Below are 576,716 nucleotides of genomic sequence, written 5' to 3'. Positions count from 1 at the left end.
TTTTTTTTTTGCTGCTTCATAATATTCCTTTGCTAGAATATATTTCAATTTATCTGTTTTCCTGTTGAAGGACATTTAGGATGTTCCTAGTTTCTTTTGCCATGATACTATGATATCAGATGAATAGCCTTGCACATTTACAAGATTTTCTTTAGAGCATACAATTAGAAGAGAAATAATAAATCATGTTATGCTGTATAAGATTGTTAAATTTTCAACACACAGCCATATTGTTCTCCAAAGTGGACTGTACCAGTTTACATCCCCACCAACAATATATATTAGAGTTTTTATTAGTCCTCCTCATCAATAACAGTTGAAGTGGTGGTATTGGGTGGATACAAGTGAAGAATTGTTATCAAATCCTACTGATTTAAGCCAATTACAATTTTGTACTCACCCTCACTATGTCAAAGAACTCTTTATTAGAGATGCAATTGTCTGATATTAGCATAGCTATCCTAGTTTTGTTTTCTGTTTTTTTTTTTTTTCCTTTAGGTTAGTATTTTCCTGGTATATCTTTTTCTAACCTTTTATGTTCAAGTTTTGTGACTTTACACCTTTGGATCGTCAAAAAATAACCTATAAATTACTTCTGTTTATTACCTTTCAAGTCCACTTACATTTAATGTGACCACTTGCATATTTGGATTTGTTATATTTGGATATATTTGTTATATTTTACTCTTTTATTTTTATTTATCTTGATTTTTATATACTCGTTTTTCTCCTCTATTTCAATTTTTACTAAATGATTTTAGCTGTCATATACTTTTTCTCTTCTGGTTACCCTGAAAATTATATTATGCTTATTTACCTTTTGAAAAGCTAAAGTTATTCACTATCTTAAGCACTCAAACAATAAATGAACTCTAGCATCTCGCTACCCAAAATGTGGTCCATGGTCAGTACTGACCTTATGTGGGATCTTGTGTACAATGCATCCTCTAAGGCCCCACCCTAGACCAACTATTATAGCCCTCCTGAAGAAACTGGTTGAATTCCCCTACCCAAACTTTGCTGCTGCTGCTGCTGCCTATGCCTCTGTCACCAAAAAGGATCCTAATCCTTTGGGTTATAGGGAAAACACTCATTGCACCCCTGTGGCACAGATAGTGGTTAATTCAGCCACTGCCATGGAAGAAGACCCTAACCCTGATATATACTGATTTGAGTCTCTATGGAAGGAGAAATTATAAATATGAGCAGGGTGAAAAGAACTCCCAATCTCCCAAACTCCATGGATAGGAAGGAAGGAAGGAAGGGAGGAAAGCAAGAAGGAAGGAAGGAAAGGACTGAGGGAAGGAGGGAGGGAGAGAGGGAAAGAGACAGAGAGATAAAGACAAAAAGAGAGTGAGAGAGAGAGAGGAAGAAAGAAAAAAGAGAGAGAGAAATAGGGAAAGAAAAGAAAGGAAGGAGGGAGGGGAGAGAGAGATAGGGAGGAAGAAGGAGAGAGAAAGAAAGGAAGGGGAAAAAAATACAACAAACGTTTATACAAGGGGATGAAAAACTAAAATAGAGGTCCACCATTTGACCTAACTAGAAACCCAAAATTTACTAAAATAATGCATGCAACAAAAAAGATAAAAGGGTACTGATTAGCTTTTGCACCTCTACAACATAGGTTCTGAATTAGCTTTAATATCTGCTGAAATGCCCCAACTGGCAAATCTTCATGACCTTAATCAATACTGGGGTTCAAATGATAGTTGTATCAGCGGATTGGGATCCCACAAAATTTAGACAAGATACACCCTTTAACCTTGGGAGAGTAACTTAACATAAAACAGAGGACAAACAGGTGTCTCACCTCAACCATCAGAACCACTGCCTTGCCTAAATTCCCTATCATCATAACACCCATTGGTGTTAAAATGTCCCTTAGTGAGTATGGATTCTTTAAACCAATGAGTAGCAATAAACAAAAATTAAGTCTTTGGCTCTTACAGATTGGCTTGACAAAACTGGAACCCCATGGACCATGCCTTCCCAGTTAAAATAGTTAATATAGCCCAAGTTAAATTAAAACAGGATCCTCAAGGATTGAAACACATTACATAAGAATATAAGAATTATTTAGATTATCAGCCCTGCTTCTCTATTTAATTGCCTAATCTGGCCTATTCTCAAACTTGTAAGGAAGGAATGGTGCCTCACAGTGGGATTCCATAACTTTAGTATCTTGGTCCCAGCACAAAAGGCCAACTTCAGGCAGTCACCTTAGCACTGAGTATCCTGGCTAACATCCAGCCCCATCTGCACATTTTTACAGACTCACGTCATTGCCAATTGTCTGGTCCAGCTAATGATAGCAACAATACCTTGTATAAGGTTGCAGCCTCTGTAGTAAACAACTCTGGGAATCTCTTGCTTCAGAATCTCAGAATATGAATCAACATCACATGTATTTCTGCACATTCTAAAGCCACAATTCAAGGCCTCAACAAAACACTCCTGATCTTCTTCAGAGTTCCAGACACATCGGTTGTGACCAAGGCACTCATTTCACTTTTAGAATATGCAATGCTGGGCTCTTAAAGAAGACATTCAGTGCAATTTAACACCTATCTTACCAGCCTTAGGCTGCAGGCCTCATTGAGTGTCGTAATGGCATACTCAAACAAGTTCAAATTTAAATAAATGAAAAATGTCACATTTCAGTCATTAGTTAAATACCATGGTTGAATTATAATAGTCTGACTCCATTTTTTTTAAATGTCTGATTACTTACACCTTTCAAGCCTCACTCCTCCCTCTTCCTCTTCTGTCCCACATCCTAACAAGCTGATTAAGAAAATTCAGGTGCTCTTTCCTTTGATGCCCTAACCACCAGAAAAACTCCAAGCTTGTTTCCTTTCCCAGCTCTCTCAAGCCATTCTTGGAATTACTTGCTATCCCCACCAAGCCTTATTATAGAAATACTAAATCTTTTCATATTCTCCCGGTACCAGTGTGGCATCATCAGTCTCAGTATCTGAACCAAATTTTGGGTGAGGGTCCATCCTATTTCTTCAGAGTGGCTACAACACCCACAAAATGAGAATCCACATTTTCAAATGATCTCCAAGTGAATAAAGTGCATTAAGCACTTCTTTAAAAGACTTTAATATTACTCTCTCCTCCCAACTAATATATTGTTTCTCTTTAGTTGTCTCCCTTTCATTGTCTGCATAAAAGACAATATTTTTATCTTTTTTTATTTCACACTATGTTTACCTACATGCATCCCAACTTATTTAGTACCATTCTTCAATCTCCCACCATCTATGCATGGTCATTGCTTTCCTTCTTTCCTTCAGCAGTCCCTTTGTCTTATGGCTTCCATTGCTATCATCTCTTTGTAAATGATCTGCCTTGTTTCTGTGGCTGCTTTTAAAAGGATCTCTTTGGTTTTATGCTGTTTCACCACAACATGTGAAAGGTGTAGATTTTTTTGTAATTTATCCTACTTGGTATTTACTTTGGTTTCCCTATCAGTGGATTCACATCTTTAAGTGAAATATTCTCAGCCATTACTTTGCAGATATCATCTTTCCATTTTGCTCTATTCTCTTTTCCTGGCAGTTCCTTCAACTTATATAAGACCATATTCTAGTCTCCATATTTTAAAAACTATTTTATATTTTCCATCTTTTTGTCTTTTCTTTGTGCTACATTCTAGGTAATTATTTGGCTCTTCCAGTTCACTAAATCTTAGTTCATCTGCATTTAATTTGCTGTTTAACTTACACATTGATTTTTTTTTAAATTAAAACAATTATATTTTTATACCTAAAACTGATTTTTTATTTCCTCCTCATATCTTCCTGGTAATTTTTGAAATCTCTCTCTGAGTGTGCATTTTTGTGATTCCATCTTGTAAACATTTCTGCCATAGCTATATTGTATTCTCTATTTGGTGCTTAAATATCTAAAGTTCTTGGAGGAAATCTCTTTGTTGGTTTTGTTCATAAATTTCAGCCATGAAGGCTTCTTTTCTACTGTTTTTGTTGCTCTCTGATTATGCACTAAATTTGCTTGCACTTGGTCTGTGAAAATCCCGTAAACTAAAGTTGCTGTCTTCCAACAGAATTTGCATTTGCTTTGTATTAGGGTTCTCTAGGGAAACAGAACCAACAAGCGATATATGTAAATGTAAGATTTTATAAAAGTGTTTCATGCAACCGCGGAGCTGCACGATTCCAAATTCTGTAGGACAAGATGTATGAGTCCAAATTCTGTAAGGCAGGCAGCAAACTGGCCACTCCCATGAAGATGTTTGATGAACTCCTCAGAAGACAATGGCTGGCCGAAGTAGTAGTTAAGGTCCTCTCTCTTTCTCCTTAAAAGTCTTCAAATGATTGGATTAAATATAGCTGACTGAATTCTCCCATTGTGGAAGATACACCCTTTGTTGATGTAATCAGTCACAGGTGCAGTCAATTGACTGATGATTTAATAAACCAACCTTCTGGTTTACTAACCAGCCACAAATGTCCTTGCAATAATGGTTAGGCCAGTGCTTGCTTTACCAGACACCTGGACACCATCACCTGGCCACAATGACACATGAACATAACCATCACAGGCTTCTTCTGGGAGCCAGAGTTTGCTGCCAACCTGAGGTCATCTGAGCCCACTTTAAAGATCCTAATGAACTAATATCAGGTTTTCCATCTCATAGCAACCAGATAACTTATTCTGTATTGCTTCATAAACATTAGCATTTCCTTTGAAGTAATCTCATCTTTCCAGTTTGCCCTCCAGCATAAGCTCATAAATTTGTTTGCATGTTTGTTTGTTTGTTTTATGGGTGATTCTTGAAGATTTTCCTTAACTCTCTTGAGTTCAGCAATGCATTAAAAAGAATTTTTTGACCTGATCAACATGGCTGAGTGAGAAGCTTCAGGGATCCATGACCCTACAGAAGCTTTGAACAAACAGTAAGAACTGGCAGAAAAAGTTTTCTCAAATCTCCAAGAAACAATTAAAGGATTGCAGAAACAGGGTGAGTGCCAAATAAAGAAAAAGGCAAGTTAAAAGCAGAAGGTCACTTGGTGTCCTGGCTGACCCCTCCCATATCTCCTCACCAGCTAGGCACAGATCCAGCCCACACTCCCAGTGCAGGACTGTAGTTCTAGTTCCGGAGGGAGAAGAGTAAACTTTGTGCACATTCTGGGAGTATGTATATGTGGTACAATCTGAATGGTGGAAGCATGAGGGATTGAACCAGGATACTCATCACAGGTTCGTGATCCCAGAACTTGCCATACATGTACAAGGCAGTTCACAGAGCTCTCCTAAAGAAGGCTGTGTGAGAGTAGTCAAGTCATGGCTGCCTGGGGCAAGGGATCACTGGCTGTAGGACATAAAGTGCAGTGCTTGGGACTGTCAGGAAACTATTTCCTAGGGAAGAGTGTACATTTTGTGAGAATTAGATTAAGTTTAGCTTTCACACAGGGTGGGGGCAGCTCAGGGGAATGGCAGAGGGTCAAGAAGCCAAGCTATAATCGGTGGCTGGTCCTCCTGTTTATCCGCCCACTGTCTTTGCAAGGTGGAGACTGGGGGAGGGGGTAAATGTTCCTTAAACAGCTTCATAAGTTGTTACCAAACTAGCTCAAACTGGCTCTGTGGTTCAGGAACAAAGGAAAGAGGGGTAGAGACTTGTTTTAAATGTTCCAAGTTTGCACAGGAGATTCTTTTTTTCGAATGTTTCCAATTTGGGTGGGCTGCATGTTTCAAATTTGCATGGGCTAGTTAGGCTTGTCAAATAGAATGTAACCTCTGAAGTATCCAGCCAATGGAGAAACAGGGGAGGGACTTGCAGTTAGGTGTAGGGAATAAATACTGCTAGGTCTATTGTTCTGCGTGCCAACCCCCACACATTTTGGTTGGGCGCCCGTTCCTTCAAGATCGTGAATAAATTCTTTTCTTCTCCACAATCGGGTGAGCATTTATTCCTTTTAGGAATAGTGCTTGTTTCTCACAATTTGCATCTGAGATGGGCATCCCCAAGAAAAGACACATCTACAGAAAGGATAAAGGAAGACCCTATGCTTTGGCCTGCAGTGATTCTCTAAACTCATTGTATGGATAAGCCCTGAAGGAGAGCACTCACAGAGGTTATGCTGCAAAGACTTTTTGTTGTTGTTGTTAGCTGCTGACATTCAAGGAAAGCTCTGTCATAACACTAGCTGGATACAGACTTAAGGAACAGATGACTCAAAGTCAAATTCCAGCAATAACACATTAAAATATCAAAATGCCCAGGTTACAACAAGAGATTACAAAATATAGAGAGAAACAGGGAGTGATGGCCCAGGTAAAGAAGAAGAGTAAAGCATAAGAAACCATCAGTGAGGAGAACCAGACCTGAGACAAACCAGACAAAGACTTAAAAAAAAAATGGTTCTAAATATACTCAAAGAACTAATGGAAAACTTGGACAAAAGATTAAAGGAAATCAGGAAAATGATACATGAGACAGAGACTATCAATATACAGATGGAAATTATGAAAAGGAACCAAAGCTGAAGACCACAGAAACAGAAATTTAAAAATTCTTAGAGGGATTCAATGGCAGAATGGAGCTGGAAGAAGAAACAATCAGTGAACTTGAAGGTAAGAACATTGAAATCATCCAGTATGAGGAGCAGAGAGAAGATAGAATGAAGAAAAATGAACAGAGCCTGAGAAACCTGTGGGATATGATTAAGCATACAAATACACATCATGGGGGCCGAAAGGGAGAAGAAGAGAGAAAGGAGCAGAGAAAATATTCAAAGAAATAATGACTGAAAATTTCCCAAGTGTAATGAAAGTATGAACAAATATATCCAAGATGCTCAATGAGCTCCAAACAAGATAAACCCAAACAGCCCCCACTGAGCCATGTTATAATCAAACTGTCAAATGCCAAAGATAAAGAGACAATTCTGAAGCCACAAGAGAGAAGCAATGTGTTGAATACAAGGGAGCCATGATAAATATTAAGTGCCAATTTCTGACTGGAAACCATGGAAGCTAGAAGGCAGTGGGATGACATATTTAAGTGCTGAAAGAAAAAATCTGAATTCTATATCCAGCAAAACTGTCTTTCAAAAATGAAGGAGTGATCAAGAGATCCCCAGATAAACAAAAGTTGAGGGAATTCATCAACACCAGACTGGCCCTCCAAGAGATGCTAAAGGGAGCTTTGCAATTTGCAAAGCAAGGACAATAGAGGATAGATTTAGCCAAATGAAGAAATAAAGATCTCTGGTAAGAGTAATAGTATGGGTGTACTATTGTGTTTTGGGTTTGTAATTCCACTTTTTCTTTCCACAGGGTCTAAAAAAGCAAATGCATAAAATGTAATGATAAATCAGCTGTTTTGGACTCATAATGTATAAACATGTAAAATGTGGCAAAAACTATATCAAGGTAGGGGACAGAGAGGTTTAGGAAAGTAGTTCATGTGTACTATGGAAGTTAAGTCAAAGCAATCAGATTATTAAAGATTTAGGATGTTAAACATAAAGCCCATGGTAACTACAAAGGAAATATTGGAGAATATGCAAGCTCATAGAGACAGAAATTAGAGGACAGGTTGCCTGCGGCAGGGGCAGGGAGGATGGGGAGTTAACACAAAATGGATGTAGGTTTTGTTTGGAAAGATGGAGAAAGTTTTACTAATAGAAGGTGGTGAGGATACCAGAATACTTTGGATGTGATTAATCCCAGTGATTAATCCCAGTGATAGGTATGCTAGGAGGTGGTTAAGATAGGTAGCTGTTATGTACTTGGTCCCACAATTAAGAGAAGGAAAAGCAACCAAAACGATATTGACAGTTCAATGCAATAAATGATCCTGGACAGGATCTGACAAGGGAAGAGAAAAGACTCAAAAGGACATTTTTGGGACATATGATAAAAATGGATTATAGACTGCAATCTTTTTTTCACTGTCAAATTTCCTGAGTTGAATAACTGTACTTAAGGTGGTTACGCAAGTGAATATCCTTGTTCTTAGGAAATGTACATGGCGGTATTAAGTGTTCAAGGAGAATGATGTACACAATCTATACTCAATATTCAGAAAATGGATTGACAGAGAGATGGGTAGATGGATGGATGGACAGATGATAGACAGACAGATGGATATAGATATAAAGAATGATATGGCAAATGTGTCAAAATATTAAAATTGGTGGATCTGGGTTTCCGGGGTGGGTAGGTGTATGTTGGAGTTCTCTGTATGGAAACTGTATTGCTTTGTAAGTGTCCTATAAGTTTGAATGTATTTTTTTTTAAGTAAAAAAAAAAAAGCATGTTTTTTAATTTAGGATCTAGCTGAATTGTAGCAGAAGGGCCTTCAAATTCACCTTCTTCCTAGAAGCAGAAGTTTAAAGGTTAGAATTTCAGCCCCTTGTCCTAGAGAGATATTCAGGATCTGCGGTAGGTTGGCCTTCTTTAACTCACACCCCAGGAGTGATTACTTCTTTCCCTTATACATGATGGGGGCAGTCCTCTTTAGATGTAAGCAAAATAGGAAACTCATCATTATGCAACTTTTCCAAATCGCATTCTTTGTGTTGGTTAACAGAAAACATTCTTTCTTATTTTTCATGTGATTGAAATTATGTTTTGCCTTTTTGTTTTTATTTTGTTTTGCTTTTGTTTCATTTTTAGGGCATTTAGCACTACTTTTCAATATGCCTAGGTATGCTGGTAATAATTACTAAAGAAACACCTTCCCATGTAAGGATAGACCAAAAAACATTTTAAACTCTGACTGGTTTTGTCAATCTGGAGACTTGATTTATATCTTGAAGAATAAGGATAGCTTTGACTCAGCTTTTAGTAAGTTCTAAAGTTTCATTTAACAGTGCTTCTTTCCTAAGCTACAATTTCCAACTGGTATAATTATTGTACAGGATTTAAAGTAGCTGTATGCCACCTTGGTTGTTTATGATATAACTAATAAGTTACAATTATAGCAGCAAAACAGTTTTGAAAAGCAAAATTAGTTTAGTGGCAATTAAATTCAAAGCCATCCCAAAGAAAGCTAAGAAATCACTTTAATTGAGTTGTATATAAAATGGAAAAGCTTCCAAACATAATGTCTCTAAACATCTTGTAGAAAAGAGACATTGTACCTATGATTTTCTTGTTTCATCACTCTTTAGCTACAGAGATCAAAAACTAAATATTAAAATTTTACATGAAAAGATTGTAAAATGTTAAACAGAGCATGAAAATACCATGGTGATCTCCATATCTTCATAAACCTCTCAAAATACATTTTGTCATATCTCTTAAACATAAAAAATAAACTTCTACATTTTATTTATTGCTACATTTTAGGGGTAAAAATAAGATGAAAAATTTGTTGTGTGATTAAAATGATAAAGAACTCTTTCTTGCAATCTCCTGTAATAATTAAAAAGATTTCACAGTGTAATCATTTTCCTGTTCAACAGTGGATTTCCACCTTTGAATTTTAGGTTTATTAAATACATGAACGTCAAGTGGAGCTGTCTGCTAAAAGCTCTACTTCCGGTCATGATGGAGTAATGTAGAGTCAACCTGCCTTCTCACCATAAACAACAAAAAAATTGCAGGGTTCTGATTTGTGATAAAAGGAGGCACATTTTTGCCCCAGTATTGTGCCTCAGAGCACATTCGGATTGTGGCACTAGGAAGTCAAAGCCAAGCAGAGCAGAGAGGTCTCTGTGAGCTGAGGAGTCAGATAATGGATTTCTGAGTAACTGAAGCACCTGAATTTATCACTATGCTCACCATTCTGCAAGTTGGACAGGACTTGGTGGGGGTAGAGCTAATTTCTGCTCCACTCCGTCATCTGGGGGAGCTTAAAGGCTGGAACCTGGAACCACGTGAAGTTTTATGTTCATTCACGTGTCTGCTGTTTATACTGGGAAGACTCAAACTGTTGGAGATTGGGACAGCTGGAGCTCCTTGGATAACTCTACATCCCTATGCAGCCTCTCTACTTAGTCTTTCTAGTATCAGGCTTTAGGGTAGCCAGACTCCTTACAGGTCAGCTCGGGGCTCCCAAGATGAGTGTCTGAAGAGAAAGAAACAGGTAGAAGCTGAATTATCTTTTCTAACCTAGCCTCAGAAGTTATACTGCATCTCTTCTACCACATTAGAAGTGAGTCACTAAGGCTTGCCCAAATTCAAGGGGTTGGGGGGGGGGGCAGGAAGAATATGACCCTGACTTCTGGGGAAGGAGTGTCAAAAATTTTCAGACACATCTTAAAACCAGAAGTACATGTAGATTAGCTTCAGATGGAGAAAGAATTCAAGTTGCATACAGAGGACAAAAACTGATAGGGGCGGGAAAAGGCAGCAAGAAAACATGGTGATTTTTAAAACAGAAACATATAATTGCTGGATTATAAAAAGTATACACAATACAAAATGTAGACCAAATTTCAAACTGTCAGTTTTGAAGAGGGCAGATTTAACCAAAACATCTTTAAAAACATGGGCTTTGGGCTGTGCCTTAAACAGCAGGGATGCGAGCATTTGAAGGAATATGAGTAAGAACATCAAATTGGGCTTAGTTGAACTGTAACACAGGTAAAAAACTAGGATGATGTGAGAAATTAAAACTAAGAGGCAAATGATAGAAAGAGACACACAAATTTTCAAAATGGAAACATCTGGCACTGTCTGAATTCAACCTAGAAAGACAGATTGAACAATAGCAGAAATTTGTATGTCTATATATTTTTTAATTTCAAGGAAAATAACTCACCAAAGGGAGGAAGTAGAAAATATCTTATAAAAGGTCTGTCTTTGAATAAAAAGACAAAAAACAAGACAGAAAATTAAGCATGGAAGCATACAAGAAAGAATACAATAGAAGCTCATGACAAAGAAGGGGAAAGAAAAGCAATTTCAAAAAAAGTATGATCATCACCAAAACAAAACAAAACAAAACAAAAATAGCAAGCTCTCAAGGGAAAGGAGGGAGAAATTTTATTAGCAAGACATTTCATCCAAAGAAGTATAAAATAAATTAATTAGCAATTATAAAGAGGCACATAAAAAAATCAGCAAGGTTTTAAAAGTATCAAAATCAAATTGATCAGTCCAGTCAACCAAGATGATGATGTAAGATACTCCAAGGTACAATTCCACCACAGAATGTTTGAACAAGTAGCAAAAACTGGCAGAGCCATCTCCCTCAAAACTCTGAACACAGTCAAAGGGTAGCAGATATAGAGAGACTGATGCAACAAGAAAACACTGTTTTAATAATGGCAGAAAAAGCTCATGGCACCCTTCATGGCCCCTCCCCAATCTCCTCCGTGGTGCAGTGTGGAGCCAGCCTGTGCTCCCATTCTTGGTCCCTGGACCTGTTCCTGAGGGAGGAGAGTAATCCCTACATAAATATTGGGGTGCCAGTATGTTCATGCCAACTATCGGGTAGCAAACTGAAAGAGGGAACCAGGACACTCTTCTGTGGTCTGACCTGCTAGAACATACACTGTAGGCAGAAGCACCATATGCACAGTTAAAGCAGTGGAAGAAATAAATGAGCCAAAGCAACATGGTGCAAAAGATTACCACCTTTAAGACATACATGGAGCTACCCAGGGTGTGGGGAGGCTATTTCTTAGGGAATAAAGAACATATTCCAGTTTTTGTGAATAACAGAATTCATAATGGCACGATGGCATGAGTGAGCACAAGCACAGAACAAGACTCAGACTCAGAAAATAAGTAAAGGACCCTGAACTTCACTTTTACCTCAGGCTGATCTTCTTGACAGGAGGGCCAAAATCTTAAGGAGAGCAACAGTGGTAAGGCCTACAGTATAGCCTCACTGTTCTGCTGCAAGGGTATTTAAACTCCTCCACTACCTGCCACCAACAAGTGGGACAGGGTTTGAGTAAGCTACCCCTGCCCAAAGGACTCCAGGTGTTCCATTATATTGATGACATCATGTTGGTGGGTCAGAGTGAGGAGCAAACCACCCAGGGATTACACAAATTGCTAATTGGGCTTTGACAGTTGGGCTGGACCAAAACTCCTGACCAGATATAAGGCCCAGTCTAGCAAGTCACCTCCTTAGGCAGCATATGGGCAGGAGCCCTAAAGTAACCCATCTCCAAAATGGGGGCCCAGCATTTGATTGGGCCATTTGCATATTGGTACCAGCATAATCCTCATCTCAGTATCCTCCTGGCATCCCCATATCAGGTGTCACAAAAAGCAGGAACTTTCCACTAGGGAATGGAGCAGAGACAGACCCTGCAAGAGGTAAAAATGGCAGCCTCATCTGCCCTCCTTTAGAGCCTGGATCTCTGTTTGAGCTACAGGTTTCTGCCACCCAGACCCACGCCAACTGGTCTCTTCGGCAGAAGGAGGGAGCAAGAGGAATTCACAGACCCCTGGGTTTTTGGACCAGGAAGTTTCTAGATACAGCCAAGCGCTACTGCCCCTTTAAGAGCAATTTCCAGAATGTTATTAGGCCCAAGTGGAAACAGAAAAGATTATAAGAGCTCCAGGTCCTCCCAAGGCATAAATTCCCATTATTTCCTGGATCCTGAGTAATCAGAACTCTTCACCCAGGCAGTGCCCGACAACAGAGTATCATCAAATGGAAGTGGTAAACTCAGGATTGCACTAACCTATGCGTGCAGAGCAGGTGGCAGAGGCCCTCGCAACAGTGATCCTGTTGCAACACCACTTGAGGGCCCTCCCGTAGGAGGTGGATGCACGACTACCCTGTCAGGATTAGTTATTGGTCTCCCCTCCTGTTTTCCACAGTTTTGACCCAATGGAAACCTGGATATAAAACATTTTCTTCCAGGTAACTAGCCTGCCATGGTACCAGGAAACTTGATAGACTGCTGGACCTGCCATCAAACCCCTCACCTCACTTCCATCTCATTGGACCCTCTCACCCTGCCCGTGAATGACTCAAAATCACATTGCCTTAGACTTCCTCCTAGCTAACTGTACAAGTTTGGATATATCATGTCCCCCAGAAAAGCCATGTTCTTTAATACAGTCTTGTGGGGGCAGACTGATTAGTCTGTTGATTAGGGTGGAACCTCTGATTGAATTATTTCCATGTTGGTATGGACCCCGCCCATTCAGGGTGGGTCTTGATTAGTTCACTGGAGTATTTAAAAGAGAAGCCAAGAGCCAACATAGACCCAGATGCTTGCTGATGCTTAGAGATGCTTGGAGATGCAGACAGAAGAACGTTTGGAGATGCTAATTAAGAGATGAAGCCCAGAGTCTGCCCCAGAGAAGCTAAGAGAGGACCCCCAGATGCTTAGAAAGAAACGACCTGGGAGAAAGAAGCAAGGACGCAGAGGAGCTTAGAAAGAGGAGCTAAGACAAAAGCCCAGAGACATTTTGGAGAAAGCCATTTTGAAACACAACCTGGGATCAAAGGACAAGTAGACACCAGTCATGTGATGGTGTTCCAGACACCATCAGCCATTCTTCAGTGAAGGTATCCTTTTGTTGATGCCTTAATATGAACACTTTTATGGACTTAGAACTGTAAATTTGTAACCTGATAAATCCCCTTTATGAAAAGCTAATCCATGTCTGCTATTTTATATAATGGCAGCTCTAGTGAACTGGAACACCAACCAAGGAGGAACATGGATATTGCTAACATCTTCTGCCTAGGTTGATACCTTAGGGGAGGCAGAAAAGGAGGTGACTAAATTCCAAAAGCAAGTCCACTGGCTGCAAAGTATACAAACAGATTCTATGTGGGCCCTCTTCAGCTGTCTTCCAGGGGTAGGAGGATATAGATTCAATCACTACTTTAGACAGGCCTGGTCACTCTGCTTGGAGTAATTGTATGCATAGGTAAAGTGCTCCTAATGTGCTGCTGCAGCTAGTGAGCCCATATCTTTACTTTCAATACTGTTGAGAGCCACAGACCAATAAGTCCAACCTACCTTCATGCCCGAGGTGGGAGGTGGGCTTATTCCGTGTTAGCTAATGTGGAGAAGAAGGTAGGCCTGGTAGAGAGGCCAAAAGGTGGACTGCCAGGGAAGTAACAGACATGCCTAGTGGCCATCTCCTTGCCCTAGCCTATGCTCCCCTCCTTTTCTATTGTGTACAGATGTTTTAATGTTCCCATTTTGCAGACCAAGAGAGATATTAGGTCTAATGGAATGGCCTGACCATACCGTAAACCTGAAACTGGGAACAGCAGCCCCAGTTGCTTATCAAGGTAGAAACTCTCAGTGGCAGCGCCCCCTCCCCATGGGGTATATAAATACCACATCCTTGGGTAGCACAGATTTGTCTCTCCTCTCCGACGCAAAGTGGGGTATATGGAGCTGCAATCACCAAGCTTGACCCAAGCAGTTGGACTCCCCAGGAGACTGACCATGATGGGATCTCTTCCTCTGAGCTTTAAGACCTTTGTACTGTGTAAAAAATGAAGTAGTCATTTACAGAAAGTTTCTGTAGTGCCTGAGCCTGTGTTCCCATGATACAGCAACTCACTCCAAAATCTGCCCTATAAACAACACTAAAGTGAATTCTTCAGACTGAAAGGAAAGGACTTTTGACAGAGAATCAAAGGGGCATTGTTCTAGTTTGCCAATACTGCTGGAATGCAAAACACCAGAGAAGGATCGGCTTTTATAAAAGGGGGTTTATTTGGTTACACAGTTACAGTCTTAAGGCCATAAAGTGTCCAAGGTAACACATCAACAATCGGGTACCTTCATTTGGAGGATGGCCTTGGGTATCTGGAAAACCTCTGTTAGTTGGGAAGGCACGTGGCTGGTGTCTGCTCCAAAGTTCTGGTTTCAAAATGGCTTTCTCCCAGGACATTCCTCTCTAGGCTTCAGTTCCTCAAAAATGTCACTCTCAGTTGCTCTTGGGGCATTTGTCCTCTCTTAGCTTCTCTGGAGCAAAATCTGCTTTCAACAGTCATCTTCAAACTGTCTCTCATCTGCAGCTCATCTCTCAGCTCCTCGGCGCTCTTCAAAGCGTCTCTCTTGGCTGTAGCTCCTCTTCAAAATGTCACTCTCAGTTGCTCTTCAAAATGTCACTCACAGCTGCACTGAGTTCCCTCTGTTAGCTCATTTATATGGCTCCAGTGATTTAATTTAGACCCACCATGAATGGGCAGGGCCACACCTCCATGGAAATTATCCAATCAGAGTCATCACTCACAGTTGGGTGGGGCACATTCCATGGAAACACTCAAAGAATTACAATCTAATTAACACTGATAGGTCTGCCCACACAAGATTACATCAAAGATAATGGCATTTTGGGGGACATAATACATTCAAACCAGCACAGGCATAAAGAAAAAAAGACATCTGATAAAGGTAACTGTATGGGTAATTATAACTGCCAGTACTATTGCACTGTAAATTTTGATATGTAACTCTTTTTACCTGTTACAAGTTCTAAAATGCAAACACACAAAAAATAATAATAAGTAGGTGGTTTGGGACATACAATGTATAAAGATAAAATTCGTAACAAGTACAAGCAAAAGGTGGGGGAACAGAGGAATACAAGTACAGTGCTTTTGTATGCTATAGAAGTTAAGTTGGTACCTATAACATGATTGTTACAGATTTAGGATGTTAAATTTAAGCCCCATGATAAATAGCCACAAAGAAATATCAGAAAAAGACACAGAGAAGGAACTGAGACTCAAAACAATATAATAAAAAATCAAATAAATATAAAAATAGGTATTAACAGAAGAAATGAGGGATAAAAAGGGTATAAGACTTACAAAGACCTAATAGCAAAATGACTGAAGAAAGTCCTGCTTTATCAGTAGTTACTTTATATGTAAACGAATTAAACACTCCAGTCAAACACAGATAGTGAAAAAAGCATGTCCCAACTATAGGTTGTTTGCAAGACACTCACCTTAAATTTAAAGACACAAATAGGTTGAAATTCAAAGGATGGAAAAATATACCATTTTGGTGGAAATTTAAAGTGGTGCAGCTGCTGCAGAAAACTGTTTGGTGGTTTCTCAGAAAGTTAAATATAGAATACCAAAAGTTCCAGCAATCCTACTTCTAGGTATATACCCAAAGGAATTGAAAGCAGGGACTCAAACATATATTTTCATATTGATTTTCATAGCAATACTATTCACAATTGCCAAAAGATGGAAGCAGCCCAAGTGTTCAAGAACAGATGAATGGGTAAACAAAGTATGGTATATACATACAATGGAGTATTATTCAGTCATAAAAAGGAATAAGTTTGATGCAGGTCACAACATGGATGAACCATGAAGACATCATGTTGAGATAAGTTAGACACAAAAGGACAAATACTGTATGATCTGACTGTTATGAAATAATTAGAATAAGCAAACACATAGAGTCAGAAACCAGAATATAGGTTACCAGGTGCCAGGTATGGGTAGGGAATGGAGAGTTAATGCTTAAATTGCAGAGTTTCTATTTGGGGTGACAGTTTTGGTAAAGGATGGTGTTGATGGTAGCACAATACTGTTTATGTAATTAACATGATTAAGTTATATATTTGAATGTGGTTAAAAGGGGAAATTTTAGGTTGTATATTACTAGATTAAAAACAAGAAAAAAAAAAAGTACTGGACACCACAAGCAGAGAAACCTAATGCAAACAATGGACAAAGTTACTAGTATAATTATAGTAATATTGTTTTATCAATTTTAACAAAGATACCACACTAAAGCAAAGTGTTAATAACAGGGAAAACTGTGTGTGTGAGGGGAGATATATGAGACCTCTGTACTTTCTGTATGATTTTCCTATAAACCTACAACTTTTCTAATAAAAAATTGATTTTTAAAATGAGATTTATATAAATTTTAAAAATAAAGTTGATTAAATATATACAAACTGCAGATTTTCTCAGGGAATAATTACTTATTGGGAGTACAAGGCCTTTTACTAGTATACAACAACAATATTGCAACACATGATAATATGCTAGGATTTCAGCATAGCTATTGGCTAATAAAACTTGCTCAACCTCTTTTTATAAATTATACTATAATTGTATAAGCAACGGATTGTAAATTAAGTACAAGATCATAAATAGAAATACAAGAGATAATGAATTAAGAATATTTTGGAAAGCAGATTTAAAGTAAGCTTTAAATTTTTTTATTTCATGTTTATATTATAGCTAGTAATTTCAAAAGAATTGATTAATGAATTCACTGCAAACACCTGCTTTGTTGTTTGTAGAAAAGTTTTTTTCAGTTACTTGTTAGGACTTTATATGAATTTACAAGAACATTCAGGCACTACTCAAGGCAATTTAAATATGCTATTTCTAGTCCATGCAAAAACCTTGCAAATAGATATTACCGTCATTCCTACTATCTTGAGGAGATACAATGAGGCTTGTGGAGATTAACTGCCTTCCAAGACTGCACAGTTTTTAAGGGTCAGGGCCAGGATTTGAACCCAGGTTTGGCTCTCAAGATGCACTTCATCATACTAACGGAAGGATCCAAGCAAAATAAGAAGTTGAGGATAAATTTAAAACTGTATCTAAGTACCTGCTCTAAACACACATACAGACACACACACACACACAATAAGCACCCTGGCACCTAAGTGGGTCAATAATGGGTCAGAAAGACCCATTGGGGATGATAAATTTACAGTGATAGCGTACACATAGTACTTTCATGAATGCAAAGCTGATTTTTTATTTGTTTGTATGTTTTTTATTGTTCATCCTCTAAAATTCTTCCAATATTCTACTACATAGTACCAAGGAATATAAAACCTACATTTACAATCTGGACTGTTTTAATATATTTATATTTCTCTTTCAGAAAGCTATATATATGTATATGTATACATATATAGAATATATATGTAACATATACTTCTATAACACATATAAATGTACACATGCATATGTGTATATATACATATACATATATACAAACATATCACTGTCTATATATACAAAAACATATACAGACACATCCAGCTTTATCTCTCTATATACATACACACACACACACACATATGTATATATCATTAGGTAAGAGATAATATTCAGCTTGATTCTACCTTGACAGACATGGTTTTAAAATATTTGTTCCATAATGGCCACATATTATTTCAAAATTGTTATGCTGATTGAAGGAAATTGGCAATGATAACTATGATCCTATATAATGTATGTCTTAGGTTTACATTAAGCTAAATAATTGGAATTAATTTAATTTTACACTTTACAATACATTTCAAATGAGCTAATAAATGCACAACTGATATCTGAGCTCATGGTGAAATGCAATTTTGACAAGCAGTTAGTTACATTTCACACCAGGAGAGGTACTGTCTCTGAGTGTCCTAAGAACACATGTAGTTCAGGAACCCAGAAGATGTTACGGATTGTGAATATGTATGCTGGGTGGCCCATGATCAGGGAGAGATGAGACTCATTTATTTTTTTTTAGGACTGTTGTTGTTTCTAATGCTTCTTCTTCCAGCCCTTGCCATCATGATACAGCTGAGAGAAAAGCAAAGCCTTAGTCTTCCCATTCACTGACCTCCTATTCTTTCAATGGAGAGAAAACGGCAGGAAAAATTCTAAGGTGATTTTCACATTCAGGAAGATTTAGCAGTGCTCACTGCATGTGTCTTACCCTAAAGATTAAGGAAATCATATTTTCTAGTTTTTAAGGTGACAATGGTGTTCTGGAGATAAGAAAGCTGCCTTGAAAACAGTCTGTTTTGGCTTATAAGACATATGAATTTCCTATAATTATAAAATCAAATTAATAATGCTTCCCTCTGATGCAACAAATAGAGTATAGAAATCAAAATGAGGTTTGGAGTCTGAATTGGGAAATTTATCACTAAAAGTGGCAGCATTATTTTGTTATGGTTACCTATGGTGCTACTAAACTACAACCAAAGCTCAAGTCAAGAATTTTTCTTGACTCTTCATTCAGTGCATGTAACAGTGTTACATCAATCCATGTTATGGTGCCATGCCACAAAAAGACTGTAAAGTTCTTTGAATTTGTAATTATTAATTCTTCTATGTACCATAAAATTATATATGTTGCACTTAAGCAGAATTAAAATTCTATAATGCCAAAAAATTTGAAAAAGAAAATAAATTGAACTCATTACTCTCATATTCATAAAAGAGACAATGGGATGGAATAGAAAGAAAATGGCCTTTGTAGTAAAAAAGAAGACTTCAAACCCCACCTTTATCCCTTGGTAATTGTGGGACTTTGTTAATGTGTCTGAGCCTCTCATCCGTAAAATGGAATAACACAACTTTAGAAGATTGTTGGAGGGATCAGAAATGACAGATGAAATTTCTAAAATGGGTGTGCTAGAGAAGTGTAGCTATTTAAATAAGATGAAACAGAGTTTTTAGTTGAATTCAACAATTTTAAGCAGAATTTAATCAAAATATGCACTGCCTTTGTGCATATATGTCCAAATAATTTCAAAATCTTTGGATTTCATGTGATCTAGATGTCAATCAGTTCAACTCTCTACTTAATGCAAAATCTGATATACTGGCTTTCCAGAAATGAACTCATTCAGCTTTGCTTGAACCTTTTCAATACTAAACCTCAAAACCCTGCATTTTTTTTCAAGGCAGGGATAGTCACCAGTTAAGCTCATCTGCTTCCTGAAGGTTTTTAGATTGGCTCCATCATTTTTCTTCTTCCTCAGCTGATACCTGAGATCATTTTTGGGTGGGGGGGGGTGTTTGCCTTCCAATAGAGCTGTTCAAACTCATCAGTTCCACTCTAAAACCTACTCCCAGGACTAAACATAATAGAGCTGTGGGTCTCATCACATCGTAGTTCATGAAAATAATTAGTTCACTCTTTTTAAAAAAAAAACTATCTTTTTTTTTATGAAAACAAAGAAACAGTAGTACTTTGAGAAATGCTTTCATGCTGCTGGTTCATGCTGAGTTCTATTACTGACAATTCTTAGTTTTTACTTCATGGGGTCTTTACTTGAATATCTGATCATTGCTAGGTAGCAGAGAAGTGAGTCATAAACAGTAATTTGGGATTCTTCAACCTCATAATGCTTGGTATTCCTGATGCAATTCCTATTAATTCTACCGCCTTGAAAACAAAACTATAAAACTCTCCAGGCACAATTTGTAACTTCAACAGAATGTAGTTAAAACTGCACCATAAATTTACCCTTTATGTTGGTGTAATTTACTCACATTGTCTTCAACCTTAAGGACATTAAAATCTAAAAGATGACTCAAACACTTGTTTTTGGCATAAATCATTATTCATTTATGTTTTTAAATATGAGGATAGTTATGTTATCTTTAAATGATATAGCACATTCAATAAGGAATACAATATTGAATATCTAAGGTTTTGCCATTATGACAAGGTTAAATGTGGTAATTTTCACTCTATTGATTCACATTCATGACCCAAATGAGGTTACTGCTTATGCACAGGGTACAACTACATCAAGGTTAGACAAGAAGACTTGCCTAGTACAAGAGAGATTGCCAAGAAATTACAAAGTACTATTAAAATTTGCATTAATGCCATTCTTAATGACCTATTATCTAGTTTTCCTAATATGACTATAGTTAAAGCCAGTTTGTTTGGTCTTTGCCACTATTACTGAATCTGACTTTTTAAACTATACATATTGATAATGTAATAATCTTTCAGTAATAGCTGTGCCTATGTAATGACTCACTAAATTTTTTTCATCTCTAGTACCTTTAAATCAATTATGGAAAAAATTCCAAATTTTCTTCTTAAAAGTCAAGTCATAATTCTGTTTTTTAAGAATATACTCTCACACTAAAGGTCTCACATTTTAAATTATTTAAATAAGCACAAAGTGGGAAATTTACTTTTCAAAAAAAATGAAACTAATGAGTAATCATAGTTTTGAAAAAATAAATATCTTATTTATATTGTTTTAATAAAGTACAAAATATATCAAACAGGATAATTTGGAAATTGTGTCATAGCAAATCAAGAGGTTTATGTTATCTGGCATGTGTATGTACATCAAGAAATAATTTTGTCTACTGTTTCCCCATTATTCTGAGGTATACTGGAAAAGTTACAAAATTGGACTTCATGTTTAATAAATAAGACAAGCTGATCTTCCTGAATCTATATTTTGTGTTAAAGTCAGATAAGTATATTGAAGTGAGTTAATCTAATTACACTTGCACTGACCTCATTTGTAAAATTCAGCCATGGAAGCATATGACACACACTGAACAATTTAATTATTCTATCCAAATCCTGGTTTTTCTGGACAGATATGTGTCAGTGGAACTGCTATGATGCATGGTGCATAAAATGCTTATCTTAGTGTCAGCTTTCACATGAAAAACTATTACATAAATTCCATCATTATCAGAATGACTCTGTGCACCAATTCAAACACCAGCTGAATAATTTTGCTACAGATTTTGCAATGGTAACGAGCAATTCCCTTCCAGACATGACCTCTTTAAACTTTCTATACCCTCAGAAAATCCACCTCCATACAAATGATTGACTATTCACATGGCCACCTTTAATCTCTCCCTTGAGCCCCACATCTGTTGCCTGGCTATTTATACTTTGATGTTCATTGCCACAACAAATTCAATTTATCAGAAAAAAAAAAATAGTACATTTATGAGATGTTTGGATTTCTTCAATTCCCTGTTTTTTACAGAGCAAATGTCATTCTCCTAATCCTCCAAGTTAGTAAGTAATCATTGCTTTCCAGTATTTTCTAAAATCTGCTCAGTTGACAAGTCTAGTCACAGTTTCCTCTCATATAGCCTTATTTTCCATTTTCACTGCCATTTCCCTAGTCAATGCCTTCAGTAACTCATCTATAGAAATAAAAGCTAAGTTCCATGGGGAAATTCCCCAAATCTTGTTTTTTAGAAATTATACCTATTCTTATTCAAGTTCCTATTCACAGTCTAAAAATCTTAATACCAAACTTTAAAACTAAATTATATGATAAACAGTTCTTCAAAATCACAATTAGCCCAAATAAAAGGATATAAAGAAAGCATTCAAGGAAATGAATGCAAAAAAAAATTTCCAAATATAACATTAGTTTAACTTTCCAACTAGGTTTAGTTGTGTTAAAATGCTATATATGCAGAACAACTGGAAAGAAAAAGAGTAACCAGGAAGTTAGGTGACAAGATATAAAAGATTTTCAGTACTTTAGGAAAAAGATATAGTGAAAATGAAAGAAGGGAGAGGGGAAGTAACAGAGCAACTGATTTTTAAAAGCATTTATATACATTATATATAGTATTTTAAAATACTGCAATAGCCTTATAGTTGGCTTTTCTACCTGCTGACAACCCTCCCAATCTATTTTTCACATGTTTGTATGATGAATCTTCCAAAACAATGACAAGCATATAATATTCTTCTACTTAAAGCCCAAACTAGTTCCTCACTGCCTTCAAAATAAAATACACAGAGCTTGATTTGGAATTTAAAGTACTCAAAAAACTACTCTCAAGCTACCTTGCCCACTTTATTTAAGCCTCATGCCAGAGACCTGTGGCTCAAAACAGCAAACTCTGTTTTAAAAAATTACAATTCTTTTGGCCCTGTCACTCATGCTGAAGCCCAGGGAATCCAAACTACAAAACAACTCGAGTAAAAATGCAAAAGGCACAAAAAGATATACAACAGTTAAACATAACCCATACACCTTGTTCCCCTAGTCACTTGGATCTCTTTAGGCAACTAGGAAAGCATGCCAGCATTTTCATGCATTCTTCCAGATATACATTTTGTGAAAATAATAAACACATACATAATAACCCTTTTGCTTCTCTTTTGTTACCCAAATGGTAACGTACCATATACTCCTTGCTTTTTCCCTTGAGGATTATTTCATATTGATAATTACACCACTTCCTCTTTCTCTATCTTCCTTTCCTTTCCCTTTTCCTTCCTCCCTCCCCTCCCCTCTTCTCCCTTCCCCTCTCCTCCCCCCTTCCTTCTCTTTCTCTCTTGATCCTTCCTTCCTTCCTTCCTCCCTGCCTCCCTCCCTCCCTTCCTTCCTTCCTAAGAGCATTCCATTGTATCATGGCTTGTTTCTCTAATTCCAAATCTGCAATGATGCCATTTAGAACATTTACAATATTTTACTATTACAAAGAATGCTGCAGAATACAATTACCCTTCATATGTCATTTTGCACATGTAGGATAAATGCCCAGAAGTTAAATTGCTGGGTTAAAGGATGTGGTGCATTTGTAATTTTAAAATATATTGACTTCCACCAATAACGTATAAAAGTGTCTGTTTTCCTATATCGTTACCAATATAGCATGTGTGGCAGACTGAATTACGTACCCCGATTTAGACGTGCTCTTAATCTTAATCTGCATTCCTGTGGGTGTGAACCCACTGGAAACAGGACCTCTTAATGATGAGATTTTGGTCAAGGTGTGGCCCTACTCTATAAGGGTGGGCCTTAGTCCAGATTACCAGTTTACAAGCAGAAGAAATTCAGACAGAGAGAGAAAGCTACAAGAAGAAGGCAGAAGCCCTAGATCAACAGAACCTGAAAGAGGAAGGGATATGAGGCAGGGAAAGGAGCCAAGGAACCTCAAGGAGTGCCAGCAGCCAGCACCAGAATGTTACAGACTTTGGGGAGAAAGCATCACCTTGCTGACAGCTCAAGTTTGGACTTTTCCTAGCCTCAAAACCGTGAGCCAAAAAATTCTCCTTGTATAAACCAAACCATCATGTAGTATTTGTCATAGTGGCCTGGAAAACTAAGATATCATATTATCAAATATTTTATCAATGTTGAGCTAAGAAGTAATAGTCTAAATTACGGTTTTACTTCAGGTTTCTCTCATGAGTAAGGCTGAATGTCTTCCTTATGTTTAAAAGTAATATCTGTCATATGTTTAAAAGCCATTTGTATTTCCTTTCCTCTGGCATGCACAAATGTCCTTTGGCAGTTTTTCTATTGATCTATTGGTCTTTTACTAATTGGATTATGACAACTCAGTATTTTAGGAAAATTATTTCTTTGTTTATGAGAACTGCCAATATTTGCCAAGTTTATCTTTTGACTTTTGCTTATGTTTTTTTTTTCCTATTTTGAAACTGTTTTAAATTTAGCTTAATTTGAAAATCTTTTTTTTAAATTTTATTTTAAATTTTTGTCACACTAAAAAGAGGACTTCTTTACTCACATGATTTAAAAAAAATTTTTTCCTAGTCTTTCACAGTTTAATTTTAATATCAATCTCCCAAAACTGGAGGTACCACTTTTAAAGTTTTTAAATCCTAATTGCTGGGGCCAGAGTTTCAGGCTCACTTCCACAAATCATAGCATTATATTTGGAACCTGGAAACAAAGTAGTTCTATATAATCTATTCAACACTCCCTTTAACAAGTTCACACATACTGTGGGTCCCTCCAGAGTACTTCCTGACCTCTAGGCTCTTTAGTACTGGAGTAGACAATCCCTTAGTATCCTCTCCAATTATTATCTCACATTCTTATCTCTTTCAGCACAGCTCTATCCTTCCTCTGATCTAAATTCCCTCATTGGCTCTTTGGTTAGCCTAATCATTATGGCATCGAAAACAAACTTTTTTTTTTTTATCATCTCTACCTCTTACCTTTACTGAATCATTTGTTTTCCTTGAAAACCTCACTTCCTTCTCAACCCAGTGAAGTCAGGCCATTCATTATCAAAGCCTGGGGGGTGGGGTGGGGTGTAGAAGAGTAGGATCTGCACGTCCTTCCTTCTTTGCGGTCCACTCCCTCCTTTCACAAGACTCTCTCCCATGTACCATGCCCAGGTACCATCAGTACCGTCTACTGATATCTCTAGCTGATTCTCACATTTTTCTCAAGGACTTTAGCAACTAATTCAAATTTAATTCCAATAACCTCCATCAAAATCCAGTTTTTAGAGCTGGGCTGTGAGGATTAAATTATGGTTTTTCCTTTTTTTGTCACATTCTTGGGTAACTAACCCAACCTCTTTGTCTTTTAATGATCTCATTATAAAATGAGAGTAGAGCCAGTACCTTCCTCCTAAATTTGTTAAAGTGGTTAGAAATGTTAAATGAGATGGAACATATAATGTTCTTAAAATACCAGCTTCCATGTAGTAGGTACTCAATAGATGTTAATTACTATTAGCGCAGCTTTCTCGAAAGTCCTCAAAGACATCTTAATTTCCAGATTCACCATACTTATTTTCCTTGTGGCATTTGATAGAATTAAACACTTCTCAGTTCCACACATTCCAAACCTTTCTAATAGCGACTCTTGGTTTCAGTAAAATGGCATTCTTTAAGTTCTCTCCTCTTTGGCCTTTCCTTTTCGTCTCCATCACTGTGCTCTCTCTCTCTCTCTCCTTTGTTCCTGAATATAGGCATTCTGTTTCTGCCTTCCATTGTCTTCTTTCTTTATACTCCCTCCTTTTTCAAGCTTACTGAAGTTTCAAGTATGCAACTAACCTAAGCCCATCCCATCCAAACTCCAGAATTCCAGAGTCACATTTTTAACTCCTTGCTGAACACTCTCTATCAGTCCCACTAGCTTTTTAAATGGTCCCCAACTAAATTCATCTTGTTCCTCTAACCCTTCTCACCATTTCATTTTTCCAGTCACAAGGCTTAACACTTCTGTGTTATCTGACTCTTTCATCTCCATTGGTTACATATTCAGTCAACATACCAATTGAATCTATTTCCTTTACCCTATTTACATGGAAACAACATGCATTACTCCATATGCTAACTAGCCTCTCTCTGACTGCTGTCTCTTTCTTGCTTTTCCTTTTCTTCTACTCTGTGACAAGATTGATTTTCGACCCTCTCCTGAGCCTGTAAACATCTTTCTCGTTTATTCTCCAGTTATCTACCTTAAGCTCTTGGACTTCATGTTAGTTTAACCTCTCAGAACTAGGTCTCTCTTAACTTTGTATATTTATCCTAGCTGCCTTGGCTGTTCTTTTTAAATTTAATTTCTTCTTTTTGTAAACTCATGTTACCAGCTTGCTTCCCCTTAGCTTTGAAAACCTTACTGGACAGCACAATTGGCTCACTTACGGTTCACAAGGGATACCTTACTAGAACTACTCTCTTGGTTCTACTTCTTCCAGCCTTCCTTGTGTTATTCCTTCTAAAGCCCTAGCATAAACATATGAAGCAGATCCATGCTCTAAGAGAGATTCAAAGCATCTATAAACATGATAGTGTTAATGTCAATGAGAGGCGTATAGTAAACAAAACATAATAATTACCAGACTTATTGGACCAGCTAAACCTCAGCTAAATCCACTACAAATATCATAAGCCCTATTTGAACAAACTAAATGTTTAAATCTCCTTCAAACTCATCCAGTCTTCCTTTTATCTTAATGTAAGTATGTTGAATCTTTCCCAGGTCAAGTGGCTTCTACCTCCTCCTAACTAATTATGAACGAATGAGAAAAATAACACTTCAAAGGATTCCGAATTCAAAGAAAATATAGAGACAGTCTCACTAGCTTACATATAAGGGCCTATGGTTGCTTTCAACATGTAAAACGGGTGACTTGGACATCAAAATCTTGGCACTCCATTGCATATAGCCCCATAAACATACACCCTAAAAGGGATGAAGTAATGGTGGTGGTAGTGGTAGTGGTGGTGATGGTAGAATATTCATTTTCCTGCCATTAGAGTTTTCTCTCATCCTCCAACCCATAATTCTATTACTCTCCAACCATTGTTTAAATATTAATTATTAATATTATTAAGTACTATCATTATTAATAATATTATTAATTTAGTATTAAAATAGTTTTTACTATTATTTTAATACCATGTAATTCTAGATGTAATTGAATTCCTAATGCCTTTCTTTTTCTTGGTTAAGGTAATAGCCAGTAATCTTGGTAACCATAGTTACACACCTCACTCTGGACTTGCTCTGGACCTCTTTTCTTTCTCTGACATTCAGTAAAAAATTACTATTTCTCTTCACCTATGTTTACCTTCTAGTGCCCATCTACCTGAGAACATGTATAGGTTCTATTTCACCTTTTCCCATATCTTTAACATCTCACTCTTGCTGGTTTCTCCCTAATAAATATATAACACCTATGCTTTTTATTTGTTACATAATGATATAACTAGATAAATTTAATTACTCCATGAATAAAATGCATGCAAAGTATTATAAAATTTAGCATATTTCCCAGATGAATACATTAAAAGCATAAAAATATTTAAATAAAAGTGTAATCACAAGTATTGAATAGGAATTGAAATACTGAAAGACTTTAAAATTCTTTTTTGGATGTTGCAAATACAGAATTGAAACAGTAAAAGCACATAGCTCATTTCAGATATTATATAAAATATTTCCAGAAGGGCAGCAAATACCATGCTTGGATATGCCCTTGGTATTCATAAATTAGGTAGGAAGTATAAAATCTATATTGAATGATTTTAGCCACACAGGAGAGCTTTCAACTATATGTGTACTGCTTGAGAGGATGACATTTAAGGTTATTCAAGTACTCCATGATAAATCGAAACCAGCAATTTTCAGGGCTAGGTTTTGCAGTTCATTCTACCTCAAAGAACCTTTCAGCATTGAAACAACATTATCTTGAACACTGTATCCAGCAGAGCTTCTAAGATGGTAGGAGAGGTTGTTAAGGATGTGTTAAGCTGTATTATTGCTTTAAGGGCATAGTAAACATCAATCTCATCTAAAGAAGAACTCCTGGGATGATATTGACATAAATTTAAAACGGCTTTGAGATTTTTCTTAGCCTGACTTCATGCTTAAAGGCAAAACTGTCCATTAATCATTCTTACAATAACTCCTAAATAAACTGATCTTTTGTGATTCATCTGTATGACAGTATTACTGACAAAGAGCTAAAAGTAACAGTTATTCTCACCATATGCATCATGGAGGTGAAATGTTATTAATTCTTCATTGAATTAGCAGAATATTCATGTAGATAAGAGGTTAAAGATACATCTCTGGAATTTTTGGTTTTGTCTCTTGTGGTCTTAGGCTTTAAAGAGTAACTGAGTCATAAATGTGTCTGTATTCCATGAGGTCAAGGTGTGTGCCACATTTGCTCTCCTCTATACCTTTAGTGTACAGAGCAGTATTTGGCACATAGAAGGCACTCAATGAGTTAACTGTCAGATGAATGAATGAGTGAATGATCACACTGCCAGCCATGAAATCTAACTGAAAGAGATTTCATGAAGCATCTGGCTTGTGCTTCAGGTGATATATTTAGAAAGTATGAAAAATGATAACTAAGAATTGAAAAAGGGACAGAAAGAGGCTGTGACTTTGCCTTCTTCCAGCTAACTCCTAGTAATCTTTCAACACCTGTTCAATTTGTCTTCCTCTTCAGCAATCCTTCTATGACCTCTTCTCCAGGCTGGGCTAAGAACTCATCTGCTATATAAATATACTCATGATGTATATTGAGAAACAAAATCAGTTTGGTATTATTTAAAAAGAAGATTGAGAGAGTGACGAGATGATCCTGGAGAGGCAGGACAAGGCCAGCCCACAGAGGGCCTTGTCTGCATGTGAAGGATCTTCCTATGGGTGATATAATGCCACTGAAGGGAGTTAGCAAGTAGTGGTACTGTCATATATTAATTCAAAATAAATCATTTGGATATAGTAAACAGTGGGGGGAACAAGTTTGGAAACAGATTATTTTAATAGTCTAGATATGAGATGAAGTCTTGAACATAATAGGACTAAGAAGAGAGAACATATTAAATAACTATTTAGGGGGTAAAGTCAGGAAGATTTGATGATAATTTAGATGTAGGGAAGAGAGAAGGTTCATTTTCATTTATTATTCAAGAATTTATTGAGTACCTCCTCTGTTTTGGGGACTGTGTTAGGTGCCAGTTATAGGATGGGATCAAGCACCCTCCTTGTTTTCAAGGGGTCACAGTTTAGTGGAAGAGATTATAGATTATAATGTTGAGTAGAGCAAGGAGGTGGTATCTGGATGATTTCTAGGTTCCTGCCTTGAACTACTGGATGGACAATAGTGCTATTAACTGAGAAAAAGAATACAAAAGGAGAAAGTAGGAAAATAAGATATGAAACATTAAGAAATCAATTATATATAAGGCAATATATAAATTGTACGTAATATAAGTATATAGCAACATAATACAAACTACAATGATATAAAATTCATTTCTTTGAAGTTTTTCTTTAAGACTAAGTGATTTCTTCACTGCCCTCCCCCCTACGTGGGATCAGACACCCAGGGGAGTGAATCTCCCTGGCAATGTGGAATATGACTCTCAGGGAGGAATCTAGACCTGGCATCGTGGGATGGAGAACATCTTCTTGACCAAAAGGGGGATGTGAAAGGAAATGAAATAAGTTTCAGTGGCAGAGAGATTCCAAAAGGAACCGAGGGGTCACTCTGGTGGGCACTCTTATGTACAATATAGACAACCCTTTTTAGGTTCTAATGAATTGGAATAGCTAGCAGTAAATACCTGAAACTATCAAACTACAACCCAGAACCCATGAATCTTGAACACGAGTGTATAAAAATGTAGCTTATGAGGGGTGACAGTGTGATTGGGAAAGCTATATGGACTGCATTCCCCTTTGTCCAGTGTATGGATGAATGAGTAGAAAAATGGGGGCAAAAAAAAAAAAAAGGCACCCAGTGTTCTTTTTTACTTTAATTATTCTTTTTCACTTTAATTTTTATTCTTATTATTTTTGTGTGTATGGTAATGAAATTGTTCAAAAATTAACTTTGGTGATGAACGCACAACTGTATAATGGTACTATGAACAAATGAATGTATGCTTTTTATGACTGCATGGTATGTGAATATATCTCAATAAAAATGAATTAAAAAAAAGTCTAAGTGACTTCTAAGAACCAACCACCTATGATCCTATGATCTTTATTTTAGGAAAACACAAAAAACAAAGCTTCAAATTTACAGAAAAAAATAACACTAGATAATTTTTCACTTTTTAAAAGGACTTTGAATTTCTTACACAGAATAATTTCTAGGATGTTATTTTAAATAACAAATAACAGAATAATTTCTAGGATGTTATTTTAAATAACTCCCTCTAGTGAATTCAAAATGGGATTTGTCTTGCAAATTCTGGACTTCTGCCCACGTCTTCAGAAATTCAGCTCTCCCTTAGCTACTGGTAAGTACAACTGTTGAGGGAACACAGAGCAAGGAAGTGATTAAAATGGAATTCATTGAACATGACTGAGGATCTAGAAAGTGGGAATATATTCAGAAATATAAGTAAAAAATGGACTGTCCAGGAACCAACAGTTCATGTTGGGCAATAAAAAGGGATGAAGTGGGATAGTCTTGAGGCAATCTATTGATAGAGGGACTATGTAGAGCAGAGATCGGGATATTCCAACTTGATTTAACACGAAAGAAGGTATTTCTATAGACAGTTAAGAGTATGACCTAAATACGATCTTTGAAAAAAGCATCATGCAGCTGTACAGTGGATGGAGTAGAATTAGGAAGGCTGGAGGCGGGGATACCAATGCCGTGAGATAGGCAATAAGGTAAAAGGATTGAGAAGAGACTGGAGAAGCAGAGACAGGTGCAGTGACTCATCCAACCAGGAAATGTCATCTAGAAAAATGGGTAAAAAGGGAGTAACTTGTTCCAGAAGTGTGCTTACATTTTATGGGGCCCCAGTAAGTTTATTTGGAATATGTCACATTTGAGACATGCTCCACCACAAAGAAGGCATAACAAAGTCCTGAGCTGTTGACATTATCATGAGCTGCTTCAGAGTGCAGCCTTAAGAGGCCACATACTTGAAATAGAAGAAAGAACTACTGATAAATCTTCTATCTGAAAGTACTTCGAGAGCATGAAATATTCAGATCATCTGGAAAGATATCACATTAGCTACAAAAGTGTTGGGGAATCATTGGAAAACTATGACTACATTATTTGTGTCTATCTTTTAATGCATCAAGAAATACCAGTTTGTTTTTTTTTGTTTTTTTTTTTTTTCAGATTTCTAGCAGAGGAAATGGGAACAGAAACATAAAATAAGCCCTATAAATGATAATATACTTCCATGCCAAAATGTCAAGACACTGAATTTTATGAGGTTAAGTCAAGCCAAGTTCCTCATTTAATTCAACCGTGCTTGTTGAAAAAGAAATGGGCATCTGGCACATAGCATTTTGGAAATATGTATGATATCAAATTAAATATGATTTTGCTGCTTTATGTTAGAATTACTGTAGTCTGAAAAACACCTTCCTTTCAAAAGTATTGTAACTTTCTTAATGGCATAAAAGAAAATGTAGATGACTTACAAAGAATCTACATGGATTCTGGTCAGCTTTTCCAGAGCAAGAACAAATAAAGCCATGTTGACATTAGCTGTGTTGTTAATACACAAACAAGGCAGAAGTGAAACAGTTTTCTTGGCCTTAGCCCAGAGAGTATTTGTGTGGGGCAAATTTATATATTGCATAACAGACGGCAAGATAAAAAATTTTTTTGTGTTTTCTAAAATAGTAGTACGATTACATAAAAATATATGCTGTACCAACAAGCTGAAAAAATATCTACTTTATTAATGTGTTTACGTAGATTACATTTAGTACCCAGAGTAGTATATGCAGCACTCTTAAAATGAAAAGACTTCAAGTAACTTAAAAAATTCAAGATATGAGATGTAGAAAAACACTTTCCAGTGACTATGGACAAACATGTAATATTCACCTTGCTTGGAGTTCTGTAACACAATTAAGATACAGACGATTATCTCAAAAGTCTTGAAAATGAATGCAGATATAAAATAAATACAACATAAAATATAATAACTAGAAGCACACATTGGTAGAAGGGTTGTATCAGACTGCGATGGTGGGCTAAAGCAGGGGTTCCTAAATGTCAGGCTGGTTTAGCTGCAGAGTCATGCAGGAAGCATTTTAAAAGTCCAGATACCTTGGCCCTTTCCCAGATTCAGTAGGTCTGGTGTGGAGCCTGGAAATCTGTATTATTTTTAAATCTCCAGTTCATGTTTACATTCAGACATGTCTAGGAATCACAGAAATAGAGAACAGACTGGGTAAATCAATGAAAGCTTATTAGAAGAAGCAGGCTTTGAGAAGTGGTTCATTCACAAAATAATCTATTAAACTATTTATTGAATAGCAACTATGTGCCAGGTACTAGGAGCATAGAACTAAAATAAACAACTATTAGGGCAGTGTGATAATTCAAGGTATGCACAAGATGCCCAGCTCATAAGAGGAACATTTTTATCAAGTAGAATGTTCGGAATCTTTTTCTGGAGGAAGTGAGATGGCAGCATAGCTTTAAAAAGAGAGAATACATAGAACAAGTGTGAAGAGAGCAATGGTGAAAAGAACGCTCAGACAAGTTTGTAGATATTCAAAACTTTAAATGTAAAAATGATTCAACGATTATTTGGTACATTTCCCAAACGAAAGCACATCTGTTTTCATAATGGAGTAGGCTGTATAATATTTTAATGCTAATTCTGTCTTTCTTATTTTTTAGAAAATGTGGAGTGAAAGAAACAGTGTCAAGATCTGGATCCAAGCTTTACCATTTACTAACTATATGTCCTTGAGTAAAACATTAAGCCACTCGAGAACTCAATTTCTGCTTGTATAAAATGGGGATATTACCTCATAAGGTTTTTTAAAATTAGGATTTAAGTGTACACTGCATTCATTATTTTCCTCCTCACCACCTACTCTGTTCCCAGCCCCAAAAATGGCACTACCAATAATCCAACTGTCTAAACCAGAAATCTTGGTATCATGATTGACCATTTCCCAGAGCCAACAATTGCATTTTTGTGTGATTTAGAAAAGATGCTCTTTCTTCCTGGCAATCATCATCAGCTGAGCCGGGCACACAGATTTCAGTACTCACTCATCTCCCAGGCAGTCACCCCCATGCAAGGTAACATCTGCAGAACTGAATGCAGCATTTCTGTTCTTCCTTTGATTCAGTGCCCATATCCTAGCACTCCCCTAGAACTATTATTGTTTTTTAAACATGCTTTCAGCCTGTATACTTCTTGCTATTCCCAAAGCTCCTCTACTCCAAACTACTAACCCCTAAATGCATGGTTGATTTTAATAGCCTTCTGACTGCTCTCATTGCGTCAGTTCTTGCTTCCCTCTAAAATTTACAATGCAGCTAGAGAGAAACTTTTCAAAAGCAAATACAAACAGTCATCTATCTCCCTATGAAAAACCTTTCAATGGCTTTCCATGGCTCTACGAAAAAGAATAAACTCTTTCAAAAGGTATACAAGGTCCTTTGTGATTGGTTGGTCCTCTGCTTACTTCTCCAGACTCCTTTATCACCACTCTCCACTTAATAAACGTTTTCCAGCTTGATGAAAATTGTTCTGGTTGCTCTGCTTCTTTGTGCATGCTTGTTCCTTCTGCATACGCTTCAATCTCTTAACTCAGCCAACTCCAACTTATATTTCAGGTCTCAGCTATCACTTTTTCTTATAAACCTTCTGGGCCTCCCTTCTATGTCTTATGTCCTTTTTTTCCAACATTACCCTATGCTTTCCATATTGAAGCATTTATTCTATATTGTAATTCCAGATTTAACTGTCTTTGTTCCCAACTAAACAATAAGCTTCATAAGAGCAGGGACTGTGCCTGACTCATTGACCACTGTGCTGCTGCTCACTATTTGTCTGGAACACAGAAGCTGTTCAATAGATATTCATTAAAATGGATTAAACTGAACATTAGTAAGGCAAGAAATATGGTGTCTACCCATAGTAAGTGCTTAATAAATGACCGCTACCATATAATTATTTTTTCATTGTTGCATTGTTTATATTCCCAAACGAAATCAACTAAATACCCATCAATAGGGGGATGAGTAAATAAAGTGTACCATATAATTATTATTATTTAAAAGACTTCTTAGTTCTTTCACTCCTCAATTATATCATTAGGAATTATCAGGAGATAAGAAAATATAAAATAGATACCTACAAATTTCTAAGGTGCAAGGATTTGTCTTGCACATCTTTATAGTCCTCATTCCTAGCATGGGACTAGGAACATAATGGGTATTCAATCTATTAGCAGAACTGGTGGAATAAAGCTATTCTTCTTAAGGATTAAAAATACCCTAATACAGTATTATTGTTAAACATTTTAATTGTTTGCAGCACTGGGATTTTAGAACTGAAAACACTTTCTTTTTATCATAGAACCTCTGTCAAATAATGACAGTCTGAATGAAGCCATATTAAACATCTATACTGCTGCACTTATGCTTATATCCCATTCATTTGCCAGGGCTCAATGCGCGAAAGAAATCAGTTATTCCGCATATCTGTCACCATGAGGAACACAAGGGCCGAGTCAAAGAAGGCAGGCAAAATATTCCTAAGGGCAAAGAATCACCTCTAGCTTTTACAACAGACAAAAAGATTCAAATGTAGGAAATAATCAACATGTCATTTATATAAACACTGATCTTTAAAATTTTAAGGACTAATAATTTTTTGTCTCACCTCTATTTTCTTACTTTAACCTTAAAATAATCTGATTGTCAATTAATAATAATTGGTAGCACTTACTGTTTACTAGTACTATCCAAAGATAAATTCTTACAATGACTGTATAAGAAAGGTTTATCACTAACAGATAAGGAAATTGAGATAGAGCAAGGTTAATTAACTTTCTCAAGTTCCCTAAATTAATTAGGTTGGGTTCACCAGGAAGTCATCTCTGGGATGGAGTTGTGTGCGGAATGTTTCTTAGGGAGTACCTTGGAGATCAAGACCTGTGGAAGGTAAGGAAAAGGAAGGAGGCAGGATTAGGCAGTGGAAGTCGAGCTTTGATGCTGTGCTGATGACAGCTTAATGCATTCCGTGGGGGAGTTCTAGAGCTAAAATAGCCATTCAGATTTGTCCCCCATTGGGTCAAAATGGTCAGGGATTTATACCCCGGCTTCAATCAGTGAGCAGCTCTCCAAAGGATGGGAGCATAGGCAAGAAAGCTCATTCAACCTAAAGCAAATCCTTGAGGGGCTGAGCACTGAAGACTGTCAACAGCATTCACAGACAGTGGGCAACAAGTCCTTCCTTAAAGAGAGATCTGAGAAGGACATTACAGTGTCCACCCTAGACTGCTCCTTGTGCTGCTTATAGGGAGAATATCTCTAGAATCCAGAAGCCTATTTTCCTGGGGGAAATTTGGGAGATTAGGGTTGGTCTACAACTGGTCTTTGGATGGCAACTAATACTCATAGTCTCCCTCTGGAATTATCTATTTCAGATTCACCTCACCCTCATCCCTGAAGGGTGTGAACTCCTGAACACTTTAGCCATCTCAGGATGAGCTTGTTGTATTGCCCATTTACTGTCACAAGTGATCAAGAGAGTACCAAGAAGCACTCAAATGCATTGCTTGGGTATCAAACACAACCCATCCTTTCCCCATTTTGTAACTGCAGTTCTACAGTCTCTTGATAATCACAATCAATTACTCCTGCCAAGATGGTGACTCCACTTCCTGCCTGCTCATCTCTGTAAACAATGAGCCTGAATTACGAAGGCATTAGCAACAGTTCATGGTTCAATAGGACTCTCGATGTGTGTCTTGGTAAAAGTGTACCTGCTTTGGGGAACAGGAACTCTAAGCATGCAGATCACAGAGTAAGAGGGACAAGAAGCATATTGGGACCACTCTTCCTTCAACCCCTTAGTTCCTCCTTCAAACCCTATCTCCTGGACCCATGTATTATTCCTACTGGGGACACAGCAACATATAAAGAATACTGGATCTTAGAGTATAGCACTCCATCCTCATAAAATATCACTTCCAAACTGATACTTCACGTGTGCCTTCAACAATCTGTCTGACATTCAACAGGTCAACTTCTTGATGCATACTGGATGTATATCACATACTACATGATGCAGTATGTATGATATGTGAATCTCATGGTCATGGTCTCATTCCATATCTCCTTTGCTGTAAAGTAGGTCCCCTTGTCTGACATGATATTATAGATCAAACACTGTGTAATCCTTTGATGATACTGCCTGAGGTCCTGTGATAGGAATGGCAAACTCATATCCAGAATATGTACCTATTCCTGTAAGAATAAACCATGGCAGGTTGGTCTCCAAAAGGTTTGGGATTAAACTGGGGACCCATCTTTGCTCTCTGCTGCTGGCAGATTGGTCATTTAGTGTCAGCTGCAGTTAGATTAGCCTTAATAAGTAGAAACATAGGCTAATGGGTCCATGCATAGCCTCCATCACTGCCACCAATCCCCATTTTTTTCATGTTTCCATTTTGTCATCACTGGAGTGACCAATGACAGATGCTAGTTGTTGTCAACTCACCAAGTTATTTTGTTTACTTGGTGTTTAGTGCCTCTTAATGGTAAATGCTCTCTCATAGGCATCTTCACACTCATTGCCCACTCCCACATATGCATTTACATTGCTCTACCCTAGAATCCTTTGCCTTGTCTTCCAATCTCCATCCTCCAGGCCCTTGAAGAGTTGAGCAGGCAATTCAACTCACCAGGCATCTGCAGATATTCTAAATTTGGGATGCTTCTCAGTCCACTCAAAATGTATAACTAGGTACATGTCCAGAAGCTAAGCACAATGGAAGAATTTTTCTCTTGCCAGTATCAAGGAAATCTCAACTGAGACTGTAGAACAGACAGCATCCACTTCTGGCTTGTACCCACATACCAAGCTGACTCCTCTGCAAACAAGCTCAGGCATTTTCCTCTTCCATTGGATCACTGGTCCTAGTTCTAAAGAAGAAGAGTAACCCTAATGCACATGAGGACACATGCATATTTGGCGAATCTATCTGGAGGTGGCTTGAGGGACTTGTCACAGAATTTGCACTGTGTGTACAAAGCAGTTCACAGAGTTCTCCTACAGAACACTGTGGAGAAGAGTCAAACTGTGCTACCTGGGGCAAGACATTGCTGATTTCAGGACATATAGTGCAGCTCCCAGAAGTCTGAGGAAACTGTTTCCTAGGGAAGAGGGGATATTCCCATTAGTGTAAAGAGGGATAGAAAAGGTACATTTCTAGAAAGCATCAGGGCAGCCCCCAAGCATTGGCCTGGAGCTGTTCTCCAAATTCATTGTATGGATAAACCCTGAAGGAGAGCACTTGCAGACTTCATTATGTAAAGACTGGGAAAGGTAATTTCATTTTTTAACTCCTTTCTTATTCTTAGCTTCTGGTAGTCAAAGAAAACTCTGTCATAACACTAGCTGGATAAAAGCTTAAGGAGCAGATGCCTCAGAATCTAAATCTCAGTGATAACACATTAAACTATCAAAATGTCAAGGTTTCAACAAAAGGTTAGAAAACATACAAAGAAACAGGAAGTGATGGTTCAGTCAAAGAATATTAAAGTATTAGAAATCATCTACAAGGAGTACCAGACCTGGGACCTACCAGACAAAGATTTTTTATAAAGAGTTCTAAATATGCTTAAAGAGCTAAAGGAAAATATGAAAAAAGGATTAAAGGAAATCAGAAAAATGATACATATACATGAACACAAAGAGAGTATCAATAGAGAGATGGAAATCATGAAAAGGAAACAAATAGAACTGAAAACCAAAGTAACAAAAATTAAAAATTTCCTACAGGTGTTCAACAGCAGAATGGAGCCAGAAGAATAATCAGTGAACTTGAAGATAAGACCATGAAATTATCCAGTCTGAAAATGAAGAAAGAATGAAAAAAAGTGAACAGAGCCTGAGGAACCCGTGGGACATTATCAAGAATACAAATAATACATATTATGGGAGCTCCAGGAGAAGAAAGAAAAAAAGGGGCAGAGAAAATATTCAAAGAAAAAAATGGCTGAAAACATCCTAAATTTAACCAAAGACATGAATATATATATCTAAAGGTGCTTAACAAACTCGAAACAGGATAAACCCAAATAGACTCACACCACATCATGTTATAATCAAACTGAAGAATGGTAAAGATAAAGAGACAATTCTGAAAGCTGCAAGAGAGAAGCAACATGTCACCTACAAGAGAGGCTCAGTAAGATTAAGTGCCAATTGCTCACTGGAAACCCTGGAAGCAAGAAGACAGTAGAATGACATATTTAAAGTGCTGAAAGCAAAAACTTGCCAACCAGGAATGCTGTATCTGGCAAAACTGTTTTTCAAAAATGAGAGAAAGATTAAGACATTCCCAGATAAACAAAGCTAGGGAGTTCATCACCACTAGATTGGTACTACCAGAAATATTAAAGAAAATTCTGCAGGTTGAAAGGAAAGGACAACAGACAATAAATTGAAGCTACATTAAGAAATTAAGATCTCCAGTGAGGGTAACAGCATGGATAAATATAAATGCCAGTACAACTATATTTTTGGTTTGTAATTCCACTTTTTATTTTCTATAGGCTCTAAAAGGCAAATGCATGGGAGACAGGCAAGATGGCAGCATAGGGAGGTGTGGAATTTAGCTAGTCCCCTAGAGCAACTAGTAAATAGCCAGGAATAACTAGAAAATAGTTTGGAACAACTGTGGGGAGATATCTGTGACCAGACACACATCGTACATCAGTCAGGAATGGGTGAAATGACTGAGATTGCAGAATTGAACTGGAAACCTGATACCGATTACACCCTCCTCCTGGGACCTGGGCCCAGCCAGTCTGGGAATATCTGACTGTGGTAATCAAGGAAACCAGATGCCTAGACAATAAAAAATTATGATTCACACAGGGAAAAATGAAGATATGGCTCAAAGGAACAAACATACACTTCAATGAGATATAGGAGTTGAACAACTAATTAAAGATGTTCAAACAAATCTTTTTTTTTTAATTTTTAATCTTCATTTTATTGAGATATATTCACATACCACGCAGTCATACAAAACAAATCACACATTCAATTGTTCACAGTACCATTACATAGTTGTACATTTATCACCTAAATCAATCCCTGACACCGTCATTACCACACACACAAAAATAACAAGAATAACAATCAAAGTGAAAAAGAGCAATTGAAGTAAAAAAGAACACTGGGTACTTTTTCAAACAAATCTTATAAATCAACATGTTGAAGGAAAATGTGGCAAAAGAGATGAAGGATATAAAGAAGACACTGGATGACCATAAAGAAGAATTCACAACTTGAAAAAACAAATGGCAGAACTTACAGGAATGCAAGGCAAAACAGAAGAGATGAAAAACACAATGGAGACAAAGAACACCAGATTTGAAGATGCAGAAGAAAGGATTCATGAACTAGAGAAAAGGACATTGGAAATCCTACACAAAAATAATAGATAGAGAAAAGAATGGAAAAATATGAGCAGGGGCTCAGAGAATTGAAGGTAAACATAAAATGCACAAATATACATGTCATGGGTGTCCCAGAAGGAGAACAGAAGGAAAAGAGGACAGAAAGAATACTGGAGAAAATAATCACTAAAAATTTCCCACCTCTTATGAAAGATATAAAATTACAGATCCAAGAATCACAGCATACCCCAAACAGAATAGATTCAAATAGACCTACTACAAGACACTTAATAATCAGATTATCAAATGTCAAAGACAAAGAGAGAAAAGCATTTCATCACATACAAAGGGAGCTCAATAAGACTATATGCAGATTTCTCAGTAGAAACCATGGAGGCAAGAAGGCAATGGTATGATATATTTAAGATATTGCAGAGAAAACTACCAACCAAGAATTTTATATCTAGCAAAACTATTCTTCAAAAATGACGGAGAGTTTAAAATATATTCAGACAGACACTGGGAGACTTTGTGAACAAGATACCTAGTCTACAAGAAACATTAAAGGGAACACTACAAGCAGATGGGAAAAAAAAGGAGAGAGAGGTTTGGAGAGGAGTGTAGAAATGAAGACTATCAGTAAGGGTAAAAAGAGAGAGAGAGGAAAAGAAAAATAAAATAAAATATGACATATAAAATCCAAAAAATGAAAGAGTAGACAGTAAACATTACATTGAATGAAATTAGCCAGAAACAAAAGGACAAATACTGTATGGTCTCACTAATATGAATTAACATTGATGAGCGAGCAACGAGAATTAAAGTTGAGACCACAGGTCGTGAGGACATAGAAAGAGGTTAGAGATCAGGCATTTGATACTGAAGGAGAGTACAGAAGGTTCAACAGGATTGATTGTATAGATCCAGAAATGGATAGCACATCACTATGTGATGGTAGCATAATACTGTAAGTAGTCTGAACAAAGATGAGTGTGAGCATGGTTGAAAGAGGAAGTCTAGGGGCATCTATGACACCAGAAGGAAAGAGAGATGATAAACACTATGATTATATAACTTAGTGAAACCTAGAGTGGTCAATGATGTTGATTAAATGTACAAAAATAAGAATGTTTTTACATGAGAGAAATCAAATGAATGTCAACATTGCAAAGTGTTGAAAATTAGATGGAATAAGGGAAAAAATACAGTCAATGCAAACTAGAGTCTATAGTTAATAGTAACATTGTAAGATGCTTCCATTAATTGTAATGAAGGCAATATACCAAAGCTAAATGTCTATAAAAGGGGAATATAAGGGAATGGTATGGGATTCTTGGTGTTGTCTGCCCTTCCATTGTATTTTATTTTATTTTATTTTCCTTCTATCTTTTTTTTCTTCCTTTTTTTTTTTCTCCTCCTCATCTTTCTCTGTGGAAGAAATGGAAATATCCTCATATAGACTGTGGTGTTGAATGCATAACTATATGATTATATTGAGAATCATTGATTGTTTACTTAGGATGAATTGGATGGTGTGTGAATAAAACTGTTTAAAAAATAAACAGAGGGATGTAAGTGCTGAAGAAAATGTGGAGAGACAGATGTACCTATTCCCTGGTGGTAGGGAAGTAGAATCGGGCAGCCCATCCGGAAGGCAGTCTGATCGTTCCACAGGAAGCTAAGAATGGGGTTGCCATATGGTCCTGCAACCCTGTTATGGGGTATGTACTTGGAAGAACTAGAGAAGGGACATGAATGGACATTCAAATACTGGTGTTTATGGCGGCAGTATTCACGACTTTCAATGGATGGAGGTGGCCTAAGGGTACATTGACTACTGAATGGAATGGTGAACTGTAGTGTATACATACAATGGAATATTTGAGCAGCAGCAAGTAAGAATGAAGTTGTAAGGCATGCAACTAGGTGAACAGACCTACAGTACAGTATGATGAGTGAAATAAGACAGAATCGAAAAGACAAACATTATAATGCCTCACTACTATGGACTAACTATAATGTGCAAACTCTGAGAAGTGAGTCTGAGAGCATAAACTATCAGGAGAGGGCTTATGGTAAAGGTTCCTAGATTGTAAACTCTTAGAGCAATCACATCCATTCATGAGTTTTAACTGTTATTTCTAAATTCGCAGATGTTGAGCTGTTTGTGTACAACCTAGTCCGTCCCTGTATCCAGATATCAGTGTGACACACATGACACTCAGAGCCAGAGTTCACCAGCTATGAATGTCAGCATTACCCCATACAGCAATTGATTAAAAAGCTGAAAAAGAGATCAGACTTCAATTACAGATATGAGCAAAATGGATTTGGTTGGGAATACAGTAAATCAGACTAAAGGGTAAAGGATGATTTTGACTGTGTTTTAAAACTTCAGCTTTTATGTGAGACCAAAGGAAGAGATGTTTATTTGGTGAAAAATCTATATTTTCTGTAGCACAGTATATAATTTTTAAAAAAAGGCACATGCATAAAATGTAATGAGAAATCAGTGGTTTTGGACTCATAATTTATATCCTTGTAATATGTGACAAGAACCACATAAAGGTCAGGGGACAAAAGTGTACAGGGAGATATTTGTACATACTATTGATGTTAAGTTGGTATCAAAGGAAAAGATATTGTTATTCGTTGAGGATGTTAAATTTAAGCCCTATAGTAACTAAAAAGAAAATAATAGAGAATATGTAAGCTCATAAAGGACAGAAATTAGAGTACAGATTGTCAGGGGTAGAGGGAAGAGGGAATGGGAAGTTAATGAATAATGGGTTAGGGTATCTGTTTGGGGGAATGAGAAAGTTTTAGTAATGGAAGGGGGTAAGGGTACTGTAATACTGTATGATTAAGCCCATTGAATATGCTTGGGAATGGTTGAGATGTACAAGTTTATGTGGAATAAAATTAAATTATTTTTTTAATTAAAAGAAAAAAGAAAGAGCAACTAAAGAGACAATGGCAATTAAATGCAATACATGATCCTGGAATGGACCTAGCAAGGGAGGAGAAAAGGCTCAAAGGGACATTAGTAAGATACACGAAAAACTGGAATACAGACTGTAAGTTTTATATCAGTGATATTCTATACTCCTATCTTGGCCTAGCTATGCCAACATCAAATGGGTAAACCATCTCTTCAACCACATTACTGTCATCTAATCACCTTCAAAGTTAAATACCATCTCTTTTGCCAGTCTATACTACTTATTCTGCTAATCCCCAAATGTAGATGATTTTACGTTCTCTGATATTATCCTCAGCATGGCTGAGAAAAACACCTCTAAAATGTCTGACTTTGAAGCTCAACTGCCCCTCAAGCTTGTTTGGAATTCCTTTTACTTATGTATCCCTAATACAGGAAGTAGAAAGCTTTCATTACACTTTTGAAGACAGATTTTCCTTTTGCTTATAATTTGCCTCCATCTCCAAATACTCTTGCATAATAATTGAAAAAAAAAAAACAAGTCATTAGATATGACCTATTACTTCCTTTATATTTGCCTAAAATCACATCCATTATATTCTCCTTTCTTACCATCACAGTGTAAGATATGCCTTTCTCCTTTCCAAAGCTAACTCCATTTACACTTCTTCCAGAATTTTTGCTTTGCTTCGCTAAATCATTTCATGAATACTTATTTATGTGCTTATTATGTGCTTATTTATGTGAACACTTATTTATGTGCTAGGCCCTAATAACAGGAGCTGGGTTATAACGAGTAATAAATAAGACTTTCCCTGCTGAGGTGGAGGGGAGGCAAAGGGAGATAAACAGTAAACAATAAATTTAGATAAAATCTTATTAAAAGTACTATGAAGAAAATAAAACAGGGTGATAGGATAGAGAGTTACTAAAAGCCTACTTTAGATAAGGTGGACAAAGTTGTCTCTAAAGAAATGAGGTGTGAACTATTTTCATTTTTTAACTGTAGAAACATATATACATATAAAATATCTCAACTCAACCACTCCTTAGCCCAAAATTTGGTAGTATTAATCACATTCACCATGTGCTACCACAAGCATCCATTACCTTCCATCACCCTGAAAAGAAACCCTGTACCCATTACACATTAACTTCCCACAAACTATTCCCCTCCCCATGTAACCTGTACTCTACTTTCTGTCTCTATGAATTGGCATATTCTAATTATTTCATAAAAGTAGAATCATACAATATCTGTCTTTTTGTGTCTGACTTATTTCATTCAATATGATGTCTTCAAGGTTCATCAATGTTGTAAAAGGTTTAAAACAGGTATAACAACTTCATTCCTTTTATGGATGAATAATATTTCATTGTATGTATAATCTACCTTTTGTTTGATGGACACTTGGGTTGCTCCCACATATTGGTGATTATGAATAATGCTGCTATGAAAATCAGTGTGCAAGTATCTGCTTGAGTCCCTGCTTTGAATTCTTTAGGATATATACCTAGAAGTAGGATTGCTGGGTCATATGGTAATTCTATTTTTAACTTTTTGAAAAACTGCCAAACTGTTTTCCACAGTGGCTACACAATTTTACTTTCTCACCCACAATGCAATAGGGTTCCTATTTCTCTGCATTCTTACCAGTACTTGTTATTTTCCGTTTTTCAAATAATAGCCATTCTACTTGGTGTGAGGTGGCACCTCACTGTGGTTTTGAGGTGCATTTCCCTAATAGCTAATGGTGTTGAGCAACTATTTTCATGTGTTTATAGGCTGTTTGTGTACTGTCCTTGAAAAAAAAGGTCTGTTCAAAGTTGTTTGCCTATTTTATAACGGGTTGTTTGAAATTTTGTTGTTGAGTCATAGAATTTATTTATATATTGTGGATATTAAGCCCTTATCAGATACACGGTTTACAAATATCTTCTCCAATTCTGCTGGTTGTCTTTTCACTTTCTTGATAATGTCCCTAGATGCACAAAAGTTTTTAATTTTGATATATTTTTTCTTTTGTTACTCATGCTTTGCTGCAAAATCTAAGAATCCATCTCTAATACAAGGCCCTGAAGCTATTTCCCTAAGATTTCTTCTCAGAGATTTATGGTGTTGGCTCTTACAATTAGGTCATTGATCCATTTTGAGTTAATTTTGATATGTGGTGTTAGATAAAGGTCTACCTTCATTCTTTTGCATATTGATAACAATTTTCCCAGCATCATTTGTTGGAAATTATTTTTTCTAATTGAGTGGACTTGGTGCCCTTGTCAAAAATCAGCTCTTAGGCAAGATGGCGGACTGGTGAGCTGTATGTTTTAGTTACTCCTCCAGGAAAGTAGGTAGAAAGCCAGGAACTGCGTGGACTGGACACCACAGAGCAATCTGTCTTTGGGCATACTTCATACAACACTCATGAAAACGTGGAACTGCTGAGATCAGCGAAATGTGTAAGTTTTTGTGGCCAGGGGACCCGCGCCCCTCCCTGCCAGGCTCAGTCCCGTGGGAGGAGGGGCTGTCAGCTCCGGGAAAGAGAAGGGAGAACTGCAGTGGCAGCCCTTATCGGAAACTCATTCTACTGATCCAAACTCCAACCATAGACAGACTGAGACCAGACACCAGAGAATCTGAGAGCAGCCAGCCCAGCAGAGAGGAGACAGGCATAGAAAAGAAAACAACACGAAAAACTCCAAAATAAAAGCGGAGGATTTTTGGAGTTCTGGTGAACATAGAAAGGGGAAGGGCCCTGAGGCGCATATGCAAATCCCGAAGAAAAGCTGATCTCTCTGCCCTGTGGACCTTTCCTTAATGGCCCTCGGTGCTTTGTCTCTTAGCATTTCAATAACCTATTAGATCTCTGAGGAGGGCCCTTTTTTTTTTTTTTTTTTTTTTTAAATCTTTTTTTCTTTTTCTAAAACAATTACTCTAAGAAGCCCAATACAGAAAGCTTCAAAGACTTGCAATTTGGGCAGGTCAAGTCAAGAGCAGAACTAAGAGAGCTCTGAGACAAAAGGCAATAATCCAATGGCTGAGAAAATTCACTAAACACCACAACTTCCCAAGAAAAGGGGGGTGTCCGCTCACAGCCATCATCCTGGTGGACAGGAAACACTCCTGCCCATCGCCAGCCCCATAGCCCAGAGCTGCCCCAGACAACCCAGTGTGACGGAAGTGCTTCAAATAACAGGCACACACCACAAAACTGGGCGTGGACATTAGCCTTCCCTGCAACCTCAGCTGATTGTCCCAGAGTTGGGAAGGTTGAGCAGTATGAATTAACAAAGCCCCATTCAGCCATCATTTCAACAGACTGGGAGCCTCCCTACACAGCCCAGCAGCCCAGAACCGCCCTGGGGGGACGGCACTCACCTGTGACATAGCACAGTCATCCCTCAACAGAAGACCTGGGGTGCACAGCCTGGAAGAGGCGCCCACTTGCAAGCCTCAGAAGCCATACGCCAATACCAAGGACTTGTGGGTCAGTGGCAGAGACAAACTGTGGCAGGACTGAACTGAAGGATTAGACTATTGCAGCAGCTTTAAAACTCTAGGATCACCAGGGAGATTTGATTGTTAGGGCCACCCCCCCTCCCTGACTGCCCAGAAACACACCCCATATACAGGGCAGGCAACACCAACTACACACGCAAGCTTGGTACACCAATTGGACCCCACAAGACTCACTCCCCCACTCACCAAAAAGGCTAAGCAGGGGAGAACTGGCTTGTGGAGAACAGGTGGCTCGCGGACGCCACCTACTGGTTAGTTAGAGAAAGTGTACTCCACGAAGATGTAGATCTGATAAAATAGAGACAAGGACTTCAATTGGTCTACAAATCCTAAAAGAACCCTATCAAGTTCAGCAAATGCCATGAGGCCAAAAACAACAGAAAATTATAAAGCATATGAAAAAACCAGACGATATGGATAACCCAAGCCCAAGTACCCAAATCAAAAGATCAGAAGAGACACAGCACCTAGAGCAGCTACTCAAAGAACTAAAGATGAACAATGAGACCATAGTATGGGAGACAAAGGAAATCAAGAAGACCCTAGAAGCGCATAAAGAAGACATTGCAGACTAAATAAAAAAATGGATGATCTTATGGAAATTAAAGAAACTGTTGACCAAATTAAAAAGATTCTGGACACTCATAGTACAAGACTAGAGGAAGTTGAACAACGAATCAGTGACCTGGAAGATGACAGAATGGAAAATGAAAGCATAAAAGAAAGAATGGGGAAAAAAATTGAAAAAATCGAAATGGACCTCAGGGATATGATAGATAATATGAAACATCCGAATATAAGACTCCTTGGTGTCCCAGAAGGGGAAGAAAAGGGTAAAGGTCTAGGAAGAGTATTCAAAGAAATTGTTGGGGAAAACTTCCCAAATCTTCTAAATAACATAAATACATAAATCATAAATGCTCAGCGAACTCCAAATAGAATAAATCCAAATAAACCCACTCCGAGACATATACTGATCACACTGTCAAACACAGAAGAGAAGGAGCAAGTTCTGAAAGCAGCAAGAGAAAAGCAATTCACCACATACAAAGGAAACAGCATAAGACTAAGTAGTGACTACTCAGCAGCCACCATGGAGGCAAGAAGGCAGTGGCACGATATATTTAAAATTCTGAGTGAGAAAAATTTCCAGCCAAGAATACTTTATCCAGCAAAGCTCTCCTTCAAATTTGAGGGAGAGCTTAAATTTTTCACAAACAAACAAATGCTGAGAGAATTTGCTAACAAGAGACCTGCCCTACTGGAGATACTCAAGGGAGCCCTACAGACAGAAAAACAAAGAAAGGACAGAGAGACTTGGAGAAAGGTTCAGTACTAAAGAGATTCGGTATGGGTACAATAAAGGATATTAATAGACAGAGGGGAAAAATATGACAAACATAAACCAAAGGATAAGATGGCTCATTCAAGAAATGCCTTCACGGTTATAACGTTGAATGTAAATGGATTAAGCTCCCCAATTAAAAGATATAGATTCGCAGAATGGATCAAAAAAAATGAACCATCAATATGTCGCATACAAGAGACTCATCTTAGACACAGGGACACAAAGAAACTGAAAGTGAAAGGATGGAAAAAAAATATTTCATGCAAGCTACAGCCAAAAGAAAGCAGGTGTAGCAATATTAATCTCAGATAAAATAGACTTCAAATGCAGGGATGTTTTGAGAGACAAAGAAGGCCACTACATACTAATAAAAGGGGCAATTCAACAAAAAGAAATAACAATCGTAAATGTCTATGCACCCAATCAAGGTGCCACAAAATACATGAGACAAACACTGGCAAAACTAAAGGAAGCAATTGATGTTTCCACAATAATTGTGGGAGACTTCAACACATCACTCTCTCCTATAGATAGATCAACCAGACAGAAGACCAGTAAGGAAACTGAAAACCTAAACAAGCTGATAAATGAATTAGATTTAACAGACATATACAGGACATTACATCCCAAATCACCAGGATACACATACTTTTCTAGTGCTCATGGAACTTTCTCCAGAATAGATCATATGCTGGGACATAAAACAAGCCTCAATAAATTCAAAAAGATTGAAATTTTTCAAAGCACATTCTCTGACCACAATGGAATACAATTAGAAGTCAATAACCATCAGAGACTTAGAAAATTCACAAATACCTGGAGGTTAAACAACACACTCCTAAACAATCAGTGGGTTCAAGAAGAAATAGCAAGAGAAATTGCTAAATATATAGAGACGAATGAAAATGAGAACACAACATACCAAAACCTATGGGATGCAGCAAAAGCAGTGCTAAGGGGGAAATTTATAGCACTAAATGCATATATTAAAAAGGAAGAAAGAGCCAAAATCAAAGAACTAATGGATCAATGGAAGAAGCTAGAAAATGAACAGCAAACCAATCCTAAACCAAGTACAAGAAAAGAAATAACAAGGATTAAAGCAGAAATAAATGACATAGAGAACAAAAAAACAATAGAGAGGATAAATATCACCAAAAGTTGGTTCTTTGAGAAGATCAACAAGATTGACAAGCCCCTAGCTAGACTGACAAAATCAAAATGAGAGAAGACCCATATAAACAAAATAATGAATGAAAAAGGTGACATAACTGCAGATCCTGAAGAAATTAAAAAAATTATAAGAGGATATTATGAACAACTGTATGGCAACAAACTGGATAATGTAGAGGAAATGGACAATTTCCTGGAAACATATGAACAACCTAGACTGACCAGAGAAGAAATAGAAGACCTCAATCAACCCATCACAAGCAAAGAGATCCAATCAGTCATCAAAAATCTTCCGACAAATAAATGCCCAGGGCCAGATGGCTTCACAGGGGAATTCTACCAAACTTTCCAGAAAGAACTGACACCAATCTTACTCAAACTCTTTCAAAACATTGAAGAAAATGGAACACTACCTAACTCATTTTATGAAGCTAACATCAATCTAATACCAAAACCAGGCAAAGATGCTACAAAAAAGGAAAACTACCGGCCAATCTCCCTAATGAATATAGATGCAAAAATCCTCAACAAAATACTTGCAAATCGAATCCAAAGACACATTAAAAAAATCATACACCATGACCAAGTGGGGTTCATCCCAGGCATGCAAGGATGGTTCAACATAAGAAAAACAATCAATGTATTACAACACATTAACAAGTCAAAAGGGAAAAATCAATTGATCATCTCAACAGATGCTGAAAAAGCATTTGACAAAATCCAACATCGCTTTTTGATAAAAGCACTTCAAAAGGTAGGAATGGAAGGAAACTTCCTCAACATGATAAAGAGCATATATGAAAAACCCACAGCCAGCATAGTACTCAATGGTGAGAGACTGAAAGCCTTCCCTCTAAGATCAGGAACAAGACAAGGATGCCCGCTGTCACCACTGTTATTCAACATTGTGCTGGAAGTGCTAGCCAGGGCAATCCGGCAAGACAAAGAAATAAAAGGCATCCAAATTGGAAAAGAAGAAGTAAAACTGTCATTGTTTCAAGATGATATGATCTTATATCTAGAAAACCCTGAGAAATCAACGATACAGCTACTAGAGCTAATAAACAAATTTAGCAAAGTAGCGGGATACAAGATTAATGCACATAAGTCAGTAATGTTTCTATATGCTAGAAATGAACAAACTGAAGAGACACTCAAGAAAAAGATACCATTTTCAATAGCAACTAAAAAAATCAAATACCTAGGAATAAACTTAACCAAAGATGTTAAAGACCTATACAACGAAAACTACATAACTCTACTAAAAGAAATAGAAGGGGACCTTAAAAGATGCAAAAATATTCCATGTTCATGGACAGGAAGGCTAAATGTCATTAAGATGTCAATTCTACCCAAACTCATCTACAGATTCAATGCAATCCCAATCAAAATTCCAACAACCTACTTTGCAGACTTGGAAAAGCTAGTTATCAAATTTATTTGGAAAGGGAAGATGCCTCGAATTGCTAAAGACACTCTAAAAAAGAAAAACGAAGTGGGAGGACTTACACTCCCTGATTTTGAAGCTTATTATAAAGCCACAGTTGCCAAAACAGCATGGTACTGGCACAAAGATAGACATATAGATCAATGGAATCGAATTGAGAATTCAGAGATAGACCCTCAGATCTATGGCCGACTGATCTTTGATAAGGCCCCCAAAGTCACTGAACTGAGTCATAATGGTCTTTTCAACAAATGGGGCTGGGAGAGTTGGATATCCATATCCAAAAGAATGAAAGAGGACCCCTACCTCACCCCCTACACAAAAATTAACTCAAAATGGACCAAAGATCTCAATATAAAAGAAACTACCATAAGACTCCTAGAAGATAATGTAGGAAAACATCTTCAAGACCTTGTATTAGGCGGCCACTTCCTAGACTTTACACCCAAAGCACAAGCAACAAAAGAGAAAATAGATAAATGGGAACTCCTCAAGCTTAGAAGTTTCTGCACCTCAAAGGAATTTCTCAAAAAGGTAGAGGCAGCCAACTCAATGGGAAAAATTTTTGGAAACCATGTATCTGACAAAAGACTGATATCTTGCATATATAAAGAAATCCTACAACTCAATGACAACAGTACAGACAGCCCAATTATAAAATGGGCAAAAGATATGAAAAGACAGTTCTCTGAAGAGGAAATACAGATGGCCAAGAAACACATGAAAAAATGTTCAGCTTCACTAGTTATTAGAGAGATGCAAATTAAGACCACAATGAGATACCATCTAACACCAGTTAGAACGGCTGCCATTAAACAAACAGGAAACTACAAATGCTGGAGGGGATGTGGAGAAATTGGAACTCTTATTCACTGTTGGTGGGACTGTATAATGGTTCAGCCACTCTGGAAGTCAGTCTGGCAGTTCCTTAGAAAACTAGATATAGAGCTACCATTCGATCCGGCGATTGCACTTCTCGGTATATACCCGGAAGGTCGGAAAGCAGTGACACGAACAGATATCTGCACACCAATGTTCATAGCAGCATTATTCACAATTGCCAAGAGATGGAAACAACCCAAATGTCCTTCAACAGATGAGTGGATAAATAAAATGTGGTATATACACACGATGGAATACTATGCGGCAATAAGAAGGAACGATCTCGTGAAACATATGACAACATGGATGAACCTTGAAGACATAATGCTGAGCGAAATAAGCCAGGCACAAAAAGAGAAATATTATATGTTACCACTAATGTGAACTTTGAAAAATGTAAAACAAATGGTTTATAATGTAGAATGTAGGGGAACTAGCAATAGAGAGCAATTAAGGAAGGGGGAACAATAATCCAAGAAGAACAGATAAGCTATTTAACGTTCTGGGGATGCCCAGGAATGACTATGGTCTGTTAATTTCTGACGGATATAGTAGGAACAAGTTCACAGAAATGTTGCTATATTATGTAACTTTCTTGGGGTAAAGTAGGAACATGTTGGAAGTTAAGCAGTTATCTCAGGTTAGTTGTCTTTTTCTTACTCCCTTGTTATGGTCTCTTTGAAATGTTCTTTTATTGTATGTTTGTTTTCTTTTTAACTTTTTTTTCATACAGTTGATTTAAAAAAGAAGGGAAAGTTAAAAAAAAAAAAAAGAAAAACAAGGAAAAAAAAGATGTAGTGCACCCTTGAGGAGCCTGTGGAGAATGCAGGGGTATTCGCCTACCCCACCCCAATGGTTGCTAACATGACCACAGACATAGGGGCCTGGTGGTTTGATGGGTTGAGCCCTCTACCATAGGTTTTACCCTTGGGAAGACGGTTGCTGCAAAGGAGAGGCTAGGCCTCCCTATGGTTGTGCCTAAGAGCCTCCTCCCAAATGCCTCTTTGTTGCTCAGATGTGGTCCTCTCTCTCTGGCTAAGCCAACTTGAAAAGTGAAATCACTGCCCTCCCCCCTAAGTGGGATGAGACACCCAGGGGAGTGAATCTCCCTGGCAATGTGGAATATGACTCCCGGGGAGGAATGTAGACCCGGCATCGTGGGACGGAGAATATCTTCTTGAGCAAAAGGGGGATGTGAAAGGAAATGAAATAAGCTTCAGTAGCAGAGAGATTCCAAAAGAGCTGAGAGATCACTCTGGTGGGCACTCTTACGCACAATTTAGACAACCCTTTTTAGTTTCCAAAGAATTGGGGTAGCTGGTGGTGGATACCTGAAACTATCAAACTACAACCCAGAACCCATGAATCTCGAAGACAGTTGCATAAAAATGTAGCTTATGAGGGGTGACAACGGGATTGGGAAAGCCATAAGGACCACACTCCACTTTGTCTAGTTTATGGATGGATGCGTAGAAAAATAGGGGAAGGAAACAAACAGACAAAGGTACCCAGTGTTCTTTTTTACTTCAATTGCTCTTTTTCACTCTAATTATTATTCTTGTTATTTTTGTGTGTGTGCTAATGAAGGTGTCAGGGATTGATTTAGGTGATGAGTGTACAACTATGTAATGGTACTGTAAACAATTGAAAGTATGATTTGTTTTGTATGACTGCGTGGTATGTGAATATACCTCAATAAAATGAAGATTAAAAAAAAAAATCAATTGGTGGCTCAAGGGTACATTGACTTGATGAGTGGAAGGGTGAACTGTGGTGTACACATACAATGGAACATTGTGCGGATACAGAAAGGAATGAAGTTGTGAGACATGCAATCAGGTGAATGAAACTTGAGGACATTATGTTGAGCAAAATACATCAGAAACAAAAGGACAAAAATAGTATGTTCTATGATATTTTCTGCATGTTAAAACTTCAACATCTGTATGAGACCAAAGGAAGAGATGCTTATTTTGTCCAAAGTTTAAATTCTCTGTAGCACAGTATCTAGTTTAACCCTTCTGTTCAGTTTATTTAAACCACCTAATTACATAGAACCAAGAACAGGGAATGTTATTCTATACAGGTCAATTTAATACCCTGATACATTCCTGAGTATTTTGGGCAGAAAATAAAAAAGTATTTGCAAAGTCCCTTGAGGGACTGGAGAAAAAATGTGGAACTATTAAACTTCCCTACCTGGGGAATTCCTGATATTCTCTTAAGCATTGGGAACTCTCAATTTAATAAGCTAAGACCTCAATTTTGAGGCTTGCCCTTACGGAACTTATTTTTGTAATGGTGAAACTATGCCTACTTATAATTATGCCTAAGGGTCACCCCCAGTAAACCTCTTGTGTTGCTCACATGCGGTCTCTCTCTCCAAGCCAAATTTCTCTGTAAATAAACTCACTACCCTCCCCACAGGATGGGCCTGACCCTGGCATCATGGGATTAACAATGCCTTCTTGACCAAAAGGGCAAAAAAGAAATGAAACAAAATAAAATTTCAGTGGCTAAGAAATTTCAAATAGTGTCAAGAGGTCATTCTGGAGGTTCCTCTATGCAGGCTTCAGCCAGATACTGCAATTTGCTACAGCATGCCAAGCCCCAACCAACAATATTCCCGAAAACCTTAAATAGCCAGTGCTCTATCTAAGACTATATGAAGTTTTACTTAAGTTTACTTTTTCAGAAACTTAAAACATCCAGATTGTGCCTATGCCAGATAAGCCTTGAAACCCAGAGGTACGAGTCTCTCCAAGAACATCAACCAGTTTCATTCTTCTACTCCATAACATTGACAACATTGTTCAACATGAAGAAGTTACAATGGTCATTGCCCAGATATTCCTGAAGATTGAGAGAATGATCAAATGAGAGGGAGGAGTTGTAACTGAGAAGTTATGATTTAACAAATGATTATGACTACTGACTCATTATATAGACATTTCTTTTTAGTTTCTAGTGTATTAGAGTAGCCAGAAGGCAATACCTGAAATTGTTGATCTGTAACCCAGTAGCCTTGATCTTTGATAGTGATTGTATAACTATACAGCTTTTATCATGCGACCACGTGATTGTAAAAACCTTGGGACTGACACTCCCTTAATCCAGTGTTTGGGTAGATGAGTAATAGAGTAAAGACATAAATTTAAAAAAAACCCAGCACTACATGAAATTTAACTAAGTGACAAGTCAAGTAAGACGATTTCTTTCTATCAAGTCCTCATTTGATTTTTGACCACTTGATGCTTTCACACACTCAGGCACAACCACACAGATTATACGTATTCCTTAGTTCTAAATCTTCACACCATGGCAGGTTGCATCAGGAGTTCTGATGCTATATGATTTTGCGCATGTTGTCATTTTAACCTGTATTAATTGACTGCATTAAATCATGACTGCATTAAACCATATTTTGATCTGTGTGCTGAGATGAATAAACATGTGTATTAATGTAAAACAAACAAATGGGAAAAAAAAAAAAAAAGAAAATCAACTGGCCCTAGATGTGTGAGTTTATTTCTGAACTCTTGATTAGATTCCACTGGTCTGTATCTGTCCTTGTGCCAGAACCATGCTATTTCAAATACTGTAGCTTTGTAATAAGTTCTAAAATTGGAAAGTATAAGTCTTCCAACTTTGTTCTTCTTTTTCAAGATGGTTTTAGCTATTTGGGGTCCTTTCCTTTCCATATAAATTTGATGTTTGGCTTTTCCATTTCTGCAAAGAAGGCTGTTAGAATTTTCATTGGGGCTGTGTTGAATCTGTAAATTACTTTGGGTAGTAGTGACATCTTAAAGAGATTGTCTCCTAATCCCTGAGCACAGACTATCTTTCCATTTATTTAGATTTTCAGGATGAACCAAGAATATGAAGGACCGGTAGAAATTCCAAGAAGGGAATAATTAGTGCAAAGACCATAAAGCAAGAATAAGCATGTTAATCTCAATATTTCCATTTCTATTTTAGCAAGAATACAATTCTAAAGAAAGTAGACTACTCACCTTAAAAGTGTAAACTCTATATATTTGAAAAGACATATAATAGCATTCTCAACTTATATTCTATTAACGTTACAATTAATATTTATATCACTACTTTAATCATATCACCTCAAAGCCCATCCCCAATAATATTTTTATGAATTCCCCTTTCCTACAGGGAAAAGTTTAAAATTTCTTAATCTAGCAACCAATGCCCCTTAATAGGAGTCTAGACATGCCTTTCCAATGGCATTTGGCCACACTTTCAGGCAGGCTGACATGCATACCCCTCTCAAATGCACAATTCACATAATTACCACAACTCATACCCTTCTCAGAGTGACTTGCTCTCTTTCCCTCAGCTATTTGGTTCCTCTTTCAAGCCTAGCTTCATTCCTGTATTCTCTAAACCACAGTTTTCTCCCCTTCCAGGCACTGCTAGAATATTTATTGGCTACATCACTTACACAGTGTTTATACATTCTGCCTAGATGGAATCATAGAATCAGAATTCAGAGTTCACAGAGTTCAAGGAAATAATATAGACTTGGCCCCAGATTCCTCTCTGACCTCATCACCTACTTCTTCACCTTCTCAAAGGGCTAACCTATACTACTGAAAGCCACAACACACTTCCCCACACAATACTTCCAATCTCTGTAGGTTGTTCTAATTCTCCTTTTTTCCCTAGCACTATTTCCTTTTAATAGTCACATAATGCTCTTATTATTAATCCTTACAGTCTGACTTTTCCTGCTATGATATAAACTCCATGAGAGCAAGATCTTCGGTTTTTTTTTCCATGGCTATACTCCAGGGCCCTAGTTATGGTGCCAGGAATGTAGAATATTTCCAACAAATTGTGGCAAATGAATGAAAGAATTGAGGTTTATGACATACATAAATGAACACTATACCAATAACTATGTTGGCCAGAAATATAATTGTCAGAGCTGTAAATAATGCATGAAAAATACAGAGATATGTCAGTATGTGGATTTCCTCTTTCTAGAAATTCAGTGCAACCCTCTTAGATCATCTTAAGATAAGATGAGCCTTCTTCTCTCTTCTCAGCCTGTGAAGGATGGATACTCCCATCCATCTTTAGATCTGCACTGTTCAATGTAGTAGCCACTAGCTATGGAGTACTTGAAATGTGCCTAGTCTGAATTAATATGCGATGTGAGTGTAAAATACACACCAAATTTCAGTCTTAGTATGACAAAAAAAATGTATATTTCATTAATTATTTTTATACTGAACACATGCAGAAATGGTGATTTGCAATATATGTTAAATAAAAAGATACATAAAATAAACAAAACAATGGTTTAAGTTTAAGCTAACATTGCTTGTTTCTTTTCAATTTTTTATTTGCAGCTACTAGAAACTTTAAAGTTACATATGTGTCCACGACAGCACTGTTTTAAACAGTTCTGTGATTAATAATGTGAAAGTCATGAGAAAGTCAAAGATGTCATAACCTGGGTTTAACAGAATAGACCAGACTTAGTTTGGCTAAAATCCAAACAACACAGTCTTACAAGGGAAAACCAGGTGATTCGTAAAATAGCCTGAGAAAATGGTAGGATGCCTGGGCAGGTGAGAAATAAGCTTCAGGGAACTCTGGGGTAAGCTCTAGACCTAGAAGGATGACGAATTTTATCAGGGTAGAGTCTGGTAGCACATGTCACTGGAGAGCCAGGAAAAGCAGAAATCACAAACTGAACAGTTAAAGATGACAGATAAGAACCAATCTCAGGAAGACTCCTCTCTGAACTGAGGAGAATGAATCCAGCTCTAGACAAGTGAGGAGAGAAAGAGCTTAATGATACTAAACATTAGTAAAAAATGAGGTAAGTTCCCAGTTATTAGCACTAGAGCATAAAATAAGCAAAGTCATCACAGCATTTAAAGTTAAGTCACAGAGCTATTGGCCCAGCAAGTTACAAATTTCTCTATAACCACGGAGAATATTGGTCTCAACGTCCTTTGTGGCCTAAATGGTAATGCTGGACTAGTAGTCCAACAGGGTACCAAGTGGATTGTTACATTCTCCTGTATACTATTAGATTAGAAAAATCCTAGGAGTAAGACTTCAGCCAAGCCTGGGCTTTCACACATCGTCAAAATTATGCACCTAACAATATTCTCCTAAGTCACTGCCATGAACTGAGCTCTGAGAAGACTCAAATGTCCTCAGGTCCACTTTATTCAAAGGACAAACTCTTTTTCTAGTATATTTTAAAGTCATATATCACAAAATTCATTTTATGAGGACTGATAAGGTACTTTAACTAGTAGGAATGTAATAATAATATTAAAAGTAGCAACAACATCAAACAAAAATTACATTCATTGAGGGGCTACTCTATGCCAGGCTCACACAAAATTTCATTTAGCAAAAATCCTATATGGGAGAGGATTGTGGGAAGATGGCAGAGTAGGGAGTTCTAGGACTCAATCCTTCCACCAAAACAATTATTACATAGGCAGGAACTGTCTGAAACAACTATTTTGAAACTCCAGAGGCCAGAAGAACACTGTTCAGCATCCAGGGAAGAGCAGGAGGAAGAGGTTGATAATTTACAGTAAAGAACAGTAAATTGATCTCTCGACAGCAGGGGCTACTCGTGCTGATTCCACACCACAGGGTCAAGCCCCTAGCTGGCTTGCTGGTGACAGAGAGGGACATAAATAGCCTATTCCCCAAGAACAGAGGTGGGCATGGCAGATTACTGATCACAGATTTTCATTAGCAAATTTGGATGACTGGGGGCCTGGCTCTGCAGCTATTTTTTTCAACATGCCCAGGACAAAAGTGGCAGCAGCCATTGTTTAAAACTGACCCAAAAAGGGGCAGCAGCACTAGAGACTAAAGGACACTGTGCTTCCTCAGACATGCAAGAGATAGTTAATTGAACAGTTACATTTGCTTGGCAGGCCAGGAAAGGTCAGCTTTGGGGACTCAGCAGAGAAACTCTTGGGACATTCCTGATCCCCTCCCCAGGGCACTTCAGCGCTGGTCTGTGGGAGGCCCCCTTCATGGGTCCCTGGCCCTGTTCAGGCTGGGAAAGACTGACTTGCGAAAGTCCTCTCATGCACCCCTCCTCCCAGAATTTGCCCTTTAGGCAAAAGCAACTAGAGACAATGAAAGGAATGTAAGAAACTACAGAGGCAGACAGTCTAGGGCAAAGGCCTGCTGGCATCGAACTCCCAGGAGAGAGGTCTTTCTCCAGGGAACAGAGGGGAAAACCAAACTCCTGTAAACAGGGGAACTCCAAAACAACTAACAAGCAAAGGCCTGGGAAAAGACAGAGGCCCAGAAAGACAAGAAAAACCCTGCACGCTGCATTTGCATTGAGCAGATCTTCCAGATAGCTCAAGAAAATCTCGTCATCTCCAGCTGGTTATAAAACCAAGAAACAGACATCCCAGGGAGTAAAGTCCAGAGTTAACATTTTAAAATATTAAAATATACAGTGTGCAACAAAAGAATGCAAGACAAACAAAGATGCAGGAAATGATGATCCATCCAAAGGAAAGAGAATAAAAATATAGAAAACACCAATGAAGAAGACCAGAATGTAGACATACTGAATAAAGCCTTTAAAAAAATAAAAAAAATCATAAATGATCAAGGAGATAAAGGAAAATATAGAGAAAGAACTAAAGCAAATAAGGAAAACAAAAAATGAGCAATCTGAGAATTTTGGTAAAGAGATAGAAATTTTAAAAAGGAATCAAAGAGAACTACTGGAATTGGAGACCACAATAACTGAAATGAAAAATTCCCAGGAGGGTTTCAAGAGCAGATCAGAGCTGAGAGAGAAAGAATCAGGGAACACGAAGACAAGAGACTTGAAATGAGTCAGGCTGAGAAACAGAAACTAAAAAGAATTATCAGAAGTGAAAATAGCCAAAGAAACTCTGGGACACCATCAAGCATACCAGCGTATGCATTACAAGAGTCCCAGAAGGAAAAGAAAGAAAGAAAGAGGCAGAAAGAATAGTCAAAGACATAATAAAAGAGAACTTCCCAAACTTGGCAAAAGATGTGAATATGCACACCAATAAGCCCAGAGAATACCAAACAGGACAAACATGAAGAAAAATGCAACATCATACTGATCACACTATCAAATTCAAAGGATAAGGAAAGAGCTCTGAAAGCTGTAGGAGAAAAGCAACACGGTATGTACAAGGGAGTCCCAGTTAAATCAAGTGCTGATTTCTCATGAGAAACCATGGAGGCAAGAAGGCAGTGGACTGAAATATTTAAAATGCTGAAAGAAATCAACTGCCAGCCAAGAACTGTATATCCAGTAAAACTTTCTTTCAAAAAATAAGGGAGAGATCAAGACATTCTCAGATAAATAAAATCTGAGGGAGTACATCACCACTAGACCTGCTCTAAGCAATGCTAAAAGGAGTTCTGCATATTGGAAGGAAAGGTCAATAGACAGTGGTTCAAAGAGGCAAAAAAAAATAAAGACCTATTGTAAAGGTAATCATTTGGGTAAGTATAAATGTCAATGTTACTGTAGTGCATTGTTTCATATATAACTCCACTTTTTACTTCCTACAGGTGCTAAAATAAAAATGCATAAAAAGTAATGCTAAATCTATGTTTATGGATATGCAATGTACAAAGATATAAGTGGTAATAAAAGTGAGGGGGGACAGCAGGGTATAAGAAAAGTATATGTGCATGCTATTGAAGTTAAATTGGTATCAAACCAAATATGACTGTTATATGTTTAGAATGGTAACCACAAGGAAAATAGATGAAATATATATCCAAATAGAAATGAGAATGCACTCAATACAGTACAGCACAAAATACCAAACAAATACAAAAACAGGCATTAATGTAAGTGAGGGGAAAAAAGGTATAAAATTTACAGAGGCTAAATAGCAAACTGGCAGAATAACCTGTATTATCAGTAGTGACTTTAAATGTAAAAGGCAGAGACTGGTAGAATGGATAAAAAAGCAGAACCCAACAACATGCTATCAGCAACACAGTCACCTTAAAGTCAAAGATACCAGTAGGGTGAAAGTGAAAGGAAAGAAAAAATATTTGATGCAATAGTAACCCAAAAGGAACTGGGGTAGCTATATTGCTATTAGATAAAATAGGCTTTAAATCAAAAACTATTACAAGGAACAAAGATGGTCATTATATATTGATAAAGGGGACAATTCAACAAGAAGATATAACAATTACAAATGTATATGCACCTATGAGCAGAGCCCCAAAATATATGAAACAAATACTGACAGATTTGAAAGGAGGAACTGATGGTTCTATATTAATAGTAGGAGAATTTAATATATCACTTTAAATAATGCATAGAACAGCAAGTTAGGAGATCAAAAAGGAAATACAAGACTTGAATGATACTCTAAACCAAATAGACCTAAAAGACATACACAGAACACTTCATCCAACAAAAAAGGGAATACACATTCTCAACTGCACGTGGATCATCACAGACAATATGTTAGGTCATGGAAATGGTATCAATAAATTCAAAAATACTGAAATCATACAATGTATGTGTTCAAACCACAACAAAATGAAAGTGGAAATCAGTAACAGAAGGGGAAAAGGAAAATTCACGAATATACAGAAATTAAACAACATAATATTAAACAACCAATAGGCTAAAGAGGAAATCAGAAGCGAAATTAGGAAATATCTTGAGGCAAATGAACATGAAAATTCAAAATATGAAAACTTATGGGATGCAGCAAAGGCAGTGTTGAATGGAAATTTACAGCACTAAATGCTTACGTTAAAAAAGAAGACACATTTCAATCCAGACAGAGACCTAACCTCAAAACTGAAGCCTTAAAGAAGAGAAAACCAAACCCAAAGTGGGCAGAAGGAAAGAAATAACAAAGATTAGAGCAGGGATAAATGGAATAGTAAACAAACAAACAAAAACCAATACAGAGTATCAACAAATGCAAAAGTTTGGTTCTTTGCAAAGAGCAATAAAATTATCAAACCTTTAGCTAGACTGACAAAAAAAAAAGAGAGGATATAAATAATGAAAATCAGAAATGAAAAGGAGCATACTACCGACCCTGCTGAAATAAAAAGAACTATAAGAGGATACTGTAAACTGTATGCCAATAAATTTGATAACCTAGATGAAATGGACAAATTCTTAGAAACACACAAGTCGCCTACATTGATTCAAAAAAGAAATATAAAAACTCAATAAACCATTACTAGTAAAGAGATTGAATCAATCATTAAAAGCCGCACAAAAAGAAATGCCCAGACCACATGGCTTCACTGGGGAATTCTACCAAACATTCCAAGAAGACTCAATTCCAATTCTGCTCAAATTCTTCCAAAAATTGAAGAGGAGGAAACACTCCCTCATTCATTCTATGAGGCCAGCATCACTCTCAGACCAAAGTGAGATAGATACCACAAGGAAAGAAAACTACAGACTGATATCCCTTATGAATACGGATGCAAAAATCCTCAGAAAATACTAACAAACCAATTCCAACAGCATATTAGAAGAATTATACACCATGATCAAGTGGGATTTATGCAAGGTTGGTTCAACATAAGAAAAGCAATTAATGTAATACACCACATTAACACAATGAAGGAAAAACAAACACATGATCATTTCAATTGATACAGAAAAGGCATGTGACAAAATCCAGTACTGCTTCTTGATTAAAAAAACAACAACAACAACAAAAAAAAAAAACACTTAGATCACTAGGAGTAGATGGCAACTTCCTCCACATGATAGAAGTCATGAACTTTCACTGACGTAATGGTGGAAGACTGAGAACTTTCCTTCTAAGATTAGGAACAAGACAATGATGCCCACTGTCACCACTTTATTCAATATTGAACCAGAAGTTCTTACCACAGCAATTAGACAAGAAAAAGAAACTAAAGGTATCAAACTGGAAAGGAATAAATACAAATTCCCCTATTTGGAGATGATACAATCCTATATACAGAAAATCCTGAAAAATCCACAATTAACTCTCTGAGCTAATAAATGAATTCAGCAAAGTGGTGGGGTACAAGATCAAAACCCAAAAAACAACACCCACAGATAATGAAAAGTTGGATGAAGAAATCAAGAAAAAAAACTCCATTCATAATAGCAACTAAAAGAGTCAAATATTCAGGAATATATCTAACTAAGGATATAAAGGACTGGTACACAGAAAAGTAAAAAACATTGCTAAAAGAAATTCTTAAAAGACCTAAATAAATGGAAGAACATTCTGTGTTCATGGATTGGAAGACTAAATACTGTCAAGATGTCAATACCACCCAGAGCAATTTACAGATTCAATGCAATCCCAATGAAAATTGCAACAACCTTCCTTGTAGAAAAAGAAAAGCCAATCATCAAATTTATATAGAAGGGTAAAGGGCCCCAACCAGCTAAAGGCATCTTGAAAAAGAAGAATGAAGTTTCAGGACTCAAACTTGCCTATCTTACAACTTATTACTAAGCCACAGTAATCAAAATAGCATGGCACTGGTACAAGGACAGACATATACACCAATAGAAATGAACTGAGAGCTCAGAAATCAACCCTAACATTTATAGCCAACTGATTTTTACAAGCAGACAAAGACCACTCAATTGGGAAAGAACAGTCTCTTCAATAAACGCTTCTAGGAAAATTGGATCACTATTTGCAAAAAAAAAAAAAAAGAGGACCTGTACCTCTCACGCCATATACAACAAATCAACTTAAAATGGATCAGAGATCTAAGTATAATAGCTAGAACTATCAAACTTCTAGATGAAAACTTAGGGAAGCATCTCCAGGACCTTTGTGTTAGGCAATGGTTGCTTAGACTTTATACCCAAAGCACAAGCAATAAAAGAAAAAAACAGATAAATGGGATCTCACCCAAATTATAAACTTTGAGTCTCAAGGGACTCTATCATGAAAGTAAAATGGCAACCTACACAATGGGAGAAAATATTTGGAAACCACATATCCAATAAAGGTTTAATATCCAGAATATATAATGAAATCCTTCAACTTAACAACAAGAAGAGAAAAAACCCAATTTAAGAAAAGGCAAAAGACTTGAGTAGATCTCTCTCTTAAGAAGATATACAAATGGCTAGAATACACAGGAAAACATGCACAACATCATTAGTCATCAGGGAAATGCAAATCAAAAACCACAATGAGAAATGGGGCAGAAGAAGATGGTGGCATAGAGAGGAGTGGAAGCTAGTCAGTCCCCCTGGAACAACTAATGAACAACCCGGAACAACCAGTAAATAATCTAGAATAACTGCAGGGGACAAACGTGACCATCCACTCATCATACACCATCCTGAAGTAGGGGGAATGCCCGAGATCACAGCATAAAATCTGTCAATAAAAACTGCAGATCCAAGCTGGGAGCCCCCTCCCCCCATGGCCTGAACTGCAAAGGTTTGCAGTGATAGAGAGCAGCACTCTCCGAGCAAGCGAATATAGCTCAGCTGAGCTCCAACTGGGGTTTTAATTAACAAACATGGACTGCTGTATACAAGCTATGAATCCCCAAAAAGCAGACAGAGGCTTTTGGTGATGACTAACCTTGGAGAGATGGAGGACCTCTCTGGGAGGGAGGGGAAGCTCAGAGGACTGGATGCTGTCTCTGGACGATGGGTGTAACTGACGGGGGCTGCAGACTGACCCTGAAGAGGGGCTTTCTGTCCCTTTTTCAGCTCAGTGGAGAAAGCCTCAGCCATTTTCAACTCCCAGTGCTCAGACGCAGACAAGGGTGGAGATAGCAGAGTCAGAGACTATGCAAATGCTGATGACCTCTCCCTAGGGGGTGTATCTTCCCTAAGAGGAAAGAGGCGGTGCCAAGCTCTACTACCCACCTTCCATTCAGAACCAGACCCCAGAGCCTGGGGGAAAACAGCCATGGGCCACACCTCCTTACACCAGTCTGGAGCTACAGGCTAACAGGAACCACCTGCAGAGCAGAAAAACACAATGACTTGAGGCCTCACAGGGTGTACCAATCTTCTAAGACACACCCTCAGGGAGACTTGATACTATTGCCTCCTTCCAAGACCTGAGCCTGTTCTGGTCTGTGAAACGACTGGAGTAACCAAGGAAACCAGATGCCTAGACAACAGAAAACTACAACCTACACTAAGAAAAATGAAGTTATGGCCCAGTCAAAGGAACAAACTTACACTTCAACTGAGATACAGGAATTTAAACAACTAATGCTAAATCAATTCAAAAAGTTTAGGGAAGATATGGCAAAATAGATGAACTGTATAATGAAAACACTGGGTGTATGCAAGGTAGAAATTGAAAGTTCAAAAAAACAACTGACAGACTCTATGGAAATGAAAGGCACAACACGAGATGAAAGACACAATGGAGACATACAACAGCAGATCTCAAGAGGAAGAAGAAAATACTCAGGAACTGGAGAACAAGACATCTGAAAGCCTATACACAAAAGAGATAGAGAAAAAAATGGAAAAATACGAGCAACGTCTCCACAAACTGAATGACAACATGAAATGCAGGAATGTACATGTCATGAGAGTCCAAAAGGAGAAGAGAAGGGAAAGGGGCAGAAGCAGTAATAGAGGGAAAAAATAAATGAAAATTTCCCATCTCTTTTGAAAGACATAAAATTAAAGATCCAAGAAGCACAGCATACCCCAAACAGAATACATCTGAATAGGCCTACACCAAGACACTTAATAATCAGATTATCAAATATCAAAGATAGAGAATCCTGAAAGCAGCAAGAGAAAAGCAATCCATCACATACAAAAGAAGCTTGATAAGACTATGGAAGGATTTCTCAATAGAAACCATGGAGGCAAGAAGGAAGTGGGGTGATATATTTAAGATGCTAAAAGAGAAAAAACACCAAACAAGAATCCTATATCCAGCAAAACTGTCCTTCAAATATGAGGGAGAGCTTAAAATATTCTCTGACAGACAGACAATGACAGAGTTTGTGAACAAGAGACTTGCTCTACAGGAAACAATAAAGGGAGCACTGCAGACAGAAAGGAAAAGACAGGAGTGAGAGGTTTGGAACACAGTTTTGGGAGATAGTAGCACAGCAATGTAAGTACACTGAACAAAGATGACTGTGAGTATGGTTGAAAGAGGAAGGTTAGGAGCCATGTGGGGCACCAGAAGGAAAGAGGAAAGATAAAAGAGTGGGACTGTATAATTCAGTGAAACATAGGGTACTCAATGATCATGATAAAAGGCACAAATATGCTTTTACATGAGGTAGAACAAATGAATGTCAACATTGCAAGTTCTTAAAAATGGGGTGGGATTGGGGGAAAATACAATCAATGCAAACTAAAGACAATAGTTAACAGAAACATCGTTATTATGCTTCCTTTAATATAACACAGGCAACATACCAAAGCTAAATGCATATCAGAGGACATAGGGGAAGGGCATGGGACTCTTGGCATTGGTGATGTTGTCTGACTCTTTATTCTACTTTAGTTCAATGCTATCTTTCCTTTTGTTGCTTCCTAGCTGTCATGTTTTGCTTTGTTTTGTTTTTCTCTCTTTTTTTGTTTTTCTCCTGTCTCTCTACCTTTTTTTGACTCTTTCTCCTCCTTTGTGGAAGAAATGGAGACGTCCTTATACAGATAGTGGTGATGGTCGTGAATACATAAATATGTGATTATACAGAGAACCGCTTGTTTACTTAGGATGGAATGTATGGTGTGTGAACAAAACCGTCTTAAAAAAAATGGGTTGATGAGGAAAACTTGAGCGCACTATATTGAGTAAAATAAGACGGACACATAAGGACAAATATTGCAGGGCCTCACTGATATGAACTAATTATAATATGTAAACTCATAGACATGAAATGTAAGTTATCAGGATATAGAACGAGGCTAAAGAATGGGGACTGGATGCTTATTACATGCAGAATTTTCAACTAGGGTGAACTTAAATATTTGGAAATAAACAGAGGTGATGGTAGCACGTTGTGAGAATAACTAACAGTGCTGAATGGTGTGCGAGTGTGGTAGAAAGGGGAAGCTCAGTCACGGATGTCACCAGAAGGAAAAATTGGAGGCTAAAAGATGGAAATGTATAAAGCAGTGAATCTTGTGGTGAATGTCCTGATGAACTGTACAAATATTAGAAATCTCTCTCATGAACTGGAACAAATGTATGACACTATAAGTAGAAATTAATAATAGAGTTATAATAAAAGTTAATAATAGGAAAAAACATACCTATTGTGAACTATATACTACAGTTAGTTTTTTAACATTCTTTCATCAACAGTAACAAATGTACCATACCAATACTATGAATCAATAACGGAGGGGGGTAGTTAGGGGTATGGAAGGATTTGAGTTTCCTTTTCTGTGTGTCTTTCTTTCTTTTCTGGAATAATGAAAATGTTCCAAAAATTGAAAAAAACATTAATTGTGGTTATGGATGCACAGCTGTGTGGTGGTATCATGGGCAACTGATTGTACACTTTGGATCTTTAGATAATTGTATGGTATGTGAACAATTGCCATTAAAAACATTGCTTAAAAAAAACCCACAATGAGATACCCTTTCACACTCATTAGTATGGCTGCTATTAAAAAACACAGGCTGTAGAAAAACAGGAACATTTTGTGGGAATGTAAAATGGCTCAGTTGCTGTGGAGATAGCTTGGTGGTTCCTCAGAAGGCTAAGTATAGAACTAACATATGACCTGGCAATCCCCCTACTAGTTACATACTCAAAAGAACTGAAAGCAGAGACTCAAACAGATATTTGCACATCAGTGTTCACAGTGGCATAATTCACCATTGCCAAAGGATGGTAGCAACCCAAGTGTCCATCAACTGATGTATGGATAAATAAAATGTGGTATGCACATCCAATGGAATATTATTCAGCCATAAAAAGGAATGAAGTCCTTGTACATGAGACAACATGGATGAACCTTGAAGAAGTCAAGTTGACTGAAATAAGTCAGATACAAAAGGGCAAATTTTATACGATCTCATTGATTTGAAACAATTAGAATAAGCAAACTCAGAGAGTCAGAATCTAGAATACAGGTTACCAGGGGACACAGTGAGGATAAGGAATGGGAAGTTAAAGGTTGAAATGTACAGTTTTAGTATTTGGGATAATGGAAATGTTTTGGTAGTGGATGGTGATCTGGTTTGTTAAAGCTGCCATTATGCAAAATATCAGAAATGGATTGGACTTTATAAAGGGGATTTATTAGGTTACAAACTTACAGTTCTAAGGCCATAAATGTCTCCAAACTAAGGCATCAACAAGGGGATACAGTCACTGAAGAAAGGCCAATGGCGTCTGGAATACCTCTGTCAACTGGGAAGGCTGTTGTGTGCTGGTCCTTTGCTCCCACGTACTGGTTTCAAAATGGCTTTCTCCAACATGTCTCTGGGATTCTGTCTCTCTCAGCTTCTTTCTCTCAGCTCCTGTGCATCCTTGCTTGTTCTCCTGGGGCGTTTCTCTCTAAGTGTCCGGGGGTCCCCTCTTAGTTTCTCCAGGGCAAACTCTGGACTTCACCTCTTAGCTTACGATCTCCAAGTGTGTTTCTGTCTGCATCTCCAAGCATCTGGGTCTGTGTTGGCTCTTAGCTTATCCTGGGGGCAAACTCAGGATTACTTCTTGACTTCTCTCCAAAATATCTCTCTCAGCATCTCTAAGCTCCTTCTCTACATGAGCTCTCTTAAAGGACACCAGTGAACTAATCAAGACACACCCTGAATGAGCAAGGTCTCATCTCCATGGAAACAACCTAATCAAAAGATCCCACCCATAATAACTCTACCCCCACAAGATTGTATAAAAGAATATAGTCTTTCCTAGGGCACCTAACCAGCACAGATGATAATGATGGTAGCATCACATTGTGAATGCAATTTACAGCACTAAAATGTATATCTCAATATAATTAAAAGGGGAAATGTTAGATTATATATATGGTAACAGATTAAGTTTAAAAAAAAAAATCCATGAAGCTACACTATACAGTGAAACCTAAATAAAACAATGGACTATAGTTAATAGTACAATTATAAAAATGTGTTATCAATTGTAACAAATGTTCCACACCAATGCAAGGTACTAATAATAGGATGGCATATGGGAATCCTGTATTTTATGTGTGATTGTTCTGTGAACTCACAACTTCTCTAATAAAGATAAAATAGGAAAAAGAAAAAAAAAAAAATCCTATGAGGGAGCTTTCTGGTCAACCAAGGTGGCAGTGTAAGATGCTTCAGGGTTTCGTTTTCTCAGAGGATCTTTGAACAACTAGCAAAATCTGTCAGCACTGTCTTCCTTAAAACTGTGAAAAACAGTTAAAGGATTGTAGTAACAGTGTGAGTGGCAAATGAAGACAACATGCTTAAAAATTTATGGGAGAAGCTTGTGGCACCAACGCTGGCTGATCTCTCTGTAATCCCTCCCCAGTGCCATGTGGACATGTCTACGTCCCCATTGTGGATCCTGGCTCTGTTTCAGAGGGAGCAGAGTGAACCCCATGTGCATACGTCAAGTCAATCTATGAGGTGGAGCCGGAAAGACTGAAACAGGAGACTAGTCTCTAGCTCACCCTCCCAGAAATTTCCCTGAACGCAGAAGCAGCTGGCAGACAGCTAAAGCAGAGTAAGAAACAATTAAATCAAAGTGGCCCCATGCAAAGGATTACCAACTTTAAGATATTCAATAGAAGACCTATGAGGGGGCAGGGAGTGAATCTATTTCATAAGGAGTAGAGAGGGTATTCCTGAAACGGAGGAATTCCTAAGGTTATAGGAAACTCAAGCCCATGACAAAATATAGGCTCAGAAAAGACAGTGAGGAACTGCACTTTCATCTCAGGCTTATCTTCTTGATAGTAGGGCAAAACTCAGAAGAAGAGCATTATCTAACACAAAGCCAATTTGCAAAGATTATGAAAGATGTTTTTTTGTATTGGTTTGTTTATTTTTGTCAGGTCCTGCCAAGTCAAGAAATCTGTCATACCACTAGCTGGATATAAACTTAAGACTAAATCCCAGAGCTAATACATTAAAATATTAAAATCACTGTGTGCAGGGGAGAACCTAAGATGGTGGCTAGGTGAGACAGGGCAAAAAAACACCTCCGTGAAAAATACCAGATAAAAGCCAGAAAGTGACCCAGAACACCAGTTTCAACGATGCACCAGCCAGACAAGGTCTGCTAAATCCACAGGGACCATGCATTTGGTGAAACCGGGAGTCTGCATTCTGAAACAAGTGAGTGAGCTGGCTGAAAGTCCAGTGGATGTGCTGTGGTGTGGGGAAACTGTGGGTTGGTGTTTGGAGACGGACTAGTTCTTTTTAAAAAAAAAGACCCGGGAGTGGCTGCAGATACAGCGGTGAGAACTGCACAGTGAAACATGGCAGGAACAGGCTGTGCCAATGCCTCGGTGTCTGGAGTGGAGGATAGCTCTTCCCACACCCGCTGCTGACTGTCTTGGGGCCCAGGGGGCAGAGGGGAGCCAAAAGGAGAAAGAAACCACGCCCCTTTTAGCCATTTCCCTGGCGGGCTGGGGACGCTCCTGCCTGGGGCCGGAGCCATAGCCCAGAGCTGCACCAAGGGTCCCAGTGTGACGGGGAGTATTTCCCGCAGTACCACACACACGCCACAATATCGGCTTTGGACAGTGGCCTTTAGTACACCCACAGCTATCTGTCCCGGAGCTGGGAAGGTGGAGCTGTGCGAAAAGGGGGAAATTAATACGCCCCATTCAACAATCTTCACAGCAAGCTGGGAACACCCCTGCAAAGCCTGGCAGCCCAGGGCTTCCCTGGAGGGCCAGCGCACACTTGTGACGTGGCACAGTCATCCCTCAGCAGAGGTCCTGGAAGAACATGGCTGAGAAGGGGAACCCGCTCAGAAATCCCAGGGACATGAGACCAATACCAACGACTTGTGGGTCGGTGCGGCAGAGACAATCTGTGGCAAGACTGAAATGGAAGCTTAGACTCTTGCAACAGCCTTAACTCTCCAGAAACACCTGGGAGGTCTGATTATTAAAGCTGCCCTGCCTCCCTAACCACCCAGACACACGCCCCACATTCAGGGCAGACAGCACCAACAACACACCCAAACTTAAGTGCACCAATTGAACCCCACAAGAATCAGATTGCCACACACCACAAAGACATAGCTGGGGAGAACTGACTTGAGGGGAATAGGTGACTCACGGACGCCATCTGCTGGTTAGTTAGAGAAAGTGTACACCACCAAGCTGTAGATCGGACAAATAAGAGATTAGTATTTTTTATATCCTGAAAGAACCCTATCAAGTAAAGCAAATGCCAAGAGGCCAAAAACAACAGAAAATTTTAAACCATATGAAAAACCAGACAATATGGAGAACCCAAACCCAAACACCCAAATCAAAAGATCAGAAGAGACAAGTACTTGGCACAATTAATCAAAGAACGAAAGACAACAGGAGCATGGCACAGGATATAAAGGACATAAAGAAGACCCTAGAAGAGCATAAAGAAGAAATTGCAAGAGTAAATAAGAAAATAGATGATCTTATGGAAATAAAAGAAACCATTGACCAAATTAAAAAGATTCTGGATACTCATAGTACAAGACTAGAGGAAGCCGAACAACAACTCAGCGTCCTCGAGGACCACAGAATGGAAAACGAAAGAACAAAAGAAAGAATGGGGAAAAATCGAAATGGATCTGAGAGATATGACAGATAGAATAAAACGTCCAAATTTAAGACTCATTGGTGTCCCAGAAGGGGAAGAGAAGGATAAAGGTCTAGAAAGAGGATTCAAAGAGATTGTTGGAGAAAACTTCCCAAACCTTCTACACAATATAAATACACAAAGCATAAATGCCCAGCAAACTCCAAACAGAATAAATCCAAATAAACACACTCCAAGACATATTCTGATCAGACTGTCAAATACTGAGGAAAAGGAGCAAGTTCTGAAGGCAGAAAGAGAAAAGCAATTCACCACATACAAAGGAAACAACATAAAACTAAGTAGTGACTACTCAGTGGCCACCATGGAGGTGAGAAGGCAGTGGCATGACATATTTAAAATTCTGAGAGAGAAAAATTTCCAACCAAGAATACTTTATCCAGCAAAACTCTCCTTCAAATTTGAGGGAGAGCTTAAATTTTTCACAGACAAACAAATGCTGAGAGATTTTGCTAATAAAAGACCTACCCTAGTTCAGATACTAAAGGGAGCCCTACTGACAGAGAAGTAAAGAAAGGAGAGAGAGATATAGAGAAATTTAACAGACATATATAGAACATTACATCCCAAATCACCAGGACACACATTCTCCTCTAGTGATTATGGATCTTTCTCCAGAATAGACCATATGCTGGGACATAAAACAAGCCTCAATAAATTTTTTTAAAAAAATTGAATTTATTCAAAGCACATTCTCTGACCACAATGGAATACAAATAGAAGTCAGTAACCATCAGAGACTTAGAAAATTCATAAACAACTGGAGGGTAAAAATGAGGGGGAGATGAAAACATTCCCAGATAATCAAAAGCTGAGGGACTTCATCACCAGTAGATCAGTCCTATAAGAAAAGCTAAAGGGAGTTGAGCAGGCTGAAAGGAAGGGACACTAAACAATTGACTGAAACCACATGAAGAAATAAAAATTTCCAGTAAAGATCACATGGTAAATATAAATACCAATACTACTGTATTTTTGATTTGTAACTCCACTATTTACTTCCTACACAATCTAAAATACATAAACTGTAATGATAAATCAGTGGTTTTGGACTCAATTTTTCACAAGAACTACATAAAGGTGGGGGAATGGAGGAATATAGGAACACAGTCTATGTGTCCTATTGAAGTTAAGTTGGTATCAAAGAAAAACAAGATTGTTATATATTTAAGAGGTTAAATTTAAGCGCCAAGGTAAACACAAAGAAAGTATCAGAGAATATGACCATAGAGATGAAAAGTAGAGCATGGGTTATGAGAAGTGGGGGAAGGGGCAACAGGAAGTTAAGAAATGAGTGTAGGGTTTCTGTTTGGGGTGAAGGGAAATTTCTAGTAATGGACAGTGGGGAGGTGATGGCATTGCAACATTCTAAAGGTGATTAATCCCACTAATGGAATGCTAGGGAGGGGTTGGAATGGGAAGATTTAGGCTATATATATATATATATGTCTCCACAATTGGGAAAAAAAAAAAAAAAGACAGTCTAAATAGATAAGGACAATTAAATGCCAAGGATGATCCTGGATGGGATCTGAGGATGGAGGAGAGGAGGCTCAAAGGTACACAGTTGGGACACAAGAAAAAAAAAAAAAGCAAATATAGAATGTAAGCTTTGTATTAATGCTGAATTTCTTGAACTTCTTAGCTGCGCTTAATGGGATTGCATAAAAGAATGTTCTTATTCCTGGGAATTGTATATGTGAATTATACTGCTTGTTCAAGGATGTGTGCAGCTTGCTCTCATATGTTCAGAAGACAGAGCAGTAGATGATGGATGATAGATAGGGAGGGAGGGAGGGAGGGAAAGAAAGAAATGGTGGTGTGACAGGATGTAAAAGTTGGTGGATCAGGGTATCGGGGGAGGGCGGTCTGGGTACGCTGGAGTTCTGTGTATGGGGTTTGTATTGTTTTTGTTACTGTTCCTGTAAGTCTGAATTTATTTCAAAATAAAACTAAAAAAAAAAAATACAGTGTGCAACAAAAGATTACAAGAGAAACAAACGGGAAATGATGCCCCCCCAAAAAGGAGCAAAAAATTCAGAAACCATCATTAAGGAAGATAAGACTTTGACACACCAGAAAAGGACTGTTAAAAATGATCTTTAAAATGCTCAAAGAGCATATCTTATCTTTATTTCTATTTGCCAAGCCCTCTTAAATGCACTGGGAATAAGAAAATAAATAACATCAGATTCCCAACTTTGAGAAGCTCAAAGCTTAACAAAGATGAGTTTAAAATCAAAGAACCTCAGGTCCAGAGAAAAATTACATGCCAAACTTTTCTAATGAGCATACCTCTTTCCTAATATAGGGAGAAAATAAGCTTTATTGTTATTAACAGGGCCATATTATTAACAGTAACTGTAAAGAGTGCCATGTCTGTACTGTGCACAGTTTACCTATAAATTTTAAAAAAATCACATTTTCTTTTCCATATGGGCATATCAAGTAAAAGTTATTAGAAATATTTAAAATAAAATTAACTACTTCTTTCATGAATTGTAACAAATATAACACACTAATGCAAGGTGTTAATAATAGGGTAGTATGTGGAAGCTGAATTTTATGCATGATTTTTCTGTAAACCTAGCATTTCTCTATTAAAAAGTGAAATAAAATAAAATAAACTACATAATAGTAGACATAGCTTCTCCAAGAATATGCTGTAACCTTACTTTTCATACTCCCTTAACTACTATGTGTCCTTTTTAGAAGACAAAAGAAAATAGAATATATTTAACTAAACTTACATAAAAGAAACAGTAGTATTTTGGCCCCCCAAAATGCATCACTTGAATCTAACTAAGAAGAAGATCCAGATAAACCCAAAATGAGTAACGTTTTATTAAAACAAAGAAAAGGACTGTAATCTTCAAAATGTCAATGAAATTAAAAACAAAGTCTATGGAAATGTTCCAAATGTAAAAATTCTAGATAGTCAGGTCAAATAAATGCAGTACCTGATCCTCATCTGTATTTGGTACTGAGGCAGAGAGGGAAATACTTTAAACATGATTGTTGAAATACTTTGACATGATTGGGTCAACTGAGAAAACTAGAATACGTATAGCATATCAACTAAAATTATTATATACACTTTAAATTTATTGAAGTTAATAATTATACTCTGGTTATATAAAATTATATCCTTATTTTTAAGAAATGGACATTGACATTCTTAGGAATAATGAGTCCTAATATATACACTTACCCTCAAATTGTTTAGAAAAATATTTAGAGAGAGTGCTAAATGATAAAGCAACTGGGGTAAAATATCCTTTATATTACCATATTTTTCTGGCAACCTTGAAATTATTTCCATATAAAATTTTAACAAATACTTAGGAGAAGTATATATGTTGGTAATTTTTAGATAAATGTATTAATAGCCAAAGGCAACTAAATAAAAATATTTAGGATATTAGCAATAGTAATTTTTCCAGGAACATAGTGTTCTCCCTTGCCATAAAAAGCTTTTGAAAAAATGTAGTTTCAGAGATACTCCTCTACAGAAAACCCTCTCTAAATTAATAGTTTCACCATATTTCTAAGGTCAACAATTATCTATATTACAATAATCATTGCTAATAATCAAAACTCTGAAAAAAAGTATGAAAAGGCCTCTAAACAACTAAAAAATGATCTCACAGAGCTTAAAGATTTTACTCATAGAAGCAGTTTTCCAACCCTTTCAAATACAGCATTTTTTAAATACAATTCTAGTAAGTTTGATTATCTTTTTCTTAAATCATGGTATCCTGGAAATACAAGAAGGGCAGAAACATAGACAATAATAAAAAGTGATACAATAAGAGGCAAAAAGACCATTAAAAATAACAAGAATTGAGGAAGCACTCAAAACTTGGGAAATGTACTGTTTGTACAATGCATCTATTAGCTGCCAAATATGTTGGAATAAGCCCCAGCAATGCCACTATCTTTTCAAACATATAATAAATACTGGTATTCATGACAATGACTGAGTCAACAGGAACTATTTAATTATGTTTAATGTACATTAGAGGTTCTCAATTGAGGACAATTTTGCCCCCTAGGGGACATTTGGCAAGGTCTGCGGACATTTTTGGTTGTTGGAACTAGAGGCTTGCTACTGTTTACTAAACATTCTATAATGCACATGACAGTGCCCAACAGCAGAATTACCTGAAATATTATCTGTTATGTCAGTAGTGTTGAAGTTGAGAAACCCTGGTACATAAAATGAGTTACAGAGAGACTGCTATCCCAAATGGTTAAAAGTCCTTATATTTTTAATCCTAAAAGAAACGAAGATAGGGTGCTGCTGGCACCCTATCTGCAGGACTGAAGCCCTTATTTTCCCAGGTGCTGGGTGATGGTAGTCAACAGTACTCAGATGAATTCCTCTAGAACACCTCCCCTTAACTGAAGGGAGTTGCCACTCCGAAGGTTAGGCTCCCTTGCCTTGGGCAGCCTATAATCCCATGACTGGTTAAGCAGGAATATGAAAACATGACCATCCTAGTTCCAGAGCTCCCTATGGGGTTGAAAGAGGACTTTGTTGCTCCTGCACTCCTATTCAACTTCTCCATATGCCAAATCCTGCTTCCTTCACTTCCTCACAAGTGTTGATCCTGAGAGCACTTCAAATAAACCACTGTGCCAGTTTAAATGTTTTATGTCCCCCAAAATGCCATTATCTTTGATGTAATCTTGTGTGGGCAGACGTATCAGTGTTGATTAGATTGTAATTCTTTCAGTGTTTCCATGGAGCTGTGACCCACCCAACTGTGGGTGATGACTCTGATTGGATAGTTTCCAAGGAGGTGTGACCCCACCCATTCATGGTTGGTCTGAATTAGTTCACTGGAGCACTATATAAGCTCACACAGAAGGAGTGGGCTTGCTACAGCCAAAAGGGACACTTTGAAGAACACACAGAAGCTGAGAGAGTAGCTGCAGATGAGAGACAGTTTGAAGACAGCCATTGAAAGCAGACTTTTGCTCTGGAGAAGCTAAGAGAGGACAAATGCCCCAAGAGCAACTATGAGTGACATTTTTGAGGAACTGCAGCCTAGAGAGGAACATCCTGGGAGAAAGCCATTTTGAAACCAGAACTCCGGAGCAGACAGCTGCCAGGTGCCTTCCCAGCTAACAGATATTCCAGACACCATTGGCCATCCTCTAGTGAAGGTATCCGATTGTTGATGGACACTTTATGGCCTTAAGACTGTAACTTTGTAACCAAATAAACCCCCTTTTATAAAAGCCAATCCATTTCTGGTGTTTTGCATTCTGGCAGCATTAGCAAAGTAGAACAACCACCTACACAAACACCTATCTTGGTCTGCTTCCCAGGGAACCTGACCTACAATAGCAGTTGAATTTTCTAGCTTCTGTAAAACCCAGCCATCCAAAAACACTAATACTCCTAAGGCTTTCAGAAAGCTTAAATTTTATTGTAAAATTCTATTTTGCATTGTTAAGATGATACTCTTTATAGGTAAACCAGCATCGATTAATCTAGCTCAAATAAATTCCCAATAGAAAGCAAATTACTGCATCAAGATGAACACTATTGCATGGCTCTCAACAGTGTTCTTCTCTACGGATTGGGATGCTTGTATTCATAAAACACAATTCTCAAAAATTTTATACTTTCCCTAGATGATTATAGTATCTTCAAAATTTTTTTTAAAATCTAGATTAAATTTTTCTTTACCTGAAGTTACACACTCAAGTGAGTTTTGCCAAAATGTTAGACTGAGCTGATGCCTGTGGTTTCTCTCAGCTTACTTTCCATAGGACTGTCATAAAAAAATACCACAAACTGGTCAGCTTAGAACAACAGAAATTTACTTTCTCAAAGTTCTGGAGGCTAGAAGTCTGAAATCAAGGTGTCAGCAGGGCCATGCTTCCTTCAAAGTCTCTAGGAAAGAATCAAGAATCTGTTCCATGCCTCTCTCTGGCTGTCATATTGGATTAAGGGTCCACCCTTCTCCAGTATGACCTCATTTTGACTTGCCTAATTCTATCTGTAACGACTCTACTTCCAAATAAGGTCATTTCTGAGGTAATGAGGATTAATACTTGAACATATCTTTTGGGGCGACATAATTCAATATATAACACTCTCCCAATGTGAATGCTGGGGCATGTTAGATTAAATGACATAAGGACAACAACAAATTAAAAGAAAGGGAAACCCTTGGGAATCAGCAAGAAATAAAGAAATCAATGAAAAAAGAAACCCCATATAGGCTTCTTATCCAGATATAGTCCATTAGGGATTTAGACTGTGTTTTTATGCCATGTGGATCTCAAAACCAGGTTATATGATAAACCCTGGACCTGAAATCTCTGCATAAAGACTGGACTTCAAAAAGCTGCTCTACCAATGAAAAGAGGACCAGAAAAATTTTGTCTACAAGCAACAGGAAGCAGTAAAATAGTTAGCTATTTTGCAAGTCCTTTAAAGGATTAGATACAATAAATTAAAATCGCATCAAGTAGAGGGAACCCCAAGCCCAAAATTTAACTTAAAAATTCATTGGGCTATTGAAATTTTAAGGACCCCATGAAAAGCAAAGGAAAATAAAATTACCCCAAAGAACTTCACTTTTACTACTCAATGCACATCATATTCTCATAACAAAAGTAATAAACTAAAGATCCTTATTTAGTTCCTAATTACATTAGAAAATAAACTCCAGGAAGAAAAATCAGCAGATGAATTGCAAGCAAAGACAGAAGAAAAAGATAATTAGCACCTTAGTAAATTGAGGTAATAGGATATCCTGAAATAGACTTAAAAATGCACATTTAAAATGATCAAAGAGATAAAATCAGGTATGGAAACCAGAAAGAAAGAATGGGATAATATGTAAACGCAACAAAGAAAGTAGATTAGAAAAAAGAACCTAATATAATTCTTATAAATGAAATGAATAGTCACGGAAATAAAAAACTGAATGGATATAGATTATGCAGCAGATGAAGAAGAGCTATAAAGAATAACAGTTGCTTATAAGTAAGAAATACTCAGGAAATATCCCATTATGCAGCAGAAAAAAGATAAATTCTACCAGATAACAAATAGTTAAAACAAGCCTTTATCACATATTGTGTAATTACTGAGAACAGTATTTTCTATTTGTTTTGAGTAACTATTCCCTTCTTCCATTCAGCCCAGCACCTAACAAAGTCCTGAATACATATCAAGTTCAGTAAGTTCATGAAATGAGCTTGGAGTGATGATTTCCTTGCCTGTTCTGACTTCAGTAAGATATCTCACTCTTGATCCAAGTCCATCTCGCCACTTCTGATTTCAACTCTATCTTCTCCCCGTGTCCTCCTGGATTTTACTTCCTCTTTCTCCTATATTTTCAATCTCTACCATTTCCAGAAGCTCCTTTTCAACCCTACACACATTTTCAAATTTCTATATAAGTTAAATAAAATCCTTCCTTGATCTTGTAGTTATTACTATCTGTCTTCTCTCCTCAATCAAAATTCTTGAAAGAGTAATCTGTTTATCCTTCTTTTGTTTCTTCAAGAATTATATGTTAATTTGTGCTTTTCTTCTAACAGGGAAGACAAAACAACCAAACAAGGAAATGCAAAAAAAATGTTCTATAAGGGAGGTCCAGAGAGTTGTGGGAACATATATCCAGTACATTCTCATCTACCATTCATCCTCAATCCATTGCTATTAGAGCCCCGTCACTTCAATTTGATAAAATGAGTATCACCAAAGTCACAATATTTCTCCAAAATACCAAGTCCAATGAAAACTCTTCAGTTCTTATCTTAGAAGATTTACCTGCTTCACTTGACGTGTAAGTGCCTAAGAAAACCAATTTAAACCAATTGTATAAACTGAGACACTAATTTCACATATAATGTTTGAACATATGCCTTACTTTGTGTACATCATGCACATATCATCTTTGTTATGTGTCTTTCTTATCCCTTTTATCTTCATTTACTGCCGTATAGATTCCAGGATCTGTATTATTCTGTTTACATATTATGATTTTAGGTTCTTAGAGTTGTTTATAGATTCAGTGTTTTCTCTGTTAGGCCATAGAAACCTATTCATATCTAAAAACCAGAAGTTCCACAGATTATAGAGAACAGGGTTTAAGAAATCAAACTTTGTTTTTACTGAAGGAAGGTAGACTGATAGAAACTGAATAACCAGTTCAGTGAACTGGGTGTTTTCTTTTGCTGTTGTTTTTTTAATTCTTGCTACATTTCCTTTACACTTTTTAAGTTATTGTCAGAAACAGTGGTATTTCATGCTTGACGTTTTTTGTATTTAACCAAAAACAATATATACTTTGAAATTCAAGTGGCAATTCAAATCAGTTTGCCTGAGTACTTTTTACTTTTAAAGTATATTTTATTACATTTTTTGAAGTTACAGAAGGAAAACGTGCTCAGAATAAGAATTCAAACAATACAGAATTGTATAAAGAAAACTTCACAATCTAGGAAGAAACTTCCACTACAACCTCAGTGTAGAAAAAGGCTTTGTAATTATATCTCAAATAACGGATGTAATTTTAAAAATTGATAAATTTGGACTACACAAAAATTTTAAAACCTTTTTTCATGACAAGAAATGTCACAAGGAAATTTGGAATATAAACAACAAATTGGGAGAAAAATATTTACATTGTATATCATAAATAAAGGGATACAGCTAATATACAAAGAACTTTAAAAATCTGATGGAAAAAAATACCAAAAATCCTATTAAAAATAGTCAAAAAACATAAATAGGCAATTTACAATAAGAGATATGCCCCTTAAATGTATGAAACATATAAATATATGAAAAGATACCAACTGTTGCCCATCATATTGGCAAAAATTCAGAATCTTGCTCTTGGTGAAGCTGTGGGGTAATAAGCACTCTCAAACTGCTGGTGGGAATGCAAAATTGTACAACTCCTTGGAGGGGAATTCAGTAATATCTAATAAAAAACATATGCATTTCTCTTTCAAACACAGCAATCCCACTTCTAGGAATTTATCTTGAAGGTACAGGAACAACAAAATGAAAATACATACAGACAATATAATTAATTCTGGTACCATTTATAATTGCAAAATATTAGAAACTATCTAAATGTCTAAACACAGAGACGGTTTAAACAAAGTATAGTTTATATACACATAATGGAGTACTATGCTGCTTAAATACTAATGAGGAAGATCTCTATGAGTTGATATGAAATGATTTCCAAGATATATCAAAAGAGCTTTCAAATGGGAAATAAAGAAAAATCAAAAATCAAAAATCTTATCTTCTTATGTTTACAAAAGAAACACAAGAAGGAAAAACCAGAAAACAATGAAATTAGTTACCTATATGGAAGGGGGGAAAAGAAAATGGATAAGGGGGACATGACATATCTTTAAGTATAACTTTTTATATAGTTATGACTTTTGAAAGCATGCTAATATTCTACATATTCTAAAAGTAAAAATCAATCACCAAGGATTAGATGAACAAAAAATAAAAATTAACTAAAACTGAAAGCAAACATATGTACACAACTATATTTCAAGTGAATAGCATAATCATACTGGAGAGAAAATAAAAGAATGAGTCAGAAAATTTGAAGCACATTAACTATAATTTTTTCAGTCTAGAGTGTGAAAAAGGAATAGCAAAGAAAACCTCAACTTTTTGTAATTTTATTTTTTATGAAGGTATGGATGAAACAATTCTGAAATTATGTTAGGTGTATTGTTGAATAGAAGAAATGGAGTAAATGCTTTGATGCTGTTGGGAACCAAGGTTTGGGAAGAAGAGAGATAGGAATTCAGAACGGAGGAAGGTAAGGAAAAACTCAATGGAGAGGGACTGGATTTGGAGGTAGCAGTGAGCATTCATAATTTCTAATATCATCATAGATAGTTTATAGTCGAGAATATATTATACATACATGTGTGTGTGCTGAAAGGGTATAGAAGCAAAGATGATAACTTTGGTAGCAGTGAGCACATTGAGGGCCTACATTCTGATTTCTATTTCCATTCTGCACTAAAATGAACGAAGTTTCCTCAGAGAAATGAATGACTCGAGGGCTGAGATGGGAAATGCAAAATGATCCTACAATATATTGTTAAATCAGAAAGTAAAAAATGTTAAGAAAATTAATAGGGGCATGTTAAAATGACAAAGGAGCCAGTGTGAACGGGCTACCCCTGGCCAAAATTAAAACACTTGAAATTCTGAAATAAAGCCAGTATTTAAAATAAAACAATAAAAACTGAAAATATGAAAAAGAATCCATGAGTACATTTTGATAATGTATAGGTAGGTAAATGAATAAGAAGCAAGCTTTTTCTTACAGAAATATGAAGCTAAAGATAGACAGAAAATCAGAATAGGGAAATCAACATTTTTTTCAACTATAGTAGTAAATACTGTAAGGGAAAAACAGCAAATACATAGTGGATAAACCAAACAATACCTTGACCAGGTGATCAAAATTAATATCAGCAATAGGGATAGATGGGCCGTGTGCTTCAGAATGGGGCATCCTGATAAGGACACATCACCACTCATGTGGTACTCTAACCAAGGATGGAATCTAACCTTAAGAAAACATAAGATTAACCCAAAATGGGAAATATTATATTTTTTAAGTGCCTGTATATTTCAAAATGTTAATGCCAAGAAAGACCAAGAAAAGCTGAGTTATTCCATATTAAAGGAGACTAAGGAAACATGAAAATGACAACTAAATTGTACTACATTATCTTGGACTGGAGGGGAAAAATGCTATAAACATTATGTGGTCAACTGACAAAATTGGGAATAAGATGGCAGATTGAAGTATTGTATCAAGTTAAATTTTCTAAAAATGATCAATCATACCATGTTAATGTAAGAGAATGTCCTTGTTCTTAGGAAATACATATTGAAGCATTTAGGGGTAAAACTGTATGATTTGTGAAATTTGCTCTCAAATGGTTCAGAAAAAATGTATATTTATATTTATAGGTGAATAAACAGGGTAATGGCATAGAGATAGATTAGATTAGACAGAGCAAACAATGAAGCAGAATACAAAATGTTAATAGCTGTAGAATCTGAGTGAAGGGAGTATTGAGGTATTTTGTACCCTTGTGGGAATTTTCTGTAAGTTTGAAATTACTTCCAAGTAAAAAGTTAAACATAATTGAAGGAGAAAAAAATAAAATAGACATCATAGAAAATAGAGTAAAGGTAACAGAAGATAAATATCAACTGCCAAAAAAAAAAAAAAAAAAAAAAAGCAAAGAAGGAAGGAAAATAATTAGAAAATGTAGAGATATAAAGCAAGCGGTAGAGTTTCAATACTTGCAGAAATGGAGTCTTCAAAGAAAACTGTAACAATGGAACAGAATGATTATTTTAAACTATATTTCAAACCATAAAATACTTTCCTACAATAACAGAAGAATTGAATCTACATATTGAAACAGTACACCATGTATCACAAAATCTGAACCAGAATGGTCAACAATGAGATTTACCTTAGAAAATATATTTGAATTCAACAAGAAAGAAAGGTTCATTTCAGCAGTGAGACAAAAATTCATAATGGAAAGAAATATAGGTTGGCATCAGACTTATCCATTGTCAGGATACAGAGGAGCAACAGCTATAAGATACACAAGAAAAGTAAATTCTTAGGATTTAACAATCAGCTAAGCATTACCTGAAGTATAAAGACAGAAGATCAAGAATTTGAATGTGTAAGAACTTAAGTGAAAACTGCTCACCTTTAAGAAAGGGACCAGGATATAGCTGTGGAATCTTCAGTGGTGAGTATATTTTTAATCAATGAAAATCTAAAATTAAAATAAATGTTGAATAAGAGTTACAGAATAGAATGGTATATTTAAAAATGACACAACTCATTAAAAATGAAAAGAGAATGGGACAAAAGTTGGAAAACGGAAAATGTTCTATGGTTGACCAAAGTGAATAGGTGGGAATGAAAGAACACTAGAGCTGAAAATCAAGTAAAACTCAAAGCATATTAGGTAATACAGTGGGAAACACTGAGAAAGGTGACTGTTGATTAAATTGAATTGTGGAAGAATGAAAGTGGAGGATGAGGAAGAAAACGAAACCACCTTGAATTGATACATTATTTAAATTCTAAAATTAAAATTAGACTCTCAGCAAGCAGTTTTCATTAACACTTTCTCATATCTTCTAAAAGCAAGATGCAAAGAGAAATTCTATGGTTACTCTCAAAGTTACAGTATTTTAATTCTTTAAAGTTTTTTATTCTCAGAAATTTCTTTCCAAGTCCATATCATGTTGAATTTTTTTTATAATCACAGTATGTTTTAGTTCATCAGGCTGCTATGGCAAATATTACACAATGGATTGACTTAAACAATGGGAATTTATTGGTTCACAGTTTGGAGGCTTAGAACAGTCCAGACTCCAGGTGTCAGCAAAGTGAAGCTTTCTCCCCAAAGTCTGTAATATTCTGGCACTGGCTTGAGGTTCCTTGGGGTTCCTTGGGTTGCATCTCTGCCTCCAGTCACATGGCAGCATCCTCTCCCTTATCTTCTGGTTCTGCTGACTTCCAGCTTCCGACTCCTCCCCATGGCTTTCTCTTAACTCTGTTTTCTGTTTTCTTTCCCTTTATAAGGCCTCCAGTAAACTGTATGAAGACCCAACCTCATTCAGTTAGGCGACACATTAACTAAAAATAATTTCTTCAAGAAATCCTACTTACAATGGGTTCACATCACAGGAATGCAGTTTAAGATTAAGAACACTGTCTAAACTGGGGTACATAATTCAGTCTACCACATAGTATTTACCAATAAACTTTATTTCTCCCATTCATTTATGGATAAGGACCAAGACTTTAGGAGGAGCGATGAGCAGTATTTGCGGCAGAATGAAAGCTGACAAAGGACCAATGTCAACTGACGATAACTAGTTAGTAGAGTACAAGACCACTTTAAAGTGGAATGACGACGACAACAAAATACAAGAACCAGGCTGAAAAGCAGCAATGAGGAAAGAGAGAGAGAGAGAAATGAGAGGGAAGGAGGAATCCCCCTCCAACAGTAAAACATAAATGACTTATCCCGTGGGATTTGTGGTGGGTGGAAACTGTATGTACCCCAGAAAATATGTTCTTAAAGTTAATCCATTCCTATGGATGTGGACCCATTCAGTTAAGGTGAGACCCACTTCAATCTGAATGTGTCTTAATCCTTTTACTGAAATCCTTTATAAACAGGATGAGTACACAGAGAGAGAAGCCAGAAAGAAGCTGAAATCAACAAAACCTCCTAAGAGGAGGGAGAGAAGCAGACGCCTCCATGTGCCTTGCCATATGGCAAAGGAGCTGAGGATCGCCAGCAGCCAGTCTTTGGGAAGAAAGAATCTTAATGATGCCTTCATTTGGACATTTTCTTAGCCTCAAAACTGTAAGTGAATAAACTTCCATTGTTTAAACCCAATCCATTTCATGGTATTTGCCCTAAGCAGCCTAGGAAACTCAAACAGGACCCTTTCTACTTCCATTTTTGCATACTGGAATTGGTGTACATATATATATATGTATATATATACATATATATGGAGCTACTTATGATGAGGAATACTATTATGTTTTCTATTAGCTATGCTGTTTATATTACACTTTCACAATAATGGGTGTAAAATGATAAAGGCTTTTTGTAAACCCACATTTCCCAATTTACAATGAATTGGCTACTTAACAAAATTTGTCTTTGTGAGGAACGAGTTTGGCTTACATCTGAAAAACGTCTGCAGTTCCACAAATGTCTGGCATTAAGCAGGAATTTTTTATTGTTGCATCTGATCTTGCATTTTATTTATATTTTCTCTGTTATACTATATGATTTATAGCTGTATGTATACCCTCAATATTAATAATATTTATGGATATTATAACTATAAAACAAATACAGAAAACCTTCTTTTATGTTTCATATATTACAGCTTTAAACTTAAAATTATCATAGTGCCTTATTTTAACCTCAACTATAAAATTACTATTGACTTTTTTGTTAACCTAATGAAGAAAGTATAATTATTACTGCTAGTTAATCTGGGAAAGACAACCTTATTTTATAAAGCATTTATTATAATTTATCAAAATTACTCAGAACAACAATGGTATTGCTTTCCCCCTTCATAGATTGATGAATTTGAAGTTTATATAATTAATAGAAATTTAAAGATAAATAGCTGGTTGCAGAGTGTAGTAAAATAATTATCACCTGGTTCTTAATCTTCATGCTCCTTTCCATATCATGGTGGTTTTCTTCATAACAACGCAAAATTAAGGACTCACATTAAACAGTATCAACAATAAATCAGCTATGACAGATCTTTATCTTTAGTACCTACATTTGCCCATCTTTCCTCAGCCTATAATTTTGCAACTAAATATAGAATTTTAATTGTAATTTGGAAAATCCCTAAAATCTGTATCACATTAAAGAAAAAAAGACTATAAAATTAAAGTATTTCAAAACTGTAATATGTCTTATATTTAAATGTACAAAGCTTCAAGGACACAAAAGTGTAACAAATGCACCTATATGTATGCTTCAGACAACTATATGCTAAATTGCATAACAAAAGAAATGAGAGCCATAGTGTGGTATAAGACCTAAAACGAATGTTCAGCATTATGTGCTGCCTTGACATTTTGTAAAACTGTGAGGGCTTCAAATGGCCTAACAGCAAGTTCCGTTCCCCACTGTGCTCCCATAGATAAGGCCCCCTAGCCAAACAACCCTCCTTATCATGGGCCGGGCACAATTCCCACTTATCCCTGAGTAGTGGGCTTCAATGGCCTGCCAGCCCACAGAACTATACAAACAAGCCAATCACAAGCTCCCATGGGAACCAGGGACTACCCCAAACTCTTGATACTACAAAGCCTGCCCCACACCCTCTGATTGTTCCCTCTGCTCATGAATGCAATCCCTGTACGGTATGTGGTGTCCTCATCCTCTGGGCTGTAAGTTCACAGGATTTAGTAAACTGCTGTCAATCTGGTTCATCTGTCCAGTGTTGGGTGCTATCCCCATAGCCCTTGGGCAGGAATCCCTCCCTCACAAACTTGGTGAAGAGGGGGTGATCATAACATATGGTCATACAAAACACATAATTAGGACATAAAGTTGACAAATGATTCCAGGGACATAAAAAAAATATTATGATTTGATAGTTATTTTTAAATATCATAATAAATAGAATAAAAAATAAAAAAAATCATTATTAGAATAAATGTGTGAAAAGATAACATCTACAAAAATAATAGGCTAGTGAATTCATTCATACATGTGAGAAACAAGTACTATTCCTAAAACGGAATAAACGCTCACCCGATTGTGGAGAAGAAAAGAATTTATTCATGGTCTTGTTGGCGCTCACAACAATAGACCCAGCAGTATTTATTCCCTACACCTAACCGCAAGTCCCTCCCCTGTTTCTCCATTGGCTAGATACTCTAGAGGTTACATCTGACAAGCCTAACTAGCCCAGCAAATTTGAAACATGCAGCCCGCCCAAACTGGAAACATTTGAAATATCTTTCTGGGCAAATTTGCAACATTAGGAACCCTTGGAACAAATCTCCACCCCTGACAATAATGGTTATGCCCAGGCCTCTTTAGAGCCAGTCTGGGCTAGTTTGGTAACAAGTTATGAGGCTATTTTGGGAACCTCTACCCTGAGTCTCCAACTTGCAAGGATAGTAGATAGTGGGTGGATAAGCAGGGGGACTGACTGTGGATAGTGGATGGATAAGCAGGGGGACTGACTGTGGATTACAGTTTGTCTTTTTAACCTTCTGCCAATTTCTTAACTGCCCCACCCTGCAAGGCACACCTATCCTGTGTGAAAGCTAAACTTAATTTCATTCTCACATGCATGAGTATGAATTTACTTGTTTAGATTGCCATGTCATTTAGGAGTCTAAGGGAAATGAGACTTTCGTAATATCAGATACTGTTTGAAGAATTCCCAACAGTTTTCTTTCTACTCCTATTCCTTTCTAACAGAGCCCTAATTCTGTTCACATTTTGGTGGCAAAGTATAAACATAGAGGACAAAGTTGCAGGAGATGAATCACAATTACTCTAGTCAAAATCCCCTCTGAATGACTGGTTTAGTGGTGGGCAGACAACCCAGTACTAGCCGGTAAATCTTGATAGGAAGTCTGTGGGGTGGGCTTCTGGGTAAGGTTTTCTTCCTCGATTTAAAAAAAACAACAACAAAACAATATGCCAAGAGAAACTCTCCCTACTTCTAATTTTGGATGCAGTTATGTGAGGCTCTGATGCTCGCAAATTCAGTAGCCATCTTTGGACACTAGGAGACAAGGAAGAAGATAAAATCCAAGCCTCCGAGGTTAGCTGACTGGAAAGATGGGAAGTCTGGGACCCTGAGGACATTACCGAGCCACTGATTAACCAACTCCAGAACTACTTTCCTCCATACTTATCATGTGAGATAATAAACTTCTTTAATCGGTCACTTTTTATTGAGTACCCTGTAACTTGACATAGGTATAAAAAGCAGGTATATTTTTGTGGGTGGTCAGTCCATCTGTGGAGGGGCCTGAATAACTGAAGAGTGTATAGAGCACTGGATTCAGAACCCAAAAAAGTGTGTCAGGAAGGTCAAAGAAGTCACCTTTGTATACACATTTCTTTGTAGTATGCAACCAGTGCCAGCTTTCACCTACAATTATCCCTTTGTGAATACTTGAGAATTGTCTCAAGCTAGAATGAAAAATATCCAATTCCAGCTCTCAAAATTGTATTATTACAGGTCTGGATGGCACAATATGCCTTTCTAAATGCACTCAGATTATTCCATGAGCCTGCCAACCACTTAATAACTGCAGAACTGAGAAACATGAGGCATAAAGTGAAAATAACACTGGATTTGAGAACAGAAGAGCTAGTTGAGAATTTTGGCTCTACTATTCACTAGCTCCAAGGCTTCAGAATTCAATTTTCCCCTCTGTAAAACTGATTTAATAGCACTTATCACAAGAAGTTTCATGAGCATTAGATTATTAGATATGATAGTGTGGATAATGCTGTGTGTATTGTAAAAATAACAAAGTAAGCCGTTTAATGACATAGTGCAGACAGATGTTTGCAAAATGAAGGAATTAATGAATGATTCCTTAGTTCATTATAAAAACTGAAGACTGGATCTGACAAAATTAAATCAACTTTTCAAGATTAAGGAAGTTTCAATGCTTTCTTTGCATACTATGCCCACTGCCATAATGGAAAGCCATACCAAAGAATAGCCTGTTCCCAAAATACATGTATTTGTAGAGCCCTAAATTTCATTGTTTTTTTTTTTTAATTTTACTCTATTAATATGAGAATATGCCATTTATTTCTTGGGATCCATGATACCAAAACAGACAGTCATTACAAGGAAAGAAAACAACAGTCCAATATACCTCATGAATGAAAATTCAAAAATTCTAAACACAATTTTAACAAGTCAAATCAAACACCCTATAAAACTGTTATTACATCATGATGAAGTACAGTTATCCCAGGAATGCAAGATTGGCTTTAAATGAAAAACTCAATTAATGTAACAAAAAACTCAACTCATCATATTAGTAAACTAAAAAAGAAAAACTCAATTAATGTAACACAAAACTCAACTCATCATATTAGTAAACTAAAAAAGAAAAACCATATGGTCATCTGAATAGACACGTGGAGAAAGCACTTAACAAAAACCAACAGCTACTCCTAACAAAACTGTCAGCAAACTAAGAATGGAAGGAAAATTCCTCAATGAAAAACCTGCAGCCAACATCATACTTAATGATAAAAGATTGAATGCTTTCCCAATTCAAAAAATCAGTGTATTTCTACACACTAGCAATGAACAATATAAAGCAGAAATTGGGCATAATTATAAGATGCTCTCTAAAATTCCCATCCCCTGATGTATGTGATTTCTACATTTTTAGTAAAATATGATTAATTGAGTTTTGTGGCAAGACTGTTCATATGATGGATTCCACTCCTCTGATTGTTACATTTATGGCAAAAGGAATTTTGCCGACATAATTAAGATCCCAAATTACTTGGGGATTTTGAGTTAAAGGGGAGAGTATATGGGTGGGTCTGACTTAGGCAGGAACCTTTAAAAAGCACCAATGAAGTATTCTCTTGCTGACTTCAAAGGAATAGAAACTACCAAGAGTTTTACATCTGTACGAAACTCAATTGCCAACAACAGGTCTGAGTTTGGAAGAGGACCCTGAGCCTCAGAAGGGAATGCAGTCCTGCCTGATACACTGATTGCAGTCATGTGAGCCTGGAGCATTGGCTCTAACTAACTCATGCCCTGACTCTGACCCATGGAAACCACGATCTAAGAAATGGGTGGTGGTGTAAGTCACTAAGTTTGTAGTGACTTGTTACACAGCAATATGAAACTACTAAAAAAACCATTTATGTTAGCATAAAAAATATGAAATAATTAGAGATGAAACCGACAAAAGATGCAAAAGATCTGTTCATGGAAGCTATAAAATACTGCTGAAAGAAACACCCAAAGAAATGGAGATATATGCCATGTTTATGTGTTAGATGGCTAAATAATAGTGAAATATCAATTCTCCCCAAATTGATCTATTATTTCAACTCAATCCCAATCAAAATTGCAGCAGGCTTTTTTGTAGTAATTGACATATTTCAGAATATTGTTCTAAAATCCATATGGAAATCCAAAGGACCTAGAACAGCCAAAACAATTTTGAAAAAGAAGAATAAAGTTGGAGCACTAACACTTCTAATATCCAAGACTAACAGAGCAATCAACATATTGCGGTGTTGACACACAGTGTGACAAACAGAACAAGGAAACTGAATGGAGAGTCCAGAAACAGACCTCACATATATAAATAACTGATTTTCATCAAAGGTGCAAAGGCAATTAAGTGGATAAAGAATAGTATTTTTAGCAAATGGTGATGTAACAATCAGATAGCCATATGCAAAAAACTGAACTTTGATCCATACCTCATACCATATTAAAAAGTAACTTAAAATGAATCATAGATGTAAATGTAAAACCTAAAACTATAAAACCAGAAGAAAATGCAAGGGAAAACATTTGTGAACTTGTGTTTGGTAAAGATTTTTTAGCTATGTCACTGAAATCACAATCCATAGAAGTATAAATTGATAAATTACACTGTATCAATATTAAAAACATCTCTTCAAAGGACACTGTTAAGGGAACTTATAAACAAGCTACAGACTGGAAGAAAGTATTTGCAAATCACATATTTGGATTTGCATGAGAATTTATAAAGAACTCTCAAAATTCAAAATAAGAAAACAAACAGTCCAATAAAAAAAAGGTTAGTAAAAGATTTGAACAGACACACTGAAAAATATATACAATTGGCAAATAAGCACATGAAAAGATGATGAACATCACTAGTTACTAGGGAAATGAATTAAAACCACAATGAGTTATCACTGCACACATATAATTGCCAAAATTAAAAATACTAATATAGATAAATGGAACTTAATCAAAATTTAAAAATTTTGTGCAGCAAAGAATTTTATCAAGAAAGTGAAAAGACAACTTACAGAATGGGAGAAAATATTTAGACACCATAAATCTAAGGGTTTAATACTCAGAATACAAAAAGAACTCCTATAACTTAACAATAAAAAGATAACCCAATTTTAAAATGGAAAAAAACTTCAACAGACATTTCTTCAAAGAAGATATACAAATGGCCAATAAATATAAAATGATTCTCAATGTCATTAACCACCAGGGATGCAAATCAAAACTACAAGATACCACCTCACATGCACTAGAATGGCTGTTACTTAAAAAAAACAGAAAATAACAAGTGTTGGAGAAGATGTGTAGGAACCATCATGTATTGCTGGTGAGACTTTAAAACTGTAAAGCCGCTAAGGAAAAGTTCGGCAATTCCTCAGAAAGTTAGGATCTAGTTACCATATGACCCAGCAATCCTACTTCTAGGAATATACCCAAAAGAACTGAAGGCAGGCACTCAAAGATATTTGCACACTGATGTTCATAGTGGCATTATTCACAATTGCCAAAAGATGGAAGCAACCTAAGTGTCCACCAAAAGATGAACGGATAAACAAAGTGTGGTGCATACATATATACAATGGAATATTATTTGGTCATAAAAAGGAATGAAGTCCCGATGCGTGCTACAACACGGATGAACCTCGAAAATCGCATATTGAGTGGAATAAGCAAGACTACAAAAGAACCATATTTTATTACCTCATTTACATGCAATAAGCAGAATATGCAAATTGATACAGTTGGGAACCAGAAGACAGGTTACTAGTGGCTGGGAGGGGGAGGCAAATGGAGAATTATGCTTAATGAGTACCGAGTTTCTGTTTGAGGAGAGGAAAAAGTTTTGGAAATGGATGATGGTTACAGAGGCACAATGTTGTTAATATAATTAACACCATTGAAATGTATATTTAAAAGTGGATAAAATGAGCTGTATATAAGTTACCAGAAAAAAAACCAACAACCTATGTAACTCTACAACAGAAAGAGTGAAACCTAATGTAAACTCGGGGCTAGAGTTAGTACTATAATTATATAATATCGTTATACCAGTTGTGACAAAGATATCACACTAATGCAAAATGTTAATAATAGGGAAAACTGTATGTGGGGGGCGTATATGGGAACTCGGTACCTTCTGCATTATTTTTCTATAAACCTACAATTTTTCTATTAAAAAATTTTTGACTTAGAAAAAAATTGGCCATACAAATTATCCAGGATATGGAAAAATTAGAACACATTAACATACTACTAATAATTATTAGTATATATATGTATATACATACACTATATATGTATCTAATATACTGATAGTCCAACCACATTGGAAAGCAGTCTGGCAGTTAAATGTACATCTACTAATTTTCCAGCCATTTTATAACTAGGCATTACCCAGACAAAATTCAAACAAATGTCCATACAAAGAGTGTACACATATTTGTGTTTGTAATATCCCAAAGTGAAAACAACCCAAATATTCATCAAGAGGTGAATGAATAAACAAACTACAACACTGTGGCAATCCATGGCCTGAGCAAAACAGGCCTGCAGATCTTTGGTGCACAGCAGTCTGCATGACCTAGGCAGCTAAATGTTTAACCTATTGTCTTTCTAAACTGGTAAAGAGAAAAAGGGTAAATTGACCTTAAAATGTAACTTTATGCAAGCAGGCAGGAAGTGAGAGGCTCTTAGTCTCACAAAAAGAGCAAAATGTAATTGTTCAAGTGTTATTCTAGTCCTTCCTGCACCAACCCCCAGGTCAAAATAACCTGTTCCTGCATCTATGCTCCCCCCCCACACCCTTAGGAAGGCCTTTGTCTTAAACCCTTATAAAAGGCTTTCTGCCCTTTTTGCATCACTCTGTCCTCTTCCCTGCAAATGCAATGCCTGCCAGGCCTGAGAGAGCTGTCAGGATCTCTCCATAACTTCTCACCCTATAAGTCAGCCCTGAATAAAAGTTCATGTATCAGAAAATGCTTGTTGTCGTCTTTGGCCTCTGGACTTGTATGGCCCTCTTGGGCTGCGACAAACATATCACACAATGGACTACTAATCAATGATGAAAAAAATGAACTACTGATAAACATGATACAGATGAATCCCAAAATAATCATGCTGAGTGAAAGAAGCCAGATTAAAAAAAAGCATACACTATATTATATAAAATTGTAAGAAATAAAAACTAATATAGAGCACAACTAGCACTTAGATCTTCGTTTCTAACACCATCATCCAGTAGAAGGAACCAGGGTTCCCTGGAGAAATAGCTGATTCTAGAACTGGGACAGGAAATATACATGATGATCTGGACCATCTTGTAGTGCCAAAAAGTAAGGAAGTGCTTACACATTCACTCACCTATACACTGACACGTGAGTGCACACAGGCGCGCACACACACACTCATTAATGAGGGTATGTCAAAGGGACACTCCAGCCAAATGAAAGAGCTCCCAATGCCCAAAGCTGGAACAATTTGAGCAACAAAGTAAATAAAGTACTGTAGGATTACAACCCAAAGTATAAAATAAATATCCATGAATCCATATTGATATAAATAAGAGTAAATAAATCATTAAATGAGGGAAAAGAGACAAGTCTCCTGTACAGAAGAATTCCAAACAAATTATGTAGACACTGTTCTCCAAAGTAGGGGAAGCATAACTCCCTACCCCTTAAGTGTGGGATGCCTATGGTGACTTCCAAACAGTACAGTGTGGAAAATGGGGGAGGAGAGTGGGGGTGGGGAGTAACTACAGAGTGGAAAAATCTGACAAGCACTACTTCAGCCAGTTGATCAAGGCCAGCATCGACTATCATAAATCATGTTGATAGTATGAACTCTTGATATCATGTGTCGAAAATGGCACTTTACCACTGACTGTGATCTTCCTCTCCAAAACCTATAATCCCAGTCTAATCATGAGGAAAACATCAAATTCCAATAGAGTGTCTTACAATATACCTGGTTAGTACTCCTGAAAATTGCTAAGGTTATCAAAAACAAGGGAAGTCTGAGAAACTATCACAGCCAACAGGAGCCTAAGAAGACACGACAACTAAATTTAAAAAGTACCCTGGTTAGGATCCTGGAATAAAAAAAAGGGCATTAGTTAAAAACTAAGGAAATCTGAATAAACAATGAAGAAGTATTAGTTCATTAATTGTAACAAATATACCATATTAATTTAAGAAGTTACTAGGGGAAACTGTGTGCAGAGGCTATACAGGAACAAGCTGCTCAATTTTTCTATAAACCTAAAATTGTTCTAAAAAGTAAAGTCTACTAATTAAAAAATTAAAGCAGACAGACATATAAACATACATATATATATACAGTTTCATACTATTTTTAATAATCCAGACATGACTCTTTAAAAAACAATTAAACAACCCAATTGTTCAACAGATAAATGTGTAAACAAAATGTGGTATATTACATACAACGAAATATTATTCAGCCAATAAAAGGAATGAAGTTCTGATAAATGCTACAATATGGATGAATCTTGAAGACATTGTGTTGAGTGAAATAAGCCAGACACAAAAGGACAAATGTCGAATGATTCTACTTATATGAAATGTTCAGAATAAGCAAATTCATAGAGCTAGGAAGTAGATTAGAGGTTCCCTGGAGCTGCAGAAGGGAATGGGAAGTTATTGCTTTATGGGTACACAGTTTCCATATGAAACGATGAAAAAGTTTTGGTAATGGATGGTAGTGATGGTAGCACAACATTTTAAATGTAACTAATGATGCTCAATTGGACACCTAAAAATTAAAAAGGGAAAATTCATGTTAAATATGTTACCTAAAAAATTTTTAAAACCACAATGAGGGGGAAAAAACATAATGATGACATTTATGGAGATACAATTAGGGTAAAATAAATTATGGAACAAAGAAGTGTGATTTCTAAATTTAGAAATTCAATATAGAAATTAAAGAGAATGATTACTTCTGAAAAACAAAACAAAAAATTAATATATGGTGACAAAAAGATAATGGTTGCCTGGGACAGAGCATTGGCAGGTGGGTAGAAGGGATTAAAAAATGGCATGAGGAAACTTTTGGAGGCTAAGTTTTGATGGCTATGTTAATCACCTTAAGTGGTGACGGTTTCATGGGTATATTCATTTTTCAAAACTTATCAAATTGTATACTAAATATATGCAGCTTATTGCATGCCAACTATACCTGAATAAATCTGAGTTTTAAAAGTATAGGCAAAAAATATCTTCAAATTTAAACTCTCTTCTTTAAAGGTAAGTTGTCTTTAGGAATGTTTGTAGTCAATTCCTTCACATCCAAATTTAACCAGTGAGTTTTCTTTCACTTGAAGATTCACATATGTGGGAGGTTCCTGTGCCAACAATGCTAATCACTCATTGTTCTAGTTTGCTAATACTGCGGAATGCAAAACACCAGAGATGGATTGGCTTTTATAAAAAGGGGGCTTATTTGGCTACACAGTTACAGTCTTAAGGCCATAAAGTGTCCAAGGTAGCACATCAGTAATCGGGTACCTTCACTGGAGGATGGCCAATGGCGTCCGGAAAACCTCTATTAGCTGGGAAGGCACTGGCTGGCGTCTGCTCCAAAGTTCTGGTTTCAAAATGGCTTTCTCCTAGGACATTCCTCTGTAGCAAGCTTGCTCCTCTTCAAAATGTCACTCACAGCTGCACTGCTGTTCCTTCTGTTATGTCAGCTCATATATATGGCTCCACTGATTAATTTAGATCCACCCGAATGGGCTGAGCAACACCTCCATGGAAATTATCCAACCAGAGCCATCACCCACAGCTGGGTGGGGTGCATTACAAAGAAACACTCAAAGAATTACAATCTAATCAACACTGATAAGTCTGCCCACACAAGATTACATCAAAGATAATGGTGTTTGGGGGACATAATACATTTAAACCGGCACACTCATCATCAAATTTCATGAAGTAATGGTGAGTTAAGACACGCTAGTTAACTTTATTTTTGTTTTCCCACTTCAAGATTTTCAATTGCATAAAAACACCTACCTGGTCAGAATGTCTATCTTGAAGGAATTTTATAACCAACCTAAGTTAAGCCAATTAGTTTGTCAGATTCAAAATGAGACCGAGTGCTTGTTCTATGACTAAAGCGACCTGGAAACCAACATTTGAGCCATGTACTATTAAAAAATCATACTTCCAAGAGGTCTGGCATTTGATTGCCTGGGCTCAAATCTGACAATGCTGCTTACTACCTTTTAAAACTGAGTAACTCTCTGCCTCAGTTTTCTCAACTATGAAATGGGGATCATAATACCTACTTCAAGGAACGGTTAAAGGATTAAATGAATTAATAAATGTAAAGGGCTTAGAAGAGTATCTGGCAATGTTGTCCAGATTCTACAAAAGCCTAAAGCATTAGCCATCAAGGTAATGAAAATCAAAACCACAGTGAAATACCACTTCATACCCATTAGGATGGATATAATAATAATAATAATAATAATAAAAAAGATAATAAGTTTTGGCTATGTTGTGGAGAAAGTAAAACCCTCATCCATTGCTAGTGGGAACAAAATGATGCAGTTGTTTTGGGAAACAGTCTGGCAGTTCATCAAAAGGCTAAACGTAAAAATTACTGTGCACCCAGCAGCTCCATTCCAAGGTATATATCCAAGAGAAATGAAAACATGTTCACACACACATTTGGTATAAATGTTTATAGTAGCATTATTCAAAGTAGCCAAAAACTGGAAACAACCCAAATTGCCATCAACTGACGAACAGATAAATAAAATGCAGTATAGGCAAACAAATATTATTCGGCAATAAGATGGGATGAAATACTGACACATGCAACAACATGGGTGAAACCTGAAAACGTTACACTAAGTGAAAGAAGCCAGTCAAAAAAAGACCATATATGACTCCATTTACCTAAAAAAAAAATGTCTAGAATAGGCAGATCCATAGAGACAGAAAGTAGATTTATGGTTGCCAGGGGCAGGAGGGCTTAGGAAAAAATGGGGAGTGACTGCTTAATAAGTATGGAGCTTCTTTTTGGAGTAATGAAAATGTTTCAAAATTGATGTGGTGATAGTTGCACAACTCTGTGAATATACTAAAAGCCATTGAATTATACACTGAATATATGGGTGAATTGTACAGTATTTGAATTATATCTCAATAAAGAATTCTAAATGTTTTAAGATGGACTGGAGAGAGGAAAGCCCGAAAGGATTAATAATTAGTTCATCTCTCTAACCTCACCTACTTCCATCCCCACACTTATTCCATGCTCTCTCCATAATGACCTCCTTGCAGTTCCTGTATTATATTCTGCTAGTTCATGCCCTATGAACATAAAATAACTGCATCCTAGAATTCTCTTTACCCCTCCTCTACCTGGCTAATTCCCACATATCTAAAATTATTCAGTTAAAGTAAGCTAATTGCTGGAGCTGTCAATTTCAAACTCCAGCAGCCTATTATAATAAAGGTTCATTTCTCATTCATGTAGTCCCTCTCCAGGTGATTCAGGCATCCAGGCTCCTCATCTCTAGCGGCTCTCCCCATCCTGGAGTCTTGGAATCCTCTGCACCTGGCTGAGAACCTGTGGCACATCAGCACGGATGCAGCCTCCAGGTCCAACAAGGAACTTTCCAAATGATTAATTCCATTTTGGACAAGGTATATTTAAGGGTATTTCTAATGGTCTTAGGTTTAGCACAGAGTCTCTAAGTTTATGACTCTAGATAAAATATATATTGTAATATTCTCCCCTCTCTCTACTTTGTCTTCAAAAATTTAGGGATGATCTATTTAAAAAGTACAAGTATAATTATTTTTAAGAATAAGAATACTGAGGGGAGAAAATACTGTTCAACACCTCTATCATAAGATCCTCATGTAGGCGAGAGTATCAATTGTAGCTAAAGGAAACTTTGCTTAAAGTTTCTATTTATTAAAATTGAGAATGCATTCCTTAGGATACAAATCAAATTATGACACACAACATCCAAATTTCCTCACAAGCTGGAAAAGCATTATGAACTATCTTTCACTTCCAAATTCCTTTGCCACACTGAGGACTGTTCAAGAGGAGCAGGATGTGTTAGCTATAGTAAGAGAAATTCAAAAGCACACACTTTTATGTAAGTCGTAAGGGAGGCAATAACTTTTTAAGTTTTTAGGATCACCCTGGGTACTTTTATTCTGAAAGATAATACAGACAAATGTTTTCCTCTATGTTAAATCTTTACAAAACTGAATTCCTGAAACAGTTGCAAAATTCTGCTTTTGAAAGCATTCATTTTTTTTTGTTGTTGTTAGATAGGGCATAATTCTTAATGAGTATCACAATATCTAATATGCTTAGGAGGTTCCACACCAAAACCTAACCAGAAAGTGGAACTCATATCAGGGAGAGGGAATCCCAATTCCACAGTCTCAGAGCAGGTCCATAATTGGAGTGGGGAGGGGCGCTGGGTGGGGTCTCCTGGAGAGGGAGGAAGTGTTGTTAGAAAGCTTTGAGCCAGGCTAAGGCTGTGATTACTCGGGCTGAGCTTTGTAGTATCGAGTGGGCAAGGATTCTGGTGTGTGGGTAGCATTCTAAATGAGAACTAGCTTCGCTTGGCATTTGAGTGGAATCTGGAATCGAGGCGGCCAGTCTTCCCGGACTGCCGAGCTCTGTGAGAGCCGTAGAGACGACTGTCGCCTGCTATAGAGAGCCAGCAGAAGGATGACTGTCCCTGAGAACGGACCCAAGAGGTCCGACTGGCCCAAGGGTTTTAGTGAGAAGGGGAGTGGAACCGAGAGCGGGTTAGGAGCTCCCGAGCGTCCACAGGTTTGAAACCAGAGGAAAAGTCGGGAGATACAGCCTTCTCTAACTGCTTTCCCAGCTCTGCCACACCAGTGCGGGACTTGGGAATACTGTGCATCTCCCTTCCTCTGACAGGAGCCGAAGAACTCTCTTGGAAAACACTCTGTTAGAAGGCGAGATACTTAAAACTATCTTCTCCTTTTGCCCTCTCCATTTGCCACAGGGACGGAATGACCGACACCCTTTTCCTGCCCACTGGATGAAGGGCAAGGGCAGGAGCTGACCAACGCCGCCCCCTCCCGACCCAGAAGGTGCAGATCCCCCAGGTCCAGCCAAATTCAGCTCCCATTTTTCTCCTCCCCCTGGTCCTATATTACCGACACCCCCTCCTCCTTCCCCTTTCCTCCTCCTCCCTAGAGACGAGGGAGGAGGAGAAAAGGGGAGTCCAGGTCGTCATGACTGAGTTGAAAGCAAAGGATCCCCGGGCTCCCCACGTGGAGGGCGGCCCGCCCTCCCCCACCCAGGTCGGAACCCCCGGGCTGGGTCACCCGGACACTGGCCCCTTCCAAAAGAGCCGGAACTCGGCCATATCCATCTCCCTAGACGGGCTGTTCTTCCCTCGGCCCTGCCAAGGACAGGAAACCTCAGACGGGAAGACCCCGGAACAGCAGTCGTTGTCGAACGTGGAGGGCGCACATCCTGGAGTTGAAGCCTCGGGGAGTGCAGGAGGCGGCGGATCTAAACCCTCAGAGAAGGACAGCGGGCTGCTGGACAGTGTCTTGGACACACTGCTGGCGGCCCCCGGTCCCGGGCAAAGCCACGCCAGCCCTCCCGTCTGCGAGACTACCAGTCCTTGGGGCCTGTTTGGTCCCGAAGTTCCCGAAGACCCTCGGGCTGCCCCCACCACCCAGGGGGCTTTACCCCCGCTCATGAGCCGATCAGTGGGCAAGGATGGCGACTGCTCCGAGGCAGGGGCCACCCACAAAATGCTGCCCAGGGGCCTGTCACCGTCCGGGCAGCTGCTGCCCCCGACTCCCGGAGGCCCTCAGTGGCCTGGGGCCGCAGTGAAACCTCCTCCGCAGCCCCCTGCAGTGGAGACTGAGGAAGAGGATGGCTCCGAGTCCGACAGCTCTGCGGCTCCGCTTCTCAAGGGCAAGCCTCGGGCTCTGGGAGGCCCGGCGAGCGGAGGAGGAGCCGCGGCTACCGCGCCTGGGACCGCCGCAGGAGGCGTTGCCCTTGTCCCTAAGGAAGATTCCCGCTTCTCAGCGCCCAGCACTGCGCTGACGGAGCAGGATGCGCCGGCAGCGCCGGCAGCGCCCGGGCGCTCCCCTCTGGCCACCACGCTGATGGATTTCATCCACGTGCCCATACTGCCGTTCAATTCGGCATTCCTGGCCGCCCGCACCCGGCAGCTGCTGGAGGGGGAGAGCTACGAGGTCGGGGCCGGGGCTGCGGCCACCAGCGCCTTCATCCCACCACGGGGCTCGCCCTCCGTGTTGTCCGCCCCGGTCACCGGCGGCGACTTCCCCGACTGCGCGTACCCACCCGACGCCGAGCCCAAGGACGACGCGTTCCCGCTCTACGGCGACTTCCAGCCGCTCGCTCTGAAGATCAAGGAAGAGGAGGAAGGCGCCGAGGCCGCCGCGCGTTCCTCGCGACCTTACCTGCTGGCCGGTGCCAACCCCACAGCCTTCCCGGATTTCTCGCTGGCGCTGCCGTCGCGAGCGTCGTCGTCCAGACCTGGGGAAGCGGCGGCGGCCGCTACGAGTGCGGCCGCCAGTACCTCAGCCTCGCCGGCCTCCTCGTCGGGGTCGACCCTGGAGTGCATCTTGTATAAAGCGGAGGGCGCACAGCCCCAGCAAGGCCCGTTCGCGCCTCCACCCTGCAAGGCCTCGAGTGCGAGCGCCTGTCTCCTTTCGCGGGACGGCCTGCCCTCCACCTCGGCCTCGTCCGCCCCCTCGACGGCCCCAGCGCTCTACCAGCCTCTCGGGCTCAACGGGCTTCCGCAGCTCGGATACCAGGCGGCGGTGCTCAAGGAAGGCCTGCCACAGGTCTACCCGCCCTATCTCAACTACCTAAGGTGAGCGCCCGGGGCGGGGCGCGTCCTGGCGCGGCGCGGGAGTAGCGGCCCGTCGCGCAGCGCAGGGCTCCGCTCCCAGTAGTGTTCGCGAGGGCTGGGTGGCCGGGGCGGGGTGCACTCGCACTTTGCGTCCCTTTTTCTTCCCGCTGCAATTTGGGACTTCATAAAATGCGTCTCTTCTTAGAAGAAGGACATTTACCAGGAATGTCTGCCTTGGAGATTAATTAAGGCGCCGGTTCCCCGGGAGAGGTGGGATTTGATGAAGGGCGGCGGGCCAGAAGCGAAAGCAGAACCGTCTTCGGTGTTTGGACGTTTAACAGCTCTATTTTCATACGAATCTCAAGTTTAAAATTAATCTTAATTATAATATGTTTAAATTGTTAATTGAAGCAACAACCAGCACAAGCACTGTATTCTAATATTGTTTCGGATTGCCTTACACATTTTTTCATTACATTTTCAATTACATACTAAAGGAATGGAATTTTGAAGAAAAAATAAGAATGCTCGGTTTGGAGTCATGCGCTGTGACTAGGCAAAACAGTATCAGTGCGTTAAGCAATACTTTGATTTAAAATGACAAACGTATACTTGTTTAGATAAACAGTCATTACAGGGTTGAGTTTTAAAAACTCAAAACAGAAGCCTTGTTAAGTAGGTTTGAACTCTTAAAACAAAATCATGTTTATTATTAGCCAGGGTTCAGGAAGAGCATAACATTTCATTTGTCAAAGACGAAGTTGCTTCTATATAAGGAATTTCGGGGGAAAAATGATCAGTGGACTTCTGCTTTCCTGAGCATAAAATTGTACATTAATTATTATTCTTTTATGCGGTGCTACTGGTGAATGGTGCTACTGGTGAATGGCTAATAATGTCTAAGTCCGGTGATTCGTTTCAGGTAGTCTCTTACACCCAAGTTTAATTTGCGTGTTTTTCAAGGGTGTATAGATAACAGTTCAATAGAAAAATTGACAAGATGAAAATTCTTTTTCATCTTGTCAATGCTGGGTTAAGAAACCTTTAGTATTAGATATTGGTACACCTAAAAATAAATCAGTACTTTGTTTTGCATTTCAAGGCCGGATTCAGAAGCCAGCCAGAGCCCACAGTACAGCTTCGAGTCATTACCTCAGAAGATCTGTTTAATCTGTGGGGATGAAGCCTCAGGCTGTCATTACGGCGTCCTCACCTGTGGAAGCTGTAAGGTCTTCTTTAAAAGGGCAATGGAAGGTAGGCTTCTCCTCACCCCATCTCTATCCTTTATTGTTGGTTTAATTGTAGGTGGAGACAATCTAATATTTTTTAGATTTTAATTATCTTTTGCTTATAATAAGAAACGGCGGTATTTTCGTATAACTTAATATGTATAATGATGGTTTAAAAGTATATTTATTTATAGTACAAAACGTTGAAATTGGTTAGAAATTAAATTTCAGATTCTCTGACTTAAACTTTCACTATTAGACACAAGTCATAATAATCTTAGGAACAGTGCTCCTAGTTTTAATTAACTTTTGAACTTTAAAAATACAGAGTTACTCTGTCAGTATTTTCCCTTTGCTGTTGTATTTATGACACTTTTAACTTTTGATCAAAAGAAAAATGTTAAACATTGATAAATTATGTATGTACATGTGTGCAAAAATACATACACACATGAATGCAGTTGCAAATTTTCTACATAATTTTTTTATCCTTACAAGTGGAATTATGTAATGCTTATATAATGTTAATTCTAAACAAAAAATCTTAATTCCTTTTTTGTTCAGTATATTTTTGCAAGTGTATAATAAGATAGGAATAAACAGTTTAAAGCAAATAAATATTTGGGCATCACAAAATATAATTTTGAAAGAAGTATATTGCTCTGTATAAAACTTCTACTTTAAAAATAATTTAGGTTACATATTTACCTAATAATTTTGAATTAATTTGCATTGTGTTACTTTAGACTCACAGAAAATATTTTCGAATTTGTTTTTGTGCCTATACAAAATACTTAAGTAGCCAAACACATTTATATTTAAAAGGTGAATAATTTCTTACTTAAATTCCAGTAATAAATGTATTTTGTAACCAGTTTAAATGAAGTTTAGGATTCCCTCTGGAGTGCTGAGATCACATCCACATATGGAACCAAAGATATGAGCGTCTGCTTTTTTGCTGCCTGTTTGATTTTGAATAGCAAAAGCCCTCTATTTATAAGCAGAAAAGGAAGGAGTGGGGAATTTTTACATTAAGGGGATTTCAAAAGAGATTGATATGCATATTTAATGTACATTTACACCCAAAGCATACTGCCCTAACAGATGGTTAACAACAACAAAAAAAATTCACTACCCCTGTAGATACCTAACAATTGTAGATTCTTACAATTGTGATGCCTTTTTAATGAAAATAACTCTCAGCTATTTATTAATAGTATTTGTAGTCCTACTGAAATTCTTTGGGGAAAAATTTGCTTTGTGTATTTTTAGCATATTTTTTTTTAAAGTATGAATATATTTAATTGATGTTTGAAGTGTTCAGCTTCAGAGGTTTATAATTTCACTTTAAATTAATTGAGGCACTATCACAAGAGGGTACAGAGAAAATGGGGGCAACTGAGCGTGGCCTTAACTTTCACATTGACATCATCTAGCCAGTTACAGATGGAAGTTCTTTGTATAGAAGAGTTGGTTCTCCAGGAGTTACATTCCTATCTGACTTTGGTTCTGGTTTCTTGAATATTCCATTTTGCATTAATATGATTTCCTCCATTCTTATGGTCTCTTTAAAATAGTATAATTTTATAAACGAAATGCCCCTTATGAATCCCCTAAAGGTCAGTTTATTTTAGATAGATTCCCTTTTATACAGATAAGTAAAGCAAGTCCCGAAAACATACATCAACTTTCCTAAGAGCATACAACTAGTTAGTAGCAGATTGTTAGTCAACATAAGCTTTAATTGCAATTCCTATTAATTCCTATTAATCAGAGATGGTATGAACAAGTAGATACATGATAATGCTACTTAATTCTCAGCGGGTACTTCATAAAGTGTATATAACACCATAAGCACCCTAACTGTAAAATACAGTTGCTTTCCTTGTCACCTGAATAGCAGCCAAAAACATAAAAGATGTCTGCCACATTTACTCTTGGAAAACGTTTGTTTTACGTCTACTTTTGGCATGGTCCTGTTTTAGTCTTGAGTGGTAAAAATGAAGCACCTGTTTTCAGCAGTATGATAAATCATTCATGAAACTGGAGCAAGATTACAGCATTATATGAGTAAATTCATTCATTCATAATTATTATACATTCATTCAGAAATTCAACATTTTTTATACACCTCTTATACTTAGATTTATGCCAAAGATATTCTTTTCCTGACTTAACTTCTCTGTGCCATAGAAATAAAATGAGGATAATAGCAGTTACTATTTCTTGGAGGGGTTATAAAGATTAAATTAGTTAATACATGTAAAAGATTAAAAAGAATATCTGATGTATAGTCAGTGTCCCTTGTTTTTACCTTAAAAGAGCTTATAATAAGTTCACATGTATGCATGTGAAACATTTAAATAGGGATTTTCACTAAAAGCCCAGATAACTGATTCTGTAAAGTATATGGTTTGTGAGTTTGTGTGTTTGGGGAGGGAGGTGGGGAGGGAGGGAGGTGGAGGTGGTGTGGGCTAGAATGTGTAAATTCTATAATGATGGTGTAAGGGTTCACAGAAAATATGAACTTTGTTTATTAAAGGATAATTCAGGGGTGCTTTTAAGTGTTTATCTTCAAAGATGAACAGATTAGATTGACTATGGTTGAAGATTTCTGTAAGGAAATTATGAGAATGAAAGGTTGGGTGAATTGGGAGACAATTAGTGATTTAAAATAAGAGAAGAGAGAAAAGATTCTGGGAGTTTTCAGGAGTGAAAAAGATGAATTGAAGGATTTTACAGTTGGAAAGAAATGCCCGAGTAAAGTAGTCTTAAAGTAGTGCTTTGTGATGGTCTGGTTCAGGGATGAACTGTGTGTCGACACCAATGTGGCCAGAAATTCAAGTCAGTAGTGTTAATATGGATATTAAAGTTGCCAAGGATAAAAATAATAATGGCATTTTAAAGTGCTTTCTATGCGCCAGTGACTATTTTTAGTGTTTTACAGGTTTTAACTCATTTAATCCTCATAATTTGGTATTATTATTATTATTATCTCCATATTACAAATGAGGACACTAAGGCCTACGGATTTTAAGTTGCCTTAACAGTTAGGTAAAGCCAGAATCAAACACACTTTATGTAACTCCCAAGTCCATGTTCAAAACTACAATATTTCTTTTCTGGTATTAGGAAATGAGATTTAAGTTTCAAAGAAAATAATAGGGGGTACGAAGAAAAAATAAGAGCCAAGTGATGAAACATTTAATAAGATAAAATTAATTCTAAAGGAGAGTGCAAGACCAGAGATGATTAGAAGCGTGTGATATGAATGGATGGAAAATATTAACTTCACATTTGGGGAGTGATGAGAAGACATAGAGGAAAGAACCAGTTGTCCCATCTCTTCTCCCCGTTATGAGTGGGAAAAGATAAAGCCTACAAAGAACTCACCCAGGACAAATGGGCTTCCCTTGGTCTGAGACAGAAGAGAGAAAAGGTAGAAAACACTGAGAAAGTGTGAGGAGTGTTTACCCACAAAATAGAGTTTGCAAAAGTAGCAAAGGAAGAAGATAAGAAATTCAGGGCCAGAAGTTGGTAATGGGATAAGGTGTATGAGATGAGGCATAGCATAAGACAGTGATTTTCATTTGTCCCGGGAACCATGCAAGAAGGCAGTACCCAGAACTATGTAAGGTTTAGTTAGAAAAAACTTCTGGTAGGAGACAGTGAGCTAGGTATAATTTTTTGTATGTAGCTTAACAATCAGAAACATTGGATTTTAAGTGGTGATTAATTGGTGTTTATAATTATACATGGAAACACAGTAACTCTGGAACTAACTATTTTCCCTACCTCTCCTCCAAGTTAGGAGTTGGAAAAGATAAAGGCATCGAGGAAATTTGGGTTTCCTTTGGTATGAGAAAGAAGAGAGAAGAGGTAGAGGAGGGTGGGGTGAGGGGGTAGAGAGAAATTATCTCAAGCTATTTAAACTGTTTAAACTAAAAATATGAATTGGCCAAAAAAGCAGTTGGTGGAATAGCCAGTTGTACTCCTTTACTAAGACTTATAGGACTTAAGTAAACTGAGATGGAGTCAGGTATCAGGAATTGCCCTGACACATTTCAAGGTGTGAGCAATAATGACCTGCCAGTCGTACAAATGCAGGCTAGTGACCCGATACTAAAAAGGGAAGGACCATATCTCATTGGTTTTCCTTGGTATGCATTGTAACTAGCTCAGTGCTGGGAACATACCAGACATTCAGTAAACACCCATTTGGTAGATGAAACAGTAATCATAAATGATGATGCCGAGCACTTATTCTTTGGATATTTCACACTGTGACAGCATTTGTAGTGAATATATTTGATGTAGTATGGTTGAACAAATATTGTAATATGGTTGAAACGTATTATTTAGAATACACCATGCTAGTTAGGCATTGATAGATTTTTCATTGTATTATAATTGTACCATCCATTTTATTCATGAATTACTTAACCAAATACTTATTGATCACCAGCTGAGTGCCAGGCCCTATGGTAACTGCTGGTGAAAAAGCAGTAAACAAGACAGACCAGAACAGCTGCTGCCCTAGTGGAATTTATAAGATAGAGAGGGAAAGGGACATTCTACTGATTAAAATGTATATAATTAATTGCAGATTTTTTAGTGATTTAGTTTATACTATGCTTGGACAACCTCTCTGTCTTCTGTCAAAGCCAAATGCTGGGAATCTGGGGCTGAGGGGGAAAGCCTGTCAGAATTAAGAACACATCATCGTCATTAGACCACATAGGGAACTGGACAGAAAGGATATATTTTTATAAGCAATGTATTTCTTTTAAAAGTTGAGTATAGTTGGTGTCACAGGCTGAAAATGAAAACTTCATTTTTAGGATGCTTCTTGTTTGGCTTCCAAAGGGAAATATTGAACATTAAAATTTTCATTGGCAATTTCATGAATTATTTTTCTTGTCTTTAGAGCTCCATCTTTTGTATTCCACAAATTTATCTAACAGTCTCATCCACTATAATTTATCTGCTTAACATATTTGGGCTTTTGAGAAGATATTTTGCCGATAATCCTATTTAGTTTAATTTACCCTTCAGTAGAGTCTACCTTATGGCAGTTCTTCTGTTACCCTAAAAATAAACATTTTTAACAATTCTCTGGACTTCAGTTCAACTCATATCAATTTCTTCTGAAACTTAGATCTTTCAGTTAATATTTAGCATGTGTAATAAGCTGGTTTGAAGTACAATTCTACATTGTGACCCATTGAAGAAAGCCTCGGCTTTGCTGTTAAAAAAAAAAAATTGTTAAAAAGATAGCATGTGATGTCATCTGTTCAATATTTGGTTGTTTGGGGTTCCCATATTTTTAATGCGCCTTCAAAACTTGCATCTCAATACAATTTGTAAGAATCAGAGTGGGAGGTAGTGGTATCATGAGATATGTGCTAATGCTAATATTTAGCATTTGAATTGTTGTACTTTCATTACTTGAGTAATAAAAGAATATTTTCTCCTGTAAAAAAATTAAAATACTACCAATAAAACTAAAGTCCTTTTGGATCAACACTTCTAATCTGGTACCCTCCCTACCATTCTAATACCTCTAGCTCAGTTTTTATGTGTGTGCATGTATGTGTGCATACGTGTGTGTTACATTACTTTGGGTGTATTAATACATAAATGGTATCACATAACATAATTTATGTATCATTCTTCATCTTATTTTTTTCATGCAACAATGACTTGAAGCTCTGTATGTATATAGTTGTATTAACTACAGCATAATGCTACATAGCATGGAAATCCTCTTAAGTCATTGCTATTACATCATTACTTCAATAAGCTTTTTTTTTTTTTTTTTTTTTGCACTTGCCTCCTAGGGTACATACCTTGTTCCTCTTTTCCAGAATATATTTAAATATTTTGATACAGTTCAAAATGAACTAGATCATTAGCTTCCTTTGTGCTACTGACATGATTTAATTCATTAATCTATTAACTCCAATACATTTATTGACACTACATTTAAAAGTTGCTGGGTACTAGCACTACAAATATGAATGTGTATGTGGTGCATGTCTTTGACATGCACAAAAGTAGGAAGAAAGTAAAGCAAAACAAAAAAAACCTATGGTACACTTAGTGAATATAATACTTTGATATGAAGCAAGCCAAAACCGTAGATGATGCACCATAGTTTTCAGTTAGACAAATCTAGAAGGATTTTCGTTTGTTTTGCAGACTTATTCTGATGGGCCCTTCAGTATCTTTAACTCAAAATCAGATGTTGTGTAAGAGGCTTATTTATTTAACAAACAAATAATGTTGACTATCTTGTTCTAAGTGTTCACTGCACTAATTCATGTAATCCTTGTATGAGGTGAAGGTATTATTATCTGTGTTTTAAAAATAGGTACACAGAGTTACTAGTGATTATTGGGCTAAAATCCAAACTCACTGTAGCTCTAACATCTATATTTGAAACTGCTATGCTATGCTGTCTCTCCAGATATTTTTATATTGGAACAGACAAATAATAATTACCTTATGATTTTCCAGGCAAACAACCATGATCTCATACAAAGGAATTTTTTTGAAATTCTACTCCTTAAGTCCTCAGTCCTGTTCTTTCTTCAGCTCTGCAAAGCAGCTCTGCTTTTTTGTTTATTTGGTTTACACTTCCACTTAAGGTTTTTATTTGACAAAGGATTCTCAGCCAACATATTTTTTAAATACCACTTGTTGGGGATTGAATCATGTCCCCCACAGAAGGCATGTTCAGGTCCAACCTCTGGGCCTGTGAGTGTAAACCCATTTATAAATAGGACCATTGAAGATGCTATTAGTTAAGGTGTGCCCAAACCGAATGAGAATGGGTCTTACTCCAATATGGCTGAAGTCCTTGTAAGCAAAGGAAATTGGACATAAAAGAGAGAAGCCACAGGGAACAGCCAGAAGCTGGAAGTCACTGAAACCAGAAGAGAAAGGAGAAGATGCCATGTGACAGAAAAGCCAAGGACCCAAGGATCACTGGCAGCCAGCTCCAGAATGCCACATTCTTTGTGGAGAAAGCACTGCCTTCCTGAAACCTCAATTTTGACTTTTCTTAGCCTCAAAACTATAAGCTGATAAATTCCTGTTGTGTAAGCCAAACTATTGTATGGTATTTGTTTTAGCAGCTGAGAAACTCATATACCACTGTTTATGACAGGAAACCCTTGGATTTCAATCAAGTGTTTATTCAAGTACTTGAGCACATCCTATACCGTTTCTTGGTTCTGTCTTATCTGCTGGCACCTTTTTGTTATCTGTGCAAAGATAGGATGTCCATTTGGTCAACATTTCAAGTAAAACTGCTCAATGCTCTAAAATAATATCACTTGAAAAATCACATTTGAGTTATAGCTCCCTCTTTTGTTAGAAAAACAAAATAACTCCAGGGAATCTTTCATTAGAAACTTCTAAAAAAATTATTGTTGTTATATATATGTATATCATAAAATTTATCAATTTAACCCTTTTTAAGTGTACAGTTCAGTGGCATTAGTTACATTTACAATGTTGCGCTACCATCAACACCATCCATTATCAAAAGCTTTTCATCATTCATAATAGGAACTCTACCCATTTGGTCTCTGTGAATTTGATTATTCTAGATATTTCATGTAAGTGGAATCATAAAATATTTGTTCTTTTGTGTCTGGCTTATTTCACTTAGCATACTGTTTTCAAAGTTCATCCATGTTGTGGCATATATCAGAACTTCATTCCTTTTTATGGCTGAATACTATTCCATTGTGTGTATACACCACTTTTTGTTTATCCATCATCTGTTGATGGACACTTCAGTTGCTTCCACTTGTTGGCTATTGTGAATAATGCCTTTATGAATACAGGTGTACAATATGTGTTTGAGTCCTTGCTTTCATTTTTTTTTAGGTGTATACCTAGGGGTGTGTTCTGGTTTGCTAGTGCTGCCATTATGCAAAATACCAGAAATGGATTGGCTTTTATAAAGGGGGTTTAGTTGGTTACGAATTTACAGTCTGAAGGCAATGAAAATGTCCATATTAAGGCATCAACACAAGTATACCTTCAGCGAAGGAAGGCCAATGGCATACAGAAAACCTCTGTTCACTGGGAAGGCATCTGGCTGGCGTCTGCTGATCCCAGGTTGTATTTCAACTCCTCTCTCAGAGCTTTTGTGCGTTCTTCAAAATGTTGCTTTTGGGGCATTTTGTCCTCTCTTAGCTTCTCCGAAGCAAACTCTGGGCTAGCATCTTTGAAGCGTTAGCAAAAGTCTGCTTTCAACTGCCATCTCCAAAATGTCTCTCTAAGCTGTAGCTCCAAGCTCCATCTTAGGTCTTATATAGGACTCCAGTGATTAAATCAAGACCCACCCTGAATGGGTGGGGTCCATATCTCCATGAAAATAATCTAATCAAAGGCATTACCCACAATTGGGTGAGTCATCTCCATGGAACCATCCAGTCAAGAAGTGACACCCTAATCAAAAAAATTAATCAATCTGCCCCCCCAAGATTGCATCACAGAATATGGCTTTTTCTGGGGGACATAAAATATATACAAACCGGCACATGGTGGAATTGTCAGGTCAAATCCTAATTCTGTGTTTAACTTTTTGAGGAACTGCCAGACTGTTTTCCATAGTGGCAACATTTTACATTGTTACTGGCAATGCACAAGGGTTCCAATTTCCCCAAGTCCTCAGCAACAGTTATTTTTCATTTTTTAAATAGGCATTCTAAGGGCCATGAAATGGTATGTCGTGGTTTTTGTTTGCATTTCCCTAAGAACTAATAATGTTGAACATCTTTTCATGCAGTTATTGGCTATATGAATATTTCTTTGGAGAAATGTCTGTTCAAGTCTTCTGTACATTTTTAAATTGGATTGTTTGTCTTTTGTTGCTGAGCTGTTGTAGTACTTCATCAGTAAATTCTTTAAAGGACTGATTGAAATAAATGTTACTTAAGACAGAGACCCCAAAATAGTCACAGTAGTCATTTATCCCCTTGGTTTTTACGCCCCATCCTTATTCAGTTAGAGTACTGGAAAGTCACATATTTGGTCGATCTTGTGTATCTATCTACTCAATTTGTAGAAGGGCAGATGAACACAATATTTTTCATTTTGCTGGGTGGCCCTCATATAATAAACTATATAATGAATACTTCATATAAATTAGTAGGAAAAAAATTTTCCCTCCTGATAAACAGTTATGCTTCCTTTTATAATGCAGGGATATTTTAATAACCTATTATGTTTTCCTTTTGTTTCCTAAAACAAATTTTCATGCTTGATTTTATAGAATTTTATCAACTCAGGTTTTTCATGTCATTCACAGTTACTGCCTCAGCCTCTTATATTATGTACCTTATATAACTTTTTAAGGACTTGTGATTTTTTTTCTTAAAGCATAGTACTCAGTATTAATCACTGTCTCTTCAGGAAGAAAAAAATGCTTTCAATATTTACTCTTTTATGACAAAGTGATTTACTTGTGAGAGTGAATAAACAAGTCATGAGTATGAATCATGAGCTGAAATCTATGCTTTCACATTTGTAGTAGATAAAAAAACTAAAGTAAAAAATCATTATCATTTATTGAGTGTTTACTAAATTTGGGCACTCTTCTAATCCATTACACTTAATAACTCATTTAACCCTCACAATGATATGAAGAGGCAGGTTCTACTTTTTCTCATTATATAGTTAGTAAGCTGGACAGCATAACTCAACTCCAAGAAGTCTGGCCCTACAGATCATGCTCTTAACCCCTACTGAATCCTGTCTCTAAAGAAAAAGATAAAGTTCTGGATTCCAAGGAGCTTTCAGTGCATGTAGAAGTGACTGATCAACAGACAACACTACAATTTAGTACCTGATTAAATTGTGTGGTATAGATTTGGGGTGCTGTAAGTAGATCAAGGAAGAAAGTAACAATAACTCTCATTACTGACTGCCTATATGTAACAGAGACCGTGCTAAATGTTTTGTTTATTTTCTCTATTCTTCCCAGCAATCTTAAAGTAGAATTTATCATTCCCATTTTTTTAACTTTATCAAAAAAACAAACAATAAAGAAAATAGTATTTCAAACAAAACCAAAACAAAGGAATAAGAAAAAAACAAATAACCTAAAATAACTACATTGCTGTCATTCCCATTTTAAAGGTGAGTGTTCATTTGCTAATGCTGCCGTTTTGCAAAATACCAGAAATTGATTGGCTTTTATAAAGGAGATTTATTAAGTTACAAATTTCCAGTCCTAAGGTCATAAAAGTGTCTAAACTAAGGCATCAATAAGAGTATACCCTCACTGAAGAATGGTCGATGGCATCCGGAACACCTCTGTCAGCTGAGAAGGCACATGGCTGCCGTCTGCTGGTCCCAGGTTGTATTTCAGCTCCTCTCTCTCAACTCCTGTGTGTCCTTGCTGCTTTCTCCCAGGGCGTTTCTCTGTAAGCATCTGGGGGTCCTCTCTTAGCTTCTCCAGGACAAACTCTGGTTCATCTGTCAGCTTAGCATCTCCAAACTTCCTTCTGTCTTCATCTCCAAGCACCTCCAAGCATCAGCAAGCGTCTTTGTCAGCTCTTAAGTACTCTTAAGTAGTCCAATGAACCAATCAAGACCCACCCTGAATGGGCGGGGTCCACACCTCCATGGAAATAATTTAATCAAAGGTATCACCCACAGTTGGATGAGTCACATCTCCATGGAAACACACAGTCAAGGGGTTCCACCCAACAAGACTGCGTTAAAAGATCATGATTTTGTGGGGGACATAATATATCCAAACTGTCACAGTGAGGAAGCACAGACTCAGAAATTAAGTATCATACTGAAATGATAGGCAGCACTGGTAACGATTATTTATTTTGTCCTCCAATAGTTAGAAAAGGTGGTTTATAGGAACTAGAAAAACTTATTTGCAACCCTAAAAATATAGTATTCTTACAAACCACCAGGAAAAAGAAAAGCAGCAAGAAGAAAAATAAGCAAAAAAAAATGCAGATGATATATAAAATTCAGTCTATAGAAGTATTAGAAATGTACAACTTACTAATAATTATTGCTTATTAAAATAAGGAAGTATGTTCCATCAATCAGATTGGTAAAGCCTTGAATAATAGCCATTTGAGGGAATGGGGCAATTTGGCATTATTTATTAAAAGTACACATTACTTTGACCCAACTATTCTACTTTTATAAACTGGTCCTCAGAAAAACGAATGTGTAGAGATATCCCTAAGACAGTTTTTACTACTGCATTACTTGTAATATAGGGAACTGAAAACAACTTAGAGGTCTATTAGTGAGATTAATAAATATGGTACACCCTGATAATGGAATATTCAAAGACCTTTGGAAAGAGTAAGCTAGTTCACTATATTACAAATGTGAAAAAGTACCCAAAATATATGGTTTTGTGATAAAGAAGCAATGATCTATTTTAGATAATAGCAATGAGATACTTGTTATTATGTATAGAAAACAATCTGGAAAAACATATACACCAAGTTGTTTAGAGTTGGGATAATGAGGGACTTCCACTTACTGATGATATGTTTGGTATTGATTCATTCATTCTTTAAGCAAGCATGTACTGGGGAAGCTGGCTATTACACATCAACCTGGTGCCTGACTTAGCTCGTGCTGGCTCAGCCTAGTCTCACCTAGCCTCTGCTCAACTAGTGCTGTCTAATGGCTATCATGCACCACTTTTGATCTGCAGGTACCCCAGGAAGTTGAAAGACCAGTAAAGAATGACACTGATAATGGAAAAATAGAGGAGAAGAGCTTGAGGCCATCTTGCATCATGGATAAAAGAACCGAGCCCGGCTAGAGAGAGTCAAGTACAGACTTAAGCCCCAAATTCCTCACTTGCAATCTCAATATCCAAAAAGTTCTGCTAACAGAAAGTTTTGTTGTAGTCATTTGTCGCTAATACCTGACCTGACCTGAATTCATTTGGCAGCAAAACCTGACCTGAACTCACATGAGGAAATTTTATCATCTGGATGAATATTCATACAGTTTGCTGCATAAATATTATGTGTTTCATTATGGGATGTTGTTTTGTATCATCTTTCTAAAATGCAAACAAGTGTGAATTCTGAAACACATTTGACGCAAAGGCCTGAGATTGTGCACAGCCCTGAAAATTGCAATAAATGTTTATTAAACATCTATTACTATTTATTCTTTCTATGTTAATAAACTCTTATACTATGCTAGGTTCTGTATAGTGATCCAAAAGCTGAGTAAGTCATAATACCTACTCTATCATGGAGTTTTTAACTCCACCACAGAGATAATACAACCCTATGAGTTAAGTACAATATAGGTAATATAAACTGAATGTGTTTGGATTTCAAGGAAAAAAGATCACAATTAAATAAAGAGTTAACATTAGATGGGTTTCTGAGAATGCATGAGATACTGATAGCAAGAGTTATGATAATGGCTATTATAAGCAAATAGTACAGAATGAGCACAAGTACAAATTGGCTAAAGCATGGAACAGAGTCAGGGATCAAAGCATACCCTGTTATTATATATAAAAATTATTGTTTCTTTTTCTGAGGTGAGTGAATATCACTTTCATCAGATTTAAAGGGTGATTCCCTGCTCCCCCAAAAAAGTTAGGAAGCTTTGCTATCAAGGAATAGTGAGAATTATTGTTAAGTTGAGGTAAAAGAAATGTAGAATGAAAAAATGTGCTTGCATTTATTTCAGTAAATAGTGAAAAACCCCTAAAGATTTCTGAGCAGAGTATAGGAAGAATTGAGGCAGGGAAACTAAGAGGCCATGAAAACAAGCTGGGGATGGTGCACTGAGGATCTGAGCAAGGAAGGTGTCAGAGAAGAATGGATACATTAGGAAGACTGGAGCCAAGTTGAGCAGTTATAAACGCTACACAAAAGAACTTGGGGCAGAAAACGTAGATGGAGTAATTTTGACCTAAAGAAGTAGGAAGTACATGATTATATTATTAAGTAAAGGAGTGATGCTGGGAGAAGTACTTAAAGAGGATTAGCCTCAGGCCACCATACAAAGTGGATTCGAACAGAGATTAGATGCATTTGAATCAAAGAGAACACCTAGAAAGCTGCTACAGACTTAGGAGATGTAGTTTTATTTTAAAGTGTATATTATTATATTCTACATAATATACTCACTGAGATATTGAAATCATACTATCTTTCATAGTCAACGTAATTGAGAATTGAGACTTTCTGGTCTGTCAGTTTACTTATTCCCTTGTTCATTTACTCGTGTGTGTATGTGTGGGTGTGCGTGTGTATAAAATGTATTGAATGTGCCAGGATTTGTGTTAGATGCTGAGAATCAGAAATGAATAAGCCATGTTCCTAATTTAGGGAGACAGACATAAAAACACATTTTAAAAATGCAATCTAGAAATATTTTTTTAGAGCAGTAAGAACTAATTGTGGAAACAGGATATGGAGCCACTAACTCTGGTGTTTAATGATGGGGCGGAGGTGGGTGGTTGGGAATCAGAAAGTATGAATTCTCTCTAAGCATTAGATCAAAAAATATTTTTACAACAAGCTTATGATTTCAAAGATTCTGGCAATGTTTTTGTTGCTAATGGCCGAGTCCGAATGGTGATCTTTTGTTAAGCAGAGCACTTAATGAATGTTTCTTTATGCAATCCCACAAAGCCCACTTTGGAATGAAGGAAAGTATAGAAAACTGAACTTCTCTGTACAAACATGTAATATGAATTAGGGGACTGTATGCTGGAACCTGGAACAAGGAGTTGTGCATTGAGGTGTGTGGAGAAAATATCATAATTTCTGTTTATACTTACTCTTTTTCAAAAATCAGAAGTGGGTCCATGGTATCTGTACTAGCATGCTTTCTCAATGCACTCATGAAGTGCAAGGTCCTCCAAGGGAAGAGCCTGAGCTCCATGGTGCAGAAGCATTGAGAAGTATGGCCTCACTCCTTAAGTCACATTTGGGGTATGGCAAAGTTTTGCAGTTGAAGAAACCACAGATTGAAGATAATACCAATAATTTAAGCACAGGTGATCAAGAAGAAAAATGAAGAGCTTTCTCTTACCTCTAGTAAAAGCTACTACTCATTGGCCATATTTAAAGCTCAACACTAGGCAATGTAATTAGATTTGTCAAGAAATTAAAAAAAAAAAAAAAAAAAAAAAAAAATCCAGAAGACAATTTGAAATATGGGTATATACCTGTAGTATAATGAAACTTTTGACTGACCTTTGTCCCCACTTCCCTGGAAGAGAACTTCTGAATATTTGGCTTTTCCCCTCATAGGAATATCTTTTGTTGTTCATGGTGGGCCCAAGACCATGCCTGATACTTCATATGCTAACGAGACATCAGGAGGGGCCAGCTACACTTGCAGCCTTAGGGTGGGATTTGGCCCCACCAGAAAGACCAACCATGTAATAAGGGGGTTTGGACTTTGAGCCGTATCAATATTGGCCCACCTTCTCAAAGTTTAGCCACATAGACGTTGACTCTATCAATCATGCATAGGTAATGAAACCATACATATAAACCTGGGACATTCAGAGCCTAGATGAGCTTCCATAGTATCCTTTTACTATACTAAAACTATAATAGTTTAAGTATAGCATGTTCAGTGAATTTTGTGAGTCATTCTAGTGAATTAACAAAATTGAGGGGGTTGTGGCAACCCCTGAATTTGTAGCCAATTGGTCAGAATTGTGGGTTCCTGAAGGACAATCTTGTAGAGGATTGCTCTGAACCTGTGGAGTCTGGCTTAACTCCAAGGAGAGTCAGAATTGAATTTAATTGAGTTACTGCAGTATTTGTGGTTGGTGTCACAAGCTGTTGGAAGTTGTAGAACAAAACTTTACAATATCTATTATCATAAAAGATGAACCTTGCTCTGATAACATGTTTTGCTGGAGATATTGGCTAATAATGATTTGAAACCATTACTGTAAACAAGACATTTAAAACTTAGCACTGAGAACCTGAAGGCAAAGGTCTACCATTTTTTCAGCATTGCTTAAGGTCATGTGGTACTTAATCTAGTAGTTCACAAATTTCATTTAACCTAACGGAAAATGTCTAAATGCCTGCTTTTGAGGTCTCCTACATAATAGTGACAGATAACATAAGTTCTTGTTCATCCTACCATAATATAAATGGCTGAAATAAGTTAAATGCATTAAGCCAATACTTTTGGAAGATACATGGAACACAATGATAAAGAGTTAAAGAAATAAGGATAGAAGAAATTACAGCATGGGAGGTTTTCTAGACATATGAAAGAAGAACTTCTTATATCTTGGTGTATATTACAGTGAATTCCTGCCATAATGTGATTGAGGTTGCATTACTGTGAGGTTAATGGAATGATTGGGGCAGGCTTGCACAAAGTGTGTTGGCCAGGGACTCAGGGAGTCCACTGTGCAATCCAAATCCATCTATCTGACTACACCTGTGGTTTTAAGCCATGAGCTTAAACACCAATAAGAACGATGTGGGTCTCCTGAACGAAGTGTCCAGGAATTTCCCTGTTGGTTGGTAATTGTTTAGCGTCCCCCCCCCCAACTGGGGATACTAGTACAGATTGATACTGATGGGGTCTTATTTTAGTTTCCTAGGCTGTTGACAGCAAATGCCAAGGAAATGAGTTCACTTAAACAATGGGACTGTATTAGCTTACAACTGAGGCTGAGAAAATGTCTAAATCAAGGCATCCTCAAGGCAATGCGTTCTTCCTGAAGACTGGCGCCATGAACCTGGGTTCCTCTGTCACATGGCAAGGTACATGTGGATCTACTGGTCTCTCCCTTCTCTTCTAGGTTTTGTTGATTTTAGCTTCTTGCTTCTATGGCTTTGTCTCTCTGTATTCATTCCATTTATTAAAGGAATCCAGTAATAGGGTTAAGTCCTATCCTGAATGAGGTGAGTCACACTTCACTGAAGTTACCTCATGAAAAGCTCCTACTTAAACTGAGTTTGCACTCACAGGAATGGATTAGATTTAAGAACATGTTTTTCTGGGATACATACAGCTTCACACTACTACACTTCACCCTTTGGACCCCAAAAGACATGTTCTTTCTATATGCAAAATATATTCATTCCATCACAATATCCTAAAAGCCTTAATTCATTTTAATAATAATACTAACTACAAAATTGGTTATAGGTGTGGTCTGTCCTGGGGCACAATTCCCCTCTGTCTGTGGAGCTGTGAAACCTAGAGAACAAGTTATCTACTTCTAATATACAGTAGAGGAACAGGCAAAGGATAAACATTGCTATTCCCATAGAGAGACACTGGAAGGAAAACAAGGGTCAAGAGTGCCAACAATTCCAAAACCCTGCATGGCACATTCCCATTAGATTTCAAAATCTGAGACTCATCTATGGAATGAAGTTTGTCCTCTGGGCCTGATGAAGTGGCAGCCCCACCATTCCTCATGCTCTCCCCAAACACTAAGGTGAAAGGTCCACACTCTTCAAGCATTATGGAGATGGCCAGACTCTCCCCAGTACCTGGAGAATAGACTCTACCCTCTCTAAATATTGGAATGTCAGCACTCTTCCTGAAAACTAGGGCAGAAGGCCTGCCCTCTCCAAGTGCAGACTCAACCTTTCAATACACATGGGTGGGACCACTCTCTTGGCCTGAGAAGATATCTTTGATCCAGACCTCAGCTACCATAGTTCTGCCCTTGAAATGACTTTTCCTTCTGTTTGTCCATTCTCTGTCCCTTTTAGTCCAGGCTGGTCGTGGTTCCATTCAAACACATTATGCAAAAAACTTGTCAGTTTTGCATGTAGTACACAGGGGTCCAAACCATCAGACAGTGTGACTTTCCATAGATCCTTCCTAGATAACCACCCCTCCAATTCTGACTTGCACTGAAATGGCTGATTGGTTCCATGTTCAGTTAAACCCCCACATGGAGCACTATTCTCTAGGGACTCACATTCCAGAAACTCAGAGTTTTCCAAATCATCAATTCCTCATTTCTTTATACCCAGGTGTTCAGTTTTCAGCTTATCCCTTTCCTCTCACATTTTACTATAAGCTGCAAGAAGAAACCAGGATGTACTTTCCACACTTAGCTTGGAAATCTCCTTAGCTAAATGTCTAACATCATTACTCTCAAATTCTGCCTTCCATCTAACATCAGAACTCAAGTTTGCCAAGTCCTCTACCACTTTAATACAAGGCTCACCTTTATTCCAGTTCCCAACATAATCATCATTTCCATCTAAGGCTTCGTTGGAAGTACCTTTGGCATCCATATTTCTACCAACTCTGCAAAGCAATCTAGGCCTTTTCTGTCAAGCACCTCACAATTCTTCCAGCCTCCACCACTGCCCAATTCCAAAGTCATTTCCACATTTTTAGTATTTGCAATAGCGGCACCTCATTCCTGGTACCAAAATCGATTTTAGTTTCCTAGGTTGCTTAAAGCAAATACCATGAAATAAGTGCACTTAAACATTGGGAATTTATTAGCTTACAGTTTGAGGCCAAGAAAATGTCCAAATCAAGGCATCACCAAGACGATGCTTTCTTCTGAAAGAATGGCTGCTGGTGATCCTGGGCTCCTCTGTCACACAGCAAGGCACATGGCGGCATCTACTGGTCTCTCTCTTTTCTTCCATGTTTTGTTGATTTCAGCTTCTTGCTTCTGTGGCTTTGTCTGTGTGTTTTCATTCCATTTATAAAGGATTCCAATAATAGGATTAAGTCCCATCCTGAATAAGGTGGGTCACACCCACACTGCAGTAACTCATCAAAAGGGCCTACTTACAGTGGGTTTACACTCACAGAAATGGGTTAGATTTAAGAACATGTTTTTCTGGGGTACATAAAATTTCAAACCCCCACAGAACTGCTTGCCTTTTCTTTGCCAAGCCTCACTCTCCTCTCCACTTTTGAGGATAGGAGTTGGTTGCAGGATGGGAACCACTTGATAGTTCCATTTCATCTGAGTTAACATTATCATATTATCACCAGGTGATTTATGAATGAGATTTTACTGATTACTGGGTTATTTTTCAATAATGAAATATACAAAATATGTTTTTGATGAGTTAAAGCAAAGATGTATAGAGAAGATATATTCTCAATAGTAACTGTCTTTACTGTGAAAAATATTTTATGGCAAACCTGGGTAAAACACTAAGGGGATTGTTGCTGTGACATTAAAAAAAAAAAGATTCATTCATTGCTTCCTTCATAGGCAAGGTAAAAATTGCAGCAAACAAGCTGAAGCCTTAAGTGGACAAAGCTCTGCAAGATGTCCCTAGAACAGACCTCAGCTACCATGGTTCTATACTTGAAGTGATTTTTCCTTCAATCTGTCTGTTTTCTGTCCTTTTTAATCCAGGCTGGCAGTGATGCTGTTCATACAGATCTTGCAAAAAAACTTTTCAGTTTTAACTGTGGTTAATTTTTAACACAAGACCCTTAAAATACAGTAGAATTTTAACAGTATTTTGCAACATGATGAGGCATGACCTTAAAAATCTTTGTATTAGCATACTGTGATTTTCTCATTGCAAAGTACCTGGAAAGAGTTGTCAAATTTAAAGAGCTACATATTTCCCTTTATAAAAGGATATGTGTTCCTGGGGGTGGGGCAAGATGGTGAAGTGGTGAGGTGTAGGTTTTAGTTACTCCTCCAAGGCAGTAGGTAGAAAGCCAGGAACTGCGTGGGCCGGACACCAGAGAGCAATTTGACTTTGGGCATACTTCATACAACACTCATGAATGCATGGAACAGCTGAGATCAGCGAAATCTGTAAGTTCTCGCGGCCAGGGGACCCGCGCCCCTCCCTGCCAGGCTCAGTCCCGTGGGAGGAGGGGCCATCAGTGCTGGGAACGAGGAGGGAGAACTGCAGTTGTGGCTCTTATTGAAAACTCAGCTGATCCAAACTCCAAACACAGATATCCTGAGACCAGACACCAGAGAATCCAGGAGCAGTCAGCCTGGCAGAGAGGAGATAGGGCTGGCAAAAACAGCAAAAAAAAAAAAAAAAAAAAAACAAAAAACCAAAAGTAAAAACAGAGACTTTTTGGAGTTTTGATGAACATAGAACGGAGAAGGGCAGGGCTCAGAGTCAGGCTCATATGCAAATCCAGAGGGCGAGTTTCTTTGTCTGAACAGCTGGTTTCTCTGCTTTCTTGATTGTTCCTTAATAGCCCTAATCTCCTTGTCTCTTAGCATTTCAATACCCCCTTAGATCTGCAAGGAGGGCCCTTCTTTTTTTTTTTTTTTTATCTTTTTCTCTTTTTTCTAAAACAATTACTTTAAGAAGCCCATTACAGAAAGCCTCAAAGACTTGCAATTTGGACCCAGACAAGAGCAGAGCTAAGAGAGCTCTGAGACACACAGCAATAAGTCCAGTGACTGAGAAAATTCACTAAACACCACAACTTCCCAAGAAAAGGGGGGCATCCCCTTACAGCCATCTTTCTGTTGGGCTGGGAACACTCCTGCCTGGAGCCAGCACCAACAGCCCAGAGCTGCCCCAAACAGTGTGATGGGAAGTGTTTCCAACAACACATGCACATATCACAATATCGGGCGTGAACAGTAGCCTTTCCCGCACCCTCAGCTAATTGTCGTGGAGCTGAGAAGGTGGAGCTGTGTGAAAAGGGGGAAATTAACACACCCCGTTCAGCCATCCTTTCAGCAGACTGGGAACTCCCTTACACAGCCCTGCAGCCCAGAACCTCCCTTGGGGGACAGCGCTCACCTGTGACATAGCACAGTCATCCTATGTCCCAGGAACACCAGGGAGATTTGATTATTAAAGCCTCGCCTCCTCCCTAACCGCTCAGACACATGCCCCATATGCAGGGTGGGCAACACCAACTGCACACACAACCTTGGTGCACCAATTGGACCCCACAAGACTCATACCTCCACTCACCACAAAGGCACAGTGGGGGAGAACTGGCTTGAGGGGAATAGGTGGCTCGTGGACACCACATGCTGGTTAGAAAAAGTGTATTCTATGAAGCCGTAGATTTGACAAATTAAAGATAAGGCTTTAAACAGTCTGCATATCCGAAAAGAACCCTATCAAGTTAAGCAAATGCCAAGAGGCCAAAAACAACAGAAAAATTTAAAGCATATGAAAAAACCAGACGCTATGGATAACCCAAGCCCAAATACCCAAATCAAAAGATCAGAGGAGACACAGTACTTGGAGCAATTAATCAAAGAACTAAGGATGAACAACGAGAGCATGGACAGGATATAAAGGACATGAAGAAGACCCTAGAAGAGCATAAAGAAGAAATTACAAGAGTAAATAAAAAAATAGATGATCTTATGGAAATAAAAGAAACTGCTGACCAAATTAAAAAGATACTGGATACTCATAGTACAAGACTAGAGGAAGCAGAACAACAAATCAGTGACCTGGAGGACAACAGAACTGAAAATGAAAGAACAAAAGAAAGAATGGGGAAGAAACTGGAAAAAATTGAAATGTAACTCAGGGATATGATAGATAAAATAAAATGTCCAAATATAAGCCCCATTGGTGTCCCAGAAGGGGAAGAGCAGGGTAAAGGTCTAGAAAGAGTATTCAAAGAAATTGTTGGGGAAAACTTCCCAAATCTTCTAAACACTATAAATACACAAATCATAAATGCCCAGTGAACTCCAAATAGAATAAATCCAAATAAACCAACTCCAAAACATATTCTGATCAGACTCTCAAATACTGAAGAGAAGCCGCAAGTTCTGAAAGCAGCAAGAGAAAAGCTATTCACCACATACAAAGGAAACAGCATAAGACTAAGAAGTGACTACTCAGCAGTCATCATGGAGGCAAGAAGGCAGTGGCATGACACTTAAAATTCTGAGAGAGAAAAATTGCCAAGCAAGAATTCTTTATCCAGCAAAGCTCTCCTTCAGATTTGAGGAAGAGCTTAAATTTTTCACAAACAAATGCTGAGAGAATTTGCTAATAAGAGACCTGCCCTACTTAAGATACTAAAGGGAGCCTTACTGACAGAGAAACAAAGAAAGGAGAGAGAGAGATGGAGAAAGGTTCAGTACTAAAGACATTCAGTATGGGTACATTAAAGGACATTAACAGAGAGAGGGAAAATATAATTCTGACAAACATAAGCCAAAGGATAAAATGGCTGATTCGAGAAATGCCTTCACAGTAATAATGTTGAATGTAAATGGATTAAACTCCCCAATCAAAAGATATAGATTGGCAGAATGGATCAAAAAATATGAACCATCAATATGTTGCATGCAAGAGACTCATCATAGACACAGGGACACAAAGAAATTGAAAGTGAAAGGATGGAAAAAATATTTCATGCAAGCTACAGCCAAAAGAAAGCAAGAGTAGCAATATTAATCTCAGATAAAATAGACTTTAAATGCAAGGATGTTATGAGAGACAAAGAAGGCCACTACAAACTAATAAAAGCGTCAATTCAACAAGAAGAAATAACAATCATAAATGTTTATGCACCTAATCAAGGTGCCACAAAATACATGAGACAAACACTGGCAAAACTAAAGGAAGCAATTGATGTTTCCACAATAATTGTGGGAGACTTCAACACATCACTCTCTCCTATAGATCAACCAGACAGAAGACCAATAAGGAAATTGAAAACCTAAACAATCTGATAAATGAATTGGATTTAACAGACATATATAGAACATTACATCCCACATCACCAGGATACACATTCTTCTCTAGTGCTCACGGAACTTTCTCCAGAACAGATCATATGCTGGGACATAAAACAAGCCTCAATAAATTTAAAAAGATTGAAATTATTCAAAGCACATTCTCTGACCACAATGGAATACAGTTAGAAGTTAATAATCATCAGAGACTTAGAAAATTCACAAATACCTGGAGGTTAAACAACACACTCCTGAACAATTAGTGGGTTAAAGAAGAAATAGCAAGAGAAATTGCTAAATATACAGAGACAAATGAAAATGAGAACACAACATACAAAAACCTATGGGCTGCAGCAAAAGTGGTACTAAGGGGGAAATTTATAGCACTAAATGCATACATTAAAAAGGAAGAAAGAGCCAAAATCAAAGAACTAATGGATCAACTGAAGAAGCTAGAAAATGAACAGCAAACCAATCCTAAAACAAGAAGAAAAGAAATAACAAGGATTAAAGCAGAAATAAATGACACAGAACAAAAAAAAAACATTAGAGAGAATAAATAACACCAAAAGTTGGTTCTTTGAGAAGATCAACAAGATTGACAAGCCCCTAGCTGGACTGACAAAATCAAAAAGAGAGAAGACCCATATAAACAAAATAATGAATGAGAAAGGTGACATTACTGCGGATCTCGAAGACATTAAAAAAATTATAAGAGGATACTATGAACAACTGTATGTCGACAAACTGGATAATGTAGAGGAAATGGACAATTTCCTGGAAACATATGAACAACCTAGGCTGACCAGAGAAGAAATAGAAGACTTCAACCAACCAATCGCAAGCAAAGAGATCCAATCAGTCATCAGAAAACTTCCCACAAATAAATGCCTAGGGCCAGATGGCTTCACAGGGGCTACCAAACTTTCCAAAAAGAAATGACACCAATCTTACTTAAACTCTTTCAAAACATGGAAGAAAATGGAACACTACCTAACTCGTTTTATGAAGCTAATGTCAATCTAATACCAAAACCAGGCAAAGATGCTACAAAAAAGGAAAACTACAGGCCTATCTCCCTAATGAATATAGATGCAAAAATTCTCAACAAAATACTTGCAAATCAAATTCAAAGACACATTAAAAAACTCATACACCATGACCAAGTGGGGTTCATTCCAGGCATGCAAGGATGGTTCAACATAAAATCAATGTGTTACAACACATTAACAAATCAAAAGAGAAAAATCAAATAATCATCTTAATAGATGCTGAAAAAGCATTCAACAAATTCCAACATCCCTTTATGATAAAAACACTTCAAAAGGTAGGAATTGAAGGAAACTTCCTCAATATGATAAAGAGCATATATGAAAAACCCACAGCCAGCTGAGTACTCAATGCTGAGAGACTGAAAGCCTTCCCTCTAAGATCAGGAAAAAGACAAAGATGCCCGCTGTCGTCACTGTTATTCAACATTGTGCTGGCAGTGCTAGCCAGGGCAATCCGGCAAGACAAAGAAATAAAAGGCATCCAAATTGGAAAAGAAGAAGTAAAACTGTCATTGTTTGCAGATGATATGATCTTATATCTGGAAAACCTTGAGAAATCGAAGATACAGCTACTAGAGCTTATAAACAAATTTAGCAAAGTAGTGGGATACAAGATTAATGCACTTAAGTCAGTAATGTTTCTGTATGCTAGAAATGAAGAAATTGAAGGGACACGCAAGAAAAAGATACCATTTTCAATAGCAACTAAAAAAATCAAGTACCTAGGAGTAAACGTAAACCAAAGATGTAAAAGACCTATACAAAGAAAACTACATAACTCTACTAAAAGAAATAGAAGGGACCTTAAAAGATGGAAAAATATTCCATGTTCATGGATGGGAAGGCTAAATGTCATTAAGATGTCAGTTCTACACATACTCATCTACAGATTCAATGCAATCCCAATCAAAATTCTAACAATCTACTTTGCAGACTTGGAAAAGCTGGTTATCAAATTTATTTGGAAAGGGAAGATGCCTCAAATTGCTAAAAACGCTCTAAAAAAGAAAAACAAAGCGGGAGGACTTACATTCCCTGACTTTGAAGCTTATTATAAAGCCACAGTTTTCAAAACAGCATGGTACTCGCACAAACATAGACACATTGATCAGTGGAACTGAATTGAGAATTCAGAGATAGACCCCCCCGATCTATGGCCAACTGATCTTTGATAAGGCCCCCAAAGCCACTGAACTGGGACATAGACATAATAATCTTTTCAACAAACGGGGCTGGGAGAGTTGGCTATCCATATCCAAAGGAATGAAAGAGAACCCCTACCTCACACCCTACACAAAAATTAACTGAAAGTGGATCAAAAGATCTCAATATAAAAGACAGTATCATAAAACTCCTAGAAGATAATGTAGGAAAACATCTTCAAGACCTTGTATTATGTGGCCACTTCCTAGACTTTACACCCAAAGCACAAGCAACAAAAGAAAAAATAGATAAATGGGAACTCCTCAAGCTTAGAAGTTTCTGTACCTCAAAGGAATTTGTCAAAAAGGTGAAGAGGCAGCCAACTCAATGGGAAAAAATTTTTGGAAACCATGTATCTGACAAAAGACTGATATCTTGCATATATAAAGAAATTCTACAACTCAATGATGATAGTACAGACAGCCCAATTATAAAATGGGCGAAAGATATGAAAAGACAGTTCTCTGAAGAGGAAATACAGATGGCCAAGAAACACATGAAAAAATGTTCAGCTTCACTAGCTATTAAAGAGATGCAAATTAAGACCACGATGGGATACCATCTCATACCAATTAGAATGGCTGCCATTAAACAAACAGGAAACTACAAATGCTGGAGAGTATGTGGAGAAATTGGAACTCTTATTCATTGTTGGTGGGACTGTATAATCGTTCAGCAACTCTGGAAGTCAGTCTGACAGTTCCTTAGAAAACTAGATACAGAGTTACCCTTCGATCCAGTGATTGCACTTCTTGGTATATTCCCGAAAGATCTGAAAGCAGTGACACGAACAGATATCTGCACGCCAGTGTTCACAGCAGCATTATTCACAATTGCCAAGAGATGGAAACAACCCAAATGTCCTTCAACAGATGAGTGGATAAATAAATATACACATGATGGAATACTACGCGACTGTAAGAAGGAATGATGTGAAACGTATGACAACATGGATGAACCTTGAAGACATAATGCTGAGCAAAATAAGCCAGGCACAAAAAGAAAAATGTTATATGCTGTCACTAATGTGAACATTGAAAAATGTAAAACAAATGGGTTATAATGTAGAATGTAGGGGACCTAGCAATAGAGAGCAATTAAGGAAGGGGGATTGATAACTCAATAAGAACGGTTAAGCTATCGTTGGTAAATTTAATGTTCTGGGAACGCCCAGGAATGACTATTGTCTGTTAATTTCTGATGGGTATAGTAGGAACAAGTTCACAGAAATGTTGCTATATTAGGTTATTTTCTTGGCGTAGAGTGGGAACATGTTGGAAGTAAAGTAGTTATCTCAGGTTAGTTTTCTTTTTCTTACTCCCTTATTATGGTTTGTTTGGAATGTTTTTTTTATTGTATTTTTTTATTATTTTTTTACATAGTTGATTAAAAAAAGGGTTAATTAAAAAAAAATGAAAAAAATATGCAGAGCCCCCTTGAGGAGCTGGTGGAGAATGCAGGAGTATTGGCCTGCCCCACCTCGATGGTTGCTGATGTGCTCACAGACATAGGGGACTGGTGGTTTGATGGGCTAAGCCCTCTACCACAGACTTGCCCTTGGGAAGACTGTCACTGCAAAAGGGAGGCTAGGCCTCCCTATAATTGTGCCAAAGAGCCTCCTCCTGAATGCTTCTTTGTGGCTCAGATGTGGCCCCCTTTCTCTTGCTAAGCCAACTTGGCAGGTGAAATCACTGCCCTCCCCCCTACATGGGATCTGACACCCAGGGGAGTGAATCTCCCTGGCAACGTGGAATATGACTTCCAGGGAGGAATCTAGCCCCGGCATCGTGGGATGGAGAACATCATCTTGACCAAAGGGGGGATGTGAAAGAATGAAATAAGCTTCAGTGGCAGAGAGACTCCAGAAGGAGCCAAGAAGTCACTCTGGTGGGCACTGTTACGCACAATATAGAACTTTTTAGGTTCTAATGAATTGGAATAGCTAGCCGTAAATACCTGAAACTATCAAACTACAGCGGAGAAATCATGAATCTTGAGGACGATTGTATAAAAATGTAGCTTATGAGGGGTGACAGTGTGATTGGGAAAGCCATATGGTTCACACTCACCTTTGTCTAGTTGATGGATGGATGAGTAGAAAAACTGGGAAAGAAAAAAACAAAAAAAAAAGAAAAAAAGGCACCCAGTGTTCTTTTTTACTTCAATTTTTATTCTTATTATTTTTGTGTGTGTGGTAATGAAAATGTCAAAAATTAATTTTGGTGATGAACGCACAACTATATAATGGTACTGTAAACAATTGAATGTATGCTCTGTATTGTATGCATGGATGTGAATATATCTCAATAAAAATGAATTAAAAAAAAACCAAAAATGATATGTGTTCCAAATTGCTGACCTTTCCTATGATGACAAGTGACTCTCAGTAGTATGCTGCTTAGAGAATATTTAGCAGATGGAACACTTACTCTCCCCCCTTTAAGTTAAATACAATGTTTTCAATAGAAAAAGGAATTAACTACCTTTTGGAAAACATCTTTGTTATATAGATTGCATTTTGAAAACAGGTGTTTGGGGGATGATTTCATTGTTACTTGATTTTGTTGTGAAAGCACTGTAAGTACATTATAGATAAATAATTTCCTAGAGACATAATCAAACACACTGAAATAGGAGTTTCTAATTTGGCCAGAAGTCTTCCAAAGAATTTCAGTGGTTAGGTAGCAAACATATTTAACTAATAATAGTGGCATTTATTGAACATGTATTACATGCAAGGTACTTGGCCAAGTGCTGGGTACATTCTAAATATATGAAGCACTTGTGCAGGCAGGTAGCTGAAAAATGGCAGAGCTGAGATTGGAACCCATAGAGGCTTCTCTTATTCATTATATTTTGCTGTCTCTTTGTCTTTCTGATTATTTGTAATGAAAACTGATTGGCATCAGGGAGGGTAGAAATTTGCTAGCTGAATTTCAGGAGAAACGAAACCTTGCAAAATTGGCTAGACTTCCTGGAAAAAAGTCCATTTATTCTCCCTGGCTTCTAGACAACTATCTGACACCTTTTCCTCACTTCTCAGCCTTCCAATAACTCCTCCCCCATCCTCACGTTCAGCTGATGACTTTGCCTTCTAATTTTGTGAGAAAACTTCCTCAGACCACCACCACCATGTGTTTTCATATCATGTGACACACAGTGGGCTTTTCCTTCTGTTTCCAAGCCACCCTTTCCCCATATGCACTAGATCCCATCTACTCCTGCCCACTCAAAGGCACACTCCAGTGATTCTCCCCACTCCGTCTTAAATCATAGTCCCCCCCTTTCTACTTGATTGTTCCTGTCAACAAGCAAACATGCTATTATTTCTCCCATCTTAAATTAAAACCAAAATATTTCTGTTGATTTCACTCTCCCCTTTGACTATTAACCGTTTCTCTGCTCCTTTGCAGCAAAACTCTGCCAGCAAGTTTTCTTCTCCCAATCTCTCTTAAACCTAATCGAATCACTCCACCAAAACTTATCGTGTAAAGGTCTCTAGTGACCTCCACATTGCTAAATCTGATGGGCAATTTTCAGTGCCTGTCTTACTTGACCTATTGGTAGCATTTAACAGTTGATCACTCCATCTTCTGAAATACTTTCTTCACTTGGCTTTCAGTATACCACTGCCTCTTGATTTTCCTCACTGGCTCCTTTTCATGTTTCTTCTCCTTGAACTTTTAACATTGGAGGACCCAGGACTCAGTATTTAGACCCTTCCCTTCAGCTTATATACTTACTTCCTTGGTGATCTAATCCACTTTCATGGTTTTAGAGAAATCATCCATATCCCAGTTTTCTGTCTCCAGCCCAGATCTCTACCCTGAACTCCAGACTCATAGACCCATCAGCCTATCTGATAATCATCATAGTGTGAGTACTCTAATATGCCCAACATTTAGCTCCTGCTCTTTCCCCCAATATGAAATTTTATAGGCCTTTGTATTTCATGCCTCTATCGTGTAAGTTTAGATGATATTTGGCAAGACAGTGTTCCTCACAGTTTGGTCTTCAAACCATGTGCTTTAGAATCACTTAGGCACTGGTTTAAAATGAAGATTTCTTAGCTTCACCCCAGATACACTGAATCAAAAAATGTACAGAGGTACCCAAGAAATCTGCATTTCAGTGAGTTGCTTAGCTGTCTCCTATGCAAAATAATGGACTGCTTTAAGCAGAGGGGAACCCATCTTTACCAGGAGATGGCATGCTCCACTTTGTCTTTTAAAACGTTAACTCTAGGAGCAGTGAGGAAGACCCAAATGAAGTGGTGCCCAGGAAACCAGTTCTAAGTTTATTTAAAATATTTAATCTAGATCAGAGGCCTTCAACTCTTTGCAGAAGAGAAGCTACTTTGTATCCCCTAAAGCCATAAAGTTAAAGTGTGGAAGGTAGATGGGGAGTTGCTCCTAAGGAATGCAATTGAGGAATTACTACCATGCCCTCTTTGCAGGTAAAAGAACTGAGACAGAGGGAAAGTAACTTGCTCAAGGTCACCCAGCAGTTAGAGGTAATACTAGTAGTCAAACCCAGTTCTACCAGACTCCACTATCACACCATTCAGGCATGGTGTTTGAGGGAGGACACGGTAATAGTAATTCAGTAAGAGATTTAACAGAAAAGGCCTAAAAATCTGGTAGTACGGTCTTATAAATTTGGGGGCCTTGACCTACATAATAAGTAGGAAAATGGTGATTAATTATCCATTTAATTCTAGTTTGTTACAAAGCCAATTTTAGGTTAGGCTGGAGTGACTCTATTATGAAATAATAGAATCTTAAGCCACTTGATAATGCTAAAGCAGAGGTTTAAACAAAATAAACTGAATAAATCCAGGGTTACTATACTCCAGAAGAAAAAATAAACTGCATAAATATGAAGGAAAGGATTAACTATTTTCATATATGTGAAAAGTCACAATCTTGCATCAGAAAAGCACAATAATTTAAACCACCTTGATTACAGATTACTACTAAGGAATAAAAATTGGGCTGATGTTAGACTTCCCCTTTAGGGGGATGCTAGGATTGGTAAGAATTCTGTCAAGTTGAGTTGCTGTTCTAGGATGAAGGCAACATACATTCTCAAACATGTAAGAGCTTAGAAATATGCCCAACCTCTACTGAAGTAAATTTCATCTGATACTTGAACAAGATCAAGATTCCTGGGATGGTCTGGTTCAACATCCCGGGATGAGAGGGGAAGAGGCATCCTCTGCCCCTGCTGCCCTCCCAGTGGGGTACAACTCTCCCCACCAGCCCTTTACAGGTGTCATATGCTCATGTGTGGTGCCCAGTGCCCATAACTTTGTTCTCAGGTCAACATATTCTGTGCCGCCTTTTTTTCCCTAGCCAAAGTCTCTTTAGGTATCCTCTAGCCTTAGGTACTTCATTCACCATACTAGCCATTTTTCCTGGGGAAAAACCTAAGTAATATCTATTTTGAATGAAATAAACCAATGAAGTTCCTAGTGTACTGACACACAGTGTTCTCAGTAAGATTTTATTTCCATATCTCTCTCCCACTCCTGACACCTTTTACTTTTATCAAAATCCCTTGGAGCTTATATTAAGAAACTTTATAACTTACTGAAACTTTAAAACTTATTATTCAGTTTTCTTTTGTCTAAAAATAGTAATGATAAACTCATTAGATGTTAACCTAAAAAACTTTGAGAAAACTAATTGAGTGGCATTCTTTTAAATTTGTATAACTCATTTAATTTCTGCCGTATTAGAAGGCAGCTGGATTCTAATATCTGCGTCTACATTCAATTTGCTACAATAGTTATTTCGGTTAATGCATATAAAGAAAAAGTGGCCTCACAGTGGTTCAAAAAGGGAGAGTATTTTATTGAATGTTAGGTTTCATTTATTCATATTTCAAAAGTGGGCAAAATGAAACTAAAATGTTTAGGGATGCCTGATTAGTTGATAAAACTTTAAAGAAATTTTTAAAATATTTAAAAAAAAATGGGTTTCAGCAAATTTATCCAAAGCTATTAATGAATCTAGTGATATGAAAATTATGAATTAAGCAATAGTATGCCAAGGTGAAGGTTATTATTGATCTTGTAAGGAATGGATGCAGTGGAGTATCTTGACTGGAGAGTGAGTCTGTATTTGAGTGAGTTTGAGAGAATAAGGTTTGAGGAAGCAATACTATTTAAATATATATTAAAAGTATTTGCATTCTTTAATATGAGATCTTGACCTTCTACCTAATTGCTCTTTTTGGAAGAAAGAAGAGTATTTTAATTGTCTTTTCAGACTATTAACCAAAACTTCACAAGTGGTAATTATTTCATTAAGGATTACAAAAAGATGATTTCCGACTTCTTTTATTCCTTCTGATTTTATCAGCTGTAATTCTTTTGTAAAGTTTTTTTCCCTCTTCCAAAAGGCAATTCATAACAGTAGAATACAGTTTATACTGGATAGTCTAAACAGATGCTTTAGTATTTCCCTTTATCAATTTTCAAAGTATTGAGTTTGTGACTTAGCAACCAGAAGTGGTTTCCAGGAAGTTTTGTTTGTTTCTCTTCTTCTTTCCTCCCATGCACATCATTATGTACACATGGCTTTTTTTTTTTTCCCCACAAATAACTTATTTTCAATAAAATACATCATTTTGTTAACATGAGCTAAACAATCTAAACCTTTTAGATATTAGGTAGTGCAGGTAGAGGGGAATGTTTGATTCAATAAAATGAGTACTAGTGAAAAACATTCTAATCTAAACTTTCATAGTGAAAAATCATGAATCTGGATTTACTGTATGTCATGTAAGTCTATCATTTAAACAAGGTCAACCTAGAGGAAACAAAAAACTTCCAAACTCAAGAAAAAACTTAATTTTAAAATTTGTAAAATTTTTACAATTTAGGAAGAACACTTGGTTTCATATAAGTTAGTTCATTTAACTAAACTTTTAAATTTGTTTCTCTTACATATAAAATTATTACATAAGGAGACAAAATGTGAAAAGGGTACATAAGGGGTGTTTATAGTAAAATTATTATTTTATATAACTTCTTAGATTACTTTCCTTTTACCTTGCACCTTATTAAAGTATTACACTCAATGTCAATTTTCTACATCTCTTATATTTCTTTGTTATGCACTGCATTCCTCTTTTAAATATTAATTATACAAGTAATACATGCTTGGTGGTAAAAATTTTTACAATCTGTAAGTAAAACAGACAGTCTGCTTTAACCTCTAATTACACTCTCCTCTCCAAAGTGTAGTCACTTTAACATTTTAGAATGTGCTTTTCTCTAAAAAGTTATATGCATTTGTGAACAAAGATCTGTGATGTGATTGGTGAATGATCTTTTGAGTCATTCATTATAATTTCAAGCATAATTTTCCAATTGCCCAAAAAACATGTTGATAAGCTAGATTTTGTCTGTAAATAGATATAACTTTTAAAATATGTAGTCAGTTGCCCAACTCTTGTCGTTCTTCAAAAGAATCAACCTTCTTGAGGCAATTAATATCACATTTTGTGCCAAACAACCTGTTAATTTCAGTGTCTGGAATATAAGATGGTGGGCCTGCATGTTTAGTTGATCATAAGAAACAAACAGATGTGAGGTAGTGGAACCCTTTTCTTGTTAGGGACAACATTATATCAACATAGCATTCTCAATCACCTGGATTAACAGCAACTAAGGCTCCTCTATCCCAAATCCTGTCAAATTTGTCAATATTTACTCTGGAAAGATCAAAAATGTTGCAGTAGTACAATAAAATGTTCTCTGAAGAACTCTTAAATACTTTGACTCCAGGAATTTCAGCAATTGGCTTTTCTGAGTAAGAAAGATTCTGCTCTGTAAAAAATTCTTGAATCCCAAGTTCACTGATCTCCACACCAACCACACTGTGTCCCAGGTCTGCAAACCATCTCATCTCAACTGTTTTTCCACAAAGAGGAAAAACATCCTGAGTCCACTCTTGCTGTTAAGAAAAGTATCCAAATGCTTCTTTAATAGCTGATGTCCTTGTTCTTGATGAAATGCAATGTTGCGGCTCACCCACTTTTCTTCCCAGTCTTCCAAAGTTAGTACTCGGTTTTTCTGTACCTCATTATCGGGGTACTCTTTAATTTCAAGTAAAGCTCTTGTATTATTCCTAGTTTGGTAGACACCTGTGCTTCACAAGCAGATATCTCCAATGCCCCTTCAGTCGCCCGCTGCCTGCCTCTCTACACATGGCTTTTTATATAGTCATTGTGTTTTAATCACTTGCACTAAATTGTATTTGATGTTCAAGTTGCCTTAACTTTGGTCATTGTGAATTTTATAAATCATACTATGCTTCCAACAGTAGTTACCTTTGTTACAAGTGATTAAAGATTATTAAAATAGTTCTATCCCTTATTTACATTAGGTTTCCCCTATACCACCTTATCGCCCTATACTAATACTGTTTTGTATGTGTTGTACATTTGTTATAATTCATGAAAAATTGTTCTTATAGTTGTACTATTAACTGTAATCCATCATCTACAGTAGGGTTCACTGTGTTGTACAGTCTTATGGTTTAGCTTTTAATTTTTATTCTAGTAATAAATACATCCTAAAGTTTCCTTTTTCAATCACATTTACCTATACATTTCAGTGCTATTGATTACATTCACAATAATGTACTACCATCACCACTATCCATTTCCAAACATTTACCATCAGCCTAAATAGAAATTCTTTATAAATTAAGCATCAACTCTCCATTCTTTAACCCCAGTGTATCTCTTGGGGTTATATTCTAGATACCAACTATTATGAGTTTGCTTATAATTAGTTTGTAACAGTGAAATTATACAATATTTGTCCTTTTGTGTGTGACTTATTTTATTCAACATAATGTCCTCAGGTTTCATCCACGTTGTTGCATGCATCAGGACTTCATTCCTTTTACAACTGCATGATACTCCATCATATGTATATACCACATTTTGTTTATCCATTCATCACTGATGGGCACGGATAGCTTTCATCTTTTGGCAATTGTGAATAATGCCGCTGTGAACATCGTTGTACAAATATCTGTTCAAGTCCCTGCTTTCAGTTCTTCTGGGTTTATTCTTAGTAGTGGGATTACCAGATCATGTGGTAATTCTATACTTAGCTCCCTAAGGAACTGCCAAATATCTTCCACAGTGGTTGCACCATTTTACATTCCCACTAGCAATGAATGACCGCTCCTATTTCTCCACATCCTCTCCAACACTGGTAGTTTTCTGTTTTATTTAATAGTGGCCATTCTGGTAGGTGTGAAATGATATCTCATTGTGGTTTTGATTTGCACTTCCCTAATAGCTAGTGATGTTGTGCATCTTTTCATGTGCTTTTAGCCATTTGTATTTCCTCTTCGAAAGAATGTCTATTCATGTCTTTTGCCCATTTTTTTTATTTGAGTTGTTTGTCTTTTTATGTGTGTGATGTAGGATTTCTTTATATATTCTGGATATTAAACTTTTATCAAATATGTGGTTTCCAAATATTTTCTCCTATTGATAGTCAGGGTGATTTTGACACAACTCCATTGACCCTCAATAGCACTGTTACTCTTTGGCATGAAAAAGCATCACAGGCTCAACTTGTACATTTCTTTGCCCAGTCCTGGATCAGCCATTTCTCTAAAGAGACCTGTTCCTTTTAGATGAAAATGTTATTGTGACGAAATAAATAAATCTTAGTATTGTTCATTGCTGCTGGGGCTGTCTTTCCTTCTGGAGATTTTCAGTAGCCAGGACTATAAAATATATCTTTTTTTAAAAGTTAGGGAATCATGAGTTTACACCAAGGTTTCTCAGCCTCAGCACTATTGACATGTTGAGCCAGATAATTTTTTGTTATGCAGATCTGTTCTGAGCATTGTAGGATGCTTAATAGCATCCCTGTCCTCTATTCAACAGCACCACCACCACCCCCAAATCATGTCAACCAAAAAATGTCCTTGGGGGGAGCAAAATTGTCCCTAATCGGGAGGGTGGAGCAAGATCATAGAGTGAGGTGTAGAATGTAGTTACTCCCCTAAGGGAGCTGGTAAATAGCAAGGAACTCTATGGAACAGCCATATTGGGGCCCTCTGTGACTGGCGTGCATTGTACACCAGTCTGAAACAGGTGGAATGACTGAGATGGCAGTAAAGAACTGTAAGTTTCCCCAGCCGGGGTGCTGGTGCCTCTTCACCCACAGGCATGGCAGACTGTCTTGGAGCTGGTTCCCTGAGGGAAAAAGAAACAGTCTGTGTGGGGAGCAAGGAGGAGTGCTCAACCTGGCCCCAATTGCAGAATTAACAAATTCAGACTGCTGAATAAAAGCTTTAAGCACAGATTAACTGAGTGGGCATGAAAGGAACCAGGAGGATTCGGTCGGGCAGAGAGGAGGCAGAACTGACAACAACAACAGCAGCAAAACAGAAACTTTTGGAGTTGGATGTGTCCAGAATCCTGGAAAAGGGCTGGGCTCCAAGAAAAGGGGCACATAGAAATGAGTACCAACTCCAGCTCTTACTTCCAAACTTGTGGAGCTAGGGTCCATCTCTGAAAAGTTTTTTTTTTTCTTTTTTTTCTTTTCCGTTCTTTCTCTCTGACTATTTTTTTTTACTTTTCAGTAGCCCGTAAGAGCTGCTGGAAGACTCAGGGTTTAGCACTGCCCTGGGCAAGGGTGGGATTCAAGTTGTCTGAGAGTAACTATTCAGGTGAAAGAGATAATAGCCTAAAGGGCCTATCTTTAAATAGTCTGTACTGGGACTGACAAAACTTGGGGGTTGGAGAAAGGCCTTGGGAAGGAATTTCTGTTTTTTTTTAAATAACTATTCTAAGTAGTTCGTTACAGAAAGCCTCAGATATTTGTAGATGGCAGCTGGACCCAGGCAAGGGTGGAGCTAAGATGAGTCTGTAGGTATGAGAGACAAAGGAATAAGTGAAGTGGGGGAGATAATACCTTAAAGGGCATAACTTCCTCCAAGACACAGGGTGGGGGCCAGCTCAAGTGGTGGCCCTTACTAAGATAATTCAGGCTCAGGGACTAGATAACAGAAACAGCTTGAGTCACCTATGCCCCTAGCAGGGACAGGGTCTGCTGAGAATTAAAGGCACAGCACCTGTTTACACTGGTGACTAGCTGCAGGCTGACAGGCGCCACCTGCTGAACAGCTTAGGAAAAGCACAGGGTCTAAGGCTTCACAGGAGGGTCTCACAACTTGTGGGGTCTCATTCTCAGGGAAACGTGATACAGACTACACCTTCCTCTGACACCTGGGCCTGTCTGGACTGGGAAAATTGGGTTGATCAAATCTGGGAAGACCCTTTCACAAAATGGTTACATAGAAGCAGGGCAAGAAACAGAAAAACAAGATCTGAAAAATTCTGACCAAATAAACAGAAGCTATATTACAAGTCTAGAAGAAATTGAACTGAACACCAAAGAACAGATAGAGAACAAAGCCAACCAACAAGAAAGCCCTAGGAAAAAGAGTGAAAATGAGCTCCAATATAAACTAATCAAGAAAATCAGATGCCTAGACAAATAAAAATAACAAGTCATGCTAGGAAACACTACAATATGTACCACTCAAAAGAACAAAGTAGTTGGATCCAAGATGGTGGCATAGAAAGGAGTGGAAGCTAAGTAGTCCCCCTGGAACAACTAAAAAAAAACCAGAAACAACTAGTAAATAATCCGGAATAACTGCAGGGGGACAAACGTGACCGTCCACTCATCATACACTAACCTGAATTGGGAGGATTGCCCAAGATCACAGCATAAAATCTGTAAGTAAGAACTGTGGATCCAAATCGGGAGACCCCTCCTCCACAGCCCGAGCTACAAAGCCTAGTGGTGCCAGCGAAAAGCTCTCTCCCAGCAAGCGAATATAGCTCAGCTGAGCTCCAACTAGGGTTTTAATTAGCGAGTGTGAACTGCTCACTATGAGGTACGAATCCCCAACAAGTAGACAGAGGCTTTGGGTGACAACTGACCTTGGAGAGCCAGAGGGTCACCTCGGACTAGCTCTGTTCCTTTTTCGACTCAGTGGAGAAAGCCTCTGCCATTTTCAGTTCCCAGTTCTGTGACCCAGACAGGGGTGTGGCACAGGCAGAGGGAGACCATTGAAATGCTAATGACCTCCCCCTAAGGCATTTATCTTCTCTAAGAGGAAAGGGGTGGGGCCCAGCTCTACTACCTGCCTTTCATTCAGAACTTACACCAGTCAAGAATTATAGGCTAATCTTTGCATCAGGCAGAGAGCACCCCTACAGGGCCCGGCGGCCCAGGACTTCCCTTGAGGGACAAGCGCACTAGTGACGTAGCACAGCCTTCCCTCAGCAGAGGTCCTGGAAGATCACAGCTGAGAAGGGGGGCCTGCTTGGAAAACCCAGGGACGCTACATCAATGCCGGCGGTTTGTGGGTCAGCAACAGAGAAAATCAGGGGCAAAACAGAAATGAAGGCTTAGACTCTTGCAATAGCCTTGAATCTCCGGGAAGACCTGGGAGGTTTGAATATTAAAGCTGCTCTGCCTCCCTGACCACCCAGACACATGCCCCACATTTAGAGCGGACAGCTCCAACAACACACCCAAACTGAGTTCACCAACTGAACCCCACAAAAATCATTTCGCCACGCACCACACAGAGAGAGCTGGGAGAACTGACTTGAGGGGTATAGGTGACTCGCAGACACCATCTGCTGGTTAGTTGGAGAATGTGTAAACCACCAACTTGTATTTATGAAAAATTAGATTGGTATTTTTTTTTTTTTTTTTACAACTTGAAAGAACCCTATCAAGTAAAGCAAATGCCAAGAGGCCAAAAACAACAGAAAATCTTAATGCATATGATAAAACCAGATGATATGGAGAACCCGATCCAAAACACCCAAATCAAAATATCAGAAGAGATACAGTACTTGGCACAATTAATCAAACAATTACAATTGAGGAGTGAAAACATGGCACAGGATATAAAAGACATGAAGAAGACCATGGAGCAGGATAAAAGGGACATAAAGAAGACCCTAGAAGAGAATAAAGAAGAAATTGCAAGATTAAATAAAAAAATAGACGATCTTATGGAAATAAAAGAAATTGTTGGCCAAATTAAAAAGACTCTGGATACTCATAATACAAGATTAGAGTAAGTTCAACAACTCAGTGTCCTAGAGGTTCACATAACAGAAAATGAAAGAACGAAAGAAAGAATGGGGAAAAAAAATGAAAAAATTGAAAAGGATTTTAGGGATGTGATAGATAAAATAAAACGTCCAAATTTTAGACTCATTGGTGTCCCAGAAGGGGAGGAGAAGGGTAAAGGTCTAGAAAGAGTATTCAAAGAAATTGTTGGGGAAAACTTCCCAAACCTTCTACACAATATAAATACACAAAGCATAAATGCCCAGCAAATTCCAAATCGAATAAATCCAAATAAACCCACTCCAAGACATATTCTGATCAGACTCTCAAATACTGAAGAGAAGGAGCAAGTTCTGAAAGCAGCAAGAGAAAAGCAATTCACCACATACAAAGGAAACAAGATAAGACTAAGTTGTGACTACTCAGTGGCCACCATGGAGGTGAGACATAATTAAAGTCTGAGAGAGAAAAATTTCCAACCAAGAATACTTTATCCAGCAAAACTCTCCTTTAAATTTGAGGGAGAGCTTAAGTTTTTGACAAACAAATGCTGAGAGAGTTTGCCAATAAAAGACCTGCCCTACTTCAGATACTAAAGGGAGCCCTACTGACAGAGAAATAAAAAAAAAGGAGAAAGAGATATAGAAAATTTTAACAGACATGTATAGAACCTTACATCCCAAATCACCAGGACACTCATTTTTCTCTAGTGATCACAGCTCTTTCTCCAGAATGGACCATATACTGGGACATAAAACAAGCCTCAGTAAATTAAAAAAAAAAAAAAAAAAAAAAAAAAAAAACAATTGAACACATTCAAAGCACAATCTCTGACCACAATGGAGTACAAATTGAAGTCAATAATTTTTGAATTGTAACTCCACTATTTACTTCCTACATGATATAAAATACACAAACTCTAATGACAAATCAGTGGTTTTGAACTCAATGTAAAATATGTAAGTTTTGACAAGTACTATATAAAGGTGGGGGAATGGAGGAGTATAGGAGCATAGTTTATGTGTCCTATTGAAATTAAGTTGGTATCAAAGAAAAACAAGATTGTTATGGATTTAAGAGGTTAATTTTAAGCCCCACAGTAAACACAAAGAAATTATCAGAGAATATGACCATAGAAATGAAAAGTAGAGTATAGATTAAGAGAAATGGGGGAAGGGGCAATGGGGAGTTAAGAAATGAGTGTAGGGTTGCTGTTTGAGGTTAAGGGAAATTTCTAGTAATGGATGGTGGGAAGGTGATAGCATTACAACATTCTAAATGTGATTAATCCCACTAATGGAATGCTAGGGAGGGGGTGGAATGGGAAGATTTAGGCTGTATATATGTTTCCACAATTGAGAAAAAAAAAAAAGACAGTCTAAATAGATGACAGTTGAATGCCAAGGATGACCCTGGATGGGATCAAAGGATGGAGGACAGGAGGCTCAAAGGGACACAGTTGAGACATAAGGAAAAGGAAATATAGAATGTAAACTTTGTATCATTGTTGAATCTCTTGTACTTCTTAGCTGCGCTTAATGGGATTGCGTAAAAGAATGTTCTTGTTCATGGGAATTGTATATGTGAATTATAGTATTTGTTCAAGGATGTGTGCAGCTAGCTCTCATATGTTCAGAAGACAGCAATAGATGATGGATGATAGATAGGGAAAGAGGGAGAGAGGGAGGGAAAGAAATAGCAGTGTGACAACATGTTAAAGTTAATGGATCGGGATATCGGGCGGGGGGAGTCAGGGAATGCTGGAGTTCTGTGTATGGAGTTTGTATTGTTTTTGCAACTGTTCCTGTAACTTTGAATTTATTTCAAAATAAAATGTAAAAAAAAAAAAAAGTAACACTTCATCTGAGAAAGGGGAACTGAAACAAGTAATTAAAGATGTTCAAACAAATCTCCTAAATCAAATAAACAAGCTGAAGGAAAATGTGGCAAAAGAGATGAAGGATATAAAGAAGACACTGGACGACCATAAAGAAGAATTCGTAAGCTTGAAAAAACAAATGGCAGAACTTATGGGAATGAAAGGCACAATAGAAGAGATTAAAACCACAATGGAGACATACAACAGTAGATTTGAAGAGGCAGAAAAAAGGATCAGTGAACTGGAAGACAGGACATCTGAAATCATACACACAAAAGAACAGATAGGGGAAAAGAAAGGAAAAATACAACCGGGGTCTTAGGGAGCTGAATGACAACATGAAGCACACGAATACACATGTTATGGGTGTCCCAGAAGGAGAAGAGAAGGAAAAAGGGACAGAAATAATAATGGAATAAAAAAGCACTGAAAATTTTTCCCAACTCTTACAAAAGACATAAAATTGGAGACTGAAGAAGCGCAGTGTACCTAAAGCAGAATAGATCCCAATAGACCTACTCCAAGACACTTACTGATCAGATTCTCCAATGTCAAAGAGAAAGAGAGAATTCTGAAAGCAGCAAGTGGAAAGCAATTCATCATATACAAGGGAAGTTTGACAAGACTATGTTTGGATTTCTCTGCAGAAACCATGGATGTGAGGAGTCAATAGTATGATATATTTACGATACTGAAAGAGAAAAACTGCCAGTCAAGGATTCTATATTCAGCAAAACTGCCCTTCAAAAATGAGGAGAGATTAAAATATTTTCAGATCAACAGATATTGAGAGAGTTTGTGAACAAGAGAGCAGCTCTACAAGAAATACTAAAGGAAGTGCTACAGGCTGATAGGAGAAAACAGGAGAGACAGGTTTGGGGAAGAGTGTAGAAATGAAGATTATCAGAAAGAATAAAAGAGAGAGGAAAAAATAAGATATGACATATAAAATCCAAAAGACAAAATGGTAGAAGAAAGTACTTCCTTTACAGTAATAACACTAAATGTTAATGGATTAAACTCCCCAATAAAAAGACATACACTGAAAGAATGGATTAAAAAACAGGACCCATCTATGTGCTACAAGAAAGTCACTTTAGACAAAAGGACAAAAATAGGTTGAAAGTGAAAGGTTGGAAAAAGATATTTCATGCAAATAACAACCAGAAAAAAGTGGGAGTAGCTATATTGATATCAGTCAAGTTAGACTTCAAATGTAAAACAATTCAAAGAAACAAAGAACACTATATATTAACAAAAGGGACCATTCATCAAGAAGACATAACAATCATAAATATTTATGCATTGAGCCAGAGTGCTCCAAAATACCTGAGGCAAACACTGACAACACTGAAGAGAGAAGTAGATATCTCTACTATAATAGTTGGGAGACTTCAGAACACCACTCTCATCAATGGATAGAACATCTAGACACAGGATCAATAAGGAAACAGAGATGTTGAATTGTACAATAAATGAACTAGACTCGACAGACATTTATAGAACACTATACCCCACAACAGCAGGATACACATTTTTTTCTCAAGCACTCATGGATCATTCTCTAGGATAAACCACAAGTCTCAACAAATTTAAAAATACCGATATTATACAAAATACTTTCTTGGATCATAATGGAAGGAAGTTGGAAATCAATAACAGGCAGAAAGTTGGAAAATTCACAAATATATGGAGGATAAACAGCACAATGTTAAACAACAAGAGGATAAAGGAAGAAATTACAAGAGAAATCAATAAATACCTCTAGGCAAATAACAGTGAAACACAACATATCAAAACTTATGGGATGCATCAAAGGTGACGCTGAGAGGGAAATTTATTGCCCTAAAAACTTATATTAAAAGAGAAGAAAGAGTAAAAATTGAGAAATTAACTGTTCACCTGGGGGAATTAGAGAAAGAACAGCAAACTAACCCCAAAGCAAACAGAAGGAAAGAAATAACAAAGATTAGAGCAGAAGGAAATGAAATTGAGAATAGGAAAACAATAGAGAATCAACAAAACCAGAAGTCGATTCTTTGAGAAAATCAGTAAAATCAATGGACCCTCAGCTAGGCTAACAAAAGAGAGGGAGGGTTGGGGGAGAGGGAGAGAATGAATGCAAATAAACACGATCAGAATTGGGAAATGCAACATAACTATTGACCCCACAGAAATAAAGGTGATAATGAGAGGATACTACAAGCAACTGTATGCTAATAAAGTACACAACTTAGATGAAATCAACAACTTCCTAGGAAAGCATGAACAACCAACATTGACTTGAGAAGAAATGGAAGACCTCAACAGCCAATCACAAGTAGATTTAGTAAGTCATCAAAAGGCTCCCCAAAATGAAAAGCCCAGTACTAGATGGCTCACACACAAATTCTATGAAGCATTCAAGAAAGAACTGGTACCAATCCTGTTCAAAGTCCAAAAAAAAAAAAAAAAAAAAAAAAACTGAAGAGGAGGGAAAGCTACCTAACTCATTCTATAAAGTCAGCATCACTCTAATACCAAAATCAGACAAAGATACTACAAAAAAAAGAAAATTATAGACCAATCTCTTTAATGAATGTAGATGTAAAAATCCTCAACAAAATACTCACAAATCAAATCCAGCAGCACATTAAAAGAATTATACACCATGACCAAGTGGGATTTATTCCAGGTACAATTCAACACAAGAAAATCAATTAATGTAATACACCACATTAATAAATCAAAGTGGAAGAACCACATTCTCATTTTGATCGATGCAGAAAAGGCATCTGACAAAATTCAACATCCTTTCTTGATGAAAACACTCAAAAGGATAGAAGTAGAAGGGAACTTTCTCAATATAATAAAGGTAATATATGAAAAGCCCACAGCTAACATCATACTCAATGGGGAAAGACTGAAAGCTTTCCTTCTAAGATCAGGAACAAGATGGGGATGCCCACTGTCACTGTTATTCAACATGATGCTTGAAGTTCTAGCTAGAGCAATTAGGCAAGAAAAAGAAATAAACGGCATCCATATTGGAGAGGAAGAAATAAAACTTTCACTGTTTGCAGGTGACATGATTCTGTATCTAGAAAATCTAGAATAATCTACAGCAAACCGACTAGAGCTAATCAATGAATACAACAAAGTGGCAGGGTACAAGATCAACATGCAAAAATCAGTAGTGTTCCCATACACAAGTAATGAGCAACAGGATAAGGAAATCAAGAAAAAAATCCCATTTACAATAACTACCAAAAGAATAATGTACTTAGGAATAAATGTATCCAAGGCCACAAAAGACCTACACACAGAAAACTACAAGAAACTGTTAAAAGAAATCAAACAGGACCTAAAAAAAAAAAAATGAAAGAACATACCATGTTCATGGATTGGAAGACTAAATGTAGTTAAGATGTCGTTTCTACCTAAACTGATTTATAGATTCAATGCAATACCAGTTAAAATCCCAACAACTTACTTTGCAGAAATAGAAAACCCAATAACAAAGTTTATTTGGAAGGATACAGTGCCCTGAATAAACAAAAATATCTTGTGAAAGAGGAAGGAAGTGGGAGTTCTCACACTACCTGACTTTAAAGCATACTACAAAGCTAAAGTGGTCAAAACAGCATGTTATTGGCATAAAGACAGATATACAGATCAATGGAACCGAATTGAGTGTTCAGAAATAGACCCTCTCATCTCCAAACAACTGATCTTTGATAAGGCAGTCAAGCCAATACAACTGGGACTGAGCAGCCTCTTCAGTAAATGATGTTTGGTTAACTGGATATCCATATCCAAAAGAATGGAAGAGGACTCCTATCTCACACCTTCTAAAAAAATTAACTCAAAATGATCAGTGATCTAAACATTAGCACAAAAACCATAAGACTTTTAGAAGAAAATGTAGGGAAATATCTTAAAGATCTTTTGATAGGAGGTGGTTTCCTAGACCTTACACCAAAAGTGTGAGCAATGAAAGAAGAAATAGATAAATGGGATCTTCTCTAAATTAAACACTTTTGTACGTCAAAGGACTTTGTCCGAAAAGTAAAAAGGGAGCCTATGCAATGGGAGACAATATTTAGAAACCACATATCAGATAAAGGTTTAATATCCAGAATATATAAAGAGATCCTGCAACTCAACAACAGAAAGACAAACAACCCAGTTTAAAAATGGGGAAAAGACATGGACAGACACTTTTATGAAGAGGAAATACAAATGGCACAAAAACATGAAAAGAAACTTGACTTTATTGGCTATTAGGGAACTGCAAATCAAAACCACGAGATACCATCTGTGCCAGTTTGAATGTATTGTGTCCCCCAAATGCCATTATCTTTGTGGTCTTGTGGGACAGACGTTTTGGTGCTGGTTAGATTTGCTTGGAATGTGCCCCACCCAGCTGTGGGTGGTGACTTTGGTGGGATACTCCCATGGAGGTGTGACCCCACCCATTCAGGGTGGGCCTTGATCAGTGGAGCCATATAAAACATGTTGACTCAAAGAGACTGAACGGAGTGCAGCTATGAGTGACGTTTTTAAGAGGAGCAAGCTTGCTAGAGAGGAACATCCAGGGAGAAAGCCATTTTGAAACCAGAACTTTGGAGCAGACGCCAGCCATGTGCCTTCCCAGCTAACAGAGGTTTTCTGGACGCCATTGGCCATCTCCAGTGAAGGTACCCGATTACTGATGTGTTACCTTGGACGTTTTGTGGCCTTAAGACTGTAACTGTGTAGTGAAATAAACCCCCATTTTATAAAAGCCTATCCATCTCTGGTGTTTTGCATTCTGCAGCATTAGCAAACTAGAACACCATCTTACACCTACTAGAAAGGCCATTATCAAAAAAAAAAAAAAACAGAAAATTACAAGTGCTGGAGAGGATGTGGAGAAAGAGGCACACTTATTCACTGTTGGTGGGAATGTAGAATGGTGCAGCCATTCTGGAAGACAGTGTGGTGGTTGCTCAGGAAGCTAAGTATAGACATGCCATATGATCCAGTAATTCCATTACTAGGTACATACTCAGAGGAAAGAGGAACTGAAAGCTAAGACACAAATGGACATCTGTAAACCAATGTTTATAGCAGCATTATTAATGATTGCCAAGAGATGGAAACAGCCCAAAAGTCCAACCACAGACGTGTGGATAAACTGTGGTATATACATCAGATGGAATTTTACACAGCTGTAAGACAGAACAAAGTCACAGAGCATATAACAACATGGATGAACCTTGAGGATGTTAAGAGCGAAGTTAGCTAGAAACAAAAGGACAAATACTGTATGGTCACACTAATGTGAACTAACATTAATGAGTACGCTTTGAGAGTTAACGCTGAGAACAGAGGTTATCAGGAGATAGAAAGAGTGTAGAGATCAGGCATTTGATGCTGAAGGAATATAGAATGTTCAACAGAATTGATTGTAAAGATCCAGCAATGGATAGCACAATACTGGGTGATGGTAGCACAATACTGTAATTATACTGAACAAAGATGTCTGTGAATAAAGTTGAAAGAGGAGGGCTAGGGGCATGTATGACACCAGAAGGAAAGAGACAATAAAGACTGGGACTATATAACTTAGTAAAACCTAGAGTGGTCAGTGATGGTGACTAAATGTACAAATATAAAAATGTTTGTACCTGTGGGAGAACAAAGGAATGTCAATCTTGCAAGGTGTTGAAAAAGGGATGGTATTGGGGATAAAATAGATTCAATGCAAACTGAAGTCCACGGTTAACAGTAACATTGTAATATGCTTCCATTACATGTAACAAAGGCAATATACCAAAGCTAAATGTCTATGAGAGGGGGATATAAGGGAGGGGTATGGGATTCTTGGTAGTGGTGGTGTTGTCTGACCTTATCATTGTATTGTATTATATATATATTATCTTTTTTAAAAAATTTTTTTTGGAGTAATGAGCATGTTCAAGTGCTGATTGTGGTGACGAATGCAAAACTATATGATGGTACTGTGAACAGTTGAGTGCACCCTGTGGATCATTCTATGCTCTGTGAATATATCGCTATAAAATTGGAGGGAAAAATAAACAGAGGGATACAAGTGCTGGAGAAAACATGGAGAGAGATGTACCTATTCACTGTTGGTAGGGAAGTAGAATGGTGTAGCCTCGCTGGAGAATAGTGTGGTGGTTCCACAAGAAGCTAAATATATGGGTGCCATAAGGTCCTGCAGTCTTATTATGGGGTATAAACTTGGAAGATCCAAGAGCAAGGACACGAATGGACATTTGCACACTGGTGTTTATGATGACAGTATTCATGCTTTGCAATGGATGGAGGTAGCCTAAGGGTACAGCCACTGATGAACAGAATGGTGAATGATAGAATATTGAGCAGCTGCAAGAAGGAATGACGTTGTGAGACACGTAATTAGGTGAATGGAACTTGAGGACATTTGAGTGCATACGGTACCAGAAACGAGAAGACAAACATAAAGCCTCACTAATATGGACTAACTATATGTAAACTCTGATGATTGAATCTTAGAGCACAGGTTGTCAGGGGAATGCTTATTGTACTGATCCCTAGATTGTAAGCTCTTACAGCAGTCACATCTGTTCCTGAGTTGTAATGGTTATCTCCAAATTCTGAGATGCTGAGCTCTTTGTGCATAACCTGGTCAGTCTCTGGAACTTTGGGTACCTGTGTGACACCTGTAACTCAGAGCTACTGCTCGGCAGCTATGAATGTGAATATTACCTCATATAGCAACTGTTAATAAAAACTGAAAAGAGTTCAGACTTCAATTAGAGATATGAATGAAGTGGATCTGGTTAGGACTAAGGTAAATCAGGCCAAAGGGTAAAGGGCAATATTGACTGTGTTTTAAAACTTCAACTTCTGTGTGAGACTAAGGGAAAAGATGGTTATTTTGTGCAGGATCTATATTTTCTGTAGCACACTAAATAAGTTAACTTGTACAGTTAGTTTATTCAAACACCATAGTTACATGGAACTTTGAATAGGAAGTGATATCTGGTAAGTTGTACAGTTTAGTGTGAAATCCCAATACCTCCCAAAATAATTTTGGCAGAGAATAAAAATGTATTTGCAGGGTTCCCCTGAGCAACTGGGGAAAAATGTGGAAATGCTGGACTTCCCCACCTGGGTTAGTACTTATATTCTCACAAACACTGAGGACTACCAATTTAGTAGGCTGAGCCCCCGATCTTGGGGCTTGCCCTTATGAAGCTTGTTACTGTCAAGGAGAGGCTAAGTCTACTTATAATTGTGCCCCTGGAGAACTTCTTTGTTGCTCAGATGTGGCCTCTTTCTCTCTCTAAGCCCACTCGGCAGGTAAACTCACTGCTCTCCCCACTACGTGGGACATGACTCCCAGGGGTATAAATCTCCCTGGCAATGCAGGATATGACTCCTGGGGATGAGCCTGGACCCAGCATCATGGGATTGAGAAAATCTTCTTGACCAAAACAGGAAAGTGAAATGAAACAAAATAAAATTTCAGTGGCTGAGAAATTTCAAATGGATTCAAGAGGTCACTGGAGGACAATCTTATATGCTATATAGATATCCCTTTTTAGTTTTTAGAGTATTGGAATAGCTAGAGGGAAATATCTGAAACTGATAACTGCAACCCAGTAGCCTTGATTCTTGAAAATGATTGTATATAACTTATAAGGTATGATTGTGTTATTGTGAAAACCTTGTGACTCACACTTCCTTTATCCAATGGATGGACAGATGAGTAGAAAAATGGGGACATAAATCAAATGTAAAATAAAGTGGCATGGGGGCTGGAATGCTTTCAGTGTTCTTTTTTACTTTTATGTATATTCTTATTTTTATTTATTTGGGTTTTTTTTGGAGTAAGGAACTGTTCAAAAATTGATTGTGGTGAGGAATGCACAACTATATGATGGTACTGTGAACAACTGTACACTGGATGATTGTATGGTATCTGAATATATCTCAATAAAACTGAATTTTTAAAAATTCATCAAAAAAAGTCTGAGAATCACTGGGTTTTAGCAATATTAAAATAATTACCTTGTTATGAGTATATTTATGTATAAGTGTGTATATTTTTTCCCCAAAAATACCAATATTACCATGATTTCTAACCATAAAACCTGCTCTGTGGGCTAGGTCTTCCATCCCTTACATGAAATCTTAGTCCAGTCCCTGGTTTTTAATCAGAAGAAAGTAATCTGATTTCAGTAATCCAAATGCCTGCGCTAGCGCTAGCGTGATAGTCAGAATTCCAAACTCTCATCTAATTTAGGATTTCTCCTTTATCCCAACTCATCACTGCCTCGGGCCTGAAGACTTCAGGGAAGGATGAACAAGATCTGCATCTTCTCTGTTTACCCTCCTTGCACTCCTAAGGCTCATTAGCAGTTGATTTTGACCTTTCCAGGGCCAGGCCTGGAGGACGGGTTAGTGGGAGAGCCTGGCTGTACACAGCAGATACATATATGATTCTCACTGTAGTTCTCTGTGTTTGCTGATGGTTATAGTTGACTCTCCCTCTCATGGGATGTTTTTGTGGGATTCTTGGGGATTTTTCACTGGACGCTCCAAATGTAACCCTGCAATGTAAATGATGCCTCTTTTTGGTCTGGTTACTACTGGCTCTGACCCTCAGCCTCTGGACTTCCAGGGACTGGCTCTAGGCTGTCCTCTTAGGTAAAGCCTTTTTTAAAAAGAAGGAAATTTTTAATTGACATTCATAAAAGTGCTCAAAAGTGTAGCACTTAATAAATTACCAGTAAGTGAAACCATACCACTATCACCCAGGTGAAAAAATAAAATGATCTTCAGGTTCCCAGAAGCCACCTTGTGCCCTTTGTAGTCACTTCCCAAAAGTAACCAGCATCCCAGATTCTCATATCATAGATTGGTTTTGACTGTTTGGGAAATTTACATACAATGGAACCATAAAGTATTTTTCTGTGTCTGCTTATTTTACACAACATTTACTTATGTGATTCAACTGTGGGGCTAGGCATTCATTCATTTTCGTTGCTCTATAATAATGCACAGAATGAATAAAACAGTTCTTTTATACATTATGCTATGGATCATTTAAGTTGTTTTCAGTTAGGGGCTATTATGAACACTGCTGCTATAAATATTCTTGTACAAATATTTTCTTGCATTTGTGCACACCTTACATTTGTCTCTTCCAGGACTTTGGGAATTGCATTCGTCCTGGACCAGTATTTGTTTCTCGCCTCAGGTTTCTTCATGTTGCGATAATGAAATTTTGCTTCCCATATAGGTGAACGATTTAGTTTAGTTTTGTTTTTAATCAAGGATGTCTCCTCTCCACTCCTTAATTCTTTAGTCTGCATTTTCTTGAAGGCTCAAATATCAGAAAAAAAAGTCTTAGTGGAATTGACTATCTTAAGCAATTAACACTGCTCAGCAACCTGTAGCTAATCTTGAAATGACAGACCTAAGGGCAGTCTGATGCTGATGCCATTAAGAAGAGGCCCAAAAACCTTGTACAGAAGATTTATAACAGAGCTCATGAATTGATTTTTAAGCTGTGTTCACCTCATTTAGGCTCCTAAAGGCACAGGTAAAATCTTGATCAGGTTTGTAGCATCACTGACAGTCATTCATGCCGTGCAAAAGGCTAGCTGATACAGGGACTGCAGAATGTCCCCCGACATTCATGCATTTGCTGATATGACACTGCCAGGAAATCATTAGATAAATGGCCCATGGGCTTACAATGTACCACTTAGCCAAAGTGAGGATGTCGAAATGTAGACAGTGCCCCATGTATACTTTAACTGATAGCATATTAATAGCAGATGGTATGGAAAAATATACAGAGACTGTCTAAATTATTTCTGTCCTCTGTTTCAGTTGTCACTGCATAAAATTTCTAGTGTTTTAGATGTAAATAATTTTTACTTCTTTTGGTTTTTAGGGCAGCATAACTATTTGTGTGCTGGAAGAAATGACTGCATTGTTGACAAAATCCGCAGAAAAAATTGCCCTGCATGTCGCCTTAGAAAATGCTGCCAGGCTGGCATGGTCCTTGGAGGTAATTCTGATCTTTTCATTCAGTCATAATCTGTCTCATATTTATACTAGGAAACTCTGGGTCAGAAAATCCTAGTTTTCTTATTCATCTCTGTTCTTGCTTGGCTTTTTCTGTCCTGATTATTGGTGGTCTTTCTTCACTCCTGAGTGTATGAATGAAGCAAGCAATGACCATCCCATTAACTTCATAGATTTCCAGCATTTTGAGGTCTGTTATGAGAAATAAGAAATCTCTACTCATCTTTAATGACTTTCAGTGGATGTTATGGAAGGAGCACTAACTTGTTCTTAAGTACCATGGGTTAGGAGTCTGGGCTCTGCCACTCGTCACCTGTGTGGTCTTGAATCAGTCTCCAACCCTTTCTAGCCATCAGTCTCCTTATCTATAAGGAGGATCGAGGTCGCTTTCCAACTCAAAAACAGGTGTATCGCTCTCCAGGTCCTATAAATGATTAACTAAAGCAAAATCACTAGACTTGAGGTAAGAATCCATTTGAGAGAGGGTTATATTACTGAATCCCTTTCCCTGTATTTTGTTATTAGAATTTAAAAATTCCAATTACATAGCAGACATTTTTAAAATTGACGTTATATGGTGACAAATGGTTTGAAGGAAAATGAAACAGGGTAAAGGAGGTCAAGAATGCCAGGGTTGTGGGAAACAGTTCCTTCTCTCTTACATTTTTTATTGGATTCATCCTAAGCAACATCTATGAAATCATGATTTTAATGTTTACATATAACTTTTTTAAAACACTAAGATATGTACAAAATTGTTAAAACTAAAATTTCTTCAATGTACCAGCTAAAAAACAGCTTGTATTCCATTAATGTTATGTATATTTCCTTTCGGAAACACTGCATTTACACCAATATTTGTCAAGTTTGAAAGCCTACTGAAAACATCACTTCCTCTCTAAAGCTTTTGCCAACACCCTCAGATAATGTTTTCTCTAGACTTCCATCACACTTTATAGTATCTCACTTCATAAAATCACTTACGTAGTATTTTCTAATTTCTGTAATTATAGTTTTCCCTAAACTCAGGGACAGTGGCGAAGTCTCAGTCTCCTATGTATCTACAGCAATGTCTGGCATAGGAAGGTGCTCACCAATTACTTACCAAGTGAATAAACCCACTCTTTTCAACAGATGAGTAGTTGTTTTTAGGTCCCACTCCTCAATTTCCTCATTCTTTATATTTCAACTGTATCCTCAGAAGTCTTCAGTAACCTGAATTTTAGAGATTAGGACTTTCTCACAAAGTCACACAGCTAGTTAACGTCAGTGCCAGAAGAAAGCTCCGTCCTTTCTACAGCATACTTCGCTCAGAAAGCGGCAAGGCCTCTCATGCTGAAATCTTTAATCTTTAGTCAAATGTTCTTCCAATTGAATTAGAAAGGATTTTCAATTTTATCATAGAATAGAAACGGTAGAGTTCTGGATAGAATCTTCAGAATTTTCCTGGGGACCTGTGATATAATTTAGAGAATTTCATGTTATCTCATCATATTCTAGGTCTTTAGGATACCATTCATGCTTCCATAGTCTTTGCTTATCTTCCTCATTAGATTCCTTTGTTCTTTTAGTCTACTATTCGAGTACTTCCCAAACCTCACCACCATCACAGTTTTTGCTGTATTTTCATATCTTCTGTATTAATACTCATTTGAGTTGACTTTAAGTCCCTTCCTTTTTCCTTCTCTCCCTCCCTCTCTTTCTTCTTCCTTACCTTCCTTCCTTATTTTCTTTTAGTAACCATATATTGAGCCCTTACTACGTATCAGGTACCATTATAAGTTCTGGGAATATGGTAGCAAACAAAGTGGACCAAATACCTGTCCTCTGGGTAGAGGAGAAATACATATATATAATATGTCAAATGGTGGTAAGTGCTGTGGAAAATATTAACCAGAGCGAATTAATAGGGAGTATCAGGGAGGGGATCACTCCTGACCCCTTTACTCTGATTAATATTTTCCTTTCACTTAGCCACGTCCAAGCAATACTATCTATAGAATCGTGGGTTTGATTTGCGAAATGTAATTTTTCTCAAACATTGAAATAAATTCATAACTGTTTTTAAAATGTACTCTATATACCACTATTAGATAATACCAGTGTATGAGACCAGCATTTTTTGAGTGACCACTACAAAGCACACTGCTTGGTGTTATCATCACCGCCCTTGAGCATGGTACCGCCTAATTCCTAATAAAATAATTATAAACAGAAAAAATAAGTGGCCTAAGAGAAGTATTATACATTGCTGTGGAAATGGAAGGCAAGAATTAAGTCTGTCTGAGGGAGTTGACAAAAACTTCAGATAGGAGAGTCTCAAAGGAAGAATAAAAACTTTAGAAGTGGAAAAAGGAGAAAGGCATACCATACAATGAAAACAGTATGTGTCTGAAAACAGGATGTGTTCCAATCAAGATTTTCCTAGAAGGTAAATTATTTGGTGGAAACAGCAAAAAATGAAGCTTGAAAGTTACTCTGGGTCAGCAGGGATCTGGAGTTAGGATTCTATTCTGTAGGCACGGGAGCCAGTGATCTTTCTTAAAGACATACGTGATCTTGCCACTTCCCTGTGTACAGTCTTTCAGTGCCTCCGCCCAGTATTCATGGAATAAAGGCCAGATTCCTCAGTGGAGTATTTTTGTCACTCAGCAGCTTGCCCACTCTCCTTCCCAGCCCATCTCCCACCAATCCTTCAGGAGCCCTGTACTCCAGGTCACCTTTCACCTGGCTTTGTGTGTTTTACCTGTGCCTGCACCTGTCTTCTTTCACTCCTTACTAACTCTTACTTATCCTCCATATTAAGTTCAAGTGTGACTTTTTTTTTTTTTTTGCAAAATGTTCTCCTCTCCCCAGTCACTGCAAGGGCAGGGATTTAGTGAGGACATAGTCTATACAGTGTTTTCCGCAATATCTGGGGGAGGTGAAAGGCCCTTGAGCTACCCTGGTTTGGTTTTTCCCAATAGTGATTTTTCAGTATTACTAAGTGACAAAACTGACCAAAGTGGATGTAATGAGAGACACAACCACCCCTGCCTGTATCCCAGCCAGCAGTTAAGGCAGCAGGGAGGGATTCATTTCTCTTTCTTCCCATAGCTTTTATACCCCTCGTGGTAGTACTTATCTCATTGTTTTATAACTGTTATTTACTAGTAACCCATTTAAGGACTTTGTCCTTATCCAGGATTGAGCTGTTTGCAAGCAGGAATTTCCTTTTAGAGTCTTCAATACAAAAGTTGTTTAAAAACTGCTTAATAAATATTTGTGACTATTATTTTAAAGTCATTTGAAGAACAGATCTCTGTGTTTTCTTGGTTGCAAAGTCCATCTGTAGTCACCCCCAGTAGAAAGAGAATGTTTGAGGGAGAGGAAAGGGGTGTGGTCCAACATCATGTTTTTCATTTCGGGGATGGGTAATAACCCTGGAGGTGGCCTTCATTCGGTAATGCATTTATTTTATTGCTCTTACTATTATAATGAAAAGGTGATTAAAATTGACCAACATTAAATTTATGAGAGACCTAGTTCAAGGGAAATTGGGGTTCAGTGGACAGACTTGCGTCCTAGCCAGCAATAAGACAGATGGCCAATAAGAAATAAAGTAACATGAAGAGGGCTTTAGAGAAGACCCAGAACTAACTCAGAAGGGAAGGATTCCATTCCGAGGGCATAGACTAAAGTAGCATCAGAGCAGGGTGAGCAGCAGGACCAACTTGGTGCAGAACTGTTAAGTTATTGTCTTCAGTTTTCTCGTATTTCTTCTACTTAAGGGCAGAATTGGTGCCATACTAGGCCAGAACTTATTTCAGAGCAAAATGTCTCCAGCCTCAAAGGTTAGAATAAGAAATAGGCAACTATGTAAACAGATAGTTATCATTGTCCAGTCATTATTGTCCCTAATTTTGTCATGTTCCAGTCACTTTCCCATGGTCCCTGTTGCCATCCTGGGCTACGGTTCTCCTGAAAGTATGGTTATTTTTCTCTGCTTGAATAATTATTCCAATCAGTGACTTTCCTTATGTGTCTGGTGCCATGAAATTTGTCATCCAAACCAGGACACTTCTGAGAATGAATGAGGGCACTATCAGTAATTAAGCTGTGAAAACAGAAATACACCCCGACCATCCCAGAACTGAATCATATGGTCAGCCCCGCCCCCACCTCCATTTTCACAATGAAAGGATGTGGAAGTATTTAGGCCAACACGAATATATAAACTGGGGTATGTGGACGAAATAGTCTAATATATACTTACATAAAACTTAATGGATTAATTTAGTTAAGCATTAATATTTAAATTACATAGAAAAATATATTAATTTAGAAGTATTGCTTCTCTATACTTACATTTCATGAACAATTTTATCCAACTTGATTTCAAGCACCTTTGGCAGCAGAGTTTTGCTTTACTAGAGACACTTTTAAGTAGGGTCCTCATTTTGCAGGGTTCCCCATCATCAAACTGTTTTAGATATATCATTTTTTGAATTCATGTAAAATTCTTAATTGTAAATTTATGCTAAGCCAAAAATACCCATTCACATAATATAAAAGTCTTAATATTTATCTTGTAGGAGCTTTTTATGATTCCCTATAATGTAACAACTTGCATTATTTACTTATGGAATAGATCCAGCCTAAAAAATATTTAAAAAAAAACAAAACAATAAAATGAACCCTCTTGTGTCCATCACTCAATTTGTAATAGCTGACCATTTTAAATATTTCCTTCATTTTTGTTTTGTTTTGTAAGAAATAAGATATTATAGATACTTTCGAAGCTTCTTTCATGTTCTTCCCTGAACCCTTTACACTCGTTCTTTCTCACTGGTAACTTTGCTGAGTTATTGTTCAACATTTTCATACCTGCAATTCAGGAATCTTTAAGTAATATAGGATTATTTTGAATATTTTTAAACTTTATGTACATGCTATAATGCTGTATTTGTACATTTTCAAATTGCTTTTTTCACTTAATATTGTGTTTTTGAGATGTTCATATTTGTATATGTAGCTAGGGTTTCATTTTAACTTCTCTATAATACTTGATTTTATGAACATTCTACTGTACTTTCCTCTATTGTGTGTTAATGGATATTTATATCTGCTTTCATAATTAGAGAATGTGCTGCAATGTTTATTGTGCTGCAGTAAACATTCTTGTACATTGTTTCTTTGTGCATCTGTATGAGAGGCTACTTAGGGCATATACCTAGAAAAGGAATTTCTGATTCATTAAAATGATGTATGTCTTCAGTCTTACTACATATTGCCAAATCAACAAATTACTCTCCAGAATATTTCTTGTTGCTATACAATCCCACCTGTACTTGACACTGTCAGAAATCTTAATTTTTCTAACTTTATGAGCATGAAATGGTATCTCATTATGATTTAACGTATATGTCCTTGATTAGTGGTGAGGGCAAATGTTGTTTCATATATTAACTGGCATTTGTGTTTTGTCTTCTATATACTGCTTGATTATATTCATTGCCATTTTTCAATTGGGTTGTCTTTTTTCTAAGTGCTTTTTCATGTAACTTAACCAAAATACATACTAATCCTTCATTACTTATATGCAGGTCATGTGTCGTCTTGTTTTACACCTTGTTTATGGTGTCTCTTTTCTAAGTTTGATTGATGCATAAAATCACATGTATCAATCTTCTACCTTTGTGTCCTTTCCTTCCCTGAAATCATGCAAATAATCTATTAAAAGTTTCAAAAAATCTTAAGTGTTCTTTCCACATTTAATTCCTTAATCTAACTGCAAATATTTTGTTTTTTTATGGAGGGAGAAAGGAATCTAACTTTTATTTTCCACATGTATAACCAGTTGACGAAACGCATAGTGGTCTCCAAACTGTTTTGATAGTGCACCCCTATAAGTAAAAACATTCTGGGCCTCCGCTCCCAATATAGCTATTGAAAAGTAAAATAAATATACGTACACTATAAAATTATATGTTAGTGATGCTTAATTTCCTTTTTACTTTTAGACTAAAAATATAAATAGAAATTATAATACTTTTCTAACAATATTCCACTGGAACACTGGAATTTGTAATGCTACCTGAGTTATGTGTCAAATTTCCAAATGTGTTTGCTTCTCTTCCTGCCTTCTCTATTTTGTTTTGCTGTTTATCCTTGCACCACTGTCTGAAATCCTTATACCTTTATTAGTCATGATACCAAGTAGAATAAGTCTCCCTAAATTTCACTTATCCAAAATTGTTGGCTTTTTTTGGACGTCTGAATTATCCCTTTAAAATCATGTTTAAAAGATATATTTGCAGTGTTATCCAACACTTAAAACCATGAGTTCTTGCCAGGAGTAATAAGAAATCTATTAAATTTTTTTGCCTCTGTTTTTCTTATCAGGTAATCTAGACAGACACATCCCAAATTAGCATTAATTGAAATTATTTCAGGTTTAATTTGTTTTCCCCAACAATACAATTTCCATTAAAAATAATTTAGAGATTTCCATAATCCAGAGAGTTTCATAATTATTTAGAGAGTTCCGTAATTTAGAGATATGGTTTGTAAGGACTTACATATAATGAAAAAATCCTCTTTTCTGAATTTCAGACATATATGCTAGAAATAGCCATTCAATTAAATGTTTTGCTTTGGTAAGCATTTCAGACTGGGAAATATGATGGTAGTGCATTTAATTATTTCATAAGTGGATTTGCACACAGGCTTATTAGAAAGGAGCTGCCAACATGCTATGTTATGTTTTCCAATACTCTGCTGCCTGGGAGAGCCAAGGCAAAGTCTTGGGGAGTATGTAAGCCAACTCGGTAAGCTAGAATACAGGCAGTCAGTCCACAAGGATTAGATAGGAACTGCTGGTACCGTATTAAATTTCTACAGTAAAGGGGAATATAATTGTGATCTGTTGAGATAATCTGGGTTTTGAGTGACAATCGGGGCATTGCTTGGTTAGGTTCTTCCCTAATTAGGAGAAAAGTCTCACTGGAGTTCTGATTGCCTGTACATCCCTGAAAATGGAGCCTACATCCTATTCTTTCTCTTTTTCTTTCTTTCCTTATGTTTTCCACTTCTTGAAGTTTCTCATTTCTGATACAGAGAACTTTGAATGGCAAAAGATGAAAACAAAAGAGAATACTGAAATCTTTTAAAAGATTTAAAATCTTATAGTAGAAAACATCAGAGGTTAGAAATACAAGTGTCTTGACATGTTGTGACAAAGATCTTGTTAAAGAGCAGTTTGTACTTATCTGCAGTGGATTTTTTTATTGTAAGAATTATGTTTGAGTTAATTTGGTTTCTTAGCTACATATGATTCTTGTTTTTAATGATTCACTTCCCTTACCTTCAACAGGTCACAGTGAACTTTTGCATTCTGTTTATTGCTGTACAGTACTGAGTAGGAAAAAATGTTACACCCTTAAGATGTAATATATCTTCTAATTTTAAGTGTTCTGCTTCTAACGTCTTACCTTTAGAAAATGTTTTAATGACTCATGAAAAATATTTCTGAAATGAAACAGTTCTATATTTTGCATTTGCAGAAAATGTTAAACTATTTTAAAGGTAATTATATCTTTCAAAAAATAAGTTGCTTTCTACATAAAGAATGATTTAAGGCTTAGTTATATATGCTGATATTGTTTTAAAGCTGGCAATTATTTTTATAGGGTTGTTTTGTTTTGTTTTGTTTTGTTTTGTTTTGTAGAGACTGTTATAGTTTCCTTGGCTGCTCAAGCAAATACCATGCAATGGGTTGGCTTTAACAATGAGAATTTAATGGCTCACGGTTTAGAGGCAGTGCTTTCTTCCCGAAGACTGGCTTTCTGGGGCCGGCTGCCAGCAATCCTTGGTTCTTGGCTCCTTTGTCACATGGCAATGCACATGTTATCCTCTTCTGGCCTCTCCATTGTCTTCTGGGTTCCACTGAAATTAAGCTTCCTGCTCCCCATGATTTCTCTCTCTCTGAATTTCATTCTGCTTTTCTCTCTCTCTGAATTTCATTCTGCTTATAAAGGACTCCAGTGATAGGATTAAGAACCGTCTTGATTGAGGTGGGGCCTTAACTGAAGTAACCTCATCAAAAAGTCCTACTTTCAATGGGTTCACACCTGCAGGAATGGATTAAGTTTAAGAACATGTTTTTATGGGGTATATACAGCTCCAAACCACCACAAAGCCTTATTCCCAAATTATACAAGGTTATATTAGAAAGCCAGTTTGTCTCCTTTTTCCTTCTACATCTAGATCCAGCCCCACTTCCTTTAGAAAAAAGAATAGCTTTCCGAGTTAGGGAGTACTGTTGTTAAATAAAATGCTTTTTTTCCACCTCCTACACTTGAAAACCAACAAAGCCTCAGTTCCTTCTTTGAAGAATTGCAAAATTCCTAAATTTGAGACACTGAACAGTACCTTTTCTGGAAATGTAGATGCCTGGATTGTGCCTTTAAATACTATAAAAACTGAAAGCTGCTGCCCTCTCTTTAATGCAGGAATTGCTGTGGGCTCCTGCCTACCTCTTCAAACCTCTCTGGTCTTCCTCTTAAGGGCTTCTGCTTTTCTACCCAACTTCTAGTCGTCTTTGAACAGGCACCTCACCTCACATTGCCCCCCCCACCCCAGTTCCCTGCATTGAAGCCTGCAGCCAAATAATGTCTTCTGATTACTGTCTTATTATTCACCCTAAACATCATCCCACATATACTGTATAGGGACATTCATTAGGAATTTATTCAAACTTCTTTGATTAAAATATTTTTGTTTGGTAAAAAAAAAATCAGGATTGATTTAAAATACTTACTTTTAAAATCAGGATTGATTTAAAATACTTTTAAAATCAGGATTTGATTTAAAATACTTACTTTTAAAAAGATCAACTCTAATATAGCTTTTTGGCAAACACCTGCTTCCATTTTATATTTCCTATTATCTAGGATAAGTCTTTTCTTTGAAGTGCAGATATAGGCTCACTTAATTTTGATTTGGGAGGTGGAGATGGATCCTAAAAAAAGGGAAAGTAAAGTTAATCAATGCCATAAGAGGTTGTTAAAGCTTAGTCCCAATGGACTGATCCTAGCACTGCACCATGGAAATCATCCTTCTGTTAATCCAAAGTAATAACATGTATCTAGTCACACTTCATAATTTCTTACAGCTATTTTTGGGATAATTTTCTGTAAATCTACGTGAACTTCAGCAATGTTTATTATGACCCTTATAATATCAAAGGTTTTGCACCATTTCTTAATTGCCTGCTGATATTTACCGTCTGTTTCCTCATCATTTTCCAGAAGGCTTTCTGGCTACCAAAAATTTATATTTTAATACCAACACAATATTCTTCCTATCCTTCTTGGCATCAGGTCAAGCATTATCACATGAACACCTTTTGTCACCCATTCAGTATAAAATATTTTTGCCAGAAATAAGGACAAATAGTAAAGAAGATAGGTTGGAGCTATAAATTTGGTAACCATCCATGTCTGGATAATATTAAAACCATGGGACTTGATGCAAACACACTAGGAAGCAAATGTAGATGTATAAGAGAAGTCTGGGGACTGAGCTTTGGGACACACTAAGATTCAGAAGTTGAGAAGATGAAAGGAGCCAGCCAAAGAGACTGAAGGAGTGGCCATAAGAGTGAGGTATGTGGAAGCCAAATGAACAGAGTATCACAAGATAAGAAAACTGACCACTTGTGTCAAGTGCTACTGCTGGGTTGGTCACAATGAGAACTGAGAAATGATGACCATCATTTTTGACATTGTTGACCTTGCTCAGAACAATTTTGTTGTCCATGGGGTAGGGGTTGGTAGAAGCTTTCTTGAGTGGGTTCACTGGAGATTGAGAGGAGAGGAAATGGAGAAACTGCATGTTTCTCCATGGGATGGAGTATGCATGAGAGGGACAATTAGTAGATGCAGATGAGAAGGCAGATGACTGGACAGCAAAGTCATTGAGTAGGTAAGAAAAAATAGAATTTAGTGCTGACATAGCAGAGTTGGCCTTTGATAGAAGTACAGAGAGCTCATGCATTATAACAGGAGGGATGGTAGAGTAAAGTGGTAGACATACTCTAGATTGACTACAAAGAAAATTTTCTGCATTGGCTACTTTACTAAGGTTCAGCGACCCTGCATAGCTTTTTGGAGACCCTGGGTCCTTGCTGTTGTTAACAGTCCCAACTATGAAAATGCTACTTCCCTGCCTAGGGAGCTCACAGTACCAAGAGCTACAAAAACTCTTGAGATGCCAACTGACACTATAATCCCTTTCATCTTCACAATACCAGCTCTAAACTATGTTCTCAGCAGAGACTAGAAGCATGCCCTCTCCTCAACTCTGCATTTCACTAACCATGCCCCCAGAAAAATCTTATTTCCCTAAGCCTCCAAAAAATTCACTTCCTTCCACTTCTTCCCCATCTATCAGTTTGAATGAGAGGTAACTAAGGCATTCTCTCCAATCTGCCTTCGTATACCCCTATACTTACCAGAGTGTTTGAGCCCAGAATTTTTCCCTCATTCCAGAATAGTGAAAGTTCCTATCCTTATCATCTCCTGCAGACACATGTGGGGTAGAAGTGGGAGTAAGTTCATGGGAGGGTTGGAAGGCATGGATACTGGCCACAAACACCTAGTCTACACTTATGTTACCCAAAATACTAGGTGCTATCATTTTTCAGAAGTATATAAATGATATTGTAATTAAGACAAAGTCATTCAAAATTGTTACTGAATTCTGAATATTTTGCCATTATGTATTTCCTCAATCAACGAATATAAAAGTAAAATAATGTGAAGTTCTGTAGATTTATTTGTTATATCATTTAATAGCAGTTCTTATACTTGAAGGTTAGAAATCACTTCCTTGAAGGAATATCCTATATACAATCCAACCAATCAGTTTTTTAAAATGTCACATTGCTAGTCATATTCACTTTTTAGTACTCTTGCTGTGATTTTATTTCAAGTTTTTGTCTAACAACACTTCAGTCAATCAGTAAATATGTAGTGGGAGTCTACTGCATGGTAGTCAGTTTGTGAAGCTTCTCGTTTACATTGGTGAATACAACAAACTTACCCCTTAGGATAAGTTATCTGCATGGGTAAAGTGGAAGTGGCTGTGTGCTCTAAAGGAAACGAGTGCAGCAGTAAAGAATAAGAACAAGGAGGGTCCTCAGAGTGAGAAGTAAGAGAGATATAATAATGTATGCTTTCATTCAGTAGACATTTGGTGAGGCACTAGAGGACAATGAAGAGGGCATACAATGATGCAAAGACATGGTACCTTTACTGAAGGTGACAGTCAAGGACAGGGAGACTTTTTACTCAACTCTCTTTGGGGATCTGATTTGCCTCTACAGCTGTGTATGTAGCGGCTAAATTTATCTTCAATTTCTTTTGAGCTCTGGACCTAGACTTAAAATTGCCTGCTATGGCAGAATTACAGGAAAACAATTATTTCTGTATCTTATTCTAACATGATGAAGCAAAGGCAATTTAAAAGTCAGATCAATGTAGAAGTACATACATTTAATAACTCCTATTTTTATATGCTGTCAAGAGGAGTTAAGTGTAACTGCATTTTTAATAACAGCCAGTTATTTTATTTAACTTGCAAAGAGCAGAATTAATGATTAGATTCTAGAGAATGAAACTGAGATCCAAAGTCATAGACTTGATTTCAAATGTAAACCTCATAGAGAAAAACATTCTAAAGCTATGTTTTTCTATTACACAGAAAATTAGTCCATGAGCTAATAGTATTTTGGAGTTATTATGAGGACGGTATTTTCTATTCCGTTAGTCATAGGTTCTTCATCAAAGTAAAGGGCCAGATATACTTGGGAATCACTATCTATTAATATTATTTTCTTAGAGATTCATAATCCATACAGTGGACTGTGACATATACTAAGGTAAAGGTACCTCTAATTTTTCTAATCTGACATTGGCCAAATGTATATGATTTCAGAAGTCTTTGCTTGGTTACTTTTCTTTGGAGGGGGGGATGGGATGGTAGTAAGGAGGGGTGATAGGGGATAAGTAACACTTAATACCAGAAAATGCAAAATAAACAAAGTTATAGTTTCCTTTCCTCTCTCACTTGTTTCCCATCAAATTCCAAAAGTAACAGCTAACATGTGTGTGTCCACTACATCCCGAGCACTTGACCACGTATGATATACATTATCTTACCTAGACTAGCAGGAGTTATTGTAAGGTAAATATTATTTTCCCTATGTTAAGTCTGAGTAAACTGAGACCTGGACAAGTAAACTAAGTAATCTACCCCAGATATAATGCTTTTTTGAGAGGATTTATATGTAGATATGGCCACTCCAAACTTTTTTTTTAAATATGCCACATTGTTCATAAACTGTAGATGGAGGAGTTATTACATCTGTTACGATATATTGTTGGAAGACCAAACTAATATTCATCATAGGGGGTAGAGTATAGACATGGTAAGATGGTAACAATTTACTGCTCTAGAAAAACATCTCTTAATAATACCTCAACATAATAATACTCATAAAATAAATACTAATACAATAAAAAGTATAAAGGTTTTCCTTTGGTTTTCAAAGAGATTCCAAGATTTCACAGTGTAATGAAATCCTGATGAAACCAGAACTGAAAGGTTGTTAAAAAGAGAAAGGAGGCCAAAGTAAATTGGAAAACAAAAACAAAAAAAAAAACAACTATTTTGGAGTTATTATGAGGGCGGTATTTTATATTCCGTTAATCATAGTATTTTAGGTATGAAAGGGACCTTAAAAACAATTAGTTCAAACTTCATGCTCTTTCCCCCAATCTCACCTAAAACTCTTCATCACCAGCCCACTAAGTGAACGTGCATGCTCATGCCTGAAACTCTCCAGGGAGGTTATGTTAGTGAGTAGAAAGAATTTGGGCATTAGACTCCACGTAAGCCAAGCCTTACCACTCTCAACATTGGATGTGTCATCTTTTCTACTCTTCGTTTTTTCAGTCCTCAAATGGAGTTAATACTACCTACCTCACAGGATTGTTATGAGGCTAAAAAACGATACATGCATATAAAGACTAAAAACAGAGTGGGAGGGACTTGAAATCCAACCACCCTCCAAACACTAGGCTTTTCTCTAATTCAAACAAAAGGTGCCTAGTGAACTAGCAGAAGTCCAGCTGATCATCCTAGTCTACTTCAAGCATTCCTCATGAGGCAGAATTTCTACTCATCAAACGATCAGAGTTTTTTTTTTTCTTCCTAACACATCATGATTCACCAAAGTAGTAATTGTAGAGGTAAATACGAATGTGGCATGAATAGCACAAACTGTAGACTATCTCCCCCCTTAATTCAGAAAAAGGATTATTAATTTTGGTTGCTTGGCTATCATAATAGTCCATAAATTGATTTCAAGGAATTTATGGAACCATTAAAATTATATGCAAGAGGGAGGTGGGGCAAGATGGTGGCATAGAGAGGAGTGGAAGCTAAGTAGTCCCCCTGGAACAACTACAAAAAACCAGAAACAGCTAGTAAATAATCCAGAATAACTGCGGGGGGACAAACGAGACCATCCACTCATCATACACCAACCTGAATTGGGAGGAATGCCCGAGAACACAGCATAAAATCTGTAAGTAAAACCTGCAGATCCAAGTTGCGAGACCCCCTCCCCCATAGCCCGAGCTGCAAAGCCTCGTGGTGCCAGACAGAAGCTCTCTCCCAACAAGCGAATATAGCTCAGCTGAGCTCCAACTGGGGTTTTAAGTAGCGAGTGTGAACTGCTCACTACAGGTACGAATCCCCAAAAAACAGACAGAGGCTTTGGGTGACGACTGACCTTGGAGAGCCGGAGGGTCGCCTTGGACTGGGTCTGAAGGGGACTATCTATTTCTTTTTCGGCTCAGAGGAGAAAGCCCCAGTCATTTTCAGTTTCCAGGGCTGTGAGTCTGGGAAGGGTGGAGACAGCACAAGCAGAGAGAGAGACCATTGAAATGCTAATGACCTCCACCTGAGGGGTCTGTCTTCTCTAGGAGGAAAGGGGTGGGGCCCTTTCCATTCAGAACCAGACCCCAGAGCCTGGGGGAACATGGCCATACCTCCTCACACCAGTCAAGAATTATAGGCTAACAGGCATCACATGCTGGGCAGAAAAGCACAGTGACCCGAGGCATCAAAGGGTGGAGCAATTTTCTAAGACACACCCACAAGGAAACCAGATATTGAATATTTCTTCCCTCTGGGACCTGAGCCTGTTCTGGTCTGGGAAAACCTGATTTGGATAACCAAGGAAACCATGCCTAGACAACAGAAAATTACAACCTACACTAAGAAAAACAAAGTTACGGCCCAGTCAAAGGAACAAACGTACACTTCAACTGAGATACAGGAATTTAAACAACTAATGCTAAATCAATTCGAAAAGTTTAGAGAAGATATTGCAAAAGAGATAGAGGCTGTAAAGGAAACACTGGGCATATATACGGCAGAAACCAAAAGTTCAAAAAAACAACTAGTAGAATCTATGGAAATGAAAGGCACAACACAAGAGATGAAAAACACAATGGAAACATACAACAGCAGATCTCAAGAGGCAGAAGAAAACACTCAAGAACTGGAGAACAAAACACCTGAAAGCCTACACGCAAAGGAGCAGATGGAGAAAAGAATGAAAAAATATGAGCAACATCTCCGGGAACTCAAGGATGAAACAAAGTACAATAATGTACGTATCATTGGTGTCCCAGAAGGAGAAGAGAAGGGAAAGGGGGCAGAAGCAATAATAGAGGAAATAATCAATGAAAATTTCCCATCTCTTATGAAAGACATAAAATTACAGATCCAAGAAGTGCAGCGTATTCCAAACAGAAGAGATCTGAATAGGCCAACGTCAAGACACTTAATAATCAGATTACCAAATGTCAAAGACAAAGAGAGAATCCTGAAAGCAGCAAGAGAAAAGCAATCCATTACATACAAAAGAAGCTTAATAAGACTATGTGCGGATCTGTCAGCAGAAACCATGGAGGCAAGAAGGAAGTGGTGTGATATATTTAAGATACTGAAAGAGAAAAACCGCCAACCAAGAATCCTATATCCAGCAAAGCTGTCCTTCAAATATGAGGGAGAGCTCAAAATATTTTCTGACAAACAGACAATGAGAGACTTTGTGAACAAGACACCAGCGCTACAGGAAATACTAAAGGGACCACTACAGGGTGATAGAAGGCAGGAATGTGTGATTTGGAACACAATTTTGGGAGATGGTAGCACAACAATGTAAGTACACTGAACAAAGATAACTATGAATACGGTTGAGAGAGGAAGGTGGGGAGCATGTGAGACACCACAAGAAAGGAGAAAAGATAAAGACTGGGACTGTGTAACTTGGTGAAATCTAGAGTATTCAACAATTGTGATAAAATGTACAAATATGTTCTTTTACGAGGGAGAACAAGCAAATGTCAACCTTGCAAGGTGTTAAAAATGGGGAGGCATTGGGGGAGGGATGCAATCAGCATAAACTAGAGACTGTAACTAATAGAATCATTGTATTATGCTTCCTTTAATGTAACAAAGGTGATATACCAAGGTAAATGCAGATAAGAGGGGGGGATAGGGGAGGCATGTTAGACACTTGACATTGGTGGTGCTGTCTGATTCTTTATTCTACTTTGATTTAAGGTTATTTTTCCTTTTGCTGCTTCCTAGCTGTCATTTTTTTTTCCTCTTTCTTTTGCCTCTCTACCTTCTTTGACTCTCCCTCCTGCCTTGCGGAAGAAATGCAGATGCCCTTATATAGATAGTGGTGAAGGTGGTGAACACATAAATGTATGACCATGCAGAGAACCATTGATTATTTACTTGGGATGGAATGTATAGTGAGTGAACAAAACCATATTAAAAAAAAATGGGTTGATGACAAAACCTCGAGGGCAATATACTGAGTGAAATAAGCCAGACACATAAGGACAATTATTGCAGGGCCTCACTGATAGGAACTAATTATAATATATAAACTCATAGACATGAAATATAAGGTACCAAGATACAGGACGAGGCTTAAGAATGGGGAGTGGTTGCTTAGTATGAGCAGAATGTTCAATTAGGATGAACTTAAATGTTTGGAAATGAACAGGGGTGTTGGTAGCAAGATGTGAGAATAACTAACAGCGCCAAATGGTGTGTGAATGAGGTGGAAAGGGGAAGCTCAGAGGGAAAGTTGGAGGTCAAAAGATGGGAATGTATAAAACTGAATCCTATGGTGGGCAATGTCCATGATCAACTGTACAAGTACTAGAAATCGCTTCCATGAACCAGAACAAATGTATGACAATACAATTAGAATTTAATAATAGAGGGGCATATAGGGAAGAACTATATACCTATTACAAACTATATACTACAGTTAGTAGTATTTCAACATTTTTTCATAAACAGTAACAAATGTACTATATCAATACTATGAGTCAACAATTGAGGGGGTTGGTTAGGGATAGGGGAGGATTAGCGTTTCCTTTTTTTCTTTTTTCATCTTTCACTTTATTTCTTGTCTGGAGTAATGAAAAGTTTCTAAAAATTGAACAGAAATTAAGTGTGATGGATGCACAGCTGTATGAGGGTACCCAGGGGCAAGTGATTGTACACTTTGGATCTTTGGATAATTGTATGGTATCTGAACAATCTCAATAAAAATGAAAAAAAAATTATACGCAAGATTCTGTAGGATTTGTACATATATGCAGTTTTTTGATGGAGTCTAACAGAAATGTCATATCTTTGGGCAAATTCTTAAAAGAATAAAATTCAAAAGATATTAGTAAAAATCTGCGTTTCAACTAATATAGCCTGTAGCATTAGCTTAGGGTGCATGGGTGAGTCCTGTCACAATATTGATGTTGAGCATATTCTCTACTAAAAATCATTTGTATTTTATACATCCTGCTGTAGAGCTGCACAACACCCCTCTGGAAACTGGTATGATTTTTTTTTTAACATTTTTATGTTGAAATACTTTGAAACTCACAGTAAAATCACAAAATAATACAAACCACACACAGAGAACTCCTTCATATCCATACCACCCCAGATACACAAATACACAAATTTTAACATTTTGCCACATTTGCTATATCATTTCTTCTGTATACCTATGCATCCATCCATCCATCCATCCATCCAGTCATATGTCAGTCCATTTTCTGAACACTTGAGTATAGGTTGTTTACATCATGCTCCTTGAACACTTAATACTGCCAGGTACATTTCCTAAGAATAAGGATATTCACTTATATAACCACCTTCAGAGCAGTTAACAAGTTCAAGAAATTTAACATTGATACAAAGCTTAGAGTCTGTATTCCAGTTTTTTCTTATGTCCCGATAATGTCTTTTTTGCCTGCCTTGTTAGATCCCATCCAGGATCATATATTGCATTTAAGTGCCATCATCCCTAGTTCGCTCTCTCTCTCTCTGCATTGTGCAAACATATATACAACATGAACTTTCCCATCTTAACCACTTCCAAGCATACCACTCAATAGGATTAATCAGTCATAATGTTGTAGTACCCCACTGCCTTCCATTATCAAAATTTTCCATCTCCCCAAACAGAAATCCTACACTCATTAATTTACTCCCCATTCCCTCTACCCCTAGCAACCTTTAGACTAATTTCTCTCTCTATGAGCTTGCATATTCCATGATTTTTAATGCAGTTTTACTGAGCTATATGCACACACCATACAATTTCATCCAAAGTATACAATCAGTGCCTCACAGAATCATCACATAGTTGTGCAGTCATTACCACAATCAATTTTAGAAAGTTTTCATTACTCCAAAAATAAAAATATAAAAGAAAACCCAAAACATCCCATACCACTTATCCCCCTCTATTGTTGACCCCTAGTACTGGTGTGGTACATTTGTTACTGTTGATGAAAGAATATTAAGATATTAGTTTTAACCAAAGTTCACAGTTTGCAATAGGTACATTTTTTCCCATATACCACTTTTTATTTTGATTCTTTGTAAAAGTGTTGTAAATTTATTCTGGTTCATGAAATAAATTATTTATATTTATAGTATCATCATAAACATCAAAGTTCACTGTGTTTTACATTCCCATATTTTAACCTCTAGCTTTCCTTCTGGTGACATAGATGACTCTAAACAACTCCTTTCAACCACATTCACATACAATTCAGCACTATTACTTATACTCAAAATAACGTGCTACCACCACCTCTATCCATTTCCAAACATTTAAGTTCTACCAAGTTGAAAATTCTGTAGATATTAAGCAACCACTTCCCATTCTCTCTTATTCTATCTCCTGGTAACCTATATTCTAGATTCCATGACCATGAGTTTACTTATTATATTAGTCCATATTAGTGAAATCATACAATATTTGTCCTTTTGTGTCTGACTTATTTCACTTGACATAATGTCCTCAAGGTTCATCCATGTTGTCACATGCTTCAGGACTTCATTCTTTCTTACTGCTGAATAATATTTCACAGTATTATATAGCACATTTTTATTTATCTCTTCATCGGTTGATAGACACTTGGATGGTTCCATCTTTTGAAAATTGTAAATAATACTGTTGTGAACATCAGTGTGCAAGTGTCTGTCTGCATCCCTGCTTTTAGATCTTCTGAGTGTACACGGAGTAGCAGGATTGCCGGATCATCGGCAGTTTTCTGAGGAACTGCCAAACTGTCTTTCTCAGTGGCTGCACTATTTTACATTCTCACCAGCAGTGAATAAGTGTTCCTATTTCTCCACATCCTCTCCAAGATGTGTAGCTTCCTATTTGTTTAATAGCAGTGATTATAGTGGGTGTGAAAAGATATCTCATTGTAGTTTTGATTTTCATTTCCCTAATAGCTAGTGATGTTGAGTATCTTTTCATGTGCTTTTTAGCCATTTGTATTTCCTCTTTGGAGAAATGTCTGTTCAAGTCTTTTGCCCTTTTTTTATTTGGGTTGTTTGTCTTTTTATTGTTAAGTTGTAGGATTTCTTTATATACTCTGGATATCAAACTCTTATCAGGTATATAGTTCCCAAATATTTTCTGCCATTGAGTTGGCTGCTTTTTCACCATTTTGACAAAGTCCTTTGAAATACAGAAGTATTCAATTTTGAGGAGGTCCCATTTACCTATTTTTATTTTTGTTGCTTGTGCTTTGGGTGAAAGGTCTAAGGAGCTACCTCCTATTAGTAAGTCCTGAAGATATTTCCCTATAATTTGTTCTAAGAGTTTTGTGGTACTGACTCTTATATTCAGGCCTTTGATCCATTTTGAGTTTGTTGTTGTATAGGGTGTGGTAGAAGTCCTCTTTCATTCTTTTGGATACGGATATCCAGTTCTCCCAGTACCATTTATTGAAGAGACTGTTCTGCCCCAGTTGAGTGGATTTGGCTCCCAAATCAAATATCAAGTGACCACAGATCTGAGGGCCTATTTCTGATCAATATGTCTATCTTTATGCCAGTACCATGCTGTTTTAACTACTGTGGCTTTATAGTATACTTTAAAGTCAGGAAGCATGAGTCCTCCCACTTCATTCTTCTTTTTCAAGATATTTTTGGCTATTTGAGCCCCTTTCCCATCCAAGTAAATTTAAGAACGAGGTTTTCCATTTTAGCAAAGTAGATTGTCAGAATATTGTTGGATATTGCATTGTATCGGTAAATCAATTTGGGTAGAAATGACATCTTAATGACAGTTAGCCTTCAAGTCCATGTACATGGAATACCTTGCCATTTATTTAGGTCTTCTTTGATTTCTGTTGGCAATGTTTTGTAGTTTTCTGAATATAGTTCCTTTACATTCTCAGTTAAGTTTATTCCTAGATATTTGATTATTTTAGCTGCTATTGTGAATGGAATTTTTTTCTTGATTACCTATTTGGATAGCTCATTACTAGTGTATAGAAACACCACTGATTTTTGTGTGTTGGCTCTTGAATTCTACTATTATGCTAGACTCATTTATTTGCTTAAGTAGCTTTGCTGTAGATTTTTTGGGATTATCTAAATATAGGATAATGTCATCTGCAAATAGTGAGAGTTTTACTTCTTCCTTTCCAACTTGGATGCCTTTTATTCCTATTTCTTGTCTAATTGCTGTAGCTGGAGCTTCTAGCACAATTTGAAAACAGTGGTGACAGTGGGCATCCTTTTCTTGTTCCTGATCTTGAAGGGAAAATTTTCAGTCTCTCACCATTGAGTATGATGTTAGTTATGGAGTTTTTATCTATGTCCTTTATCATGTTGAGGAAGTTTTCTGCATCAACAGAGATGATCATGTGGTTTTCCCCTTTTAATTTGTTACTGTGATGTATTACATTAATTGATTTTCTTGTGTTGAACCACCTTTCCACACCTAGGATACAAGCCACTTGGTCATGGTATATAATTCCTTTAACTTGCCATTGGATTTGTTTTGCAAGTATTTTTTGAGGATTTTTGCATCAATATTCATTAGAGAGATTGGTCTGTAGTTTTCTTGTAGTATCTTTATCAGGCTTTGGTATTGGGATATGTTGACTTCACAGAATGAATTAGATAGTGTTCCCTATTCTTCAGTTTTTCAGAAGAGTTTGAGCAGGAATGGTGGTAATTCTTCTTGGAATGCTTGGTAAAATTCCTCATGAAGCCATCTTGTTCCTGAACTTTTCTTTGTTAAGAGGTTTTGCTGGCTGACTTATATACTTGTGAGTGGTTTGTTGAAGTCTTCCATTTCTTCTTGAGTCATTGGAGATTGTTTGTGTCTTTCTATGAGATTTTCCATTTCATCTAAGCTATCTAGTTTTTGGGTATACAGTTGTTCGTAGAATCTTCTTACTGTCTTTTTTGTTTCTTCAGGTTCCATGTAATGATTCCCCTCTTATTATTTATTTCATTTATTTGCATCTTCTCTCTTTTTGACTTTGTTAGTCTAGCTAAGGGTTTGTCTTCTATTGATCTTCTCAAAGAACCAAATTTTTGTTTTATTGATTCTCTCTATGGATTTTTTGGTTCAACATCTCATTTATTTCCACTCTAATCTTTGTTATGGCTTTCTTTCTGCTAGTGGTGGGATTAGTTTGCTGTTCTTTCTTTACTTTCCCTGGTTTCTCCAGTTGTTCAGTTAGGTCTTTGGTTTTTGATCCTTCCTCCTTTTTAATGTAGGCATTTAGGGCTGTAACCTTCCCCCTCAGCACTGCCTCCACTGCGGTGAAGTTTTGATATGTTGTGTTCTCATTTCATTAGTCTTGAGATATTTACTGATTTATCTTGCAGTTTTTTTCTTTGACCCACTGATTGTTTAAGAGCATGTTTTTTAACCTCCATATATTTGTGAAATTTCTAGTTCTCCAGCTGTTGATTTCCAGCTTCATTCCATTATGATTAGAGAAAGTGCTTTGTATAATTTCAGTCTTTCAAAATTTATTAAGACCTGTTTTCTGCACTAGTTTTGGTCTGTCTTGGAGAATATTCCATGAGCACTTGAAGAGAATGTAGATCCTCCTGTTTTGGGGTGTGTTCCAGTTTTCTAATGGTGCCATTATGCAAAATACCAGAAATGGATTGGTTTTTATAAAGGGTGTTTATTTGGTGACAAAGTTACAGTCTTAAATCTATTAAGTGTCCAAGGTAAGGCATCAGCAATGGGGTACCTTCACTGAAGGATGGCTGATGGCGTCCGAAAACCTTTGTTAGCTGGGAAGGCATGTGGCTGGCATCTGCTTGCTCCCAGGTTGCATTTCAAAATGACGTTCTCCAAAATGTCTGTATCAGCTTCCAACAGCTGTCTTCAAAATGTCTGTCTCAGCTGCAGCTCCTCTTCAAAATGTCACTCTCTGTTGCTCTGCGGTCCTTCTGTTTGTGAGCTCTTTTTATACGACTCCAGTGAAATAATCAAGACTCACCCTGAATGGGCAGGGTCACGTTTCCATGGAAACATTCAATCAAGAGGTCACACCCTAATCAAAGGTGTCACTCACTGCTGGGTGGGTCACATCTCCATGGAAACAGCCCAATTCAAAGATTCCAACCTAATCAACACTAATATATCTGCCCCCACAGGACTGCGTTAAAGAATATGGCTTTTTCTGGGGGACATAATATATACAAACCAGCACAGGGTGCAATGTGTTACATATGTCTGTTAGGTCTAGTTCATTTATTATATTATTTAGGTTCTCTGTTTCCTTACTGATCCTCTAGTTAGATGTAAATATTGATGAGAGTAGAGTGTTGAAGTATCCCACTATTATTATAGAGACATCTATTACTTCCTTCAGTTTTGCCAGTGTTTTCCTCATGTACTTTGGGCCACTTTACAAGGTGCATAAATATTTGTGATTATTTCTTTTTGGTGCATTCCCCCTTTTATTAATATATAGTATCCTTTGTCTCATGTAATATTTTTGCATTTAAAATCTATTTTATCTGATATTAGTATAGCTACCCCAGGTTTTTGGTTACTGCTTGCATGGAATTTTTTTTCCATCCTTTCACTTTCAACCTATTTGTATCTTTGAGTCTAAAATGAGACTCTTGTAAAAGATATATAGATGGATCATCTTTTTTAATCCATTCTCTCAATCTGTGTCTTTTGATTGGGTCATTTAGTCTATTAACATTCAATGTTATTACTGCAAAAGCAGTCCTTACTTCAACCATTTCATCCTTTTGGCTTTGATTTGTTGGATCTATTTTTTTCTCTCTTTTTATTCTTTTAGTTACCCTTCCTTGTAATCCTCATTTCTATACTATCCTCCAAGCCTCTCTCTCCTGTCTTTTCTTTTCAGCTGGCAGAACTCCAATTAGTATTTCTTGTAGGGCAGGTTTCTTGTTAACAGACTTCTCTCAGCTTCTCTTTATCTGTGAATATTTTAAACTCTCCCTCATTTTTGAAGGACAGCTTTGCAGGATAAAAATTCTTGGCTGGCAATTTTTGTCTGTCACCCTCTTAAATATATTATACCACTGCCTCCTAGCCTCCATGGTGTCTGATAAGTCCGCACTTAGCCTCTGTGGCTTCCCTTGTATGTGGTGAATTGCTTTTCTCTTGCTGCTTTCAGGATTCTCTCCCTTTGGCATTTGATAGTCTGATTAGTATGTATCTTGCAGTGGGTCTACTTGGATTTATTCTGTTTGGAATATGTTGAGCTTCTTGGATTTGCATATTTATGTCTTATTTAAGAGTTAGGAAATTTTCCACTGTTATTTCCTCAAATATTCTTCCTGGCCTTTACCCTTCTCTTCTCCTTCTGGGTGACCTATGATTCATATATTTGTGCATTTCATGTTATCAGTCATTTCCCTGAGATCCTGCTCAAATTTTTCCATTTTTTTTCTCCATTAGTTCTTTGGGGTGTTTGAATTCGGTTGCTCTTTCCTCTAGTTTGCTGATCCTTTCTTCTGCCTCTTCAGACCTGCTGTTGTGTGTGTCTCTAGTATATTTTCAATTTCATCTACAGTATTATTTCTGTAAGAACTGCTATTTTTCTATATATTCATTCAAATTCTTCTTTATGCTCTCCTAGTGTCATCTTAATATCCTTTATCTCTTTACCATCTCATTGAGTTTGTTTAGGAGATTTGTTTGAACATCTGTGATTAGTTCCAAATTTTATGTCTCCTCTGACTTTTTAATTTGAACATTTGGCTTGGCCATATCATCTTGTTTCTTGATGTTCCTTGTAATTTTTTGCTGGTTTCTGGGCATCTGATTATCTCTAACTGGTTTCCTTCTCTTATCTAAAATTTTGTGGTTGCTTGGGTTCACATTGATGGTCTCCTTTGGCACTTGGTTCATCAGAATTTCCCAGCCAAACTGAGGCCAGGATCTCACACAGGTGGTGCAGACCAGTTCTAAATGGTCTTAGAGGGTGGGCAAGAAAGTAGCTTCCCATACTGCACTTTCTCAGCCTTCTGAGTAGATGGCACTCTTGCCCAACCTATTTCCCACAACTCCACCTCTCCCAGATCACAGCAGCCCACCAGGCAGGGTCTGGATGGACTGGAAGCTGCCAGCCTCAGAGGTGAGGAATGGCCACCGGAAGTCGCAGTGGAGCTCCATCCGTCGCCCCTGCTTCTCTATTTGTGGAAATAGTAGAGCCCTGCGCTCCCTGGTCTCCTACATGGAAAGGTTCAAGGCTATAGGACCCAGCAGTTTGCCCTCACTAGCCAACTGTTAGATCAGGACTGTTCTGCATCCTCTGCCTTTCCTGAGGGGAGGCCCTCCCTGTCTCTCTCAGATCTGGACATTCCCAAAGCTTTCGGTCTCGGGGGTGGGGGATGGTTGCCAGGAATTGTGGTGGTCTCTGTTTGTGGATATAATGGAGCTTCTGGCTCTCAGACTCCCATGTGGAAAGACTTCAGGCTGTGAGACCAAGTGTTAACTTTTCCGGCCAGCAGAACCAGGACTGCGCCACGCCTTGCCAGCGGCAAGAACCAGGTCAACGCACAGCTGCCGCCCTCAGGGGTGGAGGGTGGGTGCCAACAAGTTCTCTCACTCCTATTTCTCAGTCATAATTTCTATGTTTCTTCATCTAGCTCGTCCTTACGTGTTGTAGTGGTCCTACTCTGGTCTCCCAAGACCCCAAATCACTGTGTAGACCATTTCTGCCTATTCTCTAGGTGTTTCTGGTGGAGGAATGAGTTCTGCCTGACCTTATTCCACCATCTTTGTGGATGTCTATATAATATTTTCTTTGTAGTTACCATAGGGCTTATATTTAACATCTAAATCTGTAACAATCTTGTTTGCTTTGATACTATAATAGCTTCAATATTATACACAAACTGTGTTACTATTCCCCTCCATCCCCTTACCTTTATATAAGTCTTGTCACAGAATTACATGATTTTACATTATGAGTCCAAAACGACTGATTTCTCATTAATTTTATGCATTTGCCTTTTAGAGCCTATAGGAAGTAAAAAGTGGAGTTGCAAACCAAAAATAGAATAGTACTGGCATTTATATTTCCCCATTGTCATTACCCTCATAGGAGATCTTTATATCTTCATGCGACTTCACTCTAGTGTCTACTGTCCTTTCCTTTCAACCTGCAGAACTCTCTTTAGCATTACTTGTAGGGCTGGTCTAATGCTGACAAATTTTCATTTATCAGGGAATGTCTTAATCTCTCCTTCATTCTGAAAGACAATTTTGCCAGATGCAGAATTCTTCATTGGCAAGTTTTTGCTTTTTAATACTTTAAATATGTCTTCCCACTATCTTCTTGCCTTTATGGTTTCCAAGGAGAAATCGGCACTTAATCTTATTGATATGTGTTACATTGCATCTCTCCAGTGGCTTTCAGAATTCCTTCTTTATCTTCAGCATTCAGCAGTTTGATTATAACATGGTGCATTGTGTATCTCTTTGGGTTTATCCTATTTTGAGGGTCTTGAGCACCTTGGATATATACATTCATGCCTTTCATTAAATTTGGGAAGTTTTCAGCCATTATTCCTTTGAGTATTTTCTCTGCCCCTTTCTCTGTTTCTGGGACTCCCACCCTTGTGTATATTTATACGCTGAATGGTGTCCCGTAGGTTCCTCAGGCTCTGTTCACTTTTCTTCATTCATTCTTCTTTATGCTCCTTAGACTAAATAATTTCAGTTGTCTTATTTTAAAGTTCATGTATTCTTTCTTCTGTCAGCTCCAATCTGCTGATGAATCCCTCTAAGAAATTTTTAATTTCTTTTACTGTGGTCTTCAGCTCTGTTTGGTTCCTTTTCATAATTTCCACCTCTCTATTGATATTACTCTTAGTGTTCATCTGTTATTTTCCAAATTCCTTTAGTTCTTTATACATGTTTTTCTTTAGCTCTTTGAGCACATTTAGGACCATGTTTTTAAAGTCTTTGTCTGGTATGTGCCACGTCTGATCCTCCTCATTGATGGTCTCTAATGCTTTACTCTTCTCCTTTACCTGGGCCATTACTTCCTGTCTGAATGTACATGTTGTAATTTTTTGTTGAAGCCTTGACATTTTGATATTATATTATATTATTATCAGTGGAATTTAGACTCTGAGGTGTCTGTTCCTTAAACTTGCATCCAGCTAGTGTTATAAGGGAGCTTTCTTTGAATGCGAGGAACCAAAAAAACAAACAAAAAAAAAGAGTGAAGAAGAAAGTAAACACATTTCCCAGTCTTTGTAGATTGACCTATGCACGTGCTTTCCTTCAGAGCTTGTCCATGCAATGTGTTTACCAAATATCTCCCTGATCCTTCCTGTGCATGTGTTTATCTTGGGCATGTGCTTGTAGCCTTAGGAATTCCCCCATTACACAGATACAAGTGTCCCCTTTTCCCTAGAAAACAGTTTCCTCACAGTCCTGGGCACTGCCCTTTATGTCCTATAGCCTTCAATCCCTTGCTCCAGGTGGCTACAACTTGATTACTCTCCCACAGTGTTCCAGAGGAGAGTTCTGTGAGCTGCTTTCTGCACACAGGATGAGTTCTGGGAAGTGAGCCCACCACAAGTGTCCCTCAGGCCTCCCCCAGAGAGATGGTGTCAGACATGCATGCTCCCAGTACAAGTGCAAGAGTTGCTCTGCTTTCTCTGGAACAAGAACTGGGGATCCATCCTTGGAGCGTGGGCCATCTCCATGCTGAGCCAGTTAGGGGTATGGAGGGGCCAGCCAGGTGCCATGAGATCCTATTACAAGTTGCCTTTTTCTTGATTTGGTGCTCATCCTGTTACTGTTTTCTGAAGCTTTGAACAATGAGTTTCTGACAGTTCTTGCTGGTTGTTAAAAGCTTTTGTTGAGAGAAGGGCCCATGAAGCTCCTCACTCCACTATCTTGATCAGGGTCAGCCCAATCCCTTGGTTATTATTATGTGGAATAGGTAAGATGAAAATAATAGATGGACAAACCTTCTGTAATGAACTTTTGATCTAATTTTGATACCTGATCTTTCTACTTATTAAATTTCATTTTATTAGATTTATGCTAACATATATAATGCTATAATTATAAGGCTTAATAAAAGTATACTCTGATGGAAGATACATATTTACCTGGATTTATTTTCTTCTTTATTTTTCTTTTTTGTAGGTCGAAAGTTTAAAAAGTTCAATAAAGTCAGAGTTATGAGAACGCTAGATGCTGTTGCTCTCCCACAGCCAGTGGGCATTCCAAATGAAAGCCAAGCTCTAAGCCAGAGAATCCCTTTTTCACCAAGTCAAGAAATACAGTTTATCCCCTCACTGATCAACCTGTTAATGAGCATTGAACCAGATATCAGCTATGCAGGACATGACAACACAAAACCTGATACCTCCAGTTCTTTGTTGACGAGTCTCAATCAACTAGGCGAGAGGCAACTTCTTTCAGTAGTCAAGTGGTCTAAATCACTGCCAGGTAACAATAATTCTTATATAATAGCATGTCATAAAAATTTGCTATGTTTGTTGTACTAGTAGAGTGTTAAATAAAACAATCTGTGCAGTAAATCAACTAGAATATAAACATTATGTTATAGTATTTGTTTTTGCCATTCAAAATAAACCTTTAACATATGCTATTTGTCCAGGACCCTACTAGGTATACTGGAAATACAAAAGAAGTAGAGAGCACATTGAATCTTGTTGATGAATCAAGAATTATACACATGAAACAGTTAAGGAATAGCATAAGTTTATGTTTTCAACCAAAAATGTCACAGTAATTTAAAGAAAGACAAGTTGATTATCTTTTTAAAATTGTCTAATTCATTCTAAACCCAAATTTAACCAACCTCAATGGTTAAAAATATAACTGAATATATCTATTCATATGACAAATCAAAACAGTATTCAGAGTACAGGGGGGTATCTAAATTCAATTAAGAGACAGAATTCCTAAACATAATAATTTGGGTGGCAGAGAAATGATCCTCCAGTTACTCTCCAGTCTAATTTAAACCCAGACAAAGGGGGCTATAGTTCAGCAACAGTGTGGTTTTGATGTGATATCATAATGGAAGGGTTTCATCATGTTATCTGTAAGCTATTATTGCACCCTCAGGACAATTTAATAGGAGCTATGTAGTTGAAAGAACTACCAGGATGCACTTGTCATGTGGCTCAATCTTAGACTGCAGAGCCAGGGGAATATTTGTATAGCAATTACTTGGAGAGGCATTAATCCCATAATTAGAAATAAAGGGAGCATATTTTGTTTTTGCATTTTTAATTAACATTCTCCTTCACACCAATAATATCCTTAAACTCCTAAGACCAACTTATTTTTCCAATATTTGATCAATAATTAAACAAATATGTCCTTTTAGCCTGAACTAAATTCAAAACCCTTAAAAAATAAAAAAGAATACTTTCCCAATTTGCCTTAATATATATCTCAATTTTTATTCTACCTGAAAGGTTTGAAGTAGAATAGATGAATGGCTATTGAAAATTCAAGGCTACATGAAACAGAAAGAAAAATACTCTCCTGTTTGTTCAATCTTTTAAAAATACATGTTGAGCAAAGTTAATAAAAATCCAGTATTCTGATGGAGATAAGAAATTTAATAGAAAAATCAAAACGCATAGGTTCTCATTAGGTTCTTGCTGAAAGGCCTTGGACAGGTATCTTTTTCCGTTAGAAAAGTCTGAATATTTAAAGTTTACTGTGTAGTGGTTATCAGATTTGATAGAGCTTTACTACATAAAAACATTACTAGGGCACTGATGAACTTTTCAGTATAAAAATAAGTGGTTTAACTTTTATCAGTTTTCTATTATTCTAAAAAAGTGATTTATTTGATTTTTGTTATTTCTTTTCTTTGCATTTTGGAGTTTGTTTACTTTTAAAAAAAGATTCTAGCTTAAGATTGTACTTTTATAAAATAAGTTATATTTAAAAAGATAATTTATTTGCTTTGGATAAAAGCTAAGTAAGCTTTTTATATTGAAATATTGTTATCTATCAAAATTCTGGCTCCCATACACCCTCAGAAAAAGTGAGAGGAAATTTTACATTAAATTAGTGGTGACTTTTTAAATGTTGCAAAATGTACATAAACCAGAATGATGGCATTTGCCGTACAATAAGGCAAGCAATGAGATCAGTCAAAGCAACACGTGGTCCGTGGGTTTAAAAACCATGTTTTACATGGCTTGCATTCTGGCAGTAACTCTAATGCTAATGAATGTATGATGAAATGGTCAGTGAACCACAGTGCCTATGTTGACATTTGCAAAAAGACTTGGAGGGTTGCATATATAAAGTAAACTAGTATAATTAGCTACTCAAAACTTTTGGGTTGACTTTAAACCAGGGCACAGTTTTTACTCACTGATTCACTCAATACATGTCTATTGTATACCTACTGTGTGCAAGACCTAACAAGTAAACACTGGTGTTGGGAAAAGAAGCTGGTAGACTAGGTGTTTGCATTTTGGTGTAGCACATCCTAGCGTCTGGTTGTCAATTTTGCACATAAGAGAAGTGTTATCCATTCACTAATGTGATATTGGTCTGTGGAAGAATTGTGTTAAATCTACAGGAGTCTTACTAAAAAGCCAGAATGTCACTTTGTTAATTTACATTGCAAAAAGAAAATCTGCCAGGGAAACATGTTGGCACAATAGGTCATTCTTTCACAGTAAGAAAGTGTCTTTGGGATGCAGAATGATAATCCTAACAAAGACCAGAATGTATGAGGGCCACAAGGCATATATTCACAGGTGCCCTGTGTCAGAGCTTCCTCATATTTCTTCTTTGTCTGGACTCTCCCAGTATCTTAGACCTGTTATAATAATTGCTGCTTATCTTACATCTGCCTAATATTATTTCAGATACATCATTGTTTCTATTTAATGGAAACTTGCAAGATGCTCTAGCCTCATAACAGCATGTTTACAAACTCTGAGGATGTATATTGCATCTATACACCAATGATTTTACATTGACGTACAGCTATAATTTCAGAGAGTAATATTTTCTTATTTGGAGCTTGGGCAACACAGTATTTGTGAAATTTAAGAAATGGATAAGACATATGCCTTTCTGTTAAGGAACTTTAGATCCAACGTCTGATAAGATACCCAGACAACTTTTGGCTTCAGGGACTAAATTAGGCTTCAGAGACAAGGTGCCAGTTAAACTGTACCTTGAAGGAGAAGTGAGATTCTGATAAATCTTGATAAGAAAACAAGCATACCATGTAGAAGGAATACTGTGGCTGAAAGTATGAAAGAAGGAACACATGAAGTATGTTTGCTGAATAATGGAATTAGACCACCATAAGGCAGTGGTTCCCAATCTTTTCAAGTGTGAGGTCCCCTTAATGATATAAAAAAATTTTCACACTCTGCCCCCACAGGATAGCAATTAAAGCTTTTAGTAGCTACTGATCAATAAAATACTTTTGTGCATGTAATTTCTCAAACACTACTACAGTAACTACTTGGCCTTCTGCGGTTTCATCATCCAAATATTAAGAAACTGCTGACAATAAATTTGTATGGGGGAGAGTAGTGGACAGCAAATTTAGAAACAAGTTATAGCCTGATCAAGGAGGGTCTCTAAAGTCAGGCTTTAAAAATTAAATAATAAGCACTTACTCCCAGTTCAGTATCACCTTTAAATATTTTTCATCCTGTATATTGAAACACTGTAGCAGAATTTGATGTGAAAGAGAGGCTTGGGGAAAATACTTCCATTTTAAAAATTTCATCTTCATAATTCTATTTACTTAGTGAAAAATCTTTTCAGGTCAATGATTAGACATTTTTAAACATTGCACTTTTAAGTACGAGCCTTACTTCTTGGTTTCAGTTAGCCAAACTACTTATAAACATCAGTAACAAAAGACAGATAGGGTATTTTTCCTCATTTTATGGGTTTAAAGCATGCCAAAATATCTTTTGAGTCAGTGACAACCATTGCATCTGTGACAAAAGATTTTTCTTGCTTCCTAAATCAAATGAGTAAATCAATTTCTGCCCCCAAAAAAGTGGTGGGAGAGAAATGAGAGTAGCTTACCAGGAGTAAAGTTAGGACTTTTGATAAATACTTTTAGGAAGACTTTCAAAAATTATTTTTCTAACACCCTATTTCAATGAAATTACTATTGCCAGTGTCACTAAAATTTTTCACTTGTCAAATCAGATGAATAATTTCAGCCCTTAACATGTTTCACATGCCTCTGGGGCGACTGACAAAGTAACCATTGCTTGCTGAATGTCTTCCTTTGGGGTTCATCACTTCCCCTCCAGGTAGGTATGTTCCTCTCATTTGATACATTTCCTCTCTCCTTTGTAGCCTTGTTTCTCCACCCACATCATAAATTTGGCATTTCCTGGGTTCCATCTTCTACTGCAGCATTTTCTCACTCTACACACACTAGATGAGCTCACTCATAGCCTTGTCTTCAGTTGCCACTATTCTGATGACTCCTAAATAAAGAGCACCAACCCAGGCCTTCTATGAATTATTGGACCATATATTTCAACTGTTTATTACACATTTCCACCTGGATGAACTTCCAGCTCAACTCTGTAAACCTATGTCACTCACTTCTTTCTCCTGTATCCTGAAATAGCAACCCAGGCAGAATCTTGAGTGTCATCCTTGGCTCAATTCCCCTTTGCCCCCATGTCCACTTAGATGTCAAATTCTGTCAATTCTACTTATTAAGTATATAATTCATTCTACATGCTACTTCCAGCTACTGTCCTGACTTAACTTAGGCCCTCATCTTTAAACTAGACTTCTCTAATAGTCCCCTGACTAACCCTATTACCACCATGTTCATACTGTCCCCAAACAATCTTTTATTCTGCCTCCAGAGTCAGCTTTCTAAAACAATTATAATCAATTATGTTATTCTCTTTTCTTCTTCAGAGTAAAGCCCAAACTCCTTAACTGTAACATCCAAGGCCATTCCGTGATCTGAGACCTGAATTTGCAACATTTTTTTCTCTCATCATTTCTCTTCAAGCATCTGTAACGTGTAAGCCTCTTGTTCGATTTCCTGCCTCCTCCTTTTGCACATATTGTTTTCTCTACATGAATGTCCTTCTCTTCTCTTACATATTTCCCTGGCTGCCCCCTAACTAGTCTTAAGGATTCTTATCAGTGTCCCTGGTAAGATTTCCCAGATTGAGTCAGGGGCCCCTTTATTCTTCCTGTCACACATATTTGTCAATCATAACACTTACCACTCTGAGTTATAATTATGTACCACTTCTCTGTCTGTCCTGCAGACTGTTAGTGTTAAAGGCAGAAACAACATTTTTCTATTCTTTATTCCTAGTTGCAAGCATAATGACTAATCCCAAATAGGTGCTTAAGGAATATTTATAGAAATTTAAATTATAGAACTGATGTAAAATGAACTGTGCTGTCTTAGGTACTAAACATTAAGTCCCTATTCATAAGTCATCAAACATGATGGTAATTACAATTATTACATTGAGCTTCTTTGTACTCCTCAGAATTCATACTTTGTGTCAGAAGATGCTGAAATATTTAACACTCTTCCCTTGTAGATTATCTGTCTGAGTTACATGACATTTTACAGAACTACAACCTATATATTTTATCAGAACTCTAGAAGATAGGAGAGCCTATTATGACATACAGGCCACCTCTTTACCGTACAATTTTTTTTAAAAAAAGTTGAAAGCATTAAGGCTTGTAGCACTGCCTTTGTCAGGAATTATCAATTCAAGTCACTTAAAAGGAAAGGGTATATTTCTTTACTACTTGTTAAACACAATTAATGATCATCCATCACTTTACCATGTGAAGGTTTTTCATTTCATTTCGATCATCATGTATTAAGTTTATCTGATCATGTTATCAATGAGAACTTGATCTCACTGTTCCCATCTTTGTTTCAGTATGAATTAATGAATGATATTACAGTTAATGCGCAAAAATTTGCACTTCTGGACCAGACACATTCAAGTCAACATAATGTTGTACATTTATCACAGATAAGCCCTCTAAAAGGTTGTTAATAAAGCTCATTTTCTCAGTTGTAGTCCATTCTGTTAAAATGAAAATAACACAATTTCTGCTATAAATGTTGGTAATTTGATATTTTAAGTTATGACAGCAAGAGTTGCCTTTCATATTATAATATAATAAAAATGTTCTTTTACTTTTGGTCACTAATAGCCCCAGAATGCAAAAAAAAAAAAAAGGTAAACACTCAAATCTGTTTTTGAAAAAAATAATTAATGAATTGTTAAATAATTTCATAAAATTTTTAAAACTATTTAGATTAACATAATACAAAGAACTGAAGTAAAAAATAGGATAGTAAGTCAGATATTTAAGTATTATAAAATACATTTTTTAGGAATATATACAATTGACTAAGAAACATATTAGAAGATATATGAAAATAAAAATAAATATATTCCTGGAGAAGGTAATAAACCTGTTAATGATTTAATATATATGATTAATGGAACCTAACGTTCTATGTGCCTGACATTTATATTTATATATATTCAAAAATAGAACACTTAATTTATGTTTTGTGTTTTATTGCTATTAGTAACATTTACACTTTAGTGGTATCATGTAGATATCTAAAGATATAAAATGCCTCCTGACATATATTTTAGATCCCATTTTTTAAAAATTAGAGGTATCCTATCAGACTGATGAGTGATTTTCATAAAGCCATTGTAATAGATTCATCAGCTATTCTGTTACAGGATTCATTGATTGACTAATAATAAGCATATGCATAGTGCACTACAAAGGGCATAGTTATCCCATTAAAGTCTCATAGTACCTCTGTGAGTTTTCATTATCACTGTGATTTTACTTATGATGAAATTTAGACTCAGTGATACCAGATTCTTGCCCCAAAGTACATTCAATAACTGGTAGAGCCAGGATTGGACCTTGCATCTTCTCTCCAGACCTCCTGATTTGTAAAGCCAGAACAGCAATAGGCAGGCATATAAGTACCTCCCTTTAGGAAGCCCTGTTTTTACAAAACTTAGAAAACTCTACTGATCTTTTATCAAATGATTCAAAACTTTATAAAAGAATTAATTACCAATTTTCTTACAGCCTATAACATATTTGGTTTACATGCAACGTTTTTATACTAGATTTACATTGTAAAGAGAAATCCATAATTTAAGAGAGGTAATATATAAACATACAGTAGATGCACTTAAGTCATATGAAATTCAAGAAAGAATTATGAAAATTACATGCCAACTTTACTTGTCTGGTTACTTAGGGAGTCTTTTATGTTCCTGAGTAAATAAGTGTTCTTTGATGCAAGCAATAAAAAACAACTCTGCTAATTAAAGCATAATAAAAATTCTCTTGGGGGAAAAAAAAAGAACTTACTGGCTGTACACCAGTGATTCACTGAATAGAAGCTTAGAAGACAAATTTGGAATATGGGTAGAAACCAGAGTAACTCTGGTGAGCCAAAAAGGAAGCATCACAGTCTGCCCAGATCAAGATGGCAGTGTAAGATGCTTCAGGGCTCCGTCCCCTCACAGAAGCTTTGAACAACCAGCAAGAACTGGAAGAAACATCTTTCTCAAAGCTCTAGAAAACAGATAAAGAACTGCAGTAACAGGGCAAGTGCTAAATCAAGAAAAAAGCTACTTAAAAATGGTAGAATCTCATGGCATCCTAGCTTGCTCCCACCCCACCCTTCACCAGCTCAGTGCAGAGCTGCCCTATGCTCCCAGTGAAGATCCTTGGTTCCAGTTCCAAAGGAAAAGAGTAATTCTTGTGTACAAACTGGGAGCAAGTATAGATGGCCCAACCTGTCTGGTGGCCTGAGGGACTTGCTTCCCAGAACGTGCCCTTCATATAGAAGGCGGAAGGCGGTTCATAGTGCTCTCCTACAGAACACAGTGTCCTGTAGGAAAGCAGTCTAGTTGTGCTGCCTGGTACAAGGGATGGCTGGCTATATGACGCAGTGCAGTGCCTGAGACCATGAAGAAACAGTTTCCTAGGGAAGAGGGGTCATTTGTGTTGGTATAAATGGGGGAATACCTAGGGCCATACACTCATGCCCACGACAAGACACATGTGCATAAAAGATCATGGAGGGGCCCTAATATTAAACTCATTGTATGGAAAAGCACACAGATCAGTTTGCAAGACTGGGAAAAGTGTTTTCTTTCTTCTTCTCTCTCTCTCTTTTTTTGGTTAACTCCTGGCATTCAAGGAAAGTTCCATCATAACAGTAGCTGGATACAAGCTTAAGGAACAGATACCTGAGTCTTAAATCCAAGCGATAACACATCAAAATATCAATATGTTGAGGTTTCAACAAAAGTTCCAAAACAAACATACAAAGAAACAGGAAATGATGGCCTAGGTAAAGGAGAAGATTAAAGCATTAGAAACCATCAATGAGGAGTATCAGACTGGCATATACCAGACAAAGACTTTAAAAACAAGGTCCTAAATATGCCCAAAGAGCTTAAGGAGATCATTGACAAAGAACTAATGTAAATCAGGAAAACAATAGACGAACACAAAGACATTATCAATAGATAGATGGAAATTACGAAGAGGAACCAAGCAGAACCGAAGACCACAGTAACAGAAACTAAAAATTTCTTATAGGGATTCAACAGCAGATTGGAGCTGGCAGAAGAAAGAATCTGTAAACTTGAAAATAAGACAATTGAAATTATCTAGTATGAGGAGCAGAAAGGAGAAAGAAAGAAGAAAAGTGAACAGAGCCTAAGGAACCTGTGGGATACTTGTGGGATACCTATATACACACTGGAGTCCTAGAAGGAGGAAGAAAAGAGAGAAAGGGGAAGAGAAAATATTCAAAGAAATAATGGCTAAAAACTTCCCAAATTTAACAGTAGACATGAATGTACACATCCAAGATGCTCAGTGAACTTCAAACAGTATAAACCCAGATAGAACCGACTCACACCACAGCATATTATAATCAAATTGCCAAATGCCAAAAATGAAGAAATAATTCTGAAAGCCCCAAGAGAAAACCAATGTGTCATGTACAAAGGAGCCTGAATAAGATTAAGTGCTGATTTCTCATGAGAAACATGGTGGCCAAAAGGCAGTTGGATGGCATATTTAAAATGCTGAAAATAAAAACTTGCCAGCCAAGAATTCTATATCTGGTAATACTGTCTTCAAAAATCAGGAGAGATTAAAGAAACAGATAGAAAATCTGAAGGAGTTCATCACCACTAGTCTGGCCCTACAAGAGATGCTAAAGAGAGTTCTGCAGTTTGAAAGGAAAGGACAACAGACAATAGATTGAAGTATGATTGATCTACTAAGTAAAGATCTCCCGTGAGGATTATGATATGGGTAAATATAAATGCCAGTACTGTTGTATTTTTGGTTTGTATCTCCACTTTTTACTTCCTATAGGCTCTAAAAGGCAAATACATAAAATGTAACGAGAAATCAGTGGTTTTTAACTCATAATGTAAAATCACGTAATTTGTGACAAGAATTATATAAAGGTGGAAGGATGGAGGGGTGTAGTAACATAGTTTGTGTATAATATTGAAGTTAATTTGGTATCAAAACAAACAAGACTGTTACAGGTTTAGGATTTTAAACATAAGCCCCATTGTAACTACAAAGAAAATGTCATAGAATATGCAAGCTGATAGAGACAGAAATTAGACTATAAGCTGCCAGGAACAGAGGGAATGAGAAGTTAATGCATAATGAGTGAAAGGTTTCTGTTTGCGGAGATGGGAAAGCTTTAGTAGTGGAAGATGGTGGGGGGGGCGGGGTACCATTATGTTGTGAATCAATTAATCCCATTGAATGGTATGCTTGGGAGTGGTTGAGATGAGAAAATTTATGTTGTAGTATGTTCCTACAATTTTAAAAAAGGGAAAGAACAACTAAAGAGACAATGACAATTAAATGCAATACATGATCCTGGATGGGATCTAACAAGGGAGAAAAGGCTCAAACAACTTTATTGGGCATATGAAAATATTGAACTTAAAAACTGAATTTAAGGTGGTTTTATAAGTGAATATCCTTGTTCTTAGGAAATGTACATGGAAATATTAAGTGTTCAAGGAGCGTAATGTATACAACCTACACTCAAGTATTCAAAAAATGGGTGGATGGCTGGATGGATAGAATGTGTCAAATGTGGCAAAAAGTTAAAATTGGTGGATCTGTATCTGGAGGAGGGGGTAAGAAAATATTGGCTTTCTCTCTTTGGGTTTATGTGATTTTTTTTTTTTGAAGAAGCAGCAAACACCACAAATGCCCCATTGGATGCCCGACAAAACTGGGCATCAATACATCAAGGATAAAGCCTAACCATCTCTTTGTCTTTGCTTACTATTTTCTAATTCAATATCCTGGTAGTATGTGTCCCACAGATGAAATCAGGTCTCCGGTCTCGGGTCTCAACCCCAGGGAAGCAGAGACTTAACCATCTTCTTTGGTGGTAAGGCAGGGCACTTGTTCTCACCAAACTTCAACAAATGGAAACTCTGCTTGTACAGAGGAAGGGAGGCAGGCAGGCGGGATGCAAGGAAGGAAGGTTAGATACTGAAGAGCCAAATGGGCAGCAGAAATGTCCTCTATGGCATCCCTAATTATGAATAGGCACTATAGTTTTCTGTTCCTGTGAAGTTAAGAAGTTCTGAGAAGAGAACTAACACCTACTATTCACATGAAAATGGGGCTATCAGGAGTATATCGAGAGAAGATAGCATTGCTCTTTTCTATGTCCCACCTTGAGATAAGTAACATCAAGAAATAAATTTAATTTGCCCTCCATATCTAAGGAATTAAGTTTTGCTTTAGTTTTACTTTTGAAATAAGCCATTTGTAAACGGACCTCAATGGATTCTTAGGGAGAACAGATGTTACTAAAACAGCTTTATGGAAAGTGGTTAATGTTCCCACCAAACCACTCTTCTTTCTCTATACCTTCAATAAAGTATTCAATTACTTTCATTGTTTCAACTACACTCAGATACAAATAACTTCCAAAATGTATTTCTAGTCCAGCCATCCCCCATACTTCTAACATATTTTCAGTTGCTATCTGGATATTCCAGAACATGTACAAAAATCTTATTGTTTTCTCCCTAGCCTGTGTCTCCTTTATTTCATTTTATCTCAGTGTTCCTGTTATCAACATACACTATTCAAGCAAAAATACTGAAAGTTGTATTTACTTCTTCCTTCCTCTTATAGGCAGTTGTTGATGTACTTCAGACTTTTAACATCTCTCACCTGGACTTCAGCAATATCTCCCAACCCCTCCCTGACTCCAGACTTGTTCCCTTGAATCCAAGAAGGATCCATCTACAACATAAAGAAATAAAGCTATATCACTCCCACTGCTCTTTAATAGGATCCATCTACAACATAAATAAATAAAGCTATATCACTCCCACTGCTCTTTAATAGGATCCATCTACAACATAAATAAATAAAGCTATATCACTCCCACTGCTCTTTAATAGACATGCAAGACCATCTGTAATCTGACACTAGCCTCCCTCTCCAAACTGATTTCTTGCTTACACCTCCTGTAAGTTCATCAATGCTGATCTGGTCATCTTGCCTGAAGCAGGAGAAAAGACAATTACAAAGACATGGAGAGAAGACTGTGACCAGTACAGTCAAGATACATTTGCTCTTTCCCCACCCAACCTCCCTCTGCCAATAATACCAAAGAAGAGCCTAGAAGAGGGCGGGTGTGGAAGTGTGAAAGACTAGAGCACTCACTCCTGAGTTGCCAACACAACACACGTACACATGCACACGCACGCTCACCCACACATGACTCTAACCCTCCTAAACCATGATGGAAGTCTGGATTAAGTTTCAAAGAACAAAAATTACTAGAATATTGTGGAATCTCCCCAAGACATAATTAAGAACTGATAAAGGAAAATGAGAAATAGCACAGTTGAAAGTAATGATTTTACAAAATAAAGCCAGTTTATGTTTAAATACCAGAGAATTTAGACTCTTCAACAAACTGATTACATTCCATTTAGGTACTATCTCCTTCTCTTTTAGGGATTTTTTCATAATCTCGATTATAGCACTTACTGTCATGTTTTTGTCTCCCCTTTTGAGCTGTGAGCCTCTTTTAATGGCAAGGATTGTGCTTTTTTCACCTTTGTATCTCCAGCATTTTAACACATTGGGTGATACATAAGTAGGTATCAATAAATGAGTGTGGCAGGAATGAGTGATGGATGATTGATTCAATTAATGAATTACCCAAAATGCTGAATCACAGTGATTAATTTTAAATGACTTCCAGTGTTGCTGACATTTTTCCGTTTTTCAGGCTTTATTAATTATTTCCCTATTTTTTTAGTGTAAAATATGTTGAGATTGAAAACAGTATATTATCCTAATACTTGCATTTATTTTCATATTTTCAACACTACGTATTTTCAACATTTTTGACATAAGTAATTTTTGTGATCATTTTATTTTTTAATTCTTTTGTAGGTTTTCGAAACTTACACATTGATGACCAGATAACTCTCATTCAGTATTCTTGGATGAGCTTGATGGTGTTTGGACTAGGATGGAGATCCTATAAACATGTCAGTGGGCAGATGCTGTATTTTGCACCTGATCTAATACTAAATGAGTAAGTAATTCTTATTGATAGCTTAAGGGATATGTGTAAGACAGTCTTACAAATTATATTTCAATAGATGATCATACATTTAATGTCCTAAATGATAGAATTTTCCTGACATTTTCTTAGAATTACTTCAGAAATACAGCTTGATATGACAATACCAATAAAACTGTATTACTTTATTAGTAATTTGATATTTGGAGCTTTTTCCTTTTGCTTCATTATTTATTGTAGTTGTCACCAATCCAATTTTTTAAACTTCAAAAATCTATCAAAAATAAATTTAAATTCACAATTAAATGTATAATTATCAAATTAGAGTTTCATATGTGATGCTAATGAAGACAGTGAAGTAAATCAGAAAGATTTTTGCTTGAAAGTATTGATATACCTTCAGAATGTAAAAACAGTATCTCTCTTCCAAAGGAAAACTCACATAGGTAATTTATGTTAAAAATTGAAAGATCAGTATTTCAATTTTCTTGATTATGTTTCAATTACTGTAATTAATTAATTTCTATATAACCTTAAGCTGAATAAGAATCTTTTCATGAAAATATTTAAACTGTTCTAACGATGGATACTGATTCAGATTATATAGCTTAATAGCCTTCACTTGTATAGGTCCTTCCTTTTCCATTCTTTCTCTGAATTGTACACAATATTTTTATATATATATATATATATAATATAAATAAATAGAGAAAATATATATAGGAAAAAGTCAGTGAATAAAGCATTTCTTTAACTCTACAACTGAGCACATTCTCAACTCCTACAACTTTGCCCTCCTTTCTTGGTTTAAGTATTTAAAGTGTGATGATAAAAGTAAGAAACAACACTAATATTGGTCAATGTGTATTTCCTTTGATTTTCTAACTTTAAAATTTCTTAACATCAAAAAAAAAAAGCTTAGATGTTTACAATTTCAAACAGTGAGTTTATTATAAGAAGCAGTATTCTTACTAAATAACTATGATTATTCCCAAAATCATACTCCCTGACAAACTACATGAACACATAAACTGACACTGTTTTTTTTTTCTTTCTCTTGCTTTTTCCTTTATGTTGCCAGACAGCGGATGAAAGAATCATCATTCTATTCATTATGCCTTACCATGTGGCAGATCCCACAGGAGTTTGTAAAGCTTCAAGTTAGCCAAGAAGAGTTCCTCTGTATGAAAGTATTGCTACTTCTTAATACAAGTGAGTACAAGTAACATAATAGAAGGTTTTATTTAATTTTAATTTATTAAAAAGTCTCAAACAATAATATGATCATATAATTATATACAAAGTATGAATCTTAGATTGCAACTGCAAAGGAGAAACACCCAGTATATTATCATAGAGATTAATAAAATTAGTTGATATTTCTCATAACATAATACTCATAATTCTCATAATGTAATAGCCTACCACATAATACTAAAATGGCCTATAAATTCAGCCAATTCTTTCTTTTTATATTTTAGATAAAATATGATTAAATGAATTTTTCATTTCATCTAATTAGGTATTGTAAACTTATTAATATTGTATAAACACAAACTGTGTTCCTCTCCATCTCCAGTCCCCAAATGTATGCACTCTATATAAAGTACACAGTTTTGTGCGAATTATTCTCATTATGTCAGGATAGGCTAACTGCAGTGACAAGTAACTACAGGTCAGTAGTATAATACAATAGCAGTTTATTCATCACTCACAGTCACAGTCCAGTGGGTGAGAAAGAAACACTCAGGCTGCTTCCATCCAGTGATTCCAACTCTTTCCTAGCAGCTTGGAGTCCTCATTGGATCTGGCTGGAAGATGAGCACTGAGTGAAAGGAGGTTTGGAGGCAAGGCTTAAAAGTGGCATGCATTACTTCCACCACATTCCATGGCCCACCTTCACTACAGGAGAGGCTGATAGATACAGCGTAGATGGAAGCCCACAAGAAAAACAAAATGGGGTATTTTGAAATAAATGGCCAACAGCAGGACTGACAGATATCCATTTCCTTCTTTCTGGTGTATAGGAACATAAATATTCCTGGCTCAATAAATAGCAACTACTACTACACTTTGTTCTCTGGATCCCCAAGGATCTGCATGGGAAAAGTTAAAAAAAAAAAAAAAAGATGTGGCTTTTCCATGCCGGGCAGGTTCAGCCCTAAAATTTACAAATTAATCAATCACTTAACTGGGTCACTTGAAAGAAAACTGCAGGGTGGTAAGACCTTCAGTTAAGAGTGAATCATGGGTCTTTCTCAGCAGCATCTTTGAAAGGACTTCTTTCTAGTTACCCAGTTCTCAGATGGCTGGAAGGTATAGGTCAGGAGGAGAGGCTGAAGGGCTTAACACTTAAAAAGGAAGATTTCCTCCTGAAATCTATGCAAAGATCAGTAAAGGATCTAAGGATCCATAGCCCTATCCCTCCACCTTTGGTGTCATATTTAGAGCAAAGTCCTTCAAACCTGTGTTGAAATAGCGTAAAGTGGACAAAGGTCATTGATATGAGAATGGCTGAAATATATTTAATATTACAGCAATTGAGCCCTATCCTTCTTTTCTTGATGGTAATAAGTCCCCTGGCAGTTATGTCAAAGAGGGTCCTAGATCTCTCAAATTACTTTATATCATTAACATAATTCTGTATTTATGGATAGGCTTCATTCTGCTGGAGTACCAAGCAACCTCAAAATCTCATTGGTGTAAAAAAAAATTTTTTTAAGATTTTTATTCTTCCCACTCTATGTCCAATGCAGATCAACAAGGGAGGTTCTGTTCATTGTCCTCACTCAGGGAACCAGGCAGATGGATGCTGTATCTTGACACATGCTTCTGTAGTCACTAAAGCAGTGGTAAGGGAAGGAAGTGACACACACATATGACTTTCAGTCACAGATCACTGGCTGAAATAAGGATCTTGGCCATTGTCACTTCAGGAAAAGGGAAAAACATAAATATTTGGTGAACAGTACTCATAATTTCTACAAATTCTAACCAAAATTTTAATGGGATTTTTTTTTGGGGGTGGGAGAACTTAGCAAAGCTATTGAAAATTCATCTTTAAATCTTGAAGAATAAAAAGATAAGCATTGCAAAAATGTTTAGGGAAAGGGAAATAGAAAACTACAATAATGTATACAGTGTGGAAGGAGAGTAGATGCACTGAAATGGTATTGGTTTTAGTTTCCTGGCTGCTAAGACACCTATCATATAATGGGTTGGCTTAACAATAGGAATTTATTGGCTCACAGTTTCAGAGGCTAGAAAGCTTGCTTCCTCCTGGCGTTGGTATCTTCTGGCTGGCCAGCAGTCTTCTGTCACAAGGCAATGCCTATGGCGACGTCCTTTCCTTTCTCTTACAAGTTCCATTAACTTCCAGCTTCTGGCTGTTCCCTGTTGCTTCTCTCTCTGACCTTCTCCATACGGTGCCCAGTAATAGGATTAAGAGCAATCTGATTCAGTCGGCCACACTGTAACTAAAAATAACCTAATCTACAGGTCCTACTTACAGTGTTTCACACCCACAGGAATGGATTAAGATTATATTTTCCTGGGGTACATAATTCAATCCCAAAAAGTAGTCAAGTCAGACAAATATATATTAGAACTTACTGTATTAGTGGAAACATCACCAATAAAGGAGCATGGAACAAATAAATATTATTAAGAAAAATAGCTTGATATTTAAGAAAAAATCAGTTTGAGCCCTTAAATACGTCCAGAGGGATTGAGGGTTAAATACATACACTTTAATCATTTAAAAAAAAACTAGAAGGAAAATAGGCATTCCCTATTCTGAGATGATTTTCTCATCTTTTGAAGAATAAATGCAATGGGAAAATGGCAAAGAAAAATTTTAATGACAATACTTAAACCTCTCGTCTGCCATTAAAAATTAAAATACATTTCCCCATATAAAGATGGCAGATTGGATATTGTTTAGTTTCCCAGCTGCTAAAACAAAAACCATATAATGGGTTGACTTTAACAATGGGAATTTATTGGCTCACATTTTGAGGCTAGGGGAAGTTCAAAATGGAGGCATCAGCAAGGCGGTGTTTTTCCCCCTGAATTCTCTGGTGTTCTGCGAATGGTTGCCAGAGATCCTTCGGGCTCCTTGGGTTTTCCATCACTTGGTGATATCGTTCCCTTTCTCTTCTGGGTTCTGTCGACTTCTGGCATCTTGCTTCTCCATGGATTTTCTGTTTCCATGTCCAATTTCCTTTGCTTAAAAGCACTTCAGCCATATTGGACTAAGGCACACTCTCATTCAGTCTGCGCACAGCTTAACTAACAGCATCTTCAAAGGTCCTGTTTCCAAATGGGTTCACAGGCCCAGGGATTGAAACCTGAGCATGCCTTTTGTTGGGGACATGATTCAGTCCTCAGCAAACACATAACTTAAACATTGTTCCCTCTGAGACTATGCTAAAATATTATTACAGGAATTTTTTAAAGGAATAAAATCAAAAGGTTAGAGAGAAGGGAGAGGAATCAAGTAACAAAATGCCACAAGCTGGTAAGCACAGAACCAAGAAGGCTGGATCTTAAGCCAGGAGTGTGGAAGGCCAAGAAGCAGCTCGATATGCATCACTGAACCTCTAGATGTGCTGGATTTGGTGACATCAGTGATTTCTCGAAATGAGAGAGAATGTGGAGTTGAAAACAGTGAGTTTTGTTAAAGGTCTGTTTAAGAAGAAGTTACTTCCCAGACTCTCTTCCATATTTTTCTCGAAATGAGAGAGAATGTGGAGTTGAAAACAGTGAGTTTTGTTAAAGGTCTGTTTAAGAAGTTACTTCCCAGACTCTCTTCCATATATCACCCAACCAAACAACTGTTCCCTCTCCAACTCAGAAAGAGACTATAGACTTATTCTCTGGAGAGAATATAATAGAAGGTCTCTGGGTTGGTGAACTACGGGCACTTTTGCGGGGGAGGGGGGAGCATTTTATGGAAAACATTAAGATTATATACTAAATGTTGAGAAACCACCACCCCCACCCCCGTTTCTTTACCCTGCCTGTCTCTAAACCAATTGTCATCCAGGATTATATTCTCAAGATGGGAGAATGAAAGATTCTTCTGTATAGACTCTGTTTAGACCCAAAGAAAAAGAACTAAATATTCGGACAGGAGAGTTTCTCTTTGAAAGAGCTCAACCAGATTGCCTTACAGGAAAGCCCATAGTTGACATACACTACCCATTCAAACAGAACTGCCAATCAGTTTTTTTAGTTTTCCACTCTTGAATATAAGCAAACATCCAACATCTGAGGGATGCCGTTGACATGAAAGACAAAAGCAAAACAAATAAGATAATAAAAAAACCTTGGAAAAAACAGAGACCAGAGAGATGAAAACTTCAAAACAGTAAAAAATCTATTCCTTCTTAAAAAGTAAACAGAACATATTGCATCCACAAAGATAAACAAAACATATTGCATCCACAAAGACTCAGATGCTATAAACAAGGAATAATACTTAAAAAGGAAAGAACTCTTGGAAATTAAAAAATATGAGAGCAGAGTTAAGAAATCAATAGAGGCACTGGTAAACAAAGTTGGAAAATCTCTCAGAAAGTAGAATAAAAAACAAAAAATATGGAAAATCAGAGTTAAGCAGGAAGTCCAAAATCCAAATAGTAGGTCTAGAAAATAGGAACAAAATACTTGAGAAGAAATCATTAAAAAAAATTTAAAGAAAAATTTTCAGAATCAAATAATAAATAACATTTTTTTTAGAGTCTTGACCATGTCTTGCACTGTTCTAAGTGCCTTACACATGTTTTAACTTATTCAATCCTAACAATAACTTGATGAGGTAAATAAGGCACAGAGAAGTTACTTTAACTTGTTCAAGGTCACACAGGCATTAAATGGTGAGCCCTTTGGGTGAGCCCTTTGACCCATGATGTTCTGGTACATACTCTGGCACAGTTAAATGATATGACTGCCACTCTGAAAGATTAAGTGCCCAGCAGGTACTAGACAGCACATCAGTAGGAGATAGTGGAACATAGGGCAGAAGGAGAATATCCCAACAGCTTCCAGAAAGAACAAGATATTAACAGAGTCAATAATCAGAATGGACTTTGACTCATCAGAAATACTGGAAACTAGAAGACAATAAAGTGATGCCTTCCCAACTCAGAAGGAAAATTATTTTGAACCAAGAATTTATACCCATCCAAATTATTAATTACAGGTATTAAGTATAAGAATAATCTAAGGACATTTTCAGACATGCAAGGTCTCAAAAAACTTATCTAACCCTGCACTTTTTCCCAGGGAATAACAGAGAGAAGAAACACCATGATGAAGGAGCAGATCAAGAAAGAGGATATAGTATCCAGGAAACAGGGGCTCATATCCAAATAAAATGTAAAGATAATCCCCAAGCTGAAGGGAGATCCAAAATGAAATTCATACCATGGAACTAGAAATAAGTCAAGATCAGAGCAGATCAAAGGATCTGCAAGAAATATCTCAAAAAAATATGAAATTGATGTGTCTGAATATATTGAGAAGAGATTTAAACAACTGAGGAAGAATTTGAGAATGAATTAGATATTATTATTAGAAATTAGAATTAGAAAAAATAAGCAAAGAAACATGGCAGTTATTAACTCTTAGGAAAACAAAAAGTTGTACTGAAAAAATAGATCATAATATATGCTACATGGCTTCACTGTGATACCATTTTACATAGCTAAAATAAACACCAAATGTTGACACCACCAATATTATGAAGACATTGGAAATACGAGGAATAGGAAGGGTGTGTGTGTGTGTGTGTGTGTGTGTGTGTGTGTGAAATACGAGGAATAGGAAGGGTGTGTGTGTGTGTGTGTGTGTGTGTGTGTGTGTGTGTGTGTGTGGTATGGTTGTAATGTTAGATCCGGGAAAGGAGGTATGGAAACAGAGATACAGCCTCATTTTCCATATTGGAAAGTTAAAAATAAAAATGAAAAAATCAAGAATCAGTACTATAAGCATGCTATTCAAGCTATAGAGGGAACTAGTGAAAGAAATAGCTAAAAGATTTGAAAGTGTTTGATACTGGAGCATGGAAATTGGTAGGTTGCCTGGGCACTAGTATTTTACTGTAATAAGCCTTGCAAAACTGTGATAAAATATTGAAAAAATAAACTTTAAGCAACAAACTTAGGAAAATATTTAAAATATATTTTAGGCCCTGTAGATAAATGAGTACAAAAGAGAAAACTGCCAAAAAAAAAAAAAAAAAAAAAAAATACAGATCACTAATAAACATAAGAAAATTGTTCAACCTCACTAATAATTTGAGAAATGCAGAAGAGATACATTTTTTTGGTCCATGTAATTAGCAGAGATTATTTTGAATAACAGTACTCAATACTGGGCACAAAACAGTTAAATAGTCAGAAGTTTGGCAATGTATATCACAATGTTAAGAAAATTAATACTTTTTTGTCAGTAATTCCACGTCTAAAGATACATTTTAATTATGATTTAAAAAAATCAGAAATAATAATATTCATCATAAGCATCATTTAGGTTAGTAAAATATTCCAAATGCCAAATAATAAATAAAACAAATTCTATTTCCTATGTAAGTAGGAGGAAATATGAGAATTACAATGTTCAATTTTGAAGACTTCTGAATGATATAAATGAATGTTCTCAATATAATGCCCAAAATATTGGGGTATAGATTTCAGGTCATTTATATTTTTCTATGCATTTCATATATTTTCTAAAATATTTCCAATAAATGTTATTTTAAAATTAAGTAAAAATTAAAGTTTCATATTTTTTTTAAAAAAGTTCATTTTTAAAATGGTATCTGGGTAACTGCCCTCACTCTGTGACTCCCAACTTGCTGCTAAATACTTACAAGGATTCCTAAAAACTTAAAACACTGAAAATGGGGACTAGGAATCAACAAGAATCTGACATCTGAAACTGGATGCCATAATTAAAATACCAATAAATTGTGGTAAAGGGGTCAAAGTGAGTAGTCAGAGAAAGGTTGATGGTATAGTTAGGGCAGTTTCCTGAAATCTAGGGAAGAGAGTGAGAGAGGAGGTATAAATTTAGGAGCTATACCCAGGAGCACAGAGATGAGAGTCTTGAGGACCGAGCATCATCTCCTGGGATTATGTCTTGGTGACTGATATTAAAAGGATATGAGGCAGGATGAGAGTAGGCCTCATTTTCTCTTAGAGCAAGGAAGATAAGTGGTTCAAGTTCTGGTCCTGAACACTTAAGTGGAGGGACAACAGCTTCTGGTTACTATTTGTTTCCAACTCTTGACAGCCCAGTGGGAAAATAGTACTTCAATAACCAACAGAAATACGAATTTTATATGCATATTTAAGAGTGAAGGAGATATGGGGATTGGTTGGGAACCCTGACGAGCATTTATGAAGGTCTGAAATGACTGCTATATGGAGAGAAGTGATCATAGATTCATGGATATACATATGGTGTATACATACAGATGTACACACAAGGAGTTAACTTTTCAGTTGAGCACATATGGCAACAGTCACCGTTGTCAAAATTACTCATAAACATCTCTTTATATTCAAGATCTGGGCTCTTAAAACTTAAAAACAAAGAATAAACTTTTTGGTTTCTCTTTGATTTCTATCTTCGGCATTCTTTTTCCAAGGGTAATTAAGGCAAGTTCTGGTTAAGGTGCAGGGTATCTGTTGGGGGGTTTAAAAAAAAAAAAAGAATTATTTCTCTTTCTTTGCTGTGAGCACACCGTTAACTTTGATTAAATTAAGTGCAGTTCTCTGTAAAACACTGCTGAGGGTTAAGATCATAAATGTATGGTATGACAAATCCAAAAGATTATATGATTTGTCTTTTGGCAATCTGGACACAGCTTCAGAAAAAACAAGATGCTTCATTTAAGGTTAAAGGTTTGTTTGTAGAACAAGTGCAGCCAAAGAAAAAGGAAGCAAGGAAGGAAGCTGGGGGTTCTAGTAATAGAGATGCTGAAGAAATTGCCCAGAACATGTTGCTTAGATAATTGACACTATAAGGATCTAAAAGATTTAGGAGGAAACCTATGGGGAAATTGACAATGTAATGGAAATAACCATTAGAATAGGAAATTGTGCCTAATATCTGGAAATATAAATTAAATATGAATTAAAGATTTCAGAGATAAATGTCTCAAATTAACAGTTGACATCATAATGGGAAAAGAGGCTTTCCCATTAAAATCAGGAATAAAACAATGATATTTGCCACCACTATTATTATTTAATATTTTTCTGGATGTCATGGACAATGCAATGAATCATGGTGGGGAAATCAAATCATTCCAAATGAGAGGCAGAGATGAGAGCTACAACTATTGGAAAGGAGGAAATGAAAATTGTATTTGAATATAGTATTGCTCTATACCAGAAAACTAAAGATAATCAACCAACACTGTTAGAATTAAAAATAGATAACCAAGTGGTTGGATATAAAAGAAATATTCCAGTATCAACAACTTTCTCCACTATCAGCAGGAAGGAATTAGGATATTTAATGAAGCAATACCAAATTACAACAAAGTATCCAGAATAATCTTAATTAGAAATATTTGAGACTTATATGAAGAAAATGAAACTTGACTGAGAGATGCAAAATAGGGTTTGAATACATCAAGAGGCCTACTATATGGGAAGAATAGATACAGAAAGCATGTTAATTGTTTGCAAATTAATTTATAGTTTTAACACAACTCCAAAGAACATTTAAATGGCAATATTCTCTTAAGAACTTAGGAAAATGATTTCTAAAATTCACCTGGAAAAATAAATAGAAATCAAAAGCTGAGAACATTTTGAAAAGGAAGAGTTAATAAAGAGGTCACGCCTTACTATATCTTGAAATATATCAGAAAGATATAATAATTACATCACTAATGGTAGTAGAGTAGACATATAGATCTGTAAAACAGAGGAGGAAGTCCAAAACCAGTCATTCTCTATATAAGAATTTTATATATTATTTCATCCATTCAGTAGATATTAATTGAAGAACTGTGTACTTAATACTTGTTGCTAAGAGTTACAGATATAATAGCAAAAACAAACAAACAAACAAAAAAACCCAGCACAGTCTATTTAGTAAAGTTGAAATCTTTGGGAAATTATTTTATTACATGATATAGGGTAATTGGTTAGTTTTAGAGAAAGAAAATCTATTTAGACAATCACTTCATATTGTACATCAATGTAAAGCAATTAAAGAGTTCACTATCAAAAGTCACACCATACCAAGGTTGAAAAAAATGACAATATTAACTTTATTAATTATATTTAAATTTTATTAAATGAAAAATATTAAATATTAATATTTCATTTCTCAGTGGGATTTTTGAAAGCTTGAACACTATGGCACAAAACACAAAGCAAAGAGATATAATTACGTAAGATAAAAAGTGTATGTCAATTATAAAATTTACAAGTAAACTGGAAAAAATAATTTCAATAAACTTAACAAAAGCAGGATCAATATTCTTAATATATTAAAAGCTCATACCATCAGAAAGAAAAACAAATATACTGGTGGAATAACAGGCAAGGGCATGAACAGTTCATTAAAAAGAAAACACAAATGGCTAATAAACACAGATAAAATTATTCAATCATACTTGTAATTAAAGATATCAAATTAATATATCAAAACACTATTTTTGAGCTATCAAATTAGCAAAGATAGAGAACAACACAAAATACTGTTGAAAGACTAGTCAAGCAACTCTCATTCTCTGCTGGTCAGAAGTAGAAATTGATACAACCTTTTTGGTGATGTTATAATGCTAAGTTAGAAAAAGAAGAGAAGCTAGATGCAAAACTTCATATACAGTATAGTTTTTTATAAAACTGGAAATAAATACACCAAAATAATGTAAATAATAATGTTTCTTATTATTATAGGTAATTTTGTTCTTTGTGCTTCATTATCCAATATTCTACAATAAACATATGTTTTCTTAATAAGAAAATAAAACATAAAACGATTTCATAGATGAAAGAATTCCAGGTAGCGATAAAGTCTAGGGTGTGTCTCCATGGATGCCGAAGAATAGTTAATGTTTAGGACATTTGGAGTTGAGAAGCTCAAAAGGCTGGGTGGCCAGGGTGTCAGGTGTGAGGTCCACTAGACTCAGAAATCCCTCAGGGAAGGCAAAGTTCGTGATGAAATAAAGCAAGAACCAGAAAGTCAACAGTAGATGAGAACAACAAAGGAGGGTGGAGGGTGGTACTGCCAGAGTAAAAAGTCTCTAGAAAGAGAAAATCTTTGCACCAGGCTCAACTAGGAGTGGAAGCAGCAGTCAAGAGCCCAGAGGACGCTGAGCCTTCTATGTCCTCTCCCTTCTCCCTCCACCACCTAGTCAAGTCAGGAGAAAAGAACTCCAGAGCGCAGCAAGAGCAGGAGTCTTCTTAAGGACGATCCAAATTTAGGTTAAGGGAAGGAAATAGAAGGCTTTTATGAAAGGTTGAGAATGTAAAGAATTTGTTTAATCACAAAATATAGCTACAAGGGGGCACAGAGGAAGAGTTAGGAAGTATTACAGGCGTGCAAGTCAAGGAAAGGATGTAGAAAGCATTAAAAGAATGACAGAATTCAGTCTTAGTGAATTGGGTGTTTTGAGCTGTACTGAAGGAACACAGAAATGGGATACTTAGCATTCCAAAGAAGATCTTATGTAAAGTTGTTTGTCACCACAACTGAGGCTCCAAGTTCTGGAGAGTGGAAAGTGGTTATCAATTTGATGGGATAAGTAGTTGGGGCTTTCTGTCCAGTTTCCAATTGAAGCACTGGTTAAAAGTTACTTTTGTGCCCTTGCACAGACCAAATTCACATTTTTGTAGAAAGAAAAATTTGACCCAGGGTCCTTTCATTTCCTTGTGAATAAGCAGCCAGCCTCTTCCTCTCCCTGCCAGTTTGACTTCTACAGTCCAACCTGCTGTATGGTTCCACAGTGTTACTTTTTGTGTGTTTTAAATAACCTCTTAATTCCATGTAATTTCTCTTCAGTAGTAAAAATTAAAGTTATTATATACTGCACATTATATCCTTAGTGAATATTTGCATCTGTACAAAGATTTACAGGTGGACTTGGGAAGACCTGCCATATGCCCATATAATCTAAATCATTTCTCGACTTTACTATTGACAATTCTGGCACCAGCGTTACTTTATTATATTCTTCAAGCATCTTGACTTCATATGCACAGTAGAAAAATCTCAAAATTAACATGAGAAGTCTAAAGTAGGCAAGGTTTCCAAATTCACCAATAATAGTACTAGCCTAAGCTAGGTTTTAAAGAGCAATTATTTGATTTCATGTATATCTTAATGCTGATTAGAGTAGTTCAGAGATTTTTGACCCTGGCATAAGGCTTAGAGAACTGATAACCATATCTTTAAATCTAGTGTTATTAAACTTCAGGTAAGAGAGTCCAGTAGTAGAATAGAAGATATAAAAATAGAGACTACAAAATTGCTTCATGAGAAGTATATCTGAATACACCTTATACAACCCAAGTACTTAATAATATGTCATCAACTATGGTAGTAAGATAAAGCATTTGTAAATTAAAATTTCAAAGATCTCAATCTTTTTTATACATGCACTTTCTTAAACAACAGAAAAAATGACAAGTATTACTCCTTCTTCATATAGACCATGAGTTTTTTACTGGACTATTTTAATAGAAGACAGGGTGTAGGAGAATGATCTTTGGGCACAAGAATATTGTCAAGGAATAAAAGTGGGTAAAACATAAATGTAAAAAATAATACACTTCCAGCCTAAAGGCTGATTCAGAAATATTCTCAACAGTAATATAGATTTTATATGTATTGAAGAAAGTCATCGAGGAGATGGGCTATAATTAATTAGAACATGTTTTAACACAAGTGACTCTCTTGTTTATTAAGTGAATGTCTTCCAGAACTTTTATTTATTGTATTTTAAAAATATATACAGCCACTTTTGTTGCTTTTCTCCTAACATCCCACCTTCTATGGTTCCTCAATTTTTGACAATGTAGTATTTTTCAAAATATAACCCCTAAAGTAGGAACAAGATTACAGTGAGAATATACTTTAAGTTCTGCAGTTGCATTTGTAGGATCCCTGTATTTGGGGGATGCAGAATCAGAAGATGCTGGGAGCTATGCATATACCTGCCATTGTTGCTGTTGTGGCTTGTCCAGCCTTTCCCCTGACCTCCCCTTATCTGCTACCCTGCTACACGGCCAGCTTCGTTTCACCAGACCCAGAGTCAGACAGTTTTCCAGCCATTCTAGTACCTATCTGACATTGATCAGGCTATCTAAAAATAAAGCAGTCTGGCTCTAAGTATGTGTCCTGTCACAGTCAGAAATTTAGCAGGTACTCTGTGTGGATAAATTTAAAATCAATTTGGTACAGTATCTAACTTCAGCATATTAAAAATAGGTTGAAATGGAAGTATCTGCTGATAAAAACTTAGCCTTAATTGTTTTTTAATTATTGAAGCTCCCTTGTTAAAATAGTTTAGCATATGCATAAAAATAAAATGTCCTGCCTCCATGTCTTTTTTAATATACATCATGGTAATTTTTTAAATCATTTTCATAATGACTCATTAAAGAAAGTTAGAATCTTTTGTTTTGTTTTGATTCTGATAAGAATATTGTTATGTCTTTAAAGGGGACCAAAATAGCATCTCTCTTCCTAGACCAGGTTCTGAACCAATTGAGATATAAAAGAAAGCAGTAAGGCATTATGGTTACATCTGACACCTTTGTTACCGGTAATTATTGAACCTAGGACACAGGCAGTGCACAGGACAACATGAGCAACAGTTGGACAGCTCACTCCCAAAACAAACGGAAGAAGATGGACTATGCCTGCCTAGTGTTTTCTTTTTACAGAATGGTTAGATAGAGTTCCCTCTTTAAGAGAAGGAAACATCAGAACTTGGAAAGATAACCCCACAACATTTACATAAAATATGGCAATTTTCATGTACTTATCAAATTTAATTTGCTTGGGATTTTTGTCCATTTCATCTAAGTTGTCTAGTTTGTTAGCATACATTTGTTCAGAGTACCCTCTTACGATCTTTTTTATTTCTTTGGGATCTGTGGTAATGATCCCTCTCTGGTTTCTGATTTTATTTGCAATCTTCTCTCTTTTTGTCTTTGGCAGTCTAGCTAAGTGTCAATTTTATTGAACTTCTCAAAGAACCAACTTTTGGTTTTATTGATTCTATGTTTTTTTTTCCTCTCTCTCTATTTCATTTATTTCTGTTTTAAAGTTTCTTTCTTTCCTTTTGCTTGCTTTGGGATTAGTTTGCTGTTCTTGCTTTAGTTCCTCCAGGTGTTCAGCTAGGTCTTTGGTTTTAGTTCTTTCTTTTTACTGTAGGCATTTGGAGCTTTAAATTTCCCTCTCAGCACTGTGTTAGCTGCATCCCATAAATTTTGATGTTGTGTTCTCATTTTTATTTGTCTCAAGGTATTTACTGATTGCTCTTGCAATTTCTTCTTTGATCCACTGTTTCTTTAAGAGCATGTTAACCTCCATATATTTGTGAAATTTCCGGTTCTCCAGCTGCTATTGATTTCCAGCTTCATTCCTTTATGATCAGAGAAAGGGCTTTCTATAATTTCAATCTTTAAAATTTATTAAGACCTTTTTTGCACCCCAGTTTGTGGTCTATCCTGGAGAGAATATTCCATGAGCACTTGAGAAGAATGCATATTCTGCTGTTTTGGGGTTCAATGTTCTATATATGTCTGTTAGGTCTAGTTCATTTATCATATTATTTACGTCCTCTGTTTCCTTATTGATCCTCTGTTTAGATATTCTATCTATTGAAGAGTGTGGAGTGTTAAAGTTTCCCACCATTATTGTAGAGACATCTACTACTCCCTTCAGTCTTGCCAGTGTTTGCCTCATATACTGTGGGTCACCTTGATTAGATGCATAAATATTTGTGATTGTTATTTCTTCTTGGTGAATTGCCCCTTTTATTAATATATAGTGTCCTTCTTTGTCTCTTATAGCATTTTTGCATTTAAAGTCTATTTTGTCTGATATCAGTATAGCAACCCCAGCTTTTGTTGGGTTATTGCTTGTGTGGAACACCTTTTTCCAGCCCTTTACTTTCAACCTATTTGTATCTTTGGGTCTAAAATGAGTCTGTTGTAAACAGCACATATGGATGGATCAGTTTTTTTAACCATTCTGCCAATCTGTGTCTTTTATTTGGGGAGTTTAATCCATTAACATTCAATGTTATTATTGTAAAGTCAGTACTTATTTCACCCATTTTATCCTTTGGCTTTTATTTTTGGATCTATCTTTTTTATTCTCTTTTTATCCTTTTAGTAACCCTTACTTATTATCTTCATTTCTATCCTCTCCTCCAAGTCTCTCTCTCCTTTATTTTTTTCAGCCAGCAGAACTCCCTTTAGTATGTCTTATAAAGCAGATTCTTAACAATTTGTTAATGAACTCTCTCAGCTTGTGTTTATTTCTGAATATTTTAAACTCTCCCTCATTTTTGAAGGACAGCTTTGCAGGATAAGGAATTCTTGGTTGGCAGTTTTTCTCTTTCATTATGTTAAATATATTGTACCACTGCTTTCTTGCCTCCATGGTGTCTGATGAGAAGTCAGCACTTAGCATCATGTGGCTTCCCTTATATGTGGTGAAACACTTTTCTCTTGCTGCTTTCAGTATTCTCTCCTTTTTGGCATTTGACGATCTGATTAGTATGTGTCTTGGAGTGGGTCTATTTGGATTTATTCTGTTTGGAGTATGTTGGGCTTCTTGGATTTGCAACCCTTTTATAAGAGTTGGGAAATTATCATCCATTATTTCCTCAGATATCCTTCCTGACCCTTTCCCCTTCTCCCTTCTATTCTTCTGGGACACCTGTGATGTGTATGTTTGAACATTTTGTGTTGTCACTCATTTCCCTGAGGCCCTGCTCAAAGTTTTCAATTTTTGTCTCCATTTGTTATTTTGTCTGCTTGAATTTGGTTGGTCTGTCTTCTAGCTAGCTGATTCTTTTTTTCTGCCACTTCAAATCTGCTGTTGTATGTCTCTAGTATATTTTTAATTTCATCTGTAGTGTCTTTAATTTCCGTAAGGTCTGTTATTTTTCTATGTATTCTTTGAAATTCTTCTTTATGCTCACCTAGTGACTTTTTAATATCCTTTATTTCTTTTTCCATCTCATTGGGGAATTTGTTTAGGGGATTTGTTTGAATATCTTTGATTAGTTGTTCCAAATTCTGTGTCTCCTCCTACTTTTTAATTTGTTTTTTTTGGGCTATATCTTCTTGAGTTTTAGTAGGCCTTCTGGGTTTTTGCTGATATCTGGTCATTTGATTATCTTGATGGGTCTATTCTGAAGGTCAGTTTCTCTCTCTTGCCTAGGATTTAGTTGTTGCTTGGGTTTGTATTAGGACCATTGGGTCATCAGTGTTACCCAGTCACAATAGGGCCAGGTACCTGTGGAGGGGACCTAGATCAGCTCCAGTAGGCCTGTGATAGAGTCTGGAAAGGCTCCAAAAGGCCCTTCTTTTTTCCCCTGCACTTTCCAGCCTGCCCAGAAGATGGCACTCTGAGGTTACTTATTCCTCTTCTGAAGCAGGTTAAATCATGAAGCCCAGTAGCATGCGACCTGTGGGATCCTGTTTTCTCACTTTGCCTGCCAATATCTGGCACAGTATTGGGCTGTGTCCCCCTCTGCATTTTAGGCAGAGGACTCCCACAGCTGCCCCAGTCTTCAGCCATCCCCCAGGCAAGGGCTGGGCCATCTGTTGCTGCTCCCCTCAAGGGTGGGGGATGGGCACCAGGAGCCATGGCCAGAATTACAGTCTTTGCTCACATTTTCTCAGTCTCTTCATCCTGTACCTACCTGGCCATTGAAATGTCCTCACCTGCCCCAGGTTCTCACACAGTTGACTTGGACAGTTTCTGCCTGGCTACTTGCTGTTTTGGGTACAGAAGTAGGTTTTTCTGTTTCTTCCCTAATCCTCCATTTTGGAAGCTCCTCCTTGGGGTCCTTTTGTTATTCATCACTCCTCTGCAGCTTCTTTCCTTGGGTCTCTGTGGATTTGGGTCTTTGTGTCTGGATATACATGGAGATCCATCTCCCTGCAGTGAGATGGATTTCCTGGTGGGAAGTGGGAGGGATCCCAGCCACTGCCTCTGGTCACTTCCTAAGCTGTGTGGGACCGAGTGAGAGGGAGAGAAGAGAACCAACCAGTCCGGGATAAAACGTTCCTACCTGATATCTTCCTCTTTCTTCAGTTCAGTTGTTCGTGGGATCCCTTTCCAATCTTTACCTTCCTCCAGAGTTCTAAGCATGCGAGAGCTGTCCCTTTTTTACTGAATCTCTGGGTAGCGATTTTCAGTGGCTGTCTTACGTTGTTGCCATGTTGAGGATGTCACTCCTGCATGGGATATTTTTTTAGTTTGTGATTCACACAAGTATATTGTATTTTAGTAGACATAGTTAATATTTCATGTGAATATGAACCTAACATCTTGGGGTTGCAGATATAAAAATATCTGGACATTTAGAAATACCCTGTTATTTGTCTGTCCTTTTTCATCCAAGCATTTGGTAAAAAGAAAGAAAATAAAAGGCCAACACACTTGTAGTTATCAACTAAATCAAACCAAGTATTTGAGGCAGGATTATAAAATAAGATCAGATGAACTTTTGAACATGCGCTAAGTTAAATGTATAATCTACGGATTCAGCTCTAAAATAGGTGTCAAAATTGTTCCTTAACTCACCTAGTTGTTCTTGTTATAGTCTTCTTTCTAGTGAACTATAAGCTTACATGTCCTAATGCTGCCAATAATGCTCTCTTTCCTAGTTATGATGCTTGTATCTAGCATTACATACCAGAAGAAATCATCGTTATATAACTCAGACATTTAGGTATACTATAAACTGCTAGAGTCATCTTTTTAAATGTAATGGCCCCTTGTAATTATCTTCTTACAGTTCCTTTGGAAGGACTAAGAAGTCAAAACCAATTTGAAGAGATGAGATCAAGCTACATTAGAGAGCTTATCAAAGCAATTGGTTTGAGGCAAAAAGGAGTTGTCTCTAGCTCACAGCGTTTCTATCAACTTACAAAACTTCTTGATAACTTGCATGATGTAAGTGTTTTCTAGAATATATCAATGATTATTCTCTGAATTTCTGTAACTTTTTAAATGTTAAACATAAATTTTAATTTATATGGCTCCTTCAAATTCATATTTATATTAATGTTTTAAAAGAGTATTTGTACCAGGGTCCTCAGAATTTATATTATGATTTTTCATTTTTCATGTAGGTCACCCACTTATCCTTTGATTAAGTAGTATCTTCACATTCTGGGGGTAATTTACTGGCTGAGAGAGATTGTGATACATTTTCCTGAATCTGTTCTCAAGTATTGTTGCCTAAGCAAGAGGAGATTGTATACTACAGGAAAAGCAAAGGTGTGAATGTGGAAAATAAGACTCTCATACTATATTTTGGAAGAAACTGCAAATTAAGAACATTGCTGATGAACAATCTGGTAAAATATAGCAAAAGTCAAAATTGGCATGCTTTTCAACTTTCTAATTTTTAGGATTTATCTTCAAAAATAATCTGGAAAGTATTTAAGATTTATATACTTATATAAAAGTTTTTCAACACAGCTTTGCTTATAATAGAGAAGATAAAAAACTAGAAATGCCCAGCCCCAGAAATGGATTAATAAAGTAGGATATATATTGGTTAGTCAACTGAATACAACTTTTATAGCTACTATGTCCAGAAACTACTCTAAAACAACTGTAAAGGCATAAAAAATCTCCCTACTCACCAGGATAAAGAAGGGAGAGGATAACAGAGATAAAAAATTTGGGATGTAGAAAGCATATGGTCAAGTGGCAAAACTGTGTTAACAGAACAAAGAAAGCTGAAGTTTAGACCTAAAAGGGGGAGCCAGCAAGAAACAGAAGAATTCAAACAGCAGAAGCCCAAAAAGATTAAAAAATTGAATGGGAGCTGCAAAGAAAAGGACTATTAAAAGTCTGTGTAATGAACAGCTGTAACCCCAGGTCCCCACACCCATATTGAAGGGCTAAGTAATTACTCCCTCCCCAACTCAGCAGAAGACTGAAGGTTTTCTATGTGGATAATAGGAACCAGGGAGGCTCTGAACTCAGGGTCCTGAGAGTGGGAGTTAAGATGCTATATTTAAATAGCGGACTTGGTAAAAATTTTCATACTGAATTGAGAGACCTCAGCCCTTTTCTCCTGCTTGATCCCAGAATAACTGTAGAGTTTTATCCCCTGACAGAGGATTAGAGGGTCCCTGATGGGAATCCTTACCAAACCCAAGAGAAAGACCTATAGATACTGACAGGGGCTCTCCTAATGAAAAGGTTTTCTTGCCCCCAACATACACACATGTGCTCTCCCATGTGCATACACACATAACTTTTGGTCAACTTTTTAAGCCTTACTCATAAATATAAACAGACAGCCAAGGATTTTGAGCCATTTGAGTAAAGCCTCTAAAATGACAGGCAGAAGGCAAAACAAACCAAAAAAAAAAAAAAAAAAAGAAAAAAAGAGTAACTTAAAGGAAAAAGTTCCAGTGCAGAGAACAGAAGAAAGCTTCAAAACTGTTAAGATCCTCAGAAATAAGAATGATATTGTATCTATGAACAAGAATAGAAAACATTAAAAAAAGAGGAACATTTAGCAAACAAGAAACATTCTTCAATAATTAAAAATAGAAGAGCAGAAATTTAAAATTCAATAGAAAAGTTAAAATATAAAGCTAAGGAAACTCCCAGAAAAAAAGTGGGGAAAAAAAAAAGATGAAGACATGTAAAATTGGAGAGAAGAGATATCAAAGCACATTACTGTAAAATTTCAGCATACAAAGAATGAAGAGAATATCCTAAAATACCCAATGAAGATTAAAAAATAAAACAAGTCGCATACAAATAATTATTGGACTTCTCAACAGCAACACTGGAAGCCAGAAGACAATGGAGCATTGCCTTCAGAATTCTGATGGGCCCAAAAAAAAAAACATATTCAATGAATTTTATACCCAGACAAACCTGTAAACACATTTGAGGGCAGCATAAAAGTATTTTCAGACATACAAGGCTGCAAAGAGTTTACCTCAAATGCAGCCTTTCCCAAGGACTACCAGAGAATGCCTTACAACAAAACAGTACAATAAGCCGAAGAAGCGAAGGATCTATCCGAAGAAGTGAAGTATCTAACCGAAGACATGCAGAGGGGTGTCCCAGGACAGTAACTTTGGAGAATAATAATTAACCTAGATTGGAGCAGTAATACAGAGTTCTAGGATACCAGCTCCAAACAAGGTAGAACTGAGAAATTACTGATATGTATGGTCATATTGAGATGAAGAGAATTTGGCTATGGATTTGTGATAAATATAGAGAAAACAAAGCAAACAAAAACCAAGTTGCTTATCTCTACAAAATAAAAAACAAGACATATAAGAAAGGAAATGCAATCCAGCAGGAAATAGAAATAATTTTTATAATGTAAATCCTAGTTACTGATTTAGCCAAAATTAATTTAAAGAATATAATTAATAATATTATTAATAATAATCTAATTTAAATTATTAAATAATATAATTAATTTAAAGAAAGGGGAGAGGGAAAGGAAAAGGGTAGGCGGTTGAGGTGAGGAGATGTATTCAAAAGCTAAGAAGCTAATCAATAATGTCAAAATTGGAAAACAAACCTAAAAAAGTTTGGGGAGCTGGAATAAGAATTGAAAGAAGTAAATCAGGACACTATTGGGTTTTATTGTGTTGATGTTGCTGTTTCTGTTGTTATAAGTCTTGCAGTGTTATTTGACTTTTTAAAATTATGTACAAGAGTTACTTTGAGAAAAATAAAAATTAGGTTTAAAATGAATTATGTTGGGTTGTTTTTATTGGCATGGGAAGAGTCAATATATTGCTAAGTGAAAAATCCAAATTAGCAAATAGAATTTATGAAATGATTGCATTTTTGAAATATATATTAGTTGTGTGTGTATACTTGGATATGTCTGTCTATATGTATAAAAAGAAAAAAGAAATTTGAAAGAAATACACCAAAATGTTCACATTGGTCATCATGAGGGACTATAACTAAGTTTCACTTCTTTAAATCTTTCCATATCATCAAAATGTTTCATAATGTGTATGTAATATTTTAGGAATTATTCTAGGGAGTAGGGGACACTATTTTCATTTTGGTCAGAAGAAAAAAACATTTTGACAAATATTTATATTGTTAGAAAAATAAGTTGCCATGTTTGAATAGCATAAGAATTTATTCTTTCTTTATCTGTTTCTTATCCATTTGTTAAACCAACAGCTTGTCAAACAGCTTCATCTGTACTGCTTGAATACATTTATCCAGTCCCGAGCACTGTGTGTTGAATTCCCAGAGATGATGTCTGAAGTTATTGCTGCACAATTACCCAAGATCTTGGCAGGGATGGTGAAACCTCTTTTATTTCATAAAAAGTGAATGTCATTTTTTTAAAAAAAGAATTAAATTTTGTGGAATGTCTTTTATGTTTTTTGTTTTGGTCAAGATTATAAAGTCTTAAGTTTTTCCAAATTTCTGCTGAAAGCCTTACATTTATAACACATACTATGTGAGTTTAAGAGAAAATTGTGAGATTCTAATTATTTTCCTTTATAAAGCATAATTAGAATTTTTCAAGTGTTTGTGTACCCATATTTTCTTTAAGAGTTAACATGATTTAAATAGTACTGAAATTGATTGTTAAAGTAAACTTAATCTTATCCATCTTATTTCATACCATTTAGGTGAGGATTTTTAACTTTCGCACCTAACAAATCTACTTCAGAGAAAAAAAATCTTACATGTAGAACAAAAAGTTTATTATATATGTTACTTCTAGGTAGTTCCCTTTGTCTAGTTGATTATATTTCCAAAAATGAACATTTAAATAGTATGCAAAATTTTGTCTACATGACTGTATATATGTTTTTGTGAGAATATTCATAATCTTTATTCTCAAAGGAGCTTTTAATGCAAAAAAAAAAAAAAGAGTTAAAAACCATCAAAATAGATTGTTATTTCTCACAGTAGGAATAACAGCTCTTATACCTTAAGACTGTCCCCCAGATCAGAAACACAGATCTCTAAGGAAGTTATTAAATAGAGCTATATCATTATGGTAACAGTATTATGGGTTTTGTACTTTTTTACTAACATTTTGGGGAAGAAAGTAATATTTTAATATGGTATTATGAATAGAAATAGAAAATGAGAAGAGTCTGCAGCATAACTCCACTCCTTACCATCTGTGGCATGTGGAAAGTCAGTTAACTTTACTGATTTTTATTTTCCTCACCTTTAAAACTGTCAAAATAATATCTTTAGTACCGGATACTCCTTTTTATCAAAACTTCTTAATGTCTTCTAAAAAAAAATAATTAAAAAAGACAGGAAGGAGGAAGAAAGAAAGAGAGAAATATTCTTTTTCTCTTATTTCTCTACTCCTCAAAAAGTTAGGATGAGTCTGTTTTTCACTGGGACATTATATACAAATTTCAGGTTGAAAATTTTTGAGTGCCTCTAATCCGGTTCTAAGATGTTTCAGGAATTAGATGCTGGTTTATAATAGGATAGGCAATTTCAATAGCTAGAAAACATATACTTCATAATTTTATATGAACTGAAAATATTCCTTTAGATGATAGAGATGAGCTCTTTCTCAAGATGAGTTACTGGAGACCCCTTCTTTTAAATAGGAAATACATACAGGGAAAAACAAGTTCATACCACATTCACTCGAGTTATAAACTGGTGAAGTTCAGAGATTTCAATCAAAATGAATCATTATTCAAATCAGTCATTATTCTTTTTTCTAGATAATTTATATAAATTTTAGGCACATACATATACAGAGACATGCACCACACATCTTAGTCATGTGTGTGTGTATAACTTTTTTTTTACAACTCAGAGAGAAACTGTTAGATACTACTTTTTCTAAATTTTTTAAATTGGGCATTGGGGATTGAATCTTAAGCACAAAAGAACCAGAAATTGATGATTTTGAAAGTTACCAGCCTATGCAGGAAGCATGCTCTGAGACTAGGGCCAGAGGTGGCTCTATCAGGGACCTCCCTGAGCCTTAGGGAAGTGAGTTCCCAGAGGACAGGGCTTCATGTGAGGGTTCAGCTGAACAGCCGTTTGCTGAAAAGGCTGTGCCTGAATACAGAGCCAGTCAGCCATTGCAGTGGAAGTCAGGATTGAAAATGCAGTTATTCAAGAAGGACCTATGGAAAGTTCTACTGTCTGATGGTTTGAACTCCCTGTAACTATACTCCAAGCCAACAAGGTTTTTACAAAATTTGTATGAACAAAAGCAATGCCTGAAAGGAACAGAGAAAGGATGAATTAAAAGAAGAATGACACTTCTGGGAAGATGGTGGAATAAGGAGTGGCAGAACTCACTCCTCCACCAAAAACACCTAGAGAACAGGCAGAAACTGTCCAAAGCAGTGGGTCTAGGAGTTCAGGAAAAGAGGGAAGGACCCTTGCAACATACAAGAAAGAGCTGGATGAAGAAATGGAGAAACTATGATGGAGAAATTGGGACAAGTGACTGCACTCAGCTGCGGCTCCCAGCGCCTATTCTCTGCCCCAGAGACTGGCAGCTTTGGGTTGGCCTGATTCTTGACCACCTGGCTGCTTTGGACTGGGAGAGACAGGGGGACCCCACCCCTGGGAAAAGAGGAGGGTGTGGCACAGTCCTAATCCAACTGTTGGCAGGCGAAGTTGCCCTGTGGGTCTTGCAGCCTTGAACCCTTCCACACAGAAGCCCGAGGTGCCCAGAGCTCCATTATTTCCACATACACAGTGACTGTGGTGAGTAACTGAACTCCACCATGGCTCCCAGCATCCACCCCACCCTCAAGGCCAACAGCTTCTGGTCAGCCCAGATCCTGCCTGGTTGGCTGATGTGGAATGGAGAGCCAGCTAAGCCCTCCCACCCAGGAATAGAGCAGGGTGCAGCACAGTACTGATCCAACTGTTGGTCGGCAAAAATGGCAGCAGAGTCCCAGAGCCTTGGTCCTTTCTGGACAGGCATCTGCAGTACCACAGTACCACTACTTCCACCGGACTCAGAAACAGAAGAGATGGGGGCTAAAAAAAAAAACCACGGACCTGTGTATGTTTAGGGTAATAGGCTGCCAGAGATTGCCATCTGCTGGGAAGGCTGGGAAAGTGCAGTCTTGGGAAGCTGCTTTCCTGACCCTCTCTCTCCCCAGGGCCCTATGGAACTGGTCTGCATCCCTGCATGGGACCCTGGCCCTGTTCTGGCTGGGAAATACTGACAAATCAAGTGCCAGAGAAGACCTTTAACACAACAGAATCTTAGAGAAGAGAGGAAAACCAACTTTTGAAATAATCTTATCAAGATAATCAGATGCTCAGATACTAATGAAAAATCACAAGACAACTAAGAAACAAGAAGATATGGCTCAGCCAAACAATCACATTAAAAAGTCAGAGGTGATACAGAATTTGGAATAAGAAATCAAAGATGTTCAAACAAATCTAAATAATTTCAACAAGATGGATAAAGAGATAAGGGATGTTAAGAAGACGCTAGGGGAGCATAAAGAATTTCAAAGAATTCACAGAAAACATCTTATGGAAATGAAAGACACTGTAGTTGAAATTAAAAATATGCTAGAGACACACAATAGCATATTTGAAGGGGCAGAAGAAAGGATTAGCAAGCTAGAAGACAGAGCAATTGAATTCAAACAGACAAAAGAACAAATGGAAAAAAAAAATAGAAAAATTTGAGCAGGATCTCAGGAAAATGAGTGACAACACAAAGCGTTCAAACATACACATCATGTAAAAGGCCAGGAAGAATATTTGAGGAAATAACAGTAGAAAATTTCCCAACCTATAATAAAAGACATAAATACGCAAATCCAGGAATTCCAATATACTCCAAACAGAATAAATCTGAACAGACCCACTCCAAGACACATGCTAATCAGACTGTCAAATGCCAAAGAGGAGACAATCCTGAAAGTAGCAAGAGAAAAGCAATTCACCACATGCAAGGGAAGCCACATAAGGCTAAGTGCTGACTTTTCATCAGACACCCTGGAGGCAAGAAAGCAGTGGTATTATATATTTAATATATTGAAAGAGAAAAATAAATTGCCAGCCAAGAATTCTTTATCCAGCAAAACTGTCCTTCAAAAATGAGAGAGAGGTTAAAATATTCAGAGATAAACAGAAGCTGAGAGAGTTTGTTAACCAGAGACCTGTCCTGCAAGAAATATTAAAGGGAGTTCTGCTGACTGAAGAAAAAAGAAAGGAGAGAGGCTTGAAGCAGAGTGTAGAAATGAAGATTATCAGTAATGGTTATTACAAGGATAAAAAGAGAAAACAAAAGAATAGCTCTGACAAATAAAAGCCAAAGGATAAAATGGTTGAACTAAGCACTGCTTTTGCAGTAATCACATTGAAAGTTAATGGATTAAACTTCCCAATCAAAAGACACAGATTGGCAGAATGGTTTTAAAACAAAATCTATATGCTGTTTACAAGAGACAAAAGATAGAAAGATACAAAAAGGTTGAATTCAGACCCAATGATACAAATAGGTTGAATGTGAAAGGATAGAAAAAAGAATGACTTCAAGGGTAGAACCAGGGAAGCAGAGATCTGTACCAAAAAGATCTCCTTAGGACAAGAGAACAGGCCCGCCCACATATGTGAAAAGGGCAGGCTGGTGCCTGTGCTTGTTGGGGGTGAACCTTCAGAGACAATGTCACCACCCTAGTGCTTGGAAATGGTAAGGCCTTTGCCCTGGCATTCATGGAGTTCATGGAAATCCTGGCCACCAAACTGATGATCAAAGAGGACAGAGCCACACCTTATTCAGGGAGAGCATGGAACTGGCAAGCACTTGTTAGGGGTGGGGCTGCTGCTCCATCAGGCCTAGAGGGACAAAACCTCTAGCCACAGATGGCTCTCAGACCTTGAGATCTAATGAAGTTTGCCCTGCTGGGTTTCTAATTGTGTGAGACCCATGACTCCCGTTTTGCCTCCAATTTCTTCCTTCTAGAATGGGAATGTTTTATCTTTTGCCTTTCCCACCACTGTATATTGGAGGTAGATAACTTGTGTTTGAGGTTTCACAGTTCCGTAGGAGAGAAATTTTGCCCCAGGACAGACCATGCCCATAACTGATTTTGGTGAGACTTTATACTTAGCATTATTCTAAAATGGCTTAAGGCTTTTGGCAAGCTGTGATGGTATGAATGTATTTTGCAGGTGGGAAGGACATGCCTTTTTGGGGTTCAGAAGGTGCTACTGGGGAGTGAATCATGTCCTCCATAAAAGGCAGATTTAGATCCCAACCCCTGGTCGGTGAGAACTCATTTGAAACTAGGAACTTTGAAGATGCTATTAGTTAAGATGTGCCCAAACTGAATGACGTTGGGCCTTAATCCAATATGGCTGAAGTCCTTTTAAGCAAAGGAAATTGGACACATGAACAGAAAAGCCAAGGGGAGCAGCTGGAAGCTGGAAGTCAAGAGAACCCAGAGGAGAAAATAGAAGATACCACATGTGCATTGCCATGTGACAGAAAAGTCAAAGACCAAGGATCACAGGCAGCCAGCCCCAGAAAAGATGGTCATAATCTTTGGGGAGAAAGCATTGCTTTACTGAGGCCTCAATTTTGGATTTCTCCTAGCCTCAAAAGGGTAAGCCAATAAATTCTCATTTTTTAAGTCAACCCATTGTGTGGTATTTGTTTTAGCAGCTGGAAATACATTATCTTACAAATAAAATATACCACCTTATGCAAATTAATAGTTGTTAATGAGAAAATCAAAGTGACTTTGAAAACAACACACAAAAATTTACTGAGGTCTCTGATTTCTTAATGTATTACCCATTCTCTTCAATTGTTAAGAACTTGCAGTTTACCAAGGAGCAATAACAGAATATTCTTAAGGAATGTTTAGTGACTAAAACAAGGTAAAGTGGTTTCATCTGATTGAAAGGTTTGGCAAAATAATGATACCCTATTTCTTACCAGTAAATTCTTCAATTTACAAACAATTAACAGAGATGACTATGAATTGTGAGCGCTCATAAAGAATCTAAAATAGGGATAAAAAACAACTCCAACCAAAGCCCTTCACTTAGGTTCATTAGCTCTATGGGACAAATACAATAAGTAGTGTACAATTTATAACTCTTGGTTATTAAATCTGACATTGGTTTAACCCAAGTTTTCCAAATAGTCTCAACTTAGCATAAAAACATTTTCTTCCTTATTATGCCTATCTAAATCTCTTTTTCTTTTGGTGTTACAATAGACTTTTGCCTCTTACTCAGTTCTTCAGGGTTTTACACACACACACACACACACACACACACACACTCTTATACACCAAGTTCCAGGCCAGAGTTATTTTTCTAAAAAAGGACCCAATTATGCCATTCCCTCTCTTTAAAATGTTCAGTGGCTTCCAATGACCTATCTCAGTGATTCTCATCCATATCTGTAACTTAGAATCCCCAAGTCAACTTTTAAAAATTATCTATCCCTAGAAATTATAATCGGTCCACTCTTCTTATGAATACTGGCACAGAGTAGGTACTCTGAAATACAGTGTTTAAGCATCAATTACTATAACTTCCTTCTCTTTACCTTCCACTGTCATACATTTATCTTAGGTTTCAGCCATGAAAATCATTTTACCATCGATTTTCTGCCTGAATTTAACCCACTGGACACCAGTCTAACTCCTCTCTCTATTTCAAGACTTAGCTAAAAAATTTCTATAAAGGCTTCCCTGAGTCCTGGCAATGATTTGCTTCCTCCTTGGGGCTCCCTGGCATTTTGTACACATCTGTATTGTAACAACATGTTATTTTATAACTCCAACTCTCCTACAAATTTGTGAGCTGCTTTGAAGTGGGGCAATAAGTGTCTGTTGACTGCAGAGTTCAGCGAGTTATTTCTCTATCTTTGGTGTTACCATGGATCTCAATCATTCTTTACTTGTGTCATTGCATGTCTCTGTATCACTGCATGTCTTAGTAAAGAAACCTTATCACTTTCTCTTGCCTGTGCTCCCTTATCTTCATCTCTTATCACTTCATTTCTTTTAAATTTTTCACCTTTTCTTCCTACTCTGTGACATCTCTCTTCACTGACTATAGTATAGGAAAATAGAAGTACATTTATATTTATTAAGAACAACACCTTATGTTTCCTATTCCAAATTTTAAAATGGAATGAATGGAATATTAACTATTTTCCTCCCTAAATATAGTCCACAGATAGAATTTTCTTTTACTTTAGTAGCTCAAAATTATTTTTATTAAAACCTCAATATAAACATTTTTCTCATTTCTGATTTAATTCAGCACTTATTTAAGTACCTGCTATGTACAAGAAAATATGCTAACAAGCATTGTCAGAATTTAGAGCTGAAGGAAGAATATAAGCCAAGGAATTTATATTCCAGTAGTAGGTATAAAGCACAGTGCCTGGCAAATAGTAGGCATTAAAATATATATGAAATTTACACATGAAAGTACAACTTGGATTTGATAGGTGCAAAGCATTATTTACCTACAATTTTACTGAAACAATTTAAAGCACAAAGTGAAAGACTAACTTTAAAATAAATATGAAAAAAGGCTCCTTGATTTAGTCAAGGGTCAGTAATTGATTTGCATGAAATCTATATAAACATTTGGTTATTGATAAAGTTTCAGTATCTTTTCTCCCACAAATTGTCATCCCAATAAAAGTACTCTGAGTTCTCTCTACTTTTGTGGGAATGGTATCTCCTAAAATGGATTATGTGACAGTAAATATCTATAGGTGTGTCAAAAAAATGTCATTAGCTCTTCATACTCAAGTAATGGACCCAGACAATGGTGAACGATGAGTTAATTTATAATCTGATTCTTTTTGAGTTAAAACAATAGTTTGATGATTCAAATCCTATTCCACCAGCACATATTTCATTTCCAAAATCATTTTTAAATTTCCTAACTGTAGAGAAACAGAAATGTGGTGGTCAGACGGGTTGAGCTTTGTTGTGCTGGTTACTGTTGTTTTGCAACCTCATAAGAATGTCTGGTATTTTTGGTGTTGATCTTGATTCACAATGTAGATGTCTAAAAACTAGGACTTAATATTTAAGGCTAAGCCTTAAAAAAAAGAAACATGATTTTGAAAAAGAAACATGACATCACCAAATGAAAGATATCTAGTCTCTAAATCTTTTCCTCTACAGATTCCTAACTAGTTCATTACTATGTAGTCATCATAACTTTTATCTTCATTTTCCAGGTCATGTTCTTTCTGGTAGCCCTAAAGTGAAATTAAATCTTAAGAAGACAGGTCATATATCAGAAAATACTCAACAGTTACTGTAATAGATTGAGGTAATGAAGTATTTCCCTTAAAAATGTTTGAGAAGCCATTTGAGTCTGAAGCAATTATACCCCCAATATCAGTTGTTATGTATCAAAAATTGTACAGTAATTTAAATTAAGGCAATGTTATTATTTTTCACATTTAACATGAAAAGATTGTTATTCAGATAATATGCAAATGTGATAGGCAATATGTGTTCTGCCAAAATCATGCCTTTGAAATAGCCAAGGGATGTCAAACTGTAATTTCTAAGTTATCAACAGCTACTGTGATACATATAATGTGGAGAGAGCTGACCTGGGTCTGTGCCTCACTTCTCTGCCACCTACTAGCTAGATGACCTTGAGCAAGTCACTTAGCTCTCTGATTAAACCTGTATTTGCACAATTGTTTTGTGATTAATAGAAATGGAAATGACGTATACATGTGTTCAGAAATAATAGATGCTACTGTATTTATTAAGCCATAAATCTAGCTATCATTTTCTCAAACTAATAGTAATATATTACTGTGAAGCCAGATAGCTAGAAAACCCTGTTAGTTCATTGGTGTCCTTATGTACATACAATATATTTGATTTGATTTGAAATTATGGCTAGAAATAGTCAATTTCTTCCCCTGAAAAGATACAGTCTTTTGACTTTGAGGCCTGCTTTATCAGAAATCTAAAAAACCTATTATCCTTTCATTATAAAGATATTAGGAATAATGATATTTTGAAAGTTTGTAAAATATCTATAGAATAATAGAGCTTGACTAGAACTCTAAATCTAAAATCTATACAATTTGCTACATACTCATATTATTTTTATTCTGTTAATTACTCCACAAAAAGGAACAATGGGTCTAGAAATTATGATGAAGTCATCACCCCCCCCCCAAAGAGCATTCCTGTCCTTAAGAAAGTTATGACATATATATACAAAAGAGATGTTGATGTCCATGTTGATCTGTTATCTTATATTCCTTTGGTAGGTTGGCTATTAAATTTCTAGTTTTTACCATGAACACCAGAACAATTTCTCATCTACAGTTACCATTTTACATAACGATACTTCAGGATAGAATGTGTACCCTTTTAAATATCTTTACAATCCCAATGCCTTTTGTTTAAGAAGCACTAAAAACTCAAAAAAAAAAAATTCTTTTTCACATTTAAAAATCTCCATTTTTATGTTCAAAAATTCAACAACCCTGTCTCCACTGACAAAATGAAATGGACAAGCGGACAAGTCAAGCAAAGGAATAGCTTTGTTTTTCCCAAAGTATGTGGATAATTTCTACACCTCTTCAGTTATACATGAAATACATAATCACATAATCTGCTTACCTTCTCTAGACTAAGTCATGTAATAACATTCTCCCTTCTGCGTTGGAGGTGATTTTATAGTGGTTTCACTATATTTATCCTCACTCAAGACTGGATGAAAAACACAATTCCTGTCACCACCTGGCATCTACCATCTACTTAATGTAACATTTTTCCACACTCCCTGGTCCTCAACAAATCCAAAATTAACTGAAATGACTAGAGTACATGACTACCCTCGGCATATTACTGAATCCAATTCGATCAGGATTGGTCTTTACTTCATCCCATATTATTAATTCAAACTGAATTGGGCCTACATAATCAAGTTCAGGTTTGGATTATATCCCTATTTAAGATGAGGAAAATGGTTCTTACCTGCGGCCAATAACCTGTAACTCCAGAGTTAGGCCTGAATCATCATGGTCTTAAAACTTGAAAATAAGAAGCAAAGAGTAGTTTCCTTTAATAATGTGCCTTCCCCATTATTGGAGAAGATTTAGGAATTTCAGGGTTGTGATAAATTAAGTAGCCCCTGTTCCTAACAGCAGTGATTCTCTGAATACCCTAAAGCTAAGGCAAAGAAAACTCATTAAAGTTGATCACATTCCAAGCCCAAGCTCTGGGCACTTCCTGGAGGCTGCACCCAGGCTTGTCCACAGCCTTCTGCAGCTGTGGAGTTTGGAAAACGGTTGCAGGACTGTTGGATTAATCCCAGAATGTCAACCTCATTTTCAGTTTACTGGCTCTGGTTGTTTTATGTCATGCTGACCTTACTGTTAAACAGGTTTGTTTGCTTTCTTTCCACTCATGGGGAAGTGGGGAAAGCATTACTTTTAAGTTGGTTGACATTTTTAACTGAGAAAGTACTTTTCGAGAAATGTGAATTAGCTTAAAAAGCATACCGTATCCACTGTGTTAAAGAAAATGTGTGGTATTATTAACTCTGCAGTGTGACATGAGTGTCATGCTCAATATTTAGATAGATATGAGTAAAATATTTAAATGATATTGTAAATAGTTGTCAGCACATACACTGTAACTTATTTCTATTATCTTTTGAAATTTTTATTACTACATCAAATCCTGATGTATCCAGTTTACCAAACATAAATTACTCTAAATGAAACCCACTTAAAGTCTGTCTATCATGTTTACTTACCTATGAGTTTTTATGGTTATAAATTATTTATAAAGAGCAGTGATTTTAAATTTTTTGCCACTGAAGATATCTTCTATTAACACCTCACAGAAAAACATCTGAAAGTATGTATCCACCAAACTATACCATTAAGAAATACTTGCTTTATTTTCTTAATGTTTTATCATTCAAAGATACATCATTTAGAGCTGTTGAGAAACCTAACTGAGCCTAATTGAGTGACAGTTACATCCACACTAATTTCATATTTTGTGCAGCTTTGACAGATAAAAAACTTTATTAGTTTTTTTTTATATTAACAAAATAATCAACTGACTTCTATCATGGCTTTCCCAAATTCTAGGTTAAGAACTTGAGATTTGAAGCCATACTATTTTATATAAAATTAAATTTTCTTCTTCTTAGGGCTTTTAAGGTTCATGAGAAAGACCAAAAGTTACATAGAGTGTTAATACAAGAGTACCAAGTCATTGTCAAAGCAGAGATCTGTATGCAGCTCTGCTTAGTCTCCCATAGTGTCAAAATGCTATACAGAATTTACATAAAGGGCAGGCCCTGTATTTGATATGACTAGAGGTAGAAAGAGATCTTCACATGGCAGACTTTGGAACGTGGCAATATGGCCAATAAAGTGTCTGCTTTGGGCCTGAGTGTTGTGTGCATTTTAACTTTTCTGATAGGGTCATATTTACAAGAAAAATCAGATCGAAGAGTTAACAAAAAAGCTTTTCACTGAAATCTGGAACAAACAGAAGAGAAATATATAAGTTCTTTGTATTTTGGAAAGAATACATATGATCTACAAAGTGAAATGAAGCGCTGCCCTAAACAATAACTTAAATATATTTTCCTTGAATATTGAGCAAGTAATTATTCTGATGATAGAATGCTTGGGTTATTATCTACAGTAATAACAAAGCTAAATGTTATAGGAAATATCATTCACTATCCAAACCTAAAACATAAATATGCTCAGAGCCTTTTGCTTTTTAAGAAAGTTCTTTATGTTCTAACTTGAGGCTACATGGTTTAGAAAAAAATCACTGATCATTAAGTCCTATTTAGCTGTCAGCAATTTGGGTGCCTTAGTACAAAGATCTTAACACTTTTACTTTAAAAAAAAAATAGAAAAGAAAAGGCTAGTACCAAATTACACCTTTAAACACTGAAAGTAGGATCAAAGTGTTCCTTCCACCTCTGAAACTTCAAACTTTCTATTAATAGTTTACAACAACAAAACATAGCCAACTCTCAGTTGTCTATGGTAACAGAAGAAAAACAGGACACAAAAACCAAAAGCAAAAAATGTTATTTTGAAAAGTTGAAAAGTTCTAGTTTAGGCATCATTTTATTCTTCAACCAATAGTTACGAAGCATTTACTATTTTGTGTTCCAGTCATTATGCAGATTGTGGAGATAACCATTGAACACAGTAAGTAGAGTTCCCCCTTCTCTGAGCTTACAGTTGGTTGAGGAATAGAGGCAGATCAAGTGACAACAGTGTACAGTGAGGAAGTACCAGGAACCACTGGCACACCCATTAGAGACAACTAGCGTGAACTTAAGACCTGAAAAAAGTCAGGTCTTAGCCATGACCTAAAATGGGTTTAGGAATTAGCCAAATATGCAGGGTTAGGAGATGCCAAAGGCAGGAAGAGAAGAGTATTCCAAACAGGAGGTAACAGCATAAACAAAATCTTGAGGGCAAGAGAGAGTGTGAGGTGAGGACAGATGATGAGAATGAAGAAGAAACCAAGGTCCAGATCATCAGTGGCCTTGTATACCATGTTAAGGAGTATAGACTCGATTTTGTCTCAAGCAGAAGAGCAGCATAATTCGTTTTGGTACATTTAGAAAGCTCACTCTAACTGCAGTATGGAGGATGGAGTGGAGGTGGCTAAACTTGGAAAGAGTAATTTTGAGGAAGTTTCAGTATTTGGATAAAAAAAAATGAAGGTGATAAACATGAAGAGTTGGGAGGTAATCATGATCTCTTCCCCCAATTTACCAGAAGGATAAAATATATATATACAGAACTAACAAAAGTAGGTGAATTATACCATATAAATTGTAAAATACAAGACTGATACTTATTTATTCTTCTGCTGAAACTGCAAATTTTTCATCAAGACAGACAATAAAAACTAAGAAACTTAGTTCTACCAAGTTCCAAAACTATTTATCCAAACATTCTCTTCCCCTCCACCAATATCCCATCTTTGTTTGTCTATCTAACCTTGAAAACCAGGTCTGCACACAAAGGAAAGGCTAGAACAGCTCAGGACTCAGCAAATAGGAAAGAAAGGGAAGGTGAGTTGTGCTGAAATAATAATAAATAAACACATCCTTTGTATAGATGCTGCTTCAGATAGTGTCATCCAGTGTAATTACAAAATGGGACATAAAACAAATGCTTAATTTTCTTTATAGAGTTCTGACTTCCTCATGAGCCATCCATAGAATGTGGGGAGGTGAGGAGGGAGGACCGGTAGGTAGTAGGATGGGCTGCAAAGTTGGCAATTTAGAATTTATCAGTCTCTTCTAGTTGAAAGTCTTATTTTGGATTACCTCATTCAATTTCTAGCAAGGGCTATCACTTTCACTTAGCAGTTGGCAGCTAGGACCAAGAAGGAACTTACTATATGCAGGCAGTGGCAGTGGGGAAGGGGCCTCTTACTCTTGGGTCCTGACTCGCCATGCCAGTCCCTCCCGTGGCTGGTCCTAGAATCCTCTGCTGTGCTTTCAAACCTAAGTCTCTGGCTTGTGGACTCATCTGTTTGCTCATCTCTGATACTGCAGGCTGCTGTGGATTTCCTTTGTAACTTGGTACCTTCAATTCCTTGCTGGCTCAGCAAATCCTTCTTAAGTCCAACTACTTTCTCCATCTGGCTCTGCTGTGGGGTCACCATACCTCCACCAGAAGCCATAGGTCATTGCTACCTTCCATGCCCACCCTGGGTTGCACCACACTGAATCCAGGCTTCTCTGAGATGCTTGCAGTCTTTAGGCCCATGCATAGAAGCCACGATTTTCTGCGATTTTCCATTACTCGTCAGGATGTTCTGTTGCTCATCTGCCTCCCACTAGATTAAATCTGAAGATGTTGTCAAAAACTGGGACACTGACATCTGACCTCCTGGTCCTACCTCTTCCTTCTTAATCAAGGAAGCCTCTCACTCCTCTTCCTGTCTAACGGATGCTTCCCCTGGGTCTTAGACTGAGTTCCTTCACCTATTCCCAATTACTATCTTGGCTGAGTCCATCTCTAGAGGATAACTTTGAGGTTTAGAAGACCATTTTTTCCTCTTAAGAAAGCCCCATTCTCCAGACTTGTCTTGCTATGGATTTCAGAGACCAATTGTGCAAGTCAGAAACTGACATTGACTTATTCTTCTATAACAATACTACTTCTCTTCAGAGCACCTCAGCTGCCTCCAACTAACCAGGAGAAGGGTCAGGTGCCAAAAAGAAAAACACAAAGATTAATATATTTAAGTAAATCTGTATTTCAAAAGTACATTCGGACTCCATCTGAGGTATCTGCTGTGGAGACTCTCCCTCCATCTGTGTATGTCTAACAATTCTCTTGGCATTGGATGGGTAACAGATGCAAAGCTGTGAACATTAGATTAGATGATTGTGGGCACCTAACATCATCACATACTTGTTTTCAGTTTAATGTTTTGTACTCTCCTTAAAATATTTAGAAGAGCACTCTGCACTAAGTTGATGTTCACATTTTGTTACGCTGAAGTTGATGAAATATTCAAAGTTACCTATTATGTTCCTTGTGAGTAAAACTAAGGTAATATTTGACAAGAGCGGCAGGGAGTCATTTCTCTCATGACACACGCCCCTTTTGGTTCCCATTGCTATGCCCCAGGTTTGAGTGAATCCCAGCACACTAAGTACTTCACCAGACTTACTTTTTAAAATATTGCACCCCTGTACACTTCTTGAGTCTAATTTCTCACACTTAGCTCCTCATTACTGAGTGGGAAGGACAATATTTTTAAGTACATTGGGAATCCACATGAGGTTTTCCAGAAAGGACGAGAATCTCCATCCATCCGTGTATGCCTAACAGTTCTCCCAGCACTGGCTGGGTGACAAATCTAGAGGTGTGAAAATTAGGTTATAGTGGGCGCCTAACAACATCATCATATACTTATTTTTAAAGTAATAGTTCAAAATGCCATCCTTGTTTTTAAACTAAAGTTGAATTTCAGGGGAACTCTTTTGTGATTCACATAAAAAATACTGAATCAGTGTGTTCAATTTGACAGGCATCTTACATAAAACTGGCTAGTATTCTGCAATGAATCTTCAAAGAATATGTTTTCTAAAAACAAAAATGGGAATTTACCTCAATATTTCTTGCCATTATTCTGCATGAATAAAGAATAAACTCATCTCTAGATCTGTCTTTACCAATGGATTAGAGCCTCAAAACATCATATAATTATATATAAGGTTCATAAAAATCAGTACATTCTTGTTTACCAGTCACTTTGAATTTATAACCAACATATCAGTTTGTACAATATTGTGTGTAGCATATGGTGAGATATTAATGTGGATGATTTAGTGTTATATGGACAATACCCTTGGTGTGCATGCATTTTAACAAAGCAAGGGGTGATTCTCAGAGAATAAAATGGAATCCAACTAGTTTGCAACCATGAAGACAAAATACAATCAAATGACATCTAGTAAGAATGACTAATGTGTTATATTGATCTCTCACATCAGTAAAGTAAAAAGTTTGATTTTTTCATGCAAATACTATCAATTTTCATATGAAATTTAATGCTCCTAATATTAAAGTTAAAGAATGTAATCTAATTGTTAATATTTCAGAAAGTATTTCAGAATATTATTGTGTGTTAGTTTCATTACTAGGAATTAGAAATCGTTTAATACTAGAATTATGCAAATTATATCCCTTCATTAAATAAAATAAGTGCCTAGAGTATATAAGGAACCATGTTAAACCTCTGGAGGTGCAAAGAAAAAAGAGTAGGCCAGATTTCCAGCTCTAAGTTACAGCTGATAAGATGCCAGATACTACTGTTTGAAATTTAAGCACCCTTTTTCTTATCCTGTCAACTAGAATTGGAATAAATTGGAGAAACCAGAAAGTTGACCTGGAAAATTTTGCCATGAAACATTCCTACAACATATAAAAAAATATTTCACTTATTCTTGTTTAACATTGTTTTTCAGTTTTTAAATTAAACATGCCCCCATATTCAGATTTACAAACTTAAGTCATGCTAAAAAAAACTTCATATTTACCTACAAAATAATATGTATTTTTTTTGGTAAATATGTGATTTTGAGATTTGGTGGGCTTTTACCTAATTTATCTTTAAGTTAGCTCATTAGTGAACAAACCAGGAAACATGGTAAACAGCCATAGATGTAAATGCATGTGGGACTCCAGTCCCTGGTATCAGAGTTACATGAGAACAAATCCTAAATGCCTACTTTTTAAAGCCACATTTTATTTAAAACGTGGAATGTTACATTTACCTGATCCGATGAGGTCAAATTCTATCATGCAAACGATCTAATCCTAACAAATAGAATACTTTGACTTATAAAATGCAGAACTCTGAGATATATCATTTGTGAGAAGTTTAGAATTCATAAAACTTAAACAGTGAAAGCACCATAAGAAAAAACCAATAGTTTTCAGGTCTGAATTATAATACACCAGCTGCCCATAATTATGCTGTGATGTAAGAGAAGTAGCATAGTACAGTGATGAAGAGAACATGTTTTGGAGCCAAACACCTCAGTCTGATTCTGGCATGCATCACTTGCTAACTATATGAACTTGGATAATCTACTTCATTTCTCTGCCTCCTTCATTATCTGCTAAAAGAGCATAATAATGTACCTATCACAAAGGGTTGTTACGAGGATTAAATAAGTTACTGTAAGTACTTAGAGCACTGCCTAGTAAGCACTATCTAAGTGTTTGATTTCTTAACCCTCCAAAGGCACTGGACAAAAACATAAGTGGCTTTTTCTTTAATAGATGATTAAGGATACAAGTTTTAATCTCATAAAAACTCATTAGCAATAAATAATTTTTAATGTTGTAGGTCATGTGAAATTAAATAGCATGGTATTCATCAAAGCAAATTTTTCAGCAAATGAGATTAAGGATGGACTGTTAGAAGTGAAAAATAATCAGACATAAGTCAATAAAACTGTCAATTTGAAGAGCCCACAATTTTTCAATTCCTATACCTGAGATAGCTGCCACCCAAGGCAGCTTGTACATACCAAATCTATGTCATTTGTGTAGCTCTAACCTAACACCCACCCCAACCCACCATTAAATAATATTTCTTTAAAAAAGAAGTATTGAGGAAAAGAAAGAAGAAAACTATGTATTACATATACATAATAAATTAATAATTCTGGAAAAGCTATTTGTAAAATAGTTTAGATTAACTTTCAATTATAAATCTAAAGTTTATTTTGGGGCACTAAAGGACTTCCATATTGTTATATCTCAGATATTACTATGTGAACCAAAGACTAAGTTCTTATTTTGTGAAATACTGTTTCATGTAGTCTTTGTTCTGATAAATGATGAACATCCTGAAAATTGGAAGTATTCCATGTTTTTTCAAACAAAACTTGAGTCTGATATTTTAATGAAACATGTTTAAAGGTGAATAAATTGAAATCTAGTTAACCATTTTTAACCATTGTACACAGTCACACGGGTAGCATATTTCTTGATTTGCCTAGTGTATATTATTTTCTTCCTATGGCAGAAGCCTCCTGTCGTTTATTTTCACTGAACTTTTGCACATTTTAATTCCTCTAAAACCAGGACACATCTTACAGTTGATGTTATCTTACAATTGCTGTCAGCCAAGTAAAAGTTGTACATTGTGTAAAAATCTCTTGTTCTCTTGACACCTTGTGTTAGAATCAAAAGACACCACCAAGCATCATAGTACCTTACATTCATGAAATATGGTTTGTTTAGTAGAATTTCATTCCTCTCTTTCTTTTAAAACCTATGTTAATATCAGTTCCTACTATTATAGTTCAGCCATCAATCTGCAGTTAGTCTTACTCTTTTATTAGCTGGCACTTGAGTACCTACTATACACCAGGCCCTCTACTAAGAAGGAGCTTTATACACGTTATCTCTAGCTTTTCCAACAATCTTTGCAAAACTAAGTTTATGACTCTCCTTTTACAGAAGAAGAAATAAAGTTTCCAAGTAGTACATTAAATTTGAAAGAAAATTTCTTGCACCACTGCTTCTTCCAAAAGGAAAGTTTGTCACATTTTTCAAGCTAAAATGTTTTTCCACATATGCATATTAAATCTGTCACAACTGTAATTTTTATTTAAGAAATGGAGAAACTTAATCTTAGTATAATACACGGATTCACTAAGACAATCTATATCTTAGTAATATTTCAGTAAGAACATTTATCTTTTAATTATTATGATCATTAGGAAATTTATGTAGATTTATGAACATCAAAACAAATATGACTTAAGTAAAAACATTTTGTTTGCCCTATATCATCCGAGTCGGTTTGACTGAAATTTTATTTAGAAAAAAACAATTCTACGGTGATAAATCTACTAAAGTGGTTTTAATAAATTAAGGAAAATTATTTTCAAAGTTTATAGATTCTGTGAATAATTAGATTCTCATTTTATCCAGCACTTGACATATTTTGAGTGTTTTGCAACAGAAATGCTTAGTGTCTACATCTGTCTTACCTTTAAATAAGGATTAAATGGTTATTTACCTTTATCTTCTGATACGTAAAGTAGGAAAGGTAGGAAATCCCCTTAAATAGGACAGGGGATTAAAGCATCGATTTTAACAGAAATATCTAGTAAATATAATAATGGAAATGTTGAGAAATATGAATTTATCCTCAGAATTCCAACTATCAAACAGTATTCCTTGCAAAGTCATTTGTAGACACCCAAAAGCTACAGGATAAATGAGAGAAACTTTGACTTCCAAAAATGATATAGTCATCATAATTTATATAATATTCCCTAATTTCATGGTGAATAGGATTTTAAAGCATATTTTCTTTAAGAGATGTGTGTGTGTATGTGTGTGTATATATATATATATATATTTTTAAACACAGTTAAAAATGGTAATTTTTATAGATCTAGGAGCTATCAGTTAACCTTTTAATCCAAAGTGATGTGACAATCAAGAGACCAATATCCCCAGTTGCACAGATGGTGTCAATTGTAAGAAAATGTTGAGTCTTGGAATATATATATATTCCCAGTAATTAAAATCTGACTCAAATCTTGAATCACAAATTTAGTAGGGTGGGAGCTGGGTTTCTTTTGATCTTTGATGAATTCATTAGCAGAGGTTGTGATATTGGGAATTAGTCCTGTTTATATCTCAGTTTTCCCAAAATACAGACTTATTTTTTCCCCAGAAGCTTATTATAGTTTTAAGAATGCCTATTCTTCGCATGGAATCTAGAGAAAAATATAATCAAGTCCCTTTTACAAAAGAGCAAAAGTTACTATTACGGGCTAAAATATAGGAGAAAGAGCTTGGAAGCTTGGAAGCTTTAAAGAAAACTTGGGTTCCAGCGCATACATACTCTTACACTTCTGAGCTGGGTTGAGTCACCTAACTTCTCTGAACTTCATTTTCCCTATCTGAAAAATGGGGTTACATGATCTCGATTTCTCAAAACCCAAAATTTGGAAATTATAGTACCATACATTTCTTATTCTTAACTATACCTTATCCTTATACTGAAATATGGACATCATGTTTCAATCTCACTTTTAACATTTTAATTTAATTTAATTTTATAAATTCTTAGTAGTAGTTGTCTGTTTAACCAAATGCAACGTGAACTGCAGTGTTTCCATTTAATTTCAGTGTGCTTTCTGAAAAATGCAAAAAACATCTAATTCCTTTCTCTATCCTATACATCTATCAATCATCTGAAGTAATTTGTAGTACTAACAAGATTTCCCAAAATAATTTACCATGATTTTACCTATTCAGTTATAAAACTGGATATGACTAATGTAACTTTAGACATAACACTAATGAACAGTAAAATGTGATACTTTGATTTGTGGCACTTCCAAACCTAATTTTATACAGCATTTTCCTCTGCATGAAACCTTTTTTTTTCTTTATTTTTCAGTAAATTTTGATTGTTTTTTTTAAAAGGACTTTTTGTTTGATCTGCAAAAACACTTTTTCTTTTGTCTTCCTACCTTCTACCCACTGCCTTTACTAAAACTTGGTTCTAAAGAACAAAATCTTGCTTTTCTATTACACTTCCCTGAAATTGTATTTGGCCATGTTATTCAGCATGTTAATTTGTACTTTAATTCTTTCCAATTATATTCAGACAAGCCCACTGTTTTATCTGCTCAAAATAATAAAAGGCTTGATGTCACACTCCAGGATAAACTGTTCAAACAGAAATACAGAAGTTTATTAATGAAACAAAAATTGTTAAATAATTGCAACTGAATATTTTAATAGTGTGCATGTTAAATGTAAAAAGGAATTATTTAAAAGTCTTCTTCAAAATATGTATTTCAAATTAATAGGGCCCTCTGTATTAATTTGAAAATCATTATATTTCCGTCTGTTCTTGGAATCAGTATATTTTTCTATGTAAAATTTTTGAATGACTTGGTAAATAACATGTACCTCTAGAGGATGTATAACTTAATTCCTATTATAATAAACAGCCATCTTATCATTCAAAATATTACTGATAATGCATTGTTAGCATCACACAAGCTTTGATTATTTTATTTCTGCATATTTCACCACATTCCAAACACAGCAATCTAGTATCTCAACATATATCTCTTGTCCACGTGTTGCACTTATAATATCTTATTGCTTATAAATTTTGTACGTTTCTTCCTTTGTCTATTTTTTGTGTCTTAGTAGACTGTTTAAGTTTACTTATAATAAAAATGTTATCAGAGAGTCACAGATTATTAGATTTGCACAGGCCTGTAAAAGATCCTGTGGTCCATGGGTTCTTTATCTGTGGTCCAAGGGCTGGCTTTGAGGCAGCTTGAATCCTAGCACATCTATGCATATTTTTAGTGTCTGTGTATGCATGTGTTTTCCATCACTTTCATCTATTTCTCAGAGGTTTCGACAATACCAGACATATTCGGAAACAAATCAAGTCCACCACCTCATTTTACAAATAGAGACCCTGAGACTCAGGGAGTCTGTGTCTTATCCAAGGTCATGGAGTGTGTGAGTGTATGAGTGTGAGAGCTGGAGCCAGACACTGATTTTATAGGTCGACCACAGAATGTTACTGATCTAGTGGAGCTCCTGACAGAAGGGGATTTTGAGCTGACACAGAGGCTGCTAAATTGTGGGTTGCCCTTAATTGGCTCACATAGAGTTAAAGTGGTGAATTTAATCTCCCTCTTCAGTCAGGACCACAACATTATTACAATACTAATATAATGAAAATATAATTTATTATCTGTATTTTATGTATTAAATATGGATTTATGGGAAAACTGAAATGACTTTCTTATATTTCTGAGAATAAATCAAGTGTTTTTGAGCACCATAAATTTCCAATCATTCTTTTTTTCAATCAAAAGAAATGATAGAGGTAGGTATTTCCACTTCACTTATTATGGTCATTAACACACTCAATAGAAAATAGTGTATAACCTTTTACTTTCTTATTGTTTGAGGTTTCAGGAGAAACAAAATAAAAACAAAAGTGAGAATAAAGTTTAATAAAGAATTTAGCAGTTCTGGAACTTTACCTCTTATCTATATCTCTCATCACTAATTTGTACAAAACTCAGTGGGTTAATTCCAAACGCAAAACAAATAGAAGAATGATCTCTGTAAGATATATATCTTTTTAAATGTCTCAAAGCAAGTTTTTGTAGGCCTGGAAGCAGAATGCAATGCATTGTCTTCCAATAATGACCTTTATCAAAAAAGAAAGGGTGGGGGAGGAAAGTAGGGAGGAAAGAAAATGAATTAGGTTATCTAAATGCTTGATCTAGTGATCACTTAAATAGAATCCTATTTTAAAGAATGAAGACCTAAATAGGTTTACAATGATTGGGGTAATGAAATTACAAATATTTCTGCAACCAAACAAGGATCTGAAAATGGTGACAAAAAGGAATATCCCAGTCTGTTTTAAAAGGCAATAAGTAATATGCATTGAACACCTATTATGCACCATTCAAGAAGTTATAGGGTATCTAAGTAGAAGACAGTGTCTACCCTCAATTAAATTAAAAATCTTGTTAGAGATGAAGAATACTGCATACATGAGAAGAATTCATGAAAATTTAGCCATAACAAAAATCATAGGCTTTAATTCTACATTTAGAGGTCAAAGAAGAGAGGCTGGTATACACAGAAGGAACCTCCATCTGTTGGAGTTGGATACGGTGGCATAGAAGGAAATAGGTAGTTAGCATGAAATTCTGCATTGGTGCAAACTTTCTTTAGACCAAGTCTTTGGAGAACAAGGGCAATGAAAAGCCAACCAAAAATAGAAAAAGTGCTTAAGTGTCTAGTTGAGAACTTTATATTACAGAATCCACAGTGAAGTTAATTTAATGAGAAAGGAAGAGCATAAAAATGTTTAAGTAGGAAAACTATCATGGTTTGGTAATGTCATTAAAATAAATGTTACATAAATAAGAAAAACAGAAAAGAGTATTGGATGAGAAAAGTAAATATAGAACTTGAAAGACAAAAAAACTTTTAAAATGGCTTTAAGATGCCACAGTAAATAAATCTTGTCCTTTGTGACTCTCTGTAAGGGCCTTTCATTTAGGAATTATTTAATTGCTATTTATTTGTTCAAAACTGTTGCTGCTGTTATGACTTCTTAATATGTTTCTTTCCAAATAAAAATCTCAACAGCAAGGAACTCAAAATAAACTAAATCAACAGAACAGCAACTCACTTTATGAGGGCAAGCTACCCAGATACAACAGCAGGGGGGAGGATGTTTCTGTCCTGTACCAGACTGTGGTACCTGTTAGGTCATATCAGATTCGCTGCCAGAAATTCCAATTGAAAGAAAATGTAACAAATCAACTTCTCAATTACATTAAAAAATGTTACAGCTTCCCATGTACGGAATTTTAAGATTAGCTCTGAAGGTCAGTGAGCATGCTCATAAATCTTACATGTTTATATTAAAAGTACACTGTCAACTTTGGCAAAGAAGGTAGCTCTGGTTAGCTGGGGTTTTTAGGTTGTTACTGTAAATACAATCGAAAGCTAGTCAATTTCACATTGGTGCTAAAGAATTAAATACATTTAGAAATGCCATCCAAAGACTCAGAAGTGACCCAAATGAAAGTTGTCAAGTGGAGATTTATCTTTTGCACCCCCGCCTGCTTGCAGAGCTCTCCCGGCCTACCTGCTACCAGCAGAGCTCTGCCCTGCACCTGTCCGCGCTTACTCCCTGCAAACCCACTCCCACCGAATGCCTTCTCTGAATCAGGACTCCAAGATATAAATAAATTATCACATCTTCCTGGGGCATCTGCCTGTTAAAGGAAAACATGCATCATCCAAAGGGATGGTAAGATTTCTGTCCTAAGGCACAGGTCTCTTGGGGATAGATTTTGGGCAGTGAGGTCTTTGAGCTAATATAAGAGAAGAAGGGGTTTTGGGAAAGGAGCCTATTTTGTGCAGCCCTATGGTAACTAGGACCAGCAACAGTTGGAGAAAGATGGAAATCTAATGTCTCCATTTACAGCTCTGAGAAGATGCAGAGATTTTCCCATGAGACTGAAAGCGTTGCACTTATCAATGCATTTAGATTCGCAAATGGGCTCTGATACCACTTCGATATAAAATTACATTTGTTTCTAAGGAGTCTGAGAACTGGAGAGACAAGTGAGGCAGAAAATGTGTTTGAGAGTCTACAATTCGTGTTTATTGTTGGAAGTGTCCAAAGATCTTAAAAATAATAGGCTCTAGAGGGGGAAAGGGTTAGGAGTCATTCCTCTTTATCCTTTGAGTAAAGAATTTAAAACACACACCCATAGGAAGTTTCAAAGAAAACCAGAGTGAACCTTTCCTTTTACTCTTGAGACGGTTGTGGGAGTGATCAGTTGAATTTTAAAGAGACCAAAAATAGTCCAGAGTGAATCAGCACACAGCTCAGAGCTCACACCTACAGTCTGTTCTGCCCCTGGAACTCTTGGTAAGCATTGATTTTTTCTTTTTATTTGAAGATCAAAGAGGGGTACCATGATCAGAAATATGCTTTAAAAAAAAATATTAGTTCAGGTAATACTTGATTCTGCTTCATTAAAAAAAAAAAGTTTTAGCACATAGCAACTGCCCATGTGACTAGGCAAATTATATAAGACATACTAAACTAGTTATAATTCCTAAGTATAAAAAGGAATAAGAACAATGCAATCAGTGATTAAAATCTCTTACGAATGTCAAAAAACAGTATTACTACACTTCACAGATGGCAATTAATGTGCCGTCCTTTGCTTTGCCATTTATCTGTTAAATCTCCTTCATCCTCAAGGTTTGAATCATAATTTCTCCTTTTCCAAGAAGATTTTTCTAATTGTCTTAATAAGAATTCAACTACCCTTCCTAGGAAGACTTTTAATATATAGCCAAAGAAAGTTAACAAAAAAGACAAAGGACTAAAGAGACTTTGTTGATAACTCCAGGGACAAACACTCCTTAGTCAGTTTTGATTCTCTTAAACAATGTTGAATCTTCATTAAAATATCATAATGAATATCTATGAACCTAAGATCTATAAAAAGGTTTTATTAAAAAAGATCCCTAGCTTGGGTAAGAATTTAAGGAAATTTGTAATGCAAGTATTTTAAGATGTTCCTCCCTACTTCATCCTATTTCTTGTAATTATCAATTAACATTCTATTTCCTATAGGATTATACATTCCTAAGAAAGCTCAGATACTTCTGAGGCTTAAAACATCTGAAATAAAACAAAATAGCTATTAAGTCTTATAATGAAATAGAATTGTATTCCATAATTTAATTTATGCCTTTAAATAATGGCGATGGAGTCTTTTACTGTTAGAATAAAAGTTTACCTTTAGAGAACATGCCTTCTTCACTTTTTTCAACAGCTGAACTATTAATAATTCCCTATATATGTACTGATCTCTACCGTTTGAAAAACTTCCACATCTACTATCTCTTATGCATGATCTCATCTGGAAAAACATTCCTTCTGGAAAGCAGGCATTTATTATCACTGCATTTTTGAGAAACACAAAATGAAGTTCAGAAAGATATTATGCCTTTTCAAAAGGCAACTGACTGAGCTTGAGAAGGAAATGTGATCTTGATCACTCTCCTGGCGCATTTCCCGTTTGTCTTTTAGCTCTACGTTTGCGTACTGGGTTAGACCAGACTCACTTTTTAGAGCATATCAGCTGCAAAACAATTCTCTACACAGAGATGTTCTGGAGACACTAGCTGCCAGACTGGCTGCCTTCTACAGAAAGTTAATCCCTATAAAAAATTCTTCTAGAATTTTTGAAAACATGAAACCTTTAAACAAGTATATCTAATAGAAAAATTTTTAAAGTCTGGTATTTGAAACTACTTGTTTATTCATTTCTTGCCATTCCAGCCACCAGTGCTAGCAACCCGGGAGGTTCTCATTTAGTCTTTTTATTCTGTACCTCGGAATGCACACCTATTAAATTTATACTTTGTAACATATTTTTTTTAACCAAATCACTTGTTAAAACCAAGATACCTTGTACACCATTAGCCCAGTTCCAGCCTGAACATGAAGAAGATGATTATCGCCTTGGTGGAAACTCTGTTCCTTAACCATGGCTAAAAGGAGAACCAAGAAGAATCTGTAAGTTTGCATGAGTGACACTGGTCCCTCTAAAGAAAAAGTAAAGGACTTTTAAGATTAGTGGACTCTCTTACTGCAGTACCTTAACTTCTTTCCACATCTGGAAAATTTGGATAATACCTGTTTTCCAGGGATAATATAAGGAACAAATAATAATAATAACAACAACTATTGCTTATTGAGAACTACTTACTATAATGCTAATAATCTATGAAGTATCTTATTATTATGCCAATCTTATAGTTTAGGAAACTGGGGTTAGAAAACCAAGACTCAAATCCAGAAAAGTCAACTTCAGAATTTAACCACTACCCTATATTCCTTCTGTAAGATAATACATGGACATTTATTTCATCTGTGAAACCCTCAATACTGGTGGCTCACAGAGGAGGAAAATATTCAAGCAGGAGAATTCAGTGGGAATGTATAGATAGAGAAGTCCTTACAAGAGAACAGAAAGTTTATTTTATTATTGGAGCTCTTTTCCACCACTGTATGAAGAAAGAGATACTCAGTTTATGCGCAAACTATTTTCTCTTTGACGGAAGAGTCCCAGAAATCCACACACCTGAAATGACATTACCAAGGAGAACAACGAGCCCAGGGCCTAGGACAGAGTCGGGACCCAAGATGTCTAGTCCTTCCTTCCCTTTGCAGTGGCTCCTCCCTGCCCCATAACTGCTGTGATCCTACTCAGGAACAAGCAGTTCCATACCATGGGGAATGTGGGTTTTCAAAGAGTTGATTCCAAAAGATTTAATTTATGTTCCAGCAGCTCTGACCAAATGCCACCTCAGCACGGGTATGTGGCCTCCCTCACCAGAACAATGCACCAGCAGAGAAAACTCCCCCACCCCCAACAGAAGACTATTCATAATGTGAAATTAAAAAAGAGATCAGGATCAAAGTTTTCAGACAATAAGACTTCAATACAGTGAGTTTCACATTCAGAGATCTGAGGTCATTGACAACAATCGGTCCTAACCTGAGGCTCTCACACCAAAAAGTGCTGGACATTAGACGAGAAATTCGAATTTCTTCCTGATGCCCTGATGAGTATTCTAGACGACTTCTGTTACATGTTCATGCCTTTGGCCATTCTCTGGTCATAGTCAGTCTTCCTTATTTCACACACACAGTCTAAATTTCCTCTGCCTGCTTGCTGTTCCAATGAAATAATGCAACTTCCTCTCAACACCATCAGATTCTGCTGAGCAACCCTGTTTGTTTGCAGCTGTCTGTGCTCAAAACTACCAGGAAGAAATTTTTTTTCTTTTTTTGGAGACTGTTTGTTTGTAGTGAAAATGAGGCAGCTGTGTTGGTGACAAGAGTATCAGACATTTGTAACAGTTTTCTCATCCAAGAGGGCCCATTTCTCAGCCAAAGCCAAGTAAGGACTTTAAAATCCTCCCTTAAAATTCATTGTAACCCAAAGATGACAAACTAGTATCCCACTCATTACATCCAGGATTGTATGTTTGGTGCAACAAAGTATTTTTGTTAAGCTTTTCATTGTAGTAAGATATATATGACTCAAAATTTCCCACTTTAACCACTTACAAATGTATAATTTAGTGGTATTAATTACATTCACAATATTGTGTTACCATCACCAATACGCATTATGCAAACTTTTCCCTCATCTCAAACAGAAACTCTGCACCCATTAAGCAATAACTCTCTCTTCTCCTTATCTCCCAGCCCCTAGTAATCTGTAGTCTACTACTTGCCTCTATGAATTTGTTTATTCTAAATATTTCATATAAGCAAAATCAAACAATATTCAACAAACTATCTTTTAAAATTTGGAAATATTTGCCAACATTTTGAAAGCAGGTGACACGGCCTCTCTAAAAAAATCCAGAAAATCTAGGCCTGCATTTCCACTTGGCCACCATCCACTGGAACTGAATAGTTCTGTGCCTTTCCATGCCAGCACTCTCCAAATCATCACTGCCTTCCCTGACCCACTGCACACATTTATATTAACTGCTTGAGCTGGGAGGCATTCAGGAGTGAGACCCTTGTTAATCCAGGCTGCCCTGACCACACCCCTGTCTGATTTGTCTGTCTTTCATCTATTTAATTTTGCTGTTGATTACTGTGGTACAAGGAATCCACTATTTCACAGAAGCTTCCTAACAAATTGTAAGATAGATATTCTCTCTATTTTTCCAATGGGGGAACTGAAACTTAAAACTAGTATATGGCTGAACTAGGCTTCAAACGAAGTCTTCTGACTCCAAGCCTAGCCCTCTTTCCATTAAATTATAATTCCTGTTGACCAGAGAAGCTATAAGAACAGACATCCAAAAGAATAAGCATATATACCAAAATACAATTTATACTTAGAAATCGGCAGATTGAAATTTGATGTAAAGCTAATGAGACATCTATCCCTTCCCTGACAATGAGTGAACTCAGACTTGTTCTGCAAAACTGCAGAGAGCAACACTGGCCTGGGAGGTGGAGTTTCAGACCCACCATGACACTGAATAGCATTTTCACCTGAAAAGCTCCCCTTTTCATCCTTTTTTTTAAAAAACACTTTATTTATTAAAAAAATTAAAAAACAAATATTTCAAACAAAACAAAGGAATAAGAAAAAAAAATCCTAAAATAACTACATTTCTTCCAATATGCTCCTACCATACCCCAAGAAAATTAACAAACCATAGTCATTCCTGAGCATTCCCATATCATTAAGATTATCCTCAATATCTTATCTGCTCTTATTAGATTATCGTTCCCCCTCCACTAGTTGCTGTCTATCTCTAGGTCCCCTATATTCTACAATATAAGACACTTGTTTTACGTTTTTCACATAGTTCACATCAGTGGTATACAATATCTCTCCTTTTGTATCTGACTTATTTCACTTAACATTATGTCCTCAAGGTTCATCCATGTTGTCATATGCTTCACGACCTCGTTCTTTCTCATTGCTGCGTAGTATTCCATCAAATGTATGTACCACAGTTTATTTACCCACTCATCTGATGTAGGATATTTAGGTTGCTTCCATCTCTTGGCAATTATGAACAATGCCACTATGAACATCAGTGTGCAAATATCTCCTTTTCATCCTGAGCTTCCATGTGTGCTCAACATTTCATAGCACAGTCCCTGGCAATAAGTGGCTGCATTCCTGATTAAGAGGCATCCTACAGAGACCCTCACCTTGGTCAGTCTGTTACCCCTAAATGTTCTTTTTCTTTTCTGTCTTCCTCATTCCTCAAATCTACCTTTTCTGACTCCATTTTTCCCCCTTTTTCCTTCTGCCCACATATCCATCTCCATTTGATCTAAAGCAGACTTCTGGAAAGTGAGTATTTAGAGATGGGTAAAGAGAAAACATTTATTACATAGAATGCTTTGTGTCTAGATGATCTATGGCCACTGGCTGCAAGGAATATTTAAAAATCTGCAATATGTCATTGGATTGGTGATTTCAGCTACTAAACAAATAAATGGGAAAATATGACTCAATGAAGGTCTAAAATGTATACATTAAATAACAAGAGTGAGTCATATCTCACAAACATAGACTGTCTATTTCAGAATTTCTGATCTCTTTAAAGACAGGTAAAAGTAGCAGTACTCAGCAACTATATATATGGTTAACTGTAGCATTTCTCTGACAATTCATACTCTTAGGTTCTGCAACCTGGAGAAGGGTTTGGTTTAGTAAAGCGATGCAGAGGCATGGCATTTCATTTGTCTGCCTATAACAGAAACTATACTAAAGTGCTTAGCCAAATAGAGGCTTTTCTCGCATAGCAAGCAATCTGGAGCCAGCCAATCTAAGGTTCAAAGCTCCATCTTGCTTTCATTTTTGTGGTCACAAGATGGCTACCCCACTTCCAGCCTCCTATCCATTTCCCAGGCAGGAAGAATAAGGGCTACATGACAAGGAGTAAGGGGTAGTACTTATTACGAGAAAACAAAACTTACCCAGAAATTTCCCATTTAGGACTTACATCTCATTTACAGAATAGTATCACATAGCCCTTCTATTGTGGGTGAGAAATATAGTTTTGCAACTGGGGGTGCTGTTACCCAAAACAAAGTCCAAGTAATCCAGAAAACAAGGAGAGACCAGATTTTGCGTAGGCAATGTATGTGGAGCCTTTCCCCTGGGCACACAGAACATGGTTTTATGGGGTTCAGTCAGGGAACAACAAACAGGTAAAGGAGCGGGTACAATCCAAGTACAGTGCAAGGTGCTATGCAGACTACTAAAGGTAATAAGATCCAGAGCCCAGTGCCTGTATACGGCAAACACTGAAACCATCTATATTCAGTTGGAGGACACAGCTCCTCCTTACCTGTGAGGATTACACTTGCTATTGACTAAACCCCAGCGGTAAGTAACCAATCAGACCTACTTCCAAGTCACCCCTGCAGCAATTACCCTGACTTCACCTAAACAGACCTTATAGATATGTATTTATTTTTAACATATATTAGAAAAAAAATGGCTAACACATCAAAACCATACTTCATAAACATTGCTTATGACAAGATTAAGAATTAGTAACAGTCCCAGATTTCAACTGATATTTTAAAATCAACAATATCACAGGTTATATTTGGGCATAGTAAAAATTACATATGTGCTATATGGACCCCTGAAATCTGTGAAAGACTGGAGCAGTGAAAAGAGTATTAAAGTTAGTTTGAAAACACCTTAACACAAGTCCCCAGTTCTACCACTTACTAGCCATGTGACCTTAGGAAATTCTTAAGCCTCTATAAGTCTTAATTGTCATATCTATAAAATGAGATGTTTATATAGCCTATCTTGCAGGATTTGGAGAAGAATTTGAAAGTGAATTTATAAGAATTTTAACTTATAAACATTATAACACTATATACAATTTGGAGCTTTTAATAGAAAAACAAAACAAAACAAACTCCCCCAAAAAACTCACCTCCTTTTTTCTAGTCTTGAGCAAGATGAAGGATATCATAAACTTGGAAAAATGAGAACATCAAATTTCTGGAAGGCATCTCATTCACTGGGGATGTTATGCATCGCTCCACAGCCAGAGTCTATTATTGTCTTCTCTAACCTATCGGAAAAGTCACCATCCCTGAAGCAATAAAGATAAGGGAGTAGGTGTTCAAAGCTAATTGGGGAGGAGAGAGTTATCTTGTCCAGTTGGGATGACCTTGGTTTCAATTCTACCATAAGTTCTAACATATTATTAAGATTTTCCTCTTACCTTTCCTCAACCAACACATGCACGCACACACACACACATATGCTCAGTCACCCATCACTCACTCACCTCCTCTTTGTTGGTCCTGGTTCTATCTTCCTTCAAGATTTGGCTCCAGCTGCATCTCCTGGAGATTAGATAACTGTAATGAATACTGAATATATATATATAATAATGAATTTTAATGAATACTGAATAATTATAATGAATAATTATAATGAATATGACCCATGAAATCACTTAATTAGACTGAATTTATCTGAAAGTATCTAAATCAAGCTGTCTGCTAGAAAGCAAGTTGAGACTTAAGGTTTGAATTTAAAGCCAGTTCCAGAAGTTAATACTGTATCTTTTGTATGCTGCTGATCAAGACTGTTGAAACTATTAAATGTCACGTTACACATCCTTGAACATATGAGCTTATAATTGTGCTGATATTTTTGAAATATAGACTCCACAAAATTGGATTACTTGTATCATGGAGATGTGTATTTTTTGTTTATTAAATTTTGCTAACTATTTTGGATCAAAATGGAGTTATCCACTGATAATTCAGAAAATCTCTTTACTTTTGTCTTTAGTTAGCTGGGGAGAAATGGTATTTCATTATTAATTTAATTTGCATTTTTTAAAATAATGAGACTAAGCATCTTTTCAAATGTCTATGTGCATTTTCTCTTCCTTAAACTGCCTCTTGGTGTTCCATGTCTATATTTTTAATGTTATTTTTTCCTCAATTTGTATATTAAGGATGACATCCTTTGTCTCCTATAGATTTTACAACTGTACTCTTCCCAGTCTAAAAAGTGCCAGTCTACTTTATGATGTGCTTTTCATATAACATTTTAATTTTTATGCCATCAAATAATTTTGCATAAAGTATGAAGGGACATAATTTTGCATCCTTCATTATGGATAGCCAGTTATTAAATAAACCAGATTTAATCATTAAATAGAAATTTCAGTTTGTCATATGTTTTTACATGTATGTGAATATTCTTTTGGTTTCTATTTTACTTTTACTAAACTATTTGCCTAATCCAATGTTAATATTATATATAACATAATACTATACTATATACTATATATACTACTCTTAATTTCTACAATTTTAAAAACTGTGTTAATAATTGTATAGAGCAAGTCCTGCTCTCATTCCTTTCCCTCAAAAAATGTCTTGGCTCTTTTCTGACATGTTTTTCCATATGAGCTTCAAAATCATTTGTCCATTTAAAAAAAATTGGATTATTTGAGTTCAATTAAAATTAAAATATGGAAGTTATTGATATTTTGAAGAACCTATTATCCTAGAATATGGGATAGATGCTTATTTAAGTTTTATTTTAGGTCCTTCCATAAGATGATGGGTAAGTCCTGTATCTCTGGTGAAATATATATTGCTATACATTTTATGTTTTTTGGGGGGTTTTTTTTTGCTTTTGTAAGTGAGAGTTCCTCTCATTCGCCACAGATTATTGCCAGTTTAGAAAAAAATACCTTAATAATTGTATAGTATTTTGTATCCATACACCTTACCAAATTCTCTTACTAAATTTCCAATAAGTTGATTTTTTTGTTTGATTTGGGTGGAGTGTCTTGGTTTTCTAGGTGCATAATCATACCTTCTGAATATAAAGATAATTTCATCAGTTTGTATGCAACGTACATACCAATTATTTCATTTTCTTTCTTAAAATGCACTTGCTCCCAAACCATGTTCATTGATAGTGAAAATAACTAGATATCTTATTTCTAATTTAATAGGAAAAGGCTCCACCATTTTACCATTCCTCATGTTTGCTTTTGATTTGTGTTAACCAGTCTTTACATTTGTGTCAGTTATCAATTTACTGCCTCTCAGCTCCAACGATGTCCTTTGTTCTGCTTTGTGATACTGGGGCTGGACACTGAAAACCTTTCTCCTTTTCCAACCAGTACAACATTGGGCATTGTCAATAGAGGCAGGAGGAGAGACACTCAGCAGCTCATGTGCAGGAAGCCCACAGCACTTATTTCAGTGGTTCTGGGAGACCAGCTGGCATCCTCCACCTTCCAGCTAGCTTCTCTGCCACGAATACCCTGCTTCTTGTGGACTAGCTCTAGCCCATACCCTCTAGCAAGTCCCTTTGACCTCAGTATACTGTGTGTTCCTCTGGTAACCAAACCCCTTCCAGTGAAGTCTGTATATCAGCCTTGGTGGGGTGTGGTGGGGGGCTCTTATAAGTTCTTAGTTCCTCCCCTGTATACAATCCCTTTGCCCTAAAAGTAGTAGTAGTAGCTGCTTTTTCTCTGTGCTATTCTGTAGGCCTTAGAGTTCTCTGTTTATCTCGTTAGTAGCTAATCACCGATTATCAGTTAACACATCTTTATATTAAATTTTCCCGGTTCTATTTACTGATATGGTTTCTGTTTTCTGACTGGACACTGACCGACACGCCATGTTTAAGTACTTATGAAAGGCCTTCCTATTCTTATTTTACTTAAGAGTTATTTTAGCATCAGCTATCAAACAAACAAAAACCTGGGAAGCAGATATGGTGGACAGAATAGTGTATCCCTGCCCCACACTAAGATGTTCTCCTAGTCCCCAGAATCTGTGAATATATCACCTTACATGGCAAAGGGAGCATTATTTATGTGATTAAAGTAAGGATTCTGAGATGGGAAAATTATCCTGGATTGTGTGGTTTGGCCCAGTGTAATCACAAGGGTCCTTATAAGAGCAAGACAGAATGCAGGTGACTGCAGAAGCAAAGGCTGGAGCGGCATGAGGAAGGGACCACAAGCCACAGAAAGCTGGTGACCTCCAGAAGCTGGAAAAGGCAAGAAAACGGATTCTCCCCTAGAACCTCAAGAAGGAACACAGACCTGCCAACACCCTGATTTTAGGCCAGGTAAAGAGATTTCTGACCTCAAGAACTATGTGATAATTAATATATACAGGCATACCCCAGAGATAGTGTGGGTTCAGTTGCAGACCACCGTAATAAAGAGAATATCACAATAAGGCAAGCCACATAAATTTTTTGGTTTCCCAGTGCACACAGAATTATTTTCACACTATACGGTAGTCTATTAAGTGCGCAATAGCAGTATGTCTTTGAAAAACAATGTACATACCTTAATTCACATGTGACACAGAGACACGAAGTGAAGACATGCTATTGGAAAAATGGTGCCAATATAGACTTGCTCGAAGTAGAGTTGCCACAAAACTTCAATTTGTAAAAATCGCAATATCTGCAAAGTGCAATAAAGTGAAGCACAATAACACAAAGTATGTCTATATCGTTTTAAGCCACTAAGTTTGTGGTAATTGTTATACCAGCATTGGGAAACTACACCTGACAAATATCATCTCACATAATTTTCATAACCACCTTCTAAGAAAGGTATTATTATCCCCAAGGTACAAATAGAGAATTTAGGCACAGAGGTTAAGTAACGTGCCTGAGGAAACGTGGCTGGTAAATGGCAGAGTTGGGATATGAAACCAGACCTTCTGTCTCCAGAGCTTGCAACTTTAAGTGGTACCATAGGGACCTTTTCAGGGGTGGTATCTGCAGTAGGACAGGCTCAGCAAAGCCCAGCTCTGCCCCTCTTGGCTATCTCTCTTACCCTACAAGCCGAAGGCTTTCTGCTTCCCACCACCCACCAATACTTGGGCAGAATGAAAGCTGACCTGCCCCTGAACTCCTTAAAAGGACCAGAGCAGGGGACTACCTTCTTATAGAAAAGGCCCTCTTGTTCGGCAATAGCCAGAGAAAATCCTTTCTGGCACATGGATCTCCTGGGGTTCATAAAGCAGAATAACTACCTCCTCAGCTGCTAGGTCACAACCCAGGTGAAAGAATGAAGACTGGGGTCTGAATGCTCTGCAAATCACAGTGGACCCCAACGTTATTAATTTCCTCTTGATACCTGGGCAGTCTCCTTGAGCATTTCCTCAGCAAAGGCATAGGCAGTCAGTAGGCTGGCCTGGGCTTCTAGGTTTAGTTTTCTTAGCCTCATTTCTTTCTCAGACTGATGTTGGAAGGATCAAGCTGTCGCCAAATGAACTCCACTCACACCTTCTGCATAGCTGGCCATTGGTTCTGACAGACTCTTAGCCACGATGTATAAAGCAGCCACTGGGTACTCTTTGGTGTTGGGAAGGAGGCGAGTCTAATGTGGGATTGAAATTTTTGAGGATTTGATCATAGCATGGACCCTCTTCCTGGGGGAAAAAAATGAGCACAAATAGACTCACAACATTTACTATACAAACTAGGGAATTCATAAACCTTCTAAAGTGTATTCTTGGACCCCAGCTTAAAGCTCCTATTTTATGGAAGGGATTAAGCAACCAATCTGGAAGCACTGCTGTAGGTGCCCTGCAGGGCTCTCATCTCACAAAGAGGAATAGCTCAGGCATGTCAGTCCACATGGCCAAGCTTACTAACTGGTTCCAGTCATTCACTATGCCCATCACTGAGCTTCAGCAGGAACTACAGGCTTCCAGATGCCTCTTTAAGCCTTGATAGCTTTGCCCACTGCCTTCATTGTTGATCCTTCTTGAGCACCCTGCAAACCTCTGAGCCACATTTGAATCCTCTAAATTACTCATCCAATACCGTGGTTATATTATGTCAGTTCGACCTCTGAAATGAGTCATTTCCTTGTTTTGGTTTGTTGAAGTCTTTTCTCTAGTTGATGTAACATTGCCTCCCCAGCCGCCTCCTGCAGTGCCTTACCTCCACCCCCCACACAAACACACAGTCATTCTCCACCCAGTCTTCCTAAGTGCAAATCTGATCAGATTGGTACATTTTTACCTCATCCTATCCTACTACAATCACATCCCAATATGTCTGTGCACACACCGAACTTCCCAGCTGCTTAGAACTACATTTAATCCATCAGAAACCCCATTCCACTGTAAGGCTCCAGGGCCTTCCTATTTCTGATCCTTGTTGATGTTCTATCCTTCAAGACTCAGTTTTCTTTTTTAGTGAAAACCTTCTCTGATCTCCCCTTACCATCCTTTCCTCTCTCCTCTTCGGGTTTTCTGTGTGTTCCTTTCACATTCCATGCACGACTGCCTTTATCACACTTACTTCATTTGTACTGTGGTTTTTAATTCACACGTCTCTCTCCCTCACTGAGCTATGAACTCCTTGAGAAAACAGACCATATCTCTTTTTTAAATCACAAGCAATTATAACAATGCTTGACATTGTTAGTTTAAAGAATGAAGACTTGAATGAAAGAATAAATGCAACTAGGCCAGCCCTTCCTCTTTACCCACTCTGTTCCTCCCCCAAGTAACTTTGGTTAGCTCATCCCTCGGTACAACCTGGAAACAGCTCTGTTCCCTTCAGCTTCTTACCTTGGACAATACTTGGTTAGATGAGCCCATCCACTGGCCACAACAACTCACATCGTTTTCTCTACATCCAATTCTGGCCTGTTAGTAACTAATTTATCTCTTCTATTGCTTCTGCCATGGTCCAGGTTGTACAATGATTGTTTCTTCATGAATGAATTCATTCATTTAATGGAAGGTGCTCACCAAAGTGTATGACAAACCTTGTTCCAGTGTTTGTGGATTCACTGATGAAATAAGTGAAGGTATTTAAGTCTTGAATAAGAGGAACTTAACTTCCAAAAGAATATAAGGAGTCCCCCAGTTCTTGTCACTGTTTGGTGGTTAGTTTTATGTTATTGGTTTATTTTTTTTTTTGTTTTTACTATTAACTAAACTCTAGATTTTATCTGGATTTCACCAGTTTTTCCACTGTCTTCTTTCTTTTCCAGGATCCAATCCAGGGTATCATATTGCATTTAATTGTCATGCTTCTCCTCAGTCTTTTCTGGTCTATGCAAGTTTCTCAGTATTTCCATATTTCTCATGACAGTCTTGAGTATTACTGGCCTAACACTTACCCTATAGAAAGTTCCCCAATCTGGGTTTGTCTGATGTTTTTCTTAAAAATAAACTGGGGTTAAAGATTTCTGGAAAGAATGTCACAGAGGTGCAGTGCTCTTCTCATCACAGCACATCACGGGGTACATGACAACCACATGGTTTCACTGATGATGTTAACCTGTGGCCCTTGGTTAAGGTAATGTCTGCCAGATTTCTTCTAAGATCTAATAGTTTTCCATACTCTATTCCTTGGAAGTGAGTCACTAAGTCTAGCCCACCCTCAAGGTGTGGAGGGTGAAGCTCAACTTCCTAGACAAAGGACAATTATTATTTGGAATTATTCTCTAAGTGAGATTTGTCTCTTCTTTCATAAATATGTATTTATAAATAAAATGTATTCAATAATGTATTTATGTTAATATGGATTCACAGATACTTATTTTATACTTTGAATTACAATCTAATACTATGTTATTTATTTTCTTACTGAAATTGTTCCAGCTTTGGCCACTGGGAGCTAGCTGTTTTCATTATTTTTAATTACCAGTTATAAGGGGTTCCATCCAAGTCAATTCCTTATAACATTCTCAAGCAACAGCTTATCCATAATAACCTCTAACACCTACCCTCACAGTTCTTGTTCTTTCCTGCTTAATCACACTGGAATTGATTCATATTGATCTTTATTTTCCTCAACAGGTCTTTTGTCCTGAATTTTTCAATTCTCCTCTGACACTGAATAAAATGACACTCCATTTGAGAAGACCAGTATGCCAATAGCCTGTTACTAAACTGTAAGACTAAGCTTTTTGCAAGGTGATCTGCTGCACTCTAATACTTAATTTAGCAATGCAAAGTTAATATATGATTTTTTTTCCGTTGATGCAGAAAAGCATACTTCTATCTAGAAGTCAAAGTGACCAGGAAGTTCATAAAACTAAAAAAATCCAAATGGACATTTGTATGCTGATACTTCTTCCATAGCATATTTTAAATTTTTGCATGTGTACATTATATTGTAGTCCTGTTAGATTTGTTATTTTGTTTTTTGTCCATTTACCTCTTTCCTGTATAGACATCTACATTGCTAATAGGCACCAACATTAACATTTTCCTAATCTTATAATCTTATGCCATTTTGTCAGAAAAAAATCATCAACTTCTGCTCTTGTTTTCCACTCAGCCACACCCAAAACTGCCATTCATAGTACTAGAAACCTTGGTTTTTCTCTATGTGAATCCTAGGCAACTACCCTCTAACACAGTTGGTCTTCAAATACAAAGACTATATTACAATGTGCTTACATAGTTTATTTTTAAAGTAATTTAAAATACAATGTAAACATACATTAAAGGTATTGTGACAATTTAGTTTAGGAATAACATGAGATTATTTACATATTTGTGTATGTGTGTGTATATATACACAAAGTGCAGATAAATACAGAAACACTACAAAATAAACAAAAAATTCATTATGATAATTTACTGAAAAACATTTTCACCATATTTATTATTTTGTCATGTTAATAGCCATAAAGAAACTCCCAGTACTGAAATATAACATCCAAAACATCCAACTTTTATATAAACCATAGTACCTCAAATTTTAACAGTATATAAATAGGATTCTGAATTGAAAACCCAGTCGTCTTCCCTGTCAGACTCCCTATTTGTGAAGGTATCATCTCAGAGTTCAAGAAGACTCCTGAAATCACAGCCTTCGATATGCAGTGATCGATCATATTTCAAGCAGAAACCATGTGCAGGCAGTGTTCTTAGATCAGTTCCAGAGGGTACCATTCTCTGCAAAAAGAAGTTGACTGAGGGTACAGAGGCAGATTAAAAACCTGTAACATGCTGACACATACTGAACTATGCACACTTTTAATTTCAGAAACCATTAGGGGATTCAAGGCAAGCTTGGGCTGCTCTCAGCCCCGGAAGGGAAAACACTGCCGAGAGATGGTAGATGGTACAACAGAGAGGAAAGGGTCATCTAATTAGGGTGGTCTCGGCACCTTCAGTTTCCACCCGCTTCTCACACTAAGTTCCTCAAGTGGCGCCAAACCATGAACATCCTGGATGATGGAGAATGCTTGTGTGTGCAAAAACTGAAAACCATCCCTGCCTTTTGAAACTCATCAGCAAGCACACAGACTCCATTTCTCCCTTTAGCACCAAGAAATGCTCATCCTCTGACCTGGCATCTCTCTTACGAGAAAAGGGGGAAAAGCGAGGGATGACCTGCTGGGCTCCCTAACAGCTTCTAAAGTTGGTCTAGGATATGCAGATTAGTTTTCTGCTGATGCCTTTGTGTGACTGCTGTCAACATTACTTGGGATTCTCTACGTAAAACAGTGAGTGAAGCTGCCCTAAAAAAACAGAAAAATCCTAATTATCAAATTATAATATTGATCTGATCCTCTAAAGGTTCATGTCATCCATAAGCCTGAGTTTTCCCTACGTTACTATCAAGTAGAAGATGCATATTTGAAGCAGGGAGGGAATGGTGACAAAGAATGGATAAAGTGAATGTGTTCAGGAGATTGGGACTAGCTGATCAATACTAAGTATTAGTCTACAAATCAACAGAAGATAGGTGAGACATAGACCGTTCAAGAAGGATAGTCACAATTTTAAAAAGTGTTTTGATGTTAAGGTAACAAACAAAACAAAACAAAAAAAAGGTAGGGGACAAAATTAACTAGCAATTTCCACCCTGAATGGGAAAACTTAAATCAAGAAGAAAGCAACTTCTGCTTTATCCTTTACCATGAGACACCACTCAGGGTCCTACCCACTTATTTTAGGTCAAGGTAACAGCTGCAAATTACAAATATAGTGAAAAAAACAAAGAACACAATCTGTTCCTAAACTTGTCTGCCTCTAACTTTAGCCAATAAAGCATAAGTCATGTAGGGGCTCGAACTGCTGATTAAGGCATCCTGCATACATCAGTGGGGAGAGGAGGGATACTACAAATAGACGTTGTTTGAGGAAAGGCTCTGAGGGTCTCCTCTAAACCAACATCCATCCATGTGAGTGAGATCCTTTGGACTTCAGACACAGACCTGAAGAATGAGGCTGGGAAATGAGAAGGTTAGCAGGGTGCCATCTTCCCAGGATAACAGAACCACATTTTCTTTTCCTAGTAACACAGCAGATTTTTTAGAAGGCATGCCACAACATTTAAAATTATCATAGAATAAGAATAAAATAAAAATCATTATGTATCTTTATTTTTCCTATTTGGGAACCTACATAGCTTAAGATTTTAAGTACATTTTTTCCTCCAACATCCCCGAATTAGCAAGCAAACAGGCTATTACTGGGAAACCTGATTATGCTCCTTCACGTCATTGAAGCAGAGACAAGCAATTCAACTAAGAGATACGGCACTTCCTCATACTTCACAGACTTTACAGGAAAACGCAGATTATTTTACTTTTCAAGCATTTACACATAAGACAACAGAAGAATTCTTCAGTTGAATGACTAGTTTCTAAGAAGTTGGTGGAGTTACGGCACAACAAGCATCCTCTGTAAAATACATAAATGTTTTATACTCGGATATTTTCACATAACACAAGAGACGACCTAGGCTTATCAACCTCATCTTCATACTGATTATTCTGTAAGCAGTTTAGGGTGCTCATGCTGCATGGATTTCTAAGGTATGGATGTAACAATTCTAACATATCTTCCCACTGTCTCTGAAGAGCTAAGTTTCTGTTTCTGAAAAGCTATTATAATTCTGAATATGATCAAGTGTAATTAATATTCACTGTGATTTAGTGTATATGTTGTGAGTTTTCAATATTCATAAATACTAAAGCTGTAGAAAACTTACTTGGAGGGACAAGAACCCATCTTTAATATGTGGCCGTAACTTGCTTACACACATAATCAACATGAAGAACAAAGAACCATCCTCACAAGTCTACAGGATTCAAACTTCCAACAAAAGTACAACTTGAACAAACACTTCTGCAGTTTATTTCAGGAAAGGAACCATAGCAAATGCTGCCACAATGTATGCTTCGCCAACAGAAAGGAGAGCTGGGCTTCAGATTCATGCCCTACAAAGGGAAAGCTCTAATTCCTCACCACGCCTCAGACAATTCAGAGGCAGGAACACTCTGGATTATGTTAAAATAAAATGAAGACTGCAATTTCTTTAATGCAGCAGCAAGTTAATTAGGATTCTGAATCTCTTTGGAGTCAAGTTGGTCTCTGAATGAAGATCAATTTGCTTTGAGAGATTCTAACCTAGCAGGATGCCAGAGGATGGGAAGGGTGCTTTAGCTGAGGGTGGCAAACAGACCAAGGAGCTGGCATGATGGAAAGCCTGCCTTCTGTTCCAGCAGAAGATAATTAGGGTGCCACCAATCTGTTATTATTACTAAGGACCACCAAAGATCTAGAGACCAAGAAGGTCTAGCTATACTTGATTACAGCATACAGGGCACAACATCAGATGGTTAAAAAAAAAAAGCATTTAACAGATGTTTTTCAGTACATTAGTTTTGATATTAGAATATTTTTCATTTCTTTATTTCAATGCATTGATATCTATTCCTGGTCGTGACACTCTACCTATGATTACTCTCTTTATTTTTAACTCTAATCCATTATTCCATTTTTAATTTTAAAAGCGTAAAAGCTCTGAGACATAGTTGTGTGTATGTATGTGCGTGCATAATCTATTAACTCTAGAAACATTAATCTAAAGGAGAAAGAGACTGAGATTACAGATATATCATCATGGGAAAGAGTTTTACACAGTCAGTGCCCGAGTGTCTGTACAGTGGGGAGCTCTGCAGCAACAAGTATGGCATTGTGACCCCAGGGAGGGGCAGGGCTATGGTCCTTGGCAGGCAGGTAACTAGTTTTTAGGAATCTTGAGGACAAGAAAGGCTCTTTGCCACTACAGACATTTACGATAGAAATAATGCTTGCTGCAAGAAGCTGGTGGTAAATATAAATGGTAAATAAAAATATCTATTTTCGTGCTCTATAAATTCAGTGACACTCCTACTAAAGGCTGTAAACTGAATGGCACAAAAGAAAATCATGTAGAGATTTTATTCCTGCTAAACATGAAGAAACAATTCCAAACTTTATGGTTCAAAATGATTCAAGAACCTTGTGCCTTTGTGTTTACATTCTGCTTCAACTAAGCATAGGCTTTAGAAGGCATAGCTTCGCTATTCATGTCTTCAAACAACATCTTTATCATTTGTAGAACATCCCAAAAGCCATAAATGGATATCAATAAAATATTCTCAACACTTTACAGTGTTAAATGTAGAATTTAAGTTGTATATTTTTATAATGCACTTTCATACTATTTTACGATAATTGTAATTACATTTTTGTGTTGTCCCTATAAAGCTACCAGAGGTTATTTACATGAGTTTATCAGCATTTACATGCCAATAAAACAAAATTTGGTAACAATCTCAAAGTTGTGAAGACAGTTTTATATATCTTCTAAACCAGAGGTCAGCAAACGATGACCTTCAAAACAGAATCTCACCTGCTGCCTTTTTTTTTTTTTATAGGCTAAAAACAGTGTTGACATTATTAAAATAGATTTAAAAATATCAAAAGATCCATTTTTGTGACACATGAAAATTACATGAAATTCTAATTGCAGTGTCCATAAATAAAGTTTTCTTGGAATGTAGTTGCACTCATTTGTTTATGTATTTGTCCCTGGCTTCTTTTGAGCATTTAAATGGCAGAACTGAGTAGTGGTGACAAAGACTACAGAGTCTGCAAAGCTAAAAATATTTACCATCAGGCCTTTATAAAAATAGTTTACCACTGCTCTAAACACAGGGAAGATTTCTGGAATGCTGGATGGTCTGTTTACAGTGAAATCAGTGTATGACCTAATTTGGTTTCATTTACAGATATCACATACATTATTGCTTTTGAATATTATCATCTACTTGGAAAATAAAAATAAAATTATGTTAAAAAAGACTTACTCTTGAAATGCTTAGGACCATAATAACAATCATATATACAAGTAGTATATTTTAAAAAAATAATAATAAATGAACCATTTAAATTACATTTTTAAGTAATGATTTCAAAGTTCCTCAGAAAATGCCAGGCAGTAAAGAATAGATCTCAAAATCCTTATAGCAGATTTCTGGTTTCCAAATTTCTGGGATATAGTGCTTAGCATAGTATTTTAGATTCTACAACTGTTAGGAAAGAGACACTGTAGAGAGTTACTTATAATTAAAAAAAAAAAAAAAAAAAAAAAAAGGGCAAACTATTTTTTAAATAAGAAACCAGCCAGAAAAAGAATGGCCAACAATTTAAAACATTTTTTTTTCCTTTTTCCATCAATAGGGAGCTACATAGTCTGCTGGTAGAACTTGAAAGAAATTGACTATTTTCATTTAGTGGGCTGATCCCCATATCTGTGTCAGATAAAATCATAGCACTTATTATTTGTTACCATGGATACCATGAAGATACTGCCATCCACTGAACAGTATTAGAGGAAGACAACATAATTTTCTGGGACTAGTCCTGTTTTGCCTTCATAAGTTGCCTTTAACCATCCTGGTTCCACTGATGGGTACACTGGCAAAAAAAAAAAAAAAAAAAAAGTAATAATAAAGTATATGTAACCAAATTAGTATTCACTTCAAATGATTATATAAACAGGTAAAACCCACACTGCATTGCATACATACTCTGGAATTATAAAAACAATGTCTCAGCATCTTTTAAAGCTGGAAGTATGCTTTGCATTCATGTAATTAATCAATTAAGTCAGCTTTCTCTCTCTAAGGAGAAAACTGGGGCCCAGAAGGATTTGATTTGTTCATTTCTGCAGGCCATGCAGGGCTGGGTCTGGACCAGAATCTGTTTCTCCTGGCTTCTACTTTAGACCCTTCCCACCACACTATTCCTCCACATGATTATAAACTTAAGTGAAGGTAATGGATGTACTTACCATTAGAAAATATTGCTCCCTGTGGGAAGGAGAGCTCATGGCTGTGCTCTGCTTTACAGGAGTACATAGCCTTGGCTTGCCTGAAAGGGCAAAAGACAACTTGCAAATATCACAATGTTCAACTCAAGTACAATGAAACTTAAAATTATGCTTAAAGAATGCTATTAGTTTTTAGTTGTAATAAATACATACTAAAAGTGCACATGGAAGTGCACAGAAGTGCATTTTCACAAACCAAAAAACTGTGCAACCAGCACCCAGATCAAGAATTCAAACAAACATTAGCAGCACATCAAAGCCCTTCCTATGTTTCCAGTCAGCGCCCCATGGGCAACTCTTGGACTTAAAACAGTATAGAGATCATACAGGAAGGGTAAGATGGCAGTATAGGGAAATGTGGAATTCAGTTAGTTCCCTAGAACAACTAGCAAATAGCCAGGAACAACTAGTAAATTATCTGGAACAAATGTTAGGGGGACTTCTGTGACAGGACAACATCATACAGCAGTCTGGAATGGCTAAGACTGCAGCATATACTATAAGTAAAGCTCCTCAAACTGCAGAGCTTTTGCCCCTCCTCAACTGTCATGGCAAGATGAGTTGGAACACTTCCTTGGGAAAAAAAGAAGCAGGCTACTAGGACTGAGAGAAAGTAACTCAAGCAAGCTCCAACTGCAGTTTTAATCAACTAATCTGGACTACTGAATACAAGCTATGAGTACAGATAAACCCAGAGCAAGCAGGAAAGGAACACAGAAGTTTCTCTCGGCAGAGAGGAGGTGGGGCTGATGGAAAATACATACATAAATAAAAACAGAGGTTTTTGGAGTTGACTGAGCTCAGAATACTGGAAAAGGGCTGTGTCCCAAGAAAAGGGACACAAAGAACTGGGTACCAAAACTGGTTCTTGACTGGTGAACTGGAGGGTTGGGGACTGGCTCTGAAATGGGGACATCTTTCTTTTATCCTTTTCTATTTCTCTCATTCTAAGTAGCTAATTAGAGAAAAACTCAGGCATTTTCAATTGTCAGCATTGACCCAGGCAAGGGTGGAGTGAAGAGAGACAAAGGAGGAATTCAAGTGTGGAAGATAACTCCTAAAGGGCTTACCTTCCCTAAGAAAACAGTAGGTGGGGCCCAGCTCAAGCGGCTGCCCTCCCTCAGAAGACTCAGACTCTAAGGCCTGGGGCTGGGCGGGTGGGGCGGACAGAAATAGCTTAAGCTTGGCCTCTGACATCCTCAGCTCCTGGCCGGGACAAGGTCTACTGAGAATTAAAGGCAGTGCACCTCCTTATGCTGTGGGAAGCTGCAGGCTGACAAGTGCCATCTGCTGGGCAGGACAGGAAAAGCACAGAATCTAGAGGCCTCACAGGAAAGTATGACAATCTGCTAAGTCCCATCCTCAGGGAAATGTGATACTGATTACACCCTCCTCTGGAGACCTGGGCCTGTCTGGTCTGGGAAAATCTGATTTGGGTAATCAAGGAAACCAGATGCCTAGACAATAAAAAATTATGTATCACACTAGGAAAAATGAAGATATGGCCCAGTCAAAGGAACAGACTTGCACTTCATATGAGATATAGGAGTTGAAACAACTGATTAAAGACCTTCAAACAAATATACTAAATAAATTCAAAAATCAAATCAATGAGTTCAGGGAAGATATGGCCAAAGAGATAAAAAATATAAAGAAGACATATATATGGAATAGTTAGTAGTAAATACCTGAAACTATCAAATTACAACCCAGTAGCCTTGACTCTTGAAGACGATTGTATAACAATGTAGCTTACAAAGAGTGACAATGTGATTGTAAAAGCCTTGTGGATCACACTCCCCTTTATCCAGTGTATGGATGGATGAGTAGAAAAATGGGGGCAAAAAACTAAAGGAAAAATAGGGCTGGGAGGGTATGATTTGAGTGTTCTTTTTTTACTCTTATTTTTTGCTCTTATTTTTACTTTTTCTGGTACAAGGAAAATGTTCAAAAAATAGATTGGGGTGATGAATGAACAACTATATAATGGTGATATGAACATCTGATATCATATTTTGGATGACTTTATGGTGTGTAAATAAATATTAATAAAAAATTGGATATTAAAAAAGATTTCCAAAAAAACAAATAAAAAAGACGACATTGGGCAAACATAAGGAAGAACTTGAAATTTTGAAAAAACACTTGGAAGAATGTATGGGAATGAAAGGCACAACAGAAGAGAATAAAAAACAATGGAGACATACAACAGCAGATTTGAAGAGGCAGAAGAAAGAATTCATGAACTAGAGGACAGGATATCTGAAATCCTACACAGGGATGAAGAGATAGGGAGAAGAATAGAAAAATATGAGCAGGGTCTCAGGGAATTGAATGACAACATGAAGCACACAAATATGCATATCATGGGTGTCCCAGCAGTTGAAGAGAAGGAAAAAGGGGCAGAAACAATAATGGAGGAAATAATCACTGAAAATTTCCCATCTCTTAAGAAAGACATAAAATTATAGATCCAAGAAGCACGGAGTACCCCAAACAGAATAGATCCGAATAGACCTAGGCCAAGACACTTTAATAATCAGATTGTCAAGTATCCAAGACAAAGACAATTTTGAAAGCAGCAAGAGAAAAGCGATCCATCACATACAAAAGAAGCTCAATAAGACAATGTGCAAATCTCTCAGTAGAAACCATGGAGGTGAGAAGGCAGTGGTATGATATATTTAATATCCTGAAAGAGAAAAACTGCCAACCAAGAATTCTATATCCAGCAAAACTGTCCTTCAAAAACGAGGGAGAGTTCAAAATATTTTCAGAAAAACAGACACTGACAGAGTTTGTGAACAAGATACCTGCCTTAATAAGAAATACTAAAGGAGCATTATAGGCAGACAGGAAAAGACAGAAGTGAGAGGTTTGGAGAAGAGTGTAGAAATGAAGACTATCAGTAAGGGTAAAAAGAGGAGTAAAAATAAAAATGAAATAAGATGACATATAAAATCCAAAAGCAAAATGGTAGACAGTAGACATTACACTGAGTGAAATTAGGCAGAAACAAATGGACGGATAGTGTATGGTCTCACTAATATGAACTAACATTGATGAATGAAATTTGAGAGTTAGAGATCAGGCATTACATGCTGAAAGAGAACAGAAAGTTCAACAGGATTGATTGTATATATCCAGAAATGGAATGGATAACATAGTACTGTGTGATGGTAGCACAATATTCTAAGTACTCTGAACAAAGACGAGTGAGTACAGTTGAAAGAGGAAGGCTAGGGGCATGTATGACACCAGAAGGAAATATAGAAGATAAAGACTGAGGTTGTATAACTTAGTGAAACCTAGAGTAGTCAATCATGGTGATTAAATGTACAAATATAAGAATGTTTTTAAATGAGTGAGAACAAATGAATGTCAACATTGCAAGGTGTTGAAAACTGGAAGGTATAAGGGAAGAAATACAATCAATGCAAACTAGAGTCTATAGTTAACAGTAAAATTGTAAGATGCTTCATTAATTGTAACAAAGGCAATATACCAAAGCTAAATGTCTATAAGAGGGGGATATAAGGGATGATATGGGATTCTTGGTGCTGTTGGTATTATCTAACTTTTCATTGGATTTTATTTTTCTTCTATCTTTTATATTTTTATTCTTCATTTTTTTTCTCCTTTTCCTCTTTCTTTGTGGTAGAAATGGAAATGTCCTCATATAGACTGTGGTGGTGAATGCATAATTATGTGATTATACCCCAAATCATTGATCTTTTATTTAGGATGGATTGTATGGTGTGTGAATAAAACTGTTAAAAAATAAAAGAGAGATATAAGTGCTGGAGAAAATGTGGAGAGAGGGATGTACCTATTCTCTGTTGGTAGGGAAGTAGATGGCGCAGCCCAGCTGGAAGGCAGTGGGGTGGTTCTGCAGGAAGCTAACTATGGGGTTGCCATGTGGTCCTGCAACCCCATTACTGGGTATATACTTGGAAGAATTGAGAGTAGGGACATGAGTAGACATTGCACAGCGGTGTTTATGGCAGCAGTATTCACGATCTGCAATGGATGGTGGTGGCCTAAGGGTATATCAACTGATAAACAGAATGGTGAACTATGGTGTATACATACAATGGAATACTAAGTGGCAGCAAGAAGAAATGAAGCTGTGAGGTATGCAACTAGATTTATGCACCTTGAGGTCAGTATGTTAAGCGAAATAAGCCAGAATCAAAAAGACAAACATTATAACACCTCACTAATAACATAGACTAACTCTAATGTGCAGACTCTGAGAACTGAATCTGAAAGCATAGGTTATTCAGGGGAAGGCTTATATAAAGGTTCCTAGATTGTAAGTTCTTCCAGCAGTCACATCTATTTATGAGTTTTAACAGTTATCTTTAAATTCTGAGATGCTAAGCTGTTTGTGTATAACCTGGTCAGTCCCTCGAACTGTGGATATCTGTGTGACACCTGAGACTCAGAGCCCAAGTTTGGCAGCTACGAATGTCAGCATTACCCTACACAGCATATGTTAAAGAAGCTGAAAAAGAGATCAGATTTCAATTAGAGATATGAACAAAATGGACTTGATTAGGAATAAGGTAAACCAGACTAAAGGGAAAAGGATGATATTGACTGTGTTTTAAAACCTCAACTTCTGTGTGAGACAAAAGGAAGAGATGTTTATTTGGTGCAAAATCTGTGTTTTCTGTAGCATGCTATATAATTTAACTTGTACGGTCAGTTTATTCAAACACCATAATTACGTGAAACCTTGACTAGGGAGTGAGATCTTGTTGGTTTGTACAGGTTAGCATGAAACCCCAATACATCCCAGAGTAGTCTGAACAGAGAATAAAAGTATTTGCAAGACCCCTTTGAAGGCCTGGGGGAAAATGAGGAAATATTAAACTTCCCCACTTGGGCAATTCCCGATATTCTCACCAGCATTGAGGGCTACCAATTTAGTAGGCCAATCCCTTGATCTCGGGGCTTGCCCTTGTGAAGCTTGTTACTATAAAGGAGAAGCTAAGCCTACTTATAATTGTGCCTAAGAGTCACCCCCTGAGAACCTCTTTTGTTGCTCAGATGTGGCCTCTCTCTCTAAGCCAACTTGGCAGGTAGACTCACTGCCCTCTCCAATATGTGGGACATGACTCCTAGGGGTGTAAATCTTCCTGGCAACATAGGATATGACTACTGGAGACGAGCCTGGACCTGGTATTGTGGGACTGAGAAAGATATTTTGATCAAAAATGGGAAAAGAAATGAAACAAAATAAATTTTCAGTGGCTGAGAAATTTCAAAGAGAGTCAAGAAGTCATTCTGGAGGTTATTCTTACTTGTATTACATAGATATCCCTTTTCAGCTTTCAGTGTATTAGAATAGCTAGAAGGAAATACCTGAAACTGTTGAACTTCCATCCAGTATCCTTGACTCCTGAAGATGATCGTATAACTATATAGCTTATACGGTGTGACTGTGTGATTTTGAAAACCTTATGGCTCACACTCCCTTTATCCAGTGTATGGACAGATGAGTAGAAAAAAGAGGGACAAAAAGTAAATGAATAATGGGGGGAAAAGGAGTATGAGATGTTTTGGGTGTTCTTTTTTACTTTCATTTTTATTCTTCTTTTTGTTATTTTTTGGAGTAATGAAAATGTGCAAAAAATTGATTGTGGTGATGAATGCAGAACTATATGACAATACTGTGAACAACTGATTGTACACTTTGTATGACTGCATGGTATGTGAATATATATCAATAAAACTATTGAAAAAACAGCATAGAATAGTTTTGAAGAACACTATTATTTAATTGTTAGTAGGAAATATATGGTTTTACAGCTATATAGGAACGAAGGTTCATAGGTACCCTAAAGCTTTGTGTATGGGGGGGGGCACTGTCATTTTCAGACCATCAGAGATAGGTTTCAAAAATTAAAATGCCAACAGGTTACAATAAATAAGTCAAGTGGACACGATATAAGAAATGTAAGAGGATAAGTCTTGATTATAAATGGTGACCAAAACTGGCCTTACTATCAGGAGGTAATAGGGACTTAAGGAGGCTTTGCAAACCAGGGAGCACACCCAGCTCCTAAAAAGGAAAAGCCAGCATTCAGCTCTCAGCATGTCACCATAGAGTAATACAGGCTTAAAATGGCCAGATACTCTAATTTTATAAGAGAAGCCAGAATTTTGGAGTTTTCTCCTGGTTTAGGAACATTTGAGCCAACAACTGAGAAGTAGTCATCTGAGGCTGACAGTCACCTCACCTTTATTCTGAAGTATTCAATTACACTGGTAAAACTTGGAAAGCATCCCAACTCCACCCACTCCCACCATCTACCACAACCAGAGTCTAGTATCATTTCTGGCCTAGTTGACTAATGGCTTCCTAAATCCTCTAGGCTTTCTCTTTTGTCCCCATTCTATACAGAGCAGCCAGAAGACAGTTTTAAAAAGGTTCCTTAGATGAAGTTTCTTTCCTGATCTCAACCCTTCAACATACATGATCATGTACCTGCCGGTCTCTCCCACCCCTTTTTGCAGTTTCCTCTGCTCACTCACTACTCCAGTCACACTAGTCCTCTCTCTTCCTTATCACCACTGGGCTCACTGTACTCTCTGCCTGAGAAGATTTCCTCTTGGTTTTCACATGGCTCCATACTTCAGGTTCTTCTCAAATTTCCTGAGTTCCAAAAAGCCTTCCCTGATGACACAATCTAAAATAAACGAGAGGAGGGTGGTCTGCCTGGTGTGTGGAAAAGTTTGAGCACTCACCCCAGCATTTGGAGAGAAAAGGGCTGCAGTGTAAGCTTTTGGAAAGTGTGGGAAAGCCACTCTCTCAAGCCTCAAGGATAAAACATCATTCGATAAATGACTCTCAGACTTTGAAATCTAATGGAGTTTGCCCTGTGGGTTTTCAGAACTGTTTTGGTCCTGTTAATCCTGTATTCCTTACTGTTTCTCCTGTGGCAATGGGAATATTTATCCTATGAATGACCATCCTTTGTATATGGGAAGCAGATAACTTGTTCTGAGTTTCATAGGTCCAGAGCCAGAATTTTGCTTTTGAACAGACCACGCCTGTGACTGGTTTTGATGAGATCTTGTACTTACCTATTGTTACTGAAATGATTTAAGTGTTTGTGATATTGTGATGGGATGAGTATATTTTGTGTTTGGAAAGAATATGTTTTTCTGGGGTCCAGGGGTTGGAAAGTGACAGTTTGTATGCATTATGTCCCCCAGAAAAAGCCATGTTCTTTGATGCAATCTTGTGGGGGCAGATATATTGGTGTTGATAAGGTTGGAAACTATTGGTTCAGTGTTTCCACGGAGATGTGACTAAATCAACTGTGGGCGAGACCTTTCATTGAATTATTTCTATGGAGGTGTTGCCCCACCAATTCAGGGTGGGTCTCTTTATTGGATCACTGGAGTACTTTAAAAAGAGCCACACAGGCCCAGACGCAGAGCAGCTGCAGCTAAGAGAGGACAAAACACCCCAAGAGCAATACCTTGGGGAACACCATTTTGAAAAGCAAACTGGGAGCAAGTGGATGCCAGCCACGTGCCTTCCGAGCTAACAGGTTTTCCATATATCAATGGCCATCCTTCAGTGAAGATACCCTACTGTTGGTGGCTTACCTTGGACACTTTATGGCCTTAAGACTGTAACTGTGTAACCAGATAAACCCCCTTTATAAGAGCCAATCCATTTCTGGTATTTTGTATAACAGCAGCATTAGCAAACTAGAACACCCCCCAACTAGAATGTAACCTCCATGAAATTGCCTAAATGATGCTTCATAACCCATAGTAGTAAGTAATATAGTAAGCATTTCCTGAAGGAATTACTGGGGTGGAAAAAAAAAAAGAGAGAAGATGCTCCAGGATCTTCTTTCCATACAAGTCCTTTTAAAGAGTCGAGGCACTTTGTCACCCCTTTCTGAAGTCCTGGCATTTTACAGGTAAAGAATCATCATCAGGATCTGCTATCTGAAGTGCTTCCAAAGCAATGGTGTCAAACTAGGAGTCCAAATACAACCTCATTTCCCAAGGTAAAGCTAGACCCTGGGTTTTACCTCCACACTTCCAGGAAGAGATTCAACCACTTAAATGGGGATTCCCAAATGACAATCTGAAGATTGAAAAGCTTATATAGAAAAAAATTCCAGCCCCGCCCCAGATAACTTCATCTGAGGTGAGTCTCAGGCTACATGTTCAGACAGCCTGCAAAGGGAGCCTGCTGTAGGCAGGTTTGGGAGTGACCAGTTTTCCACACACCATTTCCCAATAGTGTCTAAGGAAGAACTGGGAAAGTAGAAGCACCCAGTGATGAAAGAGCGTTATACCAGAGACGAACTGTGTGTGCACATGAACGTGGACATGTGCATGTGTTGGCTGTGGGCTTGGGGGAGAGGATGCTACCAAGTTCTGAAGACTGCTAATGACCACACTATGGTTACCCTCAGTAGAAAGAATATTAGTTTTTCCTACAAATCTTCTATCCAAATATAATCATTTGATATGATCACAGTATAACTGAGGATTGCAGAGACATTTCTCCGAAATCATCAAAAGATTTTTTTAAAAACAAATTTTCTAATAGCAACAACGCCCTTTCAATAAACACTGTCTCACCACTTCTTGAGTCATTAAGATGAATAATTAAGAGATCCACAAGGAAACAATTTCCAAGTTTATAAAAATGATTAGACTATAATATTCTTTGCTATGATACAATTTTTGAAATGACACTCGAAAACGCAACCAAATTATTTTCGTTAATATTTCACACATAAATATTCTCCTTATAGTATTTCAGGGATTGGATGCAGGGAAGAACAGGAGACATACAAAATAATTATATCACTACTATAACAATAATGAAGACATTGTTAAAAGTGTCAAAAATATAGAGCACAAAGTAGTATCTGTCATGACTTTTCAATTATGTGTGCTTATGACGAGCCAGGCATAATTTTCTTCTGCTGAGATCTATAACTACAGGTGCTAACTCTACAGAGAGCTGTGGTGATTTAAAGTAGACTTCTGTGACAGTGACGTTTTCTCTCCGGGTACTAATGCTTCCTCTTTAACTGCGCTGGTCTATTGAAGAGGATGTGAAAATCACTGTCACCCACAGTTCTCTCTTCAGGAGATTCTAACATCCCTTTGAAAGGATTTTTAAAATTCTGCTTCTTATTGCATAAGGAGAATAAGATAATGACATCCACAGTCCTGAAAGCCATTTCTTTACTTTTCATTAGGAAGACAATCTGTACACAAGCCTCATTCCTAATTCTAAATGCTGTCTAATGTTGGTGAACAGACTTACAAAGGTTTGATAGGGTCAGTGTGCAAAATACACCAATGATTATCTTAATCATAAGAGAAATCAAAAACTCACCAAATCAAAACTGATACAATATTTTCTGGAGGGCCACCTGACAATGATAAACACACACACACATACACGCACAAACACACATTTCTTTTCACTTTTGAAAAGAACAGGAGTGCACAGATATTGTTATTACAAAGATGTCAATGCAGTATCATATAGAAACACTGCATATATGAACACTGCATTTGCTTCTTGGCCAATGATTAGAAATTTCTTAAAATGAGTCACATGCTCTTTTTTGTGTGTGTCAACAAATACTGGCTGTTTCTGGCTTGGATGCCCAAGTGAGAACTAGATACCTTGATGCTAAAGAACTTCCAGGTGAGCTGCTATGTCAAAGGTACATATACCACAACTCCACCAAAAATAAAGTGACAAAGTGAGGGACTGTATCATTTTAGGTTAAAAATGTGTATTATCCCCATCCATTCACCATTTCTATTGAGCATCTTCTCTGGGATGTGCACTGTTGTAGAGACAATACAGTGACCAACACACCTCTACGCTTCCTTTCCTGTGTCAAAGCAGTTGTGACAGTTAGGTTCACGTGTCAGCTTGGCTAGGCGATGGTGTCGTGTCTGGTCAAGCAAGCACTGGCCTAACCATTACTGCAAGGACATTTGTGGCTGCTCAATAAACCAGAAGGCTGGTATCTGTGGCTGATTACATCATGTCTTCTGCAATGAGAGAATTTAATCAGCTAGATTTAATCCAACCAACTGAAGACTTTTACAGGAGAAGAGAGAGAACTTTTCCTGCTTCGGTCAGCCAGCCTCTCCTGGGGACTTCATCAAAGACTTGCCTCAGAGTTGCCCCTCACTGCCTGCCCTAAGGAATTTGGATTCATGCATCCTGCCCTACAGAATTTGAACTGGTGCATCCCCACAGTTGTGTGAGACACTTTTTATAAAATCTCATATTTACAGATATCTGCTGTTGGTTCTGTTTCCCTAGAGAACCCTAATACAGCAGTGGTTCTCCAAGTGTGGTCAGGGGAACTGGCAGGAGGCAGGGAGTGACCCTGAGACCCAATTAAGGGATCTGCAAAGTCAAAACTATTTTCCTAGTAACACTAAGATGTTAATTTGCTTTTTTGCTTCCATTTTCCTCGCACGTACAGTTGAGCTTTAGAGGCTACATGTGTGATGATACAATTGCTCTGATGGCTAATGGAATGTATATGAGAATCCACTTATTTTCTATTACACCAGATATCAAAAAGATCTGCAAAAATGTGAAACAATGCCATGCTTTTTGTAAAATACTGTTATTTTTCATAAAGATTATGTATGTCATTTGTGTGAATATGTAATGGGCTTATTATTTTAAATGAATTAAATATTCTTAAAAATTTCTGTTTACATTTCTAATACAGTAAATGTCAATATATATAATCCACACAGAACAAAAGTTCTTTGGGGTCTGTGCCACTTTGAGTGTATTGTGTCCCCCAAAATGCCATTATCTTTGATGTAATCTTGTGTGGGCAGACATATTAGGGTTGATTAGATTATAATTCTTTGATTGAGTGTTTTCATGGAGATGCGACCTACCCAACTGTGGATGATGACTCTAATTGGATAGTTTCCATGGAGATGTGGCCCCACCCATTCAGCATGGGCCTGGATTAGTTTACTAGAGCACTATATAAGCTTAGACTTAAGGAGCGAGTTTGCTACAGCCAAGAGGGACACTTTGAAGAATGCATAGAAGCTGAGAGAGGAACTGCAGTCTACAGAGACATTTTGGAGATGGTCTTTGAAAGCAGACTTTTCTCCAGAGAAGGTAAGAGAGGACAAATGCCCCAAGAGCAACTGTGAGTGACATTTTGGAGAGAAGCTGAAGCCTAGAGAGGGGCGTCCTGGGAGAAAGCCATTTTGAAACCAGAACTCTGGAGCAGACGCCAGCCACGTGCCTTCCCAGCTAACAGAAGTTTTCCGGACACCATTGGCCATCCTCCATTGAAGGTACCTGATTGTTGATGCATTACTTTGGAAACTTTATGGCCTAAGACTATAACTGTGTAACCAAATAACCCCCCTTTAATAAAAGCCAATCCATTTCTGGTGTTTCGCATTCCAGCAGCATTAGCAAACTAGAACAGGGTCTTTGATGGTTTTGAGGTCTATAAAGGTGTTCTGGGACCAAAAAGTTTGAGACCCACTATCACAGGTAAGATTAGAAGACTATGCACCAAAATATTAACAGCAGTTATCATCTTTAGCTAATTAAACTGGAAGTGGTTTTAATTTTCTTTTAAGTTTATTAATAGAAATAATTAGAAGAAAAGCTATTATTTTAAAGACCAAGGCTTCTTATGTCTATCTCACATGTATCACTCTGCTCTACACCAGTGACTCACAGCCTTATAACCCAAACCCACTGGACAAGATGACTTTGTAAAGATTTGTGCTTGTGGCTTGTATTTATAAACATAATACTACTCTTTTATACTACAGCATTTGATTGTTATGAACCAGGCAGGGGGCTAAATATTTTATGTCTTTACATAAATTATCTCATTTAATTCTGCAAATCAAAACATTTGTGTAGCTTGCCTAAACCATACTGCTTTAAAGCGGATCTCCCTAAGTGATTGAGACCAAGGAGACAGCTTTAAGGGTAGTATTTTCTACGTATCTTTATACTGAGGTGACACAGCACAGCTACAGGTGGTACATTTGGCTTTCAAAGGCATTTCACAGATTACAAAAAACAATTACAAAGAAAAAACAAGTTCTGCTTAGGGCTATACTGGATACAATGACATTCTTCTCTACCCCTGTGGTTCTCAAACTTTAATGTACACAAGCACATGGGCATGCTGTCAGAAGTGCAGATCTCCCAGGCTTTAGTCTCACACATTCTGCTTTATGGGGCTTGTGGCAAAACTGAGGGATCTTCCTTTTAGCAAGCCTTGCAGATAAAGTCGCCTAGCATAGTGGCCCCATCCACTCCACTGAAATGCTTTCTTAAAGATCTCCAGTGATGTCTATTAAGGGTCAAATCAATGGTTTCTCTTACTCTCCTTGACTTTTGCAGTTTCTACCACTGCTAGCCACATCTATCTTCTCCTTCTGACCACTCTTTCATGTCTTTTTGCTTGACTTAAATGACGGCATTCCTCAAAGATGAAAGCTCAGCCACTATTCCTTTTTCACTCAATAAGGTGCATCCCTGGGTATGCTCACCTTCACCTATGCAGTACAGCTGCTGTGCAGGTTCCCAAATGACACGAATGTCACGCTCTCTCTTGGGTTCCAGCTGTACATTTCTAACTGCCTCTTTATGTCCTTCCCTCAGGCTCTTCAAACTCTATGGCCAAAACTTTCTCTTCCCCCTACACATTCACAAGCTAAGATCAGAGCTAAATTGTCTTTCTTTTCCCCACAAAGTCTCAAAGAGACCAAACTTAATCCTATCCACAAACATCTTTTTAGCTTTTTTAAAATTTATTTTGAAATAATTTCAAACCTACAGGGCAGTTGCAGAAATACAACAAACCCCATGCAGAGAACACCAACATACTCCCTCCCCAGATATCAGATCCACAAATTTTAACATTTTGCCACCTTTGCCATAGCATTCTATCTATAGATAATCTATGTTTTTCTATTTTCTGAACATTTGAAAGCAGATTATAAACATCATGCTTCTTGAACACATAATATTTCCATGTACATTTCTATGAACAAGGATATTCACTAATGTAATCACCTTAAGTGCAGTTTCCAAGTTCAAGAAATTTAACATTCATATAAAGTTTACATTCTATACTCCATTTTTCCCTATGTCCCAATAATGTCCTTTTGAGCCTTTTCTCCCCCATTCTTAGATCCCATCCAGTATCATGTATTACATTTAACTGTCGTTATCTCTTTAGTTTCTTTCTCTTTTTTAAACTGCATAAATATGTAAACAAGAAAAATTTTCCCATACCAACCCCTCCCAAGCATACCATGCAGTGGGAGTAATCACGTTCACAATATTGCAGTACCCTCACCACCATCCATTACTATTATTTTCCAATCACCCCAAAGAGAAACCCTATACTTATTTTGCGTTAATTCCCCATTACCCCTGCCCTGCAAACCTGATAGCCTGTACTCCATTTTCTGTCTCTATATGAGTTTGCATATTCTCTGATATTTCCTTTGTGGTTAGTAAGAGGCTTAAATTTAAAGCCTCTATAACAATAATTAAATTACATTAAAATCTATAACAATATTGTTTGCTTTGTTACCAACTTTAATAGTGTACATAAAATGTTCCTATACCTCCCCATCCCTCAACCTTTATGTAGTTCTTGTCACAAATTACATATTTATATAAGTCAAAGACCATTAATTTATCATTTCATTTATACATATGCCTTTTAGATTCTGTAGGAAGTGAAAAGTAGAGTTATAAATAAAAAACACAATAATAGTGGTATTTACATTCACCTATGTCATTTTCTTTATTGGAGATGGAGATCTTTATTTCTTCCTGTGACTTCAGTCAATTGTCTATATTCCTTTCCTTTCAATCTGCAGAATTCCCTTTAGCACTTCTTGTAGAGAAGGTCTAGTAATGATGAAGACCCTCAGCCTTTGTTTATCTTGGAATGTCCTAATCTCTCCCTCATTTTTGAGAGACAATTTGGAAGGATACAGAATTATTAGTTGTCAATTTTTTACCATTTCCTTTTTGCTCCCATGGTTTCTGATGACAAACTGCTACTCAACCTTCTCTTGAGGCTTTCAGGTTTCTTTTTATCTTTGGCATTCAACAGTTTGATTATAATATGGTATGGTGTGGTCTACTTGAGTTTATCCTGTTTGCAGTTTCTTGACAATTTGGAGGTACATGTTCATACTTTTCATTAAATTTGAGGAGCTTACAGCAATTATTTCTTTGAATATTCTCTCTGCCCCTTCCTATTTTTATTCTCCTTCTAGGACTCCCACAATGCATATATTAATATGCTTGATGGTGTCCCAAAGGTTCCCCAAGCTCTATTCACTTTCCCTCATTATCTCCTCTTTCTGCTCCTCAGACTGATTTCAATTGTCTTATTTTCAAGTTCTCTGATTCTTTCTTCTATCAGCTCCAATCTGTGGTTAAACCTCTCTAGGGAATTTTTAATTTCTGTTAGTATGGTTTTCAGCTCTGTTTGGTTCCTTTTCATAACTTCTATCTTCCTACTGATACTCTCTTTGTGCTCATCTATCATTTCCTGATTTCCTTTGGTTCTTTATCCATGTTTTCCTTTTGCTCTTTGAGCATATTTAGGACCAGTCTTAATTATGGTCTGGTCCTCCTCACTAATGTTTCTAATGCTTTAATCTGATCCTTTGCCTGGGCCATCACTTCCTATTTCTTTGCATGTTTTGTAAGGTTTTACTGAAACCTGGACATTATGATCTTTTAGCATATTATCACTGGAATTTAGACTCTGAGATGTCTGTTCCTTAAACTTGCATCCAGCTAGTGTTATGACAGAGTTTCCTTGAGTCTCAAGAGCTAACGAGAGAGAGAGAGAGACAGAGAGAGAGAGAGAGGGACAACACACCAAATACCTTCCCAAGTTTCTAAGTCTTTGGAAATTGACTTCTGTAAGTGCTCTCCTTCAGGGAGTATCCATACAATGAGTTTAGAGAATAGCTTCAGGTCCAACCTTAGGGACCTCCCTAATCCTTTACATGCATGAGTCTTCTCTGAGGTTTATGCATGTAGCCTTAGGAACTCCCCCATCTACACGGGTACAAATGTCCCTCTTCCTTAGGAAACAAGTTTCCTCGTGTTCCTGGGCATTGTGCTATATATATATATCCTACAGCCAGCAATCCCTTGCCCCAGACAGTATGACTTAACTGCTCTCCTGCAAGGGTCTATAGGAGAACTCAGTGAGCAGCCTTCTACATGCAGGGCAAGTTCTGGGACAATGAGTTCCTCAAGCCACTACAACACAGATCGGGCCAGACAGACATGCTCCCAGTATGTGCAACAGGGTTACTATGCTGCCTCCAGAAATGGCACTAGGGATCCCCACTGGGAGTGCAGGACAGCTCTGTGCCCAGCCAGTGAGGGGGGTCGGGGGTGGGGAAGGGGCCAGTGGGGCACCACAAGATCTTACTGCTTTAAAGTTGCCTTTCTCTTGATTCAGTGCTGTACCCATTACTGCAGTCCTTTAACTGTTTTCTGGATCTTTAAGGAAGATGTTTCTGCCAGTTCTTGATGATTGTTCAAAGCTTTAGTAGGGGGACAGAGCCCTGAAGGCTCTATCTCTGTCGTCTTGATCCCCCTTAAAATTTTTCATGCTTTTGTGACTGCCCTAATGAAGGATTAAGAAGACTTTAATCCTTAGGATACCATGAAATGAGCTCTCAGGTTGTTCCGGTTTGCTAAAGCTGCCATTATGCAAAATACCAGAAATAGATCGGCTTTTATAGAGGGGGTTTATTTGGTTACAAATTTACAGTTCTGAGGTCATAAAAGTGTCCAAACTAACATATCAACAAGATGATACCCTCACAGAAGAATGGCCGATGGCATCTGGAACATCTCTGTCGGCTTGGGAAGGCATGTGGCTGGTGTCTGTCAGTCCTTCGCTCCCAGGTTGTGTTTCAAAAGGGCTTTTTCCAAAATGTCTCTGGGTCGCTCTTAGTTTCTTCAGTTTCTGTGCATCAAAGCATCAGGGTCCTCTCTTAGCTTCTCTAGAGCAAACTCTGGTCTAACATCTCCAAACATCTCCAAGCATCTCCAGGTGTCAGTGTCAGTGTCAGCTCTTAGCTTCTCTCTAAAATGTCTCTTTCACCTGCTCTGAGCTCTTTTACAGGCCTCCAATGATTAAATTAAGACCCACCCTGAATGGGTAGGGGTCCATAACTCCATGGAAACAATGTAAACAAATGGTTCGCCCACAGTTGATTCAGTCACATCTCCATGTAAACAACCAAAAGATTCCAAACTAATGAACACTAATATGCCTGCATCCACAAAATTGCATTAAATAATACGGCTTTTGAGGGGACATGATATATTCAAACTGGCACACAGGTTATGCTGACAGCCCTTCCTAAATGGCTGACTGTTTTTCCCCTTCACAATCTCTGGACAGAAGCCTCTTGAATTATCTTTGATTTGGTCACCCCCTTTTGATCAAGGCCTTCAGTGTCTAACAGAAGCACTCCTTTTCTGGTCCTCAAGGCCATCCACTAAAATGACTTATTTCCCTAGTACAGACTACAAGGATAACTGAGAGTTCCTTAGAAGGAAGGAGAAATGGGTTGTGTAGGAATCAGTGAGGTTACAGTCACGGAGTAAGCTGAACTTCTATCTGTTGTTCAGTTGTATTTAACAGTGCAAGAGTTAGTGTTTAAATACCATTAATATATCAATTAGAGGCTGGAATGTCTTAGGCAAATAGTCTCAATAATAACAATAATAAAACCAACAACAATAGCAACAATAGTAATAGTTTTTCTTCTTGTATAGACTGTCTACTGAACACCTACCACATACTTTAAATTCATTATTGTGTATGTTCGCAACAATCTGACAAAAACAGAGTTATGACCTTCATTTTATAGAAAAAGAACATGGATTTTCAAAATAAATAACTCCAAAGCTACACAATTAGGAAGTAGTGGAACAAGAATTTGAATGTGCGTCTGCCTGACCCTGAGGTCCACTATGTCCCACTGCGTCTGTCTCCTAGAAACAAGTCATGATTGTGCTGTGGACTAGAGGACAGAAAAAGACTTTAATCCTTAGCATACCACAAAAAGAGCTCTCAGGTTATGCTGACAGCCCATCAGAAGTGAATTTAAAGTGTTCAGAATGTAAAAGCATATTTAAAACACACAGACTGACATGAAAATCGGAGTGTATCCTTTATTAAGTGATAGCTTTCTGGCTTACTTCATTAAAGGTTTACATAAAGTTCCACAGCATTACCTCTGATGACAGTAGTTAAGTTCTTTTTTAGTTAAGCCTCTGGTTACAGCTTCCTTTAAACTGAGCGCCATCTAGTGGAGCAATTCAACCAAATAGCAAGACAGACATACTCTCCCAGAAGTAGCAAGATTAAGTTCCTCACACTAAGGGATGCTTGTTCTGACCCGCATGGTACCCAGCTTTCACCAAAATTTCAAAAAAAGGAAGAAGATGTTGAAGATAGAGGTAAGGTACATGCAAGTGTTCTGGGATCTGCTATACAAAGGTGACGCGTTGATCATGGTTCTTTACTAACAAAGTGACTCTACTCTGTGGAGGTAAGAAAACTAATAAATGAGGGCCCTCCCTAGGCTTTGGACAAAACCAAAACTAGTTTGAGGATCGTCATTATCCCTAGTAACTAGCACATGTGCAGTAGTGTGCAGGTATTCAATAAATAATTGCTGAATAAATCCACATTTATTTATAAGGTTTATAAAATTAGGTTGAATAAATCTTTTAAAGAACTATATAGCAGTACCTCAATTATCTGTGGTTACTTCACTTTATAGACTCACTTATACAGACATGGGAAGCTCAAAAATGCCTCTGTTACATGCAAAAGAAAAGCCAAAGTTTGTTCTTCAACTTCTCTCATTTTTATGCTTTTCCAACAACAAGCATTTATTGAAAATGCCTCCTATTGTCACCAATGTACTGGTTGCTGGAGGTAAAAAAAGGAAAAAAAAAAAAGACAGCAAGCTCCTACCTTTAAGAAATTCAATTTTTTAGGCATATTAAAATTAAAAATCAAAGCCTACTACAGATTAGAAGAATCAATTTGGAAGGTGAGAAGAAGAAAGCAGAAACTTTGGAGGCAAGCACAATGATAGCAGCACAGTGTAACCACCCAAGTCCTTTTAACAATGGAGGGGACAGTGAAATCAGGAAACACTGAATGAAGTACAGTACTCAGAAAACAAGAGCTATCTGGGGCAATTAGTTCCACAACACCTCCTTAAGTATAAGCATATTTTGCAACTGATGTTCATGAAGATTCTTTTTTAAAAAATTATATAACTTAAAAGTCAAGAATATACTCTTGACAAATTTCCACAGAAAATTCATCATAAAATGAGTCACAAAATGGTGCACAAAGGGTTACGTCTTGTCTTTGGGAAAATCTGCTTAGAGCTCTTCTGCTTTGAAATTGTAGCAAATAAAGGATCATGTAATAACCCGAGATGCTAAATGCTATTTCTAGACAAGACCTTCTCCCCATAAACAACATGTGAGGGGCAGGTGTGCATAGATCTGACCCTCTGTATAAAAGAGGGGCAGAGCGGGCAGAGATGACTTGCCCTGTCAACACAAGTCAACAACGTCACAGCTATTTTATTATCATTATTTTTAATTTGTTTAAGGGTTTTGAGAACTTACCGCCCAGAAGAAACTGGCTTAAGTGAATTAACATTTTCAAATAGTTGGGCTTTGGCTGCCACTCTGGAAAATAATTTTAAAATATGAGATTGATGAAATCAGTCAGAAAATCATTCAGTTCAAAGGGAAATTCAATTATATCAGCTAAGCAAACCAAAAAGTGATTAGCTAAAAACTGCCACAATTTTTTTATTGTAGTAAGATATATACAACACAAAATGTGCCACTTTAACCACTTCCATGTGTACAATTCAGTGACATTTACATTCTCAATATTGTGCTACCATCACCACAAAACAGACACTCATCACCCCAGAAACTCTGAACCCTCTAAGAAATAACTTACCATTCCCATTCCATCTCCACCCCCAGCCCCTAGTAAACCTGTAATCTACTTTCTGTCTCTATAAATTTGCTTATTACAGGAATTTCATATAAGTGAAGTCATGCAGTATTTGTCCTTTTGTATCTGGCTCATTTCACTCAACATGATGTCTTCAAGTTTCATCTATGTAGCATGTGTCAGTACTTCATTCCTTTTGAGGGCTGAGTAATATTCCATTTTATGTACATGAAACATCCTGTCTATCCAGTCATCTACTGATGACCTCTTGGGTTGCTTTTTGTCACCAAAATTTGATCTGAATTTTAATCATTTTAAGTTCTTATATGAAAGAGTTTTTTAGCTTTAGTCTCCAGCTCACAGGGTATAAGACTGTAATAAGCTTTTAGCTACATCCCACGGGATCTTACTATCCTTATTCTTTTTGCCTTAGAAAAATGTGGAAGTAGTAAAGGAACATTTTCCCTCTCTCTGCTCCTGGCAGTATGTCACTGTGTACTGTGGAGCCACAAGGGAAGAATCAAAGAATCAAAGACAATACAACAAAAGAAGAATTATTGTTTACTCTGATAGTTATGTGGGGACTAATTCTAAGGTTATTTGATGTATGTTTCATATTTGAACACAGTTCTTCTAAAATGAAAAGGGGGAACTCTGAAAATATGGCCAAATATGGATTCAAACCTTGTTTCAAATCAAGGGGAGGGTGGGGGAAGTAGGTAAGTTTTATCTGAAGAGGTAAGGCTACTGGGTATACAGTGTAAACGGTTAAAATTAAGGTACCCTAGAATATTCAGAAAAGTTTCTGTATTTACTAAAAAGAATATATCAAAATTCCTTGAAGGATGTTTTAATTTAGATTGAAAAAAATCATATCTTATTCCTTTGATTGCCAAACTTTTCTCCCAAAGAAAGCCAAATCATTTGATAATCTCAAGGATCATTTATATGTAATACAGAAATTATGCGCCCTCATTTTAATTTCTACCTTAACTATTAATACAGTCAGAAAACAGAAGCTCTTCTCTTTTCCCCAGAAAGGATGGAGTTATATTTTATCATCTCTCCTTACACAGTTGTTTAAAATTTAATCTTCCTTAATGGCTAGAACTATACACACTGGAAAGTAGATAGATTTACAAATATATCTGCTATACTGTGGTAACTTGATATCTGACCAAAACAGAGAACATATGTTGAATACAGTCTGAAACCAAAAGGCTCTTGCCAAAGAAAGGGATGAAAGAATGAATTTAAGGCGCTGTTCCTATGGAAACAGGCTTAATACATGCTTTACTGGACTTTTAATGAATAACTGAAATGTCAGGGATACCACCATATCAAAAATGAGCAGGATATAATAAAGAGTACAGAATTCAAGTTCAAGAACCCTGAGTTGGAAAAACAGCTCTGCCATTTACTAGCTGAGTATTTCTGAACTACAGTACTTACTTAAACTTTCTAAGAATCAGTTTTCTTCATCTCTAATAAGGGGTCTATGCTACCTATTACAGAAGGACAATGTGGACATGAAAAGAGGTAACATGGAAAGGTGCTCAGTACTAGCTCATAAAGCATTTAGGAATTGCTCAGTAAATGTCACAAAAATAAAACTACAGAGAGTAACCTTTCTTCTTTGGCTTCCGCTTACGTGTTTACCAGGTTCCCATTTTCCCTCTTTGCTGCATTTCTGTTCACTTCTATGTACCATCTCCTCTCAACCCTTAGTCCTGGGTTGTTTCTTTTGATTAGAAGTACTCCCTTCTGCCGCCTTCTCTATGAGCTTGTTTAAATCAGTAAACTCAGGTAGGAGGCAAGTGTGATGGAAGGAAACAAAACCAGCCCTACAAACTAAAAACAGTTGTATTTATGACAACTTTTGCCTGGTCCAGCTGGGTGAGAGAGAGGAGCAGTGGGATCTGGACCTGGCTGACACTAACTGCATGCAGTCTCTTCAGCTAAGGGTAGATGCTTAGCTTTCAAGGAAGGTTTCTCATTTCAAGGCCCATAAATACTATATTATATTTATTATCATGTCCTTAAATTAAGCCATAGCTCTTTTTATAATCAAAATGCTTAAAGTGCCTCCCCATAAGATTTTTTAAGTATGCTAAGTGTACTCTAATTTTCACACCATTTTTAGAAGGGGGTAAGATCTAACAAGATCTAACATAATCTAACATGACTGCACTTCCTCTATCAATGAAGCATTCACCTGTAGGATTCCTAAAGGTTCTTTTGAACATACCCAGCTCCTCTGTATCTCTGGCAGACAAAAGCAAATGGGAACGAACACCTTCTCACTTACACTGAGCCAGGTCGCTGATAGCCATTGCTTGAGGCAGTGTCCAGCCTTAACCTCCTGCACATTTTTGGAGGCAGGTCTGGGTTTGGTGAGATTTTGGGCATCTCTTTCGAACCTATGGAAGTCAAGCTTTGAATGGATCCACTGTAGCTCTTGTTTCCTAAAAAGGAAGGCCAAGGAAACAGGCAGGTGCTATTAGACAAAATAAAGGCGATACACAGTGCATGTACATAACAAAAGGAAACATTTTTCTCTGAGCCCAAATGGGAAGGTACAGAATGTTCTTTGAGCACAGCAGCCCATCACTCAAGAGATCTCAATCTACAGTAATTGCAAAGACATCACCTCACAGAGATGGAAAGATCCAGGTAAAAAGTCACAGCACACAAGAGTTTTAAAAAATTCAAGCTCAGGAACAAAGTAGATAAGCATCTTTAAAGTCCCTTCACCATTTAACTTTTTTCCTGCTTAATCGTGCAGAATAATCCCGCCAGTGGCAGAGAGACAATCACACCTTGCACAAGCTCCACTCAGGCTTACCTTCAGCTGCAGAGATGGATCTGAGGGAGGAAGCTGAGGGTCTTTTCAGGCCCGATAACCCATAAGACCCTTTCTTAACCAGGTCTATCGGTGGGGAAACATCCCCTGGGCTAGTGACCGAGGCTACGCTCTGGCAATCTGATTCTGCATCTGTTTTGGTTGCATCTTCCCTAGAACTCGATTCGGGGCTAGTTGTCCAGAGACCAAGGCTTTTCTGTCCATTGGAAGGTGATGGGGATGCAATCCAGGGAATCCCTCCAGATTTCTCCCTAGGCTGGCAGGAAGCAGACTTTGTAGTGCTGTTCTGTTCAGATGAGTGAGAGGAGAGTGACTCGATGCTGCCCATGGGTGTGCTGTCTGGGCTGCTGCTATAGGAGTCACCTGAGGAGGGGCAGGAACAGGAGAGAGAAAAGCAACACAGCTCTCTGTTGGTAACAGCTCCACCAAATCCCTTCTCTTCTTTAACTCACCATGGGCTCTGTGGCCGCCTGGCCCCCAGTGAAGTGACTGGCCTTTATCTGGTAATGGGGAACTGTCCTCAGTACTGGAGAGAGGCTTTAAGCAATGCATTTAGACTTGGTGAATGCATTTTTCAATACTATTCCTGGAAGATTCTGATATGCCCCCTGCCCCCACTGAAATACCTTTACATCTTGAAACATTAAAGCTGACTTGAATGCAGACTAAAATTTGTTCCTGAAACAGGACTCAGAAGTGAGAGATATGAGAGTCCTTAATGATATCACAAGAAATCAATGGAAGGAAGTAATATTAAAGATATATTTCCGCCTTATTTTACTTTCCCGATATTGGGTGAGTCTGAGTTACAATGCAGCATAGTCCTCCTCCTTCACTCAAAGGCACCATTAAACAGCAGCAAATTACAAGCTGCTCACAATTTTCAAAGACAGTATCCTCCCCCCCTTTTCTGCTAAGAATACAGCAACATTAAGAGACTGGCTATTTAACTAGGTTTATTTTCTAGTGTCCCTGCAAGCAAGGTATGATAAAAATTAGAGAAACTACAATAATAAGGTAGGCAGTAAAATATATCTAAATTAAAAATTTGTTATTCTCTTTCCTATTAACACTATTTCCTATTACAATTGTTTCCTATTAAATATTCTCCTATTAAACATGGTGGAAAATAGGAGTTTGCGGGGTTTAAAATAAAAAGAGAACAGTCACAGTTTATTGCATGCCATGGACTCAAACTACCAGTCATATCACCTTGGGACATGGCTCAAAATATGAAGTTAGTGATAATGTGCGGGATAATTTTTCTTTTCCTTTTCTCTTTTTTTTAGACAGTTTGATTGATGCCCAAGAGAATGCTTTAAGAACATAATGTGAAAAGAAGAAAGAAAATGACTGCTTCAGCCTGACCTTCTCTTGCTTTCTTTTCTACCACTTTGACAACAGGACAAAACCTGATACAAAGTAGCACCTGATGTACTTAATCACAGCTGCAGAAAAAAGGGCATTGAGAAAAAAAAATTCTTTCCCCTTTGTAGCAGTAATGAATTTGTTTGTGCAAGGCACCTTGAGACTATGCTGACAGAGAATATATAACTATCACATGGGGACTTGTAGGGGAGAGAGGATGAGTCAGAACATTATCTATAGTTGTTTAGTTAATAATAAAGTGAGGTAAGGCAGAATTAAAGAATGAAGAAAGCATCTCCCGAGGCAGCGCATACTTACTGTCGGGCTCTGCCAGGCACGGGGTATACCTCCCTCTGGGCTTCCGAGAGCCTGTAGAGAGGCAGATTGCGCGTGTCCTCCGGGATCCGGATCGAGACTGGGGCTGAGGCAGAGGAATGTTGGGGTCTGGGGCAGTGTGAAAAATCTAAAGAAAAGAAGAAAAATGGACCAAAGGTCAACAAAAGGGTAAAATGACCATTTTCATCATAGAATGAGCTTTGAGATTTATTAAAAGCCTTAGAACTGCTGGCTTCTTAATCTGCTGCATGGCAAGAAATCCTTGATTAAAAAAAAATAAATATTCTGGAGCAATTATAACCTTTCCCCATTTCCCGTGAATGTTTCTTCTCTGGATTTTTTTTTTTTTTTTTTTCTGGTATTCTATACCCCACCCCAATTTCAGAAGATTTTCCACTAATTTTAAGAAAACTTTCTAAATATGAACAAATTCTCGTTCCCTCGTCATGCTCTGAAGAACATAACCTAGAGGGAAGAGGCTCATCCTGTTCCACTCCCGTAGCAAGGCCCTTGCTCCTCAGGAGATCAGGAGAAGGTGCCCTGACACTGCTGGCTCCGGGCCATCCAGGATGTGATGAGCTGCAGACAGAGGTCCGAGCAGAGCGGAACGGTGCAGTGTGTGCCCTGAGGGCGCGAGGTTACAGCCTTCAGCAGGCACTACGGGCATTCCTCTGCAGGTGCCAGGAGGGGACCCGGGCGGTGAGAGGGACAAGTCAGCCTCTCACGGGACTACCTCAGCTAAACGGATCGCGAACCGTCTGGTCTTAAATGGCTTCATTCGCTCAAGAACCCACTCACTGTGGCTGTCACAATCTTTCATTTCCATAGTTATTCCAAGTTTCCTTAAAGAAACTCTTCTTAGGTAATAGCTAGAGGTACTTAGGCCTCTGTTCCCTGAATTTTTTCTACCATTTTATTTAGAATATCACCTCCACTGAGATTCTAATTCCAAAGAGAGAAAAAGAGAATAAAATAGTTTTCACCACAAAGTAATTTAAAACTGCTCTAGAATATTAATAATAAAGTGACTACATAAATGTTAAAGAAGAAAACCTTGAAAAATAAATGATAGAGAGGGAAAGGAAATCATCTACATGGAGGATTTTGAGATATACTTAAAACAACAAGAAAAAAGAAAATCAAAGTTCTCACAAAGAAGTAATTTATACAAAACGTAAAAGACTGGCATTTTATAGGAATCTGTGATCAAATATTAAGCTCATAGATGATAAGACTGTGAAATTCCTTTTTAAAAGCAAGATACAAAATGTGATACTTTCACACTGAAATTCAGCCTACCTTTTCATAGTGCTCTATCAGGATCTCAACCACAATATTCTGAAATTTAATGTTCATCATGGCAGCCACAGTTTCTTCCTGTGCTCTCATTAGAGTTGGGCCAAAAATGACACCAAGATTTGAGACAGTCATGAGATTTTGTTGGCTGTGCAGTGAAACTCTGCAAATATACAATATCAAAAATGTTTTAACTTAAATGTTAAACAATTATGAAGTGATCAAATCTGTGACTTAAAAGAAACTATAAAATATGGCTTTAAAGGCTAATTTTTCTAAACAATCCATTTGAGTCATTCCCATGGGCATTGGTGGATATTACCTAAAAATTTATAAGAAATTTGATTAACATTAGCTCAAATAAAACACAAATTACTAAGGTAATCTATTGGAGGAAAAATATCTCGATTTCCTGAGTCAAGTACAACTATCCTAGAAATATCAGCTGTTCGGTATTTTCTATGGTACATGCTTCTATTAGAACATGAGGTTAAGCGTGGACTGCTTATGTTTATGTTCAGATTCATCAAACATGCTTTTGAACACCTACCGTCAGACATTTTCATACATAACATTACATTTACTCCTCTCAGTAGTTATTCCTACATTACATGTAATTTTTAAGTAAGAACTTTGAATATGTTAAGGTAAGTCAGGGTGCAGATGGGAACCGATCTGTAAACAGGACCTTTGAAGATGTTGTTAGTTAGAAAGGCAATTCACTAATAAAGTAGTATGCAAAGGCACTAAGAATTTGATCTCAGCAGTGAGAATGCCCAGTGCTTGGAGAGAGTGGGGCCCACGCCAGGTGTTCAGTGTTCAGGAAGATCATGGCTACCCCTGGTGCTTGGAGAGAGCGGGGCCCATAGGCCCCAGTGTTCTGGAGAGCAGATCTCAGTCCCAGTGCTTGGAAGGGTGGGGCTGCTGCTCCAGCCATTTCAAGAGAACGAAGCATTGACCCACAGATGGCTCTTAGGCCTTGAAAACTAATGACGTTTGCCTAGTGGGTTGGACTTGCTTAAGACCCCATAACCCCTTTTATCCTTCCAATGTCTCCCTTCCGGAATGAGAATGTCTATCTTATGCCTGTTCCACCACTGTATTTTGGAAGCAGGTAACTTGTTTTTTAGGTTTCACAGGTCCATAGATGGACAGGAATTTTGCCCCAGGAAGGACCACACCACAACTGATTTTGATAAGACTTTGGACTTAGAGAGTTGTTTGTAAAATGGCGTTAAGCTTTTGGGATATTGGGATGGGGTGAATATTTTACATGTGTGAAAAACATGTATTTTGGGGTCCAGAGGGCATACTGTTGAGGACTGAATCATGTTCTCCACTCAAGACAAGTCCAAGTCCTAACCCCCAGTTCTGTGTGTATGAACCCATTTGTAAATAAGATTTTTGAATATGTTATTAGCTAAGGTGAGGTAGGGTGCAGATGTGAAACCATCTGTAAACAGCATCTTTGAACATGTTTTTAGTTAGTAAAACAACCTACAAGAAAGTAGCACACAAAGGCATTGAAAATTTGATCTCTAGAGTGAGAATGTCTGGGTTCAAAGTCTGGCTACATAACTAGGTAGCTGGGAGAGCTCACCCAAATTACTTAATATCTCTAGGCTTCAGGTTTCTCATCTGTTAAAGTTTGAGAATAATAACCTTTATAGAATTTTTAAAGAATTAAATGAAAGAACACTTATGTAAAGCATTAACACATAGTAAGTACTCAAAGTTTAACTATCATTTATCATTATTAAAAACTTAAGTGTTAAATCATTTATTCTTCAGTAATCCTATTTTGCTACTAAGTGACTAGCTTAGAAAAGCTAGTCAGTTGTCCATAAGTGACATCACAGATTCAAACCTGCTTTATTCTTATTGATTATACCTTCACATCCATACTTGGAATTGTTCCACTGCAAATATCCATTTTTTAAAAAGTTATCTTGACAATTATAGAAACTTCAGGCAAGGGATATGATCTCAAAATCATATTTTTCCCTGAAATTAAATTGCGTTTAGGAAGTCTTGCTAAAATATAATATTCCCTGGTGGTATTAAATAAAATGGAATAAAGTTAATAAACTCATAAGACATCAACTTGGAATTTGTAAAACTTCTTCAGTTCAGAAAAGGAAAGTTAAGAACTACATTTCTCAAAAGATGGAATATTTTGATGATCCCTTTTCTTTTCCTGGAACTTCCCTTCTGCTGGACTACTAAGTCAATCCTGCATTTCAGCTGGCTCTGTACCTCACTCTCTTGACTCAAGAGAACAGACACCAGTTGCTGTCTCCTGAAAATCTCCCTTTCCTTTACTGAAGAAGAAACGTACACCAGGATCTTCTCACTTGCAACATTTTAAAATCAGAATTTATACAGAAAGAAACCAAAGTCACATGACTGGGAGTCCCACTTCAAGAATGCCAGTGTGAGGGGCCCCAAAGACCTAATGCCCAGTGAAAACAACCACAGCAGATGAAAATTATTAGTCCCAGTCAAGGGATGTGGTATCTCACTAGGAAGGGTGGGTTACCAGCATCTGTTGTCCCCTTCAGCAATCACCTGCAGAGGTTAAATCCCTGGTGAGTGCAGCAGAGAGATCAGGGGGTTCTCTTCTCCCATTCAGCCCCCACTCATAGGGCCCCCAGTCATGGCAGGCTGGGAATACAGGGGCTCTGATGGTTCTTGCTTCAGCTCACTTGTAGGGTGGAAGTGAGCTTAGAAGACCAAAAGCTACTAGCTCCAACTTGTGCCAAGTGTAGTGGCTCAGGACTTTTGCGCAGGGGAGGAGGCAATCATTAAGAACAGAGGACTCCAAAGCTCTCCCCAAAACAACTAACTTTATTTGAAACAGTGTAGGAAGTTCAAGCCTAACAGCGATCTCAAAAACAATGGAGATTTTGGTGTTAATTCAAGAAAGACTGGTAGCTCTATGAGAGCAACGAGCTAAACATTAAGGATAGAAGGTTTACTAAGTTGAATAAGGGGAAGAGCGAAAAAATCTTCTTGGGGTCAGAAGAGACCTCAAAGATTGGGTGAAAAACTACTTCACCAAAGGGATCCATGTTTAACTGAATCCAACTATTGAGCAATTTATGACCCAGGGAATTGTCAAAAACAACACAACAGAGAAATCTGCTACCAATTAACAGGGTCTAAAAACTGAGTGTGATACCAAATGAGGCATACAGCTTAGCAGAAGGAACAGGGATACAGACAGTGAAACAGAACCCTGCTAAAACCACTCTCACCCCATGATGACAATCACATGCCAAGCCAGGCCTTCTGAGGAGTGATAGCAGAGGCTTCCCACAGCTGGGGAAACAGATTTCAATAGTATATTCCAGCCAAGTCACTAAAAAACAAATAAGCAAATAATAAAAATAAGACTCAGGAGTGAGGAGGGTCAGTGTCCATAGTTGCTACAATAACTACTTAAAATGCCAAGTTTTCAAAAACAAAAAGCAACACATGCAAAGAAACAGGAAAGTGTAACCAATACACAAGAAAAAGAACAGACAAAATAAACTGCCCAAGAGGGTCCAAATGTAGATTTAACAATAAATCTGCTCAAGGAACTAAAGAAAATAGTTCATTCAATACAATAACTGAAATGAAAAACTCAATGGTGAGACTCAACAGCACAATGATCTAGCAAAAGAAAGAATCAGCAAATTTGAAGAAATATTCTGATTATGCTATCAGAAGAACAGAGAGGAAAAAAGAATGAACAAAAATAAACAGATCAGAGAAATGATGGACACTGTTAATTACAAAAACATAAGCATAATGGGAGTAGTAATAAGGGAAGAGAAAGGAGGAGAATTTACATTTGAAGAAACAGTATCTGAAAACTTTCCAAATTTGGTAAAAAAACATTAATCTCTACATCCAAGAATCTCAACAAACTCCAAATAAGATAAATGCAAACAGATCCACAAACAAACACATCATAGTAAAAGTGGTGAAAGCCAGAGACAAAGAGAAAATTCTGAAAGCAGCAAAAGAAAAACAACTCAAATACAAGGGAACCCAATAAGATTAGCACCTGACTTCACAAACAATGGAGGCTGGAAGGCCTTGGGGTAACATATATAAAGTGTTCAAAAAAATAAAACTGTCAACAAAGAATCCTATGTCTAGCAAAACTAACTTTCAAAAATAAAGAAGAAAAAAATTCATCTGTGCATATCCACATTACAAAAAAATACCAAAGGTCGGAAAAACTGAGTCTTAAATTTATATATAACCGACAGAGACCCAGAATAACCAAAATAATCATGAACAAAAAGAAGAGGGTTGCAGGATTCACACTTCCTGATTTCAAATTGTATTACAAAGTAACAATAATCAAAACAGTGTGTTACTGGCATAAAGACAGACAACTAGATCAGTGGAACCGAACAGAAAGTCCAAAAAGAGACTTAAACATCTATGGCCAATTGATTTTTGACAACGGCGGCAGGTATATACAAGAAGGAAAGGACAGTCTCTTCAATGGTACCGAGAAAACTGGAGATCCACATGCAGGAGAACAAAATTAGACCTCTCCCTCACACCATAAACAAAAATCAACTCAAAATGAGTAACGTACCTAACTAGAATAGCTAAAACACACTCTTAGAAGATGACATGGGGAAATCTTCATGACCTGGGATTCAGTAATGGTTTCTCAGATAAGACATCAAAAGCATGAACAGCAAAAGAAACAATAGATAAATTTCATTTCATGAGAATTAAAAACTTTTGTACATCAAAGGAAATCATCAAGAAAATAGACAACATATATAATAAGAAAAAATATTTTCAAACCATGCATTGGATAAGGGTTTAATATCCGGTATATAAAAAGAACTTTTTACAATGCAACAACAAGAAGACATACAATCCAACTAAAAAATGGGAAAAGGACTTGAATAAACATTTCTGCAAAGAAGATATATAAATGGCCAATAAACACATGAAAAGATGCTCAACATCATCAGGCCATTAGGAAAATAAAAACTAATACCACAATGAAATACCACTTCACTCTCACAAGGATGGCTATTAAACAAAAAATTAAAAAGGAAAATAAGTGTTGAAGAGGATGCAGAGAAACTGCACCTCCAGTACATTGTTTGTAGGAATGTAAAATGGTGCAGCCACTGTGGAAAGCAATATGATGGTTCCACAAAAAGTTAAATATAGAATTATCATTTGACTTGGTAATCATACTTCTAGGTATATCTACAATGAGAATGAAATCAGGGTCTCAAACAGATGCCACTGTTTAAAGCAGCATTATTCACAGTGGTCAAAAGCTGGAAACAACCCAAGTGTCCATCAACAGATGAATGGATAAACAAAATGTGGTGCATACACACAATGGAATATTATTCCGCCATAAGAAAAATGAAGTTAAAGTCATAAGACATGCTGCAACACAGAACAACCTTGAAAACACTATACGCAGTGAAATAAATAAGAGACATAAGGACAAAAAAAGTTACGACATCACTTATAAGAGATGACTAGAAATAACAAATCTGCAGAGACAGAAAGTAGGTTAGAGGTTACCAGGGGAAAGAAGGGGAGGGAGGAGAACAGAAGAAGGAGCGTTTGTTTTTAAACATAAAAAAATAATAAATTTTAAAAATTACTAAAGGAACACTGAAATATATATCTGAATGTAATTAAAAGAGGAAATGTTAGCGTGTATATATGGTAACAGAATAAATATTTTTTTAAAAATCCACGGACATTCACTACACAGTGAACCCTAAGTTAAACAATGGATCATACAGGTAATAGTGCAATTATTAAAATGTAATACCTTCAATTGCAACAGATGTTCCACACCAATGTTAATAATAGGGTGTTATATGAAAATCCTGTATTTTATGCATGATTGTTCTGTAAACCTATAACTTCTCTAATAATAAATATTTTAAAAACTAATAAAGTAAAAAAAAAAAACTAAATGAAAACTTTCAGGCTGAAAACAAATGACCCAGATGTAATTCAAATACAGAACAAAAAAAACAAAAAAAAAAAAAAGGAGGGTGTGAGGGGGCATCAGTTAAGGCAACTATGTGATTATAACAAACAATATAAATGCATATTTTTTTATTCTTTCTCCTCTTACTTGATTTAAAAGGCAAATGTATTAAACAATATGTATAAAATTGTATTGTTAGCCCTGTAACATACAAAAATGTGTCCTTTTTGAAAATAACACCACGAAGGAGATGGGAGCAAAATGTCTTGGAATAAAGAAATGACAACAGATGATAACAGAAACAAATGAAGAGGATAAGAAATGGTAAATAAGAAAGTTAATATAACAAACTATAAATATGTATTTCTCAGAGCTCCTGTGTAGATGCAAAATTACATAAAGTAATAACTATAGCAATTCATTATTGGTTTGTAATATATGCATCATGTTACACAGACGTAACGTGTATCAGTAATAGCAAAAAAGAGGGGAAGAGGCTATAGAGCCATATACGGATAATGTCATATCTCACTGGAAATAAATTAGCATAAATCCAAAGTAGATTCTGAAAAATAGAGATGTATATGTAAGCACTAGAGCAACCACTAAAAAAGGAACTCGAACAAATAAAGTAAAAAAAATTTAAAAAAAAAATTAAATGAATGTTACACTAGAAAATGTAAAAGAAAACACTAAAGGAGGAATGGATGAACAAAAAAAAAATGTGAAATATAAAAAACAAAAAGTAAAATGAGAGGCTTAAATCCAGCTCTACCAGTAATAATATTAAATGTGAAGGGATTAAAAAATACAATCAAAAGGCAGAGATTATCAGACCAGATTTGAAAAGATCCAACTATATGTTTTCTATGGACTTTGGGTTCAAAAATACAAATAGATTGAAAGTAAAAGGCTAAAAAAAGATGTATCTTGCAACCAGCAACCATAGGAAAGCTGGAGTGGCAATGCTAATATATCAAACAAATAAATTCAAAAATTTTAAAATGTTACTTGAGATAAAGAAGAGCATTTTAACAATAAAGGGTCAATCTATCAGGAAGATATGACAATTATAAGCATATATGCACCTAACCACAGAGTGCCAAAATACATAAAGCAAAGTGATGTGCTTCCAGGAAGGTTTTCCAGCCTGAGAACCAAGAGTTTTGTTTAGTTTCACATATGCACTGTGTTAAGGATTATTCATCTCCTGAATATTATGAAATTAAAAATATCTTAAATAGAGAGTTAAATTTAGCACCACTAGCAAATATCCATCTGTAAGGTTCAAAGATTTTCATTTAGGAGAAATCAATTTCACATTTTGATTTTGCCTGAAACAGAAATTTGATCATTTTTTTAACTATATAGACAAGTCCCTGTAAAACGTGATTTGAAAAAATTTTAAGCAATATCACTTTTATATTTATTACATACATTAACTATATCATAACATATGATACATTATAATAATTTAATAACACTTCTAATTATTTACAACTAGAGGCAGAGAGGAGACCACAGATGACCTTTGTTTTAAAGACAACAATGATCTACACCATGTCTCAGAGCCAAATAATGAAGATTTGGAATCAGCCCTTCTTAACTTTTGGAATACCAATCCAGGTCACAGGTCTTAGATTCTCTTTTTCCTTTTCCCCAGCCATATAAGGTCATCAGAAACAAACAGTGTTATTAGGTGACTGTACTTTTCAGAAGTAGATTATTGGTCACCTGGGCACACATAGCTCCTGCTCTGTCAGTGGGACTTTTAGGTTTAAGGAAGGAGCCAGAAATGGCCATGAACATTTCAGACCTCTCTAGTGGTCAGGTACTCTCCCCACTGCTATTCTCTGGGTCAGAAACACACACATTCACTAAAAGGCAGAACCTCATCTTAATCTAGCATCTTAGCTAATTATGCAAAAACATTTTCTGTGACACTAATGTAGCTTACAAAAGAACATTTACAAAGGCTTTGCTAGAAAATTAGCTTGAATACCAACAAGAGAATGCTCAATTAAATACACTGTGGTTAAACTTCATCAAGAGCTCACATGACTCAAACACAATTCAAGACTGATCCTGATCAGATGGCAAATCTCCATTCATTACCTAAAAAGCTAATGCCAAGGGGCAATAGTTAACAATGCGCTTGAAATGATGCCATTCCTAGTGGATTTATTTTTTATTTCAGAGGGAGAGGGGATTTGTAATATGTGAATTTTTCAAGTAAGATGAGACATATTAATAAGTTTATGCAGCACTATTTCAAATGTTCATGGCCCAAACTAGCATAAATTGGGTTATTACTTGTAATAAAGAAAGAAGGATCAATCATTTGACTGCGAATCACAGCACTCACTAAAATGTAAAATGCCCCTATTTCTAAATGAGGCTGTAAGGGAGTTGTTAAATAATTTTAAAATCTGAATTTGGACTTCTGTTTCCAGCAGCATGGCAAACAAATTCCTGGATTAAATGTATATGCGCAGGGTGGGGGATACGGTGGGGGGGGGGGGTCTGTCTTTCTCAATCTCTCCCTAGGAAAAGAAACCTGTCTCTATCATTCTCTTTCTCTATATTATTTATCTATGTATCTATTGAGCTAGAGACAGAAACATATTTAAGTATACGACTGAACTAGCAGCAAAGTCAGAAAAATCTTCAGAGCAAAAAAAATCCAGAGAAGAAAGCTAACATTGGAGTGTTTGACCTGGGGGAATCTGTTGACACTGGAATGATGATCTTCAAACATACTGCCTACAATGCACCTAAGAGAATTTAGAAAATACTACATATTCCTTCATGCCTTTCCCAGTTGGCACCTAAGTCTTTCACCAACAGTTTAAAAGCTACAAAGGGCATAATTATTTTTATATTGTAAACATACCTAATTACATACATATAGATATAGCTTTATATTTATTTTCCTCCCGGGGAGGAATCTAGACCCAGCATCGTGGGATGGAGAACATCTTCTTGACCAAAAGGGGGATGTGAAATGAAATAAAATACGTTTCAGTGGCTGAGAGACTCCAAAAGGAGCCAAGAGGTCACTCTGGTGGGCACTCTTATGCACAATATAGATAACCCTTTTCAGGTTCTAATGAATTGGAATAGCTAGCAGTAAATACCTGAAACTATCAAACTACAACCCAGAACCCTTGAATCTTGAAGACGATTGTATAACAATGTAGCTTATGAAGGGTGACAATGTGACTGGGAAAGCCATGTGGATCACGTTCCCCTTTGTCCAGTGTATGGATGGATGAGTAGAAAAACGGGCAAAAAAAAAAAAAAAAAAAACTAAAGGAAGAAAGGGGGGAGTACAATCTGGGTGTTCTGTTTTTACTTTCTTTTTTTTATTCTTGCTTTCACTTTTTCTGGTACCAGGAAAATGTTAAAAAAAATAATCGGGGTGATGAATGAGCAACTATATGATAGTAATGTGGTCAATTGATTATATACTTTGGATGATTGTATGGTATGTGACTAAACCTTAATTTAAAAAAAAAGAGATAAAAATTAAAAATAAATTAAAAATAAGTAAATTACACCATCACATCATTTTTTAAGCACATCCAATGGACTCTTAATTATAATAGCAATATTATAGCACCATTATATACTTGAAAGACAAGAACAAGATGAATCTTAACAGTTCAACAAGTAGTTATATGAACCATATAAATTAGAGAATTACTTGACCAGGTGCTTTATTAAGATGTCCAGCATCTCTCTGTTTTTCTCTGGTAATCTGTGAACCAATGCATGTACAGCTTCTACCCGATAGTTCTGGTCATCAGATTCTGTAACATAAAAAAGGATACCAACGCTCACGTCTTAGCTGCATTAAGATGTACACGTAAACATTTATAAACTAAACCTCATACCACGCCCACCACCCTTGTTTTATAAGCATTATTTCGTGTGGCAGGTATTAACACTGTCATTCCCTACAGCTTACAGCAGGTGACCAGCTTGCTCATGGTCATAAGGCTAGAACATGGAAGAGCCATTCATACCCAATTCTAGGTGATCCAGACCTGTGCTCTCAAAAGCATTGTACCTGTATGGACAGATTAGTAAGAAAATAAAGACAAAAAATAAATAAATGATAGGGAGGATAAGGGGTATGAGATGTTCGGGGCATTTTTTATTTTTTATTTTTATTTTTTGGAGTGATGAAAATGTTCAAAAATTGGCTGTGGTGATGAATGCACAACTATCTGATGATACCATGAACCAATCATTGTACACTTTGGATGATTATCTGATATGTGAATATATCTCAATATAATCACATTAAAAAAAAAAAAAAAGTAGCGTACTTCCATACAACCAAGACTCATCACCTGCTTGGGTTTTACTACAGAAGAATAGAATCAAACCTTTAATAGTGTGAGAGATCACAGTAGTTATTACCATGTGCCTATGATGCACATTACACACATTATACACATAAATACACATATAATACATGTTATATCAATGATACCTCCTGGCAACCCTGTGAAACAGACATTTGTCTCCTTATTTTACACATTCAAAGATGGAGAGTAGATAGTGACTTTTTCTGAGGTGTTGGTATTAATATGCAAATATGGGCCCCCAAAGGAAATCTGAAAAGCAAGAAATCATCCAAAGCAAGTCTAGCCTGCCATGCAAAAGTCAAGATGCTAACTTGTCTGCCACACGATTATCTAACACTTCAGAATGAGGAACTCATTTAACATTCTCTCATGCACTGGATAAATTCTGGGGTAACTGTCTACACTGTCAAACCCTTTCTCTGGGAAAGTGCCCCCATTCTTAGGGTTTATATTACAGGACCACCATTTCTTCCAGCACAGCTATTTGAATAAGTGGTAAACAAAAATGAGCTTGACTCAGCCTGGCCCAACACTAGGAGTCGGAATGGAGACACCGAAACTCTCATCTGCCTGCTGGATATGTGAAAAGGCAGATTATTTAAAACCAGGGCTTGGGTGCAAAATGGACCCCAAAGCCAAGAAAATAAGAATGGAAAGGGAGACAAGAGTGAGGGCAGATAAGCAGAAAAGAAAAGAAATGAGAGACCCTCCAAAAAGAGTGGAGAGAGAAATTTCAGTTCCCACCTTCCAGTTCCTGGTTGTAGGCCCTTGGAAAGCCTGACCTGTTCCTTGCCAAAGAATTCTGTGAGACAACTCTTAGTATTTGAATACCTTCCCCTTTTTACAGAACTGGATTTCTGTTTCTTGAAACTAAATAATCCTTAATTAATTAATTTAATCGAGAAAATGGAACCATCTTTGACTCAGACAATAGACTAAATTCTTAATATAAGAACATATTTTAAATATCATGGTAATGAATAATATCACTGTTTGCCACAGAAGCAAATGGAGAAGAAAAACCCCATGACCACACAGTATCAAAACAATAAGCCCATTGAGCCATGTTAGCTAAGTGGCTCGGATACTATTTGTTATAAAACAAAATTTCTGTAAGAAAGAGTTTAGGGTTGCGTCAAAATATCTGACTTATAGACCTGGTTTTGCCATAAATTTACAAGTCACTTGCCTGTCTGGGTCCTAATTTCCCAGTTGATAAAATGAGAAGTTGGATTATATATTTTCCAAGGCCCTGTCCATCTCACAAAGAGTTCTGTGAACAGAATGTTCAGTGGAGTGCTTTAGGAGGAAGCGAAGAATAGGTGCTTACAAGATCATGTGGTCAATCATGTATGCCAGATTGAAAATCAAGGTCAGCCAACTTTATCTGACACTTTTATCAGCAGACATTTCCTGTGGCATTACAACGTATGGCAGTAAACAAAACCGATTTCGTTCTTACATTATGAAAAACACTCTTGTTACGGTCACTGCTCAAACATCTTAACAATGAAATGTCAACTTCTAATTGTTACAAGCAATTGTGATGAGTTCAGATAATGATCTGGCTCTTTAGTCTTAATGGTTTAAAAGTATATACTTCTTACTTCTCATGTTACATGTTTTTCATTGTCTCTCCACCTCCCATTTTTTAATTAAGCTATCTAATCATATCACATTATGGCAGTGACAGATCTAAAGAAATGACATAAATATGTATTCATCACAAGTAAATATAAATATGGGGAAAAGGGGATTGATCAGAGGGCCTGTTGCCTGCCAAAAATATTTGCCTCTTCTCCACACATTTAGGGATACAGCACGTGAGCATGTTTGGTAGTATGTTTGCATGAATGTACTTATTTGTAGTCTTGTCTAATCATAAAGTTACTCTATTAAGAAGCTGACATTTGTCAACCAAGTAAAAGGAAATTAGAACAATGTCTCAGACCTCTTTCCAATCAAACTAACCTGTCATCCAAATGACCTAAAAATTCTTTTACAAGCTGCTTTGCCAAAATATGCATATTCAGTAAATCAAAGGATGACTGTAACAACAGAAGTAGGAGACTGATGAACTGATGCCAAAATTAATTTCCACAAAGACAGAACTATTTATGAGATGTTATCAAGAGACAAAATATTTTACTTCATTCTGTAAGTTATTTGCTACTTTAGATATCCCTAAACAAAACAGTTAGCTATTAAATATCAGATTGACACCTTCTTAAATAATACTTAAAAAAATCTTAACTGGTTTAAACTTATATGGCTAAGTAATACAGCATAAAACTACATCAGTTATAATACATCCAATGCAAGTATACTTACTAACAGCAACAATAAAATCTTTGTGCAACTTGTAAGTCATCAGTGGTTCTGCAAGACACCTAAAATACAGAAAGGAAGCACATTTTAGAATGGCAGTTTCCTTTTTAACTCTGAACTTTCAGTGCGTTTTTAAGACTGGGTGATTAGGTAGTATAATAAAGAATCCTAGTCACAGAGGCTCCTGGCAGCCCCAAAACCCAGACCCTAGAGGCACCAATGCCTCACAGCATTTCTTGTTATAACTGTATTAAAGGGAAAAACGGTGGGAGACTTTTTTTCCAAACTTTGTGAGAACTATTAGTACACAGGAGCAAAAGCCCTCTCAAGTTATGAAGGGAGAGTTAAAGGAAAAAAAACTTTCAATTTCAACTTATTTTAAAGAACTACATGAAAAACCCACAAAGATAATAAAATGAAAGAAGGTATTATTCAGTAATCACAAAATATTGCAATCTTTTAGGCTATTGTTGGAAATACTAAGCTCAAATTCCAGAACAATAAATGTAACAATAAAGATAAACCTTGTTCCTTTTCACTGAAAGGGAAAGAAATGAACCGAGAGAAACCCCATGCCCACAGGTCCAATGAAATCACGCGGTCACTGCCCAAGGAGGTGAGTGACATCCAGGGCACCGGAATTAAAACCTCCTCACCTGAGGTAGTTTTTCAGTCCACTTGTTATCGTCTTATTGTCCCACAGTTCAATATCAATGTCAATGTCTGGAGGGGACTTTGGAGCTGCAAAAAATAAAACAAGATGTTTAAAACGTGCAATGCAAAACACCACACACATCATTAAGAAAATGGATACAAACATAAGCGGGTCATAAGAGAAAGGTATTTATTTCTTAGGATGTTAATGAAGCTAACTTTCAGATTGTTGTTTGTGTGATTTGGTGTGAAGTTTGCTTGGACACCATACCACAAAGTGGTCTTGGAGGCCCAAAGTAAATTATTGCTAACTGCTAGTATCACAGAGGACTTACTGTGGGCCCGGCCTCCCTCTACCACCCAATCTCCCAACTCTTAACAAGGCAGGTGCAATTATTATCCCAGTTTCATAAATGAGACTGAGGCACAGAGAGACTAAGCAAACTGCCAAAGGTCACAAAACTTTTAAGTGGCCGCGCTGGTATTCCAAGTCAGGTAGTGTGACTCCAACATTCCTGCTCTTATTACATTACCCTAGAATGTACCTCTAGCTAATCAAAGGACCCTTGAGAAAAAAAGTCCGACATAAAAATGCCCCACCTCAAAATCTGATTGTTCAACTGAACAGTAAAAACCGAATACGAATACTAATTTTAAATATTACTTGGGAATATTCAAGGACAAATAACAGACTATATTTCAAAGAAACTGTGGTTTGGATTACATATAAGAAAACACAAAGATTAAGTAATCTGCTTCATCCAAAACTTACAAAACGTGGTGTTCATGAGTTTCTGGACTTTGGAGTTCACTCCTCCTATTCGGTAGAGGCCTAAAATTGTGATGCCTAAAGGGAAGGAAAATCACAAAAAATAGCTTGTGACACAGCTTTCCAAGTACAAAATGATAAGAGCTCAGACTCATGCCTATACAGAATTTGAAAGGTATTTATCCAATTTTGCAGTCTACCTTTAGTAAAACTTCCCCTGAAAATACTAACAATAAGACATATATTCTTCAGATGGGACACCAAAGAGGAATTTGAAAGTCTTTGAAGATTTTAGAAGCATAAACATACATTTGCCTATTCTCATTTATTTGAATATAAACACGCATTAAAGATGGGGAGGGCTAATCAGTATTCCTCATGTTTTATTTCTTCAGAGCCAGAGAGCCCTGCATATTGAAAAAGGCCCTCTGAGGACCTAAACTACTGCCTAGTGACTGTGAGAACTGCTTGATCAATGTCAAGGCTCCTAACTCCAATGCAAAACGGCTCCCGTATAATGACACCAACTGAGAATCAGGAATTGCTCAGCTGTTGGGCTCGGTGCTCTAACTAAACTGTCTCATTTAGACCTTCCCATAAACCTTCAGCATTTTAATCTTCATTTTAAAAGTAAGGAAATAGATTCAGAATTTAAGGAACCTGTTTAACTTCCACAACATTCTAAGTGGCAGCACCAAGATGTGATGTTAAATTTGTAGAACCTGAAAGCTCAATACAAGTTTTGCTTAAGACAAGTTTCCCTGGAGGTGAAAAGAATCTAGCAAGCAATTGGAATGGGCTTCAGGAGAGAAGGCATGACTACAGAGAGGAAAGGGCTGGAACTGAGGCAGGACTGAAGCCACCATGGGAAATAATCCAGGGAAAGGCTGAGGACAATCTCCTAAGAAATCCTATTCACTTCCCTGGTGCTAGAAAAAAATTAATGAGGTGTTCACAATAATAAATAATACACAGCCCAACATTAAGATATTAGGAAAAATCATGGAAAAAATATGAAGTATGTTTGAAGTATGATTTTTTAAAAACTGAAGTTCAACATACAGCTATTTATGTATTCATATGATTTATATATTTATATAGTTGTTAAAACTAATCCCTTGTCTTAATGACTAAACATTCTCATTTACTAAATAAATTGCAAGATTGAACTGAAATTACAAAATATGCAACAGCCTCTCTGAGAGGTTTCTATGTAAGAATGGAACATTTGACAGCAATGACGTACCCATCAGGCAATACTTACCTCTTGTTTCCACGGCTTGAATGCATTTTCTCACAAAGTTAAACCCTGCTTCATTTAAGTACACTGAAAATAAAAGAAAATCACATTAAGTCTTTATGTTGAATTTATATCCCTCCTTCAGTTGGCTCTGTTGTATCATCACACACAGAGGTTGTTCCTGAATTTATCAAATATTTTGGTTAAAGTCTGAATTACTATTTTGGGGTAGAAGTGGGGGAGGGGTTACCCACCAAAGTTATTACATTAATCTGCTTGCTTAGAAGCACAGATACTTCAGAGAATGTAAATGTTACACTGACCCCATCCTATATTCTTAAATGTGTTGAGCATTACATTACATTACAAGGCCTTTCACATATTCTTTCCTATGAGATTCTCAAGACACCATTAGGGTGGACAGAAAGATTCATCATCTTAAAATGATCCACTGGCTTGCTGAAAACTTCACTTTACTCTGTTTTAAGCTCTAGGGCCAGAATTCTAACTCGGATATCCTGGTTGTCAAGACCAAATTATCTTTCTATTGCATTTTGCTATCATATTCAAAATATTTCCAAACATGCTTAGTCAGTCTACTAAAAATCCCTGAAAGATCTTAAATTTTACAATAGCAATTTATTTTTACTGTTGTTTTGCTAGATTTTCTTTATATCTGTTCTAATTTTTTCAGGCTTTGGAGCCAGATCAAATAAGATATCCTGTTTAAGAGGAAGCCTTTAATTTAATAATATTAAATGATGCCTGGAAGAAAAAGTCAAATTACTTTGGCACTTTGGATATTTGAAATCGTTTTAAATTTTCACTACATGTGGTGAAGATATGATATTTTCAATGCTCCCAAATAATAAAAATGAGCTATTCGAATGATTAAAAAAAATTAAGGATGTTAGATTAAATACATTCAGGTAACAACACAGACCCACAGACAAGAAATACATATCACAAAATTTTCAGTGAAAATCAAGGAAGGCTGTCAGCAATAGTCTAAAAACTTTGAAGAAATACTAGAAATAAATAAAAACGAGTGAAACTAAATTGAAAGGTTTTGCAAAATCTATGGCCTAAAAAAACTAGAGATAATGACATGTAAGGGTGTGTATTGTGTTCCTGGGTGAAGAAAGTAATCACAATATGGCACACTCCCTTAAAACATAAAAATTTGAGGGTATACACGTTACCTATTTGCCTAGGAAAAACCTAGAAAGATCCACACAAAGAGGTGGTAAGGTGATTTCACTAGATATCAGAATTGTTTGATATTTTTTTAAAAATGAAATATTTAGCATTTTTGAAATTAAAAAAAAAATAGATTTTAAAATATCAAAATGCCAAAACTAAAGTATGCAAAGTCCCTAACAGAAACTGGCTCCGTTATTTCTGTCTCCAGTGCCCCAGGTCTAGGTCAAAGTGAACAGAACTCGGTGAACATTTCAGGTGAACTCAACACAGAAGAATGAAGAACTCAGTGATTTTACTTTTATAAGACACTAAGAAGTCAGAATAAAACAGTGGCTAGTGAACACCTATCTCATTAGAGTGCAGCTGACTACCAACATGAGTGTGCAGCTCCTTTTGGATACTTATTCCCAATAACTAAAATGCCAAGCATAAGGTTATAACTTCAGATACTTATTGAATACGGGAAGCAGTGGGATAGAGAGGCGAGGAATCAATTACTCATCTGAACTTTGAACAACAAAAACACTGAGTCAAAAAATGTAACACTAGGTAAAAAGCTAAACATTAGCAATGTTTGAATTAATTAAAACAGCAAGCATTTATAATGTTTGGTTCTTAAAGTCATGAAGTTCAGCTTTTCAATAAAAAAAGATTACAAGAAAGAAAACAATTCATTGTTTAAAAATTCAATAGAACTGGCCTTTGGTAAAATAATTGTGGATACATAAAAACAAAGTTTCTTTCTTAAGTATCCATTTTGAGAAAAATAAGCAATAACCAGGCTATATACTTCGAGATTTTACTGGGATATCTGGTGGAGACACCTCAGCCTCTACTAATAAACCATATTCCGGGTTCATCATGTAGAATAAAATCTTACAGGCAATCAGTTTGCCAGATCCTCCTATGGATGCCACTGTCCTGATATGCCCAGTGGAGGCTGCACTTAGTACTCTTCATGACTGCCACACTACAGATCACCTAGGACATGTGGGAGAAAATACTGTGTGACAAAAATAACCATGCATTTTTGTTTTGTTTCCTTTAAACATCCTTTGCTACCTCTAAAAGAACTGTTGCTGGTTCCAAGGTGCAGAGCTGGGCAAGCCTGGGTTTGGGTCCCTGATACATAAATTATGAATGGTGTACACTTATTAACTTTATGAGCTCCCATACTTTTATTTATAAGATGAGGGAAATAATAATATAAATGTTAAAGAGTTAAAGTAGATAAAGAGAAAACTACATGAAGTACTGAAGTGTGACTTAACAACTGAGCATGCCTAAGTAAATGCTAGCTGCTTACTCATTGTGTCCCTATTCACACATCACTGCTATGTGAAGGAAAACAGAAGAAGAAAGGATAAAAGGAGGTAGTCATTAGTTCTAACCAGATGAAAGAGACAGGAGTTACACTCCCACTTACTAGCTGTGTTACTGGGCAAGTTTTATTTCTTGTCCCAGTTTCTTCTTCTAAAAAATAAGGATAACAACAGTAACTTTATCATAAGGTTGTTTAAGGATAAAATGAGTTAATATTTGTAAAGCTCATAGAATAATGCTTGGTATATAGTAAGTGCTATAGAAGTGTTGCCTGTCATTATCATCATCGTCACCATCATCATCACCATCATCAGTAGAGGAGACTGCAAATATCTACAAATATAAATTTTGTGAACAAGGCATTCTTTGGACATGGCTGGAATCACTGAGATTTGAGGATTTGTCAGCCAGGAGTGTTCAAAGACATACTATATTACTTATTTTAAAAATATTTTGGGTCAGAGCTCTGATCCGTTTCTTTAAACACACAGATAAGGTATAGCCAGGCAGGCCTTGTGAACCTCAAAGGCCACTGAAAAGACAGCAACAAGTTGGATATTAAAGTAATGGCACATTATAATCTCATTATACCTCAAAAATCACAACAAACAAAAGCATCCTCTCAATGACACTGAATAGACAGCAGAATACTGGGATTACTATTCACCCATATTTGTGGCCCCTCCCTGCAGGTTGAGTATATTTCTCAGCACCCTTGAAGACAGGCTTGGTCACGTGATATATGCTAACCAACTAAATGTGAATGGAAGTGACATCTGTCATTACCCAGCAGATGCTAAGAGCCAGTACATGGCTTGCTGTTCTCTTTCTCCTTCTAGTACACGTTCAGCAATGATACAGATAAAGGTGACTCCATCAGTTTGCGTTCCAGAGTAAAGAATAACAAATATAGAGAGTCACAGCCAACTTGAATGAAGATGTAGCATAAGCAAGAAATAAACCTTTACTAGTCTAAGTATCTAAGGTTTGAGATAATCTGTTACCACAGCATAAAATGGGGAATTCTGACCTAATTTTGCACAGCTTCAACAATTAGCTGTGGCAAAAAGACCTCATTGAAATAAAGTTAATCCCATACATCTAGCTTTTCCCTCCCTAACTGGAACGTATCCCCTTTAGGCCACTTGTCAATACATTTAACAAAGAAGGTAAAGAGCAATAGTGATAGGGCCCACTGGCAGTTCCCTTGAAAAGTACTATGTTCAACATTAACTCCACTTGTACAGCCAGAGTTTCTACTGAGGTCTGAGGAAAAAAGGACAGCATGGCTTAAGCAGGCTGGATTCAATACACTCCTCTCCCAGTGACTTGAGAAAAGATGCAAGTCAGTCACAAGGAGTAACATGCAGATGGAAATCAGGGGCCAAAACATTCTGGAAACAAAAACAAGCAATTTTCCAAAGTCATGAAAAGGTTACTATACTGAATGTGTCAATGCTAATGAGAGGTCAACTCAAATAGGTTCTCTTTAGTTCATAAAAAGAAAAACTGGGAACTACTTAGCGTTCGAATGACCTGTAAGATGGAAAAAGTTATTACTAAACTAAATCACACCAGTATAAAGGCTGATAATTCTTCCTTTAGTTTGAGGACAAGGCACCCCTGCTGCCACTGTAGAGAGAAGAGCATACTCATCCTACACAAGATAACTCTGGACTGCTGAACCAGGGCTCACATCTGACCAGAGCCAACTGCCAGTAAATGCTACTGGCTGCCAGGTTGTTAGTTATCGGTTTGTATCAGACTTGCTCAGGTACCTTCTCTGAAAAGGCTTCTACATGAGCTAACAGGAGATACTCCCCACTCCCAGCCACAAATCTCCCTGTTTTAGAGACGACCAGAAGGATGTTCAGAATACAGGCACTGCCAAATTCCCAGGAATTAAAATATTACAATATTAATGATGCCTGGCCTTCAGGGATAGAAGCAGAAAGATTAACTTAAAGAATTTAATTTATTCAGACAAAAGTTATGTTTAAAATTTTATTTTTTTCCTCCTGAAACTATTCAGGGCTAAGCTTTTATTGAAACCTAAATAAAGTTCCATAAAGCAGTTTAGCAACAGAAAAGCTATTAATCTCAACAGAACTCAAACAGCCATGAGGGAAAAAAAAAAAAAAAAGAATAGTCTTACAACTAACAAAAGTCCTTGTACCTTCAACTTCCTAGTAATTAAAAACCCAGCATGTCCTTATAGATGTAATCTACTTGGCCTTACAGTACATTCTCAGGGTTGACAGACAAAGCAATACTTTCCCTTTATTTTTAATTCATTTTTCTAATCTGCCATTTCAGATTAAAATGCCCCTTATCACAAACAATTAATATCATGCTATATATGGCTTGAAAGAAAAAGAAAGGAGCAAGTACGTTAAATGGTGTTCATGATATCCACCGGTCTTTCTCTTTACCCTAAAGGATGAGCATCTTTGCCCTACAGCCCTAAAGCAAACTGTTCTTTCCCCACTCTGCCCATGAAGAGCACTTGAGCTGTGACCCTCTTCCTGTGTCTCTGAAGGAAATAAAACTGTATTAGATCAAAAGCCTGGGAGAGGATGCAGTGGAGGAGGAGGATGTAACCTAGGGACATCTGAGAACTTCCAGAGCTAAACTATCTAAACAGCAATATGAAGCTCAAAAAACATTCGTGAAGGATGGCCACTGCTTCGGATAATAATGAGCTTATTTTTTCTGTTTATTTCTAAGAAAAAGACATTCCCTAAGCATATGTGAGGAAAGACACTGAAACACATGGTGACAAAAATTTAGAGTTCTTTGAGAAACTGAGAAATTATTTTCTGCCCCAATCCCTTCAATTCTGTAGATGAGGATTAAAAGTTAGGTGACTTTGCCATTACAGGGCTAATCAGCACCTTTTATTAGAGGAAACATCAGTTGAGGAGCAGGACTTCTTTTTTCTTATTCACAGTATCTGTTATAAAGTAGGTGCATAATGGAAGGCTTGTTGAACTGAAATGTATGAGAGTTAGAACTATTTGCCTTTCTTTCACAATTCAGAATTTTTCCAGACCTTGGAAAGAAAGACCAGCTGAAAAGCCATTATGCAAAATTTCTGTTTGAGTACAGACAAGGATCAGGGCAACAACAGAGAATGCCAAAAAAAAAAAAAAAAAAGAAAAAAAAAAGTGTGGGAGAAACATTATTTGCCTTTGTCCCTGAAAATAGCTAGTCTCAAGATGGAGGTCTTGGGTCAAAAAAGTTGTGCCAAGAAAGAATGGGCTCAAATGGCATTATGAAGAACCATCACTAAGCTGAGCTTTAACAAAATATTCCCAATGGTATGGGGCTTGAGAAAAAGTTTGGTTCTAATCTCAGTTGAATGACATCTGTTTAATATTGATGATAGATGTTACTATCCTCCAAGTGAATTCTCAAAGTCTTTTAACTTCAAGAAAAGGATACTGTGGCATGTATTACAACCAGAAAACTATCTGTGGATTCAGCATCCTGTAAATGACCAGTGCTTTAGATTTCTACTTGATGCCTGTTCATAAAAGAATTCAAGCTTTCCTTCTCAATTAAATTCTACTAGCCCTATATATGGCATCCATACTTGGAAAATGGTAAGTTAATAGTAACCCACAAAGTAGGGAGACTTTTTCATGTTAGGCTTGTAGAGAAAGTCTCATTACTCTACAGATGCAGTATATTTTGACTCTTCATTCATGGTGCATGTTCTGTATATAGTCACAGGATGCCTTAGGCCCTATTTTAGGACCCCAGATAATTCTCACTCTGTCCACAGCTCTAAGGTTTTTCAGCGAAAGTACACGTTGTTATGAATACTACTAACGGCTGGCATTCAAAACAATTTTTACCTAAATTTTCTAGTTTACCATTCTAAATTTCATCATTATCTTCAGCTCTTCAAAGACACAAATATAATCCAAGTAAAGCTGAGTTTCCAGAGGTGAACAAGAGAATTTTAGGATAGAAGGAATCCATCTGAACTACAGAGGATATAAAGAAGCCTTTCTCAAGGTGGCAAGGAATAGAAGTGCTGGCTTCAAAAAGCAATTCTGAGAGCAGTTACACACTGAAATTGACACAATGTCACTTTTGGCAGGATTCAAATGTCAAATAAAAAAGGGTCATGAGATCTCAAAAACAGGATAAGGTATAGAAAAGTGGAAGAGGGAATGAACATTAAGATATAAGCTGCCCTGAATATAACATGAGGAGCTTGTACGACGTATTTGAGACTAAAGACAGAGGGCAATAATTTCACCACTGGAATATAATTCTGAACTGAAACAAGAAATACAATTCTGGACACATCACTGGGAAGAAAACCGGACCCTGCTCTTTAGTTAATGGCACTGTGTGCTTGGTTGTGGAATACCATGGGGCTTTAGGATATGTCCTACGAGTAATTAAATCATTGTACAAATAGCAGTTGATAAGTCACATGACAAAGAGAAAAGGGGTAAAATTACTGTCTCACATTCCAAGTTTCATTAATTTTAGGCCTTGATATAGTAGGATATTCAAAATTACATGCTTAAAAATAGACAGCCCTCCAGCCAGTGTTAAGAGGACATCATTTTGGGGAAAGGTACTTCACTGACTGTTGGATTGAAGAGTGTCTAGAAAGTCTTGCTCATGCGAGCTGACAGTATCAAGAAGCCTACCCCACAGCTGCCAGAACCTTAGTTCTAGAAGGTGCATTTAGTCCTATGTCTCTGTTAGTCAGGATTTCCTTATTCACATTATTTTTAAAAGAGTGGCTATTCTGTTTGAGTGAACAAATTTGAATCCCCAGGAACGGATTAAACACAAACCAAAACAAGTGTAATTTTGGATAAGCTGGGTTTATAACAATGTAGGAAGACCTTTTGAAATCAAAACCATTATGCAATTTCATGTGTAATCTCTTTAGAATGTTTATAATACTTAAGGGATATTGATCACTGCATTTATAAATTGACTCACTAGATTAGAGAAGTTGTTTGGTGCTTAGGAAGATTGTAATTGTCAAAACTGCAAATTTATCATATTAGAGTTGTTGAGAATCTGAGAGAACAAAATTTTCTACTCTTGTAATTATAATTTGCTATGTCTAAAGAAATGGGATTGATTAGATGTGGAAACGGGAGAATTTACTCTGTCGAGTTTATGAAAAATATTAATCAGAAGTGATTAATTTTATTTTATAAAAATTACATTACAAATGAAAAAAGATCTGCAGGTTGATTAAAAGCAGACTTAAAACAAAAACACAGTTTAAGATAAAATAAAACAAATAAAAATAAAAACTCATAAGGTTTAAACATTTATAGCTTCGAACACTAAACACTAGCACAGCAAAAGCAAAAGTATGTGTAATATTCCTTTCTGTGAAACAAATCTCCCCTTGGACAGTAAGAGCCCACTGCCTCTAACGAGTAAGAACAGCAAACACGGGCACAGCACGCATTCAATGGCAGGCTGGCAGTGAGTGCTACAGTGAAGAGGAGATGCAGCAAGGAGCTCAGAGAACTAGGTAAGAAACAAACTGCAAATTAAAAGCCAGAATGTCAGAAATTACACAAGTATATGTACTCTAAGACAGCTATGTTTCTGGAATACACACCATCTTTTAAATTGCAAACGGTAGTATAGTAATGTTTCAGAAGGCTGCTGACATGGGATAGAATGACGCATCACTGTCTTAAGAGGCAGACACCTCCCATCATAGCACAAGCACCGTTGACAATTTTCTGACTTAAGTTTTTTGGTTACCACAGAAACCCTAGATCAGGGGGTGCGGTCGCGGTTACTGCTTCTGGGGGGAGTGGCGGCCGGTAGCGGAGCCCTCAGCTCTCGGGGCTGCTTAAAGGGTACCGGCAGCGGGGGCTCTTTCCCGGAGGCGAGGGCGAGGCGGAGGACTTGGCCAGGTCCTCGGCGGGAGGCGTGCAAGGTGTGGAGGGCGGCGATAAGGACAAGACACTCTTCATCCAGTAGGAGTATGCGCCAAAGAGATTTATTCAGGGGTGATTACAGGTTATATAGGCTGGTAAGAAGGGCAGGGCTGGAAAAGAGGTGAAGTAGCCTTAAATGGCAATACTGAAGGGAGAGGGGCTAGGATTGGTTCTGAGAGGACGCAGGAGCCGTTGCAGCGGGCGGGAGTTGTTCTGGCCACGGTGCATGCGCGCTGGCGGTAGCAGGAGTTGCCTTGGCACAGGGGAGTGTGCGGGTAAGATAAGGAAGTGAGGAAAGGGCGTTTGGGAGAAAGGCGGTTTCCTCCGGCAAGCCTCCCCTGCCAGTGACATTTTGGGTGAGGAAAAGGGAGCTGCCTTGACCTCGCTCCCCAGGCTCGGGGGGGCTGCAGAGGGCACTAACGCCCGTACCCACTACCCTCCCCAGGGGGTGATATCAGGTCCCCTGGCCCAGGCCTGGTAAGTCGAGGTACAAGCTCAGTCACCCGCAAGGGGGTACACTAATTAAGCATCTAATATATTTTGATTGATTAGACCATGCCACCATTCAGAAGCCCTAGTAAACATAGTAAGTAGGTGTGGTTGTTTTCCCAGAAGGATTTGTCCTTTGGTAGTTAATTTGAATTGTGAAAGAAACATCTTCATACCAGACATGAACAGTGAAACCAATGTTACAAGACACGTTTCAAACTCTGCTCAAATAAAAGCCATACAACTGATTGCTTTTTAGGTAATTGTTTAGAATGAGCATTCTCTTACCTGTTGGTTAATAGTTCTGTGATTAGATAAAAGCAGGCTATGAACAATTTTATAGCAACCATTTTCTTGATTAGCAATAAAGAAAGAACTACAGGAACAAAAAATGAAAATAAATTTTTGAAAATCTCTAATATGGAAATCTTTTTAATCATGTATTTTCATAATTTCTGAAAGTAACCACTAGGAAGCATTTAATTCAGTTAAAATGAAAGGCTTTTTTATACACTCAATATTTATGACTTTCAAATGAGTTCTTTTCCCATGTTTTATTCTTATTCCAATCTAACTTGTATTTAATAGCAATCTAAACAAGTCTATTTCAAAAATAAATAAGGAATCATGAGAAAAAGATGGTGAATTAGATAAAACTTAAAATTGCTTTATAGGACAGACACAAAAACCTAGAAACAAACATACACTAATTTTAAAAGTAGAATACTCTGACTATATAAAATAAATCATAGATTATTATTATACACATGAAATACACACAGGGTACACATGAAAATACCCTAAACTAAACAAAATAAAAAGCAGTGAGAAGATGGCAGATTAGAGAGGACTCAGTGCATGATGGAAAACACATAAAATGTGTTTATAAAAAACAATTTTACATCAAGGATTCATTAGTATGTCACTGAAAACATGTTTTCCCACATATAATAGATACCAAGTGTTATAACAAGGTCCTTATACTTTACATTTTGGGGCACTATCTCCTAAAACCATCACAAAGTATTCACATTTTCAATCTTGCACTTCTGAGAAAACTACAGCAGAAAAATAAGATAAAGCAGTTCTACTGCCATAAAAAAAATTAAACTATCAACTGCCTCAAATCTCTTTCTGGGAAAGGTAGTGCATGTACCTATAAATAAAACACCAAAGAAATAAAAATTAATTTTGGTCACTGTAACTCCAGTAGCCAGTGGTTCGAACATTAGAAACATTTTGTTAGAAGAATTCTAATAAGCTGTTCCATCTAATAAATGGTATGTTGCTAGTTATTTCCCCAGAGTTAATATCTATTTTATAAAATTAATGTCACATAATAGCTTTGTGATAAAAATAGCTACATGACAAAAGTTAACAGTTATTAAAATGACTTACTTTCTTCCTTCTTGCTAATAATGGCAGGCAGGGTATAAATCTAAAAAAGAAAGGGTGTCAATCAATCAGTTATTTGCAGTTAATGACCTAGCACAAAAGGTTAGCAAGCTGATGTCTATACAGTGATACACAAAGAGCGTATTTTGCTTTCAAGGTACTATGATTTCTGCTTCCATAGCACTCTCTCTCCACCCTGTCACCCAGCCTACTTCCTGCAGTGAAGCCAACCCCGTCTCCTAGTCTCCCATCCTTGGTTGACCTGTCTGGTGCAGTTCTACCCCTTTCCTTCTGATGTCTGTGTCCTGTTCTCTCCCCCATATGACTTTGGTACACCTTCTTCAGGAAATATCCCATGGTGGATTTCCCCTGATTGTTCATCCTAAAATTATCTGCTTAGTGTTTTGGTCTCAGTCTGCACAGTCCTAACTTGTACTTGTTGAGATATCACATTGTCCTGTGTATACACTCAAGGTCAGGGCTTCTCAACGATTTGCGGCAAAGAGGCAAGTTTTTGTTCGTCTGTTGTTTAAGTGTGTCACTGACAGTTTTGTAAAAGGAAGTAAAACTGAAATATAAAACATAAAGAATAGATGAAAAGCCTGAATTTTTATCATTAAATTTAACAGATTTACAAAGACTTTGTCTAATTGCTATAATTTTCTAAAGGCTTAATCTAAATTTCCATACTCATCTTACTGTGGACTGGTAATAGAATTAGAGGAAGGACCAGCAGGTGTCCAGGGACCACATTTTCTTTAGCACTGTTGTCGGCACAAGTGCTTTGCCTTCTAAAGGAAGGTTCTCAAGGCTCAGGATGGTGCTTCCTATTTACTCTGTGTGTTGACACTCTACCCCTCTTGTCCAGAGTTCTTCACAAAGTAAACAGTGATCAATGATCTCTTCTCTTTACATAAGCCTCCATAATATTTGTAAGTATATTATCAAATCAATGTCAAAATTACTGTTAGAAAAATGGGAGTAGGGATAGAGAGATGATGTCAAGCCTAAGCAGTTTTATTTAAAACCGATCTAAATTAGAGAATCATTCTGCTCACAATGCACATGCAGGCCTTGCAATGCGTTGGCACTCAATAATTACTTACTGAATAAAATAATCTGTGCAGCCAAATTAATGTTATAAGTAATTTTTTAAAAGTAAGTTTAAGATTTTAAAGCAGTCTGTTAGTACCTGAGAAACAAATTAGAAATTTAGTGTTATGTGCCAATGAGCAAGACAACAATGGGAAAATGGATAACGTCTCCACTCCCTTAACTTGCTACTTTAATATTTTCAATTATGTTACACACACATGAAAAAAATTTCTGATATACTTTATAATTATTAGAACCAACAATAAAAGGTGAATTACAGGATGTGTCATATTCTTACCGGTTCCTTCCCATCCATGGCTTCGAGCCAGAGCTTCCTATTAGCTTCTGAGAAGGCTTGCAATGTGATGATCCCATGCCTAGTCAAAACAAATACTTCTTATAATTTTTATCCTGTAATATATTTAAAATTATATTTTATATTTAAAAAATCACTGTGGATACAATTAAAAAAATGTTTAACTCTATTGATGCAGGTGGTAAAATCATTAGTGTTTTAGGTACAGGATGGTCTGAAAGAGACTAGTTTCAAACTGTTTCTTCTGAAATGCCCAAAAAAAGAAGAAAAAGCTATACTCACAAAAGACCAAAACTATCTAAATATTCCACAAACTGAGAATGGTTAAGTATATGACACCATGTGATACAAACTAGTCACTGAAAACAACTATGATACTTACATAGCGTCAAAGTCTCATGCCACAACTACTTAATTATCAAAGAAACGCAGAAGTCAAAGCTTAAACTTTATCATGATCATGATATTAAAATAAATTCATTTAATAATAATGATCTCCCATGCACTCATTCTGAAATAGTTACTTGAAGATATACTAAACATGAGAGAAAAGAAAGGAAGGGAATTGGAGAAAGAAGGAAGGTAGGAGGGAGGGAAACAATCTAAGAAAAGAAAAAGATATGGAATCCTAGGAACAGTGGAATTAACCTAGTCACAGAGCATGCAGCCTAAAAATGAGAAATTAGAGGGCTATGCAAAGAGGAACACTGAGAAGAAAGTTTCATCATAAATACTGTATGACTGAAAACTTGGAACAACTTTAAAGTATAATAAAGGCATTTCTCTCTTTTCTTCTGTAAACAAGAAAACAGGTCATTAAAATGACAGGAAGAGGGAAACTGTAAATAAACAATGGAATAATGTGATCTTGGAAGATTTAAGCCAGTGCAACAATACAAATGGTAAAATTAATGACAATACTTCTGACTGTTTACCATGTGCCAGGCACTATGTCATAACTATATTTCCTACATTATCCCATTTACTTATTTGACAATGTGCCCCAAGTTTATATAACCAAAGTGTTAAAATAAGACAAGAAAAAGTACACATTAACATGTTGGTATTTGCCTATGTAGACATTCCAAAAGTCTTTACCTTATTAAAATAAGGAGCTTTCAGTATATATATAAGATATAAGATTGATATATGAAAAAGAAATCAATAGCCTTACTATACAGCAGTCTCAACCATCTAGAAAAAGATATTCTAATAATGGAAAGGATCCTATTCAAAATCACAATAAAAAGAAAGAATAAACCTCTAAAGCAACTCTAGTCAAAAATCCAAGAGGATATTTTTTAGGTGGGGGTTGGAGGGGGTGGAGAACTTAATAAGCAGATCCCAAAACCTGTAAGAACAAATTTTGGTTGCCAAAATAACAAACACAATTTTGAAGAAGCACAGGAATGGTGACCCAGCCCTATACTAGACAGTATGAAGCTACTGCGTACGTAAGCCATAGTATATAAGGTGGTATATAACAGTATACGCAGTATGCAACAGAACACACCGTACAGAAGTTCACATAGGCATTTGTGCACACATACACCTGATAAGCTAGAGTATTCAGAAGAGTATGGTAGCAATGCCGGAGGAGAAAAAGTGAACATGGAACCCAACACAGTGCAGGAAGCATGACTGCTTTTATTTTATTCCATTTGTACTGACACAATAAGGGTGTAGACTTAAATTATCCTACTGGATTATAAACTCAAATACACAACATTTATGTCTCTTGCAAAAATCCTATGGCTAAGAAGACTGCCCAGAACAGGGCTTTGCATACAGTAGGACACTTAAAAACACTACACTGAACCTTAGCTGGCTAAAGGAAGATTCTGGCATTCCCAGCTGTGACTGACTATTCCCTAGAGCTTCAAAAGCCTATCAAAAGTCTGACCCTCAAAGTCATGAAAAAGGCTATCAAGTTCCTTCATTGTGATGGGGACCTCAATTTCACTGTAAGCGCTTTCCCCTAATACAATCATTTTTATTGATTTTCCAAATTCTTCTTTAAATGATGCGACTTTTTCTGGCATTCTGTGTCTGATGAGATCTTAGAAAACATCATGCAATAAACATTTGTTGAATAAAGACTTGGAAGAAAGAAATAAACATGCAAATTACGTTTTTAAACAAGACTGAAAAACAAGCACTTATATATGCTGTTTCATATTTGTATCTAAGATAGAAATAAATTATATTAAATTATATAATATAAATGTATACTATAAATTTATATTGTATTATAAACATAAATTTATATTAAAAAATATAAACTAAAAAGAAGGGCTCAAACCTTTCAACTACTTCTATGTCAAAGCAGAATCGTTTGTCAATTGAATCTGTCTTTCGCCGGATACAAGATTTTAATTTAAACATTTCTGGTGAGCTAGTAACAAGGCCATTCTGAAACAAGAAGGGCAAAAAATTATTAACATGTTGACAAAATGAATTAGAATATAATATACACACAATCTAAAATTGCTGGATTAGCTTATGAATAGAGTTCATAATCATCCCAAAGTCCTATAAATGCAAAAAATTTTTCATAACATTAGCTGCCCTGATATACCAAACCATTTACTGATAAATTTATCAAATATACATACTTTCTTCAAAGAATTTTATGACATGCCTTTGTTTAGTACCCTTCTACATGCTTGCTTACGGTAAATTATACTACAACGAACACTCTCATAAGACTTTATTTTTAGACAGGTGTGCAATTAGAATTACTGAAATGTCACTTTTGGATATACAGAATGCTAATTAGGATATAACATTAAATAAAAATTCCCTTGATTGCTAAAAGATTATTAGTGTATGGGTGTACGTGTGTGCGTATTAGAGCATTTTAATATTAAAGGATAGCTGGCTCAAAGTCTCAAGAGTGCTTCCCAAATAAAAACGTTCTAATGTATGCTTGCTGTAATGCTACAGGAGGTGGTAACCACCTGCTACTCTGCATTCTTTGGACAGGATCCAAGATAGGCCCAATTCATAGGAATTCTCTTCTATAACTATGAATAGATTTTAAGACAACCATTTTACCCAATGTCAGTACCTGGTTAATTTTATCTTTGGTTGCAAATTTCAGAGAATCATTAAAAAACCTTGGCTTGATCTACTTACAGTATTAGCTCACTGACTGTCACCTAAGCTGACTTTCTGGCAATATCTTTTATTATGAACCCTAGCCTAGAAACCAGGTTTGTTTATAGCACTTAATAGCTTCTCGTGGTGTTAGCAATCTAAGGTTTCTTTTTCTCTGGTATGTTTGCCTTTATTTGGTGTCTTTCTGTTTGAATTATTAGTCTCTAATGAATGCCCATGCACAATAGGTTTTAGCTCATGTATTTGATCAAGTGTCTAAGTTAGATCAACATTTACCTCTGCCATGATCTATGCCAAAAGTTAGCTGGGTGAGTCACTTACTTTGTACAGTTTTTATTTCCAAATCTGTTAAAAGAAGGCTGGATTAAATAAAGTTTAGGATAATTCCCAGCTCTAAGATTCTTAGAGATGGCTCTAATTATCTAATATCTTAAGTTCCATCATTTGCCATATTCCTATCTTGACACACAAAAAGATTATATACTACACGCAATAGAGGTTGGTCTCTGCAGCACTTCCTCAAATAAAGTACACAGTGTTCCATACTGTTCACTAGCCATGTGAGACATACAGTGGCCAATTTAATTTTGGAGTAAATGAGCATTGATGAGTCTCTTCTGAGAAACCATGTTGGCGAGCATTTCAGTAAACAGCACCCAGCACCTGAGAAAAGGAAGTGGTCTGCAGGGATAAATGCAGCCGCCCACAGAGGCCACCTGGAGGGAAATGCAGAATCCTTGGGTCTGGTCCAGCACCGACAGTTCCCTCCTAGGCTGCTAGCCAACCAACAGCACAGGAAAAGCAACATCTGTGGTGTGAGATGACGCTCCAGAACTCTACCGAAGGAGCCACAGGCCAACATTTAACTCAACCAGTCACAGGCGACTTATGGCCAAGTTAAAGGAAAACCCTGGTCACTCTTTTTTAAGTCATTATGGTCAGTCAAGTGAGAGGAGACAGTTTTGATATTTCAGTTAATAAAAACTGTGTGCATTTTATTAAAAAAGCAAGCAGACATGATTTTTTGTTTTACTTCTATTACTTAAATCTGTAAAAGTTTAAAAAACCTACTCACCATTTTCCCACTGGATTTCATTTCCGAAACACTCATTGTAAATGTTTTACTTCCCTTATCATATGTACAATAATGTTTAATCCATGTAAAACCAAGTGGTCCTAGAGTAAGAAACAAAACCTTTCAGTTTGTACTAATAGATGATTTGTATCTAAGTTTGTACATTTTCAATGCTAAGATACACAACTAATTGAGTATCTCCATATACCATGCAAGTTTAGACCATTTACTGTGAGCAAGGGAGGCCATTACAGAGGGGGAGTGATGTAGCATAAAGGGTGTCTCAGAATCAAACAACCTGGCTTTACACTTTGTAAATACAAGTTACTTAGATCTGACCTTCAGTTATTCCACCTGTGAAAGTTATATACTAACATTTGATAGAGGAGGGAAAATGAGAAATAATATATGTTCAATGTCTAGAATAGAAGTAGCAATAGTAGCTTTTCTCCTTCTCTGCTCCACTCCAGAGCAAAGCCTTCCAGATATTCAGGCCCAAAAATCCGGAGTTTACCTTGACTCATGTCTTTCTCTCTCACCTCCCAATCAATCCATCACCAAATTCTGATGGCTCTACAAGGTACGGCCAGAATCCAATCACTTCTCATCACCTGCACTGCTACCACCCTGGTTTAAGCCTGGGTTATTCTAACTGGTCTACCCTAGACTCCTATATTCAACAATGCCAAAAATTTTAATCACTGCCTGATTACAAGTTAGGTCATTTTGCTTTGTTTAAAACCCTCGAGTGGCTTCCCAGCCCACTCTAGCTAAAAATTGAAAAGCCTGTAGTAATCCACAAGGCCCTACATGACCTGACCTGTCATTAGCCTTCTCACCTCACATCCTACTGCTCTCTGTCTCGCTCGCTCCATTCAAGCAACCTGGGTCCCCTCATTGGTCCCTGAACACACTGACTGACCGCACTCCTATCTCTAGGCATTTGCACTTGCCACTCCATCAGCCTAAACTGCTCTCCCTCCAGATAACTTCATGACTTGCACTCTCATCTGCTTCTGGTCTTTTCTTAAATGTCACCTTTATAGTCAGGACATTCCTGGGGAGACATCTCACATCTCAACACCTCTTACCTTGGTATTTCTTATATTTCCTTCATTCTTTCCTTTCTTCTCAGAAGTTATCACTGTCTAAAATATGGTAAACCTTACTAATTTATCCTGTTTACTGTCAGTCTCTATCACTAGACACTAATATTCCATGACAGCAGAAATATATGATGTTTTGCTGATAGGCATATTCTTACTCATTAGATCAGGGTCTGATATATAGTTGACCCACAATAAATACTGAAAAAATGAATCACTGATCTTGCTCTTATAGTTTACTGATCTTGGAGTTATTTCCTCTTACCACTAATCTGAAAAAAATTAATTCAAATTATTCCTTAGAGTGAAAATAATTGCCACTTTTTATATTTAAAGAAATTTGAATAGGTACAATGTTCCTTTTCTCTCTTTTTGCCCAGTCTGCATGCTATTGTCTATTATTCTCCCTAAGGAATTTGATGTTGCTACAGTAGTGGATAGGGATGCATCGTTAGTTCAGTTTATCCATGTTCAAGGTGGAAGACCTTCAGTGCTACCACAGGAAAGCCAATATCGTGCATTCAGATGCCGCAGTGGGTTGAAAATGAAGCTTGTTTTCTATATAGCTTCTCCATCAAGGGTGCCAGGCAGGGGCTCAGTGCCTCAGTGCCTGGATTATTTGAACAACAGTGACATACAATATTATTGGTGGCTAGATTTCTGAACCATATGTTTGAAAGCAAGGAAATGAAATAGTAAAATGCACCATTAGAGAAAAATATTTCATGATCCATTTGAATTTTTTTCCTTTAGTAACTGTGCCCTTGGTGTCAAGTTTAACTTTAATACTTAAGTCACTTCAGATTTTAAAAGTACAGGGTGTAGCCATCTACTCTGAAATCACAGAGGATTATTACAATTAACTTCAATTCCGTTTTGGGACCATTCCACACTATAATACTTAACAACACATGTTGATAATTTTGCTACATGTGGTAAAAAAATATTTAAAAGCTTAGAGCTACTCAGTGTAAAATGACTGCATGGAATTCCTCATAGCGACTGTACTACTTAGGAAGTGATTTATGAAGCAATATTAGTTATAATTTTTAAATAAAGCTGCTACAATGTTTTGATGACATTTTAGACCTAAGACTTTTTTCTTCTAAGAATTTTGCCTTCATCTTAAGTTCAGAACCTCAACCATTTCATCTTCAAGTTTACTGTACACACATGCTGCTTTCTTTATAGTTGCCTGGCATTAGGCCAGGGCAGATGTTCTTATTCAAGCAATTCTTAAGTCCCTAAAAAAGTCTGGGGAAATAAAAATGTATTACAGCTGTAAAGTTGCAAAATAAAAGAGATTTCATTATCTTACCAGAATCATGTGAGGTTGCTGAGATTAGAGGGGTAGAAGGCAATTAACAGTAGGTGGACACCTACTAAGTTGAGACTTTTTAATCTAAGAGCCTTTTAAGTCAGATGTTATAAACCTGCATTTTATATGTAAGAAAATTGAGCCTAAAAGCCACAGATGGCACTAGATTCTTCATGAATACAGCATGTAATTGGAGTTGTTTATTTAGAGGAATGATATTCTCAGGGTTCTTTTGGGAACTGACATAAATGTAAAGTGAACAGAATGAGCACAGTATTATTATTTTTTAACATCACCACTAATACTATAGACATTTTACATACATTATCTCTGGTTCTTTCAACATTATTGGGACATAGGTGTACCTATCCTCCTTTTATAAATGAAGAGCCTGTGCTCAGAGAATTGTTTGCCCAGAGACACCAAGTTTACAAGTGGCAGGCATTGAATTCCAATTCAATTCTGTTTGACTCTGGAATCCATAAGCTTCTTAGTTCAAATGAAGTCTCTTAGAAGACTAGTTAAAGCCTGGAGCTGGTTAACATAAACACCATATATCCCAATAAAGTGGGGATCTCTGTCCAACCTACAATGATCTGCTACTACTCCATCACATTCATTTCCATTTACATCACTAGATTTACAGCCCTGATATTTACAACCATCGCTGGATGCTTACTGCCTTCAACTACAGAATGAACATCCTGAAGACATATTCTTTATCTCATTTCTGTTCACCACAAAACTTATTCATCCAGCGATAGCAAGTGCACAATCAATATATCTTAGTGAAATGATTAGATTTGCTTATTATAAATGCCTCCAAAATGCAAAGTTGAAAGGGAAGTTGAATATTTGTCCCTCACATAAAACCACATACAAAAAATTTCAAAAGCATATATATTCATTCATTTTCGTATTTAAATCCCTAGGCAATGGGAAGGGATGAAGGGTGAGAAAGGACAGGAGGGAGGGATCACTATGGGGCATAAGAAAACTTTGGGAGGTGAGGGATACATTCATTATGTTGTCTTGGCTTCATGGGTGTATACCATGGTGAAACATCAAATTGTACAGTTTAAATATGTGCACTCCATTGTAACTAAATTATACCTCAATAAAGCTGTAAAAATAATATAGAGAAATACAGAGCAGAACTAGCTAGAACTTGCGGGGGGAAGGCAATATCAAAAGAAAGATAGAGGGGATGTCCAACTGTGACAGTCTCTAATGACATGCTCTGGCTAAGAGGCCATCACTGGGGGCAGGGGTGTATAACCAAATAAGCATTGAGAAGGATGTTCTGGAAGCTCTGTAGAGGACAGGATGGCGTGGGGACAAGCCTAGAGGCTGAGATAACAGTCAGGAGGCACAGCAAAGGTCTGCTCTAGGCTAAGACACTGGAGATGGAGGGAAGGTACGGATTCAAAGGATACCAAGAAAACAGAAAGGACAGACTTGGCCCCATGCTAGAGAGACCCCAGAGCTAAGGATTTATCTCGTTTTCTAGCCTAAAACATAGGTAATACCACTAAGAGAGGAAGGAAACCTGGGAGGAAAGGCCAGGACCACAAAGGGCTTTATGGTTAGTTCAGACTGAGTCAGAGGCAAAGTCAGGTATCTTAGAATAAAAGATACCAACATCAGGTGAGTGCAAAAAACATTGCACTAAGCCCATGCAGATCCTGATTTGTTAAGGGCCTTGTTCCAAAAGCGCGCTTACAGATTGACTGCCCTAAATGTCCAACAGCTGGGGAATAGATAAGCAAGCCATGACACCTCCAATAAATGGACCATCAAGTTATGATTAAGAATTAACTATCTGAAGATTACATACAAAAAAAAATTGCTAGATACTACAGAGCATTTTTGTTTAGAACAAAATATTGTATGCATACAAGGATTTCAGCAACTGTGTAACACTTGGAAAAGAACTCAGAAATAAAATATTGTTTTCACAACGAATAAAATATTGTTTTGACAATGAATAAAAAATCCTTAGACAAGAGACTAGACATCCTCTATACTTGCATGTTTAAACAGCAAATTTTCCGGTTTAGCAAAATCACATCCTTTATACATGTAAGATGTGAAGTGTTCCCAATTTACACCTACATGAAGGCTCTCAAACTTGAAATAATTATTCAAAACTTTCCTTAGAGTTAGAAGTCAAATCCATTATAGCCCATACACGATTACTGAATTGAGCTTTTCTCATGAAATGAGGGTGAAAACTAACTATTATGCTCTTAATTATGGAGTAGCTGGGGAGGTCATTAGATTTATCATGTGAGGATCAGAAAACTGCAGACTGGCCAGGAAGCTAATTATGAGAGAGAAAACCCTGGAACTCAGATCTCTCAGGCCAGTGTTTCTTTACTATCTAGTGGTGTAATAATAAAGAAATGTTTGCCAAGTTTCTTGGATAAAATCACTGTTTTCTTTTATACCAAATGGGCATCCCCTGGGCATGTCAAATATAAAACATGTTGGTGTTTTATGGACCATGTTGTATGAATGCCAAAAGCCTCTCACAGCCAATCCATTATCTCTGGATTCCCCATCCCAAATCCTTTAATTAAAATATCTTAACAATCAAAACAACTTCATTATACTATGGTCAACTCACATGGAGTTTAGAGTAGCACTATTCCGTGTGGTTTGCGAACCAGTCTCAACATGCGAAAGAAGTATAACGTGTAAGAGTAAGCATTTCAAAACTAGTATAGATATTTGACTCTGCTGCAAAATCCAAGTACATGGCTTTGTATTTTACCAACATACTAGTCCATGAAGGATTAGAAATAAAAAAACTGTTCCTTTATCACAGATAGTTTGGGAAACAGTGCTTTAGTTCATAGCTGGATTGATAAGATTTAGTCAAAATAGTCAAACTGGTGGTGCCTGGTGACAAGTAACAAGCAGAATGGACTCTACTTAATAAAAATGGCTTCTAATTAATTTTTGTGAGAAAAATTTCTTAGTGTGAGACAATTATAATAGTGCTCTACTGGTTCTGATAGTTATTTCCTAATCTCAGGAAGTAAAGAGTGCCAAATTGACATTACATAATTGCCAATTTTACACCTTAAAACTGATGGAGCCTAGAATTAAATGAAATGCTGCTCTTATTATGATAGTTACCAGGATGATTCATCTTGATGAAGGCTTTCATTTTCAAGTTTCCATGAAACTTTAAGATTAGGTATCACAAGTAAATTCTAAAACTAAACTCATGTTACTGTATTATCACTGATGTCTGTAAGTTCCTATTTCAACAAAATACCAACTTTGAGATCCGAAGCTTTCCTTAGAGTTATAAGTCAAATCCATTATAGCCCATACATGATTACCGAATTGAGCTTTTCTCATGAAATGAGGGTGAAAACTAACTATTATGCTCTTAATTATGGAGTAGCTGGGGAGGTCATTAGATTTATCATGTGAGGATCAGAAAACTGCAGAAAAAATTTCCTCACTTTAGTGGTGGTAGAAGGAGAGTACAGTAAATATGACAAGGAATTTCCTACTTAAAGGAAGGAAGCTATAACATCTCCTGGAAAAATAATGGGAAATCCTAAGTGACATCATGTCTTGACTCACGTTTCTCCTGGACATAAAGGTAGCCCTCCATCGTCCACTGGCTGGGAGGTCTGTAGTCTTGATTGGCAGATTTCATCCTTTGCATCAAACGCTCTACCTCTTGGCGAGTACTTTCAAAATTATTCCTTGTCTGAAGTAAACAGGAAAAAAAAAACTTAGGAACCTCCAGGCTAAAGTATCAAAACTGCAAATGGTACAAAGTGTAACCTTGAATCTTTGGCCTCATCATTACATCCACAACACTGCAAGGTGACCTCCTAACAGTCTGATTTTGAATTGTTTTAGTGAAAACTCCTCTGAATGAGTTTCTCCATATTTCTTTCTTTCTTTCTGAGTGTGTGCGTGTGTGTGTGCGCGCGCGCACGCGTGACTTATTTCCCCTTTCCCTCTCTAACATTACCCAGGGGGCAGACCAGAGCATTTAAAAATATTGTTATATTTTTAGAGTTTTGTATCTCCTAATACCTAAAGTAAAAAGCAGATACATAGGGACTTAAATTTCATTTGCAGGGAAAAACAAATTAAATTCACATACTTTTGAAATATGTGGAACTTAAAAAATCAGAGATGCTCAACAAGAAAAAAGTTCCTCAGCTCTGTCCAAATATTTCTAAAAATCCTAACATAGTTATTAATATAAATTAATCCATAAAAGTTAATAGGTTTCTAAGGTCTAATTCCTTCTGTTCCAGGAAATAGTTTACTTATTTTACAGCATATTTAGTTAAGTTATAGACAGCATCAGATTGTACTTCTCTATGAAAACCTCTTTTGCATTCTGGCAGCATTATCTCAATAATATGTGTTTGAAACATAACTATTACAATCACCTAACTCCAAGATCTTCTTATGCCCTATATTAAGCAAAAGAACTCAATCTCAGAGATTAGAACATTTTTCTGAATTTTCAGTTTTGCTATTTTTTTAATATAAGATTCCAAATTTTCTCCAGTTCCTTATTCCCCTCTTGTCCTCAAATCCAAGGAATATTGACAAAATTGCACTTAATATGATAATAAAACCATCAAAATGCTTTAGCTTTATAATTCCCCTTTTAATACTTACTGAAAAAGTTTAAGTACATTGCATACTGAAAAGCAATTAGATTTGAAATAAATTCTGTGAGAAAATTTAGGTTAAATAAAAAGTTAAACCTCAAAATAAAAGTAGATTGAATCTAATTACATATTTCTCACAGGACACTCCAACTCTTTAATCAGCTATGTACTAGACATCTCTGCAGTGGCAAGAATCACATAAGCAGAGTAATACAAGCTTTTTATAGGAAATTAAGTGAAAGCATCCCAAATTACTTTGGCTACAGAGTACTAGAAACTGGGGTTTGAAAAAGAAATTTTCAATTATAGAAAATTATTACGCATTAAGAGTTCACTATTTTACAGATTTGATAATGCAGAGATGGTTGCCTAAAGTTGTTTTTTTAAGTGGTGAGGTAGCATTTGAAAATCAGAATTTGTAGAAAACTTTACAATCCAAGATTAAAAGAATTCATTAGACAATTTCACAAGATAAACTCTGATAGAAATAGATAGGCTGTTTGTAGGATTTCTCGTGTATGCTTTAAAGGTATCTCCAAATAGCTTCTTCAAACCCACATTCAAATTTATTATTTGAATATAATAAATATTAGATAATAAAACTTTAGAGGGATAGAACTTATAATGCTAAAGTACAAGTCCTTCTTTTCACAAACACATCATTGACGCCCTCTCAGGAAATAAGGTTTGTGCAAAGTCACCCAGTTAAGTAAATGGGAACACTGGATGAAACAAAACAATTTCAAACTTTCAAGTGTTTTCCCCTCAGTAATATTTATTTTTATAAAATTCATTAATATAAATTTTTCTAACACTATAATAGCTTTTTTCCTGATATATTATCAACCAGGAGCTTGAAAAATCTTTTAAAATAAAGTCTAAGTGGCTTTTCTAAATTGGTTGAATTAGTGAAGTTTTCCTATACTTAGACAAGTTTTTGAAAGATTCTAGATATGACTGCATTGTGTCATCCTCTGATCATCAGATCCACCGAGGAGAGGCAGTGAGAACAGGTTTAGTCTTACATTCTGCAAGTTGAACTGCAGCTGCTGCTTATATGGTGCAAATTCCTGGGCAAGTTCATATCCCTCATGGTAAAAAGTAAATAAGCCCTGAAGAAACGACAAAAGCTGCAAAACAAAGAGATAAAAAAAATTATACCTCATTCCATTTCCTCAAACTGATAAATTTCCAGTCTCTTTGTTAGGCAAAACAGTTACTAGACTTGTGGATACTAAACAGAAACCATTAGGGTTAATTTTTACTTTCTTTTTGAGAGACATTTAATTTTTAATCTGATCATGCATAGTTGTGATAACTCCTTTACTATTTAAATACATTAAAAAAATATCCAGGAGAGACCACTAGGGGGGAGAAAAAGCCAAAGTGACATAGGTAGGTCACACCCACAAAAAGCTTATAATCAAAACAAGGAGATAAAACACATGCAAATGTAAGGAAGACTAAAGCAGAAAATCACAGATAAAGTACTAATAATCTACCTGGATGAAATTATGAAAGGAATCACTAGGTGGCAGTACTGATTTGAGTTTTGAACAGACAACATTTGGGCAACTAGTGGGAAGAACTCAGAACAGGTGAGCAAAAGTGTAGAGCTGGATAGCACAGATCTTTCATGAGAGTTGGAGGAAAATCTTTTTTAAACAAGAGAAAAGTCTGTGATCCTAGACTTCCAATCCCAAATTCATGTGTGCTTATTTACTATATCTTTTTCAAAAAGTAAGACTGGCTCTCCAAGGAATTACAGGGTATAGTTGTTTATAAGGAATGTTATATTTTAAAAATAATTGATTTAAATTTTTTCATTTAATTCACTGAGAATTCTTCCCGTGCTTTGTTCACTAATTTGATCTCTCCCATAACCTCCTTCTATACTAAAGTTAAAGAATATTTTCAGGAAGTGGCATAATATGCCTGTAATCCATTATTATAAAAAAATAAGAAAGAAACACAATTTGAAACTGTTTTCATATACGAATAGCATCCTGCCACTTTTGCTGTCTGGGGAAGCAGGGAAAATATTCTAATAAACATCAACTGGTATACCTGTTATGATTTCCAACAGGTAAGCGATAATAACCTACACTTTTCTTCCTTTAGAATTTCAACTATTTAAAAAGTTATGTTCATTTCAGAAAGCATATACTATGAAATCATTTTATTTTGTTATGTTCTTATATTTCAAGGACTTTGTTGTCTTGTTCAACTGTTCCCATTAATAGTCTACCAAAATGTATCCTTTGCCTATCTTAGTTATTTTACATTGTCAATTTTATAGCAAATCATAATTATAATAAAAACTAAATACACTGTCCCTTACTAAAAGGATGCTACAATTTATTTCTCAAATTATCCAATAAAACACATAATCTGCCAAATGTACATATTATAACCTAAGTAAATAAAAATGTAGCTTAAAAATAGGATTAAACAATACTTTTAAGTTTTAGATAGGTAGATTTAGTGTTTTTCAGAAATAAAATAAGAATCTACTTTTGAAGTACATAAACTTTTAGTAACACATACTTTTGAAATATACATTAGTCTTTTAAATATCTCCAAATAATTTATGAAGTTGTTAGAGGAAATACTGTTTAATGTTTTGCTTTCTACAATTATTCCACAAATTGTTTTATGATCGAAATGGATGCCATACAAGGGAGATGGTATTCTAGTATCCTCATAAGTAGAAAGGATTTAATTTTACTTGTAAAGAAGATACATCGTGAATATCTGTTATAAATCTTCCTATAAGACTCCCATTTTCCTGAGACCATCTTTTCTAATACCGACTCTTCAGAATATGGAAAAGAGGCAAAGAACACCAATGTGTTGAAAACAGGAAGCAAGCCATTCAGAAGAATACTAGAAAATTGCTAAAAATTCTAACTAATTATCATTTGCAATTCTTTGTTCACTGAGTTTTTTTTAAATCATCTTTTTTATTGTAGAATATAACATATATACACAGAAGTGATAACTTTCCAACTATAATTCAACAAGTAGTTAGCAAATTTCAAAGAATGTTATGGGTTACAGTTACAGTTTTAGTTATTTCCTTATTGTGAAATATAACACATAGCATATACAAAAAGAAAGTATCTTTCAAAGCATGATTTAACAAGTAGTTATATAGGAAATTTCCAAAAGTGTTATGAGTTGTTACTGCACCATAGTTTCGATTATTTCCTTAATGTGAAATATAACATATATACCACTGCCTTCTGGCCTGCATGGTGGCCACTGAGTAGTCAGTACTTAGTCTTATATTGTTTCCCTTGTATGTGCTGAATTGCTTCTCTGTTGCTGCTTTCAGAAATTTCTTCTTCTCTCCAGTATTTGACAGTCTAATCAGTATTTGTCTCAGAGAAGGTTTATTTGGATTTATTCTGTTTGGAGTTTGCCGAGCATCTTTGATTTCCATATTTATGTCATTTAGACGGGTTAGGAAGTGTTCCCCAACTATGTCTTCAAACACTCTTCCCAGCCCTTTACCCTTCTCTTCTTCTGGGACACCAATAATTCTTATATTTGTTTGCTTCATGTTGCCCACCATTTCTCTGAGATCCATTTCACATTTTTAAAATTTTTTTCACCATTTGTTCTTTTGTGCATTCGCATTTGATTACCCTGTCTTCTAGATCCCCTATTCTTTCTTCTACCTCTTCAAATCTGCTGTTGTGTTTCTCTAGTATATTGCTAATTTGATCCACAGTGTCTTTTATTTCCATCAGGTCTGCTAGTTTTTATTTACTCTTTCAAATTCTTCTTTATGCTTTTCTAGAGTCTTCTTGATTTCCTTTATGTCTTTAGCCATCTCGTTGAAGTTGTTTTGGAGATTTGTTTGTACTTCTTTAATTAATTGCTCCAAATTTTGTGTCTCTTCCAGCTTTTTAATTTGTTTGGCTTGTTCATATCTTTTAGATTCTTCAAGTGCTTTGTGATTTTCTTTTGGTTTGGAGGCATTTGCTTGCCATGGTAAGATTATTTTGGGAAATGCAAGACTATTTGTGCTTTCATATATAATTTGGGAGAGCTACAGCTTGCTGGAGTGCAGTTTCCCTATCCTACCAGCAGGTGGTAGTCTCAAGTCAGTCTTCCTCGAACTTCTCCTGGGCACTGGGCAAGAGTCCAAACCAGGTGGGGAACCAATCAGTGCACTGGTTCTCCATGTGCACCGGGGACTGCCTGCCTGGGGACTGCAATGGGGGCCCTGAGCAGTTAGGGCACTGCAGAGGGAACGTGCCCCATTCCCTGCCTGCCATGTGCCCGCAAGTCTCTGGGGTGTGGGAGGGGCTCCTGATTGCCAGTATGGTGCCCCCTCCTTTCCCCCACCTCTCCCTGGTGCACGCCCCAACCCCCACCCTGAACTTCCATGGGAGGAGAGCAAATGCTACCTCCCGGGTTCCTTCACGGGAGCTCCCGGCTGTATGGCTGTGGAGGATCATCTCCCCTGCTCACCACCAAGGTAGGTACATGGGGAGTGGACAGCCGCTGCCTACTCCCTTGCCCAGAGGTGGTCTCACTGCTGCCAGGGGGCGGTCCTGACCAGAACAAACTCATCCCATTCCTCGAGGTGCCGTCTCTCTTGCGTTTTTGTCGGTGTCCCCTCTGTGTACTGTGGGAGGCCCTCTATGGTCAGTCACACCCCAAAACCACGGTCCTGGGCATCCTCTGGCCCCTCTCTAGTTACTTTCACAGAGGAGAAGCCCATCCACCTCACCTACTCAACCATCTTCCTGAAAAGTCCCACACTGTTTTTATATGTTTGAATTATTACAGCATGGCTTGATGCTCCAGACCTAAATCAAAACATCAGACAACTGGAGAAGATGAAAGGTGCTCTTTCTACCAACTCTTCAACACCCTTAAGGCACCACTTCTCACACCAAGCCTCTTAATCATACTTTCAGATCCACTGAACTGCATGTGGATCCCTTAACTAAAACTATCTTATGGAAGTGTTTCAACATGGGCTTCAGTAAACCAACATTTTCCACTGAATGATGCTTTTTAAATTCTTAATACTGGCTAAAATAACTAAGATTGTGAAATCTTCATTATTCCAATTACATACTCAGCATTTCATACACAGCAACTGCAGTCAAGACAAAAATAAATCCATTGGCATCTTCCAGCAGAGCATGTATGAAAGAACTGCCCATAGATGGCAGCAAAGTTACACTTTTTTTAGGTTTTAATCTAGACTGGTTTATTTTACCCTCAACAAATTTCATGATGCTGTACCAAGGGAACTTAATGGGACAGGCTGAAAAATGTTAAGAGTTTTGGGGAAGACTGCCTGTCCCAGCCTACCTTAAAGCAAGCCTGACACTGATATTCAAAAACAACAACAGCAGCAACTACTACTACAAACTACCAGAGAGATCAAGTTTTAGTTAATTAAGAAAGTGACTACCATCATCAGGAAACATTAATACAGACTTTATCATTCCCAAGGACTTCAGGATCAAATTACAACCTGTTACTTCAAATAAACTGGACTAATGTAAAACTGATACAGTGATCTCCATGTGAGGTGAGGCAGGGATTCAAGGAACCTCAAGAGTCACTGGCAACCAGCACCAGAAGGTTACAGACTTTAGGGAGAAAGCATTGCCTCACTGATGCCTCAATTTTGGACTTCTATAGCCACAAAACCATTTTCTGAATTTTCCACTGTAAATGTGATCAAAAATAATTTAGGGCACACAAAAGCTGTCAGCAACCAGCAAGAACTGGCAGAAACATCTTTCCGAAAGCTCCAGATAACAGTTAAAGGACTGCAGTAACAGGGCAAGTGCCGAAGCAAGAAAAAGAACACTTAAAAGTGGCGGGATCTCTGGTGACCTGGACAGCTTCTCCACCACCCCTCACTGACTTGGGGTGGAGCCAGCCCATGCTCCCAGTGCGGACCCCTGGTCCAGTTACAGAGAAACCCCTGTGCACATCCTGGGAGCATATATGCCTGGTCCAATCTTTCTGATGGTGGCCTCAGGGTCTTACTGTCCACAAACCTGCTATGCGTGTGGAAGGTGGCTCACCAAACTCTCCTACAGAATGCTGTGGGAAAGTAGTGAAATCATGCTGCCTTGTAGGACATAAAGTGCAGTCATGGACCGTGAGCAAACTGTTTCCTAGGGAAGGGGCGACATTTAGAACCATGTAACAGAGGAATTCCTAGGGCCACATATGCATGCCCAAGACAAGATGCATAAGCAGAAAAGATCACGGAGGCACTTACACTTTGGCTTGGCACTATTCTGTAAACTTATTGTATCGATAAGCCCTAAAGGCGAGCACTCACACAAGTCAAGCCACAAAGACTGAGAAAAGTGTTTCATTCATTCATTCATTCATTCATTCATTGGTTAGCTCTTGACATTCAAGGAAAACTCTATGATAACACTAGCTGGATATAAGCTGAAGGAACAGATGCCTCAGTCTAAATTCTAGCAACAACACATTAAATATCAGAATGTCCAGATTTCAACAAAAGGTTACAAAACATACAAAGACATAGGAAGCGATGGCCCAGGCAAAAGGAAAAGACTGAAGCATTAGAAACCATCAATGAGAGGACCAGACCTGGGCCATATCAGATGATGACTTTAAATAAATGGTCCCAAATATGCGCAAAGAGCTAAAGGAAAACATGGACCAAAAGATAAAGGAAATCAGGAAAACAACAGACAGCCACGCAATGAACAAATAGGATAAACCTAAATAGACCTACACAGTTTCATATTGAAATCAAACTGATGAAGGCCAAAGATAAAGAGAAAATTCTGAAAGTCGCAAGGGAAAAACAACATGTCACATACAAGGGAGCTTCCATAAGATTAAGTGCTGATTTCTCATTAAAATCCACGGAGGCAAGAAGTCAGTGCTGAAAGGAAAACACTGCCAACTACAAATTCTGTATCTGGCAAAACTGTCTTTCAAAAATTAGAAACAGCTTAAGACACTACCACAGAAACAAAAGCTGATGTAGTTTATCACCACTAGACTGGTCCTACAAGAGATACTAAAGAGAGTACTGCTGGTTGAGAGGAAAAGATAAGAGACAGATCAAAGCTGCATGAAGAAATAAAGATCTCCAGTGAGGGTAACAACATGGGTAAATACAAATGCGAGTACCGTGGTATTTCTGGTTTGTAACAGCACATTTTATTTCCTAAAGGATCTAAAAGGCAAAGCATAAAATATAATGATAAATCATTGAGTCTGCACTCATTATGTACATAAACATGTAATTTGTGGCAAGAGCTACATAAAGGTGAAGGGAGGGAGGGATAAAGGAAAATTTTTTGTATACACTGTTAAAGTTAAGTTGCTATCAAGGCAAACAAGATTGTTACAGATTTAGGATGTTAAATTTAACTACAAAAAATTTTGGAGAATATGTAACCACATGGAGACAGAAATTAAAGTACATATTGCCAGGGGTGCCAGGCAAGAGGAATGGAGAGGTAATGCATAATGGATGTAGAATTTCTGTTTGAGGAAGTGTAAGAGTTTTAGTAATGGATGGTGGTGAGGCTACTACAGTATTGTGAATGATTAATCCCATGATTGGTAGGCTTCAGAGTGGCTGAAATGGGAAAGTTTATGTTACACATATGTTCCCACAATTCAAAAAAAATAAAAGAAAGAGCAACTGAAGAGATAACAGCAATTAAATGCAGTACATGATCCTGGATGGGATCTAGCAAAAGAGGGAGAAAGGCTCAAGGGGCATTTTGAGGGACCTATGAAAAAATTGGAAAATAGACTGTAAGCTTTATATCAATGATAAGTTTCTTGTACTTGATAATTGCACTTGAGGTGATTACATAAGTGAATATCCTTGTTCTTAGGAAATGTACATGGCTATATTAAGTGTTCAAGGAACATGATGTATACAACCTACACAAACAAACGGGACTGCTAAATTAGATACACAGATTAGATGGAGAAGGAAGGAAGGAAGGAAGGCAGGAAGGAAGGCAGGAAGGAAGGGAGGGAGGGTTATTTTGGCAAAATGTTAAAATTGGTAGATCTGCGTATCTGTAGGGGTGGGATACAGATATGCTGGAATTCTCAATATGGGTTTTGTATTATTTTTGTAAATGTCCTGTAAGTTTTAAAGTATTTCAAAATAAAAAGTTTAAAAATGAAGAAAAAAATTTGATACTGCATTCACAGATAAATAATATTTCAAATGACACATGATTTTTGACCCTTACAAGTCAGCAAAGGAAACAAATATTGATAATTCACCAACCTTTTAATCACCTGACAATTAAGTGAAGTATAGATGTGACACTTGCCACTGTTTCATGCCTTAAAGCCACCCCCATTACTAGGGACAAAGTGGATAGCAGAGAAAAGAGAAAATCAAAGGGGTTAGTAGTGGCATGGGGTGAGGGAAAGAACTTCAAAGCAGTAGATACAATGATTTCAGATGACTGCTGCCCAAACTGAGCAAAACCACCAGTGTGTACATGCTCTCCTAACGATGTGATTCATTCCTATGAGCTTGGCCTCTTTTGTAAAGTGACAACACTCAATTATTACAATTAATTACTTTCTTTATCTTCATAAAATTCCCTAACTGGAAGGGTAGTTCCATCTGCCCCTGAGGAACACTGCCAAAGAGGCTCAGAATTTATTCTTGAATTTGACAGAGACCTCACAATCATTTTCTACAAAGGCCTCCAGTATCTCTACCAACAAAGTAAGACCGGTTGTCAAATAAGATTTAGTGACCATCTAGTAGCAGTAGATACTATATAGCACAAATCTTTATATTCTAGAACTTAATAAACACTTTCCTCACACAGCCATAATACTTAATGGTATAAGACAGGATGCTTTTCTCCTAAAATCAGGAGCAACACAAGGATGTTCACTCACCACTTCTTTTCAACACTGTACTGGAGGTTCTAGTCAAGGCAATTAAGCAAGAAAAAAGAAATAAAAGACATTCAGATTGGAAGTTAAAAAGCAAAATATCTGTATTTACAGATGACAAGATCTTGTATTTAGAGAATCCTAAGAAATCCACTAAACACTAGAACTAATAAACAAATCTAACAAGGTTGCACAATACAAGATCAATATAGAACAATATACAAACTTCAACTGTTTCTACATACTTGCAAAGACCAATGTAAAATGCAATTAAGAAACAATTCCATTTACATTAACATCAAAAAGAGTAAAACACTTTGGAATAAATTTAACAAAAAAAGTGCAGAAATCAGAAAAACACCTCATGTCCATGGATCAGAAGACTTAATATTGTTAAGATGGCAACACCCCCAAACCGATCTATGGATTCAACACAATCCCTAACAGAATTCCAGCTGGCTTTGTTGTAGATAATCACAAGCTGAATCTACCATTCATACTGAATTGCAGGGGACCCCTGAATAATCAAAACCATCTTGAAAAGGAAGAAGAAAGTTGGAGGACTCTCACTATGCGATTTCAAAACATACTACAAAGCAAGAGTAAAGACAGTGTGGTACTAGTATAAGGAAAGACATATAGATCAGTGGAATAGAATTGAGAGGGCAAAGTAAACACAAATGTCAATGGTCAGCTGTTATTCAAGAAGGATATCAAGGCCATTCAATGGGAAAAGAAAAATATTTTCAACCAATGGTGCTGGGACAATGGGATAGCCACATGTGAAACAATGAAGTTGGACCCTTACATCACGCCATAAGCAAAAATTCACTCAAAATGGATCAAAGACTTAACTGTAAAAGATAAAACTCTTCATTTCTCCAAAGAAGATATACAAATGGCCAATACAAAAATGAAAAGATACTCAACATCACTAGTTATTGCAGAGAAATGCAAATCAAAACCACACTGAAATACCACTTCACACCACTAGGACAGCTAGAATCAAAAAGACAGATAGTAAGTGTTGGTGAAGATGTAGAGAAAGCAGAACACTCATAAACTGCTGATGGGAATGTAAAATGGTGCAGCCACTTTGGAAACTATTCTACTAGTTCTTCAAACAGCTAGATGTAGACCCAGCAATTTCACTCCTAGGTATTATCCCCAAGATAAATGAAAGTGCATGTCCACACAAAACTTCCTAAGGAGGAAACAACCCAAATGTCTATCAACAGATGAATGGATAAACAAAATGTAATACAGTCATACAATGGAATATTATTCAAGCATGACAAGTAATATACATGCTACAATATGGATGAATCTTGAAAACATTATGCTAAGTGCAAAAAGCCAGTCACAAAAGACCACATTCTGTGGGATTTCATTTACATGAAATGTCCCAAATAGGCAAATCTACAGGCAGAAAATAGATTAGTGGCTGTTTCAGACTGGCAGGGCTAGGTGGATGGGAGGCCTGATAACTAGAGTTCACATGATTTCTTTTTGAGATGATGAAAATATTTGAGGATAGCTTCAAAATGATTACCCAGTGCTTTAATTCAAATGCATACATTTTTAGAGGAGTTTCTTGAATGGAAAAAAAGGGGGTGAGGGGTGGGTATCAAAATCTAACCAAATTATAAATGGGTTAAGTTGAAGAAAGAGAAGAGAAAAACAAGGATGGAAAATGACTGGAGAGATGACTTTTAAAATAGAATGATGGGGATAACCTAAGATGGCGGCTAGGAGAGACAAGGCAAAAAAACACCTCCATGAAAAATACTAGATAAAAGCCAGAAAGTGATCCAGAACACCAATTCCAGCGATGCACCAGCTGGAAAAGGTCTGCTAAATCCACAGGGGCCATGCACTTGGTGAAAATGGGAGTCCGCAGTCTGAAATGAGTGAGTAAGCTTGTTGAATATCCGGCAGCCACGCTGTGGTGTGGGGAAACCATGGGTTGGCATTTGGAGGCGGACTAGTTCTTTTTTAAAAAAAACCCAAAAGCGGCTGGAGATATGGCAGTGAGAACAGCACAGTGAAGCACGGCAGAAATGGGCTGTGCGAACACCTCAATATCTGGCATGGAAATTAGCCTTTCGCACACCTGCTGCTAATTGTCTCGGAACAAGGAAGGCAGAGGTAAGCCAAAAGGGGAAGAAAACCACACCCCTTGCTGCCATCTTCCTGGTGTGCTGGGAACGCTCCTGCCTGGCACTGGAGCCACAGCCCAGAGCTGCGCCAAAAAACCCAGTGTGACAGGAAGTGTTTCCAGCAACATACACAGACGCCACAATAGCGGGTGCAGACAATAGCCTTTCGCGCACCCACAGCTAATTGTGGAGCTGGGAAGGTGGAGCTGTGTGAAAAGGGGGAAATTAACATGCCCCATTCAGCCATCCTTACAGCAGGCTGGGTACGCCCCTGCACGGCCCGGCGGCCCAGAACTTCCCTTGAGGGATGGCACGCACTTGTGATGCAGCACAACCTTCGCTCAGCAGAGGCCCTAGAAGGGCATGGGTTAGAAGAGGGACCCACTTGGAAATCCCAGGGTCCATACACCAATACCAAGGACTTGTGGGTCAGTGGCAGAGACAATCTGTGATGAGACTGAAATGAAAGTTTAGACTCTTGCAACAGCCTTAAATCTCCAGGAACACCTGGGAGGTGTGATTATTAAAGCTGCCCTCCCTCCCTAACCACTCAGACAAATGCCCCACATTCAGGGCGGACAGCACCAACAACACACCCAAACTTGATGCACCAATTGGACCCCACAAGAATCAGACCCCCACACAACACAAAGACAAAGTTGGAGAGAACTGACTTGAGGGGAATAGGAGACCAGCGGACGCCATCGGCTGGTTAGAGAAAGTGTACGCCACCAAGCTGTAGATCTGACAGATTAGAGACTAGTCTTTGAATAATTCTACTTATCCTAAAAGAACCCTATCAAGTAAAGCAAATGCCAAGAGGCCAAAAACAATAGAAAATTTTAAAGCATATGAAAAAACCAGATGATATGGATAACCCAAGCCCAAACACCCAAATCAAAAGATCAGAGGAGACACAGTTCTTGGAGCAATTAATCAAAGAACTAAAGACAAACAACGAGAGCATGGCACAGGATATAAAGGACGTGAAGAAGATCCTAGAAGAGCATGAAGAAGAAACTGCAAGAGTAAATAAAAAATAGACGATCTTATGGAAATAAAAGAAACTGTTGACCAAATTAAAAAGATTCTGGATACTCGTAGTACAAGACTAGAGGAAGCTGAACAACGAATCAGTGACCTCAAGGACCACAGAACGGAAAATGAAAGAACAAAAGAAAGAATGGGGGAAAAATCGAAAAAATAGAAATGGACCTCAGGGATACGATAGATAAAATAAAATGTCCAAATATAAGACTAATTGGTGTCCCAGAAGGGGAAGAGAAGGGTAAAGTTCTAGAAAGAGTATTCAAAGAAATTGTTGGGGAAAACTTCCCAAACCTTATACACAATATAAATACACAAAGCATAAATGCCCAGCGAACTCCAAATAGAATAAATCCAAATAAACCCACCCCAAGACATATTCTGATCAGACTCTCAAATACTGAAGAGAAGGAGAAAGTTCTGAAAGCAGCAAGAGAAAAGCAATTCACCACATACAAAGGAAACAACATAAGACTAAGTAGTGATTACTCAGCGGCCACCATGGAAGTGAGAAGGCAGTGACATGACTAATTTAAAATTCTGAGAGAGAAAAATTTCCAACCAAGAATACTTTATCCAGCAAAGCTCTCCTTCAAATTTGAGGGAGAGCTTAAATTTTTCACAAACAAATGCTGAGACGTTTTGCTAATAAAAGACCTGCCCTACTTCAGATACTAAAGGGAGCCCTACCAACAGAGAAACAAAGAAAGGAGAGAGAGATATGGAGAAAGGTTCAGTACTAAAGAGATTCAATATTGGTTCATTAAAGGACAATAAGAGAGAGAGGGAAAAAATATATCTGACAAACATAAACCAAAGGATAGGATGGCTGATTGAAGAAATGCCTTCACAATAATAACATTGAATGTAAACAGATTAAACTCCCCAATTAAAAGATATAGATTGGCAGAATGGATCAAAAAATATGAACCATCAATATGTTGCATGCAAGAGACTCATCATAGACACAGGGACACAAAGAAATTGAAAGTGAAGGGATGGAAAAAATATTTCATGCAAGCTACAGACAAAAGAAAGCAGGAGTAGCAATATTAATCACAGATAAAATAGACTTTAAATGCAAGGATGTTATGAGAGACAAAGAAGGCCACTACATACTAACAAAAGGGGCAATTCCACAAGAAGAAATAACAATCATAAATATTTATGTACCCAATCATGGTGCCACAAAATACATGAGACAAACACTGGCAAAACTAAAGGAAGCAATGGATGGTTCCATGATAATTGTGGGAGACTTCAACACATCACTCTCTCCTATAGATCAATCAACCAGACAGAAGACCAAAAAGGAAACTGATAACCTAAACAATCTGATAAATGAATTGGATTTAACAGACATATATAGACCATTACATCACAAATCACAACAATACACATTCTTCTCTAGTTATCATGGATCTTTCTCCAGAATAGACCATATGCTGGGACATAAAACAAGCCTCAATAAATTAAAAAAAAAAAAAAATTGAAATTATTCAAAGCACATTCTCTGACCACAATGGAATACAATTAGAAGTCAGTAAACATCAGAGATTTGGAAAATTCACAAACACCTGGAGGGTAAAAATGAAGGGAGATGAAAACATTCCCAGGTAATCAAAAGCTGAGGGACTTCACCACCAGTAGTTCAGTCCTCAAGAAATGCTAAAGGGAACTGTGCAGGCTGAAAGGAAGGGACACTAAACAATTGACTGAAACCACATGAAGAAATAAAGATTTCCAGTAAAGATGACATGGTAAATATAAAGACCAATACTACTGTAGTTTTGATTTGTAACTCCATTATTTACTTCCTACAGGATCTAAAATACATAAACTGTAATGATAAATCAGTAGTTTGGGACTGAATGTAAAATATGTAATTTTTGACAAGAACTACATAAAGGTGGGGGAATGGAGGAATATAGGAACATAGTTTATGTGTACTATTGAAGTTGGTATCAAAGAAAACAAAATCGTTACAGATTTAGGATGTTAAATTTAAGCCCCATGGTAAACAAAAAGAAAGTATCAGAGAATATGATCATAGAGATGAAAAGTAGAGGATGGGTTACGAGAAGTGGGGGAAGGGGCAATGGGGAGTTAAGAAATGAGTGTAGGGGTTCTGTTTGGGGTGAAGGGAAATTTCTAGTAATGGATGGTGGGAAGCTGATGGCATTGCAACACCGTGAATGTGATTAATACCACTAAATGGAATGCTTGGGAGGGGTTGGAATAGGAAGATTTATGCTATATATATGTTTCCAAAATGGAAAAAAAAGTCTAAATAGATAATGACAATTACATGCCATAGATGATCCTGGATGAGATGTAAGAATAGAAGAGAAAAGGCTCAAAGGGACACAATTGGGACATAAGAAAAAAATGAAATATAGAATGTAAGCTTTATATCAATGTTAAATTTCTTGAATTTCTTAACCACACTTAATGCCATTACATAAACGAATATTCTTGTTCATAGGAAATGTATAAGTGAATTATATTATTTGCTCAAGGATGTATGCAACTTGCTCTCATATGTTCAGAAGACAGAGCAACAGATGATGGATGACAGGGAGGGAGGGAAAAAAACAAATGGTAAAGTGACAAAATATTAAAGTTGGTAGATCTGGGTATCGGTGGAGGGGGGCTGGGGTAGGCCGGAGTTCTGTGTATAGGGTTTGTATTATTTTTGCAACTGTCCTGTAAGTTTGAATTTATTTCAAAATAAAAAGTAATTAAAAAAAAATAGAATGACGGAAGAACAAATGACTGAATGGACAGGTAAGTACATTGATTCAATTAACAGAATGAAACTTTTTGAAGTTGTGGCCATATATCACCTCAAGAGGGAAGAAATCACTGGAGTTCCTGAAAAGATGGATTTCAAAGCCTTCAAGTGGATGGGATTGAGATGAAACGGTCTGAGATAAACTGTCATGGTAAATAAACAAAAGCAATGGGGAATTAATCATCTTATCTTTACAACTATAAAGGAAGGAAGAAGGTAAGGTAACCAGTGGGGTGATAAAGTCCACTAGAAGCTACATGAAGACCATGACATTACATGACAGATTTCCAAAATGAAGTTCAAGGGGAACAGTCACCAAACAAATAGCACATTTTTCTTACTTTCACAAAATTCTATTACTATCTAACTGCTATTACAAATTTTGGATTTTCAATAGCAGTACCTAGAACTAAGCCCGAAGTCCATTACTTATTTTTAAGATACATGACCTGAGAAGAGCTTTCTTGTTTCATTTTTATAGAATGATGGCACTAAGGTTTAAGCAGGATAGAAATTCAACCTTTTGTCCTACAGCGTTTCAAAAGATGACAGTCTGTTGTGTTCACTTTGATTTTTCCAAATTAAAATTTAAAGCTAACCAATCATATTTAAAAAGAAGAGCACAAAAATGTCTAACTTTCAAGACCTGTAGGCTTATATGCTAGCAGATGGAGCTTTAAGCTATTGGTCAGTCTCAAAATTCGTCCACTTTTTTAAATTTAGAGAGCATAAGAAGCATTTTATTGTATACTTCATAATATAAATGCTAAAACATATTAAGTAAAATAAGTGAAATTTTCTTCAGCAGACACTTTAAAATTAAATTTAGCTGTCCAAAGAAAGAGTACCAAAAGCAGTATATTTTAGTTTCTACATAAGGGCTTGTTTTCATTTCTCATATTAAATTTAATCATATTAAATTAATTTAGTCATATCAATTCATATTGAGTATATATGAATTGACTTAAAATTCAAAAATACTAAAATGAAGTCTGAACTTTGCTTTTTATGTATATTTGGAAACGTTACAATTGAAAGATATATTCATAAAAACTTCATCTGGCTTTAAAGTTACTACTAATAAAATGGATTCACAAATGTTATTTACATACCTAGTTATAACAGTAAAAGTGATAGTTTATACCAGCTGGTACCATACAGATGATAACTAAGAACCAGGTACTTCCTATGTGCATTATATGCAAGGCTTGATCCTCACCACAATTTACAGATGAGAACCATGAAGCAGAGTTTGAATAATGAGCCTAAGCCACACAGCTGTTAGATGTATAGCCAAGTTTGATCTTATTGCACAGCTTCCACTCATTTAGCCATTTTACTTCTCTTTTACTTAGCAAAGGCAAGATAAACTTTTATTTACATCTTCTAATTTTAAGCTATTTTAAAATAACTACACAACACCATTTCGTAGATTCATTCACATTTGGTCATAGCAAGTATCATGAAGGAATAAGGTATACAGTCAAGTAGCCACTGAGGTAGTAAGTGGTACCACAAAGTGACTACAGATTTAGGGTCTGGATTCCTGGTTCGCCACCCCACTCCCACCCCACCCCATCCCCATTAGGCTGTGACCTCAGAAAGCTAACAATCTTTCTATGACTCAACTCTTCATCTGGAAACATAACAACCTCATAATAAAGTGGTTGTGGGGTTTATATGAAATAACACAGGAAAACACATAGCACATAGTAGTTGCTCGAAAAACATTAGCCCCAGCTACGCATGCTCAAAGGACATAATCAAAACATACACAAACTGCAGCTGAATGAACTGTACGGGAGTTATGTGAACGAAAATTCTTTTAGTTTTCTGAGTCACAAACCTCCATGTAGCCTAAAATACTTCTGAAACCCTAGGACTCAACCCCCTGCTAGTGTACCTGTGGACCCAGAGTGCTTCTCTAGCTTCTAATCCCGCAAAATTGTCATAAGCTCTGGCAGCTATGAGGAGTAGGAGGACCTGACACGGAAAGGAGCAGGAGATGATGTCTCTCCCTCTCTGATCTCTTCCTCCCCCTCTACCCCACCATGACAGACCTGAACTTGTGTATCTTGTTGGCACATCTATAAAGATGGGGTCTAGAACTGTCCAACAGAAGCATAAATTAGCCACAAATGCAAGCAATATAAGTAATTTAAAATTTTCTAGTAGCCGTGTTAAAAATAGTAAAAGGAAACAAATGAATTAAATTTTAACAATGCATCTTTATATTTAACCCAAAATATTACTATTGCAACATGACATCAATATTTAGAAAGTATTGAGATTTTTTCATTAATTTTTCTTTTCATAGTAAGCCTTTGCAATCTCATGTGCATTTCACCCATACAGCACATCTCAATCTAGACTAGCCTCATTTCAAATCTCAATAGCCACATATGGGTAGAAATTACCCGCTACCTACAACCATGTTCTATATAAAATATAACAAACTTGAAGGAAGGTGGTCATTAAAATTGTGTAGCTTATGGACAACTGAGTTTAAAAAGTTGATTTTAAGGTAAACTTTGATAATAACATATAGTTTACTTATTAAAAAAATTCAATGTTCCCTCTTATTCCATGTATTATTAGTCCTAGCTTTTTCTTCAGATAATGGCAAAACTGGAATATTTATTATTCCTAACGTTAACTAAATACTCTGTAGACATTTTATTACAAATAGTAGGACACTGAGATTAACTAAAATAATGTAAAAATTATCTAAAATGTATCATTATAAAGTAAGGTTATTAAATGTGAATTGCCATTCCCTATTTATATTTTCCCCTTGATTTTTCAAAATCTGAAAGAGATAAGGTCAATCTCAGAGCATTTTGCTTTATTCTTTGCTTACATCTCTTATACTTTAAACAAATATGGATTAAAAGCAGAACAGACTGCTAGATTTCTGCAACATGCAACAAAAATGCAAAGAGGAAATGGATTTCTGCAGAATAAAAACTGTAAGGATATTAAAGTATCCTCATGGGTTATTCTGTTTAGAGTTCCTGGGAGCTTTGTTTCTGAAATTATTAAACGTTTTCCCTCTGAATTAATTTGTTAATGCATAACCTAAAGATCAATATGCCCATGTTTTATTGGTCCCATTTCTATTCTACCCATTATTGAAATGGAAATTAAGCAAAGCCCCATGGATTAGACTTTGAGAGTAGAAATGAGAACGAGACTAAACTGACAGTGCTATTTGGTTTGGCCAGACACACCAATAGGAAAATATAGCAGCCAAGAAAATATTTTGGAAGAAGAACAAATTTACCATCAATTTTGTTTGTGGTGTCATAAGAAAGGAATGGATTTCAGAAGACATCAGTTTTGTTTAAGGTAGAGGGAAGGAAAAAGCACATTTCAATTAAAAGACAGCTGCCCCTTTTCTGCAGGTCCTATTATCACAGGAATTCATAAATTCTTATCATTCCTGCTATCACCTGAAGCAAACGATTTTACAGTCTTCTTCGTAGACCTCTGATGTCATCTTACAGCTTGGTCTAATTCACTGCTCTCAGACAGGATGGGCTATAAAAGAGGCTTAGCGAGGAAAGGGGACACCCCCATCCCCCTCCAGGAGAAGGTGTACAGATGTGAAAGCTTCATTCCAGAAGCAGCAGTCAAGCACAGCATATGAAAGGAATGGGAATAGGCAAGGAAGAAGTATGAAGGAAAACTGTCAAATTCATGAGGGCCCCATGACATGTGATGTCAAACAGAACTAAAATTTAGAAATCCCAGGAGGCAGCCCCCAGGGAGGAAGTTTGCCAGCACACAGCGAGGCTTCAGAATGGAAGCAGGAATAGAAATTATTGGTCATCTTCCCAGAACAGGGGTTATTAGGCCAACTAGTTGTCCATGCACCCCAGACGAGCTCTGGAAGGCCCCCTCTTTTTTTTTTTTTTTTTTTTAATATTCATTTTATTGAGATATATTCACATACCACACAGTCATATAAAACAAATCATACATTTGATTGTTCACAGTACTGTTACATAGTTGTACATTCATCACCAAAATCAATCCCCAACACCCTCATTACCACACGCACAAAAATAACCAGAATAATAATTAAAGTGAAAAAGTGTGCTTCAGGTTTTAAAGCAGGGAAGGATAGTGAGGCATTTGGAAGGCCCCCTAATTCTATAAAGTTTAATCAGATCCTGAAAGAGTCTGTTGTTATATGAGGTTACGAATCTATTCTAGGGGATTCAAGGACTCAGCTATTTGGCAAACAGAAGTTGAAGTAAGTCTGGTATCCCAGTTAAAATGTAAAAGTTAAATCCCTGAGCCTGAGTGGTGGCCTCCAGTTCCTTAAATCCGTCTAGCTAAAGAGCTGGTCTTACAAACTTGCCAAGTGCCTAGATTTCAGGAGAGAGTCAGGTGGCCCCAGCTGAAAGGAGAGAAGTGACACAGAGGTCCTGGGAGCTGGGCAGGGCCTGACAACTGTCCCAGCCTCCGTTCTGTCTCAGGCTCTCACTGTCTTCACTGAAGGGTTTCCATTAGAAAATGTACTGTGTTAAATATGTTTTTAAGTTTGTCCGTCTTTGTTGCCATCATTCCACTAAAATAGGATCAGGATATTTTATTTCTTACTATTAATAGATTTTTTTAAAAGTCTAGGAAGAAAAGAATGGCTTAAATTAGATAATTTGATTACCATCTTTATCCTCTCATCTCATGGAAATTGAGCCTATAAATATAATAAATGATTGTCTTGACTCTAGACACTTACCTTTATCTATTCATCATAGATGATGCTTCTTGAAGATGCTTATCCAGGCAATATCGTAGCACATTAGGGTAATACTTGAGGAAAAAATGCTAAGAAAATGAAGTAAGCTTACAAAGACCAGCCACCTGTTCTTTTTTGTAATGCAGTTTACATCAGGGAATCCATTACTTTTTATGCTGACTTAGGAAAATAAATGACTTCATAGGAAAGTCAGGCAGATTCTAGCCTTGCAAGGAAGTGGGGTGGAACAAAGAAAAGTTTTAAGGTGAAAACCTAAAGTAAAGTTTTCTCCCTTCACCTACAGGTTTGGTAAATACTGGTGAGGTGTATTTGTGTCTTAAAAAAATCATAATATGTTAATTTTAATAGGATGTTTAGAACCTACTATTTTATAGGGAAACTATAACTTACCGGTTCAACAAATTCAAACTTCTTTTTTTCTTGAACTTCTTGAATTTTAAACACATATTCTAGTGATGCCTCATAGAAGTTTTGATGTTCTCGGTCAATCTGTGAATCAGCCTAAAGAGTAAAAAAAACAGGCAAAGCTTGACAGGAGTAATTATGGACAGCTTTTTATATGTAGAGAGAGGGACTCAAAACCTGATCTACTCTGAAATCTTTATTAAAAATTAGTTCCTGCAAAAAGTTTTAATTTAGCATTTGTTTTTATGCCCTGGGATATACACAGACTAGGAAAACATAGTATTTGCCCATAAGAGATTATAGAACATGGAGTGGAATGGAAAAAAACAAAACAGAGTAAGCATATATTGATTATATCAAAAGTATTATTATAAAAGAGGTATATAAATGTAGATGAAAACTATGGGATCATAGGAGAGACTAAATTATTAAAGAAAATGATGATGTTTCAGTTCAGTCTTAAGATGAACAACCAATAACGGATGCTCAAAGATCAAGAAAATGCACACTCATGAAAAAGCAAAGATGCATGGAACAGTTTGGCAGAATTTGGCTGCAGAGTAAATACAGCCAAATTTGTTTGGAGAAAGGGAGTGAGAGGAGAGGCTGGCTTCACACTAAAAAAGATCTTAGACACTGCATAACAAATTTGAATTTTAATTGGTAGAGAATCATCTTAGAATATTAAGCAGGAGAGCCTCCTCATTAGGCTCTTAGAAAGATCCCATTGGTGGCAGTACAATAAAGTCAATGGATCTAACCACATTAATCATGTTCTAACAATGACATGCAGTTTTATTCTTTCTGTTTACAAGGTTATTCTGACAAAATGTGGAAAAGTATTCTTGAGATAATTTCATTTTCTTTTTTACTTTGCCTCCTCTTCCCTCTTCTATGCCCACTATCATCCCCAGATGATACTACTTTGGTTTAGTCAAGAGGCATGATGGACTATTGCCCAGTCTCATACTCCTCTGCCAGCTAAGATTACCAAAGGCAGATGAAAAGAATGGGTCTCTCGAACTAAGTGTCTGCCATCAAAAATCTGGGAATAGAAAATTGCTTTGGAGCCATTTTACAATGGTAATTTCACAAACAAAAGCTAACCAAATTTCAAGTTAGGTTTGCTGGTCTGATATCATAGCATCCTAACTTCATTTGGAACACCTTTAAAAATATTTATTATATATTTATTGATATAATTAAAAGTAATTAAATATTACAAGCCACTCACTAGAGATTTTTAAAATTGAGAATTACAGGTTTATAAGCTAATATATGTAAGGTACAATTAAACCAAGGGTTGAGGAAATGCAGACCAAAAATTCCTCAACCCCCAAAGATTATTTAGGAAATTATATAAGTATCAATAAAAAGAAAATCACTATTTCACATAAATTATATGTTTTTTTCTTCTTATCATCCCATAGGGGAACACAGGATTTATAAGAATGAACAATAAGTTGGTAAACAAGGTTTCAGTTCTGGTGTGCTGGTAAATGTGTAATAACTGGCTCTCGGGAGGTGGTGGGGGGGTGGGGGATAGCTTGCAGCACTGCTGATTTCTGTGTGTAAATATTCCCCAAAGTGGCCAGTTTCAAGCTACAAACCCGACATGACTGAATGTGGAAACCACAAAGAGATGCACACAACCAGCATTCCAGAGCAAGTATACCATTGCGAGTAAGGGATGCCAGAATATTTTCAGTATCAGAGACAACAAATCTATTCCACAAGTTATTTCTCAAGCTTTTATTGTTCTTCAAAAGATAATGTGCTGTTTAGCACATGGGATCAAACCAGGATGTTGTGGTGCCTTTCAAACCTAAAATGTTAGTTTCTGAACAACAGAGCTATACAGAGAACAGTTATCACAGCAGGCCTGACTGCTATCCTTTCAAGGGCCTGCTTACAAGGTTGGCCCTTCCTTTGCTGTCTTCTGGCAATGTGGATTTGGGGAAGGTTCCCACAATCTTAAATGATACAAGTGGCTCACTGTATCTAAACTGTTTGTACAATGTGGCTTCTGCTGAATACCTGCTTTCCTTCTGGAAGTCTAGAATTTTGATACATGCCAGAGAGGACCTATGTGACCAGCCCCCAATAAAAACCCTGGGTACTGAGTCTCTAATGAGCTTCCTTGGTAGACAATATTTCATAAGTCATCACAACTTGGAGCTGGGGGAATTCAGCATGTCCCATGTTACTGCAGAGAGACGACTCCTGGAAGCTTCCATGAGCTCGCCCATAAGTAGGACTACATTCTGAGTTCTGTGAGTCCTCCTAGCAGATCACCGAATTGGGAGTGGGGGGTAGAGGGTTGGTTTTAGGGAACCACAACACAAGAGCATCAATTCATTTCTTCAGAAACTTACTTGCCAGGCACAATCCCACCCCACAAAAAGGTGAGTGGGGTGGCGTGGGGAGAGGGGGCAAAGAATGGATATAAGAGAAATAGTGAATCTTGCCATTTGCCTGTTAAAGATGTTTTCATCACCTCTGGGCTACATGACTGAAATTCTACATGACTGAATTATACCACAAGCTGTTTTGAAAGGTCATCCAGAATATACAGTACTTAAGGAATATGACAGATTAATTTCTTTACAGTACAAGATTTAGACATGGATTCTTTTACTTGTGATGAATCTCTTTAGTACTTAAGCACTTAATGTGTGGTTCACTAAGCAGACATTTGTTTATATACCTGCTAGCAACTGGTGCCACATATTTTGTATGAGATAAGTAGGGTAATCATATAATTCATCACCCAGACTGGGGCATTCAAAGAAATGAAAAGGAGCATTATTAAAATTATGCCAGCACAAAAGGTGTACACCAGGACCATCCATGTCAGATGGGGTTATAGAGTTATCCCAGCATGAAATTGAATTAATTTTATAAGAACACCATATAGTTATGCAAATACCTAGATTCCTCCCAAACTACAACAAGCTATCACAATTCAAAACATGGAAAAAAGCCTCAGGTGGTATTTCTCGGAACATTCCCAGAGGAGAAAAAGATTTAAGCAGGATTTTGAAAAATGGGGAAGTTTAGAGTAGGTGGAGATAAAACAAGAAGTTTGAGTGAGGGAATGGAGTCTGGAAAACAGAAGTTATGTTTATAGTCAGGTTTATAACTAAAGGTTTGGTCTGGAACAGTCAGAAATGATAGTTAAGGCAGGAAAGATAGGGTGAGTGCCGACTTCATCCTACAGCCAGAGCAGAAGCTTGAGGAAGGACTGAGAAGAACAAAACAGCATTTCAAGATTAATGTGAGGATTATACAAAACATATCACTTCAACAGTGGGGGTGGGTGCATCAGAAATTCTGGCCAGGTAAATGTGTACAGTGCATGCCAGCAAGAAAGAAAAGCTGAAAGAAATGGGGGTGTGAGAAGCAAGAGAAGTGTCAATGATAACTTTGATAAAGGAAATAATATCAGCATTAACAGAAAGTTAAGGAAATGAAAACTGGAAGCCAATTGGGAAGAATGTGATGTGCAAAAATTCACGTGTTGGGAGGCGGGGCAAGATGGCGGAGTGGTGAAGAACAGAATTTCGTCTCTCCCCTAGAGCAGCTGGCAATTACCAAAGAAATATCTGAAACAGTGTTTTCGGGGTCTCCAATAACCAGTCACACATTGGACACAAGTTTAGAATTGGAGGAAAAGCTGAGATCGCAGCGAACATTGTAAGTTCCCCGGACCAGGGGTCTGGCGCCCCTCCCCACCCAGACCTCACAGACTGTCTTGCTGCCGGCTCCCTGAAGGGGGGGGGGGGGGGGGGCAAAAAAAAGCAATCTGCTGAGGGCAAGAAGGGAGGCTCAACCCAGCCTCAATTGCAGAATTAATTAACAAATTAATTAACTAACTTTGGGAGCTGGGGTGCTAAAGAAGGGCTGGGCTCCGAGAAGTGGGGGCACGTAAAAGCGGGCACCCATTCCCAGACTCCAAAAAAGCCATTTTTTTCCCCTATATTTTGTCCCTTCTGGCTGATCACTGATCCCTTATCTTTTTGCATTTCAATAGCCCCCGGCAGGAGTGGAACTGAAGCGGTTGGAGAGTAATTACCAGACAATAGCCCAAAGCATATCTTTAAATGCTCTATTCTGACACTGACAAAACTTCCAGGCTGGGGAAACACTTTTAAAAGAGACTTTTTTTTTTTCCCCCTTTTTCTTTTTCTTGATTTCTTCTCTACTTTTTTTTTTTTTTTTTTAAATCTAAAAGTAATATATGTGCTTATTTTCTATCAGAAAGCCCAGGTTGAGGGACTAGGCTAGGCTTGGGGGAGACAGAGTACCCACAGTGTCTTTGAATTCCGTACACACTACTGAAGGCCTCCACCCCCGTCTTTAATTGGCAACTCAGGCTGACCAAGGAATCTACCTGGAGAGGCCCCAAAGAGGAGAGGGGAGAAGGGAATAGTGCCCCTGAGAGACAACTGGAGTTCTGAGGATTGGGAGAGTGGAGGGAGGTCCAGCTCAATGGGCAGTCCTCCTTCTGGGAATTCAGACCTCAGGGGCTGAATTCAGATTCCGGCTTCAGTCAGCTACGCCCCTGACAGGATCAGAGTCACCAGGAGAACTAAAGTCTCCATACCTTCTTACACTGGTGGGGGAGCTGCGGGCTGGCCAGCGCCACCTGCTGCACAGGAGAGGAAAGCACCAATTCTAAAGGCCTCATAGGACGGTCTCATTCTCAGGAAAACTCCATACCTTCCCAATGAGACCTGGGCCTCACTAGACTGGGAAAATCTGACTAGGGTCGACCATATCGGAGGAGACCCACTCACAAAAAGGTTACATACAGGCAGAGCAAGAAACAGAAAAAACAAGAGGGGAACAATTCTGATCAACTAAATAGAACCTAAGTTAGAGGTCTAGAATAAGTTGAACTGAATAACAGAGGCCAGAGAACAAAGCCAACCAACAAGAAAACCACTAGGAAAAAGACAGAAAACAAGTTCCAAAATAAACTAATCAAGAAAATCAGATGCCTAGACAACTTAAGATAACAAGCCATACCAGGAAACATGAAAACATGGACCAGCCAAAGGAACAAACTAATAGCTCAGCTGAGACACAGGAGTGGAGGCAACTAATGCTAAATAAATTTGATGAGATGAAGGAAGATACAGCAAAAGAGCTGAAGGATATAAAGAAGACACTGGCTGACCATAAAGAAGAATTCATAAACTTAAAAAAACAAATGGCAGAACTCATGGGAATGAAGGCCACAATGGAGGAGATGAAAAACACAATAGAAGGACACAACAGTAGATTTGAACAGGCAGAAGAAAGGATCAGTGAACTGGAAGACAGGTCATTCGAATTCATACACACAAAAGAACAGATGGTGAAAAAAATGGAAAAATATGAGCAGGGTCTTAGGGAGCTGAGTGACAACATGAAACGCACAAATATACGTGTTATGGGTAGCCCAGAAGGAGAAGAGAGGGGAAAAGGGGCAGAAAGAGTAATAGAAGACATATTCACTGAAAATTTCCCAACTCTTATAAAAGACAGAAAATTAGAGATTCAAGAAGTACAACATACCCCAAATAGAATAGATCCCAATAGACCTACTCCAAGACACTTACTGGTCAGATTGTCCAATGTCAAAGACAAAGAGAGGATTCTGAAAGCAGCAAGAGAAAAGCAATCCATCACATACAAGGGAAGGTCAATAAGACTATGTACGGATTTCTCTGCAGAAACCATGGAGGCAAGAAGACACTGGCATGATATATTTAAGATACTGAAAGAGAAAAACTGCCAACCAAGAATTCTATATCCAGCAAAACTTTCCTTCAAAAATGAAGGAGAGATTAAAACATTTTCAGACAAACAGACACTGAGAGAGTTTGTGAATAAGAGACCGGCACTACAAGAAATACTAAAGGGAGTGCTACAGGCTGATAGGAAAAGACAGGAGAGAGAGAGTTGGAGAAGAGTGCAGAAATGAAGATTATCAGGAAAGGTAAAAGGAGAGGAAAAAATAAGATATGACATATGAATTCCAAAAAACAAAATGGTAGTAGAAAGTACTGCCCTTACAGTAATAGCACTAAATGTAAATGGATTAAACTCCCCAATAGAAAGACACAGACTGGCAGAATGGATTAAAAAACAGGACCCATCTATATGCTGTCTACAAGAAACTCACTTTAGACACAAGGACAAACATAGACTGAAAGTGAAAGGTTGGAAAAAGATATTTCATGCAAACAACAACCAGAAAAAAGCGGGAGTAGCTATACTAATATCAGACAAGTTAGACTTCAAAAGCAAAACAATTAAAAGAGACAAAGAAGGACACTATATATTAATAAAAGGGTCAATTCATCAAGAAAACATAACAGTCATAAATATTTATGCACCAAACCAGAATGCCCCAAAGTTCATGAGGCAAACACTGAGATCACTGAAAGGAGAAATAGATACCTCTACAATAATAGTTGGAGACTTCAATACACCACTCTCATCAATGGACAGAACATCTAGACAGAGGATCACTAAAGAAACAGAGATGTTTAACTGCATGATAAATGAACTAGACTTGACAGACATTTATAGAACACTACATCCAACAACAGCAGGATACACGTTTTTCTCAAGTGCTCACAGAACATTCTCTAGGATAGGCCACATGTTGCGTCACAAAGCAAGTCTCAACAAATTTAAAAATATTGATATTATACAAAACACTTTCTCAGACCACAATGGAATGAAGTTGGAAATAAATAAAAGGCAGAAGGTCATAAAATTCACAAACATATGGAGGCTAAACAACACCCTCTTAGAAAACCAGTGGGCAAAGGAAGAAATTACAAGAGAAATTAGTAAATACCTCGAGGCAAATGACAATGAAAATACAACTTATCAAAACTTATGGGATGAAGCAAAGGCGGTGCTGAGAGGGAAATTTATTGCCCTAAATGCCTATATTAAAAGAGAAGAGAGAGCAAAAATTGAAGAGTTAACTGCTCACTTGGAGGAATTAGAGAAAGAACAGCAAACTAACCCCAAAGCAAGAAGGGAAGAAATAACAAAGATTAGAACAGAAATAAATGCAATTGAGAACAGGAAAACAATAGAGAGAATCAACAAAACCAGAAGTTGGTTCTTTGAGAAAATAAATAAAATCGATGGACCACTGGCTAAGCTAACAAAAAAAAAGAGAGAGCAGATGCAAATAAATGCAATCAGAAATGGGAAAGGAAATATAACTACCAACCCTGCAAAAATTAAGGAGATAATGAGGAGATACTATGAGCAACTATATGCTAATAAACTAGACAACTTAGATGAAATGGACAACTTCCTAGAAAAGCATAAACAACCAACATTAACTCAAGAAGAAATAGATGACTTCAACAAACCAATCACAAGTAAGGAGATTGAGTCAGTCATCAAAAAGCTCCCAAAAAGGAAAAGCCCAGGACCAGATGGTTTCACATGTGAATTCTACCAAGCATTCAAGAACGAATTAGTACCAATCCTGCTCAATCTCTTCAAAAAAATTGAAGAAGAGGGAAAGCTACCTAACTCTTTCTATGAAGCCATCATCACCCTAATACCAAAACCAGACAAAGATACTACAAAAAAAGAAAATTATAGACCAATTTCTTTAGTGAATATAGATGCAAAAATCCTCAACAAAATACTCGCAAATCGAATCCAGCAGCACATTAAAAGAATTATACACCACGACCAGGTGGGATTTATTCCAGGTATGCAAGGCTGGTTCAACATAAGAAAATCAATTAATGTAATACACCACATCAATAAATCAAAGGAGAAGAACCACATGATCATCTTGATTGATGCAGAAAAGGCATTTGACAAAATTCAACATCCTTTCCTGATGAAAACACTTCAAAGGATAGGAATAGAAGGGAACTTTTTCAATATGATAAAGGCAATATATGAAAAACCCACAGCTAACATCACACTCAATGGGGAGAGACTGAAAGCTTTTCCTCTAAGATCAGGAACAAGACAGGGATGCCCACTATCACCATTGTTATTCAACATTGTGCTGGAAGTTCTAGCTAGAGCAATTAGGCAAGAAAAAGAAATAAAAGGCATCCAAATTGGAGAGGAAGAAGTAAAACTTTCACTATTTGCAGATGACATGATTCTATACGTAGGAAATCCAGAAAAATCTACAGCAAAGCTACTAGAACTAGTCAATGAATACAGCAAAGTAGCAGGCTACAAGATCAACACGCAAAAATCTGCAGTATTCCTATACACAAGTAATGTGCAACAAGAGAAGGAAATCAAGAAAAAAATCCCATTTACAATAGCAACCAAAAGAATCAAGTATTTAGGAATAACCTTAACCAAGGACACAAAAGACCTTTACATAGAAAACTATAAGAAACTGCTAAAAGAAATTGAACAAGACCTGAAAAAATGGAAGAACATACCATGTTCATGGATTGGAAGACTAAATGTAGTTAAGATGGCAATTTTACCTCAACTGATTTACAGATTCAATGCAATAGCAACTCAAATCCCAACAACTTACTTTACAGAAATAGAAAAACCAATAACTAAATTTATTTGGAAGGGTAAGGTGCCCCGAATAGCCAAAAATGTCGAGAAAGAGGAATGAAGTGGGAGGTCTCACACTACCTGACTTTGAAGCATATTACAAAGCTACAGTGCTCAAAACAGCATGGTACTGGCATAAGGACAGATAAACTGATCAGTGGAATCGAATTGAGTGTTCAGAAGTAGACCCTTACATCTATGGACAACTGATCTTTGATAAGGCAGTGAAGCCGAAGCAACTGGGAAAGAGCAGCCTGTTCAATAAATGGTGTTTGGAGAACTGGATATCCATTTCCAAAAGAATGAAAGAGGATGTCCATCTCACACCTTATACCAAAATTAACTCAAAGTGGATCAAAGACCTAAACATTAGCACCAAGACCATAAAACTCTTAGAAGAAAATGTAGGGCAATATCTTAAAGATCTTGTGAAAGGAGGTGATTTCTTAGACCTCACACCCAAGGCACGAGCAACCAAAGAACAAATAGACAAATGGGATCTCCTCAAAATTAAACACTTTTGTACATCAAAGGACTTTGTCAGAAAAGTAAAAAGGCAACCTACACAATGGGAGACGATATTTGGAAACCACATATCAGATAAGGGTTTAATATCCCGAATATATAAAGGAGTCCTGCATCTCAATAACAGAAAGACAAACAATCCAATTAAAAAATGGGCAAAAGACATGAACAGACATTTTTCTGAAGAGGAAATACAAATGGCTCAAAAGCATATGAAAAAATGCTCAACTTCACTGGCTACTAAGGAAATGCAAATCAAAACCACAATGAGATATCATCTCACACATACCAGAATGGCCATTATCCAAAAAACAGAAAATGACAAGTGCTGGAGAGGATGTGGAGAAAGAGGCACACTTATTCATTGTTGGTGGGAATGCAGAATGGTGCAACCACTCTGGAAGACAGTATGGAGGTTCCTCAGGAAGCTAAATATAGATTTGCCATATGACCCAGCTATTCCATTGCTGGGTATATACTCAGAGGAACTGAAACTTCAGACACAAACAGACATTTGTAAACCAATGTTTATTGCAGCATTATTCACAATTGCCAAGAGATGGAAATAGCCCAAATGTCAATCAAAGGACGAGTGGATAAACAAACTGTGGTATATACACATGATGGAATATTATGCAGCTGTAAGACAGAACAAAGACATGGATCATGTAATAATGTGGATGAACCTTGAGGACATTATGTTGAGTGAAGTTAGCCAGAAACAAAAGGACAGATTCTGTATGGTCTCACTAATATGAACAGACATTAATGAACAAACTTTGGGAGTTAAAAGCTGACAACACAGGTGACCAGGAGACAGAAAGAGGGCAGAGATCAGCCATTTGATGCTGAAGGACTACAGAATGTTTAGGATTGATTGCACAGATCCAGAAATAGATAGCATAATACTGTGTGATGGTAGCACAGTATTGTAAGTACACTGAACAAAGATGTCTGAGTAAAGCTGAAAGAGGTGGGATAGGAGAATGTATGACAGCAGAGGTAAAGGTAGATGATAAAGACTGGGACTGTATAACGTGGCAAAAACTGGAGTGGCCAATGACTGTTACTAAATATTCAAATATAAAAATGTTTTTGCATGTGGGAAAGCAAATGAATGTCAATCATGTAGAAATTTGAAAAAGGGATGGTATTCAGGAAAAAACATAAAGCAAACTGGAGTCTATGGTCAACAGTAACATTGTAATATACCTCCATTAAATGTAACAAAGGCAATACGCCAATGCTAAATGTATATGAGAGGGGGATATAGGGGAGTAATATGGGATTCTTGGTAGTGGTGTTATTTGCTGTCCTTAGTAGTATATTGTATTGTATGACATGTTATTTTTCTTTTTATCATTTCTTCTTATTGCTAAAAAAAAAACAAAAAAAACAAAAAAAAACAATTTTTCTTGTAGTAATCAGTATGTTCAAGTGCTGATTGTGGTGATAAATGTACAACTTTATGATGATACCATGAACAACTGATTGTACAATGTGGATAAATGTATGGCATGTGAATATAACTCTATAAAATTGTAGGAAAATATATATATAGGAGTAAAAGTGTTGGAGAAAACATGGTGAGAGGGATCATGCCTCACCAATATGGACTAACTACAATGTGTAAACTCAGAACTGAATCTTAGAACATAGCCTAACGTGGACACAATAATTGTAATAGTCCCTAGATTGTAAGCTCTTACAGCAGTTAACTCTATCCCTGAACTGTAATGCCTATCTCTAAACTTTGAGATGCTGATCCCCTAGTGTATACCTGATTGCTCTCTGGAACAAAGAATATCTCTGAGACACCTGAAACTCAGAGCTAGAGCTCGGCAGATATGAATGTCAGTATTAGTGCATACAGCCACTGTCAAAAAAAAAAAAAAAAAAAAAAAAAGCTGAAAAAGAGCCCAGACTTCAATTAGTGATATGAATGAAGCAGGTCTGTTTTAGACCAGGGCAAGCCAGGCCAAAGGATAAAGGTTGAAACTGATTGTGTTTTAAAACTTCAACTTTCATATGAGACCAAGTGAATAGATATGTATTTGGTACAGGATCTAAATTTTCTAAACGGTAGAACTCTACAGTCGATTTGTTCAAACACCACAATCGCATGGAACTTTGAATAGGAAGTGAGATACGGTAGGTTAGTATAGGCTGGAGTGAAATAGTGACACATCCCAGAGTAATTTGGGCAGATAATAAAAAATATATTTACAACCTCCCCCTCCCCAGCCCCAAGGATCTGGGGGAAGGTGTGGATGTGTTGGACATCCTCACCTGGACTGGTGTTGATGTTGTCACAAACATTGGGACTGGCGGTTTGATGTGCTGAGCCCTCGAGCATGGGACTTGCCCCTATGAAGCTCATTACCACAAACGAGAGTCTAAAGTTGTATGTAATGGTGCCTAAGAATCTCCCCCTGAGTACCTCTTTGTTGCTCAGATGTGGCCCCCCCTCTCTCTAACTGAGCCATCTCGACAGGTGAACTCGCTGCCCTCCCGCCTACGTGGGACCCGACTCCCAGGGGTGTAAATCTCCCTGGCAACGCAGAGTATGACTCCCGGGGATGAATGTGGACCTGGCATCGTGGGACTGAGAGTATCTTCTTGACCAAAAGGGGGATGCAAAATGAGACGAAATAGTTTCAGTGGCTGAGAGATTCCAAATGGAGTCGAGACGTCACTCTGGTGGACATTCTTATGCACTATATAGATAACACCTCTTAGGCTTTAATGTATTGGAATAGCTAGAAGTAAATACCTGAAACTACCAAACTCCAACCCAGCAGTCTGGACTCCTGAAGACAATTATATAATAATGTAGATTACAAGGGGTGACACTGTGATTGTGAAGACCTTGTGGATCACACCCCCTTTATCTAGTGTATGGATGAGTGGAGGAATGGGGATAAAAACTAAAGGACAAATGGGGTGGGATGGGGGGATGATTTGGGTGTTTTCACTTTTTTATTCTTGTTCTGGTTCTTTCTGATGTAAGGAAAATGTTCAGAGATAGATTGTGGTGATGAACGCATAGCTATGTTATCATACTGTGGACAGTGGATTGTATATCATGGATGATTGTATGGTGTGTGAATGTATTTCAATAAAACTGAATTTAATAAAAAAAAAAAATTCACGTGTTACACTGTGATGTGGTAAAGTCTACAATCCTAGAAGCCAATAGATGGCAGTTGGAAGGTAAGGCACAATGAGATTGCGACTGGGGAGATAATCATCAAGATGCTATAGAAGGTAGGAGAGTTGAGGAGATTTCAGGGACATAAATTCAGGTACAAGAACAGAGGTATAAGGATTGAATATAAGGGTTACCCTTCATTTAGGAGGTGGGGATAAGAGGAACTAGTTGAAGGAGTATTTAGTGAACCATAATCTGAATTTTTAGAAGGAATGTTTTTGCCCTTTCCTTTCTCTTCTAATTACAAAAGTAATAGATACTAATTATTGTAATTTCATTCTTTATTCATCATTATAACAGAGAAGTGTAAAGATAGTAAGAATGACTTGTAATACCACCTCCCACACTTAACATTTTGATTTGTATTTCACATACACACACACACAAACACATCTACTTTAAAAGAAACCTGGAATAATACTATACAAACCGGTTTAAAATCTTCTTTTTCCATTTAAATGAATTAATATTTCCCGAAGTATTAAGAGATTTTGCAAATAGATCTTTTAACAGACATATCATGTTCCACCTTACGGTCAAATTATATTTGTGTATTTATCCCAAACATTCTTTTGTGTCATTTCAGGTGTTTCTAAATGCTTCCACTGTGAACAACTCTTGGATCAAAGTATTTATACTACTTACTTTTATTCTCATCTCTGATACTTTCTTTTAGGTAAATTCCTACCAATAGAAATCATCTCAACTGTCTTGCACATTTAAGGTTTGTTGAAATATGATGTCAAATATATTTCAAGAATGAATGAATCATTTTATGCTCCCACCAGGAAAGCATGCACCCAGTATCTGATACCTTTGCTAATAATGGATATTATCTTTTAATAAATTAAACATAGCATCTTCTTGCTATTTTTAGTTTCCATTTTTTTTAAATATGTGACAGCTGAAACTGAAAATAGTTATTATGGCTCTTATTTCTTCTTTGATGAAATGTCTACTTCATGCCCTTAGCCCACTTTTCCTCTGAGCTCTTTAACTTGTTCACACTGACTTGTAAATGCTCCTTTTATAAAAGACATGGGAAACCTGTGTCATATGTTGTATAAATTGCCTATAACTTTGCCCTTTAATTTGGTTTAACAGCTTTTTAAGTAAACAGATTATTTCTCTCTATGCATTCAGGTCTTTCTACATTTCCTTTATGATTTCTTGCTTTTATTTTATGCTTAGAAAAGAATTTTCCCTTCACATATTAATTAGTTATTTTCTCCGAATGTAAAGCCTATAAGATTGATAACTTTGTTTCCAATTGTTTACTCCAATGATCTAACTCATAAAGCTTTTTCAGACAAGCTGACCCTTCAATTCAGCACTGGAAATGGGCAGCCACTTATTTTCCACGAGCAAACTGTGCAGGTGAGAAAGCATGAAGAAGTCTTCTGAAAGCAAGCTAATAAAAGTAGCACTGACAAAAAGACCAGAGCTGCTCTGGAAAGGAACATATGATTTTTAATGCCATGTCAAAGAATTTAATACCTCATCTTCCTATGATGTATTTGATTCCTGGAGAGGTAGGGGAAAAAACCCAAGTCACATTTTTCCTTGTCTATACAGCATGCCCTTAAGGAGCTGCTTTGATTCAATTTGTTTGCTGTGTTGTGTTGTATTTAGTTAAGGGCCAGGCCTCCTGGAAAATAAGTGTATGCATGTGTGCATACTCGTGTGCATGTGGAGTGGGGTGGGGCAGGTGGAGGATGTTGTTTGGGAAATGAGTATTTTAGTAACCATATTATGTACTTTCCCAGCCTCCAACTAAGTACAGACTGTAACAAACATTCTGCCATAGCCTAAGAGAGTCAGCGCCTTTAATGAGGAAAGTATTGAATATTGAGCTCAGGATATCAGGGAAATTTTAAGCACACTCTTTAGAGGACTTTAAAATTAGGATAAAATTATCATTTGCTTGAGAACATTTAAGCAGATTCTTATCTAAGGGTGGCCTCTCATTTTCACTAAGAATCTGATGATTCTATAACTCTTCAGTGGACTCTAAAAACCACACTTGATTTCAAGGCAATCTATTTTTAAAATGGCACCTGGCCATAGCCCGTGGCTTGGCAGGTGAGGGGATACAGGTGATAATTAGAGGAGCCTCTCACAGGACTACATTCAACACGCCCCATTCTTTCTTAGGTTTATTCTAGTGCAGTGCTTAAACAGAAAAATGAGCATTTAAGACATTTGCAATATATGAATATAACACTAAATTATGACAAGCAGTACCTAGTACTTCATAATGTTAAATATGTCCATAAAATTTAAAAATAGAACCTAGTTTTCCTTAATGGCAGATTTTTCCCCATTTCACATTGGCCATAAAACTTTAAATAGCAACACAATTATATATTATCTTATTTTAATGACATGTTAATAACAAAGACAGTTTAAATGAACTCATGTTCAAATAACAAGCAAAACAAAATTTCACAACATTGAAAGTTTTTAAATGAAGAAATTTGATTCTCTCAATGAGAATGTGAGAGTGTGGGGGAAAATGAATCAGAAGCAAAAATAACCCTTGGATGACTAACTCAGCAAGCACGTCTTGTGACTGAACTTGGAAGTAAGAGAAATAAAAGGAAAAAGGAGATCAAAGGACCACGGTGACTTTGAAAAATAGTTTAGGAAGGCAGGTGGTTTTACCAGGAGAAGGATCAAGATTAGACATCTGAAAGGGGTTCATGACTTCCATATCTAGAAGAAGTACAGAGAGAGGGTAAAGAAGAGACCAAAGGAAACTCGGCTGGCTTCAGGTTCCATGTGACACTCTGGATGGCAGTATGAGCTGCAGGCAGAACTGCCTTGACACCCCCCAAATCACAGCTCTGAGAGCCTCCACCGTATGCTGGGGGAAGCATGGGTGGTGTTTCAACATTTTATTCCTGCTAAAGTTATAATGGCAATGGGTCCAAATTTTTGGCATATTACCATTGCTGCAACTGGAACTTCATTATCCCTTAGTAAAAAGACTACTCTCAATTTTACTAATTATACTTACGATACAACCAATGGGAAGAATGGGTTTTTCAGACAAAAGGGATGAAATGAACTACTCAGAAGTGTACAAAGTATTAAAATATCTCTGTTCACTTTTCAAAGGAAATTACTGTAAAACAATAAAGATTTTAAAACATGAAATTGTACATCTTTTTTTTTTCCTAATGCTGAAGCAAAGCCTTATAAACAACATCACAGATGTCTGTTTTAACTTAAAATAACATAAAGGCTGTAACATAACTCTAATAGGTTTTTGTAATTTAAAATATGCCCAAGAAACAGAAAATAAAAAGTCTTCTACCTTTTCCATTTTAAAGGAAATATTGTTAGTATTTAGTGCCATAGCATATTTAAAGTGCTCAGCAAAATGCTAGTCCATAGAAAGGACTCGATTAAGTGTGCCACTGTTTCTATCATTAGATTAAAGAGAAACCAGATTCTGAGATACTTCAGTCTTTGGAAATTCTGATTTCACATAACTAATGCTAATGCCCTTTCCATGTTTCAAATGGAAAAGCTTACCTCTTGCAAATGAGACTCTTTTTTCTTTGCAGACAAATTTAAATGCTTGTCAAGAATAGAATAGTATTTTTCACTCTCTTTGTCAAATTTCTTCTTTCCATCCTAGAGGATAAGTTAACAACAACAAAAAGATTCAAATCAGAGGATGAAGAAAACCCAGATATTTACAATCCCCCACTATTTAAAAAAGATTTAGCGAGTTCCAATTCTGCAAAACCTTTATCAAAGTTGAATAGGAAGAAGGATGTGAAACAAAACTCATTTGAATATGTATTTCTGCTCTCGAAGATTTCCATCTTGCAGAGGCAAATACCTGTGTATATAAACACTACAAATCATGGCCTTGCTCCTTTGGAGCACATGGAAGTGGAGTATGGAAGGGCCACACTGGCTACTGTCGAATCCCTTAAGAGAGCTCTTTATAATTGACTCCCAATAAAAGAAATCTGATCTAGGAAGTGTGGGATGGAACCAAGAGAAAATTATTTTTTTCAGCTTTTTGATAACTCAGGACAGAGAACATACAACCGGTTCAGAGAATCCCACACAGAAGGCTCTTATCAAGGAATTATGCTATTTCCCAGCCACAAAAAGATACCCGTTAATTTTAACAACTAGTCCTTTAGAGGGAAGAAAACATAACTTTTAAATGCTGGAGCTTCAAATAATCAAATAAGACAATTTAAAGGCCAATAAAATCAAAAGCATTCTCAATATCTTTATCATATACTTTGAATAGAAGTCTAATAGCTGACCTTTGCTTATCCCGAAAATGATGTTTCTTTGGGGTGCAGTGTAAACAGGCCAGTCTTACACAGAGGACAAGGCAGAGGAGTGGGATAACTTTACCTTTCATTCTGTGGCATGCACTACAGAAACTCAAATGAAATCTGTATTAAAGAACTATTGTTTCCTTTTATTTCAGTGTTTCTGAAAGGACAATCTACTAGACACCTGAATCAGATTCAAGTGTTTACAAGCATGTTCAAAATGCAGATTTCCAATTTTCCCCCACCCAGAGATTCAGAAACGGTTATTTTTAACAAGCTGTATGATTAGTATGCATACTGCTTTTCTTCATTACTTGCAGTACTTGGAAGGAATTTGTTAAAAATAAATAATAGAGGGAGGGAGGGAGGGAGATAGATGGGCAGCCCTCTGGCTTACGAGGTGTTTCCCATCTTCTTAGCTTGTCAGATCCAGGTTAATTTATCTAGGTAGTGCTATTTTGATCCACTGGCATGCAGAACTTTCTGTCTCCTCAATTGGACTCCCAGGAACCCATAATGATCTAGATCAATATATGGAATTTTACAAAGTGAACTGGTAAAATTTAGTGGAATGGGAAAAGCAAGTTCTGCTTCAGGAGTTCAAGCCGCTTTTAGATCATTTAAGAAGTACTGACACATTTGTACTAATGTATTACATTTATAAACATGAAAAAAAAATTGTCAAACTCCTTAAAGGATTTCTGTTTCACAAGGAGAAATGTGGACCTACTAGGAGAAATACAACTGGAAAATAAGTGTAGCATTCCCATTCAGAAAAGGTCTGTTGGAATAACTCACATAGCAAAATGTGGACTAGCAGACCCAAAGAGAAGCATAAAAGCCCAAGATTTTGACTGGGCGGAGCTTGTCCTCTCCATTGTTGGAGCAGGTATCTGGGATAAACATCTCATATTTTGCTCAATGGATGTTGCTCTTTGATCTGGCATTTCATGTCCACCAGTGACAGACCCAACTTACCTTTCCAGAAGTCTCTCTCACTAGCTCCTATAGAGTTCTTTACTCATAATCCTTTCTTTTTTTTCCTGTCTCTGTTATTCCTTCTGACATAAATGTTCACTTCTTCCAATTTCCATATATTCAAATTCGTTCTACTTATACCACCCTGGCCAAAATGACTTCATTCCCAAGCCCCCTCCATCAACTCTCTCCCTATTGAATGTACATATTCAATGTTTACATATGTTTCTTATAGCATTTACACTTTACAACATAGAAGACAAATATATGTATATACCACATCTTTCTTAAAACTGAATATCCAGTGAAGGCTTAACAAAAATTTAATAAATGAACAAAGTTCTTCTTCATGTAACAGTGACCACATCACAGTCCCTCACAGATCTATTTGTTCAACAAACAAATACCCATATTACAAAGGACAATTCTGCATAAATGGCCTTAATTCAAACCCAATAGTACATGAACATTTTTGGGCAATCAGGGGCATTACAGTATAGAACATAAAACAGATTCATTTTCATCTTAAAATAGGGGGCTTACCACTTCTAACTGTGCATAAAAGAGGAAGAAACTGGCTTCAGGAAAAGAGAGAACACAGCTGTAGTGACTACACTCATATCTTTGTTTTCAATTACTGTTTGATGGCATTTTTGGAAATGCTAATTCAGTGCCAATACATCAGCATTTCTGGCACTACAAACATCATTCCCAGAAGTACTTCCTGGATTCCTATTCAAACCCTGGGCCCTCAGACCACCAGGCCAGCAAAAAAAAAAAATCTACTCAAAAGTTCCAGCATATATAACAAAAAAACACTCAGTTCTAGCATACAATTAAAGAGCTGACTTAAAAGACCAGGCCACATGAAGGACAAGTTCTAGAAAACAAGGAGCATTTCTACTCACAATTCACATCTAATCCCAGGAAGCCATGATTTACTGCTCATATAAGCTAAGCCTTATTTGAATTTAGCAACCCATCACTATCCAGGTTCCTCTTATTTCTTGTGTTACTTGTGAGGGCATGCAGCTAAACATTTTCTGTGAAACTAATACTGCAGAGGAAAGCAAAAAATAACTTGTGAATCTTCACTAAATGCCATGCATGATCACTGGCCTCTTACTGCCATGGAATGATTTAAAAGAAGGAGACTATATATTACAATAGTACGTTTCCCATAAATCCACAGGAAATGCATTTGAACTAGGTAATCATTTCAAATAAAATCACATTAAAATAACAATCTTGATGGAAAAAGAAGAATAACGTAGAAGGGGGTCCCTACAAGATATATAAGCATATAAAGCAGTAGTCCAATTTTGAGTATGGTACTTGCTTCAGTTCTATGTTGCCCAAATAGATGCAAATAGACAAACGGACTAAGGGACAGACAGATGGAGCACAATTGTATAAAACAGATCACTGGAAATAACAAATTAGTCCTGTGGTAGAACTGTGTACCCCACTTTGGACATGTTCTTGGTCCTGGACTGCACTCCGGTGGGTGTGGGCCCACTGTAGATAAGATCTATTCAGGATGTTATTTCAGGTAAGGTGTGGCCCCACTGAATCAGGTTAGGCTTTAATCCAGATAACTGGATTATAGGCAGAGTGAAAGTCCAAGGAGAGAGATGGCAGGAGAGGCAGCCAGGTGCATTGCCACGGGACAGAAATGCCAAGGAAAGCGGATCACTGGTGGTCAGCCTCAGAATGGCACAATCTTCAGGAAGAAAGCATCGCCTTACTGATGCCTCAATTTTGGACTTCTCCTAGTCTCAAAACTGGAAGCCAATAAATTCCCATGATTTATAAGCCAACCCATTGTATGGTATTTGTTTAAGCAGCTGGGAAATTAAAATAGTTCCCAAATCCAATTATAGCTGGTGAAAAGGTAAATTGTGTTCTGGGTCTGCAATCAGTTTATTTTCCAAACTACACTGCACATACTCTGAGCATAGTGATCCTATCATGACTTAGCTTCTAAAATTAGCTCCAATGGTTTTGCCAGAGCTTCACTGTACACACTGCAGTGAAGAATGGGAGAAAACCATTATAGCACAGACTCAAGGGTCAATTCTACTCTTTAAGATGTTGTTTGTAACCAAAAAAGTCAAATACTTATTAAAATTTTAGGGCTATCAAGCAGATAGAAAATATCAAAATATATATGTTTATTAAAAATAAAGCCAAACCAATGCCTTCCACTGACCACAAGAGGGTACACCAAAGGTGAACAGACTTGAGTATAATATTTAGAAAATCATAACTAGAAAGAAATTCACAAATGTTATCTAATCATGTCTTCTGTTTCTATAAAAGGCTCCTATAAAGTTTTGGTTAAAAAAACAGTCTAGCACAACACTGAATGTAATTAACACCAGTGAATCATGTATTTGAATGTGGTTACAAGAAGAAATTTCAGGTTGTATATATGTTACTTGAACATAAATAAAAAAAACAACCTAAGGACTGTACAACGTAAATAGTGAACCCTAATGTAAATTATGGACTACAGTTAGTCAATTATAATAATCATCTTTCATCAATTGTAACAAAGGTACCACACTGATGCAAAGTTAAAAATAGGGAAAACTATGTGTGTGTGAGGAGTTTATATGAGAACTCTGTATTCTCTGCACGATTTTTTTGTAAACCTACCACTTCTCTAAGGAAAAACAAAACAAAACAAATATATATATAATTGTCTTCACAATTCTAACACAACATATTAGTTTTTAAAAGTAAGCAAATGAATAAATATTTTTTATATTTCTTTTTAAAAAAGCATATTTTTAGGATTTTTGCATCCTACTTTTAGGACAATCTTAATGTTATAATTGCCACACAGGATACTGCACAATTCTCCATAAAACTATTTATGTCATCATATTAACATAACCATGTGCCAGTTTGGATATATTATACCCCCCAAAAGCCATGTTTTAATCCAATCTTGTGGGACATTTGGATTAGGTTGTTTCCATGGAGATGTGACTCACCCAACTGTGGGTGATACTTTTAATTAGATTATTTCCATGGAGATGTGGCCCTGCCCATTCAACATAGGTCTTGATTACTTTGCCGCAATCCTTAAAAAGAGCCGGCCCACAGCTAGATGCTGGCTGATGCTTTGAGATGCCAACCCAGAGTTTGCTCAGAAGAAGCTAAGAGAGGACAAAGCGCCACAAGAGCAGCTGAGAGAAACATTTTGGAGAAAGCTATTTTGAAACAAAACCCGGGACCAGCAGGCGCTAGTCACATGCCTTCCCAGCCAATGCAGGTGTCCCGGACACCATCGGCCATTCTTCAGTAAAGGTAATCTCCTGTTGATGCCTTAGTTTGGACACATTTATGGCCTAAGAAACGTAAATCTGTAACCAAATAAATGCCCTTTATAAAAGCCAATCCATTTCTGGTATTTTGCATAATGGCAGCATTAGCAAACCAGAACAAACCACTACCTAAATAAGAACCACTTACATATTTTGAAAAATCCTTCAGTTTAACACATAATATTGATATAGTACTATGAAGAGGAATAACAAATACCAATAGCTAACTTTCTATTTCAAAAACATGGGGAGAAGATGGCAGGATAGAGAGGTGTGGAATTTAGTTAGACCCCTGGAACAACTAAGAAACAACCAGGAACAATTGCTGGGGGACAACTGTGACTGTCCACACATCATACACCCACCTGGATTGGGTGGAAAGGCTGAGATCACAGAATAAAATCTGTAAGTAAAAACTGCAGACCTGCGCCGGGAGACCCCTCCCCCCATGGCAGGACAAGCTGCAGGACCTTGCTGTGGGAGAAAGCAGCATTCTCAGAGCAAGTGACTATAGGTCAATCTAGCTCCCAATGGGGTTTTAATTAGCAAATGTGGACTGCTAAATACAAGCTACAAACATAGACAAGCAGCAAAGTATCCTGAGGTCACTCCCAGTGGAGAGGAGGTGGGGCTGATGGAGAGGAAAAAAATTAATTGAAAAAATAAAAATAAAAAATACAGAGATTTTAGAGACTGAGCTTAGAGAGCCGGAAAACACCTGTGCCCTGGGAGGGGGAGCTCAGAAGACCAGGTGCTCTCTCTGACTGAAGGCCTAAATTGGCAGGCTGTGGACTGGCTCTGAAGGGGGGCTTTCTTTCCCTTTTTCTCTCTCTCAACCTGGGTGGCTCAGTGAAGCCTCAGCCATTTTCAGTTCACCAGGCTCTGACCCAAACAGGGGTGGAGGTGACAGAGGCAAAAAGACAAAGAAACTATTGAAATGAAGAAGGTAGCTCCCTAGGGGATGTATCTTCCCTAAGAGGAAGGAGGTGGGGCCCAGCTCAAGGGCCTAACCTCTCCACAGAACTCAGACCCCAGAGCCTGGGGGAAAACAGTCGAAACAGAAACAACCTAAGTTAAGAAACAAAGGGGCCACACCTCTTTACACCAGTTGGGAGCGACAGGCTGACAGGCACCACCTGCTGGGCAGCTTAAGAAAAGCACAGCAGCTAGAGACCTCACAGGAAAGTCTGTCAATTTCTAAGACACACCTTCAGGGAGACTTGAAACTGAATATAAACCCATTCTGAGACCTGAATCCATTCTGCTCTGGGAAAATCTGATTGGGGTAACTGGGGAAGCCAGATGCCTGGAAAACAGAGGACTACAAACTACACCAGGAAGGGCAGAGATATGGCCCAGTCAAAGGAACAAACTTACACCTCAAGCAAGATTTTCAAAGAAAAATGCAAAATCAAATCAAAAATCAAATCAATGAGTTCAGGGAAGATATGGCAACAGAGATGATGGATATAAAGAAAACATTAGGCGAACACAAGGTAGAAATCGAACATTTGAAAAAACTACTGGCAGAATCTATGGAAATGAAAGAAAGGTACAACACACAAGATGAAAAAACAATGGAGACATACAACAGCAGATCTCAAGAGGCAGAAGAAAATACTCAGGAACTGGAGAATAAGACACCTGAAATCCTACACACAAAAGAACAGATAGGGAAAAGAATGGAAAAATATGAGCAAGGTCTCAAGGAACTGAATGACAACATGAAACACATGAATGTACGTGTCATGGGTGTCCCAGAAGGGGAAGAAGAGGGAAAAGGGGCAGAAGCAATAGTAGAAGAAATAATCAATGAAAATTTCCCATGTCTTACGAAAGACATAAAATTATGGATCCAAGAAGTGCAGTGTACCCCAAACAGAATAGATTTGAATAGGCCTATGCCAAGACACTTAATAATCAGATTATCAAACATCAAAGACAAAGAGAGAACCTGAAAGCAGCAAGAGAAAAGTGATCCATCACATACAAAAGAAGCTAAAGACTATGTGCAGATTTCTCAGTAGAAACCATGGAGGCAAGAAGGAAGTGGGGTGATATGTTTAAGATACTGAAAGAGAAAAACCGCCAACCAAGAATCCTATATCTGGCAAAACTGTCCTTCAAATATGAGGGAGAGTTTAAAATATTCTCTGACAAACAGACAATGAGAGAGTCTGTGAACAAAGATACCTGCTCTACAGGAAATACTAAAGGGAGCACCACAGACAGATAGAAAAACACAGGATTGAGAGGTTTGGAACACAATTTTGGGTGACAGTAGCACAACAATGTAAGGACACCAAACAAAGATGACTGTGAGTAAGGTTGAAAGAGGAAGGTTAGGAGCATGTGGGACACCAGAAGGAAAGAGGAAAGATAAAGACTGGAACTGTATAACTCAGTGAAACTTAGAGTGCTCAACAAATGTGATAAAATCTACAAATATGTTTTTACATGAGGGAAAACATATGAATGTCAACCTTGCAAGGTGTTAAAAATGGGGTGGTATTAGGGAAAAAAATACAATCAATGCAAACTAGAAACAACAGTTAACAGGAACATTGTACTATCCTTCCTTTAATGTAACAAAGGCAATACTCCAAAGCTAAATGCCTATAAGAGGAGGACAAAAGCAAGGAGTATGAGACTCTTGGTATTGGTGGTGATGTCTGACCCTTTTGATCTACTTTAGTTTAATTCTATCTTTCCTTTTGTTGCTTTTTAGCTGTCATTTTTTTATCTTTCTTTTTCTTTTTCTCTCTACCTTCTTTGACTCTTTCTCCTCCTTTGTGGAAGAAATGGAGATGTCCTTATATAGATAGTGGTGATGGTGGTGAATGCATAAATATGTGATTATACAGGGAACCATCAATTGTTTACTAAGGATGGAATGTACGGTGGGTGAACAGTACCCACCAAAAAAGAATGGAGAGCAGTTGCATGTTATGAAGAGAATGTTTAACTAGGTTGAACTTAAGTGTTTGGAAATGGACAGAGATGATGGTAGCACGTTATTGTGAGAATAACTAACAGTGCTGAATGGTGTGCGAATGCGGTGTAAAGGGAAAACTTAGAGTCCTGTATGTCACCATAAGGAAAGGTGGAGGTTAAATTATGGGATGTATAAAACAACAAATCTTGTGGTGGACAATGTCCACGATTAACTGTACAAATATTAGAAATCTCTCTCATGAGCTAGAACAAATGTGTGACACTATAACTAGAAGTTAATAATAGAGGGGTATATTGGGGAAAAAAATATACCTATTCCAAACCATGTACTACAGTTAGTGGTATCTAATATTCTTCCATCAACAATAACAAATGTACTATACCAATACCATGAGTCAGTAAAGGAGGGGGTGGGGTTAGGGGTATTGGAGGATTTGAGTTTTCTTCATTGTTTTTATTTATTTTCTGGAATAATGGATGCACAGCTGTATGATGGTATGTGGGCAACTGATTGTGCACATTGGATGACTGTACGGTATGTGAACAACCTCAATAAAATTGAATTAAAAAAAAAAACAAAAACATGGAAGTGTTCAGGCACTGAAACTGCTGCCCCACCACTGGACTTCCTCCTCCTTTTGAATATGGGTACCACCTCTGAGTACAGGAAGGGCCAGCTGCTAGAGCATTCAGACCACATGCTACTTGGGAGATTTCTGAGGGCAGGAGATTTCTGTTATCCAAAGACCCAGCTTGGGAGAGAATCACAGTGTAGCTTGCACAGCACGTCCCTACTGCAGGTTGACTGCACTCAGCAATCCCCAGTCTCCACAAGCCATTGCCTACAAACTCTCCCCACCCCCCAACCATCCAATCTGCGGAAATACAGACGTTGAAAAGGACCCTTAGTGATCAGATTCACAGGAATTGAAAGATTCATATCTGCATTTACAGTAAGAATACTTACAAACTTGCCAGAAGAAGACGCAAACAGATAGAAAAATTTGATGGGACAAAACACACCAGAGGAAATCCAAAAGAGTAACAAGCATATCAAGAATCACTTGAACTCATTAGCAATCAGAGAAAGGCAAATTAAATCAATGAGCTATCATGTTATATCTGTTAGATATTGACCAAAGTTAGAAAGCTGAATGGTGCCAAGTACTGACTGCATATAAGAACTCTTACTTACTAGGGGTAGGATGGCAGACGGCTGCACCTTTCTAGAAAGAAATGTCACCGTACTAAGTGACATATATATGTGCTCTAAGAACCAGTCCAAAGAAATGCTCACAGAAAAGTCCATAAGGGAACATGAATGAGGCTATTTATCGATGCAGTATCTCTGGGGACAGGGAGTTCAAGGCACCCTGGGTATTCATTAGTGGCTACACAAAATGTATTGGATGCATACCATGGAGTGCTATGCAATAGTTAAGAGGGAAATGTTAGATATGGATGGATCCTAAAACACCAGTGCTGGATGAAAAAAAAAAAAAAGAAAGCATAAAAATATCATTTATGTAAAGTAAAAAGCCACACATACAAAACCATATCAGTCTTGTACTAATGTAAGACTAAATATATACATTAAACACATAAGAATGGCTGTGAAGAGGAAAATGTGAGTGGGGAACAAATAAATAAATAAACAAAAGGACTGTGAATTTTAAAATACGGAAAAAAGATAAGCAAATTAAGAGATCAGTCAGGAAGTCTAACATCTGACTAATGGAACTAAAAAAGGAGAGAAAACAGAGGGAGAAAATTATAAGAAAAAGAAAGAAAGAAAAAAAATGTCAAACAGACAAGAAAGGTTTCCATATTAAAATGCCCAATAAGTACAAAGACAATAACTCAAAAAATATCCAATGGGCATGTCATAACAAACATTAGAAAACCATGAATAAAACTGAAAACCTAAAAGCCGTCAATGAGAAAAGGGAGTACGTATAAAAATTGTCAGAAATCAAAATACTGGATTCTCAAAAGCATCACAGGAGCTATAAAACAAAGGAGATATGCCTTCAAATTTCTGAGGAATAATTAAATCCAACCTAGATTTCTGTATCATCAATCAAGGTTGAGGGAAGACGAAAGATATTTATAAACATGCAGGGTCACAAAAATTTTACCATTTATGTACCTTTTCTCAGGAAAATACTGAGAGATGTACTCCACCAAAATGAGGGGATCAACTGAAAACAGCAAGGCATGGGATCTGGGAAAACAGGAGCTCAAAGAGGCAAAAAGTACCCAAGATAACAGTGAAATGAATTACAGGAAAACAGACGGACAAGCCTTTGGACTTTAAAGCAACCACTTAAGATGAGAGTTCCAGAAGGAATGTCTCTAAAAAAATTAAATGGAGAAGATATTATCTGATGCATTCAGTAATTATGTCCAAGCTTTTGGGAACAGAGAAAATTATACAAATTTCAAAATTTAGGCAGTTATTAAGTTTACAAAAAACAAAAACTTATATAAGAAGGAAATTTAATCATCAAGTCCAACATAGCTCATCTATGAACAATAATTGCATTGTTACATAAACATTAAGCACCAATTTCTCTACAATATAATTTAACTATACATATTTGGTAGGTGGCAAGAGGGAAATATGAATGGAGTAATAGCTGTTACGGTGTTGAAAGGACATTAAATCTTCCTCTCCCACTGTAGGAAGTTAACTTAAAAATGCCTAAAAGAAAACAAGAAATAACAGAATAAGTATATAATATAGGAAAGTGGAAGATAAAAATGAAACAACAGCTTAAAGAATTATAAGTGGTTGCCTCTGGAGAACTTCGGGGTGGAGAGATGGAGTAGCGGGCTGATTATTTTCAATTTATAAAAATGGGTATGTCCTCAATAACAATTATATTCAATTTTAAAAATGGAAGAGGAAAAGGAGAAAGGAAAATAGGATATACATAGAAGGAGAAGAAAAATAAAAGTTCGTTGGGTAGAAAGGAGGGGATACTATTAAAACAGACGGAAGAGAAAATTTTTAAGGGTACAAAGAAAACTTGCTCAGAAATTAGTTTTTATTAATTCAATCATTAATTTAAGCCTAAAATGCTCATTTGTCACTAGTACTAATAGTGAGGACTGATCAAAACTGGAAGGAGAATTAAAAGAAGTAACCAACCTTTCTTAAGTGAATACAAAGTGGTTTGCAGACCATATCACTACACACAACCACTAACAGGTAAGAATAATTATCCTCTTCTTACAAATAATAACAGCACTATCAGAGAAGAGACATACTCTGAACAAGATCACAGTGGATAATCAAAATCATGACTGTCTAGTTCCAAAGCCCACGCCCTATGCACAGTAAGATGCAGCCTGAAGAAGTCTACAAATCAAAACTACAGCACTTCATTTTACCCCCAGGGGATAGAAGAGAGGGGACAAAAAGAGCAGAAAGAAAAGGTAAAAAAGAAAGAAGAGACAAAAGGAAGAGATGAGATGAAAGATAGGGGGATGACAGAAGGGAAAAGAAAAGCAGGAAGCGGAGGAGGTTTGGAGGTTTTGGTAATGGTATCTTGGACCATGGGAGAGAGAGAGAGACTGTTGTGGAGAAAAACAGAATGGTTTTAGATGGTTAATCTTCCCTCAGCCTGTGGGAAGACAGGGAACACCGGGGTTATGAGGGATGATAGTGTCTGGAGTGGCTATAATCTGATGGGCTCTGGCATGATGTAGTGGATGAAAGTAAGGATACAAAACTCTGCATGCCAAACAGGCTATTCGGAAAATTACCGTGGGTGAATTTAGGGATTTCTTAAGGGAACCAAAACTTTTCTCCATGCCAATCATTCAAATTTCTCTGCTTTTCTGGGACGAGAAGGACTTATATGAAGGAATAAAAACCTCAGTTACAAAATACAAAAAGCATTGATAACAAAGGAAGAAGAACAAATTTGGGGAGATAAAAGACTATAAAAGACAAATACTACATCTGACTGAAAGTGAGGGAGGTATGTTTTTCTTTAATCCCTAGAGAGAAATCAGTAGCGAGTGGAAATTAATTTTAAATATTATATTATAGAACCAGTTTGCCCAGGTAGTGTAGAGGGCAGGAGTTGCCAACTGTTGGCCAGCTAGGTAGTAGGTAGGTTTGGATTCAGGGGAGATCTTGAAGAGGCCTGGCCCAATGCAAGATCCTACCCTTCAAAACTAAGTCAAGAGGCGGGGCAAGATGGCAGACTGGTGAGCTGTAAGTTTTAGTTACTCCTCCAGGAAAGTAGGTAAAAAGCCAGGAACTGCGTGGACTGGACACCACAGAGCAATCTGTCTTTGGGCATACTTCATACAACACTCATGAAAACGTGGAACTGCTGAGATCAGCGAAATCTGTAAGTTTTTGCGGCCAGGGGACCCGCGCCCCTCCCTGCCAGGCTCAGTCCCGGGGGAGGAGGGGCTGTCAGCTCCGGGAAGGAGAAGGGAGAACTGCAGTGGCTGCTCTTATCGGAAACTCATTCTACTGATTCAAACTCCAACCATAGATAGACTGAGACCAGACACCAGAGACTCTGAGAGCAGCCAGCCCAGCAGAGAGGAGACAGGCATAGAAAAAAAACAACACAAAAAACTCCAAAATAAAAGCAGAGGATTTTTGGAGTTCTGGTGAACACAGAAAGGGGAAGGGCGGAGCTCAGGCCTTGAGGCGCATATGCAAATCCCGAAGCAAAGCTGATCTCTCTGCCCTGTGGACCTTTCCTTAATGGCCCTGGTTGCTTTGTCTATTAGCATTTCAATAACCCATTAGATCTCTGAGGAGGGCCGTTTTTTTTTTTTTTTAAATCCTTTTTTCTTTTTCTAAAACAATTACTCTAAAAAGCCCAATACAGAAAGCTTCAAAGAATTGCAATTTGGGCACGTCAAGTCAAGAGCAGAACTAAGAGAGCTCTGAGACAAAAGGCAATAATCCAGTGGCTGAGAAAATTCACTAAACAACACAACTTCCCAAGAAAAGGGGGGTGTCCGCTCACAGCCACCATCCTGGTGGACAGGAAACACTCCTGCCCATCGCCAGCCCCATAGCCCAGAGCTGCCCCAGACAACCCAGTGTGACGGAAGTGCTTCAAATAACAGGCACACACCACAAAACTGGGCGTGGACATTAGCCTTCCCTGCAACCTCAGCTGAATGTCCCAGAACTGGGAAGGCGGAGCAGTGTGAATTAACAAAGCCCCATTCAGCCATCATTTGAGCAGACTGGGAGCCTCCCTACACAGCCCAGCAGCCCAGAACTGCCCTGGGGGGACGGCACTCACCTGTGACATAGCACAGTCATCCCTCAACAGAGGACCCGGGGTGCACAGCCTGGAAGAGGGGCCCACTTGCAAGTCTCAGGAGCCATACGCCAATACCAAAGACTTGTGGGTCAGTGGCAGAGACAAACTGTGGCAGGACTGAACTGAAGGATTAGACTATTGCAGCAGCTTTAAAACTCTAGGATCATCAGGGAGATTTGATTGTTAGGGCCACCCCCCCTCCCCGACTGCCCAGAAACACGCCCCACATACAGGGCAGGCAACACCAACTACACACGCAAGCTTGGTACACCAATTGGGCCCCACAAGACTCACTCCCCCACTCACCAAAAAGGCTAAGCAGGGGAGAACTGGCTTGTGGAGAACCGGTGGCTTGTGGACGCCACCTGCTGGTTAGTTAGAGAAAGTGTACTCCACGAAGCTGTAGATCTGATAAATTAGAGATAAGGACTTCAATAGGTCTACAAACCCTAAAAGAACCCTATCAAGTTCAGCAAATGCCACGAGGCCAAAAACAACAGAAAATTACAAAGCATATGAAAAAACCAGACGATATGGATAACCCAAGCCCAAGCACCCAAATCAAAAGACCAGAAGAGACACAGTACCTAGAGCAGCTACTCAAAGAACTAAAGATGAACAATGAGACCATAGTACGGGATATGAAGGAAATCAAGAAGACCCTAGAAGAGCATAAAGAAGACATTGCAAGACTAAATAAAAAAATGGATGATCTTATGGAAATTAAAGAAACTGTTGACCAAATTAAAAAGATTCTGGACACTCATAGTACAAGACTAGAGGAAGTTGAACAACGAATCAGTGACCTGGAAGATGACAGAATGGAAAATGAAAGCATAAAAGAAAGAATGGGGAAAAAAATTGAAAAACTCGAAATGGACCTCAGGGATATGATAGATAATATGAAACGTCCGAATATAAGACTCATTGGTGTCCCAGAAGGGGAAGAAAAGGGTAAAGGTCTAGGAAGAGTATTCAAAGAAATTGTTGGGGAAAACTTCCCAAATCTTCTAAACAACATAAATGCACAAATCATAAATGCTCAGCGAACCCCAAATAGAATAAATCCAAAAAAACCCACTCCGAGACATATACTGATCACACTGTCAAACACAGAAGAGAAGGAGCAAGTTCTGAAAGCAGCAAGAAAAAAGCAATTCACCACATACAAAGGAAACAGCATAAGACTAAGTAGTGACTACTCAGCAGCCACCATGGAGGCAAGAAGGCAGTGGCACGATATATTTAAAATTCTGAGTAAGAAAAATTTCCAGCCAAGAATACTTTATCCAGCAAAGCTCTCCTTCAAATTTGAGGGAGAGCTTAAATTTTTCACAGACAAAGAAATGCTGAGAGAATTTGCTAACAAGAGACCTGCCCTACTGGAGATACTAAAGGGAGCCCTACAGACAGAGAAACAAAGACAGGACAGAGAGACTTGGAGAAAGGTTCAGTACTAAAGAGATTCGGTATGGGTACAATAAAGGATATTAATAGAGAGAGGGAAAAATATGGCAAACATAAAACAAAGGATAAGATGGCCGATTCAAGAAATGCCTTCACGGTTTTAACGTTGAATGTAAATGGATTAAACTCCCCAATTAAAAGATATAGATTTGCAGAATGGATCAAAAAAAAGGAACCATCAATATGTTGCATACAAGAGACTCATCTTAGACACAGGGACACAAAGAAACTGAAAGTGAAAGGATGGAAAAAAATATTTCATGCAAGCTACAGCCAAAAGAAAGCAGGTGTAGCAATATTAATCTCAGATAAAATAGACTTCAAATGCAGGGATGTTTGAGAGACAAAGAAGGCCACTACATACTAATAAAAGGGGCAATTCAGCAAGAAGAAATAACAATCGTAAATGTCTATGCACCCAATCAAGGTGCCACAAAATACATGAGAGAAACACTGGCAAAACTAAAGGAAGCAATTGATGTTTCCACAATAATTGTGGGAGACTTCAACACATCACTCTCTCCTATAGATAGATCAACCAGACAGAAGACCAATAAGGAAATTGAAAACCTAAACAATCTGATAAATGAATTAGATTTAACAGACATCTACAGGACATTACATCCCAAATCACCAGGATACACATACTTTTCTAGTGCTCACGGAACTTTCTCCAGAATAGATCATATGCTGGGACATAAAACAAGCCTCAATAAATTTAAAAAGATTGAAATTATTCAAAGCACATTCTCTGACCACAATGGAATACAATTAGAAGTCAATAACCATCAGAGACTTAGAAAATTCACAAATACCTGGAGGTTAAACAACACACTCCTAAACAATCAGTGGGTTAAAGAAGAAATAGCAAGAGAAATTGCTAAATATATAGAGACGAATGAAAATGAGAACACAACATACCAAAACCTATGGGATGCAGAAAAAGCAGTGCTAAGGGGGAAATTTATAGCACTAAACGCATATATTAAAAAGGAAGAAAGAGCCAAAATCAAAGAACTAATGGATCAACTGAAGAAGCTAGAAAATGAACAGCAAACCAATCCTAAACCAAGTACAAGGAAAGAAATAACAAGGATTAAAGCAGAAATAAATGACACAGAGAACAAAAAAACAATAGAGAGGATAAATATCACCAAAAGTTGGTTCTTTGAGAAGATCAACAAGATTGACAAGCCCCTAGCTAGACTGACAAAATCAAAAAGAGAGAAGACCCATATAAACAAAATAATGAATGAAAAAGGTGACATAACTGCAGATCCTGAAGAAATTAAAAAAATTATAAGAGGATATTATGAACAACTGTATGGCAACAAACTGGATAATGTAGAAGAAATGGACAATTTCCTGGAAACATATGAACAACCTAGACTGACCAGAGAAGAAATAGAAGACCTCAACCAACCCATCACAAGCAAAGAGATCCAATCAGTCATCAAAAATCTTCCCACAAATAAATGCCCAGGGCCAGATGGCTTCACAGGGGAATTCTACCAAACTTCCAGAAAGAACTGACACCAATCTTACTCAAACTCTTTCAAAACATTGAAAAAAATGGAACACTACCTAACTCATTTTATGAAGCTAACATCAATCTAATACCAAAACCAGGCAAAGATGCTACAAAAAAGGAAAACTACAGGCCAATCTCCCTAATGAATATAGATGCAAAAATCCTCAACAAAATACTTGCAAATCGAATCCAAAGACACATTAAAAAAATCATACACCATGACCAAGTGGGGTTCATTCCAGGCATGCAAGGATGGTTCAACATCAGAAAAACAATCAATGTATTACAACACATTAAAAACTTGAAAGGGAAAAATCAATTGATCATCTCAATAGATGCTGAAAAAGCATTTGACAAAATCCAACATCCCTTTTTGATAAAAACACTTCAAAAGGTAGGAATTGAAGGAAACTTCCTCAACATGATAAAGAGCATATATGAAAAACCCACAGCCAGCATAGTACTCAATGGTGAGAGACTGAAAGCCTTCCCTCTAAGATCAGGAACAAGACAAGGATGCCCGCTGTCACCAGTTATTCAACATTGTGCTGGAAGTGCTAGCCAGGGCAATCCGGCAAGACAAAGAAATAAAAGGCATCCAAATTGGAAAAGAAGAAGTAAAACTGTCATTGTTTGCAGATGATATGATCTTATATCTAGAAAACCCTGAGAAATCAACGATACAGCTACTAGAGCTAATAAACAAATTTAGCAAAGTAGCGGGATACAAGATTAATGCACATAAGTCAGTAATGTTTCTATATGCTAGAAATGAACAAACTGAAGAGACACTCAAGAAAAAGATACCATTTAAAATAGCAACTAAAAAAATCAAGTACCTAGGAATAAACTTAACCAAAGATGTAAAAGACCTATACAAAGAAAACTACATAACTCTACTAAAAGAAATAGAAGGGGACCTTAAAAGATGGAAAAATATTCCATGTTCATGGATAGGAAGGCTAAATGTCATTAAGATGTCAATTCTACCCAAACTCATCTACAGATTCAATGCAATCCCAATCAAAATTCCAACAACCTACTTTGCAGACTTGGAAAAGCTAGTTATCAAATTTATTTGGAAAGGGAAGATGCCTCGAATTGCTAAAGACACTCTAAAAAAGAAAAACGAAGTGGGAGGACTTACACTCCCTGACTTTGAAGCTTATTATAAAGCCACAGTTGCCAAAACAGCATGGTACTGGCACAAAGATAGACATATAGATCAATGGAATCGAATTGAGAATTCAGAGATAGACCCTCAGATCTATGGCCGACTGATCTTTGATAAGGCCCCCAAAGTCACCGAACTGAGCCATAACGGTCTTTTCAACAAATGGGGCTGGGAGAGTTGGATATCCATATCCAAAAGAATGAAAGAGGACCCCTACCTCACCCCCTACACAAAAATTAACTCAAAATGGACCAAAGATCTCAATATAAAAGAAAGTACCATAAAACTCCTAGAAGATAATGTAGGAAAACATCTTCAAGACCTTGTATTAGGAGGCCACTTCCTAGACTTTACACCCAAAGCACAAGCAACAAAAGAGAAAATAGATAAATGGGAACTCCTCAAGCTTAGAAGTTTCTGCACCTCAAAGGAATTTCTCAAAAAGGTAAAGAGGCAGCCAACTCAATGGGAAAAAATTTTTGGAAACCATGTATCTGACAAAAGACTGATATCTTGCATATACAAAGAAATCCTACAACTCAATGACAATAGTACAGACAGCCCAATTATAAAATGGGCAAAAGATATGAAAAGACAGTTCTCTGAAGAGGAAATACAAATGGCCAAGAAACACATGAAAAAATGTTCAGCTTCACTAGCTATTAGAGAGATGCAAATTAAGACCACAATGAGATACCATCTCACACCGGTTAGAATGGCTGCCATTAAACAAACAGGAAACTACAAATGCTGGAGGGGATGTGGAGAAATTGGAACTCTTATTCATTGTTGGTGGGACTGTATAATGGTTCAGCCACTCTGGAAGTCAGTCTGGCAGTTCCTTAGAAAACTAGATATAGAGCTACCATTCGATCCAGCGATTGCACTTCTCGGTATATACCCGGAAGATCGGAAAGCAGTGACACGAACAGATATCTGCACGCCAATGTTCATAGCATTATTCACAATTGCCAAGAGATGGAAACAACCCAAATGTCCTTCAACAGATGAGTGGATAAATAAAATGTGGTATATACACACGATGGAATACTACGCGGCAGTAAGAAGGAACGATCTGGTGAAACATATGACAACATGGATGAACCTTGAAGACATAATGCTGAGCGAAATAAGCCAGGCACAAAAAGAGAAATATTATATGCTACCACTAATGTGAACTTTGAAAAATGTAAAACAAATGGTTTATAATGTAGAATGTAGGGGAACTAGCAGTAGAGAGCAATTAAGGAAGGGGGAACAATAATCCAGGAAGAACAGATAAGCTATTTAACGTTCTGGGGATGCCCAGAAATGACTATGGTCTGTTAATTTCTGATGGTTGTAGTAGGAACAAGTTCACTGAAATGTTGCTATATTATGTAACTTTCTTGGGGTAAAGTAGGAACATGTTGGAAGTTAAGCAGTTATCTTAGGTTAGTTGTCTTTTTCTTACTCCCTTGCTATGGTCTCTTTGAAATGCTCTTTTATTGTATGTTTGTTTTCTTTTTAACTTTTTTTTTCATACAGGTGATTTGAAAAAAGAAGGGAAAGTTAAAAAAAAAAAAAAAAAAAAAAAAAAGAAAAAAGACAAACAAGGGGAAAAAAAAAAGAAAAAAAAAAAATGTGGTGCCCCCTTGGGGAGCCTGTGGAGAGTGCAGGGGTGTTCGCCTACCCCACCTCCATGGTTGCTGACATGACCACAGACATAGGGGACTGGTGGTTTGATGGGTTGAGCCCTCTACCATAAGTTTTACCCTTGGGAAGACGGTTGCTGCAAAGGAGAGGCTAGGCCTCCCTGTATTTGTGCCTAAGAGTCTCCTCCTGAATGCCTCTTTGTTGCTCAGATGTGGCCCTCTCTCTCTGGCTAAGCCAACTTGAAAGGTGAAATCACTGCCCTCCCCCCTACGTGGGATCAGACACCCAGGGAAGTGAATCTCCCTGGCAACGTGGAATATGACTCCCAGGGAGGAATGTAGACCTGGCACCGTGGGACGGAGAACATCTTCTTGACCAAAAGGGGGATGTGAAAGGAAATGAAATAAGCTTCAGTGGCAGAGAGATTCCAAAAGGAGCCGAGAGGTCACTCTGGTGGGCACTCTTATGCACACTTTAGACAACCCTTTTTAGGTTCTAAAGAATTGGGGTAGCTGGTGGTGGATACCTGAAACTATCAAACTACAACCCAGAACCCATGAATCTCGAAGACAGTTGTATAAAAATGTAGCTTATGAGGGGTGACAATGGGATTGGGAAAGCCATAAGGACCAAACACCACTTTGTCTAGTTTATGGATGGATGTGTAGAAAAGTAGGGGAGGGAAACAGACAGACAAAGGTACCCAGTGTTCTTTTTTACTTCATTTGCTCTTTTTCACTCTAATTATTATTCTTGTTATTTTTGTGTGTGTGCTAATGAAGGTGTCAGGGATTGATTTAGGTGATGAATGTACAACTATGTAATGGTACTGTAAACAATCGAAAGTACAATTTGTTTTGTATGACTGCATGGTATGTGAATATATCTCAATAAAATGATGATTTAAAAAAAAAAAAAAAAAGAAGGGAAAGTTAAAAAAAAAAAAAAAAGAAAAAAGACAAACAAGGGAAAAAAAAAAAGATGTAGTGCCCCCTTGAGGAGCCTGTGGAGAATGCAGGGGTATTCGCCTACCCCACCTCCATGGTTGCTGACATGACCACAGACATAGGGGACTGGTGGTTTGATGGGTTGAGCCCTCTACCATAAGTTTTACCCTTGGGAAGACGGTTGCTGCAAAGGAGAGGCTAGGCCTCCCTGTATTTGTGCCTAAGAGTCTCCTCCTGAATGCCTCTTTGTTGCTCAGATGTGGCCCTCTGTCTCTGGCTAAGCCAACTTGAAAGGTGAAATCACTGCCCTCCCCCCTACGTGGGATCAGACACCCAGGGAAGTGAATCTCCCTGGCAACGTGGAATATGACTCCCGGGGAGGAATGTAGACCCGGCATCGTGGGATGGAGAACATCTTCTTGACCAAAAGGGGGATGTGAAAGGAAATGAAATAAGCTTCAGTGGCAGAGAGATTCCAAAACGAGCCGAGAGATCACTCTGGTGGGCACTCTTACGCACACTTTAGACAACCTTTTTTAGGTTCTAAAGAATTGGGGTAGCTGGTGGTGGATACCTGAAACTATTAAACTACAACCCAGAACCCATGAATCTCGAAGACAGTTGTATAAAAATGTAGCTTATGAGGGGTGACAATGGGATTGGGAATGCCATAAGGACCAAACTCCACTTTGTCTAGTTTATGGATGGATGTGTAGAAAAGTAGGGGAAGGAAACAAACAGACAAAGGTACCCAGTGTTCTTTTTTACTTCAATTGCTCTTTTTCACTCTAATTATTATTCTTGTTATTTTTGTGTGTGTGCTAATGAAGGTGTCAGGGATTGATTTAGGTGATGAATGTACAACTATGTAATGGTACTGTAAACAATCGAAAGTACAATTTGTTTTGTATGACTGCATGGTATGTGAATATATCTCAATAAAATGATGATTAAAAAAAAATATTATATTATAAATAATGCTGTTTTAGTTTGTATTTCCTAGAAAACAGAGCCTGATGCAAATCTTGCCAGCTATAGCATGGGGGAGCGAGGATAGTGTGCAATCCGTGGGCAGCAAGAATGACACAAAAAGGGAAATGAGACATGGAAGGAAGACAAGTACAAGTAGTTCATTACTGAATCGGTCACAGCAGCATGAGAAAACGCAGCCAGCTGCTCAGGCCATATGGCATATCTCTATTCAGATTTTACGAAAACTAACACAAGTCAAGACAGTTCATTGGGTAAGTCAGGAGAAGGGGAGATTTATCTGCCAGTTCTCTCCCTTCTGATATCTTTTATTGGTCAAAAATCATTCCAGAGAGCAGGAACTCTCCTGCCCCTCAGACTGTCACCTGGCACCTCCAGCAGCTGTGGGAGAAGCCAGAGCCCCGGACAGACAGTGGGGTGGTACTCCATCAGCGGCCACTGTGAGGGGAGGAGCAGAGCACCAGGCTGCTGCAACTTCCCCTGCAGCACTGAAGGGCCTGACCGGAGCCAGACTCTCACCAGGTGGGAGCTGTAAAAGGTGACAGCCCAAAGCCAGGGTTCTCCTCTGAACAAGTCCTAAGGATGAGGCATAAACTGGGCCCAATACCAATACACATGCTACCAAGTTGTTTATAAAGATAACCTCTTTATTGAGTGTGCTATCTTTGTGATTTATGATGATGAAAAGAAAACATTTTCAAGGGATTTGCAGAGTCATCCACCACACAACCTTGGTCTTAAGTCAATTTTGTAAATTTTCCTGTCATAGGGATTTCAAGAAGATCAAAGTACTGAATGAAGTGTATTATCGTGGCTCCCATCTTACAGAGAGGTTCGTGGAAATTAACTATGAGTTGCTCAATTAAACAAGAGTGTAGAATATCGACTAAAACACAAGACCTTCTCAAAATCAACATGATGTGCAACTGCTTAGTTTTAACAGCAAAGGCAAATGAGCCCCCTCAGAGAGCTGAAATGCCTTGGTGAAAGGCACAGAATTAGACACATAAGCCTATTCTAGTAACTGTCCTGTGAGTGTCTGCTCATGGAATCCTTTTTTTGTTTGTTTCTACTGTTTTTATCAGAAGCCCCTTTCGACAGAGCTCTACCCACTTTCTTCAGTAATAGAACCCCAAAATTTTAGCAAAGCACACAGTTGCCAAAAATAAAGAGTATGTTTTCCAGTCTCCTAGTAATGAGATGTGTCCATGTGGACACATATGGTCAATGAGATATAAGGAAAACATTGAGTATCAGGTTCCAGAAGCCTTCTGAAAATACCCCAGGTTCATATTCCTTCAACCTTTCCTCCCACAAAAAAAAAAAAAGAGAACATGGTCTGAGTTTGCACTCCAGAATGCCCTCTACTAGTTTCTTCTGACCCTCTGATAATATTCACTGGGACAGGGCAACCTTTTTAAAAAAAGAAAAAGTTGCCTTTTTGTAAGAGCTGTTTCTGGACAAAAGCAGGTATCTGTGGCCTAATTCACACAATCAGATTGTTAAGGCTCTCCCAGAGAGAGGGGTACAAAGGGAGGGAGGGAGACAAGAAAGAGAAGGAGAGAGGGAGGGAAAGAGGGAAGGAGGAAGGGAGGGAGAGAGACTGAGATTTACCAAGCCCAAATGTTGACAGGGTTGAGAAACCCTGGACTAGACCGTAGCTGGATGAAAGCAAGAATCTGTCTAAGGTTTTGTTCACAGGAACTAACTGGGCACTTCCCACATAAAAAAAAGCTCAAAGTCTAACTGTTGAATGAATGAGTGAATTACATATTTGGCCAACTCTATAAACACTGTCAAAGAGAGTCCTAACTATCCTCTTATCACTAACTAGTGTACTACCACTCTGGGGCTTTGGTCACCTTGTCTGTCATATAAGAGAGTAGGAATGAATGATTTCAGGTTAAAATTCTGCTTCTTTGATTCCAGGACATTGTCCAATCCTTATTTTGGAAATGAAGGAGAATGAATAAGAAATGAATGACTTAAATCACAACATGGTTGTTTCATAGTGTTCTCTATCAGCTTTTCCTAGGCAGATACCATGAGAAACACATCAGAGGGATGGCTATTAGGGCGTGGCCCTGCCAGCTGGCACAATAATCTCTGATGGAACAAGGTCATCTGGTAGCAACAAAAATAGCCATGGAAGCAAGAAATATAAGAAATACCTACTTTTGCACATTCACTTATTGCTAGCTTAACTGCATCTTTATCCTATTTGGGGTTTTAGACTCCAGTAACAAAATCTCATTCTCATCATTTCACATTAACTGAGGAGGACAATGCAAAACTTAATGGGTGGAGAGAAAGAGCCAAAGGTTGCCAGCACTGAAAATTGTCTGCTCAGTTAAATGTGAAGGTTAGGTGGCAGTGTTAACCATGGGCTACTTTCAAGTCACTTAGCCTGAGCCACAAAACTAAGTGCAAATTTCATTTGCAAAACTACACTTTATTTTCTTTCATTTTACCCTACTGTGCAATTTCGCCATTCAGTGTTGCATTTGTGCCTGAAATTTAAATAAAGTTACACATCACTGTCGCTTTATAATCAAGAAGTACCTCTGTTACAGCAGATAAATAGGATGAGAATACTTGGAAAGCAGGTGTCTGGAGAGCCTAGAGTCACCGTCTCGCCTCTTGTTAAGTTACCCATGGTACCACTGGTACTTCCTACTGCTCGCTGAAGAACCAAGAAGGACGCTTGGGCAGAATAATTTTAGACATTTCTTTAGAACTTGGAGTAGATGTTTGGATGGCTGAAAAAAATCTTCTCTATTTTCAGTGGAGGACGATTTTTCAAATTCAAAATCTTTACACTCAAATAATCCTTTTTCATATTTACAAAGAAATCCAAAGGGAAAACAAAACAAAAAAATAGACTTTGGTTAGTAGAATGTGGACTTAAATCACAGACACCAGTGATCCATTATTTGTTAAGAAATCTTAATCTAGTTTTGAGAAAACCATGTTGTCAAAATAAACAACAATAGAGAGAAGCTAAATTAAATATTCCTATCAAGTATGTTCATTCCTTGCTTTGAGAAAGAGTTTTTTTTCCTAGGGTATTTATTAATTAGAATTAGCAAAGGTAATTCTTAAAAGCTTAGTTCTGTGGTCACATAAAACAAGATTAAAATATTACTCGCAATTTTGGTTACTCTTTCTTCCAGATATTAACACATCAATCAATATACAAATAAAGCTCTCAGAATCCTTATTTTCATAGATTTATATAAATCTCCACACACATTGTTTCCTCAAAAGAAATTCAATTTTATATTAAAGGAGTTGAAGTAAAGATCTATTCAACTTAAAAATTTTAAGATGCATTTCCCATTTGTCAATATTTGTGATTCTAAATTTCTCCTCGCCATCTATTCTTATTTATAGCATTTTGGTCATTCACTGTGGCCAAATAAAAAGGTAAAGTTATAACTCAGTCTGTCTTGTAAATTCTTATTGACACTTGAAAGTTAATGAGAAAGTTGATTTTAATACAAAGGCTAAGAATAGGGATCATCTATTTGTTCTTTTGAACAGGCTGAATACTCTTGCTCTCCATATTATGAAGTCCAATTTCAACCACAGACTAGGAACGTCTGAATGAAATTAATATACAATAACATGAAGTTGAAATTTGAAACACTAAGACTCAAAAGCCCTAATTCAGTCCTGCAAAGAAATACACACACGCACACCCTTAAATGTTCTTCAAGTGCAGACTGGTTGAGGAGTGTCATTTTTCATAAAATGATCCTGCAACTCTACACAGAAATCACATTATTCACATGGTCCTGGCATTCTGATGAACACATGATGAGCACCAGGCGGGAAATCCAGGTGAAGGAAATAATTTACAAGTTCCTTTAGTTACGCATAAAATAGTAGCATGTCACATGGTGACCACCTGTTCTCCATCTCTAGTAAGGAAACAACAGAAGGAAATGGACCGAATCAGAGATATTTAGGTCAGTCATGGGGAAGGATTTTTCAACTACTTAGTATACCTGGCTACACTGGCAGACATGAGGTAACAATTATCAAATATGACCAAGTGAGCCAGGGATCCTCTCCACGGCTCAGGTGCAGGGTATATCTGGAAAAACAAAGAGAAAGCGTGCTTCGGTTTTAAGGGCAGGTGGCACTTGACAGCTAATGCACTTGGGATTAACTAGAAATCTGAAATTTTCTTCTAAAACTTTTCTAGAAGCATCTTCTTTGTGAATGCCACTTTCTTATTCATTTGGTTCTAGACAGATCATACATAATCACTTCCATTTCTATTTCCTGGGATGGCTCCTTTTACCACATTTTCTAAAGACAGGACTAAAGCACTGGGTTTTATAGCTTGGAGAGGAGAGATTATAGTACATAATACTATAATATAAGTATAAATACTATGTAAACTGGAAACTACTGTAGTAAAAGCATAAAGGAAATTTAGATAAAGTGTTTTGGAACTGTTTTGGTCCTGTTAACCCTGTTTTCCTTACTCTTTTTCCTTATGGCAATGGGAATGTTTATCCTGTGAATGTCCCTCCTTTGTATATTGGAAGCATATAACTTGTTCTAAGTCCACAGATCCAAAGCTAAAGAGAATTATGCCTTAGGACCCACCACGCCTGTAATTGATTTTGATAGGATCTTGTACTTAACTTTTGTTACTGAAATGATTTAAGTTTTTGTGATATTGTGATGGAATGAATGTATTTTGTATTTGGAAAGATAATATCATTTTGGGGTCCAGGGGGTGGAATGTGCCAGTTTGAATGTATTGTGTCCTCCAAACGCCATTATCTTTGATGTAGTCTTGTGGGGCAGACATTTTGGTGCTGATTATTTGATTGGAATGCGCCCCACCCAGCTGTGGATGATGACTCTGATGAGATATTCCCATGCAGGCACGGCCCCACCCATTCAGGGTGGGCCTTGATCAGTGGAGCCATATAAATGAGCTGACTCAAAGAGAAGGAACTCAGTGTAGCTGTGAGTGACATTTTGAAGAGGAGCAAGCTTGCTAGAGAGGAACGTCCTGGGAGAAAGCCATTCAAAATATAAGAGATTAATATAAGAGATTAGCTTCTCCTGTAGTGGTGCTGAAACTCTATATCAGAAAAAAAGAGAAAATACAAGTAAATGCATCACAGTCAAGAGATTCTAATGCCCTATAACAGCCAGGTTATAAAGGAACCCACTGCCATCACCACAATTTTATAATCACCCTTCCACTTATCAGAGAATGCATTCTTGATTTTTCTACAGTGTTCAATATTCCTCAAGAACCGGATTAAGTCACTCTTCCTCTTTAAAGAGCATTAGTGTCATTTATTTTTATGATTCTAAAAGATAAATGACCTGGAATTCAAGTTATGACTGTAAGTCTTTGCATGATAAAAATGGGAAATTGATTTCCTTTGGACAACAATAGCCTTTTAAGTTCATAAAATGAATGGTAATTTACTTTTCTCCACATGCACTTAAAATATATTTTAGTCTCTGACCAAAGAATGTTAGAGCTGGAAGGAATAACACCACACACAACTTACATACTCTCTTTTAGGTCAACTACACCATTTTTCCCCATGCAACCCCCTCACAAACCCTACCTTTCTCTAAAATAAAAGTCTAAATTGTCATTTTGAAGGCACTTTACAAGAAACAAAATTATCATTTACTGACAAGTGGGAGTAGTGTTTTCAAGGCCTGGGGATATGTCAAGCTAGATTATGGAAATGTATTAAAAAAAGGAAGGGCTATTTTTCATGGCTGTCAAAGACATTGAAGCTGTAAATGATGTCTGGAGCATTGAGCTCCATGGCCAAATATACCTTGAAATGCTTCCATATCTCTGTGTATTTACCCTTTTCACTGTGATGAAGCTTCTACGACTTTGAAAATAGCCTGCCTTAAAAGTGAAATCATTTTTAAATAAAACCTTGGGCTTGAGGGGGAAATATTTTATAAACCACTTTGTCATTGGATGGGTTTTCCAGAAGCAGATGCTGAGGAGTCTGGCAGGCAGAATACTTTTTAAGGATCAACACTTGAGGGAGGGAGAGAGCAAAAGCAGGATTGGGCAGAGGAAGATGTGGAACTATGATACAGGTGTGGCAAAGCCTAGATTAACTCAGTGGGGAGTTCTGAATTTAGATTTCTGATGTGAGGAGCCAAAATGGCTGGGCCTTCATATCCCTGTCAATCACTGATGTAGCTGGTGGAATCATGGCCTGACTCAGGGTGATATGTCCTTGGGAAAGGCCACAACTTGTAGTAGAGGCAAGCCCTGAAGGAGCTGACAGCTGCAAGCTGACCACGGCACTCTCGGTGGTAGGAATGAAAAGTCCTTTCCTGGTAGGGCAACTGGTTGGTGCATCTCTATGTCCATCACACAATTACACTGCATGATCACTCACATCTTGGTTAGGTGACTTCTTCAAATGAAAAAGTTAAGATGACCATTTAAGAAGTGAGCAAGATTGGACAGATGATTGTGCCAGTGTTGACATATTATGTCCCCCAAAAGCCATGCTCTTTAATGCAATCTTGTGAAGGCACACATTAATCCTTTGATTGAGTGTTTTCATGGAGATATGACTCAATCAACTGTGGACAAGAACTGATTACATTATTTCCATGGAGATATGGGCCCCACCCATTCAGGGTAGGTCTTAATTCAATCACTAGAGTCCTATAAGAGAGCTCACAGACAGAAGGAGCTTAGAGTAGCTGAGAGAGACTTTTGGAAGACACCTGCTGATGCCTTGAGATGCTAGCCCAGAGTTTGCTCTGGAGAAGCTAAGAGAGGACAAAATGCCCCAAGAGCAGCTGAGACAGACTTTTGGAGAGATGCTTGGGAGCCGACAGAGATGCTCACAGATGCTTGGAGTTGCAGACAAAAGGACATTTGGAGATGCTAAGCTAAGGCCACACAGGAGCTGAGAGAAGAGCTGGAACACAACTTGGGACCAGCAGATGCCAGCCACATGACTTCCCAGCTGACAGAAATGTTCCAGATGCCATCATCCATTTTTCAGTGAAGGTATCCTCTTGTTGATGCATTAGTTTGGACACTTTTATGGTCTCAGAACTGTAAATTTGTAACCAAATAAATCCCCTTTATAAAAGCCAGCCCATTTCTGGTATTTTGCATAACGGCAGCATTAGAAAACCAGAACAATGATCTAAACTTCTCATTTCAAAACAAAGAAAATGAAAATGAAGGGGTTCAGGTGGTTTGGATGAAGGTTATGAGTGGTATCTATAAATATATCAGGGGATATCATGGAAAAGAGCATTAGACTCCATCAGTTCTACAAGAACCTGAAGAAGAGAACCTATAGAGAACCAAAACTCAGCTTAACATGTGTGATGGTTAGGTTTATGTATCAACTTGACCAGATGTTGGTGTCTATGTGTCTGGTCAAGCAAGCACCATTCTAACCATTACTGCAAGGACTGTTTGGTTGGTTAATAAACCAGAGGCTGATTTATTAAATCATCAGTCAATTGCACCTGTGACTGATCACAACAAAGAAGGGTGTGTCTTGCGCAATGAGAGAATTCAATCAGCTGAATTTAATCCAATAATTTGAAGACTTTTGAGGAAGAGAGAGAGGGGATCTTCACTTCTTCTTTGGCTAGCCAGCATCTCTGCAGGAGTTCACTGAACACCTTCATCGGAGTTGCCAGTTTGCTGCCTGCCCCACAGAATATGGACTTGTACATACCACAGGTGCATGAGACACTTTTATAAAATTTTATATTTACAGATATCCCTTGTTGATTCTGTTTCCCTAGAGAACCCTCATACAACATGAATGAGCCTTGGCCGAATGGTCCAAGAGCAAGAGCCACCTTTACTCATCTCAGTAACGCCGGGACTCAGTACAGTGGTAGAACAGATGAAAGTTCATTAAGAATCTTCTCAGAAAGCTGTGAACAAATGGAATGGAGGCCTCAAAAGAAGTGAGTTGTCCTTCACTGGTTATTTGGATAGTGGTTGCAAAGGACTTCAAAGTGTCAGGTATATAATCGGACTACATATTAGACAGCTAAAGCCTCTCTCATATGGGAGATTCTTTGATTCAAAAATCCCGGGTCCCATGAGCTCTTGTTAGCGCTTTCTTTTAAATGGTGCAATTTAACAAAGCTCAGAAAGAGACCACCTTCACCAAGGACAAACAACATAAAGTCTAAGCCAAAGTTACTCTTCTTCCCACTATATTTCTTCTCATAGAAACCATTATTGTGATTTTGCATATATTTATGGTCTTGTTAATTTGGCTTTAAAAGGGTTGGCTAGTGTATTAGAGTTTTCTAGGGAAACAGAACCGACAGGAGATATCTGTAAAGAGTATGAGGGTGTTTTTCTCTTTATCATATTTTTTATTGTAGAATACAACATATATACATAAAAGTGACAACTTTCCAAGTGCAATTTAACAAGTAGAGAGCAAATTTCAAAGAATATTATAGGTTACAGTTCCAAAGCTTCAGTTATTTCCTTATGATGAAATATAACATATAAACAAAAAGGTAATATCTTTCAAAGTATGATTTAACAAGTAGTTATATAGGACATTTCCAAAGTTGTTAAGAGTTATAGTACCATAGTTTCAGTTATTTTCTTATTGTGAAATACATATACAAAAAGGTATAGCTTTCAAATCACAATTTAGTAAGTAGCTACAGAACAAATTTCAAAGGATGGTATAGGTTACAGTTCCACCATTTCAATTCTTTCCTTCTAGATTTTCCAGTAACCTAGTAACTAAGAAAAAAAAATTATATAAAGATTCAGTTTTCACAATCCTTTGTTAAATTCCCTCTTGTCTGTTGCTACCCATTCCTCTAGTTTATTCACTTTCCCGATCTTCAGGGATGTCTAGGCAGTGACCATCCTAGCCTGTTCATGCTAAAAAGGGGTGTCAACTTTATGAGCCAAGGGAACACATCTAGTTGATGTTCTTGAAGAGGCTATTGCCTCTGGGTTTTGGGACCTAGCTGGCATAGGAGCCCTCTGAAAGATTTAACTTTCTGAATAATAAACATAGTAAGTGAAACTGTGAAACTTTTATAGAGTGTCAGATAGGGATCTGGGTATTCTTTAAGGTTTTGGGGACTACAGTTGACTTGGGCTTATCATATTGTGGTCATTTGGCATATCTAGGTGAAGCTCGCATAGGAGTATGAGGTTTTATAAAAAGTGTCTCACATAACTATGGGGATGCACGAGTCCAAATTCTGTATGGCAGGCTGCAAGATGGCACTGCGGTGTAGGTCTTTGATGAATTCTCTAGGAGAAGCCAGCTGGCCAAAGTAGAGATGAAAGTTCTGTCTTCTGACTACTGAAGCTTTCACTTCCCCTTTAAAAGCCTTCTACTGACTAGACTAAAATGTCTCTCATTGCAGAAGACACTCCCCTTAGCCCAATGGAGATATAATCAAACATAGATTCAATCAACTTTCTGATGATTTAAGTCCACAGAATGTCTTCCCAGCAACAGATAGGCCAGTGATTGCTTGACCAGACTACTGGACATCATCCCCTGGACAGACTGAAACATGAACCTAACCATCACAGCTAGTTAAGAGATGCACTGATGAATAGTCATTTCTTAACTTTCACATATAATGCATAAATTATTGCAAATAATAATGTGGCTTTCATTAAGCTAAGTAAAATTATTACAGATTAAAAAAATTACTTGTGATTATCTTCAAAATTCCAAATAAAGAGCTATTTCCAAAAATTATTTCATAATTTCTAAACCAAGGAATTGCAAAGGGAATATCTTTCCAAATAACTAATAATTTACAAAATTAAGCAACCGAAGAACCCTGGTTTGAAGAAAACTAAGAGGAGGTCATTGAGTCCAACACTATTTTAAAATGTATTGTTCCATATTCTCTATGGAATAGTCAGCCCCTTCAGGAAGTTTTCCCTCACTCTTTTTCAAGGCCTAGTTTTCCCTATAGGGTAGTTATGTTTCAGATTCAAACAAATCACAAAAATGCTTGTTCTGAAAAAGGACAGCTGGAAAAAAGGTTTGTTTAATGGAAAAGAATAATAACTAACAATTGCATAATGCTTGAGATTTCACAAAACATTTTCACATTAGTAATTTCAGTTGATTCTCTCAAAATCCCGAGATGGATACGAACCGTATGCTTTGATCTGACAACTATAAAATGTTAGATTCACACATGTAGACTTCAGGCTTCTAAGGCCCACTAGCCAAGGGCACAAAGCGCCCCTGGCACTATTCCTACATGTGTCACTCCACTGAAAGAAGTAAAGAAAGCTCAACTTGGCTTTAAACTTACTCCACCAGGAAATGTTTAGGAAACAATGTTCTAAAAGAGAAAACAATGTAGTTTATTATTCCAAAGTATTTAATTAGTTCTTCTTATAGAAATTTGAAGAGGATTTACATTATGTAATTCCAACTATGTCTACGAACATTCATAATTTCACTTAGGTCCCAGTGATCTTATACTACTCTTAAATATTTCATTATTAATTCTTGCAGTTGCATTTATGCATGTACAACTAAAATTACAAAAATTCAATCTGAAGCTAACTTGGCTATTATAGTCTTTTGACAATAAGCCTTTTTGTTTTGTTTCTTATAGTTGGCCAAAGTATTTATACACAACAAATCAACAATAAAACACATTACAGAAGTTTGAAGAAGTATAGTTTTATAGACAAAAACTCTTGTTATGATCTGGACTTTAGAACGAATTTCAAACTTATATTTACACTGGCTAAAAAGCATTAAGTGGTTTTTTATAGTGGAGGGTGGGGCAAAAACATCCCATCTCTCCAGTGAAAATGATGAGACTGATTTAAACTGATTCCATGATAAATGGAATTTGACTCTTGCTTTGTGCAAGTTTTAAGGAACCAGGGCAAGGGCTATATAAATTACTTCAAGAAACTGTCAAAATTAAATATTCTGTAAGATTCTAAAAAAAATCCATTCAGTACAACAAAACCAGTATACTCAGCTTCTGGCTCCAACTGAGGTATAAGGTATGGAAATCAGAGGGCTCAAGTCTTTGGCTGTTTAACTTGATTTGCCCCATGCCCTATCAGGCACAGAAGAAACCAGTGACTATTTATTTCTACTTTAGAAGAGCAAGGGCTTTGAAGCTGGATTAGAATCCACATTCCAACTCCACCATTCAATAAATTCTGCCTTTTCTACCTTTGACCAAACCAGGCCATCTGTGGATGCTGCCAGATTTGATCTGGCCACTGGGTGTTCCATACGCCCAGTGAGAAAGGGAAAGCATTCTGAGGTCCACCATTCCCTGTATCCACACCTCAGGCATATGGTCAAGGAGGAAAGCGCTCAGTGAGAACTGGCTGGATTTGAATCTTCAAGGACATTCACCCAAATAACACTGAATCCAAAAATTTCCTATTTTCAATATCCCGTGGCCACCCACGCTGTCTATTTTGCATTTTCTAGATTCTTTCTGGGGTGCGGCTTTGCAATAGAATTTGGCCTCTTTTATACCAAAAAAAAATTCTCTCTCCTGAGCCATAAGTTGCTTTTGTCAGATTATTAGTTCTCTGGAGGACAATGCCCAAGAGGGATATGGAAATATTCTGAAATACGAAGAGTAAATTTACTATAGTAAAGTCACAATGGAAAAATAATTGAATTAAATAGCAGGCAATGTGCGACAGCTCTGTTTTACCTTACCAATGACATTTTTACTTTTGTGATTTCATTGCCAAGTGATTCTATCTGGGACCCTATTTAAAATTTTGTTTATGAAAATGATTACGTTCCTATTCCTAGCTACATAGAGTAAAGGGCTTATTCTAAATGCTAAAAAATTAAAATAAAAATTAAAAAAACCTGCTTTGAAAATACTAAGTTTTAATTACTGTTGCTATATATTTTGCTGACATAATAACCTAAGCAACTGAATAACTGGAGAAAATCAACTGGTACCAATTCCAGATTTGTTAATGGTAGATTTTATGTTATAATCAAGAGACTAAATACACAGGGAAATCATGAGGATATAACAGGAAGAAACATTGGTGGCAGGACCACATATACAGCTGAATGAAATGAAAGGTCTGCACAAATATCCTGGCTCTCTGAGATCTCTTTCTAATAATTCTTAGCCACCATAACTCATAAAATGAATTTTAAGGGATAATACTGTAAATGAACTATCACAATAAATATTAAGTTGCTAATACCAAAATTTTCAATGTTGTCCAAAAATGATATAGTACCGAAGATCTCATCTAAAAATATATTGCAGTCTGAGAACCACACTCACCTCTGGGGTTATTCAAGCACCCACAAAATCCCACAGGGATCACTGCCTTTCTTCTTGTAGACCACCAGAGACTGTATCTCCCCTCTTTTTAGGTCTTTCTGTAGACCTTTCATTTACAGTCTTTTCTACACAGTTGCCCCTTTACTTTTCAGAATTTTACTATTAATGAAGAAATAAATATGATATATATACATATATATATACATATACATATATATCAATACCAACATTTATACTGTGTTTCTTTGTGCCAGCACTGCGGATATCTAAACAAAAAAATGAAAAATGGTTCTCAATTCCAGGAGCTCAGTTTAGAGATGAAGACAGGCATGTAAAGAGTAAAATGATAAGAAAAGGTGATTACCAACAAATGAGAAAGACATGAACAGATGGGGGAAAAGGCTCCTATGAGAAATTACGACAAAAGCCACCAGCTCAAAGCTGGATAGGAATGTAAGCGGCAAAGCAGATGATATAAATTAGAAAACTGTGGGTGGAAGATGGGAACCAGACCAAAGAGGAAGTACCTTCAAAACATAGCAATAACTCCCAATATAAAGAGGACCACACTCCCTCATCAGAGGGCTGGATTCCAATTAAGAGATACAGAACAGCGCCTCTCAAACCTTACTGCGCATTTAAAACAACTGAGAATCTTGTTAAAATGCAGATTCTGATCTGGAGTCTGGGATAGCACCAAAGATTTGGCATTTCTACTTAAGCTCCTAGGTGATGTTGCTGGACCCTGGACCACATTTTGAAAGTCAAAGATATAGAGCACCCTCTCCTCCTGTCACCACACGGAGAACTGATGACGAGGCAGAAACGACCAACCAGGTCATGTGCGCATTATTCACAAGGAGTCAGTTGAAAGTAAGGCCAAAGAAAAGATGGAATCAGTCCACTGCTGGAAAAGAAGAAAAGGGAAATTGATATTTATTATTAATTTTGTACCAGAAACCTTTATCCACACATGTAACCCTCATAACTCCTAGGAAGCCTTTCCAGTGTTTATGACAGTAGAAGAGCTGACCTGAAATCATCACATTCACACGTGGAAGAACCAGGATTCAAACTGAGTTCTATTTGACTCAAAAAAACCTATACTTTTGCCTCTAGACCAACTGCCTCTTTGAAAAGCTAAGACTGGATTTGAGAAAAGGCCAAACTCAAGATACAGCCAAACTTGAGGCAGGATTTTTAAAGAGAAGCTATGAGAAGTGGCAGTGTTTCTTTTCTTTTCTAGACCTGAAATCTTACTTGGCAATTAAAGAAAATGTAATTAGCAGATTCTATCCTAACATTCTAATGTACAGAGTAAACTAAATAAGCGCGAGATACTGGAAAGCCCAAAAGTAAACTTGGATTTGTTTTGCAAAAGGAGATTTGTTCTTCAAAGCATAAATTAAAATCAAAATTTTCAAAGTAAAGTGAACATAACAGACCAGAAACCATATATAGGAAATGTGTATAGTGACAATGCATTTGAGCTTTAATTTTCAAAATAGGCCTCTGTTCTTTCACCTTCAATTTAATCCATGGATCAAGAAAAACTGAACAAATACTACTTACCATCTAATTCGAATGGACAAAAATTACAAGAATCTGGCTAAAAGAGACAATACATCTCATAGTGAGCTCACCATCATTACCAGCTGGGACCAGTTAACCACATTTACCAAATAAGGCCAGGTTTTTTTGATGCCTGAAATACTTCTACAGTGAGCTCACTTCACTTCTCATTGGGTTTCTACGGTAATTGTAGAGATCATCTCCCAAGTCAGTCAGTAAATCATCAGGATCTCAATGCAAACGTGGGTTGCATGGTCTCTAGAGAGCATTCTGCTTGGCTTCAGATTATTACTGACTGCATATAGAAGAAAAAGATGTAAAATCGACTTTAAAGATAAAACAAAATCAGTGAGAGTTTTTACTATTGTGAAAATAAATGGCAGACCTTTCCTTATTGCTCTGAAATATATGGATGCAATCGCAAAAATGGTGCTTGTTGTCTAGAGCTGAAGCTATACAAACAAATCCACAAATTTCAATAATTGTGGATAAAAATGAGTCCTATTATTATTTTAAAAAGAACAAAATAACTATTTCCCCATTTTTAATTGGCTGTTTTTATTCAGTATAGAAATGGTGCAGATGGACAAAATGAGAATAAATTTGTGGTGAGGTTTATCACATATATTCTTACTTATAGAAACACTAGTGAGGGGGGATTGACCACTATATTAAGCAATTCAGGCTGCAATTTGAAACCTAAATAAAAGCACATGGTTTTAGAATAAACTGGACTTTACTTCTACTTTTCCCAAATACACATTATTCTACTTCAGAGACAGAAAGGTTTCTTCATCTTCCTCTTCTAAATTGCTAGTGCAAAACCCTCACCCTAAACTGTAAATACATGTTTTGCTTCAGAAGTAAAAGACTTCCATAAAGACAAATAAAATTAAAATATAAAACGTTGGTGTTTGCATTATAAATATAACTTATAGCCACTAATCTGTTCAAGGACACACCCAAGTCTATCTCAGTATAAATTGTGTAATTTTCTAACATAGGAAGCCATTCTTGAAATCCATATACTTAGTCTGTGATATCAGAAAAGGCCCTATTTGCATGAAGAGCTAACACACCACAGAGATGAAAAATGAAATTTGTTTCAGACCCTCCACCAGGGACCAAAAGATTTTTTTCTGTAAAGGAGAGAGAAGGTAAATATTTTAGGTTTTTGTGGTCACATGGTCTCTCTCGCAATTCTTCAACACTGCTGTTACAAGGTGAAAGCAGTGATGGCAAATACATAAACAACTGAGGAATACTACATTCCAATAAAACTTTACTTATGGATACTAAAATGTGAATTTCATAAACCTGTACTTGTCAAAAAATATTACAAGTCTTTTAATTTTTTTCCAACCAAAGTTTCTATTGAAAAAAAGGTTTAGTAATGGAAGATGGTAATGGCTGCACAACATAGTGAAATTTTATGAATAACACTGAATTGCACATTTATGTTATCAAAATAAAAATTTTTCAAAATAAAAAAAATGTAAAAAGCCATTCCTAGTTCACCGGCTATATAAAAACAGGTAGTTGGCTGGATTTGGCCTATACTTTGCAAACTCCTGCCTTAGAGCATTGGAATTATTCTCAAATTAGATAAGAAACAGAGGACACTCTCAAGCTCTGAAGGGTTAAAAATTCATTCTAAGGTAGAAGAGGGGAGAGGCACCTTAATCCTTTACTGAGACACTTAATATGAGCAAGAATTGTTAAGGGCAGTAAATTCTCCCCTGTGAATACTTCCTTTAGGAACCTGATAACAGGTGAATTCAGGAAAGGGGGAAAAACCTACAATATCCAAAGGGGAGGCAGCAATCAAAAAGGAAAGCTGTGTGCCCCAATCTGATCAAGATGGAAAAGCAAGACTCTTCAAGGCTCTGTCCCCTGCAGAAGTTTTAAACGACTAACAGGAACTGGCAGAAACATCTTTCTCAAAGCTCCAGAAAATCCTCCATATAAAGGAATGCAGTAACCGGGCAAGCACCAAATCAAGAAAAAGGTTAAATAAAAGTGGAATGACCTACAGGGGCCCTGGCTGGCGCCAACACCATCACCCCACACAGACTTACAGTGGAGCTGGCGCACACTCCAGTGTAAGCTTCCCACCACCACCGTCCCATCCCAGAAGGTGCACACAATGGGCACATGTAGGTCTGGCCCAATCTCTCTGGCGGTGGCCTGAGGGACTCGCCATCCAGGACCTTGTCCTGCAGGTGCAAGGCAGTTCCTTAAGTTCTGCCTGGGGCAAGGGACTGATGGCTGTGGGATATAAACTGCAGCACCTGGGACCTTACGGAAACTGTGTAACAAAGGAAGAAAGGACAATTGTAACCCTCTAAAGGGGGGACTACCTGGGGCTACACATACATGCCCAGAGAGAATGCCTGGGCTGAAAGGATCAGAGAGGCCCCTCTACCTGCTTTGGCCTCGAACTAATCTGTAAACTCATTGTATGGATAAGCCATGAAGAAGGGCACTCACACAGGTCAATCTGCAAGGACTAGGAATCTAGGAATGCTGTTTCCTTTTTCCCTTTTTTTTTTTTTTTTTTTTTTTTTGTTATCTGCTAGAATTCAAGGGAAGCTCCATCCTAACACTAGCTGGATACAAGCTTAAGGAACACATGCCTCAGAGTCTACAGTCCAGCAATAACCCATAATGTCCAGGTTTCAATAAAAGATTATAAAACAGGGGAGGGCAACAGAAACACCCCAATAAAACACTATTAAAATTCAAATGCTAGCATAATTCATTTACATGAAACAATCCCAAGGAATAGATTACAAGATGCAAAAAACAAATGTGTTCTATAAAAATGAGTTTGGGAAATCCTTATTTTTTTCTCCTTTCTTATATCAACCTGATGATGAACTCTGATGTCCTTGTGGGACTTCTCAACAATCAACTATCATAGCACACAATTAAAAACAAGATGGCTTGACTCACTAGTGTTTATCATTTTATAAGCGCTCCCTGGTTAATTCCAAAGGATGAATCCTGATCCCACTTTTTCCTAACCCTTAAATCTTTCCTACCCTAAAAGCTTGAAACATATTACTGTTCATATCTGCGACTTACTTTGAATTCCAAAATGTATATACTACAGAATACTTCCAATTTTGCTGAGTTCTTGTTCAAGTTTTCCACAGAAGTCAATATAAAGTATAAGTATTTCAAGATATTTCTAAACAATTTAAATTTGCACACACAAACACATACATCATTAACGGTTCCCCAACTACTCCAATGACCCTGACTAAAGAACTTATAAATAAAAATAATACCTCAACAGAAATCTTGGGGCCTAACTGCATCTTATGAAACACATTTACAAGCATAAATTCTCATGTAGCAAATTCTCCTGCAGCAGGATAGTCATTAGATGTGGTGGAGGAAAGAATGTATCTACTCCCCCCACAAAAGAAAAAAAAAAACTTCAACCAAGAAAACCACCTCAATATCTAGAAAAGACACAAAGTTTACAGTGAAAATTTGCTCCATGAAGATGGAGTTTCCTCAATTCCTCACTATTGTCCTAACAGAAAGCCAGAGACATACGAAATTTTCATTAGTTAACTGGGGGTTTCCCTCTCTTCTGAATTTACTATAATTGACTGGATTTGCTATAAAGAAGACTTTGTTACAAGGAAACTGGCTTGATGCCCACCCAAAAAGGCTGATAACTGATGATTCAAAATAGTCATTATAAAACAGGGTTTCATTCTCAAGATCTCTTGGTGTAGACTTCAATGACATTAGTGAGGTGCCACTGGTTTTCAATCACTATTTAAGTATGGCACGTGTAAACTGTTATTTTTTTTTTAAGAATATATTTAACCTAAGAATTGACCATAAGAATCTTTTATGAAAAAAAAAAAATACAATTTGTGGGGAAGCTTAAAATATTCCCTAAGTATTTGTCTTTAGGCATCAGTGTAAGAACCATTGAGAGGGAAAATAGTGACGATCATATCTACAACTTAGCATGATCAAATTATAACATAAGAACTTAGTCACATATGTGAACACATAGCAGCCACTTAATAAAGCTATAATAATTTATACACACACATATACTCTTTTAGTACACAATACTGTAATGTGTATAACATATAAATTGAATTGAAAACTGTTTGGCATAACAGCTTTGGGTTATGTTCCCATTCACAATTCCAATGCTATGGGAAGCTCAATTTTTCACATGACTTGCAAGTTCTGAAATGTACATGAAAACACGTTACCTCAGCAAGAGCTAGTCAGCAATTCTGAAACATGTAGAGACACTGAATAGCACCATCTGTCAAATACAGAGACAACTACTGACTCATTTGCCATCTCTTGGGAATATGACTGGTTTGTTTTCCCAGCGCTGACAATGGGATCAACTAGGGCTGATACTTATCTCACAAGGATATTATAAGGATGATGAAAACACACTATGAACACACAAAAAAAGGTTTATATTCTCATGAAGGAGAGAGGCATGGTATTGTGTCAAGATTACTAAATTAGGTATCAGAAGACTTGGGTTCAAGTTCCAGCTAGGGCATATACTACCTCTTGGTTATTCCCAATGTCACCTGATCTTCCTGGGTCTCAACTTACCCATCTGACAAATGGCAATATGTCCTACTTTGTAAGACTGTTAAATGTAATAGGGCTCCATAAATTGTGCAGTGTTATTAATTACAATAATAATACCCATCTAATGCCTTCTTGCTTGGAACCCCTGCAAACCACACCTTGACCACTGTTCATTTTGTCTCTGTTCATGAAACAAAAGAAAGCAAACTAACCTTCACAAAGACTGAACATGTTTTTATTGAAATATTTGGCTAATAATGACAAAAACTATATAACAGCAATAATTAATGATAAATAAGAACAATTAACATCTTGGTGCTTATTATGTGGAAGAAACTGCGCTAAGCAAATTACAAGAAATACCTAAATTTAGCTATCATATTAATCCTTTGAAGAAGGTTCTATTATTATCTCCATTTTTCATATGGGGAAAGTAAGGCCCACATTCATATTTCTAGTAAGTTTAAGTACCAGGTTTTGAGCTCATGTTTGTCTGACTCTAAAGAATTTGCTCTTAAATACTACAAGACACTACCTCCCTCACCAAATGAGTCAACCAGCCAACTTTCCTTCTTTAAAAAAACAGAAGAGGAATTAAAATTTTTTAAGCATTCAAAACATTCTGGCAATCATTTCTGATCAAAATCTGGCTTTACTCCTTACTAATTACTTCACCACAGCCAATTTGCTCAATTTCTCTGCACCTCAGTTTCCTTATCTGTAAATTGAGGATAACAGTTTTCTGATCTGTTAGGCTGATTGTGAGGATTAAGTGAATTTACATGTAAAACAGGGCAGCAGTAGTTGGTTAACTATTTATTATATTAAACAGGTTTGCTATTATTATTGTTTTAAAGGTGATTAAATAATAGAAATCAATAATTCTGCAGCCCTGTCCATATAAATAGGTTCCAATGATAGAAGCTGCATCAAAGGAAATCACAAGTAGTTTCAAAACAACTATCAAATGGTTTATAGTTGGCTCAGAGAATTCAGCCCCAAATAAGTCCTTCCCAGAGACTCTCTGTCCATGAGACAGAATTGTTTAGGTTTCTGAAAAACTCAGGAGCTCAAACTGTGATGTAAGCATACAATGGAATACTGAGAGGCTGCAAGAAGTAATGAAGTTGTGAGGCAGGCAACTAGATGAATGAACTGTGAGGACAGCATGTCGAGTGAAATAAGCCAGAAACAAAAAGACTAATATTATAATGCCTCACTAATATGAACTAAATATAATGTGCAAACTCTGAAAATTGAATTTGAGAGCACAGGTTAGCAGGGGAAGGCTTACTGTAAAGGTTTCTAGACTGTAAACTCTTACAGCAGCCACATCTATTCCTGAGTTGTTATGGTTATTACTAAATTCTGACATTCTGGGCTCTTTGTATACAACTGGTTGTTCCCTGGAACTTCAGGTATCTGTGTGACACCTGAGACTCAGAGATAGAGTTCTACAGCTATTAAATTCAGTATTACCCCATAAAGCAACTGTTTAAAAAGCTGAACTTCAATTAGAGATATGAATGAAGCTGACCTGGTTAGGATTAAGGCAAATCAGGCTAAAGGGTAAAGGACAATACTGACGGTGTTTCAAAACATCAACTTCTGTGTGAGACCAGAGATGTTTATCTGGTGCAAAATTTATGTCTTCTGTACAACATTATCCAATTTACTTGTATGGTCAGTTTATTTGAATACCATAACTACATGGCACCTTGAATAAAGAGTGAGATCTTGTTGGTTTCTACTGGTTAGGGTAATGTCCTGACTCATCCCAGAGTAATTTCGGCAGAGAGTAAAAAAGTATTTGCAAAGTCCCCTTGAGGGACTGGGGAAAAATGTAGAAACATTAAATTTCCCCACCTGGGGAATTCCTGATATTCTCGGAAGTACTGTGGACTACCAATTTAATAGGCCAAGACCTCAGTCTTGGGGCTTGCCCTTATGAAACCTATTCCTGCAAAGGGAAAGCTAAGCCTACTTATAACCATGCCTAAGAGTCCCCCAGAGAACCTCTTTCATTGCACAAATGTGGTCTCTCTCTTGATAAGCCAACTCTGCAGGTAAACTCACTGCTCTCTCCACTACGTGGAACATGACTCCCAGCGGTATAAGTTTCCCTGACAACATGGGACATGACTCCTGGGGATGAGCCTGGCCCTGGCATTGTGGGATTGAGGAAGCCTTCTTGGACCAAAAGGGGTTAGAGAAATGAAACAAAATAGAGTTTCAGTGGCTGAGAGATTTCAAATAGAGTCAAGAGGTCATTCTGGAGGTTATTCTTATGCATTATATAGATATCCCTTTGTAGTTTTAGGGTACTGGAATAGCTAAAAGAAAATACCTGAAACTGCTGAACTGTAATCCGGTATCCTTGGTCCTTGAAGATGATTGTATAACTGTATAGATCTTAAGGTGTGACTGTGTAATTGCGAAAACCTTGCAACTAACACTCCCTTTATCCAGTGAATGGACACATGAGTAAGAAAACAAAGACAAAAAATTAATAAATAATAGGAGAGCCAAAGGGTATGGGATGTTTTGGGTGTTCTTTTTTTTTTTTAATTTTTATTCTTATTTTTATTTATTCCTTTTTTTGGGGGGGAGTAATAAACGTTCAAAAATTGATCGTGGTGATGAATGTACAACTATATGATGATACTATTAAACACTGATTGTACACTTTGGATGAGTATCTGGTATGTGAACATATCCCAATAAATTTACATTAACAACAATTATAGAGGGGGATATGGGAAAAATGTACCTACTGCAGACTATGGACTATAGTTAACAGTAATACTTAATATTCTTTCATCAACATTTTCATCAAATGTACCATACCAATACGTGGGGGTTTAATAATGAGGGAGAGGTAAAGGATACGGAAGGATTTGGGTTTTCTTTTTTATTCCTTTTTGGAGTAATGAAAATGTTCTAAAATTGATCATGGGGATATACGCATGGAGCCAGTGATTGTATAGTGAGAATGTATCTCAATAAAACTGCATTTAAAGAAAGAAAAGAAAAACTCAGGAGCTTGCTGTCTTTTCTCTGTAGCACATGAAAACCATCCCTGACCATTCATTCTCCATAGGAGCTACTGACACGGGAAGAAAAGTAAAGTGATCTGCAAAATTCATACTCTGATTCTGTAAAGCACATTCTTTCGGATTGTTCTCATCATGAGTCCGAAGTATAATTCAGTTGGGTAGAAAAGACTTTATATTTTTAAATAAAGCATCTGTAATTCTTCTAGACTGGCTAAGTCATTTGTGTATTTGATTCAACAAATACGACTGTAATCATTTTTCACATGAAGGAAGTTTAAGGCTGTAACAGTATTGTGACAATTCTCCACAGATTTTTAGACACTACATATAAAAATAATAACATGTGCAAGGCATGTTTAAAAATAATAGAGACATGATTAGAGACAGAACCAAACCCGACTATGGACAGAAAAAGGGGACAGGAATTTTCGGGGTCCATTACAGTCTTCAATATGAAGTAAATGTAAAGAAAATCAAGTTCTATTTTGCAATGACTAATATTAAATGGTTTACATCTGTATTAACACCACAGAAGAATAGTCATACGATTTCTATTAAGGTCTTACTAAAAACAAAAATCAGTGTCTTGAAAAACATTTCCCACAGAAGTGAAATGTGTCTTTCAACTTTTATGGGCAGAATCTCTCAAGACTCTCTTATCTCTAAGGAAACTAGTAAGTGTTAAGTGCCTTACTGTGCAGTGGGAACGACAAGGGAAATTTCATAGATAAAGCAAACTTGTTAATTGTGCTTGATTCAAGGTGGGCAAGTTTGGGCATATCTGAAACATTTTCATAACTAAGATAGATTTCACACTAAGTCATTTAGTCTCTTAAATGAAAGAAAACGAAACATTTCACAAAAAAGTATTCTGAAGGGCAGCCTGGAGGAGTCAAAAGACTGCTGGTCTAAGGAATCAGGTTTCAGTCCCCAATATATCACCAACTAGCTGTTCAGTCTGTTTTTCTCTATGTGGAAAATGGGCATTTGGCCTTTTTAAAGTCAGTTCCATCTCACAAAATACACAATAGTCTGGTGTGTATATATGCTCACACACACAGTATTTTTACCTGATGCTTTTGCCTGATTATGAGAGGTTAGATCAGGGGTTCTAACTAGATTTTGGAGTCACCCTCTTTGTAGGAACAAAGAGTGGGAAGTGTGAAAATAATTTAAAATTGACTCTCTCTTGGGCCCGGAGGAGATTTTCAGGACAATTACTGAAATATGTTGTCAACTTATGCAAAAAGTGTGAAAAGGAGGCTATGATTCATCTGGCTCTGTATGAATACCACTCCGGATATATTCAAACAGTGGAATTTCTAGTTGGCATTAATTGTTCTGAATATCTGCTTTTCACTTATTTTCTAGAATTTAAACAGGCAGTGAGTCAGGAGACAAACTAAAGAAATCAAGCATTCAATCCAACCATCTGGCACATGTAAAATGCCTGGCCTGCAACATAATTCCATTCTGCATATACCATCAGACAAAGAACCTTTAAATAAATACATTCTTGACAACTGTTTATAGATAATTCTTCCCATCTTCCGCTATTCAAAAAGCAGGACCCACATCTCTCCGTCCTTCAGCTCAACAACCCCATCATTAATCTCCAACACCTCTCACAGACGCACCATGTGCCTTTCCCATTGAAGGCCTCACTTTCCACAGCAAAGTATCAGGTGTCGCAAAGCTCCATAGAACACACTACAAAGGAAATGTCTGTGGTCCATGGACCTGATCCACTTCGGTTAAACAGCATCATCTGTTTGTGAGAAGAGGGCCACTTTGACTCAGCATTTTCCACTCTGCCTGTGTGGACCAAGCAGAGGAAGTCACTGACTGCAGTGGAAGGTTCTGTACTTAATTGACATCCCTGCCTTCCAGCTAGTTAATTGGCCTGGACATGCTTGTGGGAAATCGCTATTGTGAAGGACTCTGAAAAGCAGCAGTGTCATTTGTAGAATTAACTTTATTTATCAAGTAAGAAAATATTTCCAAATAAAACAGAGTAAAGCAATGGGAAAAATAAATACCTTGAAATAATTTCATTCTTCCCAACATGTTCCTACCATACCAAAAGAAAACTGACCTATACCTTTATTTCAGAAGAGAATGGCTGTCTGTAATTCACTATTCTCTTTACTAAAGAAGGATGATTTTGCAGCCTAGAAACAGTTTAGTACTAAAAGCACCAGGCAGATAAAATACACAGAAGTCCAACCACCTAAAGACCAATTGTAACGATCTTTATGCTCAAGATTACATTGGGCCTCATTTTATCACATTAACCGCCCAGTGAGTAGGCAAAGACATAGTAAAGTGCTGTGTGTTCTTAGCTGATCTGTGAACTAGAATTAAAAAAAAAAAAAAAAAATATATATATATATATATATATATATATAGTTACTGAACCTGACACTTAAATTGTAGCCTACACCAAGCCTTCAGATAAGAAACAGAAATCACACACACACAAATGAAATTTACTCTTTTAAGTGGGCCAGACAACTTGTAATACCCTGTAGCAGGAAAAGAATTTTACATAAAGCTCTTTAATTCAATTAAAAAAATACAAATCATGGATGAAGTAAAGGATTCACTTGAGGTTCAACTTGAGGTTGTAAAGTAAAACGGCTTAATTTCAGGTCCATACTCTGCCACTTCCTACCTCTGTGATCTGCTGCAGGTCACCTCATCATTTCCCTCATTTGTAAAGCAGGTGTAATAAAAGCACCCACCTCACAGGTGTTTCTGAGGATTAATTAAGGTCATGAAACTAATCGTTCAGAGAAGTCCCTGTCACATATCTCTGAATAAAAAATGAGCTATCATTATTCTTGAAAAGACATTCTTTCTTTGTTTCAGAACACCATATTCTTGTAATTTTCTTCTTTCTTCTGCCCCTTCCTTCTCAGCCTCCTTAACTGTCTCATCCTTCTCTCCCCAACCATCAAGTGTTGGGAGTTCTCAGGTTACTGCTCCTAGGTTATCTTCTCTTCTTGTTCTATTCTTTTCTAGGGGAATCTCATCAACCTCCATGACTTTAATTAAATACCTACAGGACAATAACTCCTAAATGTCTATTTCTAGTTCAGATCTGAACATACACCTGTCCACTCACCGTCTCCACTTGGCTGACTCAGAAGAGCCTCAAATGAACTCAACATCTCTGCCATTCCAACATAAATGTTTCTATTTCAGTAAATGGCTCCATAACCACCCAGTTATACAATCTGGAACCATGGGGTTATCCTTGAAACCTCCATCCTCCTCATCTCCCGGTATGAGCTGCATACTCATACTGGGAAAACACATACTCTGTCCTTTCCCTTCTACTTCTGAAATAGCTTTCATACATCCCCTTAACTCCGCAGCCATGCCACCTTGCTCGTGTATCCATTCTTCCCTCCAACAGCCCCTCAAAATGCTTTGACCACAGTTTTGACTCCTCAACTCCATGCATGCCGTGGAAGCAAGAGTGATATTTTAAAAATGCAAATATGACCCCCTCCCTCCACACTTGCATAAGGAGTCAAATACTGTGAGCAATTTATAAAGATGTGCATGTGGTCCCTGCCTGCCTGATACTCCCTATTCTGTAAAATGCCCAACTCTTTCCCCCATCTTTATTTTTACACATTGTGCTACCTCTTCTAGAATGTTTGAAATGTTCTTCCCTTTCAACTCCTGTATTTGTATTCCTACTTCTTTCTCATCACTAAGGTCTCTGCTTAAGCAGTACTTTCTCTGGAAGGCATTTCCTGATTCTTCAGACAAGGAACCCATCAATTACATGCTCCCAAAATATCCGCACGTTTACATCACAATCCTCAGTGCATTTGTTATTACTCTGGTGTCTGTTTTCCACAAAAGATAAGGGACTTTAATGCAGGGATCATGTCTGTCTTGTTTACACTTGTATCCCTTAATCTTACCAAACACCATGTTTGCCAAATGTGGGCCAAGCATGATATTAACTAATATTTGCTAAATTAATTAATGCAAAACAGATCCGATTTAGTCCTTGACCTAATAATTACTTGCAATTGGCAAAGAAATGCACATAAAGCTCTAAATCAAAGCAGACTATAATCGCTTTTTACAGGCAATAAATATAAGGTTTATTAGAGTCTATGAGAAGAAGAAAAAAAAAATCAATCCCAGAAAGGAAATGGCCATATAAGAAAAGGCTTACTTAAGGAAGGCATCTTTCTGGTGCTAAGATACAAACTAAACCATGGCATGCTGCCAAGACTTTCTCAAGTGGAGAGTAAGACATATTTCAGGTAGATGGAAAAAAGTTTGGGCAAAGACCTGGATATAGAGTTGGGATAAATATATATTACGGTGTTTTTCCTAATCTAAGTGCAACTTCATCCTTTAAAAGTTGGCTATTCAACTTGGCAGGTGAAATCACTGCCCTCCTCACTATGTGGGATCTGACACCCAGGTGTGTAAATCTCCCTAGCAACGTGGAATATGACTCCCGAAGAGGAATCCAGACCCGGCATCGTGGGATGGAGAACAATCTTCTTGACCAAAAGGAGGATGTGAAAGGAAATGAAATAAGTTTCAGTGGCTAAGAGATTCCAAAAGCAGCCGAGAGGTTACTCTGGTGGGCACTCTTACACACAATATAGACAACCCTTTTTAGGTTCTAATGAATTGGAATAGCTAGCAGTAAATACCTGAAAGTGTTAAACTACAACCTAGAACCCCTGAATCTTGAAGACGATTGCATAAAAATGTAGCTTATGAGGGGTGACAATGTGATTGGGAAAGTCATATGGACCACACTCCCCTTTGTTCAGTGTATGGATAGATGAGTAGAAAAATGGGAGCAAAAAAAAAAAAAAGGCACCCAGTGTTCTTTTTTACTCTAATTGTTCTTTTTCACTTTAATTTTTATTATTATTTTTGTGTATGCAGTAATGAAAATGTTCAAAAATTAATTTTGGTGATGAACACACAACTCTATAATGGTACTGTGAACAACTGAATGTACGTTTTGTATGACTGCATGGTATGTGAATATATCTCAGTAAAATTGAACTAAAAAAAAAAAAAAAAAAGATTACTGTATCTAGTGAAGGTACACCGAAAGGTTAAGTTGTGGAAAGCTTTTGTTGTCAGAATTAAACACTCTCTGAAGAAGAACCACTAAGAGTTTCTTTATTAAGAGAGTGACATAAGCAAAGATGGCAAAACCTTGTAAAACAGATAGGATACGGTGCCAGGACCAACCAGTAGGCTATTTCAATAATTCAGATAGAATTTAAGAAGGAAGGGGGTGGGGGGGAGTGATAAATCTGCAGTGGAATGGATAGCATAGCTTGAATGAGTAGGGCGATGTCATTTACGAATGGAAAACCATAAAAAGGGAGGATGCAGAATGGATGGGAGATAATGAGTTCTTTTCGGAAATCTGAAATTTTATGTGTTTACATGATATTGAACACGCGGTTAAAACGTGAATCTAAGAAAGAAGTCACATGAAAATTTCAGAGAATACCAGGTTCAGGGAAATTTTAATGGGTCCATAATTCATTAAACATTAATACAAAGGCTTTGTGACAAACATGCCTAGAATTTTTCCACAAATACACATTTTTATTAGTAACAAAAAAATACAGAGAATATTAAAAGTTCCTTTATAATTAAAGCCTGAATTTTCAATATAATATGTGCCTAAATTTTATTTTATATGGGCATTTGGAACAAAACTCTATATAACTTTTTAATAATTTCATCCTCTCTTAAAAAGTTAAATTCCTACAATTGTCAGGGTGGAAGGAACTCACTACATGTTGACTTTTTCCTCTATTCAGCAGAACAATGCTATCTTTTATGTTTGAAAGAATTCCAGTCTTTGCAATAGGCTCTATACAAAAAGTAAAAGTGACATACAGAATCTTTTTAAAGGTCATTCTAATTTCAAAAACGTTACCATCTGAAATTACATCACCTTTTAAGTACCAGGAAAATATGTAAAGAATAATAAAACATTAACACTTACTTTTGCTGCACCTATCTGTTCTTTTCGAAATTTCTCAAGTGGTGCAATTAATACATCATTCGCGTTTTGAATCTGAAATTAAAAATGCACATACATTAAATTCTGTTTAATTTCATGTAAACAATATTTTTAAAAGATAGCTCCTGTATTCAAATCATTTAATATACACAGCTTTTGGTCTATTATTTGTATCTATAAAATGAAATAAAAACACCTTACATTTTGTAAAGTGTTTTTCTATTTTATAATTAAGTTGCTTTCATGTATTATTTAATCTGATCCTAACAATAATATGAAATTATTACAAACAGTGTGGGGAAAAAAGGGCATGCAGTAAAATCTTAATTTGACTATATAAATTTCTTATTTTTAAGATTTACCTAAGAAACAGTACACTGTATAATAAATTTTAAAATACCTTTAATTACACTGGCTTAATGTAGTCAGTTTGAGCATCATTTAAAAATTAAACCATACAAAAGCTCTTCTACTCTACCAACAGAATGTTATAATTCTACAGCTGCAAAATAAAACAAGGTTCATTTTTCCCTGTTTAATTAGATTACTTACACTTGGGATTTGCCTGAGTGTTCTCATTTTATTTCCAAACCAAATAACAGAGCATCTGATTTCATTTCTATGACAATATTTTAGACTCAGACTCCAAATGAGGATTAACTGAAATATCAAAATAAATAAATCCTTTAATATTGATCTCTAAGAATACTATGAGGGTGTGGAAAGTACATCAGGCAGCGACTGGATGGAAAGAGGTATGGATTTCTAAGGATAACATTATGTTGAAGGAAATCACGATAAAGTAGCTTTTAGAAAGCACTAAAATAAAACATGGACTCAGCAAACAAAGTTTATAATTTGTTCTTCTACCACTGTAATAACTGAACATGGTGTTGCATACTTAGCAAATGCTAAGATGAAAAGAAAAACCAAATTGTAAATTACCCTACTTTCAGTTATTTTTATTAAGCTTGTTAGTCTCTAATCAAGCTTTCTTAAATTCCATAATCTGAATGCAGTCATCATATGGCCTTCCATAATTTCATCTCTCCCCAATATTCAGAAAAATGAGATGTCAGATCGTGAAAAGAAGACCTGGAAGCCTATACTGAGAAAACACACTAAGTAGAACAGTACTCAAAATCCTTTCAAAGACACTGGGGTCCAACTGTAGATACCTCTGACATCCATGACCTAATACCCAAGCGTGAGCTCAGACAGCCATCAGGCATGCCAGCAGGTTCACTGTGCAGACATCCTACTGGAAAATGTGAGTGGAAATAGCAGTGAAGCAGCCCACTTTTAATTCTCACTCTCTAAATCCTCTTTGACCTAATGAAACTCCAAATATTATATATATAAGTCATACACACAGATTTTAATTTCACAGAGGTAACAAACAGCTGATTCAGCCTTTCGATTTTTATCCATGGAAAGACAGTATCATCAATACTTAATTGTAATTGGGAGGAATAACAATGAAAGGCTAACAAACATTTACAGGATGTTTATGCTAGAAACTATAGCAGGTACTTTACAATCCTGATCTAATGTATTTAGTGACTTCAAATAGGGAGACATTTCTCAAGTGGTGAAAATCCTAGCAATAATGGGACTGAAAAAGATGATATGCAATACGGTGCTGAAGTACATATATTCAGAATCAACAATAACTGGGTTTAAACCATGTTATACTGCCCATCAGCCTTTTTTTTTAAACCAATTTGAGCATAAGCTTTACCATCTACCTAACAGATTGGTTCTAAGGACTAATGAAAGTAAAGCAAGTAGCTCAGTGCCTTGCATATAGTAAGTACTCAAAAAAATGACAGGTTTTAATATTTCCAAATACATAGGTTATAAATCTCATCCTCTATTTATTTGCCTACCTAATGCATTTCAATACATGAATCCATTTTATTGCCCTTTGGTTTGAAGTGTATCTACATGCACAACATGAAAAGGTACTACTTTCCCACAGAAGTCCAAAGTGATTGATGGCCTGGACTCTCCCACACCCAATCAGTAGGGATGGATAGGGCCAACTGTGTGCCAAGCCAAGTGCTAAAAGCAGTGGGGGAGGGAAATAATTAAGGCATGTGCTAAATCTCCCAGAGAGTTCAAATCTAATTGAGAAGGGAAAAATAAAGGCATTCATTCAACAAGTATTTGATGCTTGTAAAGCACTGCTAAAAATTTTGGAAGAATTAAAAGATGAAACTGATTTGATCAAGAATATGTACATGATAAACTATGCAGAACATATACAAACACATTAGGATTTTGGAGACAGGAAAGAGGCATGGTAACTAATAAGTCACGGCAGTATTCAGATGGTTGATGTGACTTGGCTACATAGGAGAGAAAGAATATTCTAGGAACAGGGAACACATTAACAAAATCAAGGAGGTAGGACTAAGAAAATATGGCAGTGGGAGGGGGCAACGAAGCCCTGACACAAATAGCATTTATTAAGCACTCATTATGCACCAATCACAGTTGTGTGCTGACCAAGTTACTGGCTTTCAGGTAACTTTTCTAAAATGGGAATAGGTGCAATGAATGTGAAGGATGCAGAACAGTATCTGGCACATGGTAGGCTCTATATAACCATTACATGTAATTATTATTAACATGGTCTAACTAGAGAAGGGTGATATACACTGGTATTAATAGGAAACTTTATTGGAATGAGAGGATGAATTACACCCGAAATCTAGGCAAAGATGTCTGAATACAGAGTCACTGCTGGCTTCTAAAATGAGAAACTGATGTTGTAAAAACGTATTTTAAGAAGCCAGTAATTATTCAGTAAGACAATGTCGAGAATGAAGAAATCAAGGCAAGACAGGCAAGCACAGAAGCTGGAAGAGGAATTCAAGTCTGATGCGATAAGGGGCAGAGGAGGTGAGTGCCGTATTGACAGATAGGTAGCAGAGGATTCCAGAAAGAGTTCTGTGGAAAACATGAAAGGACGCAGTGACAGATTAGCTAGACAGAAGGAATGGAATCACAGAAATGTGACTGCATGAGGCAAGGCGTGTACTCTTTAGTAGAGATGGGAAAAAAGTACACTTTTCCACTATGAATTTCACTATGGACTTACTAAATCTAAGCCATGGGAAGACTCAAAGAACTATTTTGGCAGAAAGTCTCATCTCAAAATGGCAGAATTCATCAGCATGAATCAAATGTTTTTTATTGGGAAGGAAAGGATTAGGAAAGGGAGATGAGCAGATCCATATACTAGCCAGCACCCAAGTTCATACGTAAGGTTTAAATCCCTACCCAAATCCTTCTGTGGCTGTTATATAAATACGTCCTTGAAATAAAGCAAATACTGAGGACATTACAACTCAGATGGGATAATTAACAACCACTGTATGGGGCAAGTATTATTTTCTACTTCTATTTCTTCCATGTTTTTTGGTCTATTTTTCTTTTCTTTTTGGATTTGCTCCACTTTCTCTTTTTTTTTTTCCTACTCTGATTTTGTTAATGTGACACTGAAGGAATAAAATATAACAATTGGCATAAGGATAGCACTAAACAGAAAGAATGTGGAGTAAAAAGTAGTAATAATCATAAACCTAAGTTTTCCCATAAAATATTATAACATGCGTGGTTTTAGACCTGAAATATGATGCTCCTTTTGTGTGCAGTCAATGGGCTGCTGGTCACAGTATGTGAATTTAAATTAAAGATATCAAAATGGAAAAGCCAACACCAAAGGGCACTAACTGAATTTTCAACTCAATTTGGCTGCTTCTGACCCTCATCTTTATACATCCCCTAGGTAATGTATTACTTTCATTCCTAAACACTAGTCAATCATATGGGTGAAATTCTTCAATTCTGAGATAATCCCAGTATGAACTAAAGAAGGTGCTAAAATTTTGATAGGATTAAAACAGCAGTTGTTGGTATAATAAAAGAAAATCACATACAAAATAATGGGAAACCCTTAATAAAAATGTGAATTAGAGTGCAACTTTGGTGACAAACATTGAGAATATTTAAAAACATTTGTAGTCTAGAGAATTGCAATTTTGGCTTCCATGGACCGCTTTCTCTCCAGATTTACGCAACGGGCTTGATGAAATTCCTTCTACTGAAGGTAATACTGGGGAATAGCGGGAAGTGGTGAGGTGTATGAGGTTACGTCACAGAGTTCAGAAGATTCAAGATCCCATAATATTTTTGGAATATGTGACTTTCCATGACCTTACTAAGATGTTTTAGGAAAAATATGTAAGTAATTTTATTATTCTCCTTAGATATTGAAGACATAAATTCTTGAAAGTGTCTTATTTCAGTAATTAAGACAATGTATTAACTATTTTAAAACTCTTAGCTATTATCTAAGGTTTAATACAATTTATTTATATAGATATTGGCCCACACCTAAAATTCAAAAATAATTAGCAGTGATTTCACTTATTTTCAGTAGCATAGAAGCAAATCCGATTCTGGAAAATGCTTTACAATATTGCATTTATCAGGTAGACACACTTCAACTGTGAGTACATACATTAAGCCTAGCAATTAAACTCCCTGTCACTTTTCTTTGCTATTTCAAGTGGTTCCAATAAACAGCCACAAGGGAGTGCTCATAAATCACTCAAAAGTAATGGCTAGACATGTTTTTATGTGGTTACAAGAATGATTCTCCAAATAAGTTTGATTTTTTTTTCTTTCAAGTGTACATGAATTTCTATAAACCATGGATTCTCAAGTACTTTCCTACAGGAATTTTCAATGCATGCTTTTCACTGTTGAGACAAGTTACCACAACTTCTCCGTAAAATGCAGTGAGTTGCAATGGAATAAAAGAACTCCGAAAGGAGAAATATACTTTGTCTTCCCTTTCCAACTTTTGGTTAAATTCCAGTGTTGTTAGTGCTAGACACAGTTCATCACTAATCAATGATTTCAGTGCCCCATTATTCTGCAACTTTATAGATAAAGTTTTACAGATAACAACAGGATGTAAGAAAAATTACAATTCTGAACCTCAAACTTTCATAGAACTAAAAGACTCAAAGTTTAGAAGAGAAGATTTAATGACATTCTACAGAGTAATCTAAAACAGTTGCTTGAGAGGGCTACAAAAGAACACCCTGTTTATAATAATGAAACATGTCATAGCTCATTGCAAAAAATAATTTCCTGTTGAGATAATAGGAATGTAGATAATAACATCTACAAAAAGTATTTACCTTAAGAATGGACTATTTTCCCATAGAATATCTGCAAATGGAAAACTCAGATCAGAGTTCTAATCTGGAATTAGAGCATCTCTCTTCTGCCTTGTCCCAACCCTTGTTCCCTTTCTCCATCCCCAACAGCTTTCAAGGGTAAAGCACTGGCAAGAGGTAGGGCTAGCCTGGACTTCCCACTCCTGGGTATGGGTTCAAGTTAACCCTTCACAGCCATGTAAGAGGCATTCTTTCTCTAAGTCAGTAAACCCACAGCAATTCTCAACTAGAATTCAAAACCAAAACTCACATGTGGTGTGAAAGCTGGGCATATGAACAGGACTGTCATATAATTAGTAACCAGAAGTCAAAGACTAAATGAATTCTATTTATAATAATGAATTCTATTTATATCCTTTAATTGCTTTAAAGCAGAGTAAACTGCTCTGAAAAACCATGTCTTCGTCTATTAAAACGAATTACATATTACATAGGTAATACATATTACATAGGTAGCAATATGAAGCTAAGCTATAACTCACCAATAAGTTTTTATCTTCAGGAAAAAATTCAGTAGTGAAAAAACAATAAATGAACAATGTTCATTTAGAATGACTTTTTAATATTCACATGAAGATTCTTTATGTATAAATTGTTTTTCATACAATTATAAATTATTGTACTTGAAGGCAAAACTTCAGTGACCTTAAACATACCAATGGCCATGGTGAGCTAAATGGAAAGAATAAGTGATCCCTAAAAAATAAGAGATACATATGACTTTCAACATCCTCCCTACTCCTTCCTTGAAGTTGATTTCACTGCTACACCAAATGGAAAACCAGAAATAGAAAAACACATTGCTTTGTTACATTTTAGCTAGAAACCAGTAAGAAGATTGGGGGGGGGGGAGGTTACAGAATAACAGGCCTGAAAGCATGGAGGGGAAAAGCAAACAGGTCACTCCCATTAGGAAAGTGAAAAAAATGGATTCCAGAATACACAAATTCTAGAGTAAACAAATAGAAGTGTTACTCAGCATTTACTACGGGCGGGGGGAGTTCTTCTATCCTTGCAACAATCCTAGAAGAACATGTAATATTATTCCCTTTTTACAGAGGAGGAAACTGAGATGCCAAAGTCACACAAAGCTAGCAGGTGGCAGAGCCAAACAGTGTGACTCCAGAGTTCAGATTCCTAATTAAACCCATTACACCACATTACACTACCTCTCGGATAACAATCTATTACAGGACCAAAACAAGTACTGCCCCAAAATAATGTTATAAGCGATCTGAATCTGGCCATCAAAAAAAGTAAAAACAAAATTATGTATTCTTTTCATATTTTCTAATTTTTAAACTTTGAAATGTGGATATTATTTTCCTTCTAAAAATCTTGTTTGAAAAATGATATGCAATGATTTATTGCTTTCCAAAATACAGTTTCAATATCTCAATTATGCCATATTTAAATTGTGTGATAAAAATTCAGCTGGATAGAATAATAATGACTTTTCTAGGCTTATGAAATGCTTAGCTGTAATAATGTAATGGTGAGGTAAGAATCAGCATGACTACTGGGAAGATCAGGAAGAGATGATTACAATTATCAAGTTAAATTGAGAGCATTCTCTCCCATGTATTCTACCCAATTAATGTTTGAGAAATGAGGGGGAGGGGGTGATATTCTCTCAGAAACATAGCCATAGTAGTTCACTGGTTTCCTAGTTCAGTTCCCCTGGACAACACTTATTTGGGATGTTTATGTCACATACTATCTTGATAAAAACAAACACAGGAAACACTGTAACTGGAACTTGTACAGTTAAGAAAAAAACAGAGCCAGAAGCTAATAGGCACATACGGTGTATCTTTACTATAAACTACCCCCATGATGTCTGCTTGGATGTGAACATTTTTTAAGGATATCTGAGGGTTACGGAGAATGAAAATAATCTCTTGAAATAAATAAATCCTTAATTGAATAAACCAGCAAATCGAATCACAGTGTTATTAAAAATAATATCAGGAAAACTAATTAAAAGAGAAAACTTTAGAGCTTTAATACAGAATTCCTAAAGTCCATGAGCACCCACAAGTTATCTAAGTCCTACAACTGAGCAAACAAGAGATATGATTTATTTTGCAAAGATTTTCTTTTAAACTTTCCCAGGCACTTGAGCACCGCCTCTTAGTCATAGCTAAGAATTATTTCCCAAATAAGTTCCATATGTTATAACTCTCGTCTCTGGTCTTTTCCAAATCCAGAACTGGTCATAAACTATGGGCCAGTTTTCCACACTGTACAGTTGTCAAAAACCTTTGTTACTCAATGAAGTAAAGAACAACCTCTTTCAGTCTTTTTGTGAGGTCTTATATCATGTGAAGTTATGAGTGATATGTCAATACTAAAGAAACAGTCTTTACAAACACATGACAAACAACACAGAAAACAATATACTTTTCCTTATCTGCAAAAAACTAAAATATGTCCCCAAAGAAAACACAATCATTTAATAAATCATTTAATCTGACCCCTTTTGGTCTTACCCTCAGGCCATGGCTTGAACTACTTTCAGTTCACAGATTTGGCTAAAAGTATATTTAAGATTCTTGTCCAGAAAATAAAGCTTGGAAAGCACTTCTTTTTCTGAGATCAGCAGACAGCCTAAGATTCAGGCTCTGATGCATTCGTGATGGTGTGTACAACCTGATATAATGCAAAGATAATTACTCCGACACTATGAGATACCTAAATCATCCTACATAATTACGAAACAATAGTGGGAATTAAAATCTCTCCCTTTTTTTTTCCTCCTCAGGAAAGTAAGAGATACTATGTTTAGTGGAAAATAAAAATTAGCTCCTGAGATGCCCAGTTTACATGAGCAGGAAGGCTTTACTGACTGTAAAGCCCTACTTCTTATTTCAGTGTTACCCAAGTCCCCAAATGCAGAATTCTGACAGCAAGCCAATCCTCATCACTCCTACTGCTGAGAATCACATCCTGTTTGCAATCTCCTGCTCTTAGCAATGTCCTAACACATTTGGGTATATGACTGTGGTTCAGACAAATTTTAATGAATCGAAAAAGATTACATGGCTGGAAATGCTGGATGGGGAAAATGCATCTTTTCAGATAATTCATAAATATAATAAACTGGACTATGAATTACAAACATCAGAAGGAAAACAGCCTTGCATACTAACATAAAGACAAGAGGCTAACAAAACCAGCATCCATTACCTTAAAGCATCTACCTAAACTGTGCTATTTATGTATTCATGAGAGCATCTAGGTAATCCTTAGGTTATCTTTGATGGCCTTTTTTTGAGCTAAGTCACCTTTCAAGAATTATCTTTCAGAGTAAAAAGGGCAAAGGCCAATTCAACTTACATTTATCTTGCTTTTCAAGATAACTCCCAGACATTTCTGCTAAGCTCCCTATCTGTAAAGCCAGTGTTTGTCCCATCCACAGAGGAACCTCAAGATCACACCCCAAAACAGGCCTCACCATTCTCTGCTCCTGATTTGCCTCCTCTCTCAGCTAATGGCACCAAATTCAACCAGGTGCCCAATCATCCTAGACTATGGCTTTTCCTTCATCTTCCACATCCAAACCATAATTTACCTACCACCTTAGGTTGCCTCTATCAAGTCTCTCCAGGATTATAGCAACATCCACCTTATACATCTCTCAGTACCAGTTTCACAACCTGCCCACATTTCAACTTTCTACCCAGCTTCCAGAATGAGTGTCACTTCTGAGCTTTTAATTACCTCTCCACAACCTGCCATATAAAAGGCCTTCACTGAGTCCAAGATCCTTAATAAAAATGAAGAGAACCCACCCTATCTCCTAATAACTTTTCCTTAATCCACTTTCTCATGGAAGTCTCCTCTTCCACCATACAACATGACTTATAAACCACAGATCACACTGTGACTTTTTCCATCGTTGCCCTTCCTTTGTTCACTCATTCCATTCTCAATCTGAATACCTCTCACTCCTAAGCCTTCTCTAATAATTCCTATTAAAGTATAAGGGCCCTCTCCATCCTTCCACATAGTACTGGTCATACTTCTATCACAGCAGACTGCAGCACTTCACAGCCACACCATACCACTCTAACTTCACAACCAGATCACAAGTTTTTTGAAGAACTTCTACTTCTAGGTTTCACTGTTATATAGCTGTAAACTCCTGCATCAATGTCTGAGGCATACGGTCACTGGCCATACAATATTTTTTTATATAAACCTACTGGCAGCAGGGAAAGAAGAGAGCTGGAAGAGCAAAAGGTAGAGACAAGAAAAAGCTAAACTCAAACTGAATTGGTAAGTTGGACAATGCTATATTTCGTATTTACGCAAATTAAATATCATTGTTTTTATTCATATACCTGTTTCAATCTCAAACAATGGTCCATTCATTCATATACTGGTTAAGTGTGAGGTTAACCCACTGAGGCAGAGAAAAAAATGAAGTGTACTGTTTTCAACATTAAGTCCCCTTTTGTCTATTTTGGGGTAAGAGGGGATTTTAACAGATGATGAATGCCAACCGTCTTCAACTTGAGCATACCAGGTTATAGATTTTCACTACATGCACAAGAAAAGGTTAATTACTTCATTTGATTTTCATTTCTACTTTAAAAGTGTGAACAGACTAGATTAACTTCAGGAACTTATTCTATATCTTTATCAACTCTATACTTAGCATTTTGGAAATGAATCTTGAATAAGCAGTTGGGAGAACAGGGATGTTAAGTGCCATGTGGCAAAATAAACTATCCCAGGATATTTACCAGGGATGAATAAGCAATGGCCTGCTGTCTTATCATTGGATGACGCTGTATTGCCCTGTGCCAAAAATTCAATTAAGCTTTTAAATAACCTTGGAAGAATGAAGGATCCAAAACACAACTTCTTGTGGTCTTGGAGCTCACTGGCCAGGGAGCATACTATCTACATTACTACGGTTCTAAATTACAATACTGGGTTACAGTTAGCACACTTGGGCAAAAAAAAAAAAAAAAAAAAAAAACACAGCAAAAACAAAAGCAAGCCTAAGTCAAATTGTGAAGTGGAAAAATGTGTTTTCAGAAACTTTAGCTACCCCAGGGTAGACTCTGGCTTTTATTCTAATATGTTATGGAGGCCATGCACCACCACCTCCTCCCCACCTTTACAGCCTCTCACTAAGGACTGCCCTCTCAGGGAACCTATGTCGAAGGTATTTCTATGACCACACTACTTGGGCCACCACTAAAATCTTATTAGTTCTTTGGCTTCATTCATCAGGACCTTGCTCCATATTTGGTGACAACTAGTAAATCTGATATTTTGTGCTGATTTATCAAGAGGTGCTAAAACAATATGCTTCTTATGCTCCAGAAACTATTTGCACTTGGGACATTTTAGACAGCATGATAACCCAATCTTGTGAATTTCAGTGCCATAAGCGGTGCAATAAGAGAAATGGGCAGGTGAAAAAACAGTTGCCTACCTATATGTATGACAAACTTGAATAGGTTCTTGTCAGAACCAAAAACAACTTTATAACAGATAAGGCTCATATTAAGATAACATGATATTAATGCTTCACTTCACAGTTTACACAAACAGATGAGGAGGAATGGAGGATTAATATGTGTATACACAATAAAGGTTACTGCTCAACCAGAAGCAACACACGCTCCATAACCTTGCAGATTAGAAGAATTTCAAATTAATCACCAAGTGCATACAAACCAAAGGTAGATGTTGCTAACAATTTAGTTTAAAATATTTCAACTATTAGGCTGTAATTCATAAGTAACTGTACTCACCTGTAAATCAATCATTTTCCAGAAAATATTTATTGTGGTACCAATAAATATTGGTACCTGCTCTTATGAGGCTTATATATTATAAGTTCAAGAAAACAGTCAAATAGCAAGATGTAAACAAGATAATATCAGATAATAATAGGAATTATGAAGAAAACAGAAGCTGATGTGATGGGAAGTGATGGTGGTAGAGAGCACTAAAATTTAGATTGTGGGTAGAAAAGGACTCACGGAGGAGGTAGCCCTGAAACCAAGACATGAATTATAGGAACTCCTCACCTCACACTACTCTAAGATCTGGAAGAAGAATTTCAGACAGAGAACAGCAAGTGCAAAAGCCCTAGAAGAAGCATATTGACAATGGTAAAGGAAAAAAAGGAGGCCAGCACTACTAAAGCATAATAAGAGCAATGCAAAATGGTATGAGATTAAAGCAGGATCATAGCATTAGGGGGCTGAAAACCATGGTACGAAATTTAGATTTTATTCTAAGTTACCTATCACAGAAACACAGAAAGTGGTTATAGTAAGGAAGGAATACAAATATATTCTAAATATACACTTCATATTTTGCACTTCATGCCATGCTATTCGCTTGAAAGCATTGCACCTCTTGAGGTTTTTAAAGTCATTAACTGCAAAGGAGAGTGAAATCCACTGAGAGTCAAAGAGAAGTTCTGCCACTAAATTGAACTCAACTCCTGCACAACCCAAAAAGGTTTCAAAACAAGAGCAACAAAAAGGACTATGGAAAAACCCCTTGGGTAATAACTACCAAAAACTTCCCATCAAATAAACACAAATATTCATAGCTTTTATCTATGACTCTACACAGTCCAAAGCTTACAAGATTAAAGAAACCATTTTCTAAGGTGAAAGAGGGGATTTTGGTAACTGAATTAACTTGAGTGGCAGCCTCCATTTATCACAGTCAATATCATCTAATTATAAAGTAAGTGTCTTGTTTACATTCATCAAGAGACTGTATTTCATGTCATATCTATTTGTAAGTTGACTCTATTTTTCATATGTCAAGGTTAGACTAAAGCAAAAATTATCTAAAGCTAAGGGGGAGCACTGAGATAGTCATAGCTAATACTGTCCAGTCTACAAACAAGGAGCTTGAAACCCAAATAAATTAAAATTGCGCAGATATTTAATTGCAGACCCACCACATACATAGCGCCATGTTTCTATCTGACCTAAAATGAACCTGTCTTTCCCGACTCAGTAATCACTGGTTAACAATTTAATACAAATTTGGGGATAAATTTAAATTGTTCTATATCATAGAGAAGCAATTAGGTATCATATCAGAGATGGATAGCTTTCATGAATGCTATCGCAAAAAAATATTAGAATCCTAAAAGATCACTTTTAAAGTAATTACTTCTCTTTTTTCCTTTTCTACCCTTCGAGGTGGCAGCATATGAAAGGGGATAGAAGTGATTGTGTCATATTTTCCTTCTTGGCATGTTCTAAAATTATCTTAGGTGTGTCAAAGAAGCCAAAGAAAATTAGCCTTAAATACTAAATGTTCATAATGATTATCATCAAAAAGATAGATAATTCAGGTTCATATGCTTTGTTGAACATCAAGGCCCTTACATTTTTAGTGCTCAAAAGTGTGGAGTCTTGAGGAATCTACCCATAGGAACAAACATTCAAGGGGCAGAGGAAACTTTTTAAACTTGGTGTCCTCCTTGAAAACCCCTGCAATAGAAAGTGTGCAAGGTACCCCAGATGAGTTGAGGCAATGAATAAAAGGAGAATGGCTTTGGAATACCTCTTTGGAAGTGGCACATCACCATTTTGGAGCAAATGTAAGAAATATAAGAAACATTTGCTTACTTTAAAAGATTATGTAGGTGACTCACAGGGGTGTAAATCTCCCCAAAGCTCGGGAATGAACCTGGACCTGGCAACACAGGATTGAGAAAGCCTTCTGTACCAAAAGGGGAAAGAGTAATGAAACGAAGTAAAGTTTCAGTGGCTGAGAGATCTCAAATGGAGTTGAGAGGTCATTCTGGAGGGTATTCGTATGCATTATATAGTTATCCCTTTTTAGTTTTTAGTGTATTGGAATGACTAGAAGGAAATACCTGAAACTGTTACATACAATCCAGTATCCTTGATTCCTGAAGATGATCATATAACTATATACCTTATATGGTGTGACTGTGTGATTATGAAAACCTTGTGGCTCACACTCCCTTTATCCAGTGTATGGACAAATAGAGTAGAAAAAAGGGGGACAAAAAGTAAATGAATAATGGGGGGGAAAAGGAGTATGGGATGTTTTGGGAGTTCTTTTTTACTTTTATTTTTATTCTTATCCTTTGGAGTAATGAAAATGTTAAAGAACATTGATTGTGGTGATGAATGCACAACTATGTGATGATACTGTGAACAACCATACATTTTAGATGACTGCATGGTATGTGACTATATCTCAATAAAATTGAATTTAAACAAACAAAAAGATTATGTGGGCATGTTTGACGTACTCATTCAATACATGCTTTCAATGCCTCTTTCGTCCCTTCTAGCATTACGTTACTTTCTTCATAAGAAGTAGGCACCATGTAATTTAAAGCATAGTTCATATTTTCACTTTTGATCTAACTTTTGCTCTGTAAAGTAAAAACAAAGGCCTGTGGGGCCACATCACACATCTGAAGGTTGACTAGATGGTCTGGCATTATATTCCCTTTCTAGCTGATGTCTAGGAAATTATTTTAGCCCTGAGTTTGCTCCTTATGTCTTAAAAATTACCTATTTGATGTAAAATTGGGCACATTGTCGAACTATCAGTCACTGTTTACCGGAACATGTTCCCATGAGATTAACTCTGTCCTTGGGCAGTGGTTGTTCTGCTCTGCATCATCTCAGGACCTTACTCAAGTTATTCCTTTCTCTTTTATTCATAGCAGGTGCCCTGTTTGGCTGGTTTCTAGATGTTATGATAATGTTTATTCCAATTAAATAGAGAATGACAACCCCAACACTTCTGTGTTTATAATCACTTATTTTTATTGGTTGCAGAGAAAATTCAAGCCACTTATTTATTAAGGAAGATCTTAAAATCTTCAATGAAAGAGATTTAGGATTTCAAGATGCTGCTATATCTTAGAAAAACAAGTGCCTTAAGAATGTGTGTCCTTTAGATGCCAATTCACTCTCCATTTCATTCAATAAGAATTGAAAGAGCACTTACTACCTGCTTACCACTTTGCCAGATAATAAGGGATAGAAAGCTATCGTACTATACATGAACTATATAGATGATATATAGTATATATACCATAGAATATAGTACATGGAGATAGTACACAATACAAAGATGATCGTAGACCTAAAAGACGTTACAATTTTATTGGTACTTTCAAAAAACCATGAGAAAGTTTTGAAACAATGAAGGTAAGTGTAAGAATAAATAATAAAAAGTAGATGGAAGTCAGGTATGGCTTACTAGAAACTGAGCTTGCCAATGAATAAGACCCTTTTTTTTTTTTTGCTCCTGTCAGCAATTAATTACTAAACAGCGTATCTTCAGTGAAGAAGCTATCTACCCAATAAACACTATTTTATAAACACACCAACCGCGAATGTTTTTTTTTTTAACACTATCATGTTCCAAAGAAGATCTTCCAGACACCTTACAAAGATGTTACAATACAGCAAGATAAAATTGTCAAAGTCAATCCTGAAGTCAATGAGTAGCACAGCATCAAAGCCCCATGCTCTGACTACCAAAAAGGCAACAAGAAATTCTTTAAATGTTTGTTCCATTGATTACTAAAAGTATCTCTTTTGCAAATAACCTAATGCATGAAAAAATATTTCCTGTTAGAATCACTGATATTAAAATTGATGGGTGAAAGTTTGATGTGAAATAGTATATATGCATACAGTCTTTCCACATAAAGTACTTAAATCACAAATGAGAAAGGATAGCCTTACCGTGGAGAAACCTGGCAGACTCCACCAAGCGATCAAAGTTTACATCAACAGGAATGAGACAGAGTGACATCAGTTGCCTTGGTTCTTGGCAAAAATACAGAACCTGAATCTATTCATAAGGAAATACCAGACAAACCCAAACTGAGGGGCAAAATAGCTAGCCTAAACTTTTAAAAAAAAAGTCAATGTCATGAAAAACAATGAAGGGATGAGGAGCTACACTAGATTTTCATGCCCAAGTCCAAGAAAACAGACTATAAAATATCTGCAGTAATGGTATTCTATCAGTGCTAAATTTCTTAATTTAAATAACTGTATTGTAGTTATGTAGGTAAATGTCCTTGTCTTAGGAAATAATGCACTTATGCATTTAGAGGTTAAAGAGAAAATTTTAAAAAGCATGGGGTTTACAACTTATTTTCTGGAAAAAGAGAGAATGTAAAGCAAATCTGACAAAATTTTAACAATTGGTGAATCTTGATAAAGGGTATATAGAAATTCTTTATTGAAACTATTTTGAAATCAAAAATTAAATTTTTTCTTGTTGAATAACTGCTAAATAAAATACGAGGAACTTTAAAATCTTGAACACTTCAGTCCTTGGAACATAAGATTTATTTCCATATTTCTACAAACCAAAAGTATGTTGCCAGAAACAATCCTGTATTCATGACATGATTTATTTATCTCCAGAGAACAGAAAGTAGAAAGCAATCAATAACATTAAAGTTGGTTGCACACAGGGTTTGCTTGAAAATAATAGGTATTTTTAAGTTCTAGACATTATACACATTGGTAGGTTTTTAAAAATATATGTATATTTGTGTGTTTAAAAATCACATTAAAAAAATTGCGTCTCAAATCTGAAAGGGAATACCAAGACATTTTACAGCAAACAAAAGCTTGAAAACACAAGTTTACAAACTCACAATTTTATTGCAATGTTTACCTGTATTTTTAAATTTTTAGGAAAGGCAGAGGGAACAATGGAACAAAATTCCTACTAATTTAACCTTCTATTTTCCAACAGTAATTCATATTGCTCCCTTAACTTACATTTCTCCTACAAATTGACATTTAATATAGCAAAAGAGCTGACTGTCCATGATGGAAGTTTGTATTCTACCTTTAAAAGGTAAACATAAGGTAAAATTGCAGGCTTCCTTCAGTAACCAATAACAATGTTTAATCCACCAGTTTACATTACCTAGGTTAATGTGAAAGTCCACTAATGCTAGAAACTGAAAGTTGATTTGGGAACATTTTTGGAAAGAGAACTGTATTATGAAATTAGAAAATTAAAATTGATTAGTTACTGGCTGCCTGATCTTGGGTAAGTCACTAGAACTTTCTGAGGCTCAGTTTCTTCTATAAAATGAAGGGCTTTGACTAAATGATTTCTCATATGTCATTTTCTAAGCTCTAATGACTTATCACTCCTTAAATATTTTATTTGCTGATTTGTCTTGGTTTTGATGAATGGCCTGAAAAATCACAAAATAGATTTCCTCATTTGGCTGCCCTCATAATCACACCAACTGCCTAACTAGCATAGGGTGAACCTGTAACTCCATGATTAACCATATGTTAAGAAACATTCAAACACATTGGTGAAATCCAAAGATTTACTCCTGGCAAATACTGGCTTAAATCAGAGAGGAAGACAGTAACAGGAAAAAGCAATTAACAATTCCATCAATTCAAAAGGCAATGGAATGTATTTAAATATGCACCACGTTATTTATAATGAAATTAAGACCAACTATTTAATTGGCATTAAAAGCTAAACAAGGATATGGGCACAGAATTAAAGTGAGGATGATCTCAATTGTACCCACTCCAAGACAGTCTCTCTCAAATATATGTAATATGTTGTGTGCTTGTAGCAGGTGCCATCAACATGAGTTTCCCACAAAATATCTTAGTTGTGTCTGAGGATATTTAAGAATAACAAGCATGACCATCACACAACAAAAATTCATGTATGAATATGTTGAGGTACAAAGTTAAGGTCACCTTTGTTCTTAATAAGATAACTTATAAAACAAACAATGTTGCTAGAGATAAAGAGGGGCATTTTATAAAAGGGTAAATCCATCAGAAAGTTATAACAGTTACACACATATATTCGCATAAGAACAAAACACCAAAATATGTGAAGCAAGCCCTGACAGAAATAAAGGGAGAAAAACACAATCCAACAACAAGAGCTGGAGACGTCAATAATGAACAGAACAATTAGATGGAAGACCAACAAGGAAATTAGAAGTCTTGAACAACACTATAACATTCAAACATACTGGTGCAAATAAAATATTTATTATTCCCATAGAACAATTAGACCCATTAGACATCTATAGAGCACTCCACCCAATAAGAGCAGAATACACCTTTTTCATTACATTTGAACTAGCAATCAAAAGTCCAGGTCCAGGTGGCTTCCCTGGTGAACTGTACCAAACATTTAAAGAATTAATAACAATTCATCAAATACCTTTCCTAAAAATAGAAAAGGAGTGAACACTTCTCATTTCATTCAAAGAAGCCAGTATTATGCTGATACGAAAACCTGAAAAAACATCAAAAGATTACTAAAGGCCAATATCTCTTATGAATATGGATGTAAAAATCCTCAAAACACTAGCAAACTGAATCCACCAACATATGAAAAAAAAAGTTATATACCACGACCAAGTGGGATGTATCTCAGAAATATGTTAGTTTTTCATCTGAAAATTAATTAATGCAATAAAGTGTTATATCCAAGGAACCTATAGGGTTATATTAGAAGATTACAGTATCCTTGAATTGCTATGGGTAAAGGGAATGTGCATACAGTATATAAAATGGTGGAAATTCATGAAAATTCCTTTGGAACTCAACAATAAATGCAATGCTGGACATCTTTTGGGGAAAACTAAACTAACATACCATGGGGTGGGGCGGGAATTTTCTATGTTGGATTTCATCATTCTTTCATATCCAAACACCCATCTAAAGCAACCAATCATTTCACTCAGTTAAAGAATTTTATGAAACTGGGTGACTACATTCATTCTAACATAAATTTATAAACCTTTAAAAAGGTAAAAAAATAAAAAATAAAAAAAAATACTGTTGCTAGACAGAAAGGTCAACACAAAAGCCTAAAACAACCACTTTAGGATACTCGGTTCAGCACAAAAAAAGCTACTCAGAAGCTCTCTGTCTGAAGCGGAGGGGTGGCCCCATGCCCAGTTACTGCCTCCTTCCTCTGGTCCATTTCTCTTGTTTCTATCCCGGTCATAGGATCTATCACTCCTATTGTAGTTTGTCTGGCTACACTTTGCCTGGACTCCTGCTCACTTCTTTATGCTAATAATAAGTGCCACTAGAACCAAAGGGTGCCGTCCCATGCTGTGAGCCTGGACTTCTGATCCCCAGTTTTTCCTTTGTCTTCGGTATTTATAAGTCCTCCTATGTCTTTTCACCTCCAACAGACGCATCTCTTGGGTTGGCCTACAGACTTAATGACAACCTGTGTGCTCGTCCAGGTATGACATCTACAGCTGACACACTCTAAAGCTGTACCCTAGCCCAGATACCAGGAACTGGTCACGGATTTGGTCTTTCTAGCCCCATTTATACTATACAGATTCAAAGAATACAGGTAGGCTAAGTTTCGATTCATTTAAAAGAAAATATTCTATTATTCAGAGATGAACCATAAAAGAAATGCTTTGGATATAGTAAAGTAGCACAATGACTATGAGAACAGACTCTGAAATAGAGCTCTGGGTTCACATCCAAATCCACTACTATCTGACTGAGCTTGTAATTTAACCACTATAAGCCTAAATTTTTAAAATCTGTAGAATGGTAATACCAACAATGTTAATAAAAATTTACTTCACGTAGCTGTAAATGAAGACTCAAGAGGTTTAAATGAGATTATGCATGTAAAGTGCTAAGCATAGCACCGGCCATATGGGAAGCACTAAACAAATGCTTGATAATATCATTAACCTGTTCAAGTATTAGAAATTGGACATAAGATTTATTTTCCAAGCCTAAGATTTATTATGAGTTCTTGAAACAAAGCTGAATGTAAGATCTTTCAAATTCCTAATGACATTAATATTAAATTTTTTTAAATCTACCTGATTCTAAAACACGTCTGCAAATTCTTTAACATTCCTCCCAGCAAAAGGTGGAGTGCAATTCCCATTACTGTTAAATATGGGCCAGCCTAAGTGACTCACTTCTAACATATATAAAGCAATGGGAGTGTACTATGAGACTTCAGAAGCTGGGTCTAAAAAGGCAATACAGGTCTGCCTGGCTCTCCTTTCCTTGGGACACGAGCCTTGGAGGCTACAATTCTACATGTGAGAGGTCCAGCTACCCAAAAGCCACTAGCTGGCAAGATCAGAAGGAGAAGCCACATAGAGATAGGGATGTCCAGGGAACACACTACTACCCCCAATTGTTTGGGTCTTCTCATCATCAGCCACAAGACATGGGAGTGAGTGAGCTTCAGATAACTGCAGCCCTCAGGCTACAAGCTGACCCAGCTGACACAAGTGGAACAGCGACAAGCTATGCCAGCTGAGCTCTGTCCAAATTGCAGATTCGTGGACAAAATAAATGTTGTTGTAATTTTAAGTCTCACTAATATTTGGAGTGACTGTTACAGAACACTGGAAAACTACACACTACCTTATCTATCTCTCCTTCAAATATTGTGTCCATTCTGCTAAGAATGAACAAACTAACATTATCAAAGAGAGTATTAAAACTCCCTGAAGCTTCTCACTTTTAGCAACAGGCTAGCCCTATTTTAACCAAACTGTATAAAACTCAATTGCCATTCTGGATATTAACTTTATTTTTAGGATTGAATTTACAGCAGAGATAAAACACTAAAAAGACGGGGCGGGGGGGGCGGTATTCAGACAACTTGGGACGTGGCAAAATGCAAAAACACCAAGTTAGGCTTTTGAAGGCTTTTGTATTTACAAGATGTAAAACCCATACTCTAGTTTGCTGTGATGCCAAGTAGCACACTTCCCTCCTGGTCTCCTTCCCACTGAAAAAGAAACCCAGCTTGGTTCTCAGCACAACAATTCAGAAAACTTCACTTCATACTTCAGAACCAATTACTTGGACTTCAAAAGTTTAGTCTTTCTTCAGGTGGTTTGATGGGCTGAGCTCTCTACCACAGGACTTGCCCTTGGGAAGACTGTTACTGCAAAGGAGAGGCTAGGCCTCCCCATAATTTTGCCTAAGAGCCTCCTCCCGAATGCCTCTTTGTTGCTCAGATGTGGCCCTCTCTCTCTAGCTAAGCCAACTTGAAAGGTGAAATCACTGCTCTCCCCGCTACGTGGATCAGACACCCAGGGGAGTGAATCTCCCTGGCAACGTGGAATATGACTCCCGGAGAGGAATCTAGACCTGGCATCGTGGGATGGAGAACATCTTCTTGACCAAAAGGGGGATGTGAAAGGAAATGAAATAAGCTTCAGTGGCAGAGAGATTCCAAAAGGAGCCGAGAGGTCACTCTGGTGGGCACTCTTACGTACAATATAGACAACCCTTTTTAGGTTCTAAAGAATTGGAATAGCTAGCAGTAAATACCTGAAACTATCAAACTACAACCCAGAACCCAAGAATCTTGAAGACTATTGTATAAAAATGTAGCTTATGAGGGGTGACAATGTGATTGAGAAAGCCATATGGACCACACTCTCCTTTGTCTAGTTTATGGACAGATGAGAAGAAAAATGGAGGAAGGAAAAAAAACAAAAAACAAAAACAAAACAAACAAAAAAAGTTCAGCCTTTCTTTAGTGAAAGGAATTTATTTTCCAACAAGTTTGCTTCCTTCAAATCCACATCCTGTGCCCCTGCTATGGTGTCCTCCCCTGGAAAGAGGCACATCTGGCCAAGTTTCCAAGATAGCAAGGAACAGGAATGAAAGCAAACTTTACCAAAGAAGAGAATATATTCAATTGTCTGTTAGAAATCATAAACTACACCAGTTAATTGCAAAATTCAAAAGAGGTTTGTCAGAGACTCTAATTAACAAACACTCTTAACTGAACCTTCTAGTCACAAAAGAACTCATGACCCTCATGTGCTACAAGATCCTAAAAGATTTTATTTATATAATCTCTCTATCTACCCAATATAAGTTTTGTGTTGGGAGGACTTGATTCAGATTCTTGTATCAGTTAAGAAGCTTTTAATGGCAAAGAGTAGAAAACAATTCAAAGTGGCTTAAACAACTCAGAAACATATCAGTTCTTATAACTGGAGAAACAAGGGTAGGGAAAGCTTCAGGTTTGGATAATCTAGAGATTCAAAGATTTCTTCAAAGATCCCAGTTCTCTCAGTCTCTCTGCTCCACTGCCCACAATTTCACCGTCACTCCACAGAGTGCTGTAAGAAAGCAGCCAGTGGTAAAGGATATTATGTCCTTCCCTGTTCAAGTCTGGCAGAGGAAGAAGAATGCCTCTCCCCACACAATCAAACTAAAATCCTTGTCATCTGCCCAATATGTCAGCTGAGGTCACGTGCCAAAGGAGGCCTGAGCACGGTCTAGCAAAGCCATCACTGCCAAGTGGGGACAGATTACCGTGATGGGCTTAGAGCCAGCTGAGGTCAATCTCCAGGGCACATCAGCACTGCACAAGGGGCAGGCGCCTAATGGACGTAGGAGACCAACTCCCCAAGTCCACTAAGCTTCAAACTGTCTGAAAATTGAACCTAACATTGGAAGTGTCACATCTATATTAAATGCAATATCTGACCAATTAGAAATGGAAATTCCTCAGTTTCCAAATGGATTTTGTTCAAAAAGTTCATCCTTGCCTCAGTTTTTATCTTAAAGTATGGTTGGGGCATAGGAGGCATAGAATACATTTTCCCATTGAAGTAATGCATTTGCCATGTGCCCAAATTAGCTCTTGGTACATTTAAACCATTTATAATTGAAGTATTTAAGCTGGGAATAAATCTTTCCCTCCTTTCCCAGTGTATTAGACAAAGCAGAGACCTACTTAGGCTATTTTGCCCTGGCAACAAGGAGCAGGAGCAAGGAATCCTCCTCCCCCACCCCCTCAAACACACCCAAGCAACCACCAGCCATAGCAAAAATAGTTGGAGCAAAATCTCCCACAGTAGCAATGGCTGGGATGGCAGGATTGTGAATTTCCCTGTACAAAGGCCATCTGTGCTTACTGAACACTCATGAGTCACCTATATAAAAGCATTTTAGCTGATATTCTCTAAATAAAGAAAAATTCTATTTAGTTTTTCTAGTACAATGCTATATTGTTTTAATAATATGTACAACTCCTTTTAAATTAAGACAACTCTGCATTCTTGTTTATAAAATATAATTATTCTTATGTACATTCTTCTTAAATATTTTTCTTTCTTTCAGGAATTCATTAATGCACAGTGTTAGCCAAAGCCATGTTTAATAGCCTAATGATGATGTCACGAAAACACCAACAACAGTAAACAGAGCTCTCCCTTTTAGACTGCACGCCTCCACTCCATCCTCACAACTGCCTGGCACGGCAGGTATTACTGGCTTCAGTTCACATACATGGAAACTGAGGCTTCAGGTGCTTTGGTGACATGCCCAAATTCACATGATTAGAACACAGTGGAAAACAGATTCAACCTTAGGCTATATGATCCCAATATTTATGTACAGAAAAATTCCAAATAGTAGAAATTGCAACCACTTTAGCAAGTCAGGTCAAATTACCCTTGAAAAAAATGACCCATCTCCCATATTTCCCTTGCCGCATACATTACTCATGGTATTTTGAAAAGGGAAAAAAAATATATATGTTCCAAGAAAAATGTTTCCCTCTGCTTTTTCCCTTTGGTTCTGAAATAGTAACCCATGGTGCCCACCGAGGTTTCTGTAAGCAGGATGTTGGCCTCGCCAGAAATGACAAATTATCCGCCTGTACACCATTTCTCAACAATGCCAGATGACAGTTCTCTGTATGATATTATTATTATTATAGTTGGCACTAAACCAAATAGATAATTGGTTCATTCTCTGTTCACGAAAAGTTGAAATTCTACCCAAGCAACAATCTGACAAGAATGCTGGTATCAACAATGATTCAAGATGTTCTTCTTGAGAGCAGGGCTTCTCAGGCTTTAAAGTGCGTGAGAAACACCTGGGGATCTTGTCAAAATGCTTTTTCTCATTCAGCAAGTCTGGGGTTAAGTCTAAGAGTCTGCATTTCTGACAAGCCCTCAGTTGATGCGTGGCTGCTACTCCACAACCCGCCCTTAGCAATTAGACCATTCACAGCAGATCTGGCTAAGAACAAGAGGAAAACCTGGTACTGCTCAAACAGCAACCAACAAAATACTCAAGCACAGTCACAGGTTGCAAACGTTGATCTTAAATAGTATGGTATTCTTTTATAAACTGTTACTTTCAAAATTATATTTTTATTTGCCTTCTTCCTGAATTTGTTGCTACCCCATGGACAGTATTTTCTAAAGAGCATTTAGCATAATGCTGGTCAAACTTGGGAAATATTACATGCTATAGCCTCCTCTTGGTGAGACAGAGTGCACGTGCATATTTGAAATTGAGACATATTCTAGCACAAAATTTAGTTTGAAGTTATTTAACAAGGGTCTCTCTTACCCCTGGAGTCTTTAATTTCCTATCATTCTATAATCTTTGCAAGATGCTAACACACACATTTCGAGACTTAAAACTATGCAGCTTTGATCAGAATTTTGCCCATGCTAGGGCTGCCAAAATGTAACTCTAGAATTTGGTCAAATCATCAAAAAGTACTTGCCTTGTAAATGCCTTACAAACCTGAACTGGAGGAAACTTTGTTGAAAATAAATATTAAGGAAATAGTTCCTTTTGTTAATTTAATTTATAATAAACATATACTTCATAATTCAGAGATTTTAAAACAATTGCTACACATAAACAGATAACAAGGGGAAAAATAGCATACAATTGTAAACAGCTCCAGTAGTGTGACAGCCTTGTTCACACTACTAGAGCTGCCAATGTGTCTAGTTAAAAATTATCTCCCCAGACCTGTTCATAGCTAAGGCTAGCCTGTGCTGGCCAATAAGAAATAAGAATTCACTAGGTGGATTACAAAGTTACAGTCTTAATGCCATAAAGTGTCCAAGGTAAAGCATCAACAATAGGGTACCTTTACTGGTGAAAGGCCATTGGCATTTGGAAAACCTCTATTAGCTGGGAAGGCACGTGCCTGGCACCTGCTTGCTGCCAGGTTGCATTTCAAAATGGCATTCTCCAAAATGTCAGCATCAGCTTTCAACAGCCGACTTCAAAATGTCTCTTAAGCTGCAGCTGCGAGCACCTTCTGTCTGAGCTCTTACAGGGCTCCAGCAAACTAATCAACACCCCTGCTGAATGGGTGGGGCCACACCTCCATGGAAATAATCTAATCAAAGGTATTACCCACAGTTGGGTAGGTCACATCTCCATGGAAAACAAGGTAATCCAAAGATTTCAACCTAATCAACACTAATACGTCCACCCCCTCAAGACTGCATTAAAGAATATTCCATTTTGGGAGACATTATACATCCAAACAGGCAGAGAAGGATTTCTTGGAAAGCTTTCTAAGAGGGATAAACTGAACTGGATCTCCTTTTTCAAGTCACCCTTCTTTTTCCTGACTGAAAGAGGGATGTGATCCCGGGAAGTACAACCGCCAAAATGCAACCATTAAATGACAAGTATTAAATGACAAGCATGATCTTAAAGACCACATGCTAATAATAGAAGGAAAAGAGCAAAGGAGCCTGGTATCTTGTGGGCATCAGTCCTAGCTCCTACCTCCAGGTTTCTCTTTACATTAGGCCAATAAATCCACTACCAATTTATGCCATTGTTAGGTGGGTTTCCTATTACTTGCAACCAAACACATGCAAAACTGCTTCATTCTCTGTAACATTTACTAGCTGTGTGATCCTGGCAACTACTACTACTGAGTCTCAGTTTACACATCTATAAAAGGGCAAGAAATAGGCCAGCAAATCAGAATTAAGCAGAATAACATATTTGAAAGTGCTGTCAAAGCCATATGGCAAAGGAGTGTTTTTAAACAACATATAGACTCCCTCCCCTTTAAAATAATCCAGTTAGAATCTAAGGTCCCTGCAGGTCTATCTAGGCAGCTCTGGCACCTGTTCGTTGGCTCTCCTGGAACTTATTTCTGAGTTCCTCCACGTAAGTGTAGCTAGATACATTGACACTGGTCCCAAAACAAGCCTTACAAATCAAAGAGGAACATGGGTTCTAAGCATGCTGTGTGGTAGAATTTCTCAACTCTGTCCCTGGCTCAGCTCTGGGCCTGAAATAAAGAAAGTTCTAAGTAAACTCCTAAAAGTTCCTCCATTGAAGCGTGCAAAACACTGAGGAATATTAAAAGAAAAAAAAAAAAGTTTAAAAAACTTACTTTGGAATTCTTCTACAAGGTGAAACACCAAGGGGAGAAAAATTATCTCCCCCTCCCCACTGCCAATGACTACAAATCCACCTTGGCTGAGAGAGAACTCTGGGGGACTGACAGTGTCAAATATAACAGGTACCCTGAACAGCAGGACCTGGAATGTAATGTTAAGAGCCATTTGATTGTTACCTCCCATTATCCCTCTAAATTTGTTCAATAGGAGCAGTCCTTCACCTGCCCTAAGGATGAAAACACATGGTGGTCCCATGACTTTTCTGGACATTCAGGAAATGAAAAGCCTCTAAATCCAAGAACCACCCACTCCCAGCTGGGGGTGGGGGGAGGTAGGGGTTGGGACCTATGCTTTGGGAAGTATAAAAAGAGAAAAATAATTCTTTTTTTCTCTTTGTCACACCTTTCTTTCCATCTACTTCTCTTTGTTATTTCCAGGATCAACATGGGGTGTGGGGTAAGGAAATTCTTCTTCCCTGATACAGAACTAAGATGAATTCTTGTCCTCTGGCTAGGGTGATGGCTCTCCTTTGGCTAGCCACTCCCTGACTCCTCTCCTCAACTACCATACCCAGGCAAATACCCCACAGCCTCTCGTTGATGATATTCCTGGCCTCATGGGCACGATCACTTTATAAATAACACCAGGTGAACACCTCCACCCTGAGTTCCACATCTGGTCCTTGGGATTCATAGGCTTTTAACATGCCATCTGATTGGAACGCAGCCACTCCTGAAGAGGCTCTCCTGTCAGCTCCACAGTCACAGGCCTACCATGTGAGCTGACACCAGTCCACGGTGCCCAATGATGGTAGGAAAATATACTACGGTCTCCTACAGGCTCCACTGAAGGCCCTTCCCTCAACATAAAGTAAAGACGTCAAGAATTTTTCTTCTCAAAAAAATCGTCTCCCCATAGCCACCTTTTCCATCCTTACTGGATACAAGAATTGTATAATTGTTTTTAGGTAATCTCCTTCGAAAATCTGTAGCTTTCTTCTGGCATCTCACTTCTGTAGAGAGCACGATTGGCAAATATTGTTCCCAGATGAGCAGCAGAAAGAATTGCTGGCCCCAGAGAGGCAGTGGTGACATCAAAAGGGGAGGCTTGTTGGGAGGGTGTGAGATAGTCCCTGAGGATTCTCAAAAATTTTTAGGTGACAACAGGAACTTTGGGGAGCTAGACGTCTTGCACTCTGAGGACTGGGGCAGTAGGCCTGTAAAAGGTGAACTATTACTGACAATGTGATCTTATTAATAGTCAAAGACTGATAAGATGTAACTTAATTCAGTTTACCTAAAGGCAACGATCATAAATTCTCAATTGTGTGCACCAATGAAGGACATAAATGATCCGAAGCTGTATCTACTTGGTCTTGAAATGAATTAAGTGATTCAGTGTGATTACCAATTGCTTTTCTAATAAGATTGTCCCTAGGACAGTATTAGGGTTCATCTGAATATCTAGAGTCTACTCTCTGGACGGGAGGTGGAAGAACAGGGAGGGAGTAAGCACATCCAGAAGAACCCTGAGTTGCAAGGGTAGTCAGTCTAGGATTTCAAAATCAAAATACAGAAAGGCCACAAAAATGAATAACACACACACTCAATAACCATCTGATTAATGTGCTCCCCCTTACAGAAAATCACAGGATGTGTTCAATAGCAAGCTGCAAAAATATTTTCTTAAAATGTTTGGCAAAGAAATAATTAAAGCTCTGGCATAAATGTCAGGAGGATTCCCTCAATGTCACACTCTCAAGAATCAAAAAAAAAAAAAAAAAAAAAAAAAAGAAAGAGGGGAAAAAAAGGGGGGGGTGCATTTCACCAGCTAGAATAAACAATAACTCATCTACCATTTGGATTCATGAATCCTAGATGCAAGCTTCTAAGGTACAGATCCAAGACTCCACCAAAGTGAAACGTTTGACAACTATCGTACGGCTTCCGTCATCGTATTATGTGTCGCGCTCTCTAACACTGTTAAGCTTTTCAAATTAAATAAACAAATAAACAAACACAAAAGACTATGTTTTCAATAACAGCTGCCTAAACTGGAACTGCAAACACATGCACACTGAATGTGGGTACATGCCCACACAAGCTGTACTTGTAAAGAATACAGGAAAGAATGAAAAACAGAAGAAATCTAGGAGTGGCACTTCCAAACAGATTTTAAAAGCATGCTGGATAACAGATACACCACATCTTCATCTCATCCATGCAGAAAGACTTGTACAAGAAGCCAACACAACAGTAGAAAAGAAAAAGCCTCCATTCACTTTTTCTCTCCCCCAGATAAACCCAAGCCACATGTCAGATCCAAATAATTAGACATTAGAGGGATGATAAATGCTTTTCCTGATTTAATAAAAATTGTGCTATATTTATTTGAATAATGGACAGAAACAAAACATTTTAAAAGCATTAAATTATAAAGGTTTTAAAGTTATCTTTCAAATACTAAATGGAAAATACTCAATTGTCCTATGAACTTCATTTACAATTGTGTTAATCCTTTACATTATTTAAATGGGTATACTCTCCTCATAAACATGTTATCATAAACAATACCCAATTTGATTAGAAAAAAAAATATAGTATGAGAAACAAACATAATACGAGCCCAATATGATCATCTGAAACCTGAAAAGGTTTTACATTACTTGATAATTTTTAAATAAAGGTTATTCTATGCCAGTTAATGAATTACAAGATATTTCAATTTCCCAGGAGCTAATCATTCTCAATTTTATCAATGAAAACAAGGCTTCAAAATTTTTCCAGCAAGCACTTCCATTACAGTATTTTCCAAGTTACTGTGTTACTGCTTACGATTAATATGCAATACTCCCAATTCTAAATAAACTACTTCCTTTTGAGTCTCTTATTAGTTCATTTATACAAAAATTCATTCAATGGTAAGTATTGAGCCCAACTGGGCTGGGTGCTAGGGTTACTGAGATAACTAACACAGCTTCAAGGAGCCTAGAGCCTTAGAATGGGAAACAAATAATCAAATGACTGGCAAAATATGATAAAAACGTACAATGAGAGAACTACACTTTATTCAAACTTCTGGATTCACAGACATTATTTAAGTTTATACACAACTCATGGAGGAGGCAGAGAAACAATCTGAACCCTAGTATTACAAAACATGGGCCCAGAGATGAAATTTGTACTCCAAGACTACAGAGCTAATTAACGTGGCAGAGTCCACTAGAATTATGTAAGTCCATATGTTTTTCACAACACTGAACTGCATTTCATAGGTAACAAAGATCTTGACAAAAAGCCACCATCATGCACACAAGTAGTTACTGAATTCATGTGCTTCCCAGATCTGCATTCAGGTTTCCAGTATAGCAGCTAGTACAATATCCTTTATGCTCCGAGCCTCTCAAATTTTAATGAACTTCTGTCCTTTCTTCCTCATTTCTAAATTGTGTCTCTTAACCTTTCTTGTCATCCCCACTTCTTATGAAAAGGATGTGAGTCATTAGTAGACAGCAATCTTAGCATAAGCATCATTACACTTTTAACTTGAAAACAAGACCAATGGCAGCCCACACAATCTACATTAGCATGTGCAGAAAAGATGTAGCCCCTGAACTATTAAATACTAATTATATGTTATCCTGGGAAAATTCTCACGGACAAACATTCCTACAGCCTCATTTCCAAAGACTCTTCCCAACCTGCCTGGCCTCAGATACACTTAGTCTTGTAAAAACACAAAGACTGTCTAATTACAACATACTAATTCTAATAAATGTAGTGGTTAAATTCACGGCCAAACTACACCCTAATTTTTTCAACAACACTTTATTTATTGAAAAATCCTTATTTTAGAATTTTGCTTTAGAAATTACCAGCAGAATCAACAACATATTCTTTCCAAATATCCTCAATAATGACATTCTTCCAACCTTTAAATGTGAGTGTGATTTCTGAAAGAGTGATTGTTATCAGAGGTGATTGCTTGTTTTTCACATTGGCCTCATCATAGGACCAAATGTCGAGCTTCCCATAAGAGGACAGCATTTATCAGGACAAATGAATAATGGTGTATACTTGGTAATCTAATAATTTCAATATTTTATATTGATAGTCTGCACAGTTCATGACTTAAGGGTTAAAAAAGTAGAGGCTTTTTCCAGTTAGAAAAATATCTCAGACTTCATTGGCTGTTGCTTAGTTCAAGGGCCTGCAGAACACTCCAAAGAAAATACTCCCTCTAATAATACTTGTATTAAATTGGTGATTTGGATGTTTTGGCCAATTAAGACACAAGCGAATTTCAGGCTTCAACCAGACACAGCTTCTGTAATACAATACTGAACCACATGTGGTGTTAGTTTCTCAATCACACAAACTTGGTGGAGAGAAGCCAAATAAAGAGGAAAATGAATTGTCGCACTAATTTCTGCACTAACTGGAATTACCAAGACAGCTCCAAAATATTCCTTTCCTGAAGAGCCTTTGGAGCAAGAGGTTGTCTACCATCAACTCAGAGAAGCCTGGAGAAAAGAAGGCAGACCAGAGACAACTCTGCAAGAACTCTTCCAGAGCAAGATCTTATGTAAATTTTACAGCAAAACAAACCAAATGAAATGAATCAAACTGTGTGCTTGATCTAAAAGGAATATGTTCTTTCTTATCAAAAAGATTTCAGTGTGAACCTAAAGTGTCTGGGCCTCCCAAGTTTCATCTCTAAATTTAACTTGCCCTAGTATTTTGCTAGGAAGAAAAAATAGAACTTCGAGACAAGCACAGTGAGTGGGAAGATGACCAATCTGCAAGTCAGAGCTGGAAAACCGGTGGCACTGGTCCCAGCTATAAACCCCACCAGCTGTGTAATTGTCACCTACTGGGTGCCAAAATAGAGTGCCAGCAAGAACTCCAGTCCTAAAATAATTTTCAACCCTCATTCACTTTTGGCCAACCAAGCAATTCCGTAATTTTGTATCTTAGACTGTTATGCATGCATGAATGTGTTAATTCATTCTTGGAGGTTAGTTTCTGTTGCTACTAAATTATCTAAAGATTTCCACGCTTTGGGCATAACTAATTACATTTTATGTCCCATGAAAACTGAAAAACTTTCCACTTTGTTGGAAACAAGAGTAACAATCAAATTGTGCATACTGTAGAACAAGACCACACAGTCCACATAAGCATGGAGCAAGCATTTTATGATGATAAAAGATCTGCTCCTCTCAAAGCATCTGGAAGTCTTTCAGATTAAATCACCATGACTTACAAACAGTGGAGAAATAATCCAATCACCCCCATCACAGCCGAGGAAATTTAAAGATGACGTTTTCAGAAACAAAGTAGACGCAAGATCCAATTTACTGTTTTCTACAAGAAGAGCAATGGAGCTGTGGAAAAATGACGCTAAAATAAATATTAATCTGCTTTGATTAGTATTATAAAAAGAGGCCAAACACTTAATTCACCCAACCACCACCCACTCCTATAATCCACTACTGATTGAATACAAATTCTTCTGGACCATGATGATAGCAAAACAAATGAGAAAATCCATTAAGAAAAACTCAACCACTAGAAATTCTTCAATTGTTCTAAATATTGTTTTAAAATTGTTCTAAAATTTGTAAGTGAATTTAGAATGGTTATGCTTTGAGGAAATTCCATACTTGATCCCAGAGCCAAGTCACTGAAAATATTTGTTTCTGGACAGATAGTGAAATGTCTAGCTTCAACTCAAAGAGGCTCAAATGTCACCCTATGGAGTTCTTGATCCTACCTCGGTCCTAGGATTACCTCCTAGGTATATAGTGGAACAACTTCATACAGATGAAAGTTTTACTCAGATATTTATCCATATATCCAAGGACAGTCACTGGGAATTCACTGTCAACAACTGTATTCTATCTAGATGAAGAAAGCAGAAGAAAAGAATAATTCTGACTCTGGAAATGTTTTTATCCAGAGTCATTAGGAATAGACATCATTTACCACTGAAGAAATGCGACTTTGTTTAAGGAAAAACAAGTAGGAATATACAAACACATTGCTCAAGATATTTCAGTTGTCATAAAAACGTATTAGCTCTGTGTTGGAAGGAAAAGAAATGTAAATATATAGGGAGAGAATATTAAGTAGAAAAACAAGACAGTGAAAAAAACTAAGTTGAATTAAATGAAGGCAAAAAAGGGAGGAAAGGTATCTGCTGCTTTTCTTGTTTTCTTTTTTAACTTTTGTGTGTTGGGGAGAGGGGGTTGGGAGGCAGGGATCAAGGAGGAAGATAGCTTGAAGTTTGCTCAGGCACACAAGCATTATTTTACAGGCACAACACTTTACTCTCTCAAGAACGAACAATGGGACGATTCTTTCATCATTTTGAATAGGCTGCCAAAATCATGGTCCCCCTCCCTCCTCCTAACAGCTCACCAATACTCAAAACTTGATGATCTGGAAACTCTGCTTCTTTCTAAAGAAGGGAGATAGCATTTCCAAAGTACAAAACAAAGAATCCTTCCTCTATCCACACTTTTCTATTTCTTCCCTATGGTCACATTTTGCTCTAAGTAGCAAATCTCTTTACTGTATTATCAAAAAGTTCCTTGGTTGTTTCAAGTTCAGCTCCTAATACTTCTCCCACTTGTAAGGGCCTAGAATCTATCACCTTTTTCCAAAGCTAAATTCTATCCATTCCTGGGTACCACAACCTTCAGTCGATACGGATTCTGTTGCTTCTTCTGAACTCCCTTTGTACTTAGAGGACGATCATCAATTCTTCAAGTCAGTGTTTTCTAATGGTTTCATGTTTATATTAGTCTTTCCTAGAAAGCTGGAAAGAGAAGTACTTAATCTAAAAAAAATAAAAACTTTGTTGCAGAGCATTCCTGAAAAACAAAAAGTGAACGCTATTTTCACACTGGACCAATACTGAAGTTAACAGTTACATTCATATTTAAAGACTGGCATAAAATAGATTAAAGACATAACAACAATACCTTAAAGAAATAAGAAAGAACAACTCTAAGCCTCTACAGACTGGGGGGGATAGGGAAAAAAGTCAAACTAAACTCTAAATTACAGCTGTTGGTCTACTTACACACCCAGAGTCCTAACGTACTACTATGGCGGATGGATGGATTAAAATAATATAAAATACTAAATTTCATTTAGCACAAACTGATTTATTAGCTATAATAAACATTATTTAATTCATTTTCTTTCTTAAACAGACATAGTCTTTTTAAAGAGTGACTTTTAAAGTTTCTTTTAACATTTTAAAGACTCTTCAAAAATTTTCCAGGGAAATTGGAACAGTTAGATGCCTTCTTTTTCTCTCAGTAACTTTCCAGATGGCAGCAAAGAACATTCTGGAGACTACCTACTGATGTAAACACTATTCTCGAGTTGACATCACATTACAGATAAGCAAATATCGCCATGACACCCTCCAAACACCCTAAGGACATCATACGGTGACTTCTGTCTTCACCTGGTTTTGATTTATCCTATCATAACTCTCCCCTCTTTCCAGTACCCAGTAACTGCCACAGCAGTCCTGAAATAGAGGGTGAGAGTGGCATCAAAATAAGTAAATACTTAAAATTACCTATGAAATCAGTGAAAAGAAGTTACAATCACACCCTTTGGTAACTGGCAGGAGCTGTCTGGGAACCACTGATGTAAATATGAAACTCAAGACTTTATTTTAGCTTTTAGTACTTTTTCATGCCTGCTGCTACCAAGAGTTAAGGCAGTAATGAGCAGCTTAGAATCCTGCAACAAAAGTTACCAAACGAAAATTTGAGAAATCACACAGAAATGTGAAAATATTAATATTTGACAAGAAGAAATGGGAAATGCCAAGAATGGAAAAGCATCACTGGGCAAACTCAAGAGGAATATTTTTAAACCAAGAATTTCTGAATATCAAGGGAAAAACTAGCTCACTGTCCAAGACCAAGCTACTCATTTTCTAATTTTGATCCTTTCTTTATTCTATATTTGGATACAGATTTTAAAAGTTCCATAGTAATTTGATTTTAATGATTATGTAGCTCTTATAAGGCAGGCACTGTTCTAAGAGCTCTACAAATATTAATTCAGTTAATCCTCATAACAACCATACATTGGTACTATTTTACAAATAAAGACTGTTGCTTCTTCTGAACTCCCTTTGTACTTATAGGACGATCATCAATTCTTCAAGTCAGTGTTTTCTAATGGTTTCATGTTTATCTTACTCTTTCCTAGAAAGACTGTTGCTTCTTCTGAACTCCCTTTGCTGAAGGGGTAGCTGAAGCATACGAAGGTTAAGTAAAGGGCCCAAGGTCACACAGCTAATAAACAGCAGATCGAGGATCCACAAATATCATAAACTTTCTGTGCTCTTAATCACTGTACTATGGTATCTCTCCTAGAACATCCCAAAATAAGCTCAACTTTCCTCATCTCACCTTCAATCCAGCATTTCCTGCGCATGCACTGACGTTATCATTCACTTGGTAACCTATAAGATGTCCTTCTTTTCCATCTCCCCTGCCCTCTGCCCCACACAAGCGGGTGCTGCCCCTACAGGTTCTATTTCCACTCACAACTTGCTTCCATCCCTTCCTCTCCATCTCCACCAGTAGAGTAATTTTTTAGGAACTCACTATTTCTTCCCAGCGTTAATACAATAGCCCTATAATTAACCTGACCTGCCTCTCGTCATCTCCTATGCTGATCTGTTCTAAATATTATCAATAAAATTTATTCATTCAATATAAATTTATCAATCCAGGTCTTTTACTAAGCATGGGGAATGCAAAAATGGATCGAACATCCTGCTGTTGAGGGAGTAACAATGCATTTCCTCTAGCTCTGATCACGTAACTCAAAAATACTCAAGGAATAAATGAAACAGTCTTTGCTGACAGATGGCATGACTGTCTATATAGAAAATCCCAGAAATTGTCAAAAAAAAAAAAAAAAATCCTGGACTAATATTCCAAAAAATCCTGCACTATAGGTCACACGATATCAGATTATACAAAATCAATTGCATTCCTAAATTCCAGCAACATACAATTGAAATTAAAAATGCAGATAGGAGGGTGGGGCAAGATGGCGGCATAGAGAGGAGTGGAAACTAAGTAGCCCCCCTGGAACAACTACAAAAAACCAGAAACAACTAGTAAATAATCCAGAATAACTGCGGGGGGACAAACGAGACCATCCATTCATCATACATCAACCTGAATTGGGAGGAATGCCCGAGAACACAGCATAAAATCTGTAAGTAAAACCTGCGGATCCAAGTTGTGAGACCCCCTCCCCCATAGCCCGAGCTGCAAAGCCTCGTGGTGCCAGAGAGAAGCTCTCTACCAGCAAGTGAATACAGCTCAGCTGAGCTCCAGCTGGGGTTTTAAGCAGCGAGTGTGAACTGCTCACTACAGGTACGCATCCCCAAAAAACAGACAGAGGCTTTGGGTGACAACTGACCTTGGAGAGCTGGAGGGTCGCCTTGGACTGGGTCTAAAGGGGACTATCTGTTTCTTTTTCGGCCCACTGGAGAAAGCCCCAGTCATATTCAGTTTCCAGGGCTGTGACTTGGGGAAGGGTGGAGATAGCACAAGCAGAGAGAGAGAGAGAGACCATTGAAATGCTAATGACCTCCACCTGAGGGGTCTCTCTTCTCTAGGAGGAAAGGGGTGGGGCCCTTTCCATTCAGAACCAGATCCCAGAGCCTGGGGGAACACGGCCACACCTCCTCACACCAGTCAAGAATTGTAGGCTAAGAGGCATCACCTGCTGGGCAGAAAAGCACAGTGACCTGAGGCATCAAAGGGTGGAGCAATTTTCTAAGACACACCCGCAGGGAAACCAGATACTGAATATTTCTTCCCTCTGGGACCTGAGCCTCTTCTGGTCTGGGAAAACCTGATTCTGATAACCAAGGAAACCATGCCTAGACAACAGAAAATTACAACCTACACTAAGAAAAACAAAGTTATGGCCCAGTCAGAGGAACAAACATACACTTCAACGGAGATACAGGAATTTAAACAACTAATGCTAAATCAAATCAAAAAGTTTAGAGAAGATATTGCAAAAGAGATAGAGGCTGTAAAGGAAACACTGGGCATATATACGGCAGAAATCAAAAGTTCAAAAAAACAACTAGTAGAATCTATGGAAAAGAAAGGCACAACACAAGAGATGAAAGACACAATGGAAACATACAACAGCAGATCTCAAGAGGCAGAAGAAAACACTCAGGAACTGGAGAACAAAACACCTGAAAGCCTACATGCAAAGGAGCAGATGGAGAAAAGAATGAAAAAATATGAGCAACGTCTCCGGGAACTCAAGGATGAAACAAAGTACAATAATGTACGTATCATTGGTGTCCTAGAAGGAGAAGAGAAGAGAAAGGGGGCAGAAGCAATAATAGAGGAAATAATTAATGAAAATTTCCCATCTCTTATGAAAGACATAAAATTACACATCCAAGAAGCGCAGCGTACTCCAAACAGAAGAGATCTGAATAGGCCTACGCCAAGACACTCAATAACCAGATTATCAAATGTCAAAGACAAAGAGAGAATCCTGAAAGCAGCAAGAGAAAAGCCATCCATTACATACAAAGGAAGCTTAATAAGACCATGTGCGGATCTCTCACCAGAAACCATGGAGGCAAGAAGGAAGTGGTGTGATATATTTAAGATACTGAAAGAGAAAAACCGCCAACCAAGAATCCTATATCCAGCAAAGCTGTCCTTCAAATATGAGGGAGAGCTCAAAATATTTTCTGACAGACAATGAGAGACTTTGTGAACAAGACACCCACCCTACAGGAAATACTAAAGGGAACACTACAGGGTGACAGAAGACAGGAGTGCGTGGTTTGGAATACAATTTTGGGAGATGTTAGCACAACAATGTAAGTACACTGAACAAAGGAAACTATGAATACGGTTGAGAGAGGAAGGTGGGGAGCATGTGAGACACCACAAGAAAGGAGAAAAGATAAAGACTGGGACTGTGTAACTTGGTGAAATCTAGAGTATTCAACAATTGTGATAAAATGTACAAATATGTTCTTTTACGAGGGAGAACAAGCAAATGTCAACCTTGCAAGGTGTTAAAAATGGGGAGGCATTGGGGGAGGGATGCAATCAGCATAAACTAGAGACTGTAACTAATAGAATCATTGTATTATGTTTCCTTTAATGTAACAAAGGTGATATACCAAGATAAATGCAGATAAGAGGGGGGGATAGGGGAGGCATGTTAGACACTTGACATTGGTGGTATTGTCTGATTCTTTATTCTACTTTGATTTAAGGTTATTTTTCCTTTTGCTGCTTCCTAGCTGTCATTTTTTTTTCCTCTTTCTTTTGCCTCTCTACCTTCTTTGACTCTCCCTCCTGCCTTGTGGAAGAAATGCAGGTGCCCTTATATAGATAGTGGTGAAGGTGGTGAACACATAAATGTATGACCATGCAGAGAACCATCGATTATTTACTTGGGATGGAATGTATGGTGAGTGAACAAAACCATATTTTAAAAAAATGGGTTGATGACAAAACCTCGAGGGCAATATACTGAGTGAAATAAGCCAGACACATAAGGACAATTATTGCAGGGCCTCACTGATAGGAGCTAATTGTAATATGTAAACTCATAGACAGAAATATAAGGTACCTATGTAAACTCATAGACATGAAATATAAGGTACCAAGATACAGGACGAGGCTTAAGAATGGGGAGTGGTTGCTTAGTATGAGCAGAATGTTCAATTAGGACGAACTTAAATGTTTGGAAATGAACAGGGGTGTTGGTAGCAAGATGTGTGAATAACTAACAGCGCCAAATGGTGTGTGAATGAGGTGGAAAGGGGAAGCTCAGAGTCATATATGTCACCAGAAGGAAAGTTGGAGGTCAAAAGATGGGAATGTATAAAACTGAATCCTATGGTGGGCAATGTCCATGATCAACCATACAAATACTAGAAATTGCTTCCATGAACCAGAACAAATGTATGACAATACAATTAGAAGTTAATAATAGAGGCGCATATAGGGAAGAACTATATACCTATTACAAACTATATACTACAGTTAGTAGTATTTCAACATTTTTTCATAAACAATAACAAATGTATTATATCAACACTATGAGTCAACAATTGAGGGGGGTTGGTTAGGGATGGGGAGGATCAGAGTTTCCTTTTCTTTTTTTCTTTTTTCATCTTTCACTTTATTTCTTGTGTGGAGTAATGAAAAGTTTCTAAAAATTGAACAAAAATTAAGTGTGATGGATGCACAGCTGTATGAGGGTACCCAAGGGCAAGTGATTATACACTTTGGATCTTTGGATAATTGTATGGTATCTGAACAATCTCAATAAAAATGTAAAAAAAAAAAAAAAAAGAAATTAAAAATGCAAAATCATTTATATTAGCACCCAAAAAAGAGAAACATATAGGCAAAAATCTAACGATATATAAACAAGATTATATCATGAAAATCCCAAAACTCCGATGAAAGAAATCAAAGAAGATCTAAATAAATGGAGAGACAGTCTATGTTCCCAGTTCATGGATTGGAAGACTCAATATTGTTAAGATGTTAACTTTCCTCAACTCAATCTACAAATTCACTGTGGTCCCATTCAAAATCCAAGCAAGTTATTTTTTGGATATAGACAAACAGATTCTAAGTTTATTTGAAAGGTAAATGAAAAAAAAAGTCAAAAGACCAGACTGTCTTATTTAAGACTTACTATAAAGCTACAGTGATCAATACAGTGTAGTACTGGTGAGAGAACAGACAAATAGGTAAATAGAACAGAATAAAGAGCTTAGAAATACAGTCAACTGGTCTTTAACAAAGGAGCAAAGGCAATTCAAAGGAGGGAGAATAGACTTTTCAACAAATGATGCTGAAACAACTGCACATGCATAGGGCAACAAAAAAAAAAGAGGAGGAAAAGAATGAGTAGGAGGCAGCAGCAACACAATGTTTACACCTTTCACAAAAATTAAATAAAAATGTATCTTCTATATGGTTTGTGAATATATCTCAATGAAACTAAACTTTAAAAATGTATCTTATACCTAAATTTAAAAGGTATAAGGCAATAAAATTTATAAAAGATAATTTAAAAGAAAACTTCGGAGGCCTTGGGTTTGACAACGACCTCTTAGACGTAACACCAAAAACTTGATCCAGGAAAGAAAATATTTATAAGTTGCAGTTCATTAAAATTAAAAATTCTGCTCGTCAGAAGACTTTCTTGTGAGAACGAAGAGACAAGCCACAAACTAGGAGAAAATATTTGGAAAACACATATCTGATAAAAGACTTCGATCTAAAATATACAAAGAACCGTTAAAACTCAACAGTAGGAAAACAAACAACCCAGTTTAAAATGTGCAAACAAACCAGACACCTCAGCAAAGAAGATATACAGAAGATATGCATATGAAAAGACACAGCATCATACGTTATCAGGCGATTACAAATTAAAACAAGATACCACCACATATCTATCAGAATGTGCTAAAATCCAAGACACTGGTGACACCAAACGCTGGCAAGGAAGTAAAGCAAGAGGTACCTCATTGCTGGTGGGAATGCAAAATGGTACCACCACTTCAAGACAGCTAAACATAGTCTTACCATATGAACCAGCAATCAGGCTCTGAGGTATTTATCCCCTTGAGCTGAAAACTTATGTCCACACACACAAAAAAAACACAAATATTTATAGCAGCTTTATTCGTAAGTAACAAAAACCAAGGTGTCCTTCAATAGGTAAATGGATAAGCAAACTGCGGCATACCCATACAATGGTATATTACCCAGTGATTGGAAGGAAAAAAAAACAAACCACTATGAAGCCACAAAAGAATGCAGGAACTTAAAATGCACATTGCTAAATGAAAGAAGCCAATTTGAAAAGGCTACATACAGTATGATTCCAACTATATAACATTTTAGAAATGGCAAAACTATCGAGACAGTAAAATGATCAGTGGTTGCCAGGAGTTCAGGAGGGACAGGGGGAGGGATGAATGGGTGAAGTACAGGGCATTTTTAGGGGAGTTAAACTTCTCAGTACAGAATTGCAATGGTAGATATATGACACCCTTTTGTCAAAACCCAAAGAACTTATGCATCACAAAGTTTGAACTTTAAACTATAACCTATAGTTAGTAATAGTGTATCAATATCAATTTATTAACTGTAATAAATGTATTATACTTATGTAAGAAATTAATTAACATGTGAAACTCTGGGGGTGGGAGGGTAGTAGAATGAGGATGGGTGTATGGAACTCTTATATACTACCTGCTCAATTAATCTGTAAATATAAAACCACAGTAAAAAAAAAAAAAAACATTAACTATTTAAAGTTCTTATTATCTGCATCCTGTCTACAAGAACTGTGCCCTTACCCTGGTTTCTAGGTTTTCCACAATATGAATTTTTCCCTCTACTCTTCTATAGAAACCACAGTTTTCTTTAAGTCATCACGTTTTCATATCTCCCCATCTTTGCTCATGTTTTCTTTCCTACCAAAACGCCATCTCCACTACCTCTATATAGTTTGGTTAAAATCCTACCCAGCTGTCAAGGCTCAGCGTTCTCAGGTATGCCCAGCCAAGCAACAGCTTCCCACAGAGCAAAGAACCACAGTACCTTGAATTGGACAGGAGGTCTCAGTCTGCCTTGCATTTCCTGTTTACAAACAAGCTCTGATTTATATAAGTACACTTAAGTTTGTCCTTTCAGATGAATACATTCTATGAAACTTACTCCAGGAACAGCTGGCTCAAGTGAACAGCCCTTTTTCCCCAGAATTACTTTCTGTCACTTAGCATTTTCTCTCCTCCTCTCCCCTTCTCCCTCCCTCTGCTGTTGCTGGCATATATCCTTTAAGACCTGGTGGAAGTGCTATCTCTTTCACAAAGTCATTTATAATCCCTCCAGTTAGAGCTAATCCCCATGTCCTTTGAACTCCCATAACACCACTTTGCCTGTGCATTTCTTCTAGCATTCATCACTTCTACATCACTAATGTTATTCGTATACATCTCCACCAAAAATACAGCACCTCAAGAGCAGAACATTTGTGTTACTCATTGGCTATCTTACCCCAGTACCTAGTACTGAGGCTAACAGACGATAATGACGATGGGTGAATAAGGGTGGGCTGTATTTACACATGCTGGTCCAGGCCAAGGGGCTAATGAAACTAAAGACGGAGAACAAGATAACTCCAGAGAAAACAGAATAGCAGGACCAGGCAGATACATGTTGAGGGTAGAATGGCAAATGTTCCTGTCCTCTTTCAGACAATATAATTTCCTTTTCCTGTGGTCTTACTATGCCAGATCCATCCTTGGACTGCTGGAGCCAATATCAATGATTTGTAACTCGTGAAATTGTTGCTCTATGAATGCACTAAATAGGAAGTAGTGAAGGTTCCTGACATGCCAAGCTGGAACTCTGATGGCATTCCTACAAAGAGAATGTTACCATGTGGGTTTGGGTCCATGAACTGAAGACCTCACGCAGGGCCTGTGAACTCCTGGGGTGTGGGAGGCTGGAGAAGTAATACTGCATGGGGTTTAGAGCTCCATTTCCGGATAGAGGCATGATTTTCCGTTCTGCTACTTATAAATGGCAACAGATAGGGAGGCCTCGGTTTTCTCATCTATAAAACAGTAATAATAAAACTTAAAACAGTTGCCATAAGGATTAAATGAGAACTTAACACAGGGGCATACAGGAAGGGATTCAGCAACATTAGTTAAGACACAAATCTGTAAAAGTATGTTATCTGACCTTTTTTTTTTTATCTTTTGGCTTTAAGTATTTATTTACAAAGTTCTTATTAATACAACTGCTTTTAGAATATAACAATAAAGAATCATTTGCTATCCTCAAAAGAGGCACATATGTGGTGTATTAGTTACAGTTCTCTAGGGAAACAGAATCAATGAGAGGTGTCTCTGACTATCAGATTTGTAAAAGTGACTCATGCAACTGTGGGTATGCACGAGTCCAAATTCTGTAGAGCAGTCAGCAAACTGTCAACTCCAAGGAAGATGTCCGATGAACTCCTCAGGAAACGAACCGACAACTTCGATGAACTCCTCAGGAAATGAACTGGGATCTTCGACGAACGTGTTCGATGAACTCCTCAGGAAACAAACCGGCAACTTCAACGAACTCCTCAGGAAACAATTCACTGGGCAGCCGAAGAAGAAGTGAAGGTCCTCTAACTGTCTTGCTTATAGGTCTTCAACTGATTAATTGGATTAAATCCAGCCAATTGCATTCTCTCATTGTGGAAGACACACCCTTTGGTGCGTCATCAGTCACAGCCACAGTCAATTGACTGATGATTTAATAAACCAGCCTGTTGGTTTATTAATCAGCCACAAATATCCTCACAGCAATTGTTAGACCAGTGTTTGCTTGACCAGACAGCTGGGTACTATCACCTGGCCAAGTTGACACATGAACCTAACCATCATACATGGCATAAAAAAATCTGTATAGTCAAAGTATTAAAACATATTATTGAAAATTGTTAAATGGCAATTAAATGTTTGCACTACTCCCTAAACAAGTAGGAAAAATGTTATTTGACCCTAAGAAACTTTATATAATAGAGTTGGAGAAGAATATCCTTAAACAAATATTTCACCTGAATTCAATTACGCAACCATTTCTTGAGCTCCAACTTATTATAAATAAAGACACAAGGTTAGCCACTAAAGAAAATAAAGACAATAAGCTGCTTCAGTCTAGTGGAGAAGACCAGCAAGTACCCCCCAATTAACCGTAAGAAGTCAGAAAATGTCAAGGGATACCTACTAGAAACACCAGTGATGGCTCCCCAGTAAATACCTACTCTAGTGGTTTTCAACCAGGGTCATTTATATTTGGCAATGCCCAGAGACATTTTTAGTTTGTCTGGGGAGGAGAGAAAAGGGTGCCATTGGGGAGAGGTCAGGGATACAACTAAACATCCAACAATGCACATGAGAGCCCGCACAATAAAGAATCATCTTGTCCAAGATGTCAACAGAGCTAGGCGAGAATCCCTGCTGTACTCCAACTGTAAATGGGCTCTCGCTCTGGGGCTCTAGGCACTAAATCTCCACCCACTGCCTAATTCACCTCTGATGAGACAGACTTCCTGAAGCTTTAGCAGTCTGGAACTCTGCCAATGCAGCCCAATAGTTGTTTCTCTTATAGATTCATCTGCATTTCTTTCCACATCTACCTTCCCACATGTCCAAACAGGCCATGATCGGACCCTATGAAGCTGCCTGATCTCCCAATTTTAACCCTACTTTGGGGAAGTCCCACCCACATCTAAGCCCCAGTTACAACAATAGTGAGAAGTATGCCATGGAATTATCAAGCTATTCTCATATTTATTGCCTGCTTTTCCGGAGCTGGCGGCAAAACCTGTTAAGCCTTTCCTGAAAAGAATGAAAGGTGAAGGAAATTACTGTTACCTAACTTTTGCCAATTAAAATAATGAAACTTCAAATGGCTGAATTATCCACTGTATAAATATACTTCAGATTAGACTTTTCTTTCCACAATTAATATCTTTCTTGATACTTAAAAATGCACAATAAAAAAGCTTTTTGATGTTTTGAGAATTTGGCTTCCCTGTCACAAAGCACAACATGAATCAGTGTCTTCTGAAATAACAGTCCAAGCTTCCTGTTGCTTTAAAATACTCACTGTCTATCTGTTGACCCTGTATATTCACGGATGTGAGGCATACAACCCCACTTACACCAACCACATGAGATAAGTGTTGAAGTATTTATTTAAATAGAAAAACCTGACAAAAGGAAGAAGATGATGGCATAGAAAGGAGTGGAAGCTAGTCAGTCTGTCTCCCTGGAACAACTAATAAGCAACGAGGAACAACTAGAAAATAATCTGGAATAACTGCTGGGGAACAAACGTGACTGTCTACACATTACACACTAACCTGGATTGGCAGGAATGCCCAAGATTACAGGATAAAATCTGTAAGCAAAAACTGTGGACCCAAGCCAAGAGCCCCATCTCCCCATGGCAGCCCAAAGTGCAAAGCCTTGCTGTGATAGAGAGCAGAACTCCCTGAACAAGCGAATATACCTCAACCCAGCTCCAACTAAGGTTTTAATTAACAAATGTTGACTGCTCAATACAAGCTACAAATCCCCAACAAGCAGACAGAGGCTTTTGGTGATGACTGACCTTGGAGAGCTGGAAGACCTCTCTGGGAGGTAGGGTGAGCCCAGAGGACGAAGTGCTATCTCTGGCCGACGGGTGAAACTGAGGGTGGCTGCGGACTTGCCCGGAAGAGGGGCTTTCTGTCACTTTTTCAGCTCAGTGGAGAAAGTCTCAGCCATTTTCAGTTCCCAGCGTTCTGATCCAGACAAGGGTGGACATAGCAGAGTCAGAGACTATTCAAACGCAAATGATATCTCCCTAATGGGTATATCTTCCCTAAGAGGAAAGAGGAGATGCCAAGCTCTACTACCTGCCTTCCATTCAGAACCAGACCCCAGATCCTGAGGGAAAACAGTCATGGGCCACACTTCCTTACATCAGTCTGGAGCTATAGGCTGACAGGTGCCACCTGCTGGGCAGAAAAGCACAGTGACTTGAGGCCTCACAGGGTGCATCAATCTTCTAAGACACACCCTCAGGGAAACTGATACTACTGCCTCCTTCAGAGACCTGAGCCCGTTCTGGTCTCAGAAAGCCTGATTGGGGTAATCAAGGAAACCAGATGCCTAAACAACAGAGAACTACAACCTACACTAAGAAAAACGAAGTTATGGCCCAGTCAAAGGAACAAACTTACACTTCAACTGAGATACAGGAATTGAAACAACTAATGTTAGATCAATTCAAAAAGTTTAGGGAAAATATGGCAAAAGAGATGAACCGTATAATGAAAACACTGGGCATACATAAGGTAGAAATCAAAAGTTTGAAAAAACTGGCAGAATCTACGGAAATGAAAGGTACAACACAAGAGATGAAAGACACAATGGAGACATACAACAGCAGATTGCAAGAGGCAGAAGAAAACACTCAGGAACTGGAGAACAAGATACCTGAAAGCCTAAACACAAAAGAACAGATAGAGAAAAGAATGGAAAAATATGAGCAATGCCTCTGGGAAGTGAATAACAACATGAAATGCAGGAATGTATGTGTCATGGATGTCCCAGAAGGAGAAGAGAAGGGAAAAGGGGAAGAAGAATAATAGAGGAATAATCAACGAAAATTTCCAATCTCTTATGAAAGACATAAAATTATAGTTCCAAGAAGAACAGCATACCCCAAACAGAATAGATCTGAATAGGCCTACACCAAGACACTTAATAATCAGATTATCAAACATCAAAGATAAAGAGAGAATCCTGGAAGCAGCAAGAGAAAAGCAATCCATCACATACAAAGGAAGCTTGATAAGACTATATGCAGATTTCTCAACAGAAACCATGGAAGCAAGAAGGAAGTGGGGTGATATATTTAAGATACTAAAAGAGTAAAACCACCAATCAAGAATCCTATAGCCAGCAAAACTGTCCTTAAGATATGAGGGAGAGCTTAAAATATTCTCTGACAAACAGATAACGACAGAGTTTGTGAACGAGACGTGCTCTACAGGAAACACTAAAGAGAGCACCACAGACAGAAAGGAAAAGACAGGAGTGAGAGGTTTGGAATACAATTGTGTGTGATGGTAGCACAGCAATGTAAGTACACTGAACAAAGATGACTGTGAGTATGGTTGAAAGAGGAAGGTTGGAGCATGTAGGACACCAGAAGGAAAGACGAAAGATAAAGACTGGGACTGTATAACTCAGTGAAACCTAGGGTGCTCAACAATTGTGATAAAAGGTACAAATATGTTTTTACATGAAGTAGAACAAATGAATATCAACATTTCAAGGTATTAAAAATAGGGTGGGATTGGGGAAATAATACAATCAATGCAAACTGGAGACTACAATTAACAGAAAAAATGTATTATGCTTCCTTTAATGTAACAAAGGCAATATACCAAAGCTAAATGCATATGGGAGGAGGGTCCTAGGGGAGGAGTATGGGACTCCTGACATTGGTAATGTTGGCTGACTCTTTATTCTACTTTAGTTTAATGCTATCTTCCCTTTTGTTGCTTCCTAGCTGTCATGTTTTTGGGTTTTTTTCCTGTTTCTTTTTTCTTTTTCTTTTCTCTCTCTACCTTCTTTGACTCTTCCTCCTTCTTAGTGAAAGAAATGGAGATGTCCTTATATAGATAGTGGTGATGGTGGTGAATACATAAATACGTGACTATACAGGGAACCAACAATTGTTTACTTAGGATAGAATGCATGGTGTGTGAACAAAACCATCTTAAAAAAAAATGGGTTGATGAAGAGACCTTGAGAGCACTATATTGAGTGAAATAAGACAAACACATAAGGACAAATATTGCAAGGTCTCACTGATATGAACTAATTATAATATGTAAATTCATAGACACAAAATATAAGTTACCAGGATATAGAATGAGGCTACAGAATGGGGAGCAGTTGCTTAGTATGAGCAGAATGTTCAACTAGGGTGAACTTAAACATTTGGAAATGGACAGAGGTGATGGTAGCACATTGTGAGAATAACTAACAATGCTGAATGGAGTGTGAAGGTGGTAGAAAGGGTTAGCTCAGAGTCATGTATGTAACCAGAAGGAAAGCTGGAGATTAAAAGATGGGAATGTATATGAACCAGTGAATCTTGTGGTGGACAATGTCCATGATTAACTGTACAAATATTAGAAATCTCTCTCATGAACTAGAAGTTAATAATAGAGGGGTACATAAGAAAAAAATATATACCTATTGCCAACTATATACTACAGTTAGTAGTATTTTAACATTCTTTCATCAACAGTAACAAATGTACTACACCAAAACTATGAATCAATAATGCAGGGGGGTGGTTAGGGGTATGGCAGGATTTGAGTTTCCTTCTTTTCGTCTTTATTTCTTTTCTGGAGTAATGAAAATGTTCTAAAAATTGAAAAAAAAAAATTTGTGGTGATGGATGCACAGCTGTATGATGCTATCATGGGCAATTGATTGTACACTTTGGATCTTTGGATAATTGTATGGTATGTGAACAATCTCAATAAAAAACTGTGCTATTTAAAATAATCAAATTGAATGTGTTAATTCAAACCCTGAATATCATTTAAAATTACTTAACAGTAAAATTAAAGCCCAAAGTATTGTCTTCTTATAATCATTAACTCAAAATTCTTTACACATCTAACAACCAATACTTCTAAACTCTTAAGAACTAGCTGGGAAATAAGAACTATCTAGAAACTAAGCTCAGTGCAACATACTCAGCTTAGATTTAATATTTTTCAAAAAAAAAGTGTTTTTAAAAAACATTATATAAAACAGAGCTTTAGCAAGACACATGGTAAAACCTTGCATATAGCCTGTATCTCTCTTACACACAATCTACCTTAAAAGGGAGTGTGGTTGTTTGGAGCTCTACATCCCCCAGAAATATATGTTCTTAAACTTAATCCAATCCTGTGGGTGTGAACCCATTGTAAGTTAGGACTTTTTGATGACGTTACTTTAGTTAAGATGTGGTCCACCTCAATCAGGATGGGATTCAATCCTATTATTGGACTCCTTTATAGGCGGAATGAAATTGAGATAAGAGAGAAAGCCACAGGGAGAAGCCAGAAGCTGAAATTCAAGAACCTGAGAGAAGAGGGAGGCCAGGAAAGGCGGCCGTATGCATTGCCATGTGATAAAGGAGCCAAGGACCAAGGATCACAAGCATCCAGCTCCAGAACACCAGTCTTCAGGAAGAAAGCATCGCCTTGATGCCTTGATTTGAACTTTCTGTTAGCCTCAGAACTGTGAGCTAATAAACTACCATTGTTTAAGCCAATCCATCACATGGTATTTGCTTGAGCAGCCACAACAACTAAAACAAGGGGAATTTTTGAAGGCAGTCTAGCTTATATAGAAGATCACCAACACAGAAATGGTTGGGTAAATTACACCATTCAATGCAGTGGAAAGAGTGGATATACGGATGTGCAAAGATGTCCATGAAACAAAAGTTAAATGGAAAAAGAAAACTGCAGTACAATACTCTTTCATTCATTCATTAGTCCCACAAACATTTATTGAGCACTTTCTATAACCCAGGACATTCTTCTAAGCACTTGGGAGCAGAAACAGACAACACAGTTTGGGGTCCAGCTCACACAAAGCACACAGTTAATGGAGATAAACCAACATACTAACTGTATGAATGAAAATTATGGTAAGTCCCATAAAGAAAAAGCACTGGATAGCAAAGGAAAGTGTAACAGGGACAATACGTTTTAGAGTGAGTGCCAGGGAGGTATCCACCATGGCACAGATACATAACTTATGTAAACTGAGGCCTGAAAGATGAACAAGATTAAGCCAAGTGGTGAGTGGAAGAAGGAAAGACAAAATTCCACATTTGAAGGCTCTTAAGTATCTGCAAACAATAAGATTCTGGAAATAGACTCAAACAATGATTGAACCCAAAGACTTTAACTGGAAAGCCTGCCACCTCCTCATTTAGTGGCAACCTTTTCTTCTGCTCTTTTCATTCCTCCTATCTAATGATGAACTGACTTACATTTCGCTGACAGTTTGATTAAAATACATTGATGAAAGAGCATTTATATTTGAAATTTTGTTTCTCTAGTATACAATATAGCAGTATCTACTTACTAAAGGAATTTAGAGGAAGCAAATTCTGTTTTGAAGAAAAGGTAGTATTTGAGAGGAAAATATACATTTTATTAAGCCTATCTACTAACAGCAAAACATTTCTTAGGCTGTCTGGGAAGTAATGACAGGAGGTCCATTCTAAGACTTTTTCAACATCTATAATAGCATGTACTAGACACTTATGTTCAGCGCTTTACATAAATTATTTCATTTAATTCTCACATTTGCCTATGAGGTAAGCATCACTATCCCCATTTTACAAATGAGGGGACTAACGGGAGGTTAAATTTGGGGGTAGTAGGAAAGAAAAAAATGGATTCCAGTCCACAAAATCCTGTTCTTTACACATATTCTTTCCCCATAATAGAGTACTCCTCTGAGGATGACCAATGACAGTGGACAATGGCTTGGAATTATGAGCTTTTGCAGCCAGAAATGTGAGGATTCATTCACCATTAACTTTTCTCCAGGATCTAAAAGCCACTCTTACCTAGGAAAGGACAATCAAGCACAACCAAAATCCTCCTTTTGGTGTTTTCTGCAAATAGCAAAGAAGACAAATATTCTCACCTAGTAGGTACTTAGAAATTTGGAACAGGCATTTGAGACATTGTAGATGTGGCGCTGACAGCCTCTATGTACAGCATTTGGCACTACACAGGGCCAGAGACGAACATCACCGTAAAGGAGACAGTGTTGTTAATGGTACCCTTTCAGAATTTCTCCGTTCAGCATCCTCTACCCTCACTTACCTACAAGCTTGTTGGTCAGAGCTCCACACTCCAGACCATCATGTCCACTCTCTCTCCATCACACCCACAGATCTTATCTGAATCCAGTTCGTTCTAGGATTTGCTTTCAGAGATCATTCCTACAGAACTCTAAGATACGTGATATTCTTTTCACATAGTGCTTTCTTTTTTGAACAGCAAAATACATGACATCAATCCTAGGAAAGATGGAAGATTTATTTTGATTGCACTCTTATTCCCGTTAGAAGGAGCACTTCCCACTCTGTAGAGCTCTGCTTGGAAGAGGAGTTCTTCCCACAAATTGATAGCAAATTACACTATGACTAACCTAGTAAAAAAAAAAAAAAAAAGTTACTATTTGTTAATGACATTACATACTAAATTTAATAATCCCAGCAACCAGTAACACCAACACATAATACCAATACTTTCATAATTAATTTATAATAAAATATGAACTCAAAGTTCCATTCAATTCCATATTACAAAGAAAACTATTACTAACCATACGGGGACATGAGGGTGCAGTGACTTTTCCGCCACCCTCCCCCAAGGGAACGGATGTCTGGAGATATTTTTGGTTGCCAAAACTTAGGGAAGGGGGATATCCATAGTGTACAGGCTAGGGATGTTGCTCAACATCCTTCGATGCACAGGACAGTCCTCCACAACAAAGACACTAATCTGACCCAAAATGTCACTAATGCAGAAGTGAAGGAATTCTTGATCAAGGCATCACTCCCTCCTCTCTTTCTCTGACAATCTATATTTAACCCATCAGCAAATCCTGTTAGCATCACCCACAAAGTAAGCCCAGAATCTGATCAATTCTTACCACTTCCAGTGCTTTCATCCTAGTGCAAATCACCACTGTCTCCTACCTAAATAAATAGTCCCAAACCGGTGTCCCTGCTTCCCACCTTGCCCTCCTCCAGTCTGTATAACACAACAGCTGGGAAAATCCTTTAAAATTCTAAATCAGTCCATGTCACTCCTCTGCCAAAAGACCCTTCAGCAGAGCAAAAGCCCAACTCCTTACAATTATCTAAAAGTCCCTCCTCTTCACATTCCCCCACCTCATCCCCCACTTCATCTCTATCCACTGCTCCGGTACTTCAGTACTTCAGCCACATGGGCCTCTTTGCTGATCCTCAGACACTGCAAGCATGCTTGAACCTCGGGGCTTCTGTACTTGCTGTCAGAACTACCCCCAGAGATCTGAAGGAATGACTGCTCTCTTAACTACTGTCTGCTTAAATGACACCTAATCCCCGAGGCCTTCCCTTACTACCCTACATTAAAAAACACCAAATCTCTTCTTTTTTGCTTTTATTTTTATTCTGGAGTAAGGAAAACGTTCAAAAATTGATTCTGGTGATGAACACACAACCATATGATGGTGCTATGAACAAGTGAGTGTACACTGTTGGTGACTGTAGGGCATGTGAATACATCGCAATCAAACTGTACTTTAAAAAAAAGTAAATGAACAATGGTGGGGGGAGGGAAATGGGATGTTTTGGATGTTCTTTTTTATTTTAATTTTTATTTTATTTTATGGAGCAACAAAAATGTTCAAAGTTTCATTGTAGTGATGAAAGCACAACTATATGATGATACTGTGAACAACTGATTGTACACTTTGAATGACTGTATGTTATGTGATTATCTCAATCAAATTGCATTAAAAAAAAAACCCCACTCTCATCCCTCCACTACCTGTCCTCCTTTTCTGCCTTTTTCCATAGCATACATCACCATCTGAACATATACTGACTTTCTTACTTATGTCTGTCCTTGTCAACTGTATTCTCAGCTCTTGAAACAATACCAAGCCCACAGAAAGAAAAAGACTAGTTGTTGAATAAATAATTACTTACACTTTCCAACTGTTAAAGTGTTGAAAATTCTACAAGTTTTCCTTTGTTACATTTTGTACATAAAAATGAAACTATGCTATGCATACTGTTCTACCACACGCTTTGCTATAAAGGCTTTTCTGATTTCGTATTCTGGTTTCATCTCCACCATGTAAAACACTTTTTTTTTTATTTGCATGACTTAAATAGCACTCTTTGTGAATTTTGTGTGGTGAATAGAATAATACTACGGGTGAAAGTAAAGTGAATAGAATTAAAGGTCTCAGATAGGTAGAGACATTGTATTTTGCCACAAGAAACCTAAATAGAAGTACAGCAATTACTACATAGAACATTTTTCTGTCACCAAGGAGGTAAGATATTGTTGTAGGAATCAAAAATCCATCAGCTTTGCGAACAGTAGTCTTTTCTGCTGTTGAAAAGAATCGTAAAGATTCAAAGAACAGGCAGAAGTATGGAATTCAGTGCAAGTAAGGTTTTCAATACGGTAACCACTTTTTCCAAGTGAAATAAGGAAATAACACAATCTTCAGAACCTGCCTGAGGTTTACTACTACACTAAATAAAAAGTTAATTGACTTGCTATTTGTTAGATTATTATAGTAAATTTGTCTTGTCTAATATAGTTGGGGGAAAAAAAGAACGCTGGTTAAACCATTCTTTTTAACTGACTCACTGTATTGGTTTTTCCTATTTATTTAGTTCTTTTTTAATGTCCTAGAATAAAGCATTCTGATTTCAAACATGAAAATCCCGCACATCTTTTATTAAGTATTCTTCAGTATCTCATTTTTCGTTGCAATTTTTTAAATGGCAATAAAATTAATTTATATCTGTCACACTGGCTGAGTTCTCTTATTTCCAATAATTTGTAGATTTGTGGGGACTTTCTATGTGAAAAATCAAATCAGAAATGATAGTTTTGTTTCTCTTATTCTAAGTTCTAGAGCTTCTATGCCTTTGATTTTATTTTACTATACAGACTTAGACCCTCCCAAACAATATTGAATTGAAGCAGAGAAAGTACACATTCTTCCTGAGTCCTGATTTTTAAAGTGAATTTTTTAAAAATTCAATTCAATTTTATTAAAATATATTCACATACCATACAATCATCCATGGCATACAATCAACTGTTCACAGCACCATCATATACTTACGTATTCATCACCCCAATCTATTTTTGAACATTTTCCTCACATCAGAATCAGAAAAGAATAAAAAATAAAAGTAAAAAAGAACACTCAAATCATCCCCCCATCCCACCCTATTTTTCATTTAGTTTTTGTCCCCATTTTTCTACTCATCCATCCACACCCTAGATAAAGGGAGAGTGATCCACAGGTTTTTACAATCACACTGTCACCCCTTGTAAGCTACATTGTTATACAATGGTCTTCAAGAGTCAAGGCTACTGGGTTGGAGTTTGATAGTTTCAGGTATTTACTTCTAGCTATTCCAATACATTAAAACATAAAAGGTGTTATCTATATAGTGCATAAGAATGTCTACCAGAGTGACCTCTCGACTCCATTTGAAATCTCTCAGCCACTGAAACTTTACTTCGTTTCATTTCGCATCCTCCTTTTGGTCAAGAAGATATTCTCAATCCCACTATGCTGGGTCTCGATTCATCCCCGGGAGTCATATCCTGTGTTGCCAGGGAGATTTACACACCTGGGAGTCAGGTCCCACATAGGGGGGAGGGCTGTGAGTTCTCCTGCCGAGGTGGCTTAGTTAGAGAGAGGGCCACATCCCAGCAACAAAGAGGTACTCAGGGGGAGACTCTTAGGCACAGTTACGTGCAGGTTTAGCCTCTCCTTTGCAGTAACGAGCTTCATAAGGGCAAGTCCCATGATAGAGGGCTCGGCACATCAAACCACCAGTCCTCAATATTTGTGACAACATCAGCATCCATCCAGGTGAGGAACTGAATGTTTTTAACATTTGAATTCATATAAGGTTTTCTAACTCCTGTAAAATTTCACACACAACTCACTATCATAGTATTCTTTTTAACTCAGAGGGTTAACTGGAAATTTCTTAAGGCCATTGGCATGCTGTAATAGACAAGAGCTAAGGTGGTGACTGCTCAATTCACAATAATTTTCTTGTTTCTGAACACAACCCTGATAGTCAGTGGAAAGACCCTAAATCTATGCAACAAATTCTACCCTCACTGGCCTCATGGGACTTGTTAAGGGTCTTCGGTGACCTTGGCTGAGCCACTCAGAAGCCTTCTATTTTCCTTCTTTTTTTTTTTTAATTTACCGTGGTTAAGACAGACCCTCTCCAGAAAGAGTTTCTATGAGATAAGGCATGGCTTGCGATACATGGTGGCAATGTTTACGACTCACTTTGTGGAAGAAGCCAACTAAAAGAAGGAAGTTGACAAGCAATGAGAGAAGGAGACAAAAAGCCTCTTCAAGGCCTCAGAGTCCATGATCCTAGCTCCTGAGCAGCAGAAGGAATCCTGCCCTTCCAAAAGACAAATGCCATGCCCCTATGTCTTCTCAAGCAATTTCCTGTTTGCTTTGCAAATGAGTGCCCTGGGTAACACATGAATAAAAAAGCCAGTGTCAAGCAGCATAAGAATCAGCCTTTTTTGTTCAAATTATGACTTGATTCTAGACCAAAGGGAAAGCTGATGAATAATTTGCTATTTTTAATTAATATCATAACAAAGTAAAATGTTAAAGCTATTATACCATTATTTTGCAAAATAACACAGAGGGCAGACTGGGCAAAGAATACTCAGAATTTCTCTGCATTATTTCTTACAAATGCATGTGAATTTATAATTGTCTCAAAACATAAAGTCTAATTAAAAAAAAGAGCTTTTATCCTCTATAAATTTGAAATTTCTTCTGTTGTGCATGAACATTATGACTCTATGATTTAATTAGGAACAAAGACAAGAGATTTTGCTCACTGAAGAATACCTCAACCCCTTATTTCTGAATATATCTTTGTCACCTTATTTAAAATTTCCCTGTAGGATGTCATTTACAGGTGTTTTTCTCATCTACCTTATGCTGACATACATTTATTTTCTCTGCCCTCTAAAATTAAGCGCCCATCCAAGTCCTAAAGAACTTTTATAGGATGATTAAACAATGACTTTATAAACATTTATACCTTGTATAATACGGTGCTTCCTAAGGATCAAAGAAGAACATCAAAACATGATTTATGAATGTAGTAAAGACTAGCATGTCCCCAACTGTTCTAATGAACAGTGATGACCAAAATCACAGAGTAAATGGGTTCTTCAAAGTAAAGTGGTAGGAACAGAAAGATTTCAATATGACATGCAATTGTAGTACTCCAAAGTAAAGCCTATAAAACTGGGATAAACAACAAAGGCAAAAAGATCCAAGAACTAGAGACAGGAGGAGGAAGGCAGAAGTGCAGGTGCTGTGTCCACAAGCAGGGTATAGCAGCTCATGAATATTAACAGTCATACAAAGCCACAAAAACCTCAACACCCAAAGATTCATACAATTCAGCAAACTGAAAAGGGAATCTTCAATACAGCTTATATCTTAACAGCACAAAATCAAAAGAATGTGAAAGTACTATATTCAGAATATCCTATCAAAATTGATTGCTTTTTAAATGGTACTATCTGTTGGCAAAGTTCTCTTTAAGTCCTTCCCTATAGTCACTGTCAATCTTAAAATAATAAAAGGGGTCTTGGGAAACAGACAAGTATAAAGATTGAGTGTCTATTTTTCACATATCCACATTTATAAATCTTTAAATCTAACAATCTGATACATGCCCATAAAAGACAAGCTGTGAAAAGATGTCAATCATCAGAAAAAAAACTTCATGTACAAATGTTAATGAAACTGGTATACCAAAATGTAAATATATTTTAAAATTAGTGCCAACTCAGTTCCCAGTGTTAACTGACAGCTAAAACAGCAGAGCTCCTAATAGCAAATAAACCTTAATTTTATTAAGGAAAGTACAACATTTTTTCCAAATATTCTCTGCAAGAGCTAATAAGGAGTACCATCATCATGTCTATTTTATCTCTTTTATTCCCTTTTCATATACTCTGGGGTAGAAGTGTTAGCAAGCAGTAAAATGGCCAAATGGCAGCCTGCCAACATCAGCTTCACTATCTGACCACTGTACTGTTTCTATTCTGAGATAATTTCACAATTTTGACAGCTGTTAAGTCTTTTCCTTCTCCTAAGCCTTTTTCATTTACAGATGCAAAAGACATAATTCTCAAATGTGAATACTTTGAAGCTTTTTCTGATATTCTAGCTATTATTCTATTCAGGTCCTTCTAACTAAATTAATGAATTTTACTCAAAGAAAGTTAATTTCTCCATTAGACTTAACCATAATAAATTAATTCAAACTGAGGAACGATAACTACAAAGACAGTACAACTTTTAATGACCACCTTTGCTTTTCTGAAAAGGAATTATGTGCTAATAATAAACACTACACCAAATTTTGATTGAGGCAGTTTACAAAGTACCTACTTTATACAAGATAAAAAAGAACCTAAAAAAGTTCAGGCCTCTCTCTCAAGGTAATGAAAATTTAAATAAAAAGGGAAGAGACAAGGATATATGGGAACACTGCCTTGAATCCTCACCCTACCACTTAGAAGTGGTATCTAACATATTGAGCAACTCATTTAAAACCTGATCTCAGTTTTGGACTGTTGTGAGGATAAGTATGTACTTTGGAAACAAAAACACCAATGAGTGCTATGAATATTAATGATAAAAACAAAAAGCCATTATTTTTGCAGTCATGATGGACTGTGTGTGATCTACCACTTCTCAAGCTTTAGTAGTTCATCAGATAATTGGAAATCAGGAGAACAGAAGCCTCTAAATTCAATATATGTGAAAATCAGAACTTCATAAATAGAGGAACACAAAGATGTATTATTTACTTTTTTTAAAAATTTATGGTGAATTCATTGTATAAAAATGCTGGTTTGCAGGCTAACATACCTAAAATTTATTTCCAATAAAAGTTAACCTAAGACACTAGATATATAATCCATACTCATACATATGGAATGTTGGCATATTGCACTTCATTTATAAGAGATAATAAAAGAAACTGGATTACTTCACAGATAATTGGATTTAAACATATAGCAACATCAATGCCAGAAACTTATAGATTAATAAATATCACCTAATGATGGTATATCTGCAATGTAAAAATTTATCGCAAAAGATTAAAGGAAAATCTTTCATCAAAAGAAATGGGGAATGCAATTTCCTCAACATTTAAAATATTCTCCTATTTCATGAATTTTTGGTTCAAAGAGGGAGGAAAAGACTTAATTAAATAAGGACGTCAGTCTTCTAGAACATTTTTAGCGCTCACATGCCAAAAATTTCATGTGGGAAATGTCAATGAATAATAACACACAGATTGATGGATTAAGTTTTTGTTGTTTAAATATGATGCAAAAAGTGTATAACAAAATGTGATAGGGCCTATTCAAATTTGCAAGAGTCTGTAAATTGGGCTAAGATAATTTCAAAACTGGTAACGTCTGGGTTCTCCTTTATTTTTAAAAAACAGTAAAATAATATATATAAAGCACTTCACGCAGCACCTCACATACTGTGCTAACAATATATATTAAGCTACTGTTATTGAGAAGTTATTTAAAACAGAGGATTGTAACATGAACTATGTGAAGGGTCTGGATCCCAACAGCCCAAGTTCAAAGTCTGAAATATCACTCAATAGCTAGTTATGTGCCCCTAAGTTACTTGAACTTTCAATGCTTCTGTTTCCTCTTCTTTAGAACAAGTTTATTAACAGCATATACTGCAAAGGGTTGCTGTGATGATTAAATTTAATTAAAATACACAAAGCAATTATAGCATTATCTGGCACCTAGGAAACATTGTCAGCTATTATCATCTTAGTGCTGCCCCCAAAAAATATAATGCAACTCATATGTTTTTTGAAGTTTCTAGTAGCCACAATAAAAAAGTAAAAAAAAATCAAGTGAAATTAATTTTAATAGTAATAGTTTTAATATATCCCAATCATTGTCCTTTCTACAGATAGTCCATATAAAAAATATTAATGAGAGATTTTACCATCTTTTTCCACTACTAAGTCTACAAAATCCAGTGTGCATTTTATACTTTGAGCACATCTCATTTCAGACCAGCTGCATTTCAGGTGCTCAATGGCCACATGAATTGGGCAACACAGATCTAGTCTTTAAATCTCTTGAACGTCACATATTAGCTCAAACCTTATAACTATGACCAAACAATGTATGTTTCTGATACTTTTTTCTTTCTTTCTTTTACAAAGATCTAAACCTATTCTGATTTTGCCCCATATTATCACTTACGTAGGACTGCTTATGTTTAAAAAAAAAAAAAGTGAAATAAGAAAATAAATTAGAGGCTTTAGTGCTTATGAAAAAAGGAAGTACTGTTGCAATTTTAATTAGTTATAAATTTCACCTCCCAGCCCCCCACTCTTTTTTGTTCCAGAGAAATATCCAGACCCCTAACCCATGAAAGTAGTGAAAGTACTTTCACTACTGAGGAATAAAAAGACTAATTTGGGTACTGAACTGAAAGAATATCAACCCTGGGATATCTAAAGCAAAATGTGTAAACTTACACAGGTCAAATTTGAATGTGAACATTGTGGGTGATGATGGTTAAAACAACAACAAAAAGATGTTTCTCAGATTAATTAGAAAAACACTAATATAAGAAATAAATTCACTGTATAAATTCTCCAAGACAAACATTAGCTAAAATACTCCAGAGCTGAAGTTTCCTCAATGGATGACTAACATATAGCAAAGAAAAAAAAGTATCTACATTGCTATACCAAAAAAAGAAAAAATTGTCAAGGGAAGGGACTCAGAATACAGAAAAAATGAAGGGTCCAGGGAACAGATGATGGGCAAGCAGTAAAAAATAGAACAGAAGATCTGGACTCTATTCTGAGGGATGCCCCAGCCATTGAGTCCATATCCTATAATATTCTATTTATCCTGGTTTCAAACCTCTATGATATCCAAGTAAATAAATAAAACTCTGAACAGTCCAAGTGACCGTCTCTTGGTCCTCTACTGATCTAAGTCTTCACTGCTGATTCTACCTCATCTGACCATGCTCTGAACACAAACCACCTCAGAGTTCAATCCCCCCTACTTATTCTCTTCTCTCTCTACACTCACAGACTGGGTGATCTCATCCATTCCCATAGTTTTAAATAGCGTCTAAATATGTATCTCTAACCGAAGTGCTCTCCTGAACTCCAGACTCATATATCCAACTGCAACCTAGACAAAGTTATCTAGATATTCAATAAGTGCCTAAAACTTAATAGATCCAAAATGTAACTCTATTTCTTTTCTCATCTCCTTCATTTCAATAAACGGCAATTTCATCTACAGTTACATTACAGGGTTTTTTCTGTACTTATTACCATCAAATATAGTAATCTGTTTTATGTCTGTCTCTCCCAGTTGAATGTAAGCTCCACAAGAGCAGGGTATTTTTGCCATACTATATAAGGACTAAAGGCTGTGATGGAAAGGGCAGACTTTCCAAGAAGATATTTGGGGTGATGCCTGAATGCCAAAATGGAGCTAATCATGAAAGGTTAAGAGTCAGAATGTTCAAGGTATAGAGCAAACAACAAAAGCAAAGGGTTGAGTCCAGAAGAAGCTCACAGAAACATATGAGGAGACAAAGAAAACAAGCTTGTGGGGCTGGAGAAAGGGAATAAGAGGGAAAGTATTAGGAAAGGAAGGAAGGGGAAGGAGACGGGTGGGGGTGGGAGGATAGTGCAAGGGATTCAAGAAGAGGGAATGTCATGAGGGAAGACCTGTAAGCAAAGTATCAAATTCAGTACAGGCTGGAGTGGAGTCTCTGTGGAGCCTTCAACACAAACAGCAATGAAGAGATTACCAACACCTCTTTCAGAAGGCCACAACGAAACATTTCATACTTCCCTAGGGGATTCTCTTACTGTGCTAGTATTTATTCAAATTAATTTCAAATGACCTAGGCTAAACTTCTTTACTGTTATGGCAACATCTGCCCAACCAACCTGTCAGCCATGACCTGAATTCAGGAGAAGAAAGGGTTTCTGTGGTTGCAGAGAAACTCAATGCACAGCCATAGAGTTCATGTGGCTTAGAAGCACCTCCAGATACTCTGTATTGGGGCAATCTCAGAATCTTTTCACCAGGGTACCATATCTATGACACTTTCTAATCAAAATCATTTCTGTAAGTGCTGCATTCTATGGGACAAATTCTCACTTTTGACATACTCAAAAAAAAAAAAAAAAAAAAAAAAAGGCTATGTCAATAATTAGCAACAGATCCTAACTTTTTAAGTAATAATTGCTTTATTAAGCTCAGTACAAAGGGGTATTAAGGGCTATTAAATCATTTCTTTTATTTTGTGTCATTAAAAGGTCAGCATCTTCATCTTCTTCACCAAAAGGGGGATGTGAAAGGAAATGAAATAAGCTTCAGTGGCAGAGAGATTCCAAAAGGAGCCGAGAGGTCACTCTGGTGGGCACTCTTATGCACACTTTAGACAACCCTTTTTAGGTTCTAAAGAATTGAGGTAGCTGGTGGTGGATACCTGAAACTATCAAACTACAACCCAGAACCCATGAATCTCGAAGACAGTTGTATAAAAATGTAGCTTATGAGGGGTGACAATGGGATTGGGAAAGCCATAAGGACCACACTCCACTTTGTCTAGTTTATGGATGGATGAGTAGAAAAACAGGGGAAGGAAACAAACAGATAAAGGTACACAGTGTTCTTTTTTACTTCAATTGCTCTTGTTCACTCTAATTATTATTCTTGTTATTTTTGTGTGTGCGCTAATGAAGGTGTCAGGGATTGATTTGGGTGATGAATGTACGTACCACTATGTAATGGTACTGTAAACAATTGAAAGTACGATTTGTTTTGTATGACTGCGTGGTATGTGAATATATCTCAATAAAATGAAGATTAAAAAAAAAAGACATTGCCTTAACTAAAAAAAAAAAAAAAAAAAAAAAAGGTCAGCATCTTAACACCTGCTATCATGGAAGATGGTTTTTCTAATGAGAAAGATGAGAGAGGATAAACCATATCCTCAAAACTTTCTGAAATGAATTTTTCATCACTTTCTCTGAGTCACTTTATTATTACTTAACACTATGCATTTTTGCTTGGCTTTAGTAAAAAATAATAAACATAATAAAAGAAAGCTAGTAAGGAGCTAAGAGGAAGTTCCATTTCTAAAATCAATGTTGCTTTGGACTCCTTTTCTGTAAATAGTCATTTGATTATCAAGGTGATGAATTTTCATCTTACTAAGTAATGCAAATACTTGGTAACAAAAGAGATGTTTTTAATTGGTAACTGGTAAGTGCCTCTTTCATCTTGATAAGATTTCATTTTTGTTTAGGCACTGGTCAAACTCAATTAATATATAATAATCATGATTTACAACTGAAAAAAAAGGAGGATTAAATAACTTTATAATAATTACAGAATTCCTTTACACTTTCCTAGAACACTTACAATATTCTAGTTCCTAAATAAAGTACTATTAAATACAATTTCTTTGGCACATCTTTGCACAAAATCGGCTACCAGATACACTTTCATTCAGTTGTAATAACATCATATGAAAGTGTTGCTTAATCACTCCAAAGTTTAGATGTGAATGTTCGTTTATTTTGTACATAATCTTTATGGAAATATAATCCATGAGGCCTTTATCTATAGAAAGGCTTTTTTATTACTATTATTTTGCACCTTCATTATTTCAGATCCTCTCTGAAAAAAGCAGATAAAGCGATCAAACCCCACAGGATGACGTCACTCATGAAAGAATTTCTTCCTTACCCCAAAATTAGAAACAAGGCAAAGGCAGAATAGGTATCTTGAAAACACTACTAGACGATGGTCTAATCTTCATCTCCATTGCTTATAAGGCACTCTACCACATTCCTCAGGCATTTCTTCTCCTTGATCTCTGTCCTCTCCTGTCATCATACTGGATGATCTCAAGACTCATAACCCATCTCAATTCAGCCTCCATATTTACTGAGGCTCATCTCTTAGCTCAGCCACCTCTCAAGCTCATCACTATCTGGACCAGCTCTACTGCCAAGCCCCTTACATTTCAATTCCAACTCCTGGTCACAAATTCCCTGCCTTCTCTCTGACTCCCCTTTGTTGCCAATGAACGCTCAATGTATCTAAGTCATGCTCACCCTCTCTGCTCTCCAAGAGCAAATAATTGAACCTCAATATTCACAATACACAGCCAAGACCCATTCTCATATCATACAAATCCCATTACTCCCTTTAGTCTAATACCATCTCTTCCCTGCAGCCATCAAGTTGAATCTGACCTCCCAACTGTACTTACTGCTCCCAGTCCTGGGGTCTGAGTATGAAAAAAATGGTAACTAGTCTGTCCTTGACGTATTTATGATTTCTAATTTCAACTGGGTCTTCATCAGTGGCCAGCAGTCCCTTTACTCATTTTTTGTATACCATATTCCATTCCCACACTCTCCTCTTAAGCAGATGATCACTCCTTCCCAATGATATTCTCTTAGACAAGCCACCAATTTACTGTCCTAAATTTCCACTAAGTTTTCCCCAATCCTCTCTTCCTTTACTCCAAGCTCAGAGGAAAATGTGTCTACCCACATTCTAGGTTCCATCAAACCTACTCAAGGAACTCAATCGAAAAGGTATTCCATTTCTCCTTTACATTTTCAGTGTCTTTTATTTTGCTGATTTTCCCCCTGGTGCCTACCGGTCTCCTCAGGGCTCTGAGAACATTCCCCCAGATCTATTTTCTCCCACAAGCTACAATACACTTTCTAGCATTCTTTAAACTAACACACATTTCCTAAAATTATAACCCATGACATTATTTATCACTCTCTTTAGGACTGGAATCATAGCCTTGCTGACCTCAGAACCCTATAACCCCCTGTTCCCATGCCACTTCTAACTACTGATTTTCACATCTCTCTAATCGCTCTTTCCAGGTCCCCTCATCAGCAACTCTTCTGGGTATATACTACTCATGTCCCTGCCTGGAATTTGCCTTCTAGTATGTAGCTCACAAAGCTGGATTGAGTCTTGTGTCAAGTGCTTTGTGCCGGTTTGTATACATTATGACCTCCAGGAAAAGCCATATTCTTTAATCCAATCTTGTGGGATATTTGGGATTAGGTTGTTTCCATGACGATGTGACCCACCCAACTGTGAGTGACACCTTTGAATGTTTCCATGAAGGTGTGGCCCTGCCCATTCAGCGTGGGCCTTGATTACGTCACTGGAGTCTTATAAAGGGGCTCACAAACAGAAGGACTTCAGTGCAGCTAAGAGTGACATTTTGAAGAGCAGCTGCAGCTAAGAGAGGACAAAATGCCCCAAGAGCAACACTTTGGAGACCACCATTTTGAAACACAACCTGGAAGCAAGCAGATGCCAGCCTCATGCCTTCCCAGCTAACAGAGGTTTTCTGGATGCCAATGGCCTTTTGTGAAGGTACCTTTTGTTGACGCCTTTCCTTGGACACTTTATGGCCTTAAGACTGTAATTTTGTAAACAAATAAACCAAACCCCCTTTATAAAAGTCCATCTATTTCTGGTGTTTTGCAAAAGGGCAGCATTAGCAAACGGAAACAGTACTTAAAAGTGTCCCACTTAGCCTTTAGAATTCAGATCAAATGTTACTACCACAGAAAAACCTCTGTTAGTCTCCTATGCAGGGTACATACTTCCAGTATTGATCACATAGTATGCCTGTCTCTCCGATTCACCTACCTACACAGTTGGTGCCTGATATCTCATAATAGAATAGGGTCTTCCCTAACTCCAAACATTTTCTCCACACTCTATCTCATACTGCTAGATTAATCCTCGTGAATTCCACATTCATGCCCTCACCCTTCGATAACATTTGGCAGCCCTTCCATTGCCTACAGCAAACTCTAAAACTTCTTGGTCTGGCCTTAAAAACCAATATAGCTCCAAAGATTCATTTAACCTTCTAATCCCTTCTAAGAACCAACAAAATACTTCATCTGTCTCATTCCCCATGCTGTACTTTCACCTTGAGGTAGCTGTTCAGTCTTATTTATTTTCCACATCCTAGTTTGCGACCCTTTCCTAACTCAGATTATGGCCACCTTGAAGATGCCCATCTCAAAATGCTTTCCCTTATCAGTTTAGCAACAGGACTCCAAACTCATGGTGAACTTATACAGCACTTAAGCTGCACCTCAGTATGACAGCTATTCATGTGTGTATACAATCTCCCAAGTGGATGGTGAAGCAAGTGGTGTCACAATGGTGTTTTTAAACAAGTCTGTAACCCTCACTGTAACTGACAATCACCATCCTTATCACCATCAAGACGGTGCCATGTGTTGCTCCAAATGTTTTACAACAATCCTGTGGGGTACACACTCCCGTTATCCCCCATTACAGAAAAGAAAACAGGTCACAGAGAGGGGCCATCACAGGAATTTGAACCAAGAAGGTACAAATTTCTACAATGGAATGGATAAATGTATTCCCAATAACTGTGCTGATATTTCTGTGTAAGTTAATCCATCCAACTAAAATGCTTTCTCTATTCTTGTCAGCTTAGCAAAATCCTCCCAGTCTTTAAGACACAACTCAAATGTCACATTTCTAAGAAATTCTCCTGCTAATACAAGGGCAGTCAGTTGTTCTCTCTATGAATTATCTTTCACACATGAAACAGGTATTTATTATAACATTCAGGTTACTTAGATGTTATACAACTAGAATGAGATCCTTAATGGTGGTCTTGTTCAATATTTTTAAGTTTCAGAAAAATGCCTGGCAAGGAAAATGAATGTAATTTACATATGCAGAACAAATTAAATAAATGGAAGTCTATCTAATTAGCAATATTTGACAATCATACAAATCTTTTCTGTAGCATTTAGCACATCTATCAAACCATTAAGTTCTCATATGGCTAAGTCTAACTCAGAAAGTCTATTCTTTCTTTTTATATGACTAAACAAAACAATATTCCTAAGAAGTAGACAACATACTTACCAGTCTTCTCCTTTCTTCCTCTACTGCAATGAGTAGTCTTGCAAATTCTTTTAGTGACTGAGCTATTAGGGACAAAAATTTAAAAAAAAATTAATAAGATTATTCTCTTTTGCATTGCTAATATCTAAACACACAGGAACAAACATTACAATTAAGCTAGTTACATTAATTTGTACATATCACATACCATGGTTTCATGTTTCTATAACCATAAAACAGTATATATAACAGGATCCCAATGATTAACAGCTATATGAAAGAGATGTATGTTTGTCTGAATACTGCAAATTGAAGTTTAGCAGGTATCAAGTACAACATTTTTTCTTCCAAAGATATTAGGGGCGATATCATTTGTATATTTATTATATAAAACTTACATATGTTAACAAACAAAAACATAACACTGGAATCACTTTGCAGCAGTGCCCTACAAATAATGGAAAAAAAAATTTAATCTATAAAAAAGAAGTAAATTCAATACTAATGAGATATATTTAGTTGTGGCTAGGATAATGCTAGATCTCCCACTTCACTTCTAGAAGCTCAAGGTATTAGACACTTGAAAACAGATTCCATATGGGGGCCCAGAACAGAATCTACGTTTAAACAAGAGCTCCATGTGATTCACATGTGCACTCAAGTTGAGAAGCACTGCTTTAGAAAATCGATCTGTACCTATTTTGGAGTGGCTTTAGTAAAAATTAGATAGGGAAAGTCATCTAAATTAGAATGCAAGAAGAATCAAGTATTAAGAAACAATGGGAAAGAAATAAAAAAATAAGTAAATAAATAGAAAGGGAATTACAGTAGCATATTCTATTAAAAATGCATGGCTCCCAATGGTTACTGCGGAAAATTAATTGATCACATCGATATCTGTACCAAATATGTAACATGAATTAATATGAAGCTGGAATATCTGGATTACAAAAAGGACAAAACAAATACAGTTACAGCAGAATTTATTTTTAAGCTTGGATTCTTCTTTCTATGTCCTTATTCTTTAGGCTCCACGTATCTCCCTCTATCCATATGGATACTGTGATATCAGAGTTCTAATGAGTCCAGCATAAAGCCTGCAATAAAGGCAGGTAAGCAAGGAAAACAAAAATGAAGAGTTTCACCACTAGAACTTATAAGGAGAAAAAGAATGTTTTCTATTCGACAGTTTAAAATTTCAATCTAGGACTTTTCTCCCTCTTTCTAAAACTACAAGCATATGCTAACTAAGCTGGTATGAAATGCTATCCCTACGATTACTTCATATTGGATTTTATTCAGTTACCATAACAGAAATCAAAGGATTATCTGGAAGACTCAGGTAATTCTGATAAACACATTAATGGCCTTAAAATAGGCATAATGTTAAAAAAAAAAAAGTTTTGAAAAATAAGATTTGAATTTCTGCAAAAAATACATTGATCCCAGTTGACCAAGGACATTTATAAAATATAAGGAAGATTTTGAATAGAGTAATAGCATATTATATATTTTTTACTTTTTCTTTTAGTAAAGAAAGTACTCTATCATCACTGTGGCAGCTATCTCACTGCTACTTTAGATCCCTGCTGGGGAACTTGAAGAAAAGGTTAACAGAACTTTGGATGATGGAAGGCAATGCCAACACCTGCTAAGAAGCCAGGAGGCAAGTCAGTTTGGGGGAGTAGGAATTGGAGGCAGCAGATACTCCTGAAGGCAAAGATGCAAGAGGAGATAAAAACTGGAAAGACTAGTTGAAAGTCTACAGAAGAAGTTTTAGCCCTAGATCTCTAACTCAATGCTTCTCAACCTCATGGCACATAGAATATGGTATTTGTTCCATACACTGGGAAACAGAGACAAGACTGCTCTTGTCCGTCTACCCCAGACCTGGCAGCTTCAGTTTTCTAATGATAAGGGAAAGATTATTCTGGGCATGCCAGCATCATGGACAGAATGACAGTACCTACGGACAAGACAAGTAGAGTAAAGACACTGCTAAAAGGGACCATCTAGATGAACCCCAGAGAAGTCTTCCTGGAGATGAATTCCGTCTGTGTCCCAGCCAAGGTCCCCTGCTCTATGGCAAGATAAATCTACTCGCAACAGAATCCTAACTGTGCAAGGGTTACCCCAGTGGTGCTGTCCTTGACAGCACTGCTGACGTGCAGAAGACTCCCAGGGAGACAGACTTCTGTGTGCCTCAGGGATGCTTCCCATAGCTGACCATCAAGCTGAACAGGGTCTTCCGAGTCAGATAAACAAGGCTTCTAAATTTGGCTTATTATGTGTTAGACGTCAGGCAAATTACTTAAGTGTTTCTGATTTTCAACTTCCCCATTTACAAAATGGGAATAATATTATCTACGTCAGAGAATGTTGTAAGGAATGAGAGAGACAATCTATGCAAAGCACACAGCCCCAAACCAGTTAGAAAATGATAAATGCCATCATTATTACCCTAGTTTAAAAAAAAAGGTAAGGAATCTCAGGCTATCTTTTTGCTGTTATACCTCTTTGTCCAAAAAATAATGATACTGTTTTCTACCTTTTCTTGAATGATTTTCTAGTTTGTTTCCCATATAAACACTATTTATAGACTCGGTAAGATAACAGTTGATGCTATAATAGGAATGTCTGAAAAGAAAAATTTTAACAGGCAAAAAAGCAACTGTATGTCTGATTCCTCACAACAAAAACTACTCTCCCTCTGGAAATTTTCTGTGATTGGCCCCAGTTTGACTATAAACTTTGTTCTCTCTTTTTCTTGATTGATTTTTTCATGGAAATGGCTTCAAGAAACTAAGATTGTTTTCTGTGAATGTTATAGGCTCAGTTCTGTACACGTACACATTTCTCAGGCTAGATGAAGGTATTCATATTCGTCATTAGTTCTGTGAGAAAATGAACAACCAGGAACACTCAAAATGTTCATTTCGTGAGTTAGTGACAACATCCTTGTGGGTTTAAAACTTTTATGGACCCCAGAAGAGCCAGGATCTTTTAATCCTATCTTTTTGGGTGGAATCTTTTGATTATTTCCATGAAGGTGTGACTCACCCAACTGTGGATGATACCTTTGATTAAATTATTCCATGGAGGTGTGGAACTGCCCATTCAGGATGGGTCTTGATTATTCACTGGAGTATTTAAGAGAGCTCAAGAGCCAACACAGATGCTGACACTTGGTAGATGCAGAGAGAAGGATGTTTGGAGATGCTAAGCTAAGAGATGAAGCCCAGAGTTTGCCCCAGAGAAGCCGAGAGAGGACTCCCAGATGCTTAGAGAGAAACACCCCAGGAGAATTAAGCAGACAGCTGAGAGAAACTAAGAGAGACAGAAGGCCAGAGACATTTTGGAGAAAATCATTTTGAAACACAACTTGGAGCAGAGGACCAGCAGACAGCAGCCAGGTGCCTTCCCAGCTAACAGAGGTGTCCTGGACACCACTGGCCTTTCTTCAGTGAAGGTATCATCTTGTTGATGCCTTAGTTTGTATGCTTTTATGGCCTTAGAAATGTAAATTTGAAACCTAATAAATCCCTTTTATAAAAGCCAATTCATTTCTGTATTTTGCATAACAGCAGCTTCAGTAAACCAGTACAATCCTATTTACTTTATTTATAATTCCATATCTGGAGTATTTCTCCTAAATCCTCGTATTTATAATGATGTCAAAGTACTACATGGTTAGTTTCTAGGCATCATACAGAAAGATAAGAGGAACTGACAACCCTATAAAGCAGTTCTAAAATAATTCAAGGTGAAGTTATGTTAATTGGGTTTTAGGAGAAAGGGCACATAAGAAAAGCCAGTCACTTCCCTGCCTTCCCCATATTCAAAGTCCAAGAGGTACCTCTTGACACAAGCCAGGCAGATCTAAACTGCCTAGTGTACTCCAGGAGCCCCCTTGAGATCAGAGGCCAGGTCTAGAATTTCTAGTCCATGGGAGCCACAAATGCCTTTAATGACCTTCAAAGCAGCAGGGAGTCTATTTTTACAATAGACTCTGGGCACAAAACTTATAAAAAATGATTCCCACAGGACCCATCACAGTGCCTTCTACAGAAAAGGTACTCAAAACATGCTCATTTTCTGTGAATTCTTGAGCCATTTATTCTAAGACTTAAGCAACATCTGAAGGTTTTTTTTTTTTATTTCACGCAAATTCCTAATACCCAAATAACTTTTCTTTAATAAGCAATTATTTTTGATGATTTCCTATTTCATTTATTTATCAGTATTAACGTTTACGTAAATAACAACCATTTTATTATCTGATTTTGGGGGTCCAGGCCAACATCTAATAAAATGACCGCTACTGCAATTACAGATGTTGGTCATACCTAAATTTTTTACAGGAGTTTGATTTAGCGAGAGCAAAATTCCAAAAACAATACTTAATACACAGTGTGTTTTCATTAGATGATTAAGTGAACCAATGTGTTTAACAATATATTCCCATAGTCTATTTGCTCTACAAGGAGAAAAATACTGAATTCTAGGATACATAAAACATTATGAAAAGGATACGCCAGATACTTTGGAAAATTCTATTAGCCATCTCAATTCTTGCCACCTGCAGGAAGACTTTCCTGGCTGTGCTCACCAATAATAGCATCTCCCCTTCCTGTCCATCTGCAGTATAAGATACTGGAGAGCAATCAAAATATAGTTTGATATAAATTTTAATGTTCCAACAAATTGTAAGTTCCTAAGGTCAAGAATAAAAGTATAGATTTCCTTTTTATGTTCACAAGATAGTGTTGGGAAAAAGCTTCTGAAACAAAAGAAACTCTGTTATTCAGGTCCTAAGAGTAAAAAATTCACAAAGACAACAACTGAATTATAACTGGACAGTACAAAAATAGAGTGTCTGCTATATTTACCAATATCATAAATTCTAAAATATTTCTGAACTGTCTAAAATATCTATTTCCTAACCTAATTTTTTCTGCAGGCTTAAATGCATCCCATTATATTTGTGGAAAACCTGTTTAGTGGCTGGAAGTAAAAATGAGAGAGAATAAAGAAAAATAAGTCCCTGTTCATTGTTAACATAACCTCACGACCTTCAGTACTAGGAATTAAACCACTAAATGTGCCAACAATTGATCAGCTTGCATTTTACATAGAACAAAAATGAGAACTGACTAACCAAGTCAAGTCTCCCTTACATCCAGCCAACATTTGATACATACTAAGAAAATGATGTGCTAAATATTGCTCCCAGAAATCCCTCCTCAAACCTAAATAGCTTAAATATACACCCAAACAAAAGTACACACCAGAAATTCAGTTACATACTCAATTATGTGAACAGAATATGATACCACTTTTTTAGGGTAAACAAATCACTTAAGATTTTCAGATATCCCCAGTGAGTGACGGAGAACTGGAGAACTGGAGAACTGGGTTGGCAGTAAGGATTTAGATTTTGTTAAACAGCAAGGAAAATATGAAAATCTGTAAAAGTCTACAAAAGTCAAACTGAACCAATGCAATCACATTTCATAAATCCAAATGATTTCCTAACAATCACCTTTCTTTTCTGTTTGGATGTGAGATGTGTCAAGCCCTTTCTTAGTATTCCTCATAAAGGGCAGGAGACAGGCAGTGAAACAACAATTAACTTAAGATACAGGTCAGAGCAGGTGAATCGGTCATATCCTTCTAGATATGGCCACATCCAGAAAAATAAGAGTAAGATCAAGGTGCACAGCCAAGTAAGAGCAAGATGCCCAGCATTACACTGCAAAAACATTCAATGCTCTAAAGTTTTAATTCTTTGAATACTTAAGAGATCAAAGGTAGCATAATGACTGAATTATCCAACAGAAAATTTTTATTCAGGAACAATTTAACCCATAAACAAATCATGGAGCAAAATCAGCTTGTGGTATGCCTTAACATTAAATACCATGTCAGCAAAACAGGTCAAGTGATAGTGAAAATACACCAACCTTCTTACCATTTATTTTGTGCCTTTGGTAACAATTAAGACTCTCACTGATGGAATGTCTTTCTTCTTTCTCTCTGAAACACTGGTGTTATTGACAGCCCAAAACTCTTATCATTTTCTGGGAATCACAAATCAAGTAATATTTTTTCATTCCATTTAAAATCTTCAAGCTCCACAAATGCTTAGTTGTAAAACCAATAAATTGCTTCCTAAACCATCAGAGGGCAAAAAAAAATCAGGAGGCCCACTGATGAATGCAGGCAGGTCACTGTAAATACACCATAATACTCAGAGGTGCTCATCTTTCTTCTGATACTTCACAGCCCCTTGGAATCCAAGGTCCTATAGCCAATACACAGGAAAACTTGCTTATCTTTGAGGTAACTGAACATGATTCTCCAGAATGCCCCCCTCGTCAGCTTTTTTTTTTTTTATTTCCATACATAAATCAAATAGTCAATATATCTATGGCCAACTGATTTAACCAGGATACCAAATCCATTCAGTGGAAAAAGAACAGTATCTTCAAAATAGTGCTAGGAAATCCACACGGAAAAGAATGAAATTGGACCTCATACCATATATAAAAATTTACTCAAAATGGACCAATGACCTAAATGTAAGAGCTAAAACCATAAAACTCTCAGAAGAAAAATAAGGGAAAACTTCAGGATCTTTAATTGGGCAATGGGTTCTCAAACATGACACTAAAAGCACAGGCAACAAATGAAAAAAATGGATAAAGGGTACTTCATCAAAATTTAAAACGTTTGTGCATCAAAAGACATTATCAAGAGAAGAAAAAGACAACCCACAAAATGGGAGAAAACATTCACAAATCTGATAAGGATCTAACCCAGACTATATAAAGAACATCAACACAACAATAAAAAGATTTTAAAAAACCAATTAAAACTCGGCAAAGGACTTGAGTGGACACTTCTCCAAAGAAGATATAGAAATGACTAATAAGCACATGAATAGATGCTCAACATCACTAGCCATCAGGGAAATGCATATTAAAACCACAATGAGAAAATACTTCCTACCAAGTTGGATGTCCATTATTTAAAAAAAAAAAAAGAGGAAAATGAGTGTTGGCATGGATGACGCAGAGAAATAGGAAAATGGGAACCCTAGTACATTGTTGGTGGAAACGTGAAATGGTGCAGTCATTGCAGAAAAAAGTTCGGTGGGTCCACAGAAAGTTAAATATGGAATTACCATACGACTCAACATTTCCAATTCTAGGTACAGCCCAGAAGAACTGAAAAGAAGGACTCAAATAGATATTTGTATACCAATGTTCACAGCAGCATTACTCACCATAGGCAAAAGGTGGAAGCAATAGATCAATAAATGAATGTGTGGTATATTTATAAACAATGGAATATTATTTAGCGATAAAAAGGAATGAAGTTCTCATACATGCAACACAGATAAACCTCGAAGACATCTTGCTAAGTCAAATAAGCCAGGCACAAAAGGGAAAATATTGTATAAATCCACTTATGTGAAACATCTAGAATAAGCAAATTCCGAGACAGAAAGTCCATTACAGGTTACCGCGTGGAAGTAGGGCAGGAGGGGTTGGGGGTTATTGCTTAATGTGTACAAAGTTTCTGTTTGAGGTGATGAAAAACTTTTGGTAATAGATGGTGGTAACGGTAGCACAATATTGTGAATGTTACTAATATCAGTGAATTATGCACATGAAAGTGGTTAAAATGGGAAATTTTGTGTTGTATATGTTACAACAATAGAATTAAAAAAAAATTTTTTTTTAAAATACTTCAGGATATTTACTTGGAAAAGGCTCCTAAAAACCTACATTTAAATTTTTCTTCTGTATTCTACTAATGCATTCCAATGTAACATGTTTTCAGGTGAATTAGGTTTAGGCAAACATGACATATACCAAGTTGGAAGAGCTTCTTAGACATTACTTCAGCAATAAAAATATATTACCTTTTAAATTGCCAAACTACAAGATACAATGCTTGAGAATTCTGCTAGACATATATAAAAGCCCAATTTCATGAAAGGCCAACCTTTGGCAAATATACACACACAAATATTTAAAAATATGGCTTTTCAATTTCACACATTTCAAAACTTTGATTCCAAATGATTTTCCCCTAGACTTCGTCATACTATCTCATAACTTCAAATAAAGCTCACTTGAATTCTACAAGACTTTTTATGATGAGTTTTTTTATCAATGCATTAAGTATTCTTTTATATAACATACAGTCTTCAGGTCACATATTTTTTTTTTCCCAAGCATACACACTAGATAATCAAGGTCCAATGTTGCTTGGCTTTAGCTTTGTTTTGCTTTCTTTCAGTGGTGTTTGACCTGTTTCTCAAGGCCAAAACAACGCCCAATTCTGAAACCACCTCCCAAAGTGTAGAGCACTCAGATAATGAGCATCTCTACCAAGCGGCAGAGGGGTCACACATACTATGTGCTTTTTAATTACTGCACACTGATATGAGGTACCAAGTAGGTGTCATCTTCATTTCACAGGTGAGAAAAAGAGGATCAGTCGGCTTGAGTAGCTTGCCCCATGATCTCAACAGCTAATAAGCAGAGAAGCAGATATTTAATTCTGATTGTTTGATTCCAAAGTCTGTTCTCTTTCAGCTAACCATTACTGCCAAGGGGATGGAAAAAAGGTACCAGCCTACTACACTGCCACATTACAGGAGAGAAAGAACAGGCTTATCATTAAACAAACAGTCCGTGGCTGTTTGTGCTCAAAGGGTTACGAGGCGCCAAGTATCCTGCCTTAAAGTGAACAATCAGTAATCTGTTGCTGACAAACAACCACTAACCCCATGGACTCCCCCATCCTTACTGCCATGAGGAACTGACCTCCCAGCCCTCCTTCGCATTCAACGCGGACTGCAGCACCCCGTTCATACTCCTCTGCACTCAACCCCCCTGCTGCCATCCTACTGAAGCTGCAACATCCGCTTCCGCCCCCAGTATCTAGCTTTCCTTTTCCACAACCTCTTAACCTCCAATGACCTTCTCTCCACTGTATTCACACACCCATGAGGACACTAAAAGTTCACATTATCTAACCTCTTTGCTTTTGCTTTTTGGCAACCCTTTTATTCAACTCTAGCTTACTCCTAATCTTATTTCCCACAGTGGCTTTCTAAAAAGAATTTTCTCCTTTCTCAGGAAACCAGCCCCAGGTTTCTCCTCACTCTTACCAGATGCCAGGGCTGCCTGCCTTGATGAGAGAAGGTGGGGCCCTCTACTCAACACTGTCTTCATTTGTTCTCTTCATGTAGTTTCCTCTCAGAGAAAAGTGGCTTCTTCCTCTTCAAAGCCAACAACTCCCCATTAAGCTTCTAATCTCACCTTTTTCCATCTCTCCCTACAGCTTTATTTCACAGTCTCTTGTTGTCAATTATTTCCATCATCACTCTTCACCCTTCACTAGCTACTTCTTCTTCCCCTAGGTCTAGAACTTACTCCAGGGCTGTCCCTATCCTAATGAGGAAGGAGGAACAGGTAGAAGTAGGGATGGCGAAAGGAAATTTACTTAATACATGTGCCAACACTGTGACAGCTTTTTAATTACAGCAACCCTCATGAATTAATCACATATAAAACACCCAAATCTTCTATCACCAATTCTCCCCGTTTTTCAGATAAGTAAACTGAGGTATAGGGGTTAAATAACATGCAATGTCACACTACTAACCACTTGCCTGATTACCTACTGGGAATTTCTACAAGGGATTTAACTCATAATTTAACTCATGATTCTGCACTGTCCCGACATACCATGGCTGTGTATGAACACATAAATGTGCTTATAACGCCATTCTCCTAGTAACTCAAGTGAGGAATTATCCATAATTCTTCCTTCCACACATCCAATCACCAAATGCTGCTGATCTCCCTCTTCTATCTTTACATACCCACCGTCACTATCACAGTTCAGGATCTCATGTCTTCTCTAATATGACAGCAGCCGGTCATTGGTTTCCCAACATGAATGGCTCTAAGCCATCCTAAGTACTAATGCCAGAATAAAATTCCTGAAGGTCACCTGGGACCATGTGATAGTACCTGTAAATAAATTTAAACTCCATACAAAAAGCTCTTTGGAGCCTAAGTGGCCCTAAGGTATCGTTTCCACCTATCTTAACCTGAGTTATTACTATTACTAATCTCAAACTTCACACTTTGAGATTACTAGTTACTCCTATAGTTTCCTATTTCTATGCCTTTTCTTTTACCTACAATTCCTAGCTACATCTTACCTAACCATTAAGGATCCAGCTCAAAAAACCTCCTCTTATAAGCACCCTTTGATCTCCCCAGTTGAAATTCCCTTCTCAAGTTTTGGTATCCTCATTGCATTTTTGCACTTCCTATATCTAAAGTGTTCAGCACATTCTCCTTAGTACTATAACTGATTATATTATAGTTATTTTTCACCCCCTTGCATTTTTAAGCTGAATGCAGGCTCAACAAAATTTTATTCATTTTTGCATGTACCAAATTTTCCACGAGGTTCTTCGCACTCAGAAGATATTCATCATAGGTAATGAAATCTAGAGAATAGAAAGTCCATATCAACATGAACTAAGTCACAATGTGTATATGATTTTAATTTGAAAAGCTGATTTTTTTTTCATTCTTAGGAAATCTGCACAGCAACAACGCTGGCCCATGAACACCATCTCTTGGTCTAAGGATGTGCACAAATTTGTTCTATATAACTAAAACCTTAAATTTGAGGTTTTTTCAGGTTTGTTCAGGACAGTGTGATGAGAACAGCCAGGGTCCCATACAAACATGTGACATCTACAACTTTGGTGGCTGCACTGGTGCAACACTGTAGAAATTTCCAGGAGGTAATCGGGCAAGTAATTAGTGGTGTGACTTTGCATGTTAATTAACTGCTATACTTCAGTTTACCAATCTGAAAAACAGGGAGAATTGGTGGACATTAGGAATCTGATGATACAAAAGGCACACCCCTAGAATAGATTTGTCCCCTTCTTTTGTTTTTTATTACCCTCTGCAATGGTACTTCCTTCTATGTAAGGTACAAGTCTATTGTTTAGAGTAGTGGCTTTCCACAGGCCGCAACAGACACCAAGGATGTCCATAATATTTGAGGCTCAGAAAGCCCCAACCCAGGGGATTCCACCTTACTTCCAGTCTGGAGCATAGTCAAGGAATCAAATTTTTAGAGCTTCCCACAGTTGATTCTCATGCTAGGCAATCTGACTTTGGGAGAAGCATGCTTTTTGAGAAAAATTAAGGGCTCAAACCACATTTAAGTAGGAAATGGTATACAGTTTAATCATATTTGAAAGAATCAGTCCTATTTCCATGCTTAAAGTTCATCTGTACTTTGAGTAGCAGAAGAAGTCCTGTCAGCCTTCATGGTTATGGAGGAAATAAGGCATTTTCTCTGAGTCCCAGGAATCTAGTATGACTCCAAAGCTCTTTACTCCAAAGCCCTCTGAATACTGACTCAATAACTATTCTGACTTCCATGACAGAGAAATTATCCCAAATTAGCCTTTATTTTCCATTACTTATTCCTAGATTAACTTCCAACAAGGTAAGCTTTTTTCTTTTTTGTATTTTGGGCTATTATTTCTCCCTCTATTTTTTGTTTCGTTTTTCCCCTGTAAGTCTCTTTGTTGTTCACACTCTGTCCTTATTTTTCCTCTGAGTCTTCCGTTAATCTCCAGGTGTCCATATCTTGCCTTCTAACATTTCTTTCAGTCACAATCTCTAGGCCTACCACCTTTTTCTGGTACAAACTCTCTCTACATCAAAATGGAAAGCATATTTTTATTATTTCATTCACATTCAGAAAAGCAATGTGACTCTTCTAATCTTCTGACTCACTCTGAACTTACAAAGACTTCCATGCTATAATTCATCACATATACTGATGCCAGAAAAGACTTCCTAAAGGGCAATATAAATCAAAAGATTTTAATGTCTCCTGAGAACCTACAAATTAAACTCCAGAGTACACAGCAAAACCCTTTCTGGTGGATCGCTGTGTGATGTGAGGCAGAGATGCAAGTCAAGGAACCTCAAGGACTGTCAGCAAGCCAGCACCAGAACGTTACAGGCTTTGGAGGAAAGCACAATCTTCCTGGTGACTCCACTTCAGACTTCTCCTCACCTCAAAACGTGCTTGTTTGGTGGAATTTTTAAAAAATCAACAAGGGTGACAACCACACAATTATGCAACTTGCCTGCAATTATGCAACTAGGCTGAAAGAACCTAGCTTCCAAAACTTCAGTAATTCCTCTAAGCACCTTCACAATTTTGTCATATTCCTGTACCCCTTGTGTAATATTTTCATTTAATGTATTTTTGTCTAAAATGGCTCACTTTAAAAAATAAAAATTAAATACATTAAAAAAACAAACCAACCCTTTCTGGTGTTCTCTGGCTGTCAAACCTTGTACACCAGCTAAGAGGACATTACATGCTAGATTTCTTCAGAATTGCACACATCAAGACAATGAACAGACTAAGCATACCAAGGCAAGGGAAAAATTCCAATGGTCTAGAGTGGGAAAATGCAAAGGGGAAATACAGAATTGGAGGAACTGTCTGTTCTAAATGCTTCATAACAAACCTAGTGCTGTTACAGCCAGCAAGCTTCAGAACTGGCTCCTATCCTTGCTCCTTTCACATTAAATGATTTCAAATGAGGAAATAGGTAAGTTTTTATGTGGTCATGTAAATTTAATTACATAGGAAACAGGCAGTATAGTATATAACATTGCTGTCTTGAAATTACAAATATCTGTATATTTTTAAATCACAAAAAAAATCTTTAAATATAATAATCTTCAATCTTGTGTCTCCATTCCATGTATCATGGTCTAATTTACTCTATAATGAACTTATATACTTTATCATCTAACTCCTCTGACAAGAATGCAAACTCCATTAGGGCAGGAATTGTTTCCATTGTAGATGATGACATACACTGTCTTTAGTACCCAGCACAGTGCTAATAAGTCACAGGTGCTTGATAAATATTTATTGAATGAGTGAACAAGTAAACTCAGAGTCAAAGTTCTCCTAACTTCTTCTAGAAAAATGTGAAGGAAAATTTCAGGGTTGGCTCCCGGGCTCTCCAAGGTCTCTTTCTACTCTAAAACACTAATTCTGAGATTCTAGTAAACCAGACCACATCTCTAAGTTACAAGTAGCATTTCTGATAATTAAAAAAAAAAAAAAATTAAAATCCAGAGTCCTTGTAATTCCTCAAATCCCGACCCCCACATGTACATAATAAAGAGAACAGTCCTAGAACTAGAAAAATGCAATTCCCAGGTACAAAGATATAAACTACTCCACACCAAAATTAAAGAATTACCAAGACTGAAAAAATTGGTTTTCAAAGCTCTGCAGAATTTACATTACAATTCAACACGGGTGGATAAACTCCACAAAGCAAACTAGGAAAATATAAACAAATAAAGCCTTTAAGGTTGAACTTTGAGAAATGACGTATCAATACAGACCTTTTTCCAATTTAAAAGAAGTACAAACTATGCACATAACAGCCACACAAGCCATCACTTACTTTCTGAATACCTGATGCTTACCATTATGCAATAAAACACATTTCTCTTATTAAGTAAAAAAATTCAAAAATTAATGTCATCAGGGGTCTGTTATAGTTCAGGTTTGAAATCACACGCCAACCAGGTGATTCCAATTTTACCAATATCATTCTACTAATAAAATAAATGAGATGTACTTTTACCTGTGGCTCTGTGGGTCAGTACAACCCCATTAAAAAAAAAAAAAAAAAAAAAAGTATACATAAGTTACATTATAAAGCCAGGCTACCTATGCCCAACTTTCTCCAGGGCACAAACCGAGGGAAATGGCCAGGTAAAACACTTTAAGTAAAACTTATCCAGAGCACCTTTCCTAAATTTTCCATAAGCCTGCCACGTTAATCTTTTAAAAACGCAAATATGATATCACTTCTCTGGTTAATGGCTTGCAGTAGCTTCTAGTTGACTTAAGGTTAAAATTACACATACTTAACAGGGCCTACAAGATCTTGTCTATCTCCCCAAACCCATTACATGCAATTTTCCCACCGGCTCTCTCAATTCCTCCGCAGGTTCTTCTTCCTTACCCCTTTCTTAGACTGGGATGCTCCTCTTCCCCCTCCACCTAAAAAGTCTCCAAGCTGCTTTAAGCATCACTTCCTCATCTTCCCACCCACCTGGTTTGCCTTAAAATATATTCTCTTAGCACAATATAGTTTACCTGAGTAACATTCAACACAATTGTGAATAAACAACTGTAATTTCCTGTTTAATGATGGTCTTCCCAGCAAAAATATAAATACTTAAAGGTAATGATGGTGCTTTCGATCTTGTTTGCATGTGAATAGCTGTTGCATAAGTGAGTTTTACAGATAGGAAACACAAGCACAGACAGGTTAAAAAATGTGTCAGAAAAAAAGCCACAAAAGCAGGTTTCTAACTCTAATCCCAGTCCTCTTGCTTTACCATATTGCTCTTACAGAAAAGCAAAAAAAACTATCCTATAATTAGTCTTCAAGAAATCATGGCCACCTCATTCCAACTTATAAATTTATGAATTCCTGCATTCCAAGTTGTATTGGGCCACAGTATTTATTTCACTACCTGATCATTTTGCTGAGATTATTTTTGAGCTATCATCAGTCCCTAATAATGAATAAAAGTTCCTTCCCTCCCCATCCACCTACCCTTAAATAAGCCTTTTTTGGAAAAAGCTGTGTTATCCTAAAAGAGGGACACTGCTACCATCTTATCCTTTAGCTTGTACACTTCATGAGGGCAGAATCCTTGACTACCCTTTTTACCATGAAGTCCCCAGAGACTAGCAAACACAGCGCTTATCATATAACATGTGGTCAATAGATATTAAATGAATGAAAAGAATAAAATTTACCTGTTTGAAAGTTAATATTTACAGATTACAAAAACTGTTCTAAATGATTCAGAGGTCCATGCAAAAATTATGTGTATGTGTGTACCTGTATTAACTATTTCTCTCTCAAAACTTAGTTTATCTCATCAAAAGAATCATGCTAAACATATTCAAATAAGTACAGGTTTGTATTTTTTTTTTAATATACAACTTCTACTTATGTACCTTAAAGTGATTTGTTTCTGAAATGATTTAACAGATTTTGCAGGGGGTCAATTCACTCAACAAATCTGCTATTAAGCCACTGCTACAAATAAAGCTCTAAAATATCGTGCAGGAATAAGAATGTGAATAAAACCTAGTTTCTGAACTCAAAGGGCATGTAATTTGCTAGAGACATTTAGAAGAGACTGAGCCTTCTGCGAAAAAGACTCAGGATCTAACTATGGATACTATAGCTCCCTGTTGCTACATGAGAATTTCTAAAATATTCAAGGAAAAATAAAATAAAAAGTAATGAACTAAAAACCCAAAGAACTATTTTTCATTTCTTAGAACAAAATTAATAAAGAAATGAAGTCTCAGGGGATTGATGGCTATCAGTAAGTTAAAATGCAAAAATCTTTCCAGACTTGTGACACGACAAGTTTTTCAAATAATTGTTTCAGAACCTAAGACTTTGATTTTCAAATTAACATTAAATCAAATAATATTCTTTAAAATACTGAGTTGATATAATGAAAACATCTCTCTCAAGTAACATGCTTTCTTTAACTGAAGAACTCCACCTGAAATGTGTAGAGCTTTCCCAGCTGCTACGATCCTTATTTTGTGGGTGGCTCTGTGTGGGTGCAAAAATAAGGATGGTTTAAAAAAAAAAAAAAAAAGGAAAGAAAAGAAACAATAATTCAATTGTCTGACTAAGAGCTATGAAAAAGTAAAATATGCTTCCTTTGCCGAGTTCAAAAGAAAATGTTATTTGTATAAACAATTTAGGCATTTGGAAATGTTCTGCTTTAATAGAGTACTTCCTGATTTATATAACCACATTTAAGTGGGTTGTAATGAGGGTTTGTATAACTGATGAATTTTCTTTTGATTCAGCAAATGAGAAGGTAATTTGTTTCCTTGGATTTAATTCCCCAGAAGAGTTCCATGGCCACAAACAGCTCTCCCACCATCAACTCAAGCATCACAGTATCACTAGACAAATATGAGGAGTGATTTATAAGGATGAATATCTGTCGCTCCTAACCAAATTCTGAAGACAGTCTACAAAAGCATTTTTGTTAATTTAAGATTCTGTTTGGTAGTTCATTTTTAGTAGGTATATTTTTAAGAAGGGAATGGGTTCTTTTTAACTAAAATCATTAATGATTTTTAAGTGCATTTCCTAGGTTTATAAATGTACCAGTTACTATTTTTAACCTAAATGACAGGTTTCTATACTACAGGAGAATCCCTCCAAAACATAAAAGCCAACTTTTTGCCATACCACCCACCCTAGATTATCTTATTTATATTTTGGAAAACAGGATCAAATAACTCTTTCCTATTTGACCTAACAGACACTTCCTCAAAGTGGACGGATTTTTTTGGCAAAAAGATTAATGCATTTCCCCTCCAGTAATTCCTCTAACAAGGAAACTGAAGTTTTTCCAAACACTCCTTAGAAAAATTTCTTCTACTTACCCTCAGAGCAGACAGGCCTCTGTCTGTGAATGAAGGTGAACTGAGGCTCACATTTGCATCACTTTACCACGGTAGCACGTGATGCACACCTGGCTTCTAAGAGGCAACCAATCAACAAATACAACAAATATTTGCACCTGTGCAAAGCACTGTTCTGCTCAGGAGGACAAGAAGTTCCTCTGACTTGAACTGTCTCTATTTTAAACTCCTTTCCTGTGGCCTCATCTTCCAACATACTCTCCTAATGACAGAACAGGAAAGCATAAAAGAAATAAAGAATGCAGGGAGTACTCCAGCCAACGCAGGTTCAAATTACCACCTATAAATCTGGACACATACAATTTATACATACATTTCCATATAAACATTTATTTTTTAAAATGTAGCATGCACTTTCCTACATAACTGTTAAGAACTAACAATTGTTGCTGCCATGTCTGCATACCTGCATTCAAAACAGAGTAAATACCTGAACAGGAATATACTAGTTACGTCAGAAATATGTGGGTGATAATTATGAAATATATTTTGATCTGAATAACCTAAGTGGTGACCTCATTTCTCCACTTAGGAGCTTGGAGCCATAACCTTAGTTGACAAGTGACAGTGTGTTGCCTGTCTCTACCACAGGAATTTTCTGTTTAGGTGTGTCTAAAGGAGTGAAACTCCACAGAAAATATTTACTACAAAACTGCCTCTCCTTCTTGGTAAATGTTTAATCTGTTGAGTGCAAAGCTCATCTCATCCAAGACTTTTCTGAGATTTAAGCAAGGCCATCACACAACATCACTAACCAAGCTGTTTATGCAATACTGCAGATCAACTTCACAATGGTTTCCAAGATTACAGAAAATGAATAAACTTTTCCTCATATTACTAATACTTTTATTGGCACTAGTCCAGCCTGACATTAGCTGAAATTTTGTTTTATCTAGACTTTTTTCTTAGACTTTGATTAATAATGATTTCAAACTATAGACACTAAATAGAGGAACAAAATAGAGTAACTTACATCCCTAGCCTTGTTATGGACATAAATGAGGTACTAAGATTTCAATCTTTTGCTCTCCTATACTCTAATGTGCTAAATTAACTGAGCAAAACATACTGTCTCATAGGCAGATTCACAGTAAGAACTTCAGGCTGTTTGAACTGAACCACTGTAAGTGGCATTTTCAACACAACAGCATTTTATTTTCTGTAAAGATAGCCTTTTCCTTACTAGTAGTGAGGTTTAAAACCCGGGCACATGACTTACTCTGGGATAGTATCAATTCCCATCCATTTACTTGTGCCAGGACTGATGCAGTGTATTGTTTTTTTGCATTTGCATATATAATACTGTAGAATTATAGTTAAATAATGGTACATATATAAATTTATTATTTGAGAGCAGGACTAAATCTTATACCAGTTTGCACTCACTTCCAACCTCTCCATTACCAATTTCCAAGTCACAAGTACCCAGCATTGTATTGCTAATGCAATATCTATACTCAAGTCAAAAAGCCAAATCAGTACAAAAAGTGGACAATTAGAGCAGCTGTGAGAAGTTAAGTTAATGGAATCAATAGACTACTCCAGTTCTGCAGTGAGAATATAAAAGGGAGCACTCGAAGGCTCACCTGCAGTTCATTTATATTCTTAGAGAACGGAGGTGCCATGACCTTGTGCTGCTCTTGATGGAAAGGAAAGGGCTAAAAGGAGAGAGCTGGATGCTGCCTTCCTTGGAACCTCAGTCCTAGAAACAAGACCTGTTCTCTGGGCCACAGGTATCACCCCTCTGGGTCCCAGACAACAATTCCATTTTACTTCCTTCCAAGCCAGCCATTTCAGCAAGCGCAAGGCCAAAAAAGGTGGGAGAAGGAGGAGGATAAATTTACAGGACAAACACAAGCAGATGGAGCTAACAAACTCCCAGCACAACTTCCACAAATTAAATAATTAGATTGTTATAGTAACAGCACCTGCTTTTCCTTACTTCGCTCAAAATCTGTTTTTCCACCCTAATCAACTGTAAGGACATTGAAAACAGACGTCTTACTCATCTTCCTATTGCCCTCCAACCCATTCCCACAATATCTTACATGCAGAAAGTCTACAAATGTCTTGGCTTTGCAAATCATTTAGGACTGATATTGCTCATTTAAAACAGATGAGTTTTTCTGTAAGTCACTGCATTTTGCATTCACATCATCTGTGAGTCTCAAGACTACTCCGGCTGTGAGCATTGTGGCTATGACTCAGTGCTAAGTCACAGCAGTCCCTATTTCATTCCCCCTTCATCAAATCAGAGGAATACAGAAGTCGAAATTTTGGAGCTTGAACAAACTATTATAAAGAATGTTGCAACGCTTTACCTTTTAATGCAGACTTGAAGGTGATGATGGAGGATAAGTATAACCTTCGCACTCCACCTACACCGCAGACCTTACCCTTTAGTCTCAGGGATACATTTCTCAGGTCACTGTCTTTGGTACAACAGCTTGGGTATATCTCCATAACTCCTCCAGGTCAGGGATGATTCTTCAAAATTCACTTTTATTTTTAACTGTTTATACTGTATTTTGGGGGCTCAGTTTCTAAATGATAATGCTAACATATCAGCACTTGAGTAGTCTTTTATCTGACGAGGTATATGTTACAATGCCTATGTTGGTGGCCAGGCACCTATGACATGATGGCAAGAAGGGGCATTGTGGTGGATAATCCCACTCATCCTGCAGAGTGGAGGACGGCATCTGCTTGAGGTCCATGTCCTCTCCCTCCTTCTTGCGAGTGTCTCCCTAACTATATCTCAGCCAAGCGGCAGGCATGGCTCAGGCCCCTTTCATCACAGAACAGAGAAGCCTGCAGCCAGCCGCCATGCTTCACATGGATGCCAAGAGAGGAGCCCACCTCCACCTATCCTTCAGATGGACTAACACTCCTTAAGGAACAAGCATATATGGTGACCACGTGGCATGCTGCCTCAGGCTGCCAACTTGACCATGATGGTGTATGCATAACGTACATTCCATATGCAGAAACAGTCTGTCAAAGGCAGCACTCTACACTCTGCCCAGTGATTTCTCCAGAAGGAACTCTTGTGACTGCAAGCAAGCTAAAGCAATGAATCAGAGACTCATTGAGCTTATCTTCTCCTGGGATAATACTGTTCTTTCATTTCACAGTTAGCCTGATACTTGCTACTGAGGTTTGCAGAACTAATAAAATATGTTGTTCAGAGATATATATATAACTGGCAAAACTATAGAAGAAAAATCAAAGGTGAGATCAAAGGAGAGAAATGTGATTGGAGAGGTATGCTGGGGACCTCTGTATTCCTGCTACTCAAAGTAAGGTCCGTGGACCAGCAACACTGGCCTCATAGGAGAGTTTGTTAGAAATGCCGAATCTCGGGCTCCACCCGAGACCTACCGAATAAGAATCTGCATTTAATGAGATGGCCGGGTGTTTCATATGCACATGAATTTTGAGAATCGCTGTTGTAAGTACTGGTAATATTTTGTTTTTACACCTAGAAGGTATACATACACAGTCTTATTCTCCACAATGTACACACACCATATACTCTTCTAAGTATGTGAAATATCTCTAATCCAGCCTAAAAAGGAACTCACATCTACCAACTAACAAACAGGGATTGTTCAAAAGCAGGGAAGAAAATGCTAGATAAATCCAATCTTCAAACAGTATAATTTCAGAGATCATATAACCAACCTCTTCAATTTAAGGGGAAATGAAACCATCTGATTCAGGAAGGGCCACTCCATCCCCAAGGTAAGACTGCTAAATTACTGGAGCAAACTCAGATTAGGGCTCCAGTCCCATCCTGATCCTCAGTAAAGTTTTTTGTCTAATCCTGTAATAACACTGGTTTAATGGATCATGACTGATTTTGGGGGGGTGGGGGGGGGGGGTGAGAGAATACTCAAGTTAAAAAACAAGTCAGTACTAAGTAATAAAATGTGAGATAAGTCTTAAAAGCCATGAATGGTATACTTAATAGACATCTAATGTTTTTTTTTAAAACAAATAATTCTTTTTGAGGCAGAAACAAGCATTTTTATCCACATTTTCTAAGAGAGCTAAGCTGAGTCACACAATAATTAATTGAATTACTTACAGAACAAACCACCAGAGCCTCAATTTAAAAATAATTTATAATATTCTCTTTCACAGACACCAAAAATCACCCGGATAAAACTATCATAGTCAGAGAATATCTTAAATGTTTATTATTTGGGTGTGTGAGTCTGATTTCAATGAAAGGAAAATCTGAGATAAACGTCAAAGAGGATCAGTATCACTTAGAATATTGAAGAACAATGTACTCACCAATACTAATTTCATCATCTGTTTCAGCATCACCAATACATTCAAACTGGAAATCTTGCAGTGACTGCGAAAATTTCTGTACTGCCATAGACAGATCTGCAATTAAAGGTTTTAAAAAAAAAAAAAAAATCATCAGGTAAACATACCATGAAATGCTCAAGAGTTTCTATATATAATATGAAGTAATTTTATTTTAATGTTATATATATTAGAAACTATCAAAATAGCAGCTAGACAAACTTAAGCAGAAGTTAAGAGACTACTAAATAAATATTTCAGAAACCTGATCTGCTCTGTCCAAAGGAGATTAACACCTTTAAGAAAGGGTTTTGGTACGGGATATGTATTATCCGTAAGCCAGTTTCCCAAAGTCTTTATCAAAAAATTACCACTCATGCAGTATAAATGGAGCATTTATAAGAAAGAAGGAATCTACTGGGGTTTCTAATAGGGGAAAACAAAAAAATTCAACCCTTGATTTGGAAGGGTTACTGATGTTGTTTATAGAGACTGAGGAGAAGGTAGGGAATGTATTTTTACCAATAAATAACAGTTTTGATCTAGAAGCTGAAAGATGTCCTAAAAGATTGTTTACTAATAATATCATGGTTTACAGGAGACCTCAAGCTAAACATATGCCTCAATCATGACTGTAATCTGAACAAGGCCTACAGTCTGATTAAACCCAGAAAAATAATTCGTCTTTAAGAATTTCATTATTCCTGGGCAGAATAAAGAAAATCCCAGAATATTAAGAAGTACATCCTTGGGAGGCAATAGCCTGGGATGCCATTTAACATCGTGGTTAAGACTGCACACTCTGGAGTAAAACTGCCTGGAATGAAATCTAAGCCCTGCCCTTCACTAGCTTTGTGGCCTTAGGCAAATTATTTAACTCCTCTTGGTCCGTTTCTTCATCTGTAAAGACAGAGCACTAATGGCATAAACACCTCATAGGGGTGTTTAGAGGATTAAACAAGTTAATATTTACAAAGGGCTGCTGCAAACAGTGTCTGACACTCAATGAGTGTTAAATAAAATTAAAAAGAAACAAACCTGACTGTGCAGCATCAGGGGATTTTTAAAGGTCCTGTTTCTCAGAGCTACTCAAATCATTTCGGTAGACCTTCCACAGATGTCTCCCGTAGTAGAAAAAATATATTTTTCTAGAATTCACACTCCACCTCTTTTAAAAGTATCTCCCAAGGGTTCAGGTCAGATACCCCACTCACACTTAATTGGAACAAAGGAACAATTGTGGCCCCATGCCTAGATATGACCCCAGGGCTTACTGTGGCACTCCTACCCTTCATGAAACCCAAACCCGAGTACCTGTCAAAGTACCTGTCAAAGAAGATACTCGTTAATTTTGCTCCACTGTGATCCAAAGACCCACCAATACAGTCACCAGAGACAATTCTGAAGACCACAGGCAGCCATTCAAGTCACAGAGAGGCTGTTTTTTTTTGATCACACAGAGATTAGATAGACAGACAGACAGATACTAGATCTCATTTAGAAAATAAGTAATAATGTTCTGGCAAGGACATGCCGCTAACAGATTAACACCTCTTCCCACTAAATGGATAAAACTTTGGGACCTGCTGTATGTTCTACCTCCAGTTCAAGAGTGAGGAAAAGTCTGTCAGCTAAAGAACCTTTCTGCTTTGGGCTTTCAAGAAGAAAAATGAAGAGAGCTTCTTTAATGAATTATTAACCAATGAGAAAAAGTGCTTACTCAGAACCAGACTTCACCAATCAACCTTCAGAACTTGGACAATCACTCATCCTTCCTAAGACTATTCTTCTTTTCAATACAACACAGAATTAATATTTCTCTCACGGGGTTGTTATGAAAACTAAGTGAGGTATGTGCCTGGTACATACTAGGCAACTCAACAGAAGGCATAAGTTATTACCACTTGGTCCAGCTCATAAAGGTGGGAAAACAGACTGGCTTTTCAGGCAAGGGGCACTGTATATGTTTATCTGACCTGCCATCCATTTTTCTTCTCAGCAACCCACACATGGTGTTCAGGAGATGGGCAGTGTACATGTCTGGCTAAGGGTGGAGAAAACCAGTATCACGACAAGGCAAAGAAAGAAAGGTGACTCCTAAATGCAGGTTCTTTCTTCTGAGACTTGGGAAAAGCATATCATTTAATGTCCCTCTTTTTTTACATGTACAATATAAAGCCTTATGCTCAACTGGATATGAAGCCACAGATGCAACGCCTACAACAGAGGGGAGACTTGGAGTTGTATGGGCAAATCAGGATGCTTAGAAACCCTATAACAGATATTTTTCCTTCTCTCAGAATTGCTGGCTCAAAAATCTTTTAAATAAAGGTGATTCACATCTTATATACAGAACATGATTTTTAAATCTAATTAAATATTTAAATCATTATTGAATTTTAAAGTGTCACAGTGATAATAGTAGAATCAACATTTTCTCTTAAATACAAAAAGAAAGATCAAGTGAATAAAAACATGTCAAGCAGGGGATCTAGTTAAGATCTCCTTATCTTTACACAACCATTAGAATTTGAAGACAAAGAAAAGATCCTAGTCTGAGCCACCATGGGCCACATCCTAAGGTAAAGAAAGAAGAATAACGTTCATTTACTACTAAGCAAGGTCGTGCATGGCAAAGATGCCACATGTACCCTCCACACCACTTTTGAAGTCCTTTCCATTCACCTGACTTGCTACGTAAGCATAGGATGTCCTCACATGTGTTCACATTACAGCTTGGAAGAAATTCCACTGGGCTTTAATTAGTCAGTAATGCCTTATTGTCAAAGAGTAGGGCCCATGATTAGCTGATGCTAATAAAACACTAACCCTCATTGAGTAAGAGAAACACAAAACGTGTAGTAAATAGTTAATGATAACTTTTTCTTACGTGTAGAATTATGAGCTGGGGTCTACCTGTTACTTTAGAACTGTTAATGGAATTAATTTTATAATGTTAGCTATGGAAGTGAGCTATATTTAGTGTCAGAACAAGTTCAACTAGTTAGTCCATTAGCGTAAAGTAGTCCTCCTTTGAAATCCAGTTCTTTTGTAATTAGATTTAAATAAGACTCACAGGAGCAGTTTATCCAGCTATACATGCTACAGAGTTATCATATTCATACTACCATGCAGAAGGCAGACAGTATAGAGCAATGGGAATATAAAGGTAAAAACAAGATAGGTCCCAGCCTCCAAAAGGGCACAGTACAGTAGGCATGTAAATAAATCATAGAGGGCAATCAATAAGTTCTCTAACAGAGATTAATAACAATTTGTTTTACACTTTGGATGGTTTTATGGTATGTGAATATATTTCAATAAAAAAAAGATTAGGTTAAAAAAATTAACAATTACAAGAACACATATGGTACTTACCGTGTGCCTGATAAATTTTCAAGCACTTAACACAAATTAACCCATTAATCCTAATAGCCATATAAAATAAATGTTATCACCCCCATTTTACAGATGAAGACACTTAGGCATGAAGAGGTGATGTGACTTCTCCAAGGTCACACAGCTACTAAGAAGCAGAGCCAGAATTTCAACTAAGGAACTCTAGCTCCAAAATCCCTGCTTAGCCAGACTGCCCTACCGCTTCACACACAGACTTAAAATTAATGTGACAAATAAGAAGGCACAATCGGTTCTGCTTGAGGGCATCACAGAAGGGCTTCTACGAAGAATTAACAAGAACAGACTTGAAAGATGTGAGAATGCACCAGTAATGTCAAAGTAACAATGTGTCCAAAATCTTCCAAAAGGCATCTTTTACTACACAGACCACATCCAACTATGTTCACAGCAAGCTGAGGTGCTGGTTATACCCTGAAATAAACCATTTACTCTCTTGCATCCATATTTTATTATTTTTATTCCACCTTATTGGAATATATTATTCCCCCATGTTCTATCATCATGGTCTCCTTGAGATTTCTCTCAAGCCCCTATTTCCTCCACAAAAGCCCTCCCCTTGCAAATGACATTATCTCTTCCTTTACACAGCCCACTATACTTTGTGACTCTCCTGCCATGCTTTCACTTTTTTACCTTTTATCCTAGTTATCCATAAACCTGGTTTAGCCACCTTAATTTAATATAAGTGTACTAAAGGTAGGAAATGTTCCCAATCTATAAATACTACCCAAATATCTACCACAATACATAATAAGAGCTCAAGTGTCGAAACCATCAGTTTCTGAAAGGTGGGTAAATACTCCAAATTCCTAGATGCCCTTCACCTTCCCTTCCCTCTCACACTCTTGCAAGCACCTGATGTGACTTTTTCAATGACTTAAATAACATGGGTTATCCACTTTGAAAATAATAATAATAATAATAATAATATAATAATAATAATGATAATAGAGATGCTTTACTGTTTACAAGAAGCTTTAAATATGCATTTGCAATAAGAATAGTAATAGTGTTGATAAGATGTTTTATAGTTTCAGAGTTCTTACATATTTTTCTCAGTTCTTAGACAATGCTATGAGGGCTGTAATAAATTGCCCAGAGTCTCAGAGCTGGACTTCAATCTGGACAGTGCTGTCTCCAAAACTGGATGCTCTTTTGACTGCATTCCATAGCTAATTCCCAAAGAATTACATTACTTCTTTATGAAGGGAATGTGAGCCTGTAGACAACATCTAACAAATCCCTTACCTGCTGTAAGAATTCTAAGATAGCAAGACTCCATATGCTGGTCTATAAGTAGAGAAAGAGTTATAGAATAAGTTAGCAGCAAATGTACATGGTCATTATGAAACACTATCCGAAAGTCAAAGGAGAGTGGACACTAATTCCTGAAACGTCTGATGCCACAAGATAACTAAATAATGCTCTAGCTGTTACGCTTCTTGAAGGTAGGTATCATATTATTTATCTCTGTTTGCCCTTAGTGCCTAATATAAGCAGACGCTCAAAAAAAAAAAATAAAAATGAAATAAATGTGAACAAATGCCAAAGTGTTCCCAGTATTAAGGATCTCCTAGAGATAGAGTACTGAGAAGTGAGAGGCTTACCAGTACTGAGCATACACAAGTATAACCACGTGCCTTAATATGAAGCCTATATTACATGCCAGAATATGTCAAGGAATTGACAAATAAACCCTGGTTTTTAATAACTGCAGTTATGTTTTTAGTGTTCTCTCAGGGAACTATAAATGTCAGATTGTTTGATGGAGAAAAGTGAGAGAAAAAGAACTCTGGGTATGGCAAAGTGTAAGAAAAACACCATGAGCACTTCTTATTAATACAAATCATTTTTATGGCTCTTACGTAGACTGAATTTTAAAATGCCAACTATGCTATTTTCTATTTTATATAAATGGCTAGAAAAGAACGGCTGTCTGATTTTAACAATTTAAAGTCTTCATAAAGAGGGCCAAGAGCAAAAACTTGGTACAGAGTTGGTCACTCAATAAACGTGTGAGGAGCTAAAGTGAAATTAATTGGGTAGAAACTGAACAAAGGGATTCTCCTAGAAGGCCTTGAAAAGCATCGTCCTGAAGCAGTGGCCACATCCACAGAAGGTCATCACAGACAGAATTACCAGGGAGCAAAGGGGCCCTGATGTTTTTGTTCATTCCCAGAAATGCAAAAAGCTAGTCTAGACTACTAAATTAATGTGCTGTGTTCTAGGATGGATCAAACTGGTGGTTCTGGCACTTTAATTCTGGTAAAACAAATCAGCCTAACTTTATACTGCCTCATTCATTTTTACACTACAAGTATCCTCAGGGTCTTATTTCTGCATCTTGTTTTGCAGTGGATGCATCCGCCCTTCTGGCATGTGATATAAGTCAGAGCATCTGTTTTTGGTGATAAACTAAATTCTTATGTGATGAAGGTATTCAGATCCAGAAAGACATCGTTCATTACTACCAATCATTTTTTCACAGCATAGAGACATGGATGCCAATCCAGGGACTGCCACTTACCAGCAATGTGTTTTAGAGCAAGCACTAGGCCTCTCTGAATCTCAGGTTTCTCGTGTGCGAAAGGAAGACACTAATCCCTGGCAAGACTGTCATGAATATTACATGAAAGTGTCTTAGTGCTATGTCTGGTAAAGAACAAAACTTGAAATACTGGCTCTCAACAACTATTAACCACTATTTATTATGATGGTAAATACAGAATATGAAATATTTTCGTTGTAAGCATAACACATTTAATCTGTGGATTATATTACCATCTTCAGGAGGGCTTCAGTGAAAATAAATAGTGAAGCCCCATCAACCTATAATCCCATAAATGATATGTGCCTGGCAAGCAGTTCCAGAAGATCCCAGCCTAAAAATAACAAACAGGAACCAATATTTGGCTAGATTTTTTCCACAGTTTCTATAAAGCTACAAATTCCACAAAAATTAAAAATGAAAACCACAAAGACTTCACTGTTGCTACAACCCAAAATAAAAATAGAAAGTTCAAAGGCTGAAATGAACCACCCGTCTTCCTACCCTGGGGGAAAACTGGGGAAAAAACTTGAAAAGCAGGGTAAAGAAGCAATGGAGTGCCACAGTTTCTCCAGATTCTCCATCTCCTTTTGAGATTTCTCTTTCTCAGACTCTTTCCTTCAGAAAAGGACAATGTGTCTTTACCTCATTCTACCTCAATTTTGCTATCTTTTAAAAAGATCTATCCATCCATATGCAGGTAACAATTAGATGATTGAAGTTGGGACACAAAATATCCCCGTTGCTTTTTTTTTTCCCCTGCACTGGCAAAATACTGAGTTATACAACATAGAGAAGTTTCCAGTTTTCCTAAATTTCCAGGTAACACAAGAATGGCCAGGGACATTTTCCCTGTGCTCCCTGGTCTGCCTTCCCTAGTCTCATTCTTATTTCCCACTGTTTGCCAAGCATTTGAAAATTACTCTTATCAGCAACAGACTCAATAACTGAAAGACTTTTAGCTTCCCAGATGCTTTTCTCTTGACTTCTTGAACTCTCTCTCCATTCCAAAAAACTGATTTTGTAAGGGCATCTGATCCTATCTTTCAAGTCAGTCTTTTGCTAACTCTTATACCTTACTTCTCCACAGCCTTCCCTTGGTATCTCACACCAAATACATTTTTAGCTAAATCATGAATTCACTAGTATAATTTCCTTTTAAAGAACCATGTTTATAAGCTGTTACAAGGCAATTCAAGCATATCATCTTCCTTTCAGGTATTTTAACCCTTTCTTTCTCTCACCCTACTCTCTGCATACTCAATATTCCAACCACACAAACAAATCTAAACTTCACTCTCTCTATAGCTATGAAGTCATTCTCCATGTTGGAAACATTTCCTCTGTGCCATTCAAATGTCTTCAAATAGAGAGAGATTTAGAGCTCCACAATTGCAAAGCAGGGGCTAAAATATCACTAAGATGTCAAGATTTGTTGTACAAGAGCCGCTGGCTGTACTTGAGGATGGTGCACGCAGCTTCATTTAGTCCTTTTAAAGCACCATTAAGTTATATCTCTTTCTAGATTAACTAATCCTAAAATTACCCTAAATAATCCAGTCAGGACAGGACCACAGCTGATGTCAGATACCAAATACTGATATCCTTATGAAACACTGCAATGTGCTACAAGTTCAGAAAGTCACGGATATTCTTACTGTACCTTGCTTGGTGCCACAATTTCTATCTGAAAAATTAAAAAAAAAAATTATTTTTATCCAGTCTTAACTTTTTATCCAGCTTTAATTTTTTTAAATGCATATATTTTGGGCAAAAGTAGAATTCATATAAAGTAACAATTTATGACTCAACATTTTCATTGAGGTAGCCAGTTTAGGCTATGTCCCCAGACTACTGAGGACACACTTTCCCCACCTCTGACATTAGAAGTCCTCCAACAGAAAATGTTGAGAAGTACCAAATGACTGTCATCTACCCCCTTGTTCAAGGTCTACTGAAACACCCCACAATTTTGCATCATGTTACTCTACTGATGTGTGTCTAAGTCCAATGAACCTCACTGAAGAGTAAGCCTACAGAAAGCAGAGACAATCTCCAGCCTTTACTGAACCCAGCATCATAAGGCCTTGAAACCAGTAGGTGGTCAACAGACAGCAACAGAATAAAATGTGAGAATTCAGAGTATTTAACTGCCTAAGGAAAAGTAAACTAAGGCCTTGCCAAAACTGGCAGAGAAAGATGGAGATAAGAAGCCAGGTAACTTGCCTCACTATAAAAGGTGCTATGAGAAACAGAGGGAAACCAGAGCCCAGCAAACACACAACACTTATTCATCAAGAGCTGAGATCAGAAAAGCCAGAGAGAATGGCTAGAAAGTTCTTACGTTTAAGATCTTTTGGTAAGCAGGACAAATAGGTAGGTAACTGGTTAAGAAAAACAGTGGCTCCTGGCAAAAGCAACCCAGATATTTTACAAAATTACCTAAAATCTCAGCACTGCCCTAGGAGATCAGACTCTAAAAACCATTCTGGGGCTCTAAACAAGCTTGGTGGGGAGAGCACTCAATTAAAAAAATTAAATAAAATAAATTTTAAGTTCCATAAAATTAAATCATTAGAGAGAATGCTAATGTGGGTTTCTATTTCTTTACATCATCTTCTTATACAAATAGGTACCATTTTTTTTTTAATGATAAAAGCAAGAATTCTGGTGTCAGAAAGACTACTAAACTCTCATCTTTGCTATGTAGTTAAGTTAGTTAAGCACTTCAAGTTACAATTCATCTGTAAGTAAAATCATAATAATATTAATATACCTACTTCTTAAGATTATTATGACTAATTTGGTAATGACCAAATGAGATCCTGTGTGCAAGGGCCTGAGCATAGCACATAGTAAGAGCTTGATACACTATCATAATTATCATAATTGCTATCATTTAACTTTTAAAGACTTAATCAATGAATAGAAAGACATGTTAGTTCTTGGCTCTCAGTTACTAGACCTACATTCAACCTACCTCTCTGGACCTAAAAAGATATCAACTCACCATTACATGATGGCAGCAAATCCTAATACAGCCAAAGTTCCTGCCAATCAAGGAAACTCTGAAGCAACATAGCATTACAGTCAAGTTGTTTCTATGCCTAAAGTTAAGTCTTCCATTTACCTAAGTACATTTTCCCATTAGCTCTTTAACACCATACGCTAATTAAAAAAAGTTATACAACACCCATATTCCCCCACAAAATTAAGTTTATTTTTAAAACTTCAAAGAAATATCTGATCAGCTGTTAAGAGACATCTGTACTTCAGCATTCCTTAAGAAGAACATTCCCAGGCCCAAAAATGAGATCTATTAACCAAGCAAAGAAACAAGCTAACACAAACAAACCTCCAAGAACTTTCTAAGTACAATTTAAATGGGAAGGACTGGAGGAGAAGTGGCAATAGTTTAAGTGGATATGTTTAAGGTGACAGCATATTTGGGTTTTCACCACTGTGTATTTATTGATTTTTCTTGTCCAAATGAAAGAGAAAGTGTATAATAATGTAATACCATGGCTATATATGAACAGTAAGGTTATGAGAAAACAAAACTTTTCAAATAGCAACATGACTAATGTCCTCTTAAAGATCAGAAATGGTTGGAAGCAATGTAGTTAATTTAGGCTATTTGTTTTTTCTTATTCCTTTGTTTTGATTTTGTTTGAAATGTTTTTTTTTTATTGTTTTTTAATTTTTTGACGAAGTTTTAAAAGAACAATGAATGAGTAAAAAAAAGTAAATGAACAATGGGGGAGGAAGGGAATGGAATGTTTTCAATGTTCTTTTTTATTCTAATTTTTATTTTATTTTTTGGAGTAATGAAAATGTTCAAAGCTTGATTGTGGTGATCAATGCACGACTATGAACAACTGATTGTACACTTTGAAAGACTGTATGTTTTGTGAATACATCACAATAAAATTGCATTAAAAAAAGATCAGAAATATTTGTTAATGTATTATAACTGAAGATGAACACATAAGCTGCTGTCTTGGATGAGATATGGAAGTTACAATGGCATCTTGCCTCATTTTTACAAAAAGAAACAAAAAAGTACAACTCTGTAAAACAGTGTAGAGCCTGTGCTTTGCCAGGAAAATAAGGGCACAAAGATCACTATTCTCCATTTACACAGTCTTTTGTGTAAGTTATTTTCAATGAACTTGTTATCCCACGTTTGCAGACTTCAGTTTTCCGCTCTCCTACCCCATTTTGAAAACAATTCTTGATATATATCAGGAAAAATGCATTTTAAAATTGTAGATTTCATTATGCACCCCTTTTGGAAGGTATTATAGGGGTATACTATTTTATTATTTTTTGTTCCAATTTAAATTTCAAGTGTTCAGTTTTTTAAAAGTTGATTTACTACAGCCACACCACCACCTTCATATACACAGTAAGATGTTTCAAATCAATATTCACACCCTTTTTCTCACTGGAACCCTACTATGGAAAAAGGCTGTGCAGATAACTATCTACATTTTACAGATGAAGAAACTAAACCCAAGGTCAAACGACTAATTAAAGCAGCAGAATCAGGTCTGGAATCTCAGTCTTCGTGTCCCCTTCAATCCTTTCTTAAATAACTTAAATAACTTCTGGATATATCTTTTATACCTACAATTACACCATCATGGACTTAGCTCAGTGGTTACTAAAAAATTCATTTTCATCACACCAAGTACAATTTTCCTAGATCCTTCCCATTTCTCCATTACATAATTATTTTAATTGCTGACATATTATATATTTACAGAGAATAATTATTATAAAAATGTATAAATGGATTTGAAGATATACATATTAAAGTATTTTCTTGTTTATAGTTGATTAATTATATTGCTCAGAACACATTAAAATAAATCTCAGTCTTTTATTCCAAAAGTTAAGTACAAAATAAAACTCATTCATTTAAAATACCATGCTGTTTGAGCCATTAACATGCATGCACTTCAATGACCTGCCCTTAGTCAGCAACTGCCTGCTGTGACTCTGAACAGCTAAGACTTTTGTTTAGCAACCAAAGCCGAGGAATTCCAACTGTGTCAACTTATTCAACTATGTCTGGCTTTAGAGCTTCCCACACTCTGGAAAGCATGTTGTCTCTAATTAATTTACTGTAGCAAATAAAGTGACTTTGATACATACAATGCATGCCAGGCTTTGATTAGATAGCACATAGTCAACACATGATTAAGTCACTATAAATTCAATTAAAAAACCAAATATATATGTAGTTTTCAGCTCTTACCTCATATTTTGAGCTTACTTCAAAACTTTTTACTATAGGTTCCTCAACTACTAAAATACCTAAATGCTGTCATTTTTATTTGCAACAGTTCATACGTTCTAAAATACTAAATTGTAAGACCCTTACCCAATATTAGAGATGTTAAAATATAAAAACGATACAATTTATGACTTGGATTAGTCATAGCGTGTCTTTATACTTTATATTTCCATCAGTCATACTGAATAATGGCATCATATGGAGCATCTAACACTGTAAGTTAAAGAAAAGCATTATACCCAACCTCGAGGAGCCAAACAGCATACAGTTCATTGCCTCAACTGCGTTTTCTTATCTCTGACTGCCGGAAAACCCTAAGACCCTGAAAAGCCTGCTCTGGAAACGGATCTCTGTTGTCCCTAACTTAGTGGCAAATAAGAAATCGGTTCTCTCCAGCTTCTTGTCCCACGGGCATACACAGGAATTGAAGCCTTCATCCCAACCAGTCCCTTGGGTTTGTGTCTGGTGGAGGCTCCAAGCCTGTAACAGACAATGAGCTGAAGGTTGCTACCCACAGTTGTTTGTTTACGGAAGCCATCTGAGAACCCCAGGAATGCTGAAACAGTGGAATTGCGGGCAATATTTTAGCAAGGGCTCTCCAGATCATGAACAAGATAGCCAGAAACTGTAGTCTCGGTTTTCAAAGGATGAAAATTCATGAGAAGAGATAAACAATTGAGAAATTTAATTGTCTGTGATGTACCTGTTTTTTCCACACACCCTCAGACCATAGCTTTTTAAGTATAGATAATGCTCTACAGTCTAAGACTCACATTCAGTTTAGATTCTGTGCAATATAGGGAGCAAGCCCAAGGTCAGCGACTTTTTTGTAAATGAAGTAACGTGCATGTTAGTTGCCACTGCTTTGTGGTGGGGATGAGGCAAGAGCAGGCACTGCCTTCAGGTAATTAATTCAGTAACTTAAGCTACATCAGAGAAATACCAGTGAAGGATATTCTTATTCTCTTTCTGAAAATCCATAGAAATCATGTCCTGTGAGTGGCTAATACTTGCTACAATAGCAACATTACAAAAGAAAACTATACTGAATATCAGACTAATATAATATAATCTCTAAATTATTAGATAATTTCAATGAAATTCAATGGTGTATTTCTTTAATCACAATCTCCAGAACCAAGGGAGTAAGGAAGTACTGGCTAGGTAGAAGTCCTTGGGGTGCTGGCTTTGAGTAGTAAAACTTAATTCATTATCAATGTTTCACTTACATGTAAATGACAGTTTCTAAAGGGCTAGAGGAATTTTATTCCTAAATATCTTGAACATTAAACTTCAAACAAATCTTCTCTGTGCTATGAATTTTCAATAATTGTGCAGAAATGGTTCGCTTAAGCAAGGGTAAATTTTAGGTCCACATCAGTTGCAACTGTAATACATTCTAAAACACTGAAGTACAAATTAATGAGATTCTTACTGGACATTTTAGAATGATACAAGAGACAACAAGGTAGGTCATTCATTTTATCAAAACTTTCCTACATAAAACTCATTTAATCAATCCAAAAGGCATGTATTAACTTCCCCCTATCTAAGAAGTTTCTACCTTGCTCACTCTGCAGGCTTCATTCCCATCACCCAGACACTTTGGCAAGTGAGAACTGGAGTGAATTTGAGATGTCAGACTGCTCAACAACTCTGAGAGATAAGGGTAAAATGAACTCTGCAGAAATAAAGACACTGAAGAGAGTACTCTCTGGAACCCTAATCAAGTGAAACTGAGGAGAGAACTTGTCAACTTGTCAAACCACTTCTTAATGTAAGAATCACCTCCAGATTAGTCAAAGGAAGTGGAAAGCAGGCGATAATAGCACATCAGCTAGTAAAAGAGCACTTAAATAAGGGAAAATTTACTCAAAATGAAATGGTTTTCCTGTAGAGTAAGAAGAAATTGAAACCTGAATTATCTAAGTATACTGCCTCATTCTCTTCCTCTGGTTCTTCAAATGTCACCCTCTCTGTAAGGCCTTCCTGACAACTCTATTCAAAATTGCAACAGCCCCCACATGCACAACTATATACACATCCCTTCCCCAGATTTATTTTTCCCAGTAGTATTTATCATCCTCTGGCATACAAAATATTTTACTCATTATTTTGTCTTTCCAATATAGAATATAAGTTCCATGAGCGTGGCAATTTTTGCCTATTTTATCCACTGCTATGTCCCTAGATCTGTGCCTGATGGTGTATAGGAGGTACTTACTTTACATAAACTATGAATGAGATCAAAAGAATCCAGTAAGGTCTCTAATAGAAACCTTAAAAAACACACTTATGCTTTATATGTTACTAGAATAAAAATCAAAAAAAAAAAAAAAAAAACAAAGAAACATAGGACTGTATAACACAAAAAGTGAACACCAATATAAACTATGGACTACATTAATAGTACAGTTATTATAATATTCTTTCATCAATTGTAGCAAAGGTACCACACTAATGCAAAGTGTTAAAAATATGGGGACGCTGCATCTTCTGCATGATTTTTAAGTAAACCTACAATTTCTCTAATAAAAAATTATTTTAAAAAATCAACAAAAAATACATTAAAGAAATTTAGCTTATGATAGGTAGAAAAGAGCTACACAGAAATTAGTCAAATGGGGTGGGGTCGGTGTTTAAGATGTGGTATATGCTTTTTCTCCTCTCCCCTTCCAAATAATTTTGTAAGAAAGTATGGAAAGCACTACACTGGAACTAAGGCATCACAAACAGAAACAATTACATTTCAATTACATTGTTTTTTTTTTCATATACCTGAAAAGAAATCAGTGTTTTCCACTTAAACATTCTAATGTTAAACATCTTTTCTTAAAGCTAACCTAAATCAAGTAATCAAAGACTAAAGCTAAACTTCCCCAGAAGTTAATATCCTTTAACTATGGAATAGACTCAGCCAGGCTGACAGATAGCAAGAAGTAAATGTAAAATGGGATGGATACTCAAAGTTCTTTAAAGTACCAATCAGTTGGTTTCTACAATGAAATGAGGTCACCTTCAACAGAGTGGGACTTTTTATAAGGTTAAGGTCAGCACTTGTTAAATGAAAGACCTTTTATTTAGTTATTTCCCCATTAATATCTTAAACATGTCTGATTTCTAGATCACTGCTCAGTGCTTCAATTCCTAATTAAGAAAGATTTCTTGAATGTTATCTGCATTCCTGTAGTGTCCGTGTCTACAGTGATTGGTCAAAATCTGTATGTATACATATAGCTTAAACCATAATCGTTAAGTTTGCTCCAGAATCATTACCAACTAGTTGAGAAACAGTCTTTTGAAACTCTCAAAGTAATCAGTTTAAATTTATTTAATTCATTCCCATTTTATCATGTGGTTATAAGTAGTTCTAAAGGGAATCAACTCAAAATTAATATTTAGAATTAAAATGCTCAACTAATGTAACAAGTGTCTCCACATTATGGGACTTAAAGATATGTAGACCATAGATTACTACCACAAATAAAGGGACAGAAAATCAGAAACCAAGGGCTGGACTCCAGTGCTGCTGGCATTTACTATGCAACCCTGTAAGTCAGCTTACTAGGTGTCAACTTCTCTGAGCCTAAGGCAACTGTACCACAAATGGTATCACTGGGTCCTTTCAAAAAGGCCATCACCCAGCAGAATACCTGTAACAGGGGCTCAGTAATTCAACCAAAAAAGGTTTATAATTAATAGGATTCTGCTGCTTTAGACTATAAAGAACACTCTTCTTCCAAAGGAATATCAAAACACTTCAAATATATTAACACCTACCTTACTCAGAGGTCATGTACCTGAAACTCTCAGCTCTCCCAAACACTGAAAGGTAGAATCCTCAGAATCTCACACTCACTGCCCCTGCACTGTTTTACTCTACAACAGTCAACTAAGATCTACAGTCCTGGGGTTATCTTCCTTTCAAAATTATAAAAGAAATGAAGGAAGACACTGATTCCAGTTCAACAATGATAATCAGTTATATTTTAATATAAAGGCCTACCTGGCAGGTATTAAGCCACACAAAAATAAGACATTCTCTCTCAACCAGAAGTAAATAGCCTACAGGGGAATGAACAGATTATGTTCATCAATGAGGAGTATAATGATAGTATTTAACCCACAGTGGGAAAGAGGCAGGAGGAGATACTCAAGAAGCATGAGTAGGAACTAGCTTAGGGATAGGAAAGGGGAGGAGACCAATTATAGTCCTGTTCAGATCAGCTGCCCTTCGCTTTTTGTTTCTTGAAGAGATCACTAAGATTTCCTCTAAACTTTATCATTAAAAACCTCCACAAAACTCAAATAGAACGATTCAGTTCCACGTTAAAGGAAACAATACTAACAGAGTTCCCGCTAAGCCTGAGCGTGCCAGGACTGCACACCACTGCACACCACAATCACTAGTACAGTGCAAACTAATGCTTGCACCAAACTTGGTTAAGGACCAAATAACATTTTTCAGATTAAATTATTTCTCATACTAATTTTAATTTATTTCAGCAAAATTCATCTCCAGTTTCACAAGGGGATGCCTGGGAGAAAAATTTTCCACAAAGAAAAATCTGCTTTATAGGCAGTATTTCAGTAACATCTAACACTTTCATTTAGGCTTAGCACAGTTAACTGGAGTGCTAGAATTCAGAATCCTAGTAATACATACATGTCAAGAAAGCTAGACCTCCAAAATTCTTCAATCTAACCCTCGAAGTGGAGAGAGAAGTTAAGGGACACGTAAAAGTTGATGACGCTGAAGACATGTTATAACAGGAAACTAGTCCACAACTGACCTTCCTTTATCCCTCGTTCCCTCTGTTTGCACAAACTTAACCTACATGCCTTTAAAGACTGCCTTGTGGCTTTTGAGGAGGCATCAAGGCTCCCTAACTATAAGAAAAAAGCTTCTTCTTCCTTCTCTCTCATAACATGTACTCTGCAAAGTGCTTTTATGGTTCATCAAATAAATCTGTCTGCTTTCCCCCCAAATCCACGGGATTGGAATGATGCCACATGTCTTCACTCCAGGAGTAAGTACACTTCATACATAACCCCCTCAACTTGTGTCTCCTTGTAGGACAGGGGAAATAAAATATAACCACAAGTACCCTCATTACTTCACACATATATATTTTAAATAATCCAGTAACTAAAGTTTCAAATCTTCATCCAACCCTTTGTCAAACCCTAACGGTGGCTGAATCATTCCTGGAGCAGCAGCTGGGTACTGGAGGGCAGGAGAACAGGAGAGAAACAGCCTGTCTGCCCAAGCCTTCGTCTCAGAAGTCCTGGCACCAGCCCCCTTCCTTCAGGAATGATTCCATATAAAACTCTACTTTCTAGGACATTTCCTCCCCACCCTTCATTCTCTTCCCAAGAACAAAACGGCTCCTGGATGATAGTCACAGTATCATCAGCAAGTGGCAAAGAATAGAGCTTTGGTATCTACAGACTTGGATTTAAACCCTACTCCCACCATGACTAGCTTTGTTACCACTGACTAGCTTTGTTACGTTGGGCAAATTACTTAACCTCTCCCTCAAAGCCACAATCTTCTATCTCTAAGAGAATGCTGGCACTTACCTCACAGTACTGTCAGGAAGATTAGAGGAATAAATACAGTGCCCTTGTGTTTACTCAGGAAATATATTTGTCTTCCCTTTTCTTTTAAACCAAAGAAAAAACACCGAGTACATTGTGTTGTGATGGAAGAATTTGGACAGCTGGGGGTGGAGGAGAATGGTGGTGAACTCCAGCATAACTTGGTCTTTCTCAAAACGTTTACACTCATGATAAACAGTCATGAAACAAGGGAATCTAAAGTGTCATTGCCAACAGAAAAAGTTTCAGAAATCATTCTAAAGGATGTATACACGCACACATGCTAACTTGGTAGAGTCCATATATATTTCTAACACATACAACACTTCACACACAAAGTCTTTTCATAGATATTCACTGCTCTAGGTAAAGGCCTTCTCCACTAGCTTTTTTTAAAGCTGCAGCTGGACTACGGGTCAGATGGCACTCGGCAGTTGTGTGTGTGCTGGGGGTGGGGTATGTCAGGAATGAATGTGGTTATCAAGGCATTTCTAAGTAGGGAACCCTTGGAACAACATTAGAGTGAGGGTCATGGGAAAAGCAGCTTTGCTCACCCTACTTCCTGGCAGCATTTTCAGTACACAGGCCATAAGCAGCCCATGTTTACAAAATGAAACAAGAAAGAGGGGCTTATTAGATGAAAGGGGACGGGGGGAAATCAATGTATACATACATAGATTATAAATAAAATACAATTTTAAATGTTTTCTTTTAAAAACTCTTGCAATAGTCTAAAAGAGACTGCAAATTTGACTTCTGCAAAATATTTAATCGAAACTGCTTTAATAAATTTGCAAGATTAGATTATTTCTATTAAAGTTAATCACACACATGAATGTCAATCAGGAAAAATAAAATCACGTCTACGTTATTCTTTTCAGGAAAAAACACAGTGTTCAAACATGATTGTTTAAAAAACAATGATTATTTCCTGGACTTGATATAAAATCCGAGAGCATTTTAGGCATCAAAATAGTTCCTTACTTTTTATCACTTTGCTAAAACTCACAAGTAAAGACAACCAGTGAACAAATCTCAAAGTATATGACTACTACTAGCTACTTCGTTTGTTGAAAAGGGACTCTAAGATAATTCATCTTAAGGAAAAAAAAAATAAAACCACTTGTAAATATATACACTTCTATTATGCATGTCCTTGTCTTAATCCCGGAATTCTGGCAAACTATAAGCACTTTTCAAAAACATGTCAAACTATGTCTGAGCTTAAGAAACAGCTTTTATCTTCAATTCTGAAATACATGCTTTCTTTATAAATGGATTTTTAAGGGGAGTGGCCTCCTGATTGCCCTGGTGCTTATTAAATTAAAAGTCAGACAAAATTCCAGAACACTGACCTTGGCACGGAATGCCACAAGCATAATTTTTCCCCCCACTTCTTCTTAAAGAAAAAGAAAAGAAAATATTCAAACTTAAAATGCAATAATAAACAGATTTCCAATTGTTCACTTTACTTGTGATGTTAACATTTTTACCCCTTAACTACTATCTTTACTGTAGTTGTTCTCTAACAATTTATTTAAGGGACTATATCATTTAGTAACTTCACACACACTAATTCTCAGCCAGAAAACCATGATAACCACTCTGTACAAAAAAATAGATACCAACCAGCAATGCTCTGAACTGCAAATTGAGAAAAAGCACACATTAGAATTATTGAGTTATATTTGTTTTTTGTGTTAAGCTAATGTCTAATACTTTACATGACACTCTTTTTAAATCTAAACAAAGACAGCAAATTCAGGCTTAAGCATTTATCTCGCTAATAACAGTACTGTGAGGTTTTAAGCAAACAGCATCTCTGAAATATCAGCATCTAATCTCTCCTGGTTATAGCAATGAATTTCAGCTCCTTCCATGTGTAAACATCAAATCCACATTAATGAGATGCCTCTTTTATTTCCCCCAAATTGCTCGTACTCAAGATGAAGAGAACACATATAAATAACTGCCTCTGAGGCATTACAATAATTACAACCAAATCAATATTCGATGACTATACATTAAAGGCTATCACTGTATCTCCAGGAACTAACATTTTCTCTAATCACTTTTAAAATGTCATTGCACAGTTTCTCTGCTCCCCCTCCCCATCAAAATATCCAAAACATCTTGAAATGTTTTAAAGATATATATTTGGTTTCTTTTTACATTGAACAACTGCTTCCTAAGTGCAAGCCATCATAAGGAATTCTCCTACAGAGCTTACAATCTGATGAGAAAGAAACGGCCACATGTGTCCTTTCTGAGAAAGAAGAAGGGGAAGGGTCCTGCATTGTGGACAATAAGTGAGCGACTGAAACAGCAGTGTAAGGAAACAAGCCCAGCTACAGTGCAAGACTATGGGTCCCTTATAAATCCTCAACCGCCAGCCTGATCAATGTGAGCCTGTTGCCATTTAGTACCAAACCAGTTAAGACATTTTTCAATAAAGATCAATTTTCTGCTGTAAGCTTTACAGAGTAAAGTTCATTTATTCAGCAAATAATTAGGCATCTACTCAGAGCCAGTCACTAGATGCTGACAGTAAATGGGAACAAGGCCAAGATGGGCCAAGATGGGCCAAGATGCCCCAAGCCTTGTGGAACAGGGGTTCTAGGATAACTATCAAAGTAGAATGGCAGGACACCAATAATGATCACCAACAGACAGACAAAGGGAAGCATACAAAGGTTTTAAAGGGCAAACCAGGGTTAGAATTTAAAAGGACAATGGTAACAACACATACAACCCCTGGCCAGACTCTGTGCAATTACTATCTCGTTCTATCTCCACATCAACCCTCCAAAACTCTACAAAACCCTCCAAAATAAGAATCTTCATTTTGTAGCTGCAGAAACTGGCTCTGAAAAGTTAAAGGACTTCCTCTGTTGGTGACTCTCAAACAAAAAAGAAAAGATATTCTTACCCAACCATAAGGCTATTATCACTTGCAACAAAATTAATAATTCTTTAATAAGATCAAAAGTTTTTCCATTCAGATTTCCCCAATTATTTTTTTCTATTTGTTTTCAAATAAAGATCTTAGCAAGCTCTATTTATTGTAATCACTTACGTCTCTTAAATCTCTTTTTAAGTGTCTTTTAATGTAGAACAGTTCCCTGCTCCTTTTTTTTTTTTTTTCCTTCTTTCCCAAGCTACCAACCCATTACTAAACTGATTCAGTTGTCCTGTAGGATGCCCCCAATTCTAGATTTAACTGACCGCTTCCTCCAAGTGTTGCTGAACTTGTTCCTCTATTCCTGTAGTTTCCTGGAGTCAGGAAGTTATGTGTAAAGCCTTAATCAAAAGTCAGAGGAAACCCAGAATAATGCGTTTCTTGTTTCCTTTGGTTCTTTTTTGTTGGAAGAAACTGCCGTTCATGTAAGCTGAACAGACAACATTTTTAATTGAGAAAAGGCAACGCTTAGTTTATTATAACCAAAAACATCATGATCCTTGGAGAAACTAATCTGTATCCTTCATGTTCATATTAAAATCATTCTGTTTCCTACAAAAGGTTCAGCTAAAGTTTTGTTTTGTTTTATATCAACTGAAAGAAAGTGAGAGAAAAAGTTTAGAAAGGAAAAACACATGCAGATACCTTCTAGGGCTGTATCTCTGCAATCCAATCCCAGTTTATCACATATGAAGAGATGGGGGTAGCAACCCTATGATTTATCTACCAGGCATTATCTTTGTGCCCAAATCCCCACGATTTCTCAACCCAGGTTTATTCCAGGAAGGCAGTGCAAGGGGATTTCCATCAAGTTCTGCCTTCCACCAGAGTCATCCTCAAGTGATAATTGGGAAGCCCCCATCATAGATCCAAAAGGAGGAAATCCTTAGGCTATTGTGGAAAATGGAAAAATAGAAGGAAAAAAAGCTCACAAAGCTCCACAAAATGGTGAGAATCCTCTATCCCTATTCCTTGCTCAAGCCCACTGAGGTTTCAAAAAAAGAAAAAACCTTGGGCTGACTGCATTACTTCAACTCCCATTACCAGCATTAATTCCAAGTAGAAAAAGTTGGGCCATGATTTTTCAGAAAAGTATGTCTCAGTGTGAAAACTATCCTTTCCTTTCTATAGCTTTCCTTTACTTTCTTGAATTCTCACCACTGTATTTGTGGCTTTTCTCAATTACCTGTGTAAACAAAGCAGACGCTCAAATAGTGTATGAAAAGTCACTCAAATAGTGTAAGTAAAATATTGCATATCTCTGACCTTTACACAACTCTTTCATATTTCTAAGTTTTAAAAGTGCTTGTAAGATACTGAAATTCATGCAAATAAGCAATGAGAAAAAAAAATGACATAAAGTGACTTTGCTACTAGAGTCATTTTTGGCATTTCCTCTTCCAGAGTTTTGAAAGCCTCTTAAGAAAGAGGCCAGAAACAAAAGGGGGGATTCCACTCACTAAGAAAAACTAAAGAGAAGGGGCAGGAATGTACTTGACCTGGCGTTGGCTTAGTATTAAACTCCAAACGCATAACACTAAAGGAAGTTTAAGAGATTTATAGGAGGAGAATCTGAGAAAATCAGAGTGAGATGGAAACTTAAAAATTGTAGTCAGGTCCAACTCTTCACACCCTGCAGTGAGAATATGGAGAATATATCCAAGTTTCACTTCCAAGTTAGCAGCAGAGCCAAGTAGTCCCAGCTCCTCCGAACTCTGAGATCTAAGCTTTTATAACTATGCTATACTGTCCTTACAATGCATTTCAATTTTGCTTCTGTATCTTTCATCTGATTGAGCCAACTGCAATTTTACACTGATTAACTGGAAACAGTAAATGAAACATTTTCCATCTTTGAGTCACAGCAAACTTGTCTATGGCACTCTTTGGAAATCCTAAAAATATCAAAGAACTGAAAATTTCAGTCTGTTCTACTACAATGCCTGTTTCTGTAATGTGAATTAAGTCATTTGTGATTAATTAGTAGACAGGTTTTAACCACAATGGTTCGAGACTGATATTTTCCCCCAAAACGTTGACATTTTAAAGCCATCAGGGATAAGCCTTTTCACGATTAGTCAAAGTCTTCGCTATAAAGGAAAATTTTAAGAAAAATGCGAAAACCCTGCAGAAGAGCTTTCTATAAGTGGCTGATCTAGTAGATTCAATAGCCACTACCCTTTCCAAAGCATTAACCTATTTGGTGAAGTTCACATGCAGATTCTGAGCATATTAAGAACAAAAAAATTAAGATGTCAACAACATGAATCAGATTTTTCAGAAGAAACCAAGAGCCTCAGAGTTTATGGCTACAAGAGATCCACTAATGCTGGGTGCAAATGACAGGGGGGTGCGGGGTGGGGTGCAGATAGCTCTGCTGGTATTTTTACCAGGATTGTTTGTTTCTCTTGAGGTTCTAGCTAAAGTTTTTGAATGATCTGCTCTTAACCCTATCTATTCTTATAAGTCTTGTTATGTCCTTTTGTGTAATACCTGAAGAAGGTAAGCATTTTCAGGACTACATATGCTTCATTAGGGCAGAAACAACTGTGTGTACAAAGAAGCAAAAGTAGTAAGAAGATACCCATGTTTCACAGATCCATCAAAAGTATCCACAAGCATCATACCACCCTTTTTCACCAAATATCTGTTTGAGAAGAACTATTTACTGTCCTAACAATGTTCTCTTATATACTCTTTCTTCTCAAACTATAATGCACATTTGAGTCATCTGGGGGATCTTGTTGACTACAGATTCTGATTCAGTAGCCTGCAGTAGATCCTCATATATGAATGCCACTGGGTGACGCTGATATTGCTGGTCCGTAAATCACACTGTGAGTAGCAAGACTGCAGGAAACACATCAGCTTTCACTGGAGGAAACAGCTTAGCTCCATGCTATGTGTTTTCTCTCTTCCTTGAAAAAGGTTGGGTCAACCACTGTCTAGACATTTTTTCCAAAACAGACAATAGGAGAGATAAAGATAGAGATAGATAAATAGAGAGATGAAAAATATATAGAGAGAGAATATAATTAAAGTGAAAAATACAGCTTACTCATTGATCAAATTTTGGCAGCACATTCACAAAGAACCTGTTGAATCAAAGAAACACTAAAATTGTCCATATTATTAAAATCTTCTTTAAACAAGTTATATCCTATTTTATAAATACCTTTCTGAAATTTAAGCACTTTATTATTATATATAATATAAAATGCCATAGGGATAGTCCAATCTCTACAGTACAATACAGAAGTTTGATCCCTAGTGTTCAAAAACTCTTGCAAAATTAAACAGGCTATGATATTTATTACTATGTTTTTTAAAACAGAACTTACTTGAAGACTAATGCTAGACTCTTGAGATAACTCTCCCCATGCCTTACAACTTCCCCTGACTTTAGTGTTTATGAAATTTGCCTCATTCATGATCTTTAAATATTGAGAATTCAGGTGTTTTCTTGTAATTTCTTTATTTTTCACGCATTATCCTTTTAAATACAAATTTTACTGCATAGTCCAGCTAATATTCACAGAACAGAAATTATGATCGTATGATAGTGAAGAAAATTCACAGAATTTGATGTTTTAAAAATAAGTTCTCTCTTTGTTGCTCAGATGTGGCCCTCTCTCTCTAGCTAAGCCAAGTCAGAGGGTGAACTCACTGCCCTCCCCTCTACGTGGGATCTGGCTCCCAAGAGTGTAAATCTCCCTGGCAACGCAGGATATGACTCCCGGGGATGAATCTGGACCCGACATGGGAATGAGAACATCTTCTTGACCAAAAGGGGGATGTGAAATGTAATGAAATAAAGCTTCAGTGACTGAGAGACTTCAAATGGAGTCGAGAGGTCACTCTGGTGGGTATTCTTATGTACTATATAGATAACCGTTTTCAGGTTTTAATGCATTGAAATAGCTAGAAGTAAATACCTGAAACTATAAAACTGAAACCCAGTAGCCTTGGCTCTGAAGATGACTGTATAGCAATGCAGCTTACAAGAGGTGACAGTGTGATTGTAAAAACCTTGTAGATCGCACTCCCTTCATCCAGTGTATGGATGGATGACTAGGAAAATGGGGACAAAAAACTAAATGAAAAATGGGTGGGAGGATTATTGGGTGTCCCTTTTTACTTTTATTTTTTATTCTTATTTTCACTTTTTCTGGTACAAGGAAAATGTTCAAAAAATAGATTGGGGTGATGAATGCACAACTATATGATGGTTTTGTGAACAACTGATTGTACACTTTGGATGACTGTATGGTATGTGACTATATCTCAATAAAATTGAATTTAACAATAAATAAATAAATAAATAAGTTCTGCTTTGGGGGGGGCGGGGAGAGAAAGTGAGAGAGAAATTATATCCGTATCTTTCAAGACCTTCAAATGTATTCAGGCCTGCTCCTTCAAAGCCATAAAAAGCAATTCTATGTTTTCCCTTTTTATCTTCCTCCTAGAATCAGCAGAGGAGGTTAAAAACCTGGAGTGCTAAATAAAGCACTCCAGATTACATTAAATCCTATGGTCTAATGACAAAGTTCATTTAAAGAAAGAAAAATCCTAAAACCTTGGCTTTTGCAGGAACAGTTTACTATAAAGGCTTTTCTGGAAACCATTGTGCATCTAATTTGTGAAAATAGAATACTTTCTAAACATACAAAGAGAGCTTGCTTTCTTAAGGAATTCTATTCTTAATCTCTGTCTGTGGAATCCCATTCAGGAGTCCATTCATAACCCAAGTATGTTGTTAGAATGAAGGTTTACATGTCTTTGTCCTTTCTGAGCCATACAGTATTAAAGACACTCAAAAGACCTTTGCCAAGTGAATAAATTTCTAAGCCAATATTTACTGAGTATTTACTATGTGCTAAGCACTGTGCCAAGGGCATTATAAGTAACCTTAAATAATTCTCATGACAATCCTAGGAGTTAAGTACTGTTATCCCCATTTCATGGAGAAGAAAACCAAGGCTTAGAGATATTAAGAAACTTACCATAAGTCACCCATATAGTGAGTGTCTACACCTAGATCTGAATTCAGCAGTCAAATTATAGAATCAGAGCACTTAACCACTACGTTTATACTTGTTGCACAAAGTGAAGTGCATGGGTATGTAATCCCAGGTTTACATACCCAAGTGTTACATTGGATTTGTGGTCATTTGCTTTGAAATACTATGTTATGAGTAGTATGAAGTGTGTGAACAAGTTATTATCAATACCCTGGGGCTGGCTAATTAACAGAACAAGTGTCCTAACTAAACATCTTGACATTTGATATTTAGTATATGAAGTATCTCTATCAAGTGTTGGCTAAATAGCATAAAAAGGATTAGATATTTTTCCACTGGTAAAATTGCTGATTAAGGTAAGTGATTTTAGGAGAGTAACAGCTTCTAACCCTTACATGAATAATGCATAAGATGTTCACTATGCCATGGGTACAGCTCTCTCTCTCTAGAGCCTCTTGGCCTGTCTTTACTTGAGAGGATCTGGCTGCTTGCGCTGATCACATGGCCTCCTGATCTTCTCCCAAGAACATCCCAGCATATGCTTTAGAGTAAGGTTCCCACTCAGAAAGTCAGTCAATGTACCTGAGAACTTAGAGAAGGAATTCTCCCAAGCCAGATGGGAACAGCAGTTTCTGTGTTCCTGTGAACAAAGGTCCATATCTTTGGCTAAATTTGGTCTGAGGTGATGATATGAGTTTGCAAGGATGGAAATGTGTAGACTTCACCCGCTTGTAATTGTTGAAAGCTAACACTATTCAATCAACATGCATGCAAAATTTACTGGGCACTGTCCTAGGTACTAGGGAATGAGCAGTGAACAAAAGAGGTAAAACCCCTACCCTCATGGAGTTTACATTCTAGTTAGGAGAGACAATTAAGTAATACGCTTAATGTCATATAGTGATAAATGCGATGTAAGAAAAAATTTACAAAAAGGGGACAGGGAAGCTGTTCAACTTTCTTTAAGATGGTCAGGGAAGGCCTTTCTGAGAAAGTGACTTTTGAGCAAATATCTGATGGAAATATGTTCACTAAACAGAACCAAGCATTCACATACCTGTTAATTTGCTTGAGCAGATAGCTACACTATGATACTCTTCTTACCAGTGGTATATTTAGGTACTCAACAACGGTCTGCCCAAAGCGCTCAGCTGCCCAAACAGACAACACCCCTCCATTCTTGCTCCAAGGTTTCCCAGAAAGGCCCACAAAAGCCAACTGCACCAAGTTAAAGAATTCATTTTCCAGAAGCAGCACCGTCTACTAACAATAGCTGAATAAGCAGCAAAATGAAAAGATGTGCCCACAGTTAGAAAAACTAGAAAAAAAATTTTTACACACTTGATTGTAACAAAGATATTACCAAGATGTAAATCTAAGTTACACTACAAGGCACCAAAGCCTCATAGGACATTCTTGGGACACTCTTGGCTTAAGAGAAATGTACTTCAGCAATTATAAAAAGGGTTATTATATTGAAAGGTGAAAAAAAAATTGAAATATTGCACAAAATGATACAGCAAAACAAGAGTAAAAACAAACTGTTATCTAAGCAATGCACTTTAAGGGCAAAACATGCAATTAGAACTTTCCAATTTGTTTGACATGGCCTTTGTCAGCATCTATATCAAGCTTAATCAAAGACACATGCCATTCTGATAGTCCTGGAGAGGGAAGGAATTCAAGCTTTAACATGCATATTCAGTGTTTCTTAAAGTCTCATTGTGAAAAAGCAGCACTGCATTCCCAGCTGTAATTACATTCCAGCCTTAAGAGGCCATTCTTGGCCAAGGGACCCCTCTGCACTCACCCTCACACCCAGACAGCATTAATACCCAAGGCCCATCAGTACTTCTGAGGTCAAGTAAAAAATGGCTGATTTTCTCCTAAAAAGTATTCAGATATTGGTGCTCAGCAAAGAGCAGCAAGATGTACTAGAGAAAGCAAGACCATGACGCAGTTTGAGCATCTCTTCCTTCTGTGCATTTGATGACATAAATCGTGATTCCCTTGTGGAAAATGTATCCACATGATCCACATAACATAAACCTTCCCTAAATAGAAAACTGCCACCTTGTGTGTTTGGTCAAATTAACCTTATCTGAAATTTAAATGAGAAACTTACTGAGGAAAGACTTAACATTACAAAGCCTGAGTCTTGGTATTTAATAAATACAATTTTCATAAAGGTAAAGTCTACCTCCACTCGTCAGATGAGATGTGAGAACAAAATAAAACTCAGTAAAAAGCCACTTGAAAAAATTCCTGGCCTTTACTCTGTAAAATGCCTTTCTACTTGTGGACCATTCCTCAATAAAAGGTAAAAAACTGCTTTCTTCAGTAGAATGAGGTCAACTTAAGGTATAAGTGGTAGAGAAGAGATGACGACTACTGACCACCTGACGAGAAGGAAAGAGAAGAACAAGCAATCTTAAGGAGGCACTATAGAAGGCTCCTAAACTGAGACAAAGAAACCCCTGTGACATGTGATTCCCAGGATCTTGCAGCGTCTCAGCTTAAAGCAGTATTCCATGGTGTTCACAATGTACACACCAGTCATCAAGGAGTCATCAAGGAGAGATTCTACTATATTCAGTAGACTCTGCTTTAGATAACATGAATGCAAGCAATCTATTTTAGAAATGTTTAAGGAATTAAACTTCAGTTATCTATAAAATTTAGGTACCTGGACACCTCCTTTCCTATCAGTGCTGAATGATTAACATAAAGCATATCTAGAAGATGATGAAAAATCATCATAGGATATCTTCTTAGACTGAATGTAGTGAAGAATTAACCTTACCCAAAGAGAGGTCTGGGCTTTGTTCTTGGCAATGGTGAATTGATTTCCAGATCCTAGGAATTTAAGAGGGTCTTTATACACGTGGGTGCCTTGGCACAGGACAGTCTAACAATGTGATCTACGATGGGGGCTTGAGATCACACAGCATCTGCTCTACCTCCAGAGAGGCTGGAGACTAAAGGTTTCAGCTCTACCTCCAGAAGGGCTGGAGATTGAGATTAGTCATGTGGGCAGTCAACAATGGAGACCCAATAAAACCTCTCAACACCAGGGTTTGGGTAAACTTCCCTGATTGGCAATAATCCATGCAAACTGTCAGACATTGATGCTGGGAAAGTAATGCTGTCCATCACTGCACAGGGAGAGAACAACTGGAACCTCCACATTTGGAACTTTCCTGGACTCTGTCCCATGCACCTCTTCCCTTGCCTGACTTTAATCTGTATCCTTTCCTGTAACAAACTGTAACCATAAGTTTAACAGCTTTCAGTGAGTTCTCGAAGTCCATTTAGCAAATTATCGGACCTCAGGGTGGTCCATGGGAAGCCCTGAACTTGTAATTGGTGCTAGAAGTGAAGGCTCTTTTATGGATTGTGCTCCCTCTAACTTGGCAGACTGGAAATGTAATTTCCTCATTCTAACCTCTCCCCTTACTACATGAGCATTTGGCATATTCTCTACAATCAGGCCAAATTCACAAGAGAACCACAATCCCCTCAACAACTAGCATCCATGATACTCATGCTGCAATTTTCAATTTTCTGATGTACAGACTTCCTCTTGCCATATATATAATTATATATATAATTATATATTATGTATATAATTATTAACATTTATTGAACACCAAGATTCAGAGTTTGTACCTTTTCAGTAATTTTGTCATATCATTCTAAAGGAAACATAGGCATCCTTTTAAGACCATACTTACTAAATAAACCAATACAAGAGTATATTTTTTACAAAGTTAGCATAAAATTAAATGGTTCAATTAACCAAGAGAAAATCCATCATTTTATTTTCTGACTCCACTATAGGATGTAGAAAAAATACAGAAAGCAAAGAAAGCTGCTCCATAATTTCATTTATTCAACATATATTTAGACCTACCACGTGCCAAAAACACTGTCATGCTAAAGGTTGTTTTCTATTCCTAAGAAGCTTATAATGAGGAAAACAGAAAAGTAAACAGTTGCAATACACTGTGCTACAACAGACAACTACTGCCAAAGTTGGGTAAAGAGGGAAGGAGTAGGGGAAGAGAAAGCGTACTAGAAGTCTCTGGAAGGCTGAACTTGAGATGGCAATGCTATATTCTTCACGGTCAGTCTCACCTAAGTCATCATTCTCAGCTCTCTCAAGGGGAACCTCTTCTAGTCACTGAACCTGCAGCTAAATCTCAAAGGACCTAGAACTTTTATTCATGAGATTCAACTTCTCTGTACTGAATCGCCACACCATATGGGCTGTCCCTCCAGCCCCCCTTTGCAGGTGGAAAGGCATAGGCAGTCTTCTCTTTTTAACAGTCAACTGCATTATTCAATCCTGGCAGCCCTGTTCAGAGAGGTATCAACATGCCATATCTTTCTTCTGCGCAAGGAACAAAATTTATCGAATTAGCCAATTACTAGCACATATCAAACTGTGCAATAAATGTTAATGACAATTTTCCGGGTTTGCTGCACAAACTGCTTCAAATCAAATTATTAGAAAAACAGAAAGGAAGTCTTCTCAGAAATGATTTCCTCATTGCCTGCCTTCCTTTCATCTATGTCTCTTCAAACCTAGGAGAGGAAACATGAATTCATTCTCATGATATCTGAGAAGAGCAGAGTTATGATCAACAACAAGCACTTAAATCACTTCCCTAAATATACAAAACAACTCTGCAGCACCCCTTAACTTTCAGCCTGTGCACACCACCACCACCCCCCACCACACCATCACCTTATTTCCCCAGTCAGAATCACGATTTTAAACTGATCAAGGTCAGACAAATGCCAAATACAGCTCAGCTGGCACAAGATATAATCATAAACCACCACAGAGACTTTCACCCAACTGAGTTCAGCCATTTAAGAGTAAGTACTTCCACTCATCTCCACAATAACACAGATGGCAGAGCGCAATTATATACTGAAGGAGCTGAAATTATACAGGGTTTCCCTGGTGAGGTTCTATAATGACTTTTTGGTGGAGTTCCATGCAAATTACAGAAATAGAAATACAGGTCCCCAAATAATATTGCTTTCTTTTGCAGTATAATCCATTTTTATTAAGAATAAAAGTTTCATTCCTTTTTTTTTCATTACACAACAGTCTCAAACAGAACAGCAGCTGTCGCTGTACTTCTTAGTTTATATTCATTTAAAGCAGATAAAAAGATATCTTTTATTCAAAGCAATTATGGAGCACATATCTGAAATTGGTTTTTATTACTATTATTAAATAGCAGTGACCATTCAATGAGCATGTACAATATGACAAACACTGATCTAATTATTTTACTTCATTCTCTCGTTTAATCCTAGGCATCATGCTTATCTCAACATTTAATAATGAACAGAGCCAGTATTCAAACCTAGATTGGTTGTATTTCAATTCCCTGGTTTTCACCGTTATGCTTGGAGGTGCCTTTCTCAAGTGAGTGGAATTTAAAAGCTTGCTCCCCACTCTAGATTTATCTACATCTCCTCTCTACTCCAGAATGCATAACTTGAATCTAACAATGGTAGAACCTTTTCTTTTCATCCCTTTATCCTTTAACTCAGCCTGAAGTTAATTCTCTCTTTCAGTAACTCTTAAATCTTTAATGGTTAATCAAGCTCTGGTCAACAAATTGAATTACTTGTTTAGAAAATTGGGGGATGGGAAGTCAGTCGTTAGCACTCTGGGTTCTGATTTTAGCACTTTGTTAAACTGTGGTGATTTTCCCCTATCAGATTTGTCTTTCTGAACCAGCTCTCCTGCCTTCCTTCATTGTGCCTTCTATCCCAAAGTCATCTCTGCCTCCTGAATTCACAGCACCTACCAGCTACTTCTCTACTCTGGCAGCTAACCTTCATCAGTGACATTGCTTATTTTTATGCTTATGATTATTCAACTTGTGTACTGTGACTTTCATTTTTACTTCGGTTTATCTCCCACTGCAACTAGTATGTGGCACTCAAATATATCGGAGTGTACTAAAGTGTATGATTATACTAGACTTTATAAAGGGGAACTTAATACATTCGAACTTTATTCTGAAAAAGAAACATGCACATAATAGGTTAAAAAGCAAATTATCTAAAATTTTAAAGGTTCATTTTATTATACAGTAATAAGCAATAATATGGTTTACATGTTTAACACATTCAGAAATAAAACACTGGCAAAAATTTGTTTTAAGTAGAAAAGTTCAGGCATACTGGAAGGCTGCATCTCACCATTTAGTCCCCCCCCTCAGTAACACTCAGAGTAAGTGAAGTAATCGACAAGAAGAAGGTCTCACCATTACCATATTTCATCTATTTCTATGTGGGTACTAAATTGTCATGTGGGAAAATGTCTATGTAAACAATACATAAACAAGATTTCATCTACAAATGAAAGAAAGGACATAGCCAATTAAATACTCATGTATTTCATGAAGATACAAAATGGTGCTCTATACGCAGTTAACAATTATATATTTAAAACTCCAAGAATTCTTGCCGTATATGCCCTGGGTATTTCTCATCTGCCAAATGACCTGAATTAAAAAGATGATTTAATATATCCTTCAAGACCTAGAAATGTTCATATTGTGAATCTTTTACTTTCTAAAATCTGTGTCTTCCAAACAACTCAAACTTTCCCATTTTAAATACAACTAGAAGACTTAAAAACAGATCTGAGGACAGTGTGATTGTGAAAACCATATGGATCACACTCCCTTTATCCAGTGTATGGATGGATAAGTAGAAGAATGGGAACAAAAACTAAATGAAAAATAGGGTGGGATGGGGGGAATGATTTGGGAGTCCTTTACTTTTATTCTTTATTCTTATTCTTTCTGGTATAAGAAAAATGTTCAAGAATAGATTGGGGTGATGAATGCACAACTATATGAAGATACTGTGAACAGCTGATTGTACACCATGGATGACTGTATGGTATGTGAATATATCTCAATAAAACAGAATTTAAAAAAACAAACAAAAAAAAAAGATCTGAGGAGAGTCTAGGATTTGACCTTTGTCCAAGATTTAGAACCAGCAAATTTCATATCTAACCCATTGGCTCTTAACACTTTTGGGTCCTGAACTCATTCGTGGGGGGCGGGGGGGGGAGGAAGCCATGTATCCTCTCCACAGAAGAAGAAAACAACAAAAGAAAACACAAATCAACAATAAAACAATCATGCTCACCAAATTCAATTTGCAATTAATCTCTAAGAGCTGTATGGACCCAGGAATCCCCGTTTCTATACTCTCCCATCAGTGGCTGACACCATAACTACAGAAAATTAAATGTACTAGATGGAATTAGATACTACTACAAGTGACATAAAGAAGTAAAAATAATTTTCATTATATTATCATTATAGAATTAACTATATTTTATATGTTTAATGATTATATAATTAATAAGATGATGTTGCTATAATGGCTGAATCAAAACAGAATATTGTCTCTCTGTCTCTCTCCTAGATTATAGTTGAGATCAAAATTTACAGAATACAGGTGAGATCAAGTCTTATAAAGCAGTTCTTCAATCAGAGACCCAAGCTCCTTCTGAATTGCTGCTCACCCATTTTTAATCACAGTTTTCATCTCTAGTGGTCCCAGGGAGGGAATCCAGCTCCAGCCTTCAAATCGCATTCCAGCCTGTGACAAGACAAACCAGAAAGGAATGCCTCTCCCTTGATGGCGGCTTCCCAGTGAGATGTCAGCAGAAATGGTGTGCACACATTCAACCACCCCATCACCTAACTGGGGACAGCATGAGATTTGAGGCAATATTCCTACCCTCAGTACAGTTCATTCCTTTCTTACCAATAATAGACAAGTTGCTGAAAAAAATTTTTTGGTAAAATAATATACCTCAAAAAGTAAAGGAGAGAAAGACAGAAGATGGCAGCATAGAAAGGAGTGGAAGTTAGTTAGTCCCCCTGGAACAACTCATAAACAACCAGGAACAACTAGTAAATAATCTGGAATAACTGCTGGGGGATAACCGTGACTGTCCACACATCATACACCAACCCGGATTGGGAGAAATGCCTGTGATCACAGCACAAAATCTGTAAGTAAAAACTGTGTACCTGAGCCAGGAGCCCCCTCCCCCCATGGCAGCCTGAACTGCAAAACCTCGCTGTAGTAGAAACCAGCACTCTCTGAGCAAGTGAATATACCTCAGTCCAGCTCCAACTGGGGTTTTAATTAACAAATGTGCACTGCTCAATATAAGCTACAAATCCCCAACAAGCAGACAGAGGCTTTTAGTGATGACTGACCTTAAAGAGCCGGAGGACCCCTATGTCCTGGGAGGGTGAGCCCAGAGGACCAGGTGCTATCTCTGGCTGACGGGTGAAACTGGGGAGGGGGGGCTGTGCACTGGCCCTGAAGGGGGGCTTTCTGTCCCTTTTTCTCTCTCTCAACCCAGGCAGCTCAGTCAAGAAAGCCTCAGCCATTTTCAGTTCATAGAGAACGGTGGAGATAGCAGAGACAAAGAACCTACTTAAATGCAGATGATAACTCCCTAAAGAGTGTATCTTCCCTAACAGGAAGAAGGTGGTACCCAGCTCTACTACCTGCCTTCCATTCAGAACCAAATCACAGAGCCTGGGAGAAAACAGCCAAAACAGAAACTAAGCAGGCCACATCTCCTTATACCAGTCGGGAGCTACAGGCTGACTGGTGCCCTGCTGGGCAGGTTAGGAAAAGCACAGCAGCTTGAGGCCTCACAAGGTATGTCAATCTTCTAAGACACACCCTCAGGGAAACCTGATACTGAATATTTCCCCCATCTGGGACCTGAGCCCATTCTGGTCTGGGAAAACCTGATTGGGGTAACCAAGGAAACCAGATGCCTAGACAACAGAAAACTACAATCTACACTAAGAAAAACAAAGTTATAGCCCAGTCAAAGGAACAAACTTACACTTCAACTGAGACACAGGAATTGAAACAACTAATGCTAAATCAATTCAGAAGTTTAGGGAAGATACGGCAAAAGAGATGAAGCATATAATGAAAACACTGGATGTACGTAAGGTAGAAATTGAAAGTTTGAAAAAACAATTGGCAGAATCTATGGAAATGAAAGGCACAACACAAGAGATGAAAAAACACAATGGAGACATACAACAGGAGATCTCAAGAGGCAGAAGAGAACTGGAGAGCAAGACACTCAGGAACTGGAGAGCAAGTCACCTGAGATCCTACACACAAAAGAACAGATAGGGAAAAGAATGGAAAAATATGAGCAACATCTCAGGGAATTGAAGGACAACATGAAATGCAGGAGTGTATGTGTCATGGGTGTCCCAGAAGGAGAAGAGAAGGGAAAAGGCGCAGAAGCAATACTAGAAGAAATAATCAATGAAAATTTCCCACCTCTTATGAGAGACAAAATTGTAGATCCAAGAAGCGCAGCGTACCCCAAACAGAATAGATCTGAATAGGCCTATGCGAAGACACTTCATAATCAGATTATCAAAAGTCAAAGACAAAGAGAGAATCCTGAAAGCAGCAAGAGAAAAGTGATCCATCACATATAAAGGAAGCTTCATAAGACTATGTACAGATTTCTCAGTAGAAAACATGGAGGCAAAAAGGAAGTGGTGGGATATATTTAAGATACTGAAAGAGAAAAACCACCAACCAAGAATCCTATATCCAGCAAAACTGTCCTTCAAATATGAGGGAAGTTTAAAATATTCTCTGACAAATAGACAATGAGAGAGTTTGTGAACAAGATATCTGTGCTACAGGAAATACTAAAGGAAGCACTACAGACAGATAGGAAAGGACAGGTGTGAGAGGTTTGGAACACAATTTTGGGTGATGGTAGCACAGCAATTTAAGTACACTGAACAAAGATGACTGTGAGTATGGTTGAAAGAGGAAGGTTAGGAGCATGTGGGACACTAGAACGAAAGAGGAAAGATAAAGTACAACTTTATATATAAGTATAACTGTATAACTCAGTGAAACCTAGAGTGCTCAACAATTGTGATAAAAGATACAAATATGTTTTTACATGAGGGAGAATAAATGAATGTCAACATTGCAAGGTGGTAAAAATAGGGTGGGATTGGCGGGAAAATACAATCAATGCAAACTAGAGACTATAATTAACAGAAAAAAAAAAAAGGTAAAGGAATCTGATGAACTGCAAACTATCCTTACATAACACCAAACTCCCTTACATTCACTGTTAATAAATATATAAATTTTCTTAAAGTAAGATGGGTTTTGATATTTAAACAACACTGAGTAAAACCTGTCCCTGACTGAGTGTGACACTTTGGGCCTCATAATTCTTAATTTCCAAATCTGTGCAACAGTGATTAATAACAGTACTACCCCATGTAAATTTTAAAGATTAAAAGAAAACATTCAAACAAAAATCTTATCAGATTTCCTGGTACACAGTAGAGATATTTACTTACAGTAATGATTATTACTATAAGCAGTGAACACACACAATTATGTGAGGCTAACTATAAAAATAACTTGTATTTAACTTTTGTATTACTATCTCAAGCATACTGCAAATCCCAAGCAATAAATGTGCTTCACTGATACAGATTATTACTGTAACTGGTTTCATTTTAAACTACAAGATAGCCAAGAAAAGAAAGCCCTTGTCATAGAAAACACACTAGACTTAGAGGCAGGAGTGCCAAGTTCCGGTTTTAGCTCTTGGATCATAACTAGTTACATGATCTGGAGCAAATCATAAACCCCTCTGTTCTCAATTTACTAATCTGTAAAATAAGGAAGGATTTCTAGGATCAATTTATAATTCAAAGTTCTACAATTCTATGATTAACCCAAATAGCTGCCACTATGACACTATCTAACAATTAAGTCATTCAGATTATTAAACTACCCTCTTATAACTGGCTTTTTGGAGGGAAGGTGGGAGGAAACTATTACAGTTACAATATTGGTTTTTCTTATACCTAGGTATAATCCTAATCCTAGAATTTTTTTTACTCTATTACATTATCGAGAAATAAATATGTGATTTCAGGTGCCTGTTAGAGCAAATATTACTTAGTATATATACCCAGAAAACCACCACCACCCCTGCCCCCAAAATAAGAAACTATTCATGTTTGCTACTCCTTGTAATGAAACTAGCCTTACTTTATCCAATAAAATTAGTCATGTATTATTAAATACTATAAAATCTCTTTTAAATTAGGAAGTTACCAATTAAGTTTATTACTTAAAATATCCTTTTAAAAAATCTAGATAAGTATAGAACCTAGATGATAAGCATGTTGGGGTTCACTGTAATATTGTCTTTATATTTAAGTATGTTCAAAAATGTTCATAATAAAAATAGCAAAATTTTAAAATAAAATGCCTAACTTAAATATGTGCAAATTTATATTTTAAATTGTTAAACGTACTTGTTCAACGAGCACTAGATCTTAGATATCAATATTTAGTCCTTTTAGAAAAAAGGCCAGCTCAAGCAAAATAGTCAAATAAAAATTATACAAAAAGTCCTTGTTTCTAAGTTTGTTTTTTGTTTTTTTTTTTTAGTTGTTTTTGTTACTGTTTTAGAAAGCAGATTTCTCCCTCAAGATCTTAAATCTAAGCATGTCTTTACTTTTAGAAATACGGACTTTTCATTGTGTGTTTTTTCTCCATGAGAACAAAACCACTTGCTATTTTAAAATTACTATTTTTATATAAATAATACTGAATATTAGAGAAATTTTGGAAAATAAAGCAAAAATAACTACATTTTCACCAAAAGTCATTTACATGAATTTCCTTTTGATTTTCAATTGCTTAAAACTCACCCTCAACTTCCCATTTGCTTTAGATCTTAAAATAATCCATTTAATTTTGTTAGATCAATTAGTTTCTGGGTACTCAGTAAAAGCCTGATGAACGAATGGAAGAGTGATTTGTTTGGATGCCCCCGTCTCATATGCCACAGGCCATTTCACTAGGGGGAAAGCACATGGTGTGACCCACCGCGGGGGGCAGTTCTCTTCCCCGGTGGGATTCTCAAAGAAGGAAAACATGCCAGGTTGTCCAGTCCATAGCAACTAGAGCATGGAAACCGACTCTCCCCAGTTTCCCAACTCACACAGTGTGGCTGCCACCTCCCAGAGCCAAAACACTCAGCAGGAACAATGATCTTGCTCCAAAGGAACACTGGTTCCAAGGCTACAAAACTTGAGGATAGCACCATGACTGCAGGTACCTGATGACTCAGCCATCAGCAGAAACTGTACCAGCCAATTTCAGCAGAGGAGGCAAGGCTGGGGATGAAACTAGCTTGGAACAATTTCTGGAATCCAGAGGTGGTAAACAGCTTTGCTTATGTGCTTACTCTGCTTCTCCCTTTCTCTGTGCAAGCCCCTGTCTTTGTGAATGTGTGAGGTGGCTTCATTTTTCTTTTACGTGTAAAAACAGACTTAGGATGTGCAATATCTGAATGATAGGCAGGGGTGGTAGAGCCAAGAGTGTCCCTTTGCTGCCAATTTCACCACCTATCATTCTGAACCTGCATATACACACATACACAAGGAGAAAGGAGGAGAGAAGAGAAAGGGACAGAGATCTGGCTGAGGCTGCACGAAACTGGAAGCAAATGAGTATGTTTGCAGAGCTACACATCTGACCTCCAGCTTGCTGCAGAGTGCAGCCAAACACAAAGCTAAGGAAAACGCTAACATGCGGCTCAGAGAAGGCCAGCTGCTGGCTCCTACTGACTGGACCATGTAGGTTTTTCTGAATCCATCTGTTTGTTTGCCTTGAGTGTTTCTCCTTGTTGCCATGGAGAATGATGCTAAATAATTATCATTCCCAAAACTTCCAATTGAGCTCAAAGTGGATACATCCTGCAGTCATAGACTTACTCTGCAATAAATCTATACCTGAGTAATTTGAAACTATCATTTAATATTCAATTGCTTTGTGAAAATATGCACTATTACCAATATTGCAACAAAAAGGAAAGAACAACTATCTAGTGGTAGATAGAGATCTAGGTTAAGAAACCAGTAATTATTTTAGCTGTGCCCTGACATTTTTAGTTTATCCAGGACCAAGGGCTCTCATTCTTAGTTTTTCCATTAGCCCAAAGACCTTTCCAATACTTTTTGAGTAATATCTGTTTCCTGTGAAAGTTATATGGGCCTTCCAGTCTATCAAGTAATTGCTGCATTCATTTCACTGTATTCAACAGGAATCATGAGTAGTGAAGCAACACAATTTTCTCCATCACAAACACCACTTGTTAAATAATAACTTACATCTATAATAAAATAATATAAGGTTTATCAAATGCAATACACATTTAAATAAAGTACTGAATTCTGACAAGAAACAAATTTACTTGATAGCTAACTCCATATAAGCTAACCATGTAAGCTATATTAGTTCACATTTTTTTAATGATCTGTCCATTCAATAGATAAGCAAATCCATAAGGAAGAAATTACTGTAACCACATAGTAGATATCCATTTTACCAAACCTCTGTTTGTTCTCCTGTTCAGGAACCCGATTTTATTTCCCTGTTTGAAACCCATCTTTATATTCCCTACCAATTTGTAACTTCAATTTTTCTACTCTTGACATGTTTGAAACTTTGTCCAATTTATTTATCATTTTCATACTTGATAGGATGATCTTTTGCCTTCTTTTAGGCTTACTTACTTTGATAAATCTTCCTTTTTCTAAAAAAACCATGTTTCTCCAAACTCTGAAGTACTCTCAGCAGAACAAGATAAAAAGGTATGGTTTCTTTCATAGATACAGGAAGTTTACACAGAAAATACCTGCTTTTAAGAACTAGAAAAAAAATCACTTTCTTGACCTTTATGTCAGTTGCTCAACACAGTGGCTATCTCCACCTTCACTGAGTTAGCCTGGTTCCGCTTTCAAGAGCCTCACAGGACCTGTGTGATGTAGCACTTGCCAAGAACACTGTGACCTCCTAACTTTCCTCTGGCACTGAGAGCTTTTCTTCCCTGATGGATCTGCCCCACTCATCTTCCCAAAGAAAAGCTAATCAGGCTTCACCACATACATGCTAGAGACACACAACTCAACTCATGGAATGGTGTATCCCAGCATTTTTTAAAAAAAAAACTTTTTGACCACAATTCACAGTAAGAATTATATTTTACAATCCAAAATAATACACTCATTCATGTGTACTTAGAAGCAAGTTTAATTAAACAATGTTTGCCCTTAATTCATTCAATACATTATAGTATCTTATATTCCTAGCCTATCCCATTGTTTCAAATGCTAGTTGTAATTCAACAACCTTCTAGGATCACCACCCACAGTTTGAAAACCACTGGAACACGTGAATATGTAATATCCTACGCTAGTGAACTTGAATGCGAGATGAAAACTCCGGGCAGTTCATGTCAACAGTAAATACTGACTCCACATCAAGCTTGAATCATTGTTCCTTTACTACTTGCATGAAAGAAAACCGAGACTGCTTTTCCATGGCTTCCTGTTTTTTGAACTTGTCCTCTACATAACCCAGAACCATTCTCTGATGATAAATGTTTAGCGATATTTTTTATTCAACAAATGTCTAAGGTGCTGAAATCATGCATGAATAGTTAATCCTGGTTTAAATGCCTCAAGAGCTCATCCTGGAAATTTCCTCCCAGGACCTCCTTCAGTTCAGGGACTTTGAAATGATACCCACTGTCTTTCTCTCTTTGCTTAGTTTTTCTTTTTGTTCCACTCAGCACATTCATTCTCAAAATAACCTTGAGAAAATAATTTTTAAAAAAAAGAGAGAGAGAACTTTCCATCCTTCCTGAGGTCCCTCACAAGAATTATCTTACCAAAAAAAAAAGTTTTTTAAAGTAAACTTCCTTCCTTCTAACAGAGCCACCTGCAAACAAAATAAAACCATTTGCTAAATTTCTGTTTTTTGGGTTCATTTTTATGGTGACATTCAGGTCACTTTCTAATATTATCTTCCCCCTAATGAAAAATGCTTTTCTCCCAAAGGATATAAAACAGCAGAAATAAAATTATCCTTCATATTACAGACATAGGAGTGAGTGAAGAGAAAGAACTGATGCCTCAGAGAAAGTAGAAAACTTCTATCAGTTCATTTCCCTTAATTAAGTACTTAATTTCATTATCGTCATTAATTGCCTACAGCATTTCTTTGACCCAGGATCCACTGGTTTGTTTTTTTTTTTTTCATTTACTTATAATCAAGTCTTGGTGTCTTAATTATCTAAGCTTAAAAACATCCTTTACAATGAACCACAAACAGGGTAAACTGCACACACTAGGATTTGCACTGCTGATCATGGCCCATATTCAACATATATTGAGCCTGCACCACCGAAGGACCCAGCACAACGCGAGAGACAGTGACCACAACAGATCAAATACGGGATGGGCTCCATCTCCGTGGAACATACAATCTAATGGGCTCTGTGTCATTTAGCCTGACTTTCAAAGACATTCATAGACCTGTTTCCCGGTTCTCCCCTCCTTTTTCACTTAAGTGCTTTAGCTTAACAAATAATAATAAATCAAGTTGTCAGCTCTGTCATAGGATTATTCAATTCTGCTTCAGCGCTTTTACCCACACTGCCCTGTAACGCCAGACTGCTTCCTCACCATCCAATCTGTGGACATCACCCTCCAAGATATGGTTACGACAACTCCTCTGGTGCCTTCCATTATCACCCTTCACCCAGCTTAAGCCACCTACTTTAAATCTTTTCACCTATCTGTGTTCTATTTAGCTCATAAGGCTTTCAAGAACAGGAATTACTGCTTCCTGACTCTTTTGTAAGGTACCTAACAACTGGTATAGTTGTATTTTCCCTGATAAATACTAGGTAAATCCTACAGACATTTAGCTTTCCTTGCCTTGGTGCTTTCTTGTTATCCCTTCCAAATAGGTTTAGAAAGAAAGGAAAAGAAGGAAAAGGAAAGGAAGAGAAAGCAATAAAGTAAAAAAGAAAAAAGGAAAGGAGGGAGGGAAGAAGGGAGGACCTTTAATATGTAATATAAATAACACAGTCGGTAGTGAAAATGAGGATTTCATTACCTAATAAGCCAGAATAAGCAAAAACCTAGAGCCAAGGAATTGCACCGCTTATTCTCCTTACCATCTTCAGACAAACATGTTTCCAAGCAGCAAGTTAAGTAGAACCGGAAGTGGAATGGAGGAGGCAGCAGGGGGAAGGAGTTCTTCAAAAGCAGTTTATTACTTCCTCCAGGTTTTCAGTCCTGTCCCAGCCTTACAGACATGAAGACAAAGAATAAAGTTTTTCCTACTCCCCAACCAGAAACAAGAGGTAACAGGCTTTCACAGGGACCTAATTAATTAGGGATTCATGGTCAAACATGCTTAAATAAGAATTTTTTAGGTCAGTCTGCTGTAGTTCAACTTGACCAGGAAAAAAAGTAGCTGAAGAGACTAGCTAGGCATCCATCTCTTCTTTAACTGGGAGATCACTAACTACCTCTTTCTCAGGCCAAAGAATTATCCCAAGATGTTAGAGAGCTGTCCCAGCTGCTCAACAAAATTCCTTTCACACTGGAATTTCAGAGTTCCCTTCCCACTGGTGGTAGAAGAAAGATGAAGCACACCATCAACTTTGAAGTTCGAGGTCAGTGGGAATGGCTGCTTCCAAGGACACTTAATTATCTCAAGTATCACACAAACACATGCAGCAATTTTATAAAGTTTACATATAAGGGGATCTAAAATTCAGTTCACTGTTGAGCCTTTGAAGTGTTTTTATAATTTTTAACTATAGGAAGGAAAAAATTCGATTAACAAGAACCTTTCCACAATGCAGCATTTAAGAATTGATTTTACAGGTAAATACATTTGAGTCCTCTTTAAATAAGTCATTTCATAGTGCCTAGATTATTTAGAAGCTCTGCTAAAAAGATTCTATTTTCCCAAAAACAGGATTTCAGAAAGCTTTGCATCATTCTGCCCACTATGGTTACTCATGATTTAAATAACAGAAAATGCAGGATACTGATACCAAATTATAAAACCATACCTGTGAAGAGTAGCCATGTGGATAACAGTATCCAAAATTCTCTTAGTAAGAAAAAGAGTAGGTAAGACAATCGTAGCATAGCAACTTGGTTAGGAAGGATGACTGATAAATAAATAAAATTCAAACCACATTAAAAGTACAAACACATGGATGACCTCAAGGTAAACAGAAGGCAACAAATTTGCTTAAATTTAAGCTTGGCATGGGAAGGCAATACTCCCAAAGGAATAAGTTTCTGCAGATCCCTTAAAGAAATCCCTGAAGTCCTGATACTTAATTGTGCCAAATTTCTCTCAACCAAATATCTTAAATTTTCCTAATATACTATGGTGGAAATCGAAGAGAAACTAAAGTATACCTTTCTTGGATCTTTTATTTTAGATTAAGCTATGTTCCTAGTACAATGCTTGATCCACATTAGGTGATTAATAATTATCTGATAAATAAATGGATTTAATTATCATAAGGAACCTGTGGCAAAGATGACTATCCTAAAATTAAAGTAAGGGGACAACCTCAGAGAGAGCTAAGAACTTGCCAGAAATTGTATAGTACATTACACAGAGCCAGGATGCAAGCCCAAGTTCATCTAACTGATGCCAAATCTTACCAATACCAGGACTCCAGTTCACGATCTCTGAGTCTCAAATGTTCTCCATTCACACTCGCCGCATCTGCCTCAATATCTGTTACCTCAGATATAAAAATGTCATGTTTTCCTAGGAGAGGTTTTCACTGGCCTGGCTTTGCTCAGAACAATTTATAATCCATTAAAAAAGAAATCAAAGTCACTACAGGGTCTGTGATTAAACCATTATCAGAAATATATTCTCAACATTCTTAAAACCTAAATCTGTTTTCCAGGAGAACTCTTGTGGTTATTAATACCAGTTATATTGTGATGGAACACCTGATATAATCAATTCATCCATGAAAACACCACAACAAATAAAACAGCCCAGACCTGGATATGTATGAATATTTTATGCCTTCATTTCTAAAGGAATGAAAAGAGAAACTGCTCAAAGATAAATGAATCCAAAAAAAGAAAGCAAATTAAATTACCAGAAGTTGGAAGTGGGAAGGTAGGTAGGGGAAGTATGTGAAGACTACAAATGAATGAAGTCTCTAGCAAATTATTTACAGAAAACTGTTAACTGGGTTGGAAAGAGAAGTAAAGAGTAAACACCAGAAACACTGTATTTATCCCAGCTTCTGCCTGATGAACTCTCAGTAATGTGCTGGAGCTTCAGACCACACGCACCCCACCCCAGCCCACCCCCCCACTCCCCGACTCCCCACCCTGCCTCTGGAATGCAGGGAACACACCAGGGAATCACACCTGCAAAACCCTCAGGAGGGACCAGCAGGCCCCCACCCTACACCTCCCACTATGTTCTCATTAACTTCCTTTACCCTACCACTACTGGGAAAACAGAGGGAAAAAAAACAAAGCCTCTCAAATCTCTCTGCCCTAGCACGCTTACAGACAGTATTTCATTTTGCTACGGCTTACTGAGCTTTTTCACAGGTATATTTTCTCCACGCATAATGACTATAGCATATCAACAATTCAGCGCCGCGCTTTTCTAGCTTAGAATTACATCATAAGAATTATGTATGATTGACTAAATAACTGATTTACTAAACTTCAATAGTAATTAAGTCATTTCTAATTATTTTCTATTGTAAGTAGATTTTAATTATTTACATAGATCTCAAACTGCACACAGTAGCACCACACAAGAGCACTGCAGGGTATTAAAATTTGAAACAAATACAGCTGACATCCCTCACATCTTGGTTATAACTGGGTCACTGGCAAGGGGAAATGGATTACCATGAGTTACTTAACTTGTCAAGATTTGCCCCCGAACTGAAGGGAGGACTGAACTCCTGAATAAAATCAGGGTTCTTACAGAAGTGATGAAAGGGCATGGATGCTGGGCAGGCAATCAACAGTACCTGTTGTAGAAAAAGTCACAACTGGGATCACTAAATCAGTTCAGTACAAACCCTTTAAGATTCTTGAAACATATTACCAATTTACAACTCTATCAGCAGCATAATGAAAGTAAGAATCTTAGTACATCCTTAAATAGCAGGTGCTATTTTTTAATATTTTTTGCCACTTTAATAGGTAAAAAAAAAAAAGAAATTTGATATTACAGTTTGCATTTCTCTGACTCCTGATAAAGGTATTATCTTCCCACAGGTTAACAGCTGTTTTTATCCTATGGCTAATCAACTGCCTACATCTAGTGCCCACTTACCTACACGTTTCCCAACCTTTTTCTTTCCTAATCATATGGTTGTGGATAAACATTCATCACCAACTTGAGTGCACTGAGAAAAGACTGAGAACAAAAATTGGAAAGTAGATGAAAATATTGGTGAAAGAATATGGCTCTCCATATTCTTTTTATTTTTTTTATGGTGCCAATTTTAAATAGTTTTATTTAAGACATTGCATTTTCCACTTACAGTGCAGTGCTAATATAAAGTGCAAAGTTATGTCCTTTCCCTATGCACATATTCCAGAGTCAAGTATTGAGAATGCCCAGGAATTCTGAATAGCAGCAGGGAGAAGACGCTTTCAGGAAGTTAAGGGGTGGTGAACAGTGTCAACTAAGCCACAGTCCAGTAAAATGCCCTTTGAATTTGACAACTCATCACTCAAGTTCTAAGCTTCGTTAAAGTTTCACAAACTCAACATAACCATTTCTTCAACAGTCTCCTGGTAACATATATACACTTGGAAAACTATAAGACATAAAAGACTGAGACACAAACCACAGCCTACAAGATCCTGGGAATTTAAAAGCAAGTTGGCTGTGCAGGCACATGCATGTGTGCAAACACACACACAATCTGAGGGGAGTAGACCAGCAGGGATAAAAGGAACAACTGGCCAGATAGCTCCCAAAGCCAAAAAAATGTCCTAAGGGACTACTTTCTCCTCTCTAATTTCATATGTAACTCCTTTAAGAGTACAGTGTTTATAAAATATAAAAGAAAAGTGACTTATAATTCCAGAAAACTAACAATGTCAGAGCTCAAAACATTCAAGAACTGACTTAAGCTGCCAAAGTTAAGAAAAAGAAGCAATCTCAACACATGAGTCTGAAGATACTTGAAAAACAGTTGTTTCCAATTTCCAGTTCAGTTTTGTAGATGCTGGGGTTGCACTCCAAGTTCATTAACAGAGTATGTTGGGGCTTCCCAAATTCAGTGTCACAACGTATATACCACAGGCTTCACTTTAGAATGAAATGCAGACTTCAGACAGAAAAAAATTCTTTAAAAGATGAAAGTCTTATACGATCACATAGCTAATACATGATCCAATTTCCTTTCGGTGAACTGTGGCAAACTGCAGATGTTTCTTTAATCAAAATGTAACCCCCTCTGACTTCACTTACATTTCATACGTAGACTGCTTTAAATTACTTATACATAAGTATCACGTACAATCTGAGGACTTCTAGCCATAAATATGCTAATAATAAAAAATATGTAGAAGCAAGGAAAATATTTGATAATGGTACAAATACTTATGTAAACAATTATTGTATTTATATTTTTAAGTGTATTCATGTGGACACAAAAGGTTAGATGGAAAATTAAATAAAGTTTACCATCATAAAGTTTACAGCAATATTTTTCCCTTTTGAAACATTTTTTAACAATGTTACTTCATGTTTTCTGTTTAAAAAAATCAATTATAATACCTTTCACTTGCTGATTTGTATATGCCAGTTACTGTGCTAGGTACATTTCACAAAAAGGACTTCATCCTCATGAAAAAAATGGGTATTATAATTATCTGCATTGTAAAAATGAGGAAACCAGGGCTTAGAGAAGGAGAGTGATGCATATACACAAACATACACCCTCAGCATCTAGGACATGGTAGGTGACCCTAACATGCTTCCTGAATGAATTAAGAATGGACATTCACATTCTCCCATGAGATCCCTATGCAGTGTTGTGAAGGTTTGAAGCTGTATGTACCCCAGAAAAGATCATGTTCTTAAAGCTAATCCATTCTGGTGGGTGCGAACCCATTGTGAGTAGGATCTTAGAAGTTGAGAAGTCACCCACCTCATTCAGGGTGGGTCTTAATTCTCTTATTGGAGCCCAGAGGATAAGATGCAGAGAAGTTGAGAGAAAAGACAGAGAAGCTGAGAAAGGAAGCCACTGAAGCCAGAAGCTGGAAGCAATGAAACCCAGGAGAGACCAGCAGCCTCCGCCATGTTCCTGGCCATGTGACAGAGGAGCGAGAATCACTGGTAAAAGGTCTTCAGGGAGAAAACATCACTTGCTGATGCCTTGATTTGGACATTTTCACAGCCTCAAAATTGTAAGCTTGTAAGTTAATAAACCCCCCGCTGTAAAAGCCAACTCATTTCTGGCATATTGCATTTCGTCAGCTTTAGCAAACTAAAACAACCATTAACTACTATAGTGGAGATATGCATAAGTTACAGAGGAGAAGAAAAGAAAAGGAAGGCTGCCGGGGGAGATGAAAAAAAGTACTCACGATGCCTACTAATTCTCAACACAAAGCAATAACAACACAAACACCATACAATATTAGCAGGCCCTCAATAAATGTACACCCAGGAGAGTATCTGTTTTATATTCCCAAGGCCAAGAACAGCATCTGGCATTCAGCAAGTGCTAACTAAATATGTTGAATGAATACATGAGTAAATGTTCTGTTCTCCCCTTCTTCTCCACTTTTCTCCTTCTGGCCTACCTCACTCTGCTCTCTGCATTTTTGTGCTTCTTTTCTACTCCTCATTCCTCTTGTTCTATACCCACTTCTGCTCTTTGCACATATGTAAAAATTTTTATTCCCTATACTTACATTATATGTGATTTTTAAATATCTATCCTTCAACAAAAACTAAAAGAACATAAAAATGTTTCCTCATTAAATATTCACCAACTGATTCTGGTTTTTCCAACAAGAAAAAGGCTATGTCTAAATTTGTTATGGGAATTTATACTTCTCTTTAAATATATATTTGGGATTCAAAATGCTTTCCATCATAAAAGATGTAGTATAAATGCTTATAAACCTATTAAGCTTCTATTTATAAAAGTGAATTGCAGAGTTCCGGAAGATGGTGGCACAAAGAAGAGTTTAGAAGCTAGTTAGTTCCCCTGGAAAAACTAATAAACAATCAGGAACAACTAGTAAATAATCTGGAATAACTGCAGGGGACAAACATGACTGCCCACTCATCATATACTAACCTGAATTGGGAGGAATGCCGAAGATCGCAGCATAAAATCTGTAACTAAAAACTGTGTACCCAAGCCGAGAGCCCTCTCCCCCAATAGCCCAAGCTGCAAAGCCTCACGGTGCTAGAGAGCAGCACTCTTCCAGCAAGGGAATATAGCTCAGCTGAGCTTCAACTGGGGTTTTAATTAACAAGCATGGACTGCTCAATACAAGCTAGGAATCTCCAACAAGCAGACAGAGGCTTTGGTGATGACTGACCTTGGAGAGCCAGAGGACCACTCTAGGAGGGAAGGGGAGCCCAGAGGACCGGGTGCTGTCTCTGGCCAACAGGTGAAACTGAGGGTGTCCACAAACTGGCCCTGAAGGGGGGATTTCTGTCCCTTTTTCAGCTCAGTGGAGAAAGCCTCAGCCATTTTCAGTTCCTAGCACTCTGACCCAGACAAGGGCAGAGACAGCACGGGCAGAGAGACTATTCAAATGCTAATGACCTCTCCCTAGGGTGTATATCTTCCCTAAGAGGAAAGAATTGTTGCCAAGCTCTACTATTGACCTTCCATTTAGAACCAGGCCCTAGAGTCTGGGGGAAAACAGCCATGGGCCACACCTCCTTACACAAGTCTGGAGCTACAGGCTAACAGGCACCACCTGCTGGGCAGAAAAGCACAGTGACCTGAGGCATCACAGGGTGTATCAATCTAAGACACCCTCAGGGAAACCGGACACTATTGTCTCCTTCTAGATCTGAGCCCATTCTGGTCTTGGAAAACCTGATTGGGGTAGCTAAGGAAACCAGATGCCTAGACAACAGAAAACTACAACCTACATTAAGAAAAACAAAGTTACGGCCCAGTCAAAGGAACAAACTTACACTTCAACTGAGATACAGGAATTTAAACAAATAATGCTAAATCAATTCAAAAATTTTAGGGAAGATATGGCAAAAGAGATGAAGTGTATAACGAAAATGCTGGACATACACAAGGTAGAATTGAAAGTTCAAAAAACAACTGGCAGAATCTACAGAAATGAAAGGCACAACACAAGAGACAAAAGACACATTGGAGACATATAACAGCAGATCCCAAGAGACAGAAGAAAACACTCAGGAACTGGAGAACAAGATACCTGAAATCCTACACACAGAAGAACAGATGGGGAAAAGAATGGAAAAATATGAGCAATGTCTCAGGGAACTTAATGACAACATGAAACACTTGAATGTATGTGTCATGGGTGTCCCAAAAGGAGAGAAGGGAAAGGGGGCAGAAGCAATAATGGAGGAAATAATCAATGAAAACTTCCCATCTCTTATGAAAGACATAAAATTACGGATCCAAGAAGCACAGAGTACCATAAACATAATAGATGTGAATAGGCCTATGCCAAGACACTTAATATCAGATTATCAAACGCCAAAGATAAAGAGAGAATCCTGAAAGCAGCAAGAGAAAAGCAATCCATCACATACAAAGGAAGCTTGATAAGACTATGTGCGGATTTCTCAGTAGAAATCATGGCGACAAGAAGGATGATATATTTAAGATATTGAAACAGAAAAACCAACAACCAAGAATCCTATATCCAGCAAAACTGTCCTTCAAATATGAGGGAGAGCTTAAAATATTCTCTGACAAACAGACAATGACAGAGTTTGTGAATAAGATACCTTCTCTACAGGAAACTCTAAAGGGAGCACTACAGACCAAAAGGAAAAGACAGGAGTGAGAGGTTTGGAAAACAATTTTGGAAGAGAGTAGCACAGCAATGTGGGTACACTGAACAAAGATGACGGTGAATATGGTTGAAGGAGGAAGGTTAGGAGCATGTGGGACATGAGAAGGAAAGAGGAAAGATAGAGATGGAGACTGTATAACTCAGTGAAACCTAGAGTGCTCAACGATTGTGATTAAAAGTACAAATATGTTTTTACATGAGGTAGAACAAATGAATATCAACATTGCAAGGTGTTAAAAATAGGGTGGGATGGGGGAATGCAATCAATGCAAACTAGAGACTATTAAAAAAAAAGTGAATTGCAACATAGTTACCATATCATCCAGCAATTCCACTACTATGTATATACCCAAAAGAACAAAAACACACGTCCACCCAAAAATAAGAGGTACAAGGTCCCTGCCCCAATCAGGATGGTGGAATAAAAGACACTTCAGGAATCTGTCCACCCACAGAAATTTTGAACAACCAGCAACAACTGGCAGAAATATCTTTCTCAAAGTTCCAGAAAAGTTAAAGGACTGCATTAACAGGGCAAGCAGTGAACCAATAAAAAGGCTACTTAAAGGCAGTAGGATCTCATGGCTCAGTGGCTGTCCCCTCCCCCACCTCTCACAGGCTCAATGCAGAGAAGCCTGTACTCCCTGGTTCCAGTGCCAGAGGGAGCAGAGTAACTCTCACACACATATGTGAACATGTATGTCTGGTTCAATTTATCTGGCGGTGGCCTGAGGAGCTTACCATCCTACAACTTGCCCTGAGTAGGAGCACAGTCAAGTGGTTGCCTGTGGCAAGGGATTACTGGCTATAGGATAAACACTGCAGTGCCTGGAACTGAGAAGAAACTCTGTTTTCTAAGGGAAGGGACATTCCCCATATAAGCAGGGAAGTTCCCAGGGCTTTATGTACATGCCCAAGACAAGAGGCATGCTTAGAAAGGATCAGGATGCCCCTATGCTCTGGCTTTGAACAATTTTCTAAACCCATTTTATGGATAAGCCCTGAAGGAGAATACCTGTAAAGGTCAATCTGCAAGGACTGGAAAAGGTGTTTTCTTTTCTTTTTTTATTATTATTTTTGTTGTTGTTTTTAGTTCCTAACATTCAAGGAAAGCTCTGTCATAACACTAGCTGGATACAAGCTTATGGAACAGATACTTCATTATCTAAATTCCAGCAATATCACATTAAAATAGCAAAATGTCCTAGTTTCAATAAAAGTTTATGAAACATTCAAAGAAACACGAAGTGATGGCCCAGGCAAAGCAGAAGTTCAAAGCATTAGAAACCAACAATGAGGAAGACTAGACCTGGGACATACCAGACAAAGACATTTTAAAAAACGGCATCAAATATGCTCAAAGATCTAAAGGAAAACATGTAGAGAACTAAAACAAATCAAGAAAATGATAGATGAGCACAAAAGACTATCAATAGAGAGATGAAGATTTTGAAAAGAAACCAGAGCTGAAGATCAGAGTAACAGAAATCAAAAATTTCCTAGAGGGGCTCAACAGCAGATTGCAGCTAGCAGAAGAATCAGTGAACTTGAAGATAAGATTATTAAAATCATCCAGGCTGAGGTGCAGAAGGAAGAAGAATGAAGAAAATTGAACGGAGCTTGGGAACCTGTGGGACATCAAGTATATCAATATACATATTGTAGAAGTCCCAGAAGAAGGAAAAAAGGGTCAGAGGGAATATCTAAAGAAATAATGCCTGAAAATTTCCTGAATTTAACAAAACACATGAATATATACATCCGAAATACTCAAAGAACTTCAAACAGGATAAACCCAAGTAGATCCACACTATGGTATATAATAATCAAACTGTCGAATGCCAAAGATAAAGAGCAAATTAATTCTGAAAGCTGCAAGGGAGAATCAACATGTAACATACAAGGGAGCCTTAATAAGATTAAATGCCAATTTCTCACTAAAAATCATGGAGACAAGAAGGTAGTGGGATGATATTTAAAGTGCTGAAAGCAAAAAACTGCCAACCAAGAATTCTATATCTGGCAAAACTATTTTTCAAAAATGAGGGAAAGATTAAGACATTCCCAAATAAACAAAAGCTGATGGAGTTCATCACCACTAGACTATCCCTACAGGAGATGCAAAAGAGAGTTCTGTAGGTTGAAACAAAAGGACATTAGACAATAAATAGAAGCTACATGAAGAAATGGTCCAGTAAGGGTAACAACAAGGGTAAATATAAATGCCAGTACTGTTGTATTATTGGCTTGTAACGCCACTTTTTTCTTCCAACAGGATTTAAAGTGTAAATGCATAAAATGTATTGGTTTTGGACTCAAAGGGTGGGGGAAAGAGGGGTATAGGAATATAGTTTGTCTACACTATTGAAGTTAAGTTGGTATCAAAGCAAACAAGACTTACAGATTTAGGATGTTAAATTTAAGCCCCTTGGTAACTAGAAAGAAAATTTTGGAGAATATGCAAGCTCACAGAGACAGAAATTAGAATACAGCTTGCTAGGGTTTATGGGGGGATGGAGCAGAGTACAGGGTATTAATGCAAAATGGGTGTCGGGTTCCTGTTTGGGGAGATAGGAAAATTTTAGCAATGGAAGATTTTGAGGATACCGCAACATAGTGAATGTGATTAATTCCACTGAATTGTATGCTCGGGCATGGTTGAAATGAAAAGTTCTGTTGTATGTATGTTCCCCCAATTTAAAAAAAGAAAGAGCAGCTAAAGAGACAATAATAATTAAAGGCAAACCATAATCCTGGACAGGATCTAACAAAGGAGGAGAGAAGGCACATAAGGAAATTACTGGGACATACGAAAAAGTTGGAATATAGATGGCAAGCTTTGTATAAATGATAAATTTCTTGAACTTAATAACTGCACTGAAGGGAGATAAATAAGTGAATATCCTTGTTCCTAGAAAATGCACATGGCAATATTGTGTTCAACAAGCATGACGTATACAACTTACAGTCAAATGTTCAGCAAATGGACTGATAAACAGGCACAAACATATATAGCTAGATGGATAAATGGATAGCTTGACTGATAGAATGATACGGCACATGTGGCAAAATGTTAAAATTGGTGAATCTGGGTGTCTTGGGGGATAGGGAATATGTTGGAGTTCTCTGTATGGGATTTATATTAGCTTTGTAACTGTCCTCTACATTTGCAAGTTCTTCAAAATTAAAAGTTTAATTGTTAAAAAAAAAAATGGGTGCACAAATGTTCACAGCACCATTACTCATAATGGCCAAAAAATGAAAGCAACCCAAATGTCCATCAACTAATGAATGGATAAACAATATGGTATAGCCACACAATAGAATAATATTTGGCAATTAAAAGGAATGAAACACTGATATGTGCAACAATACAGATAAACCTTTGAAAACACTATGCTAAGTGGAGGAAGTCAGTCAGAAAAGGTCACATACTGTATAATTCCCTTAATATGAAATGACCAGAATAGGTAAATATATAGAAACAGAATGTATATTAGTAGTAGTTGCCAGGGGCTAGGGGCAAGAGGCAGAACGGGGGAGTGACTGCTAATAGATATGGGGGTTTCTTTTTGAGACAATGAAATGTTCTGAAATTAGTGCTGATGGTTGCAAAACTCTGTGAATATATGAAAAAAGCTAAATTGTACATTTTTTAAAAAGTGAATTTTATGGCATGTGAAATATACCTCAAAAAAGCTGTTTTTTAAAAAAATGAATGGCACTGTAAAGAAGGCATTCCCATACAATTAAAACCTATCCTCTGAGATGGCATCTTGAAAATAACCCATGCAACGCTTTGTTACAAACAGAAAACAAAAAGTCATGTGTACAATTTCACTTTCTTAGCAACATCCCTTGTATCTGAATTACTACATATAACTGTCACTGCTGGAGAGAAAAATTAATTCTTTAATACAAATACCAGTTCCTTGAATAAGCCTGCTCTTATCAATCTCATTCTGGTTAGTCTGTAAAACATGCCACCATTTTTGGAATTGTTTCCAGCATTACGTGTTTAATCATATCCTGTAGATTTCTGCATCTCCAATCATTACTTTGATACAAATTCCTATAACTATTTCCTATAAAATTCAGTCATCCGTTTAATGAACACTTATTAAAAATTAAAAATTTATCATGTGTCCAGCTCCAGAATCCCAACGATTTGGTACCAACTCTCAGGGAGCTAACTCTGTCATCAAAATAAAACATGACAAATGCCATGCTTTTCACAAAAATCAGAAAATATCAGATTTGGAAAGGTCCTTAGAAAGTTAGCTAAGTTATCCCACAGAAGCAGTGGCTTACTCCAGCTGCGAGCCCCGTTCGTGACACCAAGCAATGGCGTGCAGTCTAAAGTTCACACATCAACATTAAATACAGAGCATTTGTCCTCAGAAGACAAAAAATTTGCTTAGAGAAACCACTTCACATCCTTTTTGGAATTTAGCTCCTCAATCTCAACATTAACTAGGGAAAGAGAAGTGAGAAAATTAACACTGAATAGCACATACTATACATTATTCTAGACACTTTACATGTGTTATTTAATCCTTCCAATAAACATAGGAAGTAAATATTGTTCCCACATTGTAGACAAGGAAACTCATGAAAGAAGCCAAGTGACTCATCCTCACACAGCTAATAAGTGGTAGAACTGGGATTGAAAAGCATTTCTCTGATTCCAAAGTCCAGGCTCTTTCTACTACATGTCATTGGCTAATGTTAAATCTTCAATGAACCTACTTAACATTAAAACATTCTAATGACTAAAGAGTAAATGTTATTAGCACTGCCAATGTATGAGTGATAACGCTAAGCTGAAGAACAACTCCCCTATTTCTTTTACACAAATTTAATATTCATGTTATTTGGATAAATTGGGATTACCTTGAGCTATCATATGTTCTGACAGAAGTGCAAAGCACAATCCCAAACAAAAACAAGTCTAAGCCAATGAGAATGTTCTCTTATTGACTGTACTCGTGAATGCATAACTACATGATTATATCAGAAGCCAATGATTTTACACTTAGGTTGGATTGTACATGGATTGTATGGTATGTGAATAAAACAAAAAAAAAAAAAGGACAAGTTTAAGCCATCACCTAAGGACTTAAAGTGGGCATAGCATCTGCAACTGAAATATTGGTTCTGCATCCCTATTTCATATTCTCTCGTCTCTTTATCAATGTCACAAAACATCACATTCAGCCAAGCCATTAATATTCATGACATTCTAATTTCCATTACAGACATCTGAAGAAACAAGCTAGCATAGTATAAACTTGACAAATCTGGACACTGTCACTCTCTACTATTCCTGTTCAGATTTATTCAGACTGTATTTTCTTTGTTTAACCCCTGAGGTTTGTCTTTTCCAGCCCCTGGCTTCACTTTCCAAACTATCCCAAAAATCCAAGCCTCTTGTTCACGGTTCCCTTCCCCCAGTCCCTGGGCAGAGCTCCCTTTATCTCACAGATCCCCCCACAAAATTCTCTTTTTTTTGAAATCATCTGTATTGTCCTTAGGGTACAATCCAAACATCCTTTCCTAGCAATTCTGACATCAAGTCAATCACAATACCTTCCCAGGATCACCTAGCTAAAATGCTCAATTCAATTTCCTCTGGCTTCAATGCAGAAACCAATGTGGGGGGAAAAAAGTTCTCTCATCTGCAGAGTTCGGGCTTTTAGATTTCGTGAAATTGTTCAACAATCTATTTCACTCCTGAGAAGTGCAAGTGTGACCGTTACTTTTAATAACTTTTATATACCACTGACCTAAGCCAGCACAACTAGAGCACTACAAAATAAGTCCATAACGTACTAAAATACTGTCTGTTCATAATCCCTAAACATTAACCTAATGTTTTCTCGTTCCCAGACCAAGGTAGATAATTATTTATTTGCTTTAAAAAATTAAAAAAAAGGTAAATCAAACCCATGTTACTTCTTATTTCATACCAAGTATATTTTATTTGGGAGACAAACAAGTCCATACTTCAACATTCAAATAAAACATTTACACTTTGGCAATTTCTTGTTTCTGCTGAATATGATAATAATATTGACAAGAATCTGTTAAACTTAAGTCTTGAAAAAAGCTGAAATTATTAGACAGGTTTATAATGATATTGCCTAAAGCAAATTAACATCTTACATATTCATATTATGTTATTGTGCCCTTTAGCGATTTCCATTGGCCCACACAAAAACCATACAAGGCACACAGAACAAATATTATTCCCATTTTTGATGAAAACAGGCCTAGGACAAGCAGTTTGTACCCACACCACAAGTCAGTGGCAACACCAGGAACAAAATGAAGTTCTAACTGTTGTTGTTGTCCGCTTTCCACTGGATTACCCCGTCCTAAAACTCAGCTCACATGTGCCAGTGCACTAAAACATAAAGCCTGCTAAGAGCCTGCTGAGAATAGTAAAGAGCATAACTGTGGTCCCCATTCACTGGCACATTAACTCAGCAGATTTTCAAAATACTCCTTCATATCATGCTCTTCTTAGTGAAATGTAAATTGGCTGGTGTTCAGCAGTTACTGAATATCTATGATGTGATAAGAGCTAATTAAATCACAAATATCCTTGCCATCTACCAGTTTATTCTCAAAAACTAAGTAAAATAATAGAAACAGCTAAACTGAGAGAGTATTAATGCAGTTAGAGAAAACCATATTTAAGATACTTGGGGCATAGAAAGTACAGGACTAACCCAATGGTAGGAGCTGGGTGGGGTAAAGAAATAGAAAAGTGAAAGGGGACTCAGCTGTCTTATACTGACCATTTTTAAGGGAACCACAGCCCTCAGATCTTCCCCCAACCAACTTTAAAAACAACTGAAAGGCTAGTCGCCTATTTCCAATTCTCTCATGTCAAACGGTAACATTTTCATAGAAGGCCCACAGTGTTTCACATAAGTTCCAAAACCAAAATTTAATTTAAATTGTTTCCACAACTAATTTTAATTTTTCCTGCTATCCGCTCTTACCACCACATTTTTTTTTCATCGTTTTCATTCAAAATACAGAAATTCCACTACTGAGGAATGTGTCTGACTTGCAAATAATGAGAAGTCATTCTGTGCTACCCACTTTTTCACAGAGTAAAGCAAGGGTTCAGGGAGAGTAATATTAGTGTAGCAAAATTATGTATATGAAGCATTTTTTCCAATTTTTTTATCTTATCACCTGACCTTGAGAACCAATCCAGGAGGGTTCCCCATCTTTCACCTACTACAAGACATTCTCGATTATGCCAGATTAATCAGCCAAATCAGATAATCCAATAACATTTTTAAAACACCATTAGGAATGGATACTTCTACTACAAAATCTAAAAATTGGGGTTACAAAAATCAACAATAAAGGAAATTGTGACTATTTACACAAAGAATTAATTATTAGTCTTATCCTAGCCTTCTGCTGCCACGTTCCATACAAAACTTACACTTGGAAGAATTATTCTCAAACAAAAGTTTCAAAATCTTAGAAAAGTAGATTTTTTCTTTTCTTTCGTGCATGAACAACTCTGCAAAAAGGAAAGAAGTCAGGAAACCTGGCAGATTATTAGCTAGTATAACGTACCTTGATATTTCACAGTTCACTTTTTCTGAGTCAGATCACATTCCCTATACAGCACTGTATATACATGTGTGCTTGTGTTTCACTGTAACACTTTCTTCAGTATTATAATTGGATTCTTGATAAAATCATAATACTGCAGACATGAATTTGAGTTTTCTGCTTAACCAAATATTTCAGCTAGATGTAATCAGCTAGAGAAGTATCCACACTCCCAGAAAAATGCACACTTAAGTCTGACTTCCCCCAAAGATAAAATTATAAAAATAATTACATTTTTATTGACTATCCTGTTATCATCTTGCCCCTTTTCCTCTGATTCAAGAGCTATTAAGACAAAAAAATGTTAAATCACTGTACTTATACAAAAAACAGCCACCATTACTCAGAATATGGCAGCTACAAAAGATGGAGTACAGACTTCATTCACTCAAGAGCCAGGTACTCAGCAAATGGTTTTAATTTTCAGGATTAAAGACAGCAAAAAACTGGTAACAAGTTGATCAGGTCCATCCAATGGGGATATACTTCAAAGATTATTAGATGCTGGGCAGAGGTTCAACAGGCCAGAAGACTGGCAGAGCTGCAAACTAAAACTGGGGAAGTGGTGGGGGTAGCAGGTGGGTCTATGCAGAGGCTAGCTCCTGCCTAGAAGGTTGAAATCAGCAGAAATTACTGCCCCAACAGCAGGATGGCTGGGGCTACAAAAGGTGGTGATCAATGCTCAGACAACAATGTCAGTGAAAGAGATTCAAGACTGAATAATCCCACCACCATTTCCCTACCCTTTCTTACCCGCCCATTATAAACATTTAATTATTTCATAACATTTACTGAATGAAGCTTAATGTCCTGAATTTCTTAATCTAATACTTCTGTTTATAAATCTAGAGAAAAGATTTTCCAGCCTCAATGTATACATTACTTTAATAAAATTGTACTTAACAGCAAAGCAATACTGACTGCAAGCTTTATTACTTTTATCTTATATAACCTGAATAAAAACTTAAGCATCATTATTTACACATTACCACTGTGCTCTAAGAAATGTTAATTGACAGGATGTTTGTTAAAGCACCTTTTCAGTAACTTAAAATTTAACAAGTACTGGAATTTTCTGTACTCTCAGAGCACAGGGATCATAACTGGATTAGGAGGCAGTGCGTAAAGTGATTATTTCTATGCCTGTCTCCTCCACCAGACAGGCACCGTTTTCTGTTCCTCCAGGAACCCATTCCCTGACCTTTTAACACAGGACAGCCCCTCAATTACCACCTGCTGAAAAAGGACATCCAGGGGAAGTAAAGACACTGTTAAAGGGCACCCACTAACCTCATGGTAGAGAATGCGAAGAAAGGAAGATGAAGTAATCAGCCAGACCAATTTAATTCCACTCTGATGAGTGCCAAGACGCCCATCTAAATTAACACAAGTGTAACTGCTTTTATTTGTACTACTGTATGTCTCTGAAGCAAAACCTTAAAGCACTACATTCCTAACCTACCAGTCCCTAAAATTAATTACAGTTTATTTGAAAAATGTAGTTACTTCTGCTCATTTAACTCAAATTCTAATGATCTCTAAGTGCCAAATGAATGGCTGAAGGAATTAAACAGCCACACCTTTGATTAGCCTGCCTAACTAAACAAGCAAAATGACCTTAGCAGCATATGCAGTGTTGAAGTAGCTCTTGCAGAATAAACAAGAATCTACACTGAGCTCCACTTAAACTAAATAAAACCTAGGTGCAAATTCAAATACCAAAAATAGCCTAAAACAATAGCAGCGCTCACTAAAATCTGAAGGATGACCAAGTAAATAATGCAATAACTTTGGAAAATTTTACAAATTTCTTAATCTTGTCTTAAAAGGAGAAAATTAATAAACAAAAATAGCCTGTGATTTCACAACTCAATCACAATTTAAGATTGGCACCTGTTAAAGGAACATAGTTCATAGAATAACATTTGATGAAAAAGGGTGGGGATTTTGAGTCATACAGCATGAACTAAATCCTGATTTACCAGTATCAAGAATATTCTCCAGTATTACTCACCAAATGTCTATATGGCAGGTAACAAAATGAACACAGACATTTGATGCAAGATAGGAAAATAAAGCCATTGAACTCAAGGGAAATCAATAAAGGAAACTTCAAAATCAGTATAATACAGAGAGAAAACTTTTGTGACAGGACTTTGACCAACACTCAGTCTGAAATGGCCAAAAATAAACTGGACCTATCTCCAAAAGAATGGCAGTTGCCAGCAGTCAAAATCTCAAGTCCCATGTCATGGGGTCTCAGGTGGCTCAGACAAACTTCATAAATGATAGTAATTCTGGCTTTGCTGAACCCAGGCCATGGGGTTGGGGAAGAAGCTCATTATCTGACCTACACCAGTAATAAACCTCTTCCAGACAAAAGAAAATGCCTACTTGGGTGCAGCCCTTTTCAAAGGCTATTGATTGATCCAAACATCACACCTAAATTTGGTTTTAGAAGAACAGGAAGTCAAAAACTTGATGCAGTGGAGAAAGCACCAGAAGAGACAGCAGGAAATCTGTTTTCAGTCTAAGCATTATCAATAAATATTATGCAACCATGAACCTATCATTTGTCTATCAGTTTACATTTATGGGCTGATATCCTTGTCAGGAAACAACTACCATTTGAGTACTTAGAATAGGCCAAAGCAATGTGATGGGTTCCTTGTCATCATTTTATATTATATGCTTAATATTAAGACCAAACCAAAGAGGTGACGCTTATTTCTTCGTTTAAAGAAAAGGTAGGAACCAGACAGGTTAAGTTACTTGCCAACTGTCACACACTATTTGACAACACCAGAATTTAAACTTGGCTCTAGGTCAATCCATTTAATTAACTGTCAGCCTTTTTGCCTCTTTTTCATAGATGTGAATATCAAATGCAATAAGTCATTTTAAAAATATCTTAAGATATATAAAAGTATCTCATATATTATTTAAAATTAAAATCATCTAGTTCAATATCTTCATTTACAAGGACCCCTACAAATAGTCTACTAAAGAAATCTACATCCTGGACCATAAGTCAAGGAGCACATAAGACTCCTATTTGTTCAGATAGGCATACATGTATTAACTAAAAGCATGCAGGCCAAAACCTTTATCAGAAAAGTTATTAACCAGGGTGGAAATAATTTAAGATACTTAGAAATGCATCAGTGACTGTCAGATAAAGAAGATTATATTAAGAAATCATTAATTGTTCAAAATAACTGCAAAGTGCTAAAAACTTGAAATGGATAATGGATACACCTGCAGAAATAGTTGGTGTAGAGAACTTTCTTGGTTTAAAGTCAGGGGAGTTGGAGGCTTTCTTAGGCAAGGAGGGAAGAGGAGCAGGAATGAGAAAAGGAGGCTCCCTTAGTGGGCCTGACATCATCAAAGATTCCAAGTCCTTTAGGACATACTCCTCCTCCCCTAGCAGCTCCGGGGGTCTTTAGCAGCTGCAGGTGAGCCTCAGAGCATCCTCCCCAGGGGACAGAAGATGGCTTGGTGGGGAAAAAAAGCTGTGCCACCATGTGACTTCCAAGGGTTCCTCTGCTCCAAAATCTTTCCCACTTGGCAACTGAGAATTATTTTAACAAGGATTAAACTTTTTTCCTTCCACAATGAGAGAAGTTATACTCAAATGTTAGTTAAGGTGTGTAATCTCTCACTACAAACTACTAGAAAGACGGCAGCTGGTTGTATATTTAAGTTCATACGGCTAAATTAATGAGACAGGGTCTATGACTTCAAGGAGCTTCACACTCAAGATTTCTTCACTTATGGATGGAAGAACAAACCTATAAGGATGAGAATAACCTGATTTTTGCAATGCTAGATTTAAGAGTCTTAATAATTAAGTTCATAATACCACAAGTAAAATAATGTACATTTCAGAGTACAGCTGTGTATTTTCAACTTTTGAAAGAAACAAACAAAAAACAAGACAGAATATTCTAGGAGGAAAAAAATTGGATAGCCACTATGTTCCCATCCCAGGGCATTTTGGGGACACGGAAAAAGACAATTTGCTAACTCTTGTATACCCAAATTTTAGCTCTGAGCAAAGAACTTTGATATGATACACATTCCAAGATGACTGCTTTAGCATAACCTAAAGGTCAGATTTAAATTGGCAAGACCAAAGAGCAGAAATGAGATACCTGCAAATAATTCCATAAGATTATGTCTGTGTGTGTGTGAGAGAGAGAATGAGAGAAAGAGAAAAATGGATTAAGCAAGCCACTTAACTTCTCTGGGCCTCACTTTTCCAAACTGTAAAATGGTTGGGAAGTATGGAACCAACACTTTTAGTTCTTTTCCTATATAAAAACTTTTTTTTAAATTGTTTGCAGAACTTCTGGCAGCTCCAACATCAGTCTGCTTGGCATGTAGCACTCAGACCAGGAAGCTGTCTGCAGTACAATGCTCTCTAAGAGGCAAAGAGAGTAGTTCAGAGACCTCAACCAGGATTTGCAAAGAACTGTTGAAAAACCATATTCTTCACAAATCACAGTAAACATCAGTATCAGTCGTCACTTCAAGTTCAGAAATTAAGTGATTATGGGCACAGAATACATGTTCTTTACCCTGGTTAAATAACACATTTGATAAGTAAATGCTTTAGCATTTGGGATGGTTAAAATAAAAGATTTGAGGCCCACTAATTTCACTTTATACTCTACCCAAGATAATTTTGCTAAGCTCCACCCTTACCATTAACGCATGCTTCAAAATGCATATCAGCTGGTAGTCTCAAGTTTCTTGCACAAACACACCCACCATATTGTCAATCACCTTGCACTTGACCTACACAAACATTTTGCCTCTACTTATTCATGCCTTAGGGGTTACTAGATGACCCAGGGCCTCACTCATCCAGGTCTCACAGGCACAAATTCCAAAGCTTCACTACAGAGCCTAAAGCATCATTCAGGGGCCTCCATTAAGATGCAATAATCGGGGAAAGGTGAGTTAAGCCTCATCTTTTAATCACTCAATTCTCGGTGAGAAACTCAGTTTCAGATATTCTTTCAGGTTTTAGCAATTGAAAATGAAGAGCCAGAAGACACCTCAGGGAGGAAAGAAAATCCAGCCAGGAAAAGGAGATGGGAAAAGCCCCTAAAGGCAGTGCTTACCTTCCATAGCTTGTAAAAAGTCCCGATTTGCTTTAAGCCACTGAACCCTCATCCTCATGACTGAACCAACATACAGAATGCACACCAAAAATTAAAACGCACAGAAAACTTGCAAAGAGAGAAAATCCACTGGTGCCATGCTGTCGCTGTTGATTCTACTAAAGGCAAAACTGCAAAATGTGTCTTTAAGGGGGGGGGGGTGAGGGAGCCAACTCGATTGTGCCCATTGAAGAGCCACTGAAGTACAAAAGAAATTAATATTTTCTTTGAAATATCACTAAATTAACCAGTTTAGTTTTATCCTTAAGACTTACCCTGAAACACTTTTTTTTTAAGTGTTCAAACTAGGTACAATGAACTTGCAAAAAAAGATCAGTAGTCCCCAACATCTTCTCAGGAGCGTTATAGAAAAAGGTGACTCTGATAGACTTTCCTAAGAACATATTCCAGTGCCCATAAGAACTTTCCCTTCTTTATAGACATAGAAGTTAATAAGAACACCTAAGAACAAACTGTTGGCCACCAGCAGGGGAGCTCTTCAGCTTTTGTCCCCAAACCCATTCAAACAAAAGAAGTTCGTCTCCTCCGTCCCACCCCACAGACCCGCACTCCGCGGGGACACCCTGGTCCCCCACTGCTCCCGCCTCCTCCCTGCCAGCCCTACTTACTCCTCAGCGCCCCGATGAGGAGAGAGCCGTCCTTGATCAGCTCTTTGATGAACTTGTTGGTTCGCTCCAGCTCAATCTCATGACACTGCAAGCGCTCCCTGAAATCCGGGCTATCCAAGTAGGAATCGCTGAACTCCAGAGTGGGCAGCCCCATGGCCGAGGCACTGCCAGCGGCGGCCAACAGCACGTCCGGGCCGGCGGTCAGGGCGGGGCAGCGGGCAGTCGCGGCTGGCGCTAGAGACGCGCGATCGTAGGGAACGCACCGGGACGCTAGAGGAAGGCGCAAAGGAAACGGGTCCCGCGCGCCGCGCCGCCTGCGCCGGGCTTCCGCGGCGCGCGGACGCCTCTGGGCTTAGTCTTCCTGCCCGGAGGCGAGGCGAGCGCAGGCGCGGGCGGCGGACCGAAGCGCGGGATCGCTCAGGTCGTTGTCATCGGGGCGCATCGTCGCTCCCGGCACGGAAGCTGCGAGGCTCCGGGCCGTGGCCGGAGCAGAAAAGTTTCTCTCGCGGCCCGCAGACACTTCCGGCACCTCCACTCTCCTACTCTCTTGACAGTCTTTTGCGCTGTGAGCTAGAAGCACCCAGCAGCAACTTAGGCCGGGCGGGGGAAACCCTCCCCCTCGGTGGACGCAGGCTCAGAGAGCTTGCAAATCGCACCCGGGCTCGGAGACCCTCCTCCCCACCGCTGCGCTCCCACCCTGCGTCACCCCGCCCCTTCGCCCATTGACCCTCCTGCCCCCACCCACCGGCAGGCATTTCGCTCCCGGGTTCCGGCGCTCTGCGCTCTTTGCTTGGACGGGGGCGTTAGCCCAGTCCCTCCTGGGCGCCCAGCTCGGACACGCCGGAGACACTTCGGGGTCCTCCGCTCCATAAAAGGTTCTTAAGCCTCAACACATGTCCCCCACCTCTCCTTCCTCATTACCCACTCTCCAGGAATTATCTGGGAGACAAACCCACACTAACTTTCCCTAAAGTTTGGAATATCATTTTGAAGCCTGGATGGAAGATAATACTTAATAGCGTTCGTTTCAATTTTTATTTCACACTTCCCGCACTCAATGCATATAAATTCCAGGTTGAAAGGTTTTCCTGTCTCTTTCCCACCTATCACTTCATTGATTCTAGAAAGTCAGGGTTTTTACCTTCACAGTAAAATGCTTCATCGGACTTTTTTGTTGTTGTTGTTCTAAATTGCTGCGTAGGTGGGAAGATTTTAGGTAATCCACATCCCTCAAGTACGCTTTTAAGGTTTAGGTACTTCTACTTTAGAATACTGTTTGCATCACATTACTAGTGTCTTTTATTGACACTGGATGGAATTACCCTTAGGCGTGGAGATTTTTCAATCGTGTTAGTGGGCTGGAGTTCAGAATGAAGAGTTAATTCCTACCAAGAGGTAGTTACTCCTCCCCTGATAGAGTTTCACTTAATAAATTTCTGTTCTCTTGAAACATTGACAGCAAAAGAAACTGCTGTTTTACGTCTTTGTCCTGCCATCTTCCATAAGATTTCTGAGAACTCAGTTATTTTTCTTAAGGATCTGCTTTTAATTTCTATGTTTTCATTATTTTGTCCATTTGAACCATCTGCTAAAAAATACTTTGACAGATCATGGGAAAAATTCCATCAAAGTTCTTTATGTTTTTCCCAATTAAGTTTCAGGGACTGTCAAGATTTTAGTTTCAAATGGTTGGGGGAAAAAAAGTAAACATAAACATTAAAAGCAGCTAGCAAACCTTGGACTAAGAGAAGATGATGTAAATAGTATATGTAATGGCTTGATTTAAATTCTTCTGGGCTAGGGAAATCAGACATAAAAACTTTCCATCCGTATTTACATCATTATTCCTTAAAATATTGGCATAATGGCCAATCACCATTAGTATTTCAACACGAAAGGTCTGATTAGGGTCTGTCAATTAAATAGTCTTCATTTGGGGCAATAGTGCTGTTGCAATGATGCAGCATAAAAAGCAGTGGTGCTGTTTTTCAATTGAGGTGATTTTACATCTATTCATTACAGGAGCCTAAAAGAAGACCAAAAAAAAAAAAAAAAACAGTACAAACAAATAGTTCCCTTTCAACTTTTGCCACATTGCTGTTCCAAACAACTAAATCCAATGCCAACTGCTCAGATATGAAACAAGATAAAATATAACAATCTCTTCCTGTTTTTGTTTTTCATTAAATAAAAGTCCTGTGATTAATTTTGAAAAAAAATGCATCAACAGTCTTTGATAAGCAGCATGTAGTATGTTGGGTTTCTTTAAAACTCTTACGTGTCAGGACAGATTTATTCTACATTCTCAGATATGGGTTATGATTTACCTATGCATGTACATAATTGCATGTTTTATGCCTACTGTCTACACTATTAGGAATCACACAAAGTGATTTATATAGGGAGATAAGTAAAGCAAAGCATTATACCAGTCCTCAGAAAGTTCTCAGAAAAGACAATACAGAAAATGAGTATCAATGTAGCATGAGTCAGAATATGCTATGTTCTACTAGCCTCACACAGATGCCAAGATAATGATGTGTTGAAACTATTAACGTATTTCATACTGTGTTTACATGAAATTAGGATTCTTCCCCGTCCCTTCATCCAGGAGTCCCTAAAGTTTAGTATGTTATAATGGACTTTGTTCCTATAGGTGCTTTCAGAGCACCTATGATTCATACTTTAATTATACCCGCTAGTCAAGCTTTCTCTTAGGCCATATTAACACAGCTACTTGAGACAAGCCAGAAGTGCTTTTGCTTTGAGGTGGATTCACTGTCAGTTTTGAACTGCTGTTTTCATGTATTATTCTCCCCACCATAATAAATGAACCTGATTCTTCCAAGAAAATAGGCTATTTAAATAAAAGACTATTTATACTTGCAAGCTTGTTTTCACAGGATATTTTAATGGACTGAAATGTAGCCTTTCCAAAAAATTTCCACCTCAGAATCCATGGTCCTGTCAGCTGCATGGTGAGCTTCACAAATATTGCCTGACACGCTCCTTGGCTTGGTTATTGGCTTACAGAGATGTCTCTGTTTGTTTTCTTTTCTAAAATGGGATGTGTGAGGCTTTGTTTGTTTGTTTACTTTTAAGAGTAAAAAAGGTGGTTGTGGCTAGTACACTAATATATGGTGTTTGTAAATCTGCCTAAAACTTTTTTCTAGATGTAAATAATGCCTGGCAGTTAAATCTAGTGCTTAATATTCACTTAATACATGTTATTGTTGAGTTATTATTATTTCTCAATTAGTTATGCAGACTTCGACCTCCCAGCCTCAGGTATTCTGAGGCTAAGTTCAAGCATGGTAAGAGGTGACTCAACTGAAAGTGATTGTATCTAAAAAGACTAAACCTGCACTTCAGCCCTTTGGAAGGTGAGAATGCAGTGACTGTTACTGCTTTCATTCCCACCTTTGTTCTTTGAAGGTAGGTTTTGTATCTTTCTAGTTCAGCCTTACATCACTTTTAGAGTAACAATATTGAACCCAAATGAACAAAATACATGACTCAATTATTGTAAGATGTGACAAAGACATAGGCATCAGATCTATTTTACTTTTTAATTTTTTTTTGTTAATTTCTTTTTTTTTTATTAAATTCAGTTTTATTGAAATACATTCACACACCATACAATCATCCATGATATATAATCCACTGTCCACAGTATGATAACATAGTTATGTGTTCATCACCACAATCTGTCTCTGAACATTTTCCTTACATCAGAAAGAACCAGAACAAGAATAAAAAATAAAAGTGAAAAAAAACACCCAAATCATCCCCCCATCCCCCCATCCCACCCCATTTGTCCTTTAGTTTTTATCCCCATTCCTCCACTCATCCATACACTAGATAAAGGGGGTGTGATCCACAAGGTCTTCACAATCACACTGTCACCCCTTGTAATCTACATTATTATATAATTGTCTTCAGGAGTCCAGACTGCTGGGTTGGAGTTTGGTAGTTTCAGGTATTTACTTCTAGCTATTCCAATACATTAAAGCCTAAGAGGTGTTATCTATATAGTGCATAAGAATGTCCACCAGAGTGACCTCTCGACTCCATTTGGAATCTCTCAGCCACTGAAACTATTTCGTCTCATTTTGCATCCCCCTTTTGGTCAAGAAGATACTCTCAGTCCCACGATGCCGGGTCCACATTCATCCCCGGGAGTCATACTCTGTGTTGCCAGGGAGATTTACACCCCTGGGAGTCGGGTCCCACGTAGGCGGGAGGGCAGCGAGTTCACCTGTCGAGATGGCTCAGTTAGAGAGAGGGGGGGCCACATCTGAGCAACAAAGAGGTACTCAGGGGGAGACTCTTAGGCACCATTACATACAAGTTTAGGCTCTCCTTTGTGGTAATGAGCTTCATAAGGGCAAGTCCCATGCTCGAGGGCTCAGCACATCAAACCGCCAGTCCCAATGTTTGTGACAACATATGCTAGGGAATCAGCATCTCAAAGTTTAGAGATAGGCCTTACACTTCAGGGATACAGTTAACTGCTGTAAGAGCTTACAATCTAGGGACTATTACAATTATTGTGTCCATGTTAGGCTATGTTCTAAGATTCAATTCTGAGTTTACACATTGTAGTTAGTCCATATTGGTGAGGCATCATCCCTCTCACCATGTTTTCTCCAACACTTTTACTCCTATATATATATTTTCCTACAATTTTATAGAGTTATATTCACATACCATACATTTATCCACAGTGTACAATCAGTTGTTCATGGTATCATCATAAAGTTGTACACTTATCACCACAATCAGCATTTGAACATACTTATTACTACAAGAAAAATTGTTTTTTTTGTTTTTTGTTTTTTTTTTAGCAATAAGAAAAAATGATAAAAAGAAAAATAACATGTCATACAATACAATATACTACTAAGGACAGCAAATAACACCACTACCAAGAATCCCATATTACTCCCCTATATCCCCTTCTCATATACACTTAGCATTGACGTATTGCCTTTGTTACATTTAATGGAGGTATATTACAATGTTACTGTTGACCATAGACTCCAGTTTGCTTTGATTATGTTTTTTCCTGAATACCATCCATTTTTCAAATTTCTACATGGTTGACATTCATTTGCTTTCCCACATGCAAAAACATTTTTATATTTGTATATTTAGTAACAGTCATTGGCCACTCCAGTTTTTGCCACGTTATACAGTCCCAGTCTTTATCATCTATCTTTACCTCTGCTGTCATACATTCTCCTATCCCACCTCTTTCAGCTTTACTCACAGACATCTTTGTTCAGTGTACTTACAATACCGTGCTACCATCACACAGTATTATCCTGTCTATTTCTGGATCTATGCAATCAATCCTAAACATTCTATAGTCCTTCAGCATCAAATGGCTGATCTCTGCCCTCTTTCTATCTCCTGGTCGCCTGTGTTGTCAGCTTTTAACTCCCAAAGTTTGTTCATTAATGTCTGTTCATATTAGTGAGACCATACAGAATCTGTCCTTTTGTTTCTGGCTAACTTCACTCAACATAATGTCCTCAAGGTTCATCCACATTATTACATGATCCATGTCTTTGTTCTGACTTTTTAATTTTTTTAGACTTATTTTTAAAGCTATTTGAACCGACATAAATTTTGAACAGTTTCTAATATACTTTTATGCCAGCAGAAAAAAAAAGTTCAGATTAATTATTCTGATAGCAGATATTGTTTATTCTGCCTTATTAAATGTATTAATTTTTTTTCTCCCACACAATGCTCCTACTAGTACTATGTCTTGTAAGACTGGTTGGTATATGACTTTTAATTCTCTGATGGGCAAATGTACACATCATTAGTGACAGCATCCTATGGAACTTGGTAACACTGTCTTTTGTAACTAAAATATGTTCTTACATTGCAGAGCCCCTCTAAAGTAAGTTCAACTCTTCCTCCTCCCTTTTCACTGCTGTCATGAAACACAGAAAAATGCTAAGTGTAGCCTGGATTGAAAAAGAAACTTCACTTTGTCCAATGGTAAGAACTTGGAATCTTCCATAGGAAAAAGCACAGGACATAGACCATATTGTATTAGTCTACTGATTCCAAGTGCCTTATCCAGAAAATGAACTAAAGATCAATGGTTAGAAGACCAGAGTAGATAAAAAGGTAATTGGTTCAGAGACAGAAGAGAGAGCTTGGACTAGAGAAGTAGACCTGAGAACAGGGAAGAGATGGGAAGCAGGCAGATTAAATAAAGGAAGGAAAAACATTCCTCTCCCAGATGGTGGGGGAGGAATCCAACAGAACCGTAAAGTTTGAGCCTATAAACTCAGAAGTATTATCTTTTTAAAGGAAGAATATATAGGTCTAGTTTTCCTTTCTGAGTTTGAGATAGTATCATTAAGAGGCACTGCCTTAGGGAGACAAGCGCATCAGTAATGCTCAGAGGCTGGAGGGTTAGCTTAATAGAGGAACCAAGACCACCATCTAAAGGAGCAGAAGTAACTGCAGAGGGTGGAAGTTTGTTCTATGTGACAGGACGATGTCTAAAGTCCCTTCCAACTCTAAGATTTTATGATGACAGATTTATGGAGAACAGGATGAAGGGAAAGAAGAACAGAAATCTTAAGTATGAAACCCTCAGGAATTAACCACATTTAAGAGGGGAGGAGAAAAAGAGGACTGAAAGAAAGAGAACAATCAGGTAGGGAGGTAAGAAGAGAAACAAAATAAAATGGGCACTAGCATTTAAGAAGAGAGAAGAAGTTGTATAAAAATGTAGCTTATGAGGGGTGACAATGGGATTGGGAAAGCCATAAGGACCAAACACCACTTTGTCTAGTTTATGGATGGATGTGTAGAAAAGTAGGGGAAGGAAACAAACAGACAAAGGTACCCAGTGTTCTTTTTTACTTCAATTGCTCTTTTTCACTCTAATTATTATTCTTGTTATTTTTGTGTGTGTGCTAATGAAGGTGTCAGGGATTGATTTAGGTGATGAATGTACAACTATGTAATGGTACTGTAAACAATCGAAAGTACAATTTGTTTTGTATGACTGCGTGGTATGTGAATATATCTCAATAAAATGATGATTAAAAAAAAAAAAAAAAAAAAAAAAAAAGCAGTTCAGCCAATGCTGTTGACTTGAATCAGAGTGACTTCCATGTCCTAAGTAGAAGTAAATACGTGGAACATTCGTTAATTAGGGCTTGGGTAATACCCCTTTTATCAAGTGTAATCATTTATGTTTAACTTTAGTTGTTTGGAATTGACATAAACCAGTTTGGCCCTTGACAGTTACCAGGTTCTTGTTGGTGACTATCATAGCCTACGTTAATTAGAAGAGGATGAGGTACAAAGGGCTCCTCCCCATCAATCATGTCATCAGGTGTAATTTAATAATGAAGGCAAATCTGAGACTGAATTGTGGAGTACCTGCAAGCTCTTGTTACCAAGGAAGCACAAACTGCCGTACGGCTTCTTCTCATAACCTTCATGGACTCCCAGCTTTCTGTCCTTTAGACATCCTGACAAGTGCATTACATGGCAGATTCACTCCAGGCACATGTGAAAATGTTCTTGATGTAGGATTAGCTATCTCTCTAGTCTAGTCTAGCTGACAGATTCCAGTTAAGGTGACAGGACACAAGATATAATCAGAGCTCCAGGACTAGGATGCCATTTAGATTTCCATATTCCTGTTCATCAATGGCAAAGGTAAAATATTTCAAATCTACCCATGTTTCTTGAATACCACACAATTCACTTACAAAGATGATTTTTCACATTCCTTATGAAAATTAACAAATCTTCTAGTATAACAAAACAGCAGTATTTGATGCTCTTGCAATAGCCATGTTTGGAGTGTGGACGCCATATTAAAGGACTTAAGATGTCAAAGAACACCCCTAAGATGAAGAATGAGACTAATCCTTCCCCCTCCCACACACTATTATGTATACTAAAAATTTTATGATAACTTTTAGACTATGTAATGGCATTATAAAAATTTCTCATAATAAAAGGAATGTGATGAATACTGCAGACACTGTCCCTCCTTAGGGACAAGACTGTACCAGTTTTTATATAACATTCTAAAAATAGTCAATGGATATAAAAACATGTATGTGCACATAAATCTTTTCTTACATAAATAAGAACATGGTGTAAAAAAAAAAAAAAAAAAAAAAAAAAAAAAAAAAGAAGAGAGAAGAGTGAGAGGGAAGTAGCTAATTTAATTTAAGAAAGACTTTTAAAATATTTTAGACAGATTTTGATTTTCATTTGATATCGCCCCCTTGTGGCAAACCATGAGGTTCTCTGACAGAAAAGTAGAAAGAAGAGAGTAAAAGTAGCAACAAAGGCTGAAGTGTAATGAGCAGCTCTACGTGCTGGGCATAGTACTCAGAGTTCTTACATATATTACTTCATCTAAGCTTTACCTCAACCCTGTGAAATAGGTGTTATTTAAGTATGGCCCCATTTCTAACAGGTAGGGAAATTAAGACAATGTGGTTAACTTAACAGAATTTACATTGTTAAAAAGACTTCAATCGGAGTCTGTCTAGCTAAAAATCCATGCTAAAAAAAATGCATTCAGCAAATATTTATAGACATCTATTATGTGCCTGTGCTTGATGTAGATGTCGGGAATACAGAGGTAAGCAAAAACTTACTTACCCATTCCTGCCCTAATTCAATTTTCAATTTAATGAATTATAGTAGAGACAGTAACTGGCCACTTAGTTATGCAATTTAGGGCAATTACTTCTCAGATTTTCCAGCTTCACCGGCTATAAAATTAGGGATGATAATGTAATGATAATGGTCATCATTTGTTAAGCACTTAAAAGTGTGCCAGCCATGGTCCTAAACCCTTCATATTCTTTATTTCACATAGGTCACTTTTTACTCTTTACCCGAGACATTTCTATGCCTCTATGACTCAGTTAGGATGAGGAATCTCCTCCACACCAATGGCGAGAATCAGTCGTGTGCAGAGTGGTGTTGACGCTCTAGTCATGTGTCCTTAGAGCTGTGTTTGGAGAGGAAGTCTGTACCTCCCTTACCTTGCGCTGAAACCCTGATCTGTGACCTCCACTGGATTCCATGGCGGGAAGGAAGCAAGCATCTGGCTTCCATGAGACCTACCTGTCCTCACATAACTCTGGAGGGAAGAATTTTATAATGAGGATGAAGACACTCAGGCATAAAAACAAACAAACAAACAAAAAAAACTCAAAAAGAAAAAGAAAACAACTGAACAAAAACCATAATTTGCCTCAGGATAAACAACATTGTCATTTTAACCCAGAGCCTCTGACTCCAATACCACATCACAATGAATAATATTAGTGGGTCATTTAACATGCAGATTTATAATCCTATTTGTATGGGACTCTATTCCCACATTTACACCCTTTTCTTTTAGAGTCTATGCTTTTAGGCCACATCTTCTTTGTCTCCATCTCCGTTATACCTAGCACAGTATCAGTCCACAGAGGATACCTAGTAAATGTTGTTTGGAACACATGGCTGCTTTATAACCTTTTAAAAATTGCTCCTCTGATAGAAGTGCCTGAGCAGATTTATGGGAAAGCAGAGGAAGGTCTCTCCAATTGGCATGGAGAGCTCTACTTGCGGCTGGAGCTTCACTGAGCACGACGGGAAGAGTGGAGCTCGTTATCTGTGCATCCAGGTGATGAGTATGTTTGTGCTAACCCTGCTGGCATCTAGCACACTGTGACAGGCCATGGCTACAGCAGTGAAAAATGAGATGAGGACAATAACAAGCCCAGAGAGCCTAAGGAAACTAACTCAAATAAATGACTGCATACCCAGCAAAGAGAAGTCATAACTCAATTAGAGTAAAGGAAGCTAATGAATGTGATAAGAAGGATAAATGACAAAGAACAGACCCTCAGTCTCTGTGGCTTGAGCATTTCAGATGGAAAAAAAGTAACAACCTGAGAGTCTGCAACCAGTAGTCCCAGTGGCAACTTCCTTTTTGAGAAATAAAGTAAAATGCAAGATATTATCCCTCAAAATGTACATTACCTTATATTCTGTCAGTGTGGATTTTATCCGATCATGGAAAATATGTTTAATAAAGAGAATGTTATTTTTTCAGAAAGGGTAGAGTTCTTATTTTTATATTCATTAATGAATACTTCTGCAAGTGTATTAAAATGTTATTGTGAGACAGAGGTGGGTTACTGACATTAAAATTCAGTTTACTGACAAAGAAAAGTAGTATAAGTAAGGTTGTCTCAATTGTACTTAATACTGCAGCACTTTGCACACTTCTAATCCTTTCTGTGATCTTTGGAAGAATACTTCAAAGGTTTGTGAAGGCCTCTGAACTTTGTTAAGAGAAGTGCTTTGCACATTATGGTGTCAAAGAAAATAGCAGTGACCGTGTAGTGAATAGCTTGTTGGTGTGAACAATGAAGTTTTGATGAATTAGTGTAACTCTTCCAAACATGCTTTTTCCCCCAACTCTGAATTACAACGTGTGCCGGTTTGAATGTATTATGTCCCCCAAAATGCCATTATCTTTGATGTAATTTTGTGTGGGCAGACATATCAGTGTTGATTAGATTGTAATTTGTTGAGTGTTTCCCTGGAGATGCACCCCACCCAACAGTGGGGGATGACTCTGATTGGATAATTTCCATGGAGGTGTTACCCCACCCATTCAGGGTGGGTCTAAATTAAATCACTGGAGCCATATAAATGAGCTGACAAACAGAAGGAACTCAGTGCAGCTGTGAGTGACATTTTGAGAGGAGCTATAGCCAAGAGGGACACTTTGAAGAATGCACAGAAGCTGAGAGAGTAGCTGCAGATGAGAGACAGTTTGCAGATGGCCGTTGAAAGCAGACTCTTGCTCCAGAGGAGCTAAGAGAGGACAAACCCCAAGAGCAACTAAGAGTGACATTTTTTGAGGAACTGCAGCCTAGAGAGGAACGCCCTGGGAGAAAGCCATTTTGAAACCAGAACTTTGGAGCAGACGCCAGCCATGTGCCTTCCCAGCTAACAGAGGTTTTCCGGATGCCGTTGGCTATCCTCCAGTGAAGGCACCCGATTGTTGATGCATTACCTTGGACGCTTTCTGGCCTTAAGACTGTAACAGTGCAACCAAATAAACCCCCTTTATAAAAGACAATCCATTTCAGCAGCATTGGCAAACTAGAACACAACTTTTTCAAACATACACAAAAGTTGAAAAAAAACACAATGAAAACCTGTATGCTCTCTATCTAGATTAGAAAAATATCAGCATTTTACCATATTTGTTCTCCCTCCCTCTCTTGCTCTCTCTCTCTCTCTATATATGTAAATATTAGACATCTTGATATATTATCCCTAAATACTTAACATGCATTACCTAAGAGTAAGAAAATTTTCCAAACATCCTTATTACATAAAAAATTAATATGCTATAAAAATATCATAAAATACCCAAATGTTCCAAAAATGTCTCTATAGCTTAAAAAAAAAAAAAAAAAAAAAAAAGACCAGGATCTATTCACAGTTCCAAACACACTCTTAATCAATATACTATATAAATGCAAAATACTATTTGGAGGACAAGGAAAACTCATTAATCATAACTCTATAATTCAGAATTTTGAGTAACTGAGCCTAGATTAGTATGAAGTTTACCTTGGTACAATCATGCTAATCAAATTAATGGAAGAAGACTGTTGAATAAAATAATTCCAAAATCCCGAAGCACATGACTTTATCATTGGTGTCTTCTAGGAAAGGCCTGATCTGGGGAAAGGGAATGCTAAGCAAAAACTCACTATCAGGCATATAGTTGTGGTCAGTAAATATTTTTTTACTAAATTAGTCAATGAAATATTACAGACTGAAAGACAAGCCACAGTAGTGTTACCTGGGAACTGGTTAGAAATGCAATTATCAAGCCCTGTCCTAGAGCTAAAGAACCAGAAACTTTGGGAATGGGGCCCAGCAATCTGGTTTCTAGCAAGCCCTCCAGGAGATTTGGATACATGGTATAGGTTGAGAATCACTGCTCTGGAACAATTCCTTGTAAGCATCAAGGTTTAAGAGGGGTGGAGGATATAACTTTGAGTTTAGTTGGGAAAGAAAAGGTAGATGGAATGGTGAGCACAGGCTTAGCTAAATGCCAATGCAAGTGGGATGGTTAGGTTCATGTGTCAACTTGGGCAGGTGATGGTGCCCAGGTACCTGGTCCAGCAAGCACTGGCCTGTTACTGCAAGGACATTTGTGGCTGGTTAATAAACCAGAAGGCTGGTTTATTAAATCATCAGTTAAATTGACTGCACCTGTGACTGATTATATCAATGAAGGGCATGTCTCATCTGCAATGAGAGAATGCAATCAGCTGGATTTAATCCAATCAGTTGAAGACTTTTAAGAGAGAAAGAGAGGGGACCAGCACTTCTTCTTTGGCTGACCAGTGAAGCGTTTCCTGAGGAGTTCATCGAATACCTTTGTCAGAGTTGCCAGTTCGCTGCCTGCCCTACAGAATTTGGACTTGTGTGTCTTCACAGCTGCGTGAGACACTTTTATAAAATCTTATATTTAGGTATCTCTTGTTGATTCTGTTTCCCTAGAAAACTCTAACTAATACAGGTTGGTACCGGGAGTGGTGCTTGAGAAAACAGAATCTTAAAATGGGCTTTTACAATTGGTTTTCTACTCTGATTAGATTCAAAGGCACAAATGACTCCATTTCCAATAATCAAGAGGGTACTGACAGTCCACGGTGTGAGTTGGCAATGGAGATACACCAAATATCACCATTTGATTCTACTAATCATACTCTTGTATGAAGCAAAGCTCTGGGTGACAGTGTTTTGACACCTTAACATAGTTTTGCAGAGTTAAGAGGTATAATGATGTTGGCTGGTTGCTCTTAGATAAGCTAGATAAAGTTATAAGAGAAAGGGATGAGCTAAAGGCTTAAGATTTGAAACTTAAGTGCTGTATGACAGATGTAAATGTTTCTATGTCTGACCTGAAAGAAAACTTATTTATTTCCTATGGCCACAGACTTGCGATTTCTGAAAACTAGACCCAGAGTCTCATTGTGAGAGTAGCAGATTTACAACATAAACTAAAATCTCAACCTCACAGCAGGGTGTTTGCTCTTAAAGTAAAGGCATTGATTGGAAAAGAATGGGAGCCTGAAACTTGGGATGAGGACACATGGATTCATAATAACGGCAGTGAGGACATTGGAACCCTGGATTCTGATGAGTGTTTGCTAGATATACCTGTAATGGTCTGCCCTGAGGAAACAGCCCCCAGCCCCCACCTCCAGTCTACCCTGAGGAGACAGCTACCCAACCTCTAGCCTGCTTGGAGGAAACAGCTTCCCGACCTCCAGTCTGCCCCAAGGAGCCTGCCATCCAATCTCCACCTAAAGAGATTAACCCTTCAGTGCCTGCTAAACCTGTAATCACCTCCCATGAGAAAGCAGCCCTCACTCCTCTGCCTGGAGAGATTAATCCTGTTTTACAAGAAGAAACGGCAACAGAATGTCCTGAGGTAAATGGCTTGAGGGATAATTCAAACTCTTTTCATGAGCCACCCCCACCACAAGTCTTTGCTTCAAGACCTATAACTACACTAAAGTCCCAATAGGCCCCAAAGGGTGAGGTACAAAGTGTGACCCATGAGGAAGAATGCTATACTCCAAAAGAACCGTATGAGTTTTCCAACTTATACAGACAGAAACCAGGGAAATATGTATGGGAACGGATATTAAGGGTGTGGGATAATGGTGGAAGGAATGTAAAGTTGGATCCCACTGAATTTACTGATATAGGCCCACTAAACAGAGATTCTGCATTCAATATTGTAGCTAGAGGGGTTAGAAAGGGTGTTAACTGTTTGGGTGGTTGAATGAAACATGGATCAATAAGTGGCCGACATTGCCTGAGGTTGAAATACCAGAACTGCCCTGGTATAATGTAGAGGAGGAAATTCAAAGGCTTAGAGAGATTGGAATGTTAGAATGGATTTATGATGGAAGACCTGCTCATATACCCTTGGAATGTTCAGAGGACACACCTTTTACCAGGAAGGACTGTGAGGAATAAATTTGTGAGACTAGCTCCATCATCCCTGAAGAGTTCTGTAGTTGCCCTTCTCTGTAGGTCAGATATTACTGTAGGAACTGCTGTCTCTGAGCTCGAATCCTTAAAAACAATGGGGATAATCAGATCCCAAGTCAGCAGAAGCCATGAGGCAGCAGTTAATTGTCAAAGACAAGGTGGGCATGGCTACCATAATGGCAAACAGACTCAAAGCAGCATTCAAAATAATCTGACTTGAAGAGACTTATGGCATTGGCTAGTAGATAATGGAGTACTTAGAAGTAAAATAGATGGGCAGTCTACTAAATTCTTGATTGATCTGTATAAGCAGAAGAATTCTAGGTCAAGTGAACAAAATTGCAAAACCAGAGAGTCACAGTCCCTTAATCAATTCCCAGACTTGAGACAGTTTACAGACCCAGAGCACCTTGAATGAGGGGAAGGCTGGGTCCCCTTGGGGAAGGACCCTGTTACACTGCCAAAAATTTATATTGTGACTCTTCCTCCCAGCCTTTCCCAGGGGGACCTATGGCCTTTTACCAGGGTAACTATGCATTGGGGAAAAGGAAATCATCAGATATTTCAGGGATTATTAGATACTGGCTCAGAAGTAACATTAATTCCAGGAGACCCAACATGTCACTCTGGTCCACCAGTCAGAGTAGGGGCTTAGGGAGGTCAGGTGATCGATGGAGTTTTAGCTCAGGTCCATCTCACAGTGGGTCCAGTGGGCCCTGGGCCCATTCTGTTGTTATTTCTCCAGTTCCAGAATGCATAATTGTAATAGACATACTCAGCAACTGGGAGAATGTCCACATTGGTTCCCTGACTCCTGGAGTGAGGGCTATTATGATAGGAAAGGCCAGGTGGAAGCCACTAGAACTGCCCCTGCCTAGCAAAATAGTAAACCAGAAGCAATACTGGATTCCTGGAGGGATTGCAGAGATCAATGCCACTTTTAAGGACTTGAAGGACTTAGGGGTCACCAAATTACCATGAGAACTGAGTTATCTATAAGGAGCTGGGTGTTGTCTGACTTGCCAAGCCATTAAGTTGGGCATGCACAGCAGCACTGTATCATAAACTGGAAATGGTATATATGAGACAGAGCTCAAGTGGGTCTTGAAGGCACAAGTAAGTTACATGAGGAAGTGGCCCAAATACCCATGGCCTTCACTCCTTCCACATTACATTCCCTTTCACAGCCCAGACTTGTGGCCTCTTGGGGAGTTCCTTACCATCATTTGACTGAGGAAGAGAAAATTCAGGTCTGGTTTACAAATGGTCCTGTGTGATATGCAGGCACCACCTGAAAGTGGACACCAGCAGCAGTGCATCCCCTTTCTGGAATGTCCCTGAAGGACAGTGGTGAGGGGAAGTCCTCCCAGTGGGCAGAACTTCGAGCAGTGCACCTGGTTGTTCATTTTGCTTGGAAGGAGAACTGGCTACAGGTGCATTTGTTTACTGATTCATGGGCTATTGCTAATGGTTTGGCTGGATGGTCAGGGACTTGGAAGGCAGTGTTCTCCAGGAGGCTGTGTATGCTCTGAATCAGCATCCACTCTACAGGGCTGTTTCTCCCATAGCCAGGATTCACGGGTTCAGGAATCAAGGGGTGGAAACAGGAGTGGCACCACTCACTATCACTCCTAGTGATCCACTAGAAAAATTTTGCTTCCTGTCCCTGCAAACTTAAGCTCTGCTGGTCTACAAGTCTTATTTCCAAAAGGAGGAGTGCTTCCACCAGGAAACACAACAATAATCCCATTGAACTGGAAGTTAAGACTGCCACCTGGCCAGTTTGGGCTTCTCATGCCTCTGAATCAACAGGCAAGGAAGGGGATTTCTGTACTGGCTGGGGTGATTGATCCTGACTATCAAGGAGAAATAGCACTGCAGCTACACAATTGAGGTAAAGAAGAGTTTTCCTGGAATACAGGAGATCCCCTAGGGCATCTCTTAGTACTACCATGCCCTGTGATTAAAGTCAATGGGAAACTGCAACAACCCAATCCAGGCAGGACTACAAATGGCCCCAGAAACTTCAGGAATATAGGTTTGGGTCACCCACCAGTCAAAGAACCACAGCCAGCTGAAGTGCTTGCTGAGGGTAAAGGGAACATGGAATGGGTAGTAGAAGAAGGTAGTGATAAATGTGAACTACAAGCACATTACCAGTTACAGAACTGAGGACTATGATGGCATGAATGTTTCCCCCTTGTTTTATCATGAGTATTATTTAAGTCAAAGGAAATCAATTTTAAGAGTTTAAGAGTCAGTGTCAACCAAGGACTTGCACCTATTCTGGAGAGATTTAGTGCATTTCTGGTTGTATGCAAGACAGCTGAGTGTCATTAGGCAAAATATATGTCTATAATTATGTGCTACTTAGAGATAAATTATGGTATAAGGTGATGTGTATAATTGCCAACTTGACAAGGGGTGGACCGTGATGGTTAGGTTTATGTATCAACTTGGCCAGGTGATTGTGTCCAGGTGTCTGGTCAAGCAAGCACTGGCCTAACCATTACTGCAAGGACATTTGCAGCTGGTTAATAAAACAGAAGGCTGGCTTACTAAATCATCAGTCAATTGACTGCACCTGTGACTGATTACAATCAATGAAGGGTATGTCTTCCACAGTGAGAGAATTCAATCAGCTAGATTTAATCCAATCAGATGAAGACTTTTAAGAGAGAAAGAGAGGGGACCTTCACTTCTCTTCAGCTAGCTAGTGAAGCATTTCCTGAGGAGTTCACCGAACACCTTCATCGGAGTGGCCAGTTCGCTGCCTGCCCTACGGAATTTGGACTTGTGCATCTCCACAGTTGCACGAGACACTTTCATAAAATCTTTTACAGATATCTCTTGCTGGTTCTGTTTCCCTAGAGAACCCTAACTAATACAGCCAGGAAGAACCAAACTCCAGTCAGGGTCTCTGGCTGGAGAGCTGACAAAAAGCTACCACTCTGGGGCCCCACCCCATCAAGATGGCAAAATAAAATGCTCCAGGGCTCCATCTCCCTAAAAAAGCTTTGAACAAACAGAAAGAGCTGACAGAAACATCTTTTTCAAAGTTCCAGAAAACAGGCAAAGGACTGAACTAACAGGGTCAGTGCCAAGTTGAGAAAAATCCAACTTAAAAATGGTAGGATCTAGTGGTGCCCTTGCTGCCCACACCCACCCACCCCCATCCCCTCACTGACTCAGCTTTGAGCCAGCTTGCATTTCCAGGGCAGATCCCCAGTCTCCATTCCAGAGGGACCAGAGAACCCTCATGCACATACTGGGAGCATGTATGTACGGGCCAGTCTACCTGGTGGCAGCCTGAAGGATGAAACCAGGACACTTGTCACAGACTTGCCATCACAGAACTTGCCCTGTCTGAAGACTGCAGGCTCTCAATCTCCAGAACACTGTATAATAGTCAAATTATAGCTGCTTGAGGCAAAGTTTTGCTAGCTGTTGGACATACAGTGTCCAGACCTATGAGGAAATGCTGTTTCCTAGGGAAGAGGGGAAATTCAAGGGCATTCCTAGGGTTACACATGCTTGCCCAGGACAAGACATATGCATAGAAGAGGTGCTGAGGGCTCTATGCTTGTGCCTTAGGCTATTCAATAAACTCATAGTATGGCTAAGCTCTGAAGGAGAATTCAGGTCAATCTGCAAAGACTGGGAAAGGTGTTTTCTTTTTTTCCCTCCTCCTCCTCTTCCTCTCCTCTTTATTTTGTGTGTGTTAGTTGCTGGCATTCAAGAAAAAGCTCTGTCATAACACTAGCTGGATACAAGTTCAAGGAACAGATGCCTTAGAGTCAAAATTCCAGTGATAACACATTAAAATATCAAAATGTCCAGGCTTCAACAAAATATTACAAATCATACAAAGAAACAGGAAGTAATGGTCCATGTAAAGAGAAGAATAAAACATTAGAAACCATCAACAAGGAGGACCAGACCTGGGACATAACAGACAAAGGCTTTAAATATACTCAAAGAGCTAAAGGAAAACATAGACAAAGAACTAAAGGACATTAGGAAAATGATAGATGAACACAAACAGAATATCAAAAAGGAGATAGAAAGGATGAAAAGGAACCAAATAGAGATGAAGACCACAGTAACAGAAATAAAAAATTCCCTAGAGGGAATTTACAGCTGATTGGAGCTGGCACAAGATAGAACCAGTGAACTTAAGATAAGAACATTGAGAGCATCAAGAATGTGGAGCAGAAAGAAAAAAGAATGAAGAAAAGTAAACAGAGCCTGAAGAACCTGTGGGACACCATCAAGTATACCAATATATGCATTGTGGGAGTCCCAGAAGGAGAAGAGAGAAAGGGGGAGAGAGAATATTCAAAGAAGCATGGCTGAAAATTTCCCAAATTTAATAAAATATATGAATATACATATCCAAGACTCTCAACAAACTCCAAAGAGGTTAAACCTAAAAAGATCCACACTGTGACATATGGTAATAAAAATGTTGAATGCCAAAGATAGAGAGAATTCTGAAAGTCACAAGAGAGAAGCAACATGTCACATACAAGGGAGCCTCAATAAGATTAAATGCCAATTTCTCATCAGAAACCATGGAGGCAAGAAGGCAATGGGATGACATGTTTAAATTGCTGAAAACAAACAAAAAATGCCAACCAAGAATTCTATACCCAGCAAACCTGTCTTTCAAAAATGAAGGAGAGAGTTTAAGACATTCCAACAGAAACAAAGGCTGAGGGACTTGGTCACCACTACATTTCTACCCTGTAAGAAATGTTAAGGGAGTTCTGCAGGGTGAAAGGAAAGGATAATAGACAATAAATTGAAGCTGCACGAGGAATTAAAGAGCTCCAGTAAGGGTAACAACAGGGGTAAAAATAAGTGCCAGTACTATTGTATTTCTGGTTTGTAACTCCCCTTTTACCCCCTACAGGATCTAAAATGTAATGAGAAACCAGTGGTTTTGGACTCGCAATGTATAAACATGTAATTTGTGACAAGAAATACAAAAAGATGGGGGAACAGAGAAATATAGGTGAAGTTTGTGTGAAGTTAAGTTGGTATCAAATCAAACAAGATTGTTACAGATTTAGGATATTAAATTTAAGCCACATGGTATCTACAAAGAAGATATTAGAGAATATGTAAGCTCAAAGAGACAAAATAGAGTACAGATTACCAGGAGTGGGGGCAGTGGCAGGGGAAAAAGCGAGATAATACAAAATGGATGCAGCATTTCTGTTGGGGTGAGGAGAAAGTTCTAGTAATGGATAGTGGTGAGAGTACCGCAACATTGTGAATGTGATTAATCCCACCGAATTGTATGCTTGGGAGTGGCTGAGATGGGATTTATGTTGTGTATATATATATATATATATATATATATATATATATATATATATATATATATGCTCCACAATTAAAAAGAAGAAGAAAAAGATATAATCCTTCAGTTAACTCCTTTACGTATCTAATGGTCTTATTCTTATTCTTTCCATTATTGATGGGAATTTTTGAGTGCACTTGAGGACAATTTTAATCTGAAAAAAAAAAAACTATTAGAAAGTTTTATTTTTAAATTTTAATAATGACACTTCATTAAAGCTACAAATTGAAAAAAAAAAACAAAAAAAAACCCACATACAACCAAAATGGATTTTTTTTAGTCTGCTAGGTTCAACTTACAAATCTTATTATTCTAAGTCTAGCAAATTTTAGGATTCACTCTTAAAGAACCTATGAATATTGTTTTGTTCCATTTACAAATTTAAACATCTTTTCAATCAATATCAGTCTATTGGACTGGCATTTAAAATTTTAACATTTACTTTTTCTTTTTTAGGGCATCAATCATCTATCTATACAAAATGTTTCTGAATGATAAATAATCATATAAATTTAACAACTTAGACTTATAAAAATAGTCACCACAAATTTTCTTAAATATTCTGATATTTGCATAAATTTAAAAATTTCAACTGGAATCTCAAATCTAAAACAACTATATTTTCTTAATTAGAGTCATTTAAAAGAAACAAATTCTTGTAGGCATTATAAGAATATAAAGTATCTAACAAGTTACTTTTTAATCCAAAATGATTAATACATATAATTCTTTTCTATAAATACACAGTCTACACAGAACTTAAGTCTTCCTGGAGTTAGAAGATACATTTATCATTTAAGAACACTGCTACCATTCCCAATGACTGAGATTATTTAGATCAGATTGTTCAGCCATGATGCTGACGAGATTCTTTTTGGCAACCAGAATGGGGATCATTGGATGATCTTTTTGATAGCTGCTTTGTCATGATTCCATAATACAAGGAGATGGTCATAAGCCCACATCCCTGGATTCAAATTGCACACACTACATCAGTGGCTTTCCAAATATTTCAATTCAACTTCCAGAAAGAAGTGAATATATTTCATATAATGCAGAAATTTTTTATTTTTTTTTATTTTTTATTTTTTATTTTTTTGGTAACAACTGCTGGTTCCACTCACAATAAAGATTCCATGATACACTAGCAGGAAGCCAACAGTCATTTGAAAAGTTTCACAATACTTTTTTTCTGTCTATTCAGAGAAGCCTGCACTGCCTTACCTAGGATGATCACTTACACGGACTCTGCATTTCTGGGCTTCAATAATGACATGTAAATATAAAAATTAACAAAGTGGGATCTTGTATTTTCTCATATTTTAAGAGAATATTACAACTCTTAGGAATATTGTTTTAAAAGTGATATCTGATTGAATTGTGGATAGCTCATGTAGGTTACTTGTCTTGACAACTCATGAAGCTATTTTACTAGCTTTAATCTGTCTAATTTCCTATCATGTCTACATTGTATCTATTTTCAAAACCATAGAGAGTTGTCAGTTTTGGAGAATGTGTTTAGTTGTGAGTCACCACACTGGGTCATCCACAGAAATCAGTTTAGATGAGAGTGGGGTTGGTAAAATCCTGGGAAATGGGACAGACAGGAGGGAAGTGATTAATCCAACTTCCTCAATACAAGGCAAGTCTCTGTTTGAGGAATGGGATGGGGAAAGTTGATGAAGAATTCTGGGCCCGGAACAGACTAAACCACAGGGATCCAAGGTGGTGCTTAAGGTGTCGTAAGTGTCCCTTAAACACAGACAGGAGCGTCCCCCCGGTACTCACAGCAGAAGACTATTTATGAATCTCTGAGCAATGATGGAATCTGCCTACTGTTCAGATGGGTCCCATCTGTTCCAGAAAAGAGGCCAGAAAGATAAAGAAAGGGAGAATGGGATTGGGACTCAGCAGGAATGAAAGATTTAAAGAGACAAGGTGGGTTTCTTTGTCCCTTCCCTTGGGAAGGAAATGTTAGTAAGATAGGGAAGGAAGATCTTTGATAGCAGAAGACACTCTGATATTAGGATTTAAGGTCAATATCAGCGTGAACGGGGTATGCCAGGATCTTGTTTTCTAGTTACCTCACTCAGAAAGCTGAAGGGTGACTCAGGGCCTAAATGACCTGACTTTATGCTGGGAATGGGGGCAATTGTTGGGGAAAAAAACCAATGATAAAAATACTGGAAGAGTTTGTTTGAAGGGGAGGGAAAACAGAGTTAGGGATTCCCAGGATATGCCTCCATTTCCAGTGGCCTCCAGGTAACTGATGGTGACTCACAGGAAAAGTGAAGGACTGTTTTGTACCATTCTCGAAATCCATGCACAGCCCTAGTGATCTATTACTTAATTTTTGTTCCTGATAGTAGTTTCTTTTTGCCCTTCCAGACAGTAAGAAATGGCTAAAGAGTTATCGCACAAAGGAGACTGCTACTAATGGGCCATCTCTAAAGTAGGAAAAAGTCTTACCTAACATTTAAAATATTTTCTTCTCTTACAAGAAGATCACAATTCTCTTCAAAGCAGTTTCAGGGCATCACCCAAAACAGTAAAAGCAATTAGTAGCTAAATCGTTTTTAAAACAATGTTATTATTCCTGTTGGTATAGAAGGCAAGACCCTTAAATGTGACAATATGAGCAGTATCATATAATTTGGGTGAGTATACAACTGAAATAAGTATTTCAAAAACACCAAGAATCCATTTAAGTGTGTAGATTACATGGCAAGGTAAGTCAATAATTTAAAATTCCCCTCCTCCATAAGTTATTTCCTGATGATTTTTCTTGCAGTTGCTTTTCCTTTTCCTTTTATGCTCATATTGCCAAATTGGTATTTACAGCCAGACCTTTGTCTAGACGTTTCTACAAGGATATTCAAAAGGTACCACAAGCTCAACACGTACATCTTGCTACATTTCATCTTTTTCCCTTAGTTGTATGAGAACGAAACTTGACATCTAATCAACGACCAAGCCACTTCCTTGTTATCTTTGTGTCCACCCCCTCCTCTACAGCCCCAGCTTCAGCGCTACATCAAACCTCATTGCCTGGGCAATTAAAATGAGCCATTAGTAGTCTCCATGGCTCCCATCAGCTGTTCTCTAATCCTTGCTGGCAGCTGGAGCGATCTTGCCGAAAAAGTAAATCTCATCATTCTCTCCAGGGCTTTAAATCCTTTAGGCTCTTCATTGATTAACAGCTAGAGTCCAAACTCCTTAGTTTCCTAAACCAGACTGTTAGCTCTCCAAACTTATTGATTGCCATATCTTTTGCACCTGGAATTATGCTTCTGTCAAGCTGAATTTCTTTAAATTCCGCTAATGGGCTAGTGATAGAGATTATCAGGAGTTCAAGGGAGCTTTCTCTTTTGTGTTTTAATTTTGATGATTTCTTAAAAAAGAATATAAGCAAATTTTAAATCATCCAGATCAGTGCTTTTCAAACTTTAATGTGCATAGGAAATACCTTGAGATCTTGTTAAAAAGAATACTTCAGTTTGGTAAGTCTGTGTGGCCTGAGACACCACATTTCTAGTCACCTGGGAAAGTGACGCCAACACTGCTGGTGCAAGGACCACATTTTGAGTAATAAGGGTCTCAAACAATGACCACTTTTTACTATGAAATTGCCTCATTGTCATGGACTAATGAATAAAAAAAGAGATATAGCTCATATTTAATAATCTAAGTATTGAAAACATTCATTACAAATGAGGACAAAGTGATGTCACAGCTTTCTGTGACAAAGGTTCTAGTCAAAAAGGTGATGAAAGAATTGAGCCATCATTTAACACAAAATACTATCAGCCTGTCAGTCTCAAAAGATTCATAGCAGTCAAAACAATATTGTTTTGGCAAAACACACCATCTATACCATTAAATTATTTGGAAAGAGATTAATTTTGTGTTTTTTTAATAAGTAATTTGTCCATCTTTTTTCTTTTGTAATTTTGTAATATCAATAAGCCTTAGTATAAGAGGTCAAAATTCTATACAAGTTTGAGAATTTCTGGATTAGGCTCTTTCAGGCCTCCTTGCCTTTGCTCTCTGCCTGTCACCTCTGCCTGTCACCTTTCCCTAATTCTCTACTAATCTTGCCACTTGAGCAAACATTTTCTCTTCCTTACAGCTCCTTTTCTGAGACCCTGGTCAACTTTATACCACAACTGCATGCTGTCCCAATTTCTTTCATAATGTCTACAACACTTTGCTGCACACTTGACTGCACGTTTGTTTACTTTTCTGACTGTCACTTCCATCCCAAGGGCAAAGACCATGTCTTGTTTCTCTCATTTGTATTTGTTCAGTGCTTGGCACATCATAACCTGCTCCATAGATGTTTTCTGAACCAATGGATGGAGGTAAAACTTGGCTTGCTCCTTCCTGAGACAGAAATGAAGAGTATACCAACATACCTTGTGATTACATTTGTGGGTGAAAGAAAACTAAAAGTATAAAATAATTGTAAGATTATTTGATTTAACGTGGTAATTCAAAAACCTTACTTGTCTTCTAGAGAATATACTGAAAATAATATACTTTCTCTAATTTCCCAGAGGTCTACTTGTTGAGGTTAAAGCTTAGAGAGTTTTCAAATAATGTGAAAAGAAATTGCTGTTACATTTTGGTTGATGCAGCCTCAGAACCAAAAATAGAATGGCAATATTGAAAATCTGTGCTTGAACCGGATTCTAGCCAAAGTGTGATTAAACGTTATGGGGGAGCTGGAATTGTGACTAACTTTCAACTTTCAATTATGCAGGATAGTTCTACAGCCTGTAGAGTCTCCCAGCCCCATTTCCCAAGGCCTTGGTCTTGCCATTGCATTTTGGTTAGCACTTTCCCTGGAGCTAGTAGAGAAAGTAAAGCTCAGTTTTGCCTTTGAGAACAGGAAAAAACTTGAAATACAATATTTGGCTTTATTTGATAATGAGACTCATTTTCTGGCCTGTATTTAGATAGTAGGTTTTGGGGAAACCTGCTAAGGAAGATCTTCTCTGGATTAACCAGGATGTGGACTGTGTGGGGTTGGGGGTTGTGTATTGCACAAATATGACTGTAGTGCTGTGTAAATATCCTTTGAGAGAACGGCTGTGATGGAATAAAGGAGGGCTGGCAAGATTTAGATCTAGATTTTTAGTATACGTACATAGATGTTCCGATTTTATTATCAGAACAACATTCTCTTGACCCTAGAAGACATTGAAACTTAGTGGTTTTGGATGATAATTAATTCATTTATGGCCTCAACTGAGCATATCTCTGCTTAAAATGGAGTAAAGAATCTGAGAAGAGAATTTCTGTTCCAATTCCTTCAGATTTACTTCTTCCATTGTCTAGCAATATCGAACCATACTCCAAGCTCATCATGATTTTCTTATCTCTTGACCCCCCTTATTGGAATGTCTATCCCCTTCCAAGGCAAAATTATTTTTTCTAAACCCTACCCAGATATTCTTTCATAAAGCTTTCCAGTCATCTCCAGGGTGGGTTAAAGGGTTACTTAGTTTCTTTACTAAGCTAGCTTTCTGTCTGTTACCAGCGTCAAGTAAGTACTTAAGACTTGACATTACATTTGCTAACATAATCAGACAAAGGTAGACATTTGGAATCTTAAACTGTGGTAGAGTGGAAAGAATGTTTGATTAGGAGTCAAAAGACGTGGTTTTCAAATCATTCCTCTCCATATGGCCTACCCAAAAAATTTCTGTTTTGTACATTTTGTAGATTGGGCTTCCACATTTGATTTTTCTCCTTGTGAATAGATTATTAATCAGTTTGTATGTCCACTCTCTTGCCCAGTCTCTATTACACAATGTGAGCATAAATGGTCATTATAATGAACCAAATTAAATGTGGCATTCTTGTTATTGCACCAATATGGCCTTCTGTGTTTCACACACAGATACTTGGTGCAAAATGGCAGGCCTTTTTCTATTTTGTAGAGAGGAAAACACACAGACCAAAAACAAATATGTCCTAATTTTTTGATGTGTCAGAAAATTATCCAACCCATATGTCCAAGAGTGAGGGTTAACATCACTATAGATTTTGCTATCTAACATTATACTTATAAAGGAATCCTTGATGCCCTTGTTCTACCTGTACACTGTGTTCATTTCTAAATAGATTCCCATCCTGAGAATCCCATTTTTGAAATAGATATCCAAACCACAGTCTGCATTCTGCACAGTTTAAATGCCTACGCACTAACCGCAGCTGTTTGTTTATTCCCTGTTTCAACAGGGACAAATACAGTCTCTAATTTTTGCCTTTTAAGGTAACAAACTCAATTTAATACTTGAGGAGGGGTGGCAGGAAGACATCATAGTCACAAAAGAAACAAAAATATGAAATATCACAGCAGACTGTGTTCTTTGGACATTCACAAGATGAAAACAAAGTTTATTTAATATTATTTAAAGGAAGAGGAACAATTCTGTGGCAGACATATTTACATGATTGCTTTTTCAGGTAGCTTTTGAAGCTGTATTATGTAGAGTAATTCACTAGAGCTCAATTTGTATTGTCTTTATCCATATGTTATTCCACAGAAATTCAGGGCAGGCTCCAGGAGGAAAGTGATCCCTTACTTTTTGTTATGGACTGTAAGGACTGTAACTGGAGGTAATATAATGAGTATAGTCATATTTATCTACTGCCTCCACATGGTCCAGTCCTGACTAGATTTCTGACACAATGACAGTCTGACATCTGATACAGTCTGACACCAATTTGTACTCATGATAACTTAGGGAGTTGGCAAGGTATTCCTTGATAGTGCTAATTAAACCTAATGTTTGCAAATATCTTTATATGCAACATACTTTGTCCCATTTAACGGTCTGAGTTAGTTAGAATGCTTTCAGTTGCATGTGACAGAAACCGACTTGAACTGGTTAAGCATTAAAAGAGAATCTTTTCAGGGGGAGAAAGGAGCTTATTAAATTGAAAACTTCAAGTGGAAAATCTGACTTAAAGTGTTTGGGGATTAAGGTGTGTGTTCTTTATCTCTAACTCTTATCTCTAACTCTAAACTTGGACTTTCTGACTGATAAGTGAGCTGAGAGTAAAATCCAAAGCTTTGGTTTCACACATTGCTTACTGCCTGCTGTCCTGGAGAAGGAGACTCCATTAGGCTCTAATTGGCTCTTTGTGAGTCAGGTGCCCACTGCTGGGACCAATCACTATAGAGAGAGTGTTAAGCTAC

The 576,716-nt window shown here is 37.2% G+C and overlaps 2 protein-coding genes, 2 long non-coding RNA genes and 1 pseudogene across 7 annotated transcripts; 2 read left to right on the top strand and 3 right to left on the bottom strand.

The window, feature by feature from the left end:
• The first annotated feature begins 98,293 nt into the window (after nucleotides 1–98,293).
• PGR (progesterone receptor) lies at nucleotides 98,294–211,412 on the top strand. Of its 2 annotated transcripts, XM_037841194.1 has the most exons (8): nucleotides 98,294–99,918; nucleotides 101,000–101,151; nucleotides 150,003–150,119; nucleotides 177,219–177,524; nucleotides 189,594–189,738; nucleotides 190,808–190,938; nucleotides 207,746–207,903; nucleotides 211,144–211,412. In XM_037841194.1, the coding sequence occupies exons 1-8, from the start codon at nucleotides 98,294–98,296 to the stop codon at nucleotides 211,297–211,299; spliced, it is 2,790 nt and encodes a 929-aa protein (XP_037697122.1). In that variant the 3' UTR covers nucleotides 211,300–211,412. The 2 variants fall into 2 exon arrangements, with proteins under 2 accessions (XP_037697122.1, XP_037697123.1); XM_037841195.1 differs by lacking the exon at nucleotides 207,746–207,903 and having other exon boundaries at nucleotides 211,144–211,320.
• LOC119535875 lies at nucleotides 132,445–149,310 on the bottom strand (annotated as a pseudogene).
• LOC119538326 lies at nucleotides 158,195–245,134 on the bottom strand. 2 transcript variants are annotated; one of them, XR_005217542.1, is made up of 5 exons: nucleotides 244,976–245,134; nucleotides 241,925–241,982; nucleotides 241,565–241,726; nucleotides 158,998–159,137; nucleotides 158,195–158,247 (listed from the first exon to the last, which is right to left on the bottom strand). It is a non-coding gene; the product is annotated as an uncharacterized LOC119538326 (long non-coding RNA). The 2 variants fall into 2 exon arrangements; XR_005217543.1 differs by lacking the exons at nucleotides 158,195–158,247; nucleotides 158,998–159,137 and adding an exon at nucleotides 207,124–207,182.
• Nucleotides 234,899–278,727, top strand: LOC119538327. Its single transcript, XR_005217544.1, has 3 exons — nucleotides 234,899–234,965; nucleotides 236,538–236,630; nucleotides 278,031–278,727. It is a non-coding gene; the product is annotated as an uncharacterized LOC119538327 (long non-coding RNA).
• ARHGAP42 (Rho GTPase activating protein 42) lies at nucleotides 249,054–550,711 on the bottom strand. 2 transcript variants are annotated; one of them, XM_037841198.1, is made up of 25 exons: nucleotides 550,039–550,711; nucleotides 487,700–487,795; nucleotides 466,769–466,830; nucleotides 402,720–402,791; nucleotides 354,071–354,172; nucleotides 338,212–338,322; nucleotides 319,163–319,267; nucleotides 317,080–317,209; nucleotides 311,053–311,153; nucleotides 309,160–309,269; nucleotides 306,840–306,918; nucleotides 305,450–305,489; nucleotides 295,119–295,181; nucleotides 293,858–293,932; nucleotides 293,088–293,172; nucleotides 292,435–292,493; nucleotides 289,434–289,539; nucleotides 279,745–279,904; nucleotides 278,428–278,572; nucleotides 276,724–277,104; nucleotides 276,187–276,343; nucleotides 273,536–273,598; nucleotides 254,749–254,828; nucleotides 254,245–254,372; nucleotides 249,054–249,569 (listed from the first exon to the last, which is right to left on the bottom strand). In XM_037841198.1, exons 1-24 carry the CDS (start codon nucleotides 550,190–550,192, stop codon nucleotides 254,284–254,286), a joined length of 2,625 nt encoding a protein of 874 aa, XP_037697126.1. In that variant the 5' UTR covers nucleotides 550,193–550,711; the 3' UTR covers nucleotides 249,054–249,569; nucleotides 254,245–254,283. The 2 variants fall into 2 exon arrangements, with proteins under 2 accessions (XP_037697126.1, XP_037697127.1); XM_037841199.1 differs by lacking the exon at nucleotides 273,536–273,598.
• Between the last annotated feature and the right edge of the window lie 26,005 nt (nucleotides 550,712–576,716).

The sequence above is a fragment of the Choloepus didactylus genome, chromosome 6, assembly GCF_015220235.1.
Source record: "Choloepus didactylus isolate mChoDid1 chromosome 6, mChoDid1.pri, whole genome shotgun sequence".
In the NCBI taxonomy this organism is placed as follows: Eukaryota; Metazoa; Chordata; class Mammalia; order Pilosa; family Megalonychidae; genus Choloepus; species Choloepus didactylus.
This window is presented reverse-complemented; position numbering and strand designations above follow the sequence as displayed.

Bases quoted from the DNA above. Each gene is read 5' to 3' on its own strand.
- PGR (XM_037841194.1), top strand. From the start codon at position 98,294: ATGACTGAGTTGAAAGCAAAGGATCCCCGGGCTCCCCACGTGGAGGGC. The intron at 150,120-177,218 runs GTAATTCTGATC...TCTTTTTTGTAG, and splicing joins GGCTGGCATGGTCCTTGGAG to GTCGAAAGTTTAAAAAGTTC. The intron at 189,739-190,807 runs GTAAGTAATTCT...TTATGTTGCCAG, and splicing joins CCTGATCTAATACTAAATGA to ACAGCGGATGAAAGAATCAT.
- ARHGAP42 (XM_037841198.1), bottom strand. From the start codon at position 550,192: ATGGGGCTGCCCACTCTGGAGTTCAGCGATTCCTACTTGGATAGCCCG. The intron at 276,344-276,723 runs GTAAGCCTGAGT...CTTCCTTTTTAG, and splicing joins ATCCATCTCTGCAGCTGAAG to GAAACAAGAGCTACAGTGGA. The intron at 254,829-273,535 runs GTAAGTTCTCAA...TTGCCCTTTCAG, and splicing joins AAGCCAGTTTCTTCTGGGCG to GCAAGCCAAGGCTATGTACT.